Source organism: Pagrus major, chromosome 16 (genome assembly GCF_040436345.1).
Source record: "Pagrus major chromosome 16, Pma_NU_1.0".
Lineage (NCBI taxonomy): Eukaryota > Metazoa > Chordata > Actinopteri > Spariformes > Sparidae > Pagrus > Pagrus major.
This window is the reverse complement of record NC_133230.1, coordinates 21,044,215-21,552,379: the sequence shown is the minus strand read 5'-3', so window position 1 is coordinate 21,552,379 and position 508,165 is coordinate 21,044,215. Positions and strand designations below refer to the sequence as shown.

Below are 508,165 nucleotides of genomic sequence, written 5' to 3'. Positions count from 1 at the left end.
GTTTATATTTATAAAAACATAAAACTGATATTTTAAAAATTCTTTCTAGCTTCAAGATGATAAAATTAAGACATGTTCACTTTTAGAGGCACAACATGTGTGTGTAATGAATGTAAGTGTGTGCCAGACAAAAAGCATATGTCTTCCCAACATTTAAGAGTCCTATGTAGCCAAACTGTGAGGGTGAAAGTGGCATGCAGTAATCCAGCGAACCTGGTGCTGCTCTCTGCAAACCTGCAGTGATCGTTTGCACATGCCTGGCAACCTGGAGTTCATTAGCCCTCCTTTTCTCATCTCAGCCCCTGTAATTCAAATAAACAGCAATGAGATTTCCAGAGGTAAAGCTCCTTTTGGGTGGGGGGTCTGCAGCTCCCCACAGCTAAGTCCAATCCAACGGCCTTTTCCCCCTGAGCGAAGGCCGAGCAACCCCCTCCCAGTGTGCCCTTACTTCTTCAACATGTGGAAGAATGAATGTGAGGCGCTGTCACTCACAGACACTGAGAGCCTGAACTCCTCTCACGGCTTGAGGGGATTCTCCTCAAATTCATGAATTTCCACCCAAGACTTGTTCGCTCAGCGGGCACCCGACCAAACCAGCGAGGCAGAGATAAGATGGAGACAAAGTTTGACAAATGGACGAACAGCGGGGGATTTGATTTTATTCACAGCGTGTCTGTGGTGGATTATAGGAGTTGTCCTCTCAGCGGATCCTGGCTGGAGGAGTTATATATGATCTAACTGATGACCTAAATAAACAGAGGCTGTTTGTCTGTGCTCACTGTTGAGGCACCGAGAGAGAGAGGAGAAAAAAAATGGGAGAGACTATAGCGGGAAAGGGAGGGAGAGGCAGGCAACGGGATAAAGTTACCTGTGCACAGGTGACCTCGTCGCCATGGGCAGTGGATTAGCTGATTGTTAGGTATCAGGTAACTCCTCCTGTAATATTGAAGAGGGTGAAAACAGCTTTGTTGGAGCCCAGAACAATATCCCATTCGCGGCAGGAGCCCTTGGTCCGTGGGTCTCACGGGGAGGGGGCCAGAGAAAAACTCCAAATTCCACCTTTGTATTGTGCCTATAAATTAGACAGGAAAGGAGCACAATTGTCCCCTCACAGAAGACTCGTAGTACATTTCACATTGGGACTGGGTACAGTTTGCTGTTGAATTTTACCATCTTACTGCCTCCTTTTGGTGTGAAAATCAGGACATCCTTATATCTAAATAGTAGTGGATGATTTTGTCCACAATTTAAAACATGCAATGTAAAACTTGCAGTAATAAAACAAAAAGAGAAAGAAAGAAGAGGGAACTCCCCCAGAACTCTGGCCTTATTAAAAACACTGACCTCTGATCTTTCAGATGGTTTCAAAGCTGACATTTAATGCGGCGCAGCAGACTGCAAGCCATATGTAACATGACCTGGGGAGCACGGTACTCCACAGCTCCACGTCCCACTAATGAGAGGGCAGGGGTCAGCGGGTACCAGCCTGCTCGCACAGACCCACCACTACTGGCCAAGGCATGCTGGAGAGGAGCTCTCCCTCCTGGCAGAAACTAAATCCACTACTGGCTGCGTCCACGCTTGTGGAAAGTAGGGAGTGTTTATGAACTAAGAAAGGGGAAATAAATGTCCTCAACACTTGTAGACTCTTCTCTTACCTCCACTTAAAATAATTGAGTTGTTGCTTGGCAGAGTGGAAGGTATGTGTCCACTTCATCATCCAGTGTGGGAAAGCGAAGATGGCACGATTCACCGGTTTGTTCTGCAAGGATTGAAAATCATAAGGAGAGGTTTAAGAGTGTGTATGTGTGTGAGAGAGGGACACACACACACACACACACACAGAGAGAGAGAGAGAGAGAGAGAGAGAGAGAGAGAGAGAGAGAGAGAGAGAGAGAGGCAGCAGCTGGGAAGCAGCATCACCATCCACACCACAGTGGTCAAACGGTGTTTCCAAAAGAGAAAAGCAGCACTTTGTAACAGGAGCAGAGCAGATCATGGACACACACACACACACACACACACACACACACACACACACACACACACACACACACACACCTGCTGTTGCTCAAATGCTCTAAATCTGCATCATCTTCTCGGACACACACATCCTCTCAGTCACATTTATGATCGCATTGTCATGGCGCCCCCTCCCTGCCAGAAAGGCAGCAGAAACATCCATTTAAAAAATCCCTCCTTCTGTTTGTTTATGTGTTTGTCTGCCTGTCTGGTTTGTTTACTTAGTACTTAAAAAAAAGAAAAGATTTTCCCTAAACCAAAAAAACAACAAATGTCTTCATCTCTGTGCCCGGGGCGTGTTTACCGAGAAGAGGACTGTAAAAAAGCAGAGGGCCGTAATTGCATATTTGTGGAGGTGGTCCTCTGAGGAAATGCGTAATGATTTGATGGGGGGGCTATAACCCCGGTGCACTTGTACCAGGTCTAATTTTCCAACATGACAGGAAACTCTGTTAAGCTGATAATTGCGGCTCCAATTTCATTTAACTCACTCATGTCAACAGTTGTGTTTTGTTTTGAGAGAAGGAGCTGCACTTTTTTTCCCCCTCCCACCTCACCGAATAAACCGCTTTGACTCTTAATTAAAGGCACATTTAGGACATTTTTAATTAACCGGAAACTGTGAGCCGGTGACAAAACTATTGATTGGATGAATTGAATTGTGAATAAAAGCCAGAAATGAGTAGCTGTTTTTATATTAATGTGTTTGTAGTACGTTTATAAAATAACAAATACACTTCCACGAGTGTGTGAGATTGTTTACTTATAAATTAACACGATTCCTTTTTGTTTTTGTTTTTATTGATGTTTTGAATAAATTATTCTATTTATTTAATTATTTTTTTGAGTGGGTTCCACTGAATGTCACCAAAAAACGCAAAGATTTGGCACCAAATGTGACATTTTTCACTTAATTTAAACAGTATCGGCTTTGTTCCAGCCGATGCAGCTGAAATAGCACTTTGGATTTAAATGGGAGTGAAAACCATCTGTTCAGTGAGCCAGCGCTCGTTTCAGTTTTCCTCCACATTTTCTAAAAAATAAACCCTCCAATAGGAAACACGGGCTTTTTGATGATGACATTTTTATTAGGTGCTCTGAGTTGAGCCTCTTTCTCTCTCTCGTTGTCTCCCACAGGACTGGATCGCTGCACACGGTTATATTTCACGGTGTAACAAATTTCTCCAGGAGTTGGATCACGGCTGCTGCATCTATCACTAATTAATATGTCGTTTTCACCCCAAGAATCTCTGTGAGGAGGTCAAATATTTCAATAAACAAGCGCCCACACACACACACATTCCTCGCAGGCCCACTTCGCATTAATGAGAAATGGCAAAAAGTTTATTTTCTCGTGGTGAAAACATTCTGACTCATTTGACTTTTTCCGGAATGACTAAAACTTGGAACATCCATGATATTTAGCAGCCCGGAGCTTCCAGCGGGAGAGGCGAGGGCTGACTTTACTGCGGTTTTTGGAGGTAGAAAGGGGAGAGAAAAGCCTGTGGGATCCGTGTATAGGGCCCATTTTTGAAAGGAGTAACGAGTGATAGCCTACCTAAGTATTGCATTACTTGTGAGGAGCCCAGCACTGGCCGTGGTAGAGGTGGAGGCGGAGGGAGGGAGAGAGAGAGAGAGAGAGAGAGAGAGAGAGAGAGAGAGAGAGAGAGAGTCCACATCTTGAAATAATCTCGCCCCCCGGGCTGCTCGCTCGGGTTAAAGGAGGAGGCGGTGGCGCAATGTGGTAGAGATATTAGAGAAACCCGAGAGCCGCTCATCAGACAGCTCATTTACTGAAGCACTGAGGTTTTACACACAGAGTGCAGCTATAGACCCCGAGCTAAAGTGGCCTGAGAGCCCTGCGTGTCCACTAAAGACACGGCTCAACGTTTACATCAGGAGATGCGCTAATTGAATCATGTTTAAGGAATATGGCGTGGGTGTGTTTGTCGAGACAGGACAATTGAGCTGTTTTTCCAAACCAACTTTACATTTATAAAATAACGCATTGCTGCAGGAGTCTGTGGTGGCGTTTCTATTCGTTATTAAGTATAAAACATGTCTGCGTAATTTGTTCCTCTGCAGGATAAAAGGCATCAAAATCCAAATGTGGTGAGAAAGAGTTGAAATTAACTCTAAGAACTGGCAGGTAACTGTGACATCAGGTGTGTCTCAGCCAATAATCTGATACTTCCTGAAGCCAAACTTTAATTGCAGCACCGAGGGATACAAGCCGGCCATTCAGGAGGATATTAGCTGTTTGGGTCCAGACTAATATCCGATAAATGGGTAAAACAACATGTTTCAAGGCTGAAATAACCCCATGGCCTGATTAAACCTGATGATCCCTCAGTCATTCTGCCTGAATTTTATTTTATTCAGTAAAGAAATGCTCACATAACCTTATGTTAAAGGAAACTGTTCTTTTATTTTGAAAACCATCTCAAACGTATTAATCTTGCAGGTTAAATTACACATCATCCCGAGAACCTCTCACTACAGATCTGTTTTTACAGGTGTCCGTCGCCACAAAAACAAAAAACGTTCAGAGCTTTTTATCTTTATAGTTAAATCCTTTAGGTCATCTTCTCTCTTTAGTGTGAATTTGTTTAGGTTGAATATTATTTTCCGGAGGTCAAAATCTTTGTTCCTTAACATATTGAAAGGGAGTTTAGTTTCAGACTCTTGGTGCAGATAAAGAAATATGATCCAGCCTATATGGCTCTCAAACCAACAACTGCACCACCAAGAACCAGTGTCGCAGAGAACTCATTTACTAATGGATTGGTTTAGTGTTTCAGCCCACAGAAAACACTGGAGCCAGTGCGGTGCCCGTCTAATCCTTGAAATATACATGGAGGCTGCAGGGCCAGAAGGATCTCTTGAAAAACACGTGATGATGCAGCAAAAAAACCAAAAGCCCTGTTACATCTGTCCAGACGGTACTTGATATTAATTTTCAGTCTTCAATGTGAGGAAATCATCCGAACTTGACATCAAGCATACACACAAATAGGCCTAAAATCTGAAAACACTTTATTTTGCCAGTTTATACCCAGGCAGGGAAACTTGAATGCTGCTGGATTTGTTTGCGATCTGTTCCTTCCAATCCTGAAGATATTTGTCAAATTGTCTAGTAGCAGCTCAAAGACCATGTGGTATTTCATATCAGCCCCCCTCTCACTCTCTCTCTCTCTCTAACACACACATTTACACTCCTAAGTGGCTGATTTCCTACTGGTGGTGGCTATGTCCCATAACACGTTTGGCAGGTACTCCAGGTCTCTCATATAAAAGACGTGCGTAATGGCGCGCATGGACCCAACTATCATAGGAGCTTATTAAATTATATCACCTCATAAAATAAACACCTTCAGTAATTAATAGAGCAAGAAAGGTGCGGATACAACAAAATGTCCAATCTGTATGTAATTAAGGTGGTGGGCGTTAACCATGATCAGCTGTGATGGTAAATAAACCTGCAGTTGGTGAAAAAAGATGAAAATAAGCAAAAATCTATGAAGATTTGAAGTTTTATACAGTATCTTTTTATTAAAATCTTCAACAGTACTGGCTGTTTATAACGTGGCATTGTTTTAGGGTGTGTCAAAAAAGATGTTTCAGCCTTAAAAAGCAGATATGCTTTCCTCCACAAATAAAAAGCTGTGTTTTTGTGGCTTTACCCTCCACTGAGTGTGATTACAGATAACCTATATGGAGATGCAGCGTGCGGTTTGCCCCCACCACGTGGGAAAGCCTATAAGTCACCACCACTGCAGAAGATGTATATTCAGAACATGTTAATAAGGCTTTTTAAGAGGTCTGTAATAATTGATTAGTGTTTAGGTGCTGCTCTGCTCCCTCGGCCGCTGGAGCGGGAGAGAGGGACTGTGGGGGCGGGAGGTGGGAGCGCTCCTATTTCAGCCCCTGACGCACTGCCTCTGGGGAGGAAACGGAGCTGCAAACTCAGTCCTGCTCTGCTGTACACGGTGCAGGGCAGAGGGAGAGCCAATCACCGAAACGCACAGGCTCCCTTTAAGCCTGACATATCTCCAACAGGAACAAATTGTCCCAACAATCAACATCCCAATCTGCTGCGCGCATCAGGGGCTGGAGCGGAGTGGAGAGCCTGTAGGCCCGAGCTGCGCGGACGGATTGCACCGGATTGCATCGCGACAAGACACTGACATAATCACAGAATATCAACAACAGCTTTCGTTTTGGATACCGACGTTTTGGACGGAGGAGCGAGCACGGACATCATGTCTATATTGCCGTCCTTCGGGTTTACGCAGGAGCAAGTGGCGTGCGTTTGCGAGGTGTTGCAGCAGGGAGGAAACCTAGAGAGGCTCGGCCGCTTCCTGTGGTCTCTACCCGCTTGTGATCACCTCCACAAGAACGAAAGCGTCCTCAAAGCCAAGGCGGTGGTGGCCTTTCACCGGGGGAACTTCCGAGAGCTCTACAAGATCCTGGAAAGCCACCAGTTTTCTCCGCACAACCACCCGAAGTTGCAGCAGCTCTGGCTGAAGGCGCACTACGTGGAGGCGGAGAAGCTGCGCGGCCGGCCGCTCGGAGCCGTAGGGAAGTACCGGGTGCGGAGGAAATTCCCGCTGCCCCGCACGATATGGGACGGCGAGGAGACCAGCTACTGCTTTAAGGAGAAGTCCAGGGGCGTCCTGAGAGAGTGGTACACACACAACCCCTACCCGTCCCCGCGGGAAAAGAGAGAGCTGGCCGAGGCCACAGGACTGACCACCACGCAGGTCAGCAACTGGTTCAAAAACAGACGGCAGAGGGACAGAGCCGCAGAGGCGAAGGAGAGGTACGTCTCACCGACACAGCCTCGGTGCTGCTTGTCATTTATAAACAAATACATTTCTCTTTTTTATGCATGTTTCAAGAGCAGATTAAGGTTTGGATTTAGAAGAAATAACGCAAAATGTGGCTGCAAGCAACGAGAGTAAAAGAGAGTGAAGGAACAACAGGAGTTCTGAGGATACACTGCAAGAAAAGTAGAAAAATAAATAGTAGCGTGTTTCTTACCTGAGTCATTTTATTTCCAATAGAAGTTTGTTTTTAATTTCTTCATTTTGGTTATGTTTAGTCCTCCACATGAGTCATGACCTGATAGTAAACAGAAGCGTGTTGTTGACAAATGATGGACTCGTTCAACGTGTCTAACCTGAATAATAATCTAAACTACGTCAAACATCCGCTTCAGAAATGAGAACAACGTGATATTTAATAATGATGGAAAAAATACAGAGAGCGAAACGGTGCCAGTTTTGGAGAAGTTTCTCCTTTTTGAGACGCGTGTTAAAGGTTAAACTGGGTTACGTGGACTGGAGTGAGTCACACATCACATTGTTTAATGGGCTTATTAAGTTATCAAATATCATCTATCATAAAGAGAAATAAAACATTTTACACGCAAAAAAAATGTAGAGAAATAAAAAATAATTCGTTTTTCTTCGAGGCATTGGCTTGATATATTTTTGGTGCTACTGCATAAAATAATAATGGCTGCTCCAAAATGTCACACACACATTTGAAGCCATCTTCCAAAACTGTGCGTGTCTGCGCTCATTTTCCTCTTGTTGTCATTTCCAGAGAGAACAGCGAAAACAACAACGCAGGCGGCAACAAACAGAACCAGCTGTCCCCGCTGGACGGAGGAAAGTCTCTCATGTCCAGCTCGGAGGACGAGTTTTCTCCACCTCAGAGCCCCGACCAGAACTCAGCGCTTTTGCTTCAGGGCAACATGAGCCACCCGGGAGCCTCCGCGTACTCCATGTCCGGCCTGGGGGCCCCACAGCCGGTGCACAGCATGCACGGACACCCGCACCAACTGCAGGACTCCTTGTTGGGACCTCTAACCTCCAGTCTTGTGGATTTGGGCTCTTAAAAGAGGCTGCCAGATTTATTCTATTTTACAAAAAACAAAAGGCAGAAAAAAGAAGACTGATAAGTACATGTATGAAATAACACTATAGTAGCCTACCTTATAATATAGACTGACTTGTCTGTCGTTAAAATTGGTTAGAACAAAATTCCTTTATGCGCTTAACCTGTATATCCCCCCCACCGTGACGAGAGGTGTTTTCTTCACCTCCTGCACATGGAAACACACAAACAGGACGTGTCTGAAACTCTTAACTCAACGAAACACTTAACTGGACTGCCCATTTGCTTAATTTATGATATTTTGTTGAGATAAAAAGAATTATAGCAACCTCCTGCGATGGAAACTAAGAGGTAACGTTTTGATTAGAGCCATGGTAATTAGTTTCCAATAAAACAAAAGTAATACATTTGTCTCTGTGTTATTTGTGTATTTAGAGAGGGAAAAATAGAAATTAATGCGTGGATTCTGGCCCTGTGCAAACAAACCAATCGGGACTATAATTTACCATTAATTAATCTTGAGGGTTTTTTTTTCTGTTGACCTTTTTTAGTGGTGTTTTGCATGTCGCTTAGAATGGATTTATTCTCAAATACAGGCAGAAAACGCCAAGCAAGCAATTTAAATCTGCACTGGTGGGATATCAAAAATATTATGAGTCATTTTGTGGTAGAGATTAAAGCCTGCTCTACTGGTTCTTTGTGTTTTAAAAAAAAACAATAATCATGGTAATTCAAGACATAATTCAAACAGAGTCATGATGGCAAATTTAATCATACAAATGTGAGTCAACATCAGCAGCTGTCTGTCTGTCTGTCTGTCAGGAGGCTGTTGTGTACACACACGAAGCAGCTTTGGTCGTGTCTTTTCCATAATGCATGTTTGGCTGAAGGAGAAAGGAGGTTTTTTCTTTCCGTCATTTTTTTTTTTTTTTCCTTTTTCAGCCCGACTGCTGCGGATCATTGGCTTTTTGTTGCCGTGTTTTCTTTGCTCTCTCCGAGAGTTTGTTCTGTCGGTTCCGGGCCATGGGAAAGAGCCACCACTCAACCCTCAACCTTCACTAGCCCTGGTTATACTGACAAAAATATATATGGTAAACATCTCATATGAGAAAAAAACAAACAAGTTTAAAGTTCACTTCCTGATTAAATCAAAATAGATGCCCTTTAACAAAATGATATGTGCTTGGAGACATATAATTGCTGAAATACAATAAGACACTCCCACATTTATAGACGTCATCATACAATTCAATAATAAGCAAAGCTTTAATATAATAATAATAATAATAATAATAATAATAATAATAATAATAATAATAACAATAATAATAAACAGTAGATTTAAAATGGTGGTCTGAGTACTCTGGTGTGGACAGCTCTCTCCCTCGTCCCCCACCCCCTACCCTCTCTTTGGGCTCATGTCAGGGTAAATTGTTTTGAGCAGAGAGCACAGAGGATTTCCTGAGCATAATCTGAAACAGTCGCTGCTAGCGTTACTGCCTGATTGCGAAGATTGCAGGGGCTGCAGGGCTGCAGCGCCCGGCTTCAGTGGAGGGACCTTGAGGTATTCTGCATCCCAGAGGCCTCCCTGTCTCTCTCTCTCTCTCTCTCTCTGAGCCCCTCAGGTCTACTAAAAACACCAGGGCTGTGCTCCTCATCTATCACACACAGACCTCCATATGGCTGGTTTGAGTGATGTGTCTGTCTGGCTGTCCTCAGCAGACCTTCCATCAGTAGGGTTTGGTCAGGGTTTCTTTTTTAATTCGAAATCTAAAATGCAAGAGCCAGTGGTGGAAGAAGTATTCAGATCAGTTATTTAAGCAAAAGTAGCAATGTCACATTTTAAAATGTCCAATATTACGCAAAAGTCCTGCATCCAACATTCTAGTATTACCAGCAAAATGTACTTAAAGTATCAGGAGTAAAAATAGTCTATGCAGAAAAGCCCCCGTCAGTCTTTTATTATTATGTTATTGGATCATTACTAGATGCAGATGTGAAGTTTTATTTGAGCTTCTTTATGTACTGTTCTGTCATTTATTCTACAGTATAACAATGCATCATAATATATATCAAATTATGACATGTTGTATTTGTAAAAAAAAACAAACAAAACAAAAAATTAATAATCTACCAAGTGTCAGATAAATGTAGTGGAGTAAAATGTACTATCCCCCCCAAAAAATAGTAGAAGTGAAAGGAGTAGAAGTGTTAAGGGGCACAAAATACAACTACTGTACCTCAAAATTATACTTACAGCCCTTGAACACTTGGTTTAAAATCTTAATTATCTCTCCGTGACATTAAATATGTAAGACTAAATAAGCAAAAGTTAAAGGGGCACTATGCAGTTTTAGAGAAGGAATTCAATATCAGAAATGTAATATCTATAATATTAATGAGGTAATAATACAAATCAGAGATATTCATTTTTTCCATAACTGAATAAACAAGCTGTGCTCAGAGGAAAATAAGGTCCCCAGAACACTGTTTGAAGCTAGAAAGGTGGCAGGGTCCGCCAAATGTAAACAAAGTAAAACAGCATGAAATTGTGTTGTCCTTTAAGGTCAGTTTGTTTATTCAGTTTATTGAGTCATGAAAACAAAGAGAGTTTGTTTATTTAGTTTGCCTAGGCATTTAAAAAAAATCAGTCATTGAAGATCTTTCTCTTCTCATTAAAATTTCTTCTCCAAAACTACATAGCGCAGCTTTAAAGCGGGGGGAAAAAAACTGTTGGATATTATTATTATACTGTTTATCCCTCAAAAACTCAGATACTCTGCTTCATCAGGACTGATTGGGTGTGTTTTGATCAGTTGTGATTGGCAGTGGCCTGTAAAACCTGAGCAAACAACTGCACAACTTTCAATTCTAACTGTAATGTTGTTAAATCCCGACTGGTGCCAAGAAATATGTGACATCACCTCTTACTTGAGCCACTGCTAACCAGCAGGAAGAGCAGAGACAAAAATACTGAAATCGCTCTAACTTAAGCAGAAAATAGTGTGTTTATATATGACCTCATCACTCAATGAGAAGCTGGTGGAGAAAATGTGTATTTAGGACCTTTAAGTTTGGTACTTAAGTAAACATACTACTGAACATTACACCACTGGTGAGTAGAGCTGCAACAATTAGACAATTTAATGAAAATTAATTGCCAACTATTTCTATAAATATTAAATCGTTTTTCAAGCAAAATGTCAAACATTTGTTGGTTTGAGCTTCTTAAATGTAAGAGTTTGCTGCTTTTTTTGTCACTTATGACAGAACATGTGTAGTTTTGGGGTTTGTGGGCTGTTGGGAGGGACAAAAAAAGCAATTTGAAGACATCACTTTGGACAATTGTGATCAATTAATTGACATTTTACAGACTACATGATTATTTTAATTGAATATGAAAATAAGCCTCAGATTAATCAATAATGACATTAATACAGTAGCTATTTGCAGCCCTACTGGTGAATTTACATTCTGCAGTTTAACTTCAAGCAGAAAACATGAGTTTAACTTCAAAATGGCAACAAAAATGTCACGTGTTCATTAAAAAAGATTTCTGGGAAAAACAACAACAAAACACTGTAGACTGTATAAAGACTGAAATTTATTTTATACTAAGAAGACGGTCATTTCTAATAATGGAGCATTTTGTGTTGTAGCCCAAGACAATATCAATACAAAGGTTTAACTCGTATGTAGTAGTATTTTAATTTTAAATTGTTTATTCTAAAAGCCTACAGTTGAAAGTGTCCTGCCCAAATGTCACATTCAGCAGAGGTCAGCAGAGAGCAGAGGTCCTGCAGATCAGATATAATTCTGCCCACAGCACGTGTCCTTCACTCTTGGCACACAGTGTGGCTAAATATTCACAAATTAACAAACAGGTGATCACAAAGCCACCAAAGTGACTCCTCATACCTGTTAATCTAATGACAACATGTCCGGCAGGGTACAGACACAGCGAGGATTAAACAGGCTCTGTGCCACATGACAGAGGGAGGCTATCGGAGTCACCTTCAGGATGTGCAAGAGACTAAAATCAATCCAACACGGAAACTCTGACAGTGCTTTTAATCATGCCTCGAATCCTTCGCTTCCGAATCCGGAGGGACGAAAAGTCTGCAGCCATAAATCTATCTGCTTTATCAGCCATTGTGTCGTCCTCTCATCGGCCATGCAACAAGTGGCAGGCATGCTCCAGCCTATAGATGACAAAAGCTGGAGCTAACGTCAGCCTAAAGCACGCCGGTGCCAGTAACAACAGCTGCTGATGGCAAACAGAGGCCGAGTCATCAACAGGGCATTTCATTTGACATAGGCGTAAGTGGCAGTGGCTCTAAATCAACAGCAGGAAGGGCCCTGACGTGTGCAAATAAACATGGAGAGTAGCCTGCATGAGTCTGCGCCGTCTGGTTTGATGTTTTCTCTGGCATTAAGAGTCAGCGCGCACCGTTTATAAGGACAAAATCCAAAGCTGAGGAACTTTTGGTTCCACGGTCTGGTGCCTGCAGGTAGCTTTACCCCACATGGGAGACAGTCCCAGGTATCCATAACCACAGGCTGTATGAGGGGTGTGTGTGTCAGAGAGGGGGGAGGAAAGGGAGTGTGGGGGCAGGCGGGTGATGAGGGACAAAAGGATCTTTTCAGGTCTGCCTCAGAGGGGAGGGGGGGGGGGGGGGTAGAGAGATTTTCTTACCAATGATGCATGGATCTGACAATGTTCCTGCCTGGACGTACCCAGAGGCAGATGCAGGCTGTGTGTGCGTGCGTGTGTGTGTGTGTGTGAATGTGTGTGCATAGGCTTGGAGTGTGTATGTGTGTGTGTGTGAGGAAACACAACTGATTAAAGTAAACTCACAAAACATTTTCTACATGGAAGAAGCAGGCGTCTGCTATATAATTCTGACATAACTCTATAGAGATCAGAGGGATTATGCTGCTCTGTCTACAAAAATGTTAATTACACTGATTCAGCAGCTGCAAGGCCAAAGACAACCTACACTCACAAGCGTAGGAAGCCCCTCGTCCGACAGGAAGCTCCTATGTGACGGAGCTGAAAGAAATATTTATCTCTTTCTTCCAGTCGGGATGAGTGATGCATGACCCCGAGTTCAGACACGAGGAGGAGGAGACTCTGCCGATTAGGGTGTTAAATAGCATGTTGTGTGTCAAATGAGTGAAGGACTGCATCATATACATTACCTGATGAAGGGGGAGGGGGGGATTTCTAAAACAAGAGAAAAAGACAAAGGACAAGATAAGACGTGTGTGTGTATAACGTCTAGGAGAGAGGAGTTGTATAAAAGAAATGCAGCCAGGAGGCAGAGTCTCATATAACGGACTCTTCCAGAGACAAAACCCAGCTCTGGTTGCTGAGAATCAGATATGTATATTTTTGGAGCTTGGAGAGAAAGTTGATAGTGGCATTAGTCTCATATGTTTGATCAGGAAAGTGACTTCAGTCTGGGTTGTTTTTTTTGGAATACTTTTGTGAGGGGATTTTTTTTGTGGTTTCAACCTTTCAAATCCAAATTAAAACAAATCCACACACTAACCATCATCATCATATCATCAATCATATTTTTCGGTGTAATTTTTTTCTTCTAATGGGTGATGGTACAAATGAATGTCTCATGAGGGAGAGTCAAAGAAAAGACTGAAAAGAGAGGAAGACACCTTACAGGGGCAGGAACAACTGAAAACCATATGCTATAATGTCTTACATAATTAGTAGGATTATTATCATTCTACTATCATACGTATGTGAAATAAAAGTACAGGTGCAAATGTTCAATCCAGGAAAAATAAAAAGTGAGGCTTTCTTAAATTGTCCTCAATTGACAATGGGTAATTATCTCATTTTGTCAGCCATAAAGGTTACAATTGAAGTTAATCTGTATATTTCTAATCGTCAACAAATCCAATAAAAAGACCAAAAGCTCTCTTAATGTCTTTGACTTCCCTCTCAACCTTGGTTCCTATGAAGCTACAAAATGATTAAACGTGTCACATATATACAGTTTCATTTTTTAAAAGGCTATCTACTTTTCCCTAAACAGCTGGGCACTGTAGTTTTAAGCAAATGTCACTTCAACACGAGTAAATAGTGCTTTTGTTGGGGACTATTTTCAGCTGCGGAGTAATACATGTTTGGTGCTCTCATGAGTGTTTACAGCTGTACGAAGGTGCATCTGGAATTTACTCAAAATAAACTACAGTGCCAGTGTTCATGGTAGTGCAGGAGCATGTCACCAACAGTGTGCTCGACGATGTGTTTATACAGTATACATGTTTTTTAATCATGTCTTGATTGAACTCAATGAGTGACACAGTGGAGTAATATATATTGGCTGTAGCTAAGCAGGAAATACTTGTTAGTGGGATTAAGTCATTGTTGGTTTTATTGCAGATGTAAAGGAAGGAAAAAACAAACAAAATCACCAGATCAAAGATCTGAATTTTGAAAAGGAGGCCATTGTTTCAGCTAATCTCTGCTATCTGTAGAGGATGGATTTTACATGCAAAAACTGTGGGAATGAGATAATAAAAGGGCCCAAACAAAATAAAGCATGATTATTTTCTTTCCAGGAGTAACCCTTTACTGCAAATGTCTCATGCACATGAAGAGACGCTTATATTAAGTGTGTGGCGGTACATCATAAAAAATTTTTTAAAAACTTAAACGCACGGTATGTAATTTCTACAGCTAGGGGTCTCTCTATCAAAAAAAACAAGACTTAAGTAGCGGGGGATCATGGGAGTTGTTGTGTTAAGTGTTATACAACCACAATTGCTAATGAAAATCCATCCACGTGACACAGGCAGAAATGTTCCCAGACAAACTCATGTTTAAAGTTATATTCACATTATGTTTAGTCACATTTGTTGACTTCCTTCCTCCCTCTCTGGCTCTCCAGGAAGTTATAGCGATAGGCGACCAAATGAAACACACAGGTAAAATTACAGGTTTACAATTGCTGGAAACACTGGGATAACGTAAGTACACAACTCAACAAAATAAATAACAAATGCCTTGTCGTTTTTAGACATTTTTATGCAGAAACGTTACTTATTATATCTTTAAAGAAGAAGTCTGGTTATACTCTTATATCATTATACTTGTTTTAACAAATCCAGTGAAAATATTTAAACCAACAATGATCTGTGATTCCACTCACAAGTGACCTAATGTAGCTTTTCTCTTCATTGTTGTTGTACATGAATAACAATCTTACAGCCTTATAAGGTGATAGCACCGCCAGAATAGTCATTTTCCCTTATTAACGCTTAATAGATATGTTCTATTCTTATCTAACAAAGCACAAAAGTGACCAAATAACTTGTCTAACTCAGAATACATTCCCTATTCTAAAGTGAGGTTACCCTCCAAACTAATTCACTAGTAGTGGGTTAATAAGTGTCAAACTATCAGGGAAGAAAGGCGCCAAAGCATTGAGAGATGGACAGAAGACATGTTTGGTTTTGGTCTTTTCTTATTGTTGACAACAAGAAAAAAATATTGAAACAAATCAGCCCCAACTTATAATTTTACAGACTTTATTACATCCCCGTAAGACTTAAAAATATATAAATATATAAATATCAATAATAGTAACTCTTTCAGCCACGATATCTACTCTACTGTATCCGGAGATTAGTCTGCTTTCCTACAGTGAAGACATGAAGCAGCCTTGATGGCTTCTTTAAAGGAGCCAGACATAACTAAAGCCATAATGACTGAGATTAGTATCATATCATGGGCATTATTTCACAATAGAATGAATAATTGATAATTCTGAAGACTGTTACCAATATCCTGCTTGTTGTTCTGCTTCTATATGCAGCCAAGAAAAGATCCATGAGTCCAAACACAGACACATCACTGCTCCAGGCTCGAGGGGGTTTTGGGGAGTGGCAGGAGGTGGCAGACACAACAAGAGGAAGTGGTATGGGATATGGGATAATGAAATATACCTCACACTCCTGAGAGGCATCACCTCACCTATCCTGGGGCTCACAAATAGCTCAAGTAACTAACCCCCCTCCACTTCACACACTATGATCCACACTCCCGCTGTGCCTGCACCACACCACAGCTACCCTGCAGCTATGTGCAGTTTGTACTTTATTTGTTTGCCAAAGTTGGAGTGACAGCAGCCCGAATCTGAGCTGCCATCTTGCTCCCCCTCGCCCTTCATCTTCATGCTGCAGAGAGGGATAAAATACCCTTCTTGGTTCCATGCAGGAAAAAAAAGGGAGAAAAATATTCAGGAAATGAAAGTTGTAACACGATCCTCTGTGTGCCAAACGTCTCCCTGAGCAGGGACAAAAGGCCCAGAGAGAAGCTGCTGGGCCTATTTTACCCTGCATGGGATAGAGGAACAGGGAAGGCGTAAAAATTAAAATGTGTGAAGAATTAGGATGAAGTGAAATTATTTATTAAGACAGTGACAGAGGAGGAGGAGGAAGAGGTGAGGGTGCTGCAGTGATGAACTCCTCTGTGAAGAAAACTGGAGTCCCTCCGTGCACGGAGCCCCACATCCCACAGATATTCATGCACCAAGCAAAATAAACTTCCCATTCCGGCCCTGCAGTATGTTTTCCAGCGGGCCTCTCCTGAGAGAAAGCCTTCAGGACTCCTCATTCAGTGCTTACGGGCCAAGATAAGGGCAGGAAGACTTTTAGATTTGCAACAAAACATAGGGTGAATAGGGTGCTTCCCACTTGTTTTCCATGCTCTGATTCTTATCAATGATGCAGAAAGAGACAAGAAAGAGATTTGTTTGTCTTTCTGCAATTTGGTGAGAGGCACTTTCTTCCCTCTAACCACCCGTGCACCACGGCTGATCACCAGGGCATCCTGGCAGCAGGGAGGGAGGGCGAAATGCTCCGCTCGTCCTCTCAGTGCTGACTGGTGCATTTGCAGCATGGTGTCAGCGGCCGGTGGTAATTACCAGGCTCTCTCTGAGTTACCGCTACACCAATGTGCCACCGGCTCTGGTATGCCAGCTAAGCTCTGTTATTAGGCACAGAGCTGCCACTGGACAGAAGGCGCTAGTTCAGCAGACACACAGCCAGTCTATCTATCTATCTATCTATCTATCTATCTATGGAAGTACTGTTTTACTGCCTACAAAGTAAAGGCTGTAGAGGTAAATTAGTAGGATCTTTGTCATATGTAAACAACATGTTTATCACATGTGGCAGCTATAATTATCTACAGAAGAGCTGTCATCTCGCTCTACATCAAAATGACTGAAATGTCTTTATTAAAGCTGCATCTGGAACAGTTGGAAAAACATTTATGTGAATCTACTCACTCATCAAAGGAGAAGCAGAGAAGAGGAAGAAGCCTTCTCATCATCGTGCTGCCTTCATGTCTTCAAACAAACTGCTGCTGCTGCCTGCAGAGAAGTAGCAGAAGATTTAACGGTCACATTTAGAAACACTCACTAGCACTAGTGATTTGACTGGAATTCACTTCATATTAAGGATACAAAGAACAAAGTCTTTTTAAAGTGGTGCCCAAACAAAGAAGATTTCTAAACAATCATGCATAAATATTAGTTTAAAGACTGAAAAAATAGTTAAATAGTTAAGATTGAGATGAGACATTCATTTTCATTGGTAAGATAATGTGAATTAATTTAAATGTTTGCTTTTTTGCAGATGCAGATTTTTCACATATTCACCTAAAGAACACAACACACACAAAAACACACAGATTCAACCCAAAGTAAAACATGGACATGGAGACACATAAAATAAACCAAATTGTAAACTAGTGTGCATAAAACTGAAGCATGACACAGGGTGAAAATAAAAAAATATCTATATATATTTCAATACAGTCTGCTGTGCTGCTAATAGTAGTAGTAGTTGTGGTAGTACTCATTATTTGACAGTATTTAACTTACAACCTATAATCAGGATGCTAGCTTGATACAGTAACTTTCTATTGTGTTTATTATTAAAGATGAAATTTTTGCTACTTGTTATGAGAAAGTGTATAAAAAGCAGAATGTCATTATCACATGTGACTTACTGCTGTCTATGTCCATGCAGTCAGTATCTAAAAAGAAATGACTGCTTGTGGACAGCTTGAACTAAAACTGGAATATGTTATCACCATGATGGTGTTGGCTGGATCAGTATATTGTTCTACATGTCACAGACAGTTACAATAAATAACAAACAATTGAATGACTTTGAGAAATATGGAGACTGCTTGCAAATTCCTTTTCTACGATAATAATGATTTGATTGTACAATAATTGATTAAGGGGCAGGAGCAAACGTGAAACCAATGCAAAAACAAACCTCAAAAGGGGATGAACGAGGGAGACAGAGATCCCATAACGTTTTTAAACATAAAACAGTCCGTCAAGCAAGTAAGAAGAAGACGTGTAGTAGTACTGTTACATAGTTTGATGCATTAAAGTCGAGGATGAGCTGATAATTGGTCAGGTAACATTAGTTCAATGACATTGGGATAATTTAGACTTTCTGAAGCTGCAGGAGATCCGAGCTGAAGGGCAGGGCGAGGTTCTCTGCTTCACTCTCTCCGTCTCAGAGTTTGGCAGGTTTATAACTCTGACCCAAGAGCAGGGCTGAGAAAGGCTCAAGGTGCTGAACTTAAACTTGGCGACAGCTGCAGAAACTGGAGACCAGAGAGTTTAAATATAGACCCTTAAAATCCCAACTGGTGCCCTTGCCCTGCCTCAACACTTTCTTACACATGTACATTCACACCCTCCGCTCAGTAATGCTGTACGCTCATTTACACTCGGTTCCAAATTTACCTGCAGTTTGTTTGTATACATGAAATTATAAATAAAAAATGTATCTCAAGAGCTCTTTCTTTGTTCTTTGGTATTATTCTTAATGTGGGTAAACAGCTGCCATAATAAATGGAGCCTAACTGCAGGCCTGAGATAAGCCAAAATAAAAAAAGGGAAATAGGCTATTGTCTTCTGAGCAATATATTTTTAGATATATATATTTTAAATAAAAGCATTACATGAAGGTTTATTCATTAAATAAGGCGTTCCAGTGTACATGTTTTTTTACCTACTCATGCAGTGATGTCAAGTACAAACCTGCAGCTGCAGAGCTGCTGAGATGTTTCCTTTCTACTGTGGAGCTTGTGCACCATTTTGTGGCCAAAAGGCAGAACTACAAGTATGGACTACATACAAGTTGATGTGTAAGAAAATGTCTTTTTTTTCTTTAAATTAACTGAATAAATAAACTAATAATAGTCAGCGTGTCTTTTGATATTTATAAAGTTATGGTTTCTCTATAAAGCACACTATTTGTCACAGTGCTTATATGGATGAGTGAAAGATAAGCATTGAATTTAAATGTGTCAATATATTTTTCTTTTAACTAAATCTTTAATACATAAAAGCTTTTGAATGGCAATATAATAAATGAAAATAATAACAAATGTATCTTAAGGCAGTGTATCCAAAACTCATACTTGAATAAAAGTAGAGAAATTGTGCTAAAAATGAAAGTCACCCATATGAATAGTACTTGAGTAAAAGTCTAAAAGTATCTGATATTAAATGTACTCACAAGTACAGGTGAAAGTAGATTATGCATATATTAACATGTATGTATATACTGTATACTAGGTTGACCCATTATTATTTTGATTACCTTGCCGATAAATTAAATTGATTTTAAAATATGCTGCTTTGGCTATGACTGTATAATTTGCAAAGTTACTAATGACTAAAGAAATCAAATAAATGTCGTGGAGTAAAAGTACAATAATTGCCTCCAAAATGTAGTGGAGTGGAAGTATAAAGTAACAGAAAACAGAAATACTCAAGTAAGGTGTAGTTGTAGTTAAGTACAGCACTTGAGTAAATCTACTTCATTACATTCCATCATTGATTTCAGGTGCAAAGATTTTCAGAAAAAATAATGCACACAGTGGACCACAAGTGTATCCACATTTAAGAGAGAGAAAATAAAATACAAATGTAAGCCTCCACTTTAAGTTTGCTTCATAAAGCTGGTCTTTAGTTATCCCATGACTAATGTTTTTGTTTGTTTGTTTTTAATGAATGAGCCACATCAAAAAAGAAGACATTAGATCCCCACTGTCATATCTGGATAAAACATATTGAGGCTTCTCTGGGAAGTGTCTTTCTTTGGTCAATGTCTCCATCTAGAGGCAACATATGGTGCTACACCCACTGACCTGAGAGAAATTCACAGCAATAATTCCCTCTCTTGGCATTCATGTTATAACTTGCCCTAAATGTAAAATTGAATAGGAAACTATATATGTACTGGTATTAGACCTCACTAAACTTTATACCACCTGTGAATTGTGAAGTATTAAGTGGTATTTTTTGGCAGGGTAAGGTTATTTTAGTAAAGCATCTGTTTTACAGGGAGGAATATATTGCACTTGTGTTTTTACTCAATGCATTATTATTGAATTTAACTGATAATATAGTTATCGCAGTATCCAGTCAAGGCTTGATCGATAGTTGGGCAAAGTGGGATGCTGCTTCGGGGCCCCCAAGAAATAGTGGCACTTAGTTTGTGGACTATTTGCAAATGTGTTTGACAATATGCATCAGTAAGGCACAATATAAACTGACTTGTGAAAGGCCCTTAAGGTGTTATACTGTATTTTACAGGAGGTAAACTTGAGGCCATGTCTTGTAAAGGGCCCTTGTATTAAATCTAGTTATTACAGTCCTTTTCACAGCAGAGATTCTGACTTGAATAGACCAAGGCCAGTCCTAATGATCTTTTGCTTTTCTTGCTATGACAAGTGTCACAGTGATTCATTAATTTACCCATTACACCTGTTTGTGTGTGTGTGTGTGTGTGTGTGTGTGTGTGTGTGTGTGTGTGTGTGTGTGTGTGTGTGTTTTGTAAAATCACTTGTCTGAATGTCTCTCATGGACAAGAGCCTTTAATATTTCAAGTTTTGCACAATAACTTGGGGACAGGGAAGGAGGTGGTATGAGCCCCACAGGCCCATTTCCCTCTATGCCCCCCTAGTGGGTTAATCTGGCCCTGCAAACCACGGATATGTTCACATTTGTTCATCATATGTAGGCTACCATACGGATATTTCTACAATATATTTCTACAATGTGTGCCATGTCATTGTCACACTGAGAGGTGGAGGGGACGGTGGTGGAGTAACAGGCAAAAATGCCCCCAAGCCAGTTCAAAACTGCGTTTCAACATTTGTAAGAGTGAAACCGATGGATATTTTTACGATAATTTTCGGCATGATGTCATTGACGGAAAGTTGGGACATCTCCAGCCGAGTTCGTGGCAACCAAAGAGGTTTTAAAACCCAAAACATGATCCAGTTTTTGTGCCTGAACCGAACCAGAACACATCGTTGGCACAACAAAAATCGAAACTTACACAAAAGTTTCAACATATCTGTGGTTTGCAGAAACATAGGCTGCACTGCAAACAGTCTGGCATAGACCCATAATGCAACATTGAAAGAAGCTATCCCTTCACAGGCCTCAGGTTTTTTTTCTTCTAGTACTTTCTAATAGGAATCCTTGTTACATAGTAAGATTAAAAAAAACACAAATATATCAATAACAATGAAACAAATAACCAAAAATATGAGGATTAACGGGGCGCTATGTAACAATTGTAGCAATTTATATGTATTAATCACATATGTGAGCGGATGGTATGGTGACGAGAAAAATGAGACGTTCCCCGTCCTCTCTGCTGCCTAAACAAGCTGCTTGACCATGGATTTCTGTGTGAAGGACTCGGGTCAGATTTTCTGCAACAGTACAAAGGATGTGGCTTTATGCACACTCTCAAGTGCTTCATCTCAGTGTCTCACACTTTAAAATCCTCACACTGACGACCTTGGACAGCACGCAAAGACATTTTAATGCTCCCTGATAAATGATTCAGTCCTCTGCTACTTGAAATCTTTAGTAAACTTAGGAATTTACTTTTTCTCGCTCCTCCGTCTCTGTGAGATCGACTCAGTCTCTGACTCCGCTGCGGGCCCTCTGACCTCCATCCGTCAGCTTCATCCACGGCCTGCTCCGTCGATATCAGATTTCCCACAATGCACCGGGTGTGCACAGAGAGCATGTTTTCTGATCGCATTTTGCGCCTGTCAAAACAAAGGCCACTTACAGCTCTAATAGGAGGCGGAGGATGCTGGACGAGGTTGGTCCTCTTTGTGTGAGCAGGGCAGCCTGCTGACATGAACACTGGCTGACTCATAATAGCCTCACATTGTCTGCTTTGTGTCTGCTAACTAACAGACGACGGGACAAGGCTGGAGCGATGTATCGATCGATTGATTGATTGATCCGCCTGAGGAAACGCACGAAGCGCGACTCGGAACCTGAACTTGATCGAAAGCTCAGTTTTTCCTCGCAGGCTGCCGTAACTTCATGATGATGCTGCAGCCTCAGAGGAAAACTTCCAGACACTGTTCAAAGGCAACTTTGATTTATTATAAAATACATTTTTATTCACAGTGAAACGCATTATAATAACCACCATTAATAAATAGTTAATCTATAGTTAATTAAACTTTAATTAATAGTTATTTCACTGTTAACATACAATGAAATGCTTTATAGACATTTCATTAAGCACTTGTTTATTGTGCAATTATGGCTATTATATAGTTGCGATTGATGTTTATAAACCTTTAAAATTGACTTATAAATGGTTTATAAAGCATTTCATTATTTGTTAATAGTGGGATAACTATAACTCTACCATTTATCAAAAATGGGTATTATAAAGAGTTACCAGTTCTCCTACAAATACAACTTTATCAGAAAACACAGAAAATATACTCATTGTTTTGAGTGCTTTATTATTGATGGTTGATTATTTTCCAGTTGTAGCTCTTTTGCATGTTTTATTTTCGGTCATTCTTTCTTTTACTTTTCGTGAATGTTTTTATAGCTTCGTTCTCAGCTGTCTCACCCGTCTGTGTGTTTTTATGGATGCAGCATGGAGGAATCCAAATTCCCACAATTAAGTCATTTTATCATGATTTAGCATTTGCAGACTAGATTTATTTAAGTAACAGAAAGCACTGAAAGAGGAGGGAATCACTAACAACAAAAAGTAAATTAATGATATTAAAAGGGCTATTATATCACAGCCTATTAGTGCAGGTTCACAAGTTAAAAGGTGGTTTTGACAAGAAGCCTCACTGTCAGCTGAAAATGTTCAAAATGGCAAAAGTATGTGGACACACACTCCTCCTTTTGTTCTGCACGTGGAAGGGTTTCGGCTCATAGGTTGTTCCATTTAGTAGAAAATGTAAAGCTCACACTGATGCTTCAGAAGAGGGTGCGTTTCCAGTTTCGTGGCAACAATTTAAAGAAACTCCTTCCCTCATTTATCATGACTGGTTTCCTGAGTTTGGTGTGTGGTGTTTGACACTGTGGGTGTTCGGCTGTCCACATACTTTTGGCCACGTGGTGCACAATACTCTATGTTTTTGTCCTTTAAGAAGTGTTTTTGAGATGACTTTAAAAATTGTGAAAAAGGGTCGAAGAAAATTGTCAATCCGCAGAGAAACCAGTGTGAAAATAACCGAAGTCGTGGATCTCTCAGACGATACAACACACAGGGCTTAATTAATGCACCAACTAAAAGTCACATCACATTTAAGTTTTACCAAAAAATGTGGCATCCTGCTGATCTGACTGATGAAGAAGCAGATTATTGATGAGCGAGGTGAGTGTGTGCAGGTCGGTGTCTCTGTCCGTGGTGCTGAAAGTCTCCTGCAGAGTTTCAGTGATGAACCGGAGGATGAACAGACCCATTCACACGAATCGGCATTTATTGACCCTGAATTTACTGAGTCTAAATTTTATTTGAAGCGAGGGACACGAAAGATGTCAACCTCTTGATCCATCTCAGAAAGCCCGTATTGTTTCTGGGAATTTGGAGATTTCAAAGTCTTACACTCGCACACAAACTAAGCCTGTGTTGTTGTCCAGTCAGTATTTCAATGGTGGATATTTCAAAAGGTTTTCAAATGCAAGTCTGTTAAATTGAAGGGTTTTCGTATTCCTATTTCACTTCGGCTAGATAGCCTCGATAAATATTTACACAATGTGCAGTAAAACTTATTTTGGTGGCCTGGATTGTAATAGTATTTCTGAAATACAATTATTTATTTTGTCTTCTATTTAGAAAATCAGCTAAGTCCCAAAGCAGCGAGCTCCTGAGAAAATTGGGAAATGTTCAAACTAAAAATTAAAAAATCTGCATTATTTTCAATATGTCTTGTTTAGGTTTGATATACTCCAACAGGACAATAGACCCATAAACTGCCTGCATATTATCCTGCATCTTAATTTGAGTTTTGTTTGGATTAAAGCTGCTGGTTAGGAAAGCTGCAACAACTTCTAGGACCCCTCGTACAGAATAGTAGAGAAATCACACGACCACCAGGGGGCGTCACAGACATGTGGTGTCTATTTTTCAGTTCATCATGATGGCGATGCTGTGAAGCCCCTCAGAGGAAGAAGCAGCTACACACGATAAATGAGATTGTCTCTTATTCCTGGAAGAGAAAATCTCTCCGATGGCGAGTAAAAGGTCACAATAATATTTCACTAAACGCGCACACAGAAGCCTGTAAAGAAAAGGCTGCTGTATATTTGCAATGTTGGGGGAAAACACAGAGGGGATAAGGGCAGATTTGAAATGAATATTTTGTTATAAATTCATGGCCTTCGCACAATGAGCTGACAGACATGCGGCCCCTGATGATTCCTCTGGTGCTCGGAACAAACTATTTTGATTGCGAGCTTTTCCAAAAGATCACCCAGAGAGCTCTGGTTTAATCTTGTAAACAACAAACAATAGGGGGGCTTTAAAAAAAAATAAAAAGGAAAAAAAAGTTATTGGAGTGCGTGGAGGATGGAGAGTGCTTTGGTTGGAGAAAAAAAAACGCAGAGGGTGGAGAACAAAAGCCCTGCTGAAAAGGACAAGTTTCCCCTGCTGAGTGACCTCGACCACTTCAGGAAGCGTGGAGAGGGAAAATGTGACGGACAGTCTCAGAGTTAGCCCTCCTCTGTGGCACTTCTGTGGCCTTATGCAACTGTATTTATTTATTGGCTTCAAACAAACAAAGTAAATAAATAAATAAAGGCTTCGAAGCACAGACAGGGATATTTCTTCTGAATATTAAGGACACTGAGGGCTGATTTTAAAGACAACCAAAGCAATACCGGAGTGAAGAAATACTCATGCATTCAAAAAATGTAATCAGACTACAGAAGTAGCATCAAATAGTCAAAAGTAGAGTATATCAGAAAAATACAGTGTGTATTATGTCATCATCACTAACGCTGCATTGATATGATCTATTAATACATATTGATTCAGTAATTGATTTTGCACTCTGTGGCCAGTTTAATAGGAACACCGGTCCATTACAACAGCTCCGCCATCACGTCTGTAAATTCAATCATTTATTACTGAGGCCATAGTGGAAGGAGGCTGTAGTGGACTGCATTATATTGAGGTGTTTCTCATTTTTTTCTGAATATGAGACACCTCTGAATATAATGCAGTGTAGAACAGCAGCATCACTAACTAAAACATATTATTTCTTTTAAAAAACAGACTGTTACAGGCATCATAAAGTAAACTTTACAGCAGAGCAGGTGTATCAGAATACTGGTGAACCAAATAAAATAGTGTAACTTGTACACGTACATCAAAATTGCACTGAAGTACAGTGCTTGAGTACACGTACAGTTATATTAAACCCCTGGAACGATCTGCAGAGTGTCAGAGTATAAAAATAAACTCCCAGATTAATAAACACACATTTTACTGTGGACTGTTTGAACAATTCAACCCCGGATTACGTTCAATGACAACGTTTGTGGGCTGACACTGTCCCTCGATTTTGGATTTTGAACTGGTGTCTCGTGCAAACATCTGCATTTCCTCCTGAAAGTCAAACACTGAGCTACAAAAACGAGCATAAACAGACATGCACGCTTATTGTTATCATGGAGGATTTGAACGAGCAGTTTGATTCCGCTTTAATTCGTTGTTTAGCGTTTTTAAAACCAATTTTATAAGGATTGTTCTCCAGAAATTGTTTGAGGCGAACTTTGACTTTTGAATCTATGAGGCTGCTACACCATTGTAAAGTTTAGACGACCTGACAGGCAGAAATCAGGTTCAAGGCAGCAGTGTTGCAGGTAAAAGACCTGCTGCTGGAGATCATCTCGTCCTGGTTGCAAGTAATTAAATTCGCAATATATAGGCCTGGTAACAGTGGCAGGGAGGTAGTCGACATATAACTGGGGTGAAAAAGGTTTTCGAAGATCGAGAGGTGACACTTAAAGAGCGGATGCTTCAAAATAAAGTTGCTTGACTCCACCATCTCTCACATTTTAAAAGCTGGAAGAAAACCTCTTTTTTAAATAAAAAAAAGGAAGTTAAGGGTTCGTTGTCTGCACATGTTGAAGATGCAACTTTGACAGCTTCACCTTCACAAGTTTGTCACGGCCACTTAAGAGTAGAGGGGGGGGGAATTGGACAAGGCCGTTTCTGCAGCATCCCGTATATGTGACCTTCTCTCTGTTTTGCTGCACATTGAATAAAATAACAGGTTATTCCTTATGTTAGCTACGTCTCCCCTCTGCCCGGTAAACAACTCGCCTTAGAAATATTTTTTCTAGGACTGTTGGAAGAATGTAAACACTTCAGTTGTGAAGCAGCATTCATATCATATGTCATATGTAATTACTTGGTATGTTTAAATATAGTCTAATATTTGTTTTTAATTGTTGTTGTTTGTTGCGTAAAATAAAGTATTTAAACTGTTTGGGGCTTTAACAAAAAATATCAATCTCATCCAATCAGATGCAGGCATGCTCTGCAGACAGATACCCAGGCTGTCATGTCTGCCCAGACATTTATACTGACATACTTCAGCACAGTGGTGCACGCGGACAGATTCAAAGCTATAAAGACGTATAGCCAAGGCTGCAGCCTGCCCTTCAACACATATCACAACCAGAGCTGAAAGAGCCTCGGAGTTAATCGCACTTATCTGACAACCTTTAAATTGTCAAAAATACTCTGTGGCTGAAATACCTGGTGAAGTAAACTCAGTCCACCATAAAGTCAGACAAACAAAGATGAAATGGTTTTTTTTCTCGCTCTCTCTCCATACAGATCAGGTCAGAAAGGAGAAAAGATGTGGCCTGTTATTTCATTTAGCTCACCAACTGTATTTAATCATTTATGAAGTGACTATGAGTGGCCTACTACTAGTCAGAAAACAATCAAGTGGATTAAATCCTTTTAATAGGACGAGCCATGAGCGCGCGCACACACACACACGCTCAAACACACACACACACACACACACACACACACACACACACACACTGGAGAAGTTGTGATTTCCGTGCTCCAGACTACCCTCACAGGAGTCTTTTCTTTGGAGAGGGACCCGCGGTCGCTTCCCTTTACAAAACAGCGGCAAGGCCCCTTTTGTCCGAGCAGGGACCCCAGACCCATCATTAGCACTGATTACCGCTGACCAGTTTGACAACCTTATTGACTGCGAGAAAGACTTTTTCATCTAGTCCCCCCGGTCGTCCTTATTCTCAATAGAAACGGAAATATTCAGCCATTTTGTCCCCGTGGTTTTGAAAGAGGAGCAGCGAAAATAAAAAAAAAATAAAAAAAGGAATCACCCCTCCCCAACTCCATTTATTTCCCTTCACTTGTTTCCTCTCTCTGTCTCTCTCTAGCTTCTGTGTTGTTCAAGCTGAAAGGCTTTTGTCTGTTTCAGAAGTTACTGTAGCCTAATTAATCGCAAATTGGACGAAACCAGGTGTCTGTCCCATCAGTTGGAAAAGCTCGACTTTAACTTCTGCTTCAGTCTGCTTTGCTCTCTCACATGAGGACTTCACCGTGGGCTGTTTGTCCATTTATAATCCCGCAGAGATGTTTGGGGAAAATATATCTTTAAATGGATTTACAGATTTAAGCTTGGGAAGATGCTGCAGAATAAATAAAAACAAGAATAATATCAGCAAAAAAAGGAGAAAAATAAGAGTGGCTTTACAAAACGAAAGCACAATTATAGTTGGAATATTGTGCTGAAGTGTGAGCATTTAATTGTTGGATTTAAACAAGCCTGTAGTCCATCAGAAATCCATGAAACAAAACAAAATAAAACATGTACTCAGCTATAATTAATCTGTCACATGTAGTGTTGCAGCCCTCTTTATGGTAATGTAAGGCACACATTTACGCACGGCCTGTTTACTCAATTAATGCCTGTCAGTCTTGGGAAAATGGACACTTGCAAGATTGTTTCTTCCCCTGTCCGTCCTCCTCCACGAGCAGAATAAAGCCTATTTCCACAATCTGCTGTGTTTTGATCTCTATGATCTCTCTCGCAGATCATCCGGGTTAGTGAGCCGGCCTCTCTGTGACCTCTCGCTGTCACCCTGCATTACAGGACGCAAAGCATGTTAGCCAATTAGGCCTCGCTCGAAAAACGTGTCAGGGGAAAAGGCGTTATAATCACGAAAAGTTCTCTCCTCGTGAGGTAAAATCAAGATTTGATATCAGATTATTAATATTTTATAAACTGCATTCATCACAGCAATCCACCCAAAAATAAGACTAAACTTATACTCTCTTGATCAACAATTATTTTATTAAGTTATCTTTACTGGGTTTTTTTTTTTTTCTTTTACTGAAACACATTTTCACTAAAGCGCGCATGCTCAACAGGTTCACCTGTTTACAAGGTAAGTATTAAAAACACCAAGCAAATGAATATGAAATTCGAAGAGACAGAGCAGATCGTTTTTAAATAGGCAAATAAACATTATTTATAAAACTTTGAAAGTAAAGTAAAAATATCACAGTTCTTTTTTCAACATGAAATACCCACAGAGAACAGCAGGTTAGGCGCTCGGATGCCTTCATCGCCCCCCATTTTTTATTTTAATGTTTCTTCTTTTTTTTCCTTTTTTTTTTTTTTTACTTTTCATCTCGGGGGGCGTTGGTTTATTAGTCCGTCAAACATGTTTCGTCCATATTAAGTTCAGTTATCCACACGTGGGTAAAACGCAACAAAAAACAAACAAAAAAAATGTAGGCCTAAAAGGATAAGGACGGGCAGTCCGCCGCAGATCACAGATCCCCTCATGTTTGGCACCCGTCAGAGATCAGTTTGTGTGTGTGTTTTTTATAACTCAACGCAGGCACTATGACTTGTTTTATTAGATTGTCTTTCAGTCGGATCCCCCTTTTTAAAATTCGTCACCCTCGATCTGCCCGTCAGATGTCACATTCACTGTCGCTGGAGGTGATGGAGATGGCCGAGGCGGCTGCTTTGCTGGACAGACTGGCCTCCGGACTGGACGAGTTCCCCAGGCGGTCCACGGTGCCGTCCTCGTCCGCCAGGGAGCGAACCGAGCCGCCGGACAGGACCTGCTGCTGGAGCCTGGGCAGAAGACATGGGGAGACGGGGACAACATGGCATGAAAGACGGCTCCTGCGCAGGACGTTTATTATCCCCAATATAATCCTTTTTTATCATAAAAACAATTTGGAGAAATATTTACGAGGAAAATGATAATTTTTCCACCGATGTTCTTGAACTGAGGGTGATTTTATTTTTCATTTGTTTTTGTCGAAAGAAATCCCGAGTGAAACAAATGATATCCGAGTAGCTTGGTGCTTGTTTTTTGTTTTTTTTCCATATTCACTTTTATAAAACACAAAATATGAAATCAAATAACGCAAAAACTGCCATTTTTGCGGTTTTCATGCTTGAAAATATCCCTTATTGAACAAACAGCACTATAAAGGTGGATTTTATTGGATATTTACAATATAGCAATAAGATAATTTCAGGAGAGAGCTCACTAATTACTGTCTAGTTCATGCCACCCATTATTAATACCTATTGGAAAATTATGGGCTGTTTTATTTGTATTAAACATGACCAAAACAGCAGTGACCTCGACCCACACACTAATAATAGGCCTCTCAGATATAATTGGAAATTGCAGCATATTATCAACATTTAAAATAGTAGATTATTATCATTATAGGCGCAGTGGGGTGCACTAACAATCAAACAAGCATTAAATAAAATGTAAATGTGGTATACTCCTAATGTTAGCCTACATGTTGCCATTTCTCCAGAGCTTTGTTTTCACATTAATAAAAAATTACAGAGGAAATTATACGAAAGCCTTGTTATTTTTTCCTCCATTTTCTGCCTTCCACCCCTCTTAAAATATGACACAAAGACACCGGGAGCTGCATTTATTACAAAAGAAAAGATTTTAGGATTACAGTCTGATTCTGAATCTAATATCCAGAGAAATTATGTCAGAATTGAACCTCCACCCAGCCTGGGTTACGGCCTGTTTTGTTATTAAACGGAATGATTATTAGATAGCATCATGCAGGGAGTGTTTCCTCTTTACTATGAACAGTTAAAGTGTTTATATTGCCGCTATCATGACCAGAAACCATCCGAGAGAAGCATGTAGCTCACCTGTTCTTCGCAGCCGCTGCTCTGTCTCTTTGTCTGCGATTTTTGAACCAGTTTCCTACTTGTGTGGGTGTAAGTCCTGTAGCCTGTGCAAGCTCCCTCTTTTTACTGGGATTCGGGTAGGGATCCTGCAAATACCATTCTCGTAACAAGTGCCGGGTTCTCTCCTTGAAGCAGTGGGTTTTCTGCTCTCCATCCCAAATGGTTCTGGGTAGGGGGAACTTCTTCCGCACCCTGTATTTGTCCACCGGCCCCAGCGGGCGTCCCCGCAGCTTCTCAGCCTCCTGGTAGTGCGCTTCGAGCCACAGCGCCTGCAGCTTCGTGTGCGACTCTTTGGTGAACTTGTGGTTCTCCAGGATGTGGTAAAGTTCACGGAAATTGCCGGTGTGGAAGGCGACGACGGCCCGGGCCCTCAGCACCGACTCGTTCTTGTTGAGGACCTCGCAGGCCGCTGGCGCGACGGGCAGCGACCAGAGGAAGCGGCCGAGGCGCTCGACGTCCCCGCTCTCCTCCAGAGTCTCGCAGACCCCGGCGACCTGCTGGGGGCTGAAATTCAAGATGGGCAGCTGAAACATGGAGGCTTCTCCTGTGTTTCCCTCTCCCCCTCCTTTCTCCTCTCTCTCTCTCCTCCGCGTCGAATCCTCCGCGTCTTCTTTCCGCGCGCCAAGGCAGTCCGAGGCACCCAAAAAACGAGGCAATCCCAAAGTTACCGCACCAATCGTCTGACCAGCCGTGAAAAACGCAAACACCAAACGCCGCGGAGGAGGAACGATGCTGCGTGGGGGGCCGGCTACCGCATCCTCGGGCTTGGCAAACTTGGCAGGCAAAGGGCTGAAGGTGCAAGAAAATTAAAGCCGGAGCCACGATGTATTTTTCAAGGTAGGCTGCGATTGGAAGTACGAAAGAATTAAAGCCGGAGCCGAGATGTATTTTTTTTAAAGGGGGAGAAAAAGACAGTCAAGCCCCCTCCGATGATTTCCTATTGGACTTGGCAGATTGGCTGCCCGGTTGCCATGGATGCACGTCAATCACTGTCAAGATCGTCCAATCAGGCGGAAAGGAGAGCTCAGCACCTCCCTTTTCAAAAATAATATAAACATTTTGACCTTTTTGCTTCGCGTCTTCAAACGTTTCGCTGCCCCGCCGTGCTTTCCAAACACCCAGCGCCTTTGTGCGGCGCACGCTGCTAAAGAAAGACTCTTCAGTCTATATAGTGAAGTGCCAAAGCAGCCAAACACGCTCAGCTCAGTCTCCCTTTAGAGCTCTTGAAACGGGCTTTACACAGCAAAATGACACCCTACCCTGTCCCGCCCTGGGGGGGGAATCAGGAAATATTATAAGAACATTTAAACAACATTATATTGAGACTCATACTGTGTGAAGTATGGCTCAGTAATGGTGTTATTTTCCATAGTGACCTCACTTATGATAGGGATTTTAATCTATAGGCTTATCATCTTCCATAAACACACATGTCTCTATCAAATCTAATGTATTCCGTCATTTTATAAATACAATTAGAGCTCGTTATAAATCCACAAACATTATACGGTTAATAATATTCCAGTACTGAATTGTAGGAATCACTCAAAAAGGGTCAATGTGGCCTTTATTTCAACAGGGACTGTGAATTTGCAGCCAACTCAGTCTCGCAACCTTGAACAGAGTAACTCGAGGCTTCCCGCATTTTTCAACCTGACAAAAGTGATAATTTATTAAACATAATAAATTATATCAGAGCCTAAGTTATGACGATGCATGCTCTTTTTATGTGTGACACGAATAAATGCTCTTTTCGAAAACAAAGGCTAATTGATTGCTGTTATATTGGCAGTTGTGCAGACTGTGTGTGTGTGTGTGTGTGTGTGTGTGTGTGTGTGTGTGTGTGTGTGTGTGTGTGTGTGTGCAGGCTTGCAGCTCAGCACAGTAGCTTTATATATCTGCCTCTTTTTTTAATTTTATTTACAGTATGGTTGCATTAGTGCCGACAGCCTCAGCGCGGGGAGGCTGCCTCCAGACTGTGATGGCTGTAAAAATAGCAGGAGAGAAAACGTTAGGCTATATTTGTGTACATAGGATTATCATGGCCCTGCCAGGCTACTCGGCTTTAGTATCAGACACACTCCGTTTTGTGCACGGGCTGATTTAGTAAATAAGAGGGCGGATAGATAGCGCAGATGGTTTGAAGTGTCGGGTCAGATTATTTCATGGCTGGATACAGTAGTAAAGTTCATTCTGACGGAAAAGCCTGATATTATTTTCACAGATACCCCCCCACACACACACACACCCGCCACCCCTCCTCCCTCCCTCTCTCTCTCTCTCTCTCTCTCTCCCCCTGCTCTGTCTCTCTGTCTCTCTCTCTCCCCGTGCACGCGCACGCACGCACGCGCCACACACTCGAGCTGAATCCCCTTCGGGCTCTTTTTGCATGAATTACAGACTCTTGATGCGGGGTTATGAAATGCCTTCTGCACAGGAAGCTGCTCATTCTCTTGCTGGTTTACTGGAGAGCGCGTCATCTTTAAAGATTAACAAAGAAAAAAAAATCTTAATAATAAAGAATTTGCATGTGATGTCCTTTTTATGTCATGTTGTTTTGTTTGTCAGAAATAGGCCAGACAAATAACTTAGTGAAATTGCAAATTTACGCATTGAGCATATTCCGTCTATCGCCATCCATTCACCCATATTATTACACCAACCGGTAAATATTGGTAAATAAAAGATAAGACCTCCACCAGATGCAGCAGCGGAAGTAAACTGCGAGGGCGACTGACAAGGTGGTGCTCTGAAATATTTAGCCTCCTGTAAATATTTCATCCCTGCAGGCTGCTCGCCCCCAACCTAAATTTACAAGGACTGCAATGCTTTTTTCTAGGAGGCGCGCATCAATAAAATATAGTTGAGTTTTGGATCTCTTAAACGGAAGGCTGGAAATAACAATTGTAGACGATGCTTTGTAAGCAACACGTCTAGGTTATAGGCACTGCTAAAACATTCATAGGATGGGAAAAAAAGAAGGTCTGGAGACATTTTTTTTCCCCTCATAGTGAATTCGTGTTTTATTATCACTGCGCCAATAAAGCGGTGGATATCTTATTTTTGCAACTTGATATTTAAATTCCTTGCATGCCTGCTGCCTTCCACAAATGTCTTCTGTGTTTAATGTCTGTAACCTTCCATATGAAATGGTAAATATTATATGCCATCTTATATATAGGCATACTCTGAGTCAGCCGAAGTGGTATAAGCTCTACTGTATCCCACCGAGTCCAGGCCTATGTCACTGTGTCAGGAGATACTAGGCCTCCTGACACCAATATCTCCGCACATTCAGCACAGCAACACAGTGGATCTCATTCAAACACGTCTGTTTGTTTCTTCTTTTGTCTGTTTGTTTGTTTCATGGATCCCACAGCAGCCAGCTCCCCCCCTTTCAGACAAAACAGAATTTGACGCTGTTGAAGGTTTCTATATCAAACCTGTTGATTTTTTAAATGGCTGTTGTCTCGTTTTTTTTGTTGTTTTTTTTTTCATTTCAACAAAGATTCCCACAGTTATTTTGACAATAAGTTGAAAGCATGTTTCTAATAAAATAAAAAACCCAGAGGGCTGTGTCTGGAGATCAGGAGAGGAAGAGTCCAAAGCAAAGTAGTGAGGGTGGACAAAATAACAGGAACACCAGCCAACAAAATCAACCAAGCACTATATCTCTGATATAGTTTAACCAAAAATTGACCACAACAACCAGTATTTGTTGCAGGGTTATTGCACTAAATTGCATTTAAGTTTATATTAGAGCCCGACCGATGTATGGTTTGGTTAATATTATCGGCAGATATTGGCCTTCTCTTCAAAACGATTTATAATGAAGAAAAAGATGCTTGGGATCATTTATAATTATTCAATTCCCAGTAAGTTTATTGTTTCGGGGCCCTGGTGTCATTTTAGACAATAAAGATTATTGTTAAACTGTATAACATCCTACCTTGATATCATATCTTTGCAAAATGGCTGACATAGCGATAACGTAATTTTTTTACTCCCTGATATCGGCATCAGCCCCAAAATTCAAGTATCTGCCAGGCTCTAGTCTCTATTGCAGGCTTTTCTGTTATTTTGTGTTGATATGTCAGATTGGAGAATAATGGTTTTTTAAATTTAATAATTTAAAAGCATAATATTACCAAGTCTTTAAAGTGTTTAGAAAAGTGGATATTTTCAATGCCAAATATTATCGTGATATGACTGAAAGCAGCTCATAAAGGGACCTGTAGTAAGAGAGAATGTTTTGTGAGCTGCTGTTTCAATGATGAAGAATCAACTTTAAGCCTCAAAAATATCAATTAGATTTCAAATAAGGGTAAGATAGCGTTGCATTCCTTTTTATAAACCACACCTAGGTTATTTTACTGCAACCGTAATACTATGAGGAATATTGAACGCTCACTCATTTCATGGACACAACCTGCAGCTTATGAAGCTACAGCTACGCAGGTCCTTCACCGCATTGACCAGTTTGAGAAGATTATTGCCAAACGACGAGAAGCTTGATACCCATTCAGTGATCACAGGGACGACAAGGTGAAGAGGGGACCGATACAGCAAAGAGGTGTGGTGCACCCTGCTGCAACCCACTGCTCAGTTTCCTTCAAATTTACAATAAGAGAAGATTTACTTTGCGTCATCATTAGCATGCAGCTGGGTCGTAGCTTGCCCTGGGCAGAGGGAGGGAAGGAGTGGGGAATAGTTACATGTGAACAGGCTGGAAATGACCCAGATTCCCTGGGATCACTGGAGCAGACGAGACGCTACAAGAGCCTGTCACCAACAGCCATCCTGCCACTACCCCGTACAAACCCACAGCACCTTTCTCTCTCCATCTGCCCTCCTGCTCCTCCTTATAGCTACTCATCAGCCAACAGAGATGCAAACATGCATACAGGCACGCCTAGAGTGCTCACACCAAAACATCACTGGTAAATGTCAATCTGAATCTGAAACTATCAATATCCCCTCAACATGCTCAGTTGCTGCAAACATCCTCTGATCTGTCTGTGTAAACAACAACCTGTTTAAAGCACTTTAACAGCTCCCAGTGAATCCATGCAGTGATGTAAAGTGCCACACAATGCTAATGTATGCTGTTAGTTGCCTGGGGCAGGCAGGCAAAGCTGGAGGATGCAACTACAACTGTGTTTGTTCACAGGCTGCCTGCTTGACTTCTGTGTTTTTGTTGACTTCTCCCTGCATGACAGACTGTTTTAACTTAGAGTCAGCTGTCCCAGCAGCAGGATTAACTTTCCAATTAAGATATCATGTCAGCAACACTCCCCGTAACCCCTGGATTACCCGGATGTATTTAAAGGCCAAGCTCATGCAGTGGGACTTAAAGAGAAGTCACTTCGCTCATACGTTGCCTCATGGCCCCTCGGTGACAGGAGGGTTATGCCAAAGCTCTCTGAGAGTCGTGTTTTCAGACCCATTTGCCCTCGGGGCAGCACTAGCTCTCGACGCTGCGTTTAATCTGCGGATTTGTGGTAACAGAGAAGACTTCTTATCCACTGACCCATTGGCCCCCAGTGTACGTAATCCATTGCCGTTCAGTCACACAGCCCTGCTGACATGGATAGAGGCGAGCCAATACACTACAGTGTGGGGGGCGCACACACACACGTGCAGCCCTGCCCTGACACACATACTCCTCCCCCCAAGCTTTTGTTTCACACGGCATATACTACACCACTACTGTTATTATAACCGGTGTACGTGATATTTGACCTTATGTCCACTCAGCCAATTCACACTAGCAGGATAAAGAGAATATATAAGTCCACAATGCTCATCTCCAAACTGAGATTGACAGCAGCAATGAATATTTGTGTCCAGCAGGTCTGAATGCTGCTATGAAGAGAGTAATTTTATGAACTGGGCAGTGAATCATGTAGTGAGGCCATACACAAGCGGGATTGCCATTACATCTTGGTCAAAGAGATTTTCTGTTGTGCAAATCTCTGCAGTGATCATACATATTACGACAGGCTTTATCAGGCTGTGAATGCGATTTCAATGAATCTCGCTATTATCAGAGGCATAAAAGTGAAATCCTATATATAAGGTTTTGCAGAATCCACGTTTTGGTCTTCCATGCAGGTCGCAAATGAAACTGAGAAAACTACGCTCGGCTCTCGCAAAGACACACAATATAGCAAGAGTGAACCATGAATCCTTGGCAAAAAGCCATTAGGAATACCTTGAAACCTACCCTTTTTTTTTCTTCTTCTCCTTTTTGTAAACACATTTACGGAGCATGTTATAGAGTGCATGCAATTATTACATCTATTCCACTCTTGAATGCAGTCAATTTCAAGCTAGATAAAGGGCTAAATGAAACTAGAGAGAGTGCATGTTGCACACCGCTCCAGCTATATATTACCTGTGCTTATGAGTGTTTGTGTAAGAGGCAGAGTAAGAGCGATAAGAAATTGCAAATTAACAAATCCATGCATCACCTATAGCACTTGCACAACAAAGTGATTGTTTGTGCGAGGCAGCATTTCGCTGTTGGAGCTAAAATACCAACCTGGTAATTATGAACAGTAAATCCTCTATTGGATATTAAATCCACGGTCACGTAAAGCACGCTTGAGACTGAAATTGAACACAGCAGTAAGTGATTTTCCACGTACAAAACATACATGAAATTGGGATCCAGTGGTGTGCTTTTCTTTTCAGTCGCTGCATTGTTTTCAGTCACCTTGAACCATGGACCATGAATGGCTGTAAACTGTGCAAATCAGTGTATTTTAACGTCTGACACAATGGTCCAGTACAGTACTGTATGAGAAAATATTTTACAAATAATAATAGTAAAAAAAACCTTTTCACTGACAAACTGTCCAAACAGGTGGGTTGATTGAATGCTTGGTCTTGAGACCTTCCTCTGCAGTCACCCACACACTATCTCCATCTTCCTTTTTCTATTTTATTCACTAACAAACACACTTAACAATACATCAGGAGTGCAATAGAAAAGCATAAGCGCAGAGTGTCTCAAAGGTCCCAATCTTCAAGTCTTTTATGATACCAGCGCATTGAAAGTTGCGGACTGAGTTTGCAACACCATTATTGTGAACATAAAGAACAAGCCTCTATGAATAGTTTCCCAATTACTCTGCCTGGGTGTGACCACAGCAAAGCAGCTTTGTTTTTGTCTTCTGGTGTCTTGACTCTGTCTGAAAAGCCTCCTCAATGTCTCATCTCTTCATTGTTCCTCTCTGGTGGGGACAGTGGTCACCCGTAGAGCATTTCAGGCAGCAGTAAAGCACCTTCTCCGAAAAAATACAAAAAAAAATAATAAAAAGTCCTGTCCATGTCAGAGGATCTTGACGACACCCAAAGGTGACAGGAGTCAAAACTCATCACAGTCAGAAGGTCCTCTGGCGCCAGGAAGCTACATGATGCGTGAGCCAGGGCACAGGTCAGAACGCCGCAGCCATGCTGCCTGGGCCTCACCTCCACTTCACATTGTCTAAGAGCCTCCTCGCCTCCTAGTCACCACACACACACACACACACACACACACACACACACAGATGACTGTCAATAAATGTCTCTTCTAGCAACAGACTTTGCTCTTTTGTCTGCACTATCGCAGCTTTTTCAACAGTGACCTTTACACATAGTCTTTTTAGGATGTGTGATTTAATGTGTTGTATGTGAGTACAAAAGAAGCTTGTATGAAGAAAAAAACAGCTACACATACTTCTTTCTTCTACGTATATGGCACGCTCAATTAATTTCATGTATTTATTTTTATATGTATTCCCCTAATGGCTACCCATGCATGTTCAGGCAAATTGACAGAGATGAGAAAAAATAAAAAACAGAAGCCTGAACTGTGTCCATTAGCTTGCGGGGATGATTCATACCGAGCCCCTCATAGCGCAGTGACTTCACCCTGAGCTCAGAATTACTTTATAGTAAATGGTACACTCATCACTGCATTACACTCTCCTATACTGCAAGGATCAAAAAGACTCCTTTAAGTTCATTAGTTTCCATAAAACACAATTGTTTCCTCGACCAAGTGTTTTATTACTGCCAAATGCCAAGAGCAGCAATCTGTGTGCTACAGCGCGGCTCAGTGAGAAGAGCCTCCTCGTACAATGCAGCACAATTACATTCAGTGTCAAATGAAAATTGAGATGTTTTCGTTGGTTAAGGTGGTTGTTTTCTAATCGAGGAGCTTGAGCATTTTTATCCATTAATGCAGTTTAAAATAAAAAGATGCAATAATAATGAGCCTTATCTGCATCACGGTGAAAACTGCTTACAGATTTGACTGAAATTGCAGATCTGACATTAATTTCCATCTGATCAAAATTTTAATGTAATTATCTGCCTTCTAATTGCAATGGAGCACCAACTCAGACTCTGGGAGTTGTTTCCACAAATGGCGGGGATATCTTGGATTTACAGACTCAAAGTCTGTCAGCTGTGCTTTATTGATGGCTTATGTCAAATGCCATTCTGACAGAGCTCATTAGGATGAAGGGAGTCGTCTAGGTAGAGGCAGGAGAAGGCAGAGCTGGCGAGCTGCCTGATCACTGTGTGCACAAAGCTCACCACTGTACCTAGAGGGTGATGCCTCTGACAGGAGTTAGCTGACAGGGCTATCTGAGTGTGTGTGTGTGTGTGTGTGTGTGTGTGTGTGTGTGTGTGTGTGTGTGTGTGTGTGTGTGTGTGTGTGTGTGTGTGTGTGTGTGTGTGTGCACGTTCGCAATACACAGAGAGGGGTGAGGGAGGCTGATGGGAGCACAGGGAGAGAAAGTATATGTGTATGTGTCCATGTCATTGCTTGAGTTACCCGGTGTCACTGAGCAGGTCCCTGCTTGATGCCACGACTTCAAACACAACTGACAGGCTGAGAGTCATCTCGCTTTCGCCACTCACACATACTCAAATATTTATCCGTGCGCAGCCCTCTCAGTGTACTGTGTGGCATCAGCAGTCTTGTGCTACAAGGACAAGGCCCTGTGGAGACTTCAGAGACCTTGAGAAGATGAGTCAAATTTTTCCCTCACTGGTCGGTGCGCTTTTCTGTCGCACAATAAATGTAACAACCTATTTTAAAAAGGACACAAAAAGGACAGAAAGATTGGTATGTTTCCCATATAGGAAAAATACATTTTACACATCTTCATTCAGCGATTACTCTCTGATAGCCAGCAGCCAGGGTCTAATACCACACTAAACAGCTGAATCCATATCTGCTATGGCCAGCGGCACTGCTGATGAGCTCAGACTGTTATGTGACATCTTAATATACTGATTAAAAATGCATGTTTGGAGGGTAAGCAGAGGGGTGCTCTGGGTGCTCCTGCCAGGGAAGATTAAATCACTCTACTTAACAGACATGCTGGGGATTCAGGTCAATGTAAATGAGCAAGCTATAAGGAAATAAAGTCAGTAGTGGATTTTCTAAAGAGGCAAAAAATAATATCACAGGAAAGATGAGGATATGATCAATAAAAGTCCTGGCTGTGAGTGTGTAGAGGCCAGCTGTGGAGATGGTGATTTGGCAGTGATAATTCAGATGCTGAATCCAGGCAAAGCAGAGTTTTATGCAATTACCATTTCATTTTCAATCGTTCCAAGAAGACAGATCCATATTAAAATCAGCTATGAAAAGGTTGGATTGAGTAATTAAAGGTAGATAAAAGTATCAAAAAAACCAAACACACCTGCTGTGCAACTGTTAAAGAATGTGATACGAGTTTGTTTACGGTCTCATCAGCATTCAGTTACATTAAAGTCCTGCCAAATAGATTGGCACGCTGCAGCACATCAGCACTGACAGCAGCAGGATTGAAGCTGAGCCAGTAAAAACCTGAGACGGTGTTAATGGAAGTCGTATGGAGCCCAGCCAAGGAGATGTGGCTGATAATCCAATCGGCTAAAACACACACATCCATATAGGCTTTGAGCTGAGCTAATCAATTGCTGTTGCTCTTTCTTTGCCACACACACACACACACGTTCACACACAGGTGGACACACACAAACTGACAAAAATTGACAGTTAAGCGTTATCGACATTCATTTAATGCACACACACCTGTGCACGAATTTAAAATCTTTGCAAACAAACTTTAAGCTGCTGCTGTAACTGTCCAAGTTGAACGACACATGTACGTTCTTGTAAAATAAATGTAAATATATATATGTATATATATATATATATATATATATATATATATATATATATATATATATATATATATATATGTATATATATACACATAGAGATATATATAAAATCAAGAGAATAAACAATTATAATGTTTTATTTAGTTATCTAAAAACTGATATGCCCAGTGAGTATAATTGCGCAAGTCTCTTAATTTTTAAATATTTCACAAGTTAGTAGTAATGCTGACACATTTTATTGTTGTCTAATTTGTTCATAAATATCATGAACTAAATAAAACTGAATTTAGTAAATGGCTGTGACTGTCGTCCCTTAATGTTAAAATGGAACATGTCTAATAAACCTTTGATGTAATGAAACTGATCATCTCAATAAACTGATCTGAAAAAATAATATTATAATGACTGTACGGCCGTAAGTGTCTTCGTTACTCATATCAAAAACAACATATCTCATCTTCTCAGGAAAGCTCACGCTCTCTGCTTCTGTCTCTTATGGAAGCTATATCAAGGGGGGTTTTATACTATCAAATGTGAAGCCTATATCCTGTTCCAGACAATTTGTTGGCCTACAACATATAAAAGGAGCTATTGTATAGAGTATCTTCCTTCTTTTTGTATCTCAGTGGGTTCCTGACAGTTTTTAGCATCACCATTTACAATCTTCCAAATGCTTTTAGAAACACTGACTGTCATGGCCTTGTGCTGAATAATACAGCTTTAGAGAGAGCAGGGGAATTTTCCTCAGGGCACAGGTGTGCCCTGATAGTCTCATAAGCCTCCGGCAGCACAAAGAAAGAAAGATGCTTTCTTGGTGAAAAGGAATAGGGAAGCACGAGGTGGAGAAACAGATCAACAATGGCTTTTTCATTTGGGTGTATTTGGTTTTGACCTTCAGATGGAGCTTCAAATAAATGCGACACCGTGGGGGAAATCAAAAATCCCGATGGCCCTGAATCTCTACACCCTACGCTGGCATAGAATGAATATGTGATGTTCAGAGGTGAATAGGGGGGGGAAAAAGTCTATTTCTGAAAGTGCAATACATTTTCAGGCACACGGAGACACGAAGTGTGCGGGTAATGCCTCTCCACAATTGGCAGCACCAGCAGCCATAGTTGATGCTTTTTATTTTGAATACTCTCGACAACAGAAGTGCTGCACACATATATGAAAATCACAAATACATTATGCACTTGACTGTGACTACTGACAGCTTTGTCACCTAAACCTAATTGTAAACATACTTGGTTCAACCTTTTGGATTATGTATCTACTAGAAAAAATACCCCACCACTTTTAGACAGTTTATAGAAATATGGGCTGCAATTTACCATTATTTTCATTGTTTTTTTGTTTTTTTGATTAATTGGGTAGTTGTTTGGTCTATTAAATGTTAGAAAATGGTTAAAAATGTCGATCAATGACGTCCTCAAATATCTTTTTTCTTGTCCACAGTCCATAGATATTCTGTTTACTGTCAAAGAGGAGCAAAGAAAAACAGAAAACCTTCATATTTAAGAAGCTGGAATCAGAGATTTTTTACTTTTCTTTTTTATTTAAGTTACTCAAACCGATTAATCAATTATCAAAACAGTTTGTGATTAATTTATTAGTTGTTAACTGATCCATTAATCTTTGCAGCTCTAAGAGAAATGTGTATGGAAATTAGAGCCAAGAAACAAAACTTAAAGAAACTGTTTCCACCTTACTCTTTACTTCTGTCTGCAGATGGTCCCCTGAAAGCGGGAGGCTGAGATGCTTGACATGCAGTTACGGGGGTTGACAAGGTAAGTGGTCGGACTGCTAAGTCAGGCAGTCAGGAGATGGACAACACACTTATCGAATGAGGGGAGAGCCGATGGAAGTGTTTGCTCAGGGAAATTCAATGAGTCTGTCAGAAAAATCTAAATATCCCTCCTCATATACTGACTCTAATTATTGACTGAATCTTGATTGGGATGAAGAGGTGAGAATATCTCGGATTACACTTGAAAATATCAGTTTTTCAAACGGCAGATCTCCTGCACAGCAATGCCTGCAGGGAGGTAGGGCCTCAGAGAAATCCTGCCTGTCCTTGTGTGTCACTTAGCAGCCCTAGGAATAGGCTTTTTTTTTTTTTGCTGATAGCGCAAAATGTCTCCATGAGGCTAATGCTTTATGTCAGATTGTATACTAACTAACGCATTAGAAAGAGGGAATCCACCTTTACTTTCCCCATAAAAGCATTTTTCTTTTCCCACAACACTTAGCAGAAGTAAGGTTTTTAAGTATCGACGCAGTTGAAAAGCTGATGACTAGGTTCTTAGTAGGTGCTAGAGGTGTGCTGCAGAATCCACCATGATTCGCCCTGTTTTGTCTATTTTCTCTTCATTTTATTATCCACACTTCAGAAACGAGGAGAGCTAGACAAGTGAATTGATGGGAGGGTGGAGCAGGGAGGGGAAGGGAGGTGGAGGTGGAAGGAAAAAAACAAAATATAAAAAGGAAAACAGACAAGGAGTGCCAAGCTCTGAAAACTGGCATGCTGCAGTTGTATGTCAGTCACCTAGCAACAAGTCCTCCCCATCACTTACCCCCCGCTTCCCCGTCTCCCGCTGCGCTCTCTAATTCAACAAATCTGCTCAGAATGTATGGCTGCTCTTCTAACAAAACGCATTCTGCGCTGGGGGCTAAGGATGTGGGCCTCCGCTGAACACGCCACTCAGCTGCCCATTGACCACCGGGGCCTTTCTCTGCACACACTAAGGAGAGAGGGACAAAGACCCTGAAAGCAGGGGCAGCTCCACAGAGAAAACATTTGCTTGTAATTGTGTTTGACTGCATAATGAAAATGATGTTCTTTTTTAATTTGGGCTTGTTAAGGCCACACTATTTTCCTCTGGTCACCTGATTATTGTAAAGAAGCAACCCCTCACTTGCCCTATGGGGCACAGAGGGGGGAAATATTGAAAATGGTCCAAAGTGGACCTCCCCACTCTTTACTTTAACCCCTCTTGTGTTTCAAGTGTTCTCTGGCAAAAACATAAATATGTAGACCCTGTTCATTACAGGATGGGAGTGTATGCTAGAATGAGTTTTTCTTTTCCCCCCTCCGAGAAAGGATAATGACAGTGTGGTGCACACACACACGCACACGCACACACATACACAAATGGGAGTGCTGCCATGCTTGCCCCGAGTTGTGAAGCGCTGAGACGGTTAGCATTCCTGGTGCTACTTCAGTGAAACAGACCATTAGTGGGAGCATCGGGCTAGCACCCAAAAGAGTGCCTCAATGGACACATTCACATCCAGTGATTATTTGCACTTTTTAGCCCCCCAATTTCCTGTTTTATTAACGTGTGTTTTCCACATTCATCTGGCTCTCCCTTTTTTCTCCTCGCTGCTCTCCTGTGGCAAAGGTGAGGAACATTCAGGTGAACTTCGAAGCCGGGAAAAGAGATAATTTAAACAACTCCGAGCTGAAGTCCAATTGGTTTAATTGCTGTGTGAGAGGGTTGCACTATGCCAAACAGCCTACCAGTACCGTTCTTTGATACTTTTAATGTCATGTTACACATGATTTATGCCAGAAGCTGACGTGTCTTCGAATCCCTCTTGGTATCCTCTCACCCTCCCTATGGATGTCCATTCAGTGATTTAATTGGTTTAAGTCAGTCCCATTTTTCCAGGCGTCTCTTGGAGACCCCTTGATAAAGCGAGAGTCTGCTCAGTGGTCACAGGTGAGGAGAAACAGAGTTGACCTCTGCTCACTGATATACAAGTGTATTCTTTAGGTGTGTGTCTCGGAGGACTGGATGGAGGGTCGGCTCATGTCACCCTGACGGTGAACCGTGGCTTTCCCTACAAACAGCAACACCTTTATCTGCAGGTGCAATGGCATGAGTCATTTATGATCCTGACTCATGGTATTGCTCACAGGATTTATAGAATTATATGGGTTGTGGGGACGCCCGCCAGCATGAAGCATAAAATCTACTATCTGTGTATATTCAATTTTATATTGCAAGAGCATTCTAATACAACGCTCCTGCATTAAATCCTAACTTCATGCATGTTATTACTGTATGTGAACAGTTTTAGAGAGGTGTTGAATCAACTTATGGTTGATTTGGAGGTTGCAAATTTGCAATACAACCTCCAAAATGATCATAGAGTTGAATCATTTTTCTAAAAAAGTTTCAACATTATTTCCTTCATGTAGAACAGGATTTATTGCAGAGCTGTTATATGATAGTGCATACATTTTAGCTTGGACCTAATGGACATTTACAGATAAAATCAACAAATGGGAGTCTCTATTTTTAGCTACTCTCGTAAACTAAATACCTGACAACGAGCAGTCCTGCTCAAGGATTTACCACATTACCCCACACTGTTTTTTTTTCTTTTATCTACATGACATATTAAAACTCCCTTGACAGAAAAAGCAGCAGAATACTGATTGAAAAGTCAGAAGATCAGAATATGTTGTCATGTCACTATAAATGCGTATTGATTTGTCAACTGAGTGAAAATGTATCAGCAACGAGTTTAATTTTCACAATTTTGCAATTGAATAACTTTGGGTTTTGGACTGATGGTCGGACAAAACAAGCAATTTGAAGTAGTCACCTTGGGCTCCTGGTGATTAGAATGGTTTTTCACTATTGTATGACTTTTTCCACACTAAATAATTAATGTGTCGATAAAGGAAAATAATTGTGGATGAATCAACAATGAAAATAAATGGTGATTTGGACAAAGGGGGTTTCACACACCATGATGAGATAACGGTCTTCCTCTAAGTGTTAGAACTGTGAAATTAAATGCAAATCTTCTCTGCGTTATTGGGACTTAGCAGGTGTAGAGAGGAAGGGTTGGATAGTCTGAGGGGTCAGACGGGACTGACTTAAGTTGAAGGATCCTGTCAGACTGGAGTGGCTAGAGGGCCTGCAGTAACACCCCCACCTCCTCCTCTTCCTCCCACTATAGATTAACAAGTTTCAGCACCGCATTGACAAGACCTTGTTGCATTTGTGTGTTTTTTTTTAAGTGTCAACAAGTGAGCGTGTCTGTCTGTGTGGGTATTTTCAGGACTTTCATCATAAGGACCCCAACTTTGACACCAATTAAAGAGATTATGTCTTAAGATGAGAGGAAAACTATAGCCGTGCGTTACTGCGGTGATTGCTTTTGACAAGGTCACAGGGTACCGTGCAACAGTGCACGACCTCGGCAGGAAGCTGCTGATTTTACTGGGATGAAAGCAAACAGAAAGAAAATAATCACTTTACACTGACACCGAGACACATCACAAAAATATTTTCATATAAACTTTCAGTCCTGAGTCAGTCAATAAAAAGTGATTATTCAAAGTCAGCTATAATAAACTTTGTCATGCAGACATGCAGCTTACATTAAGTCAGCATCATGAGATGAAAACTGAAATATAATTTGCATGACACCTGTTATAATGGCAAGTACCTTTACAGCAGGTTGTTTTTGTATTTAATGATTTCCTCTTTAATGTATTGGAGTGAGGTTAATTAACAATTCTGAGTGATTTCAGTTGATTCAGAGTGATTAAATAAAAATTAAATGTGTTTTAATTGGATGACATCATTTACACAAAAAGCTTTATTGCAATCTTAAAATACAGCGCAGGAAGCCTAAAGGATATGAACAATTTAATATAACTGGAAAATGAGAATAATAAACTTGAACTAAATCTGGCTTATGCCATTAACAAGCCATGGTAAACCTTTTTATTATCCTTGCATCCTATTTATTGCCTATTAACACCTGGTAGATCAGGATGTTTGGATATGATGCAGAAACACACACCGGCGTGTCAGCACACGTTCAATTAAATCAAAATTAAATCCAACGAAATATAAAGAGAAGGTGAAGGATATTTTTTAAAAAGGCCTATTTGACAGTGAACAGTGAAGTGCGCACTCACGGCGACATTTTGTTGGCCTTTGTCGCTGCGTTGTTTTAAAAACGAGTGAATGAATTGGGCCAGCTGCTTTTCAACTGTCTCCTATTTTATTCTCGAGAAGTACCCATGTTAAAATGAGTTAATACGTCTTCAAAAAAAAAACAACAACAACAACATAACACTGACATGTCATTACAACACGATAACGCAATTTAAGACGCCTGTTTCATGCACTTTAAGCACTTTAAAACAGGCCTAGCAGGAGCTAAAGTCGTAGCATTCGCACGAAATTAGACGACAACGTCGAGAAGATAGCTGATGTGCTACGTGCTAACTGTACAGCCGGATCATTTTGGGCGCTGCTCTGTAAGTTTTTGAAAGTTGTTCTGGTGTCCTACCTTGATGTGGAGGGCAGGTTCATCCTGACTCAGTTTTGTGGAGGAAACTCTGCGGCCTCCTCCTCCTCCTCCTCCTCCTGCTCTCACTCCCCCTATTTCTCTGTATTTTCCTCCCTTTTTTGGCGTGTTTTCACGTTAATTGGCAGCAGTTGAACTGTGAGCCGTAAATCAAGAAGTGCGGAGTGTATTAATGAGTCGGACCACCCAGGAAAACTATTTTCTCTGCACTTTCTTAGCAGACAATGTGAGGATACTCGAGTCTGCCATGCTCTGAAAACCATGAATGAACATTCACAAGAGCAGTGCTCCCCTGCTGCCACATTTCCAGCAGGCTAAAGGCTGCTACAAGTACTGATTAAAGTATTTCATAAAAAAGGTGAAGTATTCTGGACAAAAACACACATCATTTTATTGGACGAAGTTAGAGTCCTTAGAGGAGGTTTATTTTGCTGAGTGCGGAGCGTGAAGTCAGGACAGATAAAGTTACAATTTGAGGTTTAGTTTATTGGCAGAAAATCGAAATAAGTGGCAACTTAAATGAACAAATAATTATTAATCAAAACTGGCCTTGGAATCCATAAAAGGCTCCATTTGTCTGTTAAAGCGCGGATGCTTTTTGACTAAATAACTTTCTCTGTTCTAATAACATTTTGCATTTTATTTGGCCAGTACAAACCTTTTTTTCCTATACAAATTTTGGTAAATAAAAAGGAAAATATAGCAGAAAAGTCACCTTACTGGCTATAGGTCAGGCTGATCAAAATGCTTCATGATAAACCCAGTAAAAAAAAAAAAGAAAGAAAGAAAAAAAGAAAAAAAGAAAGAAAGAAAGAAAGAAAGAAATTTCCCTCTGCAAGTCCTTTAAAAACCTGCAAAAAATTCTTGCTCTAAATATATGTTTTTTTTTCTCAAGAGCAGATCCTCAGCACTGAAAGTAGTGCTTAATTGTCTTCCATTATGAAACCCCACAAAGCTAGACCAATGGCTAGTAAAATACCAAGGTTAATCTTGATTAAATGTCTTTCCAGGGTACAAAAAGCATATTTTACATAAAACATCCTTCAAGGGGGATTGAAGCATGATGTTGGGAGGGAAGAAATATATAAAATATTGCTGATGGCAAGGCCAAGCATCCCAAATCTCAAATGAAAGGTATCAAAGAGATTAAAGAAAAACCATTACAAATCAGCATACCACTAATACAGATTCATCTGCCTTTCACATTATCTACCTCTCCAATTCAAGTCACACCGTGGCAAGCCAAAGCAGCAACTTTAATCTCTCCTCAAAGCACATTTAAGATTTCACATGAATGTTTTTCATGTTCAGTATATGCAGTACTTTTAACACTTTCTGCTTTCGTGGCCACCATGCATTGTAAAAGACAAGTTTTGTATCCCTTAAGAAGCAGCCTACAATGGGCTAAGTGCTGTTAAAAAAAAGAGTCAAACATTGTTCTGCATCTGTAGATTTCTTGCATGAAAACAAGCTGAGAAGGTGACTTGTACGAAGGTTAACTGAAACTGACTCTCATTCGTACGCTTTGCTGATTGTCAAATCTCAATATTTATTGAGGAGCAAACATGTGCATAATTCAGCTGTAGAAATGCTTCTGCACAGACAGCTGTATCAAGGCTTCCCTTTCTGCTTTCCTCTTGCTGAGCGACCAAATCCTAGTGCAGGCTGAATACCCCTTGCCAGCGACTTTTGTTCTCTCACACTTACCCCACACACTCCAAATGTAACATCCTTCTGCAGAGAGAGAAAAAAATATTTCCTCTCACACCTGTTGATGAATTGTGTTTGTGTATAAGGCTCAGACAGGGCAATAACACGTGTGTCTTTATACAAGTGAGGCATGGTCCCAAAATAGTCGTTTCCTCGCATGGATAGTGGTGAATGAGGAAAACCCTTTCAGCCAAGAAGCCTGTGGCCAAATTAGAGTGATAGTCATTGACAAACAGAAAATAATTCCCTGTTAAGTCAGAAGATGCCTCAATGACTACTACTGCTGCGGAGGGAGAAAGGGGCTGTTTGTGCTGGGTGGCGAGAGGCTGAATGGTGCCAAATTCTTGCCAACACAGGCCACCCCACATGAACCCATGGAGTTTTATCATACAGAGGACCAAAACAGGAAGTCATGCTTCCTTTAACAGGTTCAAAACCACATTCAAACCCTACATTTTATATTTATTTCCAGAGCCATTTGTTATAATTTATTGTAAATTCTGGCAGAATCTTGTGTCAAAATCACAATCAAAGTTTTGTGGTATTGCTCTTTGAAATTGAAAAGCACACTGAAATTTCGCAACTTTTCCTCAGCACTTTTTGTCTGATTTCTGTCCGTTAAATCGAGAAAACTGTATTCAATATGAAATTTATCAAATGCTGACAAATGAAACATTCTTTTTAAACTTTCACTGCCTTGGAGACCAGATTTCAAAACTGTAATAAAAATAATTCCCTGTTTGCAAAACAGCTCATCTGCCTGACATGTGTTGGATTCAGCTGTAAACAGGTAAAAAAACAAACAAAAAAAAACAGGTTTCTTCCTCTTATGTTCTGTTAGAGCTATTTGTCTGTTGTCTTTAATTATCGTTTTGCTAATAACAAGTGCTATTTTTTTTTTAAAATCCTAATGTTTATTTAGATTAGAGTTGGATAGTAATTTCTTTTGCCAGTTATTTGTTTGAATTAATTATTTCCTTGTTCAGCATATTTAGTTTTCTCTAGTTAGTATTTTGTTTTGTTTTTGTGTTTATATGGGAATTTGGGTAACACTGTGGGCACCTTGGGTTACATAGGTAGAAGGGCAGGTACGGGACCATGATGCACCTGGGCGGGCCTGTGGTGCTTTAACAGAGCAGGAGAGGCTTGCAGGATTCCTTTGTTCCATGAAAACCAAAGAAACTTCAAATGGACAATGAACTTGTTTTTTAACTTATATCTGCGTACATTACCAGCCGATGTTGCAGCAGTGGCCCATTGAGTTCAGATTTAAATTACTAATGAATTAGAGAATTTTGCAGTAGAATACATCCCAAAAATTGAAAAGATATAAAAAATATTTTCCCTCAACAGTGTGTTTAAATGTTAAATTGGATGAATGTCTTGTCCAACATGGGAGCTGTGCTCAAATAAGTCACATGTCACGGAAATCTAAGAAACCTAATTAATCTGATACATTGAGATTCTTATTGGCCTAGACCTCTCCAATGTCATGAGAGTATGACATGTAAGGACAAAAGTACATTGCATACTAAATGAAAATGACTTCTACAACCTTCCTTTCTTCATGATACTGCTGCCAATTCCATATAAGTTTTGTTACAAGGCTGAGAAAGTTCAGTGGCAACCACGCTCTGACCTTCACTTTCATATACATTCTATCCTCTGAGAACTAAATAGATGAAAATATATTAAACTTATAATGAGCTCAACAAATGAAGAGAACTTTTCATTTCCTTGTATAAAGGGATTGAATAAAGAAAAAGGCTGACCCTTTTTAAATTTTCATTATATGTTAAGAAAAATTGGGATATATGACACATGTGACTTGCAGTATCGCTATGAAAAACAAGAAAAGACAGAAAAAAGGTGTCCTTGTGTGATATATCTCAGCTGAGAGTATATATGTTGGTACAATGTGTAATGTTCTTGAATTAGAAACCAATTTATCTCACTGATATGCAGCATCATTTCTTTAAGGCTGACATTTTATGTCACCTTCACTTTGAATTGTACACAGTGAAAACATGCATGTAAATTAATTCAGAAAACTGCTGCTCAGTTCCTGACCTTTATTCACTCTTGCATCCTGCTTAATTTGGTGTATGCAACTGGAAGTGTGTTATAAGAGAATACGTGTATTTGTGTTAAGTAGGAAGAGATATATAGTGGTGGGTAATGACAGAGACAAGGACACTGAAGGCACTTAAAACTCTTAGATGATGAGAGGTCACCTCACCTGAATTCACTCTTGACCTAACACACACAGAGTTGTAAATGCTTTCACATGATACAACGTACAATAGAGTGACTGTGTTCAAGGTTTTATTGGTGAGCACACATTTCAGACAGAACAATGTTGGAGACGTTCCTACCAACCCCTCAGAGTGCAAACATGGCCTGGAAATATACAGTACAGTACAGTTTCAGTACAGTGTTGACTTTTGGACTCGTAAGTGCTGATCCACAGGCTGTGTTGGTTCAATATTCTGTGGTCGTTAAAATAAAAACACCTGGCACCTGTTAACCTGGGAGATTCAGCCTAAGAATCAGCAACTTAGCTCAGCACCATTGTTAATTTACCACAGACTATTTAGTGAAGAGTCGTGGGATGGACCGAGGAACCTAAAAAAGAAGAAAGGGTCATTACATCTCTCAAACACACAAATAACACACTAAAACCCAATGTATCTATGTCGTATGACTTCTGATGAAAGAATGCCTCCAGAAAATGAAAGAATACACGTCAGAGAGTAGGTTAACCACTGATTTTCTTTTTCAAATCATTGACAGGGCTGATAATATTGTGACCAAACAGGGCCGGTCTGACCAAATATCACTGATGAGACTGCAATTACACTGCGAACAGGGGCCTTGATGCCAAAATCGAGGCGTGAACAACATGCCTATAAAAATCAATGGTTAACCTACTCTCTGAAGTGTGTTCTTTAATTTTCTGGAGACATTTCTTAATCAGAAGTCACACGACATAGATATGTTGGGTTTTAGTGTGTTTCTCCATGCAGCTGGCACCAAGTAAGATTCAGTGACGTATTGAGCCTTCCTTCTTTTTTAGATTCCTTGGGATGGACCAGGAAAAACTGAGGAGCCGACCCACTTGGCTCCGCATACTGGCAGCGTAATGCCTGTTAACACATAACATGATTGCATAATGTTAAAATGGCCTCATCCTGACGTCAAAAATTCATACACACTGAGACCAAATACACTGTTAGAGAGGAAAGATGTTTTTTCTATGAAAAGTCACACCAAACTTGGTTCCTTTGAAGTAGAATGTACTGATTCTGGTGAAGGGATAGAAATTTACACAGACCAAAGTGACTAAATATTTGTCAGAGGAAGATCTGATCTGATCAGAAACAAAGACAACTTGTCATGAAGCGCAAAATAACAACAAAGCATTTAGCTAAAAACAGACGAGTCTTCTATTACGTAACTGCGAGTGGTGCCCGGCTGTTGAGACACCTTGAGAAAGTGAGGTTTTCTATTTGTACTGTACTTATTTGAGTATTTTAACCCTATTAAATCTTTTGTGGTTTATTTTAAGTTTGAACAATGATAAGAATTGTCACAGAAATGAGTTGCTAAAATTTTAAATGTTAAATAAGACAAGCCCATCAGAATATGGAATAAACCAGATGCAGTGTTCAGTCTTCTCATGTAGGGCAATCTTCCACGGCAGGTGTTGTCTCCCTAATTCTAGCAGCCCATTATAATAATGCTGTCTTCCAATATCCTTTTAGTTGCGTTTCACAGGTTTGTGTTGCTCAACTGCTTCATTCGAGCCGTAGGCCTCTGCACTGTCCTCTCAACTTTTTTTTTTACCCCATCTAATTTCACAATCTTTAACTTTTTAATTTCGCAGGAGACGTATGACAGCCAAAAATGACATCTTACCTAAACTCATCTTTAATGTATTCATCCAATCAGGCAGTAAGTTAATGCTGGAACCACAGAACTTGAAATAGAGACTGGAGCTGCAACGAGTAATTGATTAGGTGTCTAACTGAAAACTAATCAATTTAATTAAGTTTTAAGGAAAAAAGGTCAAAATTTCCACATGATTCCATCTTGCTAAATGTGAATATTTTCTGGTTTATTTACTCCTCTCTGACAGTAAACTGAATATCTTTGGGTTATGGACAAAACAAGACGCTCAAGGCTTTCGGAAACACTTTTATAACAGCCCAGTCTCCAGGATAAAATGATAGCAGTTGACGTTTCTGCAAACCAAATCAAATTTGTATGTTTGTGTAATAGGCTATGAACCAGACTGACATCTCTACAAAACGTGTCATATCACATTCACATTATATGTTTATTAACTGGCTTTCATCTCAGGGGGTGGAGGTGACGCTGGTGGAGTCCCAGACATCAAGGCTGCAAAACCAGTGACTGCAGTTGGAGTTTCGGGCCATCTGCATGGTTGTGGTGACAAAACTGGTTGTTTTGAAAGAGAACTAAGGACATCTCCAGCTGTGTTTGTGGCGACCAAAACACATATTTTAAGCCAAAACATGATGTTTTTCCTAACCCTAACCAAGTGGTTTTTGAGCCTGGACCTCACCAGACCATAAGCACAGCATTGTGACAAGAGAAAATGAAAACTGAACCGAACGAAGCAAAGCTGCAACATAAAGACACAGTTTTAACATATTTTTTGTTTTGTGTGTTCTGCCAACATTTACTTTGGCAGTTGGATTGTTTATAGACCAAACAACAAATCAATTAATTGAGAAATTGACAATTGTTACTTGCAGCCCATATGGAGACTGAAAACAAATGACTTAGAAAATGGTCTGAAGGAGCCTTTCTGATGTGTTGCTGTTCTATAAACATTTAAAGAACATTACACTGCTGTGATTGAATTGTCGGCTCTTCTCCAATCAATTTCCCCCTAAATAATAATTTAACATTTGCATGATGAAATCAAATTACCTCAGAGGGTAAATTCCCATCCCCACACAAGTATTTAAATTAGTATTCAAGCCACTGTTTGGACTGATGTTATGTAATGGCCCAGACAGATGTAAATAAGTTCTCAAAATGGGTAAAAAATATATGGAGAATGACTAGTTGGGGAGATCAGATGCGTAAGTGTATGATTCAATAAATGATGAAGACAGAGTAGATAATTATGGCAATGGACAAATATGAGGCAACAAATGCTTGCTTGACATCCTCTGATTAGTTCTTGTTTTAGCTGAAACCACGGAAGAAGAGGATGTCTGGGTCCTGGGGAGGAGAAGAGGAGGATGCATATGAAGTGAAGTTTACAGACACAGATGAAGTGAAGTGTCGGCATGCGCAGTGGAATGACTCAATCACCCACGGGCTGCATGCTACCAGATGTCAGAAAGCATGCAGAGCAGATTATAAAAGACGAATCAGTATATAAAAAAAGAAACAATAACACCTTGTGATGTTATCATTTTTCTAAAAGGGAAAAAAAAAAGCCATGAATGGTTGAGGGGCCCACTGACGACAGCATGAGGACATACACCTTGACAGTTGTGAACATTTCCATCTCACCACAGCCCAATGAGACACGAGAGAGCATGCTAGAGACGAGAAAAGCCTGCGCAGTTACAAAAGAAAAACTATTTGCTATCAGTCGCATCAATACATTTTCACAGTGAAAGACAATAGTTGGTCTTTGACAAACAGAGAAATGAAGAAAATTGCTGGTATGGATTGAAAGAAGACAGCGACAAAGGTACTGAACAAGTACTGTATGCCTTTAGAAATGCCTGGCCATAGAGGAGTAACACTCAAGAAAACCTTATCATTGACTGGGTATTCAACCAATGTCGCACAGACAATTCCATCTCGCTCCTGTGTCTACAGAGCAGCGGTGAACACTGCAGGGTTTTGTTCAGACATCAATTGTCATTTTCTGAGGCTGTATTTCGTGGTTCGGGTTGAATAAATACAACATTAACAGTCTTTCAGAAGCATCTACTTGTGACCACTGCTCCTCTTTGCTACTGCCGCTAAGCCATGAATTTTAGGACTTTGCCAAATTAAATCACTTTGCCGTGTTTGCAGTGATTCAGGTGTAAATCACAATGACATAGGGAGCTATGAACTAAATGTATTAAGATGAATATTAATTAACAAGATTTTGTCAAATTTAAAGGCCTACTCCTGTAATTTTTATATTGTACCTCCATAAAGCTGGGTTACTTGAGAGAGACTGATTAAAACTAGAATTACCACGTTTTACCGGTTGTATGCCTCCGTGCACCAGTCAAGTTGCTGTTCCTGAGCTGTGCCGGTGAATAATGGCCAAAACATTTTGTGCGGAACATTATGATGTCACACTGAAGTTGACCTTTGACCTTTTGATAAAATGTCGTATGTTTATACCAGGTCTGTACAGGGCCAGGCGTCAATTCCACTCTAGACACCTCCAAAGGTCCTGTGGTCAGGCCTTGACGGGCCAAAGCCAGAGCAACAGCATATATGTTTTGGTTGGTTGGCTGGTTTGTCAGATACATTTCCATGAAACTTGGATGGAGGATGGGTCTCAGCCCAGACTAGATCCAGGTTTGGTTTGGATCCAGATAAAGGACAGATCAAGGAATTTTTGGGGGCATTTTCAGGAATTTCTCAGGGAATAACGCATGAATCTTGATGAAAAAAAAATCAGGCATATTTAAGTGACTGGTATCTATGAGCAGTTATTGGTGGTTTATATTTGGGTTATCGAGTTTTATATCAGATTAGGCTGAACTGAAATTAAAGGGACTGTTGGTCCTTGGTGGATATATCAACATGAACCCCGGCCAAGTGGAGTTGATATAGAGTCAGAGGTACCTTTTTTTTTAGAGGAATGTTTTTTCTTCTTCCTTACTTTGGTTGCTTAGATCTCACTCTCTTTTTTTCAGTTTTTCATCGCTTAGCCTGTCATCCCTGGGAGCCCTGGAATTTGTAGCTTTCCCTGGGTTTACTGTAGACCTTCTTGTTGTATTGAACAGGGTTTCAGTTATACTGTCAATCCCCTGTAGCTGTGACACACAACTAGCCACTTGACAGACGAGTTATTCTAAGCGAGGGGCTATTTTTTCTCTCTTCCACACAATGAAATATGGATAAGAGTGGTGGAGATAGTGGGCAGCTGTCAACAAAGTCCACGGCTTCCCGCCACCACTGATCAATCAGTCGCATATCTCAACCACAACAGCACTGACCTGCTGGCTAGAGCTGACATAAATCCTAAACCTTCCAGTCAGGGCAGAGGAACGTCAGGACAGGACGTGGTGGCGGAAGCTAATGCTGATACAGGCTCTAACAAGGAAAGGTGCTGATGGTAATGAGTGTATCTGTGGCTCTCTAACAAGCCTGCATCGTTTGATGTCCTAATTTACAGTGAGCTGTGTCTCAGGGGTGCAGGATAATGAGCTGGCCCGGGATTCCCAGGGCAGCGGCTTGTGTAACCCACCTCATGCAGGGGACACTCGGTGTAAGTGAGAGACGGAAAGAGAGAGACTGTAGCAGAGAGAGAGAGCAGGAAGGACATATTCGATGTCTGTAGAGGAGGGCTTGAGGGTGTGAGGGGGGTGCATGTCATCCCTGCTTGATATGCTTGTTTGTACACACCAATCATTGAATCGCAGCAACCAAGTGAGAAAAGCTTGTGTTCTCTGTGACAAACTGACCTCGGGCAACGAGAACACTCACAGAAAGAGGAAATGGAGATGGAAAGCATGGCGGGTGGAGGAGGAAGAAGAAGCAGCAATAGAGGAGGGACAAAATTTTGTCGGATTTGATCCTAATTGAGCTATGTCTCGACCACGAGACACCTTTCAAAAAGACGTCCCCTTCCTTTGCTCTCCTGTGCTTAACTCAATCCACACAAAAAAAATTACCTCCTATTTACAGAGCAACCCTGAAAAAAAATCTGGCTCCAAGTGCACTCCAAAGCAAATTAGCAAATGTGGAGCTCAGTGACCTCAGTGCAGAGACCATCCACACAGTGTATGCGGTGTGCTCCACCACCCCCACCTCTTTACTGCTGCGTCTGCATGGCTGCATTAGTCAAGCTCAAATGGGTTTTTCCGCCACGAGAAGCAGAGCATGACATGCGCTAAACAATGGCAGGCAGATGACGAGCCAGCTCCATTTGATGATGGCCTCTGCCGACGTGGCCGCTTTTCTCTTCTTTTCTTCTTTTTTTTTTTTTGATGTGGTGGAATATAAGGCCAGTGTGATTCATTAGGGGTGCACAGGTGGCCCGAGATCTAATGAGTCACATTTTGTGCAGTTCCAACATGCAAATAGCTCAAAGGGGGCATGAACACGCTTACAAAACAAAGCTCGTTTGAAATGGGAGTTATGATTTTGCTCAACTGCCAGCTTTTGTTTTTTTTTAAATAAAAAAGGGGACATGTTTAACACAAAGAAGCTAAAAGCCACGACAGAGTGGAGATGACCATTAACAGCTTACATGTGGATGACAAATGTGCCACAATTTTCTGGATGACTTGACACCTTAAAAGTCAAAAGTGTTAAATGCTGTTATTTCATGCAACTAAAAGCTGTCATCAACATCTACTTAATAAAAATACACAATGACCATCAATTAACTTTCAGAGGACTATTTGAGTGTGAATGCTACAGCTGGTGTTTCTAATCTGTCTCAGCTATTAACACTGCCCCCCTCTGGCTAGCTGCCTGCCTGATTAGGATGCTGTTTTTGCATCGATCAGTTGAGTAAAAAGAAAAATTGTAGCATAGGAGACATTTTGTTCCATATCTAAAAAGAAAAAGCCACTCATTTAGATAAAGTTCATCATAAATTAGATGCAATTAAGCAATATTAACAGTTATTGCAGGAACAAAAACATCAAACTGCATGATAAATCTAACATCGAATAACACACAAAAACATCTCCAAAAAAAAAGAGCTTGTTTTAGCACACCAGTCAATTCATCACAGGAGCCACAACAATCCAAATTGTACCTGATCTATTAACTGCTCGCCACTGAGCACCGTTTGAACGTTTGACCTTCTAACACAGCTCATGACATTATGTTGACATTTAAAGTAATCCCTCCCACGGTTCTTAATCCCAGTGGCCGTGGTCTGCCCTGCCCCATCCTCTGAGCTCAAGCCCCTTACATGCACTCACCACACACTGACAGAAAAGGCAGGCAGACAAACATGACTCTGATACCCAGATAAGTCGACAGCACCTTGGTGCTTTAGCGAGCTCGTGGGGCTCCAACATGCAGCGCCAAAAGGGATTGTTGATTATCAAACACAAACTGAAGCATTGAGTCACACACACAGATTGAATGTGTAACATGAGGGTGGCCCCCTTGTTTGTGCCTCTCATCAGATTCTGAGTCACAGAGTTCAGTATTGATTTTACTAAAGATAATTACCAGGTGATGTTTGGAAAGCCCTGAAGCTTTTTTGAGAGCACTTGAAAAGAACACCCTGGATTAGAAAATACTCTGTCCACTGCACTGATCCACTGCATTTCCTGAACCTGAAGGCCAAAACGACATGTCTTAGTTTAAATATTTTGGCATTTTATCATCAGAAAATGTAGAATATTTGGAAAGAAACTGAGCAGACCGAGCAAGAACGTTCTGTATGTCATTTCTGGCTACCATTTTAGGATGCTTTAAATTTTAAGGCAAAACTTTGGCTTAAACAAAGTCAAATCTGTGAACACTGAGTTACATGTTATATAAAGCATACATATTTTACCTTTCAAACTTTCTCCTTATTTTCAGTCATTACTCTTAATTGTTGGACTTAGTCATTGTTACAATCACTGCCTACAGTGGCTACTTGTCTATGTCTATTTGAGAGTGTTGTATCATGTGTTTTATTCCTCAAAAGCCAAACCAGGGACTAGGACTGCAAATTAGCCACGGCTAGAAGACCTATATACATTGCATTTAATTAGTAACCATGCCTACATGTATTGTATCTAATAAACTGAAAGATAAATTAGGTAAAACAGGCACAACTAAATGTTAGATAAGTCTTAATAATCCTAGAGATGCCTTCAGAACAGCTGTGAGTGTTGTTAAATTAACTTGTATGTTGTTAAAGTTTTTAAAAACTGGACTCTCTGTGTCTCCAATGTAATCGCACATGAGCGGCACAAACTGGAGTTGACATGAGGACTTGCTGAAAGTCATTTAAAGTAGACTGCCTCCTACATTTTTTCAAGAAATTCAAGAAAAAAAACACAATACGCCAAACTACTCCATACAGTCACGGCCATTTGTTCAGGTTCTGTGTTGCAACTTCTTCATTGCCAGACAAGAAGATAAAAGGTATTATAAATAAGACCTGTGTGGCATTGTATGATGATTAAAATGCCTGTGCTACACGGCATACAGCGTAATTAGTTAGTGTCACCATGCAGTTGATCTACACACAACTTTACTCCATCTGTATGAGTCTGACACGTAGTGGTGCAGTGGTTCTCAAACTCCGGCATGACCCCCCACTCCATAACTTTTATCAATGATAGAAGTAGTAACTAATAAAAAAGGATCCGAGTTGAATTTTAGTGAAATAAAGATCAGCACAATGGAATGAATAAATGCTTGTTTGTTTTCTTCCCTATATAAATAATCTTCATTGAAGTTACTCCCCCATGACTGTTGAAAAGCAAGTTTAAGAAGCACAAGGTTCTTTCCCAAGTTATTGTTGCATTCTCTATAAAAACCGTCAAGTGTTTTTTCTTTACAATCGTAGAAAGTTTCACTTGTGCAACAGGCCCAAACAGATAAAAAAGTGATGAAATGAGAGGTACAAGATGACAACCCATTTATTTAGTAATACATTCTGCAAACTAGAAATTTTATTCAAACTTCAAAGGCTAAAAAATGAAAGAAAGGAGGGAAAGAAGGGGAGAAGATTTAAGGGGCAGGGAGAGAAATGCATCAATTCACAAGCAAGGAATGCAATTTGTTCAATCGACAACACAAATAGTACAATTTAGTTCAGGGAACAAAGCTTTTTTAAACATTTTCTTTTTTTTTTTTTCTGCCATTCCTTTGGAGCTAGAACATAATACAAAATATACAGTTATTGAACTTTGTAAAATCACTCACAGAGGCCTCTGAGAAGCATTTGAATCAACATTGACAATACTTATCTACAGCACTCTAAAGCTATTCTCGAATGTAACCATAAATATAGCAGACATGAATGTATGTATGCACATTTTGAATGCTTACGAGGTTACCATGTTAAAACACTTGCATTTGTTAAAAGTATGACATCATCTGCAGTGAAAAATTAAATAAGCTTTCAAGACCGAGATTCAATAAGGTAACATGGAAAAAAAATAGCATACAAACCAGCGATGGTTGAAAAGTTGTACCTTGTGAGAACCAGGACAAAGTCACTTTGTTGATAGCTTAAGTACCCTAACATGGGGACAGTTTTTAATCTGTGAGAGAGCAATGTCAGCAGCATCACTCCTCATAGTGTTTGTTGAACAAGTACTTTAGGGGGCAACATGAGATTGGGTAAGGCAAATCGGTGAGCTTATTTATGAGCTGAAAAAGGTCAGCAAAGTGAGGCTCAGGTCGCCCTGTGAGGGGACAAATAAACCACCACTGCTAAGGGTTACACAGTAAACGCCACAACTGAGGTACATCAATATGTACAAGAGGGCGCAAGCATTTAAAATCTCTTCAAACTTCTGCCAGGTAGTCCTCCGTACAAGAATATACAGGATGCATTCCAGGCAACCAAAGGTAACTCTGTAAATAGCTTTATAATCTTTTTTTTCTACAATAACAATTTTCTGAAAAGAAAAAAAGCTGATTAAACAGATGATCAGTGCATATGACTATTGTCATTTAGTCACACATCTCACATTTCTAAAACCCTGAACTCTCGATACAATTCTAGATTTGAGCTAAGTGAGCATCACACAAGTGGACAAGTTAAATTACACAGGTGAGCATTCGAGGGTGTTTTTTGGGGGGTGGTGGGTGGGGGACAGCTTATACAACATGGCTAATAGTGTTCCTAGTAACTCAAATAAGTTGTCATTTGCGGTAGCCACTTAAATCATTACTTTTTTTGTCCTAACATCAGCACAACTTGTTAAAATACTGTACATGAGCACAGGCGTATCCCATTCAAATAGATCAGTGTTAAAAATCATAAGTTCTGTGAGGGCGAGCCACAAGAAAACCGCTTTCATTTAAGTCTCCACACGTGAACTGCTTTCGGAACAGTTTGAATCTACATAACACAAGACAAAAACACTTCCTATAAATGTTATGAGGTATTTCAGTTCATGAAAAAGCAAAACAAGGGGAGCAGATGCTTGGGGTCTTTTTTTTTTTGTTCAGTTTTCATGACGGCTGGGGTAGCGACAAGGATGTGATGGAAATTGTAATGATTTTTTAAAAAAAACACCCAGATGTGATGAATCACAACCAAGCCACTGTTAATATCTGCTAACATTCCAGCTGCAGCAATTTTGAGTATTAAAAAGCTAGCTTCTCTATTTTTTATTCTGTGGAGCAAGTTGGTTATATAAACGGGTCATTAATCAGCGTAACTTAATCCTGAATTGTTAAATTTCAGGGGCAACACAGGACAGTCCAGGGCCGTGGGCCTATCGATGGCCTAGAGATGCAAAGAAATATTGTTTGTTCCTTATTAACCTTAAAGAAAAACTGCACAAAATGTTCCTTTTAGAGTCAGCACCTGAAAGGTTTGCAACAAGCGGCTGGGTGCTGATGAGAGACATTTAGTGCACTCAATGATTACAAGCAATGCAGCACAAAATAAAACAGCTTACAGATCAAATATAAACTGACTATCTAAAGAAAAAAAGGCATCTTCACACACACTAATACATTTTTATCCAACGCACTGAATAAATTGACTTGAAGGGTTTTCATTAGTAGGTATACAAGTATTGGTAAGTATTGAAATGCAATACTGACATTTAAACCAAAAAGATGTGAATGAAATGATTTCTCCACTTTTTATAGGAAGGAATATTCAGTAAAACCACATCATGCAAACAATTAAATTAATTCTCCTATTTGACATGTTTACAGTCTCGAGTCTTTTAACGTGTTGTTGTTAATGTTATTTCTGTGGTGACTGTTTAAAAGGTACCCAATGGAGTTTCCACTGTAAACAGTTAGGTTTACATTCAAACATTTCTTACCAAAATGCATTTTGTGCATCTTTAAGGCCTAACAAACATGTTCAATGCTTCTCCATACATCACATTAACCTACAATTTTTGCATGAGCTTGCAGTTTCATCATCTTTTATTGGTTCATTAACACTTTCATGCCACATTACCATGACACCAACTGTTGATATACACATTACTGCCCCCTGCAGTCAACAGAATTGTGTTCCAGGTCGTTCCCTGGTTTCGTCCTGCATGTTCATCCTCGTGCTCGTAGAGTGAGAACCCGCTCATCTCAACATTTCTCTACAGCACCACCAGTGGTCAAAAACTCCACTGAGTACCTTTAAAAGTTAACTGTTAATGAATCTCGAGATAAATCACTTTCTAATTGCTTAACATTTTAAACATCTTTTACAGGGTTGCTGCTAGGTTGTTCTCTGTATTGTTACTTCTTGTGATATAGTCTTTGCCATTATAAGAGCGGTCTTTGGCCTTTTCGCCGCTAAAGCACATTAGAAAGCAGCTAATTTAGGATTACAGTGTTTTTGTTAAAGATTTAATCATTTGCTACCTACCACTAACCTAAATGTGGTGAAATAGTTAGGATTGTCATTTTGATTAATGGATTATTACAAATGTAGTACTTTAATATTGTGTATCATTTAAATGAAAATGTTCAAACGTCCAATGTTAATCAGAGGGACAGCAAATTGATTACAGGGACACACACAAATTCAACTAACCATCCAGAGACAAACCAGAATCACATTTTGTCCATGGCAAAAAAACTAACTCAAGCAACTGATTTATTCCTTGAAAGTTTAAGTCAAAAATATATACATACATAATTTCAAACAATGCAATTTTAGACAAAAAAAAAAAAAAAATGGCAGAAAATAAATCTGAAATAAAACCATTTCTCTTCCAAGAAATATATCTACTGTGTGAGTTTAGTCTATTAATCTTTTCAGAGGGGGAAATTAACTGAAAAATTAAATTAAAAAGTAAATCAACCCAAAGATCATACACTATAGCAGCAAACTGTATTGTGCTCTGGCTTGTGGTGCCGTGGGGGAGAGTTTTTAGATGAGCAAATTCGATGGGAATAAAAAGTTACTATACAACCACGAGAACTCATTGTGGTTAGCGGATTTGTTCTTGGTGTCAATGTCCAAATAAAGATCACAAAAAATAGCCTTGTTTAGTTTTAGAGTCAACAGTTTCTCCTATCATGGGCGATTTTCTCTAAAATAGTCAGTGCTTAAACTGTTCACATCAGTCAAATTATCAGATATTTAAAAAGGTAGAAGCTAAAAATCTATCTGTACCACATACAAAAACTGAATCTCATGAAAACATAAAACTTGGCATAGGCTGTCATAAAGCTGAAACGAGTGATTATAAATCATATGGCACCCACAGTGGGCACTGGTAACAATGTATGTTTAGAAATTGATATCTAAATATGACACAACAGATGTGTAAACTAGTCGAGACGTGACTAGCTGCAAACCACTGCACACCTTGGGTAAATTGAACTACTTGTGTCATCTCAGGTTACAGTATAGTTCTGATATTTAGCTTGAAGTTGTTCAAACAGCGTAACAGCATGTAAACTCTGTTATCCAAAGCTTTTTGGAATAAGAAGTAGTGACAGCCTATGTTGGGTTGATATGGAACATTGGCTGAAAAAAGGGGCAAACAATGGGTTAAGCATTGGGAGAGCAATTCCCTTAAACTCCAGACTGGTCTGTTGTCTGAGCCACCTTAGCAAAATTTAAATTAGAGTTGCACATACAGATCTGCCTTTACACTGACACACGTGCGCACATACATACACACAAGCACCCACGCACGCTTGCAAGTATCTATTCGCACAGACAAACGTGTTAACAGGGGTCTTTTTTTCATTAGATGCCTTGAGGAAATGAAAACAAAATGTTTTTCACTTCACACTTCCAAAATGACTGAGAAACACCTTTGCCATTATTATTTGAGCATGTACAGAAAACCACTTACAAAAATAAAATACAATAAAAAAAGCACAGGGAAAAAATAATTAGGATTTAAATGGTTTGATATAGAGAGCTTACTGTGCTGTCAACTATACAATTTACCCGTTTCTTAAAGGAGAATAGACTAACTGAAAAAAACAAAAAAAAGAATAAAGAAAAGTAAAAGCGCAGAGACATTGTGCCTGGAGGACAAGCAGAAATATTCACTGAATAGACATTTGTTACAATTCCAGAAGAGCAGGAAAAGGCAGATAGTGCATAAAAGGTTCTCTTTTTCATTTCTTTCATTTTTTAACTTAAAATCAAGCTGCATTAAATACAGGCTGTTTGTACAGGACAATTGCACTTCACAAAAACAGAAATATACAAACACACACAAGGAAATGTGAATCAAATTAATTACAGCAAAAAATCTTACTACTTAAGCTGATTATTTAACAAAAAGAAAAAGACCTTGTGGACTTGTTATGGATTACTTTAGAGGAGAGTATTAAGGTGGGTGAACAAAAAAGGGGAGACAAGACGGTAGGGATCCTGAACTCCAGAGTGGACTGGTGCTGCACTATTCCAGGTCTGTGCATGCAACTCCTCTTCCTCTTCCTCTTCCTCTTCCTCCTTCTCCTCCTCCTCCTCCTCCTCCTCCTCCCATGAAATTCCCTTCTTAGAAACCAAAAGCTCAGAGTGACGGAGAGACAGACTGCTGAGCTGAGCTGCTGTGGGTCTTGAGAGGATGGTGGTTTGTAAACTCTATGCTGTGTTAGTGGTAGGAGGTTGTGTTACCACATATCGTCTGTGGACGCAGAGTCCTTGATAAGAGAGAAGAGGAAGGAGAAACCCTTCAGACTCTGGCTCTACATCCACCAGATCGTTATCAAAAGCTGGACAGGTTTAAGCATCATTGACACAAACTGACATAACAATATCATCCAGGAGTTGATAGAGATACGTGTCTATCAACACCATTTTTTCCCCAAAGTCTCTAATGTAACTGTAAATACTTTTACAGATGATAATTATTTTATCTAATGTATTCTTTGGAATGCTTCGTTAATTAACTTGACAAGCATACAAGTTAACCATATACCATTGCCACAGAAAACGCATCGTCTTTCAAGTGTAATTCTGTTTCATAAGACCACCTTGTCATGTATCATCATTTACTTAACTTAAGTTATTTATATATTGAAACTGCTATATGGCTAAAATGTAATATCCGTTTGTATGGAATGTATTTTTGTAATTTTTAAATTACAAGTTATTTGTAACTTATTAACTTGAAAAGCAAGTATTTGTAATTTGTAACAAGATAGATTTTTGATGGATCTGTCGCCATCTCTGATTGCCGGTTAATACATTCTTAACAGTGATTAATTTATAATGAATTAACATCCCTATACAGTAAAAATATTTTAAATAGTATATATTAATAATATTATCATTGCAAAAAATGTGTTTAAATCAGCTGGTATATCACTATCAACATTTTTTTTAATTTTTTTTATCTGTATCGGCCCCAAAATCGAAGCATCAGTCTGGCTCTATCATACTGTACATCAGTGTCCTTCAATCCTGGTCCTCTGGACCTGTTGCCCTGCACGTTTTAGAAGTTTCCCTACCCCAACCCACCTGATTCAAATGAATGGGTCATTATCAGACTTTAGCAGAGCTTGATGACGAGCTGATCATTTGAAACTGGTGTTTTGGTACCGGGAAACATCTAAAACCTTCAGGCCAGGATCACACAAACTAATCCATCTAACTAGAACTAGTCAACGCTTTCATAAGAGACGCTGATTGAATTTATTTACATTTACATATAATCTTTATCCATATGTGATTGATTTGGCTCTGGATATGACGTATTCAAAAAGCAGACCCCAAGACACATGCCAGCTGTATGTCCATACAGCTGTATTCACAACCAAACAGGGCAGATCAAAACAAAAATGTGCATATCATAGACCTGGACTTCGGCCGTAAAATACATGTAGGATGGGATATCAAAAAAATGATAAAGCAGACTACTTCATACAAATATGTTCCGATCTATTTAAAGCGTCCTCCCTCCCTTTCAGGGTTGTTCTAGGTTTGTAAGTAATGCATCAAATTGTTCAGACAGTTTGTTTAACACAGACCTTTTGAGTTTCCACTTTAAGTTTGGACACAACATTGGCATTGATTATCCTTTTGGTTGGAACGAGAGATGTAAAAAATAGATTAATTTATTTCTAGTTCAATAACTATATGCCAAGATCTAAAGCATATACTGACAATGGGGTAATTTCTTTTTAATATCGGCCACCGTTCTGTCTTTCTGCCCCACCTTGTTTACTGCAGCAGTGAAACACTCCCAAGCTGCATGTTTGGCTTTGTTTGTAAACTCACTATTTAGTCCAACGCATAATACATATAGCCTGGTTTAATCCCCTCGAACATTGCTGTGGTCCTGTCTTCCAGAAAGTTTGTTTTTCTCTTGTGCTCGATGGCTATTTCTGACTAAACAATAATTTGGGCAGGTATGTACAAGGGAAGTCACAAGGCAGGTGCCGTCAATTTAAGTCGATTTGAGATCTATAGATCACAGGTGTGTAAGTTGCAAATGGGATTCTTAGAAACCGCTTCAGTGGGTTTTTTTATGCTCGGTATCTTTTATGAATCGACCATATGCACATCCTCAGGAATGATCTTAACACTAAGTTCAAGTATAAATCTAAAATATTTTTTAATAAATGAGGCCCCTGGCATAAATTAATCGATTGTATCGGCTAAAATGAACCTCATCAAATGTCCATCCTTTCTTTACTGTGAAAATCTGCTCTCCTTTATGAAAAATGATTTGGGTGGTGCGTCTGATTCAGATGTCTGCAATGATGAACTTGCTCCACTGTAATGCCACTGTACAATCACTAGTGTTTTTCTAGTGGCAACATCAACACAGCGATAAGTCTATCTGGTCGTGTCCTGTCACTTTCAGGAGTTCTCTGACTTAAACTTTGATTAATATGTCATAATCTAAGCCTACCAAGGTAGAGTTTTGAACCAGTCTTTAGAGCAAGTAGCTCAAGAAACAATTAACTGTGCCAAATTCAGTAGGTGTACCTGATATTTGAATGTGTGTGCACTGGGCAGCTGTGATATACTGGCAAACGTAATCTTCAGATTAGCGTCAGTATTGGCAGACACACCCAATATTAAAGGTGGAAGTAAAAAAAAAAAAAAAAAACTTGATCGGGCCATCTGTAATGTTTACACATGCTGTTACATGGCTATAATGAGTGCACTGTCTGCAACCAGTTTGGCTGCTAGTAGACAAACCAGCTTCAGAGGCTTACTACTTCAGAATGCCACCACAGTTTAAGTTAAGGTCTACAAATAGAGCTGGTTTAAGATGTTTTATTGTGTACGTTTCAATTTTAAATTTATAATTATGTGAGTTTATAAAGTCGTTAAAAAGTGATTAAAATTTGTAGAAATAAGGTGTTAAAAAGGTTGACAAGAATTGTGTCTAAAAGGTACTTTCAATGTTTAGTTAAAAAATGCACGACGTTTTAAGTAAGGTTTTTATTTAATGCAAGATGTAACAGGACCACAGTTTAGTTGAGGGCAGTGTGACAAATGTTGTGACGCTAATGTGTAGATGTCATGGCTCCACTTAACGTTATTCTACACGTGGTCACATCACACAGGGTGATTGTCTTTTATTTGTTTTATATTTATGTATAATTTTGTTAATGTGCCCTTAGGGTATTTTATTTGTTTTCAGCGCATTTCTGTTGAGCCAACATGTTTCAGACTACTTATAAATGGATACTAGCTTGAGTGAGAGGTAGATGCATGTTTTCAAAAGCTTTACGTCTTTTATTTTGTTGTAGTTTCCACAGTGTCTGCTGGAGAAAGAGAGTTGTGTAAGAGCGATGATTTTTGTACGAGTCTATTGTTTGTTTTTTTTAAATAGTACCCTAAAAGATTTTATCTTATACCGCTGTGATTTTTTTATGGACAGAAATTATCATTAATATTAATAATGCCTTCTGACTGTATTTGGTGATGAAGTTGTTTCAAGAGTTTTGTTCAAAAGGAGAGTGATGCCTCAAAAGGTGACGTAAAGGGAGAAGAGGATATTTAAAATTTCAATATTGTGATTGCTGCTTTTAAGAAGAATTGCCCACGTGATCCAGTCGTGTCGTATAGTGGTAACCTATGTTTTGTTACTGACACTTGTGGACCACAAACTTTTCAAAAAAGCCCCCCTAATCTAAGGTATTCAAATTTGGGCAGGAAATTCAAGAAAATAATGGAAGTTGTTGTAAAGTGTGATTATTTCTGATGCAGGCAGAGCCATTACCGTCATAGTTTAAGTCAAATACCTACCACAGAGAGTCCAAGGTTACTCACAAACTACGCACAAGACAAGAGAAAATGTATTCAGCTCGGCTGATCTATTGCGACCTAGCACTGTATGCAGTCATTGTGTTCAGGACTACATCTGACATCCTTTCTTAGAGAGATTTTAGTTACATAATGTGCTTTGGAACATAAACCCTATAAACTTTGGTTACTAACTGGTATCTTTTTAACAAAACCACTCCAATTTTATTTAATAAGTTTTATATAGCCTTATTGACCCATTTACATGCCCCCTGACCTTTTCAGTTGTGGTGCTACAGCAGGAATTTATAATGGGCTTTGAAGAGATATTGTCACAGATCAAGAACTTTATATTCTACGGGTTAACATCTGACTGTGAATATATTTTATACTCAGTAAAACATTCTCTTTTGATGTGAAGGTCTTTTGTGGTGGATAGATTCCTTGATCAAAGGATATCAGACTGTTTCTAAGGTGTTAAAATGTTACAAAGCACAATGGGCTCCATTACTAAAAGGTTTGTAAAGACTGCAGATACTTTATAAAAGTGATTGTCTATCCAAACCGAGCAACCAGGCAAGGCGGACAGGTAGGGCCACTAGAACAACAAAGCGCTGCATGACAGAATAACTGAGGTTCAAAAAGAAAGCAAGTCAATACTGTAAGTCAAGGCAAAGAGAGTCACAAAAGAGCACAGAACTCCTCAGCCATAATGCTACGTGTTATAAAGCCTGGTCCTGACAGTGTCGCACCGAGTGGTTGTGTGTAGGATTTTTATGTTTTTCTCAAGGTGCTTTGCCCAGGGGCCACTTTTGCAAAATGACAGGAGGCCAGGAGCCAGTTAACAAACGAACAGTAATATTTATTAGATACGATGAATAAACATTAAAAGGCCTTTCTTCGAAATTCCTTATATTCAAATTAACCGACTTATCCACTGAAAATGAGAGCGGCAACTACATCTTATTTCTTAATGCTTTGGTTGCATTTGAAAGGGTTCATACAACATTAAGCATAGCTGGAACCTCTTCAATCATGCAATCACTCAAATATTCGAATGATCCATAAACATACATTTTAAACACACTGCTTCTACTAGGGGCAGAATTAATAGCGTATTTAAGCTCTTTTAGTGTAAAAGACATTCATGGGATCAGAATTATCCTCATTTATGTATAACTTTTGCTCCTCTTCTGCTAATAGTTGTCCTCCCCTGCATAGCTCACCATCTGATCCTACTGCACTGTGTGCATCCTGCAAAGATCAGCCTTCTTCTCTCTGTAAATAACTAGTCTACTTTATCCCAAAATATGACACTGGCATATCTACCAGCCAAGGGACATTACTGCACATTTACCAATTGGTATAAAAAACAAAAAAAATCCATTTATTTTCATTGCGACTTAGAAAATGGTTGGCCAAATGCAGTCTGTGGGCCGAAAGTTGAGTATCTCTGAGCAACAGGAATACTGACAATTAATGGGGCCAAATACAGACATATAGACCAAATACTAGGGGGATGTTTGTGCTGTAAAAATATAATCACAGCGCACTAGGGATGTTAAAGTACTGCTACTCGCAATTAGGTACAACGCACAACACTACAACAAAGAATGAATTAAAAACTAACTTCAGGCACAATTACTAAGTTGATATGTAGACTGTTAAAGGTCCTTGGGTGGTCGGGCGTCAGACGTCAGCTCTAATTTTAAAGTCATTAAGAATTATTGTACTTACTTCAATAAAACTATTCTCAGAATCTAACCTTCATGCTTCACCAAGCTGTCGCAAATCTGCAAACTACTGGACAATATCCCGATGTGCAAAGATGATTAAGATGTTACCTGGAGAGTGCAAATGCTGCCAAGGTGGTTAAAATGACTACTCATTGGAAATACAGAACCAAGTACTGTGTTAGATTTCTATGGTCACTTTGAGAAAACATTTGTAGACATTTGTAAGAACCTAATTTCACTTTCTCCATGAAGAGCTTTGTGTAGACTGGTGGTTAATTTAATATTCAGGCTGCACCATATAATAGGGAGGAAGTCAAGGGGTCCAACTGTTTCCTAATTTCTAGATTTATTCAACGTGTGACACTAATTTTAAAAAGTCCATCTCTGTACAAAGACGAAATACTGAAACAATGTACCAGTTTTGACTGTCAAGGACGAGATGACTTGTGCACAATTAAAATTTGGCCGACACTGCTAGCTTATCTGCTAAAAACGTAAAAGAATGATATCGGATTGAACAAGGGCAACAGCTTTGAGGTCTGTTTGTATGCAAAGGAATGATGAGCAATGTCTCTTTTAAACTAGTATGTCAGAGAATGTAGGTTTTTATTCCATGCACACAAATACCAGACAATTTCACTGATTAGCTCTTTCATCTTTGATTTATAGAGCACTAATTAGTGAAATCAGCTCATGTGGTACAAAACAGCCTTTTTGGCACAGGATCTGCAATGCAACTGTGGTCCTTTGTTATATTTTACGAAGTTATGTGTCTAATGTTTTACAAGGAATATTCAAGGGAAACAATCAGATAACTTCTACTTGTGTCAGCTATACTGAAAAATTGTATTATTACAATAAAAAATGTGCTTTTATCCCTAGTCTATATTTTCAGATGTACATAAACTGGACAGAAGGCAAATAGACACCCTGGACACGTCACTCGGTCATCACAGATTCAACCCGTACCTTTTTTTTCCCCCCCAACTCCATTTTAAATAAAATTCAGTTGAAAAGAATATTTCCTTGTTCCATCTTGTTAAAAATACTAATAACACAATGCATAACATTGGTTAAAATGTGCTGGTCACACATCAAAAAGCATGCGTACTCCAAGCCAAGCACACTTACAGAGAGATAAAGAAACAAGCTGGGATACTTACTGTGTCATCACTTCGGTAGGGGTTGAGTTTGTTGTACATCGCTTCAATAACAGTTCGTCTGAAGGGAAGTATAATAATGTTAGATGTTAGTTTTCAAAAGAGATTATTTATTTTTTTTACAAAAGATGCCAAGTGATTTAACTGACAATCACCGTCAGAAAGACAAACTTGTCATCAGATTGCCATTAATGCTAACCACAAAGCCCACTCACTTGCTTGCCAGCTCTCCTCCTGGTGGGAGGTTAGGGATGGCCTCAGATGCTAACGTCCGCATAACATGGACCAAATCTGGGACACCTTCATCCCCCTGCTTTTTGATGATCTCTGTTGGAAAACAAAATTAGATTCATTTGAATCGTTTCACATAAATGTGCAAGAGTTTTTTTTGTTTGTTTTTTTTGAAACATCTGATTGATATGTGAAATTGAAACGTATCACGAATGTTCAGTGGAGAAATACTGTGGTTGAAACTTCCTTACTTACAGATCAATAATATGTTAAGACTGAGGCGTAGAAGTTAAGCTTGGGTTTTAAGTGAATACCAATACTATTATTGATATTGACACACTCCTTGACTAACATCATTTGTTATTCAACCAGGAAAAAAGTCTCACTGAGACTGAAAATCTCTTTTTCCAAGAGAGTCGTGGCCAAGACAGGCTGCAGCACAGTTACACAGCTGCAGACACAGAACAAACATAACAATTCAAGCAAAGACAAATAACAAACTGCTGAGTCATAAAATATCAAAACAACATTCAAAAAAATCTACAGCCAGAAGTAATTTCTTCAAAATAGTTTAGAAACACTTTAAATGCATCCCGTAGCTACACTCAACACAACACTCAAGGCAAATTTGTAACTGATTCCAGGCAGAGGGAGCAACAAACTTCAACGTCCTTTTTCCATTTTCAGTACAGACTTTGGGGACAGTTAACAACGTAATGGAGAGAGGCAATTAGTTAGCAATCATTGTAAACAAATAAAAAATACTGCTACCTTTAATTTTAACTCATTTAATTTTATTTTTCTCTATACACAAAATATCTACAGACTTGGAAAGAAAGAGCAATCCCTCCTCTGTTCCTCCGAAGGCTTTTGTTCCCCTTTTTTCCTATTGAAAGGGGTTTTATTAGGAATGTTTTTGTCCATATGTGAATCGAAAGTTGGGATACACAGTCTCATGTACTGTATAGATTGTTAAGCCCTTTGAGGTGCATTTTCTATATGCGATTTTGGTCTATATACAGTATGGAAATAATTGACTTCCCTTGGCTTCTCCTCCTAACAGAAAGTATAAAGGTTTGCCGGTGTAACACTGAGAGGGAGTGATAATGATTTTTGAGACCTGTGACCAGCAACTGTACCTTCAGTAGGAAAATATTAACCACAAAAAGGTTCTGTAGACACACACTTTTTCCCGGTTCTCAAGTCAACATTGAGTAACATTTGTATAGTTTAATTCCAGGACAAAATGGTAACCTAAGTGAAGATATGTCTCTTTCTTTCAAAATCACAAAGACAGTAAATGTAATTGGTGGTCGTGGTTTTTTAAACCTTAGACTCTTCAGCTTACTTGATAAAAGTCTACTGATTGATACATCTAATTGAACAATGTGAGCAAGTGTATAAGTAAGTGTGGAGTAGTCCTGGCGTCTTTTCACTATCCCAAAAAATATAGTTTTTCTCCCCTACCTTCTACTCTTCCCTCCAGATATTTATCCAGCTCGGCCTCCCTTTTCACTGCTTCTGGAGATACCTTTGGGGCCCCAGGAAAGCAGATTAACACAACACTCATATTGTCCCGGCTTCCCTGAAAAATAAAGAACAAAAACAGAGGTTGTGAAAATCAACCAGGACACCAAAAACAGACTAGCATGCAACAAAATGTTAATGTCATTATTGTGGGCATGCCATACCTTATACAAGCAGGTGTCAACAATTTCATTGCTGACTCTTTCAAGATCATCCGTCACCTCTAGCCTTGACCTGACAAAGTCACACAGTTCCTCATTGGCCATGACATCCCATATGCCGTCACATGCTAATATAATGAACTCATCTTCCCCCTCTGATCTCTCTATTGCATAAACTTCAGGCTCAGGAGACACAAGCTGCTCTGTCGGGCCTTTTCCGTGCACACACTTGTAGTCGAAGTCTCCCAAAGCCCGAGACACAGCTAGGGACCCATTAACCCGCTGGATCATGACTGAACCACCCGCATTCTGGATCCTTTCCTTCTCAAGAGGGTTGCTGGGTTTGTGATCCTGTGTGAAGAAGTGCACAGCTCCGCCCCGGCTGAGGAGTCCACGTGAGTCGCCACAGTTGATAAAGTAGACTTGGCTCGGAGAAATCATCACCCCCACAGCAGTGGAACCACTGCGGTCCACACCGTGCTTCTTCTCGGAGATGGTTCGCATGTGTTCATCGATCTGCAAGAATCCTGTGCGGATCCCAGTCTTCACGCTGTCTACAGAGGGGTCGTCCTGCAGGGCACTCTGGAAGTCTGGGTTGCTGGTGATGTGTTCCAGCAGGTGCTCACAGCAGTACTTGGCCACCTGAGAGCCAGCATGCCCATCATAAACAGCAAAGAATGACCAGGGGTCGAGACCATGAGGCAGACCAATTACTGCTGTGTGTGCGTCTTCCATCTCTACTCGCCAACCCTGCATGCTACTCAGCCCATACCTTAGGTTGTTACCCTCACCATGGGAATTATATTTTTCCATCTTTGGTTTGTCCAGAAATGCACCCATTGTGTCCCTCTTAAGACCTGTAACACAAAATAAAAGAAACAAATCTATTTACATGATATGGCAGGAATGCAGGGTTTTAAAAATAATAACAATGATAATAAAAAGCCAATGATCTAATCAAGTTATTAATTAATCATACGTAGCAAAAAAAATTTAATAGTGTTCCCAAAAGATATACAAACTGTCTACCTAAACAGAACGACTTTCTATATTAATTTTGTTAAATCAGATAGCCAGTAATCCATCCATTTGAGGCAAAAGATTAGCATCTTGGATCAGAGTTCAGGCCCCCTGCTCTAATCTAAAAATAGTGGACCTGTGGACACATTTTGACTACATATTAGGAGCACTGCTGGTGTGGATCAGATTGAAACGCCCTTAAGCCACTGGCTGATCAAGTTTATGCTTCAATGTAATGATTAGAATTAAGTTATTTTGCCTTAATTGTATTATAAATACACCAATGGACAGCATCTCTCTGACCTTCGCAAAGCAGAACACTTAACCATACTAGCTAGTCGGGGTAAGAGTAGTTAAAGCTATCGTTACATGCCTGCAGAGCTAATGTTAGCTACCGACTTACCACTTACTCGATAACCACCACAGAACAATTTAAGGGGATCTGACAAATCAAACACTAATGCTAACATTAAGGTAAGCTAATGTACATCACGAACGTGCTAAGTAAGGATAGCTCTGGCGATTGGATTGACGACAAAAGTTAGGTCTGTAGCAAGTGCAAACCACAACCCAAATAAACAAACAGCCTTGCCTTGTTGCGGGCCTTGACCCTTGTCCCTCACTGCTAACTTTGACAGGCCTCCGTCTGCCATGGTTTGCTAACGTTATGCTGAAGCAAGGAGAGCCCTCGGCCTTGCTAAAGGTATTATCGCTAATGCTAACACTGCTAGGATAGCTAACAGCCCAACCTTCCTCAACACTTACTGGCTTCAGAGTTAACATTATAAGACTTACCAAATATCCAAAATACCGGTTGACAGCAACGAAAGCCGCGACAGTGAAAATGACTGGTCGCTGTTCACACCAGAGAGGTACACCGACGAAACTTGGGGGTTTGCAGCGGTTTAGCTAGGCTAGCTAGCCAGTTAGCTAGCAATGAGCAGTCGTCACTCAAGACTCAGTGCATATAAATTGTTTAGGTGCGGAGGTCCCTCTTTGCGTACGCCTGTGATGCATTACATCATCTCAGCTGGCGATCTAAAATATATTCTCACAGATTTTCTTGGGAATTTGTGGGCCGGAGCTTTGTGTGGCCAAGCCTGGGGGAAGCTGAAACGTCTGTCCCAGCCTCTCCACTGGACAGCTTGACAGCTTGCTAGCTAACGTTAGCTTCTGAGGAGCACAGAGCAAGCCCCCAGGAACAGCGCTGCGCTGTGAAGCGATTTTGGCGTTGTGGCTACACTGCGTCATTACAACTTCCGGGATCGTCACGTGACGCACACATGCCCCCAAAAGCATTTTATAAATATACAATAATTAGAAAAGGATAGAAAGGAGGGGAGGGATTCATTAATTAAATTAAAAAAAATGTACAGAACATCATCCTCTGAACATGATTGTTTAATGTTTTTGAACTGATTAAAGATAAGTCCACCCTGAGAGTTAAAAAATATTTGTCATGCAGCTCGAAGAATTGGATAATGCACTCAGGTGGACAAATACCTGCTCTGATGGTGTGACGGCAAACGTCTAGAAGTGTGAAATAAAGGATTTTCTGTATAAGGTGTTGATTGTGGCTCATTATGTTAAAGCCAGGGCCGAAGTGAAATGACTCAGGACAAGGGGTTGATTATAAAGGCCTATATGTAGGCCTAATTTGTTTGTTTGTTTGTTTACTCATTTATTTTTTATTGTTATTTTATTTTCTATGGCTTAATCTATTTTAATAAAGGCATTTTTATATGTAGGCTACCATATGATCCCAATTTTATAATTGTAATGACTGATTGCCTCGCAGTTTGTACATTTAATTGTCTACTATATAAAAAAAGGAAAAATGACGGTGACTTTTTCGGTGTATAGTCTAGACTCGGTGTGCAACTTTCACGGAAAATTGATGGGCCGCCATCTTTTAACGCACTATCCAGGTCTTGTTAACACGTCTATAGCACAAAGCCACAGAATCAAGACCCGGATGTTGCGGGTTGCGTACTCGAAAATATGACATCATCCCTGAAGAGTTGCGGCTGCCTCACAGAGGGCATGTGTACAAGTGCATAGGCTCCGAAATCTGAGATACAGCACATCATGTCAGACATGTGTCGGGATGTAATGTAGCCCTTGACGAAAACATGCATCTTGAGTACACTGTGTTCTTCTGTCATATGATTGCTGACAGTGATGGGGCAGCTTCTGCACAAGGATTGAAATGTACCTATCACATGCAAGTAATAGGCTGTGTGTAGTGTACTGCAATGAGGCTTTTAGTTTGTTCTAAAATAATAAAAATTATATATATATATATATATATATATATATATATATATATATATATATATATATATATATATATATATATATATATATATATTAGAATTTGAAATGAATTGCTTGTTGGACTTGATGTGGTCAAATATAAGTATATCAAATCTGAGTATACTGGAATCAGGCTGTAAATGAACCACCATGTGTGTGTTTTTTAAATTTCTATTAAACTCTTCTTAGTTGCTCAACCCGCAGATTCCCAGAAAATTAAATACAGAGCACAAGACTAAAGTGTCAAGTGTTTAAGTATTGTCATTGATAACCATATAATTGGTCTGTGGTGTTCAGAACCAGAAGAGGGTTCTTCAAGCCTATGTTGCATAAGGCAACTTTAAACCTGTAAATAGAAACACAGCTTTTTTAACAAAAAAATGCACTTACAGGAGTCTATGTCCTTGTTGCTACGAAACACTCTTGTCAACTTGTGATGAATATGAGTCAACCAGTACTTTACAGACTTAATGTTTTCTGTCCAAATATGCCTTAAAAGTAAAAAGTAATGTTCAGGATTCAGCTGTAGAGCGGTCTGTACCTGTCTTAATAGAGCCCACTGTCAAGGTCACCTTTAGCTTCTCCTGTTCATTCTCTGTTGACCTGTGCATTATTGCAAACATTAGAGGCCTTGGACAAAATATTCCATCCCTCTCTTGGCTATATGATGCTTTGTTGTGTTGCACTGCTGCACATTTTAACAATGTGAGAGGGAGCTTGGCTTGTTGTGGTTTTCCATCTGTGTTCTGAACGTGAATTTTGCTTTGAAACAACAACTAAAAACTGAACTAAAAGTGTATGTGTAACACTGTGCAACTGCTCTGGTGGGAGTATATTATTGCAAGAAGCTGACATCCACCACAGAGAAAAAAAAAAGACTTTTTTTTGCAAGCTCAAGAGGGAAGGAAGAAGACTATTGCTTATTATTATGCAATATTCCAGCAGAGGAAAACTTTTTCATTTCAAAGACTAAGATGACACAAATTAGACCACAGATCCAGGGTCCCCGATGTTATTATTATCATTATTATTATTATTATTATTATTATTATTATTATTATTATTATTATTATTATTTATCTATCTTGTCAACCGTTGAGCTTTAATTTTGAAAATATAAGAGCGGATGTGACGTCATACCTGCTAGCAGCAGGTATGTCGTGGCGGAAGCTTGTCGTAGTATTTACCTGCTCCAGTTGAGTGATAAGTCCATTTGTTCATTTACAACAAATGGACTGCTGTATTGTGTCCGCACTGTGGTGTTTGATACCACTTTATTGTCTTGTTCACTTCCTGTGTTTCATTTTCGCGGATGCGGACTTCACGCTGCTGTGGGGGAGTCTGTTAGGACACAAGCCAGGTGAGTGGACCCTGTCACGACTCATTCACAAACCAGGGCTTATATTCACTTGATGTCAAGATGTGGCTCGAGTCCCCCTGAACTGGAGGTAACGTTAAACCTTAACACAATCGTTAAACAATAACTAGTTTCACCTTTGACCCACTTCATGCTCCTCTGAGCTCCACAGTACATATGTGAGGAAAGCTTTCCCAAGTGCTTCAAGATTGTACTAAAGTGAATGTTGCTTCCCAATATTGTTAAAGACAGCACACAGGGTTGGTAAAAACAACAACAAACACTTATGCTGTGTCTAAGATGATTAACTCAATCTAATAGTACTGCATTGGTAGAAGTAGTGTGAAGACTGCAATAGGATGCTTTGTTAAATCTGTCAGTCCTCCTAACGCTAACTCTGTTTACTCTGGCCAGGGCGTTATTAAAGCAAAAATATATAATATAGTAGAGAATCATGGCTTCGTAATCCACATAAAGATACAGTAAGGCGTATAGTCCCAGCATATGACATGAATTGACAGTTGTGTCTTTTTGTCAATCAGAGAATAAGCTGAAGGGGCTGGTGGCTTGGGTCACTGGAGCCTCCAGCGGTATCGGAGAGGAGCTGGCCTGCCAGCTAGCCAAGTGTGGCTCCCGTCTCATCCTGTCTGCAAGACGTGAGGCTGAGCTGAAGAGGGTGAAACAGCGGTGTTTAGGTAAGAGAATTGTTTTATTATAATGTACTTAAAATTCACCAGTACTTAAATTTAAAGTCTTTAACTCTGCCAGTTCAGGTACGAGTATAACACAGTCACAACACTTTGCCGTAGAACCTTTTCTCTTATTTGCGGCCTTCTTTCTCGAACAAAGAGTACATTGCATAAGGGTGTCAGTGCTTGACCTAACTTTGTTTCATTGCCATTCAGTCTGAAGCTGATTTCTTTTCATCATGTATTCCTCAAGAGTGCTCTGACCTCCAGGATAAAGACATCCTTGTTCTTCCACTGGATTTGTTGGAGAGGACATCGCATGAGGAAAAAACTAAAGCTGTGATCCAATACTTTGGACGTGTAAGGCCACTGCGATTGTTCTTTTATAATACAGGGTTTCATCACTAGTGTCATTGCAGCATTACTATTCGTTCAACAACTCAATCGCAATACTTAATTCACTAGTTTTTCAGTTATATAGACATAGCCTTGGTGTTCTCTTCTCATCATAGTATGTACAGATGTGACAATGAATATGAAGCCAGAGTTTTCTCTCCATAGAAATTCTGTTTTCCTTTTCTCCGGTTTCATCCAATTTTCCATGCCTTGCCAGATTGATATCCTCATTAACAATGGTGGCCGAAGCCAGCGCTCTCTCTGCATGGAGACCAGTGTTGATGTGTATCAGGCCTTGATGGAGCTCAACTTCCTGGGTACGGTCTCCATCACCAAGCAGGTGCTGCCTCACATGACGCAGCAAGGCACTGGGAGCATTGTGACTGTCAGCAGTGTTGTCGGCCTTGCTGGGGCGCCCCTGGCAACAGGATACTCTGCCAGCAAACATGCTCTCCAGGTGAGGGGAATACAGACAGCAACTACACTAGTGTCATTACTTCATGTTTTTTATTTTAAATTTGTTTTCTCTCATTTAATTTTCCAGTAAGTTGTTGACAACATATTCTCTTTCTCTTTGTATACCCGGTTCTTGATTGTTATTGCATTGTCGACAGGGTTTCTTTAATTCCCTTCGGACTGAGCTGACTGACTTTCCAAACATACTCATCAGCACAGTGTGTCCAGGGCCTGTGCAGTCACAGATAGTCCAAAATGCCTTCACAGAGGAAGTGAACAAGGTAATTTATCAACAGAGCTGTTGATTGTGGACATAAAAATCCTGTATTTTACCTGTATTTGATGCATGTGGTATTAGTTTGTTTTCAGTAACCTGTTTCCTTTCCATTACCAAAGCCTGTGGCCAAAGCTGGTAACCAGGAATACAAGATGCCAACAAGTCGCTGCGTGCAGTTAATGCTGGTGGGAATTGCCAACGGCGTCAAGGAAATGTGGATCGCGCAGCAGCCCTTCCTCCTGTTTTACTACGTCTGGCAGTACGCTCCCACATTTGCCTGGTTCATCACAAACAAGTTGGGCAGAAAAAGGGTGCAGAATTTCAAAGCTGGTCTGGTAGGTATATAATCTCTGTACAGAGTTAATATGGTGCACATTCAACCTAAGCAGAGGCTAGATTTATCTTCAGGGAGGTCCAAAAATCACCACAATGTTTTTGGCCTAATACTATTCTATTAATAATTTGATATTTTGTGGATTAAAATAATTGCAGACAAGACAGTGTGCAAAGTTCAACCAGCCTTAGATAGAGTACATGATTAAAATCACACTAAACAGTGTACCCTTACTGGCTATCTGTGCTAGTTCCAATGTGATGCTGAAACTCTGCATTTGTTCATCTGATAGTCACCTACTTTCACCGTTTTGAGCTCTCACAGCGAAGAGCACTAGTCATTAAGTAGATCTGTGGGACAATGCAGATGCCAGGCAACCAGCACTCCAGGAAGTTACTGGTCCTGGTTCAGGACCAGTAACTAATAGCAATAACACAAAACTCTCCATAAAACAGCTTATTATCTTGTTTTACACTTAGGCTTTTGCTTGGATTAGATGTATTTTACCTTCAGACAGTCGACCTAACTTTTTCCCGTTTTCAGTCTTTGCTAAGTAACTGGCTGCTGGCTCCAGCTACATATTTATCAGTATAGACTATAGTATAGATGTGACAGTGCTGTCAATCTTCTCATCAAACAAGAAAGAGTATTTCTTAAAATGAAACGTGTTTGGATGTACCATGGGCGTATTAGACCTTTAACAAAACATTTCCTGTACTGATGCAAAATAATTTTCCATATTTAAAATGTATGCCCACCTGATGAAATTCAGATAAAACAGCTCACTTTACTCAGAAAGCACTCTCATGTGATGTGACAAAGTTGTTACTGTATGGTTGGGGCTTACTGCGTTAAACCTGAGACTGGGGGATTCTCAACATCTCTGCACCGAAAGTACTTAAAGCAGAATATTGCAGACACAATGCAGAGCTGTCTCTTGACAGCTGGGGGGGCCTTAGCTGTTATTGACCTTGCTTGAGTCTAATAAGAATAAGACGGTGGCCAGGGTATGACAGTGAGCTTGACTATTTCCCGGCGGTGCAGACTGACTGACTGACTGACCAGTGTGTCTGTTGGCCTCTGCTGGTCAGTGACAGCTCAGGGCCATGTAAAAAAGGTCATGTTCCAGTAGGCCAGACATTGAAGCGTCACATGCTACCGTCTCTTACGTATCCTTTGAAGATAAAAAAAAGCTGCCATCTTCAGCCTATACAACTTGAAAAAATTGACACAATGCTCCTAAACCATCAAGAAGAAAAAAAAAGCTCGCCAGGAAGCAATACATTTTCAACATCAGTGTTGACACCTAGCCTTTTCTTTTGCAGGATGCAGACTCGGCATACTTCACCAAGCCCAAGACCTCCTGAAAGTCACATCCTCGAGAGGAAACACATTTATTGCATTCCAAATAGAAAAGTGATTTCCCTGCCAAATTTTGGGGTCTTTGCCTTCATCTAGAGGGAAAACTTTAAGGACACTGCTGCTTCAACAGCTCAGAGCCGTCTGCCCAGGGCATGGCAGGGTCTGACAAAAATGGGTCATTTTAATTTTATTATGCTGTCATCTCAAATGTAAATTGTAACAAACATATCTAACATCATTATGTCAACTTAGCATGGATTCCATGTAGGAAGGCCTAATAAAATTTAGTTTAGATCAATTTTCTGTTTCTTTTTGTTTAGTGAAATACAACACCGCTTCTGCCAAGCTATTTTATTATAAGTATATACAGTTACACATATAAAAATCAACAATATGTACAAGAGACTATGGACAAAAATTCATTTAACTCTTCGTTCTAAATTGTAAACAAGTGAACTGTAAACAAAACAATAGCACTAAACACCTTACACATACAGCAAGACATACCCAAGGCACATCCTCGATATCTTAGCAAAACATTAAAGTTCTTGTCCCGTTTTTGTGGGCATGGAGGGGAATCACCTGAAAGTTGTGAAATCTAAAAAGTACAATAAAAAACAGAGGTATTCAGCTGTTGTCTTCTAGAGGGGAGGTGGGCAAATGTATTCACTTCTTTTTAAAGCACAAACAATCAACAAACCACAAAACGTATGTGCTTCGGTGGGAATCAATTAGGGAATCTTTGAAGATACAAATGTTCAAAGGGATTTTTTTCATCTCTAATGTGCTGTTCTAGGAGGTAGTCCACATTCTCAGTTGAAATCTGTTGACAAGATTTTGCAACCTGTACAAGCGTACAGTGGTGATGCCACTGCTTCTTCCTCTGTGGTGCACTAAAATGAAGCACCAAAACGGTCAAATCGATGTATAAAAAATAACAAAGGAGGTTCCCATACAGACATTATACCTCTGAACTCATATGAGTGAACAGTTTCAAAAGTAAAACTCCAAAGTTGTTTGAAGGTATCTGATGATTTTGCTATAGTTTCCACATGAATTTCCGAATAACCATAAACTTTGGAAATGGACATTTGCCTCTGGTAGTACCGACTGAAAAGCATCCTCTTCCCTCTCAACAGAAAGGGCAGAAGAAGCCACAGGTCAGAGGCAGGGGAAGTGAAGGGGGGCTGAGGAGTATATGGGGTATCCCAGAGGGGGATCGGCTGCCTGAACAGTTAGATTCCTCAGCATGAAGGGGTGAGCCTGGATGCTGTAACGCTCCTCGTCATCATTGGTGGCATACAGGAGCTCCCAGGAAAGGTTTGCCCACTGGCCTCGCACCCCCTCTCCATTCAGACGGCCCACGTGCACCAGTTGCTCCTGCAGGGACAGCACTCGCCCTGTGTAGGTACCCTGTTGACCATGCAAGCAAATCATACAAGTGTAAAACATTTCACTGAGATTTTCTCTAAGTTGCTACTGTAAATAACCTCAATTTTATTCAAATGACAGAAAAAAAATAAGCATAGGTAAGGTCTCAACAGATGTGCTTTTATATTTTGTATCTTAGACAGAATGAAAACAAGGACTTGTGGGTGTATTTACCATAGCGAGGTCATGTCCTAGAGAGAATAGGAAAGGTTTCTCCTGAAGCACACTGTCGTGCCAGCCTTTCTCTGTCACCAGGCCAATGTACCAGTCCCTTTCATATTCCTCCAAGGTGCTGAACAATTCCTCAGGGGACTCCATGGGCCCTAGACTTGCTTGATCAAACAGCAGCTTGAAACTGAACCTGAGGGCGAACAAAACCACAGAGGCAGAATTCAATGAAATAATGTCTTTTTTTCTGGCATAAATGAGCTTCATTGATCAGAATTAGCACATCCTAAAAAGTCTGCCAATTTTACCTGAAAGCACGAAGTGCGAGCTGGTAAAGTTCTTTACTTGAGGAGAGCCAGTCGAGTCCTTCTGTCCACAGTATATCTCCACAATAGAGTCTGTAGACGTAACTGGGACTGGTGAAGGCGGACTCAGCCCCTAGTGAGATGAGACATGAAAGTGCAACCTGTGTGTGCAACTCTTTCAAGGCTTCATCCTCCTTCAGGGCTTTGGTCATATCCTCTGAGGTCTCACCCTGCACAGTGGGCCCAAACCGCCCCAAGGTGAACCTGTACCAGTCCTCAGGAAACAAAGGCCTGAGCTGCAGCAAGCGGGAAGGTAACAAAGGTGCTGTCCTCCAGCCTGTCGGTAGGTTGAATACCTCTGACTGGGGGCAGCTGAAGTTCAGCTGAGGGAGAGAGCCGGGACTGTCTCTGAAGACCTCTGCGTTACGGCCTTTATCCACTGCTGGCATCCCGATGCCCAGACCCAGGGGCTGCAGTGGCTGCAGGGCAGAGAGAGCCATGTTTTCAAACAGACTGTCCATCTCCACAGAGCCAGGCAGAGAGGCCCCAATCTGCAGTGCTGCGTGTCCAGGCTGGACCTCTGCTGTCACTAATGCCACTGTCCGCCTGGCTGGTTGAGGTCCAAATAAGTCATCCTCATCTGACCAATCACCAAAGGAAGTCAAACTGGAGCTGTCCTGTCTGAACCTGAGAGAAGACACATTGGATTCCACCATGACAGCCTCAGATGGCTGGTTACAAGTGGTCTGGGCCAACTGGGAGGACTGGGACTTCCTGCCTCCTACTCCCGGCCCTTCTTCACTGCTCCACAGAAATCCTTTATGCTTCTGCACACAGTATCGGAGGAGCAACCAGACCAGTGCTTTCAGAAAGTCATCCTGAAGTTTCCTCAAGTTATCATGAGAGTCAATGATGCCAGAGAGAACGTTTCGGGCATCAGAGTAGACTCGCACCGCGAGGGCAGCACAAGGGGTGAGGGTGTTCCCCCAGTGCAGGTTAAAGCCTTGAGTGAAACCAAGCCGCTCAGGCCGCTCAAATGCAGCTTCAAACACCTCATCCACCCTCCGTGCCTCCACAGTGTGGCAAGATGTCTCCTGCAGCTCCAGGCCCTGTAACAAACAACACCGCACTGTCACCTTGTTGTAACAAAAACATACAGAAATATAAATAACAGAAATATACAGTACCTTAATGTTGACTGTACAGTAGCCATATCCTCTCTCCAGGATCATTATCCAAACCATACGGTCCTGGAAGCGGCCAAGAAAATGAGAGCCTGGGGCTAAAGAACCTACAGGAGGGGAGAGAAAGTCATCAACCATTCATGCATCTATCATGTAAAGAGACGTGAAGTGTAAATTGAGGGCAAGAGGAAAGGAAAACACACAACATACTGCATGTACATCATATAACACACATAACTAAGGGACTCTTGGTGCACATCCCTTTCATTTTGCATCAGCTGTGCGCCCCTCTCCTGACTATGTGGATAACATGGCTACTGGATGAGCTGCAGGGAGACGCGTACCATCACAGTAGTACAGGAAGGTCATGATACTGTTTTAACTGGCTGACTGCACAGAGATCTAAATATTGAATCTTTTTCTTGGCCTTAGCTTTCCATTAATCTCTAAAAACTAATTCCTTTTACACAATGTGGGCTTTTTATTTTGGGTGGCAGAAGACAGCGGGCAGACGTTCATTTCATGACAGATGAATAGCGATGGCAAGGTGATGGAGGCTTTTGTTTTAAGTCGACTAGTGCTTGCTTGGCTCAAAGAATAATGTCATGTCCCATAACGACATCTTAGAATAGTCCCTGCCGCTACCTCATGATGGGAAGTGACACGCTGGGCAGATTCCTTTCCTGCTCGCTGCTCCGCGGCCCCCAGTGTGAGCAGAGCAAAGGAACACTACAAACTGCCATCCTTAGACTGCGAGCATCAACCTAACAAGCGCTTATTCTGAATTATTCATCAACAGCTACATCACCCCAAAAAACAAAACAAGATAGAGTGATGCCATCACCTCAGTCTTGAATCATCGGACCATAAATAATGATTCTGTACTTGCACTGTTTTTTTTCTCTCTTGCCCCCCCCCCGATCGAGCCCAGAACAAAATCCTAGCAGCAGCAGCAGCAGCAGCAGCAGCTCCGTTTGGCCTAAGAGTATTACGCGGTTAATGGTGCGGAAACATTTGGATGTAATGAATACAGATCAGAGCTTTTTTTTTTTGGGTCACTTCACAGGAAGCTTAACTGGATCATGCAAGCTCACGTTACTGCCAGCAATTCCGAAGAGCTGCTCACAACAACATTCCCCTTACTATTAAACCATATGAGGTGACGGTTCAGTGCTCTTTGATCTGCATACCGTCCCTACTTGACCTACAGGAAAGTACGGTCACTGCAATTATTGTACAAGTCAAAACACATTGAAGTTAGAAAAAATAATCATTTTTGAATAATGTTGGAGCTCTGTAGAGTTGTGTGTACTGATGTAGGCTTTAAATGACACAATAATTAAGGAGAAACAGCGTATGTAACTGAAAGCATATTTCGTTTATAGATGTTATTCGGAAACTTTTGATTCATCCAACAGATGAGTTAATGAATGAGGAAAGGAAAATACATTCCAAATATTTAGATAATTAATAAATCATTTTACGATTTAGTGATGATATTTGCAAAGCTATTCATTAATAGTTGCCAATTTCTTCAATGATAAAAATGATTATTTGCAGCAGTATTTATCTGATTAACATATATAGAATATCCAGATAGTTAAGGAGATCTTGTAAATGCTAAAATTGTAATAACTGTTCACTTGAAACACTATAAAACGATTAAAAGTGGACAACTAACCCAGTGACCCTCTTGCAAAGGCCGTCCTGAGAGCAGAGGCCAGACTTCCGCTCATCTGCTGGTAGAAGATTGAGTCTGGGCAGGGACAGGCGGTACCTACGGGGCCTGGCCAACTGCGCTGAGGCCTGGGGAAACCCACCAGGAAGATCGGCAGTGTGAAGAGGGGCAACAGAGGGGCAGAGAGCAGGGCAGAGAGGGTCACCACCGCCAGCAGCAGGGGGCACAGAGAGGCGTTCAGAGCCAAGAGAGTTCCAGCCGACTGGCGGCGCTGCTTCTTCTCTGTCCAAGACGTCACCAGCACAGTCAGGGTAAACTTTAGCTTGGCAAAAAACTGGGTCAGTCTGTCAAAGATGAGGCCCACCTGGATCAGAAAGGCAAACAAGAAAAGCACTGAGCTGTTGAGCCACTACAGGTCTTATCAGCTCATGTCAGTATATTATGTGGTATGTTTAAGTGATTTCTGTGCTTCATTTACTTTTTAAAGTTTTACTTCATGTATGTTTTAGGGCTGCAACTAACAATAACGCGCATGCCAATTATTTTAATTATTAATCAGTTGGTTTATAAAATGGCAAAAAATTGAGAAAAATGGTCATCACAATTTCCGGAGCCCAAAGTGACATCATATTGCTTCTGTTGTCCAACCAACAGCCAAAAGAATACACCACCACTCACTACAATCTCAGTAAGAAACATAAAGCTGAATTAACACCTCTCTTAACACTTTAAATAAAAACTGAACAGATATGCTGTATTGAATTCCATTAAATTGCACAACAGTGGCCATGGAGTATATATTTAATATATTTTTTCAACCATTAATATGTTGCAAAATGTTGGGGGAAAAAAGGAAAAGATAAGTATCAGTAACCATGATGATTTTCCATATTTAAGTTTTGATAAGATGCCCCCATTATTGTATAAATGTTTCAGACAAACATCCCATGCTCTGTCAACAGATCACTGTGCTGTTCACAGCTGCAGTGTAAAAATGTAAGACATGTAGCTGCACTGTTCAAGTCACATTCAAGCCGAAACAGATATGACAGACAACACAGAAGGACCTAATGTGGAGTGGAAATGAATGTTGACCTCACCAGAAGAAGCTGAACTCCAGTCCCCAGGCTGTCCCATCCTGGCACCATGTTGTTTCCTGCTGCAATCCGCATCAAGACCACAACCACCATCTGCAGCAGGGCATCCTCTGAACTCTGCCACACCTACACAGCAACAAACACCAATCACTTTGGGCATGACAACCACAAAAACCAAGCAAAACACACTCTAGGGATAGGGCTGCAACTTACAATTATTTTAAAGTACTGTCATACTTTTCGGTTTTATTCTAAACAAGATCTATGAATTTTGCAAGTTACTTTAAGAATCTGCGTGAAGTTACTCTTCACTGTAATAATTATTTTCTCCATGTTATGTTCACATTGATATTCAGTCTGTGAATGCGTACATACCACTCTAAAGGCTCGTGTGAATCCCACACTGAGGGAAGCCCTGTGGAGCAGCTGCAGAGATTTGTCCATAGACAGGAAAGCAATCATTGCAAATGGAGACACTGTGAAATAAAACAGTAAATGTGGGTCAAAACAGATTCACACACAGAGAATTGTTGTTTTCACACCTCAGTGAGATGTTAAGATTGAAGAACATCAGATCATAACAAGCTCACCAAGATAAAGAAGGACTCTTCTGATTGCTGCGGCGATGTATAATCCTCTGTTCCTCTGCTTGAAAGTCTGCACACTGGACATGCCTTTAGGGTACAGGGGATTGAGGAACACTCCTCCAAATACATAGGCCCCCTGGATCTCTCTGAGAGCCCAGCAGAGGCAGAATAGTACGAGGAGGAGGTAGCTGACAGGAGCCTGAGGCCCAGTGACCAGGCTCTGAGACTGAGCTGAACCGAGGAAGTGATGCAACACCCCTGCCTCTGCCACTGCCACCAGTAGTACGCTCAAATATAGCAGCAGCTCCCTGCAGCCCAGACTCCAGCCAAAAGAACTGGGAGGAGGAGGTGGTGACCCCCCTCTGCGAAATCCACGGTCCCCAAAGGCTGCCCTGGGACCTCTGCAGAGTGTGCCAACCTGGCTGAGATCCAGGCTCAGCAGAAATCCCGTAGAGATGGAGAAGAGAACCACACCCAGGGTTGACGGGATGAAGTAATTACACACAGCCACGCCGGCAGATACAGCAAACATCAACAGCAGCCTGTGAGACAGAGTACACACAAAGAGTCAGACCTGATGATGATGATATACAGGCTACAGTCACACTTGTCACTCAAATGGGACTAAAAGCATGTGGTGAGGACTGATTTCTCACATAAAATGACCACAATATGAACTGCCAGAAAAAAATCATTTATCTACATCAGTGCAAAACTGCTGACGAAAGCTAAGGCACGTTCTTTCAATATGTACCTGAGGTTGCTGGACATGGGCGAGCCTCCTAAGCCAAACACAAGAGCCTGCTCCATGCCCCAGAGGAGCAGGGCATCCAGGGGAGGCAGTATACCGAGCGCCCACAGCAGAGGTAGGAAGAGGAACAGCACATGAAGAACCTGGCTGGCCAGTTGAAGCTCAGGGACTGGGCCTGCGAACCTAAATCAGAGCAGGAAATTGATATTTATTAAAGCAGGAAGCTTTGTGAAATACAGTAGCATAAAAGAGGCCTTCTCAACTGTCACTCACCTATCAGCCAAGTCCACAGCAATGAAAATAAAAATGTAGAGGGGCCGGGTGAGGGGGGTGATCTCATAAGTGTCCTGTGCCTGGAAAGTGGCCGTCTCTGTGGCCGTATTTACTATGAGGGAATACTCAGCTATACACAGTGTCACCCAACTCAGAACATAGACCACCAGGGATATGCCAATGCTGCCGTAGAGAGCAGTCAGTCTGCCAAGGAACACATACCATGTTCCAAAGCCACAGAGCACCCCGGCTAGGACTGTGTGCAGCACCACATTGAGCCCAAACCTCTTCCCAGGGGCAATAAATCGGACCGTCTCCGGGCTGACACAGTGGGTGAATTCCACTTCCTCTTCATCGACCAGTATGTTGGGCGCACCGAGTCTCTCCACTTCGCCACTCCTCCGAGCAGCGTACAATGCCAGGGCCTGGACACCCGCTGCACCCCCGAACATAAGCATACCAGAGAGCACTGTGGCGTGGAGCTCCTGAAGAAGCTGCAGCTGGCAGAGAAGAGTACCAATGCCCCCAAAAAGCCATGGTGTCAAGAACAAGATGGCCTGATTGACGTAAACATATGGTGGGGCACAGTAGCCCAACTTGAAGCGTGGACCCCCCAAAATGGTCTGGGGGAAGCGCTTCCAGAAGAACTCTTGCTTGTACTCATTAAGAAGGGGCACATCTGGCCCCATTCTGACCATTCCCGAAGGGGTGGCAGGTCATCTCCACACAGCTGAAGGAGGGTGCCCATTCATTGTCTCATACACAATGAAGCTACCTGCAATGGAGGAATTATTGTTATCAAGCAAACTAGAGATGCACCAATACCACATCATCATTGTCATACAACAGTAGCCCTAGACTGTGCCTCTTCTGAGTAACATTATACAAATTTGAGTTAAATCACAAATTATATTCTGCAAAATATTGTCAAATATTTGCTGCCTGTACATGGATTGCATTGGAATTAATGAGAACTTCTTCCAAATCAGGAAAATGTAATATAAATTCTGCAATCAACTGAATAAGCACTAATTGATAACATTTTATGTATAAACATATAGGATTTTAATGTTTATTTGATCCCTAAATAAAATAAATTGTATTTGCAAAAGCCATTTAACTGCACCAAGACAGGCATGTTTTTGAAGCCTTACTCCTATGGTACCTCCTAATCTCTCCATCAATCTGATGTCAGAGCATCCTTCAATATCAGGTGAGTTAGCTGTCTTGATATACGCTAATGAAATTGTCGTTAGCACATCATACAACAAGCCGACTTTTAAAAGGGGATGTTTTAATAACAAATAAACCACGAATATACGGTTTATAAGGTATGGCACAAAATGAGATACATGAGCAACAGCTGCTGAGATGCCATAAAAACATACCACAGAAGCAGTAGCTTGTGGATGCGCTAACATGAGCTAACCTGTCCAAGATAGTAACGGGACACATCGACTCACACCTTACGTGCCAAACCAGGTAATTGCCGAAAAGTAAACTGTTTTCTGAACCTCTCTGAGACTCTTTACCTTAGCTAGCTCTATTATTGTTAGCTAGCAGTCTTTTCAGCTTGACTATCCGTTAGCTTACTATTACTAGCAGGTAAATAACAGTAGGTTGGCAACCTGCGGTGTCACCTGTGTGAGACAAACTTACCTTTAACAGCAGAACAGCCAACCGCGGATAAGCTTTGTGTAATATTTGACGATACAGGCAGTATTAGGGGGAAAAAGGCGGAAATCGCCAGCGATAACATTAGCTGCGAGCTAACCGCTTGAAAGCCAAGCAACATCGGCATGATACACAGACAGATTGTAACCAATAGGAGTCGAGACAAGAAGAGAGCGAGTTTCCTGATAGGTTGAAGCGTATAAACCCCGCCCCTTACATCACACAAGCCCGCCCCTTCGACAACTACATACACACACATACAAACCTTATTACAAAACCATGTGTGTTGTGGCTTTTGGATAAAGACAAGAGGGCGAAATTTTGTCAGACTTTTAGGGAGGTAACTGGGTTCAGGGGAAGGTGGAACAGACACAAAAACATAAATAAAATAAATTATGAAAGCATTTATACACACACACACACACACACAAACACACACACAGGGATACAGATGCGTAGATATAGATACAGTATGGTTACATTGACAATGACACTTCCATATGTGTTCAACAGCAGCTGCCTGACACACATTGCTTTATGTGTGTATCAGTAATGCTGCAGTTTAAACAGACTGTGTTTTACCTGTGCAGTGAACCTGGGACAGATCAGCTGTGCATGGCGCGCAGAGGTGCACATCTGTTGTGTTTACTGTCACTGGTTGTATACCGACAGGAAGCAGGAGGAGTTTAGTGATCACATACTGTATTTTGGAGTTGGATAAACACTGAATATTTAGAAGAGAAAATTGTCTTTCTTTTAGCTTTTGGCCGCATTTGATTACTGGTCATTGCGAATATCTATTGAACACTAGTGGTCCAGAAATATGATGGTGGTCCTCATGAGGCTCCAAATTATTCACTACTTTAAAGAATTTCTGGTGTTCATAACAATAAAACACATTAAAAAGCCATTGCGTATTTATTTCAGGACACGTTAGACTGTGGTTGTCAGTTTTTCTGTATTGTTTCCACAGAACAATAAAAAGACCATCCCTTTTTGCAATTATAATTAAATCAAGTGACACATCCCAATGGGTTGTTTATCCTCCTGATCCTAAATAATATTTCAACCTCTTTCTTGCCCCTATCTTTAAATCCTGAATCTAATGCGCTTAGTTGACCCCAAAAATTGACACAGGATTAGAAATATTAATATTACATTTTAAATCCCTGTTAACGTGTTCTTCATGCGAAAAGAGCAAATCCTACAAGTATTTTATTATTTCAATATAATGAAAGTGATTGTGGTCAAGTGTCTGCCTCTCCAAAATGTTGATTTACTTAGAGGGGAGGAGGGCAAAAAGGAGGATCATGAAGTGATCAACTAAAAAGGCCACAATATCAACACAAAGAAAGATAATAATCCGGAGCCAAGGAGATTAAATTGTTGTTGTTATTCTTGAGGTTGAGGGGATAAGGGCAGACGGGAGGTTGTGTTTCCTTGTCATCTTGAAAAAGCAATTTGTGCGCTGTGTAGGACACAATAAACCATCACAACAGAAAAGCCCATCCATCGCCACAACATGTATTGCACCTTGTAATCCTCCCATGGCACCACTTATTTAAAATCATTGCTCCATTTTTGTTATAGTTGCCTGATGAAGAATATCAATTTGAATTAAGACTTAAGAGTTGTTAAAGGAGACAAACAAATGCAAATACCATGAAATGAAATGGCTGTTACCAAATTGGCTACAACATCAACAAAAGGCAGACCATCTGACGGCGCTCTGAAAATTGATTCCGGTTAAATTTACAAGAAAATTGGGTATTTGCGTATTGTTGGGTTATTGTTACCTTGTTTTTGCCATGTTAACCACACATCCTGCTTTGTGTGACTGAAATAATGTGACAAATCACACACAAATTCAATAATGTGATAAATCACACACAAGTCCAGAAATGAATAGCAGTTAAGATTTAATGCTACTGCGAGGCGTGCTCTCATCCAAAATGTTTACACAAAATAAAAGCATTTTTCGTTCTCCTCCTAATTGTCACTCTCACTACATTCTTTTATCTGTGTTTTCCCTCATTCACTTTCTCATTTCGTTCTTTATTCTAGGGAGCCTCACAGGAAACAAATTACAGGAAAATGACAAGCGACAACAATAACTCAATGACAGATTTCAATAGAGGCAATATGGTGAGATTGTTTTTGAAAAGAGATTGTATTGGTGGGGGATGAAAAATGAACACGGGACATAATATGCACCTTTTAAAAACAAAATAATTTATATTTTGATGATGACCTGCACTTGTTTGCTATCAGCTGCTGAATGTGGAGAGAACATTTCCACTTTTACAACAGCAATTCCAAGTCAAGTGGTGATGTTGGTGTAATTGTAACCTCTCCCGAAACACTTCTAAAGTTAATACAAGCTGGTAAGTGTGTAATGCATGTGGAGTTTAATGTGGTTTGACCATTACACATACTGCACGTAAAGCTTCGATGAGCATCGCACAAGATGCAGCGTTATCTTCGGCATCAAGCGTCAATCAGTGTTCTCATCCCTCTCACTTCACCCACAACATCAACTAACACTAGAACCAGAGTAGATAGCAGTAAAACCATGGTCCATTCAGCAATTATTCACAGAGTCTTGGACTAATGGTGCTCTGAATGCACAGACACAGCAAATGTAGGGAGTTAGTGGACCAGCAGTAATGGCCCCATACAGAGCATGTGTTTTTCTATGTGTGTGTGTGTGTTGGTGGGGATGGGGGAGAAAGCATCATCTATAACTGATTCACAACAAGCTCAAACATGTCTAATTATGAATCCAGACTACAACTGTGGAGACCAACTCGCTCACTTCACCCCTCTCCACCACCCTCTCCGTCTCTCTTCCACCCTCTCGTTCCCTCCCGCCCGAGCCGGGCTCCATATCAGGCAGATGAAAACATAACCTGTCACATTCCATCCCATTAAACCAGCTATGAACCATGTGGTCTACTCACATGGAGGAGCGAAGAGAGGCAGGGAAAGAGACGGTGAGAGCAGTGCATCTGGGTTCACTCAGAACTGATGAATTATTCACAGTCTTTATGGTAATGTCATTTTAATGTTAAAAATACTGACAGATATGCAAAAAAGAAACATACTGCATGAAGTGGCATGCTCAACATAAGCTAACACCACATACAGATATACAACTGCATTAAAAACATTTGCACATCTAACATATCCATACTGCACATACTGTACACAAATATAAAATGTGTAATTATCCTTTGCAATATCTAATGCATTAGAGAGCTCTCACTGAGCCCCCAAATCTGTGCATTAGAGGTTTTTTTTTTTTTAATGTGAGTCCATCAGATGCCATTTGATGTCAGGCAGAGAAAGGTAATGACAGTGCACTCACTTGCACAGTCATTAGCCCCGCTTAATGCTGGGAATTAACACAAATTAAGTGAAGTTAAGTACATGCATTAGAGGAGCTTGTTTGGGGAGAGCTTTTCACTTTTTCTGCCTAGGGCTGGCTGCTGCCTCGCATGTACGGCAAAGGCCACACAACACTGAATCATACAAACACATAGCCACATTCAGCTGATAAATTACTACTTACAGGGCAGGTGGTATATTCATTGAGGACTGATTAGCAGCAAGGGGGAGCTAATGGATCTCTAAGGACACCTAGTGGTCACATTAACATCACTGATTCAAATTGGTGGAAGAAAGAGTACGTATTAGGAAAAAGTCAGAAGCTCAAGTCAATATAAAACATTTAACTACATGAGAAGTTGCTGCAGAAAACAATTGAGTTCTTTCCCTGATTTATAACATTTATGCCAATGTTGACAGATGGGAATAAACATCCTATTTAATGGAGGCTTTCATCACAATTATCAGTTTAAAAGTCCCAGAATGAAAAGATTTTAGTCGCATATTATAGGCTGTATCCTCCACATTTAAGGCTCAGACTGGTGTTTTTGTTAATTACAGGACTACTAGATTACAACACTAAACTGACAGGAAGACCAGCAGGATTATGATCTCATGTTCAGCAGAACTAACATCATAAATATCCAGTTACAACACACACACGAGATTTGCCTATTAGCCGAAACTGCGGTGGGCTTTATCGAAAAGAGGCTAACATGATGAAAATGACAATCTCCGAAATCCATTTGGACCCTGTTCAAGATTACATCTTTATCTGAGCGACTGCAGATTATTGTCCACAGAGAGGTGTGCTAAAGCTGGATTATCCACTTGTTGGGGATGCGTTTGACCCAATGGATGCAGCGTGCCACCCTCACACGCCCTTACATCTGTGGGTGTTTTTTCACTTGTTTGGGGCCAAGGATGGGATAGCAGTAGCAATGACACCAAAACCTCTCATCCTCAGATTACCACAGTTAGTGATCCACATATGTGGGTGGAAAATAAGGTCACAGTCATTATACATGCATTTGAAAGGGATGCACTGCAATAAACCTTCAACTAGCCAAATTTTCTTTAACCCTGATCATGTTTTAGTTTAAGCTATTTTCAAAAACTGCAAAGGTGATTTTTGATGTTTGATATTTTATTTCTTTATTCATCACCATATAATAAAAGCAGAGGTACTTGAAGTGTCCTATGGTCTGACTTTTTCCTCATTGAATGTACAAATGTAGGCAATGCTCATATACATTAAGGCACACTTACACTTAGCGAGAACACCTTCATGAAATTATATCCTTAAACAATTTGATGTAAGACCAAACCACGGTCAAGGCTGTCCCATGTGTTCACCTCTGGATTGATCGCTGATTGACAAGTATCAGTGCATGCTTCACCTCTTCTGGCTGCTACATGGGCGGAGGTTTGCCACCATTTGGAAATCTGGAATATAACAAGGATAAAACAGTCAAAGAGTATTATCTTTTACTGTGGGAAAAATTGAAAAAGGAAACACATTTTAAACAATTTTATACATTTGAATAACATTGTCTCATTAAGCCAAAACATACAGTTTATAAACAGTATTTTAATGGTAATTTTTAACGTTTTAAATTATTTATTTTTTAGTGGAAATAATCACTTTTGAGAGGAGAGAACATGGTTTCGAGTGCAGTGTTTCATTTTGCCGGAGACTTTTGATAAAATGGTTACTTGAGCTTAAATGAGCTATAGTTTCAGGCAACGTGATTAAACAATTGTGGAAAAACAGTAAATAGATCTCTCACATTTTAGAGAAGCATAATTATTTATCTCTTGAATTCTATATTAACCAACCTGCTGTCTTGCTCCTGGATGGGATACGTGATGATGACTCTGTTCCCGTCTGGAAGAAGGCCTGTGGTTGTCGGGTTGTTTCCTGTCCTTCGAATGTGTCCAAAGGTGATACCAGTTTGGCCACTTCGAGCACCATTACTGTGCCTGTGCTTCTTGTCTGAATTGGTAATGAATACAAAGGTGTGGCTTAGATATACACACACACAGTTTTCTGATATATCATTATACTAAAACAGTGAATCCTTATTCCTGTATTAGAACTTGAACAACAGACTGTTTGAAATGATCTTCAAGATGAATCACTCACGCTTGTCAATGTAATGAGATTGGGCCTCGTCCACGTTACTTGGCAGGACATCGTGCCCATGCATTAAGTTCTGCAGTCCTGTACTTATTCCTCTTATTGGGGTGTGTCGGGGCATGAGGGGGAGCAATCCAGGTAGGTTTATTTCAGTGGCAGCAAGAGAGGCTCCAGGGCATTGGGAGCATGGCTTTAAGAGAAATATTAAATAGCGAGCATAAGGATGAAGATGTAATACTCCAGGACAGGAATACGTTACGAGCAGATATTCAGATAATGTGTAAAAATTATCTCCTCAGGGCCTCCAGAGCCAACTCAATGTCTTTGGCATCACTGTATGCATCCTGTTTCTTTTTTCTCCATCTTCCTATATTTACTGCAGTGTGTCTGTTCCACCTAAACGCTTGGCAGAGGATTGGTGATTAAATGGCTTGTTGTTCCACATATATGAGCATCCTATGTAGGGGAATAGTAATTACTACTCATCAATAATGTTCAAATTCAAACAGCAGTGGTCGCAGGCATAAACTGAGAGTGACAACTGAGATGGCAGTGATGAGAGTCAATAGGGGGAGGTGTGTTTGTGTTTTTAATGAGAAAACCCAGGATCCCTGCTCTGTCATTTCCACATCTACGAATAACAAGCAGAGGGGGTCGTGTTGACCTGGCTAATAGGGGGTAAATCCACTGGTGCATTATCGGCCGGGCACATTTCATCTAATCAGCAGGATGATGCCAGCAGGCTTAGGCTGCTTTTAATTCAGAGCTGCAAGAGAATTACTGCCCTGCTCTCTCATTACATGAACATAAAATCAGAAGGAGTTTGATCCCGGATTTTCTCTTTATGTTGGTGTAGTGTGGTTGTCATATTGTTTCTTCCAGTTGGACTACATCTTACACGATAGACCCATTAGAGCTTTTAACAAAAATAAGGTTTGAGTTCATTTTCAGTCAGTTTCAGGAAGTAGAGTAAGACAGTGTGATAATATAAGATTCCTTTCCTGCAAACTAACCTTATTCCTCATCCTACAAACTTGTTAAAGCATAAGTAAAATGTCATTATTTTTGATATGTAGCCAGGAGTTTAGAGAAACTGGGGTCAAAGTGTCCCCCAACACTCAAGCACAAATTTATGTTTCAACTTGATGGTTTAAATTGTGTTCCCCCTCCACACAGCAGGAAAATAAATTATTGAGGACAAATGCTTGAGCCTTAATCTTTATTTTTATTATTTGTTGTCCCTAAAGTAGTCAAATTTAAACACTATTGTGCCAAATATTAGAATCATCTTGTAAAATGCTGACCATATTTACGCTTTTTTTTTAATAAAATTTTCCCACCAAAGTTGGGAATAAATATATCATACCAGCCAAGATTAGGTTGTGAAAAAAGGCAGATTTGCTGTGGTATCTGCAAATGGCCCACCCTAAAAGTTCCCACGCCCGTATAACCCTACAACACAAATAAAGTAGAATAAATAAAAGGATATGAAAGTAAAATTCTAATCAGACTGAAATTGGCTCCTCGGCTGTTTGTTTTGTTTGCGTATTTAGCGTGTTTGGTAATATCGTTTTTCCCTTGTGCTTAATGGCGAAGTTGTCCTGACATAGCTTACAAACAGCATGGTGTTTGCTGAAGTGGCTAGCAGTTAGAAAGGGGAAGGTCTCGTACCAAGTGGAGTGAAATTTGCAGGCGTGTTTCCTCTCGGGACTTATTTCATTCATTTTCAGTGGCAAACCGAGCGTAGCAGATAACACATCAGGCAGAGTCTACCTCTGCCTCGGGATTGGGTTGCAACGACACATATTCCACACAAAAACTGAGAAACACCCATTCATTTTGTATCACTAAAAAACAGGAGATTAATAGGAGAAATGACTGGAGAAAGGATTAAAAATAAGGGGGGTGTTGGCAGGTATGAAAAGGTGGGACATGACCTCCATGTCCTCCTCAGTAATGGCTACGACCCTGTATATATATATGTGTGTGTGATGTGTGTGTCTGAGTATGCATGTTGTGTGCAGTTCTTACTGGTTGATCAGTACTATGGAGTTCAGCCCTGGTCCTTTCCTCCAGGGTAACCATCACTCCATCCAGCACCTGCAGCTGAGACAGACGGAGCACCACTGCTGGTCTGTAGAGAGAATTTTTGGCCACCTGAAAGAAAAAAAGCACCATAAAAAGCCCAGTAATAAATGCTTCAGTGAAGCCTGCCTTGCGACATCTGGGATAAATATGATGCTATGTGGGTCCCAATGTAGTTATCATGTTCCCAACAGCTAATCCAGTGACCTAGCTGACAGCAGCAGTTAGCCCAGCTGAGGGCATCCTCTGGCCCTACATATTCAGCCTGTCCAGTCAGAGAACTTGATGTTCCTATTCCTCTAGGACACTGCTGCTGTGATAAAGTTGCGCGGGCATGCCAATGTATGTCCAATGGAGTAGAGAAGCGAGACTTTGGCGAGGGAACATGGGTGAGGTAGCAATCTCATGCTGTCAACAGCAGGAGGTATTGTCTCTGGGGTGGCTGTTGGCCTCTACCCCCTGGCAGGATTAAACCCTCCGATGGGAAAAGAAGGGGGATGGGGTCAAGCAGTGTAGAGGCGACCACAGCTGAGCATGGCCCTGTGGACGACAAGGAGGCCCTGGGCTGCAAGCTCTGTTCAGGCCTGATCCATGAGCTCCAGATGGGTGATGTAACGGGGCCAATAGCGTCCTGCCATTTGGTCAACGGATTTGTCTCTGATGCCGGCCAGTTTGAGGCACAGCAGATGGCCCATCATGTAATCGCTTAATTTGGAACCATAGAGTTACACTGGGATAGTGATTCGGATTGTGCAAGTGAGAAATTGAGCCTGTGAGCATGCTTTTTGATCATTTGTTTGCGAGTGACAGAGTTCAAAGTGTCCAGTGACTGACGGCTAGTAGATTCAAATCAAAGCTCATAACAGCAAAACAAACCTGCATAATATTTGTCCCAGCTCCCATCACTTAAAAGTATTTAATGCACAAACACTTATAATACTCACAGGATTGCCAACGATGGAGAGCTCTGTCAGTGAAGGAAGGACTTCTAGTTTGTCAAGCTCTGTGATGTCCTACAAAAAGGCAAGAAAGAAATATTATCTTAAGTTCTTTTTCCTTCACTGACCCTTCATTTAACCTTTCTTTCCCTCTGGTTGAAGCCTGCTGTGGGTTGATAATGTAGACATATGCAACAGGGCTAAACTTTCATAATTTAGGTGTAGAGAGGATGGAAGCAGCTGATGAGAGAGATTACATGTGTGAGCTCTCATTAATCTCATGAGAGAGTTTGGGCACGCTACAGGGCGTGGGGGTGTTTTCTGTCATTCCCAGGTTTATGGCTGCACTTGGCTGTGATTCAAAGATGCCCCCACTGTGAGAACTGTTGCGCTAGGATGATTGCTGTATTTGGCGTCTTAATTGAATGCATGAAAACATTAAGGGAGTGAAGAGAGGCAGGAACTGGCAACAAAAGTGCAAATCACTCGCCCGGGGTGAGAAGGAGATGCAGATTGAGAAGCTGATTACACGTTGTCCTGATTGTTCACCTCTTTCTTCAAACACACGGCCGTGACCTTCAATCAAACTTGATTCTCCCTAATGCTACCCCTCACATGCCGCAGTGGGGTGGCAGTGACTCATGATTACTATACTTAATGTTTTACTTTGCAAGTGCAGGAAAAAGTAATATGGCTGCCCGCTGAATGAAATACATTCTTAAACATCTGACACATTCAGCATATAATCCAATCAGTGAAATAAAAAAAAACTGCACAAAAGCTGACTATGACCTTGGTGGTCACTTCAGGAAATTACTGTGGTGTGAGTCTTTTAGACAGTTTCATTAAAACATCCAGCTATGAGGAGGCTGCTGTTGCTGGAGAAGAATACCTGCAGCTTGTTCTTGCCAAGAAAGAGCTTGCGGAGCTCAGTCAAAGGATCTAGATGGTTGAGCTCCCTGATCCGGTTCTCTGCTAGGTGCAGTTCTAGCAGCAGGCTCTGGGCTATGAAAGAGTTATTGGCCAGAGCTTTGATCCGGTTCCTGTCTAACACAAGCTCTCTGAGCTTTTGAAGCCCCTCCAGTCCTTCCACCTGGCTGATCTCATTACCTAGGGAGAGAAGAGCTTATCAAAACAATAGAGAGATATCTGAAACAATAATGTAATATTTCTATAGATAAAATAACAGGGTGAATTGCACACCCTAAACAAAAAAAGGCAGTGTTTTAAGGCAATATAAACATTTGTGGGGAATTTTTTGTTTGCCCCTGGTGTAAAAAGCACTGAAATTAAAGAGACAGCTTTGAAAGGTTTCTAAGCAAAAAAGGAAGAAAGCACAAGTAAGGTTTGCTTTGTGGGCCAAATCACCCTGACAAAGCAAAGCTCAATCAAAAGCCATCAAAAGCTGTTGAAAAGAAAGTCAGTCGTTCTTTTCTCCCACCTGGCCTGAGGTCTATGGGAGACTTTGCTCTCAGTGCTTGCCTTTTCACAGGCTCTATACACTGCACTTTTACCAGGCTTTGTGATGGACGGGCGCTACGTCAAACCATACGTACCTTGAAGAAAGAGCGCTTTAAGATTGGTGAGCCTGCTGAGCTGCAGATTGGCCATATTGGAGATTCCATTGTGACTCAAATGCAGCACCTCCAGGCTGCCCATCAGTGGCTCCAGACTGCAAGTGGGCCCAGTTTCCCTTAAACAGACACAGAATGACAGTTTGCAACCTCTGTGGTTAAATGAACATCTCTTTCTCTATCTCCCGCTGCCTCATTTAACTGGCCCGACATTGCAGGTGCCAGGCAAACAAAAGCATGCCCGTCCATAAAAGGAAAATGTGGTTCGATGATCACTTGGTGATCCCATGATATACTGACAATGTAGAAACTTAAAATATATAAACCAAGATTTCAGTCTTCACTTTATCTTAGGGATAATATATGTAGAGAGAATGAATATTTACTCATTTTGAATTAAATAACATTATCTTCAAACTGTGTTTACATATGGATTTTATTAGGGTTAAATGGCGACGACTGTGACAAAAATGAATGATGTAACTGTCAAGAGACAGCTCATACATTGGCTGGTCAGTGCTGCCCCCTAATGGTTACCGTCTACACATTCAGGTTGTAAAGAAATATATGAATTACTGACATAAGAAGTTACCCTTTGCCTTTGGGTGGGCCCTGTTGGCCGTAACCACTGGATTGAACTTTGCTGTACAGTATCTGTTTGTTTGTCAGATGATTCTTCTGTCTGGGCAGGATGGACTCAATGTGGTTGTAGTTTAGACACAGAGCCTGTAAAAAAAAGAAGAAAAAAAAGAATTGGAAATAATTGATTTGTCCACAGTTCAGGTGCAGTTCAAGCCAGCGTGTTGATTTATGTGTGATTTGTACTTTGATCTTAGGCAGGTAGATGATGCCAGAGAAAGAGGTGAGGTTGTTGTGGTCTAAGTTGACACTAAGTAGGTTACAGAAAAGGTCTGCTGGACACAGATCAACCGTCCTGTCGAGACAAAAACACTTTTAATTAGCCTAATTTTTCAGCACAGTAAATCACTGTAATCATGGTCATTTTTGGACGTGTGTTGTTTTTATCTGTCTGCACAGCCAGGTTATTACCTAATGGAACAGGACTGCAGGGTGAGGCAGGTGATGTCTGTGTAGTTTGAGTGGCCCAGCTTCTCTGTTACCATGTCACTGGTTAGTCTTCCTCCATACATATCCTTTGCACTTTTAAACTCAGTTACCTCCTGGAGAAACAACAGAAAAGAGTTGGGACTGATCAGATCCAAAGTCAGTATCAGATGACTATACTGCGATTAATTCACTCATCGGATATCAGGCTGATCCATGTATAGATTCCATTTTATGAGGTTTTTATGACTTATAAATATGTAATTATATCTGCAACTAATGATTATTTTCATCATCTATTAATCTGTTGGTTATTTTCTTGGTTAATCGGTTAGTTTTTTGGTCTATAAAATGTACCAGCAGATACAGATAAAAGTAAACACAAAACAATGGATATAATTATCATGATTACAATATTTGAGCAGTTCGACTGGTTGCTGGTGTCCGTACATACCACTGCAATTCCATCCAGAGCTTTTAGAGAGGGAAGATGGAAAACAACATAAATCCGATAGTTTTCCAGTTTCTCCAATAAAGGATTCCCATAAAGGTCCAGAATGATGAGATTTGTCAATCCCTAACAAGAAGAAAGAGAATATGAGCTCAGACAACACAATCAACATAGTGGGAAATTCTTAAACCTAGTGTTATTTCCCTCCCACTTGCCTTCAGATAGTAGATGTCTTGTGACGTAGAAATTTGGTTGTTGCCGATGTAGAGCTCAAGGAGGGAGCGAACTCTGTGGATGCCATGCAGGGAACTGATACGGTTGTTCTCCACAGACAGGAAGGACAGGTTGGGCAGCTGATCTAGGACTGAAGCATCCAGACTGGACAGCTGATTGCCATCTACGCTCAGTTTATTTAGGCAGTGGAGTTTTGGCAGGCCTGAAGAAACAGAGCAGACAAGGCAACACAGACAGAAATAATGAAGGTTGTGATGGATCTTAATGCTTTAGTTTTCCAGCTTCATTGTAAAGTTGATGGTGTGACTGACCACCGAGTGTGCTGATGTTGTTGTTGTTGAGGGAAAGCTCCTCCAGCTTGGAGCAGCTGTCAAGACCCTCCACTTTAGAAATGTCATTATCATTAAAGGAGGCCCAACGCAGGTTGACCAGCTTATTCAGATTGATCAGTTTGGGAATCCTCTGGCTGTCCAGATTCAGGGTGGTGATCTGGTCAAAAGTTTCACAAAAGCATAAAAGGTTTTAAACATGTTTTACATTCTAAATTATAATTGCTGCAGCAGTTTTCCTAAACCTTGCTTACGCATTTTCAGAAATCATTCATTGCTCACCTTTGCAGTCCAGTCTATGTCCAGTTCTTGACTGAGGCCCCAGGATGCAGGACTGAGAAGACACAGGAGCTGGGCTGTTGACAGCTGGCTGAGACTGCGGGGACGCTCACTGTTGGTCCGTGAGTGAGCCAGAAGAGATGCCTGCGAGGAGAGTGTCAACAGGTCTGATTGAATTACAGAACATCCTGAAATATACAGGTAGATCCTTCAGGTGCGTCCTTCATTAGAGCATGTTCCTACTTATTTGTATGCAATAAATCAACTATCTGTATGTGTAAGACCTTAACCTGGTTAATTTTGCATCCAGCAGCCATCTGAACAGCCTCAGCAGCCTCCTCCTCTGCAACCATCTTATCGTCCAGGTGTGTGAGAGTAGTGAGATGGCCCAGTATGGTCATTCTGACTGCTTTGAGCTGAAAAATGAAAATGGCTTCACTCTATGCCTCATCAATGTGCTTTGCACAGCGTATTTTATTTGCTTTTATTGTTAGCATCACGTACCCTGTTCCAGGGGTTGTATCGGGTGTCAAGCTTCAGCAGAGCAGGTGTGTGTTTTCTCAGCACAGCGGTATCCTCTCTGGCCCTGGTCAACTTGTTCCAGCGCACGTCGAGCTGTTTGAGCTGTCCCAACGCCCTCAGCCCTTCCAGGGTCGCTATGTTGTTAAAGCTAGCATCCAAAAACTCAAGGTTGGGCTGCGATTCAAAAAATTCAGACCATAAATAGGATCTCTATTTTGCATGCTCAAATTGCATTCAATATTACAGAGGAAAGTTCCTCTTAAAATGCTGCTTTAGTATGACAAACTATTTAGTTTCAGCTCAATGAGGATATTTTCTGTTGTCACTTTTACCATGTGAGAAATGTCATCCAGGCGTGTGAAGTCATTGAAGCTGATGGTAAGATGCCGCAGAGCTGTGAGGCGGGAAATCTCCTTTATTTTGCTCAGACTGTTGCCATGAAGGTTCAACACCTGGACATTTAATATAATAAAGATAATTCATTGTGAGCAAATGAAATCAAGTGCAAATGAAGCAGACCATTGAGTACTTACAGTGATCTGACTGAGGACATTGGCTCTGGCCACATTAAGAAGAATTTTGTCATCCAAACTCAACAACGTGGGCTGTGGTTTCAGCACAGGTTCCATGTTGAGGGCTTCCTTGTCAAGGATAATATCGTTGGAAGAGATATCATGTCTGCCTGTGCTGTGGCCCAGCAATGCAGGTTGTTCTCCATCCTATAACAACACATCAAAAGGTTTAAGCGTGTGAATTGGCTCGGCACAAAATTATTGTCTTGTGGTAGAGGTGGCAGCGAGAGTGGAGACACAAAAATCAGAATGATGTTTTATCATCTGTGAGTCTTGGTTCAAACTCACGCTTCTGAGTTTTGATTGCGTCAGAGCTCAGCATGACAGAGGAATTGTTTTCACTACTGTGATTTGTGCTCAAATTACATCTTCAAGACACACCAATGGAAAATACAATTAAAAAAAACAGATAATTACCCCAGTGATATATTCAAAATATATGATGTACTCTGGCAGGACAAGCTCATGTTCGAACACAAACCACTGTCTTCGTCTGGGACCGCACTCAGGGCCAGTGTGTGTTTTGGAGAAGCGAGGTCTCTCTGAATGAAAAACACAGAAAGGCAATGACATTGACAAAACAATGACTAAAAAATATTTTTTTCATGTGTTGTGACATATTACATACCTTCACTCACTGCAGTTCTGTATTTGGTGTCCACATTGCGATACACAGAGTAGAATCTGGGATAGCTGCTCCTATCTACCAGATCTCCCTCTTGAATAGGCATGCTGTGGCCCACGAACACTTTGGAAACAATGAGCTGACCTACAGGGAAAAACCTTATGCTATTAAGAGGAAAAAAAACAGTGTTGACAGCTATCAGGACATAATACTATGAGCAAAACTAACTCACCATGCCTGAAGGGGATTGTATCTTCACTGTGCTCGGAATCATCTTGGCTGGCCTGGCGCAGTGCGTGTTCAATTCTGGGCTGTTCGGTCACACTAAGGCTATTAGATAAAAGTATAGCACCCTCTACTTCCAAGGCCTGGTTCAAAAGTCAACATAGTCGATGTCAGAATGTTTTGGATTTAATGTGAAAATAAGAAATGGCAGATTCTGTTCGGATGCATAGCACAAAACTAGGTCCACAGTGTTTGACACTAATAGAACTTTTCCTTCATTCTACTATTCTGTGAATTATTCTTAATAAACAAACATAATATTTAGACATTTTTGCAACTGCTGTTCAGTACGTATGTTAACAGGTATACAGTGATCTCCCTCTTAATGCTCAGTCGAATAAACTCCCAGTGATGTGCTTTCGTGTTGTCGGGTGGTGTAATTGTAAAACTAACAATTGTAGCAGTGTACACACCTTATATTGTTCTGCTGCTTTGAAGCCTTCCTCTACAATGCGCAAAATTTCCTCCTTCTCATTATTTTTCTCAGGGTCAGCTATGTAGAACAAGTACTCCAGCCAACGCCTGTAATTCCTGCTTGAAAGGTTTACATTAGATTCAGACTGACAAAGGATGGTCGTGTTACAGTTACAATGATGACAATAGTGATGCTGAACTCAAAGCGTGATTATAATAATTTTATCTAAATCTAGTTTAACTTACTGTGAAAAGGTAGCAGACTTTTCGCTGGTGAGAAGGGTGTGAAGTTTGTCCTCAAAGCGAAGTCTCAAAGCACTGTTGTGGATGCGGATGACTCGATTGATCTTAATCCCAGTGATATTGTGAACCTTAAAGTCTGACTGAGAGAAGCGGGACAGCAGGAGGTCGCAACAGGAAGTAAACCTGTTGGGTATGTAACATAAACTATGAGTTTTGTCCTCTGCAACTAAGAATTCCATGATGAATGTAACTGTGATTAAAATTACCAAGGGTCTGTCGGGCAGCCCTCTTCCAAACGAATATTTCCAACACTTTCTAGCTCCATCAGCAGAAACTGGACAGTATATTCCATCATGTTTGTGGCTTGCCCTGAATCCTGCTTATACCAGGCTTCAATCCTGAAAGTAGAAGAAAGAACATTATTTTTTCACACTGGGACTGTTTTGTTGATGTAGTAACATGTATGAAGCACTGTAAAATTCTCCCTGTAAATTATTAAAATATACAGACTCATCCAGCCTCCTCGTCCATAGCACCAGTCTCTCCTTCAGTGCTTCGATCTTGTTGAGGACTTTGTGCTCCAAGGCAGGGTCACGACCGTCAGTGGTTGGGTCACCTTCAACCAGGTGGGTCAATCCATCCTCTGACATGCAGGCAGACTTCTTACAACCAGCTGGCACCTTGGAGAGCTCACGTTCAAGCTAGGTGTGCATCCAAATGAAAACAGCTCACTTCACTTTGTACAATAACAGCAAACTGCAGGTGGAGATTGAGACGACAAAATAACTTGCTAAATAAATTTAAAAAATGTTTCAAGGGTTGTACATACATTCTTGATGGCTTGAGTGATTGTTCTTATGCATTCTTCGGGTAGCTGTAGCATAGTTTTCTTCCTCTCCGTCAGTCTGAGTCGGGCCTCTGCCAGGTTCCTCTGAGCAGTGCGTACTCGCATGTTGTAGTACATCATTTTCTTCATTACTGTGGACTAAAAGAGAAAAAGGCAAACAAAACACATGTATGCAAAATATAACAAAAGCATTAAAACCTACAGAATCTAATTTTATGCTACTTAAAAAGCTTTCCAAAGATGTTAAATGTGTCCAATTGAATTAAAGGGAAATGTGCATGTGATGCATAAGACATCATACATTTTTAATTAAGGAAAAGTATGAAGAAATTGTGTCTTGGATTTAAATATTTCACTCATTATTCATATGACTTGTAACATAACTGAAGCATTGAAACAATCAAATGTAGAAAAGATATGTGTGAAGTTGTGAGCCTCTATCTTCAAAGGAACTTTAAGGGAAACATGATAAAAAAAATACCCCAGACATGTTTTTAAGACATATATAAAACACTACATTGACAAATAATTTGTTTCTGATATAGTTTTCCACACACAAAAAAAGTTCAGTTCAAGCAAATCATTAGCGATCGACATAATAAAAAAAGTATCCTCTCAATAGTCAAACTCAGGTGAGCTCAATTATTGTAACGCAGGGGTCCTGCTCTTAGTACCTCAGCTGCTTCCTTGATTTGCTTGCTCGAGACGTCATAGGTGTCGAGTCGCTGCAGGCCCGGCACGTGATAAAGCACGTGTGTGGCATAGTTACACAGCAGACACACTGGGTTTGGGGTAGACGTGGGGTCCTTTAGTGCTAGTTCTCGCAGATGGGGTAAGCGGGCAAGCAGGGTCAGTTCCTGTTACAACAACAGAATAGTTCATTAATAGGGTTTCTCTTAATTCTAAGACTCAAGTTTTGCCATAAACACACATTTTTCTCAAGAATAGATTAAGCCCTTGCATATTTTTTTCAAAGAGATATCACTGTCAACATTTTTATTGCTCTGCCTAAATGATAGAACTGTCTGGGGTCTTTTTTATTCGTTAGGTTATTTTGGGCAAAACAGTTTTTAAATATGAAATGTCAAAATGACAAAGGAGGATTGCAGGAACATGATCTTGGGTGTTAATCCAATCAAATTTAGAGCCACAACACCTGTTTGTGTTGTCAGAATGACCTTGAACAAGACAATGACTCTGCATAAACACTCTGAATTGCATGTCAGCTGGAGTACATGTCTAAGATGTATTACTGACTAACGCAAGCTCACACATCAAACAACTCTTATATAGTCTTTTATTCTTCTTTTTTCACATAGATGCAATAAAAAATGTATATCATTGAAATTATGCTGCTCAATAACTCAATGAAGGTCTTGTGCTTTGTAGACTTGATTAAAAATCACAACTGGCTGAGACCCCGACATTTCACAAAAAATCGTACATGCCTTCTCTTCAGACCAAGGATTTCTAATAAGATTAGAAAATAAGTGGGAAAACTTTTTAAACAAGGGATTTGAAAAGCATATTTCTGTTTTTAATCTTACCTTAAAGGAACTTATCTTGTTCCCTGACAGATTAAGATTCTGAAGGCTGGCATTAGGATCAAGGCTATGTCCTTAAAAGAAGTAAAAAATTATTTTATTTTTTATTTTTTCAAACAGCTCACTGAATCTCAATGAAACTTGGCAGAGAAAATACAGACAATTCTAAAAACCCACCAATCTTTTCAATATTGTTGTCAGCAAGGTTTAGTTCTTTGAGATTTTGAAGCGTGTTCAAGCCCTTCAGAAACACACACACAAGCACGTTATGACACCTGAACATGCTACTTTGACAAAACATGAGCCAAATCAACAGTAATTCATAGATAGATAGATAGATAGATAGATAGATAGATAGATAGATAGATTCGCAAAAATGTATAGTCAAACCTGTATCTGAGTTATGCAGTTATTGTTGAGCCACAGGACTTCTAGGCTGATCTGCAATTCTAAATTATTTACTTCACAGATTTGATTATCATAGAGGAAGAGTTTCTCTAATTGCAGACAATTCTGTAGTCCAGATATTTCCTGCAAAATGAGAAGATGAGACTAATTATATGCATAAATATATGACATTTCACTCATACAGGATACTGTTTTGGTAAATCCATGTGATCCATGTATGGAAAATTTGTTGTGCAATCACTCACAATATAAACCACTGTACTGATTCGAGACAATATTAACAGTGCCAGTGTTGATTAAAAATCTCACCAGCATAACAGACTTACTGTCAGATGGCACTCAACTACCCAGAGCTCCTGAAGCAGAGGACAGCACTCAAGTGCTTCAATGTGTTTTATGTTCTGGCCCACGATGGTAAGCTGGCACAGCCTTGGGAAGAAGGAAAGCCCGACCATGCGAGGAAAACCAGAGAAGAACATCTCCAGGGAGGTGATGTTGCTTCCTTCTTGTGCAATTTTGTCATAGGACACTGCATTGGCCATGCACTGTTGAGAAAAGTATTCATGTGACAGAATAGCTTATATTTAAATAGGCCTAAGAAAAATAATAAAGCAGTGAAAACAATAAAGTTAATTAAAATGAAAAACATTTCACAGCTGATGAATTCAGCTGTTACTGGATACTAAGCTAAATACCATTCGTTATTAAAAGCAAATGAATGGGAATATTATACTCACTAGCTCTTTGACCACCTCCTCGTCCCCACGGTGCTTCTGTCTCTCACTCATAGTCTATTGGGACACTTAAGAACAAGTCGTGGCAGTTAGTATGGCAGACAGTTTAAAAGTATGGTAACTTAAAACTGAGGTTAGTGGGCAAACACGTTCACGTCGCCACGCATTCATGCTAACTTTGTTAGCTGTCTCCAAGCAGAAGCGTCTGGTTGTTAGGGAGCCGTGGTCATATGCTGAGCCACCACAAGAGGGCGCCACACTGCAAGATAATTTGTCACAAAACCATAAAATTGTTGCTTTATTTTTATTTTTACTGCCACGCTACTGTAAAACACTATAGCTGAAATCCTTGCTATTTTCAAACATCTTCAGTTTGCATCAATGACATGGCAGTTCCACTTTCTTTATTGTGCTCCTGCTCAGCCATGGGTCAAATTTCACTGACTTCTCTGTCTGTAGAGTCCCTGCAGCCTCTTTCACCTCACCGAGCATCGTTTTTGCTGTCATTCGCCCCGTCAATGTCACACACACGACTTCATTTGTGAACCGTAACACGCCTTTCACATTTGACTCTGCCCCAAATAAAGTGCCAACCCTGAGCCTCGCGGACACCATGACGTCACCGTTGGAGCACTAAACTAAAACAATCAACCTCGCTCCTCTCCTCTTGCTCCCCGACCGACCGACCGCACCGCCTCGTCTGTGGCGTCTACAAACCCCAGGCTCGAGTTGACAGACGCCAGCCAGAAGCTGCATTCTCCTGTTGTCTGTCTCCATCACCCGCTCTAGCGCAAAGAAGGGGTTGCAAACGCACATTTACAGTGCAGCCGGTAGAGAGGAAGAAGAAGAAGAAGAAGAAGAAGAAGAAGAAGAGGCGAGTCAGTAGCGAGTGTACATCTTGTGTCCGATAACAGGAAAAAGCATGTCTGCTCAGCCCGGTGAGGAGCTCGGCTCGGAAGGGAGGTGGTTTGGGGATGACTACGAGAGGAACGGCCTGTTTGGGAGCACACCGAGCCGCTTCGGCGAGTTACGTGAAGATTTGAAGCCGCGAGGCGGCGAGGTGTCGGGCGACCTGGATCAACAATTCCATCCTTTCCAGGACGACGGGATAAGGCCTCCCGTTGCTATGGAAACTGCATCCACAGGTAAAGCGGTCCATTATTGCCAAATACATCAAATCAAATCAGTTTTATTTATATAGGCCAAAATCACAATCACAATGCCTCAGCGGGCTTCAGAGGTCTGTACAGGGAACGACATCCTCTGTCCTTAGACCCTCGATGCGAGTGAGGAAAAACTTGCCATATTGAGAGAAAAACAACCCAAATAAGTCCCGATATTTAATAATTTATATTATTTCGGCCACGCTAGGGTGAACTTTGTCAGCTATTTACAAACACAGATCGGTGTTAAGGTGTAAATACAGTGCGAGAGATGCAGCCGAGTCCATTTGTGACAGATTTGGTGTTAGGACAGACGGGCCTGTCTGTCAGCTGAGTTAAAACTTCTGTGCTTGAAAACAAAAGAAAGATGCCAGCAAGTAACTTCCATTGGATGATAGTACATCAGCTGTCACAACAGCGGTGCTGAGGGGAGTAGGATCTGACGTCTTCGAAATTAAATTCATTCAGATTTAGTTATGAAACATCAAATATGACCCACTGTTCCACCCACCAGTTCTTTGGTTGATGAGATTTGAGGCTGTAGGGAGGATTCAGATGGGATGCAGCATGCTTTAACAAACAGCCTGTTGAACTTTGGGTGGCCTGTGAACGTTCATTGGCAAAAGTGCTATATCTAGAATAAAATAACTACATCTGGATCTGATGAGGTAGAGGGATCATAAATAGATCACAGGCTTAATCCCTATATAGCTCCCATAGCGAGTGACTGGTTAGAAAATAATGAAATCCTAGTATTTAAACTAGTCCTGCTTTCATAAGTGTCCTGCATGATGACAGGATTCCTACATTCCTGTTGTGGTATTGTTGATGATATATTATTGGATGCTGGAGGCAGTGTTTTTGTGGGAACATCATCAGACCTCAGTTCTAAGTCCGTCACTCTCCTCAGCACAGCTCGGCTCATGCAGCTATTTTTAATCCAGAAGGAACAGGGCTCACTATTCGCTTGGCGAGCAAAACTAGAACCCTGCACTTTCATTCACGGATTCACTGAAAAATTCATGAGATGATGTTTAAAAAAAAAAAAAAAAAAAGCCGCCTAGTTGCCTCCCTTCGCTGCTTGAGCCATCTCATTTCGGCTGCTCCTGTACAAGAAAAAGAGACCAAAAGCATTTGTCATTTTTGTATATCTGTTAACAGGAGCATTATTGATCACATAATTGGTCTCCTAATCCTTTGAGGCTAAGAATTTGGCACAAAAGCAGAACTTTAACCTAATATATAGAATCTAAAGATTATCATCTAGAAGCAGTCAGTCTAGTCAATGTTTGGCCACGCTCTCCACAAAAAAACAAACAAAGCACATGCTCTACTTTCATAATAGTGTGCCAGACAAGCTCCGGCTTGTGTAGGTGAGCGCACGCACACAAACACACACAGTTTTGATTCCCTAAAAGAGGAAAGAATAGCAGTCTCTCGCTGCTAAGACTCCAACTGAGCTGTGTCCATGCCAGTGAAGTAATCCACTGTGTCACTTATGTTCTTGGTGGGAACAGTGCAGATCTCATCACATCCAGATGGGCAGAGTGGACATTTTCCTCTTGACCAGACATGCTAGAGTCTGTTCTCATCTCTGTCAAAGACTTTCTCTCTTTAACACACTTCCCATCTCTTCTCAGCTGGTGGATCATCACAAAATAATATCACCAGCTCTAAAAACGTATAGATTTTTGTTTTACTGAGGCCAGAAAAGAAGTTTGGCCTTTGAAAAGTAGGAACCGTGAAATAGTATCTCTTCAAGATGTCTAGAATTGCCTCGCAAGGTAATCGATCCTTGCCTGTCCTAAATCTTGTTCACAACACTGATCTACCCACAGGACGCCGATAATGCTGATTTCAGCTGTATTAAATTACCACAGGACAGAACCTGAGCTTTGGATCACAGACAGAACAGTACAGTGCAGCTTCTTTGATCCTCAAAAGTTTCCTATCCTGTAAGGGTTTCAAGAGGCATGAGAGAGAAAGTTGTGGAATATAATGCTGCATCATGATGAGGTCTTCTGTGAAAATCTCACAGTTTGTTTTTAGCACATGGTGTGCCTCAGAGCTGCAACGATTAACAGATTAGTTGTCAACTATTAAATAAATCACCAACTATTTTGTTTTTCTTTTTTGGTTGCTTTATTCCTCAGCAAGACATTTTCTGACATTTTATAGACCAAATAACTGAGGAAAAAAAATGACAGACTAATCGGTAATGAAAATAATCATTAGTTGCTACTGTAAGAAACTAAGTGCATATTGTGCACAAACAGCAACACCTCCTTTTTCCAGCAAGCTCTTACAGTACAGTACAATGGTCACTCTATAATGTCCTGACATAGTGCATCAGTCATGAGAAACAATCCAGTCCCTGATAGGTGGATTAGACTCCACTCTTTCTCTGTTCCAGTATATCATCGGTGACAAGGATGAGACAGCATATGTCTGGCTGGGTCCTTTCCGTATCTTTCAGATAGAGAAAGCACTTAGTGGACTCGGCCGGACTGCATAAGCCAGCGCGGTGCATTTGTGCCTTTAGCTGGTGAGAGCTCTGCTGCTGTTCCCAGGGGGGCTGAGCAGTGCTAGGTCTTTTCAGACTGGATGATAAAGATGCAAGATAATACAGGGATAGAGGAGGAGGAGGAGGAGGAGGAGGAGGGGTTGGGCAGCTTAATGGCAAGAGAGGCGAGGCCTTGACAAGAAGGCCGATAGTTCATTGGCCAGACTGTCGGGGAAAAGCTGGAGATAGAAATAACTGTCTTTGACTTCACCTTTAATTCAGTGTCAGTGGTCAGCAGAGCAGCTCCCAGGTGTGAGCCAGTGTCTGCACGTACTTCCAATAGCTATTGTGGTTAAAAATGTGTTGTCTAAGCCTCTTACATAATTAAATAAAGCTTAAAGTGAGTATAATATAAGCATGTCTGCTCTCCAGAATGAGGTCCTCATCCTACGTATTACCTGCCAAGCCTCCAATCTGATTCATCGTCATCTGCGTCCAGGACCAATTAGCTAATGCTGAGGGATAAAAGGACAGATAAAAGCGTGACAGGCCGAGCCCAAAAAGCTCTCCTGCAGGGGACAATAACAAAGCTTTAGTGCTATCATCATATCTATAAATTATAATTTCTCATGTGCTTTGATCCCATGTGTAAACAATTAAAAGCCATCATGTGAAATCTGATGCCATGTTGACAATCTTACAGCCTCAGTCCATCTCTGTGGCCTGAGGGCATAGAGTAATCCCTGAGCAGAGTAATGCAAAACTGCTCATGGGATTAGAGCTACTTCTAGCAGAGACACTTAAAAACAGCGCAGTCCATCTAAATTTTTTGTGTAGGCTTTTGTAGCCCGCCTTCCTGCCTGCGTCTGTGCTCTTTAATGCCCAATTCTGTCTGTACAATAAAAGTGAAACGCCGATCCAAAGTCACACTAGATTGACAGCTTTGACCCAAAGCAGACAGCTTGCAGACACTCAGTCTGGATCCTCCCACATCCTCTCCATTCATCCATAAAGCTCTATCCAAGCAGGAAAAGTACGATCAATACGGTGGAAGGCAGGTACTGTACGCACCACAGCTTTAGAATCTGAATGGGGACAGATTAGCTTTTATTGAAACTCGCTCCTCATTGATTTATATTTGACAAAGGCTGCTGGAACAACAACATTGGCCCGTGTGTTCTTGAGTGATTTTTTTAAGAATGGTGGATGTACTGGCGTTTCTTACAGTCATTTTATGTCCTCATTCTCTTGGATCAATGCAGCTCGGAGCAATTGAGTCCCTCAGCACAGCTGTTCCCCAATCGACCTCTGCTAGTAGTTTTGTTGTACCTCATCTCTTAGTAAAGACTGTCTTTGTGCTCTCCTTTTTCTTCTTCTTTACTGACATTAAAGCAGGCGAGTTAGTGACTACTATTCATGTATTTGTTCACCCAAGGTCGTTGTAATCAATACATTATGAACATAAAAGTTCCAACCAGCGCCTTCAAAGCCAGAGACCATTCAGAGCTGGAGCGGTGCTTCAGTTAAACTGTGACAAATACTGTGAGTAAGGGACTTAATAAAGGAATCTAATATAATACCTCTCTTCCTTAGAATCACACCGTGACTGTGATTCAGCTCAGATTTATAATAAATGGCAAATGCTGAAATCCTTCATGTAATTTGTTTAATTGTTGGCCTCAATTTTAATTATGTAGAATATGATTTGAATAGATTAACATCTATCATTATGCACTGGGTAAAGAAAGACCACCGTCATTTTGTCCACCTGTAATTGTTAATGTTTACTGATTTATTTGTTTAGACTTCCATACCAAAAGGAGCTTTTATTTTGTTGTGATGTTACTTATGTTGAGGTATAAGGTAGCTGTAAATACAGCAAATCTCAACAATACAAAAGTACTACAACACCCGAGAGATTATATATAATCTTTATTTAACTAAGAAGTTGCATTGAGATTAAAATCTCTTTACAAGTCAGACCGAGCCAAGACAGGGTCAAAATAGCAGCATGGAGGACATGACAAGACAAAAACTACATCAAATCAAATCAAATCACAATAGCAGCAGGAAGTACAAAAGATACACTTCATCATACAGTGCGTAGACAAGGCATCACATGGGATAAAAAAGACACTGGTGTTCATCAAACATCAAAAAGCTATAACATAGATCTTCTGGTAACATATGTGCAAAAGAAAAAAGGAAAGAAACAACAATTACAAAATAAAAAGTACTTCTGTATACTCAAATCACATATTTATGTGAACATTATGCTAGTAAAGGTTGTTTTTTTCTCGTCCCCCAGGCTTTTTCCAAGTACAGTAAGTAATCTTAACTGGCCAAGCCAAGTCAGTCCTTGTGCTTCATCCACACGGAAAATCAATTTCTGTTTTTATCTTCTAAACAAAGAATTTCACAGTTCCCAGTAGAGCTGCAATGATTATTCAATTCGTTCTCAACTGTTAAATTAATCGCCAGTTATTTTGATAAACTAAACTGACTTCTATTAGGGTTTCAAGGATGAAAGTACCAGTACCGAAACAGACATCCATTCAGTGTGACAAATTAGAGGATACATGCCAAATTCAGTTCTTATTATATCTATATTATATCTTATATGCACGATCTGAATAGATAATATGAATATCTGTGGGTTGTGGACAAAACTAGACATTTGAGGATATCATCTTTGGCTAAAGGGAAACACTGATCGACATCTTTCACCATTTTCTGACATTTCATAGACCAAACAACTAATTGATTAATCAAGAAAATGATTTTTAGTTCATTGACAATGAAAATCGTCAATAGTTGTAGCCTCGTTCCCAGTAATCAGGATGATTTATACCAAAAAAAATTATAAAGCTACAGCATATTGTTTAGGATCAAAGCCACAGATGGCTTTGAAAGAAGAGCACTCAGTAAGTGTCTTGATGGATTGGTTTCCACAAGGTCATGGAGTGAAAGAGGACTCCGGAAAGGTAACACCACAGTCGAGCGGGTCATGGATGGGCTGATGGAATCATTAACAGTGCAGTAGATCAACGGATGTTTCAAAGTAGAGCTGAATCACTGCTGGTATTAAAGATGGTGTGAGCTTGGACAGCACCAAGTGACACAGATTGCTCCTTTGAATGTCAGTGCAGCTTGTTGGTGGCTTGTGGAAGCAGCAACATCTCCGTCTGCGTCTGTCTCTGCACTTCTGACTGCAATAATGCAGACAACATGAAGTTTAAGAGAAATTTCTATTTGCGTTTCTTTACTCAAATTTAAAATACCTTTTCTATTTTTCATATAAGTTTAATCATTTGATTCCTCATTGAATAATCACAGTGGATCAGTAAGTGTCTTCAAGCGAGTAAACCCTGCTGCGCTCCACATGCAGCTCAGTTAAACCTTAATTTCAAAGTGGTAATATATTCATTTTGCAACTCCGGCTCTTTTGATACTGTCTGTTCTCGCATGTTTTTGTCTGCAGCCTGATAATTAGGAGCCCATGCCTTGGCATAGCACAGATTGTCAGGCTGCATTAGTTTCGGAGCTGCACTGGCTGCACAGAGGACAACAAAAGGACTGCCCCTTCACAGCACATCCAGCAGGACTTATTTATTTAACTGCACCATCCTTTCAGTGGCACGATTATGTTGTGTGAGCTGAGAATTCCTCTGTTGTCACGTCCAATCCCATCTGAGCGCAGCAAAGCGTTTGCTTCGGCCTTGTGGGGGTTTTTCCCAGAGTCTGGGTGCTGCTACGCCATATCGGCAGATTCAAAAATGCCCTCGATCTCAACGCATAGACTTTGTCAAGAAGCTGCTCGGTTAAAGACGAGCATCTGGCCCCTTTTTTTCGCTGCAGATGCCTTATGCAACTGCTGGTGGTGAGTTTATCTGTTACGTAGAATGGGTTGATAGAGAGAAAGGTGGGGGGGTGAGGGTGTTTTGCCTACAGTCAACAGGATTACTGGCAGTTCACAGCACCACAGTTCACCTCTCTTCACAGTTTGTAGTGGCTCTGAGTGCTTCCCACATCTGCACAGTTGTACAGTGACTCAGTGAGTGTTAGGCTGTGATGTTGTTGCCAGGGTGATGGCTGATGGGACCTATACGATGGTAGTACACTAAGAGGATTATACGTTGGTTCGCTTTAGCAACACATCAAGGGCATTCATGTCACTAAACTGAACTCGGCTCAACAGCTGTGCCTGTTGATATTGCATGCTGCTCGGATCCATAGGCAGGTTACTCTACCAAATATTTGAGTCTACAAAATAAGCCTAAGAGGGCCGGCTTTGCTTTTCCTCCATGTCACGTCCCTCCCTCCTGCTGTGTCCCAGCATGGGTGTGTAGTGTTTCTGCCATTGTACTGCGGTATGATGTATTGTTAATGACTGAGGGAGCAGCAGTAGGAAGGACAGCAGAAGGGAAGGGTGGCGGGGCTTTTTAGAGGAAGCGAAGGGAGGGACGGGACGTCCTGACCTGTTGGGTCTTCTGTCAGTCAGTCTGCATCCTCCAGAGCTAACCCTAAGGCTGCTATTTTAAACCTTCCCCCCTCATCCAGCCCAGCAGCTGGACCCGGCCTATTTATAGCACCACCGCTGCCCTGGGAGATGCAGGGCTAGAGAGCGGGAGGAGGATCACAGTTTGTGGAAGTATAAACACTGACTTGTACACAGCTCAACAAAAATATTAGCATTAGGTTTGTGCTGGTGTACAGTGTGTGTCAGTACTCTGTTTATGCTTGTGTATTTGTGTATGAACAGTGTGGGGCAGTGTGTCTTTGTTGGCCGAGACTGGAAGTTGGACTGGAAGTCAACAGATCTGAATACTTGACCTTGACTTCTGACCTAATGATTTAAAATAACATCCCTATCAAGGGCGTCTCTTCCTGTTTCGCAAGTCATATGTAATATGAGCATCCTTCACATTTCCCTGCAGCGCTGTAACAAATTATTCAGTGAGATGCTGAGTGATATTTTATAGCCGAGCACACACAGCTAACACCGACACTGTCTGACGGTTTTGAGTTCATAAAAGTGGTTGAAGACACTGTTAAAGCTACAATTGTGTCACTGTGCCTAATATGATTTCAGTTTTGTGCATGTGTGTTGAATGCTAGGATGCAGGGAGCGTGCAGTGTTTGAAATATTTATTTATACATGTACCATTGAGCAATTTTGTCAACCTAGCCTCGACTAGCTTAAGCGATTTGGATTTCGGTTATGCTAGCTTGCACATACAGGTCATATTTTATGTGTTCGTTTTCATGACACTAATTTGCCAGGGGAGACAGAGGATTAGTGATTACAGAGCAGAGATGTGACTAGAGAAAGCCCTTTGCCTGCATGATTTAGAACAGACTCCGGTTGTGGCTCTGTGGTTTTTTGGGGTCGGAACAATCCCCCTTTGTCCCGCACCGGGTACAAGTACCCTCTGTTACTGCTGCCTCACTGATCTTCACAGCCGAGCACCCAGAGTCTCACAGTGCCACAGCCCCTCTCCCTGGCAGCAGTGCCAGCTGAAGCACGGCCTTGTTTGACTGGATGTTTTCATTAATCAGACAGCTCGTGATCGTGTGACACAGAGACTGCTGTCATTCTTCCTCATCAGTTTTTTTTGTGTGTGTAACATCACTGACTTTCACTTCTCTCTCTTCCTGACAGTCTCTGCAGATGACCCTATGTCTGGCCTCTTCAGGAAGCCTATGAGCGACGATGGTGATGTCTACACTTCCCTGCTGTCAAATCAGAACTTCACATCAGGTCGAGAGGCCTCCTACCTGTCGGACGACCTGAAACCTGCCAAGCCCTCCTCTGGCTCCTCTGCCCTGGACGACTTCTCCAGCGACGCCTACAGCTTCAGCTCCAACACCAAGATGACTTCCAACCTGTCTGATGACATGCCAAAGTCTCTGTTTGGCTCAGATAAGACAGAATCCTACAACTACATGGACATCAGCCACGGGGATGAGCGGCGTGACCAGCAACAGGGGGCTCTGCACAGCCTGGTGGACACAGGCTCAAGTGGTCGTGACTCATTGGGCAGCTACATGGATAAAAACCCTAAAAGAGATGACGATGAGGATGAGGAAGAGGAGGAGGAAAACCTAGGTCCAGCACTGGGCTCCCACTCTTTCCCCTACGTGGAGGAGCCATCTGATGAAGAGCTGTCAGACTACCGCTCCTACCGAAACCTGGGTGGCACCCCGCAGACGGCCAGCCCGGTGAAGATCACCTTGACTGAGTCCCAGCCTCCAGCCGCCAAGACTGAGCCGCAGAAACAACCTTCTCCAGTCAGTGTGTCCGAGCGTGAAAACGTCCTCAGTGTGGGCTTACAGGGGGTTCCCACTGTGACACTATCGGAGCCGGAGGATGACAGCCCTGCCTCCACTCCTAACGCTTCACCAACACGTAAGCACAGCACACAAACACACACAACTGGCACATAGTCAGATATAGGAGTGAGTGTTAAAATCTTCCAACATGGTATATGTGATTTCATGCATCAGTATACTGTAATATAGTGTTGTCAAAATATTGATTTTTCAACACATATATATTGATTCTGAATATTTTATATGATTTTAATACACATTTTCATCAGTATCAATACACCCGTACCAACTGGACTTTCTCGCTCTCTCTTCTCTCTGACAATGAGTTGACACACACACACACACACACACACACACACACACACACCACTGCAGTGCCCTCATAGCCCCGCTCCTCTCACTCACTCAAAGTCTTCTCGTCACTCGTTTCATTCGCTCCGTTTCGTTATGGTGTCTGAGCTCATTAAATATGACAAGTTCAGAGCCTCCCTGACTGGTTTTGGTTGACAGATGCTGTTGTGCTAAACACACAGTACATAAGCCTTGTTGCAGTTATCCTTTGATAAAAATCTCAAATTTGATATGTATCGAAAATGGTATTGAATGTCAATATTTTTTAAGGTATTGTCCTCGAGGTTGGAAATTCTCAATGATTCTCATCATAACAACACTACCATAATAAAGTACATTTTCTGGAAAAAGTACTTAAAAACTGTTAAAATAACCAGGTTGGAACGTTTGTTTTGTCTAGTTGTCTAGTTTTGCCTAGTTATAAAACAGTCTCTCACTTTAACACTGCTGCCTCTATATGACCTACATAAGCAGATGAGACCAACAGTGAGAAGACTGCCTGACTCTACATAGTTACTCTTAAGTCCTGAGTCCTGAGTCAGATTCCCTGCAAAACCATAACATTATCAGAGAATGTTGATAACCTTTCTCAACTAAACTACTTTTACCAAGCAACCGAACCTCTGAGCTGCAGGATTACATGTAGGCCAACCTAAGGTGCATGAACGTTAATAAAAACAAAGTTTACTTTGTTTCATCATCATCATATTACAGTTATTAACCTTACATAGCTACAGATAGATACATTACCTTACCGTTATGAATCCTACAAACAGCCTAGTTTAAAAGGAAAATGGTATTAAAAGAACGTTGCGTCTTTCTTTCACTCACATACAAAACAAATGTCAATAGCAGTAGCTAGATCAAGATCTTTATGACAGGTATGTGATCATATCACCTTTGTCCACAGGGACCGCCAGAATCAACAAAAAAATGACGTTCCTTGAAGCTGCTTAATATAAAAATACTACGTGTATCATTATATCAGCCCATATATTTCATAGAAATTATGTTGATGCCATAATGAATGACTTCAAAATCAGTGCATAACAGGGAGCAAAAGTTTAGAAAATTAAAAAAGTCAGCAAATTGCCTCAGTAATGGCAGTTATACAACAATAACTATCTGGAGTTTGTTTACATTAGCTAATATTTGCCACTCCTCACACCACACCAAATAAAGTTGTTACAGGGGAACCCATGAGTATATTAAATTGAAAGAGGATGTGCTTTATTTCTTATGAACTTTTCATTTCATAAGTGGAGGACTGTGTTATTGTATCTTCTTTCAAAAGATACAGTCTAGCTTTAAAGGGACACTTCTCCACAAAATTAAAATGACATATTTGTCCTTCTACCTGTAGTGCTATTTATCCACCTAGATTGTTTTGGTGGCGAACTGCTGAGTTTTGAAGATATGAGCACTCAGCTTGTGGTGTTCAAAGCGCCAAAAAATTAAATTTGAAAAACTCAACAGCATCGTCTCTTTCAAGAAGATGCACGCTTTCGTCTGCCATTTTCTATGGAAAGAAAATCGTTCTTACATTAAACTGCTGACAGCAAGATCTGAGGATAATCTTGAGTAACGAGGTCATGATTTCTGGAAAGCGACATTGCTGTTGAGTCTTTCAAATGTTTTTTTTGTTGGGCTTTGAACACCACGAGCAGAGTGCCATCTAGTTTCATTATATTTGAGAGAAGGCAGACATCTCCTCAGCCAGTAGCTCCAAAAGACGGCAACTCACACCAAAACAACCTAGATGGATAAAAAGCACAACAAGTAAGAGGGAAAATATGTAGTTTTGATTTTGGGGTAAATTGTCTTTTTAAGTGATAATGCTGTATGTTTGAATTTGGATCTCTAATACCCACTTTTCTCTGAATTTCTTTGCGAACAGAAAAAGAATTCCCTTCCCATGACATGTTCAAGGCTGACGCTGGGAAGCCTGCAGCTTCCAAAAGCACTCCGAGCACAAAGGCCAGCAGCAAGGAGCATGACGGCAGCAGCGCAGAGTCTGGAGACTCAGAGATCGAGCTGGTGTCTGAGGAGCCTCCAAAGGCCACTAGCAACCCATTTGCCCAGCCGCCTAAAAGCAAGGGCACTTTCAGCCAGCCTAACAACCCCTTTGACAATCCCCCTGTCGCCAAGGGTGGTTTTGGCCTGGCTGGCAACCACGCTCCACCCACAGCCTACAGCATTCTGAGGGAGGAGAGAGAGGCCGAGCTTGACAGCGATCTCTTCATCGAGTCTGCGTCTGAAGAGAGCCCAAAGAGAGAGCAGGGCTTCAGTGGCCCCAAACAGGGAGTCAGTCCTCCCTCTCCCCTGGTTCCCAGTGCTGTCACTCCCCGCAGCACGGCTGAGACGGTGCCAGCCGAGCCCCTGATCACAGAAAAGGTCAAGACTCCAGTGAAAACAGAGGAGGATCGCCCCAGCAAGCCCAAGCCCCCCACTGCTGCTGTGCCCCCAGAGGTGCGATCAGAGAAGCCCCAGCAGGACGACATGCACAAGCAGACCAATGAAGGCAAAGACCCAGGGAAACCTGCTGCCTCATTCCTCCCTGGCTTTAATAAACAAAAAGGTCAGTCGTCAAAATCTTGATTTTCTCTTTTTTCCCAGGATTCTGTGTTTTCTAGGCAACATGTGTCACAGCTGCACAAAACTGTAAAAACGTACATTGTTAATGCCTCTTTGTGGAAGTAATAGGATACCAAACAAAAAAATCAAACACAACAGATCTGTATTCTTGTTATTGTTACAGTGGTTTCACCTTGGCTTTTATAAGCTACTATCTTGAGCACTGGCTGTCTAGAAATAGTGCTGTCAGCTTGCAGAATACGTAGTGTTGTGTGTGCTGATGTGTCCTCGAGCCCGAATAAAAGAGCTATCATGTGCACATTGTACAACCTTCCCCATCAGACAGTATCTGGGGACAAAGACAGTTTGGAAATAACAGACAGAATATTTCTCATCATACCAGTAATGCAGCACTTGTGATTGTTTACTTCCTGGTTGTTACCTGCGTGGTGTGCTTTGGCATTGTTTTGTTGACAAGGCCGGGAAAGTAAACAGGGCTGCTGAGAGAAATGGGATGTTCCACTGCTGAGTGTGTGTGTGTGTGCCTTTGCAAGGGGGAGGGTGGGGAGTGCTTGTGTTGTACTTTCCTGAGGTCTGCTTCCACCTGGTGGTACAGTTATGAATGTGAAAGCAGAGTAAGGATGCGTTGGTTCAAATTTATGGCGATGCATGACGCCTGAAACTCAACGCAGTTTAACCTGTAAACATCAGTGAAAACAGTTCAGATAACGGAAATACAGATGTTGAGAAAAAAAGACCAATCTCTCTCTGCATCTTGACAACATCTGGCTCCCTACATCACTTTTTAACATCATGCAATTAGATAGGTCAGAAGTGGCAGTCGCTGTCAGCAGGAGTTAATGCTGTCTAAGCTGCATGTTTGCTGTTGGTATTTTGACTTCTATTTGCGTTTTTCTCTGTCCTTGTCAACAGTGTGTTTACATAATGCAATGATGTCAAAACTGGGGCACACTCCTACTGAGGCGCTTTGAAGGCTTCCTCTTGAAATTCATATCATTGCAGAGCAGAAAAATCACATTTTTATGAATGTGGTTTGGTTTTGGATCCTCCGTGGCTTCCAAAGACACAGCTGCATGCGGTTCCTGTAACTCACAGCTACTGATGCACCATGGTCCAACAGAATGTGATGATTGATTTAGATTTTTTTTAAAAATCACACATTTGAAATATACAACAATATGAACTGGTGTGAATCAATAACAAATAAAAGCGGCTCTCCCTGTTTTGTTTACTCAGACTGTGAGAAGGTTCTGGAAACGCCAAAAAGCAGGTCACATGTGTTTTTTTCTCCACCACTAGAGGACGCAGTGCACCTTCGTCATCGCAGACGCTGTTTTCATCTTTGGACTTCCACGCCAGTTGCCATAGCAACAGTGATGGGGGAGCATGTTCGGTCTGGTTCAGAGAGACCTGTTTTTTCCTCTCCCTCTTGGTCGGTGTTGGCACTGAGGCCTGTCGCGGCTGCAGTGAGCAGAAGGTGTGAGGTGTGGCAGTCTGCAGGAGGGGGGCGACTGAGGGGCTTTGATGGGAGAGAAAAATGATGCTGGAAATTGTTTTCTGCTCAGTGCTGACACCACAGTGACAGTGCGGTTTTCTCTTTTGCTTTTAAGCGTCCTACGTTGCTTTTTCAGTCAGCGGTGTCTTCTGGGTAGGAAATCTTTAAGCACAAACACTTCCTGAGGGCACTAAACAGGGAGCATTGTGCTGTAATGTTCAGTGTCTCTCTTGTTATGAATTATTAAAGTACAAGCACTTTGCCCCTTCAATTAACAGTGAGTCATAGTGGAAAAGGCTATTTGGATATCTGGATGCAACCTTAAATATTCTTCTGTTCAAATAATGAACAACGGACCTGGATGTTTGCCATATCTTTCCTTAAAGTGACTGCTGTTCTTGTAGGACTGCTATATTTGTTTCACCTATAAAAACGAACAAGCTACAAGAGAAGCCAGAGCAGCATGCTGGAAAGTCTGACAATGTTTTGGTGTCTCATCGAGGCCTATGTTGGATAATCCTCCCACTGCTTGTACCCCCACCATTACTGAGTGTTCTGTTAGGGCTTTTATTGTGAAAGCTAGCGTATCTACTCTTTCAATGTAAAAAGCTGAGCCTCCAATGATCACCACCCACCCTCTCACCCCTCGGGCTCTTAATCATTGCATGGATGGTTTGCTGCAGCAGCAAATGTGGTATGGTGTTTACAATTTAAACCCCCCTTCCTCACCCTCCCCCAGCACACACGCATACAGACACATACACATACACGCTCTCCCCGCTCCTCCTGTTCTAGCCAGCGCTGCTCCACAGCATCAGTCTGTGTGCTCCGCAAGCCGGCAGCACCTTGGAAACACTTTCCTCCCTCCCTCCCTACCTCCCTCTCTGTCATCTCCGCATCCTTTTTGACCATTCATGCCTTTCTGGGATGAGTGAGTGAGTCGGTGCGACCAAAGAGGGAGACAAAGAAGAAAACGGAGACCATAAAGAGAAAGAAAGAGAACAGGGACGTAACTGATCACCAGCATGCAGGCCACTGCAGACGTGACCAAGAAGGAGAGCTCCTGGAGCAGCTGGAAGGGCCAGGGTACTGATGTGTTTACTGTGGTTTGTCTGTGCTTTGTGGTTTGAGAGATGGACCGTTAGCTCTGCATGTAGGTTAAATATTCATGACACTACCGGCGTATATACTTGAGTGTGTGTGTGTGTTTTGCATGTACACATTTGTCGTCTAACTGTATTTTTGAAGTGTTGGGGAATCAAACACAATATATACCTGCGCCTCCTCTCACACGGACACGCCCTGATGACAGATCCTTTCTACTGCATGTGTGTGCGTCCGAAAAAAAAAGAAAAAAAACAAAAGAGAGGGAGGCAAGAAACGCTGGTTGGTGTTATGGAAAATCATTGTATACACACCAGCGTGCTGGGAGCCATCTGTTTTGGGTGCATGTTAATATGGATGCCAGTGTTGTGCTGTGGCACTAAGGCGTGTCATTGTTATCACACTCCCCATTTTGCAATCGTGCAGGGGAGCTGGTTTTATATGGCGTACGCTCTGTTTTTGTGTAGCGAGGCAGTCCGAGCATCCGGACGGCTCTGACAGACTGTCTCCATGGTAACCAGGGCACACCCATCCTGATTACATCAGCCCTATCTCCTCGGCTGCCATGGCACCTTGCAGAGACTGGGCCGGAGAAGAGCATCCTCCGTCTGTCTGTTTCCATAGCATGGAGGGCTCATAGACGGGGCCAGGAGAGAAAATGGCGCCCCTTCCTCCACACTGGTTATGATTTATTATCTGACTTTTTTTTTTTAGGATTGGCTCAGCAGTGAAAATGCAATAGAATAGTCTTCTTATTGTATCCCAACAGAGACAGTTGCAGCCCCTGATTGTGGATGTGCAGCTTTGTAAAAAATAACCTTGATGACAAACGCCCACATTTGTCATTATTCTACTGAGTCATCATTGATTTAATTTGGCCAAAAGGAATGTCTGAGTCTGTGTAACACAATAGACGATGCAATGGGATCGGTCCACAGCATTAGAAACGCATCAAATTAAGCTGAAAGAGGATGAAATTGAGCAGATTTACTTTCTGCAGTTGAATGTTTGCACATCACCTTGATGCTGTAGGCATTTTTATGTTTAGTCATTCTCATTGCATATGCACATTGCTGACCTGCTGCCACCAAACAATGATGCAGTCACATACAGAACTGAGTCATGTATGTGTGATTTATTCACATAAACACTAACAGGACTAGAGATGGCACACAACAGCCTATAGGATCAAAATTTACCACTACACTACTGTGTACACTTGGTTAGTGGCTCCTAATCACACAAGTAAATCACCACACAGACAACAAGATGAAGAACAGATTCTTCTAAATAAGTATGGCCGCTGCAGAGCCAGTGTTACGATACTTTGTTTGGTAGTTTCTCAAATACATTAACTTCAAAAACTAAGAAAATCTCTGCCGTTACATGTTGCACATTTAGTGGTGCTTATAACGATGTGATCAACTTTAATTTGCTGTTGTTTCAAATCATTATTTGCTTGTTATGTGGCAGAGGTTTGTCTTCTGGATAGTTCAGAAAGCGAGGGATAAGGGATAAGGGATAATTTTTTTCACATAACATGGCAAGATTTACTTACTGCTTTTGAAATTGATGCATGCATGAATCTAATAAAATAAATTTAGTGATATAAAGAGGTCTGAGAGGAGAATCAGCTTTAGAAATACACTGAACATGGTTGGATGGTTAACAGTTATTTGCTGCCATTCATTTCTGTTGCACAACCTGTCAGACTGATGACACATCTTTGTCCAAACTAGCTGTCTACCCACCAATATCAAGAGAAATCATACAATCTTATAGCAAAACATGTGAACAATCCCTCTGACACTAAATCCGATGTTCACAATCGTCATGTCACCCGAAAGTTCCAAGTTCCAGGACTCGAGTCCTGAATCTCGGCTGTGAGAGACTGTTGGCAGCAGAAGTCCCTTCGCATGTTTGCTCACTCTGGCTGATGGCTTGTTTGAGGCCACAAGGATGTCTTCAGTGATTTAATGAGGTCAGGCTAAACTAGTTTCACTACAGAAAAGGGGGAGGGGGTATCATATTATTGTCACTTGTGTTAATCATTTGCTCTGGTTTTCGCTTGTCGTATCAGAAGCAAGAGTCATATCAACAAACGGAGCTCGGCAGGATGCGTTTGTACTTCCTCTTTATTCTGATTTAACATCCTGTGTGTCTAACAGTGAACTTTCACCCATGCAGTTCAGCTTTTGCTACTGTTGGAAAAACTCACCTGCATGCTGTAATATGAATATCAGGTTAAGGTTTTGACAGAAAATGAGATGTTTTATTATTTTAATCAGTCAGAAGTCAGACTAAAATTTTGAAAAATCTCAGACACTATCATCACTATGCTAACACTCTTTCAGACTTTCAATTGTCTTGACACAGACTTGGCGACTAACTGGCCTTGTGTTAAACCTGCCATTGTCCTTTTGTGCTCCACAATAAAGGGAGCGGCTGTCTTCATATGTCGGGGTGTGGAAGAGCCACATAATGTGCTGCTGATCCCCCAGATTCAGAGCAAATCAATCTCTCTCTGTTCCCAAAGGAACGCTCTTTCCCCTCCCTCCCTCTTCTTCTTTCGGGCCCCTCCCTTTCTCCATCGCTCCATCTCTCAGTGAGTGGTGGGGAGAAAATGGAGCACGGTAACTATGGTAACTGCATCAGGCAGGTGCTCGGCAGTATCCTCGCCGCCGAAGCATTTTAATGGAGCGGTAGAACATGGCCGCAGTCTGTGTGCATTTTATTATCACGCAATGTCTCTACACATAAAAGCCTTTCCATTTTCATACACTGTCTTTAAATTGGTAGTCTTTGTCACGTGTCAGCGGGGCTGTGCTTAAAAGCCTGAGCATAAAAGAGCTCACAGAGAGAGACAGTGTTTGTATGTGTGTTGGTGTGTGTGTGTGTGTGTTGGATTGCAATGTGATTCTCTGGCAACCGCACCCCATAGACGCTCCCCCTCCCTCAGTCGCCCTGCGCAGGCGGATGCTGATTTGCTGGTGTGGCTGTGGCCCCTCCTCTCCTGTGCAAGGGGGGGGGACTCCCCCTTCAGTGCTCTCCTTTTGTCCGTGGATAAAGCAGCTGCCTCTTTCCCTGTTCAGCCATGGGAGCCGCAGGTCAGTACACGCTTCTCCTGCACTAGCTAAAGCTTTTCAGTCTGCCTGCAGTCTGTGCAGCACATCACAGGGCACAGATGCCGGTCAACACCTGTCTCGGGCAGAGCTGTCTGTTGATGTGTCTGTGTGTTGTTACAGCTGCTGTGTGTGCTACCTGTGCCTATCTGTGTGTGTGTGTGTGTGTGTGTGTGTGTGTGTGTGTGTGTGTGTGTGTGTGTGTGTGTGTGTGTGTGTGTGTGTGTGTGTGTGTGTGTGTGTGTGTGTGTGTGTGTGTGTGTGTGTGTGAGTGAGTGTGAGTGTGAGCATCTCCATTCAAACCAGAAGCCACATGGACAGTTTGTCCCTGGCAGCAGCAACAATGGCTTCTGTTGGGAGTGGTGCATGTACAGCAGCTAAGACACATGAATCCAATTTCCACTGTTTCTGAATGAGTAGTGTCTTTGATTTGATAGTGGGCGGGGGCCCTGATAGGTACTGTCAGTCACTGTTGGTTACTGATAAAGAAAGACAGATCATACATGTGATATTTTACATTTTAGGAACAATAAGTGTGTGTGTGAAGCAGAGATTCACTCAGTCACAATGACTGTTGCCACCCAGGTTCAGCCTGCCGTTCTGGCATCCACAGATGCCTTTCAGTGGAGAGTAAAGATGGCCGTCATCACTATGCTGCTCACAGCTCCACGGCTAAAATTAGAGCAGGCAGGCTGGCGGACAGCACAGAGAGGAAGAGTAAGACACCCAAGAGACCACAGCCGCAACTCTGTCTTTGTAACTTTACATTGCCGGTTCTGCCTCCTTCACCACGTGACATGATGGATTTTTGGTTGTCAGTACGGCAACCACTAGTAGTATTGTTGGACTTGCAGTGGTGGTGGTGGTGGTGGTAGCGGGGGGAGGCGGCAGGTTCAGAAGTGAAACAAGCAGCCGGCAGTTCTCATGGAAACGGGCCCATGTTTCCAGCCGACACAGACGACTGCCAGCAGAGGACCATGTCGGCCTCTGGAGCTGTAATGGTACACTGGGCTAATCCTCACTCCTCACTTGTCTCTCATCTTTGCGAGTGGCTTTAAATTACAGGCCCCACCATGCAAAGAAGCGAGGAAGTGTTGGAATAGAAGGAAAAATGGTGCAGCAAATGTACGAGTGCCTGCAGGCATATTGTATATTTCAACAGTTTGTCCCTGTAGGTGGAATCATGCTGTTTCACTGCACTAAGGAGACGCAGCAGTGAGGCGTCGTCATCCTTCCTCACTGACCACAGAACTGCTGGTCTGGCCAGGTCACATTGAACTGTCGTTATCTGTGAACTGCTGATAGTGCTTCTATTTCTGCTACTGCCTCCACCGAGCTATAGGTCAATCATTAATTCTGCTCCAAGAGCAGCCGGTGCAGGTGTAATATGTCTCCCTCTGCCTGTTTGTATGTATGTTTGTATACGTGTGAGATCAGACCAGGTGCCACTGACGAAAAGTACACGTCAGATGTAAATATTAAGACCCACAAGCCCGGAGTGCGGCGACACAGACGGAGGCACTTGCTCGACAAGTGAGAGTCAGCTATTATCATCTTCAAAGGTCGCTCTATAAATAGGAGTAAAGAACCTGAACTGAGGAATCGTCAGTCAGACACCTTCAGCTCACTCTAACCTAATGAAAAGCTAGGTTAGGAAGCTGGGTTAAAACAGGATCACGTGACAGCTGAAGCTCCCTGAGGACGTCCAGTTGTGAACAGCTTCCAGATATTTGACCCAAATGTGTGGTGTGTAGCGCGCAGCAGCGGCAACCTAATCCACTTTGAAAAGGATACGTCCACTGATGCCCAGGTGGGCCTACATGTTGCAGAGCAAGTGGTCAGGTCATCCTAACCCTGTTTGTCCTTCTTCTGTCCCCCTTCGACCCCACAGCGATTGACCTGCTCTACTGGAGGAATGTGAAGCAGTCGGGGGCCGTGTTCAGCAGCGTGCTTCTGCTCCTCTTCTCCCTGACCCAGTTCAGCGTGGTCAGTGTCGGAGCCTACTTAGCCCTGGCAGCCCTCTCTGCCACCATCAGCTTCAGGATCTACAAGTCTGTGCTGCAGGCTGTGCAGAAGACCGATGAGGGGCATCCTTTCAAGTGAGTAGACTGATGAATGAGATGGTTCATGGATTTCATTGAAAGGTCTGTGGCATTTGCTTACTGAAGGGTCTTGTCTGTGTTTCTGATCCTGTGTTTGTTGCCAGGTCCTACCTGGAGATGGAAATCGCTCTATCCCAGGACCAGATTAGCAAATATGCCGACAAAATCCTGCTGTACACCAACACCTGTATGAGGGAGCTCCGCCGGCTGTTCCTCGTACAAGATCTGGTCGATTCCTTGAAGGTTTGCTCGACTTACTTTAAACTCTTCCACCTTCATTCACCTACAGTTTTTCAGCTCTTCCTCTTGGGGCCACTAGAAGGGCTTTATGACTAACATGATGATATACAGTCAGAATTGCAGCCATAAAGATTCAAATGTCTTGTCTGTTTGTTTCAGTTTGCTGTGTTGATGTGGCTGCTGACCTATGTGGGCGCTCTCTTCAACGGCCTGACGCTGCTCATCCTAGGTGAGGTCATCCCAATTCTCGCTCAGCTCCATTTTAACTCCAACAAACTCCCAAACACTGCAGTTGACTCACTCACACTCAGGCATCTTATGCTTTTGTGCATCAGAAGCTCAATCATTTTCAGAGGATTTGATGAACAGAGCTGTACAACATTAATGAGCAGTACGGCACATTCTTATCATCAAATTCATTCATTGGACATGCTTATTTCAGTTGAACGTCAACAGTATCTGTTTACTTTTCCAGTGTACATTAGATAAGGGTTGGGAGCCCTGGAGTGCTCACACATTTGTGTTCCTGTTTGAGCATATTCCCGCTGCAGGTCAAAAATCCTTTAACATGAACCATTATTCTCTCCATGCCCCTACAGCCGTGGTCTCCATGTTCACCATGCCTGTGGTCTATGAGAAACATCAGGTAGGAATCTGAGCATCACAATAACTCAAGTCCAGCCTGGTTTAGGAAATGTTGTCCGACATTTACAATCTGACTTTCCTTCTGTTTTCAGGCACAGATTGATCAGTATGTGGGACTAATACGGACCCAGGTCAACTCGGTGGTGGGGAAGTGAGTGTTTGCCATTCATGTTCAAAGTTCACTTTAGATATATGAACAAATGCACCAAGTCTGAGCACAAGAGGACATCAAGCAGTGCACGCTGTTCTCAAAAACTTATTACATCATGATTGGACGCAGCATTTTTGTATCTAATTAATGTCTGATGCAAACTGATTGCATGCTTGATAGAGCCTCTGATGTGCCCTTCTGCAAGGCACTTCACTGTTATTCCTCCAGTGGAGCTGCTCAGCGACCTTTTTCATTTTCCAAAAATGGAAATGTCTGAAAAAACACATTAATATGAACCGAACATATTATTAGCAAAGATAAATTTGTGAAAAAAATATGATTTACACAACACTGACGATAGGCTGAACATGATTTCTTATGCAATCATGTGAGCAAGCTAACCTAATGTTATGCTAAATTGTTGTGCAGCACCTATCCATAGCAGCCAACTAGCACAATAACTCAGGCAGGTTCATTCCCAGGGCATCAAATATTCATGTTTTGTCATGTCCTGTAAGGCTTTCTGGCAGGAAGGCTGCGCCCATCACACAGACGATAAAGGGTAACTTGTGCGTCTGTATGACACGCCAAAGAGCATTACAAGGTGATGTTGGTATTTGATGACCTGGGATGAGAAGGTGTGGCTAATTACGTGTTATTGAAACATATTAGCCAGTTCACCACACATTGTAGGCCCAGTTTAATATGCAACATAATTTTATCGGGAGTCCATGCTCTTTATCTCTATCAGCCCTTAACCCAAAAAAATGTTAAAGAAACTTATAATCATTGTTTTTCTTACTGTAGAATGAGCCATTTATATTTAGAGGGAGCAGCCGGGTCTTCTTTCACAGAGTCTGCCATGTTGTTGTCTACTGTAGCCCAGAACAGATAAACCAAACACTGGCTCTAGAGAAGGGTGTTCATTCGGTTGCAATTTGTGACCACGCCACTAGTTCCCCCTAAATCCTACACACTGAACCTTTTAATTCATAAAAGTAATAAACCGTGTGGACAATCAAATCTGATTTGAAATACATTAAAATAAGGCTATAGATGCTAACATGTTGCACAAGGTGAGAGTGGATCAGCATTGTAGAAAAGTCATAACTTCAATGGGCTGAAACTGAGCAGTCTATTTTTATCAGCTCTGTGGTAAGCCAAGAAAACTCAGAGTGAAAATTGTAGGTGTCTAAAGGGCCAGCTGATGCAAAATGTCTGCCTGCAGTATATGGACAAACTGACAACCCTCCTTTTGCCAATTTTAGTAACACTTGACATGTTGGTCTATGGACTGCCATAAAAAGCAAAGAACTTAGAATGAGCACAACTTAATCTAGAACAAATATTTCTCTGGACATGTGGTATTAAAGCCTGTTTTCTTTGTCCAGGATCCAAGCGAAAATCCCCGGGGCCAAGAGGAAGGAGGAGTAGACCTGTCTGTCTCGCGGCAAAGCTGACAGTCCAGTCCAGCTCAGAGTCAGGCAGCTCACTCACTGTTGAAAAGCCTGGTCGTCATCTGTGGGGCGTAGTGCTATGTCATCTTGGTGTTCTCTAAAAGCATCCACTGGAGAAAGCCTTTCACCCTGTCCATAGCAGTCTTAACACTAACACACACCGTCACACGTACATAATCCTGTTTCTAGGTAGACAAGTACACAACTCAAAAAACAAAAGAAGAAACTGACTTTTTTGTGTTGCTTATTATAAAGTGCATGAAGTCGAGCCTTGGGTAAATAAATATTTGATATCTTTTGTGCAGTTTTTAAATCACGCTACGTTTTTGCTTTGCAGTGCTTACCACAAACTGTACGGTTTGGCACAAAAAAGCTAAATGCCCTCAGACGTGCTCTGCTGCCAATGTTAAATACTGCTTCATGTTTCTGAGTTAGCAGACGGGGCTTCTCTCAGTCTATGTCGATATATATAAATATCAAAAATGATTTCCTTTTGGTGTTTCCAAGCACAAAATAATTTAACAATATGCGTCTTAGATGTGGTAATTGTAGGGTTTTTGCTTTTGTATAACCATAAGGAACAATACACACGCTCATGTTTTAGGTACTGTTGTACAACTACTATGAAGACAAGGAGTATCTGGTGATATTTAGCTTGTTTGAATAACTGTCCAACTTTGTACTATGTTCAACTATACTCTGTAGTTCTTTAGACCCTGGACTCTAACTATTTGCACTTACACTATGTATTTAATTACAAGAATAAGAAAAATAAATGTACCTTGATGTATAACCTCTCCTCAGCCACTTTACTGATGACTTCACATTCATAAGACAGCTTCAAGTCACTGAAGATGTGTTTGTGTATGACACCACAGCTAAGTTTGAGGTGATAACACTTTGGATGGGAGACCTGGAATGAGGAGTTATAAATATAAGCCAATGAATTCTGGCACAGAAGCACCTCTCATCTCGTAGTAGGAGCTCTGTGTGTGTGTGTGTGTGCGCGCACTGTGGTGACAAATTTAACTTGACTCCAGGGTCACAATGAGACTATGTTTGAATGAAGACAGATTGACAAGCCTCATCTGTTGCAAACAACTATTTTTAATTGCTCACTGAACCCCTAACCCACTGAAAGCTACAGTACTGTTTTAACTTGTTTTAACTTAAAAGATATACTCTGAACATAAATACATTAAAACACAGTACAACATTAGAACCAGTGTCAACAAAAAGTGCTAAAAAAAAAATAAATAAAAAGGATGGCCAGTGGCTTTTTTTTTTAGCCGTTGAGGAGAGCAACAGGATGCAGCTGGAAAAGAACAACTCTGGTCTTCTTTGCTGCTGGGTCCACAATATCCATCTTCAGAGCAGGGTCCAGCTGCAGGTTCAATACACAACAACACTTTAATCTAAAATGTGTTCAGAGAACAGCATATGGCAGGGCAAAAATCAAATGAAAAGTACCAATTTACGCAGGTTCTCTATCATGTACCATACCTGGTTCCATTTCTCTGGGTTCTTGTAGTACATCGGCATTATAGCTTCCCTTGCTGGTGACCTTGTGAACAGTCTGCATTACATAACATAAACACAGCTCAATCAATGCATGCACACTGTTCGAACTTTAAAGCAACAACTTTTTACCTTAAAATAACAGCTTAAAAAAGTTCAAATTGCAGGTCATGTTGATGGTACAGTGTCTTGTTATATGGTGAATGGTGTCTCTGTCTCAGCCACTCCACCCCCCTATCACTTGTTTCTGCTCTATGTAACTTCAGTGAGAGGGTAGGATCACAACATTACATACATGTTTACTTCAATATACAAGTTTACAACACGTCATTGTTATGACGTAATAAGTTTTGTTCGGAGTTAGCACCTACATTACATCTGACAAATTGCCTGACTGACAGACCTGGGATTTGTATTTACAACAGTGGTGTTGCACTCAGGAACTGTGGGGGGCACCAAATCGCACATAATGCCAATTTCTACATAATGTTGCTTTAAGTGCATTAATGATATCTGTGGGTGTATAAGTGACCTTGTGAGGCGGGTCCCGGCAGTCCTCCTGCAGCTGGACTATCTCAGCAGGCTGCCGATGTAAAGTGCCACCGGCGCCCTCACACAAGAGACGATTCACAGCCACTCGCAAAGCATTTATCTGAAAAAAAAAACAAAACAAACAGAACTAATCAGTAATACACAAAAGAGAATACTATTATACTTATTATGCAATACTGGCATTCAACATGGCTCCCACAGATTTCCATTCCATTTTTTTTCCTGACCATATTTGACACATCAGCTTGCCCCAGTGCACACCCTGACCACCCGTTACATCAGACATGCAGTGATGGCTGAGCGAAAGAAGAGCACTGTTTAGAGCTATTTCATAGCGGAAATTGACAACCTTGTAAACTGTCATGTGTGTAGGAAAGCTGTTGTGCTGCTGTGGCAACACCACATACTTGTTTAAACACATAAAAAAAGCCAGACAACTTGGAGCTACAGCAGGGATGAAGGGAGGAGGAGGAGGGAAATGCCTTGGCACCCAGACCCCCAAAAAAGAGACAGTGTCTTTTCAGAGGGGCAGGGAATGTCAAGGTATATACAGGGAAATTAATATTTTAGTCAATCTGATTACCCCTCTATTCAGAGAACCAAATAATTTATTGAGCCTACTGAAACGTGTTAACTAAATGAATTATTTTCATGAAACTGAAAAAAAACAACAAAAAAAAACAACCTAAAACCTGAAATATGAAAATGACTGAATATAATAACCTAGGTTGCCTACCTTATCACCGCAGTTACAGCAAATCTGTCTCACCTCAGTGATGTCTTCAACGTCAAATTTCACATCGAAGGTGAGTTCGATGTCATGCTCAGGTAGGATGCCCTCCTGTTTTTGACTGTTCCAGCCCAAGCCACAGAGGGCACCGGTGTAGCAGGTCCTCTCTTCGTCAGTGCTACAAAAAAATGGGGAAAAAATATTAACATGGGTTTTTCATCTGCTGCCTTGAAAAGTGTCTGACTGACTCACCGTAACTCCATAATGGGAGTGAAGAGCATGGTGATAAGTGCAGGCAGTCCGGGGATGTCTGGCATGAGGGAGGTATCTCTCAGTAGAATCCGTGTCCCTGCAGCACAAACACACATTTAAAACTGCAATAACTGATTTTGACATTTAGAAGAACAAAATGAAACACTTGAAGCCCATAATGTATACAGTCATAGAAAGTTGTTGATCAACGATTGTATTACTTCAAACAACTCCTTTCAAATTATATAGCCATCTGATCCATTGTTAATACAAAATATTGATTACTGGAGCTTTAAGCTGTGAATGTATGCCCACGAGTTTGTATTTATGAGCTGTTGCATCTGGTACCTGTGGCGTTGACTGACACATTTCCAGCCACCAGCATCCTCTGATGTTTGTAGTGAGGGTTCTCATTGATGGCCAGGGAGCTGATGCTATTGCTGATACACACCGTCCTGCAGGAGGAGCACACACTCATAAAGAAATGAGGGGGGATGGGGTGCATTCGCAACCTTTATATCTAATTTGCTCTTGGCAAACATAATGCTTACTTGTAGAGGAAAGTGTGGCTCAAGCTGTGGAAGGTTGTCTGAAAAGGACTGTTTGGTCCACGCAGGCAAATCTGTGGTGTCAGAAGGAAGGCGGCTGTCAGACACATGACATGACGTAATCATGCATACATCGGTTATTGCTATTCAATGCTACAGTCAGCCTGATGTCATTGTTCTGCTTATCAGACAGAATGGGTGTGCCTCTGAGTGAACACATGAACCAAGCCACTGAAATGGCTCCACCTCCTGGACAAGGTGAGAGCAACAAAAAGCACAGAAGTGACGCCGTCATTATCTATTCCCAAAAATATCAGCTTCTCAGACACTCAGTCCAATTTTAATCCTCTCTCGAAACCTTATTCAATCTAAAGGCTTTCTTTTAATTGATTGCAATTATTCTACTGTTGTTAATCCTCGTTACTGTGTTTCTTTAGATTTGTATAGCACTTTATAACATTGTTTTTGCAAACTGCTGTGCGATCAAAAATGATCTGACTATTTAAGATTCCAGTATGATATAAAATGAACGTGTTCTGTAAGCTACAGTGTATCTTGCCTTTGTCTTGGCGTAGGACTGGCGGCTCTTGGAGAAGTGGCTGAGCAGGTGGTCAATGAGCTCCTTCTCCTCTTTCTTGCACTCTTTCCATCCGCTGCTGACAGTGTTGGGGACATACCTACCTGTTTCCAATTCCTTGAACAGTGACATCAGTTCCTCATGGTTTTGCTGAAAGACCACCCAAAAATAAAACATCTAGACTGAGAAGGGCACACAGCATTTGAACGAATCTGGGTTGGCATGGCTAAGATATTTTCAAGTTTTGTCTCAACACAAAAGGGTTTCTTGTGGTGTTTTAGAGACAGCTTGGGCCCGAAAACCCCAACCAACTTCACGATTAATCTTTTTATGAAGACCCGAGTAATGCTGCTAACAGCAGCCAACGACAACATCTGCTAGAAAAAAATCAGTTCTTCAAGTACAACAGGGAACACTTGGCAAATGAAGAATATATGTATGTTTATACAATATTTGCATTGCTCCACAATGATGCTTCCATATTCTGGGAAATCTATGGGTTGAACTAACAAAGCATTTAAATCGACAGTGATTAAGTGGAATATGCTGCAATTTCTATGGATGTTTTGATGTTTACCTGTTATGAAAACCTTGGAGTTCACTGTAACTGATATGCAAGTACTTTTCAAGGATTTTCCAGGCCAAATTTGCTCAAATTCAGGACCCAACACAACATAGTTTGAGACTCGGATCAAAATTAATTACTGTTACAACACTGAAAATGTTTATAATGAGAACTGGCAGGCTCTAAGGTTTGCTTAACATTAGCTTTTCTCCTTTGTTTGCCATAACCTGCATCATTAGACTTCAATCAGTTACGCAAGCACATGACAGTCACACTTTCTCAAGGCAGGTGGCACATGAAACAATAACAACTGCAGGTAAAGTAAAAATAATTTAATTACAAATTCTATTCTTGCATAATATATAATTAATCCAAACCCTTTTAAATGACCCATGTCTATACGTCTATTTTCAAAAACTTTCAAGGGTTTAATCCCCCCCCCCCAAAATTCATAAACTTTCATGGATTTCAAGGACCCTTGGGAACTTGCACATGAATTCAAGCTGACCACAGCCACTGCTTTCTCAGTAGAAGGGAATTATCACTGATGCAACTCTAAAGCCTGCGGGGGATATCCCAATGATACTAAAGGATATTTAGGGGATGTGTCTCTTTAAGAGGGAAAGGTTATGATTGATTGATTGATTTCACTTTTGCACACTGCCTAATAGATTTCATATGGGACACACTCCCAACTATCGTCTCACCTTGGAATCTAAGCTTTCTTCAGCCTTCACAGCATGTCCTTCTTGCACCAAGATGTCGACCACACTGGTGTTTTTTGTCTCTGTGTTGATGAGCACCTGCACACGCCTGATGCCATGCTGGATGGAGTACAGCGATACAAGAAGCGAGCAGTCCTTCACCAGTGTGATGAAACAGTTGCGGGCTTGGCTGCTCCACTGGTTCCCCAGGATGATGGACTGGGCTGAAGGGCGCATTCCAGCCACTTGGAACTCCTGGGCCTGAAACCACGAGCAGAGGTTTGTGAGTTACTAATTGTTAACCATGAAACAGACAAGTGTGCATTAATTCTCCAACAAATGGTGCCACTCATAGTATAGCTACCTGGAATGGGTGAGACAGGAAGTCAGAAGGGATCTCTCTGAGGCTGCTGCAGGCAACTACCTCTGTGTTGCCAAAGTCTAAGAAGAACACCTGCAGGAAAACAAATCATAAGCTCTGGTACATGAATTAACATCAGCAACGCTTATCACACTGGCTATGTTTACATGCACACAATATTCAAGGTTTTTTGCCCATATCCCAAAAAGGCAATATTTCTTCAAAGCTCTTTACATGGCAAATGGAAATATTTCAGTCAATATTCCCGTTTACATGCAGCCATGCGATTAATGAACAAAATTCTCCCGCCTTTATTTGTCCTACCACCTTTTTGATACTGTCTGCATCACAAAATTTTTGCATATCCAAAAACCTGTTGATATCCAAGTCTTTCATAATGTTTAAAAGCAGGTAGGTTTCTCCTTCTGACCAGATGGAGTCAAACTGGTAGTTTTGAGCCTGACAAAACTGTTGGCTAGGCAATGCTCAGAGCTGACTGAAACAGGCAAGAGGCTGTGCGTCATATTCTGAATGCACTGAATGCACTGTATATGTGTCCAAGTAACTACAACCTGAATAATATGCCACATGTCCTAATCAGAAAATGCTACATTCAGTACATGGACTAATTTAGAATATCCAAATGAAATATGGTGTTTACATGACCCTTATTTTGACATAATCGGAAAAATAGTGGAATATTAGCGTGCATGTAAACGCAGTCACTGTCAGAGTTTGACACTGAAGTCAGATTTCAAAGTTGGCATGTCAGTGTATGTTGATCAGTTCAATTTTTAGAGATTTTCTTTTTCAATTCAAAATGCTCACTTGTCTACATAAGTACAAAATACAGACACAGTGATACGTAAAAGGGGAAAAACATCGTTGTCTTAAGGCTACTACATGCTGACAGGACTGCTTCCATACATCTTGACATTGATTCTGCAAGTCTGCAGAACTCTACTGGAGGGTGAAGGATTTTGATGAGTGAGTGAGTGTCTCAGAAATTGGTCAAAAATCTACCAAAGGTGTTCAAATGGGTTGAGATTTGGTGACTTAAAAGGCCGTAGCATGGGATACACATCATTTTCTTACTCTATCCCTCTTATCTCTGTTTTTCTTTCAATAAATCATGGTTTGGCAGAGATTTCTTTTCCTTGCATCTGGCACTGGCATTAAGCCAAATATCTGCAGAACTTGCTGAGATCTGTTGTTGTTGCTCAATATGTAGTGCATTAATCAGCTGTACCACCATGTTAACATTCTGAATCTGAATACAGCACACCAACACATAATTTCACAAACAAATGAAGGAAAAACGAAAAAGGAAAATTTGGTTAAAATAAGTTTCAATTTCTTGATCAGCAACACTTTACAATCAATTTTAAAGAGTGTGAAAGCCATTCAGCATACCCTACTGTGCCATAATCATGTGAGGGATACTGGGAAAAGATATTAAAAATCAGATGCGAGAAATAAAGGAGATTTGACATTAGAAAATTGATAAAGTGCACATATTCACCTCCACTTTGTTGCCACGCATGTGTAGGATCTTTGCACGGTAGTACAAGCTCTGGTCATTGACCTCAGAGTATGGAGCCAGACACAGCAGGTTGGGATAGAGCATCACTGTCACAGGATGCAGTGTGTGTTTGTTTATCTCTGCTGTTAGATGGCGCTGCTTCTCTAAGCTTGCTTCATCTGCCTGGAAGCCCCAAAAATGACCCACGTCCAACACCTGCAGCAGAGATCAGAGTTAGGAGAGCATACAGCCATTAGAGATTCAGACATTTAGTCAAAAATAAGATTTACTCTTTTGAAATTCAGCTCTGTTAAACATAATAGACTGACCTCTGTGATGTTGACCACAAACAAGCGGCTGGGGGGGAGGTCATCTGGGTCCAAATCCCGGCTAAATGCTTCCAGTGGGTGGACAGACTGGCTCTGGAAGTCTACATTCACCCTACACAACAAAAAGCACACAAAGAACCAGACTTTAATGTTACATGCATGTTCACTTTCATTGCACACACACTTGACATGAGCGAGGTGAAAGACAGTATTTGTTACTGCTTTGATGTTACCTGTCAGAACATCATGATGTTTTAGTGAGTTAACAGAGCTGCTTCACAAGTATTCATAAGGTATTCTAAATCAAAAATGAACCTGCTAAAATTTAAGTTGTTTCAGTGTTTACTAATGATCACAGAACTTAATGCAATGATTTCCAAGCACCGAGTCTTGCTAACAGATCTGAGTACTTGGACAGGGTGCATGCTTCTGAATCCTGGGGCTTGAATGGTTTGGGTAGAGAATTAAGAAATTATGCAAATTACAAATCCCAATATAAAATCTATTTGAGGTTATCAAGACATGCCAACATTTTTTAATTCTTAGGCAGAAGTATCACTGTTAAAGTAAAAGTAATATGTGACAATATTTGGTGAGCTGTATCATTATTGGATAGCTAATAAAGTGCCCCAATAAATGTCACCCCGTCTCTCACGTCCCAGAGGGAGGACCATGCTGGTGCTGTCTCTGCCTAAAACCTCCCCTCCCTGAGTCCAAGTGAGAGCTGGAGGGAGTCATGCAGAGTGCGAGGATGTCAGATTACATTAAGGCTCAGTGGAGCTGCGCTGACCAGTGCAGCCTGTGGTGCAAGGGGTTCCACTTCCAAAAAGACATTCAATAAACAGCCCCCAAAAGACAGACACAACACAATTGTACCCGTAATTTTTAGTTCACTCAGCAAATCTAAGATATTTATTTAGTCAATGTATCTACTGAAAGAACTGCAGTTTTTTCCACCAAGTGTGAATAAGAGCCACACCGTGCGTGTTTCATGTGTGTTAAGCTTCTGTTCCCAGCTGTGTTTTCTATTTGTTCAGTGGGATAGACCGACAGCTCCATGGATCGACTCTGCTGTGCAAGGAGGAGGGCAAGAGACACCTCGGGCAGTACCCCCGACTCTTTGGATGTCCTGTAGAACTCCACATACGCTCTGAGCAAACACACAAACACAGTTAGGAGAACAGACATTTCTCCTTTGAAAACAGTTAAGAGTAGGTTAAAAATAAGTTTGCAACTATGGCCTTCAGTACCTTGAGCTGTCAAAGAAAATGGCTTTGACCTGTCCACACAGGCGGAACAGTGACTGCAGCTGCTTGTAATACAGGAAGCTGTATGGCGGTAGGTTCCTCACCTGATAATAACACATGCTCCAATGTTATGTTACAAAATCTTGACTTAGTTAATAAGTCTTGATGGTCATTACAAACAAAAACGGTGTTAACATTAAAAATGTTAGAGGAGTCAGACCATCACTGTTGTTCTTGGGTTATGGCCGCTCAACTCTCTGGTGGCCAGGTCTTCATCTATGTCCTGCTGGACGAAGTAGTTGGGGTAGTAGGCACCAGCAATGACCACCTAAGACAGAGAGGTAAACAAAACTGACATTTAGGTGTGTATATTCAGCAGATGATAAAGTGTACACTGTATAGCTTATTACAGTCAAATCAGACTATTTGCAGCCCTGACTCTAACCTGAAGAATGAACTTTTGCCAGTGTGTGTTGGTGTAATCCGAGGGTTGAGGGTTCTCTGGCACATGCATGTTGAAGCGGAGCACACGAGTCTTCAGTTCTTCATACAGCTCGGCAACCTGGACAGAGAGTTACTGCTCAGGAGGTCCGAGCCACAGTATTTTATAAACAGCACCATTTGATCTTGACATTTTGACAATAGGGCTGCTCAATAATGGCAAAAATCATAATCATGATTATTTTCAGTCGATGGTGATTGTGCACCAAAAGGCAACAGCTATCAACTTGTGTCATAAAGCTTAAAGACTAAGTTTGGTCAATAATATGTACTTCCTGACTTAACCCTCTAGGCGCCAAAGTCGCATTATTGCGACAGGCAACATTGCTCATTAAAACAGCCCATATCTTTAAATCTACTGCCTTGTGCTGTTACTGCTTGCTACCACTAGATAGCCAATAGATTCAGCTTCAATCCTGACGTCATTTGGGGGTGTGTTTCTATGCAAAATACCTGAGAAAAAAAAGTTTGAAACCCGACACCGGCTGTCGGAGCGGCAGCGGCTAAACGGGCAGAGTGGGAGAGGAGAGAGCCGCGGAGCGGTGGCGGAAGTGTGCTGGACAGATCGAGAGACAGATAGCGATTTTTGTAATAAAAAACAAAATGCCCACAAGTCTTTACAGTGTGGATGAGGTGCTTGCACAGATCTTTGCTGATCGCGATTCAGAAGGAGACGATTTGCCCTCTGATGACGATCGCTCGTCAGAGACGAGTGACTGACGATGCTGCAGCTGCGCACACTGTCACACAAGCAACACACGCTGATCACGGCGAGAGTTTTCTTTTCTTTTTACAAGCTAGATTAGGACATTTACTCCTATCAGATTCCTGTTCATTTACTCTGAGGATGAGAGGATGAAAAAAAAAAAAATCTACTGTGTAAATATGTTCAGAATTCCGTTTTACTGAATTTTACCTGGTGACATACACATTAGATTAGTAAATTTACTCCAATCAAACTCCTGTTCCTTTATTTTGAGGATGAGATGACAATATAAATATTTTTTTTCTGTGTAAATATGTTCAAAAATCAGTTTTACTGAAAGTTGCTTTCAGTCACCTGGTGACGTCACAATATGCAAATTAGATGATTAAATTTACTCCCATCACAAACTTTAGGTCATTATGAATATTTTTCTCATTTACACTATGAATTTATCTCTCACCACTTCCAAGCTACAGCCTTTTGAAATCTTAAAATCCAAACAGAATATTTTCCTAAATAAACTCTGGCGCCTAGAGGGTTAAGTTATTGTTTATAAACTACATTCTTGCCATTTAAAAATAACAGAACACTGAGGAAACATTTCAGGTGTGCTGAACAACTGCTACTGACTGCCAACATTTTACAGAGTACATATTTGCAGTTTGACTGAACCAACTTCAGTTAAAGCCTCTAGAAACTGTCGGGCGCTCAACAGAAGCTAGTTTCATTCTTAGTAACAGATGACAACAAACTGTAGGACTAATGTTGATGTTCTTGACTGCTAAACTACTGGATTGGTGATGGCAAAGCCATCCTGTCGTGTGGCTTGATGAACTCATTTGATCTAGCTCTCCATACCTCCCTGATCTTCTTGATCTGGATGAAGTTCTCTTTTCCCCAGTCCAACTCTTCCTAAGAGGGGAAAGCAGTAAAGACGGACAAACCTCACACTTTAAGAAAAAAAAACATGATAGAACAGAGTGCTACGCTGTTTCTTAATGCCCAACTGAACAGAACGTGAAGAAAACAACTGAAAAGTAGAGACAACATTCACTACATCTACTTCCCACTGGCAACTTTTAAGCTACAGTGATGTGCTAATTGCCGTTCACACATGTTACTTCATTTACAATACGATGAAGCAATTATTCATACTTTAATGTCAATCTTGGAAATAATGTACAATGAATAACCACAGATGGCTCTGTAAAACAATAGCAAAATATTTTGTATTTTGGACCTATAAAAAACAAAGACAGTATAGTTTTTATGTGCATGCGTTTCTATTCACCTTTGGGTGTCTCAGCTGTCCCTTCTTTTTGTACCATGCCTAACAGTGAGAGACAATGGGGAAGAGGGGATGGTTTTAAAAACAGCAGCCATCAGGCAAATATGCAGATAACACGAACCACAATTTGCTATGGACTTGGCACGTTACCTTGAAGGCATTGAGAAAAGCTACTGAATCACTTGGTGTGCCACAGGTGAAGGCTAACTTGCTCCTGGAAGAATAAGAAAATCCAAAGCATAACGAATAAACATACAATACATACAAATATCTGTTTCTGGCCTGCAAGTCGTCTGATTTGCAGCCTGGACCTTGAAGGCTGGCAGAAAAACTGTTTGTGATCTGATTAGTTAAAACACACACATATCTTATGGGGATAAGTGAATGGATAGCTGGACATGCTATCACTTTGAACAGAGATTTAATGACTACACACTTTCTATACAATTTTCTGGGAATTTCAGTGTTTTGTATATCCACAGAAAAGGCATCGTTTGGACTGTCTAATTAGCCACAAAATACTGTGATGGTAGTAAAGACATAAAAGTGAGTCAATGGTAGACTCGCAGATATCTTGTGCCACTTTAATGGGACACAAAAATAATCTACACTGACAGCCTGGCAGTCTGTGAATCAGTGCAGCTGCAGGATGTGACTCACCTGTGACCCGCAAGCTGCTGCATAGATGGTATGGCAAAGAAACTATTCAGAGACTGCGAGGCAGCTGATGATAAGAGAAGACAAAAACATAGATTAGAGACATTTCCAAAGAGTGAAGTCATGACAGATTTGTTGGCCAAGCTACGTCTCTGCAACTGTAAACAGATGCAAATGCCGTAATTGAGGTCCATTCTCACCTATGATGAGGCACTCCTCCAGGCAGCCAAAGGTGTGACCCAGGACAATCAACTTCCCCAGGTACAGGTCCACTGGCAAGTGGGCCAGAACTCGGCCCAGGAACGTTAGCTCCCCATCATTATTTTGATCCTTGCCATCACTTTTCGTAGAAAGCGCACCCATCTACAGAACAAAACACCCAGTTAGTGTCACGACAACAGGCTTTATTTACATCACCAATCAACTCTTAAACAAACTCAGAACAACACTTTGACTTTTACTATCTAATGACTTAAAAAATGGCTCAATATGTATTTTCTGAGCCAAAATTACATTTCTCAAATCAGAATTTATTTCTCTCTTGACTATTTTCCTGTTTGTTTAATTATTCATTAAATAAATATAAATAAATAAATACATAAATAAATAATATAAAAATCACACTTTATGGTTGCTGAATTGCTGTTTGCCTATGAGACAGACTACTCAGAAGTCTTCAGACATAGGTTTTTCAGCTGGGACTGGACTGGACTCTTGATTTATAGTTAAAAAGACATGACAGATACTCAGGTAGTTTGCCAAGAAGTGCTCTCTAAGAACAGAAAGACTGAAAGATGGTGTAAGATAAAAAGGATACATTTTGTCAATGATGGAAAGACACCAGAATTAACAAACTTGTTTCATTGTCTTTCCCCCACACAAACATATAATGATGCAGCACTGCCCTTCATTACCCTCACCTAGCAGGCTTGACGATGCTAACACTGGCTGACGTAAAGCTCCTGTCAGAGCACTCCTGGTCTAACACTCTGTGACAGAGCTGGGTGGTCAGCTGCCCGCCCAAATACATCATTACAGCCAAAAATTATATATACTCGACTAGACATTAATGGCTCTCTCAGACGAGAATCATCAATCTGCACTTATTTACCTCTTTGAGTTGGAGCACTGTTCTAACTATGTTACCAAGGTGGGGGGGTGACAGTGCTGTGGAGAGGACTGAGTAGGGATCTCCCATGTCCAGCAACTTCACCTTCAACACGATCTTGGCTAACGGGGCGAGCTACAAGGAAGACAAACAGTATAGCATAGATTGATTGTCAAATTAGGGTCAAAGCAGTGTTAAAAAAACAAGAAAGAGAAATCTCTGTTATCCTCTTACCTGCATCTCGGGGATCATGTAGTCTGGAATTTCATTTCCCCAAAACTCTTTGGTAACAAGACGGTAACAGTAGCCCTTAGACACTCGACCTGCCCTACCTGGCATGGAGAGGAAATAAGTGTAGAAGGACAGAAGAAAAGATACATAGATACTTCAGAGGACAAGTTCTGTGCTGCGAGTATTGTACCTCGACGTTGGTTGCAATTGGTTTTGGATGCCCAGGTGAGACGCAGAGACTGATAATTGGTGTCTTGGTCACAGACATTGTGACGGGCCAGGCAGAAGTCAATCACTGTGACAACAAAAAAGGCATTGATATCAGTTAAGATTTTTATAAAACTTGAATACAAAATACTCATTTAGCTAACAGATAAAACCAAGCTGACTAACCATATTTGACATCTGGAACAGTCAACGAACTCTCAGCGATGTTGGTGGAAAGGATGACCTGTTAAAATGAGCAGATTGTCAGCACAGCAGGTAGGAAGAACACATGGAAGGCACAAAATAAGATTAATGATTTTACCTTTCTGTATCCAGGGACAGGAAGCTGAAACACACCGTTCTGCTCCTCTAGAATCACAGTGGAGTGAAGAAGATAAATCTGCAATCTGAACAAAGGAAGCACATTCATCGTTATGTAAACGTTTATCAAAAGTACTAAAGGTTAACAAGCACTATGGATATCAAAGATATCCGGCGTTTCTGCCGGTTTCAACAAGTTCAATTTAAGACTTTTTAAGACTTTTATGAATGCAATTTAAGACCTATTTCATGTCCATCCTGGCAGAAAAAGGAGGCAGAAGGATAAGAACAAAACTTGGAGCACCTCTGTTTTTAATATCTACATAATGTTGGTGTCCAAGGGGTGTCCAGTGGAGGCTTACCGGAGTTGCATTAGTTAATGTTAATGTTGTTAGTCATTAGCAGACTGGGGCTGGACTTTTGTAATGCTCCCGATGTGAATACAAAACAATATTGGCTGAGGTGATGGCAGTTGTTTGCTGGTGACTTTTTACAGTGGTTTTAGGTTTTTCTGACATCACATGCTACTCTAATGCCTTTATACACAAACTTCCAAATCTAACAGTTTTCTCGCCAAGGTGCAGTGGGCTTCAAATTCATAATTTTCAGCAGGCTTCAACCAAGCACTAATTGTACGTAAATTACCCACATTAGATGAAAGTAACATTCACAGAAACAATCATTACTTCTCTCTTTTGTTGAGAGGAGTCACCACGTTAGACACACTAGCTTGGTGTGGTCTGATAAATTTAAACTGGACTGCGCAATTTGCATCAGTGGTTATACGTTCCATATTGGTTTTATTTTGTAGTTTTGTTACAATTTGTCAAATACAAATTCATCTCAGGAACACATTTAAAAGACTGAACTTAATGCGATTTTATAAAACTAATGTTAATTTTCATAATCCAATCCATTTTAGGAGATTTTAAGGCCTATAATTCAGATTAGTGGATTTTAGACTATTTAAGAACCTGTGTAAACCCTGTATTACTGTCACACAAATAGACTTGTCTTTAAAGAAAGCCAGGACAATAGATAAAGAAGATAAAAGGTACGACCTACAGCTAAATATTCAACAGAGAGATAAACTGGAAAGCTCACCTTCGGTGGACCAACTTGGACAAGGCCTCCTGCATGCATCTTATCTCGTGTATACCAGGAAGGAAAACCAGCACGCTGCCTCGCTCTGATGAAGTCATGCCACCTCCCATGTCTGCTTTGCTGCTCAAACACAAACACATATTATAATTAACTTTATGTATCCATGCTTAAGCTGTCAAGTTGGCCAAGATACTGAGGCCTCACCTGGAATCTTTGCCCTCCATTTCATCAAAGCTCTGGATGAGACTGACGGCAAGATTGTACATCTCATCTGGGATGTGAGGGTCATCTATATGAGGCAGCTCAAACTGACGAACACACACACACATACAAAATTCACACTTTTTCACTTCAATACAGATTAAGTGTAACATTTGCCATCTTCTTACCCTATATGGAAACAGTTGGTGGAGGTCATCCAGATAAAACTCCTTGATGGCATAGGGTGAACCCTCCACTTCAAACACATAGGCCGGGCTCATCTTGCCTCGAACTAGGCTGGCAAAGTACTGAGCAAACTGGCTGCAGTTAATGGTAGCTGACATGAGGATGATCTGAAAAAACAAAACAAAAAAAAACCCAAAAAACATGTGTCCTGTGATTGAGAGTTCAACTGATGTGAGGGGAGGACAGATGAGGAACCTTTATTTGATCTTGCAATTACCTTGACATACGGAGAGTTGGAATTGAGCAGGTGTCTCAAAACCAGCAGGAGCAAGTCCATTTCCTCAGTGCGCTCATGAACCTTGGGCAAAGGCAAAGTTTGTTAGATGGCTAAATATGGACCAAGTAGTTAAGAATCACTGATTAGACCATAGACCTTAATTAAACCTGAAACTGAACTGAAACTGCGCCCCTGCAGCAGCAGTAGCAGCAAAAATAATATAAATTCACACATAATACAACAAAATATCACACACTAAATAAAGTGTTTATCTGCCCAATTATGCACCTCATCTATGAAAATGTGGGTGTACTCTGTGAGGCACTTGTCTACAACCAGTTTTTGTAGCAGTAGTTCTGTAGTCACGTAGATGAGCCGGGTGTTCTCAGTAGCTATCTTCTCCATGCCAATCTGAAACACAAATATGCAAAGTTTTGTAAAAAAAACAACAAAAAACCTACTTTTATTCTGGCACCGAAAATGATTAATATGTCTTTATTGCACTCTTACTGTGGACTTAAGACTAATTGGTTAATTGCTGATTGTTTGTGACAGAGGACAGAACAGCTGAAGAATCTTTTGATATATATTTCCTAATGACAAATCCAGTTCCTGCCAACAAGGTTTTATTTTACTGCCTCAGAAAGGTGAACAATTTGCTTCCTCTACAGTAGCCTTAGGCCTCACTTTCCCCAGTATCTGAAAAAACGAATGTCTGCAATGCCAGCATGACTATTTCTGGTTGGTGTTGGAGAAAATACCAGTGACCTGTAATGAAATCCATTGATACCCTCTGTGCGACCTCAGGGAAATACTTTTTGGTTTGTACTGTGAGCACAAAAAAACCTTCCATTCTCTGACTGCACAGCTTTCACAAACCAATACAAAAAAAATCAAAAGGGAACAAGAAAAGAGCTTTCTTCTTACAGCAAATATAGATACTTCAAGTAGGCAAAAATTAACACAGGCACTAATACAGGACATAATGTTCACCTAGGTCTGCATAACTTGAGCATTATATCTCTTACTAACATTAACTGTTTATCATTTCCCTCAATGTCAATGACATCATCCTTAGCTCCAGAGGTCTGCACTGAGCGGAGGAGACAACAGTTATTATTAGAAGTGCTGTTTCAGAGTCCTGTACAGCACAGCGAAATATCCTGGCAACAACACACACAGAAGAGCTTCTTAACACATGCATAGAAACACTGTTTTTAAGTTACGCAAGAGATGTAATGATTGATTTTTTTGCATTCCTCAGCAAGGTGAATAACTACCAGTCAATCTTCAGTCAGTACAGTGTCACTGTTGTTATGTGACATTGGCACAAGTGTCAGTCTCTTCTCTTTTCTCATATTTTATTTAAAAATAAATAAATAGATAAAAGATTTGGTAGGATTGCACAGTTTAAGTAAAATAGATTCTGTCTAAGTGTTGCACTAACCTGATATCCCACCAGACTGCCCAGGGTACACTTCCGCTGTTTGGCTACATACTGGGCAATACTGGTGGCCCCAATTTTGCGTGGTTGGGTGACCACAATGTTACAGAAGTTATTTTTCTCATTGTAGTGGTCCAGAATGTACTGTGGCAGCTGGGTGGTCTTGCCACTGCCTGTGGCTCCTCGAACGATCACTACAGAGTTGTTCTCTATGAGAGAAATCAGCTGGAAGCAGCACACACACACACACACACACACACACACACACACACACACACACACACACACACACACGCATAAAACAAGAGCAGACACATGTGCACAGTTGAAACCCATTTGGCCATTTGTACCATATCACTAAAATAAAAAAGAAATCTAAAAATAAGTTGTGAAATTATAGAACAGATGGATGTGCTAAGCTGATTTGTAACCCCAAGTCCACACTTTATAATCTGCATTAAGAAAAAGCAGCTTAAAATGACAGCATGAGCTTCTAAAATGTCCACGCACTACTCTTTCTTATTCAACAGAAATTTTAGACCAGTGAATTTAAAAGTTGTCTCTTGTTCTGCAACATAAAATCAGAGTTCATCTTGAGCAAACAGTAAAAGCGTAAGTGCACCAGTGTCCCGAGGACATAGCGGTAATTTCAGTAAAACACGACCAAAAGAAAAGGTACTTTAGGAAAATGAAAGTGCACTTTCAGACCATCAGGCTGTGTGGTTGGGTGTATGTGGTGTATGGATGGTACATTTTACCTCCTGTCTGCTTTTGGCTATGGGCAAGCTGGGGTACTTGTAGCTGACGAGTGGAGGAGGAGCAGTACCTGAGGATACAGAATCAAAAGCACAAGAAGCACTGTTAAACTATAAGGGCAGAAGGCAGATAACTGTAGATCTAACTGAATATGATGTAGTATAAGAAAAAGCTGTGTGTGATACTCACTTCCTTCTTGTTTTTTGAAGCACCCTCCATCAGATTTCACATTTTGTAGGCTGACCTCAACAGGAGCCTCTGATGGGCTGAAACAAAATAAAAGCAATTTTAAGCAGTTTATAATTTTTTACTAACGAGCAAATCCAAGTGTGCCGTGGAATTTTGTTACAACCATAGATTATATTGCAATATACAACTACACACCAAACAGGCAATGCGATTTAATTTACTATATCAGTACTTTTACACATTAATTTCCTTATAAAGAGACATACCCTTTAATAACACGTTAGGATCATGTCGAGGATATGTTGCGCTGATAAAACTGAAATACAGGTGTGCCATGATATTTTGGCTTGCCCTTTGGTGTGCATTGGGCACAAAAAATGGTCTACAGTAACCAGTTATGGACAAAAAGCCCTTTAAGGCAAAATTGTGATTTGGGGCTAAGAGAATATGAAAAATAAAAAATAAACCACAGCGAATATTTAATTTGAAATTTAATTTCAGGACCATGCACAAATATATTTCCTTTGCTTTTTGTGATAGACATCATTTTGATAATTGTTCACAGCAATGAATAAGCAATTCATTCACTGTAACCATTGTTTAGCCTGCACCTGTTAGTTTCATCTCAGGAAGCAAAACTGCTTAAGTCCCAAAGCGCATAATTACTACTACTACTAATAATAAGTAAATAATAAATACTGTTGCATTTACTGGAAGGACAAGTTAAAGTTAAAGGCTGAGCTTAAAGTAGTTTTAATCAATAGCCCTTCAGATTCTGAAACAATATTACATCTGTGCAGCAACTGTGATGCTGCCTTTTATTTCTGAATGTAATACTGTGCAACATTGTTGATATGCTAGAATTTGTCAGCTGTCATCTCCTTAGCTACATCTGTTGAGACAAACACTGAGCAGTGCAGCATTTAATTGTATTCCACATACCAGACAGCTGAGGATATGTACATTTTCAGAAATTAAGGTGTTTTTATAATCACTTAAAAAAACTATTCTGAGTTCAGTAACACAGAGGTTTTCATTAAAGGTAAATGTCAGAATTAAGTTCACAGTGGCTGAACACACCAGCAGCTCTGCCCACATCATTACTTAACATTTGATACTTTGCTCGAGGTATATGCCTCCTCTTTCCCTCAGCTCCACCAGGCCCACAGCACTGTAGCCAGGAGAGCAGTCCCAGTTGTCTCTGCCTCTCGCTCTCCCTCTCCCTCTCTCAGGCACAAACCCTGACAGTACTAAGAGGAGCTCAAATGCAACACACCCACGGCTCGTGCACACACATGCACTCTCCTCCTTTCTCTCCATTGCACACGTTTCGTGCAAGCTACAAAGCAGCTGACCTTACAACAAAGCTGCACACTGCACAGAGGAGAGTGGGGTGAAGGGAGAGGAGAGGTGACAGCTCTTAGTCAGTTAGCAGTGTGTGACTAACTCTCCTGGAATAAGTCTGCATGACAGGAGCAGTAGGAGGGATGATAAGGACAAGACAATAACTACGACATACAAAGAGGAATAACGCTTCCAACAAATTCAACATCGGAGGATTGCTGCTGAGACAGTCCATGATGTGCTCCTTCGATGGCATTTGACACCAAGGGACATAGTTGACAGCAAATGAAGGAATGAAGTTTACATGGACTGACCCATGCAGAAAAGGAGCTGGAGGCTGGACTCTGTAAGCAGCTCATCTTTGCCCAATTTCTAACAATAACTCACAAAAGCATCAGCGGTGCAGTTTTCACCTGTAAGTACAGATCTTTCCTTTCAATTTTCAGCCAGATGTTAGTGTGATGATTCTTTCTTACTAATGCTATAAGACTGACTGTTATTAAAGTGCTGATTATTTTTGGAGCACTTGAGCAGGAATCTGATCAGATACCACTAAAACATGTACGATGTGTGAATCCACATATACAGTTTGTGTTCGATGAGGCTGACCTCTGACCCTGCAGGCTCTGTAATCCATCTAAATCCCAGGTGGAAGCTGTGTTGAATCCATCAGTCTGGGAAAAAAAGCCAAATACACACACCTGGGAAATTGTCCTTCACTGAGTTTGACTCGAACTGAAGGCAATCAGAGCACCCATCAGACAGGGACCAGAGGTCAGCTTGGTTATGAGGTGATCATCTTTCACTGTCAACCTTAAAATATTAATTACAGTTATGAATAAAAAAACAGAATGAACATTTCCATATTCAGAATTGAGGTTCCAACTTTGTCACATTTGTCATTGTGGTGACAAGTGTGACCCCATTTTCACAAAACTTGTCTGAAATAGGGATGATATGGTACATTTATTTCACCAGCAGGGACTTAGTGACTTAATTTTTCTTAATATTTGTTTGTGCTTTTTTGTTTTATGTTTTGCTTTCGCTGCTATTGCGCAGTTCTTCTCATGGTGTAATGTTGTCTTGTCAGCTGTCAGAGCAACTTGGAGAGACATTAACTCTTGGTTTGAAGCAACAGATATTCTAGCACATTCAAAAGTGTTAAAATGGTGCTGTGGGGAACCCATGGCTTCACGATCCAGCATAAAAAAATAAATCTTGTTTCTTCAGTTTTCCAGGGCTGTCTGCTGTGTCTGCCATGCCTCTGTTCAGCTGGATGAAATGGTCCCAGGACTCAGGAGTGCAGGCTCAGGATGAAGCGACACCTATGAAGACCTCTGGGGTCGTACCCAGTCGCATGTTAATCAGAGAGCTCCTGTGGCATGTAGAAGAGCGCGAGCGGCTGGCGAGGGAGCTGGAACGGGAGCACAGGCTGGCCCACAGCGCCCTGGGTCTCCACTGGTTCCAGAAGTACCCCAGGTTACGGACCCTTATCCCCACATCAGAGCTACACCAGCTGGAGTTCCTGTGTGCTCAGATCCCACCCATCCACGCAGCCACCATACTCTCCAGGTGTTTGGAAGCGGCCATGCCGTGCTCTGTCCTCACATTAGTAAGCTGTCAACAGTGGCTAGCTGCTACTGCATCAACACACGGCCTGACAGCAGGCAAAGCAGAGAAGACCCAAAGGGAATGGGAGGCAGCGAGGCTGCCACAAAAGCCATTATGTGTTACCATCATAGAGGCAGGCGATGTAGAGTGTAAACATGTGAAGGTGACGGATGCCCTGTAAGGCTGAATGAATCCAGCCTTACAGGGTTTCAACTCATCATCTCTATGCTAGCCATAACACTACAAAAAAAAAAAAGGCTGGAAAGTCGTTATATATGGTTGAACACTGTGACCTACTTACTTATTTCCCGTAAAACTAAGCACTGGGTCACTACTGTGTGTTTATATAACCACATTACCCATTATAACACATTTTTTACAAAATGTGTTATGTTTGTACCACTTCCAAAAATTCTCCCTTCTGTAGTCCCAGATATGTTGTTCTGGAAAATATGCAAGACTCAACAGCTGGAATACCAAACACATTTTACATTTTGTGAAGGTTAAATTATGCAATATCAGACTGAAAAAATGTTGCTGACACAGTGTTGATGCAAATTCTTGCTACTTGAACAGCTGTTTAATTAACTATACTGGTTGCATCCTTCTGCAGGTTTCGTGAGGTGCTTGCCACTAACAACATACGGCCCTGGGAGCTGGCGTCTGTCTTCAAGCAGGTTCTGAGAGACTTCCTGAGCCAAAAGGAATATGATGAAGAAGACGACCTTTCAGTGCAGCCAGCACAACTCCGACCGATGGAGGCTTGGACGAGCCGCTACAAAATGAAGCAGGGCTTTGTCACACCCACCGTCCCCAACTGTGGAGACCACCCAAGGGAGGAGATCCCAACAATCTCTGGATATGTGGACCGGGCCATGCGGTATTCAAGTTCGTTTGCAGGGTCCAACCGGGACTGGGACCTTCCATATTACTATCCAATTCCTGTCAGGCCCATTGAGGCGTACAGCACTACACTGTGAGAGGACAAACTGTTCAAACTGTCTGTGACCCTGTTTCACACCAGCTAAAAACAGCTCACATCCAGAGCATGAAGACAAGATGCAAAAACCTGATTATTTGTATTAGTTGTAGATATATCCTAGCTTGTGACTAAAAATGTGAAGACGATATTAGGCTAGGCGGACCATGTATGGAACCATTTCATTGAAAGAACTAGTTTCTCATCTGCTCTTGCTTCCTAATTCATAGACCGACTGTTTATCTTTAGTCCAGATAACAAATGTGTCTGTACAGTTTGGTATGCATTTCAAAGGTATGCTGTCAGTTAGTGAGAGTGATATCACAAGGGCACAGGACCTGGACCAATACGTCCCAGCCTTTGTGACTTTAGAGTTTTAAGTGGGGCAATGTCTACTTGCCACTGCTTTTTACACAGGATAAAAACGTTTAAGTTTTGAGCATTTTAACCAAAGAGTCATGTTCCCTTCTCAAATTGTTGCGTCTGAACAGTTTTTAGATTCCTAACGAAGGTAGAACTGTCAAGTATTTACCAATACAAAGAGCCTACAGAAGACTACAGAAAACACAAAAATAAACATCATTTGTGTCAAAGACTTTTTTTTGTCTCATCTACTGACTGGTTAATCACCCCCAGAGTGGTAAAGACTGACCTAGACCGTTTTGATTCAGCAGCCAACTGAGAAGAGACACAGCTAACTAACTTTGGCAAAAGGCAGAAGTTTAAATAAGATTTAGAAACACTGAGGTCATGTCCTCAGTAGGGCTGCACAATTAATGGGATATCAGTGTAATCAATAAAGCAGTGTGGCTTAATGCAATATCTAAATCACAAGAAGGTGACATTTTTTGATAAAAGGTCAAAAAAAGTGTGGCAAAGTAGCCCTATAAAGAGGTACTGTAGTGCTGCAGACGCCCTAGCCTAAAACATCTTGTTCTCCAGATGTCAGAAAGCATGCTTGTTGGTACAGACACCAAAAAAATGTGACATCATTAAGTTGTTTTAAGTAAAACTAAAAACTGTGATGCAAAAATAATCCTTCCCACTAATTTTGACTCATATGGAAATTACAATTTCTGTCAAAGAAACCCTAATTTGATTATATTTACCATACCGTGCTGCCCTAGTCTTAAGTCTTTTATTTCATGGAAGTAGGAACTACCTGGAAATTTTACAGTTACTAAGATAAAAAATGGATGGTGTTTAAACTGATTTGGGCATTTTTTGACCCAATATATTTAGCGTTAATCTGCGTACATCTTTTGTATTCCTTAACATTAAAACCTCCACAATGGTTTTAACTTTAATCTTATCTAATGTAGCTGGTGGTAGCCATATAAAATGCTGAGGTGTTAGCTTTAGCTTACATTGTGACAAATGACCCATCTTCTCTTTAAGGGATGCAGTTAATTGGACTTCACCAAGTGTTAGCTAAAACTCTGCACCCACACAGGCTGCCATCCTAAACCCTTTATGTACCTTTGTTTATTGTACGTTAACCAGAGAGGGTTTGTAGCTACAATATAGAAAGTGACATTGAGACGTTGTGCACCACGCGGGCCGCGGCCAGCTAGCTTAAACTCACCTCGTTTCTTTCGAGGGCGTTTCGTCAAATTGACTTTTCACCACCTCCTCGGTGATTTTAATGGAAGCAAAGGTCGCCCCCGAGGTGAACCAGTTCTTAATTTGTTCTGCAGTTGCCGTTTTCATCTTGCAGGTGTTCACATTAACTGCGTATTTTTCGTTTTTAATTCTGCGTCATCTCTCTCTTCATCCACACCGGACTAGCCAGATGAGTAGAAGATGGAAGCGCGTGAGGAAAAGTGACGAATAGGCTCTACATCGCCCCCAAGCGGCTGGACTATGAATCACAAGTACCAGTACAGTAACTTATATTTATTCTATGTATTGGTGGACTATTCAAATCATTTACTTAGAACAGTAGTGATATCACTCTATAAAAAAATACAAAGTCATACTTTAGTGTATAGTATAAGTAATAGCAACAAAGCAGAAAACTAGTCAAAACTAAATGAACTCATGCAAAATGGCCCTAATGTATGTTATATCACTGGGTTATTTATTCATATTGAAGTATTATGTACTGTAAGCAGTACTTTAATGTTGCATTTAATCTAGAACAATGCATTTTATGTTTAAAACGGATCACATTTGTATGTAAAATCTAGTACCATAAAATTGTATTTTAGTACAGTGCATGAGTACATGAGAATACTCTCCATCACTGATACGGTTTGCATGTAACAAAAAAAGAAAGGAAATGTGACATGTTTTGTCACACCTAGTATTGGAAAGTCAAAGGCTACTGTTCCTCAACTTTTGATTTACCACTTTTAGATATTTAAAAGATCAGGATCACATTCCTCAGGTTATTTTTTTTCCAGTTCCATTACTTTAACTGTTCAGGAAACAAATACCAGAAAACACAAAGTGAGACAGTAAAGCTTTGAGGTAAAAATACTTTTTAATTACAGTAAAAATGTTACCAATGTTTATTATGCTAGAAAAGACACTGGCTTTACACCTTGGTGTGAGGAGAAAAATACAATTCATATACCATGGATACAACTCAGGTGGTCAGTCAAACAATTACAGCACCTAAAAAAGTATGAACACAAAAATGTTCTCACATTAAGATGTTATTCAGCATTGTTGTAATTTCATTTCATTGTAGTCTGAGAACAATGTAACAAGGTGTGCTAATATACACCCAAGGAAACCCAACAAGAAAAAATGAAGCTGTATGTCACAGCCGGTCTGTCAACGCTGATGTAAAAGTACAGTACAAAATACTTGATAAGAGGTGTTATAACATGAGCATGTCTGAAGCAAAATTACTGCACATTCCCTGAATGAGAAAAGAACAACAGACATGAATCATAATGTCTTTGCACATGAAACCATTAAAAGAGCTGACCAAGTCAATAAAGTAAAACATTTTTTAAAAAAATTAAAAAAAACCTTTTCACTTGGGAAAGATGCAAGTTCACTTCCATTAAAACAATTAGAAATCAATGTTTATGTCATCTCCAGTGGCGGACATCCCCATGTGGTCTCTCACTAGGCTCATCTCTGTTCTGAGCTTTTCATTTTCCTTTGAACAAAAGAAATGCAAAGTTAATCGAAGTGATGTGGTAACAGTCAGGACCAGAGAGAAACATTCTTTGATCATAGCGGAAATTATAGTTACCTCTTGAAGTTTGGTGTTTTCCTTTTTCAGCTTCACCAGATATTCAATCCTCTGTTTGTGGTTCTTGTGCCCCACAAGTTTCCCATTCTCCTCTGACAGCTGAACATTCTGCTTACGGAGAACCTCGTTCTCCTGTAAAATAGACAATATATCAGTGTTACAGGCTCGAGTAATCAGCCAAGTGACAGAAGATTAAAAGGCAACAATTTTGATAATGGATTAAGTAATTTTTAAAGGAGTAAAAATACAAACATTTTCTATTTCCAGCTTCTTCAACATAAGGATTCACAGCTTCTCTGTTTATATCACCGTAAACTGAACAACAGTCCTTACTCACAGTAGATATTTTGACATGTTACAGAAGGAAACAGTAGGAGCCACGATAATAAATTAATGTCTGCTTCAGTTTCAGGGTCCTGGTATTGTGCATGCTTGGTTATTGTCACAGTTTTTTGAGATATTTAAATAAAATTGAGCCAATCGTTAATTTTATTAGTAACACCTGTGCTTTTCCTACCATAACAAGCTAAAATGTCTGACAAAAAGCTTAAATGCCAACTTGTATTTGAGGAAATTTTAACAGGCTTCTTTCACTAACTTTATAATATTTTATAGACTAAACATTTAATCAATACATTTAGAAATAGCCCTAATCAGAGCCATTATTATCAGTGCTATGTTTGCAAGTTATTTGCTCCTCAAGCCCTTGCCAACCATACATGCCTAAGTATAACTGTGTACAGTCAACCAACTTGGCCTGAAATGTCCTTAACAAACAGTTGTATGGTGAAATGCACAACTTTCAACATTGTCCACCCAGCAAATATGGCAGACAATCTAGCGTCATGCTTATTATATTGTGTCACCTTACTGTCATAATCAGGTTTTTTTCCAGAGTAAAACAGCATTGACCAACTCCAACCAGTAACTCATTAACAGATGGACTAGGGGCTATATACTTGAAAGCTACATCATTCCATAATGTTTTCTTTAGTGAAATATATATTCATCTAGTCGGGCTCTGACCTGAATAAGTTTCTCTTCATCTTGTATCCTGTGGTTCACCTCTCTCAACTCGAGACAGCGGTTTCTCAACTCAGTGGTCAGTTCCTGAACACAGGTTTGAGACTGGGCCAACATCGCCTCCTGCGCCTGCAGTCTGATCCACAGAGACAAAACAAAAATAATAAAGACAATTTGTCAGATGTCAAGCATTAACAAAGGATCAGAATAACTTATAGGTCCAGGAGCTTACCTTTTTTGAGTGTCGGACATCTTCTGCATTATTTTGCTCTGTTAATGTGAGGTAAAAATAATAAATTGTTTATTTAATAAAGAGGAAAAAAATACAACCAAAAAAGATAAACAAATACAAACCTTCTCTGCTCTCTCCTCCTGTAGCTCTTTATGTAAGGACTGCTTGATGGCGTCATTCAAATCCTCACTGAAAATGACAAGATAATATTATTAGTTTCACTTATGCCATCAATAATGGATGATCATATGTACGGTAGGGCAGTGGACTGCTGAATGCGTGGATCAATAAACTCAACCCATTTTTATTTCCATTCTGGTTCTGCTTGGTGTAAAACTGGTCAACCAAAGCCTGGATCTCCAGTCGGACCATCTCTTTCTCAGTCAGCTGCATCTGAGGACAGAGAAAAAACACCATAGTTAATTAAGACCTTAAACCTTTTTAAATTTAGTAGTCTAGAGCAGAAAAACAAGACACTAAACTAGTTGAGTCTCCTACAACCCTGCTGACTGAACATTTCAGCTGTAGATTAATTTAACTTTGGGACAAAATATACCTTAAGTCTTTGGATCTCTTCGTTCTTGGCAGCTCTCTCGGCGTTCAGCTCTGTTAAAAGAATCTCCATGGACATCATGGAGGAGCGGCGATTCTCCAGCTCCCTCTCCTGGCTCTCTAGCACTTGGGTCAGGCCCCTATTGAAGCTTCCTGGAGTGCAGGGTGTCTTGAGAAAAAGAGAAATTAAATATGAGTAAAAGAAAGGCCACACCTGCTTTTTCTGTGAATGCAGAAATAAAGAACAAATAGACAGACAAGGCATACCCGAGGTAATGATTTAGGTGTGACTGCCAGCTCAACAAGCGGTTTCAAACTTCCATTTCTGACAGTTCTTTCAACAGCTTCTTGCTGTTTTTGCACCTGGTACAAAAGGAGAGTCTTAATATTTAGTCATTTTAAATAGATATTGGTCTTTAAGTTTTTTTTTACCTTACTGATTATTTGTTGCTCTGTGTTGGGTTGATAAAAAAACAACTTCACCTTCTGCTGTAGATTCTGTATCATGATGTCCTTCTTTGCCACTTGCTCTTGAGATGATCGGAGGAGGATGTTCTGCTCATCTAAGACCTTAGTGAGTCTCTCAACCTCCTCAGTGGCATAAACAACCTCTTCCTGCAACACCTCGACCTGAGGACAGACAAACACATTATGTATATTATAGCTTTCGTCTAATTTCTTGTTGTCTACAAAACTGGTCAGAACATGAATTACTTCTACAAAAATCCACGTTTAATGTCAAACTTACCTCTATTTTGTTGGATGCTACACATCTGTCTAAAGTTTCTTTCAGGTCACAGATTTCTGTCTGCATCTTAGAGTTTTGCTCCCTGAAATCTTCCCTTTCAAGGCAGGCAGTATTGTACTTGGCCTGGAAGAGCAATGAGATACATACTATGACAAACAATGAAGCTATTTAGGACAAATACAGGGTGAAATAGGAGGAGTGAAGTACTGTGATGTCTTTGATGTCTTCCGACAGGTGGGTAATGGTCTCGTCCTTCTGGCTCTGCTCACAGCGGAGGACTCTGGTTTGATTCATCAGATCTAAGACAACATCCTGTAAAAAAAATACACAGGTGGGATTCAGGAGGGTAGCGGACACACTGAAATTAAATTTGAAGAAATACCAAATGGGAGAGAATTATTCACTCAAGCTTACCTTGTCCTGTTCAGTCTTCTGTTCCAAGCCTTTTATTGTTTCACTGGCCGATTTGAGATTTTGCTCAAGATCGACAATTTTTGATGCCTTCATAAAAACAAAAATAGACAATCAGGCTTATCGACTGAGCTGCAGTTTTCTGTTACGTCAAATATATCTAATTTTTAAACACGCATATTGTTCTTACAGGGAGTCCACAGGTACCACACACTCAAATGTAATGCTTTTTAAGACATTCAAGATAATTCTAAACCACACGCCAAGACTGATTTTGGAGAAATCGTGTTTTTCTTATTCAAGAACTGCAGTGATGTAGTATATATATGGTCCCATGCAGAGGTAGGATTTATGCAGGAATATGGTTATTACAGTGAGTTGTGTTAATTTACATTTTGCCACCAGGTAAGCGCAAGTATAAAATAAAAAGAGAAGAAAGAAAGAAAGAAAGAAGTGCAGTGGGAGGTTTAAAGATTTGTAACATCAGAAATGTGGAGTTCACACAGAAGGGTTTGACTCATTTTGACTAACTTTAAAGATGGATAAATTAAATTAGAAAATGTTTGTGGCGTTTAAGAATTTGCAAGAATATTCAATTACTTGTAAGTCATAATATTTATAAAATTAAACCTAAGACATTTAAGGAACTGCAGACACCCATCTTAAGACTGACCTGTTGTTGGTTGTGTCCTGTCAGGTCTGAGACTTGTTTCCTAAGCTGTGTATTCTGCTCCACAGTTTCAATAAGTTCTCTGAGGGCATACACCAAGGTCACTCAAATTAATACAAGAGTTATTTTAAAAGTTTAAAACTGGACACAGACTGGTAAAACTCACTTTGATGTACTTTCTTTGTTTTCTCTTAACTGGGAGATGAGGGTGTTTGTATGCTCTTTCTCAGACTGCAGAGAATTATTCAATTCCTATAACAGAAGCAAAAACATATAAGATTAGAAAATATAGACAGTTACAGCCTACAATTAATTGACTTGATGAGTTCACTAACCGTGAGCTGTGCTTTCAGTTCATCCATCTTCTGCTGCCCATCCTGCAGCTGCTGTCTTGCCTGATCAGCCTCAAACTTGGCCTCCGCTTGCAGCTGGTCAAATGAATCCTGCAGAGTCCGATGCTGCTCCAGAAGCTGCTCCCACTCCAGCCTGGGATGAAGACATGACGGTAGTTGTGGGCACATGAACACATCAGATCAAGAAGAGTCACAATTCAGAGGCGTTCGACTCATGCTTACTGGACTTTGTCAAGCTGGAGCTGTGTGCTGATCAGACTGTTGGAGAGCTGGCTCATCTCTCTCTGCTGTTCGCTATGGCCCTCACTCAGCTCATTCTTCACGGTGGCCAGCTCCTTATCGGATGACTGCAGCACCAGGCGGAGATCATGGATCTCACTTCTCAGCACTGAAGGGAGGGGAAAGAAAGAATTGAACGCGGCACTCTTGTCTCTACCTTCAGCTGACAGAAACTCCAAGATCAACAGAGGCAAAAATCCAGGCAGGTCGGTACAACACAAGAGAAAAATCAGAATATTACCTTCTGCAGCCTGCTGTTCAGACTGAAGGCTTTGTTGCAGCTCATTGACAGTTTCTTGCAGGTTGAGCTGATCCCTGTTCTTGTTAGCTCGCTCAGTACAGAGTAGCTGCATCAAGAATAATTAGGAAAACAGAAAAGTTCATATAGCTTTTTAAGTGTAAAATTAAAGCATATTTTAAGCACTTTCAAGGTACCAAAGCCTTTATTCTTACATCTAAATTGTTACTATACATGCAATTGCAAAAAATTAAGTTACAGAATTACCTCATCCTTGCGGTCAGACTCTTGTGACATCAAGGTAATCTGCTCCTCAAGTTTTGCAATCTGCTGCAAAAGCTTGCTGTTCTTTAGCTCCTCTTCGTTCAGCTGTGTCTGGACACGACTAGTTTGATCCTGATGAGAAATTAGAGAAAGTATGAGACAATGAGAGGACTTTGTGTCTTTCTTCTACACATATTGAAGGAATAATCCACGTTTCTGAACCTGAACTTGACGCAGTTCCTCAGTCAAGGCCATCTCGGTCATGTCTGAAGGAGGCTCCTCATCCCAAATGTCGTCTCCTTCACCGTCTGTCCCATTCAGGTGCTCAGGGCTTGAGAGAGGCACGAGACGGGTTCGCAGGTTGTATGCTTTGGTGGGCGTGGTGAGAATCTGGTAGAATAGATATTTGGAGGATACAAGACAATGATTTTTCACAATGCTTGTTAGAGTGAGATCTGCAGGACAACAAAAGTACACTGAATAAAGAGAGCTTATGGTTTGCCTCACAGTGATCTGAATACAAATTCAACATTTGCTCACCTTAATAGTTTCAACATGAATTCTGTTCAGCTCTGAGACTTCCTTGTTTTTGTAAGCGTTCGTGGCTTCCAAAATGTTTTCCAAATGCCTGTTGGACTTTTCAAGATATCTTTTCTCAGACTCCAGCTGAGACATCTGTTTCCTAGAACACAAATCACCATCCAAAAACAACATTAAGTTCTGCCAAACCTTCTTTATAAGCCTATAAAAGGCATTGCATGAAAAGATCACAAAACAAATCCACCCTTACAATGAAGATAAATATGTCTAAATTCTCTGATTCCAGCTTCTTAAATGTGAGTATTTGCTGGTTTTTCTAATTAATTTCCAACTGTATAAACTCCTACATCTATATGGCCTTATTGCACTGTACAGAAAGCAGTTACTGACAAAATATGTGTCTGTGAAAAGACCCTGTACACTGTGTGCTCACAAAGGTGTTCTAAAATTGACTGTTACTGGATTTCATGATGGGAAAAGGTCTTGGCATATATTTTTAGCTTTTGGACTGGCTTGTTGTTAAACATCTGCTAAGCTTTCCTGGATAATGCTCGTGTGAATCTGGTTTAAGAGTGGGTCCCTTTATTAAACACCCTCCTTACTTTGTGATTTCTTTGTACTCCTCAAAGGCCTGCAAGGCAGCTGTGAGGTCGGACTGTTTCTGAAGCAGCTGAGCCTTCAGCTTCTCAATTGTAGCCATCAAGACAGTATCTGCAGCCACAGAGGTTGAAGAGGTTCCTCGAGCTGTGGAGCAGCAAGAGTTTAATGATATGTACACAGGTACAGGATATAGTACATTTACTTGACCTTTCCTCTGATGAAGCCAATTATTATCCTACCCTCTGTAAGTCTTTCTGTCTCGACAGCCCTCTGGAAGGTCTCTTCTAGCTCAGCAGCAACTGTGGCTGCAGCCTCTTTAGCTTTCACTACTGATTCGAGGGAACGGAGCTGACGGTTCTCTTGTCTGAGGCCGAAGTTCTCTGCTGCATATCGAGTCATCTTTGGGTGATGTTCAACCTAAAAGGGTAGAAGTGTGCACAAGAAAAGCGGTGCTCAACAGATACAACATATAGGTTATTAGCTCAAGAAAAATGGCGTATACAGAGCATCTGATTTAACCATATTGGTCTTTTCATAAAGAAATTTTGAAGATATCTACCTTGGATTTTAACGGAAATAAAATTGGTCATTAGAATAGTCTGCAGCAAATTTAGATGGCATCAAAAGGATAACATCTAAACTTTCCATGTATCCACACATTATGCAGATACAGTCATCAACAAGTCATCAACAGAGGGTTAGGCAGTGATCAAAGTGTATTTTGTACCTGATCTCTCAAGATCTTTATCTCTTCTTTCAGCTGGTCAATCAGAGCCTGAGACTCCATGTCTGACAGAAAGCCTTGTCCGTCCTTTAGTTTTTTCTCCAGACGAGATATGTGGTCCTCTCGAAATCTGACAATCATTCGGCTGGAATGTATGAACTTGTCTTTCTGGTTCAAGGCCTCCTCAAGCAGAGCCAACTTCTCAAGTAACATCTGAGTGTGGTCAACATTACTGTAAGTTTACCTGAACAGACAGTGTAATTTCCAAAAATAAATGACAATGGTGTAAAAAAAAAAAAACAAACAACATTTCCCATACCCTCTTTTCCTCATCTCGCTTCCTCCACAGACGGACAGCAGACATAAACTTCCCTCTATATGAGACATTGTCTTGAATTTCAATGGATGGACCTGATGAGAAAAGCTGATTTATACTTGTGTAAAACAGAAAGCATTTGTTTAGAAACATGTAACATTACATGTTATATAGTAGTTTTATTTACTGTATTTAATACATCAGTCAATTCACTTTTGAAAGTGTGCAAATGATTTTTAAGAATGTTTTTTAAAAGGATGTGTTAAGATTAACATTTATTCTGTGTATCGTTACCCATGGGGAGTTCAGGTCCTCCTGGCGCTACATCTCTCCCATAGTCCACTGGCTGAGAACCCAGTGCCTGTGCAAGCTGCTCCTTCAGCTTCTTCACCTCAGCTTGTAACTGCCTTACATTTCCCTGTGTGTCTTCATTGATGATGGCCTGGCAAGAGAGAATAATTTCACAAGGATGAGATGACAAAGTGCTCTAACTTCAAAATCACTTGGTTAAGTCTGTTTTAACACAAAATAGAGCTGTGTTTGATACCTTGTTCTTGATCAGTTTGGCTCTCTGGGCAAAGTGCAAGGTAGACAGCGTCTCTCCGAAACACTTTGAACCAGGGTGCACATTGGCAATGATGTAAGTCTTTGCATTTCCTCCAAGAGAGTCCTAAAATGACAAACAACTATGAGTGACAATATCTATTCAAATTGAAAAAAAGGGCAAACACATCTTTGAATGTAGTATTAAAGACTTGAAGGTCAAGTACAAAAGATTGATACTTCCTATTTTTAATTTCAACCATCACCACCAGAACTTTTTCAGACTATAATTGGAATGGATATATATTTTACAATTTCTTTCCAAAACGAACATCAATTTTAGTAGACATAACAGCAACATGTAAACATATTTCAGGGAAGTTGACTCGACGCTGACACACAGCAAATTAACACATTCTCCACTGAAGCCACATCCTGCATTTGGAAACACTTACCCTGAGCAAGAAGGTGAGTTTAGAATCTCTGTAGCAGATGTGGCGGTTCTTCCCATTGGACACATCAACCAGTGCCATGATCACCTGACCAAGGCACATGAGGGAGCGATTGATACTGCTGGCCTCCTAAAATAGAAGCAATGCAGAAAACAGCTGTTGGCAACACCAAAATCACAAATGTAGCACCTCAGCAGGAAACTGAATTCATGGACGTAGCTTCACCTTGAGTCTTGAGCCTTCTGTGTGTGTGTCTTTCTGCCTCTCAGATCCTGCCAGATCTACCAGGTTCAACTGAGACATTCGGATGTTCACCACTTCATTGATGGACTCCTTGGACTCCAAAGTCATGGTGAACACTGCATGAGATCGAGAGGACTCACGATTCATGGAGGTGGAGGCCACTCGTCGATTACGCCAGCCCATAGACAGCACCTACGTGGTTTCAAACACAAATTATGTACACTCCAACAGCACATTTCTCAAGATGCCCCCTGCCCTGTATTCAATAAAGATACATTTAATGCAATCTAACAAGGCACAGCTCAACAGATAAACAATAAATAGCACACATTATATTGCACAAAATTATCTTTTTACTTTATGATGATCGACCTGGTTGCAAGCTATATTAGAATATCCCCATCCCCTCTACCTAGCTGGACATGAGGGTTACTATGCATTATAGTAGGTACAATTACCTTCTATGAGTGACAACAAGCAAGATGTTTATACCTGGTAGGCTTCAGCAGCCGAGTTGACAAACTTCTCCACAGCTCCCTCAACAAACACACCTTTCTTGATGTTCTCCCTGAGGAAAAGGCTGGCTGAGGCTGTGTCCAGGAGGTCATAAATTTGTTCATTGTATATCTCGATAAATGAACATTTGCAAAGAAAACTCTTGGACTGGCCAGACTTCAGGGGAAAAAAAACAAAGACAAGCACCAGATTCATTAGAAAACAAACAAAAAGTATTGGTTTAAAACCAAGATCCACATGGTGATGAAATGTTACAGCTTACCCTTTCCACTTCTCTGTTGATGAGGAAAAATATGTACTCAAAACTTCGTGGAATAACACCCCTTAGTTCATCTGTGAAGTTATCCAACTCAGACGGTCCTAAAGCAAGAGAGAGAAAAAAGTGTCACTACAATTAATACATTGCTGGATCTTAAAGAATTTGTAGCGATGTGGATAAAAGATTGTATTCTCACCAAGCATGGTGAATGTTTTCCCTGAGCCTGTTTGTCCACTGCAGAAGCAGAAGAGAAATCAAGTAATTGAATGGGTGATTGTGCCATAACATATTCCTAATATTATACCTTACATAAACAACAAAAAGACCACTTACTAGGCAAATATGGTACCATTATATCCATTCACGCAAGACTCAACAATATTCTTAGCCACACTGGAGAACACAGAGTCCTGTTGAAGAATGACAGATGAAGATCAGATTATTATTATTATTATTATACGTTCAAGCTAGTTTTACGCATGCCAGTTGTATGTTGATAATATACTGTGTCCTCCCACCTGAGATGTGTCCATGTCAGCAACATGATCATAGGTAAAGGTTCGCGGTTCTGGTTTTGAGAGCAGACGGATGGTGTTGGGTGAGGTGACGGTGAGACAGAGATTCTGATCTCCATCTGTGGTCAGCCCAGTACCCTGGGTCAGAGGTCGCACTCGCACAAAGACTTTGATAGAGTTGCTGTCACTGCTGTAGGAAATATAAATATAGATTAAAAATATAAGCGCTTGTAAACCATATAAATTGAGTTAATGATGTTGAGATAAATATGACCATAACATGTCAGCAAGTGTTTGTTAAAATAGCTGCCCATTTCGTTTGGAGGACATGGACATCTTTATACCTTGTAGCTTTTCTAATTGTCTATTCTCCTCAGTCAAAACAGTAAAAGCAAGTCTGAATCACAATTTACTGAGACAAGTGTCGACCGTACGTTAAGTACTATAGGCAAGCTTCAATTCATCAGTATACAATGTTCAGGTTAGCAACATAGTCCAACTTGTTGTTGCAAAGCCTCCTAAGGGTACATTACCTGGGAGCAAGTTGGGATGAATCTGCAGAGCCTGTAAATAAAACGACAACATTGTTATTGTTTGTTTACCTGATAGTGTTAGTTAAATAATGTTAGAAAGCTTAATCCGTCTAGGTAAGCTACCTAGCTTTGCGTGCTAAGGTTACATAGATACCTTCATGTTAAATTTTAGCGACAGCAACCATGTCTGTCTGTGGCATGTTGACAGCATACTACGCAAAGACTATACGAAACAAATATTAACCTGTGTTGATATGGGTTACGGTACCTTTTCCACTGGAATTCATTGTTGACAAGGAAATGTTCGACATTAAAAGGTAAAAATAACTTTCATCATAGCAAAGACAGACGACAGAGGACGCACTGTTTACATCCCTCAAAATTGGCGGGCAGAGAGCTGCCTCCACTTCTTCTTCGTCGTTTAATGTCGGCGTACAAACCAGCGTGAAAGGTGATTGTCGCCCCCTACTGTAGCGGAGTGTGCAGCATCATGGCTTTATGAGGGATTCTGAATAAGACGAGCTCATTCAAGTTCAACATTTTCTTTACAGTTAATAGCATCACTTATCAGCTTCTTTTTTGCACATAATATAAAGTGTCAGGTCTGTCCACCTCTACTTCTTTGTTTTTTTATGATCAAAGTTCACGTCCAGTGTAGCAGAGTGCAACATCATTGCTTTATTTAGGTGTTTATACTGAATTTATAGTGGTAGTCTGTGTCTTCTTGAAGATAACTAAATATTATCCATTTATACTTCCCTATTATCCCCAATTTTCCACTAATCCATGATAATTCACATCCTTTTAAAACTCTATGAGACTGCACATCAGAATTTACAGATATTGTAATGGACAGTGAAATTAAGTGTCACAGTGACGGAGCTTGAGCTAATATAGGAGCAATAATACATTTTACCAGCCTATTACTAATTTGTAACCCAAACAATGTCATATCTGTCTGACTACATACATACATACATACATACATGTGAGGACACAGGTGAGAAATCATTTGAGTTGAATGACAAAAATGACCAGAACTTGTAATATATCAGGTTACAACAACTATCATGACATACCATGATAGTGGCATCCAGCAGTATATCATAGTACTGCTGGATGACAAACCAATCTACAAAGACACAAAGTAATAAAGACATACACAAAAAGCACAATATGGTCAAAAGGAAAAAACTAATACCACCATGAGTATTACAAGCGAAAGATATAGGCTCAAATCAAATGCAATGTTAAATGCGAACTGAAGCTGTATTACACTTCCTGTTTTTGCTTTTTGATTTGATGATACCATTTTTTTTTTTTAATTGTTTTACTTTGTGAACAGGGACCCGTGACTTCTCCCTGGTGCTCAAAATAAAATAAGTAATGAGAGAACTCTCCTACCCTTACTTCCCACTTCGCTTTCAATGCCGCAAAGCAACCAGGCCTGTCTATGTATTCAACAGGATTATCATCGTCATTCTCTGTTACATATAGTGTTATTACCTTGTCCATGTGAGAACAAGTGAAAGTAGCTCATGTCCTGATGACAATTAAACGCTGTTGTTGTCTGCGGTGCGTGCGGCCACTGAAGCTGAGTTTGCTAGTCGTCGAACTAACTATCTTGCTATTTATAATATCTTTGAAGTTGGCTCCAGAGCGCAGTCGTCGATTGGATCATATCCGCTCTTGATTGCGATTGGCTGCTTAACCAGGAAGCGCGTTTCCTTTGAATGTTTCTGGCGATTCTATTGGTACGTTTCGAGACGTTTAAATTACAAACGGTTGTGTCCCCGGCGAGCCGTGGGGTAGCGCATCTTTACTTGTTGGTCACCCTGCAGCTGAATGCTTTCACGAAGGACGTTATAATTAAACCAAGTTCATCTGCTTTTTTGAGGTAGGTGGTGAATATAGAATGATAATATAGCAGCCTGTGCCTCCCAGTGTTGTCTGTTTATACCAAACACATCCATAGTTTTTGTTTTCCATTAGCTGTTAACATCTGCGTGGTCTAACGTTAGTTCTCAACTATGTTAGCTACAAGTTAGCTTAGCTAAAGTAGCCCCTTTTACTGTCAACCCTAGTTATGTCCGTGCTAGTCTAGTGTCAACATTTCTTGTGGCTTTTATGACAAAACGCCAAACTTAACTCGCTGACGTTCGTTAATTGGCATGTCAGAGAACGAAAAGCACAGGAATTACGTGATACATGAACAATGGCTGCATACAATTTGATTTAATTTGACCAGGGCTGACCAGGGTCTAAAGTGACTGGTAGATTTGCTTCACTCACCAGCCAGAAAGAACAATCTTAATCTATTGAGTGGCTGGTAAGATTTGAACATTCACTAGCCATTGGCCAGTTGACAAAAAGTTAATTTTTGAAACCTGGGGCTGACTCACCAGGCCCCCCCCCAAGTCTTTCATCTGTGTATTTTGTCTTCTATATTAATATATATCACTTTAACTTAAGCCAAAGTACACACCTATGGGCTCGATAGCCTGGTTTCTCTAGGCACTATTATCAGTTATATAGATAAATCAAATATATTATGATATTTTTTACTATTATGACAATGCTATTTTGGCTTGTAGTATCGTTTTAAACACTTTTTAGAATTATGAACATATGCACTTATAAACAAACTTGTTAGTGACATCTGGTGGACAAACAGTGGAATGGAGGCACTGTTCTTCATCAAATATGTTGGCATTCCTGTGCTGCAACTTTTTGTTACATATCAGTTTAAATATACACTAGTTTGAAACCAACATGTATCTGGAATAGGATAATATCAGCTGACAGATTGCCCTACGACACAGCATCATTGCCTGTGTAGCTTCAACACCGTTGTACTTTTTGTCAATGTAAACTGGATCATTGTTCAGTTTTTTAAGAAAAAAATCTTTACTTTGTAATCTGCAACACCTCCCTGTAAAGGAGTTTATTATACCAATCACATTTTTTAATTCACATTCAAACCAAGATTTAACTACATTAGTAAAGTGGCAAAGTCGCATATGTCTTGATTCCGCTGTTAACTCTGTGCAGTCCATTTTCACACCCATCAGTAAACCCCACGACCAAAAGTGTCTTATCAGCTCAGTGCAGCTTTGAGGATGACGCCTCCCTCAGCCCTGTAACTTACAGTTTGTCTCTTTGCGTTTTACAGGATGAGTTCTGTTGATGTGAATGATGAGAATCGTGGCGTCTGCCCTGGAGGAAAGCAGAACAGCTCAATCAACGACATTTTTGCCCTGGATCAACCAACCGGGAGGCCCTCCATCCTGCGTCAGACGGAGAACCTGCCCAGCAAGGCTGTGCCAAAGGGGACCAAGGTATGGAATCGGCTCACTTTTTTAAAAGATATTGTATCCCTGATATTCTTTCACACACTGTATCGACAGTGTCACCAGGCTAAACCCTTTTCTACAGCTATTAGCCTTGTTACCCTGAAGTGGTAGATGGGTAGATTGATTGTTTTGTTGCACCTGGACACCTTTTAAATATTTGATTATTTGCTTATATGAAGCGCTACACAATTTTTAACAGATCGTTATCAAACAGAAAAAAGCAGATAATCCTCATGTTGGTGGACAAAGCTGGAAATAAAGGATATTTTCATTCATCTTTCTAGCACATATTTGCAAAGTAGATGCACTTTTGTCAGATACAGATACGGTGAAAAGGCTGGATATTATTTTCATTACTTTCAGGTAATATTTACTCCTCTGATCAAATCTCTTGTGTGTAGGTCTGCTTTCAGACTCCGAGGAGAGACCCTCAAACTAAAAGAATTCTTTCACCCACCAAGTCTGTCAAGATGACAAGTGTGGATGAGTGTACAAAAGCAATGGATTCCTTATATTTGGATAAAACAAAGTAAGTAACATTTCTTATACTCTAAAATGCTTCAAATGAAATGACTGATCACTAACAAAACAAGTCTGTTTTGTTTTTACAGTACTTTGCCACTAGATGCTGCTGAGCAGCCTGGTGAGCCCAAACAAGGTAGTTTATCCAACTTTACAAACTTATTTCCCTCAAGTGTCTCTGAATGTTAAAAAATGTATGATAATCTTCTTGAATTTTCCACAGAAGTGTCCTCTTATCCTGATGATGACATGCCGATACAAAGCAAAGGAGGCTATCAATTGGATTTTGACAACCTTGACGCTATGGATCCATTTAGTAGCTCTAATAAGATGATGCTTTCTCCTGCGAGACCCGCAGTTGAAAACCCACATCCACCTCAAACTGATCCTCAACACACAGAACCAGAGAATATTTCTGAGGAACCAACCAAGATTGAATCAGCACTAGACGAGACGCTTCCATTCAACCAGTCCGTAGAAAACTCACTGGCTGACCTCTCCGCTGACATCAGCTCCACAGAGAGCAGCGTGGTCACAGTGGTGAAGGTACCAGCGGTCGAGGAATTGGATTCGTACACTGCCACACCTGATGAAAAACAACCTGCTAAAATGTCTCCAAATGTCGATGAAGACAAGGCGTCCGGCAGTTTTGTGGAAGATGCTCCACTGCCAGCGAAGGGCTCTTACAGCCTGGATTTTGACAACCTTGATGCAATCAATCCTTTCCAAACCGGTGGCTCTAAAATTCAGAATTCCCCTGTCCTTGGGAAAAAGATGCCAGACAATAACCCACCTGTTGAGGAGGTTCAGGAAAATAAGCCCACAACTGTTGTTAAAGTACCAGAGGTGGCTCAAGAGGTACCTCAAGAGGTGCCTGTTCAGCCTGAGGTGAAACCCATAGCCACAGTCGTCCCAATCTCGGCTAATGCTGCCAAACCTCCAGCTGCTGAAGCACAGCCATCTGTTGCCTCAATCAAGGAGGGACCGGTCAAACTTGAGTTCAATTTCGATGATGGCAGTGAGGTCAGAAAGAAACAACCACCCAAGAAATTTGGCAAAAGGCCCCCTGGTCTGAAATCGAAAGCAGAAAAGCCGTCATCTGATGTCAAACCACCACAAGAGAGTCAAGTGAAGCCTGAAGCCAGTGATGTTGCTGAAGTTCCGGCTCCTAAAGTAGCTTACTCATTTGACTTTGACAAGTTTGATGACCCAAACTTCAATCCCTTTGGTACAAAATCAAGCATGAACAACTCTCCAAAGATCAGCGAGAAATCCAGCCCGGTGCTCATGGAAGCTTCCAATCAAGAGAAGATGGACAAGCCTGTGGAGAAGGAAGATGTATCGCCAGCATGGTACGTTAACCTTTCTCTGAGTGTATCAAGCATTTATTTGCAGTAGGCACTGCCACAAACACCTGATTTCACTGCAAGTTTGTATGCTTTTTTTCCCCCTCAGTAGTGCTGGAGAGAGTGTCCCAGCTGCTGAAGCCAACCCTGGAGCGGTAAGAGAAGTAACGCAGTTTGATGCAATCATGTTTCTCTATTTAACTTGTGTTTTTCATCAAAATGTCTTTATTGTGGTTTGACAGGATGCTGAACACAAGGCTGCCTTTGATCAGGGATTTCAACTTGAAGCTGAAAAACCTGTGGAGAGTCTTCCTGAGCAGAAGTCACAGGCTGCTTTGTTAGAATTCAATGACGAGTTTGTTCCTGGAACTGTGTGTAAGTAAACGTTGGCTATAACTCTTATTTTGTCAAGTTGTTTTTAGAGTTTGTTGTGTGATTTCAGAGAAGTCAGAGTACTTCTTTACTGAAGAAATGCTTGATTCTGTACAGAAGGAATGTATTCTTTGTGAATCATCATTGAAGGCTCATTTTGATGTTAACCTGTGATCTTTGTTTCCAGTCATGGCCAATGACTTTGATGGACAAATCGACTACCTTGAACAGTTTGGGTCCAGCAATGTAAGTATTTTCTTCATATGTGTCAAAAAACTAAATTCTTTCATTGTTGATGCATGACCTAAACATTTTTAAAATGGTTACATGTTTGTTTGTTTTTTTGCAGTTCAAGGAGTCTGCATTAAGGAAACAATCCTTGTACCTTAAATTTGACCCCCTCCTGAGAGAGAGCCCAAAGAAGTCTGGCGGCCCGGCTGCTCAGATGTCCCACGTCCCTCGCCCCGCTGGCTTTATTTCACAGTATGACGTACTTCTGTTTTTACTTACTCTGATTGCTGCAGTCACTGCACATTAGAGCTGAATTTGTTCCGCTTTGGAAGTCGTGTACAACAAAATGAGATTTGTCTCAAATGTAACCACTTTGACCACTTCACAACTGACTTCTTTTCCTCCTCAATTCAGGCTTGCAGCCCCACAGATGGCAGCAAAAGAGACTGCAAATGGACCACAAAAGGACGATTTCAAGCTCTTCGATGATGCTATAGCGCCAGTAAGTCACTCTTGAACTTACTGCCATTTTGACTGTGCTTGTTAACTTAACACTTGACTATAAGTGGATGTGTGTGTCCGTTGTTTTGGAAACAACATTCAGCAAGTCCTTGCTGTGTCTCCTAACTTTATTTACATTGTTACTGTCATCTAGCCTCCTCCAATCCTTGAGAGCCTTGTCCCACAGTTCCGCCAGCCAGCAACCACGGAGGATTCAATTATTGAAGTGCTGAAATACAGTCAGAAGGACATGGATGCAGCCATCGCCAGGGTCCAGGCTGAAGTATGTCCTGCTCACTGACTTGTGTTTTTACAAATGGCAGCACCCGTTTCAAACTCTGAAGAGGTTTTCCCATTTTTCACATCACTTGGTTTAGGTGGATGTGAATAAAGCCATTTTTATACAGATCTTGTTGATGGCCTGGATTCTGTTCTGTTACGCTTGTACATATTCCTACGCACAAGCGTAAGACTGATAAAATTCTAGGTTTGAATTTCCACATAGTGCCCCTTTTAACAAAAATTGTCCTTTAATTTGAAAGAAGCGGTGTATAGGCCCTCACCATTAACTAATAACTTATTGTTGTTTTTTTTAATGACACTGATTAAACATAGTCTGTGTGCATTCTTTATAGGCAATGGTTAAAGAGGACCAGTGGAGTGCAAAGTACAAAAAGCTACTTGATGATGGTCAAGAAATGAGGTAAGCTGTGGTTTGTTTATTTTTTTTGTCATTCTAACTCAATGATATCAAAGATTTCAAGACGTTTGACACCTTCTTTCTTGCACACAGGAAAATAATTGCAGAATTTGAGCTCATGATCGCACAAATGATGTGTAAGTTAACAAATTATGCACATGTCACAGTTGTAAGTATTTTTGTTGAAGTGGTTTATTAAAAGAACTTTTAAACGTCTTTGTATTCATCAGCTGATCGAGAGAAGGAGAAGGAGGAGGCTCAGATGAAGCTCAACGAGGCTCTGCTGGAGAAGGAGCAGGTGTCCAGTGATCTGAACACCATGGAGAGATCCTTCGCCGACCTTTTCAAGAGACTGGAGAAGTACAAGGATGTTGTTCAGGGCTACAAAAAGGTCGGCAAACATGAACACTTGACATATTTTATGTTTTAGCAAAAGCTGTGGCAGTTTTGGTAAAGTTTTCTGTGCCTTTTCCCTAGAATGAAGAGACACTGAAAGCTTGTGCTCAGGACTATCTGGTGAGGATCAAAAAGGAGGAGCAGCGTTACCAGACCCTTAAAGCCCACGCTGAGGAGAAAATTGGCCGGTAAGAGACATGACTTTTACTGTGTTAATAGTCTTTATTGGAGGACATGCAGTGTCTGACTGACATTTATTCATCTTCAGAGCAAATGAAGAAATTGCTGAGGTGCGGTCAAAGAACAAATCTGAGGTATCTGCACTTCAAGCGCAGCTGCGACGGGAGCAGCTGAAGGTGCAGTCACTGGAGAAGAGCCTGGACCAAAAGGTGAGTTAAAATATATTAGATGGCGTGTATTGCCAAGATTTTTAAGATAAAGTGTGAATTATCATCTTCATATTTTTCTAATTTCCCTTTTTACAGGAGAAGGAGGCTGAAGAGCTCACCAAACTTTGTGATGAGCTTATCACCAAAGTCCAGAAGGGTTGAGCTCATTTGTAAATACTGTATATTTTCTAACTTTATTTCTGTTTTTCCTAATGGTTGTTGTCTGGATCATTTTCATGTGTAGTACATTGTTTGTCTTTGTTCATGTTCTTATACTACTGTAAAAAAGTTAATAAAGATGATTTACAAGTTCGAACACTTATTTTGCCATGTGCATGATTATAAACCACTAGGGGGCAGTGTTTGTCTTCATGTTTATTATTTCATCATCTGGGTTTTGAATTTAAAGCATTATTTATGGATATGGACATAACATGGCTGTTTGAAGCATTAAAAAAAAGTAGTTTTGTGTAGAATTTCTCCTTTTAAAACACACAAGCTGTTCAACGTACTCACCCCCCATCTGTCTGGAGCCAGAGCTCATCCCCATCCTGCAACGCTCACAACAAAACAAGAGCTCACCTGACACAATGCTCCCCTTCTTTCCTGAGCAATCACAGGGTCCTGTCACATCACTCCCAGAGCAGGACAATGCACTTCCTAAATGGTGAAAGGAAATCCTACCTAGATTGGAGTTGAATGAGGTGGTAGTGCGGGCTGAGGAGAGGGGGAGGCGATTCACTTTAAATGGGGGAAAGATGCTGGTCACTCGGTGTAGTCTTGCAGGGGCCATCACTCATCTAAAAAGGGACTGTGAGGCTGCTCTTGTGTCTGTATGGTATCTATTCAGTCATTCATTCCAGTAACTTGTGTCCCTCTGCTGGCTGCCCTCTGTGTCACCCTCAGCAGACACTTCAGCTCACTCAAAGGAAGAAAGCTGACCTGTCTGTAACCAGCCATTATGTTTTAGGAAAGGGAACTGTTATCTTGGAGGACAACAATTTTTACAAGGACTTTTACACCTTCGTTAGCAGCATTTGAAGAATATTCATTGGTTGAACAAATACTTAAATCTTCATGAATACTGAATTTGTTTAAGGTCATTTAATCAAACCACCAAACCATCACACTTTAGATGATTTAGTTTTTGAGCCTTGAACAGAGTACATCATACAAGATTGTCAAATATAACCAAATTACATACAGAAATACCTACATATTGGCATGAACTAAATGTGATTAAACTGGGTGACGAAGTACTGAAAATGTACTATACACGACAACAACAGTATACTTTAATAACATTACATAGATATGTAAAACGCCTTACTCTGAAAAATAAAACTTTTGATACATTTTTTAGCAAAATAAATTAAATATTCATGACTCAACTTGATTATAAAATGACTACAGCTTCATAAACTGCGGTTGGAGAAGGTTATCCTCTGCTGGTTTACCGAAAACATGCTACTGACTGGATGATTGGAACCTAAGTAAAAATATAACGGAGACCAATTCAGTTAACGTGGAAACACACTTCTGCCATCCCTTGCAGTCTTAGGCAAGGTTTGCATGCCATAACAAAGGCTTAAAAAACTTACCAGCCTACTCTATATCACTGATAACAGAGGACAAAAGTGAGGGATGGAGAAAGGTAACATAAAGGATAGTGGTCAGCATTTTAAACATTATGCATCTTTAACAACAAAAGGACTACCTGAGTAGGAGCGTAAAACCGGCCCCTTTGTAAATCTTGAGTACCATTTTTCATCTTCATTTCCAGGCAGAACACACGGAGCCTCTGCGCTCCAACAGCTGAATAAGTGAAAGGTAAAACCTAACCTCCATTTTCTGCTACACCTCAAGTAGGAAAATGCAAAATTCAGCTGCTGAGGAAGACCTTTCAGCTGCGTTTAAACTCACACGCTGCAAAAAACAAAAGTCCTTTTTTGTATTAAGTGCACAACAAGGATTCATGGATTTTTTAGTGGTGTGAGGATATGACAGGTAAAAAAAAAATAAGCACCAAATATGGAAGTTTGGATGTGTATCACTGGCCACTGTTTTTCCCACTCTTCCCAGTAATCTCCAGCTACGAGAAGAGTTTTTTTAATGCCAGGTGAATGTGGCTGTTCAGTCCACAGCTCATTGTCCCTCGGAGATACTGGAACAGTCAGTGGGGATATTTGGCACTGAGGCTAACACTGAAAATGAATGTGTTGATGCTGATGTACTTTTCCATCCACGTGGGAGTGAGTGTGCGTGTGAATGTCAGTGTAAATTTTCGGGTAGATTTTAGGGGGGATTGTTGGGCCTCCCTGGGCGAGGAGGAGCTGCTGCTGTGCCAGGTACTCCTCATAGTTCATGGAGCTCATGCAGTCTTTCTCCGGGCTGGAGGAGCTGGACGACGGAGCCGCGTAGCCCCTGTCCCGCTCTCGGTAGGGCAGCCGGTGGGAGCCCTGCAGTACCTGTGCGGCCGCAGCTGGAGCGCTGGGAGGGGGGCAGTGTTTTCTGCTCTGGCAGAACCACAGGAGCACGGTGCCAAAGATGAACACTATTCCAGCCGGGATCCCAATGATGACAGGCCAGGGGAGGGAGCTGGAGGCTGGTGAGAAAATGGGCGTGATGGGAGGCTTCGTGTCTGCAGAAAAAGAGGGCCAAAATAAAATCAAAACAAGGTTCCAACTCTTAAAACGCTGCCAAGAGTTTGTTTAAATACACAGGTGAAGTGCTTCAGGCCTGAAACAAGGGGTTATATTGACTATCAATTAGTCTGCTGTTTTTTGTGTGGATTGAGCGCTTAGTCAATAAAATGCCCAAAGATGCTTTATTCTTTGAGTCATCTCATATACGACCATCTGTCATCACACCATCACAAGTCTTAAATATATAAAGTGCCCAGAGGAAGACTGTGAGATGTAAGATGCTGACAGCTCTGCTTGAGCTATTAAGTAGACCGTGAGTTAATTTTTTGCCAAATCAAATATGTCTGATGTACAATGATATAAAAAAGAGAAAAATCCTCACATTTGTAAAGCAAAAACCAGCGAGTGTTTGGCACTTTTTTTCTTGAAAACTGACCTACATATTTCATATATAATCAAAACTGTTGATTATTTTCTGTCAATTATTTTCAAATTGGTTAATGGACCAATCATTTGAGCTAGGGCTGGGAGGTCTAAAGAGACTATATATCGTCTTAAATTTTGGCACAAGTGTTGTCTTTTCCCGATTTTTAAAGGCTGCGTCACATTTAAATTATGTAGTTTTCTGAACTTACCAGACTGTTCCACTTGTTCTCTTATACTTGCCTTTACCCAGTTAGCCATTATATCTACATTACTGGTGATTATTTATCAATAATCTCATTGAGGTAGTATTTTGTGAGAAGTCACCTCTGCAATATTGTTGCAATATTGCTATCAAGATATTTGGTAAAAAATAATCACGATATTCAGTCCTAGCGTTTATGCAGCTTGTTTGAGGATATTTAAAAAATATTGAGATATATGTTGTATATTGCAATATAGCCTAAAAATATCTGAATATCATTTTAAGGACAGCCCAGCCCTAATTTGAGCTCTTAAATGCCTACAGCTTCATACATTTGCTTCAGTTTGTTTACAGAAAAAAACTAAAATAAAACACTACAAATCAGCCCTAAATAACAAGATGATCGCTTCAATGCCTCCTGAATCTGACAGGCCTTTATATATTTGGTGGAGAATGAGTCCCAAACATATCAAAAACTGATATAAAACAGGTAACAACAAAACATTTATGCTCGTTAACCTTGCTTTGCTGTCATCTGTCATCATTACTTTTCCCTGACATGCATGTAGTCTCGCTTTCCTTTCAGTTAAACATTCCTGTGATGTTATTGTGTGATGTGCACTAATGCAGATCCCTAAAAATAAACAACCACATAAAATATACAAACTGATAGCACAGATCCTTGTCCAAGTGGGTGATTTGTTGCTCTGCAGTATGTTTGTAACACATCCGGCTGCTGTAGCAGCACTACACTGTAAACAGACAGACATTCCCCAGGCCTCACCTGGCAGCACAGTGAGGAAGGCGCTGCGGAAGCTGTAGCCCATGGTGTTGGCGCCTAAGCAGATGTACATGCCGGCGTCCTCCTCCTTGGCGCGGGTAATGAGCAGCTTGTTGAGGTAGGAGCCATCGGGTCGTGACCACACCTCCCCCGTGGGCAGCACCACGAAGCGGTGGTCTCCCACCTCGATGGTGGAGTTGTAGCGGCTCTCCTCGTTTGTCTCCACCCGTTTGAGCCACTGAATGACCGGCTTAACGTCGCTCCTCACTTTGCACTGGAACGACGTGGTGCCTCCATAGTCCACTGTTGTGTTGACCGGATGAGTGCCCGTCAAAATAGGCTTGCAGTTTGTCCTTTCTGTATAGAAACACAGAGAAACACTGTCAGGACTTCTTTTGACATGACAGCCCTTCTGCAGATAGAAGAGGTCTTAGTTGTCCATACCGTTATTAGCCTCGGGCTTAGAACTTATAATTGACAGAGAGGGAGGAATACCACATGTAACACTAGAAGTATGTGTGATTAGTTTCCTCTCTTTCTTTGCTCCTGGTTGTACAGCACACATTTCTCATGGGAGGGTGGGGGGGCTGGGGGTCTGGCAGACAGCTGGGCTTTAATCAGCTCCAGATTGGGTGGAGGGTCTCTGAGTTAAACAGCTTCTCTCCCTCTCTCTCTCTCTTTCTCTCTCCCCCTGTACAAACACCAGGGCACAAGCCCTCACTCTCAAGCCTGCTTCCTCAATATGCTTCTCATATACATGATTACACATGCACATTCATCCATGCAGCGAGGATATGAATAAGACCTGCTGATCATGATCAGACGTCAGGAGTAGGTAGATCAGAGAGAAGGTCTTTTGTAAAGGTTACAGTTATTCCTATGCTATTTCCCGAAGCAATGATCCACACAAACAGCAGTAATCATTTAAATTAATGCCTCATCTGTTAGCATTCGTATTTCCAGGTGAGTATGTTCGGTATGCATGCAGCTCAGCCTCTCTGTGGGATACTCACGTACGACCTCAACTTTATACGTCGCGTTGATTTCCCCCGCCCGATTGGAGACCCTGCAGGTGTATCTGCCGCTCTGCTCCGGCGTCAGGGTCCTCAGACTCAGAGTCCACTTCTTCTGACGGCCCTCGCCAACCTCCTGCTCCGTCAGCGGCCTGTCGTCCTTCAGCCACACGATGTCCGGTCGAGGATTTCCACTGGCCATGCACTTGAGCCGCAGTGAGCTGCCCTCGGGACGAGCTATCACCCTATTTCTCATCTTAGCAGGCTGAGTGAAGCGGGGACGCACTGTTGGGGAAACAAGAGGAAACATTCAGTAACTTAAGAGTGGATACATGATGTGAGCTGACAATTCAGCCTTATTTTAAAGGACCATACCAGCAGTTTTGCAAGTTTTGGCTCCTTAACTACAAATCATTTATATATAGTTCTTTCTCTCTATACATTTTTGCTGACTTTTTTTAAAGGCTTGCTGGGATGGTTTAGAGATTCCAGATATTGTTTTTTTTCTTTCTGTTCCAGACTCCCATTGATTTGTATTGAACTGAAACTTGTCAACAATCAACAATATGTCACTTTGAGAGAAATTAAAGGATAAATTCACCCATAAATGAAAATTCAGCCATTATCTACTAAACCCCATGCCAATAGAAAGACAGGTGAAGTGTAGTAGTCTACAAAACATTTCTGGAGCTTCGCAGCAAAACAGCATTGCAGAATTCTCCTAAACAATTGAAGTAGATGGCGAGTTGTTTTTAAAACGTAAAATATAAGTGAAAAGAAAACATAAAATGGTTCCATACAGCTCAAAAGCTCAAAGCATTGTCTGAAGTGGCTGCACAAGCTCGACCACATGTCGAGGGTGTAAATAATGTCTTTATCAAATCAATTAGCGACCTCAGGGCTTCCTGGGAATTACCCCAGACAAGCTGTATGGAGCCATTTTATGGTGTGTTTTTTTTTCTCGGTTCTTTTGCTTCAGATCTTTAGTAGAATGCTGCAACGCTGTTTTGCTCTAAAGCTCCAGAAATGTTTTGTAGACTACGAAACTTGCGACTGAGTTTTCATTTTTGGGTGAATTGTTCCTTTAAATGCAGACATGACATGACAGAGGAAGTTTTATGAGTCGACTAATAAGAGTTTTATATCATAAAGAGATAAAAGCCTGGAAAAAGAAATGCATCCAAAAATCTAAAAACAAAAGTACATGTGATTTGTAGAACATGCAGAACCTGTTATGGTCCTTTAATTTACAGCTGCATCATTGTTAGCATGCCAACAGAGCTCTTACCAAATTTTTCTGACAAGCCATCAGTGCCCAGGTCAGACTCTGCTCTATCAGCCGCCCCAGGTCCAGATTTATCAGAACCTGAGTCATCTGTTAACACAGCAACAACAACAGTTAATTAATCAGCAGCTGATGACCAAACAAAACAGCATTGTGTTGGTTCTTTTGAAGTGAAGATAAATACATCTTGCAGAACAGAATTCAAACTATGGGAAAAAAACAAAATAAAAATAAAAACAATAGCAGTGCAAGCTGTAAAAGAAGGTGATGACAGATTACATGAGGTGATTCAATTATAGTTTTACTTTTATAAAGATGTGAGGCCATTTGAGTTGATGATACCATTTTTTAAAATTAACTTTCCACAACTTAAAGACAAGATATGAAACTTTTTTAGCTTTTTCTGGCGCTTTGAGCTACATTACAAGCTCTAGAAAACGTTGCTTTATGGATCTTAAATTAAGATTAGTTGGTGAAACTGCTATTTCCAGGTTCAAGAATTAACTTGCTCAACATCGTTCCAGTTTATATAGAACATAAGCTAAAAATGTGTTTTTTACTGTGTATGGCAAAATAAAGAGCAGTATTCACTATAATATTACAGGTACACTGCATTTTTAAAGAATGTATTAACTGCCAGAGTCTCATTTTTAATTGTAGACTGTGTCGCCATCACCGCTTTTATGGCAGCGACCCAGCACCAAACAGACCCAGTAAAGTGTTCCTGGCTCTATCTGAGTAAATTTAGCATTTATAGATAGGCTCCTCTGAGCGGGGGTGCATGCTCAGGTCACACTCTGCAGCATTTGGAAGTAATATGATAAGTTTTCATAAGCCCAGTTCCAGGAGACAGCTGTGGAGTTTATGTCATTGGCTGACATCATGCAATGGAGCTAAGACAGGGCTTAGAGAGAATATAATGAGTGAAACCTAATCGACAGTTTGTGATGCGTATCGACTTTTCGAGTTAAGCAATGATGAATTAACAGAGCAGATCAGGTTCCTCGCCAGTATCTGCCACTCTGTGCAGGAGGAGATGATTATTGAAGAGCGCCTGCTGTTAAATGATTTTATATGATACTGCTGAGGTGTCACTTCGCATTAGACATGGTAAGTCATTCTCAGTATTTCTAACAAACTCACCAACAATATGTCAAGGGAGTGGACACAGTATCCCTATGTGGAGGCTAAGTTAACTTCGTGTTTTGATAACAATACAAAATGGAAACACTACCAGCCAGTTCTCTACCTTTCATACCTCTTTTTGATTTCGAGTTCAGTGCAGCCTCAAGTTGGATTTTTCTAGATGTAGTTTGGCAGACTTGATTCCCTCTCAAGGTTTGATTGGGTCAGGTAAAGAGTCCAGATGTGACTTCTAACCCCCTCGTTCTGCCTCCCTCCGAGTCCCCCCGAAACCCTCAAAGCTCTCCAGGGTTCTCTGGGTACAAACCCTCCTTTGTTTGTCCCCTGCAGCACCAAGCCCAGCCATGATGTCATGGCTATTTGAAGGGGTTTAACTGGCCAACTATAATAACCCATTCCTTTAAAAAACAGCCTCCACTGGAAGAAATATTTCTCTGTTGCTCACTTGGGCTCTCTGCATTCCTCCCGGTTCCTGAACCTCCCAATCCAAACAGAACATGGTCCCACACTGCCGGGGTTTTCTTTTTGACTCTTTTTTTTCCCTGAATCTATTTCCTCTCTACTTTTTGGCGATTCTAGGGAACAATGGCGCCCTTTATATGTCTGTCCTGTTAAAGCTATCCCTTGCCACTATTGTCTTTATACAATGTTGGCTCACTAAACTGCAGACAGGGGTGAGGTATGGCTGCCATATGATTGTTATTTCTTTGAGATTGAAAAATAAAAATAATCAAGGCCTCTAAATGCATGAGAGGCCTGTTCTTCTGCACTGGAATGTAAGTAAAGGCTGCAACTTATTATAGAATCAGTGATCAAACAAGAGTCCTTATACTTTACATACTCTAAAGTAAGAAATCAAAAGGTTTGTTATGCAAACGGAAATTCGATCACAAGAGTCATGATTCAAGTGCAAGTGAATGCTCCAAGAGAAAGTATAAAATTGTTTAAAATGCAATCAGCCTCCTTCCACACAACTTTAATCCATTCATGGTCTGCTACAGTGTTTAGGGTCTGACGCCATTACCCTCCCACTTCATTCACAAATCTAGCCACAGGAAACAGGTCACTACACACTCTCTCCCCTGGCCTCCTGTGCCAGCTGAATCACAGGAAAAGGGCCTGATAATTTCAGGTCACAACGAGCTCCAGATGTTGTTGGGGACACTGTAATGTCCAGGGAAAGTTATGCGCAGTGGCCTTGCATCACACTCTGGAAATCTCAAAACAGCTACCACATGTGATCAGCCACACACGGGGCAGTTTATCCAACAGTTGGCCTGACAACGTCTCCAGAGAGGAGCAAAATTGAAAAATGTGCAGCGAGAGCCAATTTCTCCATGTACACATAATGAGCGCTGCCAGCCCTGTATCAGCCCTGTAATATATTATCAGTGCAGACATAAACATTAAAATACAATCCTGTAAATGTTAATATGACAATCCCATGTTAATGCTGATATGAAGCCTGCTGTAGCCTGAGCAGCTGCGGACAGAGAGGGTTGCTTTATGCATCGGTCTATCCTGGTGGGGGTGCTGGGAGGTGATGGGGGCCAGTTGTCAAGAGACCACCCCAAACAGGGCCCAAACAGCCAGCTGGAGGGATTGAGGAGGCGCCATGTTGCACTGACTGACCAGATTCTTCAGATAGCTCAGGGGAGGACAGGCTGTCCGCTGGCAGATGGGAGGATCTCTACAGCCGCAGTGAAACCCCCACCTCCTCCTCCTCCTCCTTACATCACCCTGCAAAACCCCTCACTCTCTCACCTCCAATCTTACCCCACGTCTCTATGCTGTCTCTTCTTCTTACTGTCTGTCTTCTGCTTGGCTTCTCTGCTGGGTCCCAGGCGATGTTTAAAATGTTATACTCTCCACGCTGGGCCTTGAACTTGAACAGCTGCCAGGATTTCGTCGACCCTTCTCCCCTGACCGGCACTATAACTGACTGCAGTTGCTTCTCTTGCTTTTTCCCTCTGTGATCCAGTAAAAATAATAAACTGACATGATGGATACTGTATGTGCAGCTATGCTGGGAGCTACCCCTCATTTACAGCATCTCAAATAAATAATCTCCCCTCTGATCTTTTTGAGCAACATAATGGGCCTCCCTTCAGGTCACTACAGTTAACTGCACGCAACTAAATTAAAATGGGGAACAATTAGGCGATTCTATGTTAATGGAAAGTGTTGCTCATGATAATTGCAGACTATTTGGCTGAATTAAGCTGACTTCAATCCTGGACGTATTTTGACAATGAGGCCCCCTAATATTTGTGGCAATAAAGGCACCCAGAATGCAACGCAGCTCCGATGGAACAATTACTTATAAAAACAAACGCTGTGGTGATGGCCTGCCAGCGCCTAATGGGATGATGGACAAGAAAACAGAAAGAGGAGGGAAGGAAAGGGGGTTCTTGTGAAATGCAGATTTCAGTATCTCGAGTCGGTCTGTCACGCACTCACCACCAGAGGACAAGTAGGAAATGGAACAAAACAGATCAGGATTAAGAGTCAGGCCAGAAAGTCTCTAGGAAACTCCAAAAAGGGCAAAAACACGCATGATAAAAATCTCAGGGAAATATGCTTCCAAGAAGGACTTATGATTTAACTTCCAAAGGTATTTTTTCCTAACATAATCACCGAGTGGGAGTAGAGCAGCGTATGCAGTCAGGTTGAACTGATCTCCCTGCCGGCTCCATCACGGCAGTCTCAAACTGTTTTCGCTGAAGTCTTCATTCTCACTCTCTCGCACTGCAGCAGAAGCCAAAGCAGACAAATTATCTGTCACATGAAAACACCGCAGGGAAAAAGTTGTTATCTATCACTAAGATGAATTGGCTAATTGTGTGTGTCTCCTGTATGTGTGTGCGTGTGTGTGCGCGTGTGTGTGCGGCTTGGCTTTAGTTTATCAAAATCATCATATCTCCAAGCATTAAATCAATATCTAAAACCAGAAATAAATTCCACATGCATGTTAAGTATTTGGCTCTACTACAGAGATTTTATTTAAACAATAAGATGTAATATGTTTAAATAGCCAGGAGTCATGGAAGCATTTCAACTTTTTTCAGTGAACTGAAACTTCAACTTCTTTTAGCACCTCCACTTCAACTACAACTTCAGTTTCAGTTGTTTCAAATGTTTCATCGGTTAATTTTCACCAGCAGGCGCATGTAAATGTTCTTCTGAAAAGGTTGCTTTTTTAATTTTATTTATTTGTTTCCACATCATGTTTTGTAACAGCATTTAAAGATATGATGTGTAACATTTCTGCATTAAAATGTCTAAAATGTCTTGTTTATATATGTTGTTGAGTTTTGCATTTACATTATCCAAAATGTTTTGAACAATGTTCAATCCCAGAGAAATCAACATTTCACCCCTAGCAGCAGAAACTACATACTGTACATTCAATCTTGGAATACTATCCACATAGACTTTGAATAGGCTTAATCCATCACTTTTAAATACACCCGAGGATTGTCATGGTATCCAATCAACAGAGCTTTGAAACAAACAGAAAATGACACGGTGCTTGTTATTCATCACATGATTGATTCTGAATGTATTCCACAAAGAAGTGTTCAGTGTATGTATGTTGTTAAACTCAGATTGCCCTTTTAGTGCAATGCAGACACAGTCAACCACGTCTGACTTTGAAACTATATAACACAACTGTAGTATGAACCTTGACATTATAGCTGGCGCGCTGCCTCCATCTCCAACCTTTCATTTTAGCACAATCAGCAGACACCCTCTCTTTGAACTCACCGGCAACTTCACATTGAGGGGCACCCTAAAATAAACTTTGGTCCCGTCTATTCCCAACTCAAGAGATTGATTTACAACAAAAAGCAGCGTTTTCTGAAGCGCTCTGTGTTTTCCACATCTGCCTGATTATGGCTCTTCTTCTGAAGGCCGGCTCTCAGAAGACCAGGCTTCATCTGAGAGATGAAGCTGCAGCCTCTGGGCGACTCTGACTCTGGCCCTAATTAGGCATCTTAGAGTAATTAGACTAAACACAGCCTTCACGCTTCACTCCACTCATTCATCATGTCTGCTCTCGCGCAGAGAAAATGCACTGTATGCACACGCACAGAGTAACACACCCGGTCAGACGGTGCTAAATCCTCCAGGCTCCCATTCAAGAGCTGTGCGAGCGTCCGAAGACAAACCAGCACTATTACACTGAATGTGTTTCTTATTGCGGAGCTGCAGACCTCCTGCCTCCACAGAGTGTAGCCTAAGGAAAAGGAAGAGCTTGAGATCCAATTGAGTCACAGAGGATGAAGGGGTATGAAACAATATCCCACGCCGCTGTTGACTTTGGGCAGGGAGAGGTAGGGGCTGTAACACATACAATAGATGAGAGGATCAACCACTAAACCTCCACAAATCCACTTGTTTTAGACCTCGACCTCTGTGAGTGATGCTGTCTTTTAACATTTGAACTGCGGTGAGGTTGTTGACTACAGGAAAGTGTTACGAACATGGCTTTGAAACACCACAGAGGAAGCAGACGCACTCTGATCGTACAAATCAGGAGACTGACTCACTGCCACGGTCTCTGGTTTTAGTTAGCAGACAGGTGACTTCATGTTTTAAAGATGCTCAGTTGAGCTTTAACAAGAGTGACACATTTTACGGTCCTCCATGATCTAATCTCACGAACTGCAAAGCAACAGGTTATACAAACTATCTAATGTGACACAGACAAACTTCATCTCCACTCACCAATGACGATGAGGGTGTAGTTGATGTTAACGCTACCAAAGCCGTTGGTGGCTTTACAGATGTAGGTCCCTGTGTCGTCTGGCTCCACCTCCTTGATCTTCAGGCCCATGCGGAGGATTCGAAAACGGATCCAGCCGCTGTGGATGTTGCGCCCATCTTTGGTCCACATAATGAGGGGTGGAGGGTCTCCTTCTACTGGACACGGCAGCTTAATGGCACTCCCGAGCCGGACCGACTGTCTGTGAACAACCTTCTCAGACACCCGTGGAGGTCCTGAGGACACACAAACATAGTAAAGGAGAATTCTGTGAAACACATTTTTTAAAACGTTAAAAAAAAAAAAAAAAAAGGTTTTGCAAAAGAAAATACATTTCTTATATTGCATTCCTGCTCCAATTGTGACCAAACAAAACTCACAAGTAGAAGAAGAGCAAAGATTTGAACAAAGAAATATGTTTCTTCTTGTTGGCAAAACAGCAACAATAAACTCCATTCAGCAGCTTTTCTATGTCCTTAAGGCACTTATAAAAATAGAAATTCATCTGAGCATCTACTTAAATTTTTGAATTTTTTGAATGGACCTTATGGTGAGATAGCTTTGCCAACAGCTGTTTCCAAAGTCAAGAATGATTATTTTTCTCCTTTCCTCCCCTGTTAATCATACTGTCTGCTTTTTGAAGAGTCCTTATCCTGAGTTTGGGAACTGCTGATCTTGACCACAATACATTCAAGTCTCCAAAATTTGGAAATACGAAAACTGGTGGAAGCTCTCCTCACGTATTAAGACATTTTAAGTTTTTGTATTTAGATACACAAGGATATCTAACAAGTTCTTTCTTATTTTTTTAATGCGTTTACATTTTCAAATTAGGCTGCTTTGCTAAGTAAAGTGTACTGGAATCAGCAAATAAAATATCTGAATCCTGGTTTCCTTGACTAAAAGCAGCTCTAAAACCAGCTCGGATGTGGGCAGATGGAATGAGATAGAAGTAATTTGTCATCTTTTTGTCTGATTACCCAGAAACGTTGAAACCAGATTGTAATAATTGGACAAGTCCTGTCGTCCATGGCCTGCACAGAGAGGGTAAAGTGTTCTGGCTCTGGTTTTGCGTAGCGTGCAAGAGATCAAAGCGATGAGGGGGGCGGGCCGCAGCGAGACGGACAGCAGCCTGTTCTCCCCGCTCTTAATTGGCTCAGGTCTGCTCCCTCAGATCTGGTGAAGTGGAGCGGGCCGAAACACCCTGTGATGGTGTTAGGAGGCCTGCGCCGCTGCTTGCACAGCACCAGGCGTTCAACTAACCCCCTCCCCACCCAAAACTAAACAAAATCCCAAATTACTGCGCAGACTTGACACCAGAGAGAAACAGGACCGCAAGAGGGGGAGGAAATGCAACCAAAACCTATAGCTGCTGCAACAGCCCTCAAAAGTACACAGAGAACAGTCTGTGCCTCAGAACAAATGGCCAGTCTGGTAGCAGTAAAAACAATGGGGAGGGTAAGAACACATGGCCTCTCCCAAACACATACACACACGCTCAAGCACACACATAGTCACATTCCTTTGGTGCATTTCACACATATGGTAAACAAGAAGTTCATTATACTGATGGGGCTGCAGTGGGGGGAAGGTGACACAGGTAACACCATCTGGCTGATTTATCCATCATGTTGCAAACAGATGTATCTCAGCTGCAGGTACAACATCTGGACTGTTGGGCTGGTGACCTCGATGCTAAAAAAACAGGGCTTACTTAAAAGTTTATAAGTAACGCCACAAAACTCAGCGGAAAAAAACTTGTGAGTGTAAAACCAATGACTTCCTTTCTGTTTCCACGTCTTTTCTCCGCCATGCATGAACACACACACACACACACACACACACACACACACACACACACACACACACACTCACTCACTCACTCAGAGTTTTCCTTCCTCTCTGTGGATGGCCTTCCCTGGTCCACAGCATGCACAGGAAATTGGAAGTGTCATTGTTTATGTCTGTGGAGAAAACGCGACCGCAGTCTTTTTGGCTGTTGTCAGCTGGCCCACATATCTCACTCCTCTGCTACCAGGAAAGGCAGAACAGAGGCATTCACTGTTCAGTTTCTTACTCTGCGGACTCTGCTGTAGGACCACAAACAGGTCACAGCTTGGCTTGGTGCTGCAGGAGCTCACATGGACCGAGTTGATCCCAAAAGACTGAACTGCCCTGAAAAAACATAAACACATTTCTGCCAAATCTTGAACAAATACGCTTCAGTTATCTCTTCTGACTTATGGTCCTGCAAGCCACTCAACCATGTGTTCTTTCTGGATTAACGGAGGGGACTGACATACAAAAACAAGGCCTGATTCATGTCAAAGGTTCAGCTGAAGGAAAGTGTCAAAACACATTGACCCAGCACAGATATTCTGTCAAACAAAGATTTTCTGGAAGCTGGAAGGACATTTCTTGAGAGTTATATTCTTCACAAGGAAATAAAACAAGACAAGAATAAGTGAATGCTCTTTTCCATTCGTAAAAGTTTACAATGGTGTACTGCAAAAACTTAACCACTCAACCTAGGAATTTGGCTTTTAAAGCTTCTTACTACAAAAGTTTTCATTAGATTTAGGATTTATTTTTTTGTTTATATGATCAGATAACTCTATCCTGGTGGTGCAATGAATCTTTGGCTAGATTCCCTAAGTTTAGGAGACTGTCATGTCCTTAAAGAGGCTTTTTTCATCGTGCCATGTGACTGTTTATGTTCATGATTTAAATGAAAATAGGATTTGTCGCTTTCTTGCAGAGAGTTAGATGAGAAGATTGATACCACTTTTGTATGTGTATGCTAAACATAAGGCCACAGCCAGCAGCTGGCTAGCTTAGCTGAGCAAAAAGACTGGAAACTGGGAGAAACAGCTAGCTGGACAGCAACTTTGTCCAAAGGTAACAAAACCCAACCTCCAGCCCGAAAAAACCACAATGAAATATTTTAAAAATAATTTCTGAACAGATTAAAAAAGACAAGATACAATGTGTCAATTACTGAGCTTTGAAGGTAAAAATTGGCCTTTCTCCTAAAAGCATTCATAGTGTGGACAGAGTGGTGTATTAAGAATGAAAAAAGAGCTAGAGAAAAGAAGAAGCTATTTGACCAATCCAACAAGCACCGAACATATTGGCCCCTTTGGTGAGTAAGCTAAGTTAACCGACTGCTGACTGTAGCCTTATATATACCATATGAATATAAGGGTGGTATCTCATCATGCCAACTCTGCAAAAACAAACAAAAATCAAATAACCACATTTCCCAAACTACTACTTCAATGGTGATAAAGGTCTATGTGATCTTGAACCTTATTAAAGAAAACTCCAGCTCCTGAGCTTTTTGGCTTAATAAACTAAAAAGCTTTGGCTGTTGCTCCAAGTGTGAGGAATGTGCAACAAATGATTTCCTCCCTCCATCTCCGCTCTTAAAAAAACCCCTTTTGAAGTCCTTTTGAAAAATAAGGCATGAAGAAGTGTTGAAATCAAGGACATTGTCTGAATAACTTAAAATGTATCTGTGCTGTGTGCATGACCACCATCCTTTCTTCAATAGGGACTCTCCTCCTCCACCTCCTCCGCCTCCTCCCTCTCAAGGACAGGTTCTCTTAACCTTGGAGTTGAAAGCTTTGAAACTACCACACAGCAGCCCGCTGTTAAAAAAAAAGTCTAACACTGAGAAAAGGGAAATTATTTTCTTATCTGCTTGATTGTAAGATACATAGTTCATGATGACTGGAAGTAAAATGCACTATAGCTGCTCTTTTCTCTGCTGTCTGAGCTCCAGTCATCTGAGGCGCTCTCCGGGTTGCTGAACTAAGCATTATGGTCCTCTGCGGAGGCTGTGATGAATGGGAATCAGCCAGATTTATGTCAAACTCCTGAGTGTTTACTCAAATTGTTCGAATTGTTAGCTGCTCTCTAAATGGAAAATGATACACATGACCATATGGGCTTTCCCGTATTGCAGCGTTGGTACGGCGCTCCTTATTATAGCCGAGCCCCATGTGTGAATGGAATCTTTCATAGCACAGGAAGAGGAGGAGGAGGAGGCCTGGCGACTCTCAGAATTAGCTCTGTTTTTCTTTGCTCAATTTGGTGATGGATTATTTTAAGAGAAAGGGGCACATTCAATAAGGGGCATTCTTGTGATTCAGACTAAATATAGCCACTTTCACGAAACCTTGTGAGCGGGTTAATGACCTGTTGATCTGACATGCAGGCATCCACGGAGGAAGGTATGTTAGGAAAGAAGAACACAGAAAAAAAAAAACACAAACTCCAAAGGCTGCCAGATTTGAGCAATGTTCAGATGTGCTGGTACATCTCTCCTCGTTTATTTTCTCTTTTACAAAACACCTGTGGATTTGTAATGATGTATGCATGCATTTTTCCTCCCATACAAAGTGTTTTGGTCTTTCTATCCATTGCAAACACGTCAATAAAAGGTTGGCTTGGCTGCTGACAGCCGCTTCAATAGCGAACACCTGGAACTAAACCAACCGCAATGAGAACAACTCGATAATGCACGCAACACTGTCTGCCCAATAGAGGATATAGTTATTCAAACAACACTGTAAACATCTTCTTATAAAAAGGATTTAGTCCTTAATCTCCAGCCAACTGCAAGAATTTCTTGTGCATAGAAAGGCTTTTGCAGACTGCCAGACTGAAGTGACTCATTACTAAGATAAACACAGATCTGAGTGAATGTGTCTTCAATATGCAGTATTTATATAAGGATAAGAGACAGATAGAAGCAAGAGAATGCATCCTCCTACTCAGCAGCACTGTGTTAGCTCAGCAGACCGTACAACAGCAGACGAACCTCGAACATAAGAGAGGAAGTTTAATGGAGCCTGTGCTTCAGGGGAAATACTCTTATCATGCACCTCTTAAAACCTCAGCACTTGTATAATAAAAAAAACATAACAAAATGGAAGGGAAAAGTAAGTTGAGTTCAAGGGGGGATGAGAGGGTAGAAAGAAATGCACAAAAAAACATGAAAGCTAGAAACAAAATCCAGAGCCAGTGACTTTACTTGAGATCGAAGGGGCTGGGTGAAGGCGAAAGGTGAGGCAGACACCGCAGCTCGGGGAGTGTGTGAAAGGCCGGAGCTTCTGTGCAGAGCCTGCTGCTGCGCTCGGCTATACATTTCACAAGCGGAGATAAAAATCGGCATAAAACAGCGAGAAAGAGAAGGGGGAGAGCCACCTTGGCAATTCAAGAAAGGAGGTGAGGTGAGGGGAGGGAGGAGAGGTGAAAGGGGACTGGATATGTGGAGTGGCCGTAGAGGCTGTTCTGACAGCAGCGGGGCAGCGGAGGGTGAAGAATGCCGTCTTTTCTTACCCCTCCAGACGTCCTGCCCAGCAACTTCACCCAGTGTGGTAATCAATACCCGTTATTTTCTCCTCTCGGCTTTCCAATCAATAGATAAGAGTGCGGTAAGACCAGCCGGGACAATGGCTCTTTCTTCGGCACCATCTGATGTGGGCTGAATAGCAACTGCTTCTGTGGTGGGAATGGTACAGGAGGAGCTATTGGGTGACATGAGGGACTAGAGAAAAAAGCAGGAGGGGGTGGAATAAAGAGAAAGAGGTAAAGAGAATAAGATGCTCCAGTCGATCTATCTGATTAAAGCAGAATCACTGGAAGAACACAGCTAATGGCTCCAGAACAACGGGCTCCTGCCGACCCCCTCATCAAAAGAACAGGAAAGAAACAGAGAGAAATTACTCCAGCGTCATAAAGCTTCTGGAAACATCTCCATCACGCGGCCTACCCTTAACAGGCCCTACTGTGGAGCCTTTGAACTTTAAGCTGCTATATTTCATTAAACTTGACTGCCTTCTCCCCCAGCACCAGCTGCCTGTGTCGGAGAAAAGCAGCGTGTGTGTGTTTTTGTAGACTCCTTACAACTGTCATGTGTAGCTGCAGTGGCACAAAGATCCAGTTTGACATAAGCATTTGTTTGTTTGTCAATAAATCAGGCCGATGTTGTTGCATTTCTAAATAGAATAAAAACTAACCTTCAGGAAAAAGCAAATGCAATTTACTTAGTAAGTGTGGCTGTTGTTTAGGCTGTCAAACTAAATTGATCACAAGACAAGTTACATCAGGATCCCAGTGGCTTACTGCCTCAGCCGACAATTTCCTGGGAGAAATCCTGTTTTATAGTTGATTGATACTTTGATTATATAACAAGTCCCTTTTAATTCAGTCTAAGGATTATCCATAGGGCTCCATACTTTTCCATACTTCCACAAGCCAGGAAAGGTACGCAGTCCTTATGGAAAGTCCTGAACTTGAATTAATAGAGGCCTTTCATATAATGTTTTTGGAGTGGCCATGCTGTCTTATTACTGGAACAGTTTATAACCTGCTTTTCCGATGTCTGACCTGGTCTACCACTGTAAAGAGAGTTGGGTATATTCTGTTGAAAGTTGAAAGTCACTATTTTGGGTTATTAATATTAACTTTTAGGAGCATTCTTTTCTCTGCTGAAAGAAATCATTCTGGTACATGCCAGTACGTTATTGACATCTAGACTTGTCAAGACTTGGCTCATTCTTCTTCTCATTCAAGATTCATTTATTTGTCCCGAGGGAGATTTGTCTCTCATTTTATTTTGTTCATTTTACCAGCCGTGACAGCATCTGATGCTAATGCTTTCTCCTTGTGAGTCTGTGTGTGTGTCATCATGGCAAAATGTGGTCCTGGAGACACCTAATGTAGTGGGAACTAACGAAGAGGCAGTTTTGAGTAGTTCATATGTCTGTCTGAACATGAACTTGTTGACGGGTGTTGCGGCAGGTGTGATCCCCATCCTTTTTCTCTATCCTCTTGATAAAAATGCCATAAAAGAACTAAAATAACTAAAATCATAGAGAAAATGTTTTAATTTGGTATGCAACCGGTCAAATGTTATGAAGGCACTGATGACTGACTTTTCAATCATAAAATATCAGTTCAAGTTTCCAAAAACACATGAAAGTCCAACATGCAGTTATTCTATACTAATTCAGTAGCGTAACTTTTCATGCAGATGTGACTCAGTAATTCAGTGGTCCTAAAGAGCGCACAGTGAGTGGCACTCTAGTCGCTTTATCACACTCCATTAGGCTAAGGCCCGGTGCACACACAGGGGCTGAGTGTGTGCTTAGGGCCACTTATCAGGGGAGAGGCAACAGCAGGGAGGCTGGGAAGGGAGAGAAAGGCCAGAAAGAGTGACAGACAGAGACAGAGAAAGAGGGGTCAGAGGAGAGAAAAAAAAAACAAGCCAGGGAGAGAGAAGTAGGGTGAGTGTTAAAGAGAGGAGGGTTGATTTAGAGAGTGGCAGGGAGCAGAGGCTAAGATGGCAGTGAGGCCTCCTTTAACACACAGCTCATAAGGAGAGAAGGGCTGCATGGGGGAGTGAAGGGGGATTAGGTGGGCCCAGGCGGCAGTAACCAGGAATCCCAACAATCTCACACCCCACTCCCTGGCCCGGGCTCAGCCTCAGCCACATGACACACTCAAACAGACCGCTCTCTCTTTCTCCAATACAGAGCAGGGCACCAACAAGCACCTGTTTATTACTGTCTGTCTAATATGTTTGGAGATGGGCCGACCACTTGGCACGGAGAGGGACATTGTGTGAACGCTCACACATGTTTGGCTGCTGCGGACCGCCTGTGTATTGTCTCCTGTTGTCTCTGATAAACACACACAGATATGAAAGTTTAGAAGGAGTTAAAGATTAAATCCCTTACTTTAGACTTGTATTTAACCACATACTCTAACAGGGGGAACAAAAACGCACATTAAAAACTTTTTTATGACTTTTCTCAGATTTGTTACCTTTTTCTTGTAAAATACTGAATATACGTCTTCAGGCCTGTACAAATCCCCCAAATAATATGATTTGAGAGGGAAAATTCCCTCTTTGGTTGAATTGCACACAACTCATGTCCAAACTTAAACCATAAACTGTGATTAGAGGTCACAAGTAAGACATTGTAACCGGCCAAGACAGCGTGGCTGGTATTGTTTTCTCCTTGTGAGCCTGTGTGCGTGGTGTGATGACAAAATGTGGTCCTGGAGACACCGATTGTAGCAGGAAATACCAGAGAAGCAGTTTTGAGTACTATATGTTTGTCTGTCAGTCTATGGACAGATACTTGTCAGCACAATATTGTTTTTAGTTGGTACTAATAAAGTATAGGTCCTCTATCCATTAACTGTACATATGCAACAGATGACAACAGGACAACATCGTCTACACATAACAAAAACCCTGTTTATGTTGTTTCACGGCCTCCATCAGTCAACAGCGAGGTGCATCCTGCCACTCCCTGCATGCCTCCCCTTTCTACCTTCCTGCATTCCACAGTGGGAAACAAATAATCATCTGACCTGTGTTTGGCTCATTGTGTACAGTTAACACAGTCAGAGTCCAGTCTGGAGGTGCTGAATGAGATACAGATGTCTTATTAAGTCGAGCCACCATCACTCTGAGTTGGTCTGATGTTCAACTGACTGGCAGAGAAGCACAGAGGCTGTAAACAAGACCGTTTTGAGCCAGACATGCTGTCACTGGCAGACCAGTGTGTGTTGTGGTCACATCTGCGTGATGATGATGATGATGATGATGGCCAAGCCTGGCACTGAGTTCCCCTCATTTCTCCGTCTCCAGGAACCCTACACCGGCATACAGTCAGAGGATCAGCCAATCTCCATGACACTGGGAAGCGCTTTACACCAGCGCCTTTGTCAACAAGGTCTTTTCAGGAGAGGGCCAATGACAGACTGCGATGTAGCAGGAGTGTTTGGGCAGAATGGAGCGATTCAGATCAGGGCAGGAGGGAGGGAGAGGCTAGCAGAGGAGTGGGTGAGGGAAAGAGAACGGCGGGTGAGACAGAGACGAGACAGAGCGGGGAGAAGCAAGGCGAGACAGACGGAGGGGGTGGAGAAACTGGCAAAGCTCTCACTGACAGCAATGGGGCCTCTTGACAATCCAGGAATATTGTCTGAAATCAATCTGTCATCGTGGAGCTGTTGAGCCTGTCATTACGATGTGGTACTCGCCCTTTCACAGTGACAATTTGTTCAGTGCTTTCCCAGTTCACCTTACTCCTCGGCTGTAAAAAGGTCACTACCCTCTATCCATCTCTATCCGCCAGTCTGGCTGACTCTCTCTTTGTTCATCAACTGTCTGCACTGAGCTATACGGTCCTTTTATCAAGGTGACCTGCACAGGAACAGGCAGCTGATGACCAGAATAGACTGCCAACTATCCAGTAAATGTAATAATGCCTTAAAAAACAGTAAACGTGATTAAGAGTCTCAAGCCATGCTAGTGGCTCTTTGAGGCTATACTTTGGCACAGTGGTGCTTTCAGGTAAACGCTAACATCAAAATGCTAAAAATCTCACCAATTCATCTTCTTGGGACCTTGAATATCTGTACCAACTATCATGGCAACCCATCTATAGTACATTATCTATGTGGCATCACAGAAAAAGTCAGAGGATAACCAAATCCACAAGAAATCTTGAATGTCTGTACAAAACTTCCTGGAAATACATCTGATAGTTGTGGAGATATTTCAGTCTGGTGGACCGACTGATCAACAGACAAGCCTTACATTGCCATCCCTGGAGTAATAAGGCTGCTAGCATGGCTAAAATGGCTAAAAATATATAAAAAGACCAGTCACTTTAGCTAATATTCAATGTAGACACAGAATAACTATGACTGGTGCACTGCCGCCATCTGCCAAGCCTCTAACTCCAAGTACATCCAGGCTTGGGGGCTGATCCAAGGCCCAAACTCACATCCCAGTGCATGAGGAAATCAAATCAGTTTCACTGCATGGTGCAGTCTGGGATAGCAGTAGCCCTGCTATAAAATATGACAGATTATACTTTGCTCCTGAAATGATTTTTCCTCCCTTGTCCCGTTCCACTCTTCAAGTCAAAGCGGGGACATATTTTTCCATTCATTACAGAGGTCCCCGGAATGAAAAATCAGGGCCTCTTCGCCTCCTCACTTCATCCCCAGTGCTGAGAGAGACTGCTGCTGCTGCTGGAAATGGGTGCAAACAAATTCCATCATGACAGCCTATACCCTCGCAATGAAAACTCCTTTTTTGACGTACTGTGACAAGCAATCGCCCTGACCAGACTCTTTATAACCTCAATCAATGGGGACAATGCGCATAGAATTTCCGAGGTCGCTCAAAAGAATCGCTAATGAAAAACAAAGTGGAAGCAAAAAAGCCACAAAGCCATGTGGGGTCTCATTGAAGCTCATCGGAGGTGAACTGAAAGACAGGGGGGGTTGAGGAGGGGAGGATGGAAGAAACTGGAAGGAGGGTCCGGGGGTGTGTGTCGTAGGCAGCAGAGGCCTCATTCAGAGCTTGTTATCCCAGCTGTCCCCTGGCTCGGCTTTCTTCAGGCTCAGCCAGCCATCGCTGTTGCCACCACCATAACTTTCAATCAACCTTTTGACTGCAGGACGGCAGGGTTAGTGTGTGTGTGTGTGTTTGTGTCTCAGGACAGCAAGTGATTTTTAATGAAACCCTGAGAGGAGAAGGTGGAGCAACAACAAAGACAGCGAAATTTTTAAAGCAAGGCATCGATGTCTGATATGAGATTACAGAGCTGACTGGCACCAAATTGCTTCCCAAAATCATAAACAGAGGAAAACAATGAAAGACTTGATGGCACAGAGGAATAAAAAGAAAAAACAAGAGAGGACACTCGTTATCATGTTATATGCAACAGGTACCTCCTGGCAGCCTGATTCGGTTTTCTGATAAGTCAGGATGAGGCTACAAGAGCAAAGACTCAAGCAGGTTGTGGCAAGTACATACAGTAAGATGGGCCAGATAATGTTTCTGCAGACTAAATCAGCCTTTTATTCACTAACATCTCAGTGACAACCGTTGAACTTGTCCAAACCTGCTCAGAAAAATCCTGAAGGCCACCATCACATAAACACAGTACAGATGTTTTCTTGAGACAACAAAAGGCTGTCATGGCACAGATTTTGTAGGTTTCTTCACAAAGGTAGCTCAATACCGAGGAGAGGGATGCCACAAGGAGTCAATGCCAGAGGAAATGGAGATGAGCAGAGAGAAGTAAGAAAAATGGGAGAGACGTTTCGCAGGGACATACTGTATATCACTGATTTATATATGATTGAGGTATCTATTACTTTGAGTTACATATTCAGTGCAAAAGTTGCAAGCAAACTCCCGCACACTGTCAAATTTGATGTTTTGGTACAAGACCTTCATCAGGCAAATCATTTTTTTCAATTGAGAAGCCGTCTTAAATAGAGAGTGGCTGCAAGCCTGCAAACAATTACATTCCCAAGATTAATAACAAATACATATTCCCTATATGAAAGCGAACATCCCATATATAACATGGAGCAACAGGAGCAAAAATATTATACACTGTAACAAGCGTAAAAGGTACACCAAATAGTTCACATAAATAGGTAAATTCATATTAAGTGGACGCTGAAAGTCTGTGAGGCTAAACTGCGACAACAGACGAGAACAATGAAAAACAGCAACAACAGCAAAATATGAAACTTCCTAATCAAAACAAGGTCTCACAAAAACAAAAAAAGATGTTCAGCGCAACAATTATCTTGTTTATTATACAGTCAAAGATTAATTTCCGACAGTGTCAAATTTGTTTTCGTAGGGCGGAGGAGGATTATCAACCAATTATTCAGCTATCAGTTTTTAGCTCCAAACCAAAATGATTATATCACCCTTGAAAAATACACTTTTGGTCTTCTAATCTCTGCCCCTCCTGGCTGCAGCTGGATGCAGACTCACGGACCGACTCATAAATCTACAAGTTGAAATCTCAGGGAAACAAAACCGTCTTCTCCAGTTGAGAGGTGAAAGAGGAGAGCAATTGGAATGTCATCATTTCACTTCCTAAAGTGACTGAGTGAACATCTGTGGAGAACAAAACTAAGAGGAGGAGCATGATACAGGAGAAAATAGGAGGAGGAGGAGGAGGAGGAGGAGGAGGTGGGGGTGTCCCTCTCCACGACTTGGCTCCTCAAAAGAAAAAGAGAAAGCAGAGCGGGACTGGAGAACTGAAGGAGGCTGAGAAAGAGGGGTTGCGCAAGACAAACACTTCCCACTGTGGAGCTGAAATGTTATTGTAAGGTCACTTGTAAGGTCCCAGCGAGGTGGACCCTCACCCCCTCCTACAGGCTCGCTTCCAGTCCACTCTTTCTCTGGGCCAAGGGTGTAACACAGCAGCCTGAAGTGTGGAGTCTAAACAGTGTCCTGTGTCATCAGATGCTTATTTAACACCAAACAGCTGCCAATTAAATAAAAATCTGTTAAATCCCGCGAGTCAGACCAGGGAAGCGCATAAAGTTGATTATCATCTGAATGGTGACAGTCTGGCACCTCCGTGTGCACTTTGTGAGCAGCCACATGGGTTTTGTGAAGGTTAACGGGAGCAACAGGAATCCTATTTAACTGAACCCAAATTCATTCAGCCAGCAGGAAGAGTGTGTGTGGTCTGAAAACACTCCCGGAGCCAACTGCCCAAACAAAACTAATGAGCATTGTACACACGCAGAGACTTTGGTACGATTCAATAAGACTTTTTTTTTTAAATAAAACAAAAAGAAAGTCTCCTGCATTAGCATACAGCTGAAAGTGACAAATATTGAACGCAGACAATGCCTTGTTGAAATTCCACATGAATGCTAAATGAAGTGGCCATTAAAGTCAGTCAATGAGGTGAGTGTTGCTCACAGGGATTATATGACCCTGCTAAAGTAAACACCAACTGACCTCCATTATGACTACTTATCACAGCTACAGCCCTTCCCTTTCTTTCCCCTCACAGGGGTGAAGTCTGACACATTCCTCTCACCGAATGTTTCCTCCTGAGCTGACAGGGTCAGCACTGTGTGCTGATAGATGAGGAACACGGATTGCTATAGGGGTGCTAACATTATTTCCGTGATAGAAACAGAGGGATCATAGCAGCAGGAATATTATTTCCACCTGGTTTGGAAGGAAGGAGGCGGAGTGGGAATAGTTGTTGGTGTACCTCTGAGGTTTTCCAAATTGCTCTGTGCTTCTTGGATGTCTCATTATCATGACTTTTCTCAGGGTAATTTCAGCCTGCTTAATAAAACACATGCATATATTCAGACGCACGAAAGCAGCCTCTCTCGCTCTCGTAACTTCTTCTCACGCACCTCTAAACGGCAGCGCCTCAGTAAAAAGAGTCCCCCATCTACTGCGAGCTCTAATATATGGCAAATAAGTCCAGTCTACAGGGATGAGGAGTGTTTAAAATAAATCACTGCGGCTCTGTCCAACATGGGGGACCGCCACTCCAAATAATCCATCAATTGTTCTCCTAGACTCAGTAAATAGGGGCTACGGAGAGTTGAGAAAGGCTGGGTGGGAGTAAAGGTCAGCTCATGCCTTGTTTTAACGACAGCACATTAACTTAACTCACTTCCTTCAACTTTACACTGCTAATAAAGGGGAGGAAATGCACAGAGAAGCAGGGAAAAAAGAAGGGGGACATGTGTCAGAAGGGTGGCAGGCAGTGTTGGTGATGCACTGAATGGTCGGCCAGATTAGAGCTGTAGCAGAAGACTAGAAATGTTTCACTTCCCCTGAGTTCCACTGTTTGGTGTGGGCTGGAAAACAAAACGTAACATGAAGCTGATTTTATTTCAGGCACCTAAATGGAGCATTTAAGTGTGACTTGGGAAAAGCAGCACAGTCGAGCTTTTTCATCACAATTCTTTCTCCTTTTCTTCCCCCCCAAGTCTCACCAGCTTGGCCCACGGGCCAGAACACCACTGTTACACCTTCTTACTATTCAGGAGCTTTTTAAAAAATAAGAGGACTTTGGGGCATTTGGTTACTGAGAAACTAGCCTCATTACAGTTAAAGGAAATGGAAAACTGTCTGGGAGCCAAATAGCCTTGTGATTTTAAAAGCCCTTGGCATACAATTTATCTCATAGTACCTTCTTGTTATGAAACCATGATGTAACTCTGCTATAAAATGTATATTTTCCAACAGGGTTGCAGAGCAGTTTGCATGCTCTAAACTTCACCAGATGGTGAAGCAAACATGTGCAAAGTGGAGTCACATACATGCCCAAAAGGACAAAACTGTATCTGTAGCCTGTTTCTAATTAAAATGCATCCAAACAGTACAATTCAGCGTATGTGTGTTCATTGTTAGCTAGTCCTGGTGCATAGCGGAGACACCTGGTGCCTCGCTGTTTCTCCCAGGGTGCATTTCTGCAGATCCATATGTCCAGGCTGCTGCATTCCACAGTTAGTGGAGCCCAGTGGTCCCCGGGCCTGTCACCACATTAGAGGCTCTGCTGGGACACATCACTGAGCACCTCCTCCAGCTGCTGGGGGTGGCGGAGCACCAGGGGGGGGGGAGGAAAGAAGGCGCTGGGACGGAGGAAGTGAGGGGTTCCTAAGGGGGGGGGTCTTAAGAAATAATTCTTGCTTGGCCAGTCGCAAAGTCGTAGCAGTGGAAAGAGTGAGGGAGGGTCCATATGTGCCTGTGTGTGTGTGTGTTTGTGTGTGGCACAAGGGCAGGGGATCCAGGGTCAGATGTCCCCTGATGACTGACAGCAACAGGCTTGAAATCATTCACCCAAACTCACTGTCTTCTCAGGTGCATTGTTTGACATAACAGCAGTAAAGTAACACTTCCAGTGTGCTTTCTACTGTTTCACACATAAGTTAAAGGCTGCCTGTCCTTTATAATTTAATTTACATTTGTCAAAGATGTCATCATACATTGTTAAATTTTACAGGGACAGTTTTACAGCTTTTTCTGGCCTTGGCTTCACTATAAAAGCACACGCTTCGAGTCAAAACCTCCCAACTGTATTTCACAGGATGTCAAAGTCAAGCTGTTGCGTTTTTGGACCGTAACACAGAACTCACTGTATCGCTGCTTCTGCTGAGAGAACTGAGGGATATTTGCACTTCACACATTGTCAAGCATCATTCAAAATCATTTCATTCACGCCGCCTGCCAGCTACATATCTGCTGATTTGTCTATCTGCCTGTGCATCTGTTATCACTTTCAGAGAATATCTTTTTTTTTTTTCAAAAGCCTGTAAATTCTTCCTCTTGACATTAAATCATTTCAGACCCACTGGACCTCCACTCTCCACCATCCCATTCTCCTTCACTGACATCTGTTAATCTATAAACATACAAAATTGCCTGTCTAATCTTATTTAGCCTCAACGTCTTGTTTACTTTTGGTTTAGTCGTGCCGTGAAGGCACGGCTGCCACGCTGTGAATGAGGCATTGTCTGCAGACCCACAGATCTAATCTCCCCCTCTAAACTGCCGCCAGCCCCCTTCTACCTCGAGCCCTGATAGCCACATGCAGGTATTGTACCTATCAGACGCCTCTTTAATTCACTTCCACGCTGAGCTGGAGAATAAAGAGAGCGCTATGGAGCCTGCTTGTTTTGCCAGTGCAAGGTCTTCCGGGGAAATGTGTCTGGCTTTCAGATTTCTCTCATTAAATCCAGAGCATGGTTTCAAGTTTTGCCCCGGTGGGTCTTTGACTCACAGCACTGGATTGCATCAGACATGGTTCAGTAGTCAGTGATGGTGGATGAAATCATTGAAATTGCCTCGACAGTTTATTCATGACCTGTTGACAAGCTCACTGCAAGTTGTCTTTATAAAGCAAAGTATTGATACTGGCACAATAAATTCTTCAGTGAATTGTGGTCAGACTGAGGTCTCCCACTTTCTACTCACGCACGCGCACACACACACACTCAGGCTGATGTGAGACAGTCTCTTGGCCAGCCACAGGAGAGCTGGACTCTTACACTGACTTGTGTTCTTTCACCCTGGGAAGCTGATGGATGATGTTTGTTTGGTTTAGCTGCAGTGAATGTCCACACACACACACACACACACACATATTCACGGCCATGACTGAAACACACACAAACTGGGGGTAGGGGTTGGCTCTCCCTCTCTCACTCTGCCCCTGCCCCGTGTTGATTTTGGGCTCCGTTTAGAGATTTTTAACTTCTTAGTTTTCCGTCTCTTACTTCTCGGCGCGAAAGAAACGTTAGGAGCCAACCGAGACTTTCTTAATGCTCACAAGAAACCAGCCAGTCAGCTTGAGTTTAAATGATCTGGTGTCAGCGTCCGGGTTCAAAAACACAGTATTAGTTAGAAAGAAAGGTTTATGAAACGGCTCTGACCTCTTGCACAGTCAGTCAGTAAAACAGCCTCGAAGACGAGCAGCACAATCTTCAGGATGCCCATACTGTCCATCTTCATGTTCCTCTGAATCTGAAAGACACATGGTGACAGTTACACACAGTGTAGACACCAATCCATGGACAATAATAGAGCTATCACAGGATTTAGAAAAATACGTCTTTATGGTTCAATTTCACATGCTATTATTAAAAAAAACAACTTTCCTATATAAAATATAATATGTTATATGAGATATGTGATGCATAATGTTAATGGTTGTAATATTAATTTAAAATGAAGTTTTAAAGTCAGTTAAAGAGTTTTCCTAGTTGGACAAAGTATTTAGCTGCGATGACCTCAATGGTTATCAAACTAGACTCCTGGGACACTCTGGGAGGTCTTTGGGGTCTAAATGAACCCAAATTAAGTATGTTTAATGTCAGATTAAAATAAAATCTATATATAAATTCCATAGCAAGACATTAACAATAAATTTGTATCACATGACGAGAGAGAGTGATTTTTCAGAGTCAAAGTACAGTCAGACACTCAGGGTCGGGGTCTGCCTGGGGCTTTATGTTGGGGTCTTGTAGGGCTCTGTTAAAGTTTAAAAAGTGTAATAAGACATAATTAAGTACATATTCAGAAAGCTAAACGAGGTTTTGAACCGTAGACTTTGTCTGAAAACGTCTGTTGCACCTAATTTAACTCTGGTGCCTAACTGTTACAGTAAAATGTGACTGATGCGTTCACTTGCAGCTTGTGAAAGGATGCTTATAAACAGGGACGCTTAAAACAAAAAATGGAGGGAAATGCCAATATAAATGTGTCGATAACATACCTGGATGTTCAATGAATGAAGTCAACCTTATAGCAGCCTCTTGACAGAAGTGTTCTCAGCTAAAGTCCGTGTTGAGTCCATGAATCAAAAGTGTCAGTGGTCGACTTTTCACCGACCTCTAACGGACCAGCGCGCCCTCGTCTCTGAGATAAAATAACAGACTCGAGGCTGTAGTAATAAAACTGGACTCCTTCACGAATCAAAACGTCCCAGAAACTCATTTAGTAAAACTCCAGTCCGGTCTGTGTAGTCCGCTTCGTCCACAAAGTGACTTTTCCACAGTGCGCACGGAGCGGAGACTTGTTGTCCGTCCCCGGAGCTGCAGCTGCGGGCCAATCAGAGGCTGCAGAGGCCGGACACGTTTAACTCTTTATCCCACCCGCAGCAGCCTCTTCATCACAAAGCCTTCATCTCACCTCTGTAACAGCTGCGGAGCTGAAATCAAGACACCACACTAATATCGCTGCAAAGTTGAGTCCGTGTGGTTTTAGGGGTTTTATACAAGCCGCCTACTTTATATGAGATTAATAACTTTGAACAAACTTATTGATGGGCATCACAGACTAACATCCCCACATTATTATTATTAATATTAATATTAATATTAATAAAGAATTATCTGCAGAAGTTGCGACTGAAGCTTCCTCTTGAATACATTATTTTCTATATGTCAGGATAAATACATTTAAATACATATAGTTCAGACATGTATCTCCCGCTGCTGTGGCTGATAAATACTATTTTAATGCCACACCATGAACTAGTGCTGCCACCTAGCGGTCCCTATGTTGACCGGCTCAGTTACTATCACAATGCGGAGTTTACCTATTCACTCATAGCTGTCCAGCTGTGTCCCCCCTCTAATCCAGTACTGATAGCTGTAAGATAGCCATCAGGAATTTTTGGGATCTTTGAGGCAAAACGCTTTTCTGTCCTGCTCCAGTATTTTTCTCTGGCGGTTAAATCCTGTAATTTTGTAGTCACATTCCCATAAAGTTGACATATTTCTAAGAGAAGGACATTAGCAAGTTTAGATTTAAAGCAGAGATATCCTGACTTCTGGTATGGCTCAAGCTTCAGAATAGGTGGTACACCTATCGTACACTTCCCATCATGCTGGAATGTCCACATTGTTTCCCTTAGAAGGCCAAAGCTGAAGCTTGATGGTGGGTCATGGGCCAAAACAAAACACCTATTGTATTGGATTGTTTTCTTGAGATGCAAAATGGTTCAATCCCAGTTCTCTTCGAGGGTAACTCCACCAGTTTTACACATTAAATTGCATTTGCAGGTTTTGTGGAGTACTACTGCATATCAGTTACACTGACTCTAGTGATGTCGCTCAGTGGTGAAGTTGCAATGTGGGTAATGTAGGCGCCAGGTTTTGAAAAGAAGAATGTCTGGAATATTAAAGGTGATATCTCTGTTCTGCTGTATCGACTTTTGTTTTTAAACTGTCCATAATGAGTCCAACAGTGTTGTCCAGTGCTAGACCAGTTGACTGCATTTAAAAACCTGGTGGAACTGATGGAGTTATCTGTAATATAATTCATTCTTGGTGTCTTTGAGACAAAATGTTTTCTTGTGCTGGACCAGTATGTTGGGGGTACCCTTGTATTTTTCTTATACCCTGTGTACACATGTAGGATATTCCTAAAATGTTTAGGAATACTCCCTGCTTGGCCATGTTTTAATGGGTGCAGGGGTTCGATATTCAGGGGCAAACTGTTCCAACAATTTCTCTTCTCGAGAACATTTCAGGGAAATGCCTGTATAGCTGTAGTGTGAACAGAAGCAGCAACATTGCAGGGAAAAGCACCTCCTCCCGACCAAGTGTTTCCAGCATCTCAGGTACCATTATCACTTCCTCTACCCCTCCCGCTCCTCCTGGCTTGCCAGCCCCTGTTGCCCCATCTATTCCAGAATTACCATTGATGTGAACATGAACAAGTAGGAAATGTTCCTTAATGTAGCTTCATGTGTGGGTGCCTGTAAGGTTATCCCAGCGATTTACAGGGGACCCTCCCCATAAAGCTGAGACATTTCCAAGAGATGAATAAAAACAAAAATTCAGAGCAGAAATATCTTGGCTCTCTTCACAGGCTGGGGTTGTTAGTCATGACGTGTAAACTGATCTTTAAGTGTAAATCATCGTGGTGCCCGTTTTAACTGTGGAAAAATCTAAAGCTCTGAATGTGCGTCACTCCAACTCTCCACAAAACTCAGAGATTCAGCTAAGCATGGTGTTGCTCATCTGATGAGTAGGCCCACTCCTCCTACTCAAGTGGCAGGAAACACTGACAAATAGTAACTAAAATAGCCCCTGACTGTAAATGAGCATCGTTGGAGAATGTAGTTAGTCATTAATCAAATAAGAAAGATACTCAACTATTAGAATTATCATCGATCTCAGTGTTCATGTTCTTAAACTCACAGCCTGTAGAGCTGTACATCAGTATGACATTACAATTTAAAGGAGCAGGGCCAGGCATTTTCTGCTTATTTGCCTAAAAAGGAGAGTAAGTTGAGAAAAAGTCAATCCAGGGCAAAAACCTATTGGTACATTTCAAGGCAGAAATTCAATGGTACTTTGCATTTAAAGTAAACAGAAGAAATCATCAGTTGACATTTTTTAAACAGGAAAAAGTAATTTATTTCAATATACATCGCATTTAAAACTATATAACATTATTTGTTTGTCGAATATCTCACACAGCTCTTATCATGGAAATGTCCTGGAATTTTTACAAAATAAGACGAAGCTCTGAAACAATAATAGAATATCCCACCCTTTCATTACTGCATGATTCCATGTATTTTACATAAAAGTAATTATAGCTTCTTACATTTTTGTTCTTTATAAAAGAAAAAAACATACCTTTTCAAAGTGATTTTATATGTTCTTTGATGAAAATAGGATTGATCCAACAGTAGGTGAGTGATTTTGATTATGTAATGCCTGAGAAACTGCTTTACGTCAGAGCAGAATGAACATCGATGTCGTTCAAAGGTCCATTTATGTAGATCGGCAACTTCAAACCATTCAGATGTACAAACTGTAATACATGATGAGCATGGAAGATACTTTGTATGCTGTCATTTGCAATGGAAGCAGATTCAAGAGCAGAAAGGAAGTCAGTCTGGGAACAAAATATCTGTTCCTGTCCATGTACCGCCACAACCAAAGATGGAAATAATTTAGTGTAAACCCCAATATAACATCTCTCTTAAGAAATGGCATACAACTACAATCTAAATAGCAAAGGGTTGGTTCTAAAATGTGCAGGACCATTGCAGTTAGTAGTCCCAATATTGCACTATATCGAGTGTGAGGAAGAGAAATCAGTGGACAATAACTGGCCTGTAGTGTGTAGGCCAGCACCTGAGAAGGCCTCTGGTTCAGAACAAACTATTCACAATGTGGTGAAGAGAGCACTGAGTGAAGAGAGGTCAACTCTCCACTAGGGGGCCTTCAAAGACCTGACAGTGATGACTAAGGAATCCCTTTTATCCATCTCAGTGTGCAGCGGAGTCCCCAGAGAAAACTAAACATGCTGTGGTGCAACTGTAAAAGCAAGGGGCACAGCCCATTGCCATCGAGAGGTGATCTGTCAAACTTGTCCAAACCTTTCCCCTTTCACAAAGTGATACACAATTACACATTCATTGCCATTAAAAGCATAAAGGAATCTCAATATAAAAGCTGTTGTTTTCATTTTTGCTTTACTGGGACTGGTGGCCAGGTGGAGATAACCTTTCCAGTTCCCATATAAATAGCAACTGTTTAATGAAGACATTGTAGTGTAGCTATTACCAGAATTATCCTTATGTACATGGTTATCATGACTTACATTCTTTTGAGTAATCCGAGTCCCGTGGGAGCTCTGGCACAAATGTAGGAAGCTCGCTAAAGCATAAGAAAATATGTCACAAGTCCTTTCATTTACACCTAAAGCAACAAAACAAAGAAGGTGGCCTGTAATGAGTTTGTGCTGCAAACTGCTACAGAGGACTGTTGCACAATGCCAGTTCAAAATCTGTTATTGCCTGTTTATCCCCTCTCCCTTTTGCACCTCTTTAGTCAGACAGGCATTTGTGAATCATTTGTGTTGGCTGGGCACTGAAATCAAAGCTTTTGGTTCCCAGTGACGCACAAGTCTCTCTGAAGCAAACGAAACAGGTCATGTCATCACTCGTGGCTGCATGTCTCCTCTCTCTGCTCATGTCATCTCTAATGGCCTTACTCTGAGGCCTTGCTCAGCAGGTACAATGACAACCATTTAGTTTAACCACAGCAGTGTGACATTTGCTTTGTACACAGCCGTGAATCTGTCTGTTGCATATGCTCTTGCTGTGCTGTGCTGTGCTGTGCTATCAGTGATGATCTGGGGTCAGATGCCGGCCTTGTCGCTGTAGAACGGCGTGACATGAAACATGTAGCAGTGAGTGCAAACCCTGACGGGCTTCACCTGGCCGTATCGGGGCAAAGGAGCAGAATGGGAGGAGCAGCGAGAGCAGAAGATCTGAAATGACACAGTGATGTATTAGTTACTATCTAATTGATGACAGCACACAAAGTATGAGTCATCAGCTTGATCAAGTGCACATTAAACTGGGAATTCTGCCACCTGAATCAATCTTACCTTTCCACAGCTTCTACAGTGATGCTTCCTGCGGATGACAGTGAAGGGAGCCTTACAGGCAATGCAGGAATTACAGGCTTCATCGGGCACCCAGTCTGGAGGGTCTACACAGCAATTAGGGACAGTTAAAACAAAGCATGCCTGTCACCAGTCATCAGTATGTCTGCTGTAGAGAAAACAAGGAAAAGGCTGATATTTCAACTAAACTGTGTGGCTCTGTTTGTGGATTTACTGACCTTCAAACTGGCCCTCCCGGGCCTTGGCTGCCAATTCTGATGAGGAAATGGTCTCCTGACAGAGAGCACAGTCCTCCAGCACTGCACTACGCAGAACAGGACCTGCTGGACACCACAGAGGAAGAAAGTAAAACTGATGTAATGTACAAGTGATGTTTTTTTGGATAAATACAGGTGCACCGCCATAAATTAGAATATCGTGGAAAAGTTAATTTATTTCAGTAATTCAATTTAAAAAGGGAAACTCGTATATATATTGTGGATTAATAACACACAAAGTGAAATATGTCAAGCCTTTATTTGTTTTATGGCTTACAGCTCATGAAAACCCAAAAGTTTGCTGGCCAATCAAGCACAGTAATCCCATGGTCATTAAACCAGGTATTGGTACTTTTGGCAGTGTGGGCAGGTGCCAAGTCCTGCTGGAAAACGAAATCAGCATCTCCATAAAGCTTGTCAGCAGAAGGAAGCATTAAGTGCTCTAAAATTTCCTGGTAGACAGCTGCGTTGACTTTGGACTTGATAAAACACAGTGGACCAACAACCAGAAGATGACATGGCTCCCCAAATCATCACTGACTGTGGAAACTTCACACTGGACTTCAAGCAACGTGGATTCTGGACTTCAAGCAACGTGGACTCTTCCTCCAGACTCTGGGACCTTAATTTCCAAATGAAATGCAAAATTTACTTTCATCTGAAAAGAGGACTTTGGACCACTGAGTGACAGACCAGTTCTTTTTCTCCTTAGCCCAGGTAAGACGCTTCTGACATTGTCTCTGGTTCAGGAGTGGCTTGACACGAGGAATGCGACAGTTGTAGCCCATGTCCTGGATGTCTGTGCGTGGTGGCTCTTGATGCACTGACTCCTGCCTCAGCCCACTCCTTGTGAAGCTCCCCCCAAATTTTTGAATGGCCTTTGCTTGACAATCCTCTCAAGGCTGCGGTTATCCTTGTTGCTTGTGCACCTTTTCCTACCACACTTTTTCCTTCCACTCAACTTTCTATGAATATGCTTGGATACACCACTCTGTGGACAGCCAGCTTCTTTAGCTATGACCTTTTGAGGCTGTCAAGTCAAGTCAGCGGTCTTCCCCATGATTGTGAAGCCTACTGAACCAGACTGAGAGACCATTTAAAGGCTCAGGAAACCTTTGCAGGTGTTTTGAGTTAATTAGCTGATTAGAGTGTGACACCTTGAGTCTACAATATTAAACTAGACTAGCTACGGCAGATGAGGAAGCATTACAGTCCTCAAAATATGATATGATAAAAGTATGAATGACTTTTTCAAATAGGTTGAAGGAGGGGCCTTTGCAAAGCCTTTATTTAAAAAAAACAACAAAAAAAAACAAAGACAGGCCGGTCAGCAGAAACAACAGTGACACATCTCCTTTCAAGTTGAAATGGTGAACTTAATTAACAGTTGTTTATTTACACATCCAGCAGTTATGTAATATAAAGTGTTTCCAATATTCACACCCCCAACAGCTCTGTTTTTTACAATCTCCTGAGGGAAACACCTGGCTCTTTAGCTGCTAGATGCTTCACTACGTTAACCAGCTAGTGCCCAGCTGTAACTCTTGACTGTTTGCTGCTGAGCAGGTCGTGTACAGTGGATTTTAAGAGCTTTTCTTGCTGCTGCCTGCTGCAGCTGAAAATGACACCATAAAAAGTAATAAGAGTGAATCAAAACAGTAAAGTTAACAGACAGCTAAACAATGAACTGAAACTCATTACAAGATTTCATAAGGCCAAGGGGAGCTGCAGAGTCAGGTGATAAATCTTTAAGGGTCATCACTGGTTCACATTGTCAACTGATACATTGCTATGACAAAAGTATCCATTATAGCCGCTGTAACAACAACAATCATCATAAGTTTACAGACAAATATCAAATCTTTACAAGCACATTTAATATGTTGAGCAATAGGGCCAATGAAAACTTTTGTGATAGCCACTTTTTAGTCACAGAAGGACATTGGACTGAAACATATCGAGACTTGTATATCCAAGACTTGTTCTTTACCTTTCTTTTGCTTGTCGTTGTCATCCTGCTCACACTTGGTTGCCATGACTTCAAACAGAGTCTTGAGGATGCTGCGAAGGTCGCTGGCATAGTTGGTCTGCAGCTGATCAGCAACACCTGCATCATGCCAGAACACATAATGGATATCAGCGTGAGGGAAACAAAGAGATGGGGGAGGGCGACGAACAGAGTGAGAGCTTTTACCTGATATGCAAACAAAGAGGCGGTGGATGAGGTCGCTGCTGCTGTGGAAGCGCGATCGGATCTTGTTCCTGGCAGCCATCTTGGCATCTTGCAAGGCCAGCTGGATCTCCTGATGGTCCAGGTCTTCTGACGTCCCCGAGCTGGGGGTCAGACTGCTGACAGGGCTGGACAGGGCGATGAGAGACAAGACAAGATTATTTTTCTGAGCTTTTCAAATACAATTTCCATAGTTAATCAATACTTTATCAATTGTAGATATTGATCTTTAAATGAACGATGATGAATAATAAATGAAAAAAAACAAACACTTGCTACATGTTTCTTCACTATTTTTTCCGCACATTATAAATTGCCAGTTTTTTGCTGTCATCATTTGATACACTGGACATCTTCACTCCAACATCTGTCTAATTAAATCTACAGTTTGAACCAGGAGGCAAATTACTGCTGTCACTTGTAGGCCATACGGGAAGGAGTGACTGACACTTCAATCAGTTGTTGAATGTGAACAAAGGACGGCATAAAGACTACAAAGCAATCTGTTCATCTATAATGCATGGACTTTTTAGTTAGTATCAAAGCATGGCCAGGAAAAAACAATCCTAAAACATATTACAGTGACACATTCTTTCATGAGTGATTGGTTACCTGGGAGTGTATGCACTGCTTGATAGACTACATGTGGTGACCGACACACTCTCACAGTCACTACCTGACACAGAGCTGAGGGGGGAGTTCTGAAAACTAAAAACAACCAAATGAATAGTAAAAAAAAGGAGGAATAAATGAAGCACAAACACAACAGTAAAAGAAACACACAGCTAGAATTAAGGCAACATAAGGTCAAATGCAAACAATGGATGAAAGCAACAAAATAATTCAAAATATATGATGAAATATGGTGAAATAAAACAGACATTTATGAAAGACTGTGTCGAGGTCATAAGTCCTCCAGAGAAAAAAGATCACTGTAACATAAATCAATAAGCTTGTAAAATGACTCATAGAAGTGACAGCACACCTGGAGCTCCTCCTGCTGTCCTCTTTGGTGTCCCTCTTTGAGTCTTTAGTTCCTGGTTTATCCTTATCTGTCTCCTTGTCCCCCTGTTGGCATCCACTAGCCTGCTGCCTCTTTTCACTCCCCAGCAGAGTGGGTCCATCCTCTACGCTGGAGCCGCAGTCCTGAGCCTGATTTCCTGGTCCTGGAGCCACCACCAGGCACTTCTCACAGAGCTGGAAGTTTGAATCCTCCTCCAGTATCTCTGCAGAGCAGCGGGAAGACGGGGGAGTCAACTGGGCGAGCTCACCCTTACTGCAAGGCTCGTGACCTCGTGGTGGTAGCCGGCAAGCAGAAGACTGGATGACAGTGCTGGGGGCAGCAGTCTTACAGTGTTTGTCCAATCCCAGGGCAAGGCCTAACCCAAGTCCGGTGCTCTCTGTGGTTATGGCATCCTCGTGGCCATCCTCACAGCTCCCGCAGCAGACGCAGGAGTTAAGCAGGCAGTGAGTGGCCACCAGGGGGCCGCAGGGCTCAATCTCAGAGGGAGCGGGCCGCGGCAGCAACAGCTTATCCACGGCCAGCTCTGTCAAGCTTGGAGAGCGAGGGTTGAAGATGACCGTGGCAGACAGCTTCATCCCACCCATACGGTGGGCGATAACCTCAGCTGTTTCAGACGCTGTCCCCTCCAAGCCCATCTCCCACCCATTGGTGTAAGGCAGAGGTTCGGAGCCAGGAGCAGAAGTGCAAGGAGGACGTTTTGCATTCAGACAGTGTGTGTTCTGGCTGCGCGGCTGTGGGCATGGCTGCTCAGACTGGGCCCCAGAGTACCAGCCGTTCCTGGTAGAGTCGGGCCGCAGTCCCGGCTTACGCTGCATGGAATGGGGAGACTGTGATGCTTTGGAAGGAGAGGCGACACAACTACTGGCCTCTCTTGAGATGCTGGTGATGCTGTCTCCTGCTGCATCCAGGTCGTCCATGAGGAAGACCCTGTCCTCCTCCTCTACATAGATGCCTGTCCTTCCTCGGCCCACCAGGAGCCTACGGGGAGAGGTCTCAGTGCTTGAAGCCCCACTGGAGACTCCTGTCCCTCCTCTGTGGTGTGCCGGGGACTGACCCTGGCTGGGAGGCGACAGCAGGGTGGACATCTCGTCTCCCACGCGGTACACCATCATGTTGAGCTGCTCCAGTTCCTCCTCATCGTACTGCATCGAGCAAGCCAACTCGGCCTCCTCTGCCTCCTCACACAGCAGGCCCTGCTCCTGCTCCTGCTCCTCCTCCCCCCTCTCAGTTTCTACCTCCTCCCAGCCCTTTTCCACTTCCTCCTCCTGGCTGGGACGGACAAACAGAGCCAGATGCTCCTGCTCCCCCTCACTCTCTCCCTTGGAGGTGTCATTAGCAGGGCTGCAGGATGAGTTATTTTCTTGGACGGGAGCTGATGAGCAGTTTGTGGCCAGCTCTGTGGACAACTCCCCGTCCTGAGAGATACACAAGTTCCTCTCTAGTGTAATCAACTCTTCATCAGTCAGGGTCTGCAGCAGGTCTCTGCAAAAGCATTGTTGTAACATATTAATAAAGATAAAAACAAAGATCATTAAAAAAAATGTAATAATTATATGATATATTCATAGACTGTACCTGATTTTCTTTAATAAAGTGCGAAAAGGCCGGAAGAGCTCAGACATGTCCTCTGATTTTTGGTCGAGGTTGAGAGGTCCCTCTGAATACACAACCAGCCCACTAACAAAACATGTTTAAAATTCTGTAAGAGGACAGGAGGGACTAGACAACAATCAGGTGGGCGGAAAAACGGAGAGGACAGGCATCACTTACCACACAATGGCTAGTCTGGGAATTGTAAACATCAGCGCAGGTTCATAGTCATCAATCATATCTTGTGTGAGATAGCCCAGCTTCAGGGCCCTGAGACAAAAGCAGAGAGGAAACAACCAATTAACCTATTTACAGTATTTATATTCTGGTGAATTCCAGATGAAGGCAGAAGGCCGTGTGCATTTCTCCACAGATTGAGCATTTTGATTCTTTTACAGTATTAATATAGCAACTAGACCCGGTTTATTACCAAAAGAGACATGCTAATCTTACGATACAATATGGGACCTTTAAAATTTTTGTTCCTCTGTAAACCCACCTCTCGACAGTCTCACAGAAGAGCACAATCACCTCCTGCTGTACATAGTATTCTTTGGGAGACTTCACAGGCACCATGGCTGACACATAACTGGCAAAGAAAGAAAGAGAAAGTGGAACGTAATGACAATCACAGCCTTGTTGAAAGTTTTTGGCAACTAAATCCTTGAGAGGATGATAAATGTGGATTAATTGTGTTGCGACAATTGCCAAATGTCTGGTCCTTAATTTACCTGAGCTCAAACTCAGCAAAAAGGCCGTCGAAATGTCGCAATGCGTCCTTCATGCGGTCCGTGTACAAGTTGAGGTCTCTCAGGGCCTGGTCTCTGGTGATGTTGCGTACTTCCTCCAGGCTACGTGTAAGATCCTTAGCAAGGGGTCTCATTGCTATACTTTCTATCTCCCTGTTCATGATGATGGAGCCAGCAGCCAAACACTGCACAGAAACAAGTATGTCATAAATTATTTTGCCTTGTACAGAAGATTAAACTGAGAAAATTATGTTTACAATGGCACGCTTCAGCGATTATGAATCACCACAGTTGTAAAAGTGAAATACAGTATTTTTCTGCATTTGTGTGGGGCCTGTGCCAGGTTGTTTTCTTTCAGACTGACGCAGGAGGGAATACACTACCTCAGCCCCAAACCACAGCTGCCCGGCCAAGTTGTCATGACGAATCTCCTCTGGGAACTTGACAGAGAAGTCTCTGTTGGCCCGGTCGTTGGGGATACATTCATCCATGATCTGATTGATGATGTTCAACACATTGTCCTGCAGATGAATACAAGAGTGACAGGAAACAGAATTGAACAAACAAGTTAGAGGAACAAACACGAGTGAGTACAAATCTGTTCCTGAAAAGCAATTTTCTCAGTGTTTACTCTGATTACCTAATGTTGGTTAATAATCCAAGCTTCACCTCTTTCAAGAACGCCACTGTATCGCAGCACTTAAAAACCATTGATTAGGAAGTGAATGAAAACAATTTGACAAGCACACAGGACCATTAAGGCCCTCGCAGCTACATTCTCCCTCAATAAAAACACTAAACTAAAGCTCATAATTCCAGCAGTGAAAATGCAGTGTCACACTCAGCAAGAGCTAATCAAGAGCTTATGTGCCGCTGGCATGTACAACAGCCATAACAATGACTTACAATGAGCCTTTCACTCAACCACAGCTGCACAGTGCACTGTAATCTTGTCAGGCACAGCACTGCGTCTTTCTCTGCTCGCCCCGAGGAGAAAGATTAAAAAGCTTTGAGAAGGAGAGCTTAGCCACCGATTCCTTTATGGCTGTGTGTGTGTGTCTTGGCCCAGTCTGAGCACCACCCCAATGTCTGTGAGCGTCTCCCAGTGGGTGGCACCGGTTATAACCATCACTACTGATGGGTTTAAAGTGTGACACCTGACACAGACTGGCTTCTATCCTTTTTTTCAGCTTATCTTTCACTCTTTACACCGTCTATCTCTGACCCTTTCTTTTCCTTTGTCCCTTGTGTGCGCCATCTAACTCAATCTTTGTCCATCTCAAACACACACACATATACTCGCCTGCCTGTTCCAGCAGGCCACACCGTAAGAACAGCCGTGCCAACATAATATGAGCAGCATGCCAGCAACCCCCACAGAGGCCCATGAATAAGAGCCGATAGCTGCAGTGGCAGGTTCAAGTGCAAAATTTTGGCTTGAGAGCACTTGGAGAGCACTTCTATTCTTGGGGCTGTGGTGTATCATGCTGCTTAATTCATTCTCCAAAAACCTGTGAGGGGGCACACCACTGAAAAGACCCCTGTCTGAACATACAAGTGCTGAGATTTTGCTGCTAAACATTTTCACTGCAACTTGTAGGGCGAGAAAACCAGAGACTGATTTGAGGTATGGATGCATCCTAACATGAGCTAATCATTCACAACTACTAGAATGTCTCATCTTGATCAATTTCAGGTGATAACCAAATTAATTTAAAAAGACTCTAATATGAAAGAAGAAGAAGAGCATCAGAACAATGAAAAGAGAAAGAAACTGAGAAGAGATACCAAAGAAAAGAGGTGACAGACTGGCAGAGGGAAGGATGGAGCGTAGGAAGACAGAACAGTCGGGGATCAAGTGATGACCTTATTAAGGGGTTCTTCCCTGTGTGCCGTGGCGGTGAGGGGAGGCTAAGGCACAACGGGCCAGATGACGACCTCCCCTCCACCACCTCCAGCTCTCCCAGCATGATGCAGCATGGCAGTCATCACTCATGCACACAGCAACATCTTCTAAGCTCCTCTCAGCCCCGAACAATAACCTGCACCTACATTTATACCTTAAGATTCTCAGGTTGTCTTCCATCAGCACTTTTTGCATTGAGTAAAATAAATAAGACCAATTTCTGACCTATTTTTGTAACACAGTTACCTCAATCATATCTACAGTTATGAAGTGCCTCTTACCAAAGAAGCTGCTCTTGTTACCATTTGCTAACAACCCAAATGACACACAAAGTCTAAACAAAGTCTGCTTTTCTCATCTTATCAGCAAACCTGCTTGATATCAGAACTCGGTCAAGTAATGTTTGTAAGGCCAGGTCATATCACCACTCCTTAATTCAGAAAGGGATGATAAGGTTGTTGTCTATTTTTAGCTTCCAGGCCAAACCAAGGTCCAATTAGGTGATCATGTGTATGAAAAGAAGTTAGAGTAAACATGAAAATTTGTGGCTCGGAGACAAACACAAGCTAGAGTTTAAATTGAAACGATAATACATAATAGTTTCAGATAAAGTAAACAAATCAAGGACTGTGGATTTTGTCCGCCATCACTTCCATTGAAAGTGCATTAGGAAGGGATCTGTTGATGGCCAGTATGGATAGGAGGAGCTTTACTCCACTTAAAGGCCTATTTTCATATAACATCTATAATGAATGAATGAGATATCAACAGTAATTCAAATAGACGTAGATGATGACTTTGTGCGTATCGGATTCTCCTTCCTGACCTGACAAGATCGGAACTGGTTGACTAGCAGGGTACATCTCTGAGGGTCCTTCCTGCCGTCGAGGCCGTCCAGCTCGGTGGCCACCTGATTCAATTCTTCATCAGCGTAGTAGAACTGGGCCAAGAGCTGAGGGTCTGTCCTCTGCACAGAAACACAAAGAGACACAAGGAGGTCATTTTCAATACGTGCACAGCTGTTTATGAGAAGCAATACAGATGATGCAATGCACAGAAACAACACAAAAACATTATAAATTAAAATGACTGTGATGATTAATTACTTGACTTGTAAATAGTCTACCCCTTTCTCGATGCTTGGTGTGACCAAGTTTTGATTCATTGACTGTGTTTTTCTTAACAGCTTATTTCACAATGTAGGTTGTGCTGCAGCTAGCAGCTGTTAATCTTTTAATCCGTAGAATAATAGATAAGTCAATTTGTCTATAATATGTTATAAAAATGGCGAAAAATGCCCATCACAATTTTTACTAAAATCCAAGGTGACGTCAAATGTCTTGTTTTGTTAAAAACAGTCAAAAAACGAAATACATTCATTCTGGTATCATAGAAGGGCATTCACTCTCTTAAACTTGACTTATTTGTTATATTTCCTCATCCTACACCAAAAGCCCAGCCCCTCCTTAAGATTATATGTAGCCTCAGCCAGAATATATACGTATTTTCTCATTTTGGGTTTCTTTCATCAGTCTTTCTAAAAAGTTGCAACATGATATTGTGGTTTTCTCACCATAGAAAATTGAATATATATTACTATTTTGGTTATTAAAGATGAGCACCTCAATATTTTAGAACAGAAAAATTATTATTTTGTTAGCTTTTTACCATATTCTGAGAGTCTTAGTCACAGACACACAGTCAGCGCTTCAAGAAAGCTGTAGCTGGCCGACGATACATTCTGCCAATATATGATTGCCAAAAATCAAGCAAGCCATCAAATTAAATATATCTCAAAATATCTTTGATTCACTGAACTTTATTCTGATCACAGCTAGAGCTGCAATCTTGAAGCTTCTTAAAGGGAAGGATTTGATGCTTTTCTTCAGTCATTGAGTTTTGTACTGTTGGTTCGACAAAGGAAGCAATTTTAAGGGGCCACTTTGGACTTTGGATCAATCGATAATGAAAATAATCATTAGTTGCAACCCTAATTATAGTAAAGTACTGCATTACAAAAATGTGTGTCTTTTACCAAGTGGTTCTTAAGCTGTGGCCACAAATATCACAGAGTTAACAGCTGTGAAAGCGTGTGACACAACCTTATATCTCAAAACAACCCAATATTTACAGAGGAGATGACTGAATATCAAAGCAAACAAGACTTTTATTTGACTCTAAACAGAGTACAGGCCAGGTCAAGCCAGGACAACTGGCTATAGGTCCCTCTTATCAGTCTTATGCCTTATTAAAGAGAGAAAAATGTGAATAAACCCCCCCGTGTCCAACCTGCTTGTTGATCTTGTAAGGTGCATCAATTACTCATTTCAGCTGCAACATTTAGCAACTGAAGTCATGCATAGAGGAAATCAGGCAACAATACAGAGCGAGTGCAAAACAATACACTCTTGATCTGCTCTGTTTTAACCATTAGGTCAACTAGACCTGTGTTCATTCAGTATACTAGTTTCCATGTGTTGCGCTTAGGGAAATTAACATGTATACTATTTAGAGCTCTGCATGAATGAAATACAGCTGCAGTCTCCAGAAAACCAGCTCAATGCTTGTGGGCAAGTCAACACATGAATTTCATATTATGTTCAGCAAGTCTCCCGGTTACGACACTGCACGACTACAGCACGTTGGTGTTAACAGGTAGAGTATTTAGCAGAGTTTCACCCCCACTCCCAACAGTGAATCTAAGTCTTTTAGTCACCTTCTGCTTCGGGGATCTAAACCCTAATCACCTGCAAATAAACCAAGAAACTGAGAAAGAAAGAGAGCAGTCAAGTCGAGGCAATACAGCACAAACATGAATGCTGCATAGTACAGCAACATACTGCCAGTCTGTAGGGACAAAAATAAAATCAGGTAAGTAGGCCATTTCATAGGCCAGTTTTACAACAGATTGCTCTCCCATTTGCCAAGATGATTTATGAGCAAACACAAGGCATGTTTGTACAAATTCACACTCCTGTGTAAACAATTTTTCAACAAGTGTCGGAAAGTAAATGATAAAAAATGGCATTAATTCTGACAAGAGGAGTTAACAGAGGTTAATATAGTGTGAAAGCTCCCCAGAAGAGTAGGTGTAATTAGAGAGCCTGGCCCTGGTAGAGGATTTATGTCATTATCTCCCACCATGCTCCCCTCAGTGTGAGGGAGGGCGACAGCACAGCGTAGAAAATCATTCCACTGCTGTCTGAGCACACAAGGTAGGGATGAGACACTGAAGCACCAAATCACAATTCATTCTTCGCATCGCTTACCCAAAATGAAATAACTAATTTTACAGGACAATCAAGATATCAATTTTTCAAATCACACAAACACTGTATGCACTCTTACACATGCACATACACATCCTGGGGAGTGCTCACGTTGATCGAAAGGTTAATGGTTTCGAAAATGGCGACCACATGCCGACGTGCATCATCACAAACCGCATGGACCCGGTGATGGCACAGGAGCTTAAAACGGACAGCATGACTGCGCAGACTGGAAGAAGGGAGGCGGTGAACAGGCACGTTTGGCTGCCACGCGTCGACTTGCCTGAAAGTGTTTGTCGTGAAGTCAAACTGAATACTGGTATTTACCGAAACCTCTCACAGGACCTTTTCCCTTAAGTTTGCAGTGCTTCCTGTTGCGTGATGCTCCCCCCGTGGGCCCTCGCTTCTCTCTCTGAATATGATACATGGCGCTGTTCCCTCACTCTCTCTCATTAATAATGAAACAAACAGCGAGGAGAAGACACAGAGATATAACCTACAGCTGGGGTACTTGTCGCATTATTACTGTGAGGGTGAAAAACATATTTTGAATGGTTAAAGGTTATTTGGATGACTGAGATATGTCCTAATCAATATGGGGAAGACTGTATTTTGATGACCTTTTATAGTCAAAGTAAAGACGGTTGCAAGACGGATCATTTGTAATTTCCGAAAAACAACTAGTATTGTCTTTTCATGTGTGTAAGTTAGAGCTGCAGTCAGGTGAGTTACAGAAAAGCAGCTCTGGATTAGAGCAGATTGGTATTTGTTTTCTTGGCCAAGTACACTTCAGGGGAGCAGATACTTGCCAACATGTGTCCCACAGAGCAAAATCAACAATATTCCTGCATATTTTGCCCATGTTTGTGAATTTTGTCTCTGCCATGTCATGTTTACTGAATAAATTGGAAAAGCGATGCAGAAAAGGCATCTAATCCCAACTCAAACAGGCAACTGAGTCTGTGTTACAGCAGGCAAATATAGAAAGTGTTTCACACTCTTCTCAAGTGTTCTCTCTTAACAAGGTCATATACATGCTCTATATATAAATAATCTGCGAAGAATGGGAATACACAGCCATGGTACTATAGCGAAATAAAACATAAATCAGCAGAAAGGAGTGTAAATAGTGTTATTCATCATTGCATTGGCGTTACTATAATAGAAATAAATTTAAGTGGGTTTCTCTGAATGTGTAAGCTTAATCCTAATCATCATTAGACACAAGGAAGCACGAAAAAACCCACTGCTAAATTAGGTCTGAACAGTGAGAAAGGCAATGATATCACCAGTCAGGAGTCAGACTTGACTGAAATTTACTCAACTGCACAACAATGAGAGAGTCTATGATACAAAATGTCATGATGACCAAACAGGAAACAGGAGTGGGAGACAGTGAAAGACCTTTTTCTAGCGCAGGCACAACACGATCTCTGAAGCATATAGGCCAACGCTTGCTGACGGAGGAAGAAAAGAAGTATTTGAGACAGACACTGTCCTATAGCCTCCTCCTGCTGCAGCATTCCTCACACAAGAGGGAACATTCCTGCAGCATTGCATCATGGGGGAAAAGTCAAAGGCAGGCAATGTTTGAGAAATGCTGATTTACTTTTAGATAGGCAGCGATGCCTGAACTGCTTGGTCTATATGATCGGTGTACTGTAATCATCATTTTGCGAGAAGATTAAGTCAGAACTGACAAGCAAAAATTTCATGTAATGTAGATGTTTACCATTTATGACACTAGTATGATAACCAGGGCAGGTTGCACCCGGTTCAACATCAGCCACTCAACCACTATCTCTACAAATACATTTATGGATAAATCAAACACAGTCATACCTACATTTACAGAGAATTAGCAGAAAAGTTTATTATATTTTTCAGCCTCCAAAATCAGTTATATTTGAGAGTCATGTTATGGTAGTAATGCTACAGTGACTTCCAGTTTACACAGTTGATTGTTTTTGATTGGACAACACTCCAAATGTTTCCTGGCAACCGATCTACACATTACAAAAGTCTTTACAAGCTAATCTACCTTTTTAAAAGCTGGCGCAATAAAATCCTGTGTCACGTCATAAGTCAAATGCTATTTGAATCTAATGTAATTCAGCACAGTTAACAGCTGTGATTAACAGGGCCACCTGTCATTGAGAGATGAGGCCATGCAAGTCATGAAATACAGACTAATCCTTTGTTTGAAATTCAAATCTAAAGCCTTCAATGGTAACATTTACCTTGTTACATGGACTATGAGTCAGTCATGATGTTGGACTCTGAAACGTAAAATAAAATGGGCTGTCTTTAGAAACAAGTGCCTGTTTTCATCTGCTTACATAACATAGGCTGGCACAGAGTGAAGCAGTGGCCTTGACATTTACTTTACACACACCTAGTAAATGTAAAAGTAAGGTTTTTTTAAAAATGTGGTCTTCAAATAACTTGCAGTTATTAAAAGTAAAATCATTCCTACTTCATAAACCTCCAGACTGAAATATTATATAGACATAAAAAATGTTTTAAAAAGGAAAAGACAAAAGAAAAAACTATTGATCAAATTAAGAAACAAGGGTATGAAAGTGTGTGAACATCTGGCGATCTGACTCCGGAACTTGCAAGTTGTGTCATCATCATCAATGACAGCTCTACCTTGCGTAAGTGAGGATATGATTCAGCAGATCCAGCTCTTGCCCCCTGCGGCGTGCCACTCTCCTGTTATACTCCTGCTGTCAGTCGTCCTGGCTGCCCTTTCTTTGAGATGACTCAAAAACTCTATCCGTGGCGGTCACAAACCCATCATTTCAGACTATTAGGCTCCCACGACTTCATCCAGAGTGACAATTACTGTTAAACCCCCTCAATCACATCATTTCACGATGACTCAGTGAAATTTCTGTCCCTTTTGTTTAACATTAAATCAATAACAGGCGATGGCGGTGTGACTCTTATTGAAACGTGTTACCGAAAGTCGCCCGCTGTTGTACGATTAACATCTTCTCAGCCAGCTTTCTCCTTGAGATGCTGATTCCGGGCTCCATTTCTATTCAGACTGTGCAGATGATGGAAGCCGTCAGGCTAATGCTTCATGAACGTCTATAGCATCGGTGCGTGCACACTGAGCCCACTTAAGGGACTTATGAGAAACCTTGCCTCTGCCCTCCATACTCTATTCCAGGCTCAATTTGCTGCCTTCTGGCTGCCTTCCAACAATCAGAAGCAAATATTGTAAGGGGGGAAACCAGTTCACTCTGCTTCATCCAGTCAGCTGGCAGACTGGCAAAAAAGCAGCCGGATACAGTTCATCACCTTATTTATTATTCAGGACTCAGCATAAAAGCCCTGGCGAGAGTGAGCCAATCGTTTTGGTAACAAACAAGGAAACTTCCTCGGACATTATTTATATTAAGTTTGGCAGAATAAAAAAGGATTATCTCTCTAAGAATACAGCCTTATACTGGAGTTGTGTCGAGTCATTCCTTTCATGTTCAGCTTGCATCAGGAGTTTCTCCTCACTTCTGTTGTTTTCTGCAACTACCAAGTTATTGATGATGAGCTTTCAAGCATAACTGTTTTACAGTCATTATGGTCGCATTTTAAGACAGATTTCCTATTAAATAAAGACTGCTGAGGGGTATTTCTGCAGCAACCAGCTGAAAGTTGGATCCACAGCCGACTTAACTCTCTGGTCATTGACACAATATTCAGAGTGGTCTGCCCATCTGGACTGATGGTATAATCTGTGAGCTTGTCTCCTCTCTGAGGGCTGTCCTAATCTGGCATTTGGACTAAGCAATGACCTGTGCATGTGCCTGGCACATGTTAAGCATGGCAGGCTGAGGTGACACAGGGGGGCACAGAGGATTTAGGTGGCTGTAAAGCCTGTCCAGGATCCCACTGACGGTAGTGTTGTGCCACGTGGGGACACCCCTCTTCACAGCAACCGCAGGGAGGTTCTTACGCAAGAAATAATCTGGTTATACAATCCAGAACTGGCTGGTAAACTGTTTTAGATTTACAAAATTAACGACATGAACAATGTTTTTCATGGAGTCCTGACGAGATGAGAAGATTGCTGGAGATGCATGACCCCTGTCTTTATATAAAAAGGACCAACAACAGAAAAAGTGTCATCCCTGTCATTAAAGGTGCTATATGTAAGAATTTTAGTTGAAAACATTTCAAAATTAACTTAAATTATCAACCGAATGCGAAGAAATAGCTTCAAGCTCCCAGTCCGGACTGCTAACTGCACAGCTAACCGAGGTAATTAGCTAACAGCAGCTACAGTTAGCAGCAGGTAGCGTTTACTCTAGTGATATGCTGCCTCGTAGTTGTTTATGTATGAATTTGATAGGCAATTTTTACATACGTCACCTCTAAGAGTTTCACTAAAACAAATGGAATTCTAAACAAACCCACCTATGTACTGTCATGATTCCTGACCCACATCCCCTCTTCACTGTTGAGACTGTGCATGACTCACAACCAGGCTAATTCTGCCCATATGCCGTTCATTGTTACAAACACTGACTGAGAGCTGTCAATGCCTGGGCTGTCCCACTGACAGCCGTGGACAGCAACAGCTTGTGTGTGTATGCAAACACATATCTTTGATTGCTGTCTGTGGAGATGTAATGCAAGCAAGTCATTAACTTGTGCAACTGCACCTTAATTGAAGATGATGAAGAAGAGGATGAAAAGGACACAGACACAATTTAATGATCATCCATTGAACACATACTGTTTTCCTCTAAAAAGCAAGCCATACTATCAATCTCTATCAAAAATCTTGTTTCAATTTGTCCATTCTTCAAGATTTCTAATCATCCCAATCCAATGATCCAGAAAAAACACGAGACTGCTAAAGAGCGGCATCGTCTCATCTTATCTCCTGTCAACTGTAACCAAAGCCAAAATCTAATCCCAAAAATACTCTCCTCCTCTCCTCCTTTCCCTCCCATTCTCCCCTGCCGCTGAGACAGAGCCCAGAGCAGGAGGGGTGGCATATCATATTCTGGCTCTTTCTTGAATAGTCAGTCATAATATAGACAAAGGGCACCTTGAATGCATGCTTTATGTTTTTATCGGTGAATCTGAGAGAAATCTAAAATCAGAGAGGGTACGAATTATTGCCGATAAGAAACGAGTGATTCTCTGTGGAACCTTTAAATCTCACTCTTCTTCCACAGCTACTTTCCTTCAATCATCGCTTCCCCACACCTCGGACAGTGGGCCCCTGATTCCCCAATCCTGCAATGAATTTAAAAAGGCCTTCAATCGCCTGGCCTGTCTCGATCTGCACTAGGGTCAGCTCTCTAAATCCCGGCAGCTGACATCAAATCAATCACCCCATGGCTGGTGGGTAAGCAGAATGGGACATCCACAAAGAACTCCTGAAACGAGGCTAAATATGAAGCAGCACCGGCCGCTGCTCAGCAGTTTGCTGTTCCCTCTTCCATCAACTTTGTGCCAACTGTGCCGAAACAACTCTGCAAGGATCTTAATTGTGTGTCTGCCTGCTCTTGGCTCTTCTTCTTGCATCTTAGCAGTATTCACAAACAAACCAGGGTAGTGATGAATGACAAATGAAGGGCAAACAAGAGACAAGAGATACATCACATAAACAACAGCAGAACCTACTACAGCCAAGCCTGTCATACTCTGTAGAAGTGGAGCAATCATTACTGAGGAAACCAACCACCATGATTCACCCATTGCTAAGAGCTGTGACATAATATACCCAAAAACAACGCTCTATTGAAAATATACTGTACATGATACGCATTCATCTTTAATTTTAGATTTTTGTTTCATGTTAACATATTAACTCTGTAGAAGTAGCTAAATGTTGACAACAAATAATTTCTAATTCATTTTAAAACTATCAAGTATAAACTACTTCAATTCAAGGCCGTAGTGATGGCTGTTTCTAACTTCCATACAATAGTAGTATAAAAGTCGATTCCCTTTTGATACCACAGCCAAAAGAAAAAAAGTCCTAGGCATACAAAATTAGATTTTTTCTTCTTATAAATTAACCACCTGCACAGAGAAAAAGTCACTGAAGACATATTTGTGATAATATTAATATCTGTGCAGCCTGCTTGAAAATCTGATTGTAGAGTTGCTGAAATTTGTCTTTTAAAAAAACCATTAATACAAAACATAATGACCCTGCCACCACGTTCCAACAGCTTTTAGTGAGTTTGTAATAAAGACATATATAGCTATTACTGCTGTTTTAATCATGTGTCATCCCCACCTCTTCATAGCTGAACACTTCCTTTCAAAATCAAATTCAACTGATGCATTTTAGGGCCCACACAGCTGGCAGAAGAAGACAGAGGGAAAACTGGCTCCTGGGTGGACGATTAGTAAAAATGTGTTGCTTTGTCGGAACCATCATCTGTCAACATGTCGTGTTTCCTCTCTGACAGTGTAGACAAACATCTCCAAAGCATCTTTTATGGGGGCTTGACAATGATTTATGACCACAGTAAATACTTACATCCCTCTTTGTGTTTCATTAACATGTGTGCAAAGGATTTCACACCATTGTTTCTTTATATAAAACAGATGATTTTATGAAATTTGACCTTAAACCATTGAATCCAAATAGGTTAAACTTTTCTTTAGAGTTGAAATGATTAGCCCATTTCCTACAGTCCTAGCTAGGACTGGAAATATTGTCTTAATTTATCTAATTACAGTTTTGATTTGCTTTACATTGTAAAGGCTTTGTTACTGTGTCATTTACCAGAGTATATTTCAGGTTTTTAGATATTATATTTTTAATGTTACCTGCTGTTTGAAATTTTACAAGCTACAAGCCAATATTGGTCCTATATTTTACTGTATACTAAAGATAAAGCTGTACAACAAACAAGTCACAAACAAATTAATTGAAATCTAAGAGCATGTACTGCATGTGGAGGTAGGGTTAGGGTTAGGTAGGGGGCAGAAGACAAGCTATTGGGGCAACATATTTACACTACACTAAATGAATAAATAAAGTGCACGGTTATCATAAAATGACTTAAGAAATGAATGGAATTTGGGAGATAATTAAAAAGGTTAAATTAGGAGATTACACCGAGAAACTACTTATAAACTTACAACTATTTTGGTCGAGATTTCTCACCGTGAATTATACTTTTCTAAAATTAAGATGTATTTATTCCTAGTTCTGTCACATGTTGGGTGACCTTATCAAAGCAATCTGGGCATTTGCATTACGTATGTTCGTACACTTGCAAACAGACTACATTGTTACATATCTGTTTGACATTTCGATAAGGAGGAGAGCAGCTCCCATCGCACTAAACTGTCCGGTGGGGTGGGGGGTGGGGGGACAAATTAGTAGCATCCTGTAGATGGAGGTGAGGGCACCTGGGCCTGGTGCGAGATGTGAGCCGTCACACTGACAGATGAGGCGGTGTGGAGCTGAAGGTCAGCTCCTGAATGCCTGATGGAATAACAACCAAGAGAGGAACACAGGCTACAGAGGAAGTGCACAGGTTTAGCCTCCTGACATCTCTCTCTCTCTCTCGCCGTCAGTCACTCTGCAAGTTCGCCGCTGATGAACGTGGGGGTGAGCGAGGAGACAGTGGCCATTTTGGCTGCTTGGAAAACCTGAGCCAGGACTCATCTATGTTTGGGACTGCGGGGATGTGTGATAAAGCAGATTTTTATGAATACTTCTCCCCTGATTTCACCCTCTCCGAAGCCTCTTTGCCTATAAAGCCTTTTCCTGCAGATGTACAAAGTTCAACAAATGAGCGGTCAGATAAAAGAAAACAAACTACTAAGAACAAGGCTAACTATTCACATAAAAAACAGCTAAACCAGTTTAAGGGCAAAGAGGAAATGTGAAAAAATCTCCCTTTACACAGAGAAATCTTCATGACCTTAGGTGAGTTAATCGTTACAGCCTTACAGACAAACCAGGACAAGCCATTCTTGTTGGCACTTTGATGACAAGCAAAAATGACAGGTACATTATGTCCCGCACAGAGCTGCACATGACTCTCAGACACACTGGGAAGGGATTGTGTAGCAGGGGCAAAAGGAAAGTCCTCCTCAGTAGGACTTATCGGGGGAGCTAAAGAGCAGCTCTAGAAATATCAATAGCTCTGCTTCAGTCATGGGAACATGCTGATTCAACACTTTTCTCTCTCCAGGAGAATGTAGTTCAATAATAAACTGGCTTACTGTTGATGCAAAATGACAACGCTGTGCTGTTTTTTAACTATAAATGCCAGAATATGTGGGTTGGGCACAGATTTTAATTACCACAGAAATATTTTCTCTCAGTGCAAAAAAAGGGAAACAACTTGCAAGCTTTAGTCGCAGCAGCATAAAGTGATGTGCACCCTCCTTTCTAACTGTTGTCTTTTCATGCTGATCGGCATAATTACAGAGGCTTTTAGTAATTTTCTCTTCACTCCTTTGAGCCAGAAAAGTGGTCATTAAAAGCCCACAGACCTATGTGTAATTCTGCTAATTCCTACCATGGCTGTGATTTGGCAGAAGAGGCACTGATGTAATAGCTCAGCACTTCGGAGTCAGTGGTCATTCATGAATGTGACAATACTCCGGTGAACCTCAACACTTAGGCCTAACCCCAACAATGGACTACTGAAATGCTGTGACAGCAAACATGGTTAAACAGAGAAAAGAGGAGTGACGCAGGTGCGTGTATGTGGTAAAGAGCAGGTGGATGATGTATAATCACAGACATTTTATTTGATCCCTGTCTGACTTTACTGTTGCAAAACCTCTAATTACTGTATTATTATTGTTTGATATGGAGACTCAGTTGTCTTCTATTACCAGATACACTGCCAATTAGAAATACATGTTGACAAAACTCAGTAGAGCAAAAAATAAGACTTTGTCTGCCAATAGATACAACGCCGCACCAGAGTCACCGACTTGTATAAGAGGCTGTCTGCTGTATATTTTCCTCAGCTTCTATCAATTTAAAAATCTGCTTTTGAGACTCATGATCTCCAGCAGCGACGATGCAAGGTCAACCTTTTATGTGCAGCTATTATGCCAATATACTGAAAGGACACGATGCATTAAACATGCTAAAATGTTATTCAGGCCTGTCTGGAGTTAGCTGTGCAGACTAGCGAAGAAAACTTTTCATTTTCAGCCTCCAGCCTCCAGAAGTCAAGATTTTTACTTGAGAAATAACAGTTAAAGAAATTCAGGTTAATTCCATAATGTTTTTATATAAATCCTCTGCAGTTGATAATAATAACCTTTTTGTACCCATCATCCTCCAGAAGAGGCCAGATTTGAATACTGTGTAGTACAAGTGGTTTACATCATTTTGCAAAGTGCTTTTCAATGGAATAGTTGCTCAGTCTTACGTGTAAATAGCAAACTTTCCAGAAGAGCATGTGAGTAATTGGGACAAGTTTATGAGCACATTAAGGCTGTAAACCCACGTTAAGTATTACAACATCTCAAGCTCTGGATTCTCTGAAAGTAGATTATGTAGGAGTATCTCAACCTGAGCACATTATCTATGATGGTTTATTGTTCTAGTGATACTCTCAGCAAATTTTGCCTCTGATTTATGCAATTTTGTCTGCGTGGAAGTCATCGTTAAAGTGACAAGAATTCCCTCCCTGGAGAAATATTCATATTTACATGAGTAAAAACCTGAAAAGTGCTGTCGTTGGCATATATTAAACTGTTCATTTAACAGGGCGACCAAGCCTTCAATACTCTCTCTGCTGTGTCAGGCATGTTTCCACAGTCTGGGCTTGATTTAAAGAGTCACAGCACATCCATTACAAGCTCACCACAAAGGTGATGATTCTGTCCTGTGCCTGAGCAGCAGCTGATGTGATGCGTTTTGCTCTGAACAGAGTTTAGGGCGACTTCTACAAGTAGCAAATGAAACGCTACAGAGCTGAAACATTTAGTCATTTAATTACACAACTAAGGTAAATAATTAACTATACTGATAATAAATTAGTCATTTATAAGGTTGTGACAATACATTTTCAGGGCACGATAACCAATTTTAAAAAAATCTATATTTATTAGTTTCACAACATATCATGTCCTGTCCATGAAACTTGATATAAACTTATTTTTTCACTTACACTAACATAGTAGAATTCAATACAGTAGATAAGCAAATGTAAGCGGCATGATAATCGTCCATTTAAATACAACAATATACCGTGAAAACGGCATATACATGCAATTCTAGTCATTTTATAAAACATTTAGAGAAATTTAATGAACTATTCTGATGATCAATGAGTCAATTAGTTTGTCAGTGAGGTTTTGCTGCTTTTCTTTGTCTCATGTTAGTCAGACTGAGCAAAAACTACATTTCACATTGGGCTTCAGCAAATTATCAATTTTTAAAACAGTTTCTGCCATTTTATACACCAAAATTAATTAATTAAAAAGTATTTGAGAAAATAAACAGTAGATTAACTGATACTGAAAGGACCTAAAATGCCACAGAGCTTTTTGTTTATTTTTCTATCAAAATCTATTTCACTTCTATATATTTCTTATTTTGTAAAATGATTATGACGTCACAATTATATTATTATTATTATTACTACTACTATTAATAAATCATCTTTATTATTATTTAATCATCAGTGTTGCTTTGTTGTTATCAGTAATCATGCTGTTATCATTAAGGCTTTACAAATAATTTGTTTCTGCCTATAATAAAAATAAATCACTTCAACAATACCTGACATTAATGACACTGTCAGCTGAAGGCAGCCAGTAAAACTCAGTGTACATTTCAGGTTTCAACATTGAAGCCCTGACGACCGATGGAAAACAAAAGCATCAACAACAACAAAGGGAGAGGAGCTGCTGCTGCTGCTGCTGCTGCTGGATACACTGTAACATCAGGAGCTAGCAGTTAGCAGATGTGTTCCAGCCAGTGTATGAAGTGATCAGGCTAGCGAGCCTCACTGATCGGCTGTCCTGCTAGCTATCTCCACAGCTATGCATAAAAAATGACTGACTGCAGCGCTGACACAGCGTGTGAATCCATGATAACTTACCTTGGGCTTATACAGCCACTTTCGAAAGCGGTTCATCGTTACCTCGCCACCTTCCTTTGTCACCAAGCCCTCCTCTACTCTCCTGTACCTGTGTGTCTGACACTGTCAGCGGTGGGCTGCTACAGCTAGCTAGCGCTGGGTCCAAATCGGAAAATGTACAAAACACAGCGCAGGGTAAGTTGTCCTGAACGTTACAACGCGGCTCTGGAAGCGCACAGAGGAGATATCCGAAAGCAGCGACTTATTTCCATCTTCACTGAATCCCGAAGGTTGGCTGCCCGTCTCGTCTCCCCCGCCCGGCCACTTTCCAAGTCCCGACGATACAGACAAGCGGAGCACCGACGGCTCTGCTGTTCTCTGCCCCTCTAACGTTACTTGATGACAGTCACGTTGACAACATCCACCTCCCACTTTCCCAGGAAATGGTGCCTTCACGTGCTGCTCCCAAATACCGTGCTTTTGATGGGGAATGTGAACAAAGCAGTAAGTATCTCTTAGTTTTTTCAAAGATGCCCCTTCAGGAACGTTTATAGAGACTTAACTCCGATAATTTTTCCTAAAAATGTTGAATTATCCACTTCAAAATCCATATCCCTCATAGAAAAATCTACATTCTGTGAAAATACTAATATTATATATATATATATATATATATATATATATATATATATATATATATATATATATATATATATATATATATATATATATATACATATATATATACTATATATATGTGACTACTGGACAATATGTCATTTACTTGACAATTTTAGTTGCTAGTTACTTTGTAGATTTCATATTGCATCAGAACCAAGGTAATGCCTTTTAAAATTAATTTATTTTTATAACATATCACAGCCAATATTCGGTTGACCCACAGCATATGTTGTACATATTGTACTGCTGGAAAACATGTCCATCTACAGTATTTGTGCGCTGAAGGTTTCAAGTTCCCGCATCAATCTTGTATATTAAGTTGTATATTGGAGCATAATTGGTATCCCAAGCTAGTTGTAATGTCACAAAAACATTAAATCAGATTAAATCAAATCAATTTTATTTATATAGTCCAAAATCACAATCGCATTGCCTCAGTGGGCTTTACAATCTGTACAGCGAGTGACATCCTCTGTACTTAGACCCTCGATTCGAGTGTGGAAAAACTTGCCATATTGAAAAAAAACAACCTTTTTAAGAGGGGGAAAAAAGATGGAAGAAACCTTAGGAAGAGCCACAGAGGAGGGATCCCTCTCCCAGGACGGACAGACATGCACAGTTTACAAATTTCATTGATAGAACATAATATAAAATATATGTTAGGAGTACTTAAATTCAGAAGGTAAACACAAAGAAACTTTCTTCAGCACATCAGCAGTTGTCAAACTTTGCACATACATCCTCCAGCATAGTAAGAATCAGGAATTCAAGTAAAATAACAACAGTGTTTCAAAAGTACCTAAACATTTTACTTGAGTAAAAGATATTGTGTTTTGGTAAAATTTAAAGTCACCAATACACAAAGTACCAAGTCTTAAATGCAATATGAAATCTACAAAGTAACTTGTAACTAAAGTTGTCAAGTAAATGTAGTGGAATATGAAGTACAATATTTATTTATGATATAAAGTAGCAGAAAATGGGAATACTCAAGTCAAGTCCAAGTACCTCAAAACTCAGTTACATTCCATCATTGAGTAACAATAAACAAAAGTTTTGCTTGGATGGTCACTTAAATCCAAGTTAATTCTTGAGTAGGGACATTACCTTGAAAAACAATCTCAGATCGAAGTCCACTCGTTTTATTCTGGAGCTTTCAACCTTATCACACAGCCTTCATCAGCAGCACGTTGAGAGCTGAGTTTGCTCTGTTGTAATGACACTGTAGATGTTAAAATAAGACAGTCCATGTTGTCTTTAGACTTAGTTCATTCTTACAGCTCAATCTTTGATTGAAAATTAAATGTAAAGTCTTACCACTGTAATACTAAAACCTTTTAGCCTGATTTATACATATATATAAACTAACAACCCGACAACTTTGTTTACATGGCCACAAATATCTGCTTCTGTTAATGAGATTATGGCAAGGTTCAGATGATGCTTTGTGAGACTACTCTAAAACCCAAGTTTGCATGTGATTTGCTCAGTAATCAGCTTTTCCCCCACTAACTCCTCAAAACCCTGATGTGAAGTTAGTCACCTTTCCCTCTAACAGTTATTTATTACAATCACTCACAGGCCTGCTGCCTTAACCTGCATCGGATTATTGCCATGTAGGCTACATTCTTTCCTTGCTTTATTTATCAGGTTGAAATGCACATTGCAAAATTCCCAACTGCCCGTGAAGGCAGCGCACGTCTCGCACAGACGTCACGATATGCTACGTCATAATTATTGTTATGGCAGCCAACAAAGGATCAGGATGTCACACTGTTAATCTGCATCGGATGGATTAAAACCATGAATGTTTATAACATGCTGAACAAAACAGCACAACAATAAAGATTTATCTCATTAATGCAAATAAATGTTGATATTTTCTGGTTTTGTAAAGTGCTAACTCAGGTGTTTGAGCTGGGTTATGTGTCTGTTTACACTAGATGTCTGATTTATGAGAGGAAACAGAATAATCAATTTGAAATGCATTACTTTTAAGTCATTACTTTATTTGAATAATAAATATTTGAACAAACACATTATGCTGATGTAGAAGTTCCTCTTAATTTTATATGTAATCATTGAATAAAGACGTAAGGTTTATGCATAAGTCTGCAATAATTTAATCAGACTAACTTATTTAATTTCTACACATTGACTCAACATGATAGAAAAACTTTGCATTAAATGTGACCCTTTACATTGGTCTTGTGTGATAGAATTAGATGGGAAATTTACATGTAATTGAAATACTTAAAGTCACTATTTTTGGCATATTGTTTGAGTGTATGTCAGCTGTCTATGTACAACAACCACTTCTATTAAACTTGTTTTCATGCACTAATATAACAGACCATCTTTTGCCATCAATTTTCTGAAGATAACAGTAAAAGCAGAGATCGTACCTCACTCCTCTGCTGGTTCTTTTGTTTGATTTCCTCCATACTCTGCACCTCCTCCATGTCCTACGTGGAGCATCCATCACAGTCTAAACACAATATACCTACACCTTAATGACCTGTGTTGTCTATATTCTCTTTAATCTTTTGGCTGTTACACAAAACAATATATCTGTTGGCCGATTCAAATAAATGCCTTAAGACAGACCTTTTTGATGTATTTGGTATAGTCTGGAGTTCTGAGAAAAAGCAATATTAGGCTGTCTTGGATACACTGATGGGTGTCTATGGGATGAAATAACACAATCATAATCCCATAGTAACCCACAGTCTCAGACTTTGAGCCCTGAGCTGTATAAATAAAACTGACATGATTGACCAACTTTATGTTGAGGTTAAAGGTGAGTGCTAGTTATTTCAGTGGCGCAGTCTTCAGTGCGATAGTGACGAATATGAAGTCATATAGGTATGATATCCACTGGCATGTGTGTGTTTTTCTGATGCTGTTCGACTGACAGCTGGCCCATCAAGCTTACTGTAACAATGCAGCCATCCTGAGGCAGAGGGCGCTATGTGACCATTTGGAGAAGGTGGAGCTGAAAGGGTACAGAACAGCAGACTGTCCCCAGTGACTGATCTGACTTCTTCTTGTGAACAGTTTGTCATATGTAATCATCAGTATGGGAAATCAGCAGACAGATATAAGTTTAATATATAAAAATGTGGTTGGTCTAGTCCAAAAATGCAAACAGTGTTCTTTCCAGTCAGTCTCCCCCATTTCTTCTCAGGTCTCTCTTTCCAAGAAGATGTTCATCCCATCATATTTGTATTTACTGAATGGAGTGTCTGGTTGAGGGGGCTTGTCAGCCTTCGTCTTTTCTGGAGCGGCAGAAGGAGATGCTTGAGAAGGACCTTCAGGAGGAGCTGGCCAAGAGTGACTGCAGGCGTCAGGTGTGAGGAGGCGGCTATGGCCTGCAAAAAGAAGAGGTGGGTGAAGATCACTCCACAACTGAATAAAGGAGGCCTTTATAGAAGATTACACAGCACTTTTAAGGAGAAGGATAACTAGACAAAAGTGTGGCTGTTCTCTACAAACACCCTCACAATTATGCATGAAAAATGCGTTGCAGAGAAAAAGGTTGCAGGAGGAAAAAGAAATGAGAGACTTGGTGCAACAAGTGGCAGAAGGCCACAAGAACTCAAAGATGGTTAAAGAGAAGCTGCAGAAATCCAAGCAAGGTATGACAGTGTTTACATGTGCTCTAATATCCTGGTTACGATCAGGGTTTTGGAGTGTCCAAGTTATGTTTTGCACATGTAAAAGTCATATCCTGGTTTCGTGAAAGCTGGGCATGCTACTCAAAGTACTCTGATCAAAACTAAATATATTGTGGCATGTAATCGCTGTCTACTGGATTCTGAAGATACAGAATAGTGGTTGAGATGGTGAGAGATCAAGACACAAGAGAGCGCAGGCCCAGGCTGCTGCCATCAGGTCAGGGAAAATGTTTGTTAGCAGGAAAATGTGGGCCGAAGCAGGTATCACATAAAGACAATCATGATGGTCTTGGTTTGTTGCAGGAAATTGGAGAGGAAAGCAGGGTGGAGTTTTCAGTCGAAGGTGAATCTGAAAGAGGAACAACAAAAGCAAACTGAGAGCCAGAAGGCCAAAACAGGCTGTCAGAAACGCAGAGATACACAACAGAGTGAGTACGAAAGCTTTGTCTGTTTCTGTTAGGGTTGAGATTCTTCATGCTAGTAGCAGTAAATAATGTTTCTCACTTGTCTCTCTGTGCCAGAAGAAAAAAGGAGAAAAGCTGGGAGGAATTGGAGCTGAGCTTAAAGCGTTATATCCAGAGTAACACTCCTTATGTTGTTTCTCTGACACAAACACCCAACGGGCTCCACCAACATATAAATGTTTCATTTTAGATCAGAAGCATCATTAGTTATACTGTATTTGTGGCAAGAAAATTGTGGGAGGTTTAGCCTTACATCTTATAAAACTGTGATGAGCATTTTCCACATTTTCTGACAGTAAACTAAACAGTTAGTCATTTAATTGTGAAAATAATCATTAGTTGAAACCGCTGACCTATGACTTGAAGTCTACATGTAATAAAGTGTCAAGTGTTGCCCTGAGGTTTGTTTTGTACAGTAATCAGAAGTATATTCCACCCACCTGTGTCTATGTGGCAATAAAAGGGAAGTGGATCTTCAACTTGTGACTTGTGAAAAAAATTTCCCTTCCCCAAAACAATGTTGGTGTTATTTCTGTTGTTAGATGTTTTGGTAACTTTGGTAACTTACCGTACAAAAGGTTACTCATCATTATCAGAAGGTCATCTGTCAGAATGTACCTATTGCGAAACAGAACTACAGTAATGTGACAGCAAACCTGTAACATAAGTATTTTTAGAACACAATATAATTTCTATATAAGGTATAGTATTACATTATCTGTCAGAAGAAGTACATTATCAGTTTTCAAAGGCAATGACCCACCTGAAAAAAGTAATTAATTGTCTAAAAATGTCTAAAAATGTTATTACAACATCAGTCAGGACATTGTACTTCTGATACTTAAGTGGATTTATTGCTTAAAAAAACTACTTTTGATACTTAAATCCATTTTATATCAGATACTTAAAGACTTTTTTGAGTGACTTTTACTTACTTTGACTTTTAAAAAAAAATCTATCTATCTATCTATCTATCTATCTATCTATCTATCTATCTATCTATCTATCTATCTATCTATCTATCTATCTATCTATCTATCTATCTATCTATCTATCTATCTATCTATCTATCTATCTATCTATCTGTCCACTGTATCTATAATACACTGTGCAGTGGCGCCCCTGTCGGCTGTCCCCTGTAACAGCAGCAGCTGTGCCTGAATCCAGCCCATTCGACTCAGTTTTTCCCTCTAAAGCAAAATCACATGATGTGTATTTTGTCATATGATACTGATGAGAGGACTGATCCCACTGAGAGGAGAGCGAGCGTCTCTGACGTCCTCTGTGGAAAACAAAAGGCGACTCGTCCACTTGTCAGTGATGAGATGCTGTAGGCTGACATTGTTTGTTTGGTGGTAGGACTCGATAATATGTGGAGGATGGACCGCCGGGGAGCTGTGCCTGCGATATGCGCCGCATATTTCATAGGTAAGTTCACACTCTTCTAGCACTCACCAGAATGACTGCTGTAATGCTTTATAACGCTATGAAGGGCACAATACGTGTATCAAATAGTTGTAAATGAGATATAATAGATGTTGTAATGTTAATTCAGCACTTTAAATCATCAAGTTGTAAATCACAACAAGTTTTTGTAGAGTTTTGCTGTGGAAGTCTAAAAAAAACTGTATGCAATGTAATGGATATTCGAGCAGTGACAAAGGGGTACCTAAATATTGACATCTGTGTGACAAAATCCTTTAGTGGATGAGTTTCTTTTGTTGTTGTTGTTGTCAAGATGATCTCAGCAGGAGTTTCATGCCACCGAGGCCTTGTTAAAACAAGTTCCATCATTAAAATCTGTCTTGTCATTTCACCCAGACTTCACAGCAAACTTTCTGCACATGGAAAAATGACCATAAAATAAATGCACTGACTTTCTTTTGTAGTCGAACCAACACCGATCTTACTTTAAATGATGGTATCTTTGCTGTAATGGTGTCATTTTCTAGACATTTGAATCTATTCAGCTTTTTCTCTCTGGTGGTTCAACAGAGGTTTGTGTCTAAAAGTTTGAAAAGTAGAAATGTTGCCAACACAGAGGAGACTGAACCAGAAAAATCACATGACCCTCTTTCTGAATAATTGCATTTCATCAGGAGGATGGCTCCTAGTCAAGAAAGCACTTAAGCACATGGCTAATGTGATTACTACCACAATATGGGCTCTGTTTTTGCTGACATGCTCATACCTGTTGCCCCCACTTCTCCTCAGTGGTTGGAGAAATGTTGAATGGTGTTCTTGAGACTTTTTGGAGTGATTTTTGATATCAGGATAACATAGCTGAATAAAGTTCTCCTCTTCTTGATGAGGTAATACACAGGGCAAGTGTGACATAGCTTCTCATGACTCCCACCCACAGTAACACTTTTATATAGTTTCCTGAGGCTGGACTATTTACCACTAAGACCACTACTGTAAATGCCTGGAAATATAAATATGAATATCATTTTTTTTACAGAACACAAATGTCTCCAAGACTTTGGCACCACATAATGATTTGGCATCATGTATTTTGATGCATTTGTTGCCTTTTATGTGTGTAAAATATGAGCAAAAACAAGAGCCAGTGAAACTTGGGGGGCAGAAATGGGAAGGAAGAGTTAGTAGTTATTATTTATAATATGGTTTCTCAGGAGTATTTCTTTTTACAGCTTATGAAGGTATAAATACAGTATCGACAAGTAACAAATAACTCCATACTTCACACTTTCAAGAGAAACAAAACAGACAAAACAACAGATGAAAAAGACATTTTTAAGCCATACCTACTGGGAACCGCTAATGATAATGTGAACATGTGTTTTTCTTAGTAGGGGGTGAAAATTTTAAGGGGCACCCCTCGAACAAATAACTTTAGGCCCCAGAAAGGCTCAGACCAGACCTGTTAATCCTACCAAATATTTGGGTTTTTTCTTACTTCCATTGTTTGTTTAAACTTTAAGGATTAGACAACATACTCCAAAAACCTCAAGTCAGCTGCTACTTAAACCAATTCTGCTTCTTTTTATTAATTATAAAGCCTCAGTTTTTTTGAATATTTTAGGGCATTTAGGAGAGAGATGACAGAAAATGAAGAGAGAGAGAAGAGAGAGATTTAGAATAACATGTAACATACAATATGTCCTGGGACGGAGTCAAACCACGGACAATGCAGCTCATTGTCAGGCCCTTAAAGCTCAGAACTACTGTTTGCAGCCCGGTATCAGTCCACTAGCAGAAGTTAGATTTGAATGATCCACTGTGCTTCTCTTCCAGGCATGGTGCTGAGCCAGACCACACTTACTCCTGCTGTGATGAACACCACTTTCATCGAGAACGTGACCAGTCTGACTGTAACTCCTGTGATTCTCAGCAGCACAACCCCAGGCTGCTTCGCATTCAACACTTCGACTTGTGAGCCCTGTGCGCCAGGATCGCAGTACGACAACAGTGAGTCATTGACCGTGTAATCTGACATGAAGACACCATTTGAAAAACATTTGAATGTTTTACAATCTAAACTCATTCTTTTTGGATACTTGTCCTGTCTCTGCTTAGCAGCGATTGCAGTGATTAACACTACAAGAGTGGACAATAAAGTAGATTTAAGTTAATAAATGATTCTCTGTCCCTCCTCAGACACCCTGCTGTGTGCATGCTGTTCTGACCCCGGGCTGTGTCTATTCCCTGGAGCCTGCCTGCCGTGCACCACAGGTTTCTATCAGCCACTAGCTGGACAGCAGCAGTGTCTGCCCTGCGAACGCGGCTTCTACACCAAGTAAGGACACAAACACACAAACGTGGTATTATCTTCTCTACAGTCTACTTCACTGGTCAATCTCTTGTGTATTTTACATTGCTGTACAGTTTCACTGGAAGTCCACTATGTCACCCCTGCCCTGCTGGATCCTTCAACAATAACACCGGTGGAGACAGTTGCACAAGTTGTTCACCAGGTGTGTTTATTTAGCTGTAGGCTCGACTCAGAGTTCTGCTGTAAATCAGTGACTAGTGTTACAAAAACAGCAGTGTGCTTGTAGTCAGAAATTAGATATTGAAAATGTCTTGACAAGATCAATTATGATGGAATGTAAGCTTGCAAATTAATAGATTATCTAGCGACAAAGATGTGAGATTATTAATTTACATGCAATTATCTCAGTACAGTTTCATGTAATCTAAATCTTGAGATAAAATACAAATCACATGCGTTGAGTTATTTCTTGTCTGCTGCTTTCAGGTTTTTTTTCGTCGCACCAGAGCTCCACCTCATGTACACCATGTGCAGTAGGAAGTTTTTGCAAGTAAGTCGCACTTGAAGATCACTTTCTGTTTCTGTTGTTGCTTGTAACTAGGACTGGAAAATTAGTGTGGAAATTTGATATAACAACCAAAGCAAACATCACATGCTTCCATTCATCCCATGGTCCTGTTCACCAGCACAGATTCACCCCCACAAACAAGACTCAGACACAGTCGCTGCTTTGATTAATCAGACGGTATGAAAATGTAAGTGTCATGTATGATCATGTCCCAGCAGACATGAATGCTGCTTATAGAGCTGGACTTGGAAATACAAGATGGTGTGTAGATCAGCAGCCCTTGGTTATTTCTCACAGGCCAAAGGCTGCATAGTCTCCCTGAGGGATCTTGAGGATTCCCAGTCTAGACTGGATATGTAGTCTTTCCACAGTGTTTTCGGTCTGCTCTGGACTCTGGTCCTAGTTGACGTACCCAGTATTCCTCCACAGGGATACATCTCAGAGGCATCTTGAAGCAAATGAGAAGTGAAAGAGCAACAGTTCATCTGAGCTCTTTTGACATATCTGAGCCCACACAGATTTTGCCAACTAGTAACTGGAATTCAAAGCTCATAACCACAGTTGAGGTTAGGCTCAGCTTTCACCATGACAGTCCGGCAACCTCTTTGACACCAACCCAGAACTCTTCTCAACGGCCTCTCGAAACTCACATGACTGAGTTTTTGCTTTTGCCTCAATGAAAGTGACAGTCCTCATGGGGCCTCATTTCATTTCATTTTCGACAGTGTGCCTAAATTTGATTCATAAAAGATGCCAAAAAAAAAAAATTGCTTACAACAGCACAAATAAGGGGTGTAGTCAGATCACAGCGATGGTAAAACAGATTGAAGTCAGGCAACACATATTTGCTGGGCTGAACAGTGAGTTGGCAAGCAAAGCCAAACGTGCAACTTGTTAGTGTGTCACCACGGTGCGTTGTTAATAAAGTTCATGCAAAGTTCAACACAGCCTTGGGTGTATATGCCTCTTAAACTGCAACACTCCTACATAACCAGGAGGAAAATTACTTATGTCAAGTCTAGATAAGATCATTTCCAAGTAAGGTTTTATAAAACAATATTTATACGTGTTTTTCTGCTTAAGTCATATGAAAAGTCTAAACTGATTATACTGTAGGTCCATTTTATAAATGAGGCCCCTGAAAAGCCTCTTTCCTTTGATTCTCTCCTCAGCCAGTGGATTCTTAGGCTGCTACCTCAACAAGCAATAATGCCTGTCTGGCCAAAGCTCCACATCTAGTTTTCACTGACTAAAATGTATTGTGTTTGGATTGTGGATATCATATTCGATCATTAGTTTCATTAAGTGTCCAAACAACAATTGTAAACACTTCTGAAACTGTCTGTAACCATTATTTCCAATTCCTATTCCTAATATGGCAGTGAAATATTAACATTAATTTCACAAGATAACAAAAGTTGTTTTTTATTCTTCAAACCTTTGCTTAACCTTTGAAATGACAGACCTACACCAAACCGTTGCTCATATATCAGCACTGTGAAACCAAGCTGCAACAACAGCTTTAAACTAAATCAGCTTTGGCATGTGCCACAAACACCTCGTAGTTACTTGTGGCAGCCATGAAATTCAAAGTAGTTACAAGTCACATGTCTCAAGTGAGTGTTCTTTCTCTCTGACAGCTCCTCTGGTTGTTCCCAGTGCCCGATATGTCCCGGAGGAACAGAAGCTCTACAAACCGCTGCGAAAGACTGCACGCCATGTCGGCCAGGTAATTCACATCAAGTTTATGAGTACTGCAGCTCATAATATAAAAAAGGTATGCTTGAATATCCATCATATCTGGTTTTCCACAGGCATGCACAAGCCCCCCCATCAGACTATGTGTCAAATCTGCGGCAGTGGCCTTTATCAGATCCACTGGGGCCAGGAAAGCTGTGATGTTTGCCCAGAGAACCACTACTGTCCTGTGAGCACTGCGCCTAGCACATTGAGGCTGTGTGTGTGAGAAAGATTTGTGGGTGACAGAGTGTGTTGTTCCCTCAGAGTCCAGACGTGAACCCCATTCAGTGTCCCAACGATGCATTTTGCCCCGAGGGCAGCTTGGCTCCGAGCTACTGCATGGAGACTTTCTTCCGCAAAGCTGGAGAGACTTGTGAATTAGCTCCTGTCACTATTGCTCTTTTAGTTATTGGAGGAGGAGGTAAGTAAAAATGCTGGAAAACAAAATAATCCTTTATGATTTTAATGCAAGTGAACAAATATTACTCCTAGTTCCTGTATGTAGTATCCAGTATGTCTTGTCTATGGCTTCTTTTGTAACGCATCTTGTCTCAGCTGAACAGCATGTTAAAGGCATTGGACTTACAGTTCTGCTTTTCAAACTGATTGCTTTTAAAGTTTACAAGCTAAAGCTGATTTGATTACACACAAAACAGTCTCTCTAATGTATTCATAGCTGTCGTTTGATATAGTAATGGTGCATAGCTCCCTTTAGATAATATTAGACACGCGTGTGTTCTGTAGCTTAACAGATGTTTTTTTTTCCACTTGTAAGAGAAAATGAGCAAAGATGACGCAAACTAAATGTGCAGTGGAGCTTTATAAAATGCTGAGGTACTTTCCACTCTTGACCTAGCAGCTATATAGATGTAAATACAACTTGTAAATAAAAGAGGTCAACCTCTGCAGGTATAACTATATAAGTGTTTTGTTGTTGAAATGTATAGATGGTCTTTCATTGTAATTTGTTATTTGGTTTATAGTTTGTCTTTTATTATTACAGGTATTTAAATTGATAAGTTGAATTTCTTACTGGACAGTTGACATATAAACCATTATTGGAAATGTTAAAGTCAGTACACTCAGAAAGGCTGTTTATCCAATGATTCTTTTGGTCTTTTGGAGTCATGGAAACAGTGCCGCTTTTCTTTGTATACTGGAAACAAAGACCACATTATGTCCAGCCAAACAGACTGATGAAATAAATGATCACATATCAAGGCACTCTTTGTTTTTTTATAATATGTGTCTGTCTGTAGATCATTTCCTGTAACATCCTTTTTTTCCCCTCACTTTGTTCAGTGGCCCTACTCTTCATCATCTTAATGGTACTACGTCGACGAAGAGACACCGACGGCGAGCTAACTGTAGCCAGAGCTCCGTTGTTACGCAAAGAGCGACCTCAAGGCAGATACTATGGGATCCCCTGTGACGCAGAACCTGTATATGCTGGCTGGTGAAACAAAGGAAGTGCTTGGCAGGACAAAACCAATTGAAGTGTCCATATGTGTCCCAACTAAAGACAAAAAAACTGATAGAAGAAGACTGACGGTAAAATCCTGGACTGGTGACTTGAGAGTACTTTGACAATCCAACAGCTTTTTTAATGTGGTACATTTTAATATATTATTCTGGAGAAATGGAAGTTGACTCTTTTGTGAATTTTGTTGTTCCACTCAGAGATGAAAGTCTCCTTTTGTGAATTAGGTTAGTGAATTATAAGAGGTATGCTGGAACTGTGAAAACAGGACACATGCCTCGGCTGGGCGGGAACCTCTCTCTATCTTATGAAACGCACTTTTTTCTACAGAGGTAATTGATTTACTTTGCACTCGTGTGTTGGCAGACTTGTGGGTGCCTTCATTAACTCGTGTAGTTCCACAGTTGCAGAGAGGTGTAAACTGTGGTCAGTGCCTTGTGTTTTTTAATGCATTTGATTGTTGTCTGTAGTGCCGATAATAAATTTGCTTAATGTTTTTCTTGTGCTTTTTTTAAGGTAATATTTGTATGTTTTAAAGGAAAATGAATAAAAATTATTGAATTGAGCCTCATTTCTTACTCTTTTGTACTCATTTGAATTGTATTGTAAACTTTAGTTAAGTTCAAATAGCTTGAAAAGTTGATGATACAAAAATATTTGCTATTAATCTTTGAGTTTTTACTTCCCCCATTTTATCTTGGATGCCAAGTTTTAACTCTGCATGTCAAATTTGTTGACCAAACTCTTTAATGGAACAATAACCATGAGGTGACCATGAATAGTTTTTAATCTTTTTATTCTTTAAAGACAGTAAAAAGGTCAAGAGCCTCCCAAACACATGAAAATTGCAAAATGTTACATTGCCTTTCTAATTCTTACTTCTATGTTTTTTGGGAAATTTATGTTCTCATAAAGATCTAATTTTCCGATCATATTCATTTTGAATATCTTTCTGATAATAACTCCCTGTCTTTTTGAATGAACTGTGGTGTCTGATTGTTGTACTGTGATCAAAGTAAAGCTGCGGGATGCTAAAGCAGAGTTGAGAGGTTTACTGCACACTTTACATCAGACATTTTGACATGTCATTGCATTAAAAGCACTGGTGTAACTAACAACATTAACAACTGCATTCCATTTCCAGATCCAGGGCCACTGGACTGCACTCACAGGGAACACTGATTATGTTATAAGCTGCTCCTGCTATGACAAGAGAAAATGTCTGCCAGATTCAGTGGCTACTACAGTACAAGGTTTACCAGACTAAAGAAAAGAGAAAGGTCTCACTAACAAGACTGTGTTTAGGTTCCACAGCAGTGAACAGTTCTTTCAACATTATGTAAACAGCCAACTGGAGACTGTGACAAATGGCAGATCTTAGTATCAGATAAACAAGTTTACAGAGTGTGACAACCATGGAGCCGAAAGACAAATACAGCTTTACAGATACATACAAGACTCATAGAAGAATGATACTGGAATCCATAACACTTATCCTCAGTATAACTAAGTATTTCCAGCAAAAATCTTTAAGTATAAAAAGTAAAAGTACTACTTATTCAATACAGCCCCTTTCAGAATGTTATATATGGGCCTATGTTATTATTGATGTATTAACATGTAAAACATATTTTGATGTTGGTAGTCAGGGTGAAGCTAATTATATCTGCTTTATATCTTGTGAAATAATTTATTATAATCCTACAACAATCCATTATATAAAACTATAGTTATCTGATATTGCGTACAGAGATAAATGTCCAGTGATTGGTACTAGGTGGCAGTAATGCTCTGTGTTGTATTAACGCTCGATGAGAGAAAAATGAAATTTGTCCAAGCAGGACTCCGTACATGCGCACGCATTCAGAAGAAAACATGGCGGCCACCTTGGCAAGGAGGGTGTCCGGTATGTACATACAACTTGACATTCATATTTTCATTTCACTCTCCTCATTTTGTAAATGTTTAGTATTGTATCCATTGTAAACGTACTGAATTGATGTTGGAGCAATTGTGCGTCCGTGTAGTTTTTAACATTAATAGTACGTGACTTCGGTACATTAGCTAACTAGCATCACTGCATGGTTTTCTCCTCGATGTGACTCCTCTCATGTGTTTTCATGTTATTCTTCCGTCTGACAGGGCTGCTGAGGCCGCTGTCTGTCTCGCTGTGTGCCAGGACACCACAGCTTTGTCAGCTTTCCAGCCTCATCCAGCCTCCAGCTCTCTACAACTCCGCTGCAGCCGCTGTCCGAGCTCCTCTGCGGGCTGCAGTGTGTCAGGCACCCCGGTACAACATCCTACAACGGTAACAGACCAGAGAAAACCCTGTTGTTGATTTTCAGACGACTGTCAAGTGGACATTAAAAACATTTTTTTGTTCTTTTTTATACTCTACTATATACTTATATTTATAATTTATACTCTACTGTATACACGCAATACAAGGGACAAGGTTCATTTATCAAGCCACAACACGGTCTACAACGAAATGGTAGTTGTAGTTATGCTACCCAAAAACAAATGGTATATACACGAATGAATAAATGATAAATCATTAACTTGTGATAAACTATAAACATTTTTTTTTAAATTGTGGAGTGCAGGAGATGAATTGAGGGACAAACAGAGCAAACGTATGTTAGCTCCCCTGTCTGGAGCTGATTTTTATTGTTGTTTTTTTTCTATACAACATACTGCATATTTACAATACAAAGTACAAGTTTCATTTACCATTGTATAAGGAAAACACAGGGTTGTATAAGGAAATGACAGCTGTAGTCCCCTTATGCTACTCACAAAACTACATCAATGGATTAGGGGCTTAAAGGGCAAAGGTATGTTTTTATTCCTGTCGGGGCTGTTTTTATATGCTCAATATTACAACATATGAGAATATTTTATACTGTGTGCGCTTCCAATATTGTGCCTCCCCAACAATGCATGGGAGTCTGCTTCTTCAACATGACAATGCAGCCATGTGCATAGCAAAGTTGATAAAGTATGGATCTCATTGTTTGGCGTATAATAACTCAACTGGCCTGCCCAAGGCACTTACCTCATCCCCATCCAACACCTTTGGGATGGATGCTAAAGGTCTTGAGGCTGAAAAGAAGCAAAGCGCTGCAGCCATCTTTTTGAAAGTCTTCCCAGAAGAATGAAGACTATAACAGCAGCAGAATAATGCCCACAGTTTAGGGAATGAGATGACCAACAATAATATATGGCTGTAATGTACGGGTCCACATACATTTGACCATGTGAAGTAGATTAGCCTCAGAACTAATTTCAGTGTTCCCAATAAACACCATGAAACTTGCTCTTGCTCAAATAATTGTCTAAAGGTAAATAGGAGAGCAGCTTTGCCTCAGGAGAGAATGTTAGTACAGTTTAACTGTTTACTGCTACCGAATGTCCTATTTAATAACCAATACATTATCACAGTGGTCACATATAGCTCTCTCGAGTACTTCTTCCCTTTTGGTAATCAGGATTAGGTGTAGGGTTATGATTGTTGTAGCTAAAATCAGGGTTTGGATTACAGTTTGTAGAGGTGCAACAAGAAAATTATATTTTGTTCAGTCTACTTCTTGTCACTTGAAAACTAGTTTATTATGACAGTTGTAAGTAAATTAAATAAAATTCTGAGAAATTGCTGAGAAAGATATATTCAAACCTGACAAAATAAAACAAACTATCTGCCTAGCTACTGATACCTATTTGTGTTGGGTGATAATATGCTGTTTTGTAATCTGAGTGAATTGAATCTTCCTGTGCCCTTTCCCTTCTCTGCTTCTTTGTGTTGTTGCAGGGTGTCGCCACTTATTCCCAGTCTGACTCAGCAACCATGCCGAAGTCTAACATACTACAGTGTGAAGAAGGGCAAGAGGAAGTCTGTCAACTCTGTGAAAGACAGGTTCATGAGGCTGCATTGTGGCCTTTGGATCAGACGCAAGGTACAAGTCTTTTACTGTTTTACTGTCTTTTTATACCTTTTAAAAACACAGCGTTTCCAATCTGACTTCTCGTTATCAAACGTTCATTCTTATACAGGCTGGATACAAGAAAAAACTGTGGAAGAAGCTGCCTGCCAGACGAAAGCGCCTGAGGGAGCAGGTGTTCTGTAACAAAACACAGAGCAAGCTTTTGGATAAAATGACAACCTCTTTTTGGAAAAGGAGGAACTGGTATCTTAATGATCCATACCTGAAGTACCACGATCGGGTCAACCTCAAAGTGTAAATTGCTGATTCATGTAGTGACATACTTGTTTTCTGTTTGAATATAATGTAATAAAGTTATATATGTAAGGAAACCATATGTCTTTAATGATCCTTTTCTTTTAAATGCACCTTTAGGATAAGAAAACACACTGACACACAGTCAAAGTTTTGCTTCATATTTAATGGCTGTAAATTGATTTAAACAGAAATATTAAACATAGAAGAACGATGAAGTGATAGCCTTCAAACCATCATGTCATCACTTCAATGCTTTTTGTTTTTTAATTCACAATCAAGTTGAAATTGATTTGACATTCTGGCCTGCCAGAACAAAACTTTTTAGAACAACTCAGTAAAGTGGTGTGTCTTCATGAATTAAGTCAAAGTGGCAAATTGATCAGTAAATAATAAGACATGTTATTCATATCTGTATAGCCAACATGTATGTATAGTCATAACATTTTATGTTGTTACCACAAAGCAACCGAAAGTCATTTGTCGCCAGCAAGGCATCTGAAGAGGCCAACAGCTTCACACAAACTCATTTAAGTAATCCAATTTTCATACAAATTAATAACAAACATCATGCAATGATGAGTTCATCAGTCTACGCACAATTATACAAATCTGCTACTTAGCAACATGTTTTTTTCTCCGTTTTACTTTGCATGAATTATTTAATAGAAGGAAATCACCTCCAACACTAACACTGATACTACTAACGCTGAAACACATAATCTGAATTTTTTCACCATTTATCCATTAAAAGGACATTTCATGTGCATAACGAGTGTATCTACAACATCAGAGTGAATGACGTGTAAACAGAACAGTTGTACCTGAGAAGCTTTTGTTTCAAACTTCAGACCACCATGAATGATACAGATACACTAATGAAAATCATAAATCTGCTGCGTAAGTCCACCCGTCAATAACCACAGTGATACTTTGTGTGTAAAATGCTGCTAAGATTCAGGCTCAGTGAATAAAGTACAGGATGAAAACATACAGTGTATCACCACGCAGTATTAAGTTAAATGTAAGTTTGTAAACCTGCAAACCAATAAAGTCACTCTAATAAATTCCTAACAAATAGAAGAAGCAAGTAAAAGGTATGATCGTTGAGTTTAGTGTTGCTCAGTTAACAGCAGAGCATTACACAGTGATTTCAAACATGGAAAAAGAGCCATGTTCATTTACAGTAAATACTCATCCTATTCCTGCTACAGCTGAAAGTGACATGTTCCTAATTGGCTTTCAATTGTCAATTAAATGACAAAGAAATGTGCATAAAAAACTGAACAGTAGATTGTCAAAAACAGTCTGCTTCACTGAGAAAACCTGTTTTATGTGATGTGAATGCTTCTTGTCACACAAGTAATTATTTCTTCACCACAGAGGAAACAAGCAACAATAAAGTTATTTTGTGATAATATTCAGCTACTAATTTGTTGTGATTTCATGTCATTTTTTGGCCTTTTCAGAGTATTGAGAGCAGGGATTTTATATTCTAAGCATAGTGCAAAATGATTGCTTAACGAGAACGTAGTTGTGTTTAAAAACTTAAATCACACATGGAGACATTGTAGATTTTTACGTCTCTGTTATGTCTTTCTTTAAGGCTTTAATAAAGAGGTAAACTACAGAATATTGTCCTCCACTGCTGTCTGACTTTTTATTACCACAAAGTCAGGTTGTGTTATCTCTAGAATATGTTATATTTAGGATAATCAACGGATTTTACAACATGTTGATTTGATAATTAATCAGTGTAGAACTCCCACAGATGTTTCTCCACAACAGATTGAATCAGGGTAAAAACAGCCATGCCTTTTCTTTTGCTCCTCGGCTTTTAACACATTCTCTAACAGCAGCGACCATGTCACTCTCAATGCCAGCTGTAGTATTCAGTGACAGTACATTCTGTTTAACAAACAGCGGACTCATGACTGGGAAGACATGCATGCAATTGCCTACCCAAACCTGATATATAAAAACAATCAAATCAGAAAGATGAAGTACACACAAACTGTACATAAATACATATTCAATAACCCACAAACTCAAAATGTCAATATCAGCATGGAGCCCATTTGTTCTATCGCAATGTCACAAACCATTTTTTTTTTTATCATGAGCCACGAGCTATATACTTAATATAGAGGGGTCATCATAGGTCACTTTGGTAATACCTTATTCCAAAGCAAAGGCTGCTTCAGTCATGTAGATTTTGGCCATTCAGTATTTTCACTTCTTGCAGCAAAGGCAGCTGGAGGAGTCTTTAGGGCTAGTTTCACATGGCTTCATTGTTTGAAGAAAGAGCACTCCTGGATCTTGTGAGAGGCCTTAAGACTCTAAGAGGTGGCTGGAAGGCAAAAATGAGGACAGAAAACAAAGAGGGAGAGGGAGTTAGTCAGCTAATAACCACAATGTTTTACTCAGTATTTAAAGGACACCTCTGGCGTTAGTTTGTATTTTTTTTTATCAACAAATCCCAAGGTAAGACCCACAATGTGTAAGTTTATCTCTCAATTATAAAAAATGGTCTTATTTCAGCTTCTTAAATGTGAATGTTTTCTGGTTTCTTTCCTCCTCTATGACAGTAAGCTGAATATTTTTGGGTTGTGGTGAAAAAAGACATTTGAGGACCTGATCCTGGGCTTTGGGAAACAATCAACAATAATAAGACTTAATAGTTGCAGCCCTAAACAGTAGATGTCTATGGCACACAGGAAAAGGCTGAATCAGGCTTCAGCTACACAGACAGTACTTGTGCATAGGATCGATTCATTGTTCGTTTGTTTTTTTTTCAAGGGATTTGTTGACAATAAGAAAAATATTGAATATTGCCAGCATTATCCTTTAACCAGTGTCATGCCATATCATATTTCCCTAAACATTACATGAAAAATATTATTTTCAGGAGTGAAATACACTGGGAGGCAATCCACGTCACTCTGTCAGCCATGTTTGAAATGTTTCCATGCCACATTTCCAAACACGTGAGCAGCTGCAATCATACAAGAGCAAGATCACACATTCATTTGAACCAACAATAAATCCACTAAAGTTATTATGTGATTCAGCTTCGTCAGTGCAGAGATCCAATTATCTCCACAGTTGCAGAAGTGCTGAACCATGATGATTTGTTTAGCTACACAGCAGTAGAAATTAGTGAATGGGTGAGTAAATCACCGCTCTCAAGGGGCAGTTAGAATCAGGCAGCAGCTGTGCAGCCATGTTGGCGAGGCGGTATACCTCAGGAGCCTTCCTCTTAATCAGCCTGAGCTGTGGCGAGCTTGAAGTTGCTTGCACCTCTTTCCCTACCTCTTCAGGCTGCTCTGGAACTGGAGGAGTGGGAGGTGGAGAGGGTGTGGAGGGTGGGGAGGACTTGGGTGTCAGTGAGGGCGTAATGGGTGTGGACTCGGATTCAGAAGGTGAAATGGTCTGGGACTGCAGCCCCTTGGAGTTCCATTGGTCCAACACTTCATACTCAGTCATGTCAAAATCCTGTCCTGCACCGTGAAGAAAGGTCGGTGGAAGGGATGAACAACATGTACATCCTGTCTCTGGTCTATTGAATGGAAAGCCAAATACTCTCTGTGTAATTGCTGTAGAGCGGCATCTGATTTTTTCCAGTGGGGATTATGAAAGTTCATATAGTAATGCATTATCATTCTGCAGACCACAGAGCAGAGGCCAAACAGTAAGTTATGATAAGCAGGAACCAATTTGTTGCAGCACAAACAAGCCTAACAAGCCAGTTCTTATGAAGTCTCCTCTGTTCTTGCTTTGAGTATCTGCAGAATTGTGTCCAATTTTGATGCAATACAGAAATTTGTTGATAACATATTTTTCATATTGTCAGCAAATCCCTTGAAAAGACCAAAACCACAAATGAATTGATCTTGATAGGGTGTCCTTCATGCAATAGACCTCCATGATTGTTCAAAAAATCTAAAAAAAACATATAAGTGAGCCACATAGTTACAATGTTCCTTCATTACTATGAACACGCATGCTGAAGTTTATTTCGAGTCCTATACACCATCCTGCTGCCAAAAATACTCACTCGAGCAGGACAGGGATCAGCGCAGGGGTCTTATTCTGCCTGAGGATCCCTTAGTTGATAGACAGACGGAGCAGGGACTCCTTGGTACATATATTGTAATTCTGTTTTATATTAACTGGTCTGCCTATGGTGCCATGTATAAAGAAGTTGGCAGCAGTTGTAGCATGGGTAATGTTAGGCATGTTGGCCTCACCCTCTGCAACTGAATTCTACAGCTGAGAATAGTCCCTAACAAATGCACTGTTTACTCCTGTTTAAGCAATGTTTCCTCAAAACTACAGTGACCAGCTAGTTTAATAAATGACTGAGCATTCTTAAAAATAACGTATTTGTGACCTACTTTTAAGGATTTACATCTTCAGTAGAAACCAGTGTGGCCAGGGCTGAGGGCCACAGACAGGGTGTGTCAGGAAGTGTTTAGAGACGGACTAAAACCTGGTTAATGTTGGTCTGTAAATGGGATTTGTTGACAATAAGAAAAATATGGAAAAACACCAGACTTGACTTCCTGTAATAGAGTGTGGTCATAAAATGACAGCAGCTATTTTAGGAATATACTTCAATTCTTTGTTTGATATTAGTTGTGCCTACAGCTCCTGTACAGACATTTCACTTCAGTGTAAACACTTCTGTCTAAATGTTACATCTAAATTTATCTACAAAGGAATGATTATTAGCTGAAACGAGAAACATACACCCCACAAACAAACAACTGTTTGCACATGATGTTAAACTAGGGACAAATCCTCCCAGCTACATGTGAGTTTTATCACAGGATGGTTTAGCCTGGCAGCCCTGCGAGACCTGACCTGCTCCAAACAGGAAGGCAGGACTGAGGTTAGGGGGCCACTCAGGAAAACCGAGGCACGAAACAATATCAGTCAGCTTAAACAAGCTTGAACAGGAAGACAGAAATCTACATGATAATCTGTTTTACACAAACAAACCAGGCACTGTTATTGCATTATAATAGCACCATTAAAGCAAATGTTTTCTGTGAACGGGCCATATGTTTGTTACACATTCTTACCACCATGTTATATTAAAAACCTGATATATTCTCAACACTTTAACACATTTTAATATGCTTATATAACACTATTAGCTTGTTGGATTAAGTCAATATCTGTAGTGGGTTTTAACACACTGTGCTGACAACAGTAATGTCGACTCACCCTTGTTGTAGCTCTCGGACTTGCTGCGCATCATGGTTCTGGTCCGTTGCTGTGCTGGTGCAGGCTGCGTAGTGCCAGGGCCGGTGTTAACAGGGTCAGACTGATAAGAAGACAGATCCTGCATGCTGAAACTCCGCAGCCTGTCTGACAGGACGCCTTGGCTCTAGAAAGAGTAACACAGTCAGGATTAGGGTCAGCAACGTGTAATAGTAAGAGCATGGATCATCTTTAAGGGCATGAATAATTACAATAGGCTACTGGATCTTCTACTTTAAAAACAAACATCCAATGGTTCATTTAATAATCCTACCTAATTATGTGAATAGTAAACAACATAACAGGCTTGATACCCTATCCACAACGACCCTCCACTGTACCCCCTGGTCAATACAAAACAAACGAGTCTGCATTACCTTTGTTGCAGCCATGACTGCAGCGGTGGCTGCGACATTCAGCCCTTTTCTCCCAAAATGCACCAGTGTGTCATAGCTTTTGTCCTTCGCTTGGCCGATGTAGTCATCAATTTCCTGAAAGAAGTACAAATAAATAAATAAATAAACATATCCTGTCATCAATGTCAAACTCATCTTGGTGTTTCTTACATTTCTTGATTGCACTTTGATTTAATTCTGTCTGTCTCACTAATGTGTTTCCTGACTCAGACGTAGAGGAAAAAGGAAAGGAGAGATGGAGGAACATGATGACATTTCCTGTCTCCTGTCCCTGCAAACACTTTAACAGCTAAAGTGGAAAAGTGAATTGGCACAGAGGAACTTTTGTTCTCTAAAAAGCTGTGACGCCCAAATGATGTTAGTCACAAAATCACGCAGACTAACTTAGAGGCTAGAATGAATGTTTGCACCTAAGCTTTTCCTTGAACTACACTCGCAGACAAAAGGAAGACCCAAGAGCAAGGGAAGGGCATTTCACCTTTTCTTTTGAGGAAAGCGTGGGATGCACAAACTTCCTGTATAGCACACTGGAGCCTTTAGTGTAAGGGGACAGCAGCCACACCACAAAGGCTATCTTCAGTTCATAGTAGAAAGGAAGCCTGTAACAAAGGCGCAAAATGATGGAGCCACTGGCACAACAAAGTAAACACTAAATATTTCATGTGATATTAACACAATAAAAGTCAAGAGGTTAACTTTTTCCGTTAAAGAAGCTGAATAATCACAAAGGTCGCTCACCAACAAAGAAACATATCTGTGAATACTTCCACCGCCGTGAAGAGGGCGAATATTATCCAGTACATCATCCATTTTACCTAAGATGTAAGAGAACAGTAAAATATAGTTAGAGAAGCTACATGACAACTTAGAATCATATCAATAAGGACAACTAGGGCTGGGCAATTTACTATAATGCAGCCTTTAAAAGATATAACGTCTTATATCACGATAACAATATAGTAGATGTAATGATAATGATATAATATTGATATATTGCCCTGCCCTAAGGACGACACAGCCTGATATCACTTCATAACCAAAAATACAAATGATATACTCACGTATTCTTTCACATCTTTCGACTTCACAGCTTTATAAGATGAGTAAGCGGGATATAGTGTACCAAACACAAGTCTAGAAGACAGAAAACTCGACATTACACAGATGTGTAATGAATAATTTATCAAATCAATACATTTCAAATGCAACTAACAAATCATGATTATGGACAATATATTTTGGGTTAAGCAGAGATTCAAACAAATGTATTTGTCTGTCATCTTAAACACATTTAAGGTTACATTTACACAGGATAGTTTTGGCCATGTCTCTTCAGAGGTGCAGCCTACATAAGTAAATGGATAGACAGGTTGTAAGGTGAGCTCAAGGTAAAGCAGAATAGTTTGTTCCTTCCAGAAAGAAACCATTAAAACCACCCACTCCAGTTAGATGTCACCCTGGCTGATTTGACTAAACAAGCTGTCCAGGTGCCAAGCTTCCGGACATGAGGTAAAATTAGCTTCATGTTTTTTTTTCTTCCTTTTCCCAACATTTCTATTCGTGTGCAGACACCTGTGCTGCTGGGTGTCCTCACAGAGACAGGACGGTGTTCAAGTGCTACAGCCAGGCAACAGCTGTGAGTGCGACCTGATCAAATTACTGACCCACATCATGTTGCACCTCTCTGGCATGACGAGCTTGATGTGCTCCAACATGGTGTATAAACACAAGGACACTAAAAATAAATAGATCATCAGTGAGAGAGGCAGCTGAACCTTTCTGTTGGAGTTTGGACCCAAAATGAGCCACATAAACATGTTTTCTTAAACATCCAGGTCTGAAACTGTCCCATGTAGGCAACAAGATCTTGTAATCTAAATTTAATTGGCTCACTATTTTGAGGTTGGGCCTGCAGTTGGTTCACTGCACACGGTCTGGAATAGCGCTGATTCATACTTTGTGCAGGTAAAAATAGCCAACTTTCACTTAGAAATGTCCTATTGTTGAATCTCATTTAAATTCCTATCTATAAGGGAACACATGTCTTATTACATGAGTAAGTCTTGCGTTGTAACCTGAGCAGGCTGACCCATCCCTTTTGTTTTTTTTCCAATATGGGACATCAACAGAGAATATAGCTCCACTCAAAGACCGCTCCTGTTGTTCACTCACCTCGCCACTCTCTGACATTTAGCTTTGTGCCACTGAAAGACGCTTCTGATTTCTGCATCTGACTCATGTTATCATTTCATGCATGATAATAGATCAGTCAGAGCATCGCGTCACCTCTTTGTCTATAATAAAAAAAAAGCCATTTGATAAACACAAAGAGTCTCTGGCTACTGAGCGCTGCCAGCCTGCTCAGATGTACAGAAGGTCTGCACAGGCCTGGCTCAGCATGCCTGCTCAAATGGCAAAGTACGATCCGGAGACATTCCGACGGTTTTCCAGTCAAAGATTAATAGACCGACATCGGCTCTGCTGTTTCTGATTAAATATCAGACAATTTGCGGGGGCTTGTAAAGCGCGCAGCTCCTTGCACCCTCAATGAGACGCTCAAATACACGCAATAACCAGGAATCGCAAATTATTAATAGGCCCTATACTCCTCTGTGACACAGCATATTGCAAAGAAATAATAAAAAATGACTTACACCACAAGTCTAGAGATGATCCAGGAGACCATTGCGCTTGAAAGGCGACAGGACGCGCTGTCTGCGGGGAGGAGTTTCCTCCAGATGACAGGCGCGTCCAGGCGGCTTGCGTGTGGACGCACACAGGCAGCAACGTGATGCAGGAAAAACAGTGTGGCTATAACTTTTATCCATAGATGGCAGTGTTGCATTACACAGACACTACAGATACTCAGGATGATGGGTGGGTATTGAGTGTCCTTCCTGCTGTAAGTGGGTTTCAAAAACCTGACCCAGAATGTTCTGTCACAACTAAACACAACCTAATTCTAACCTATGTCTCATAGGTTAGTAAAATGACAGGAAATTATGGCATAATACAGCTCTGAAAACTTGATGTTGACTCTGGACCAAGCTAATAATGTAGTATCATGTTCGTAGATGAAGGTAATAAACTACAAGTTAAAGTGCTTTGGCAACACGTGTACAAATATCATAAAATTAGATATCAGTTACATTTAAAGTAACTTATTCTTTGAGTATTGGGAACACTGCAAACCAGATGATGTCTGCAAAATCAGGTTAAAAAATGTTTGAGAGATTTTCTCTGGGTGATCTCTTGATCTCTCACCAAACCTGAGAACACCTGCTCCAGTAGAGCCTAAGTACCTTCGTTTCGTCCAGCCTGTGGCCTACATACTGAAGCCAGAGAACAGAGACGAGGTTTTGTTACAGTACAGCAAAAGCTCAAGAGGGAGGGCTGTGGCTGGTTGAAATCCAATCCTTTTGTCCATTCTGAGGCCAAGGTTTGGCTTCAAACCAAAATGCACTGCCAACTTCTTCTACTTCTTTAAAAAGAAAAGACTCGTCCACATGATGTAAGTCTACACCTAACATATCACAGCTTTAAATATAAAAAGATTTCTGAATCATACCATCAGCACGATTGTTGGAACTGCAGATCGATGAGAAGCAGCACTCTCAGTCATTTAACTTATTACTGAGCAAGCTGTTTTATGTGTCACACGGGTGTTTGTGTCACCAGAACCAGATTCTCTCTGCAGTACAGTTTCTGACCGGCTGTCAGTGTTTTTGTAATGTAATACAGTATGTTCATGTGATCAGTGCTACGAGTAGAAAAAGGCGGAATAGATTCTTCTCATTGGCAACCGTTGTTCTTAAAAGTTTATTTTCTTATTTTTCCCCATCCACATAGAAAAATTATACACACAATACTTCCACAATACATACGTTCTGCACTAACTGACCTTTTCATTGCCTCCGCATCCTCCTGCTGAGAAGGAACTCAATCCTGATAGAGTCAAACACTTAACGTTGTGTTAATGTTAATGCAAATAATAGGTTAGGGTAGTATGCGTGCATTTTTTCCTCATGAGTGTACTTTACATGTATGACCACATATAGAACAGATACATGTTGACTGTACAGAAAAAACTATCAAAGGAGAAATCCACCCATCGTCTCTAGTGTTAGTTAGATAATGTGGGCTGGTTACCAGTAAACAGAACAGCTGTTGCTAACGAAATGCATCCTACAGATTAGAGCAACTGCTAAATAGTGATCTAGGATGTGATTTAAGTGCAGGGTGGCTTCCATCAACAGTTCCTTAATCACTTTTTTGGATCATTAATACCCAAGTACCTCCACCACCAGTCCATAACTTAGGACAGAAGAATATGATGAAGCACTGTAGGCACAGCAGGCTTTTCATACTTACATTATATACACTTTCTTAAACCTTCTGTTTGACTTTGGATAATAAAGACTTACCAAGGGTTACCCCCGATAATTAAAGACAAAAAGCGAGAAACACGTTTTCTTCTGGCTGAGTAGACCAAAAGTTCTATAAAAAAAACCTTTTTTAAAAGACATTAACTGCACAAAGTTAACCCTGAAATGATTATGTGAAATAATAGTTATAATATGAAGCAGAGAGGATGCTCAGTACTGTAAAATCCACACCAGAATTGTCCTTATTGGAGTGAGCAAGCTGACTTCGACAGAACAGTGGCAGTTCACCTTAGCTCCTCAGAGCTGCCAATCTTGACTGCATCTCTTCAATGTCCTCCTCTGACTCTTCGTCTGAAGCTGCAGCCGCTCCAGGGGGCTCCATTTCAGGCAGGGCATCTGTGACTTTGCTCGGTGCTTTGCCAAGTGCACCTAATGAAGCAGAGAGAACCAACCAAGCTTTCAGTATTGTTCATATAATTCAATATGTGGTGGTTCTAAATGCCTAAACTTTATAACAAAACAGGAATATAACAATAGCATATTGTGATGAGTATAGCTTAGTTTCTGCCAAAGTACTTTCTGTATAGTTCCCTTTGACCCGTACGTAACCCGTGGAAACTGTACCTAAACAGAGATCTGTTTTGCGTTTCCACCATGGACCGGCTTTGGAGGTAAACTCTTTCACTTTTCCAGTTGGGAGACAACCGGGGAGACTGGCTTTAACTTGTGGGAAAATGCTGCATTTATTAACTGACAAACTGTGACCTTCACTGTACATTACTGTCCGATGACAACATATACAAACTGAATACCTTTTTTCCTCTGCTCAACCACACATAGCACATTTTGTATACTTTCTTCTCAGTATGTGGTTGCTCATTACAACAGGGAAACAGGCTTTGCTTGAGAAAAGGCTGCAGACAGCAGGACAAGAGACTGATACATCAGAGCACAGACGACGAGATGACTCTGGTTGTTCTGAATGATTGGTCAGTGGTCTGCAGCGTCCACCTCATAGTATCGGATCATTTTGCTAGGTGCCTCAAATGGAGAGGTAAAGACAGTACAGGATGTCATGAAGTGATTCGTTTAGTACCATCCACAACATCTGATACTCGAAACGCAAAAATAGCCGCGTGTAACGAGGTGAATCGGACTGCTTGGTGGAAACAAGGCTTTAGTTGAACAAATCTTTCACCTGCTGTGATCTCAAAGAGGATCTTGTCAACCTCCTCCTCTGCTGCTTCCTCCATCTCTTCTCCATCTTCCATGCTCTCAAATGTGTCTTCCAGCATCTCCTCAATGATGCCAGCCTGAAAGATGAATACATGTACATGATGCCATTGTTTAGCAACATTTTCTTGTAAACAAATAATGTTAGATTGTGATTGGAGTCGTACTAACTTTCTTGTACTAACTTGGCTGTAAAGTAATTTCTATCTATTTATTTTGGACATTGCTGCTGACCTTCATCATCTCCTTTGATAGTTCCCTCATGTTGGCCTGGATCTCTGGGATTTTCACTAGGTTCTGCATGGCTTTCATCACCTCTGTGCTCTTCTGCAAGGCTCCAGCTACACGGACAACAGCTAGAAACGCAGAGCAGAACATTTAGTTTAATGGTTCAACTGATGACAATAAAGAATTTTAGATACATTTCCCCCTCGCTAATGAACCAGTTGCTGTACTCCCAAACTCACCAGCCTGATTCTTCATGCTGAGGAGGGCAGAGTTCATGTGAGCTTTGGAGGCGTAAAGTTTTGTCACAGCTCGTTTTGACTGAATCATCTCCTTTGCAAGAACAATACACACGTCCTTCTGGCCCTTTTTGGCAGCATCTTTAATGGATCTCTTAACTTTGTCTTCTTCCCTTTGAATATCTGAAACAAAACGGCATGTCTTTACATACAACACAAAACTACTATATAACTTAAATTATCAGATCATTGACTGTAGGGTGTAATAAAAAACATACAACAACAAATTATATATCTGAAACAAAAGGCCATATCATTGGATACAACACAAAACTCATATAACTTACCTAATCAGGTCATTGACTGTTGAGTGTAATAAAATTGTGCAACAAATTTTCCATCTTAATGAGTCACTGCCACTAGTGTAAAGTCATTTATAATTTCATGATGGAAATGTTTACTTTACATTTATCTGGCCAGTAAGCCCATTAGATTAATCAGTAGCTGTCAAGACTTTTTAAGCAATCAACATATTTCAATAGAAACAAATGTGACATTCTCTTCCATTTTCATACGGTCAGCTATTAAAGACTAATCATTAAACTATATGAGGGTTAGTGTATATGAACTGGCCTGACATTTACAATCATAAAATATTACACTTTTCTCTTAGAAAGTTCATCTGTTCAGTGATAGTGTCAGATGTTGTCTTTATCTTACCTCGAATTTGTCTGTCAATCACTCTCATTTCCCTCCTGATTTTTTTAGACCACTCAGAGATCTGAAATGATACATCATGTTATTACAACTGCATTGACATTATTACAGTTAAAATAACACTTACAATATTGCAATGCTCGTTTCAATAAAGCATTACGTGTAACACTAGACTACAGCAATGTGAAACTTTTGACAACTAAACCGTAAAAGACCCCGATGTTAGCTAAAGCGAACAAATCAGGGTTTGTTTACATTGAAGCGGCTGACATCAGACTAGTGTTAGCTTGTATGCTAACTAGCTAGCTCTCGCTACAGAAACCCAAATAAGATTAGTTAATGAGGCATATAAACAAACGAATTACAATAAATATGGCATACATAATACAAGATAACCCCGGATAATATTAAAGGGACTGTTGGTTCACTTTTAAATAGACTAAAGTCAGCTGTTCAATTAGCGAGAAGTAGCAACAGATTGGACGAACTAAGCTGAGTTGAACTGACAGCTATCGTTAGCAAGGTTAGCAAAATGTGCTGTCGTTTCTTTTCTTACAACGGACAAAACTCTCAAAGACAGTCCTTGTCTTCAGCTGTCAGTACTCACCAGCTCTTTGGGGTCTTTCTCCGGTGTTCTGCCAAACAGCCCCATTGTGTCTATTGAGTTAAATGGCAAGCTAACCTACCTGACTAAAACTAGCTTGCTAGCTCAGCCTGTTCAACTAGCACTTCCTGTTCTCGCTGAGGCCCGTCGGGCTGCGTTCGAACATGAGGAGACCTTCAGTCCATCTGGCCTTCATCAAGGAAACAAGGACAAGTGTTCAAGTGAAGGTGAAATCTAACCTAAGTAATTAAATGCTTTGATGATAAGCCATTTTTATATATTAAAGGATTTCACATTAAAGATATCCACGATCATATGTGACCAGTCAAAACTTTTATTCAAGCAATCCCTAAGTACATTTTGACTAATCAAATTCACATTCAGTTCAAATTTAAGATATATTTGGTTACATTCTGACTGGTAGGAATAAAATGTAAGATGTAAAGAAATCAGAAATATGAATTCCAGATATCTCCATTTAAATTATGACTTACACTTATGAATACACATTTAAGGATATTATAATTAGCTATTACCAGTCAAAACACAACTGATGATATCAGAAACTGGGGTTTTGACTAGTCATAACTAAAGTCAGCATATCTTGATTTTAGGGTGACTAGTGAAAGTCCTTTTTAAGAGATCTTGTGCATGGCTATTTATTCATAATCACAATAAAACTTCAAGGAACGCAGCCCCAAGAACATTTTTTCCCCTTGTGGTTTATTTAGACTTGGCAAGCAATATGACAAATAGACCATGGCTATTGCTTCCTCTTGGTCTGGTAAAAAGAAAACTAGATCTTACTGCTGCCTAGTGGTCCTATATTTACTTACATATATAAAATTGGAGGTGCCAAGTGCTGCCCAATTCTTAAAAAATAAAGTAAACAAACTACCAAACCGTAAAAGTTAAACCAATAAAGAAAAGAAAATATGAATTGAAAAAGAAAATATCTTATCAAATACTTAAACACATAATACAGACAACAGCAAACAAACAATTAATAGCTCCTAACATACAGAGCAACTCACGCTGTTTGTAGATTTCTTAAACTATCATTCTACTCAGACTGTAATTGCTGATATCTTGGATTATAATTCTGAGTGGTGACATTGTAATTCTGACCAGTCAAACTGCTAAATTTAAAGTGTGATCAGGTATTATTAATTGAAGCTTATTATACATCAAAGATACTTGGTATAGCCTTAATGAGGTCTAGACAAACTTTCTTCAGTTAAAAAAAACATAAAGTCCTTCAACATATTGTATTTTTTGTTTTAAACTATATTTCCTTTGCAGATGACAATTTTACAAATGACCAGCTCGATACAAATATGATGCCTTGATAAAGATTAGTATATAAAACGTAGTTGAAATGAACTTCCCACAGACCAATTGCAACATTGAAATGCTGTTTACATGTTAACACTGTACATTTTATTACAGTCACTTGTTATTATTGAGGTGTGTATTTGCTGTATGTCATTATAATCTGGGGAATTCTACTTGTAGTGGAGGTTTCTTGTAGTTTGGTATCGTTTACTTAGACCCTGTACACTCATTCAGGTGTTTTCTTTTAGTCTGTCTGATTAGACCTCTGCGTAGGTGGATATTAGGTGAAGCTATTCTTGGAGTTACTCTACATAAAGTCACCAAACGCCATGCTGCAGTTAGGACAGGCCCATTTCAAAGCAGACATTTTGAGGTATTAATAACAACATTAACAATGACTCCATTTGAGTTCCCTATTAAGCCGTGACAGTTTGACAGTGAGCCAACATGCAGAGTAACTGTGTGAAACAGCCAGCTAAGTGGAATGTAACATGTCAAGTGGTCCCGCCCTGACAAATGCCACAAAGAGAAGAGTCAAGATGTCAATCAAGCACAGTCTTTTCACACCCAAACAGAAGGCTGACACCTGTGTTGGTGGACAGTTACTGTGTAGGAGCTTCAAGCTGAGGATCGAAATTCTTCCTCCATCACTACTAAAACCTGTCTGCAGTGGAGCAGAGGTCCACAAGCAAACGTTTAATGCACCTGAAGACAGACAATCCTCCCCAAATTCTAAAACAACACCAATAACACACATATGACACATTAATGTTTAATTAATAATAATCAGAATAAAAGTAAATAAGTTAATATAAGTAATCTGACATTCCAAAGGGGAAAGTTTCGTATGTATTTCTTTTTATAGTTCAAGTATATTTTGGTGTCAATACCTCAGTGCCTTAATTGAAGTCCAGTTTTGAATGCAGGATTTTGACTTGTTACACTGTGGTGTTAGTTTTTTTACTTACACACTGCTAAAGGTACATTTATGAATGATTGATGTGAATAGCTCATATTAAAATAAATGAATGAATGAATGAATGAATGAATGAATAAATAAATAAAACAATAAATTCAATCTTCATGCAAATCTTAAAGCCATTTTTTTTCTTCATTTTTACTTTGTTATTACACATTAATGTATGGATGTACAGTTCATCGTATGGCCAGACCACACCTGTATCACTGCGCGACAGGTACTTTCATTCCCTCTCCAAAGCCTTTCAGGTAGCTCTTTCTTTCAAAATGTGTGCCACCTCTTGCAAGTTCCAGACATCATTTAGATTTCTGAAACGCAGACTTCAAAGATATTAAAGTGATGTGCACGCATCGATCCTGCAGCCCGCGAGACGTGGTCCGAGAAACTCTACCTGACAGGTTAAATTGAGGGCAAACATGTCCGCAGAGCCAGTGTCCCTACTGCGTGTGACGTATTCTACGGTCCCCTTTCCAGGGAGTTCTAGATGTTTCTGTTATTGATTGGTTACCGCACCAATCACGTCAGGACAATGGTAGTGACGCAGCCAATCAAGGGCGTGAGGGGGCGGGCATTAGAGCATCCGTCCGTCAGAGCCGCTGGGTGATGTTAGGGCCGCCTTGGAGTGGGAGAATCCGCTCTGGACACCATTGCCTTGGGATTACTCTGAATGAGTTTGCTATAAACAGCTCGACTTACATAACCGCTAGTAATACAGTGAGAGCACTATTCAGCGAGCTTCTCTTTTATTTTCCGAGCAGAGGACACGCTTAATTGCATTCCCATTTGGGCAGAGACCTCCAGTGTATGTGCATAGCCTATATATTTTTTTTTCTCATAGCTGTCAAGTGCGGTAGTTTGCGGAGGATAACTTAGAAGAGGTGAATCGCAGAGCGCTCATTATGTCAGTGGTAGGCATTGATGTGGGCTTCCAGAACTGTTACATCGCAGTGGCCAGGAGCGGCGGCATTGAAACCATCACCAATGACTATAGTGACAGATGCACACCGTAAGTATACATATTGACAGGCGTCACCATCTCCGTGAAATGTGCTGTGGCTGGGAGTTTGTTACGCAATGTTCGCGACTGGAGGCTGAGCGGCGACGGTATACATCCAGCAGGGATGGTGGTGGTGGTGGTGGCTGTAATGAGGCCTGCAACTTTTGGTTTATTCACCGTCACAGCAGGTGGACGTAGGTCACAATGTCGCATGTGTATGAAATGACCCTGTCTTCTCATAGACAGTTGACATGTCACCACCAGTGAGCTTCAAAGTTCATGTGATAAGCATCTTAAAGAAGACAGTATGTTATTGAGGTTGTATAGTATGTTAATATGTTAGTATACTGTGTCTTTAAAATAAAAATAAATAGGTTTTGACATGACATGGCGATGTTATGACAGGCCAACAAAGCGACATGCTTAACGTGTACAAGGACCAGCCCAGACATGACAGGGAATGTGTCAGTAAACGCGACATTGTATGGTAAAAGTGGATTTGTTTTATTTCATAGAGGATGTGATGAATTCATTAATCTTACAGTACAAGGAAATGTCCATGTGGGTTTCTGATACTGGAGTACATGTGCTGCAGCATCCTGCAAACAGGAATGTGCAGCAGGGAAGGAGAATGAGCATTGCACCTTTAAGTGATGGGGATATTTTTATGGCAAGGTGAAACCAGGGAGTGACTTGTCACATACAGCACAGCCAATGTGAGATGGATCCCTAGAGCTCATATGACTAGAAAGCACTCGTCTTCCTCTGTAAGCACAATGGTTTGTCTGCTAAAAGAAGAGTTAAATGGGAGGTGATGATTTTGAGCTCACTTCTGAAGGTGAACTGTTTCATTCTCTGTCTCACTGCCCTGGTTTGTAGCTCTTCCTCAGACTCCCTTGTGAAATTTCCCTTAATCCAAATCCACCTCTCTGCGCTGAACATTTGATTCTGTCTGCAACAGTCAGTCAATTACAGTTGTACCTCGTCTGCCACATCTGTTAACTGGATTATTTCTGTTGCCGTAGCCTTCCTAATTTGCTGATGTGTGTTTGTCTTCCATCAAGGGCTTGTGTGTCTTTGGCCTCCAAAAACCGCATCATTGGAAACGCAGCCAAAAGTCAAGTAAGATCAACCATGGCAGTTTGTCTACATTACTGCAATAAAAAGCAACATTACACACTGAAATGATGATGTTACAAAATAACAAAATGGCTACTACAATACACAGCTTAACAAAATACATCTTCTTATTTTAGGTCATAACAAACTTCAAGAACACAGTCCATGGCTTCAAAAAGTTCCACGGCAGAGCATTTGATGACCCATTTGTCCAAGCGGAAAAACCCAAACTGCCTTACAGTTTACATAAACTGGCCAATGGAAACGCTGGAATTAAGGTGAGGCACTGTACAAACCTCCAGCACGTTCTTCTTCACTGCTTTTTTGTTTTTTCCCTCCCTTTCTCTCTGACCCTGACCATTCTCTGCTGTCACTGCACACCTTTGTTCTTTTAATGTGACCACTACACTGACCCTTACAAGTGAATGGGATCCATCCATGTTTATTTTTCCCCCTGTAATTCACCCCCAAACCACACATCTATACGTGCTTTACTCTCATTAGCCTCACTGTATCATGTCTACAGGTGCGATATTTGGATGAGGACAAAGTGTTCACAGTGGAGCAGATCACAGGGATGCTGCTCAACAAGCTGAAAGAGACGTCAGAGAGCGCTCTGAAGAAGCCGGTGGTGGACTGTGTCATCTCCGTGAGTGATGAAGACATTACAGAGGGCCATCATCGTAATTCACCAAGTGGCTCAATGAAACATATTGATTTGTGCTCTCTTCTACAGGTCCCGAGTTTTTTCACAGATGCTGAAAGACGATCTGTGTTTGATGCGTCTCAGATCGCAGGGCTGAACTGTTTACGGCTAATTAATGATACGACTGCAGGTCAGTGTTCGCACAAATTTTCTGTGGTATCAACGAGGGCTGCCAGTATGGTAAAAAAAAAAGTCGTTTTGGGATTATTTTGACAGATTGGGTTACAATTCAGGATTAGCGGGAATGATCATTTATGATCAAAATTTTCATTATCACTGAAAAAAATTATGATGAGCTAACATTTGTTGGGGTCTGTACCAAACAGACATGTTTTCTTACATCTGGAGGACAAGACTTGTAGGCCAGGACATCTCTGCAGATCTCTGCATATTTTACCTATATCAAAGAATTACAGCTTCTGAGATATGGATATTGCACTGTGCCATGTTGCTATTTCGATAATATTTGCACCAGCCTTTGCTGAGGTCACATTATGGGAAAATATACAGGTGCATGGTTTAGAAGTACCCAAGCTCTTTTACATAGATTCAGTGACATTTTATCTATAAAGTTCAAGACATGAGTACTAATGAGGACTTTATAACTTAGACAATGTGAAAATAAATGTCTGTATTATAAACAGTGGCTTTGGCCTACGGGATCTACAAACAAGACCTTCCTACTCCAGAAGAGAGGCCCAGAAATGTGGTATTTGTGGACATGGGACATTCATCTTTCCAGGTCTCCATCACCGCCTTCAACAAAGGGAAACTCAAGGTTAGCCTCTTAACTTTTCTCCATCTTGACCTTCTCCTACACCCGTACCTTTAAACCTGAAGCTCATTATCATCTCTGCTCTGTCAGGTCCTCGCCACGGCGTTTGACACCTACCTTGGTGGGCGCAATTTTGACGAGGTGTTGGTAGATTACTTCTGCGAGGAGTTTAAGGGCAAGTACAAGCTCAATGTGAGGGACAACCCAAGGGCTCTGCTGCGGCTGCACCAGGAGTGCGAGAAGCTGAAGAAGCTGATGAGTGCCAATTCCTCCGATCTGCCTCTGAACATAGAGTGCTTCATGAACGACATCGATGTTACCAGCAGGATGAACAGGTACGAGTTTTACTCCTTAACCATGCATCTTCAAAGTGGAAATCTAGTATTATAGATGTTTTTTCTTCATTTGTAACCCACAGGGGCCATTTTGAAGAGATGAGTGCTCAATATCTGATGAGAGTGGAGATGCCACTGAAGACAGCCCTTGAACAATCAAGTATGTCCGTCAATTTTGGTTGAACTTATCAAGGTGTATTGTTTGAAAACTATGAAGGAAGAGTCCACTGAGTGCATTGTGTGTGTTCTGTGGCAGAGCTGAGCCGAGATGACATCTATGCAGTGGAGATAGTTGGAGGAGCCACGAGAAGCCCGGCCATCAAAGAGAGAATCGGCAAGTTCTTCGGCAAAGACATCAGCACCACGCTCAACGCAGACGAAGCTGTCGCTAGAGGCTGTGCACTTCAGGTGGGACTCTCCTCTTGACACTAACAGATAATGTTGTCTTGTTTTGAAGTACTGTACAAATATTCTGTGGTTCATGAAATGTAATGTAGTGATTTGTTTGTGTTTTTGGCTGTAGTGTGCGATTTTGTCACCAGCATTTAAAGTGCGCGAATTCTCCATCACTGACGTGGTTCCCTTTCCTATTACTCTTCGCTGGAAGTCACCAACAGATGATGGACTGGGGTAAGGAAATTTAAAATCTTAATGAGCCACATAAGACAGTAACACTACATAAAACAAGACTCTGTATTTCTCTGTAGTCATTTCTCTACTTGTTAAATCGAGCTAAGCCAGCTGGCTCGAACATACAGTATTTGCTGACTGTGTTTCACAACCTGACGCAGCCTTTTCTCTTACTGTTTTTTGTCACAGAGAGTGTGAGGTGTTCAGCAAGAATCACGCTGCTCCGTTTTCCAAAGTGATCACCTTTCACAAGAAGGAGCCCTTTGAACTTGAAGCCTTCTATAGCAGCCCCCAGGAGCTCCCCTACCCGGACCACAGGATAGGTAACTCTGCTTATTTTGCCCTTTGAATCCCCTGAGAGACTAATCCGGAGATTTTAAGATGTAACGGAGCAGGTATCTGGTCTACAGAAAGAGAGGTCATTGACGCATGTGCTGTAAGTAGTTTTTTGGGTGGCCCATTTGTGGCGAAGTCCCTATAGGGATCTACAGCCTGGATGGGAATTAGGAATAAGGCACAGTCTCCCACAGATGGGTCCTAATGAGTCAACCAAACACCATCATCGTCTGGCTGTGCATGTGTGTGTTTATGTGTATACTCTCAGGTGGGAGATTAGTTTGTAATTTCCACCCACCTGTCTGTTAAGGGAATATGTTAAGGGCCTGTAACGGAAGCGCTTTAACAAACCACTCGTTTTGTTTCCATCTGTCACCAGGATGTTTTTCTATCCAGAACGTGGTTCCCCAGCCAGATGGAGACAGCTCTAAAGTGAAGGTCAAAGTGCGAGTGAACGTCCACGGCATCTTCAGCGTGTCCAGCGCCTCTCTGATCGAGAAGCAGAAAGGCGAGGGAGAGGATATGCAAATTGATTCTGAGCCAATGGTGCAGAATGAGGGGAGGGCAGAGGACCAGGTAGGATGATTTATCCAACAACTATTGGATGGAGTTCCATGAAATGTGCTAAGCAGCTTAGCCTCTGACTTTTTTAAAGCCTGTTTCCTACTTATTCTTGGCCCTGAGGAAACCATATAAATATTAGAAGATAATTCCTTTACAGTTGTCTAATGTACAGTACCAGCTTATATTGCTTCTTCAATCATAACACAAATATGAAATATTTTGTTATTTAAATTTAATGTGGATTGCATAAAATAGCTGTGTGTGTGTTATGTCTCAGACCAAAATGCAGGTGGACCAGGATGGCCAGAGCCAGGGTGACCAGCAGAACGAAGACAACAGTTCCAGCAGTAAGGTCAGTTCAGCTGCTTGTATCAGACAGTCTTGATATGATACAGATACCAAGTAATCTGTTGATTGTTTTTTTTTGATGAATCGATTAGTAGTGTGATCTATAAATGTCAGTAAAGTCCAGGATGACGTCCTCAAGTGTCCTGTTTTGTTCAAAACCCAAAGATATTCATTTTACTTTCATGGAGGAGTAAAGAAACAGGAAGTTATGCACATTTAAGCAGTTGGAGTCAGAGAATTTGAATGTTTTCTCTTGAAAAATTACTCAAATCGATGATTGGATTAGTTGGAGATGAATTTAATAGTTGATAACTAATTGATTAATCTACTTCTAAGATACTGACTTGTTGTAAATAGTGCATATTGATGTATCCCTACAGGAATAACACAAGATTATATTAATTAGACTGAAAATATATTAGTTTAAGTTTGATAAAGCAATAAAATTACAAAAGAAGTTATATTAGGTCTACAGCCACTGAATTGTGTTTTCTGGTTTCTAAATCCAGGAGGGGGTGGCTGGGGAAAAGCAGGACCCAGCAGCAGGGGGAAGCAAGCCCAAAGTTAAGGTGAAGAGTATCGATCTGCCCATCATGGCCAACAACATTCGACAGCTCGACAGCGATGTCCTTAACGACTTTGTGGAGTATGAGGTGAGTGCTCCTGCTGGCCTTTCGAAGAGCTGAGTCATGGTCTGATTGAAATGCTGATTCCCTGAGGACTCACAGATGGAGGGGAGTTAAAACCTGATATGTGCTTGACATGTGCTTGACTTGTTTTTAGGTCTGTGATTGTTTACCATGGTGACTTACACTTATTATTGTCATTTGTTTGTTTAATGCTGAATAATTGGCCTAATCTGTGCCAGCACCACTGTAGGGGAGTGTCTGCATGCTGCCTCCTGTTTAAATCTCAGGAATAATGTTTCCCTGACTAAATGTCTTGATTTTATGTAAACGTGGCAGTTTATGTCCTTTAAACATATAGCTGAGAGCTTGAAATATGTTAAATGATGGCTACTAGATTTTAAAATTTTGAAATGTCTCACCGCTTGACATAAACAACATTATGAGTAACTGCATTCATAGTAACAAGGGTTGGGACAGATTACTTTGAAATGTAGTCAGCTACTGAATAAATAAAATAATTTTCTGTCATGAGTAACTCAATCAATTGTTGGATTACAAAAAAATGTAATCTAATCTGAATTATTATGAAAATAAGGCACCTTGAACTAAAAACTTTGTCCACAATCACTGATTTTTATCTTCTGTACTAAAAAGAGAAATATTTGAAAGATGTCAGAAAAAGTGGAATCAAGTAATCCTTGACAATGTAACTACAATCCAAATACACATTTGTTCAAATGTAATCCAGGCAGATTATAGTTACTTATTTTTTGTAGTATGATTATGTTATCCCAATTACATGAGATGTGTTACTAATCAACCCTGATTCAACACATTTCTTATTAAAAAATAAGACTAATATTATTTGTGTATAACATGTACCTTAACCAGTATCACGGTATAAACTACAGTGCAAGCTGCACTGGTCGCAGTCATCATAAGTATTTGATGTTTACGTTGTGAGCTAGATAACATTATATTGTAAAGTCTATTGCTGTTATTTTTTGGCTCCTCTGTGACATTTTTTGTGTGGTTTTTCCTCTCAGCGTCAGATGATTATCCAGGACAAACTGGTGAAAGAGCTGAATGACGCTAAAAATGCTGTTGAGGAGTATGTATACGATCTGCGGGACAAACTCTGTGGGATCTATGAAAAATATATCACTGAGGATGTGAGTGCTGCTTTCTTACATATCTTTTCTGACATTGTAAAAACAACTATAATTAAGAAGATGTACCCAGCAAATGTACCACTGCTGTACTTACTTAATAGCTATTTTATCTTTGGGCATTAATAACAGGACAGTAACCGGCTGACACTGATGCTGGAGGACACAGAGAACTGGCTGTATGAGGACGGAGAGGACCAACCCAAACAAGTCTATGAGGAGAAGCTCGGTGCACTCAAGGTTTGTTTTGATTTAGTCCAAAGAGCAGTAATATTTTCAATTTCAGATGGGATTTTACAAACAGCTAGAAAAGCTCTGAAGGTGTTTTAATGTGGGAACACTGTTATCCTCCAGAGGTTGGGTCAGCCCATTCAGGACCGGCACAGAGAGCATGAGGACAGGCCGAGGGCTTTTGATGAGCTGGGAAAGAAACTGCAACTCTACATGAAGTTTGTGGATTGCTTTAAACAGAAGGTAAATCCTTTTAATTGGGGGATGCAATGGCTTTAAGTACTCTTCAATAAAACATGTTTAAAAGGCAGATTTAAATACTGTAAGTGTCGCAATTTATGGGGTTTCTACAGTGCTAAACAAGTCTTGGTCACACCCACTGCAATTGTTTTAGATTTGCAGATGTAACTTTAGTAATTTTCTTGTGACAAACTGTTTCCGTAGGACGAGCGATACCTGCATTTGAGTGTTGAGGAAATGAGCACTGTGGAGAAGTGTGTGAGTGAAAGCATGGGCTGGATGAACAGCCAGATGAACGCACAGAGCAGACTCACCATTACTCAAGATCCCGTAGTTAAAGTAGCAGACATCATTGCCAAAATACAGGTATGTGCATGACCATTTAAGATTTAATCCTTCCATTAGATGAGACAAGATCTGCTGATTTTCATTTGCAAACATATTCTACACTTCTTACTCACCAGGAACTAGAGGATGTATGTAATCCAGTGATCAACAGGCCAAAGCCCACAGTGGAGGAGGCTGCTGAAGTCAATGACCAAAACAGCGGAGCTCATAATGGCCCGACAGCAAAGCAAGGAACAGAAGGGAAGGGAGAGGCGAAGGGAAGCCAGCAGACAAAGCCTGGCACAAAAGAGATGGAGGTGGACTGAGATCAGTGTCTGAGAAGCAAACTCTGCAACCATCACCGCGTTTAATACAACTGACCATTTAGACAGTAGAAACATCAATACCTGGGACCATTTCTCCATCGACACCAGCCACCTTTGTGGGTTTGTTTTTTTTGTGCCCCCCCCCCCTCCCATTCCCATCGGACTTTACCTTTTGAGGTTTTTGTTTTCACCCTTTGGTCCTTCTGTGTGACAATGATGTGCTTTACTCTCTCAAAGGTTTGACATACCTAATAAATGAAGGAATCATGCAATAGATTAAACTGACGTAAAACTGTTTCCTCTGTACCACCATACAGGAAGGTATCCTCTGTGTTTGCATTCCATGTGTCTCTTAAGTATCAGCAGTAAATCCTATCACTCATAAGAGAAATAGATAGTGCTATCCAAACAATTGCTAATGCGGAACTATTAGTTTGTATGCAATAATACAAATTATATATTTGTATTTCATGAATTTGAAATCATGTCCATGTCTAGAGACTGTAAATACTATTTTAGTAAATAAAAGCAGCCAACATATATATGTACATAAAGAACATATTCCCAGTACAATGGCAATGCTTGATACACCAAATCTCTTAGTAAGTGATTGGTTGCCTATTTCCTTTTTTTTTGTTTTCTTGCATTTTTCCATAATTAAGTCCTGGGATTTAAAGATGGCAAAAATAAATACATTTGTCTGTAAGACAAAATTTCTTAAGTCTGAAATTTATTTTTTGATTTTCTGCAGCTGAACCTGATAGAAATTGGCCAAAATCTATACCATAGTTGTGTCTGTGTGAAGTCCTGTGATGAGATTGGGACACTGTATTGGAAGGTTATATACTTTATACGTTTGATTCTCTTGCAAAAACTACTAAATGTGAGGGATCCTGTTTGCTGACAATACTATAATTGTGGATCAAAAATTACACTTTGAATTGAAGATTTGAATTGGAGATCTGTGATGTCATAAACACAGAGCTGCGTGGGATTTTTTGGTTAATCTGATAAATTAAGCCTTGAGGCAAAATGTGTATGGAGCCTGAATAATTCAAAATTAAATGAATAAATTAGACAGTAAGAAATAATAATCATGTGAATAATAACAGACAACATTTAATGCATCAAGGCAATTATGGAACAATCCAATAAATGTTTAAAACTCAGTTTATTATGACAAAATGTTGTTTCATCCTGCTTCATAAGCAGCACAAACCTTCAGATTTAAGGTTTATTGTTGTCATTTTTATTTAATTCCAGTAGTTTTAAGTTTTTTTTATTTAACAAAGCTTTTTTTTTCCACTGACTTATTTCATAATGCCACCCACTTTTCATGACCTAGTCTTTGTCCATCAAGAAGGTAGAGCTAATTACGTAATTTAGGAAATTTAGACATAAATATGAATTAATAAAAATCTATTATTTGGTAGTCATTAAGGTGATTTTTAAAGCAAGAAATGGAAAAACATTCTCTGGCTTCAGCTCCTCGAATGTTAGGATTTGCTGCTTTTTAATTTCATGTTATTATGAAGTGAGTGGGTTTTAGATTGTTGGACAAAACGAGCAATTAGAAGACATCACATTGGACTGTGGGAAATTGCGATGAGTACTTTGCATTATTTTTATACATTTTAATCAACCTAATTAACGTAATAATTAATCATCTACAAAAATAATTATGGCTGTGTAGCCCTATAGATGAAATAACATTCGGTTAGAATTAGCTGAGTTTTAGAAATGTAATGAATGATTTCACCATGTCATGGCTACATTAAATATTTTGTCTGTATGTATGCACTCTTTTTTATTTCATAATGCATTATTTACTTATCTAATTTCAAAAACTTTGGGTCTCCTTAGAATAAATGAACAACCTATGTTCATAATTAAAAACCTAAGCCATGACCACAGGCCTGAAAATTTATATGCATATACAGTAGGAAATGTTTTTTTTACATATACAACGTTGCAGAGATGACAAGTACAAAAATCTAGCTTTGAGCACTTTTATGTTATTATAGTTTTATGAGTCTACGAGGCCATTTCTTTATGGGACCCTTAAAGGGGGCGTGGCAAAGCGAGCTTGTTGACATGTGACGTTGCGTGTGACGTAGGCACGGGAGTAACGGGCGGATATTTTCAAAATGGAAGAAATGGCAAAGTTTTGGAGGGGAACACGAGAACAACATTTATCTGCCCTCTGAGGACTCCTGTAGCGACTGTCGCTACGCTCACACGATCGAGGAACATTATTTCAAACCTTCATGCATCTGCAAGGCGATTCCCAGACAGCACGATGAGTGTTTCGATCGGCGACAAAATCGAGGTGAGTGCTTTTGTTCGGCTAACGCCCACAAGCTAACTTCAAACCAACTCAGGCTGGGAGCGATAGATAAACACAAGGTTGGAGTTAACTTAGCCGTGAGTTGAACGGTGTTTATCGCTACATAATACTGTTGAAAGTGTTTATAAAGCATTCGGTTTCATATATTTAGTTGAAATGTATCCTACGTTTAACTATCCGCTAATGTGGTGCCAAGCTAACGCCATTTAATCAGCCAATAATATTAGCGTTGGCTCATTTTGGTTACGTTTCAACTGGTTTGCTGCTTCATATGTACTGACGGTTGGCTTTTTTGACTTAAACTTTCTTCTTCTTCTTTTTCTGCTTCTTCTGCTTCTTTTTCTGCTTCTTTTTCTGCTTCTTCTGCTTCTTTTTCTGCTTCTTTTTCTTCTGCTGCTGCTTCTTCTTCTTTTTCTTCTTCTGCTTCTTCTGCTTCTTTTTCTTCTTCTGCTGCTGCTTCCTTTTCTTCTTCTGCTTATTATTATATTTATTATTATTATTATTATATTTATTATTATTATTGTTGTTGTTGTCAGTGTTATCAGCATTAAGATGCAGCCTCGGTACCTGGGTGTGTCACCTTACCGACACTCTCCCGGGACAAACACTGTTGTTTCTCCTCCTCATCGCGTCTGTTTGGTGGCTCAACATGCTGCTTGGAAACGGCTACAAGTGGTCCTCGTTAGCGGGAAGAGAGCCGGGATAATTAAAGGTTTTGGTTGGCCATATGACAGTGTCAGGTGTTGGTGGCTTGTTTGACAGTTAACGTTTGTTGTGGGAGGGTTTCTCCCCTGTGTGAAGTCGTTAGATCCTGTGCTGTCTGTCTTACTGTACATCCAGCATGTCGCAGGCGAGAGGGACGATGTTTGATCGAGTTATTCACTATTTCTTCCAAAATCTCTCTGCTGACACCCAGTCAAGCAGAGACGAGGAGAATTGTTTGTCTTATGCTCAGGAGCTCAGGATCGAGGTATCATGCGTTTAAAGATCCTCTCTCTCATGGGATCAACATTTTAAAATCTGAAATCATATTTACATTTCTCTGCAAATACAATAATTGTTTGTAATACTCAATGTGTCTTTTTTCTTTTTTCTCATGTAGGATTTTAAGGTCCTCACCCTCCTGGGCAAAGGCTCCTTTGCATGTGTTTACCGGGCAAAATCAGTGAAGACTGGTCTGGAGGTTGCTATCAAAACGGTAAGAATCTGTCACCAACCGTTTATGTCTTATGATTATCGGTAATTATAGCACGCTTTACCTGTAATGTAGACACTTAACCAACACAAGCTGTTGTCAGCGACTGACGGTTGAAGTGCAAACTGGAACTGTTGGATTATTAGACCTTACTTGCCTCCCAGGGGCCTTTTGTGGTCCCTCGACTCCCCACAAATGAGGTCTGAATAGTTAGTTGTCTTTGTGGGTGACAGATTGACCATTATACACTAGACCTAACCACTGCGCAGTAGCACTGTACCACATTACATGTTGATGCTAAGAGTGGCAGCAGGTGTATAATTATCTCTGTTGTTCCCATCTGCAGATTGACAAAAAAGCGATGCAAAAAGCTGGCATGGTCCAGCGTGTGACGAATGAGGTGGAGATCCAATGTCGACTGAAACATCCTTCAATACTCGAGGTAAGTTTAGGTTGGACACAGCTCGTACTGTGGGTTGTTATTACACTCCATAAAGTCAGCTATGGCACTCATATTTGTTCTCCTTTTGATTTTCTGTGTCACATTAATGGGTATTTTTTTCCCTGGGTAAAATCTACTGTTCCCAGCTGCTCCCAAAAATCAGTTTTGGATGTGTTTGGGTCTGGGTATACCAGCGCTGTGTTATCGTTGTCATGGTTATGTAATCAATGTGGACAACTTGCCCCCACGGCCAGTAATTACTTTGCTCAGTGTTTTTGTCATTCTTCCACTATTGTCCGCTTCACTTCATTTTAGGGTTGGTCATCAGTATGCCTTTTGAAGATTAACCAAGAGAGCAGGCTCTCACTGATATACAGTTTCTTGACCAAGCAATATAATAAGTTAGACTCAAATCCACTCATGTGTTTTTTAGATTTCGTTGCTATCATACTGTTGTTTCTTCTCTTGGGCTGCAACGATTGATCGATTATTCGATTATTAGTAAACTAAATTTCTTTGGGTTGTAGACAAAACACAACATTTGGGATGTCAACTTGGGCTTTGGTATCGACATTTTACACCATTTTCTCACATGTTATAGACCAAACAACAAATTGATTAAACAAGAAAATAAACGATTTATTAATTGACAATAGAAATAATCTTAATTTGCATCCCTAGTCTTTTCACTTTGATGCGATAATGAATGCCATTATGTATCATGTCTTTATTTAAGCTGTACAACTACTTTGAGGACAGCAACTATGTGTACTTGGTGTTGGAGATGTGCCACAATGGAGAGATGAGTCGGTACCTTAAAGAGCGGAAGATGCCCTTCTCTGAGGATGAAGGTCAGACAGAACAATTTTATCTTAAAATATATATTATGTTGCAGTGAATGTTTTAATGAGGTTAAGTTTTGTGAGCTGCCTTTAAAAAAAATGTAAAAAATTGTTTTTGTTCTACAGCGAGACATTTCATGCACCAAATAGTGAAAGGAATGCTGTATTTACACACTCACGGCATCTTGCATCGAGATCTGACCTTGTCAAACCTTCTGCTGACCAGCAACATGAACATTAAGATAGCAGACTTTGGCCTGGCCACCCAGCTCAAACTCCCCAATGAAAAGCACTTCACCATGTGCGGGACACCCAACTACATCTCCCCTGAGGTGGCCACTCGCAGCGCTCATGGTCTTGAATCAGATGTCTGGTCGCTGGGTTGCATGTTCTATGCCTTCCTGATGGGCCGCCCTCCGTTTGACACAGACACAGTCAAGCACACCCTGTCTAAAGTGGTTCTCGGGGAATATGAGATGCCTGGTCATGTTTCTCTAGAAGCTCAGGACCTGATCCATCAGCTGCTGCAGAGGGACCCCAACCAGCGGCCCAGCCTCTCTGCCGTGCTGGACCACCCGTTCATGACCCAGAGCCTGCTGGTCAGGACCAAGGAGCTGGGGCTGGGGGATGAAGGGTCCATAGACAGTGGCATTGCCACCATCTCCACAGCTTGCACCTCGTCCACTTCAGCCAGCAGCAGCAACCGCCTCCAGAGGAGAACCAGGCACATGATTGGCTCCGCCCTGCCTAATCGCATGGCGCCCATTCCACACCAGCCAAGCAACGGCTGTTTTGAGGACGGAGACCAGTGGCGGCAGCATCCGGCGGACATATTTCACAGAGAGGGCAGGAACAGGGGGCTTCATGGTGGAGAGAACGGGATGCCTCATTCCCGCTACCTGAGGAGGGCTCACTCTTCGGATCGTTCAGGCTCCTCTTCATCAGGCCAGGCGTTGAGTCACGCTGAGCTGGGGAGATGCCACTCAGAGGAGTCTCTGACTGGGTTAGGAAGACCAGTCTTCCCCATGTCCTCCACTCAGCACCCATTTCCAGAGCGGGGAAGGCTCCCGTCTCCCCCTGTCAAACAGTCAGCAAAGTAAGAACTCTCTTTATTTATGATTTTCCGTTCATTTTAAAAAATTTAATAAGAACTAACAGATTCACTCTCTGTTTCAGTTCTGGGTATTCATTGTCCACACAGACGGCACATCCACCAAACTTGCAATTTCAAGACCTAGAAGGAGTTACTAATTGGCTCAATAATGATGGTAAAAATGTTGTTTTTTACTCTTTGATGATCTCTGCATATGTGATAGATTTCAGCACTTTTAAATCATTTTTTATCACTCAGCTAATGTTCTCATTCATGTCAAATTTTAGTTCAGTTAAATTATCCTTTGTCATTAGAGGATTTATCCTAGATATGTAGGCTAGTGTGGGCTCTAGCCACTCTTGTGTGACTGAATATAAATTAAGAAGTTTAAAATTTGATCTTTTAAACTCTCTAAACACAATTAAACCACCCTGCTTAAGCAAATCTTTATAAATATTTTCTTTTCTTCCTCAGCCTCTGGGCACAGGCCTGCAGACAGCAGCGCTCACAGCAGCAGCGGGAGCTTCCACAGCAGCAGAGGGCCTTTAGCTATTCACAATTCGTGGATGGACAAGCCAACGGGGCGAGGCGTGAACCAGCACCACAACCATCCCTCCAACTCTGACTCGTACAGGGAAAATATACCTGCCGCAGAGTTCCAACCTCCTCACAGCAGAGAGTTGATGCCCCCTGCAGCCAAACCCAGTGTGGATAAGGAGAAGAAAACGCTTAGAGACATCATCCCGCCGCTGTGCGCGTACAGACTGAAGCCTATTAGACAGAAGACCAAAAATGCAGTTGTAAGATATTGCTCATATTTTTTAAATATTTGTTGATTTTCACCATTTGTGTGTTGCTTAATTTATTTTTCTTGTTTTTCCTCCAGGTGAGCATCCTGGACACAGGTGAAGTGTGTATGGAGTTGTTAAAGTGTCAAAGCGGTCAAGAGAGGGTCAAAGAAGTCCTTCGGATTTCCTGCGACGGTTCAATGGTGAGCTCATTCTCAAGTGTCTCTCTTACTTCCACATGTGACCAATAGGGGGTAGCATAAATACATAATATGACACCAAGCTGCTGCCATAAAATTCTATAATTGTTGTTATTATCATTTGTTGTAGGTGACAATATACCAGCCTAATGGTGGAAAGGGATTTCCCGTCCTGGACTGTCCTCCTGCTCCTCCAGAAGATATTCTGATTTGTAGCTACGAGGATCTTCCAGGTATTCTAATGGATGCATCACACAAGTAAAATCAGCTTATAAAAGATGAGTAATTGGATGTTGACGTACTTATTTTTCATTACAGAAAAATACTGGAAGAAGTACCAATACGCCTCCAAGTTTGTGCAGCTCGTGAAATCCAAAACTCCTAAAGTGACCCTTTACACCAAATATGCAAAGGTGATGCTGATGGAGAACTCTCCCACTGCAGACCTGGAAGTTTGCTTTTATGATGGTGAGTTAAATGTGCATGTTGAAACATGTGATCCCACTGAGGGAGAAGAGTAAATATAATTTGCTTCATAAACATTCATGTTTTATAGGAGCAAAGACCCACAAGACGTCAGAGCTGGTGAGGGTGGTGGAGAAGAGTGGGAAGTCGTACACAGTGAAGGGAGAGGTGGGGCTGAGCGGCCTGAGCCCAGAGAGCCGGCAGTACGTGGAGCTTTCGGACGAGGGCCACAGCATGTGTCTGTCCCTGGAGGCAGCCATCACAGCAGAAGAGCAGCGCAGCACCAAGAACGTCCCTTTCTTCCCCATAACTATCGGCAGGTGAGTAGAAAGTGCTGGCATTCTTATATTATTGGTGTCATTGTTGTCCTTGCCTCATGCGGCTAATACTACTTTTATGTATGCCACCCATCCTAGGAGACCTGTCACCCCAGACTCCCTGGGCTCGTCGTCCCTGCCCTCCTGCCCGGCGCCTCCTGATACAGGATCACCTCCTCAACCCCCTCAAATCACTCCTTCAGTGAGTGTCTCACAGCCATACACTTCAAGATTTCATAAATGAATACATTCTCAGACCAGACTTTTGTAGTTTGGAAGATATTCCAAATAAGTATTTTGTATATTAATATTTGTAGATGTTGAGTGTAGAATCCATTAAAAGAGTGTGTCCCAATTAAGAATAATTTCAGGAATATACTCAAATATTTATTTATTTTTTCCAGATGATCTCCTATAACGGGTCAGATTTCACCACAGCCAGCCTGAATAAGAAAAGCTCCCCAGTGCGGCAGGATCTGGCACAAAGCACAGGAAAAGTGGTGAAGTCAATATTTGTGCCCAATGTTGGATGGGCATCCCAGGTAATTGATGAATAAATTCACCTAATATTCTACAATCCGAATCAAGAATTGTTTTTGTGATGAAAAGATTCAATCTGTTTATGTATTTATAGCTGACGAGTGGAGAGGTGTGGGTGCAGTTCAACGACGGGTCTCAGCTGGTGGTCCAGGCAGGAGTTTCCTGCATCACCTACACGTCTCCTGAGGGGAGGATCACCAGGTACGAAAAATGTTAAGAAATGTCATGTTATGCCCATTTGTGAAAAATCCTCATCACAATTTCCCAGAGCCCAAAGTGATGTTTTCAAAATGCTTCTTTTGTCCACCCAACATTGGAAAACCCAAAGATTCATCATTTACTATCATAAATAACAAAAAAAGTTCTTACATTCAAGAGGCTAAGAACAGTAGATGTGTGATATTTTTGCTTGAAAAACAACTTAAAAGATGAATAGATTATCAAAATCGTTGACAACTAGTTTTCTTTCGATCAGGTAACCGTTGCATCTCTTTTGTCTACTTCACAGGTATAAGGAGAACGAGAAGTTGCCAGAGCACGTCAAGGAGAAGCTGCACTGTCTCTCCACCATCCTGGGACTGTTGGCCAACCCGACGGCACATCACCTACAACCTCATTGACACTCTGTTTAACAAAACATCCCGGCAGCTCAGAGGGCCTGGCAGGGAACAAAAAGTAGCATTAGTAACTCTCATACCGTAGTTTGTCTAGTGTTCTTGTAAATATATCTGTGTCGTTTGTTTTTTTACATGTACAGAAGACTAAGATTATGAAAAGATATATTTTTATTTTATTAAGCGACCATTTTGTATAGAGTCTCAGTTGGCTTTTGGTGAAAATGTTTGTGTCATCATTTTTTACTGTGTCTCCAAGTCTATGAAATGTGCGATTCATAAATGCAATAAACATCTGGAGGCTGGGTGGAGAAATGCTGCACAGCTGTTCTGCAGTCTTCTCTTTGCACTTGATATATATTCATGAAGGAATTTTTGTAGAAAGAAATTAAAGTATTTGGAGCTATCACATGGTTTCAGTAATACAGAACTTATAAAAACATCAAAGAAGCTACACAGTCAGAATATCACTGAAAGTAAATGGATTGAGCAGAATTATGAGACATTTTGGCTTGTAGTCTAATAATTAGTGTGTGGGTGAGTGTAAAGGGAGATAATCTACATAAACACTGAGTGAGACAGCATTTACCTACAAATGATCAGAAAAGCTGAGTTAAACACAGCCAGAGAAGGTTTGACATGTTTATTTCACCCTGTTGTTTTGGCCATTTAATTAAAAAAAGGTCACAAAATTGTGGATTCCTCTCAATTACAGAACTGATACAAAACAACATACTGTACGGATGTAAGCCTAGGCATATATACATACACGTACTGTACAAGACACCCAAGACGTAAACATTCAGGTGGAAGAAGCTGGGAGCATGATGACGCTTGTCTGGGTTGCAGAAATGACCAAGGGTAGGATTAACCATTTATTTCCCATTTAGAAGCACAATAAGGAACACAACATAGGACACACAATATAGTTGTGTACAGATATCAGCCTGAACAGGGACACGCCCGATTTCTTAGATGAGGAATCAAAGGAGCTAAAAGGATGTTAAAGATTCCTCTGAACCTGCTGCAATACTTTTAGATTTTTAATTTATTGTTGGTTCACGACACTAGTTGTAGGAGATTAAAACAGGATAGCAACCATCTATGACACATATTCTTTTGACCCAGAGAGATGCTGGTGAGATGGCTGACACTATTATTTACGATCACAGGGCGAGCGAAGGGACAGTCCGTTCCCTCGGATACTGATGGAGGAAAACAGCTAGGAGGAGCCTCCCTGGGACAAGAGAAGAAGCAGCAGCAGGCTGAGAGGAATGCAATAATCTGTATGCACTGTGGGTTGGCACTCCTTCCCACTAGATGCTAGAGGGAGACAACAGCATCAACCACAAGCTCATTTTGTCCCCTTCAATGCCACCTGTACAACCAAGACCCAGCCTTTTTTTTTTTTTAACTACACCTTTAGTAAATATCCACTGTTTGTTCAAAAACATCCCATGCTCTCATTTCATTTATATAAAACATTTTTCCCCCATAAAATCTCAATAAAATAAAGTTGCTCTTAGTAGATATCAGGACAAAGGTATTAACAAAATTGGAGTAAAAAAATCTCACAGTGAACACTGGGAACAAGAGCTGGACCGTCTCTCCCACTTCTCCTCCAAATGATTCTTTTTAAACATGTGACACAAATACAGCAGCTGGAACAGAAGACAGGTCGGAGAATTTCAGCTTGAAGCGAATGAATGGACCGGACTGAAGGTTTATTTCACTGAATTTGGTTAAAAAAAAAGTGCTGTTACAGTAAAATTAAATCAAATGAGAGGTAATAAAGTTTCTTAATTAACTAGAACCATTGTCATTTAATGGTACCAAAATAATCAATACCAAATCGAAGGGTATTCAAACTCACAATTTATCCTCACTTTAGTTGAGTAACTGAATTTCATGAAAAGCTACACAGCGGCCCCGAGTCTGTTTGCTCACATTACAGATACAAGCACTGAAGACACATGGAGAGTGTGTTTAAGGAGATTGCAAGCTCATGAAGTGATGAGAGACAATCTCACACGATCCCACTGGAATTCTGGGGGGGAAAGAAAATCATGGAATTCTCTGGAAACATCCACAAACAAACAAAAAAAGAAGGAATGTGATCCTCGTCTTCCTGCGCTGGAGCGACTCAAACTGGGACTCAAGCGATGACGTTTGTTGAACACCTAACATCCGGCATCTGACATACAGTAAAACAAACACCTATAAACATTGGTGCAACAACAATCGTTTAAAAAAAAACTTGGTCTCATGTTCATGGAGATTTACTTTCTTCTTTTTAACCTTTAAAGATGTTTTTACTGCCGGCGTCCTTCCTACTCTTGATGTAAATTTGATGGCACTCGGAAAAGTAAACAGCTTACTTGCTTGTTCAAACTAAAACGGTCTTTGTCTTTGATGTTCACACTCATTATGTCCTCTGCCGTCGGTTGGCCACAGTCATATAGCAGCCCGGGATCTGCGGAGTAGTGTTCAAATGTCCAGCCACCTTTTCTCCCCCTCACTGTGTGCAAAGGAGTCAGTGGTAATGACCAGAATACAAACACACGTCACTGGCACAATATAAGCGTACCTGTGCGTGTTTATGTGTGTGTGTGTGAGAGAGATCGGATCATACATTGCACATCTAGTGGCACTTCTTTCTCCAGTCCTGATTCGGCCATTTCCCATTACACTTTCATTACAGAGAACTCACACAAGAGAGAAAAATAAAATCAGCTATTAGGCAAAAGTTCCCAAAAGTTCACATTACAGTACTGTTAAGTCTCATTAGACGAAACGAAAAATACAAAAAGGCAGAGAGAAAAAAGCTTACACCCAATCATCATCATTTTCAATAACTATATAGGAAAAGGTTTGTTTTTTGATTAGATATATTATCATCATTAACATCATAATTATTATGATTATTATTCATATTATTGTCACCATTGTCATCCGTTTTTTTTTGTTCAGGGATCAAACGGAGTGGGAGCAGGGGATCAGTCACTGAGAGGAAGCCTTGGTAGCTATTGTGGAGACACAGTGCTGCTGGAAGTTGGGGGACATGGCTGTGTTGCAGCCCAGTCTCTGACGCGGGCCCTTCAGCCCTCCGTCGCCCTCTACGATCCAGGGGCTGCCGCTGGCCTCTTTTCCCAGCATGCTGCAGCAGCCCGGGGCCGGCGGAGCGGCGTTAGGTACTGTGGTGCTCACTGGCAAACTTTTAGGCTGCTCGCTGGCAGGGGCGAAGTCTGGGTTGTGGCTCTGGAGCACGCTGGTGATGTGGTTCAGGAGGTCATTGAAAAACTCCGGGACACCCTCATAACCTGAGAACATGGGGACATTTAAGTCAGTTCAACTAATTCAGGTCTTGAACATATTCCAAATATTTATGAGGGTTACCTATAAACCTATTTAAATTATATTCCTGTTTACATGCTATGTAACCATCTTTTGTGTGTATTATATATGTATAGTAGAGTTTATTCACAAGCCTAATTATCTGACTGATCTCACATTTTATTTTGTTTGATTCAGAGATCTGGAACTATGCAATATATTCACAAAATCTTCATAACTCCTCCGTCTGTTAGAGCAGGATAAGCAGAGTACGCTTGTTGCAATCGTATTGCAAATATGGCAAGTTAGTCCTGTGGTTCCCAACCTGTGTTTGGGGCCATTTAAAGGGTCACAGGATAAATCTGAGGGGCCATGAGATGATTCATGGGAGACGAGCTCCACATTGGTATTAAGATAAGATAGAACTTATTTATCTTTCTGGAAATTGTTGTGCAGTACTTAGTATAATAAAAATATTTTTTTTATCTTCAGAGTTCAGTTCAGGTTAATACAGCGACTGAGGCCTGGTGCATGTTTTGCCCTCAGGATTACACAGGTGACGGGGGAAAAGCATTCACTTCAATAGAACTGGGTGAACAACAGAATGACATCACTGCATCTCTCACCTGAGACAAGTGAGAAAGAGTGACACCTGAGAACCAGGTCAGCACAGAAAGAGGCCCGTGAAGCTCATTATCTGCTGTAAAATAAACAACAAGACTGAATAAAACACATCCCACCCTTGTGGATGGGAGGCTGCACCTACCAGGGAATGCATTGATGTCAATGACGGCATGTTGGCCTGTTTGGTTGTTGATGATCACATCGATGCCAAACAGGGACACGCCGAGCGCCTGCCGCAGTGACCTGGACAACTCTCTGATGACATCATCACTGGGTGGCTGAGACACTCCTTCTACGTTCTCTCTCTGAGATTAACAGAAAATATTAAAGCACATCAGCGACAAAAACTTGTTAATGTCACAAGGGATGGCAGTCAGTGACAATTTGGACATACCGTAGTCAAGTCTGAGGATGACTCTGGTTTGGAAACGTTGTGGCTGTTGAAGAAAATTGCTTTCCTGTCTGAAAAGGAAACAGAAGAAAAAGGTTGGGTTGAATTTTAAAGAGCTAAAACAATACTTGACATGCTTTCCCAGTGTTGTCATCTGTATACATTTCTCTCCTTGGGCACTAGGTGGCAGCAAAGCTCAACTGGTTATGTCTTTGCTGCTGTAAAGCAACTGGAACTTAAAACTAAACCACCTTAGCATGAAATCTTTTAACATTAAACCCTCTGAGCCATAACCATGTAATGAGTGATGAGTGCAAAATAGTATGTAAGCCGTTTGCCTCTGGCAAGAGATTTTCTTTGAAGCTGTAATAAACTGGACAGGAAGAATTGCAAAATTTATTGTCCCTTTTGATTTGTTATCATTGAAGTGATTAACATTAGAGAGTGTTAGAAGGAAGGGAGAAGGTTGGGAGAGGAGGGAAAAACTAAATTCCATCACTGTCCAAATAAATATGCCCCTGGGCTTATAGAGGGTCGTGGTAGTAAAGTATTGCACAGATGAACTAGTGCACTCCCAGACTGGATGTAACACCAGTTAAACATGACAGAAGCATGAGAAGAAACAAGGAAGGCTGGATGGGACAGATATTTCTCACACCTTGCTCTTAGGGCCATGACAAAGAGGGAGATACAGCATTCAGAAGATTAAATCAAGGAATTTACATAACACAAGTGAGTGAAATGTAAGCACAACAAAAGATCACAAAGCATAGGATGTGAACATTGTGGAATGCATAAAATAGGCAAAGAAGAAACCAAGGAAAAACTAAAGGCTGCCTCATAACCAAAGAGGGTTCTTTAGGGAGAAAGAGAGAGGGAGCGGGAGAAACGGAGCCTACATTTTATAGGATGCAAACAGCGTAGCCAGATGTCATCAGATGTCACTGATGACCGACCTGTAAACAGCATGCAAGGTGAATAGAAGAGCACTGCTAAACAGCTTACAACACGGGTTCTTCCCGAACATTAACCTCTACCTCTCTTTATCTTCATATTTCACCCTTTCATTCATGAGGGGTGGATGTCATAAAAATCAATTGAATACTAAAAAGTGACTAATTAAATATATTTGCTTCTCAAAATAAAATATAGTATCATGGAAACTGTATACAATGTAACTTTTGATATAAAACTAGTAGATATATTTCAATCACAACCTTCGTGGACATTTCAAATGGGAAGAGCTTTAATTTTAGAATGTGATAAACGCTAATGACATCTGCATGAGCCCAGATCTCACTGATGGGCATGGTAAAGGTCACATTGCATTTAAAGCAACAAATGTGTAACATCCTGTAGAAAGATAGTTGATTGTTGAGTCTTATCCCCAGGTCATCAAATACTAATGCCTTGGGTTGGCGTCTGACCCGAGCTGCCAACCCAAAGCGTCAGTATTTGATGATCTTGGGATAAGACCATCTTTCTCCAGGAAGTTACAATTTGTTGCTTTAATTCCCATGGAGTTACATTTTATTTAAAAGTAAATATATGAAATTAATCACAATTAGTTTTAAATTATTTTCTTTTAACATCCACTCATCATACTTAACCAGCCTATTCCCTCTACTTCCTGGATATTTAAAACACAGTGTACAGCACAAGGCTGCACAGATGTAACACTGTGGTATGTTGCTTTTGTGTTTGACAGCGGCCGTGCTTTCCTGCTGCACCACTCAGCATTCCAGGCTGAAAGCAACTGTTCTGTCTGTTACACAAAGCAGACTAACAGTGCTGATGGTGAAGCCTGGTTTGCATGAGGGCCTCCACTGTATCGCATGCAAATACTGGTGTCACTTATGTCTGGGGACAACCCTGTATTCAAGGCTGCATTATGGGTAAGGCTTCTGACATGTTTATGGGGAAAAACACCGCTCCTCTTGTTTATTTTCAACAGCACAACCAACAGGGCAGGACTCAACTGCACCCTGCTGTATCTCTCGAAAGGGTGAAAAGGTCCAATTGCAGGGACTATAAAGCCATTTTATGAGGTCTTTTATTGGCTAATTTGGAGAAGCTGTGCAACTTGTACAGTCTGGCCAGTGTGGCTGTTAGTAGTACTTGGGCTTCCCCATCTCTCTCTCTCTCTCTCTCTCTCTCTCTCTCTCTCTCTCTCTGTCTGTCTGTCTGTCTGTCTGTCTGTCTGTCTGTCTGCCTGCCTGCCTGCCTGCCTGCCTGCCTGTCTGCCTGTCTGTCTGTCTGTCTCCTCACCTGCAGGTCCAGCAGGGAAGTTCTTCAGTGAAGGTCTCTCCACCACAGTGTAGGAATCACCCACCACAAACACCTTGTAGAGCACTGCATTGTGGTTGATGAAGCTCTGGATGACACAGGGAGGCTTCACGTCATTCAGGTCCTCTTCACTGAAGATAATGGCCATCTGATGACAGGAGAACACACAGTAAAATGACACACCTATGCTTAAAGTGGAAAATAATCACCAATCATCAGCCAAAGCCAATGTTAAAGTAACACAGTGAATGTGGTGGTATGAGGACTATTTGGTTAGCCTGACAGGAGTATTGATTTCAGCGCTTATCTGATTTCATTGTTTGGACTTAAAGGACAATCCTGTGACTGGACAAGTGTTAACATTTACACAAAGCAAACTGTGGAGGGTGTGATTGACCTCTGAGCCCTGTGACCTCTTACCTCGTGGGAGTTGGTTCCATGAGCCACCCGTGTTTTGCAAACTGAGGGAGTAACAGAGGGGAGGAAAAATAGAGACATTAGCAAGGTGAACTAACTTGGTACAAAACTGGAAAGCAGAAGTGACAATGTCAAATGCCTTTTCTTACACTTTAAGTCTACTACCTGTCTCACTGTTAGAGTACAATGAATGGTTAAAAGTACAATATGAGGTCTAAATAATGTATGTGGAGTATAGATTTAAATCCTCGATATAGAGAAGATGACTGTGGTAAAAAAATACTTACTGAAGGGGAATGTGAGTCCTTGCCTCTTGATCTGCTCCAGCACATCTGGGCTGCAATCTGTGTTAAGGACCATGAATGGAGGAGAGCAAATCCGCTCATCTAATGAAAAGAGAAGGAGAAGAAGATGGTGGGAATTGGTAGAGTTAAGATTTGGAGAGGAAATACTCTTAAAAGGTCATGAAAAGTTTAAGTTGAACAGAAAATAACGATGGAGAATAAATCTTAGATAGTTAGTTAATTATATTTGGGCTGCAACTAATCTGTTGATGATTTTTAATATTATTTGATTGACTGCTTGATTGTAAAATGTCCATGACCATTTACCAGAGACTAAGGTCACATCTTTAAATTGCTTATTGTCTAAAACCCCAAATATTATTTTCTAATGGTATAAGATATAGAAAATCATTAAATCAATCTATTTCCTTTCATTTGAGGGTGAGGGTAAGGGTCAGTTTTGAAACACATTTCCATCAGTTCACACACAGAAAAAGGCAAGGCCACAATCTGTACTATGACCCATGTACATAAGGTGGAATTTAAGTACAGTCATTACCGCTGGTTTTGTAATAAATTTTGTTTTGGTGTTTTTGTTTTACTTTCAGTATTTACTCCCTTTTTTAACAGCTTTACTTGACATTGATATATGTTGGAATAGCAGCAGTCCAAGCAATTCTTTGTCATCATCCACAGCCTAATTAATGAAGGGCAGCACATCTTTGTGTAGTCTGAGCATAAAATGCTCAAGACCTGTCGTGACAAGGGGAGCAGATGAGTCTGTCACATATGCAGCCACACCTTATTTAACTTAATTTGGTCATGTATTTATATATTTATATTTCATCCTTGTGATGGGTTTAGACAACAAACACAGCAGAGGCCATCTGAGGCCCAGGGGAACAAATGACTCCTGTCCAAATAAATAAAGCAGAGAGCTGCCAGGCCCTTCTGCTCCTCCCTAACAATACACACACACACGCACACACAGGAAAATTGTGAAATACAGGAAGACACAATCTCATGAGGAACTACAGACAAGTCAAACCAGCTGAGGACCTTACAGAGTCATCAGATACATCACCTGACTGACAGGCATGATAGATAGCTCATTTGTCAGCGGACAGCAAACAAAACACATGCAATTACACAATCTAAACTTGACCATACCTGACGGCAGGTCAAACATTAAGTCTGTGAAAAATGCTCATCACATATCCCATATCCCAAAGCCCAAAGTGACGTCTTAAAATAGCTTTTGTTGCCCAACAAACTCTCTCTGTCTATACAAGCCTGTGGATGATTTGTTGAAGTGGTTAAATGTGGATTTCTTTTTGAAGGACTTGGGTTGGATTTTCCGCTACAGTCCAAAGGATGTGACTTTATGCATGTTCTCAAGTGCCTCATCTCAGAGCCTCTCTCTGTTCAGCTAACAGAAAGCAACAGTAGCTAATGTTAGTTTAGAAATGAAGTCCGCTAACATAAACTAAGGACCGGCTTACAGCACAACACAGAAGTTCCACAGAACCCCTTTAATTAATAATCAAAACAGTCGGTTAATTTTCTTTCCATTAGCTAATCTATTTCTCACCCATACCCACCATGTTTTTACATCACATTGTGTTTGTTTACATCATATTTTTACATCACATCCTGTAGCAGTCAGTTCCGATAAGACTGAAAATAACAAACATCCTGCAGCTCTAACATACTTCACCATATCAGGGCTCAGGATGCCTCTATATTAATGTTCTGCCTTCAGTAATTTCCCCTCTACAGTAGGTACGTGGGGGTGATACGGCAGCTGGTTGGAGATATCACCACAGGAAATCAGTGAGGGGGCCAAACCAAGAGCTGGCAAATTGCTAATGACAAAAACACAATAGGAACACGCCGGTCTTTGTGTGCTTGCGGGCCTCAGCGGTGGCAGGGCTCTCTGCTCCCACTACTGCTGAGGTCAGGAGAATCTCATTTGCCTACATTTACTCCAGTGCTGAGTGTTGAACTATGAGTGTACAGTGGGCCCCACAGACATTTACAGCTCTCACAGCAGCCAGATAGGGCAGATATCCACCATAGGTTTTGGAAAACCCCTCAGTGAAAGCTGATGCACGAGGAAAAAAAGGCTTATAAAAGCCCAAAAGTTATCACTGAAACTTCTTAAGTGACATTAAGCTGCGGAACAGGTTCCAGGAAAATCAGCCACAGCTGCTGCTGTGGGAGGTGATAAAGCAGCAGTCTCCAGAGTTACTGTAATCGTGCTGCAAGATGGCGTATTGACTAGGGAGACATATCATTCCTATTGGTAAAAAAATATTGTAGTGGTGCTGAAGCATTTAGTTCACTGACTGACAGAAAATTAATTGGCAACTATTTTGATTCCATTTTTTAATGCTGGTTTTCTTTACTCTCTATGATACTACATTGATTATCTTTCTATTCTTTCTATTGTTTCACTATAACATACTGGAATATCTTTTCCTTACATTTTATTTAAAAAAAACAAATATGTTTGTTACATCACAGGACACACATCAACAAAATTTCTAGTGAAAAACTGTTTGACGACCAGATCTGGATTGTGGTAACAGAGATGGCAGTGCAAATTGGAGATGTTGGTCCGCATGACATGCACCTTCCTCTGGTAGGTTGTTTTATTTTGTTCCAAAGAGTTTAAGATAATCTGGCTCAACCGTCTGATCGTCTGACTTTGTTTCAACTTTGCTGACCACAGCTGTGGAAATAAGTCCTAAGACATACCAACCTGGACTAATCCTTCAAGTATCCGCCTTGTTTATGTGCCCTCAAGATAAGAAATTGCTCTGCTGTGGCTGAACATGTGCTTTGACCACTATGTACAAAACTAATTTCCTAATTGGAACACTTTTACTTAGAAAAGGAATACATCTGCATCTTAAAAGAAGGTGAAAAACGATCTAGTATGGTTAAAGTGATTCTATTTTCTGCTTCACATGACAGACAAACACAGAATACTCCTTTTCTTCCTCACAGGGAGATACTTGTTCTTGTTCTGTGCTCTGTAACCTTTCCCTGCACAGCTGGATTTATTCCAGTGTTGGCTCTGCATCCAGTCACTTTTGGGAGCGGGAAGCCTGGAGGGTTACCCATCAGTCATCTTTTCACTGGCTACAGCCAGGCTCGTCATACTGATGTTATTTTACCGGGACAGAAATAGCAACTTAATGTCCTTCAGAGAAAAAAAAGGCTGGTAGGGAAAATATCCCCATTACATCACTGTGTTCCCAAAGACCGATGGCGTTAAATTTTGTCAAACAAAACACCATCAAAAGACCTAAACCTTGTCAAATGGAAAACATTTCGAGCTCCAAGTTAAGGATTTATAATAAAGAGACCGGGGAACGGTGGATAAGAGAGTGTGGCCAAGTTTGCAATAGCGTGCATGCTTGGCTCTGGTTGACACTTTAGGGTTGAGAGGATGGAGGGGAGGGTGGGGAAGAGGATCAATCTGTGGCTCTGTCTAAACACTGCATGCTCGCAGCAGACCCAGTGGAGCCGAGGACGACGTTTACGGGACTCTGCGATGAGATGCTTTTTAAATGTCATTATCCAGTTACACTGCTTTTTTCTGTTTCTCTTCTTCTTTTATGTCATCTGGACTTCCACTGCATCTCCTCCTCTATCTGCTGTTATATCATATTCATGTGTGCAAATAAATAAACTTATAGGCAGTGACTCACGTGCATGAAGATGAACAGAGAAATTCCTCAACAGGCCTGTTCTAACACCTAAGATTCAGAGCACATCTCCCCTCTAGGTTGGGGCATTAACAGACAGCCACGTTACATTAAGCTTTATTAAGTGTGTTGCTGTTTAGGTGGAACTCTCTTGTTGCTATTTAGAGCTTGTTTCCTAGAAACCCTAGCATCCTCTCTCGCTGTTCTCTCAGCGTCGTCCCCTCCCTCGAGGCAAAGCAGCAGAATTTTCAATATTTTAAATTGAACTCCAAACATGGCTATGCCCGGAGAGAGTAATGCCATTCTCAATATCGCGCTCTAAGAGGCTTACGCTCCAATTAGAATTATGAGTCATTTATTTTGAAAAGAAAAATTAGATTGTTTTCCTCACAAAAGGTAAATCCTATACTCCTTTGATGAGATATTCATTTATTTAATGGTTGTGACAATGCCTCATTGTACCCGTCAGGCAGGAAATCCTACACTCAAGTTAGAGCAATCCTGTCTGCCCACTTGGCTCACTGGACTTGGACGAGCTTTTAAGTGTCTCAGTGTTTGTCTCTCATGCTGCAAATATGATAAAATATTGATCAGTTGCATAAACGAGACACTTGTACTGTTGGTCCTTGCAGAGGCGTGGATTAATGCTAGAGCACAGGGACCTCAAAACAGTCTGATTTATATGCAAATAAACCCAGGAAGGTTTCAGTTTGATCCCGAGGAATCCACTTCTATTCAGGAGAATTCCTTTATCTTGAGATGGAGAGGGGTAAGCTTTAAAACATTTAGAGAGGCTTTCGTTTTATAGAGGAGTTGACTTGACGACGGTTTCTGTCTACAAAAACAGTCCAAGATATCAAAAGTCCAGCATACATAGGAACCAGTGGATTCCACTAAGTAACATAAACAGTTACCTTGCTCACAAACCAAGACAGACAAAGTTCCAATATGAAGAGCTAAAAATCGGTGAGACTGATCCATTAGGGCTCGTGTGGCCCTTGCCTGGCTATTTTCTATCAAAGATAACATTAAGATGAGCTAATTCATACACTTAAGTATATATTAATGTAAACAATTTGGAGCAGAACGGATAAATTTACTGTGACTGGGGCCATTAAACATCAGGCGACCACTCAAGTGATAAAAAAAAGGTTTTCCAGAGAAAGCATAAGCGTTACCTCAAGTGCTTCCTCCTATTGAGAACTATTCTGAGTCATGCAGACTGTGAAGCAGCACAGCAGCCTCTCTATGGCCTTTTAGTACTGGGTTGCCTTGGCAGCTGCTCCAGGACTCCATGGTCTATGCTGATAAGGAGTAGGAAGTGGCCATGCCTAAGAAAGCAAGGTACACTTTCCACACTCTCACACCATCCTGTATTTTACACCAACCTTAACCCAGTTAATGTATCCACATGTTGTTTTCTCTACAATCACAGTGGTGTGGTGTGGGATTATAATGGCTTACACTTCATGCTTGTGTCTGACAACAGTTGTCAGGGAGGTTTGGTATGCAGGTCAAAGTGTGAGCAGAGAGCACCACTTGCATTAATTGAAGCAGAGTGGTGAAGATATAAATGCAGCCAGCAAGCCATCTTCCTCTTCAAACCGAATACACACAGTAAGTGAATGATGCAGCTTATACTCTTTGTTACGTAACAGCCATCATGTCTGTTTGTATAAAAAGACGTCTTCTCGCGGTTCTATTTTAAGAAGCTCCTGACACTGCCGCCGACATGCTGAAACGCCTCTGATCCTCTGCTCTGACACCACACTGCAGCCCCTCATGGAGTCATGGACTGTGGTGAAGTAATACTTAAAAGGTTTATGTCCCCTGCCATGTATGGGGGTAAAGGAAATGTGGATGAGTCACAGGTGTGTTTACAGTGCGCGTGGGTAGGGAATGTGCTCCTGTCGTCATCGCATTTCTCTGCCTCCAGTCAGAAGACATTGCCTGCTGCTGATTCGTTTATGGGCTCGGCGACAGAGGAAGGTGTTACTGCGACCGACTCAAAGGCAAACTCTGGTCTTTGATAGAGAAACACACAGAGCCAAGTTCACACTGGGTTCAGGCAGAAGGAAATGGAGAGGTGCTTTTGTCGCATGGAAGAGAGGAGAGGAATTATGATATCAGCATAGTGCTCTTCCGGCAAGAATTAAACATCTGCTCGGAAGCATCGCGTAACATAATTCAAGCGAGGGGCGACAGCGCTGTCATGTGTTATCTATGTGTCCCCTCTGGAAGTGAAGAGGAAAGACAGACAAGCTGCAGTTATCATAACTTTATCCTTTTAATAATATAACACACGCAATGTAAGCAGTGTCCATTGACTCAACAGTTCCTTTATTATTTTAGACAACTTCTGCTTTTTTAGACTATTGAGGAAACATTACAAAGACACTAATATGCTTGCTTTATTTGATCCCATGACACACGACTCTGTAATGACTCTATAGAGAGTAAAAGACTGGTCACACTGCAAAATGCATTCAGTTGACAGTTTATCAGGTGGACCTGGCTAAAACTAATGGAGTCTATTTTTGTTTTTTGTTGAAACTGTTCTACTGACTGATTCAGCTTCATTAACATTTTCAATTCTGCAGTTTGCAGTGCTGTTGAAATACCCGATGCAAATATGCTTGTTAATATAAATGGACGGGACAAAATATCAGAAACATTCTCAGTATTATGCACTATAATTCAAGAGCACTAGAACTGTAGCTGCCAAATTGGCCATAAAGTTGAATCAACACATCTATATAACAGTTTCAACAAAAACTAAACATTATAAACTTCATGACAGTAGGATTTATTGCAGGATTAATGTATTAGACTGCATTAGTTTTAGATTTGTGTACCTAATAAACTTACAACTGATTGTTAAATTTGCATATCTTCTGTAATAAGATGTACTGAAAGCTTGGTGACATAGTGAAGACATTAAAACTGTTATTTTCAATAGAATGCATTTGTAGCCACTGGATGTTGCGACACAGCTTCCTCCATTTGGACTTTGTTCCCTCAATAGTCATCACAGGTCACTGATCAACAGCTTGAAACTGTGGTTTGTATTGAAAGTACTGCAAGTTCTTCCCCTACACAATTTACTAATCGCAACTTAGCAATAAATGTAAAATCGAAACTTATCTCTTATACGACACAGATACTTTTTTGACGTAGCTCTAAGCCAGTCAGCGGGAAATTGCTGTGCTAGTGTAAGTCACATGAAACATCCTACCTTGCATACAGCTCTCTATCCTGTGGATGAGCTGGTAGGACTTGCAGCGGTCCAGCAGAGTCCGGATGGCTGGAAGGGGATCCAGGACGATGGTCTCAGGGTGGGCGTCAATGTAGTCCTGAAACACAGAGACACAAACATCAAAAAAACAAACAAACAATTAAAATCACTTCCTGTGTGAACATCTATTTATTATATGCATCGTTTATTGGGTTATGAACTAGTTAGTCAGATACACATAGAAACATGGAGCACTCTAGAAGGGCATTTTTCTGTACTTTTGAATAATTTAGATTACAATTAATCGATTGATCAGAAAAATAATTTACAGATTCATTAGTAATGGAAATAATGGGAAAATATGTGTGTTATTGGAGCATAAAAAGTGTGCAAAATGGGGTTGTATACTACATGCAACCATCTGCCGTTACACACACAAATACATCCATACAGATTAGAAATGTAAAACAAACATTGAAGTAGCTAAACTATGAATACAAACACTGAGTTGAAGGGTCAACATACCTCACACAGTATACGTGTGAGCTGGAGAGCATGAGATGCAAGTCAGCGGGGTCTATGTAGGTTACATCACTACATCTCTGCATGGCCGGCTGTTAGGTCAGCGTGAGGTTTTTGCTATTTTACATAACTGCACTCCCCTTCTCTCCTCTGCTCTTGTCGGCTCTCCTCTGCCTCTGTCCCCACACCACCTCCTCTACACTTTGCAGCTCTCTGTGCTCTCCACATTTCCATCTCTGCTCTGTGGATTTCTCTGCCAGCCCTTCCTTCCGAGCCATTTTTACTGACTCACAAACGCTGTCAGGTGGAGCTGGCTGGCCTGTACATTACACAAACAGCCTGTCTGCTCCTATCTCGGCCCTTTAAAAACACCACGGCTCCACTGTCATACACATTTGCATGAAATTAAACACACACAGCAATGCTGGACATCAAACGCACGCATACACGCATGCACGCACACATAAACAAATGCCTTTGCCTTGACATGGAGGACCCATCTGTAGGATTTGCCAGGATCTAACAGGCAATGGTGATCAAAGCCAGTTGAGCAGTTATGTAAGTCTAACATGCTGCTGCCAAAAAATAAATCCAATTTAATCTTCCAGGAGTTTAGAGGAATACTCGGCTGATAAGAACTGTCACTTGCTGATGTCTGTGTCTTAGAGGAAGAAATGTATTTAAACACAGACAAGAGAGGGAGATGAGAGGGAGATGAGCACTGGCCAGCAGGTGTTAAGAGAGGAAAAGAGCCAGACATATGTCAGTGTGGGTGTAAGAGTGTAGGTGTTAGGGCAGCCATTTTCTGCTTTTCTGGGCAGATCCGTTTCCATAGGGAAAAAAACTGTTCAAAGTCGCAGAAAATATGGTCAGCAGAGGATCTAATGATCTGTGATACCACAGGCATCCAACCCCGAAGAGGAAAATAATTTGCATCACTTACCAAATGGGTGTGATTTACTACATCAGCTTGAGTAACATAGGCTGTCGATCACAGAGCAAGCCTTCCAGACTAGAAACCTAATTTATGTTTTATAGTAAACAACACCTATATGGCAGCGACTAAAATTCTGTCATTATTAGCATATGGCACACCTGACAGTCCCATTGAATTCATTACAATTTTTAGGTAGCTGACAATGCTACCACGATGCTAATGGTAAAAAGGTCTGCAAACTAGTTAAGTTCCTTAAACTACATCCTCCTACACAGATTAGCACAGATGATTACCAGAGAAGCACTCAAAAAATTGCTGTGTGAATACTGGATATTGAAAAGCTGAGACTAAACTGCATTGCTGGCTTTCAAAGTTGAATTATACCAATAATGTGTGAAAGATGTGGAATACTAGATTTGAATATCAAAAAGTATGAAGGATTAGATAAAAGTTGAAAAAGTGTAGGAGGGAAGATGAATAGTTAGAAAAGTGGGAATGAGCTGAAGGATGCAAATAAAATAGTGCAAGCTAGGAGCTGAACTGCATTGCTGGCTCAGAAACGTGCCAACGCTTATATCTCAAAGAAAATGTAATCACAGATGATAGCTGTGTTAAGGGAAATATCTAGAACATAAAGGAGGTTCAGACGGGTCTGAGCAACAAAGCCGAACTGCTGATTTTCCAGCTAATGCTTGATCCAACGTTCATCTACATTCACAACCTTTGGTTGGTGAGTGACGGAATGACAGTGTTGAACTAAAACCTCTGTTCCTCTGCACTGAGAAAAAGGCTGCCCACGTTGTTTGGGTACTTGGTATAAATGCTTACAGGGTACCATCTTTTTGAAATGTAATGCACACAGCAGAGTGGGAGGAGACCTTTGGTTAGGATCAAGACACAGTGAGTGCATAAAGATCCCCTATAAAGAACTCAAAGGAGGTCTAATAGAGATGTAAAGGTCACCAAAGAGCTTATTTAATGGGCATGAACCGCAACGATTAGGGAAAGGGTCTTAATGACTGTTCTCCCACATCATAGTGCCTTTCCAATTGGGCTGCAATTAATGATCATCTTCAAATTAATGAATATTCAGATTATTTTTTTAATTAGTTGATTAAATTAATACATTTGAGTCATCAGCCAAGATGACTTCTCAAAATAGAGTGTTTAGACCAACAGATCAATGACATAAAACAGAGAAAAGCTGCAAAAGTTAGAAGGTGGAAACAGGAGACATTTGGAAATTTCACTTGATAAATGACTCATCGATGATAAAATTTTTTGATTAAATCCTCCTATCAGCGCTTCTTCATCTGGGTGTGCGCTTGTGTTAGGTGAGGCTCTAAGTGTAGGGGACAGAGTTCCCTTGTAATATGCCTGAAAAAACCAGGCTAGTGCTAGACATGTCCAGACCACTTTTTGGATACTGCACAGCATTTGATGCGAGTGCATTTGTTTAATGGCCTATCATAAAAGTGTGCAAATGTTAATATTAATAATTAATTTTAACCAGGTTCTGCTATTTAAATGATCCATACTAACATCCTGTTTGTCCTTTCTAAATGAGCAGTCGGGAGCATGTTGACAGAACTGCGTGATGTTGATCATGATTACAGCCACTCTGAATCATTCACAGACAGAGAGATAGATAGATATAGATATATATATATATATATATATATATATATATATATATATAGAGAGAGAGAGAGAGAGAGAGAGATGGTGGAAAATTAATTCATTTTCACACCATGCATAGCACTGCCAAATTAATGAATACACAGACACAGAGACGCACAGCAGCTTTCTGAAGTGTGTTCACAGTGCCACATTTGGAGCTGTGACCTGCTGTCCATGTGAGATTTCTCTTACTTCAGGAGGAACAAAAAAAACTCTTTAAGTACTTTGGGTGACAGTGTTCAGGTTTTATGAGTCATCACACACTCAAATATGGTTGCTAATGATCTGTATGCTTCTGGAGCTATGGTTATGGACCTTTCGTCCGTCTCTACAGGGTTTTTCACATTGCACTTAGCTCCGGGCTAAGAGAGCTTTCACACTGCCACAATCCAAAGTGGGCTAACCCTGACTTTAGCCTTGGGTTTACTGGCCCTGCTCCGGAGCAGGATTAGCCTCGAGTTCCAGGGTTTATCCCCAGAAAATTGACTAAACACAGGGCTAAAAGGTGCCAGTGTAAAAACAGGGCTAAAGTAAACAGGAGTACTCACACAACATTCTTGAATGCAAACATTATTTGTGCATTCCAACAGACATTTAACCCAGGGTTATTAGAAGTATAGTGTGAATAGTTTAGCCCTGGCTTGAGGATTAACCCTGTGTTCATAATTTGTGTGTGTAAAAGGGCTAAATTATGACAGGGTCAACTCTTAGCCTGGGGCTAACAATAGCCCATGTGATTCTTTGATGTGGGACATGTTAACATAAATTTATGTCATCCATAAATGTTTAGTGTCTGTAGCATTGCTGCTGTGCTACAGACAATATTATCGAGAGCTTTACAGTTAATTTCAAAAATGTATTTGAAGCAATGAGCCAGTATTCCATATCGTGCCTACTGAAGGCTGTGAGATGCAGTTAAAAGCTAATAAGTAAGTGGGCCCTTGAGTTGAGATTATTTTGTCACATATACTGGTGTACGGCCAAATTAAACAAAGTATGGACAAATTAAACAAAGTGATTACATGGTCATATCTGCATAGGAACTGAACAAATATACATTTCAGACATCTGTGTGTAACCAGTAAATGTTTGGGGGGTTGAGCACAACATTTTCTAATTATGTGTACGACTCTGGGCAATATGGCCTTAAAATAATATTACAATATTTTTTGGCTAGTATTAGAACAAATAGAACAGTTTGTTAAGTTCAGAAATTACATCACATTGACTTAAATGCAGCCTTTAAAGCCAGGAAAAGACAACACTTATGTCATATCACCACATAATGATATCCAAAATCTGTCACAACATAGTCTCATATCATGATAACAATTTAATAATGAAAAATTTCCCAGCCCCATGTACAATCCCCAATTTTTTCAAAAAGTCGAAATTATTCATTTAATTTGTCCCACTTTATTATCCTCTGTACTTATTCTTTATATCACATATTAGTCCTCAGGTGAAACAAGGAAAGGCATAGATGCATACCTGTACTCTTTGCACCAGTAGCACAGCCTGTGAATCATTCTGGTCGGCCTCTAAGATGAGATCAGTCAGTTTGTGGATGATGACATCCAGTGGACCCTGCTCCTCCAGAGGTTGGCTGAGGTCCAGCTAAGGAGAGAAGGACAACCATGGTCAAAGGGTAATTTGCAAAAAAGTCCACCCAACAGTCAGGTATTCATTTATTGCCTTAAGAAATGGTTTACTTCAGCAATATTCCATGGAAAGCTATGTTTCTTATTGAATTTCACAACAGGAAAGCTGCAAAACACTGCCTTTTATTTCTTACTTCATTTATAAAACTGCAGTGATACGTCACTGTGATAAAAAGGTGCAAATGTTTGATAATAATGATATGAAAAATTATGAAGTACTATTCTTCCGTAATGCTGCAGAGTACCAGAGTGGTACCTCCATTACAAGGGTTATAATATTTGTTTGATTAATTTAAAACTTTGACTGTTTGTGTTACAAAAAGATTACAGAAAAGATAACCCAACCGGTCGAGGCAGATGGCCGCCCACCATTGAGTCCGGTTCTGCTCCTGTTAAAAGGCAGTTTTTTCTCGCCACTGTTGCCAAATGTTGGGTGTCTGTAAATAATAAATCAAGGAGTATGGTCTAGACTTGCTCAATTTGGAAAGTGTCATGAGATGACTTTTGTTTTGAATTGGCACTACACAAATAAAGATTGATTGATGATTACAGTTAAGCCAACATGACACTACTAGTTTGTTCAAGCGTCAAGTCAGAACTTGCCAAACTTTCCCTACGGCCTCCTTGATTGCCCTCAAAGTACTGCTGCCTGCATTTGGTTAACAAAGTCAAATCATTTCCATTTTTTTCATAGGACCTTTAGGATAACTGTTTCCCTTTTACCTGCCGTTTAGTCACACAAAACTTGCATGCTAAAAAAACGCAAGGGAAGTTTATCATATGTATGAATTTGACATCGGGACATCAGAGCAAGGAGGATGTTGGTGCATGACATGATCCATAGGAGACAAAAATATGGTGAATATTATCGCCTAGGCCAGGAAAACAAAAAGAGCAAGAGTGACGTCACCAACGCCTTTCTTAAAAGTTGAGAGATTTTCAACCCGAAGCAATCGAATCAGACGCACACAAAAAAGCTGAGTGCTTGGACACTCACTCCTCATTGGGAAAAACTGGAGAAAAAAAACGCTAAGTAGACACAGGCCGTAAGGGAAATTTAGCAAATACATTACTCCAAGTTATTTTTCCTCTGTCATTGATTGTTTTTTGAACATGATGTAGTACTTTTAAGAAAGAGACCACTGATCTTGGGATATCACAAATCTGCCATTGCCGTACTCATTAATACCATCAATCTGTCGAAAGAAAAGATTAATCTGGTAATCCCATCTGATAGTTTTGCTCTAAGAAACAAATATTTTGTTTTCTGTTTTTTTTAGTTACAAAACAGGATAAGGGCTGATTCCAAATCATCTCTCTTATTTATTTATTTATTTATAGCTGTAATTAAATAAGGGTGCAGTCTATGTTGTATTTGTTTTGAATTACACCAACTAGATTTATTTCTGGCATCATGTATTTTACTATGGAGTTACAAACTCTCTCCCTCTGGCCAGACCTCTAGTCTCACTGAACATATTCGACAGCCTCTAAGGAAACACCGAATTAGCATTCGTTTGAAGTTTACCCCAGCCGAAAGACTGCCTGCACTGGCCAAGTAGTTCACAAGTAGTCAAAGCAGCTCTCCAAGTGTGATAAGACTTATGTGGGTCAGCGCTTGCACACAATTTTAGAAATGTAGCAACATTACAAGAGATTAAAGGAGAGATGCTCAGCTTTAGTAACGTTGAGTCCTTATGGATGAATATGCTGAGTGCAATTCAAAGGCCTCTATTCTGGCTGAGGTTGTCCAGTTTGTTGTGACACAGGAGGTCGATGTTTGTGTGAGAGAGACATTAGGAAACACAAGGGTGCAGTGCTGCTGTTGTGTAAGGCTGTCGTACACTAACTCATTAGCGAATCAGCAAATAGGGTTCAACTGATCATTACAGACAAAAGCCAATTCAGCAAACACCTGTGCAAATAAGCAAAAGCCGGGCAGGACCTCATTGTCCTTTGTGCTGTCCAGACAGTGAGCAAACCGAGAGTGAATACACCTTAGCCACACTGGTTTGAATCAATGCAAGAACTGTAAAACTGTCCAGAGTTTCAGTTGGATCAGGGTTGGCCACAGTCAAAGCCAACATTTCCTGGTTAATGATTGTGAGAGGTGTGATGGATAGATGACTAATTGGCGTACCCTTGGTCCTGCCCTGAAAAGTCAGTTGCACAGGGTGGTAAATCTGTTAAATATGAGATGATTTAGATACCATGTTCTTTACATTGGAGCCATCAGGAAGAACAAAATGTCCCTGTGTTGACAGAGCTGTGTTCTTTGTTCTCATCAGAGTCCTGCATGGAACATATGGACTTTTCCATGTTAGGCACAGGCATAAACTACACTACACATCATACAGTACGTGCACAGTGTGACAAAGAAAACGCAAAGAAATGCTAACACACCCTGCAGTGTTCAAGTCAAGCTGTGTTCTCTGAAGAGCTCATTATGCTACATCAACATGGCCATCTGAATGCTGTTGGATCTCATTCTCCTGCACGCTCCATTCCTCCAGCCTGTAGAAACATGCCCATCAGCTCAAAAGTAATATAACAACAAGAGCTACAAAAATGAACACAGGGCAATGAGGCTGAAAGCATCCAGCAACTTTGGTGGGTTTCTACTATATCTGTACTACTGTGGCGGTTCCACGTTATATTAGGGAACACATATTAACCATGAGCTAGTTTCTTATAAGCATGCATATTAGTAGCATATTGGCTGTTTTTAAGCCATTATAAATCACTTACTAATGCCTTATTCTGCATGATCATATTCTGCAACTACTAGGCCATTAACTACTGTGAGAGTTTTCCCTCAATAACTTCCTAATCACTGCTTATTGATAGTGAGTTAGGGAGTTGTTGTAAACCACTTAATAAGAATAAGCTAATAAGAAACTAGTTCATGGTTAATATGTGTTCCCTAATCTAAAGTGTTACCGATATTGATATCTATATCTCTTGGGACATAACACATTTTCTGGAATTGTTAATGCCCAAAAAATAACTACCGTCTGTTTTATGTTAATCCAACAATCTCAATGTATTTCACCACATTATTAGAGAAATAATATAAAATTCAATACTCCCATAAAACAGCCCTGGTCATTGACTTGTAATTTTTCTGAAAATGGCCTGATACAAAAGAGATATGTATGCAAAAGTATGCAAAAACCTCTAATTTATATCATCTGGTATACATCATCATATCACTCACACAAAACTATCTCCAACATCCAACAAGTACAAAACCTTTCTGCCAAAATGTTACTTAATTAGCAGCAGGCGCTACTGTAGAAGACTGTGGACTGATAAAGTATTTAAACACAATATTGTCCCCTCTGGGGATCAATAAAGGCTTATCTTATCTTTTGATTCACTGCTGTAATAAGACATTCAGCTACTCAACAACCAGTTTCTGGAGGTGTAATGTGACGCTTAAGTAAAACATTGACAATGATTCATCAGAATCACCTGTGTGACTACGTAAACTAGAAAGGTGAGCCCTCGGTTTAACAACAAACTGCAGTGGTTTTGGTGACTCATTGTCTCAGCAGTCCGGCTGGTTTATCAGAAAATGTGTGGTAGACATAGAGGTGTGACCTTTTGGCAGATGCATAAAATGCATAAACATGATGCCATTACCTTAATTTCACAGTGTTGGTAAGTCAACACTCATAACCTGTGTTGTCACCAATTTATAGGTCTATAACAGTAGCTGCTATGAGCAGCAGTGGTGACAGGACTCATTAGTGGCGTGAGGTACAGCGTGCCGGTAAAAACTGAAACCGTCGCTCTCCTTTTCTGTCTAGCTAGCAGAGTCGGTGTGGCAGGGCTGGGTGGAAGGGAATTTGTCTGTACTCCACTGAGGCATGGCTTATAATCTCTTGCTTACACAACACAGAGGGCCCATCCACAGCCTGGCCCCTCCACAAAAACAGGACTCTACATCGCGGGGGTCAACACCCACTGGCAAAGACACATCGCAGAGGATGAGGCTCTCCTCTCCCTGTGCGTAGACAGAATGACCCCGCTTTAGAGCTCATCCAAAAACCCAGCAGTACAGTCACTGATGTTGTGCTAAATGCTAAAAGCAGAAATGTCAGCTGACGTCTTTGCGAGTCCCTCTGGGACTGAGTGCTAGCAGTGGGCTATAGTGGTGATGGACAGCACAGAAAACAGGCTGGATCCAAGAGGGAGAGGGTGGGTCAGGGGCAATATATTTTCAGCTTTGATGTTGCTTCACATTGGGCCAAAGCTACACCCCAGGGAACTGCAAGAATGGTGATTTAAAGCGAATAGCAGGGACAGAGCTCATATGTTGGCCTCAGTTTTCAATTTAGTAGTGTGCAAGCATGGTGAACTGTAGTGTGCAAGCATGGTGAACTGTATGAACAATTTTTTGAGGCAGTTATTTGTCTACAAGCCCAGTGAGGTTCAGCTTCGGTGCTGCTTCATCCTTTAGATGACTCTTTCTAGTTGCTCTCAGCTGGATCTAATCTCACCTGGCTTTCGCTTTGTTGTGAGGCTAGCCCAGAGAGAGACTGCGTGCCGAGTGCAGACAGACGTGATGAATGATTTATTATGTATGCTGTGCATCAGTTGACACCCTAGTGTAAGAGAGACATATGGCTGTGGGCCACACCTCGCATGAAGTACAAGACTAAACATGAGACGGGATCAGCATGATGGTTCTGAATCTACAGTCAAAAACCATATGGAGGGTCAAACTGGGAGCTCATTAGCCTAATGGCTGTCTCCTCAGCATCCCTGGAGTCATCACTGCTGACTAGGTTGTGCAGTGGAAGCTTATGAGGAAAGTGCCTTTCAGCTTTTATAGACACATAATACATACTTTGTTGAGTATGATATTAGGTTAACCACTGCAAAATGTGTGTGACTAAAGTGAATCAGCAGGCAGCTTAGGAGCATTTTCTAAAGACATTTTTGGATATGCGGATAAATCATGAGGGATGGAAAGAACTACTTTAGAAGGAAAAAGACTGAGGATGGCTAATGAAATTTAGAGAGATAAAGAAGTGTGTGTGTGTGTGGTGTTCCTCTTGGTCAAACTGATGAATATCTCATTGATCATCATCACCCCCCTGATCTCAAGACTCCTAAAAAAACAACCCCTCTTCAAACATTGAGAATTGCATTGATCTTCCTGGAAAACTGTCTTATTAATACAAGGAAGTGAGAAAACAACTAAATGCACCTGTGTGGAAGCTTATTGCAGAGTCTTAATTTTTGGCTTCATCTTAGCCAACGTCACTATATTCTAATTGCAAAATAATAGCCAAATAATAATCAGCTTTCTTTGGATTGTAGTACGCTGGTCCATCAAGACGATCTTTTGTTTGTCATCTTCCACAAATTCAATATGTAGGTGAGACACAGTCGCATGCCGGAAATTAACTTAAATTCTAAGCACTTACCATATAATAAAAACAGTAACTCAATAACTTTCCCTGGACAGCCCACTCAAACGATGGCCATTTGCTGTGATTGGTTCTCTCTCTGAGAGCGAGTATTGGCTTCCTCAAGGCTGAGCCTGGTGAGTTAATCTCATCAGCTCTGTGATACAGACAGGCTAATGTACGGAGCACAGAGAGGATGGCTCATGAGCAAAGGGCTAAGGGGTCAGTATTGATGAGCTGGTGCTAGATCGCTTGGAGGAGGGAGAGGGAAGATGAAGGGGGGGAGAGTAGAGCTGAGGTGAGTGTGATGATGTGTTACTTTAAAGAAAAAAAAAAAAAAAAAAAGCTGTAGTGGAAAGATGCTAGAGGCTAAAGGAGCAGATAAAGGAACCGTATGTTCTTTTCCAGTTCTGTCGGTCCAGATGGGTATACATGTACATGATGGTTTTCCCACACTAGAAGTGGAAATATAAAATTAATTCCCATGGGCTGCCTGATTTAGCAAAGATCTGTTCACACAGGGCGACGTCATAACCACTGCTAACTCTCTGGAGGATCCAAACTCATGTGGCAAATACCATAAATTGCTGGGTGGCAGTGTGAAATCCATATGTCATTTAGACTAGTAGATTGTAAAGCTGCAACTGACAACTATTTTCATTATCGATTCATTTGCTGATTATTTTCTTGATCAACCAATTATTATTATTTGGTTTAAAAACTGCCAGAAAGAAATAAAAAATTCCAAACACAATATCCCGAAAAACTCAAGGAGACATTTTCAGACTGCTTTCACTTACAAACAAAAACCCACAGAAATTGAGTTTTGTATCAAATAAGAGAAAGAAAAGCATTTGGAAAGCTAAAAACAGTGAATGTTTTGCATTTTACTTTAAAAAAGGCTTGATTGACAATCAAAAGAGCTGCTGATTAATTTTTGGGAGATCAACTAATTGTTTCAGCTCTAGTACACTGCTATTCTTCCAGCAAATCTGTGTTTTCAACACATAACAAAAAACTGAACTAGCTTGTAATAACACTGTTAACATCATGAAGAGTGGTTTATTTTGCCAGACAAAGCCTAAGATTAATTTATCCTTGGATATCCAAGGTTCAGTTGTTATCATCAGGATCAGCTAGTCTGTCAGACTAAAGAGACAAGGTTAGGTGATTAGATTGGCTGCAATAGATAAATCTGCAGCTATGTTCTACTCGACCCTTCTAGAGAAGGTTAAATGGACTTGATTTCTACATAAACAGCCACACTCCCACAAACCCGTAAAGCTTAAAAAACCCAAATGAATAAATCATAAACAACACTCAAGCAGAACACTTCATCTGCAGAGAAGCGCCATTTTCATTTTGTGTTTTCTGTGTACTACCACTTCCTTCACCCTTTACTACCTATCACTCTTGATTTCTTGGTCTCTAACAAAACATTACTCGTCTTTGTTCAGATTCAGTCATTAATTAATTTAAGTTTTTGTCTCAATGTGGAAATTTGTCTAGGGCTTCAGTAAGATTGGCCTTAAAATAAGGTCCACTAATTACAGGACCTTAAGCACAAAACAACCAAGAAAAAATATATAGAATAACAAGGCTTCAAATATATGATCTGAAACTGTATTAGAAACTGTATCACTGCCTGCAAAATAGCCAAGCTAAAGTCTAAGGGTTGCTGTGCTCAGAATCCACCAGTGCAATAGAAGAAGACAGCTTTGTACACAGACTTGTATAACAAGGCCAGAGCATTACAATGGCTACCATTATCTTCACTTGTGATGCGACCACGACAGTACAGGCACTAACTGGCATTGGGTGCATCTCAGGCCGTCGAGTCACCGGTGTGAATTAAAAAAACAAACAAAAAAAAAAAACCCTCTGGCTGTCCAAGTAAACTCTTAGTTGGTAGTGACGGTGCAGCTAAAAATAAGACTTTATGCTGATTTGTAGCATGAAAAAAACTCAGTTGACAACAGGTAGTCCTGGAAAAAGAGAAATGGGGAAGGCCACAGGGGTGTTCACGTCCCTGGGTACTCCAAGCTGAGGGTCTGTGAGGATCTGTGGTCTCCCAGGAGGGCTGAATGCACAGTGGGAAACAAAGCCCCTGCTTACTTTGGGACTATTCCCAGGACAAGGCTCTTTCTGGGTGTTCTGATATCGTCAGCACAGCGAGAGGAAAAAAATAACCTCAAAGCGGAGGAGAAAAAAGAGAACCCCCCAAGAAGACAAGAGACAGCATAAAAAAAAAAAAAAAGAAAAGGCAGAAAAGGCAGGATGATTTCCTCATCAATCGCAGAAGCACTTTAACTGACAAGCAGTTTTGAGCACTGAGCTCCCAGGACTTAGTGACAATTGTTACTGTGCTGCTGAATGTGCTGCGTTTACTTACTCAAGGTAGTGTGCTGTGCAATATCCTTTAACGACAGCAGCATTTACTTCCCTGGGGCTTTCATTTAACTGAACATACAGTTACATTCTTTACTTAAGCTTAGTAATCGCTCAAAAAAGACCATGGTTTCTTTTGTCACATCCACCTTACATAGAATACCTTGAACTGACTGTAATTAGTGATCTTGAGTGAGTGAGCTGCTCACAAATACATAAATAGAAAATACTGTTCTTGCTGTAGGTGACTGATGTCAGATACTGACGACCTTTACAACTATCAAGCTTTTGATTCTTTTTTTTTTTTCAACCACTGCCCCAATTAGATTCCTCTGATGTACAACGGAGTTTACAGAGTTGAGGCCAGGTGTTGAAACATCGTGCCGGAATGAGTTACATCACAGCTCAACAATGAACACGGCCTGGTCTGGTGGACTGCAACTCAAAATGCTTACAGCATGAAAATAGCAAGAATGTGAAGCAACTACATCAGGTATGTAGGAGGAACAAATGTGTGACTCCTCGGTAAAACAATGAATGACAATGCTCAATTTTAAAACTTTAAAAAAAGATGTTGTCTGCTTACCTGAACAACTTCTATTCCTCTTTTCCTGAAAAAGAAAACAAAATTAAGAGTCATTAATTCTATCAAAAACAAACTGAAACAGGTCAGTTAAAGATATACTGCCATGTATCGAAAGTACCTATAAGCTATAAGATTTGAGATTTCATGTAAATATATGTCAGGTACCATAGGTGAGGATGTCTGCTTTCCTAGTGTTAAAAAATAAAAAGATTTGAATTAACCCACAGACTACAGAAGAGCACAAAGCTAAGAGATGCAACATCTATGTTTGACTTGCAAAGTGAAATTAACAAATAAACACACTACTATTTTTAATCTTTATCATGCAGGTGTGCCTTGGGCTGGTCACAATAAGGCCACTCTAAAATGTGCAATTTCATCTTGAAAAAAGACATTTATGAGGCACTGAACTATGGATTTCACATGACTAGGTCTGACCAGTGTCTGTTACTACCATTTGCCTCATGCAGTGCGACACTTCTCCTTTGCACAGGGTTGATCAGGTTGTTGATTGTGGTCTGTGGAATACTGGCTTACTGCGCTTCAACTGCTGTGCAAACTGACTGGATGTTAGCAGGAATTGGAACATGCAGTCGTAAACGCCCATCCAGAGCATCTCAAACATGGTTAAACTTGGTGGTTGTACTTGGCTGGTGAATATGCAGGGCAACATGCAAGAACTGGGAGGTTTTCAGCTTCTAGGAATTGTGTAAAGATTCTTGCAACATGTGCAACATCATGCTGCAACATGAAGTGATGGCGGTAGATGAATGCTATGACAATGGGCCACAGGATCTCTGCAAGGTTTGTCTGTGCATTCAAATTGCAATTAATAAAATGCATCCGTGCTCATTGTCCAGGGCTAATGCCTGCCCATGCTATAACTGCTTGCCCACGCAACACAATGCACTGCCCGGTACAGTGTAAATCCATATTAATCTCCAAAAAGAACACTTCCAGTGTGCCAGACACCATCGAAGGTGAGCATTTACCCACTCAAGACAGCTACGTCAACGAACTGCAGTCAGGTCAAGACTCTGGTGAGGACGACAGGCACGTTGATGAGCTCCCCTGAGACACTTTGGGACAGTTTCTATAGAAAAGTTTTAATTTTGCAAACCAGCTGTTGCATGAGCTGTCTGGGTGGCCAGTCTCAGACGATCTTGCAGGTGAAGAAGCCAGATGTGGAGGTCTTGTGCTGACGTGTTTACTCGTGGTCTGGGGTTGTAAGGCCAGTTGCATGTACTGCCTAATTCTCGGAAACGACATTTGAGATGGCCGATGGAAGTAAAATGAACATTCAATTCACAGGGAACATCCCTGGTGAACATTTGTGTGTCAGCATGACAATTGCACGCTCACTTAAAACTTGTAACATCTGTGGCACTGTGTTGTGTGATAAAACTGCACATTTTAAAGTGGCCTTTATCATCACCAGTCCAAAGCACACCTGTGCAGTAATAATGCTGTTTAATCAGCATGTTGATATGCCACACCTGTCAGATGGAGGGATTATCTTGGCAAAGAGAAGTGCTCTTGAACACGGATATAAATATGTGAAAAGAATCTGAGAGAAATAAGCCTTTTGTATACACAGAAAACGTCTTTTATTTCAATTCATGAATATTTTGTTCAGTGCAAGTTATGTAAAACATGTCTTCGCATCAGTTGCCCTCACTGGAGTTCTTGCCTTTAAAATGTGTAGGTCCCCATTACTCTCCATGTAAATGGACATAGAAACAGTTCTTCTCCATAAGAATTAAACAGAAACAGAAAGATGTCTTAAAAATTTTGGCTAAATGGAGAGTATCAGACATGAGCTACTGACACATGAGCCCATTTGTGCCTCGATGTCAAAAATAAATGAACAATGAACATGAATTATTGAGCAATTTTTTTGATAGGACAGCAAAGTGGGGCCATCGTGACCAAAAATACAAGAATCCCAGAACTGGAGAGTACTACTTTTCAGAAACGGCACAGAAATACTAGTCTTCAGATAAAAAAATGGTTGCTTGGCAACCAGCAGACCGCTACACGAGTGGAGCTGTTGTTAGAGGTGACGATCATAACATAGCACATCACTAAATCATACATATGAGGAACCTCAACAGATCTCTTCTCTTTATCTGTGACTGTACACACAGCAGTATTTCCGCCACAATCATGCATTATTTTGAATATGAGGTGACTGCTTCTCTTTTTTAAAACACAAGTTTTCTGGAAATCTGTAAAAGGTGTAGAGGATTTACCTCACATGTTTAAACCTGTTGGATTTATATCAGTCCAAACCCCACCAGTGGGAGTGAAACGAGAGCCCAGGCAAGAGTCGCATTTCTGGAAGACCTGGTTTGTCCAGTGTCCTGCCTCGCTCACTACCACAAATAAGCCAAAGAGATTCAGCAGAAAATTTTAAGCAAAACCTGACTGACCAAAACAACACATCTACTAGTTTTTAGTGAATTTACAATGGTGACAAAACCAGTTCAGCGCTACCACCAACTCAGCCTATCCCGCCCAGTTGTTTTTGAGGTTACAGCCCCATGGTAACAGCCATGCAGCCATTCACTGCTTCACAACAATGTGGATATTTAATACTGCAGCTGGCGTGTTTCATGTGGTGTGAATGGGGCCTTTAGTTACGTCCCATCTCAGATATGGAGATCGTCTGCTGCTCTCCTATATTGTTACACAGCCAGCAGAATGAATGAGATGGAGAAGACCCACCAGAGAAGCAGGCCAGGGTCAGAACTTTTTTGAAAAGGCTTGACACACAAGAACATGGAGGTGTAATGGAAAACAATACTTTTTATGACGCACAGTATCTTATATCTATAAACTCTAACCCTAAAGATTGGTATTTATGGGACACCATATGTGACTGCTGCACTGCATAACAGTATGTGATTATAAAGTTTACATGTGGGTGTATTTGAAATTGCGTTAACTTGTAGGTTGAGCAAAATGAAAGCAGGAGGGTGAACATTTGTTTTAGCAGTGGCTGAAGATCAACATGAAAAACTATGATTATTACCTTGAATTAAAACACACTCTTATGGATAACGCTGAGCAGAGACAGATGAAGTAGGCCAACAAGTGAATGGTTTTACTTGTTTGGGCGTAAAATCAACAATACCTTCTTTACATGTTAATAGATTTGAAAGGTATACTCGCCACAAGTTTGAAATAATCACTCTTCCTGTCACTGCAGAAAATTGTATCATCTGGGTGAAAGTCTACGTAGAGCCACACAGTGGGTGCAGCTCAATGTAATCTCATCAGATGTGTTGTCCTAGAGTGCAGCGGCCTTGTCTTGACAGGGCGAAGAGACAATATTTTCATATCAACCAATGACGCTCAGGCGGGCTGTTTTCAAGGGCATCGCATTTTTCTTAATCAGGCACATGCGAGTCAGAAAATTGCTGTGCAAGCTTATGGGACGCCAACATAAACCCGAGTGGCTCTGACCAGCTCTGACCAGCAGGAAACCCTTAAGTCCAGCTGCACAAGACAGGGCCGACTCCACACTGAGGCAGTCACAATGTCAGCTGCATGCCACATGATGAGTGGAGGAAAACCTGGTCAGTCACTGTTAGAGTAGGATTCTATTAAGCTGAATTCTCAGTTTGATTCACTTTGATAACACAGCCTGAAAAGTAGAAAAACTGCACATATCTATCTATACAGGTGCATTCAATGAAATTCAGCAGTCATTTTGCAAATATTTCGTTAGTAATTCTAAGTGCTGTATTGTAGGCAACTGGACTTGTTTCAGTTTCTTGAAGGCATTTCACTTCTCATCCAAGAGGCTTCTTCAGTTCTAACTACCTGGAGGGGAGTTGCAGGATTATAAACTCTGTCTGGGTGTGACCTTACAGAGTCGTTTCAGAGTCGTTAGGGCCACTTGTGGGTCATTGATTTAACCGGCCTTCATGTGTCCAGTTTCCTATGATACAGCAGTTAAAACTACCATGACCTGGATGACTGAGAACCTTCATCAACATTTCCTTAGTAAATAAAATTGTCTGCAGGTAAAGCAGTTCTGGTGACAGCATACAAATACCTGACACACCCTTGGAAAGTTGTGCCTTCTAGAAATCCAAAATGCCATTTTGTCACAGGTTATCTCAGTTCCATCTTTTCCTTCCTCTCTAAGATGACTCTTGCTTTCTAGCATGGCACATGATAAAAGGGAAATATGTCAGGAAAAGGAGAACCAGAAAAAGTTTCAATGACTGACTGGCGAAATGCAGATCATACACATAATACACCCACATTCAACTTTGTGGTAAAAATGTACTGGTCTTTGTTGTTGCATAAAGGCCAGCAATGTGATTTGATCTTCTTGGACTAGGGTTAGGGTTAGGGCTTCTATCAATAACCACCACTTCTTAATACTTCATATTAAACAGCCCTTAGTTCAGCTCTGAGGGGAGAAGGGGGTAGGCAGAATGCAGGGAGGGAGGGGTGGTTACTAGGAGGTTTATGAAGAGATTAAAAATGTTTTGTGGATTACAGTGGTAATCTGTGCTGGCTCAACCAGTTTGCTTTATGAGGCAACAACCCTCTTGAAAAAGGTGAAAATAGCTTCAAACCAAATGCCTGCACACTGACAACACATCTGCCCCTGTAGGTCATGTGTGTTGTCAGTGTGCATTAAAATATTTTCTCCATCCTCTCTTACTGTCGTGGTTTGTGTTTTCAGGATCACAGCAGCTCTTATACAGCAGAGGCAGCTAAGCAATGTTGCAACGAGACATGATAAGGCCATAACTTGGAGTTGCCCAATCCTGTTTACTATATAGAAGCTATTGTAAATCAGTGAGAGAGTTCACATGTCTGCTTGGAAAATCCATGCCCTACTTTATAACACTTTATATAACATTTCACTTGGCTGGAGATAGATTAGCCACAACAAGATAACATACATGCACATAGCTGCCCCTCTCAAGGCTGGAGAATCAGAACCAACTCTTGCCACAGTAGGAATACACCCTTGAACAAATTAATGTTATGACTATGCATTTGGACAGACATGTCAGAAATGCAACATCTCACAACTAGAGTCAACAAGCCAAGACTGGTCTATGTGATAACACACTGTTTAAATTCAATAGAAGATGCTGTAATGATCAGATGTTAAGTTTGTGTGTTAACAACAAAGCAGAGATGAATTATTTTCAATCTACACAAGCACGCCTTCATTCTTTTGAGTTAACCTGAATGAAACTTGAGTAATACGACAGCACCACTATTACCAGCGGTTTAGCTGCTTGTCCTGTCATACATGCACCCAATGCAAACAGCCCCGCCTGCACACATTACCTCCTCACAACTTGTCTCCACAAGCACAACTGGTTCAAGACATGTCAAACAAAACAACGCAATCCCTTTGCTAGTTAAACCTTCCTTTGGGGCATGCATGCATACAATTTCAAAAATAGTAGAGTAGCATTAATAGCAGATAGAAAAGCAGAGCAGCCACACGCCTATCAACTGTGCTTACAGTAAAACCTCAACCACTGACAGACATGAGCAGAGATCACCGATGCTGTGTCTAAGTATGAAAGAGAAAGTTCAAATCAAGTGTGCAAAGGGGGCATTCACTGTAAGAGGAGAAGAGATGTTAATCAGTCCTTTTCGTCAGAGTCATTAAGAGGCGATGCAGTGTCAGCACACCTCCTAATTCACTGCGACATAAACGTTTAATGATGTGAATGTACTGCGTATCAAACTGTTTCTGTTAGTTGCTCTAAAACAACCTGACACATACCTGCACAAATCAGCAAAGGCCTGAAAATTCAGCTTCTTCATCTTCTTCTCGCTGAGCCAGTAGCCGACTCTCCGGCCTTTCAGGAAGGTCTGCATCTCCACTGTGCTCCCGGTCCTTCTCTGGAGGCAAACGCTGTGACTGAAAGGCTCAACCTGGACCGGAGAAAACAGGAAACCACCGTATAGCATTAGTCACAACACAACAGCCGACAATGGAGAGGAATACTCAAGTTCACGACTCAGTTTGTGATAACCCAGCCAGGAGTCGCGCTTCCAACTAGTCTTCCTCGTTGAGCTGAACGTCCTCATGGTTCATATTAACTAGTTTCCAAACGTAATATTACAGTGAATGTGCTTCAGCATCAGCGAAACTCACACACTGACCCCCTTTAGCTAACCTCGACTGCTAACATTAGCTGGCTAGCTATGTAGTGACAACCTGCATAGCTAACCGATGGCATGCAATTAGGAGGCGTTAGCTAGCATGCTATCAGGGCTGACCTACGTTGAATGACTGAACAGATTCACAGAACTTACAAATACCAAATGGGTTGACTCAGGACAACCAGGTAGTTAGCTTAAAGATGAAGCAACTGACTTAAGTGCGCCAACGAGGGGAGGCTGTGGTGAGCTAGCATTAACTAACCTGGCAATTTTAGCACAGTTCCCTCCTGAATGTGTGTCCTCTTCCGAAACTAGCTCGGGTAGTTTCCCATTCTCTGTCCGTCCAGTGGAGAAGGAGAACAAGTTTTCAGACAAGGTGACAGGTGACAGGCACAGCTGGAGTCACGTTGAGATGTTCCTGGTATTTTCTCTCTCAGTCTCTGGGTTGAACTGACTGCACACACCCAGGATCCTGGAGACTGATGCTGCCTTCACGAGCCCCTCGGAAAATAGCGCTCCCGTTCCTCTTCGACTGTCGAATCACATTCACTCCTGATTTCACGTGCTGTTTGTGCTTTCATTATCGATTAACTTGCAGATTGTTTTGTCGAGTGCTTGATTAACTTGCAGATTGTTTTGTCGAGTGCTTGATTAAAGAGTTTGTCTAATGAATGTCACCGATGACCATTACGGCTTCCCAGATATCTTGGTGTTTGGTCAATGGTCCCAAACCCAAGTATATAACAATGATATATAACAATGATATAAACAAAAATGCAAAAATACTTACATTGGTGAGACTGGAGCGATCAAACATTAGCAAATTTTTGCTGAAAAATGGCTTAAACAATTAATCGTTTATCAAAATGTTTGGCAAGTTATATATTTTGTGTTAGTTTGTTGACTAATCGATTAATTGACTAATAGTTTCGGCTCTATATAGTAAATGAAACAAAACAATTCCATACAAAGCGACCTTGAAGAGTGGATCTGGCATGTTATTAATTTCTATATAAACCTATAAAAGGGGTGTTTTTTGGTCTGCGTTATTAATGAGTTGTTCACTGATAATCCTGATTTTAACACTGAAATGTGTTTTCACTATAAGGGCGAATGATACTGCTTATAAACGGTATAAACACAAAACAGGCTCATACGTAGGATGACTTTTACCCTTTTGTGACCTAGAATATTAAGCTTTGGGGCTGGTCATGATGCCTCGACAATATTTCCGACAGCCTCTGAAGGCAGCCGGGATGCGGTCAGAGAAGTTCACCCTGTGCACCGCCTCGCTGTCTGTCAACTCACACCTCATGCGAGAAGATTGAGGAAAGTTGGAGACAATACGTTGATCAGCGAACTGGTTTGTATACAAACCAACAGCAGATTGCATCATGAACCGATCATCTATTTATAGGCTCGTTGCAGCTTGCATAATGAGAGCACCCTCGTGCAGTCGTCTACTGTCTTCAGGGCAGCAACGAGCGCATATTTTCGGCGGGCGGAGCTAACAGAGAAACATGTCACAGTGGCGCCATCCATTGGAAAACCATCGCAATATACAGCCAGAAACATTAGGTTATCCAAGTAACCACATTAATACATACGTAATTATATTTTAATAATCTATACTATTGGATTGGTCCTGGTTTCATGACTGAGGGGAGCTGTCAAATAAATGGATGAATGAATAAATATATAAATAGCACACACAGAGCCTTCTCGAACAACTTTAATCGATTCTCTCTTATTGTTAATATTCCCTGTAATTCACCCACAAAAACAAATGCATGTGAGAAAATGCCACCTGTTAACTGCATACCACTATTAGAAAGACTGGCCACCATAGCCTGAGTCTGTTGACATGATTAACACACACAATAAATGTACTAATGCACTCTAAACCAGTTAAAACCCTTTATAATAACCTATCTCGGATGTTCAGGTTTTAAAAATCCCCTTTGACTGGTGTTCATCCTTTCTGTTTTCACGATAATGATTTTATAAATGTTGGTAATTCATTAATAAGCGCTTAATTAGTCGTTAGTTAATGAAGTGGTCATATGGTCACATCATTAACTGATTGATCAGACATTAGTAACAACTTGTAAACATTTGAACAAAGGTACATTATTTGATCGTGATACCCAAAAATACATAAACAAGTCATCAAAACTAATAAAATAAATAAAACAATTGAAAGTAATAATATTGTTAAAATAGGAGCGACGGTATCTTGCGTCACTTCCTCCACGTGGTTTGGGCCCAAACTCCCGCCCGGAACAGTCATTTGTCAACACTGTTGTCCTGCTGCTGCCCTCACCGGTGTGTGTCTGTGTCTTTGTGTCCTCCTTACTCTCTCTTATCAACCACAATGGCAGCAAATAAAGACACAGACATTGACGATATCAACGAAGAGGAGCTCGAGAAGGCTCTGTGTGTGCTGGCTGGAAGCGACCCAGAAAACTGCTCTTATTCCCGGGTAAGAAAAGCTTCCTGCACCGCAGCCCTGACTGCAGCATCCGCCTTCTATCCGCCTCATCTGAATACAAGTAGTGCAGTTTTACATGTAGTGTTGTGTGTCCATTGTGACTGTTTGTGTTGTGATTTCTTCCTAAGGGTTTGTTGTTCCTTTGGGCCACTCGAGACTGAAAATATATTGAAATCCTTTTGTTTGCAAGTCCTTTTGTTGATCAGACAAAAATAACTACTGTGGTTATTTATTACATCAAAGGACATTTCATTAATTATCTATTTTCTGCAGTGTATTTATACCTCCTGTGTTTATGGTTCCAGGGTTATGTGAAGAGACAGGCTGTGTTTGCCTGCAACACCTGCACTCCCAGTGCTGCAGAGCCTGCAGGGGTTTGTCTGGCCTGTGCCAATAAATGCCATGATGGACACGACATCTTTGAGCTGTACACCAAAAGGTAATCAGTTGTTTGTGTGTTGACAGAAAAGACAGTTTTCTTTATCATCTTCTCCTAACTTATCCCTCATCCTGTTTTAACGCTGCAGGAATTTTCGCTGTGATTGTGGAAATAGCAAGTTTGGGGAATTCAATTGCCAACTAGCTCCTGTGAGTCCTTTGGTTTTAATACTGTTTATATCCATACCAGCTTTTCTGCTATTTATGTTCTGACTGGTATCTCTTGTACTCACAGGCCAAAGATGAGCAAAACGCCAGAAATCATTACGACCACAACTTCAACGGGTGCTACTGCACGTGTGACCGACCGTATCCAGACACAGACGACCAGGTACTCCTTTTACCTCATCTCACATTATTCGAATGAAATCTGCTGTTTATGTTTGTCGACGGTTATTACACAAAACACCTTTTTTATGACCCGATAGACCAACGATGAGATGATCCAGTGTGTCGTCTGTGAGGATTGGTTCCATAACAGGGTAAGTTAAGTCATGTTATTGAAATGCAAGGATTTTCGAGCACTTATTTTGACTCTAGTTTACATTTTATGTCATTGTGTATTCATTTTGTTTGTCTTTGACAGCACCTGGGCTGCACTGTAGTGGATCCTGAGGAGCTGCAAGAGATGGTCTGTGAGGGCTGCATGAACAAGGCTCCTTTCTTGTGGACGTACGCTGCTCACTTTGCAGGTAGCTCATTTTACAAACAAACATGTCTAAGTTTGCCTACATTTAACAGTCAAATCCAGAGAATCACTTTCTTTTAATTTGATGTTGCCCTTTAGCACCACCTGTGATCAGTGTCAGTCATCCTGAGGAGGAAGATGTAGAAGTTGATGTGGAGGAAGGAGCAGAAGAGGAAAGAGACACTGAGCCCAGTCAGAGCAGGGAGGAGGAACCATCTACCAGTGCTGAGCACACAAAGCAGGAGGTAAGAAAGGGTTCTCATAAGACCGTCTGTTTGCTGTATCTAGAGTGAAAACGGATAGCAGGGTGTTAAAGTCAACACGAAAAACCTACTGAGACAAAATCTTAGTCTGTTTCCATGTCATATGGGATTTGTGGCTGGTAGAAATGGAAATGATTACTGTCCATTGACAATGTAATACAATATCCATAAAATTGGGCTCAATTACACTTGGCGATTGTTGTTTGCTGTCATGAGGCGTCCATGTTTGTTTTGCTTTCTGGAACTTGCACATTACGAAGCCTAATACATTGGAGCTTTCAGAAAAATCCAAGTTTCCCAGTTGCGGTTGCAACTTGAATGTGGACATGATGGTAATTTAGAAGTTGAAAGCCTGTAATTACAATAATTCCTGTATGATATGAAGCAGCGTCATCATACTCCACTAGCTCTGCACAAAAACATGTGTCAGAAATTAGGGGAAGCCAAGGACGTCACTGTTTTCCTGTACATGTTGTAGGCTGTTTCGTAGCCTTAGAATAGCCGACTGTACATATTAGGTCCTGGTTCAAATTTATGCATACTTCACACCAGAACCAACAGCAGCCAGTTTGAACTGCAGGTGCTGATGGAGAGCAAAGTATTAGCTCTCATTTGTAAGTCAGTATTTCTTGTTGCAAGCTCAAAAAGTGTCCCTAATGTAAATGAAACCTATGGAGGAAGAATAAATTTAGATCTCCTCTTATTACTTTTCAATTCATAGAATTAGTTGGGGCTGCACAGTATGATTAAAAAACCCAAACATATTGTTATTATTTTAACAGATAAACGATTGCGATATGATTAACAATTATTGGGAATGATCATTTTTGCATCACAGTTTTTATTTTCACTGAAAAACTGTTAAAATCATGATAATGTGACGTTTGTTGGGGTCTGTACCAACATGGTTTCTTACATCCGGAGATCAAGACTAATCATGCAGCACTAATTTTGGTTATATTTCAGTTGAACTGTGCTCATGGTTGGTTTAGGAGAGATATATATAAATGGTTGCAATTTTAGGAAACATAAAGTAAAGTGGTAAGTTAAGTACATATTCACTATTTTGGAGAAGTTGTGCATTTATTGTAAAAAGGCAGATAATGTAATATATCCTTTCTTTGTAACTCTGGCTCATTTATCAGGTTTTACATGTCTTTCTATTTGTTGGTCACTGGGTATTGTCCCTCTATACATAATATAAAGATTGAATTTCATCTGTATCCATGTTGACAGATGTTTTCTACTCATGGTGAGTGCTTCTGATAGTTTGCCTGTTTACCCTCCACACTCTGTAATAAAGGGATTTGAGAGGAATAGGCCCCTCATAGACAGTATTTGTCTTTACTGTGCAGTGTGCACATTTCCTTCATGGCAACTGGTGTTACTTGTTGCCACAAGATGGGGCTGGAGGGTAAAGAGCAGATTATAGAGCAGGCTCCAGCTCCTGTTAACGTGCTTTCCCCTCCTCTGGGTAATTAGGGGAGAAATGACCCATGAGGCTCTGCTTCTCCTGCTCTGTAGACGGCTTTGGCCAGGCTTCACAGGACAGCTTACTGTAAACTGGTGATTTTCATCGCCCAATCATCTCATCGTGTCAGTCGCCCCGAGACTTCCCCGGATGAGTCTGCAGTGCTGAGATGTTTTACAGAAGCCCATTTGTTATCACCTGCTCTTCTTGCCAGTTGGACAGTATAACTCACCCATCATGTGTTGTTATTTGTGTCTTAGGAAGCGGAAAACAGGAGTCCCCCTTGCAAACGGACCCATGATGAGATGACAGGCATCACCGCAAAGGCCACGACCAAAACTGTGACATGCAGGCTAAAGGAGCTGCAGGTCCAGGGGCCGGAGAGGCTGAGACAGGGAGCCGTGTTCTGGCCTTACAGCTGGCGCTCCGAGCTCTGCACCTGCACAAGCTGCAAGGTAGTCCACAAACACTATCTCTCAGATGATAATGAAGGCCCCAGACAGCTTCTTTGCAGGTGTTGGCTTTACATGTGATCCTGGTGCATGTAACCGTGTAATGAGGACTTCTTCTTCTAATGAACGTGTGTCACAGAAAGCCTATGTGGCTGCAGAGGTGCAGTTTCTCATGGATCAGTCTGACACTGTCCTGGCCTACGAGAACAAAGGCATGGAGGAGCCGTTTGGGCAGCACCCGCTGATGGCACTGACGAACTCGATGGACCGCGTACGGCAGTTGGAGGTCATTTACGGTGAGCACGGGGGAGGGCGGAAGAAGATGATGTGGGGTCAGTTTTCCTCCAGGCATGTAATCACGTAGAGTGAGATTTATGGGAGAGGCGATTGATTGAGACTAATTAATCATGTCTTCTTTCCCTCAGGTTTCAACGAGCTGACAACTTCGATCAGTGCATTTCTAGAGCAGTGTGCTGCTGAAGGAAAGGTGAGAAATGGAGTGAAAATACAGTCTTGATGGGTAGAATTAAACATAACAAGACATATGAGGGTAAATACTTATTAATCAAATACCATTAGTGCTTACTTATCTACCCAAGGGCACTGTTGGTTTGATTTTAGCTGACAAATGTGAAGTATTGCAGTCAAGAATCCTCATATTTGGTCGAAAATCTCAAACCTGAACCATTCTTTCCCTGTCTCTACCAGACAGTCACAGTCGAAGCCGTACACAAGTTCTTTGAGGAGCTGCGGGCCAAAAAAAGACGCCGAACCAGTGCAGGATACCAGTAACAAGGAGGCCAAGCTGCTATCGTATGGTGCTTTGAATGTATGTGGAACTTAGGGATGACCCCTTTTTCTTTGTTGAATAAAAGGGCTTCTCGCTGCAACCAATGTGATCCTAAAGCTTGAATAATTAGTGCAAAGAGTACTGACTTGGGGGTTATTGTTGTAACGGGTTACTTCTGTGGGTTTCGGGTTTACCGTTTCATTCATATTGAATTATAATGATGCCTTAACTTTGAAGCTCCTAATTAAAGTTTACTTGAGACATTAATGAACAAAAGAAATTTTGTTTCAGCACTGTATTGCTTTAAAAAGATTAAACTGTCTTGATATGTCGTAACAGTACTTCACATGACCATGATGCTGCCATGTGTATACATGTGAACATGTTTAGTACGCCACTGTGTTTAAATTCTTCTTGTTTGTAAAAGTGATGTGAAGAAATATTACTAATTTCTGTGAATTCATGTTCCAAATAAAGTTCTCACATGTTTCTCGTGCACAGAAGAACCCCACTGAGATCAGATGAATTCCATAATATCAAACCAGTTTATTTTGAGGATGCCCAAGTTGACCACTGTTATGCACCTTTTGAGGTGACAGTAGAAAAATAGATTCAGTGAAACTAAATGCAACTTAATATCAATCTACAAACATGTTTTCTATGATACCATACAAGTACAATGTACCTGTTAGAATTCAACACAAGCAATCACACATTTCAGATGGTTCAATTAAAAAAAAAAAAGGTGCTAAATAACACTGTACACAAAACGAGCTACATGAGATTTCAGAGAGAACTATTTGATGCAGGCTGGTAAGCTGGTAGAAAAGAGCTTGCATAGACATCAAAGTCACTTCTCCAATAAAAGCCCAGCCGCAGGCGGGGGAAGGCACTGACTTCTCTACAGCAAAGAGCAAAACAAGGGCTTTTATTCAATGGAACATTGTCCTGGAAAATAAAACAACTACCCGACATGAACATGGGGAGGAATCTGGAGTTTTGCATTTTTTCCCCATGAAGCAACCTCGATGGAAAAATGATTTTTCTGCTTGGCAACTTCATCACTGCTAAGCTGAGAGCTGATGTCTTCAGATGCTCTACATATTCCTGTTACTTTCAAAGTAAAAGGAAAACAGGGAAAAAAAACAAAACATCTCTACAAACATGGCAATCCACATCACCTACAACATTGAACGAACTGCCCTAATGCATAACATTTAAGAACAAAATAGATTCTCAGACACAATCTTTATGTTTTATACCACACATTCTTAGTGAGAGTTCATGACAAAGACAAGTACACAGTGTTGTCCACTACAGTAAAAACACAAACCTTCAACAACCACTAAAATGTGATAGAAACCATTAAAAATTCATCAGAACATGTGGAACTCAATTCATTATATACAATTTCCATTGGAAAGTATGAGCCAGCAATCGGCAACTTCTCTTCAATACAAGATTCCTTTTTGTTCGAAATTCATCTGCTCCTTTTCCCCTTCAGCTAACATACAGGTGGCTCCTACAGTGCAATGATACTCAAATGTGAGGTTGTATTCCAGCTGTTGGCTGTGACAGGCTTTTGTGTGTACTTGCACGGTTCTGGAGCTGCAGCGGCTCTTTAACAGTATGTTTAACAGTATCAACACTGGCTACGCAGGTCCACAATTTCCCATGAGGTGACAAAATGGAGGCCTGATGTATATGCATGGTTTTAGCATTCGGCTTAAAGTGAACCTCACCTCTACCAGCCAGAAAGACTGCTGAAAGTGTGTCCATACTGAACAGAACAGTCAAATAAGCATCTAACGGGTTGGGATGTGACATCATACTTAATTGAAGGTAGCTAAAACTGAATATTCCAAGCACTGATTAAGGCTTAAGATTTGATTACTTGATGCTATACGATTAAACAGAACAAGAGGGAGCTCTTGAATGCAGCCACTCTCAGACTCTCTGATATGTACAAACAGACCTGACTATAGATGGGAGTGTACAGTACTGAGATTGTCTAAACACCTGTGTGTATCAAAGATATCCTTGCACACAAACCACGCGCACACACACCTGTTCCAGCTGCAAGAAACCCTACAACCCTCTCTGAAAACACCAGGCGTCTGCATCTAAGCTAGACACTCAGAGGTCATGAGAGTTAAAGCCTGACACAATTATCAGACTGGGTTACAGGAGAGTGACAAGCTCTGATGACCTACTTCCTGTCAGATCCAGTTCCTGCTTTGTGTGACCAAGCCTTGGTCCATTTACTCATCAGCACTGCAGAACCAGGAGAGGAAAACTAGTCAGGTGGATTGCTATAGGCATGCTACAGGAAGAAAGGAAATACAAGTCATGGGAGGAAAACAATACAGCCAGACGAATTTACATACGATTTTATCACAATACTCTGTCTGGGACTGGCTGCCATTGTTCGCTTGTGTAAATTGAGATTCATATCCTGCCGTCTCCCCATTCTATGCTGAAAATAATAGAGAGACAACAGAACCTGTGAATGTAGTCTTTGTAAGACCATCAGTTCATAACTGAGCTACATCTAGTGTTGTGACCTCGTCATGCAGGATTCACACAGCGTAGAGCTAACCTCTTTCTTTACAATCAAACTCAAGACCAATCCATCCCAGTTGAGCCTGAGTCATCCTCTAAACCAGCAGGACTGGGCAGGCTTGCAGAGATCAAATACAGGCATCAACAATTAACCTACAGCTCTTACTCTTTCCATACTCTGACTGTGTGATGGATAGCACAGTGTGATAGAGGTAGGACAAAAGGACAGATCCTATAAATAGCAACCATCGACCACCCTTTTCCCCTGCTCCTCTCAAACACACACACATATACGCAGGCACACATTTAGTGCTTTGACGTCCACTGTGATGGACAGCCACTCGTCATGCTTTCCCTTTTCTTAACTCAACCCCTGGTCCTCAACTGGGGTTAAAGTGCAGATTTCTTATAAGGGTAGTCAGGCTTGCTGGGTGACCTGCGGTCTCTGGCGATCTCCTCGCTGACACTGTTCCTGTGAGACTGCTGGAGAGGCCCCAGGCCTGGTGGTTCTCCAGCTAGAACCATCTCCTCTGGGGCATCTCTAGGTCCTGTGTGCCTTTCCTCATAGCTGTCCATATTCCCACTGGGCGACCGTAAATGGCCTAAGCCATGAGTCAGGTCTGTCTCATTCGATCGCCCCCTTGAGTTGTGTCCCATCCGAGGCTGGGCCCCAGAGGGGCTGGCAAGGACTCCATCATGCCTCTGAGAGGTCATACTAAGGACATCCAGGCGTAGGGGGTCTGGGGCAGTCCGTCCCTGCGGGTGGCCCTGGGACTGAGAGTCAGAAATGTAGGGGGGTGGATAAGAGCTGGAGGGGGTGCAGCTGTGGCTGTAGAGGTCTGGTCCAGCAAACGAGGGCAGAGGGTGAGAGGAGGTTGGGGTTGCAGGTCGGCAGGAGAAGTCATATAGGTCGGGGAACTCTGCTTGAGCCTCCAGCTTGGGCTCAGGAGCGTGTCTCTTGCAAGAGTGGCCATGTCCAGGACCATGGCCGTGGCTGAGGCGGACAGAAGGGCAGGGCCCATGGGGCAGATGGTGGCCTGAGGGGCCCATTGGGCTGTGAGGGCCTTCTCTGTCCATCTCTGCCATGTGCTGCTCCCTAAGGGACATGACCGAGACTCCCAGTGCAATGTCAGGCATGAACTCCCTCATAACAGGCTCCATGCTCATCTGCACCAGAAAACAGATAAAAATATTTGTGGTTACCAGGCAATTGAGCTATTCATGATCCCAGGCACAAACCGTGATACCCACATTTGAATAAACAAAAAAACTTGAGGAAGTAATACAAACTCACCACTTGCCGCTCTGAAAGCAAAGCTCTGCCCATAGCCTGTGGGTTGGTGCAGTCTGGGGGCTGCGGCCTGGGCACAGAGGAGTAGTCTGAGCTGCCATGCTTGCTGGCTGCATGGCGCTGGATCAGGGTGCGGTTGCAGGGGTAGGAGAAGGAGCGGGTGGGGGTCGGCATGGGCACACGGGGTCGCCAGGCACCCTTGAGCTGAGCATGACTGGGTGTGGCAGGGGGGTGGTATGGGGGAGGAGGGGGAGGTAGGGGAGGGTGGAAGCCCGCTACCCCTTCCAGCTCTGTGAACATGCTATCCATGGCTGGGCTGCTGTTTACTCGGCACCGACCCACCTGGCGCAGAGCCAGAATTGGACTCTCATCTCCAAACCGTTCATCAGGGAAGAACTTGTAGGGGTTCTGAAAAAACAAAAACAGGAGTGCAATAATCCATATTTATTCTGGTGTTGACAAAGCACACCCTATGTTTTTTTTAAAAGATTTATCCCTCTGGGTTTGTTTCAGAACTGCTGCATTACTGAGGTCTGTGTGTGCTACCACCCCTGCTAGTATCGCAGCCTTAGCCATCTTATGCCCCTATAACCCTCGGGAACAAACTCTGCTTTCTGCTAACCTGGAGCAGCTCAGTGGCTCCGTCCGCCAGGCCAAACTCCCTCAGGACCCGCAGCTGCAGCTCATAGCTGACGGTGGCTCCTTCACCACAGTTGAGGGCGTAAGCTCTCTGGACCTGCTCTGTGTGTCTCAGTTCCTGCAGCCTCCGAATCATCTCCTTCACAACCGACAGCTGAGGCACTGAAAGATGCACACAAAACCCACACGGACATCGATGGATTTTTCAGTCTTTCACTTAATAACAGTCACTTTTTTATCAATTTAGAAAATTGTTTTGGAACACCTGGGGAGCCCAGAAACAGCCACAGAACAGCATAACATTTAAGTGTCCTTGATCATTTTGGATATTTGCTGATATGAGCGCCAGTTTTCTGTGACCATTCCTCAACGACAAATTTTCTTACCTGGAATCTCATTTGCCACAACCGATGGAGCTGAGGAGGAGTTGCTTGCCATTTGCTGGTGGCTGATCATATGACAGCACTGAGGCACAGCGTTGTTGACCATGTAGAGCGTGTCTGGGACGTTGGACATGCGCACTAATCGCAAACGCACCAGGTCTGTCTGCTCCACCATCATTTCATCGAAGACAGACTGAGGACAGGTAGACAAGAGAGGGTAAGTTAGACCCCAACTTCTAAAAAATAAAAGTCCTGGGTGCAACTCAAGGACACTAACAGGGTCTGCAAATTAGTTCCACTTGATTGACACTTCATCTAATAATGACTCTCTCTGGTCTAGGGATATGTTCATAAATATTCATGGCCCTGGGAAGGCCTGTAAGTTATTAGGGAAAAGTGTGCAAATGGACATAAATTGAATTTCAGTCAAGATGATGGAAGCAACTATTAAAAATGGTGAGTATGCATAGCAACAACTGGGCATGGATTATTTTAGCACGTCTGAGCTATGAACAGGTCCACAAATTTCCTGCAGGCTTTTAATGGTTCGCCTGTCCTCTTCACAGAACCTCTACTCTCTTTGATGATAGCTATATGGGACACAAATAATCCACTGCTTCCTGCATTATCTGGAAGCTCCATTAATCAGAAGTGAATGAGCCATACCTTTGCTTCTTCCACATAAGGAGAGAAGAGGCGGGGGCGCACATAGATGCCAGCGTTCTTCTGCCTTAGCCAGGCATTGGCTTTTCCCCCCTCAGCTGTGGGCAGCATGTCTGAAGGAGGGGTGCTTATCAAACCCCTTTTCAGCTGTGAACAGGGAGAAGATTGTGAATCACTGCTCAGTTTATGAAGGTCACAATGACTCAGGTGCACACTCGTACGCACACAGCAGCTGAGAAAAGGCAGACAAGGAGTACTGACCGCGTCAGCCAGGACGTCACTGTTGGGAGGTAAGATGTGCTCAGTTCGGATGAAGGGCAGGAGGGGAGACAGGATCTCCTTCAGCTCCTCCACATCCAGGTCCCTCCGTTTCACTCCCCTCTTGTTTACGCTGTGGGCTGTGCCGCTCAACAAGTTGGGCTCTGGGTAAATGAGGACAAGAATAGCCATTAGCAGCTTTTTAATATAATGCATATAACCGTGACTGTTTTTATCTATGATTATGCTTTTAATAATTTTAAAGCTGCTGGCTATTTTCACATCATTCAGTCAATTCAATTAAACAAATTATGTACAAATACTGCATTTCCTGCAGGTTTTTAGCATACAATATGATGGCTAATAACCTTGACTATAAACCGTACATTAGACAAATGCTTACTAGGTCAGAGCACACATGACCAAGGCCACTTCCTGCTGACTTGGGTAAAGTTTGGCTCCTTTTTGAAATGCTTTTAAGTGTATTTTGGAGGCTCTGGTAAGTGGGTAATTTCCTCAGAGCCATTAGGGGGGCTGCTTAGAGGGTAATTATAGACTGTATTATCTTACCCCTGTCTGCCATCCTCTTAATAAGCTGCTGCTCGCCCCACTTAACAACATACTTGAGAATGTCCTGTTCACTCGCCTGTGAATGAGACCAAGATACAGAGAAAGAGAGACACAGAGAGAGATATAGGACAGGGAGAAAAACGACACAAAAGTATTATTAGGACAAGGTTAGATATTGTCGAGAGCAAAACTGGGAAGCTGTAAAATGAGGTTAAGGTGAAAATGCAATATGTTCAGTAGATGTCCCGGCAAGTATCAGGCCTGGTTCGTGTGTTTGTGTGGTTCGCTTACAACACTTCACCTCAACCATCTGGTCTGACGCCAGCATAGCTTGGCAGTGCGGATGACAGCTCAGCTTTGATTAGGTTCTGGGTTTGAAGGCATTTCCCTTCAGGGAATGTTGTGTCTCAACTCTGGAGACCCCCAATGTTGCCAGTGTGTGCATGTGCATGTTTATAGTGCGTGATTGTGTTTGTGTGTATGCCATGACTGTATTTTTACCACACTAACATTGTGAACGAATCAGGCACACAGTAAACATTACAACTACAGCAGAAAAATACATCTTCCATGCTGTGAGATGTCATAGAATGACAACAGATTGATGGGTGATCCTCTGTTTCCTTACCTGTAGGTAGTCAGACTGAATCGCACTGAGAAGGTGCTCCTTGCTAAGCTCGTAGAGAACATCTGAGGTGACAACCTGACTGAACTCCTCGCAGAGGAAGTGCATGGCCTGCCTATGGACCCATTTGGAGCCGTACGGCTGGGAGCTCCACTTCAGGATGGGTACGAGTGAGTCTAGAGACAGGCTCTCCACAACAATGTCCTCACAGCCTGGGAAAAACAAAGAGAAGGACAAGCAATTCACAACTTGATATTCAATCAAGTTTATGAGCACAAATGTATCATGTACATATATTTTAGTCAGAAATCTAATATTTAATATAAGCTTAAAAAAAGAGAGAAAGAAATACAATGTGATTTAAGTGAATGATTATTAGAATACAAGCAGTAATTCTGCAGCCACCGCCAGACCTTCAGTAGTTTTGACTCATATTCACTGACCCAGGGAGTCTCCCCCTAGTAGCCCCCACATCCTCCTTGCTGCGTTTCCTAAATCAGAGCACATACCAGAACAGCAGGCAGTGGTTTAACTCTGTAACACACCAACCCACAGAAATGCCTTTGATACCTTGATGTGTTTCAGTCTCAAGCTGCCTCCTCTTAACCGTGATGAGTAAACACAGCAGCCTGAGGAAATGTGCTGCCGGTGCACAAACACACACACTTCCCAAATGTGAACACACTTGTGTGCCTAATTCAAAAATGCATTAAAAATCCACAGAAGTTCTTAGGGAATTATGTACCTGCTGCTCTCACCATTTAAAATAAAAGTTTTGAAAATTCAGCCAACACTAGCACTCATACTCACACTTATTTCAAGAGGGATCCATTTAGGCAGAATTAGACTCCCTAACATCCACACGGATTAGCATATGTTTGGCTAGGGCAAGCTATCTATGCCAAACCCCAACACGCCAGAGCATCAGCAGGCTCTTATTCTCAGCCTTTCTCTGATCAATAATGTTTAATACAAAACGGACATCTATGGAGATAAAGCCAGACTGACTGACGTCCAGTTAGAGCTGCTCTGAGCTGAAACACAAGCTTGCCAACTTCCTCATTCCAGGCCATCCTGTCCATCAGCTCATGTTTGGGCCAGTAGCGACGCTCCTCTGGGAAACTCTTATCTTAAACTAGAAAGATCTGAGCTGCCTCTCCGCCCCCAAACCACCACTTTGAAATATCCACTCTGGGAAACTGGACACCAGACATGAGAGTGATGGCTCCAGTCTTGCTTTTGCTTTTGAAGCTGGGGCTTCATATCCGTCCAAGCACAGCTCACACATTTTTAAGATGAACATACACACCCATATAAGCAATAATAAACACACACATACATGCATTGACGCGCACACTTGTGAGGCACTTCCCCTTTCAGGCGCCTTTAGTTATAATAGCAAGTGAGAGAAATGCAAAGCAGACACCCGCAGTGTTTTAAACGAAGGGTGGAAATCCTGCGTCGTTAAGAAGACAGATGAAGTTGAAATGTGGACCCAGGCACTTTGCCTTTTTTTATCTGCTATAAACAGACTGAAAGAGGGAATGGATTCCCAGCATCTGTGCCTCCCGTCTCCAACCACTTGTCCCTGCGCTGTCTGTCTTCTTAGAAAGTGCTTTTGCTCCCGTCAGTCTTTCACCTTTGCATCTTTGCCCTCTCCTGAAAGCAGACAGAGGCACATTTGCACAAAGGCAGACAATTCCCCACTCGGGACCGGTGGCACAGGAAAGCAAACAGCTCTGCTCTGTGTTAGCCCATTAGAATTCACAGCGACAGCCAGTCTTTTAAAACGCAGCACTTTTATTATGAGCTGGAGATTAGAATCAGCATTATATCTAATACTAACCCGCCTCCCCTTCTCTCCACGGGTGGTTCACCACATTCACTGGAGCTTAGCCGACTGACAAGAATATCAACACGACAGCAGGGACAGCAACAGCCAGCTCTACACTACTCCAACTTTGGGGAGGGGGGCGCATGCATTTTGTCTTTTTGTTATTATTTGGAGCTCTGTGTTTATGGAGCACATAGTCTCCAAAGCCACTTAAAACATCAACTGCACTCCAAGGCCTGTAAACAATCCTGCAGATGTAAATCATGCCTGATGATGATCACTCAAGGACTGGGACTTTGTCGACACACTCCAAATGCAGGATAGGGCAGTGAACGCACTGGTCAGTCACTGAGCATGGAGGTTGAGGAGGTACTACAGTGCTTGCTGAAACCACACCAACTGGCTATCATCCCGGCGGTGCACTTGAAAAATTAATAAGGCTTTTAATATTGGTTGCTATTTGAGTGAGATGGAGTCATAAAGGGATACACATCTTGAGAATTAATAAGGGGAGCTCAACCACTCCACAAAAACCTCCACGGGAAAGAAACTTCACACAGCCGGAGGGTAGCAGTCGAGGAGCACACAAGGGGGAAGACACAGTGTGACAGATGAGAGGCCTGTCTCCATATGAAACCCCTGACTTAAGCCTCTCTGCTGCCTCCCAAAGAGACGTGGCAGCTACTAAAGTCTCCAGCGGTGGGATGGACTCATTTCATAATCAATTCACAAACGCCAGGATGACTTGACTCTTCGGAGTTTGGAAGATTTTTTTAATCAAATGTGAAAAAGGAGCATAAAGGAGAGATCTCCAAAGGGGTAATAACAGGAAGTTGCTAAATAGACAAATAAAGGGAATTTGGGATGAAATGACACCGGGTCAACCTCAACCATCTCACCACATTCCACAATGAGGTTTCATGGGAACTGATTAGAGTGGTGCAGCACAGTGGGAGAGGGAGGAAAGGGGATATAAATACCCTCGAGTAAGGGCTTGTTGGGTGGGGGGATGGGAAGGAAGATGAGGTGATGGTGTGTGGGGATGACACTATTTGCCTGCTTGTCGGCTTAAGCTGTTAGAGTGACCCTGAGAGCGACACTAGAGCTTGAGGGCGGGAGGTGGTGTCTGACCAGCTGTGTGTATGGGGTTAGTGTCCGGTTATTACATACAGCTATACAGATCACTGCACAGGTCTTAACAAAAAGTGATTGATTCTTGGCCCTTCAGTCAAGACAGTCAATTCAGATACTGCCTACAACTAATCCTGTGCTTTTGACATATATTATGCAAGCATGTTTATATTGTAGAGTGTACTGTGTCCAAGAAATGTCTTGCAATTCTTTGTGTATCTTCTCCTTTGGACAGGATGCTTTGTCATTTTCGATCTTAAATAGCCAAACATCCATACCCACTGAGATAGCATGATGTACTAAATTTCTATCAATAATGGAGTGTTAATTTGCACAGAAAATATTTGTAAAACGCTGCAATAATTTATAGATGAATCTAGGACTGCAACTGTCGCTTATTTTCATTGTCGAGTTAGATCTAGCTGTTCGGTCTGTAAAATGTCAGAAAATTGTGAAAAATGTCAAATAGTTTTTTCCCAAAGCCAAAGATGACGTCCTCAAATGTCTTGTTTTGTCCACAACCCAAAGATATTCAGTATACTGTCAGAGGAGTTAAAAAAACGGACTTATAAATGACTTAAAACCATCAATTATCAAAAAAGTTGTCAATTAATATAATAGTCGACAATTCATAACACGTTTTATAAGTCTGTGTGTTAGCATAGCGCACACAGAGGCTAAAATGCCCCTGAGTTTGTTATGTGTTTGCAGCTGCTTCACAGTAAAAGCCTTTCAGCCACAGGGAATCTGATAAAAGCAAGGCACAAAGAAAGAGGGCGTCACTAGAGGGATTTTACTGTAAAACAGCTTCACTGAAGTGTTTTGAGTCACAACAAACTATATTGTGTTCATTTTAAATATGCTGAAAATTAGTGTACCTCGTGTCGTGTTAATAAAACTGAAGTAATGCTGTTTTGATGTCATTACACTGCCTGAGGCAGTGGAAATTGTACGCTTTAAACATTTAAGGCAGCTCATATAACCTTTTCAATATTTGACAAACTAATTCTATCATCGTGGCTCTGTGAAAGATAAGATGGTTATAGGATATGATAAAAGTGTTGAGTCATACAGCCGCTTTGGATTCACACAGTCATGACAGGCCAAATGCAGTACTTTTTCAAGTATTGCATATCACAAAGGATATTCATGTATTTTGGCATTTCAGGATTATTTGGATAATGACAGCTGGAGAAGGACCGGAAAGCCACAGGACAGAGAGAGGCAATGACATGAGACACTCGGGTAAGGACTCAGTCTTGATCTACCAGGTGAGCCTATTATCCTGATCGAAAAGGAGCTTTTTTTTTTAGGTGTGTTTGAAACTGGGCAGTGCTCAGACGTGCCACTCTGAAGGAGGTGAGAGTGACAAAGTGATTGGCTCATGTCAAGCCAGGGCTGTAACCTTTGACATGTTACTGAGGTCATTCTGAGACAGTGGCACGAGTCAGACAGTGTCATCTGAGTAAAGATAGACCAGTAATGAAGTAGACAACCAGTGACGTGTTGCTGACAGAAGCTCAGATGCGCTGCATGTATCAGACAGTAAGCTGTCTGCCCCTGGAGACACAGACCAGCCTATATCAATCTGTTACTGGCAGCCGCAGCTCTAACACCCATCGCAGTCAGCCAAGCTGTTTAACACTTGCCTCTGACTGCACGGCCATATTGCACATATGCCAACATATGCACAATGAGGTTTTACGGAAGGGGTGGAATATTAAAGGCAGTAAGTGTGAGACACATTATATGGGTGCATGAAGGGAGAGATTAAAGTAAGCGTGATTCTGGAGAGGCATTCATTCACCAAAAATCTACCCAACTCATTATTGAATCCACAGAAACCAAAACTGACTGACAAATTCATTTGGAAAATTCATGGTGAACTACATTAACAAAGGTGGTACTGACTGTTTAAAACAATTTGTCCAGGCTGATTGGATAATCAGTGGACACATTATTAAGGAATGAAACTACTTAATCAGGCAGACTATGCTCAAAAGCAGAACTGGACAGTTTAACAAATCCATCGCATTTATTGAAACATCATGAATCTCCTATTGGCTCATATCAAAAATGTATATAAATGTCTATACAATCAATACAAATATTTTAACAGGGATTGAGACAAAAGTCCAGTATCTTTATTTTTTACTGTATTGTAACAGGACAATCAGATAATATTTCTTTATATAGATTTAAGGTCATATTGCCCAACCATACTCACAAGCACCACTAAGCATGGATAACATGGCTGTAGTCAAAAGAGGTCTACAGAGAACATCTCTCTTTCTATCATGTCACCTACTATTGATTTGTGAGTATGTGCATTGTAAAAATGTGTGATTATGACTTACCTTGAGCCAGCATACTGAACTCCAAGAACAGAGCGATGTGGTACAACTCCATGGCCTCCTCTGTGCGTGTGCTGGCTCCACGGCCCCCAGACACCAGGGCTTGAACCTCACCGAGGCTGCCTGCTGAGGGGCTGCCCCGCAGCACCAGCCCGAGCTCCACCGCATCTGTGTACATGCAGTGGAGAATAACCTGCACGTATTTCCGTGGGATGATGGACTCATCCAGAACTATGCGGGTCGGTGTCTGCAATGTGCGCTCTGTCATTTCTTCTCCTGTGCGAATGCGCCTCTGTAAAAGGTTCCTAAAGAAAGGAGAACGTGCGGAGAGAATAGCTTTATGAGCCCGAAGGTCCTCATCTGGGGTGCCGGGGCACCCGTTGCCTCCGGAGCCCCCCGTTGGTGCTGCAGCCACAGCTCCTCGCTCATTACAGCTCTCTATCATCTCAGAGTCTGAGGAGAAGCTGAGCAGAGCGTCGTAGTAACACATGTAGTCAAACAAGCCCTTCATATCAGCCTCCAGGGAGTTGGGTGTACCAAACTCCTCACTAAGTTGCACTAGCACATCAACGTTCTGCAGTCGGCTGTCCTCCGCTCCGCCCACCCCAAACTCCCCAGTGTACAAGTAGTGAAGTAGGGCAGAGAACATGGGCACATCGATGCCTGCCGTCTCAATGTCCATGAGGACCTCTGCTCCATAGCCAGGGGACGAGGACAGCAGAGTCTTGAAAAAGGGGCAGCGGGCAGCCAGGATGGCCCGGTGAGCTGGGAAGCAAGTACCTTGGAAGATGAGGTCCACATCAGTGCAGTACTTGTGCTGGTAAAGGGCAGCCAGATCCCTCTGCAAATTTGGTGCCTCAGCACGTGCCAGGCTGGCCTGGAAGCTCAGCTCCTTGAGGGCTGCTGTACCCTCATATTCCTCCACCAAGGCGTTCGTGTCACGGACGTCCCACCCTGACAAAAGCTCCCGCATCTGCCGCGCATGATCTGCTGAGCGGCTCGACTTCCTCCTTTTGATGAACCTCCGTTTGAGGGTCGCCAGGCCAAGGCTCTTCTTCTTCCTGTCTGTGGGCCTCTCATGACCGTGCTCCAGGCTGTATAGCTTAGACTCCCAGCCATATCCCTGCTGAGAGTAGGATGATGTCCCTGGAAAGAACACACAATGCATATTAGCTTCATAAGATGAAGTCTGCGTTTAAACATACCAAAATCTATCTGCTGTATGTAAAGTAAGAAACCTCTCAATATTATGATATTTTTTTCTAGATATTTCCTGAAAAATATAGTTCTGGTGAGACATTCATTTCCTAACCCTAACACCAGTTCACTCTTGAGGCCAGACTGCTAGAAACACAATCTGCCTTTAGCACCCCTGTGGTGTGGCCAGTGCCGTCAGGCCAAGCACACACTACCCTGACCCAGCTACCAAAGCATTTGGATGTAGTTCAACAGTGGAAAAAAACAACACAGAATCCCTTTATTTGTTTCGTTTTTGACCAAACTACAGTTCATCACAGACTAAGGACCAATTAGCTCCCAGAAAACTTTGTCCTGCTTTGTTCTTCTCAATGAACTTCAGTCCATTCGAATCAATTACGCTAAATAGCAGTTGTCTTTGGCTTGAAAGACGGGACTTGTACGTCAGATCGAGCACTGCCAAGGAGATCCTCTCTGCCCGCCCCTCTCTCAGCATCCATCAGTGTGACCCAAATAGTAATCATTCTAACACTGTGAATCATCTGTGGCACAGGCCAGCTCGAACCGAGCAGCTATAGAGCTCAGAGTAAACCTCAGACGTCTCAGGGGCCACAGAGATAATTTGGTTCCTTTAACAATACTTTCACTTGCAAAAAGGAGCCTACAGAGACCTCAGAGGGAAAATCGTTTTGAAAGTAGGGCTGAACAATTAATCGAAATAATATTGAAATCGCTCCAACCTGGACGCTGCAATTATTTTTTTTTATAAAGGCAAAATGTGTGACAAAACAGCATTTTAATGAGGTACTGTGGTGCTGCAGAGATGTCCTGGCCAACAAATCCTGTTCTCCAGATGTCAGAAAACATGTCACATCATCATCATGAATTAGATGGCTTATTCAGTGAAAATGAAAACTGTGAGGCAAACATTGTCATTCTGACTAATCACGAAACGTATTGTAGCTTTAATACCTGACAAACCATTTTTAACCATCCCTATTTGAAAGTGAGATAAAATCAGATTATCGACAGACCGAATCACAATGTTTGTTTCTTCCGGGTAGAAAACCCCACATAACACATTAGCTTGAAATTGTCTTTTTTAAAAGATGTTATTTCAAAGTACATACATCTAATTAATCTAAAATGCAGGCCATTACCTGTTAGGCCACACATGGACATGTTGCAGCCAGTGTGTGTGATAAAGAGACACCAAGCTGAGACTCTTTTCACTTTTTTATACATCGTTTCATCTCAGTTCATGTCAAATTCTGTAAAACTGACACCATTTAGATGTCGTGATGTATTGTTTTATTATTGTCTCTCAATGTATTGTCTTGTTATTATCGTGGAATCGCTATATCATGACTGTCATTATCGTGGGCATATATATATATACACACATAAACAAACTAATAAAACCTATATCTCAGACTTGTTATACAGAAATATTCTAGCTGTAATACAGTCATGTTCTCTCGACAATAACATCTGCTGAAATTGGACTGTAGCTGTCATGGCATTCTGCAGAAAATGTGACAGTTAAACAAGCAGCTTATAGCTGGTCACAGGGACCATCATGACACCAGATTAGCTCCCTCCTGACTGGTAGCCAGCAGCCTTATCATGATCACGTCACACCACCAGCACAGATCAAATGCTTCATGTGATTTTGGTTAACCACCCACGTAGGACACATGTTTCTCTGCCCTTCATAATAGTTCATGACATCCACATGGTGGAGAATAGTAGATGCATTGCAGATTGCTTTTTAATGCCTCTCTGTCCATTGTATGAGTCAATAGTCCAGTTCAAGAGCTCTCATGCACAAAAATATTCACCTCTTGCACGATTAGTTGCCATGGAAGCAGGTTAAGCTCATCTAAAGTGTTAGTTTGGTGATGCGAGACCCCCATTGTGTTTGTAGCAGGGAAGCATGGTGCCAAATTAGGCTCAGGAATACAGTTTTAACACGTTACTTCAGCTCAGAAGAGAGTGGGAAACTCGGTAATTTGGTCACCTAACAGAGATCTTTTATCATTTGCTAACTGGAAATACAAAATCATCCAACGGAGCTGACTTTTTGCTAACTGTGCAACCTATCACGACGCTTGTAATTACACCACCGATAAAATAAAATACGTACCTATAAAAGTCTGCTGTGCCTGTGCATTTCCCCCTATGCGTGGGGAGCATGAGTGTGGATAGCTGGATCCATTGGCACCCATCCTCACTTCTCTTCACTTGCTATCCGGGGGTCCCCCCTCTTGCTGAGTCATTCTGCTCAGACAACGTTATTCCTCTCAATCTTCAGTCGTGGGTCAGGCGCGGATCCTCTGAAGTGTCCTCAGAGCCCCGGGCCCAGCCTGCCATGCCTGGAGGGGGGAAGATGAAAGAGGACAGAAAGAACAGTAAGAGAGATGTTTAAGTCAAACAGTGAATGATTTTTTTTTAAAAAGCTGCTGACTAACATCTCACAGGGATTACAACATGATGAGTTTGAACTGTTTGTCAAAGATAATGAATGGCCAGGGGCGTCAATGTTAAGGAAGCTGAACAGAGGGGCCTCTATTACGATCTATCACACTATTTCAGGCACATTGATTCCAGTGCAATCATGAATCATTGCTGCCTTGGCAATCTTACAGACCTGGAATTTGTGCTAAAATTGAATGCTGAGGGTTTTTTGAGTCTTCATCTGAAGACTTTGTGTTGGGGCTTCTATCTATAATCTTCTTCGGTGACTTAGGTTAACAGACACTTCCTCTGCTCAGCCCTCAGGAAACACCAACTGGCAGTCAACAACAAATCTAATGCAGATGTACACGATGTTCAGAGGAAGGTAAAACACACTGCCTTTGCCCATCTTGTCCATTTTAATAGTGTAAACATTTGAAGTCTGACAAATAATTTGGACGTTTTTCCAGTTCAGTGTGTTCATATCTATGCAGTGTATAATTATATTGCGATTTTAATGAAAAATTCATTGACCAAGGTCATTTCAATTAGAGCCAAGCAGCTTAGTATGACATTTTCATTTAATTCCTATTAAAGAATCACCAAGCTAGTTTTCAAAAGTTGGATTTCTACAATTCATGTCTGTACAATCAGACAAAGCACTGCATCATAGCTGTGATGACTTGTAGTTTTTCAGTGAAACTCTTCTGAGTGCTTAACAGCAGTGTGGATGGGAGATGTCATGTGGGAATGCAACCTTAGTGTCTTACATGTCATAGGGGAGGGTGATATGACAATATAGATGATGCAAATGTGTCTAGCGTCAGACATTTTGTCATGTATTTAGACAGCGGTTGCTTAATGTGTTGTTGCATTGACAGGGTTTATTGCAATACTGGACTTTTAATATGATTTTTGCAGCAATGTGATGAAATACTGTCATGGGGTTGAATGATATGTAAAATAAAACAAATAATATTGCGATTACTTTGACAGATATTGTGACTGCAATATGATTCATGCTCGTATCAGGAGTAGTCATTTTTAAATGCCACACCAAAAATAAAAATGGTACTTTTACATAAATACATGGTGATTTTTGCTGGGGTCTTTACATATTAGCATGTTCCATTATATCCTGAGAATATGATTTGTAGGCTGGGGCATCTCTGTAGCACCACGCTGTATCTGATATCGCCATGCTGGTGATGTTCCAAGAACATCATAATTAATGTAGCTCCAGGAACATGATTTCACCTTACAAAAGAGCAACGACAACCGCATCAGAAGCGAGCCATCATGGCTGAGTGGGTTAACAATGGGACGTCACTAAGGAGCCCAGCATTCGTATCTCTTTGGAACTTACTGTTATATACGGTTTGGGTTTAAATAAACCCTTTCACAACATTAAAACACATGGTTGAAAGGATAACTTCCCTAATGTGATTATTTTTCTGGTCTTTTTCCGCTGAGTCACTAAACAATGACTTCACAAAAAAATGATTGGTCACTGTCAATGATTGTCCTGGGGCAACGTTCATTACGATGTTCCAGAAACAAATTCCACGTGGCGATATCAGATTGTGCATAGCACCGTGTGTCACTTTATGCTCCATTTATAATGGTAGATTGTGACACTTTTACCTTTATCAAAAAAATTCTTCCTGCGATTTAGATATTGCACTTTACCATAATGCAATTTCGATAATATTTCGATCAGTTGTTCAGCCCTAATTGATCATGTACTTAATAACTGGATAAGCCATAAACATACATTCCCATTTTAACAGTTAACAGAGGGAAAAGCACAGGTAAATAAGATGAATGATGGCTGGATTCCATTTAGCTGCTTCAGTGTCAGGTTCCTGGTATTGTACATGTACACTGCAATGCTTACTGGGACACTTTACAACAAGAGCCATAATGTTATTAGCACACCTGCACTTACTGTCTTTTGTGAAAGACATATAAAATTATATTTACCTTGATGATTGCTGATTCTACTGGACAAGACATTAGATTTTAAGGTGGTCGTTAATCTATATGCTTCAAAATAAGACATCGCTGTGTGACTGAGGTGAGCAACTGCAAATAGCTCCATACAGCCATTTTTCCCCTTAGCCTGTTCTTGCCAGCCATGGCACCAGTCAAGGTGCCCTTAGTAACTTTTCTGCTCTCTCCTTTGTACTGTCACTGGCTACCATCTAACAGAAAACAGGGCACCTCATTAATTAAGCATACTTTCCATCCATCAGGCTATTAATTACAAACTGAGTATATCTGGCTTTAGCAAGCAGATTATTTTGATTATTTTCCCAAGAACTTTGCAATTTTCCATGGAACCGACATCTTGGGTAACTTTGGATAAATATGCCCTTTTATAAACATTATAAAGAGCTGTGGAAATTTAATTTTCATTGCTATGCACCTTTTAATAACTCTAGATAAAAAAAACATACGTATATATACATACATTCGGTCTCTCTTCTATGTGAGACCAGACGGAGAACTGGAGTGTGATGGGAGATCCGTTTTATCTCGGCCTGCTAGTTTTTCCTGCCTACCATACTAATAAATCATTGTGTCTGCCCCTGTAGAGCAGCACTTCACAGCCTCCCATGGGTTCAATGGAAAACCACAGCCTCTTACTCTACACAAGCAGTCACACTGGAGCACTCCAATAAAAATGTTGGTTGATCTTTATTTCATTAGACTGCTTTAAATAAGCCCCATCTTCATAGGGAATTCATTTGGACAAAATTAGAAATTGAATTTGAATATGTAGGAGAGGAGGAAGCCCCTGAGATATATACTGTCTTGTTTACAAAAGAAGGTGTGGGTGGGGGAGGAGAGCAAGGGGCGGGTTGGGGGTCCTCAAAGGAGCACAGCACAGGCAGAATAAAACAAAGCGAGCAACACATCAATTGAACAATCCTCTGACTCTACGCACTCGGCACACTCGCAGCTTTAACTTGTTCAAATGAGCAAACCAAATTTAACTTCAGCTGCAGTGCAGAATTCTAAAAGCATAATTTAGGACAGCTATTTCCTTGAGACCTGACTCACACCATTCAGTAAGCAGCATCTCTGTCATGATCTCTCTGATGTTGAACATTGAGACACTTTTCTGCAGTTTAGACTGTCTGCTGCTCTGTTGTGCTCTGGCTGGGAGCAGAGGAGGGCAGTGCCACAGACAGGAAGGGGGGAGGCAGACGCCGGCCGAGCTGGACTATACGTCCCTAATGAGAGGTGACAGGAGACACTCCCTGCCCCCACCTATCTCTCTCTCTTTCACTACGCACATACACAAACATATGCAACCTTTCAAACTGCTCACCTTGCCTTAGTTGACAATTTTATTTTATCTAAATCAGTCACTTGTGAAGGTTTAAAAGACAGTATCCCAGCCTCCCACAGAACATTATCATACAAAAATGCTTGGCACAAGAACAGGACCGATGTATTATTCAAATGACAGTCAAAGCACTTTATCAATCATTTATGTGGATTTCCTCAATGTGGCTGGAAAAAAGGGAAGCTGTAGGTAGGTAACTGGATTTTCTTCAATTTCAGCAGCACGTTATTATAATTTGAATGCAGGTTTTTAGGGGGCATCCCCTTTAACCAAAGCTCTGCTAATGAAACACACACAGCCAACACTTTAAATCAAAGTGACAGCAGTAACGAAGCCGCTTTGACATGACAAGACTTCAACAATCAAAAATGATGAGAAGAATTACTTGGGCAGTGTAGCAGATGATTGAGAAATTCATATTTCTGGCACAAAGAAACCCAAGTGCTGTTCTCTGTTGGTCCCACTGTGAATGTGAAGAATGAAATGATGAAATGATGAAATCACCACCTTCTGATAAGTAATCTTTGTTGTTAGGCTCAATGATGCAGACCCTAATCTTCAGAAGAGCAATCACTGTGCCAGTATCACAGGCAGACCTGATTGAAAGGGCAGCAACTCTAGAAACAGCTTAACATATCCCCCAAATGCATCTCTGTCTAAAATTACACAGTAGCTGCAAAGTGCTCTATGTCAAAGCTCTCAAATGCGCAGCTGCTCTTCAATATAATGTCTTCAACAGGGATTATTTATTAGTCCATTGCTGGCATGCTGTTATCTCTTGAAGTGCCGCCACTCTTATCCCAGAAGAGACGTTGATAAATGACTTTTTGACTACCAGACAAAGAAAAAAAAGATGCAGGCCTTGTCCAATTAAAATAAAAAGTACAATCAAATTATGTCAACTCATCCCTTGTTATAATTGCAGTTTATAATATGCTTCTGGAGAATATAACAAAATAAAGTTTTGCTCTGACAAAAGCTGTGGGGGAGAGTTGGCTATTATGTGCTTTGCTAACCAAGCTGGACAAAAATACTGCTTCAAACAGTAATTATAGACTGTTTGACTCTTTGGATATTTGATACAATCAGAGGCGCTCTAAAAAAGGGTCATAATAAGCAACGCAGCAGTGAGCAGAAACCAGAACTTTCTGACAGAGTGACCTCCACGGTATCGATGTGTCTGCACACATCCCGCAGCAAGATGTGCGAGCGGAATATGGGCCGCAGGTGGAGAGAAAACAGAAAAAAATAATAATGATGTCATATTTTGCCCAGAAATTATAGCTGGAGAGACATGGTTTCATTGGCCAAGCGGACTGCTTACCTCTGCAGCGTTTTTGCCAATCAGGTCAATCAGTGTAACAGTTAATCAGGCCATTCGACTGATTACAGTGTGTGCCAGGAGAGCTACAGGAAACTACAGGAATCAGAACGGGCTAGAAACAGCAACACACTGAAATGACAGAGACGGATGGAGGGAACAAAAGTCCCTACAATGATGACTCATGGTGGGCAGCCTCTGGATTAGCCTGTGTCAACCAACAATATGAAGCATAGTGCTGCATATTTGACATTTCACAGACTACATTGTTGGCCTGTTGTCAGCTGGTTATAATTTTGTACTCAGGAAGCCACTATCCACAAACAAAAAGGTGAATATCACACATGATTGTCAACATCAACATCTTTTTTTTGTTTATTTTTGGAGCTTTCGGAGAAAACATGATGATACCAAATGTGACAAAGACGGTTCACTGAACAGAGCCATCTTATCAAATGTTAAGTGTGCACACACTAACAACTATGCAAACACAGCCTGTCAGCCAATGTCCAGAGAATGAATGGCAGCCCAGGAAACAATAAGTGCTTATTTTAAGTGAGCTGTCAATGCTCCTTGTTGAGTTCTCCATCCAACTGGCCAGAGTAAACAGCATTCAGGCCAAAGTCCAGCTCATTCAGCTACTCTGTGGCAAGTACTTGCAAGCTCACGGCCTTTCATGCCAGTCATGGACTTCTGAGCATGTACATCCAATAATTACATATCATTACAGGACCCTGGAGCACTGACACAAATACTTAACCTGGTCAAATGACAAACCTTAATGCAGAAGAGTGCAGTGAACGCACCTTTTCCAAAGGAAAAAACAGAAAGACACGCTTTCAGGGGAAGGCAGACTGTGCAGAAAGCTGAGTCCAAGCAGAATTTTAGTGAGATTATCACAGGATTATCACAGTGTGCATATGGCTCCTCGCCACTTAAAGAAAAGGTGAAACCAACAAATATCATAAACATTGTTAGAGAAACCTTTCGAGATAACAATGCAAACATGTTTCTTTTGGGTGGGTGAAGCAAAAATAATGTAGACAGTGACAAGACAGAATATCTGCACATTTCAAAAGGAAACCTGCAAATCTGAGCAATCACTGACCTCTGAATGTAAACTGGATGTTATCTTATTATAGGAAATTAGAATTTGGATACAATTAAACCCTTATGCACAAGAAAGCCACAGACTGCGTGTGACAGGCCACATTGTTGCCATAGCACAACCCATCAACAACTATCTGACACAGAGGCAATAAACAGCAACATGTAGGTGTATCTGCAAAGTGAAAATGCACCTTCATGCCGAACTTTTCTCTCGATCTGGCCTCACACAAACAAAAGAAGTGTGTATATGTGCAGCCCGTGCACACAGAAATCCATGATTTGCGATGGCTTTGTTAGCCTTACGTTAACGCGGAGCTATTGTTGCTCTTTGGGCTGCTGCTGCTGCTGCTGCTGCTGCTGGGCTATCGCTGCTCAGCGGAAGCCTCGGTTAAAAAAAGTGCCTGTAAGAGGAAAAACCAAGTAGGTTGTTTGTCTCAGCTGATAAAAATGGGAAGTAGCGTCCAAATATTTCCCGACAGCCCAGCAAGAGGAGTCATATTCACCACAGCCCTGTAATTAGTAGCATATCCTCAGAGGCTAGGGTAAGCTATCTCTGCTGTGTCGCTTTGACTTTACCCCCTCGGAAACAGCAATTTTACTTCGAGCAGGATGCGATGCAACTGTTGAAAAGCGAGCGGTCAGAAAATATTTACCAGAAAGTGGAGGGCTCCGTGGGCAGTATTTTTCTTCGTATCGCCTCGTAGTTTAAGCAGCACTCCGACCCAAGTTGTCCCTGGCAGAGGGAGAAAAAATGCAGCTCAACACCTTCTTTTTCCAACTCTGCTCATTACGCACGGCTCGACGTCAGCGTCCACATTTGATCCCTAATGTGCGATAATTCCCACTTGCGTCGACTTTCCGGCCATTTTCCAGCATTTACCTCGACTAAAAACTAAACCCAGACCGTTTTTATTCGCGGTTCGGTTCGGTATTTCCCCATAGTAGCACAACGCCTTGTTGGGTGGCTGTTATGGCCTATCCCAATGCAAACCGTACCAAGCCAGCTGGAATAAGAAACGGCGCTTCCGGCCATGCGTTTCAAAATAATACATCGGTGCGTTACAATGTGGCATTGAACAATAAGATACACGTCCGATAAAAGACGTTTCAGTCACATGCTCAGTATTCGGATTTGGCTCATTTCGACAAAGATCTCTTTGAAAATCATGGAAATGTCCGTCATTTGATAAGGTAAGCTTGCCCTGCGCCTCTGTGGCGCCTTTAGTTTGGAGGCATAATAACCTTGTTTCCTGTACTTGCTCTGCACGGCAGCTTGACGCCGCCTGGTCCAAAGGCGCATCAGTACTTGGCCAAAAACGCATTTGCGCGCGTCCTCTAGCGGTGTGTTTATGGCAGTGGGGATTAAGTGGGCTTCATGCATGTCAAAATATTTTATGAGCCTTCCTTTACGTTTTCATTTCGATAAAAATGGCATCAACCGTGCAGAAGACTAAGTATACTTTCTAATTATACATGCAATACGTAGTTTAATTAAAAATACGCACAGTTCCCTAATGAAGCACCATATTTCTTATTATTCATTAACTTGTATCGCTTTCATAAAGGGCAGTCTATGTTAAAATACTGTAATGTGGAATATAACAAGAATTTAGGCCATGACCTTTTATATTAACATTTAAAACCACTTATTCTACAGACCCCATGCAGCTAGAGCGACACCACTACACTGTTTTAATCGGTAGACTACTTCTGTAATGTAATACATGATGTGAGAGTTTCTCAATGAAGTCATTTAATAAAATGTTACAGAGGCTATTATGTTAAAAGTTTTATTATTAAAGGCTTTAGGGCTGAAAGTTTGGTTGCTCCTCATCTGAGTGAAGTTCTTTTGGCCTCCTGTTGAGGGCGACATAATACATCTAATGTAGGCCAAAATACTACTAAGCTTCTTTTAAACAGTCATCCTTGGACTCCAAGGTCGTCCTTGCAGCTTTGCTAGAAAAAGAATCCTGAAATTTTATACATTTCATAATCCCTCGAGACTTGTCACAATAACATTCAGTATAAGTAGGATGACAGTGCATAAATAACCAGGAAAAAACTACTGAATGTGACTCTTACAAGACCAAACTCAAGCCTTGAATGTTGCTGACCAGTAGACTCTTACACCAAAAATGAAGTACATTAAGCATTTCATTTTAGGTTTATTTCAGCAGCCTGTCCCCTAATCTGCCAAAGTAAGGGAATATGAGTCACCGATTCAGAAAATTGGGTGACCCTGTTTTTAGTAAGTGTTATTTTATATAATAAGATGATAAAACCCAAAGTTTTTCTCTGGATGAATTTCTGCTAGTGTTTGGATTTGGTGCTAACTATCTTTTAAAAAAATATTTCCATCTTTAATGCATGGCATCATTTTTCCCAGAACAATTCAGCTGTTATATACTATTCAAATCTTGTACTTTTGCTGTATTTATTTGCAAAAATAAATGGAATATACACATTTTGCGAGATATTTGCACAATCTTTCAAATATGAAATTATAATAAGCATATTGAAAATGATAATGTCGAAGGACAGATTTTACCCACTTGTTTTTCCTAATATGAGTAATGAGTCACTTATACAGTTATTGCCATATGAATGCTGTTTCCTTATTGTAAATATATTTGCATTAGGCAGCACAAGTACTTGGTCCACATTAATTGTAGATTTAAAACAAAGTAAGTTTTAAGTTTTGCTTGATTTAATTTAAGTGCAGCAACTCTCATAGTGTGAAATCACTATTTTGTGAGTTTTTTCTATTAAGTTCATTTTAACTTGGTGTCTCACACAGGAGGCCAGACTTCTTATCCTGATGAGAACTGGGACATTTTGTTTACATGAGTGTCTTTGGCCCGTGGAAGTAATTCCTCCCACTAACAGTAATGGGAATAAGATGAAAGTAGAGACTATCTGTTAGTATCTCACAGGATATGGGGAGATATACCCACGGAAACTTTTCCGTACAGTAGCAAAGAGACACTGTGTGAGCATAAAGATGTTCTCCGTTCTTAGGAGACACACACTGAGCCGGTTGATGAAAGCCATTCAGCAAACTCACAGGTCAACCATCTGCAGCAAGCCACCAAAGGAGAGAATCGGGCCAGTGGTAGGACTTAATATCTTTGTTAATAGTTGTGTAATAGAAGTTGTATGGACAGGCATTCTTAGTTGTTTGACTGTCTCAACAGCAGGGACTCTAGGAATTTTTTTTTTTTTTTACATGTGTTACATGGGCGCTGAACCACAATTTATCCAATTACAAATAAAATGTTGGCAAACAAATAGTACAAACATGACAAAGTTTGTCTTTGGAAGTCAGCATCTACAGTACTTCACTGTATTGCCTCTAATGTGAGGAACTCAAGCGAACTGTGCTCCCCAGCCTGCAGAGTGGGAGAAATGTTTTATTCATTTCTTATCCATAAGTCAGTGTGAAGCTCTGGCCTCTGTAAAGGGATCCCATGATGGAACTGCAATATAGCGGCCAGTGTTTATGCCACAATAAATCTGTTGATCTGTCCTCTGGGACAGGCACAGGGGCTTTTGCAAAAGGCTGGCTCAAGTTAGGAATAAGAAAGTGCAGAGGGACACAGGGAATATCATGGAAGATTGATATAAATGGTGGCTGTTGTTATAGCACTGGATGAGTTACTGATATCGGGACCCCTCTGTTGTTAGATCCTTTCCATACAACCTCGTAGCTGATGACAGGAGAGGTTTGATAGTTATAATAAGATGTGCATAAAATATCATATTTCATGCTGTTGTTTAATTCTACTCTAAAGAACTAAAAGTCTATTAATTTCTGGACTTTCTTACAGCAATCTTTCTTTGCCGTGTGTGTGTTTGCTGTGACTCTCTTGGGTCCTGCTGGATGGATCATGCATCACATCCCAGAGTACCGGCAGAGATCACCTCCCCAACAATGACTTCTGCATTCAGGAAGACACCCATGCACTGTGATTGTGTGTAGATCTTTCAAATGTGTAATGAAGGGATGTACAACTTGACAATGTATGTTTTTCCCTGCATAAAGACTTTAATATGATAAATAATGATTTTTTTTTTTAAATCATCAGAAGCATTGTTTTTTAAAAAAAAATCTGATTACTGATAAGGTTAATTAATTGTTTCAAATGTTTCACTTTTGCTCTAATTCAGCATGTAATCTTGAAAGCAACTAGTGACTAAAGTTAGTGCAAAGGAGAATATTTGTCTCTTAAATGTAGTGGAGTAGAAGTATAATGTAGCAGAAAATGGAAATACTCTCTGATTTTTAAGGCAATTTTAAAAACATGGGCTGATTTGAGCTAATTACTGTAACGTTTGGAAAACACTTAAAGATCCCCTCCACACATACAAATTCTATCAAATCCCTAAAATGGCAACTATTATTATATATATTAAAGAAAACTCTAGGATATGTGAATATGCAAATATTTTTCATATCACTAGTTTAACTGTGGACACAAGTGGAGGCTTCAATTTTCCACATCACACTTGTTTATACTGAATATTCGACTTTCACTGAGAGCAGAGAAAATAATGAATGTGAAAACAGCCTTCTAGAGTCAAACTCCTGCACATACATCATTCTACGCATTGAAGCTCAAACATTCAACTGTATAGGCACAAGAAGAAAAACACATTTTTGCCTGGAGGGGGACTTTAATATTTGCCACAACACAAACCGTAGGAACAGGCACGAGGGTCATTCGGGGTGCTGACTGCAGTGACAGGATGTTGCTCCCAATCAGCTGGAGATGAGATGGAAAAACTCCAACAGCTCTTGGCACAGACTATACTGGGAAGGGTCTGTCTATGCTTGAGACACTGAAGTCTGTTTATATATACTGCATTTCAATTGCATTTTGCTCCAAGAAAAGGGTGCAGGACTTCATTTACAGAAGGCTGCATCTATCAGCTTAAAGCTGCTCTATAGTTCTGAAAAATATTTTAATATTTACAATATTAATGAGGTAACAATACAAGTACAGTACAGTTTTTTTAATCATACATGAATAAACAAGCTGTTCTCAGAGGAAAATAAGGTCCCCAGAACACAGAAACTAGAAAGGTGGCAGGGTCCGCCAAATATAAACAAAGCAAAACAGTATGAGATCAGTTTGTTTATTCAGCCGAGATCTTTCTCTGCTGATCTAAATCTCTTCCCGAAAACTACATAGTGCACCTTTAAAGAATGCTATACAAGTACATTCATAGATTAAAAAGGTGGCTTCACTGTGATGTGCAAATGGGGATCAATATTATCTAACTGCTTGTGACCAAAATTAGGAAATATTGCCAGTTACAAACAAAGAAAATAAAATCTAGATTTCCTAAAATATGAAAACAAAAAATATGTTGAGATATAGTTTTTCTCCAGGACACGTCATGATTATGATCATAACAATGTGCCAACCATCTGTTGCATGTTTAGCCTTTTACATGCAGCACAGATACACAAATGCTCAGGAATATCTGAGTAAATACACTAAGATCTTTGGTAGGCTATGTCCCTCTCATAAACACCTCAAGTTGGGGACTGATGGGGGGTTGTTGGATTTCTTGAATGACAATTTGTCAAAGCCGGATCAGTCCATTTGGAAAGGTATGCCGTGGCAGCTGTATATCAACATTCACCTCCTTGCTTGGAGAGAATCACATCCTTAGAATTAAAAAAAAAAAAAAAACTGAAAAAAAAAGACAAAGGCACGACTCATAAAATGGGGTTTCGTTTTCAATTCCGCTAAAAGCTCGCGAAAACGACGCCGAAAAAGCCACAGCGCATAAATCCATCGCGCAGAGTGGTACAATCAAGCCGAGCCTGAGCTGCGAGGGGGGGTATGTTCACTTTTTTTTTTCCACGACTGAGGGAAACACAACGCCGGGGAGGAAAAAACAGAAACACACTAAAACAATTGACAGTCTGGGTTTTATGTTCCACCAAGTGTCTGCGAGATGTCTACGAAGGCAGAGCAGTGTAAGTACGGCTGTGTTTTGTGTGCCTGTGTAGTGCGTTTTTTTCTGCTGTCTTGTCATGGGGGGCTGAGGGAGGGAGGGAGGGGGGGTTTGCAAACTGGAAATGTGATTTTTTTTTGTTTTTTTTGTTTGAACCAAGAAAAAGCGTATGAGGGGAGCTGTCCTTGGTGATGAAACCGCGGTATCCGTGGCAGGTTGCAACACGTCCTCCTCACTGCAGAGGATGGCTGGAGGGCTCAGAGCACACGGGGAGCCTCTGTCCACACGTTTTTACATGTACATCTGTGTGTTTCTCGGCATGTTGAGGGGAGATCATTTCATTCCGTCGTCACGTTATTTATTTATTTATTTATTTATTTATTCCCTCTGATTGACGTGGTTGCGTGAGGTGCGTGCGGAAAAAGCTGCTGGATTCAAGGTCGACCTGGGTGGGAGATTCTTTACTGGAAAATATGGTGGCATTAGATTGATCATGATGAGGGATTGATCACACCGTGCTCCCCCCTTTTCCTCTGGTTGCCCTTTAAAAACAGGTGGAAACAGCCTCTGCGTGCTCAGATTCTCTCCCCTGCACAGTTTTAATCACATATTGCTCGATCTGAGTATATATAGACATAAAATATGGGGTCAGACTTTGTGTTTGGGGGCTTCCATCTCCATTGGCTGAAAGTTGTGTGTTGCTGATGTTGTTGAGAGGAAGAATTCATCAGAAAAACTGTTATCAGCTCTTTTGAAGGCATCAAAAATGTTTAAAATGTATCATGATTTGTCCCTCAAGATGTTTCAGTTCAAGAAGAGAGAAGCGTGTGTGTGCTACTGTATGCTAATGAAGCACAGGCTTTGACCACACATAGCCCCGCAGCTGTTATTTTTATTTTAGGGTTTGTCATTTACAGGTCAGAGAGGAAGCTAAACACCACTGCCCAAAGTCATAGAAAATGGGTCAGCGATCACCCACTCCAACTTCTTTCACTCAACCAGGCAAAAAATGACCCCCAGTGACCTCAGGGAGTGGTTAGTAGCTGCTGAAATGTTCCTCAGTATCAGCTGTGCAGGGGATGAGTCAAGCCCGCTCTCGTTTTCACCCCATGACTACATTTTCCCAGCTTGTCTTGGGACTTGAACTGGCAACCTTTTGTACACTAGCTTGTTTCTGTAAGCAGTAGTTCACCGCCTCCTCCAGGGCTCCCTGTGACCCCGCTGCTATACCGAAAAAGGTCACCTGGTGAAGGCCAGAGAGCCATGGGAACGCAGACTCTTTGTTTGACTTGATAATTGGAGAGTCAGTGTAACACACTGCCCGTTGTCTCACATTCATTTTAGCCAGGAAACAACAGCTTCATGCATGTCTTTGTGCTCAGAATATGACTATTTGGTCTCACTAGTGTTGATTTTGCTTGTTACTCTGCTCTTTTATTTTGTCTAGTTGCCTCTAAGATACGATACTTGCAAGAGTATCACAACCGTGTGCAACACAATATTTACCCTGTGCCCTCCGGAACAGACATTGCAAACACACTGAAATACTTTTCCCAAACCCTGCTCAGGTAAGTACCCTGCTCTGGAGCCAACAGGTGAAGTAACAGACTGTAGAATGTTTGATATTTAGCTTCCTTCATGACCAGATAACTTAGAGTTTAGGTTGTAGGTTGTTCAGACACACTTTCTGAAAGGGACGACAGTGACACCATCAAGAAGATTAGGGAAGGGCCTCGCCTGCCCCGCTTCGAAAGATACAAGGAAGAGACTGTAGCACATTTCCTATGGAGGTGATAGACGGCTCAGTGGCGTTTATTGATTCAGTGGCCGGCTGCTAGATGAACGCTTCCTTGTGGCGGCCTGTTGTGTCCTTCCCAGAGGGACCCCGGCAGAGAGGGCAGGTCCTCTGGCTCAGCAGTCGCAGGGTCAGCCTGCTCCTCTGGGTGCTGAGAAAGCCAGAGGAAAGAACAGCATGTTATTTCCTCCTCCGACAGAGGTCAAGTAGGCGGCCATTTTGGACACATCTTATTTCACGATGTGCCCCCGTCCCTTCCTTCTCTTTCTATTTCACAGTGATAGGATATTTCTGCATGTCATAAGGTTTGGTTTAGTCTCTCTGTCCGCTGGCTTTACAGAAAATAGTAGTGCTGTCCCGACTTATTAGCTAATTTACAAAAAGGGTGGGATTACTGGAGGCAGAACTTGTGTGCCCCACTTTTATCATTATTATCAGCTTAGGGTGCAATCTATTTGAGATTGGCAGCCGGCCTCAATTCTACACTTTATGCCTCAGCCCCATAAGGATTATTCCTCTGCTGAGTGATCCTGGATACTTTGTGCTTTGCTGAAGGGCTGTCCAGCACCAGCAATGTTTTTATACGTGGCCTCTCATATGTTTGTAGCACAGATGGAGCATGACAGGGGCTGCAACTGTGGGAATCTGTGTAAACACAAGTGGCGATTTTGTCTCTGAGGGCCAGTGTGAAAAGGAAACACTTGCTGTGATGCCACTTTTAACAGTTGCTTGACATTTTCCCTGAAGCGGAGCCTCGTGTTAGTGTTAGATATGCAGAGGAAGTAATTCCCCCCACCATTATTAGAGGGGTCTGGTTTCTCCTCGGTGGGGACTCCAGGATTATCCATACACCTGTGCCTTCTGGAAGAAAAAATGAGGAGGAATGAAAGAGAGAGAGAAAGTGGGAGTAGTGAGGCTTGGAAAGTGAAGCAGGCATGTGTCATGTTCCTGGAAAGAAACACTGAAATGGCCAAAGGAGGTGGTTGCTGACTCACACACCGATTTTAGGTTCCAGCACAGGTCAGATGCGGAACAGAAAATAAAGAAGGGTTAAATTTGTTGCTGTTCACTGACAATTATTCATGCCTCCGTAAATATGAGGCATAGATTTGTCATATTTCTCCAAGTCAAACTGCAGCTCTCTGCATCAGTGAGCCACGCTGACTTCATGCCAAACTGTATCACGCACAAGAATGACTGCAGGGAGAAGAAATCATATGTAGGATTGTTTTATGTTAGATGTGGTTCAGTTTTGTTTCCTGAACATCTGCTAATTTTAGAAATTGTGCTATGAATTACTTTCACTTTGTACTGACAGTGCAGTCTAAATTGACCAATGACAGTCAATGTATGTCATGTGTCTGTACCAGTGCATTTCTACATGTGTTTTATGTGTCGTACATGTTTGTAGTTTTTCTTGTCGTCTGTACGTATGTATGTGTGCACATATGTGTGCGTCTTTGCGTGCGTATATGTTCAATGTATGCGTGTGAGCGTGTCTGTTTATGTCTCTGTTCATTGTTCAAACTAATGATGTTTTCTATATGAGGAATGGGCAGTGAAAAAGTCATACTCTGAGATACAGTCTGTTGTTGTTGTGAGTTAGTTCTGTTTGAGGCTAAGCTGTATCATAATGCAGCTTTTATGAGTGAATGTACACTGGCTAAAATCTTACAGAGTATAACTTTGAGGGGATAAGTCAGAAAATGTTACATTCTGCTGTTTTTAAGCTATAGGCTCAATTATGCATCAAATGTCATGTTAAAAAAATCGCAATGAAATCCCCTTTCTCACTCGCCGAGAATGCTGTAACTCTACTTTTTGAGTGACCTTTCAAAATAAAATAAAACATCTATAATCTGGGCATGATAAATCCGAATCATTTGCCTGATAGAACAGCTTAGCTCTTTGATAATGTGCAGTAAAAAAGAGCAATGCTCTCTGGCCCCCCCTCTCCCCCCTTCCTCCACCATAGACGCTCCACACTCAACCCCAACTAGTTTTTTCCTTTTGTTTTTCCTCTCTTAAAATTGAATATATGTCCACCACCTTCCCCAGGGGACAGCAAACACAATTGTCCATCCTGCATTAGCTCACAAACATAATGCTACCAGTCATCTCTCCCCCCCCCCCCCCGATACAACCTATTCCTTTGTCATTATAGTTTCTCCTCTACCGTAGATTAGTTGTTACATTTATTTTAGAAACCTGAATCCATATGCCTGTTGGATCTCATTATTTCTCCTGATGATACTGATACAGTATCATAACGTATGCATACGGACATTATTTCTCTGGTGCAATAAACATGTGCTGTGACCTAGGAGCACTTGATCTAACCTCACACACATGTTTATTACTGGCTGAAGCATGTTTCAAAAGTGTCACCTCTGTATTTTCCTGAACCAATTTGGTGTCACTCCCATCCTTGACAGCCCCACCAAAGACAAGGAAATTTCTTTTTTCTTTTTTAAATTCCACGGCTCATTGGCCTTTTTCCGCATGGTAGCCTCTTGACCTTGCTGATTGGAAGACGGCAGCCATCGAGGGACAGTCGTTTGCACTGTGCCTTTTTGGAGAAGTATGGGGTTGCCACTGAAAACATGCCATTTTTTATATTTTTGCTCCTTGTCACCAGATACGCATGAGATGCAGTGATCATTGCAGTTTGTGCTCATGTTTCTTTTTTGTTTTCCAAGTGCAAAGACAGACAAACAAAAAAATGAGACGAATTGAATTCGAGTCACTCTGGACAGACAAAGCAGGGAAAAATTGCCCGTGCCTTCAGTGATACAGTCAAATAGTGAGACACTGCATCCTATGTGGGGTTTATCTGGGTTTGTTTTTTTCTATTTACGCTGTCTCTGTAGTGCCATTTCAATGTAATGTGCTGTTTTTTTGTGTCTTTGTTGTCTCTTTTTTTCCCTTGTTCCCTTCCCCTACCCTCCCTCCCCCTCCCCTCCCGCCCCGGAGCAGCATTCTGTCCCGCACAGGCAGGAAGGAGAACCAGGAAGCTTCCAATTTGGCCGTGCCCATGACCATGTGTCTTTTTCCTGTGCCATTCCCACTCACCCCATCTCTAAGACCACAAGTCAGTTCCATCAACCCTACAGTTACTCGCTCCCTCCTTTACAGCGTTCTGCGCGATGCCCCGTCAGACCGCGGGGGGCAGGGGCAGCAGAGTCGGGACGCTCAGCTCTCAGAGTACCCCTCTCTGGACTATCAGGGCCTCTATGTGACCCTCGTGACCCTGCTTGACCTGGTGCCCCTGCTGCAGCACGGTCAGCATGGTGAGTCAAGGCCCAGTGCACCACTGTTTGTCATCATCATCCCCGAGCCGTCTGGCCTCTGCATGAAGCCACTGCTGCTTTTTTGGGCTCTTTTGTAACTGGAGGAGAGAAGTCCTGCTGAGGATCTTGAGGGATGCATGGGGGTGATTGGGAGCACGCTGGATCCTGTCAACTTAATCGTTCATAAGCCATTGGATACACCAGACATAGGCCTTCTCTTCTGTGTATCATACTTGACTGCATGTTTGTTATGTAAAGTGGGAGAAATGTTTTACTTATGTTGTCATGTGCAAATAAGTTAAATGGAGAAACACTCATAGGCAAATGTACTGTTTTATATTTTCTTGATACGTATGAGAATGACCACACTGTTTCATGGGCTCAAGGCTGCATCACAGTCAGTGCTCTTGTTTTTCATGAATATTTTACCACTGTTAAAAAAAGCTCAAAAGCATGAAAACCCATCTCCTTGACTAGAATGCTCTACTTTTTCCTGAGGGCAAACTTTACCTCAGTGGCTTTTAAAAGAAAGCTCACCGCCCTCAGCTGAACCTCATTTTCCGAATGTTCTCCTTTTCCCCACTGTTATAATGCTAAATCACTGAAGTTTTATGCAACTTTGATGTCTGTGGCTGCATACAGTATGTGAATACTGTATGCACTGTTAATTGAATGAGTGTCTGTGTATCTCTCTTTGTCTTTTTTTTTTCTTTTTTTTTCCATTTTCTCTTTCTCATCAGATCTGGGACAGTCCATATTTTACACAACAACTTGCCTCCTGCCCTTTCTCAGTGATGATATTCTCAGCACTTTGCCCTATACTATGATCTCCACTTTAGCCACATTCCCACCTTTCCTCCACAAAGACATCATTGAGTACCTGAGCACCTCTTTCCTTCCCATGGCTATATGTGAGTATGACCTGTCATAAGATAAGATAATTGGTGATTTATGAAATTAACAATTACATATTACATCAATCAATCATACGATCTATACTACTATCATAAACAGCGTGTGAAAATGATCTTTTTAGTAGTTACTATTCCCTCCGTTTCTCTTCTTTACTTGTCTGTAGTGGGCTCCACTCGGAGGGAGGGTGGAGTCCCGGCCTACGTCAATCTGTCTGCCTCCTCTATGCTCATGATTGCGATGCAGTACACCTCAAATCCAGGTAAACCATCATTTCGGTCGTATTCGAAGCATGCATCCAACTTTAAACCCACCCAGTAATGTTGTGTAGTAAAAGACTTCTCTCTCTGCTTCTTTCTAGTATATCACTGTCAATTGTTGGAGTGTCTAATGAAGCACAAACAGGAAGTGTGGAAGGTACTTGCCCTCTAAACACATAACACAGACATGAGGTCATTTATGTAAAGCACAATGGAAGCGTTTCATCTAAATAGAGAGCTGAAGTCATGATGTCACGTTCAGGGTAGCCTCTGCTCTACTAGCTTCTTTAGCTCAGTGCAATCGCTCACTCAGGCTTTCTTTTATTGGTCTTTCTGAAAAGAAATGACGGGTTCAAATGAAATGTAAACAAAGATTTTGTAGTGAGCACAAAAAAAAACAAAACAAAAAAACACAGGCCCAATGAAGCAACTACAAGTGCAGGGACTAAGGCTATGTCCAAAACTTTGTGTGTATTTTTTTTCAAACTTTCAGATTTAGATTAGATTAGATTCAACTTCATTGTCATTGTGCACAGTACAAGTACAGAGACAACGAAATGCAGTCAAGCTGTCAAGCTGTCCAAAAAGATCTATGGCATTCAGTCACTGCTGTCCTGCTGTTCTACAGACATCTCTGAACTAGCTGCAACCCCTCGCCTCTAATGAACCCACCTCTTTTGTTTAGTCAGGATGTTTAAGGCATCTAGGGTTCAGTTTAGGGTCTAAGTTATGTTTGAAAAATATTGAACAATGAACATCAGGCAACATTTGGTCTTTACAAAATGTAAATAAAGCATTTTGGAGTAAAAAAACGTCAACTAGTTTCCTTCCATTCATTGGTATGCATGTATTTTCAGTATCATTGCCCTTTTCTAATTCCTGTTCGTGTTTATACTGTGTGCAGGACCTTCTTTATGTCATATCCTATGGCCCGTCCCAAGTAAAGCCTCCAGCTGTGCAGATGCTGTTTCATTACTGGCCCAACCTGAAGCCACCAGGAGCCATCAGTGAATACAGGGGGCTGCAGTACACAGGTCAGGTTCTCTTAATGTCACATCTGCTGCTTGATCTGTCCTTGAACTGGTCTAACCTATTCCCTATTTTTCTCCTTTTCTCCTCCCTCGCTGCCAATCTTCTGTCTCTTTTAAATTTCCTGGATCAGCTTGGAACCCCATTCACTGTCAACATATCGAGTGCCACAATGCCATCAATAAACCTGCTGTCAAGGTGACTTCAGTCTTAAGAAATACACTAAACAAGCCTTGGACATTAACTCTTACATCCCTGGTATATTTATGGTTGTTGGATGCAGAAAAAAGATCCCACATCCCGCCTACAATGCCTTGTTACTGTAAGAGGATAGATTAGCAGTGCTGTCTGTATTCAAGAGCTGCTTCCCTTGAGAACTTCATCGAGGATGCATGGGGCATGTGCCAGATTGCCTTACCGAGTTCAACCGAGCATATCGGCGTGTTTGCTTTTGTGAACCCCTTGGTAAATAAATCAGTGCATGTCTGGGCAGCTGTGGGAATGGGGTAATGATATCAGCTTCTATGCTACTTTACACCAGTCTCTGCTCCTGCTGCTGCTGCTCTGCTTTATCAGCTCTGCCTGCTTTTACTCAACTGTGCTCAAAACTGACAAATAGAGTAGGAACAGGGGCACGGACAGGAGCTGGATTTCAATTACCAGCAGCAGGGAGGGGGGTGTGGGAGGAGGGGGGCTTAATTGGAAGCGGTGACCCCACTCAGCCCTTGAGGGTAGGGTGGCATCAAGTGAGCACAGTAAATTACAGTGCACCATCTGAACATTGAGGCCATGAGCATTGAGGTTTAGCGCAGGGCCAGGCACAGGTTGCAAGAGAAGAGAGCGCAGCATATGTGCGCAGTCATCCACACAGGGGCGTGGGGAGACAGGTATAGGTGTCACATGATTTCTTGGGCAAGAGTGTGACATATTACCCTTAGAGAGGGGTATGTGAGAGGGACGAATGGAAAATGTTAACTGCAATAAATGTAGTGTCTGACTTTTTTTTCTAAGGGACTGTAAGAAAGTAATAAGGGAGGGAAAGAAGGTTCAGAGTGGACGAACGTCTATAGTGGTTAAACTTTATATCTTATATTCGATAGCAAATCCCACCTTGACTTTACTCTGCACCTTAAAGAAAACAGAACTAAAGTAAAGTTAAATGTGTCAAAAAAAATGAAAATGATTTCTATAAAGTGACAGTGACAGGTCTTTGTTCAGAATTAAAGAATGGCTGGAGTATTTGCTAAACACGATGCATAATTTTGGTATATTTGTCATCGTTTGGCAATCTTTAATTCCACTTCAATTTGTGGTGACACTGAAAAAACCAACTGTATAAAAAGTTTTGTCAATAAGTATTTTTTAAATTGGTCAAACAATTGTCTTTTTTCAGTGTATGTGAAAACGATTATTCCTTTAATGAGGTTAAAATTAAAGTCTTCACCATCTTAAACTATTTGTGCACTAATGGTTATGTTAATTATTTTTTGTACATTCTCTAGGAGAGCAGAAATGGTTTCTTTCCCTCTTGTTTGCATGAAAATAAAACCTCACAAGTGTCATTGTATTCACCTTTTAACCACCACATCAATATTCTAACACCACCTGTCTTTCTTTGCAGATGTGTATAGATCCCACTCTTTCCGTTGCCCTGGGAGATAAGCCCCCTCCTCTTTATATATGCGAGGAGTGCAGCCAGAGGATAGCAGGGTATGCATCTGTTTCACCTCTTTCCTCCATCCCCCGGATCCTTCCCCTTCTTTAATAAGTTGCCATTCCAAACATGCATCACCTCCTGCCTGCCTCATTATTCCTCACTTTAACCCAGGGGAAATACATCGCCATGGTTACGTAATTCCCTCGCGCTGATAATAAGATCATCATCACAGAACGACGCAGCCACTTGTTTCTCATTTCTCCAGCGTGTAGCATGTTATAATCCCATTGCTCTGCAGTTTTGTATTTTCTTCGGTAATGAGGGGAGATGATTTTGTGTTCCTGCTCTGTCAGGATGTTTAGACTGATGTGTATGCGCTAGGTGGAATTATATACATGCTCTCAGGAGCAGTTTGCCAATAAATCAAACGTTGTTTATGCATTTCTTTGACCTTTTCAGAGACCACGCTGAATGGCTTGTTGATGTACTGCTGCCCCAAGGTGAGAGTTCACAAACAAAAAGGTGTTTGAGAGACATGTGTACAGTAAATGAGATATGCAATTATCTTTTTAGCCCTATTCAATCAGGTAGGTAGTCAAAGTTCAGTCATCTAAGGATTTACTTTAAAAAAAATAAAATATTGATAACTAAATAAATATGATTAAAAGAGCTGCTTTCCCCCATATGTGATTAATATGTGGTAAGCACAATATATCTGGTCTTCAATAGAAAAAGATACATTTTAGGCAGTGAGTTGTTGCATTATAAAATAATATTACTTTATCATTGCCTGAGTAGTTTTTCATTTATAAAACCTGCTATAAAATGTATATAAAGTTTTTTGGAAAAGGGATATTTTTCGAGGGAGCATATGACTCATTTTAAAAAGCGTCTCCTGTTGTCTACGAATTGAACATTTCCATTAACTTGTCTTTGCAGCAGAGATATCTGCCATTTGTCAAAAGAAGGTAAGATATTTCTCCTGCAACATGAATGTTGATGTCATTGTTAACTCTTGTATTTGCTCATATTCACTGTGATCTCTTCCATTACAGCATGATGTCACATTGAACATTATCCAGTGTTGCTCCATATTTAGGCCAAATAAAACTTTGCATTCATTTTTTGTTATTACTGATTGACCTCATGGCATCATCAGATTAAAGATGTCCTGCCTTAAACTGCACACGCAAAACACGAATCAAGCAATACACGTGCTTCAAACAGAACAGAAACAAATTGAGGCCAATATTTCATGTCATCCATTTTTACCTGTGATCCATAGCAAGGTCATTTATTTATGAACCTTTCCCTCATTCACTGGGGCGGCTCAGTAAAGGCCAAATCATTTCGAATGAAGCTGCTGGGGCGTGATGTTTGTTCGCTGTTGTTGAACGTGCTGCCGAAGGGCAAGTGCTCCCTGCTGGTTTCCAGGGAGACACTGGGAAAACAGAGTGTGAGATGATCTCAGGTATTCTGAGCAGCCGCCCATTATTGTCATGGGAAACAGCTGGCCTCCATCCTGGGTTGCCCGGCAGTTTATAATCCACATCCTCCCCTTCCGATCAGGCTTTGTCACACTCATTTCCGAAAGCCCTTTTAAACTCCCACCTGGATTTACACCAGCTCTGTCATCATTAACCGAAACATTACTCTTCATCTGAGAATAGCTACTTATAAATACACCCTGATACCCAAGATAGAACATACTGTACACGACAACAACATCAGTAACATCAGGGAGGCACTTTTTGTCGTTGAAAGCCGGATGGGTGAATGAGAGAACTCACCATCAGAGGACAGATATGTTAATTTGATAGGGAGCACTGCATCCCTCTAATGGCACAAGATTAGAGCCTGATCAGATTAGGATGGCTCTCTCGTGCCATGCTTTTTATTTTTAGAAACCTGAGACACCGTGAGGACACATAAAGACTTTTCTATCACTGCAGATGTAGACAGATCAACATCTCTGAGCGAATGCATATTAGAGAGGGTGAGATTTGTTGTCAGAGTAGTGCCTTTAAAGCCTGGAAATAGGTTTACTTTTAGAGTCTTTGAAAAATGGAAACCACACCCGTATTTATACATGATGCACAAGAATAGGCTGACAGGCTCTCTGATGGCAGGTGTAACCATCCAAACCGCCAAGCGATAATTAAAAAAGTACATAACGTGCATAGAATAATATACAAAGAGGAAAAACAGCAATGAAAAATCCATACTAGCATATATTTTATATGTAGTTGGATCTAAACGTTGTCATCATTAAACTTTTGTGATGTGGAGAAAGTGTGCAAGTCATTCTGTTTGGTGATAGCCTTCAACCTACGTGATGTGTGTTTAATAATTGCTCCCCTTCAACTATTTTTAGAGGCTTGTCACAAGGCATTATTGGCTGATTTGCTGTGATGGTGGCATGTTTTTGTTTTGTTGCCTACTGCCCAGAATAAAAATAAACTCATCTCTCCTCCTCTTCCTCCTCCTCCTTCCCACGCTTCTTGGCTTTGCAGAACTGTAGCTCTCATGTTAGGAGGGCTGTGGTCACCTGCTTCTCGGCTGGCTGCTGTGGGCGCCATGGCAACCGGCCTGTCCGCTACTGCAAGCGTTGCCATGTCAACCACCACAGCAGCGAGGTGGGGGCTGCGGCAGAGACCCATCTGTACCAGACCTCGCCCCCTCCCATCAACACCAGGGAGTGCGGAGCGGAGGAGCTGGTGTGCACCGTGGAAGCTGTTATAAGGTGCTTTCACAGTGTTTACACTGGCATATCACACACACAGTTGCAGGCCATATGGCTCTAATGCTGTGAAACATGTTTTAACATGGTTATATAGACAACAATACTGCACGAAATTAGATTATTAATGTATATGCTTATTTCCCTCCTGCTCTTTCTCCGCTAATATGTCTCCCTTATGTCTTCTCTTCCCCTGTTATCTCTCTCGTCCTCTCCATATCCATCCAGCCTTCTCAAAGAGGCAGAAATACATGCAGAACAGCGTGAGTTTGAGATGAACAGACGTCGTCAGATGGGCCTGTCCGCCTCTCACCACTCTCTGGACAACATCGAGTTCGATAACAAAGAGGACGACCAGCACGACCAGCGGCTCCTCAGTCAGTTTGGCATCTGGTTCCTGGTGTGTAATCAACGGCTTTTTCTGTGTCTGTCAATAACAAGGAGTCATGAGATAAGGATGTGTACAGTACATGGTGTCTTATCACCACCCTGCTGAATTCAGGGTTCCCCAGACTGATTAGATTACTTCTCTGACCCTCGCTTACGTCTGCAGGTGAGCCTGTGCACGCCCAATGAAAACACTCCCACAGAGAGTCTGGCCCGGCTGGTCAGCATGGTCTTCCAGTGGTTTCACTCCACCGCCTACATGATGGACGATGAGGTTGGGAGTCTGGTGGAGAAGCTAAAGCCTCAGTTTGTCACCAAGTGGCTAAAGACAGTGTGTGAAGTGCGATTTGACGTCATGGTCATGTGTCTGCTGCCCAAGCCTGTCGAGTTTGCAAGGGTAAGGCCAAGACCCAGGTCCACTAAACATACAGTATATGATAAAAGAGTTAAAGAGGACATGCAGAATGAGAGTGGTGGTAGTATTATCAGCACAACAAAACCAACACAACCAACATGAACATTATGACTCCAAATATCTCAGCTGTAGCTCTTGTCAGCATGTCACTGAGGGCTGAGGTTTATTAAAATTATGGAGGGCAGGTCACCATCTGAACTCTCTCGGCTGTGTTTAATCTAAGCCTGACCGTGCACACTTTTCCCCAGGTGGGAGGATACTGGGACAAGTCATGTAGCACAGTGACCCAGCTGAAGGAGGGCCTGAACCGGATCCTGTGTCTGATACCTTACAATGTCATCAGCCAACCGCTGTGGGAGTGCTTCATGCCTGAGTGGTTGGAGGCCATCCGCACCGAGGTACCCGACAACCAGCTGAAAGAGTTCCGGGAAGTGCTCAGGTACATCCACCACCTCAAAGAATAAAGACATCTTTTATTGCATATAAGCAGGGGTTATGTGTAGCTCATATAACTTATATACACTACTGATGTTAACACTTTATTTGAAGGGGTGTTCATAAGTCTGACTTAACATTAATTAATCTTAATGAATGTTCTTGACGGTTTAACCCATTAAAAATAATATAATTGATTGGACAACACTTAATGACGCTTAATAACAACAGTCCTAAACATTCATAAAGACTCTTTCATGTTCATGACAGGAGGTATGTCAGTCTTACGCACACCCCTTCAAGTAAAGTGGAACTGAATTAATAGACAAATCTGTCCCTTTGATTTCTGACATATTTCCACTGCAGCTTTAATACAACCTGATAGCCGATGTGTATTTTTAGTGGTCGAAACACTGAAGATAAATGACAAGTCTGGTGTGAAAAGAGTCAGGAAAAGAAGGCTTTCCAAAAATACTATCAGCTGAGATTCATCAGCCAAAAAGGGAATAGTTTTACTTCGAACATTTCAGCCTCGATTGTCTATAATGCATGAAGCTAGCTTTTACAGCTGTGAAAATCCTCAGACTAGAGAGGAGGATGCTGTCTGGACTAAGGGCCTTGTTACTCAGAATGTGAATTACCAGTGAGAAGCTAAGCAAATGTAATAGTTGGACATTTTGAGAAATAGCTTGCTTTCTGGAGCCACCAGGAAACTACTGCACTAAGAAATTGTTATGTGCTTTAAATGGACTGCGTTTATATTGTCCTTTTCTAGTCTACTGACCACTGAAAGCAAGGGCTAAACATCTCTGATTGTGTAACAGCACCTGAGGAACGTAATATTCTGTTGTGCCCTCTGCTTGCAGTAAAATGTTTGATATCGAGCTGTGCCCCCTGCCCTTCTCCATGGAAGAAATGTTTGGCTTCATCAGCTGCAGATTCTCTGGCTATCCAGCGTCAGTGCAAGAGCAGGCTCTGCTGTGGCTGCATGTAAGCACATACACACACACACAAACACACAGACGCTGCCCTGTGTCCAGTTCACATCCTGCGGTTCTGTCCACAGTGCGTGTGAATTGAACAGGTTGTCAGAGAGTGTGAGAGTCTGGGCAGGGGCCCTGCTGAATATGGATCTGGGTCACAGGATGAGACTGAGAGGGATAGGAGGGGTTTTGCCTTTCATCCCATATGCACTCACAGCTTGCTGCCCTGTATACATGGATCAATTTCAAGTTTTCTGTCCCAACTATGATCAAGAGATTGCATTAATTTACCCTCATTAAATAGGTCACATTCAAATGAGACAGAGAAGTGGTGCCCAGTTTAGACATTCCTCTGGGGTATGTTCATGCTGGGTGGTTGTACAGCTATAACTGTCAGTTCACCCGCATTTTCTCACTTACCTCACTGACATTAAGATATGTGTGTAGTGCTCATGTTATGGCACAGAACAATACTTAAAAAACAGCAGTTTTCATTACTTATTCCTCAGAAGACAGGGGTTCCTGATGAAAACATATTGTGGTCTGTGCATTACTTTGAGTAATTTGTCTCTGTAAGGTTACATCAAATGTTTTAGTGCTCTGAGCAGTATGAAGAAAATGAAATGAATCTCCATTGTATTTTGAACGTGGCAGACATTCTACTATGTAAAATGAAACCAAAACCATCTGCATGGTAGGTAGAAAAAGGCTTTTTTTTTTTACTTTGAGTGTCTCGTTGGATCCTAGGTGCTGTCAGAACTGGACATTGTGGTGCCTCTTCAGCTGCTGATTGGGATGTTCTCTGATGGAGTGAACTCTCTGAAGGAGCTAGCCAATCAGAGGAAGGCGCGCGCGTCAGATCTGTCTGGCAACACTGGAGCTCGCAGGGTGAGGGTCCCAGGATGCCAACATAACACACAAAGAAATTAATTTATTTTCATTTGAGTCTTCAAATCAGTAATAAACCAGGGGTTACAGTATATTACACAGAACCTACTTGACTCCAACTGACTAGATGTTGTTACACCTTTGGGAGCTTTTTTTTGTCGTTGATATTTTGCAGTCTGTCAGATGCCTGTTTGGGATTAGGGTGTGCACATATCTCCTCTTCTTTGCTTCTCTTTTCTACCTTTCATTGGGATGTACCATATGTTGCCATGGCAACTGACAATGTCTAAATATAGCTCCCTTAAAGGGCTTAATTGAACTTGACTGTGATGTCGATTTATCATTGAAATTCATAGCCGAGCAGCTCTTCACTCAGGGAGGCACTGGAGATTAAAAGACTGTCAGAGGCATAAATATTTTGAGTTTGAAGTGAAACACATACATATTACTTTATATGTTGTGCACTTTGCTTGTAGGTGAGTGTGGTGTCAGATCCGGGACGCCGTGGGCAGCACAACACCCTCAGTCCATTCCCCAGCCCCTTCAGGAGCCCGTTCCGCAGCCCCCTGCGGTGCAGCCCCTTTAAAAACCTGGGTCACGCCACCGGCCACTGCGCTCTGGATCTGGACTGCGACGATGATGACATGAACCTCGGCTGCTTCATCCTCATGTTTGATCTCATCTTAAAGCAGGTGATCACACCTACAATATCCTTACAGGGACTTAGTTGTGTCTCTGTATTTGTTGGGAATAATAAAAAGCCTTAATGCAAACCCTGTCATATTGTATCACTATACCAAGGATGTACACTGGAGCATATTTTAGTCCGTTTTAAGACAATTATTCTTCTTGCTTATTCATAAAGATAAGAACAACTCACAATCCAGTGGCAACAATGCACACAGGTGGGATCTTGAGATTTGTGCATCATGCTCCACTTTTTGTTCCCCTGTTTTTATTGTCGTCTCCGCTGCTGTCCCAGATGGAGCTTCAGGACGACGGTGTGATGCTAGGTCTTGACAGCAGCCTGGGGAAAGATATCGTGGGCATCATCAATAACGTCTTCCAGGCCCCGTGGGGGGGCTCACACACCTGCCAGAAGGATGAGAAGGCCCTGGAGTGCAGCCTGTGTCAATCCAGCATCCTGTGCTACCAGCTGGGCTGTGAGCTCCTGGAGAGGCTGACCCCCCGGGAAGAGATTCGCCTTGTGGTGAGACACGCAGCGTGAATGTTTACGCACCAAATATGAGTGAGGCCTGTGCATTAGGCAGGTAAGGCATCGGAACTGATGCCATGCAGGTGCCATGTTCCAAACCATGATGTCCAAAATACTACTGTGTGCCTGGCTGAGGTACAGTTGCTAAATCATGTTAAGAAATTGTTTTTTGTCATCGTACAAATATGAGTTCTAAAATTACTTGTGAATGACACCAATGAAAATCATGCTCATCTTAATTCCAGACAAAAATATAAATAAATATATAAATTAGATGTTTTGACGGTTTGGTTTCCTCTGTAGGAACCTACGGATAGCTTGGAGGAAATGTTGCTCTTATCGCAGCCGGATTTCTCCCTCGGGACGGAGAATGGAAGTGAGGAAGGAGACAACCCAAGTGGGACGAACACTGAAAACCCCATCAACCATTCTCCTGATAACGCACGTGTGTATCAGTTCTCTACACAATGTTGTTCAAATTACAATTGTACATAAATGTGTCAGCCAAAAAAAGATATTTGCTTTAGCTAAGCTATAAGCTAAACTCACTGATTTCTGGTTGTAGCTTCATATTTAAAGGAATAGTTGAACTTTTTAAGAATTATGATATTTGGTTTCTTGCCGAGAGTAAGATGAGAAGCTTGGTCCAGCTACTGTACAGATGTGGGAGTGGTATCAATTTATGTCTCATGTTAAATATCAATCAATATAATATTATCAGTAATATCAATATGTTTCAGTTGTTTCTAACACTACACTCTTCTTCTTTCCAGCCATGAAGAATAACTCTGACTCAAAATTCTCCTACCAGCAGCTCCCTGTGTCTTTGAAGCTCATATACACCATCCTGCAGGTACTGGTTCTGAATAACTGAATATTAAAGCTGAGGCACAAACAGACCGGAGGCATTTACAGAGGTTTTTCTGTGATTTATTTGAGTGTACATGTGGAACACTCTGAGTCACACATCTTGTTTGTATTCAGGAAATGTCCAAGTTTGAGGAGCCTGACATCTTGTTCAACATGCTGAACTGTCTGAAGATCCTGTGTCTCCATGGAGAATGTTTGTACCTCGCCCGCAAGGATCACCCCCAGTTTCTGGCTTACATCCAGGAAAAGATGCTCATCCCGTGGTGTGTGCAGCGTGATTGTTTTAATAGAGATTGTTGCATTTAACCAACTCTTTGACAACAATGTGTGTGTGTGTGTCTAATTTGGTGTTTGTGTTTCAGCCTGTGGTCCATGATGAAATCAGAGTTTTGCCAGCTGGCCTCCCTGGCTGTTCCTCAGCTTCTCCACGCCCTCTCCCTGTCAAATGGGGCGGACATCTTCTGGAACCTCATCAACACAAACTTCAACAGCAAAGACTGGAAGATACGATTTGAAGCAGGTGAGATATAGACTCATGGTGTAAAATACATTTTTTAAAATTTGCTTCTAAAATGACATATGTTTACAACCTCATTATGCAGGCAATACAACCTCACTACACTGCCCTCAATTCTTATTTTTAGTCTTAATGACATGTTTTACAAGTGAATTGGATGTGGTTTTAAATGAATGAATCATTAGTGGAAGACCCCCAGTCTGCTTATATAATACACTACCTAAACCACTGCCTGCCCACAGCTCCCACTCCTGTTGTCATGGCAACTGTGTGGCTCAAACAGGCGGCAAAGAGGAATTGTGGGATTAATAAGGTTTTTCTCGTCTTGTGATTGGCAGACAGGAGAGCTGTATGACCTTGAGACAGAGGCAGAGGACAGGTCCTCGGACTGGATGTATGAATGTACATTTAAATTGACAGTAGCCGCAAATATGCAGTTAATGATCCTCAAAAGGTGTAAAAATATTAGCCTATTGTGTGTATAAATACCTGGAAAAAATGGTGAAATAAATTTGGTCATTCAGTCCCTACACCTTGTAAAAAATTATGCATCACAGTGACAGGCTGAAATGCTGAGTGTCTATTTATATATATATATATATATAATAGACCATAAGCTCTATTAATATTAATAGTAATATTATTAGTAATTAATACAAAAATACTTAGAAATATATGATTTTGAAACCTTAAAATCACAGGCAATGTGGTGGTGCTCTGAAATATCTCTTACCTCCCACACTGACACCTAGTGGTCAACACTGGTTGCTATGAGCTATGAGCTATGAGTTTATGAATTTCAGAATAAAGCGTCTATTTTTAGATTTTAATCTGAGTCACGATAAATAAAGCCAAAAATTACCATGAGGATTTTCTTTTTTTAGATGACTGAATGCATTTCATTCCACTCACAAGGGGACGTTATGTGGATGCTGTCACACACTTAAAGCATTTGTGTATTATGTCTGTGTTGGTGATGGTGTTTCCCTTTCACTCTGTGTTCTCATGAAAACTCAAGTCGAGAAGGTAGCGGTGCTGTGTCGGTTCCTGGACATCGGTGCGGTGACTAAAAACCACTTGCTGAAGTATGCCCTGGCTCATGCTTTCTGCTGCCTCCTGGCCTCTGTGGAGGATGTCAACCCGGCTGTGGCCACCCGGGCCAGACTGCTGCTGGACACCATCAAGAGGCCGGCCCTGCAGGTGACCTGCGATCATTTGTTTGGCCCATATTAGAAGTTTGCTCATCGCTGGAGTTAATTGAGGCCAACTAATTCTTATGTGACATATTTATGTCTTTTTGCACCAAATTTTGTATTTAGACATTTTCATCATCCCCTCTACATTTACAGCCTTTTTCTGGGTGTTTTTTTTGCATAATGGCACTTAAATATACATGCATCTCTTGATAACAGATAAGTGCATATACATATTAGGGGTAGGGCAATTGTCAGGCCCAATATTCAGCATTTTTACAATTATCGGTGTGTTCATGTGCCTACATATATTCATGCCCTGCTGTGTATTCATATGTGTGTTGTTTGTTATCCAGGGGTTATGCCTGTGCCTGGATTTCCAGTTCGACACTGTTGTGAGGGATCGGCCCATCATCCTCAGCAAGCTCCTGCTGCTTCACTTCCTGAAGAAAGACATTCCTGCTCTTAGCTGGGAGTTCTTTGTCAACCGCTTTGAAACGCTCTCTCTGGAGGCTCAGTTACACCTGGACTGCAACAAGGAGTTCCCTTTCCCTACTAGTGCGTAGCTGCTGTGTCCCCATTCAGAGTTTTACACCTGCTCCACCTACTCGACATAATATTTACAGAAACATTGCGGCCTGATGGTGCTCCTAATTAAGTTGTCTTTCTTTTGGCAGCCATCACAGCCGTACGCACCAACGTAGCCAACCTGAGCGATGCAGCAATGTGGAAGATTCGACGGGCTCGTTTTGCCAGGAATCGGCAGAAGAGTGTGCGTTCCCTCCGTGACAGCGTGAAGGGAAGCCAATCAGAGTCTAAACGGGCATTTTCACTCCCCGAGTCACTGAGCAACCGGCTTCGTGAGTAGCGTTGATCAGCCAGTTTAGATCTGAACCTCTGTCACTTTCACTCAGTCTGTGGTCTAATAGTGTTTGCAAATACCTTCTGAGTCTTTAAGTGCCTCATAGGTGCTTTGTCCAACGTGGCATTACAGAGACATTCCACTGCTGTATTTTTAAGCTGACTTATTATCCACCTGACATCCAAATGTGGTGATCATGGCTCGTTTTCCGCTTTTTTATTTGCAAGTACTATTTGACCAAAGTCTGGTCCCTTTTTCCTAATGTTTCTCTCCTCGCTCGTTTGTTCCCAATGTTCCTTTCACTTGAATGTCTTGACACATAGTTTAATAAAGGATGTCTTTCATTTTGTCGTTGGCTCTGCACAGAAACACAGAGTTTGTGTCGGCTTCAAACATGATGTGGTTATTTGATTGTTTTTGATAAGTCAGAATGCTGGATTTTATACGTTTTTGAAGCCATATATTGTGTTTTTTTTATGTGTGTATGTTTGTGTGTGTTCCCGTGTTGGACTGCAGTGAAGCTCAGACATGTGTCCTGCACTACCTCCCCACTACATTCTCCTAAATTGTGTTCTTCATATGTGGTTTTTAGCTCTAAGGCTTACGAGGCAAGAGCACTCTGCCCCGACACTGGGAGATATGATAGAGAAAGTCCTGCCAGGTAAATAACAACCTAAATCTGAAACATGCAGTATTATTCATCATAATCACATCATACTGGAGGGAAAAGTACAGTATGATTATTTTAATATTATCTATTATGTGAGATTATGACAGAGGACATGAAAAAGCAATGCTTGCTCTGTGGTGACAGTCATCGTTTTTTCATCAGACTGAGAAGCAACTGTCTTACTAACAGCTAGATGGTCATTTTTCTGTCTTATTTCTGTGTATCCCGTTTACATATTCCACGATCACGTTGCTCTGATGTATATGTATTGCATGATGATGTCTCCACCTGTCTGAGTTGACTCCCCCCACTTCTGTGTTGTTACCCCCATCCCTGCTCCTGCACCCCTCCCTCTCCCCATCTTCTCCCCTGTCTGCAGCACGTTTCCTCCCGCACTTTAACCCTGACGCTTCAGCCCCTCTTGCAGGCCAGACCCCATCTCCAGAGGATGACGGCATCATCAGAGACCTGCTTCCTGAGGACGCCGGCATAGATCACCAAACGGTTCATCAGCTGATCATGGTGCTCATGAAATTTATGGCCAAAGACCAGAGCAGCGCCGAGGCCGACATTGGCAGTGCCAAGGCTTTCAACACAGTGAAGCGTCACCTGTACGTGCTGCTGGGCTACGACCAGCAGGAGGGCTGCTTCATGATTGCACCTCAGAAGATGCGCACCTCTACCTGCTTCAACGCCTTCATCGCTGGCATTGCACAAGTGACTGACATACAATATATTCTCATCTCTTTGTCATTCTGTGCCTGATTAACTGGCATGCATATGAGCATGTTGTAATGATTATAGCAGTATAACACCAATGTTAATGGATTTAACTGTTGTTTCTTTCAGGTGATGGACTACAATATTGGTTTGGGGAAGCAGCTGCTCCCCCTGGTGGTCCAGGTGTTGAAGTACTGCACGTGTCCCCAGCTGAGACATTACTTCCAACAGCCGCCTCGATGCTCTCTGTGGGCCCTGAAGCCACACATCAGACAGATGTGGCTCAAAGCCCTGCTAGTTATCCTCTATAAGGTACTCTTTGTATTAATATGTGTCAATGGGATATCATTGCTTAGATCCTCATTCATTTACTCTCATAGATCAGTGATTCCCAATGAAAGGCACTCGTACCCCAGGGGGTACTTCTGCTGTTGGCAGGTTATTTTTAAGGGGAAAACTAGTTAGCAAGTGAGCATAGGGCAACAAGACATATTATAAAAAATATGTTATATTATATTTATCAAAAAATCATGTTGCAATTATTTTAACAGATATTATATAGAAAAAAATATAGAAAAAAAATTTGATGAAGATTTGACATTTGTTGGGATCTTTTCTAGCATTTGGAGAACAAGATTTGTAAGCCAGGGCATCTCTGTAGCATTACAGTACTATAAGTATATCAAGTCTGATATTGCAGTTTTAATATTTTGATTATGCTGCAGTCCTAGCTAAAAGTAATTGTTAAATAATTGAAATAAAGAGCAAAAAAGCAATTAGGATAAACTGTTGAAACGATCAATTAAAGTAATGGATATATGGTTGGAACTTCCAACTCTGGCCAATCCATGTGGTAGTACTTGACCAAAATTAACTCAGCAGTTCAAATGAATGAAAATATTGTAACATACACTATTATATCCACTTTTATATATATTTTAATAGTTGAATAAGTATTTATTCAACTATTTGACTGCTACTGAATCTTGCTGTTACACATTTTCTTTACATCTTACGATATCTAGCATGAATCACAAAGAGAATAAATGTTATGCAACATAAGCTCATTATGTTTTTCGATGCACCACAGTACCCGTACAGAGACATGGACGGCAGTAAAGTGGTCCTCCATCTGATCCACATCACCATCAACACACTGAACGCTCAGTATCACAGCTGTCGTCCCCACGCTACAGCTGGACCGCTCTACAGCGACAACTCCAACATGAGCCGCTACAGCGAGAAAGAAAAAGGTGAAGCAAAATCAATAAGTTGTTTATGTCAACGTCAGAAAACACCCATTGCGCTGCACAAGTCACGGTATGTTAAAATACATACATACGATGATTGATTGCGTTCGCTGGAACTTGGCAGCTGCCTTCTTGCGAGGGTGGTCTGAAAAACTTTGAGTGATTGAATATTAAGGGAATATTTTTCTAGAGGGAAATCTGTTTTAATGGGCACCATTCATGACTTCATATTAGGAATTCAATTTGAAGAAAAACCTTTCCTATACCATGTAGATTATAATGATAGGATGTGATGAAAATGACACTCTTCCCAGTGAATGAATCCGTCTGCCTCGTCAATGCACTGCTGATGTTAATTTTTCTCCATCTTAGAAGAGGACAGTGTTTTCGATGAGTCAGACGTCCATGACACGCCGACTGGTGCTGCTAACAAGGAGTCACAGACCTTCTTTGCCCGCCTGAAGAGGATTGGTGGCAGCAAGTCTGTGAAGTACCAGCCGGTTGAGCTGAATGCCAAGAAAAGTAAGAAGCAGAGGCTTTCAGAGTAAAGTGTAGTATAACAGCACATCGATTGAATCGTTTTCAGTAGAACATATTTTGAAGATTGCGGGAGGGTTTCACTGGCATAAAGTCTAATTTTTCCTCTGTGTATCAGGTGAAATTGAGCTGTCAGAGTACCGTGAAGCCAGCGCCCTTCAGGACAGCATTCTGCACTGTGTGAGGGAGGAGAGCACCAGGAAGAAGCGGCTCCAGGCCATGCACAAGCAGAAGTCTCTGGACATTTCCAACACCGACTCCATCCTCTTCAATCTGGACGAACATCGACGTAAATCCTGCATTGATCGCTGTGACATGCAGGCGCCCCCTGTGGTCCTGCCCCCGTCCTCATCCACGTCCCACAGCAGGCATCACGGCAAAGGATCATCAGATGACTCTTCGGTTCGGGTGGAGGGCAGCGATGCCGTGGACCGGCGAGGCTCTCGAGGCGGTCACTCCGACATCTCAAAGCCTGTCATCCCAGAGGTTCGGCTCAGCTGCATGGAGACCTTTGAGGATAAGTTTGACCAAGGCTCACAAGGAGGATCGGCTCAGGGGAAGGAGGACCAAGACCTCATCGACCTCTCCTCTGACTGCACCTCCATTCCAGAAAAACACTCACTGCTCTCCATGTCCGACAGCGACTCCTTGGTGTTTGAACCATTGCCTCCTCTGAGGATTGTCGAGAGCGACGAAGAGTTTGACCTTAATACCCTCATTGCCTCCAAGTTCAACGAGAGTCCGAAGGTCTCGGCTTCGTCTGCCAGCAGCAACACTTTGCGACTGTCTCCTGTGGTTCAGGTGAGTGTGGAGGACTGTTCTAGTGACAAAAAGACCTCAGACCTTCTGGTGGAGAAGGGAAAATCAGAGGAACTGTTTCAGGAAAAGAGGCCACACCGTGTGACTCCCAGCACCTCTCTAGAACTTCCAGACCGACCAGAAAATGTCTGCCATGAAAGCCCCATGACCTTGAAGCAGAAGAGAGACCTGCTGAGGAAGACCCCACATGTCCCTTACACGTCTCTAGACGACATACCTGTAACCTCAGATGCCGGGACAGGACTAGGGACAAGCCCCTCAGGTAGGACCATCTTTTTGGACATCCCAGAAGATGGAGCAGAGCCTCTTTCCTCACCAGAAATAAGCAAGAATAGCAACAGCAATGATGAAGAAGAGTATGGCGATGATGAAGAGGACGACGACATGGGCGATGAAGGGGACAGCGACCCCAAACCTGACAACGGGGACGATGAGGCAGAATTTAAAATCCAGATTGTGCCCAGACAACGGAAGCAGAGGAAGATAGCTGTGAGTGCCATCCAGAGGGAGTACCTGGACATCACGTTCAATATGTTTGACAAGCTGGGCGGTGAGCAGGCCGCAGACACCGGTAAGAAGGAAGGCTGGATGAGGATAATTCCCACTTTACCACTGTCTTTCAAAAAGGTCCCAGATGTCTAAGATATGAGGAGGGTTATCAAACGCCTTTAAAAAACACAACAATCACTTTTTGTGCCAATGTGGTCAAAGTTGTGTCTAGTTAACCAGTTAAACTACAAACAAATTCTATACTTTCGGTCAAACTTAAGCATTTTTCAAGCCACGCAAATGTGTTTTCCCATGGTTCAAGGCTTCCAGTGGTTTCTATTTATATACAATATGAAAATCGATTAGCTTACTCTGAAAACTTCAAATTCACAGATTCAGTTCTGCAGACTTGTTCACAATAGCTGTTCCTTGATCCAGGACTAAAGCCTACAGTGATGCTGCATTAAGTTCACAAGTAATTGATACGTTAAGTCTTTAAAACTCTCGCTAACAGAGAGCAACAGTAGCTAACGTTAGTTTAGAAATGGAGTCCGCTAACACAAACTAACAACCGGCTTCCAGCACAACACAGAAGTTCCACAGAGCCCTTTTAACTACATTACGCCATAATGACGATGCAGCATTTACAGAAAATGAAAACAGGCTTAATGATCATTGTGATGGATCGCACAACTCAAGCAGAGTCTACGGAGAGATTTTCCCACTGAAATAGAACCCAGTGGCAGCCTGGCACGTGGGAAACAATGCACCTAAAAATCTAAAAGTGATAGTATGCGTGTTGTTGGACAGCATAAAGGTAAAGGATACATGATTTGTAGTAAAATGTTGCAGACACATGTGTGCTCCTTTAATATTGTACAACAGAAATGTACTCTACATGTGCAAATCTTTATTTAACCAACCACTCCAGCTGTGTGGCGTCCTGTGATGTGTTTCTATGTATGTGTTCACTCTTCCTTTCCTTCCATAGTAAAACTTTAAAGGGTTTTTCAGCACACATCAGAGGCTGTGAACCTATATAATTTGACTTAATATAAAAGAAGCATGAGAGGTGGTGAAACAAAACACTAAACTTCACATAAGAAACAAATGAGCAGTAAAAAAATTTACACAATCTCCTCTAAAGTAGTGTGTAGCGCTACTGAATGTTTTTTTTATCATATGCAGTTTTAATTTTTTGGCATTTAACGGCACAATTCTGATGCCAATGCCCGATGCCCATATTGCCTTGCAGATCACAAAGTTCTCTCTACATTGGAAAAGCCACGAGAGTCGGCCTCAGCCCCAACGCTTGAAGCTGCTATGCCTGAAACAAGCCACCGCTCTTCAGTGTCAAGTAGGATCCAAATCTTGAAAAAAAAATTTGACTGTTGTGGTATTCATTATGAGGGCCTTAATTTACCACTTTAACCTGTACAGACATACAAAAGCGTGTGCTGTGCTTCTTTTTTTTGCAAATGATCTTTTGTAAACCTCACATTGAGGTAGAAATCTGCATTAAAATCACATAATATTATTTGATATTTTATCATAAAACCATTAATATCCCTGAGAGAATGAGAAAAATATAATGTTTTAAATTTCTCTCTAAAGTATTCTTGGAAAGTAGTTTCTCAAAAGTACTGAGCTAAATACTTAATTTTAATAAAATTACATTGATCATCTCTTTTCATGTGTGTCTTACCTATATCCATGTAACCACACACACACACACACACACACACACATACACACTTGGTGGTATCGTTGAATTGGTCCGAGCTGGTGCTTTAACTGGGATGTTGTTTTCTGTGTCTGACCTTTAGCTCAGTACCGTCAGGTGAAGCGAGGCTCTCTGGGCGCTCTGACCATGAGCCAGCTAATGAAGAGACAGCTGGAGCATCAGTCGAGTGCGCCGCACAACATCAGCACCTGGGAGACAGGTCAGTCACTTCTAGATTTTCTTTCCTGAGGACATATGTGGACATATTGTGGTAACACATTTAAGAAAACAAAAGAACAAAAGTAAACACTGACTTATCCAATTGTATCTACATATCTATAGTACTGTATGTACAAGCTCCATAAACTGTAGCATCGGTACGCAGTCAAGTAGCCTCAATATCTCTTTTGAGATTGTCAGATTAGTGCACATAAAGGGACAGTTCACCCCAAAATCAGAAATACATATTTTTCCTCTTACCTGAGGTGCTATTTATCCATCTAGATTGTTTTGGTGTCGGTTGCCTAGTTTTAGAGATTTCAGCAACTCACACCAAAACAATCAAGATGGATAAATAGCACTACAGGCACTCCCTGTAAATGTTGACAGATTTAGACGGACCAACATGTTATTCCTCATTGACCTCATTCAGCATCCACTATCTGACTCTTACCAAAAGCCAACTGTTCTTTCAGGTCCTACAAAGACCAGTCTACTCTCTGCACCGAGCACAGTCAGCATGTTTGTCCCTGCGCCGGAGGAGTTCATCGATGAGCAGCCAACCACAATGTCTGACAGGTGGATGAATCAATCAACAGCTATTACCTGTCTTTAAACAAGTCATCTTAATGCTCAAACCAACCTTGTTAATATCTATGTGATGTCCCAGGTGTCGGGACTGTGCAGCCGTGCTGGAGGAATACGACGAGGAGACTCTCAGCCTCGCAGTGGTCGTCCTCTCCATGTTCATCCACCTCAGCCCTGATTTGGCTGCTCCGATGCTTCTCGACATCATGCAGTCTGTGGGCAGGTACGGCCGCTCCGGCAATCTACATCCACACAGCACTTAAATGAAGTTTCATAACTCACCCTTAGTGCTCATGCATAATTCATCCCCCGAGTCCTAATCCACTGCTTTAACTTCTTTACAGGTTGGCATCCAGTGCCAATTTTTCTGGACAGGCTGAGAGGTACGAGACATTAAAGCCGTCACGCTGGAGTGCTCAGATATTCAGTGTGCTTATAGATGAGTTTAATAATAGATGTGAAGTGTGACCGCCTGTCCAACACAGCCATTCTCCCTCTGATGTTTTGCAGTATGTTGATCCCAGGGAATGTAGCAGGTGTAGCCAAGCAGTTCCTCCGCTGTATGTTTCACCAGCTGGCCCCTAATGGCATCCTGCCCCAACTCTTCCAGAGTAACATCAAAGGTCCACTCATACTACTGATAACTAAACTCAAAAATCCTTAATATGTGCCTGCACTATTTCTGTAGAGACTTACAGCATGTCTTAGATGCTCATTTTTGTGTGTTTTGACCTTGTTGCACTAAGTTTTTCACTTTGTCTTTTGATTTTAGGGTCACAATTCAATTCAATTACTGATTTAAACCTTTTTTCTCCGCACTAACGGCTCTACCATTGATGGAATATTAAGTCCTGACTTGTAAAGATTAATAAGACAGCTTTAAAAAATATAGGCTACATGATGTCAAGTGTATGAAAGGCCTAAGGAGCAAGTGAAGATTTTTTTTTTCTTATTGAAACCTACAGAAGATGCATATATGACAGCTTTTCCTTACATATTCATTTTAAAGTATCCCACTGGACATATTGTCACCGTCATTCTTTTAACTTTCTTTTGCAGATGGAAGTTTCCTGCGAACACTTGCGTCTTCCCTGATCGATTTTAATGAATTGAGCTCTGTTGCTGCCCTCAACATGCTGCTCGAGGTGGGATTTCTTCTTTCATCTAATTGTGTTGAGTCATTTAACCAGCAGGAGGAGCTCTTGTCAAAGCAAAAGCTTTTGTGTCTCCAGCTAACATCCACAGCATAAGCCCATCTAAAATAACAAATCATCGGGGGCATCCGAGAAAACCTGCCTTACTCTGCACCACTGTACCAGTTTATTGTTGCTGTTGAGCTAAATAATTGACACAGATAACGACCCGTTGGTGCATGAGCTCATCTAAGCAATCATCTGTGCTTCGGTGTCCTAAATCCCCCCGCACTCCTCATGAGCATTGTGATTGATCAGGACTGAATGATCAGTTAAATGGAAATATCTTCGCTTATAGAATGTCATTATATAACGCTTGTATGGTTTTATGCCTCTGTGCCCTCTAGGGCCTGAACAACAAGAAGAGTCTGCCAGCAGGGGGCACAATGCTGCACTGCCTGGAAAACATTGCTACCTTCATGGAGGCTCTCCCAATGGACTCTCCTAGCAACCTGTGGACCACCATCTGCAACCAGTTCCAGACCTTCCTCACAAAACTGCCCTCCGTGCTTCCTCTCAAGGTAGATATCGACTCTTCCGTTCACTTAGTCATGGTCTGATATGGTTTAATGTGATTATGGCTCGAGGAAAAAGCATCTAGCGGTGCCCTTGTCGGGTTCAATTCGACAGTCTTAAAATTGTAATTGATTTGACTCTGATGCTTTTGACCTTGGAGGTCAGATTAGTGTGCAAAATTGTATCACTGCAGACAAATTTAAAACACCAGAGTCCAGGAATATGACTATGCACCATGCATTCATTTGCTGCACTTTAAAACCTGCTGACATTTCGGATTGTTCAATTTGTTTATTTGCAATTTTTCTGCCTCATTAGTGCCCCATGGATTCCAGCTTGAGGATTATCATTTGTCTGTTGAAAATCCCAACTACAAATGCAACGCGGGTAAGCCCAGAGCAGAATTTTACACACTGATATGCCTAAATTCTGGCCTTAAATATCAAACACTTTCTTCTCGTCTTCCGTCCTACAGAGCCTCCTGGAGCCTTTCTCCAAGCTGCTGAGCTTTGTCATCCAGTATGGCATGTTCAGCCTCTCCTACCTTGTAGAACTGTGTGGACTGTGCTACAAAGCCTTCAACAAGGTACTCATGAGTGTGTTTACATGACATCTTTAGAGTAGAGTTTGAATAAAACATGTGCTGATGGCCTTGAAAGAGTTAAATCTTTTAAACTAATCTGCAGTGTTAAAAAGCTCCTGTTCGCAGGCCTCTCGCTCATCACTCTTTTGGTGCTACACCTACTTCCCCGACTCTCCAGTCAGCCAGAAATGTGGCCGTGTGTCACAGATGATTAAGTAGGCAATCAGCCAGTATTGATTAACATGATTAGTTGGTGTGCTAGGGCCGAGGATGTATGGTGTGTTTCTGAGTGGCTGCCTCAGACAGAGATGGAGCCAGGCCTGTCTGCACTGTTGGGCCAGATGGATCCTCAGTCCTCCACCACTGTCAACACGGCATGCTTTATGTCTCCTGCAGTATTGATTTTCCTCACCCGCTTTAATTCCTCGCCATATAATATCCGCTTTTCAAAAGCTGGAGTCACTGTGAGCAATTGCTTTTGGAACCTGTCCTGTGCAGCTGTTTTATGGAGAGGTGAGGTTTCTGGGAAGCGCAGGGAGGATTTTTTTTTTTAGTTATCTCTGGAGGACACAAAGTCAGGTTTTCCAGAGCTACTAAAGTTTGCCACACCACGCACCATTTATCACAGATGCACAGCACTACATGCCAAATGCCACTGGGCCCCATAGCTTAAGAAGAGCCCATGATTTGCTATTTACCAAACGGCCATGCTCCATCAACTTTTAATTATGAGAGTGCCGCGGACAGGTATGCACATTAACAAGCCACACGGTGAGAAATGTTGGAGGCAGCTCTGCGTTCTGTAAGAGCGGAGGTGCGTGTGCCTGCGCCTAACATAAGCAAACATGACTGCATAGAGAAAAGAGAGAGGCAAAGTGGAAGCCAGAAGATGACAGTGTGGTTTGTAAACAGGCAGCTGGGCTTTGTGTGGAAGGGATGAACAAAGAGAGCAGCCTGTCCTCAGGGAGGGAGAAGGCAGCCTGACAGCCTCATCTGAGCTGCCTGGGACTCTGGGAGGAGAGATCTGGACTGGCCTAAATCTACTCCTCAGCTTCACTATTCTCTGTCTATTCTCTGTCTCCCTGCCTCCCCTCCCTCCCATCTTGCTGCCTGTCCTTCCCCCTCTATTCAGACTACAGAGTTTATGCTCTCCTCGCAGCATGAGTAAGGGAGAGTGATAATAGAAAAAGGCAGTCTTGCTGCATCAGTACATTTACTCCACTCTCTATCTCCTCACATCCAGGAGCGAGATAAGTTCTACATGTCCCGCATTGTGGTGTTAGAGCTTCTGCAGGCTCTCAAGTTCAAGTCCCCTCTGCCTGACACAAACTTGTTACTGCTGGTCCAGGTAAAATTACTATCTTCTACGCACTTCACTTTACAAGAAAATCACAGTGTTTCATCCTGAGAACAATTCTAAAAATTCTGTTGAATTTCCCAGTTTGTTTGTGCAGATATCGGTACACGGCTAGCAGAATCCACCATCATCCAAAAGCACATGATCGCAACACTGCCAGGGGTAAGACTTTAGTTGATGTGTGTTTGGATCTTATTACAATCAGCCTCATAAAACAGCAGGAAATGAAGATAGTCCCCACTGTGATTCCTCCTAAAGGATAAACTGGTTTGTGTTCCCGACAGTGCACAACAGCAGCTATGGAATGCATGAGACAATATATAAGTGAACTCCTGGACTTCATTGCAGATATGCACACGCTAACCAAACTTAAAGTAAGTCTTCATTCGAGCGCCACAACTTGCTAAGTATCTTATCATATACAGAGTTTTGTCTTTCCATATTTTGCCTTTTGTTCAGCCTTATCTTTTCCTCATTCCAAATCTGTGATCCAGAGCCATATGAAGGCTTGCTGTCAACCGCTGCATGAGGACACTTTCGGGGGGAACCTGAAAGTGGGCTTGGCACAAGTCGCCGCCATGGAGATCAGCAAAGGCAATCATCGTGATAACAAAGCTGTTGTCCGTTATCTTCCCTGGCTTTATCATCCGCCATCCACCATGCAACAGGGGTAGGAATAGATAATGACTGAATTTTCTTTTGGGTGAAATTTCACTTTTCAAATTTAAAAAAAAACCAAACTAACTGTTAGTGAAACTGATCAATTATTTTTCTTTGCAGGCCAAAAGAGTTCATCGAGTGTGTGTCCCACATTCGTCAGCTGTCCTGGCTACTTCTGGGCTCCCTCACACACTGTGCCCTGCACCAGGGCTCCACCTCCTGCATGCCCATCCCTCTCGATGCTGGCTCCCACATCGCAGACCACCTTATAGTCATCCTCATTGGTTTCCCGGAACAGTCGAAGGTCTGGCAGAAATCCCTTTAAATTCCCTTCCCCCGGGTCTTGTTAGTCTGATCTATAACCACCTCACCGGCCTTTTCTGTTTTGGTCTTGATCTCTGTCCCCAGACGTCGGTGCTGCACATGTGCTCTCTGTTCCACGCCTTCATGTTCGCCCAGCTGTGGACCATCTACTGCGAGCAGGCGGCCGCTGCTCCGTCCCTGGTGAACCAGAACCAGACAGAGTTTTCCTCCAGCGCCATCCTCACCGGCCTGGAGTTCTGGAGTCGGGTTACACCTAGCATCCTGCAGCTCATGGCCCACAATAAAGTGGTGAGTGCTCTGCCTTATACTTTTTCACTGGGGAGCAATTGAATCTAGCTAAGGTGGGGATAAAGGCTTGGAAATGTGTTGTGCTTGTTCATATGAGAAATCTGAGGAGAGGAGTTTAGTTTCAATATTTTCAATGAGGAAACTGTGACTCTGTTCCAGAAAATCACATTAATGATTGATATGTTTTCCTCAGATGGTAGAGATGGTGTGTCTTCATGTCATTAGCTTGATGGAAGCCCTGCAGGAGTGCAACTCGACCATTTTTGTCAAGGTTTGCTGTAACTCTGTTCTACATGGTTATATAGAGTATGATCACCTTAACATGTAGTCAAATACTTAACCGTCTTCATTCTTTCCTATAGCTTATTCCAATGTGGCTACCCATGATTCAGTCAAACCTCAAAGTAAGGCTTTTGAAATAAACTTTGTGCCATTATTGAAACAGATTGATAACATAATGCAGTAGCTATCGACACAAACTAAAACATTTTCATCTTCCCTTCCTTCCCTCATCAGCATCTCTCTGCGGGGCTGCAGTTGCGTCTCCAGGCCATCCAGAACCGGGTGAACCATCAGTGTCTGCAGGGCCAGACATCCGGAGCTCCTCCATTCGCTCTGCGCAAATGGCTGCAGTGCACCCAGTTCAAGATGGCTCAGGTGGAGATCCAGTCGTCTGAGGCTGCCTCACAGTTCTACCCCATGTGACCTGCTCTGCGGTCACCTCTGGTCCAGTCTGGGTCCTAAGACCTGCATGCATCCTCTCCGACCAAAAAAAGGACTCATGTAAAATGATGCTGTGTGGGACTAAATAATTTTCAGCACCTTTAGTATAATACCTGTATATGTACAGTAAATCTATGCTATTTTAAGGTTCTAGCACTGGAGCTGATAATTAAAGGTTTGGCTGGATGTGTGGGATAATTGTATCCGGTGCCTAACTGTTGTATTCAACAGATTTGAAGAGTCAGTAGATGACTAAGACGGTTTCTATAGACCCGTGTTAGTAATAGTGAGGGTCTGAAAGCAAACGCTTGTTGAATCTTAGACATGCTCACTCTGTGACATTCATATTCTAACACTTTTTAAGTTGCTTGGTTGCAAGCTGGATAATAAAGTGCGAGTTTTTCTAAACCTTGAGACACTTTGTCATTTCACATGAATTGCCAATTGCAACGCCTCCGAAATTCAAATGTGACATTTACTGCCCTTTGATGTCCTGACTGATGTGGAAAATGTCCAGTTTACCATAATGCAGATGGCAGGCGATAAGAATCAGCTCTGTTGTTTACTCCTCCGGACGAGAAACTGAACCTCAGGTGTCTCCGGGAATAATGGCATGACATGCATTACTCAGCTCCCATCTGAGATCCTTGTCAGACTGTCAGTCATGCTGCCTCTCGCCATCAGAGCTCCGATCGATCAGAGGGCCAATCTGAGTTGCAGCAGCGGCTTTGTAACTCGATAAGGTGGAGCCAGACACTGGAGGTAAACAAGACTATATCGGCTGTGCCCCCCTCCTCGCCCCAAAGTGGAAAGCCCCCACCTTCTTACTTCTCCATCCCCCTTTTCATTGGCAGCAGCGAAACAGATTGGACCACCCATATACCAAGCAAACACAATTACCTTTGGCCTAATGTGGTTTGTTGTGATTAAGCATTGTTGTGAGGTCTAACCGCATTACCACGAAGCTCTTGTCTGAGAATAACAGATGACATGACAGCAGGGCTAGAAAGCCGAACAGCACATTAATCTTTGTTTTGATCTTCGCTGCTGCAAGGGTTTCATTATCAAGCTTTAGGATGAATTAGATCTGATGATATAAATGTATTCAGCAAGAAGAAATTAAGTTATTGGACAAAAACAAGCCCAATTCTATTTTAATATGTTTCTTTAAAAAATTTGCTTTTCAGTCACTGCATGTATAAGAGCACCCATGTTGAGAGGTGTGTGCCAAATGACTCAGTAGTATAATGATATCACACAATGTGACTAATGAACACACACACTGAGACACAGACAAACACAGACACACACACACACACACACACACACACACACACACACACACACACACACACACACACACACACACACACACACACACACACACACACACTCCCCGGTGACCCCAAGCTAGCTGAATCAGGCTGCAGTGCCCCTTCTCATCAACCTCTAGTCTTGGCTCATCAAAGAGCGCCTCTCCTGCTGTGTGCCTCTGTGTGTGTGAGTGTGTATTAAAGTGATGACGGATGCAGGTGTTTATGTGCATGTGTCCCAGCATGTGCATAGGTGTGTGTGTGTGTTTAATCAAGTCCCCCTTGCTCTGGGGTTGCATCTGTCAGCCACTGCCACCGTTGTGATCGTTTGAACTCACAGCCCTTTTCCGAAAGAACCTCTCTCATTAGCAGCAGCTTATGTAATCAGTGTCCCACAGGTATCCAGCACTTTCCCCGCCCCTGCCTGCCCGCCTGCTGCCTCCTGGAGGACCATATGGGAGCGCTGACCTGATGAGCAGGCAGCTGGAGGTACTGAGGGTAATTAACGCTGACCAAAGGCCTCTCAGGCGGAGAGGGTGTGAGTGGGTCCTCAAAGATTGTGAAGGTCAGCTTTGAAAGGACTGTGCGAGCACTCATACACACACACATTGTACTCATTCACCAGGTGTGTGCATTGGTGACATTTCTTGATTAAAGAGCAGGTTGAGCGGGGCTGCAGCAGATCAAAATATCCAGTAGTTTTTGTGCAGAAACAATTTCAAGAGCCCCAAATTTCTGTGAATCTGTGTCCCAGCATCCATTTGCTCTATGGAAATACCTTCTGAGAGCCTCCTAAAGCTTGTTGAGACAGTGACAATCCCTGGTCCCCCTGCCTAGTGCTGTCACTTTGCTTTTATTACAATGAAATCCACAGCGCCCTGGCTGGACAATGCATGAATGTTTAAATTGCTCAGAGTGTCCATTGGCATTACCATCAAGTGGCACATCTAAAGCAGGGAAGGCAAAGTGCTCTATGGTCCCTCATTCACATTGTAATTCATTGACATTCCTCTTCAGTGCACCTCTGCATCAGCCTGTGTAGTACAGGTTTGCTCGCCTTGTTTGTTTCACATCATTAACTACAGTTAATGTGCAAAATAAAATAGAAACGACTGATTTAATGTAAGAACTAAGCCTCTGTACCTTCTTATAGCTCCCTTTAAAATTTGGTTACAGCAACTTTTTGCTTTAGCTGCACACACTTCCATGATTTTCTGTTGTCACATTATTATGGATTGAGCCCACAGCTAGCACAATATGCAACCTATAAGTTTTAACGCTTGCGTCATTAAGCCCCATGGAGTGGAATACGCCTGATGATCGCAGTTCATTAAAGATGCACTGTGTGAGACAGACTGAGAACATGTCCTCCACTGCGGGGGGCCCAGGAGACACAGCCAGCACAGCTCTGCCCAAGACAACACAGCACAGTGCAGACAGGACAGGGATGGGCACAGGCTAAATATAACAGTCTCACTTTTATCACCTTGGCCACATATGAGCCGGTTCATCTGCCTTAGCACAACAACAGATCCCTGCACATCTTTAAACACAATAGACTGTCGCTCTGTTGTTATGTACAGTTTTATTTACAACTGAAAAACTCAGCAATGAAATCAACTTATGCACATCTTTCTATCTGTTTGGTATAATGCATAAATTGTGTATGTACTATTGATTGCCATATATACATTAATGGCTTGCTCCATCAACATGACAACATTGACATTATTCTAAATGGTAGCACATTGTTTAAGTTTTACTATGTATAAACATATGTTCTGTTACACTGTACATTAATTAACAGTCCAGAAGGCAGATATTTAAATATCAATATTTACATTCATGCATCCATCATTTCTCTCATATAGGTACATGGTGGGGTATACTGTTAGCTAATAACCTGTGTGCATGTTTAGATGCAAGCATGTGTTTTTCCAAATTTCCACAGTTTTGTAGCCAATATCTATACTTTACTGACAGCCACAGAGTACAGCCCACTCTCACTGAGTACACTCATCAGCATGCACACTCACAGACAGACACGCACACACACACACATACACTCACACACGCACGCACGCACACGCACGCATACACACAGACACACGCAGATTTAATTTAAAAACAAAGCAAAAAAAAAAGAAAAGAAGCAGAGCAGAGTTGAGTGATGCTCCAGTTCAGCTCAGTTGTGTTTTTCCAGCGGGGATGTGGAGGATGCCTGTGACAGCACTGAGTCACACACATCCCTGCTGAGGCCATCCTGTGCAACCTGATCTCTGGCTATTGGCTAAGTCTCCTGTCTCTCACCAGTCGCAAGGTCAGCCCTGGGCTCATGTCCCCTGTTTCTATAGCGATGGGCTAAGCCCTTCTTGACAGATAGAAAAATGAAGATTGTCACACCCAAACAAAACACAACTGAAGGCATCTAACTGACCCAGAGACAGCAAGATTTAACCAAATGACTCGAGATAGCAGGTCAAACTTTTGAGGGGGGTTGACAAATCTCAAATGGGGGCTGGCAAATGATGCAGCACAGAACTAATGTTTGGAAAACACACATTCACGTAGCACATCATAGAGACCCCTGACTCTTCATCTGAGGTCTCAGGGAAACAGAGAAAAGCAGATCAAACTCCCAGAGACAAAGCAACTGATACCAAAAAACTCTTTGCAGAGCAAGCGTGTTTTCTGCATCAGTGTCTCAACAAACTGACAGCAGGCTTAAAGCATCGGAGCATCACAAATGAATTATATGGTTTATAAATTATTCACTTAAAAAAACAGAGCTATCAAGAAGTAAGATGAATTCATCAAGATGTTCAGGATTTGTAAAGATGTGAGTAACTTACAAGACAGTTTTTTTTTCTCTTCTGAGTAGAAAAATAAATTCAAAGGTAGATAAATAAATAAATAAATAGAGCAAATAAATCGATGAATGACTGAAGTATATTACATTGAACTCCTCGGTGGCATTTTTGGCATGGTACAACAACCAGAACGTCCCATGTTGATGTCGCTGCTCCTCTTTTTTTTTTTCCTATGGATTTCTTTAAATTGCATAGTCAGATGAATCCACATGTCAGAGCCAGGACCGACAGTAACATCATGCCTCTCACAGAGCATCTGTCTCAAAAAAATGGAGAACAAAAGATGGACAGTGTGTGGATTTGGAATATAAAAAACGTTGCATTCTCTGTAAAAACTGCATGCACTTTATTTATTGTGTGTGATGGGGCTGTCCTGTCCGGCCGCCCGTGGGACTGCAGGGCTGCTGTATTGTCTGTTGTTCCATTGCAGATGTCAACAGTGTGTGAGGTCTGGATCTGCGGCAGACTGGCAGACAGTCCCTCTCCAGCCAGCAGCCAACCAGCCTGTCAGCAACACTTGCTGTTACTAAGAGCATAATGTTCAGCCTGCTGTGCCACTTTCAACACCATAGGGGGTTTGTGGATTTTTCTCTCTGTCCTTTCTGCCTTGATTTTTTTTCCTTCCATCTTTTACAGCTCCTCGTGAGCTGAATGGTGTCTTCAGTCCGGGCAACATGCCAAGCAAAGAGGGAAGGTTTACCTATTTGAAAACCTCGGGTAAAACCCAGTTGCATTCTGGGTGAGAAAGGGATTGTGGTATTCGAGGAGGGGAAAGGTGAGAGACGGTAATTGCGATGTCACTTCCTGCGTCTACCAGGAGACAGTCTATACCACAGTGTTGTTCGTACCCATGGCCTTCTTGTTACGGATGCTCATGGCATACTCCCCACGACTCGTCCCGTTCTCTTCCTTCCGTAGTGGTTTCCTGCGAATAAACATTTTGATAAAGTGAGAACAAATTCCTTGACAAAAGAGATGTGACGTTAGCTACAGGCCATGTCATTAAACAGAGTTTCTAGACTGTTAACCTTTAGGCTGATTTGATTTCTTGGCCTGCTCCGGGTGGATATGCTGGTCTCAGCGATCCTTCCTAATAAGCTCAATGTTCAAAGGTCACGTTTGCAAGGAGACAGGAGGCATAGAGACATTGCAACACAGGGGATGAGGCAATTACCTGCTCTGACTGGTAGATGCAATCTTCCCTCTAAGTAATGAGTATGTATGTGGCTGTCAAAACAACTTGGGAATAACATCGATACATAACCTCCTGTGAAATTCCCCGTCAACACTGGTTGCGCTGTAATACTCATTTCTATGGTGCAAAATAAAGCTGCAACACATGATCCCGGTGCTGCTGCTGGCCTGTGAAGAGCTGTATCATTCAATACAGCCCTTTTCATGCACTCCTCAGTGCCTTTGTGGTTATTATATTTGTCCAGTGTACTGTGGCTTCTGCACCGACCCCCTCAGCTGCTCTCCCCTGCTCAGGCTTATGTAACTCAGAGACAGATCTGAATACAGTTAGTACAGTCATTGTCCCACTCAACACTGTACACTGCCTTCATTGCCACAGAGGACCCTTGAGCGACATCTTAGCTCAGTGTCTCCTCTCCTCTGAAAGCCCTGGCTGGCCAGTCCAACTTTGACGAACAGTCATTCCCAGTCCAGTCCAGCACAAGTCTTTTTCCCTTCTCGCGTGTCATACGGAGAGGGAATCCTTACAGGGTGAAATGAGCTCACACATGATATAATGCAGTCCAATGCAACAGCCCTGCGAGAAGAGCTACGTTTGCCAAGTTTATTTGAGTGTATGTTTTTGTCGAGACTGAGTCAGAGAGGGGAGGACATACATTTTAATGACTTTATAACTTTTGAGTAAAGAAATAACTCAATCTTCCTTTTTAAAGATGGAAAATGTTGCTCAGTATGATACACTCCAGGGTTTTGCTGCGACAACATTTTCTGGTCTTGTATGACCAGGAGCTAAAGATGAAGGAAGCTAATATTAGCTAACTTGATGTTACTGTGTAACTGAAATTATTGAGTTAAACATTTTAAAATTCCTTTGAAAACACAGTTAAAGGACAATCAAGTCCGTAGTTATTGAGCTAGAAGACAGTGTTAAGTCTTTGGCTGGTAATTTCGGGAACACTAGGTGGTATTGACCAAGCAACATATTTGAAATTTCTTTGAAATTAACCACAATGTCCCACAAAATTTTTTGGCCTTATTACCCATTAACTAACGCCTATTACAAGGACCTTAACATAAAGCGTTACCTCTATTTTTTTTTAAATGATGTTGGGATTGCTTATGGTGTGTGTTCTTGTGGAGGATTTTATATTCTATATTTTAGTTGTTTCTTTTAGGGTGGTTGTTTTGTTTTATAGTTTTTCACATGTGGTTTCTTTTGTTTACAAAGCTTTTAGCGATCCATGTTTCTTAGTTACTAATGACTGTTTGCTCTTATATTTTAGCATGTGCCATCCTATCAGTGGCCACAGTTCAAAGTTCAGCAGAAAGTACATGAAGTAGCTTTAAGAGAACATTGGTGCTGTCGTTTTCGGTATTGCATTATATACTTTCTGATATGGTTGATGGTGTTTCTGTTATTATGTCCATGGACTCGAAGCCTTATCATTAGGGCGAATCAACACCTTTAACATGATCTTAGTAAAAAAAAAAAAAAAACATCATGCATGCATACACTGTGAGCTTGAAAATTGTAGCATTTATTATATGGCTAACACACTGAATTATAATTCATAGCCCCATGTCTATTTCCACAGACATTTTCTAAATCATAATCAATCTGAGACTGTAAAATAACAACATTGGACATTTCTCTAGAAATTGCACGATTGATTGATTGAAATATTTCTTGCTGTTCAATTAGTATGCGCACTTTTCTTGCACATGCTCATTTTCCCTTCACTGTCACCTCAATTGGTCAGCTGTCATTTTTGTTGCTCCCATGCACTGAAGCCAATCTAATTTCACCACACCTGTTAAACAACCATCTTGTTTGCTGTCGGGTTATAAAACCGTTCCTGTCTCTGGCTGTTTTTCAGCTGTCATTTCAGCGCTGTTTACCACCTCCGCCCCTCCACCTCCTGTGCTCATCAGAGCTCCTCAGGAACCCTGCTGAGCGCAACTCCATCCAGGTTTTCATTTGAAGTCACTCCAGGAAAACTTTCATCTGTCACTAAAGTCACGCTCGGGATCTTTAACAGTCTTTAAAGGGCTTCGACTCAACCAAAAAAAACCTCAATGGGGTCTAAATGGTAAACACTCACAGTGTGGCTCCTCTGTCGCATTACTCTACAGATAGCAATTTCAGTCTGTCTGTCCGCCCACACACGGACTGCCATGAACTTATTTGCAATAACTTTGGTGAGACCATAAACATTTCAATTTGTCCAAATACCTGCAGACAGAATGACATTCCCATCAACCTTGCAAATGCAAAATGGTAGCATCCTAACACGCTAAATTGAGATTGTTATCATGGTTAACATTACACCTGCTTAGCATCAGAGTTAACATTGTCACTGTGAGTAGCTATGTTAGCATGTTGACGTGATCTCAAAGCACCGCTGTGTACAGCCTCACCACTATAAGCTAACTCTTGTTGTAATATTGTCTATAAGAATAACATCACTTTGACCTCTGAGGAGCATCGCCAAAATTAGAACATTTTTAACTCCGAATGATGCTGAAATGCTGATACGTGCTTTTATTACAAGCCACTTAGTTTATTGCAACTCTCTTTTCACTGGTCTCCCTGTATAGCCTTTTAGAAAATTACAGGTAATTCAGAATGCGCTGCAGCCAGGATTTTGACCAGTACCAAAACAGACATCACATTACCTCTCTGCCTGCTGGCATCACTGCACTGCCAACTAAAACTTACTTAGACTAAACGACTCGTCTAAGAAAACACTCATCTTTGACGCACCAGCTAATCCGCATTGTTAACCTTTGTGATGAAAGCTTATTCTTCTATTTTACTATCTCCTTATATCCATACTTCTGTAAAATTCGTTGTCTCTTCATTCTGATATTTTTGTTTTTATTGCCTGCCCTCTTCCAGGTCACCATGGTGGAGTGGAGGTCATGTGACTCGGGCACCGCTTGGCGATGCCTCGGCCTGCCCAGACGTCCTCCTGGATCCACACACTTCACATATATTGTATAATTACTTGTGTCAGAAATTCTGTCAATGCAAATTTTTAACTGTGATTTTGTTATTCTGTTCTCTACATGCGACATCTATTGCATGTCTGTCTGTCCTGGGAGAGGGATCCCTCCTCTGTTGCTCTTCCTGAGGTTTTTTCCATCTTTATTTCCCCCTGTTAAAAATACTTCTTTCTCAATATGGCAAGTTTTTCCTCACTCAAATTGAGCGTCTAGGGACAGAGCATGTCGTTCACTGTACAGATTGTAAAGCCCACTGAGGCAATGTGATTGTGATTTTGGGCTATATAAATAAAATTGATGTGATTTGATGGTTTATTTATTGTCAAGTAAGATTTGACAAGGAAGATGACATTTCACAACAAAGTATGTCATCGTGTGATTCAAATAAAACAATTGAATAAAATAATAATTATCCTACTAGTATTTTTGGTGCCACCTAGCGAGGGTAGAAACGTTAAATCGACTACTCGACTAATCACAAATCCCCTCTGGCTACCTGTATCTTTTACCGCACAATTAGTTTTTAAAGTCGTTTTACTTCTCTGCAAAGCCTTACATAATCTAGCACCTTCATACATCAACAACTGCCTCTCATTTTCTGTCCCAATAAGAACTCTCAGATCTTCTGCTGCTTTTTTTTCTCGAAGTTCCAAAAGTGTCCCAAAAGACATCTCATAAGGCTGCAGTCTGTTTTTATGGCCCTAAACTGTGGAACACCCTCCCCTTGATATTAGATCAGCAAACTCTCTCAAAGTTTTTAAAAAAATAAAGAAGAACTTTCTTTACCAGGCGCGGTGGAACGGCGGCTTGTAATGTTTTCAGACTGTGACTCTGTATGTGTGTGTGTGTGTGTGTGTGTGTGTGCATGTTTGTTTGTGTGTGTCATTTGCAAAATGTCTTCCTGGTTACACCTATTGTAGTTGGAACTAACACGGACGTGATTCTGACTATCTTGCCAGGTGTTTATATGTCTGTCTGTGGACAGATTTTGTAATCACCATAGTGCCTGAACCTCGCAAGACGCAATCGTGGAACTTTACAGGTGTGTAGTTGAGATCAAAATGAAGGCTGAGTTGAACGATGGGTGTGGCCTGGCCCTGGAGAACTGAGTACTCAAGTAATAATGTAGTCATGTACTAGATAGATAGTAGTAGTATCAGTACTCATGATAGTAGTCATGGGTCGGAACGTGAAATTGTTGACGGGTGTCGTGGCTGGTTTGAGTTACAGGAGCAATATGTAGGAGTTGGGCACTTGTTAAATTGATATTGAAAACAAATAGGGGGAAGCATATCCTCAGAATAACTGCTAACAGCTGCTAACAGTAGCTGCCCTTAGCTAGTTAGCTCAGTTAGCCGTGCAGCTAGCGGTTCGGACTGGGAGTTTGGGGACGAGGGGAGTGTTATATTTACACAGCTTTAGACTATTACAGGCCAGGGCTAGCTGGTTAGCATGCTCACTTCAGTAGATATCTCTGTAATACAATACCGTACATATTAACATCAAAACTGTTATTTCTTCACTTTCTGTTGATACTTTTAGTAATTTTTAACAATGTTTTCAACTAAAATATCTACATATTGCTCCTGTAACTTTGCTGGTATGATTGTTAATGTGTTATTGTATTGTGATTGAACTTTGGTTTTTTATTATTGCTATTACTATTATTGCAACCTTTTCTTAAAGTAATTTCTTATTTTCATCTGATCTTGTCTGGTTAAGCATTTTGGGCTGGGTGCGATACAAATTGTTATTATTCTCCTTACTTTTGACTGAAGTTTAACACTGACCACTGAGCTTTCTTTGTCATTTAATAGTCTCAGATTGATATTTGTGTTAATATTTTGGAGCATTATGTATGAGCTAGATGATTGTGAATAACTGCATCAGGGTTGTTGATGTGAGTCAATGGCTCTCGAGGAAAGTTGTAAACAGAATGTGAGACAGTGACTAAGACTTCCTGTGGGACTCTGTCAGCTGGGAGGGGTCGTATGGCTGAGGACACCAGGGATACATGCTGGCTATGTAGGACAGATGCTGCTTGCTGTGTCCCTGTGGTACCTGGGGAAAGCCTCAAAAAGGAAACTGTCCAGCCTCGGGGTGGAAACACATTCTGCTGCGGGGGAGATGATTGGCCGATTGGCTGCAGCTAGGGGAGCTGGGATATACCAAAGTTTTCTCTAAGGGACAGATGGCATTGTTTACAGCCAGTCTGGGAATTCTTCGACTTAGAATAGAACGTCAGTAGGGTCGATATTCGTTTAACGTTATGCAACGTCCTTGCTGCTCACTAATGATTTTCATTTTGGATATTTTTTGGCAGGTCAGTATTTCATCTGTCATGCTGTAAAATGTTGTTCCACACTGGTGATCTATGGCCTGCTGGAAGGTGCTTGGACCCGGTTTATTTCTCCCAGGATGTAATCTCTGCTCAGACTGACCATGTCGCTCTGGGCCACCACACAGGGCAGAGCATTGGGGCCTCAAACCGACCTCTACCCAGGCCTTCAATAATAGATGCCATGCTGTTGACACATGGCAGGTGGCAACACAACACTTCACAGGTTAGATGAATATTTCATATCAAAGCTGTGCAATCACAGCACACTTTCCTGTTTGAAGTTTGGGGAATGGATCATGGCGAAAATTGGGACATGTGTTGAGCTGTTTACAATTACTCCAGCCATCTGGAAATTAGAGTAACATGCTATGGTTCAAAGAAAAAGCATTAAAAAACAGACTGTAAAAATCTGTCACCAGTTTTGACATAGCTGGTATTGTCATTTTGAAAATAAAACATGAGATTAATAATGTATTAGTTAATATTAGATTTCAAACCATTTTGCCTGACAAGTATTCTCCTCTTAATGTAGTATTTTGGATATACTGTGTTGCCCTTGGACAGGACCAGCTGTGATGTATTATCTGTCTTTGGACAAGCCTCCCCAAGCGGTAAGTGATTGGGAAAAGCGTCTAGCTTCATTAGTCACTTGGTTTGAGTTTTGTTTGTTTTGGCTTCTTGGATGGCTGACAGCCTGGACTGCAGCATCATGTCTTTTGCCTCAAATGGCACAGCAACACTGAAACGCAGCATGTGTCTGAATCCTCTTCTCTATGCTTGCATACACCAGCCTCCCTGGTGTTGTGGACGCTGAATAGAATTGTATGGAAGTGCTTTTTTCCTCTCCAGCCCCTTTGCTTCTGACAGATGACTGGCAGACAAAGATTATAAAAAATAACAAAAGGCCAGGAGGGCTGGGACCTGCAGAGCTAGCTCCTCTGCTGTCTGTGGTGCTCAGGCCTTGGCCCTTGGCCAGCTGATTTTCATTGGGAAAGCCCGGAGCACGGAGGGGCTGGAAGGGCTATATATAACTGGCTGTGTTTCTCTCACTGACAAACCCTCTCTCACATTGTTATTGACTAAGACGCTCAATTACTGCCTTTGCTTGCTTTGGTAGACAACATCTTTTCTGTCCTTTTTCCGCTGTGTTGTGTCCTCTCCCTTCCTCTCAGGAACGATGGATGATTAGAGCATCCGTGACAAATGTTAAAGGAATCACATTTTTCCCTGGACCGCTCTCCTATTGGACGGTGACTAATGAATGTCTAATGAAGCCAGTCTGGCTGGACCTGAGTATTTTTCCCTTCTCATTCAGAGTGGAGGGCAGCTTGGCCATGGCACAAAGTCTGCAGTCTAGAGCCCACAGAGCTTCAGGACACGACCCGCTTGCATGTATAAAAGATGTGGCCTGCGACTGAATGACTGCGCAAATTAATTCATAAATAATGACTTGGGTTTGGGGCTAGAGCCCGTATTGCAACAACACTTTCCTACCACTGCTGCATTAAAAAAGGTGCCCCTTGGCTACACAGGGGGCTGGAGAATTGCCATAATGAATTCCTGAGCCAACCACCCATTACTTCCGCTGCCTGACTTTGCCTATTTGTTGTTTAAAGAAAGGAGAAATAGAGTTCTGCTGAGGAAAGCCATATCTGGCGTGCAGGCTTAATACAGCTCCGTAAAAATCATAAAGGTATCATACTAAATCAAGTTAAATACACATAAATAAAACACAGAAGTGGCTGCCTAATTTAGCACACACATCTGTGGCCGTTCTCAGGGAGTCACTGTTTACGCCACATTTTATGGAGTGTGTAAATATGCCAACATGATGTATCTATGTATGTAAAGATGTTGTGCGTGTTTATGGATGGGTGCACATAAGCATCCCCTGCATGCCTCTCTTGCTTTTGCACGATGCGGACGTGTGTGCGAGTGTTTGTTAAATGTCTGCGAACATTAACGTGGATGTCAGAGTGCATGTGTGACACCAAGCTGCCTGAATGTCACACAGAGAATTGGGTCTGGGTTGTGCTGCGGGCTAAAACCTCACGCAGCCTCTTCTCTAATAAGCCAAATGGGAGAAAACAGTTCCCGCTGCAACAGTGGGCGTCTTGGGATTCCTCCGCTCGCCTCTTGCTTCCACTTTCATGAACCCAGCTGCCATTCGAGGAAGCTTAAGACACTTATGCAAATGAAAATCAGCACAGTCTCATAAAGTCACGTAGCTCAATTAATTAATTTAGGACATAGGATGTTTCTGGGTGAGTCAGTGTAGTGGATCTTCCTGGCTGACATTTACAGCCAATTCCATTATCTAACCTCTGACCTCAGTGCGACCCGGCAGGGTGATGACAGGGTCACCGCAGCCTCCTTAGTCATTCCCACTTGAAGGCAGCAAAGATAATTCAGCCTCCCGTGGGTCAAATTACACATGATATGCAGAGTATTCCAGCTGTGACAGTTCCTATTTCAATTTGTCATTACTTTGAGAAATTTAACTGAAAGTAAGAACAGGGCAGAAAAAGTGACATCCAACCTCTTGATGGCCTTGTAGCAGATGATGATGGCTGAGAGGAGGAAGACGACTGAGGCACAGCCCACCGTTCCAAGCACTATTATGTCCATCTCCATCCACCAGGGCGTCAACAAGGGCACCATGGGCTCTGCCACTTAGAGAGAAAAAAGAAGAAGCAGGGGCAGGAGGAGATTTGGATGCAGAAGAAGAGAATGAATATAATGCATCTGAGAAAATAAAAACATTCACTATGCTGATCGCTGTTATTAGATCATTGGTGATTGCATTATACAATACAACAACAGAGCGGCATGGAGGTGATCCTGCTCTCTGAGATGGGAAGTCGCTGTGTCCTCGCCTGTTCTGTAGGTCTTAGGTTCAACGTTCAAAGATATCCAAGCCGACACCATGAATCATTTAAGGTCCCGTCAGCCTTCCTTACACCAGCACTCTTGTCCACACCAATTACTGTTGCAGGAACCTCCTGCTCTTTCCACATTAGATCCGTGGAGTAAGACCACTCACCAGGAATGTTGAATAACATTATGTGCATCAGCAACTTCGTGTCTGTAATGCAGAACTTTCCCTCCTCTCTTTCTGCAGCATTTGATGCTCTCCCACCATCTATAAATCAGTTTAGTCATGTGCATATCTATCTATACGAACGCTGGTTTGTTCCAGTTTCATGCTCCTGCAGTGGATACACAATAACAAACTCGTAGCTCCTGCGCTTACAGTTAGTTTGTTGTGAATGAGAGGAAGGGTTTACACCATAGCAACAAATACTCCTTAGTAATGCTGTGGACTATTTTTCCAGCACAGCACATTTCTACGGAGTGAATAAAAAAGGCACGGCTCTCCCCGGTCCAGCACACCACGTCATAAGTCACTATGAATTTAAAAGCTCCTCTCAGCCAAACTTCCATTTTAATCCTGCGTTTTGTCAACGGCTGTGGGATTTAATTCAGTCAGTGGTAAGGATCTACTTCATTGTGATAAAGCACACTCCTTTGAAGGACTTCGGAAACCATTTTTAGCACACGCAGACTTACTTAACTGCCAATTTTTCCACATTTTTTTTTTTTGGAGACTTTCAGAAGATAGATATGGTCTCAGTCATTGTCCCAGTTTTGCACGTTAGCTATGCATATTCATTGCATTTTTAAAGACTTCAGTTTAAAGCAAAATTTCAGCTCTAACCGTTCTGCAAATTGGGCTACTGGAGGGATATCAAGATAATTATGCGCCTGTATAGATTAAATTGAGAACTGAAGAATTATTCATGGCGTCTCCACCCTCTGCAAACATTTCTGTGTAATGCTGAAACGGAATAAAAATTGGCCTGCTTATCATATTTATCGTGACATACTGCTGTGTACGGAGGCATCAAACACTGGAGATGCAGCGTTCCACTCATGCGTTGGCCGCAATTGGGCATTCAACCCCCCCACTTTCACAGTCAGATGGTCCTGACAGCATTTAAGCAGTGACCAACATTCACAGAAGGGTCTATAACTCTCGATTCATAGGTGGCTCACATGGCGAGTCACTGGGGGGAAAATAAAGGTCCATTTAAATTGACCAGACAGAGAAAAATCACTGGAACTGATTGATTAAAACCTTTACACTGCTGTCTGTTGAGACTTTAATGATTAAGTGCTCCTCCCTACTCATAATATTAAAGGCTCAGGGTGAGTGATGCTAAAGAGTCGCAGTAATAGCTCAGAATGGCTGCATCATCAGCAACGCCTGTCCCATATTTCAGTGCACTGTTCATTAAGGTGCTTGAGACTACATACAAATCATATCAAGTTTCAGCGAGCAGGCGGGTGAAATATGCTCGCCTATCTGTCAGTGGATTTATCTCGAAGAGGGAAAAGTGCCTCAACAGGCAACAGCTTCACACAGGTACATGTCCTTGTTGTATACAAGCTCTAAACACGAACCACACACATACACACACCCTTATAGCCGCCAGCTCAACTTCAAATGAAGCTGGAACTACTGGGCTGGTTCATTAGCCCCTTATCTCTATCAAATTAAAGCTAATTTAATTAACTCATCTGTGTTTTAATCAGGGGTCCTCCGGGGGAAACCCTACCACTGAACCACTGAGCTTGGCAGCCCAGCAGGCATGGATTTCACAGGCAGCTGGGTACTCCCCAAGGTCAGACCCGGCATAAATTAGTCTTGTGTTCAGCTGTCAACATCCTGCTGGCTCTATCACACGCACACAGGCGCACGTGCAAAAAACTGCGCCCATGCACGGGCACTCACACAGCAATCTCGGGAGGGGAGCTGATGGTACATTTTTCTTTCGAATATAAAAGGAAACACTTCATGTCAAAACAGTTTCTTCAGACTAGCCAGTCGCTTGACACCTGCATCTGGCTAGGAATGAGATCCAACTGTGGGGCGAGAGCAGACTGAGAGTGAGACAGGCAGACTTGGGAGGGAGACAGGTGTGAAACCTGGGAGACTGTGATGGGAGTCTTTACCTGTGGTGCCCAGTAGCCGTGGGGGCGGCGGTGGAGGCGGTGGAGGAGGAAGGGGAGGGTATCTTCGACAGTGGCATGCCAGCTGGCACTCTTCACTAACTTTCTCCGCCACAGTCCGTGAGCATGACCTCTGGAGTTCTCCCTTATGGTGAGGGAGAGAGAAAGAGAGAGAGAGAGAGGCATTGAAATGACTGAGGCATCCGTCCTTCAGTGCATTACTCAGAAGTACCATCAGCACAACACTGTGCGGCACAAATGGAGATGCTTGAACACTCAGCAGCCTCTCAGTTAGCAGCACTGTGGATATCCTCTCAGCATTCTTTTCATATCACGGCTCCAGCTTTGTTGTCACTGCTGGGGCTGCTGTGTATGTAGTACATGCAGAATAGTATCACGTCTATGGCTGCAGCCCGCTCCCTGTAAGAAACCACCCACCAACAGAGTGGGCAGCAGGCTGCCCCGAGGAGTGTGCGTGGGTGGACTTGGAAACTCAAGCAGATCACATTACACATGAACCCTGGCAACACTGTGTGCGTGTGAACAACAGCTCACCACTATCTGTAGGCAGCAGCACGGGGCAGAGGTTAGAATACTCATCACTAACATATGCCTGCTGCAGGGATCCTGGTGGGATAACTGAATATTGTTATCATAAAAACACAGTGGGCTACTCCATGTTCCCACTACAAGAGAGCTGAGTGTCTGTGCGTGTACGTGCGTGCGTGCATGTGTGTGTGTGCATAGCTATTTTTCTCATGCCTTTTATAGTGGAAACTCTACACATGCATGCTAAACACAGGTGTTGCCCTGGACTGGTGACCCCAGCATCCTGTGGAAACACACATGCAATATTGATTACAGCATAATGCACAAGTTGCATGAAAAAAAATAAACACAATCAGTTCCACAGAGTCCATCGGAAGATAAAACTCCAGCTACATTAGTGCAACCTCTTCTCATGCGTAAATTGACAAGTGGCGCGCCTGATCATGCTGCTTACCTGGCATGAGAGTAAAAACAGTGAGAGAAGGCAGTGACCGAAGAAAAAAGGCCAACAACTTAAAGTAAATGGCATTAGATCTTGGACCAGCATTCCTCTTGCGCTGTTCTCGAAGACACTAGGCAGCGTTTCCAACAAATGAATGCAGTATACATAGGCTTGAACAGTTTGGGAAATAACCATCCACCCTGTCCAGTTCAGCGGCGATATCTGTGACAAGCGTCTCCAGAAATAGTTTATGCCACAATCATTTTCCTCTTGAAATCCCGTTGTCGAGAGCATAGGACAGGCGAGCCGGCGGGAATGAGTAGCAAATCTCGATAATTCACATCTCGAAAGTAGTTTTTTGTCTTATTGGCACTCAGATAGCGACCTGAATCACGCCGCTACTCCGCGCAATGTGAGGGCGGTAGATGGCCCGTACCTTACATCCCTCCTCGGCTGCAAGCATGAGTGCAAATGGGCCACTCAAGCCATCGAAGTTGAAGAAAAAAAAAAAAAAAGAAAAAAAAAATACACACACACACACACACGCACGCACACACACACACGCACAGACGAGCAGAGAGAGAGATCCTCAGGAATATCGTGCGGCAGGATTCCTCGCAACGGGCTCACACATCCCCTCAACTTATCTAGGCTGAATACTGTATGGGCGAGTCCGGAGGGCAGAGCCGAGGGTTAAACTGATGCATCCCCCTCTGTGCCAAAATACAGCGGGCTGTTTTATACGGGAGCATCACCGCCGCGCACTTGATGCGGCGCTCACATCAGCTCAGTCCTGACAGTGTGTGCTCAAACAAATTCGCCCTCCGCTTCTCAAAAAGTCCCCCCCCCCACACCCCACACACACACACACACCTCCTCCTCCACCACCACCACCTCCTCCACCACCTCCTTTAAAAACACACACACACCGTGGAGAAGGGATGTGCTTATAAAGGCGTCGGGTAATGTCAGCTGGGATTTGTTTGTTTTGTTTATGTTTGATTTCTTTATTTGTATTTTTTTATTTATTTTAAATTTAATATATATATGTAGTGATCCAGGCAGAAAGTATAAGCCCACAATGCGTGGAGGCGAGTCCGTAAGGATGACGCGTACTAGACCGAATTAAAGTCAAGTGGAGGGGGAGAGAGAAAGTGCAAGACGCCTACCGACTGAACACATTGCCGTACCCATGTTTGATGTGCCTGCAAGAACACTCCGTGGTCCAGTGTCCCAAAGTAGGCTGAGATAAACAACACTGATGTAACCTGGCACTTTACTGCTAATGCTCGACAACAAAAGGCATTTATAAGATATTTATTAGGCGTTTATTTTTACACCTCATGGTGTGTCCTGACACTGTCACCTCTGACACCACACTGGTGATAAGAGGTGATGCTGGAAAAAAAAAAATCAGACTGCAATTGGGAGGTTTTTTTTTTTTTTGTAAAGTGCAGAGTTGCATAATGTTGTTGGTGGTCTCCACTAGGCACAGTTATGAAATTACCCCACAGCCCACAGCCATGAACGTGGTGCTTGAAAGCCAACGTGACATTCACAGTTTATTGGAATTTAGTCAAATAGTTCACAGACAGTGGGAGGAACAAAACCTTTAACAGCAGAGTCACGTTTGGATCTGTGTACTGAGATCATTCTTTGGCACCACCACGTTGTTTTACATCAGCACATTTAGAAAAGTACCTGTATTACCTATGTTTGAGTTACTTTACATAATTCTCTATATAAATCCTGCAAGCTGTACTTGTAACAGTGGCAGACACAGGTTGTTTGAGGGCCAAGGGCGAAAAAATAAAAAGGGCACCACATGTCTGGGGGGGCAGAAACTCGTGATATACTTATAGTGAAGAGAGGGCACTTCACCACAGGGCACTTTATTGTGTTTTATCTACCACAGGGGCATCAAAGAGGGCACTTTTGCATCGTTTTTTCAAATATAGGAGTGATCACCCCCACCGGGCCCCCCCCTGAGTCCGCCAGTGGTGCATAATGTATGCATATTTATCCAATAACTTTTCTTTATTTCATAGTTTGCACTACGTCTATTGCTTCTACAGAACAGTTGCCTTGTATACAGACTCTACGGTTCACGATTTTTATGATGTTGGCTATTCGTGATTTCAACACACACCCACACCTACTCTCTATGCATATATGTTCTGTTAAACCTTGGGTATGGTTGCTTTTCTTCAAGAAAAGGAAAGAAAAAAGATACATTTTGTGGGGTTTCTCGCTTGAAATCTGGTCTTGGCATCCTTCATATGTTATGTCTCTATGTAGAGCCTTTGTTGTGTAGAAAAGCCGTAACAGCTGAACAGTACTCTCCTGTATCATTTACCGTTCTTTTCTAACATTTTACAGCTATTCATCAATCATAAAAATAAATAAATTTGCAGCCCTACACAATTTAAATACACTCCACTTCTGCACCCACTACAGAGAGCTTTGTTAGCACCATCCTTTACACTGTTAAAGATCCATCATCCTGCTTAAAGGCACTTCAACAAGGGATCGGAGGTGCTTTACAGGGCCATGTCTCTTTCCCAGCCTGTATGTAAATGACATTGCTTATTCATGTTTCATAAATCCACAATCATATCTGCCATACCCAAATGACTTCTGTTCCTCTCAAAGCATCGCTTGTGGTTTAAATAACTGAAGTGACAGCCAATCGTGTCACAGGCTGCTCATTCCAAATAACACAAACAGCATCAAAGCCAACTATTCAAGCAACTTTGGATTAAGATCAATGGATTCAGCATCTACAGCCTTTTGTTGCAGGCTGAGCGTTTATCACGTCTCTTGCCTATCAAAAAGCTCTTCACACACAGTAATGGGGTGAGCTCATGCACAAGAGCCGTGGATGACTTTTAGAGTGGAAAATCCACAGCTGCTGTTAAACTGCATCTGCGCGCACAATGCAGAGATTTTTCAGAGTTTTCTGAAGTGCACAACAAGCCTGGGTTTGGCATATAGTGTGCCCAGCAGCTCAGCTCATCCATCCTCTCCTACAGTCTGTCCCACTATCGATTATCTGACAAGAGAAAAGCACTACATCCTCCTGGTTCCTTCCTGCTGCCTCAATCTGCCACAAACATACATCACATCCCTTTTAAAGTCAGATAAGGAAACCTCTTAATAAGATTACTGTGGTCTTTCACTGTTATTATTCTTGCCAAGATACTTAATCAGCACCCCTGCAAACAAACAGAGCCCAAATACATTACATCAGACAACGAGAGGTTTTAAAACCCGCTGTCATTCAAAGAAAATTAATGTTCTGAGAAAATGAACTCAACTGCATCTACCTTTAGTATCTGTGTATTTCTCCTGTATTGTAACAGTCCAGCTTGGCTGTATGGTAGTGGAGGTAGATTGCCATCTAGTGGGAAGGTCCGGCAACACATGACATTAAGGTGCTCCATATAAATATATTAACAAATCAAGTGCGAATGGATAAATTAAGCATTTTTGTCTGTATAACAAAACAGAAAAGGAATATGAGTGAAGTGCAGTATCGTGTAGAGTTGCATTTATTGCATTTATTGTACTTATATTAGAGTTCTTAACTTATAGCCTTACCTATAAATTATTGCTCATGTTATATAAGTATTAGGCCTACTTAACCATGATTGTCCATAAATGAATGCTCCTTGTGGCTCTTACTATGGAGCTGAAAACATCCATTCCTCATTTGTTTTTAATGAGAGTGTGTTGGATAACGAGAGGTGCACACATGCAGCAGTTACTTGTATGTTGGTATGTCTGTCTGTGTTCCATGGATTGATGTTGTGTGCAGGCTGGTACCATGACCCTCTAAAACTGCTTAGGTATATATAGAATAACCCTCCAAATATCTGAAATGATCAACACACATCCCGTCCACCTGTCTTGGCACAAGGACAGCGACACATTGGATTGGATTTATGGATGCCACTATGCTTCCGCAGTCTCTTTCTCATTCTCCCTCACTTCAAAAGCACAGGAGTGGGGTGACAGGCCAGGGGAGGGGAGCCCCATTGTTAATTGGCCTTTTCAGCAGAACAGAGAGGTGAAGGGAAGAAGAAGAGAGGAGGACAATAGGGTCCCATTGCCTCTTCAGAACAAGAGGGATGCACCGCCTAAAAAGATAGACCAGCCCGAGCACATATAGACCTGCAGGGCTCTCCTCAGACAACCCCAAACTGAGTGAATGAGGCAATCAATCATCTAGCCTGCTGCAGCTCCCTCTGAACAAATGGCCTGTAGCCTCTGCAGATTTTTTCCTTTCCTTTTTCTTTTCTTTTCTTTTTTATAAGATTCCCTGTCCTGATGCTAGATTGGTTCGGGATGCTTTAAGGGCAGTGCAGTTCACAGGCATGAGGTGTTACTTACCAGGCAAACAGTTTCCTCACATCTCACTCCACTGCTGCTGCGGCTCAATGGAACGATAGGTACTCTTTTTCCACTTCAATAAGGGGATGAAGCTCAATTAGCATTTCACAAGTCCCCTTTTCCTCCTCCATTGCAACCTTCCCCGCGGAGCCCATGCTTTCTCTGGGGATTGTCCTGTTTTGGGCCCTTGTTGCCGTTGGCAGGGTGACAGTATTCGAGTGTGCAAACTTGTGCTATTGTCCATGGGCCAGAGGGAGCCATGGAGACCCCATAATATGACACAGGAAAATGTTTGCTGATGGCAATTCTATGGGCTTTGTCCGACTCTTTCTCCTTCATGACGACTCGATTTAAGTCTCTAAATGTTTGACTACAAATGCAGGAGTGCTATCCAGCTCCTTTCCCTTTGTCCCGCGAGGTTTGAATGAGTAATTCAGCCTTTGTGTCGCTCGATTGAGGGGGCAAACAGAAAGACAAGATTCTTGAGCGTTCAAGCCCCTTTCCATGGTTATGCACTCTTTAGATCCCCCCCACCCTCCTCCCCAAATCCTACAGCTGACATCACTCTTGGGGAGGGTATGAGGGGTATCTGTGTTACAAACTCAACATTAGCAGCAGAATAAAAGTTAGAATAGAAATTCCACTCGTGTTGCTTCACGCGCACTCATGATTTTGGGAGATGTTTGGCGCAGAAATCACCGTGTAGGAAAAATATCGCATCCCCTCAGCGGCTTTTTCCAGATCTCCATGACTACAATTTGCAATGGTGAAGAATCCGATACCAGGGCGCTTGGAGGCTGATTGGGGTGCATTGTGAGGGGCCTGGGGTCGCTGATTGGTTCAAGGAAAGCACCATAACTACAAGGAGTTTATATTCATTCAGCTTGTTGAAGTGCTCCCTACTGCAGCCTGGAGAGAAGTGTCTGTGCTCGGTGTTTCAGAGAGACTCTGGACTCATCCAGCAGTGGTGAGTAAAGGGTTATTGCACATTATCACATTCAAGTTAGGCTTGCTTGCGAAGTTCGTAAAACAGGGAGAAATGCGTAATTACGCAGCGCTTGAATTTGTTTTTCTGGTTCCCTCTCAGGACTTGGTGGTGGACTACAAGTTCTAACATGGACTGATTTGTTCAAAAGCATTGCAACAAAATGGCAAACGCAGACAGTGAGGTCAAGACGTTGCTGAATTTTGTGAATTTGGCATCCAGCGACATCAAGGCGGCCTTGGACAAGTCAGCTCCGTGCAGACGCTCCGTGGATCACAGGAAATATCTGCAGAAACAACTCAAGCGTTTCTCTCAGAAATACTCCCGAGTCCCAAGGTGCCACACGCACAGGTCTGCAGAGCACGGGTGCGCCAAACCGGCGGGGACTGTTCACCAGAGTGCGAAGGTCGCAGAGAAGGCCAGCTCGGATGCTCAAGGTGTGGAGAATGTGGGCAGCGCTGTGGAGCAGGTGCCTATGAGGAAACGCCAACTACCAGCCTCCTTTTGGGAGGAACCCAAGCTGACCCAAACTAAGAGGGAGCGCCCACATTTAGGACTGAGGAAGAACCCTGCAGGCGCATCTGAGGGCAGCGAAAACGAGAAGAGGAAAAGGAGTTATGATGATGACGCAAAGGCGACACTGTCTGCGTCCAGTCGACGCAGCTCTGCGGAGAAAGACACTCTGAAACTGGACCTGACCTCTCACCACTGTGTGAGTGTGTGCGGCTGCTGCCCCTTCCAGTACCACGGACACCAAGTCCTCCACAGTCACATTGTTGTCCCCCATCCGCCCTTGGGACTGTGGAGTAAAACAGCAGGGGCTGAGATGGAGAGACCTGAGCATCCTTATGGACAGAAAATTCACACGCACGTTGTGGTCAAACCCATACCGACCAAACCCACCGTCCAGTCCCCCATCTTCAGTGTGTTTGGATTCATTTAATTACTCTACTAATGGACCCATCACACACAGAATGTGTAAATAGGACTAGCCTAATTATTCTTCTCTTTGAACTCTTTCAACATTTGTACATGAGACACTTCCTCGAGCACTTATTGGAATGCTTCATCTATTTTTATTGTTTAAATCTAAAGGACTAAGTTGCACTTGCAGAATAGCTTCCTCTTGTTCACTTTCATGGCAGTCTGGTGCCTCTGAGTATCTGAAAACTGACAGTAAGTTAAAAGGTTTCTACTTTTAGGTTTCTACAGATGGTGATGTTTCTTTTTCAAGTACCAAAAGTCATGCAAATGAATGAAAGCATCCTGTTTTAGTTTCCTCTTTCAACTATGAGAATAGAATGTGGGACATAGATTGCTTTTTCTTTGTCAGAGTAATGTTTGATAGGCACATTTGAAACAATGCCTTTTATTTTCAAATAAAAGATTCAAATTCCCTTGAGAACTCCTTTGGGCACTAGATCTTTTCTTTTTCCTTATCACTTTCTATAAAACTAAAAAACAATCTGACAGACAGATTAAAGAAACTTATAGTCACATTACTCATGTTATAAATAGATGTTTTATACATAGAGAACTGCATTTACAGATTCAACTAAAAAAAGAAACACAGAATGATAAATTTAGTCACATCTCTGATGCCTATATTGCTTGACGTTCATCTTAAAGTCAGTCAGCCAGGCTCAGGTATCTGATCAGTCTGTCTGGCAGAGGTAGGCACGTGAGAGATTTCAGTCTGTCTCCCCCCATTTGGGTCCGAATCCGTAATCTGCAAAGGTGCAGCAGTGGACGAGGTGACACTGGGGACAAAAGAGAAAAGACACTTTTGTGTAATATGTTTGAGGAAGTGAAAGTGACATGTTTGCATGTTAGGATGCTAGTGACTGATAAGATTTTGTCTGATGCTTACGTGACTTCCTCTTAACGGTGAGCCATTCGTCCTGGCTGTCCAGCAGTTCAGTGAGCTTGCTGCACAACTGAACATTAGCAACATGCTCCAGCAGCAGGTCTATGATCGGTCCGGCCCATTGACGCATAACTGAAGTTGAGATCCACTCACAGAACTGAAGAAGAAAATAGGAGAAAAAAAAGCTCACAAAAAATATACAAATCTCAGTTGCTGTGAAATCTGGCACTGTTTTTGCTTATTTTTCACACCTGTGTTGCTCCTTCTGGTGGCTCACTGCAGGTTAAATGAAGCATATTTTCATTCTGCAGAACATATCCATTGCTGCCACCTCTTATATGGGACCCAGCTGCTGTTGGATGAGGGGCACTGCCGTGTGTACATGTAAAACAAGACAGGGCATCGCAACCATTGTCCAAAAGGCACTTGAGTAGAGGCAGATTATTCATGCAAAGTGCAACAACAGCGGGGAATGTTGTAGCATGAGATGGGATTGTGGCATTGGCATCGGCCCCTCTCTCCAAAAGTAAGGACACAGTGCTGACACAGCCTTGCCGTACCGCCATCAGGAGAGGACTGACTGGGTCCAGGCTTAGACTAGCGCCTGCGTTTAGTAACACCTCTGCTGTCTCGGTGCTGCCGTTGGCGATGGCAAAGTAGAGGGCTGTTGCGCGTCGATCAGCATACTGGACTGAGTGACTGTGGGCCAGTGTGGCGTTTACATCTGCACCTGTCTTCAGTAGCACAGCTGCCACAGTGTGTCTGTTGTGCTCTGCTGCCAGGTGGAGGGGGCTGATGCAACTGTTGCGGAGCCTGGCTCGACTTGTCACTGGGACGAGCAGGGACACAAGCCTGAACACAGAGTGAGAATGTCAACAACACAAAATACATAAAGGTAACAAATACAAGTATATTTACTCAAGTACTGTACTTAACTCAGAGGTACTTGTACTTTACTTGAGTGTTTTAATTTTCTGCTACTTTATATTTCCACTCCACTACATTTGGAGGCAAATGTACTTAATTCACTACATTTATTTGATAACTTTAGTTACTAGTTACTTTGCAGATTGCATGCTGCATCAGAGCCAAAGTAGTGCATCTTCATTAGATGTATTTTATCTGCAATCAGATAAAAAAAAACTGATCCTGATAATCAGAAAAATGCTGAATATCAGATCTAATAATTGGCAAGGACGATAACGTCAACGCCAGGTATACAGTTTATACATACATGTAAATATATGTTTAATGTACTTTTACGTGTACTTTTGATACTTAAGTACATTTCATACCAGATACTCTATGACTTCTACTCAAGTACTACTTGTATGGGTGACTTTCAATTTTACCAAAGTAAAAATTTTAATGAGATATCTTTACTTTTACCCAAGTATGACTTTTGAGTACCTCATACAACACTGCTCAATTTGCAGCAACCACTCTTTTGCACATTACAACCACATATTTGGCATCTGAATACTCTCTATTTTGAAAATACTTATAAGTAATAGTATCCCCACTTACTCATGGTGTCCATATTGGGCTGCTACATGAAGCGGCAGCAGTCCTGAGTTTGTGGGTTTGTTTGCATCAGCGTTTTTGGTCAACAGCACCGCTACTACTTCCTTGTGGCCATTTTTACTCGCCTCGTGCAGCGCTGTGACACCATCACACGTCTGCATGTTCACATCTGCACCTGCAGAAAAGCATTAGTCCTTCATAACCTTTAAATGGGGATCAGAAATATGAAAAGAAGTGTTTGGTGCAGAAAAGTACCTTTTCCAATAAGGTAACACAGTGCCCTCATCTGTCCTTGCTGAGCTGCTACAATGAGTGGTGTGATGCTGTAGGTATTGGGTGGATTAATTGAGGCCCCAGCTCTTATTAGCATCTCACAGATGTCTGTGTTGTTCCTGGATACAGCCTCATGGAGGGCCGTCCAACCCTGACCACACCGCTGGTTCACAGTGGCACCATAGGACAGAATCAGGCTCACCATGTCCACGCTCTCCAACTCACAGGCTACAGAAACAGATACAACACAGAGTAAATTCTGGGAAACACCTGGCTGATACACAATACAATTTGTCTAAATAGCTCTGTTGTATACAACTGATTTCACAGCTGCACCTTTGTATAAAGGGGTCTCTTTGTTCTTGCTGCTGATGTCGGGATCCGCGCCTGCCTCCAGAAGGCATCGCACACATGACGAGTGTTCACAAGAGACAGCAAGCAGCAGGGCCGTCTGCTCCTGCAAGGTACGTTTGTCTACTGAACCTGGATGGGCTGGAGCAGAAAATAAACATATCACACAAACCAGCTCATTTTGAAAACACTGCTCTGAACAGATCTACGTTCTCCTTTCCCTATTAACACTGTCTGGAAACCTAAACGATGCTTTCAATGTCATACCCCTCAGAAGGGTCCTCAAGCACTCCGTCTGTCCACAGAAGGCAGCATCGTGCAGAGGTATCCACCCATCTTTGTTCTCCTTCAGCAGGCGGTGAGCAGCGGATGATGCCACATCATTAACAGCCTTCACGTCCCCTCTCCTGATGGCGAAGACCACCGGGTCAACATCCCTTTTAAAGGAGAAAAAAACCCCATTTGTATTGATTTACACTTAAATGTGATGTGTGTTATTGTAGACAGACACAAGCACTGTTTAAGGGATAGTGTTAATCCAAACAAGGACCTTAAATCTTTATATTTAGGTACATTTATTTAATCTAAATATGCAATTACAGCTAAGATGATGTGTTATTGAGATTAAACGTGTATTATTCATCCTATTCTAAAGCGACACAGAGGATCTCAGTTGCGCACAAGGACACACACACACACACACACACACACACACACACACACACACACACACACACACACGCAGCCTCTGTGTCAAACAGCCCATAACAAAAGACTCACTCCGGCTCTGGCGTTACGTCGCTCCCACCGTCTCCTCTCCTCCCGTCTCCTCGCCGTCGCGACACAACATTATTACATTTACCTCCAGCATTACGGAACTGAGATAAGTATTCAGAATAGCTGAATTTGGTCATCACTGATCGCTGGTGAGAGATTTGACGGCGTTGTTTCCTCTCAGCGCGCAGCAGCGGCGGAGCAGCGAGCAGCGCCGAGCGGGGCTCAGCTGTGCGCTCTCAGATTATTTTGGGACTGTATTGTCAGGCCGCAGGGTGACGGGTTTATCCATATATGTCAAGAGACTCGGACATCCACAGATAAGGGGAACGGCGCTGGAGATAATGCAGTCTACACCGAGATGTCGTTCATTGCATGAGGTCTTTACTTCATTGGCTGGTTTCTACATTTAGCCACCAGATAATAACAAGCACTAATCTTAAAGGGGAACTTCAGAATGAAAAAAACACAAAACAAGGAACAATGACCACTACAGAAGATAAATTATAAACTAGTTGAGTCATTCTTTAACCTTAAATCAAATGGACTGTACAGTAAGCAGGGCTGTAGCCAAGATTTTAGTGATACTGGGGCCATGAGTCCAACACAAACAGCCCCACAACCCCCTGGAAATATTTGACTGACCAAAAAAGTTTGCAGAACTTTTTAGATTTGATTTTTTTGTTTTGGCATTTTAAACGTAATTCATTTTGTGCATTTGCAGAATGTAAACAACTTCTCAATACCCCCAAATTCCCAGAAACAACACCGATGACATGACCTTTGTATCCTCAGTGTAAGCTACAGGTATGACAATAACCTGTGGTTTGTGTTCACACCATATTCCTCTCTAAGAACATTTGTTTCCCCATATAACTCCTATAACAGTTCAAAACTAAGTAATACTGAGGGTTATTGTGATTTGGCAGCATAGTTTATCTGGCAAAACAACAAATCCTGTAAAAAAAAAGATTCCTTCCCCTTTAAGACAAACTAAGTGATATTGCTAGTGCCTGCAGAGTCACATGGGCACAGTGACATAATTATTCATTTTCATGACCTCTGGGAAGAGCTCATGAGCTTCAAGTGTCTAACATTTATTTAAATATAAAGCAGCTCATCCTGTCTTGTGACTTACACGCTAATTCAAGTTTAACAGGCTGCAGTTTCTCCACAAGAGAGAAGGACTTTGCAATTAACAAACCACATGCAAATCTGTGGCATCTGCAGGAAATTAAACTCATCGCCGCAGCAGATAGTCATATCACTGTCGCCTCTGACTGGTGTAGAAAATAATAACTGCTGCACAATAACAGACAGGCCACCTGCAGGCAATAAGTGTTAGAGCAGTGGTGTTTTCATTCATTCAATCATTTTGTCACATTTCACCTTCAGTGTATATTAACTACTCGAATACAGCAGAACAATAATTCAGCTTGTTGCTGTAAGATTATAATGATTTTTGAAGTGATTTTATAATTTATTCAATGTTATTTATAGTATATTTATTATTTTCAGGTACACGCCCACCATAAGGGTTTGTGTTTGTCAGGAGAAATACTCACTGGTACTCAGCTAAGCTTCACATTTTTAACATTCAGAACAATCAAAACTTAGACAGCCTACATTTTTGACAAGTGCCTTAGTAGCATCACTTTCCTCACCTGAGAAAGTTTACTGTTGAGTTGGCTGATGTGTGGAGACTCAGGGAGTAGACAGCCAACCTGTCTTTGATATCATTGTTCAGCCTCTGGTAAAGAGACCTGGATCTGCTGACTGCGATCATCACAGGAGGAGATGTGTTGTCAAGCCTGAAGAGCTCCAACAGCGTGCTGCCGTCTTCTTCATTTACCAGTGATGGAGCTGATGATCCAGACCAGAAGATTAGAAAAGTCAGAACAATAATAGCAGTGATTTTAAAAGTCCCTTAAACAAAGGATAACACATACTCAGTATAATAGTATAAAGACATACTGTATGAATTAAAGACGAGTCTCATTTGACTGAGCTGCAATCTCTACTGGCAGACATAAGAGAGCAACAGCTCAGGCCAGGAGGATAGATGCCTTTTAAGGGCATGTTAGACTGTGTTTGAGTCCACTTGATCCTGCTGCTCGCTGATGTGAGGTCGTGTGTTGCTGCTAGAGTGAGTTATGCAGCAGAAAGATGCCATAAAAAAAACACATTCAGCTGGAGTTACAGTTTTATTTGTTTAACTGTAACTATGATTAATGGACTGTTTTTTTTCTCCTACACTTTTAAACAAACATGTAATACACACATGTACGAAAAGAGACAAACAGGTATTTAAATGAACAAATGTATATAACTGTATAAAACTTTTTAAAGCTTGAACCATAAATCAAAGACCTCAACTCACCACTCGAAGATGTTGGTGATTCCTCATCTACAGACGCTGCTATTACATTACATGTGCTGATCCACCTTAACAACACTGTCTAATGTGCCTCTGTTGCATCAGCGCTCGCACAATGTGAAGTGTGAAAACGTACTTGAAACGCACACAACCGTGAAAGCTGATTTGTTTCGCAATCACTTCTTCGGAAGCGTTTGTGAAAAATGCTTCCTGCATCTAAACTGGAAGTGGCCTTTTTGTTTGACACAAACAAGTCCTTCAGCATATCTATTTACAGCTTGAGGAACTAGACTCGACGTGCTCTGAGGAGGCTGCAAAATGTCTTTTTGGCTGACAGACAAACTAGGTTATTTAATGGCACTGTGAAAGTTTCTTTCATTTTTGATTCCAGGTAATGCAACAAAAAACGGATGCCAGCACTGTCAATTCATTTGTTGTGTTTGGAATTACTTTTAAGTTGAAATGTGACAGGAAATGTAGACACACTGTTATGTTACATCCATAAAAATAAACCCAGGTTACATTCATGGCAGTTACATATAGCTCTAACATTATAACAATCATGAAGGTAGGATTTAGAGCATTAAAGAAGACAGCAGCCATACTGAGAAGTGGTATTTCAATGCAACACGAGACATTTTCATAATAACTCGAGTGGAACAACATGGAATTTTTCCTCTGAACATCACCAGCACGTTTGTTGCCTGTTTCATACGACATTACAGACCTTTTTCACAAACCGGTCCGAACAGGAAACGCTTAGGTGAAGCTAAAACCATTAGCAATGGCTCTGTTCCATTTGTCATAGCAGGGAAAGCGCAGGTGTAATTAATATCATTGACCATGGCTCAGTCACAAATAAGTGCATCTGAAAGCCTCATCAGTGAGCCAGGATACACAGTGACAAGCCATGAAATGTGTGAAGCTTAAAGAAATTCAGCAATTATTCATATTATTAATTACACCTGTGGTTTTCCTGCCATCTCATGTCAAAATGTCTGCTGGGAAAAAAATGGCCAAGCTAATTTGGATGCAACCTTTATTAATGTTACAAAGTTAACCTGCGCTTTTTCTGTCATGAAATGTCGTTTCAGTGTCTGCCATGCAAAGATGTGTATTTCATTTAATATTTTTAAAGTCCCCCTTCACTCAAAAATGTGTTTTTTATTATTATTCCTTCACTCGTTTGACCTTCGCTGTGCAGAATGACGTATGTGCAGAGTGTGACAATAACGAGCCGTTTTCACACACATCTCAGAAGGAAAGGAAGTTCCTTCCTTCTGTAAGATGCCTACGCATGAGAATGATTTTATGACATCACAACTAGTTTGGAAACCCCTCATGGTTCAATAAGCAACTTACACAAGTGTGATGTGGTAACGTGAAACTTCCAGTGCACAAACACAGAAGGGATGTTTCATTGATGTAGGAGGCATCTTTTCATTACATATCAATATTGAGTTAACTGTGGGGTGTATCCAGGGGCAGTATTTTTCCTCAAGCACTGTACTTAAGCGCAAACTCGAAGTACGTGTGCTTTACTTGAGTATTTCCACTGTATGCAACTTTATATTTCTACTCCACTACATCTCCAAGGCAAATATTGCGCTTGCTTCTTCAGATACTTGGTTCTTACAGGAAGAATAATAATCTTTATTTATAACATACAATGTACAATGTAATGAAACTGGTTCTCTGCATTTAACCCATCCCAGCAGTGGGGAAGCAGATGTACTGGGGCCCTGACCAGAGAACTGACCTAATCTACAGTACATGTTTTGATGGTGGGGGAGACTAGAGCACCCAGAATAAAAACCCACGCTACAATGGGGGGAACATGCAGGCTCCAAACAGAAAAGGCCCTGCCCCAGCCAGCTGAATCCAGGACCTTCTTACTGTGAGGCAACGCTGCTAACCACTGTGCCACCATGGAAGCCACAAACATATGATCTAGATTAAACCACTCAACAGCATACGAAGTACTTAGACTTATAACTTTACCATAAACATCTACACCAGAAAAATGAATACACATGAATGCAGCAGTAATATTAGCCCACAAACATCACATATTATAGTAAAACCCTGACAGGGACCATTTTACTGCATGCTGATTACTTCTACTTTTAATACTTTAAGTAGCCTAAGTTTTGTTGATAAGGCTCATGTAGTAAGTTGGTTTTGATATGCAGGACTTTTACTTGAGTGTGGTATTGCTACATTAGGGATATACCAATACTTCTTCCACCACTGGACACACTGGTAAAGTCAGCAGAGAAACATAATTTATCATGTAAGCTCTTAACTAACTCTAAAGAGTTATTTGAATTTTGTATTTTTTATAGTTTTTACTTTTATTTTTTTACTTTTGTTTTTCTTTTCGGTTACAATTCAGTGTGGGTTACTATGTTCTTGTTTAAGATTGTTTAGTTTTAGTTAAGATATGGTAAGTTTCAGTATAAGCTTTACTTTTTAAAACATATAATATGGGGGTATTTCTCAGGGACAAGATTTAAGACGTTCAAAATACACACTTTGTGAAGGCAATCACAGTCATGTGGACATCTCAGTCTCAATAAACATAATGCATCAATGCAATTGACTTATTCGACTTAAACCAAACACATTTTCTGTATGTTTTTCATTTTATTTTAGTGAGTTTTGTAGTTTCAGTTAGTATTCTTTTTTCTAAAGTCTAGTTTTAATTTTTATTTCAGTCAACTAAAATGGTCTTTCACAAATAGTTTTAGTTTTCAGTTAAGTTATAGTTAACTGTAACCTTAATAGTTGATCCTAAACCCGTCCTAGACCTCAGACTCTTACTTTTTTGGTTCACGTGAATCAGAACAGAGCGAGCGCTCTTAATGTTCTCCTCGTCTCGGACCTCTAACGATCTCATTTCAATGCCTCTCATTCAGTCGATGATAAAACAGACCCGCCATGACAACAGAGAAACGATCCCGGCACATTGCCTGTTGTCTCGCCTCCGTGTCCCGGGCAACAGCTACACAAATCCAGGAAAACATCCGGAAGAGACCCTCGGTCGTCCTTCCGATCGTCCGAACACTGCAGGACTTGTGCATTTCTCAGGATTCCTGGACGATATAGACCTATTTATAGAAACATATATATATATATATATGTATATAAAACATGACGACTTCTTCCCTTCCTTTCTTAGACAGCAGCGATCCTCGTCTAAAACTGACGGTGCAAACCAGAATAAGAAATGTGTTTGTGACACAGTCGGAGGACACCAGGTAGGCCTGTGCTTTTGGGCAGCATGTTAACTTCCTTTCTCTATAAAACGCCATTTATACATGTCTCCATTTTCTCCTCAGACACAAAAAAGAAGAAAATGTCAAGCATATACCTGTTGTAACAGAGGTAAGACACAATCAGTAGGCTTGCGATATAAAAAGTGACTTGCTGTCAAACTCTGCATTTAGGAAATATTACAATAATAAAATAATAATGCAGAAATTTGTATTCAGTTGCCAGTAGGACTTTTTAAGAGCTTCAGTGTTTATGCAGCTAATAGAATTTCTACATATTCAGACTTCTAGCAGAGTCCTTGAGACCGGAGTGAATACTTTGCAGAAGACCCTGGTCCTGAAGAAACAGGCTGAGTTGGAGGAGGTGGACAAGCAGCTGGCTCTCAAACGGCAAGAGTTTAAGAGCCGTGTTGAGGCTCTGGCTCAGAGAAGATCTGAACTGGAAGTCAAACAGCAGCAGGTGAATTGAAACCTCCCTTAAAGGATAAGTTCACCCAAAAATGAAAATTCTGCCTACTCTACTACTACTATCTACTCACCCCTGTGAGGATGGACAGTCGGGTGAAGATAAGTAGTCCACAAAACATATCTAACTACTTCAGTTATTCAGGAGAATGCTGCAATGCTGTTTTCCTGTCAAGCTCTAGAAATGTTTTGTGGACTACAAAACTTCACCCAACTCTCCATCTGCAAGGGGTGAGCAGACAATGACTGCATTTTCATTTTTGGGTGACCTTAACCTTTAACTACTTGAATGCAAGAATGGTTAAGGAGCAGATATCTGTCACTATCCTGATACAGTTTCCCTTGGGGTATATTTACCCAGACTAAAGAGAGGGCGATGAAATTTGAGAAGTTTGTGGCTGAAAATGAAGAGAAACGACGCCGGGCGCTGAAGAAGTATGAGGCCACACGGGAGCAGAACATGTCGAAGCAGAGAGAGATAGAAGGTCTGACAGGACAGCTGAAACAACTTCAAGCCAGGTGAGAACTTTAAACCAAAGCCTCCATATGAGGATATATCACAAGTCACCTTTTACTTCAGTTTTACCATATTTCATTTCACAGGCAGCAAGTTTTAAAGGAAAGAATGGCAAAATACAAAATCTATGAGGACTACTTGATGAAAACACTCGAGTATCTCCCCAGCAGTGAGTTCAAAACTGACTTTTGCATGGAACTGTTCTGTGGATCCTAATCCTAATGACCAAAGTGCACCATCCTTTTCAGCTTACCATGATAACGGCTCTGACTCTTTGGTTATGCCTATCATCCGGCGCCATGAGGCCCTGTCCATCACCCACCAGGAGCTGCTGCAGCGTTTGGGGCGTCTGGAGGAGGAGGTGGAGCAGGGCCAGCGACAGCTGCATACCATGAAGCAGGAGCACCGCTTTAAGAAATTGGTCAGATATGCACAGTAATTATGTGGATGTATGATTGGGCTTGGGTGAACAACCTATAAGAGTGTTTATGTGTGTTGCAGATGGCCATTAAGGAGCTGTCTGAACTCCAGAGTGAGTTAGAAACTCTGAAAGAGAAGAACAAGCAGGCGGAGGTCAACCTGCTGACGGAGCAAGGCCTGACCAGAGAGATGGTTAAACAAGTGGGAATCTTGCATATGGCCATCAACAACCTCGCAGAGCAGTGTTATCTACCAACATATGGACCTCTGGAGAACATGAACACACTGACAATGATGGACATGGTGAAGGTAATACATTAAGAAAATAGTTGAATATTAGTATTCATGCTTTATAATTTATGTTCCTTTAAAAGTAACCAATGGTTTGATTTCAGGAGTACATCCTGGACAAGGCCGACACAGAGAAGAGAGCGAGGAGACTGATGGAGGCGAGGTCTGCACTGACAAGTAGAACGGCTCTGACAGACAGAAGACAGAGGGCGTCCATGAAAAGCATCGGCAGCAAAACACAAATCAAAAGTTCAAGTAAAGTCAGTAAAAAGAGCGAGACGACAAGTTGACTTTTACAACTTATTATGGTGTTTGTTAAGTGTTAACTTCATTTTGGACCTTTGAAACAGTAGTTTGACTCTGGAAAAGCCAGTAAATGAACTTTGTGTTATGATATTTTTGTCAGCATTTAATAGGGGTCTGACTCTTACAACTTTTTGAGTCTGATGGAAAATGATATGCACCAACTTTTGCACTACAATTCATAGCCTGTAGATTTTGTAAATAAGGTAACCAAGTGTATTTGAGCTTTAAGAACTTGTATCTCTGAAATATATTGTATTTTAAAATAAAATGAACACAGTCAAATGACGCCGTCATCAAAAAGGCATGTGCAATGGTATGTTTACAATTTTCTCAGACTTAGATGATACAAACAGTAATGACAACAGATTTTCCATTCACAAAGAAGTATTTTAAATGATGTAGAGTGAGGACTGTGTGATATTCTGCATTGTATCCATGAAATACAGTCATGTTGCAGAGAGAATCTGACTCTCCTGTTGTAAATCCTTCACATTGTACAGGGCGAAATGTTTAATCCATTATCGTTTTCTGCACAGCAAATTCTTGGTTCTGGCCCGCCTGGTGTTGTCATACAGGTTTTCTTACAGCTTGCAAGATCAGACAATTATCACCAATTATGCTACAATGCTGCTCATCTGGGCAATGCAGTTAAAGCTGTGAAACATGTTAAGCCCTACCTTTGACACTGATTTGCATAAGTAATAGTTTGAGTTGTCAGACTGTGAGACAACAACTCAGCGTATACTAAGTATCCTCTGCCATACAGAAGTTTTAGTCATTTATTCATTACTGAGGAGGGACCCCTCCCATGGACTGTCTGACCACCCCTATACATTCAGGGCTTCAGACCACCAGACACCCACATATTAATGACCAGTTATAGAAAGTAACTAAATACATTTGCTCAAGCATTGTACCTGGTGCCTTCATTTCCCACAATGCAATTTAGTCACTGAGTGACATCAGTGGAGGTAATTTATCAGATTACATGGAGATTACGCCTCTGTAGCCACAAAAGGCTTTATACTACTTTTTTCATGTATTGCAGTTGTACTCCCCAAGACCTGAAAACACACTTCAGTGTGTGAAAGAGTATACTCTTAAAGGATGATTATGAAATACTTGTACTTACAATTTCTGGTACTATAGAAACACAGACAGAGACAGAAGAGAAGCTAACCAATAACAGGCTAATTGTAGGTTGTCATGTCTGGTTAGACTGCTATGGAGTGTTTGTATCTTTGTATTATTTTTATTGTTTCTACTGCTTTTTTACTTGTACTTTCTATATTTTTTTAAAACTTATTTATTACCACTGTTTTAATTGATGCCCTCTATTTCCGCTATCCCCTTTGCTGCTGTAATAATGCTTATTTCTTATGTTATTTTAAGGCTCTTTGTCAGCCTTCATCTGCCAAGGTAGGTTACTGTCCCTTTAACACGAACACGTGGTACCTGCAAACATCCGGTTCTCACAGAATGCAACTACAATTGCAACAATGTCTTGACACGTTTGTGACGCACTGACTATTTTTTCGCCACACTGTACCTGTAATTATGTTTTCTTACATTGTGTCCATGTTGCTGTAAAGACGGAGGAATGTCCCTCGAAGCTGCCGTTTGGTCCCGCGGACAGTAACGCGGTTTGTTCCTCGACAGATGGAGGCTGGCTGCCTTGTCTCAGGCTCAGAGGACATTTCTTCGCTGTTCCCTGAGCAAACGCCGGGTGCCAAATATAAAGTAGGCTTTTCAGTCAGGATGGGGAGGCATACTAAAGGTGTTCATATGCTTCCCTGTTATATTATTTACACATGTTGTCCTTTATTAGGATCTAAGCAGCCAGTTTTCCTCCGTGAGACAAGTGCGCGGAGATGGGAACTGCTTCTACAGAGCCCTCTGCTTCGCACACTTGGAGTCGATCCTGCATAATGCCAGGGCTTTGCAGAGGTCAGTCATCATCACTGATACCGTTCGTCCAAAATGAAGTCGACTCTGATTAAAGTGTGGCCTTGTCTTACTGGTTCTACTTTCAGGTTTAAGGAGAAAATAACTCAGACCTGCGAAGACTTTTCTTCTGCGGGATTCGATGAGAGTTCCTTCAAGCACCACCTCAATACAGTAAATAAAGCATTTCCTTTCCTTTAACAGTCACATCATTTATAATACTGAACAGGTAACATTAATTCAGTAAAGCAAGGATTCAAGATAAGTCTGTAAAATAGCATTTTATCTTCATTAATACAAATGAAAACTCAGATATTGGGGGTATTTTTTGTTGGGAACTTATCATTAACACAGAAATTACTGTATGCCAAGCAATAAAACACAATAACACGCAGACAAGCCAATTACAGACACGTGATGGAGGCAAAAACAGACAACTCTGAAGAAGATGCCTTCAAAATTCCATTTTTGGCTCCTGGGTAGACTATATTTTTGGTTCACAAACTATCTTCTGGATGGAGAAGTCACTTTTCCAATATTCTGTAACATCCTTGAAGCTACCATTTCATAGGATTGTCCTCATTTTTGAGGGAAGCTAAATGAAATAGGGAGATCCCACTGATTTGGCACCACATCACCTTTGAAATCATTCTTTCTACTACTATTTTTTTGTTATGGGGGATTAATCTGCTACTTGATGCTTATTATACAGCTGCAGGAAAAATGCCTAATAGTTACTGTTCTTTTGAAGGTGGTATATGTTGTAGAGCAGTGTCAGGCTGGTGAGCAGGAGGACGCGCTGCTCCGGGTCTTCAATGAGCACCTGACCTCTGACAGTGTAGTGCAGTATCTCAGGCTGCTCACTTCAGCACACCTTCAAAACCACGCCGACTTCTTCTGCAACTTCGTGGAGGCACCCAATCTGCAAGTCTACTGTCATCAAGTTAGTGACAAAGTGTTACTGCCATCTAGTGAACAAATAGTAGAGCATCTTTAACTGTCCAAGTAAAAAATGAAGAGTCAAGCAAATATAAATGCCTCGTTACGTCTTTGTTCTTTTCATTCAGGAAGTGGAGGCCATGGCCATGGAGTGTGATCATGTGGACATTTTAGCTCTGTCACAGGCCCTGGACATTTGCATTCACATCGTCTCCATGGAGGGCGATGAACAACAGCTGGCTCACCACATCATTCCAGAGGGTGCTGAACCCTCCCTGCACCTCCTCTACAAAACGTCACACTATAACATTCTCTACCCCCGACCTCAACACTGACCAGAGATCGAGTAGGACTCCACTCAGGAATATTGACTGGATGAATAGATTCCCTGCTGGGCTTTAAGACACTTATGAAAACAGATTTTTATAAAATCTTGCAGTGTACAGCCATTCAATAACATCTGGAAATACAATTTTTGCACACTGTGCAAGAAGTATTTAAGTGAATTGCAAAGAATGTATGTAAAAAAATACATAAATCCTTTTTAAACACATACATTTCCATTAACATGTCACTGCTGCTGTCCTTTCTTCTGCTTCTTCTTTTTCTGCTGTGGTGGAACACCTTTCTTTAACTTCTGTTTCTTCTCTATTGTAACCGTAGTGAGGGCACTTTCCATCCCTGCCCGAGGCATGTGTGGCAGGGAGAGCTTTCCCATTTGAGTGGGGTACTTGGTCTTTATCACATTCTTGAATACAGGCTGGGAGATCAAATGCTTCAAATGCTTTTTCATCCCCTTCACCATATTCTGCTGTTCTCTTTCATCGTCTTCATCCTTTGATCTGCCTGTGGACATAGGTGATGCATTCAGCTGTCTGTATTTGAACATTTTTAAATAAACTGAACATGTAACGAAAGATTTTCTTACCAAGTAAAAGCTCGTCATCCAGGTCAACCTCCAGGGCCTCTGCTGCTTGTCTGAACCAGGAGTTGTGGTGCTTCTCTCTGCTGTTGTGGAACTCGATCTTCTCAATCTGTCTGGCCAAGTTTACCCGCTCCTGTGGAGGAAAAAGGTCAATAAACTATCTAATAGAAGATCTTTGAATGTATCATTAAGGCACAATGTAATCCTGGATCTCACCTTGATTGCCTCCATGCATTTGGTCTCTATGGGGAACATGGGAAGCTCCTCGTCCTTCCCAAGAGTCTTGTAAATCTTTTTGAAGTTCATCATGTCGTCCGGGCCTATTAGCAGCAAACTGAGACCCTCTTTGGTGGCTCTCGCTGTTCTGCCACTCCGATGGACGTACGTCTCAGATGTCCTGGGAACCTAGTTAGTGTTTGCGTTAGTTAGGATCCTTGTTTATACTAGACAGTTGTCGTTGGAATCCAGGTAACTGGCAGCCAGAATAATACATTGTATAGACAACAGCTTACCTGGTAGTGAATAACATGCTGAACATTGGGGATATCCAGTCCTCTTGCTGCCACATCAGTAGTTAGCAGAACACAACTGTGAATTAAATTTTGACAGAATTATTAAAAGGGGCACTATATAGTTGGAAAAGAAATTCAAACTCAGAATTTTAATATTTACTATATTAATGAGGTAATAATACAAACATGGAAATATTTTTTTCTATAACTGATTAAACAAAGTGTTCTCAGTGCAAAAAAAGGTCCTCAGATGACAGCGAGCACAGAGCTACTGCTTATTTCAAGAACAGGAGACAAAAAACTTTGACTCAAAGTTACCAAATTAATATTCTGATCTTAAATTAAGTACATCTTAATGTGTTAAATGATTATAATTCTGTATTTCCTTGCCAAGATGGCAGCAATACAAGCTCATGTACAGACAATTCAAGGTGCACTCGAGTTGCTACCACACCCTCCACTTTGAGGAGTGATATCTGAAAAAAACTGCACTACTGGGAGGACTTACTTCCATTTGCAAAAGTACAGAACATATTCTGTACATTTGCAGTTAACGATGGAATTATTCATTGGAAACACACTCCAGGCCTTTTTCGGTCATACAAGGTAAACTTGTTTTTTTAAAGCCCTCAACTGCAGTCAGTAGATTTTTACATAATTACAAAATTAAGTCCCAGCCTAAGACAAATACCTTCAGGCTCCTGCTGTAAGTGCGTGCAAAACTCACCTCTCCCTCTCAGCAAACCGTTCCAGGTTTTTAAGGCGTTGTTTCTGGTGCATGTTGGCATGAAGCGGCAGTGGAGTGCGGTCCAAGATAACCAGCAGGGAGTTCAGTCTCTTGATACAGTCTATACTGTTGGCAAAGACCATGGTGCGACCAGGATACTGGAGCAAGAAGTAATAAAGGTAGAAGTCCTTCTCCTCCTTCTGACAGTGGATTTGTGTCTCTGTCAGGGTCTCCACAGTCGCCTCCTTCCTAGTGAGGTCAACGATTTTGGGTTTGGACCTGATCCCCACTTTCTCCATGAGAATTTCCAGCTTGCTCCTCTGGTCCAGATTCTTCTTCTTCTTCTGCAGGAGGCGGGTGGGCAGGCTGCGAGCCATGGTCAGTGTGGCTGAGAACACAAACGTTTGCCTCGTGGGGTTGAAGTGCACCGTGTTAAGCATCTCCAGCAGACTCTCCAGCTCTGCAAAGTGGCCTCTCTCTACCATGCGATCTGCTTCGTCAATGACCAGGCACCTGTAGAATAACACGAACAAGAGTAGTTCATAACAAACAAGCCTCTGAATGATCCGTCTCACTTCTGATATCCCTGTTTCCATCTGTTGTTAAGAGGTCAGAATAAAACATACATTGTGCAGGGTTTTTAACAAGAGGAAAATAGGCTTTGCAGCATTCAGGTGTTTTAGAGGTAATTGCACAATTGCATTCAGAGCTGTCGGCATACTACTGAAGATACAAGCCCCTGCTCAGACTCTGCTAAAGTACCCACCTCTAGTATTGTTTTTAGCTTCCAACAAATTGCTGCTGCAGTCTGGCTTTTTGTTTGAATGTGATTGCACAGAGACCCCTCCTCCAAATAACAATAACATGCCTGCAGTCGTGCTAGTTTCATTTGCTTTATTGAGGCTTTCACTGCTGATATTGTACTTGAGGCCCCGACAGGACATGGATGTTAGTAAGTCAATGCCATGGATACCTTGGATTATTTCATCTTAAACCTATTCATGCACCAGTAATTACATTTACTTAAAGTATAAACATTTTATTAAGTTTGTTTATTTAGGTTTGTGTAGGCATAAAAAAAACTGTTCCTGACACTTCTGGCACATGCAGAGGATGGCTCATTACCTCAACTCCTTTTTTTGGGGCTTTTGTTGATATTTTGTTTCCAAAAGGTTAAAAGAAATATAAAAATAATTAAATGAAAAAAAAGTTATATTACATTACATACATACATAGATTACCTTTGCCTGATGTACTGCAGTACAGTGGGATGTTGTTTACTGTACTCAATTTGATCATTTATCTGTGATGCTACATGTACATCCATAAAGCAATACTGATTTTTACAATAACACCCAATTATAGTCGACAAAAGTGCGCATTGTGACTTACTTAAGCTGTCTCAAGTTCAGCAGATGTGGATGCTTCTCCTGGATCAAGTCCCACAGACGTCCTGGAGTGGCAATAATGATCTCTGGTCTTCGCTTCAGCATCCGTCTTTGTTTCTGTTGAGCCATTCCACCCACCACGATCGCCGTTTTGATGTCTGCACAGCAGTAACAACTTGAGCATCTTGATATTCATATTTCTGTTTAACTACTTAGATCATAAATCTTTAATGATGTACCTGTGAATTTTGCGACAGCATCGATATGGTGTTTGACCTGCACAGCCAGCTCTCTGGTGGGAGTGAGCACCAGCCCAAGCAGAGGTTGACCACGACTACCAGCAGGTTGTTCTTCTCCTTCAGTGGCCTGATCAAAGTCAAACTCTGCGTTCTCGATTACTTGAACACATCCGAGCTTCTCATCGTCATCTTCACCGTCATGTTCGTCTGTGTCAGACTGATCCTGCTCTGTGATGCTATCACCGCCTTCATCATCAGCTTTCATGTCTTCCTCATCATCCTCTTCTACTGTGGATTCAGCTGCCTCTCCTGTCTTTGTGGACTCCTCCACAGCAGGTAAATACAAACTCTCCACCTGTGTGGCTGCTTCTGTGTTGTCATCCACAGGCTCTTCTGAACTGTTCCTCCACTCCATGATTGTGTGGATTATGGGAATGCCAAAAGCCAATGTCTTCCCGCTTCCTGTAATGAAAGTGCTCACGTCAGCTTCACTTTAGGAAATATGAAGAGGACAGATTGTTACAAGATAAAAAAACAAAAGGTGCTTTATCTTACCCGTCTCAGCTGCCCCCAGGATGTCCATACGATCCCGGATAGCTGAAGGCAAAGTCAGGGCTTGAATAGGTGTCGGTGTAGCAAATCCAAGACTGCTCAGTGCCTTTAGCACAGGGGAGGGAACAAACAGGTCCTTCCATGCACTCACGTCAGCATTTTTGTCAACAGAGCCAAGTGCTGCATTTGTCCAGTTCTTTTGCTGCTTTTTGGCGGGCTTCGTCACTTTATCTTGGGTGGGTTTCTCTTCTTCCAGAGCCTGAGGTTCTGACGGAGACTCCAGGTTTGTTTTGTCTTCTTCCAGAGCCTGAAGCTCTGATGGAGACCCCTGGTTTGGCTCTTGCTCTGGGACTGTATCCTCTTTTATCTGCTGCTTCCCTTTCTTTTTCTTCTTTTTGTTGCTCTTCTTTGCAGGTTTTGATTGAGCATCAGGGTCTTGGCTAATGGCTGTATCTTTTAAAGTGTCTTCTTTAGCCGTCTCATCTTCCCCTCCCTCCTTTTCTGCAGCTACATCCTCCTGTGTAATTTCTGCAGAAATGTCATCTGGTTGGGCTGATTCCTTTGCATTTGGTTTCTTGTTTTTCTTCTTCTTCTTGGCTTTTTTCTTGGGTGGTTCAGCTGTTGTCTCTCCATCTTTGCTCTCCACATTCACCTTTTCTCCAGCCTCCTGCCCTGCCTCGCTGGCTTTCCTTTTCTTTGCCTGCTTCTTCTCCTTCTGCTTCTCCTTCTTCTTCGCCTTCTTCATCAGTTCCCTTTCCGCTTTAGCTGCAGCCTTCTCGGAGTCTACCAGGCGGTAGTTTGTCAGCTCTTCAAAGCACACCAGACCCTCCATGCCCTCCTCGGAGAAGATACTGGGATCAAGCTCTACAGCTTCCCATTTGCCTTTCATATGGATGCTCCGTTTGGCTCGTTTTAGAAGCCCGGAGGACAGACTCTTGTTTTTTGGCTTCATCTTCTTCGTCTTCATTTTCCTACAAATACATCAATTAAAAGAGTTATGCCAATGTGGTAATTCGTCTCTTTAAAAGTAAGTTGTTAAAGCGTATGTCTGAAGTTAGCAGCTAGCAGCTACAGTACCGAGGGACTCCAGCTAGCTAACTTGTGTATAAACTGCTTTTAAAAGTATAAAACACAATCAATATATGAATGCATTAACAACTGCGTAATGCCTATTAGTAAAAACTATCTAAAAAACATTACCTTTACCCACTGTGGTTTTCGGAAATGTCAAAATACAGCTACAAACGATGACAGCTACGCATGACACGAGGGCGCCGCCATGACAGTGGTGATCACGTGGTTTGAAAAACTTTATTAGTCCCAAAAGCAGGAACAGTGTTTTCTGTCCTGCAGGAACTCATGTTTATTTGCTCTTCGGTGAGAGTAGCAAGCTGTTCCTGCTGCTGTTTGTTTTAGTCAAATCCTGTTTTATCAGCAAAATAACTACAGTATCTAGAAATCATGAATGTCTGTTGATCATTTTGTAAAACAATTCAGAAAAAGTCATATTTTCACACATTCCTGATCTGACTAAGCCAGTTTTAGAAGTGGGAGCAGTCTCATTAAGAGTAGATTTACTGGAACAACCCTTAATAAAAGCTTTATAGATCGTAATGGCTTTAGTAATTATTTTAAAAATGTTGCCAGGTTGGGAAAAAATGTCTTTGCTGGAACAAATGCTTCTAAGTTTCTGCAGATATAAACGTTAGCAAGTTAATATTAAAAAAAAAAAAAAGCCAAAAACAAACGTGTGCAAGTTGTCTACATACGTCACTGGTTAATGGTTTTGAGAATAATCTGTCAAGTCTGCAGTTTTTAATGTTTATTTAAAAAAAATAATAAAAATAAGTCAATTGGAAGAGAATATAACCAGCCAGAGATTTTTCACAATCCTGCTGTGTTAAAGTTATTATTTGTGGTTTTTCTATAAAGCATCAGTAGATATTTATCTTATTTTAAGTCCCGCCTTAAAAAGTGACTTATTTGAAAGTGGTACTCTTGCATTTGACTGACAACTGCAATTTAGGTCATTTGTTGGTTTACTTATTACATGGAAAGTGGTTCAATTACTGTAATGCTCACATGCATATACCCAACAATGATCTCATTTGGTATCCACACATTATTATTTAAGAAATGATGAAATTATTTAATTAAATTCAAATGAAAGGCACACTGACATCATTTATTTTTTAATAGGTAGCACATACTGTATAGGTAGGCTTTCAGAAAAGACCAGCACAAGCATTTCAAGATAGATTTAAGTTTTCAAAAAAATGCATGGAAATAGCCCTCCAAAAAGCCTGAATAAACACAATCTCATGTGTAAGCACAGTACAGTCATGACTGCTAGTTTTTGGTGGGGTCAATCACCCTGCCCATGAACAGCATGCAGTTTGTGTCTTCATGGTAAATGAAGAAGAAGAACGGTCTGTCGACAGTGAAGGTCCTGGGTAAGGAATATGGAGTAATGCCAATTGTTGTGGCTGCTGCTGCAGTCGTCCCGCTCTCATCCACCTCGATCACAGCCTTGTGCAGCACCTGTGATTTTACAGACAAGATATAAAGTTCATCATCTGTGAAGTTAGAACATACAAGTATGTTTTTCCAACATGGTGAAATAAAAAAAAAAAACTAACCTCTGACACTTTGAGGCCGCCATTCTTACTCAGCTTTGTCAAATTGGCTGAATTACTGAAGACGCTGGCCATGCCCATGTCTGGTAGAAGGTTGTGGAGGGAGTAAGACTGCTCCATCTTGAATTTGGGTATGTTGACTTCCAGTTTGCTGTAAACAAGACATGTCGAGAACACTCACTTGTTGATATTTTGTATTTGGACTTTGAAGCAGATGTTACAGAGTGCAGCACACAGAAATAACAACAGAATACAGAAGAATTAATAGTAGAAAAGCTAAAGACAAGTTTTAGCACTTACGTTTTTCGCAGCTTTTTGATCCAGCTGAGGAACTTCGCAGCTGTGATCTCCTCATCTATTACAGTGTAGTCCGTGCCTTTGTTGGGGAGCAGGATAAGCATGGAAACGCCTTCCTCGTATGGTAGCTTCAGCCCTTTGGCACCAATTAGAAAGTCTTCCATCATGTAGAACTTATCCTCCATAAACATCATCGGTACTTGCACAACACTGTAGCTGTTGATGTAGAAGGGCGAGCTTGTAGTGAAATTGGGATTGAAAGGCAACTGCCAGGCTCCTGCAGAGAAAACATTACCATTTAATTTTTTACAGTTTGACTGTGTACACAGGAGGTCAAAGGTCAAAATGCAAATGGAGTTCAGTGTGATTCAACTTACCCTGGAAGAAAATGGTGTTGACTAACATGAGTTTGGTCACTGGATCCAGGGTGGAAATCATCTCTGTCACTTTGTCACGAGTCCTGAGCTTAACATACTCATTGATGAAGTTGATACTCCCTTTTGTGTCGCCAAAGTCTACACTTTTGATGTCAGCGTTGAAAAACTCCTTGATCTGGTCCTCAAACACCTTCTCCACCTCAAACTGTGGGGTCATAAAGAGGGCCATGCCTTGGTCCAGTGTCAGCGATCCATTCTGTGTGATGTTCTCATTGAGGAGCTGAAAGAGTTTTGGGATAAGTTCTGGCTGGTCAGCTTGCGCCAGTCGCTCCAGGTTGAGTCCCCTGAGCATTTCTTCGTGTGTGTCACCGTCAGAAGCCAATAAGAGAGCGGCAAAGCTGGTAGAGATGCTCAGGGGTGAGAAAAAGATGTTCTTGTCATGGAAGCTGGATATTTTTTTGTAAAGGTCAATGGCAAAACCCATATTTTTGAAGGAAAGATCTGCAATGGTGGTGCTCGGAGGGTGTGCTTGTTGGATGGGAGCGAGGAAGCACATGCAGGTTATAATGGAAATAAATCCCATCTTCATTTTGTGTACCACCATGTTTGGAGTCTGAGAAGGTATGGGTGCTCAAACTGAAACACGCAAGCAGATAGATGGCAATAGATTATTTAAAAAAGCACAATAAAACAGTAACGTAATGACGCATCTACCAAAAAGGAGATCTCATTAACAACTTATAGCTTGAATAAGTTTCAAAATGCAATTCATATCTGTGATCAAGAAACATTTTTTCCAAGATAAAAGAGCTGTCATACGTACCATTCAGCTTGGCCAAGATTATGTCTGGAAGCTCCATCTACTATTTGGGGAAACAAAGTGCAAGTGTGCTCTGGGCGTTAAATATTAACCGTGATGTTGTGCTGCTCCAAATGGCGTCAGAGCTTTTTTTCAGACACTCAGGGCCTCTTCTCCAGAGGTTATGGATCATGTCCAAACTATTCCATTAAGGCCTGTGTGGCAGCAGGCTTTTGTTCCGACCAATCAAGAGCACACCTGATTCGACCAATCAGCTTATTGAAGACTCCAATCAGCTGATGAAATGAGTCAAGCCTGGTGTGCTCCTGAGGGTTATTTCTATGGTCCCCAGTTTTACATATGTCTGCCTTCTCTCCAATATAATGGAACTTGACGGCACTCGGCTTGTGGTGCTCAAAGCGGCAAAAACAAATCATTTGAAAATGTCAACAGCAATGTCTCTTTCCAGAAATCATTACCTGGTTACTCAAGATAATCCACAGACCTTTTGTGAGCCGTTTCATGTTGGAAGTATTTTCTTTCTACCAGACTAGATTGTATCACCACTCAGGAGGAGGTGTTTATCTACTCATGGATGAGCGACTTTTGCTTTAGACAGGGTAGAATGAAAACATTAATGGCATCCTCCTTGGATGAGCTGTAATGTTAGCTAACCTCTAGTCCATGAGTAGATACGCGCTTCCTTCCGCGAAGTGATACAGTCTGTGGTTGTGGTTTGGTAGAAAGAAAATAGTTCCGACATCAAACTGCTCCCGACAAGGTCTGCGGATTCACTTGAGACATTGCTGTTAGTTTTTCAAATGTATGTTTTTGGCACTTTGGGCACCACAAGCTGATCTAGTTCCATTTTTATTTAAGAGAAGGCAGACATCTCTACGGCCGATACCTCCAAAACTCTGCAACTCACACCAAAACAATCAGCCAAGAAGAAGAATGTCTTTTTGATTTTGAGGTGAACTGTCCCTTTAATGTAAAATATCAAAAAATGACACAGGAGAAACTTCAGGAGGAGTGAATGTCACTTTAATCCTGGAACAAGAACTAATACATTAAATGAAATAATGTGCTCTGGTAATGTGAAATATAACAAAAATGATGAGTACTTATACTGTAAGAATGTAGTGAGTGAAAACAATGTAATGATAAAAATCCAGCTACCAACACTTTATACTCTTTCACAAGTGCATTTTAAATAGAAAAAAACAAGCCCAACAAAGGATTCAAAGGAAACAAACACGGTAATGAAATCATGGAATCTTCTTGGAGGTCATCCAGCACTAGAAGTCAAAGTTTTCATGACAGCCAATACTTTAGTGGAAGCATCAAGATATATCCATGTGGTCACCCAGAACAAACAACCATAAACAAATGTCACTGTTTTAATGCTGTAATGTGGTCTATACATCGACATTGTGTGTTGTAACCAGACTTTGGTTTTGAGGTCTGAACAGAAGCTTGTAGAGGGATATAAGAGGGATTTTAACCAAGCTGTGGTCAGAATCAAATGAAAAAAATAAAATAAAATGCACACTTCAAAGTTTATACATAGTGACATGTTTTTGATGTTTTGTTTTTCTCTTTGGATTTTAGATTATGTTAAGTATGAGGTTAAATAACAGTCATCCTTCATTCACACTATTTTACTGTTAGGTCATCAATCCACCAATGGCTTCCGTAGCTTTAAAGGGTAATTGCGGTATTTTTAAACCTCAGCCCTATTTTCTTTTGGTATTTTGACACGTTAGTTGGCAATTCTGAACTAACGTGTTGAAGTAACACTGAAGTCACAGAATAACACAAACAAAACAACCAATCGAGGCCACAGCAGACCAGCAACTCCTGTGTTCTGCGAAGTAAAATTATTGCTTTTGTGGTGCTTTAGAACAGAGCGATATAATGGCTGTTTATGCTTAATCAAATATGATCTTACTCCTAAATATAAAGGTCTGTCTCTGTAGGGATCCTTTCTACAATGTTGTCAGGCGCTTTGAATAATAATCTAATCCTGTTGGTGACAAAAACAGGCACTTTTGATGACTTACTTTTACCCTTAAGGATTAGGTGGCAGCCATTACGGGATGTTTTGCGGCTGCCAACTGAGGTAATTAACTGGACCAGTTCCAAAACTTTTTGTACGTATTAGTCATTTAGACCCCAAAATATGTAAAAAATAGCGCCCAGGTTTATATACTGGAATTGCCCTTTAATCCATGACAACCTCAGTGCAGATGAATATACTTTTGTACAACTACAACGTGTGTACAACGTTGATCTAAGTATGATTGGAATACAGAACAGAAAAGTCAAATCAGTGCAATCAAACAATTATTTCATGGGCTGTAACATACAAGAGTAAAATCATCAGCTGTTTGTTTTCTTTATAATAAATTTCTTTTCCGATTCATGACAAATACTGATGAGGAAAAACAACAGATGCAGTCATATACAAGGTAGGCTTGTTGGACACGTCAGACTTAATTTGGTTTGAAGTGATCACACTGTGCTGGAAACATCAACAATGTATTTATGTTTCAGTTGCAGTTCCCTGGTGTTTACAGATTTCTTCTTTGTTCCCCATTACATGTCAACTTATCTTGGACAAGATATGAAAAATATGCATCACGCAAAAGTATCTGAGATTCGGGAAATAGCTCTATCGAATTATTATAGTTGCTCGCTCAATCCAGAATGGACAGAACATCCTTAAATTAAGTGTTTGTGAGCTTTGTAATCTCACTTTTTTTTTTTTTATTATGCCTACTTATACACTTAAAAGGTAAAAACAAAGCCACAACATCAAAATATGTTGTTGTCTAAATACCTTAAGAGTTCACTCTTTCACTCATAGGTAAAATAATTGATGAAGTCAGGAATAAATGACCCACACGTGTTAGTGCTGCTGGCTAAAAGATATTTCGGTATGTTGCAACAAGAAATGATTTCAAAACTACAATGGTGTTCTGGTGGGGCAGGCGCTGGAATTGCATCTTAACGCAAGTCCAATATAAAGGAAGGAGGCTCAGTCATTATCTATCGAACTTTTATCTGTGGTCTCAGCATTGGTCTCCTGTGGCTTTCACACAACACTCATAACCCACTCCAGTAAACACACCCTTCATATGCTGAAGATTCCTTTCCATCTCTTCCAGAGGAAAAACGAGAATAAAAAAAACAGTACACAATAGAAATAGAAGGCGCCATGGTAAAAAGGCAATTGCAAACTTGGATTAAACTGCATCATGAGTTCTGTGGTCACCCTTTTCCCAGCCTCAGTGCCTCAGTGAGTTAGATTAGACTAACTGCTGCCTTTTCTTTGTCGTTGTTCTCTTCTCTATAGCCTGTCAGCGAACTAACCAGGGGGAAACGTGTCAGCCTTTCCTGACTTTCCTTTTGTTCGCATGTGCAAAAGGTTAGAGGAAGGAGCAAAGCTACCCCTGTATGGGGTTGCCAATCCAGGCAGCTGGTAAACAACATAGGAAAACCTTCCACACCTTCTTCACTGGCTGGGCTTTTGTTGTTGGTCCTCCTCTCCAGTGTTTACTGATCCTAGAAGAGTGAAAAGGGCTTCAATGTTTCTTGTCTTCCTCTGGCCTTTTAATAAAATTCATTAAATAATCTGCTCCATAATTACATATTCAAAATCAGATCTACTTACCTGAGCCACCTGTCGATTTTGTGTCTGATTGTTGAGGAATGTTCGGCTGAGCTTGTTGCTGCTGCCTAAGAAGTCAACAGAGAATTTGTATCAATATCAATTCATTTTCTGTTCATTCAAAGGAGGTGGACGCTGCTGGTGGAATACTTCAATCAGGAGCACAAATTGTGGCCTCAAAAAAATACCATCACAATAATGTTTCAATGTAATGTGAAACACAGTTACACCATAAAATTGATCATCATAAATCACAAAACAGTGTTCATCGCAGTATCCACCCCATCAACAGTAGTTATCAGGCATGCAGTTAAACCCACCGATCGAAATAGGCTTGTCTTCTCTTCCGCAGTTCCTCAGCTGTGAGCGTCTCACTCTGGCCTCCTTTTTGTCCTCCTGCAGCACTCCCTGATTTCACGTTTCCCATTTCAGATTCCGAGGACTTGTTGCTCATCACTGCTCCTATAATATTATAGCCATGGACACAATTTTCAGTATTGACATTTGTAAAACAAAAAAATAGCAAAATTATGATAAACATATGCTTAAAACTATGATATTAATTAGAACTTGGAATACAACTCAAAATGAAAATAAGACTGAAAATGATCTGACGCATTGATATGATGCATGGGTAAAGGCTAATTCATAGAAAGAGAAAAACAATATACTATTTTTAAAAACTCTGGATGGCTCATCCTTTACCTTGCATACTGAGCTGTATGGCCCTGCGAAGATCAGCTTCTTCATCTTCCACATCTATGTCCTGTCTGCTGAGTGCCAGAGCTCTTTTAAGCTCGTCATCTTCATCCACGACCTCATCCTCCACACCAAAGCCCATCTCCGTCTGGGCCAGAGCTGCTGACCTGCTGCTCACAGTAAAACGCTTAATCAGTTATTTTTTGTCAACTTCAACCATAAATATAAAATAAGATACATATTTCTAAGTAATTTCTGGGTCCTCCACTTTGTGGTGTCATATATAGTACCTACCCTGCACTCGTCTGGGCCTCCTCCTCTCCAATCAGCCTTGGCCGCTGCTGCTGCTGCACTCTCATGATCCCAAGGATCTGCTCTGCTTCACACTCAGGGAGGTTTCCTCTGATCACAAATATGGAATAACCTGCACAAAGACAACTTATATAAACTTTTCTCTATTGCAATATTCAATCATACCATAAATAAAAGTCAATTTTACAATACCTTCTTGTTGTAACTGTGCAAGGAAAAGTGCTAGATAGGTGTCAGATATCAACTCTGGTCCAGTCAACAGTGAGTTCAGATTAAACCACTGCATTAAAAACAAATCAGAGTCATCAGTTAAAGTACAACTGAATTACAATTGTTTATGATGTTGATAAGTGCCTCATACCTGTTGTCCAAGTTTGCGTATAGTAAACCAGTGCTCCTTGTAGTTGCAAATAAAGGCTTTCTCATTTCTGAAACATTAAAGCAGGAATAACTGTCACCATCAACTTAAATCTGTCAAGTAGTTCTGTGAATACAGATAAAGAGATCACAAATTAAAGTCTTGACGAAGAAACTTTACATTGGATTGATCATCAGGCTCTGGTACTCCCGGCTGTTGAAAAGGATTAGCTCTAAGCCCCACACTCTCAGAGCATTGCTAATTACCTAAAGGAATTAGATGACAGAAAAGAAACATGATATCACCAACCTTTTGTGGTTGTGGATCTGTTATTAAGTAACAATAAAAAGTGAATCTGAAACTCACTTGTATTGAGAAAAACCCGCTGTCGTCCATGTTCCCAGATGGTTGCTAGAAACACAGTTACAGATCATAAAGTTAGTATTTGGTAATAGAGTGTAATAAACATGCTGCTGCACTGACAATCACCTTCCATGTGTCCTCACCTGTAAAAAGGTCCTATACTCCTCGCTGGCCATCCCTCCCTCTGCCATCCTCATTCTCTCCTCTTCATCCAGCTGATGAGCAATGGAGGAAAGATCCACAGGAGTGAAATATTCACCCTGCAGGAGGTTGTTGAGACAGTGTTGGGCGCAAAGAGAGCCCTCTTGCTACAAAATAAAGATTTAGTTACCGTTAAGACACACGATCAAATAGTTTCATTAAAAACTTTTGTTAGCTTTATGAACATAGAATAAGCCAATACTACACTTTTATGGATCTTTCCCCACGGTAGCATTCATACACTAGTAGAGCTACATACAGCTAACTCACGTACAGCTACTCTTAATGTAATAAGTCCAGATAGCTATGTTAAGCCAGTTTGTTTACTAACATGATAAAAAATAACGAGCTTGCGGTTGTTGCAAAGCTTTCGGTTTTGAAACTGCAAGCTGTAAAGAAACTTTTCATAATCTCTGACTAGCAGGTTCAGTTAGCATTGTAGCTGTCTGGACAACAATACTGCCAAACACCACCACAAATCTCCCAACACCGTCCAGGTAGCGCCGGTAAACAAATCGCCGCCAGAAGGTTCAAGGCTTTCAAAATGAACACGACGAATTTTCTGTAGCTAAACGCTTCAAATGAAAGGTTTTAACTTACTTTCTCATGAAATATGGAATCCATATTCAGCTTTCTGTCAAACATTCAACTCTGACCTCTAGCCCCGCTGCTTTCATCACCGTGAACAGGAGGTACAATCTCGACCAGCGCCCCCTAGTGGCTGGGGGTTCCTGCACTCGCATCAGCTACATTCAAAACTCCACTGGCGAATTTAGACATTTAAACCTGCGACATCATTGAAATCTGTGGCTGTGTGGGACGCATAGAGCAATGTAACTACTCCACCTAAAGACACCAATCCTCAAAGGACTATTTTTATTATATCCTGATAGCGTCGCAAAAGCTTTCCCGTTGCAAGTGGAACAGTCTCCTACCGACGCTTCCTCCTTTACGGCAAATGGAATATGGCGGAGGGTGATCAATCTGTAGACGGACTGGAGCTCAGCAAGGTACGATTTTCAAATAACAAATATCGCTGACAGTGGTCACCGAGACTCAGGGACTAAACACTGAAGTATAACGTGTTAATTAATTTGTACAGTATAGTGTGACTGCGCAGTTAAACGGTGTCTGCCCACCAGGCTATCATTCGTAGTTAGCTCATGTGCTAGCTACCTAACTGGTTAAAATGCCTCTGCAGAGGATACTGCATTTATTGCTCACCTACAGTGAGTGTATTGTTTGTTTTGGACTCGGGGCTTGTTAGAGTCGATAACACAGTCGACAAATATGGCAGTGGTCTCTGTGGTGTGTTATTCTCCATCCTTTGGTATTTTGGTGGTCGCTTTTGTACAAAGCGCCTGAACATGAGTTGGCATGAGGCTATGCATTAAAAACATGCTGTAAATTAAACACATTAGAAAACCTACAGTAAGTATTACTGCCAGCATAGGACCAAAAGAAATAAAAGCATACAAAAGGGGTAGAAAATCAGCCATAAAACAATCACATATTTGATGGAGTCAGCCCAAGTGTCATTCACACTTATTACTTTAGTACTGAGTATAATAAAGTATCAAAGTTTAGCTTCAAGTTACTCATAAGATTTTTTTGTACAATGGAAACCAAAGCAACACTCCTTTTGACTTGTGCTCTGACATATATTGTGAAATAAATTGTATAGATGGTACTAATACTAGTCATTCTTGTGTCATAGATTCTTGCTTCACCAGTAAAAAAAACCCCGTGAACATGGTGGTTTTTCATTCCTCTGCCAGCCAGCACAGGCAGTGTGAAAGTGAAACAGCCGTGTTTTTTGTTCCCCCAATTCTGATTTCAAAAGAAAAACAATGTGAAAAGGCAGCTGGTTGCATCAGCAGTCAATGCAAAAATGATATTTAAAAATACTTGTTCTGCTCTCAACCAAAAAGTTTATGTCTTCATAATTTATTTATTTTTTTAATCAAAAACAAGATTTCGAAGGTTAAATTGATTGATTGATCTGTACCACGACGCAGTGCGAAAAGGCAAATATTTATCTGGGCATCACTATGAGAAGAGTATCCTACCATGTGCTGTTAAGTGTCACTAGGTGGAGACGGATGTGAGTCATTACTAAACAAGTCTTGACCTTGTTCTCTTTCGTCCCGCAGGAATGGCTGGAGGCTGCAGACAGCAGGGCGGAGCTGCTCCGCTACCTGAAGGAGCAGGTGCCTCAGATCTTCTGCCTGAAGACAGAGCACAGCCCCCAGGAGGAGGAGGAGCTCATGCAGAGTCGACTCTTCCATCCTCTGGAGTGTTTCCTGTTTGGAGAGGATCCTGAGGAGGGTCTGGAGAAGCTCAAGCAGGCCTGCACCTCCTCCCAGCTCTGTGGACGTGTCTTCAAAGAGGGAGAGACTGTCTACTCCTGCAGGTCTGAATAGACCCTCTGATCTCCTGCAATAAATTAGTTATAACAGCAGTAATAATATTAGATATGATAAAGGACTGGATCTTTATTTGCTGTTATCAGTGACTAATATTTGCGCTGATTTAACTACTAGTAGTAGATATCAAAAAATAACAGCCCAGCTGGAACCTGGGGTTACTGGATGAGACATAAAGCCAGAGACAAGAATATTCTGATAGTACATAATGAATAATCATTAAGTTCTTTTGGCAGAAATAGTTTGGCCTCAATAGGTTTTAATTCTGTAGCGATCTAATTACACAACAACCCCACATAATTTAGGCTAAGTGTTAAAAATGAATAGTTAATGAGTAGACCCTCTCAGGTTTCAGTGTAGGGCAGTGTTTGAGTGGACCTGAGTGACGTGAAGCCACTCACATAGATATGTGGAGCTGTTCTTTCATCAGTTTTTGCACTAGTTTTTCTCAATTTCCTTCTCAAAGCTGTCATTTACATTCTAGGTCAGCATGAGTTGTATTTAAGATATCACTGGTACATTTTTACATAATTAGAAATAATACAGGTCAGTGGTGTGTTAGGTATTTACTATGAACAGGCATCAGGCACAGACGGACAGTTTGTTTTTGGCTCCAGCTCATCATCTAGCGATAACTAACGTTGCATTTATTACAATGCGTCACCCAAGGAAGAGCCACTCGATTCGCCTAATCAATACAGTCATCTTGTTGCCTACATTGCTCGATTTAGTTTGTTCAAGTATCTATGTGACTGTCCCAAAAAGTGTATTGTGGGTGCCTGTAAGATTGGTTACAATCTCACATTGTCAGATTGCCCACCCCTACCTGGCACTGTGGATATTCACATTGAAGTAAATACATTTGTTTGATGCTGGAGAGATTTATACAGCAACTTGAGTGGCATGTCCTTAGCCTCAGAGGATACGCCTTTGTTGACATTTGCTCCATCAAGTAACAAATCCTCTTCAACCTTTCTGCAGGGATTGTGCAATCGATCCTACATGTATCATGTGCATGGACTGCTTCCAGGATAGCGTGCACAAAAGCCATCGTTACAAGGTTGGTTTCAATATAAAAGTTCAAATTTTTTTAATGAATTTCACATGTTTTATTTGAGTATATTAATCGGTCACAGTCAGATTGTTACCCTTGTATAAATGGGAAAGTCACTCAAAAAGGGGTTTCTGTTCTGATTTGACATCTCTGTACTGGGCCACTCATACTAAAGCACTAAACCTTGCTTTTGTCAATCACTAGTCTGTAATTCACTCCCGACAGCTTTATTACCCTCCTCTTCACCTCTTAATCTTCGAGAAAAAACACAGCACATTTCTCAATACACTTAGAGCTATGCTTGATTCATTCATTGTCAGACTTGTATTTGGCCTTTCTTGTTGGAACGCCAGTGTTGTATAATAACATATTCCCACAGTTAAAGAACAGTTGTATAACTTAACTGCTGCTCTGTGTATCCATGCCCTCAGTGACATATAGTATGTGCACTTTTTTCCCAGATGCACGCGTCATCAGGCGGGGGCTTCTGTGATTGTGGGGATGAAGAAGCCTGGAAGATCGGCCCCTGTTGCTCCAAACACGACCCAGGGGCAGCCACTGCCATGGTAACGGTGAGTTACATAATAGAGCGGAAAAGAGGGATGTGGGAGGGGCGTACTTGTCCCTTTCTGTGTCAGTGAACCCCAGAATGCTTATTTTCCCATCTAAGTCCTGGATGCTGGTCTCTTGGCTTTAGCTTTGGTTCCGGAAACGAGAAAGAAAAGCACTGTGTTGACCTGCACCAACTTAGGAAATTTATGACAAGGTTAAAAGATTGGGATGGTGATTGAATGCGTACACTGGTGGAAAACTGTGCAGGGATGTATCCAGTTTACACCTTCTCCTACCATACTGCTTTTGATGATTGGTTGTTACTGTTCAGCAGTTGTTTGCCAGGCCTTTCTTTGCCGATCAGGTTTTCCTCTGATAAGATCATGCTGGGCTTTGAACAGATGTACAGTGTGACAGCTCTGTGCTTGTTTCCGTAAACAGCAGGTGCTTCTATTAACAGAGGCATCACTGAGAGGCTGCTTTGTGTTTTCTACACCAGATCTGAACCTGTGCTTAACAGGCAGTGACACATGAAAGCATCCCCACACTAAACATGCTGTTTCAGATCCCTTGTTGTTTAGATCGTGGTGGATTCCAGTGCTTGTTCTCAGACAGTAGTGTGACGTAGAGACTGGTGTAAATACACAGACTCGCTGTACGATTTGTTTGGTTTGTGTGTCAAATGTCGGACATTTGTATGAAATACTTGGCTGCAATGTGAAATGTTTGCTCTCAGGGAATTTGATATTGACTTTACTAGGCCAGCAGCTTCTGAAGCTCTTATTAAGCCAAATATTTGGACCACTTCCTTGTCATGTTGGAGAGTCACTGCTGGCAACACAGGAAATAGGGAATTAATAAAGTTTATCATAACAAACTTTGTCAGAGTCAGACTAGCTTCAGTTCCTGCAAAGTTTAACATTTTTATTGAAGGCAGATTTTTTTCTTAATGTCTTAATCTTGGAAAGTTACAATATTAGAAAAAAACAAGCAATCATAGCCACGCATTTATTAAATCACTCCAGGTTAAATATTAATGTCACTAAAAGTAGGTTTTTTGTACAAAAAGTGTGATAAATGTCTCTAATTCATTGGAGACCAAGTTTTAAGTATGCTACTTTTTGTACAAGAGACCTGCTCAATAAATTAAGCCTGGTGTGATTCTCTCATTTTGTGCAGGATGAGTGTTTGTTGGAGCCTGAGATATACCAGCGTGCTGGGAAGCTGTTCCGGGGGCTGCTGCACTACGTCACGGATTTGTTGGTGTGGGAGGAGAACTCGGAGCTGTCAGCTGAACTCCAGCCTCGGTACAGCCTGTCTGACCACATGCAAATACATAATTTCATATGCAAAGCACTCAACTTAACTTTCATCATGTCTTCATCCATGCAGGACAAAAGACAATGCATACTACTGTGTACTGTACAACGATGAGCACCACTCGTACGACCATGTGATCTACACCCTGCAGCGCTCCGTTAACTGTAATGAGGCTGAAGCACAGACACACACAGCACTTATTGATAAGGAGGTATTTTTGGTTTTATTTGCTTTTGACTTTCCTTTTAACAATTCTATGAAGTCCTGTTTCAATGATTTTATTCATGATATCCATTGCAGATTATACCATTATGTTATATTTGTTAATTGTTGTTGTTAATTGTTGCACAGGGCCGGCGGGCAGTAAAGAGAGGAACTCTTCGTTCCTGCCAGCAAGCGAAGGATCTCATCAGGGTAAACACCAGCCACTGACCCTAAAAACCATAGAGATATGATTCATGATTTATAAATTGAGAAAGATTATTGTCCAGTTTTTTGTATCTGTAAATGAGCTCTAACTCTTTCACTGCTGTGTTGCAGTCCAACTCCGAGCACATTTCCCTGCAGCCACTACGTGTGGAGATCCTTCATGCAGCAGTGATGGCTCATCAGACTTTTGCACTGCGCCTCGGCTCCTGGTTCCAGAAGATCATCAGTTACTCAGGTGCTGCCGTCATTGCCATCACACAAATTTCACAGATTTATTTATTGATTGTGCACCCTTGACTTATACCTTTTTTAGAAAACGTGTCTACACCTAAATGCTCAGTTGTCCATGCACAGTTGCATGACCCTATATGTGTGTCTTGCACAGTGGGCTTCAGGCAGGCCTTCTGTCAGGTGGCACTGGAGACAGATCCAGACAGCGACCAGCCTTGCCTCATCAGCAGACTCATGCTGCACGATGCCCGGATGTTCAAAGGCAAGTAGCTTGATTTTTATTCAGAGTACAAGCTCAGTCCTAACTTGATTCCACATGACACTAACGAGAAGATTTTTTCTGATTTTCTCAAGGTGCTCGCAAGATAGTACATGAACTGATTTTCTCTAGCATGCTAATGGAGACAGAGTTCAAGAGGCTCTTCGCAATTGAGTTCACAAAGGTAAAAAAGGGGATTTTCAAAAACAGTTTTTGCCTTTCATTTGCTATCTATCTAACTATCTTTTTTCTTTTTCAGCACTTTAAGCAGCTGCAAAAGGACTTCATAAATGATGATCATGAGAGGAGTATATCCATCACTGCTCTGTCTGTTCAGATATTTACGGTACCCACATTGGTAAGTGTGTTTTGTTACCGCATCAATTATATCTTAGTGAGGTTAATATGATTTTTAATGTTTGTGCTTCTTTTTTCTCACATTCCTGTTCCACCTACAGGCAAGACAGCTGATCAAAGAGGCCAATGTCATTAAAGTGATAGTTGATACAGTCATGGAATTGCTGCATGAACATCTGGATGTCAACAATCGCTTCTTCTTCCTCGGCTACAACTCAGACAAGTTCTCGCGCATCCAGGTCATCTTCCACGACCTCAGGTTAGTAAACAGGAAGCAATTTAACCAAGTCTTTGTTTCTTACTTATTTTGGTCTTTATCTAAGATGTAACTTGTTTCTCTCTCAGGTATATTCTCATCAGTAAACCCTCAATATGGACTGACGAGCTGCGGACACAGTTCATAGAGGGACTCAAAGTCTTTCTTGGGCTTCTCAAATGCATGCAGGTAAAACTTCACTCTACTCTACCCTGATTTAATCTTTGATGGCGACAAACCAGATATTTATGAACCCTGGCACTCTTTCACTTTCGTTTATCAGGGTATGGAGGAGGTGAAGCGCCAGTTTGGTCAACACATTGCAGTGGAGCCAGAATGGGAAGCTGGCTTTTCTCTTCAGATCCAGCTGCGCCACATTCTTGCTATGTTTCAGGACTGGTGTTCCTCTGATGTGAGTTCAGTTTGTCCATCAAACAATAGAATTATCCCAAAAAATAGCGGTAGCATACAGTACAGTATTTCCTCAAATAGTGACCAGGACCTTTTATTTACCTCAACTGTAGAGGGTCATGACACTGCCATCTTGTGGCACAAAAAACACAGTTTGGCTGATAAACACCTGAAATTGGACAATATCTATTTAGATAATTAATCCAGAACAACAAAGGGATGAAAATAGCACAATTATACTGTTGAAGTATTTAAATTAAAGCAATAGAAATGTTTATTATGCTTAGGCGTTGTTTTTATTTTTGTTGACCGGGATTCGAAACTCTGCCATTGGTTGACTCCTGGTTTTTATTTGAGGAAATAATGTCCCTATAAAACCTGCTCACTTACCCTTCACTTTTCCTGTGGTTAAATATTGCTTGTTTCCCCACCAGGATGAGCTCTTGCTCCTTGCTTTTAAAGAGTGCCACAAAGTCCTGATGGAGTGCAATAACCAGCCCTTCCACAGGGAAGCCACTGACTACTATATGTGCAAGCACATCCTCCATGTTCGCCCGTACAAAGTGTCTCAGCAGCCTGTCAGCATACATCTACCCATCTCCAGGCTACTGGCTGGTAGGAGGACTATATATAATATCTGAGACTCTCTTTGAGTTATTGGTGTATTTTCCTGTCAACTGTGAACTTACCTCTCTGTACACTGTCATCCTCAGGCCTGTATGTACTTCTGTGCAGAGGAGGGGCGATTGAACGTCTGGATGATCCTGTAAGTGAAAAATCAAACAAACAAACACTGATTTAAATGTGTAGGGAGCAGCTGGTGCCAGTGAGTCAGCAAGCAGATATTCAGTGTTTGCTGTGTTGTTGTGTTTATGGAATGAAGTTTGTCTTGATTTTTCTGGTGGTGTGTTGCAGGAGAGCTTTGACTACACCCAGCTGGCAGAGCATCCTCTGCGCTGTGTGGTGCTGGCTGCACAGGTGTCAGCTGAAATGTGGAGGAGAAACGGGCTGTCATTGGTCAGCCAGGTATACTCATACTACTTTTTTCTATGGAAGTTCAGGGCATTGTTTTCATTCTGTATGCTCGCTGTTATTATTTGCTTATCAATTAATGCATGTTGTTGTTTCACCTCATCAGGTCTACTACTATCAGGACGTAAAATGCAGGGACGAGATGTACGATAAGGACATTCTCATGCTTCAGGTCGGTGGCAGTCAGACGTCGGATTTCTCTCATGCTCTTAACTTTGACCTAATATATATATATATACAATTTTCTGATATATGACCCTCTCCAAAAATTGTTTACAGATAGCTGCTTCCAAAATGGATGCCAACCACTTCCTCATGCTGATCTTGTTGAGATTTGAGCTCTTTGATTATTTTAATGGGAGTTGTTCAAGCAAAGACCAGGTAAGCAATACTCTAATAATTACTTAGGAAAAAAATATTTGGTGCCACCAAACACTGATGAAAATAAACTCAACTTGCAGGATGAATTGATTCAGTGGAATCGACTGACAGAAGAGATGCTCTACCTCCTCATCGTCATCATTGGTACGGTCCACTAATCAAACTTGAGGTGTTAGTTGGTAGAGTTTTGAATCATGCAACAGTGTCTGACCAGTGTTGTGTTTCCAGGTGAGCGCTATGCCCCAGGTGTCAGTCAGGTGACCAAAGAGGATGTGACAATGAGGGAGGTTATCCACCTGCTGTGCATTGAGCCCATGGCTCATAGTAGTCTGGTCAAAGGTCTACCGGAGAATGTAAACTACATATTATCTCTAATTTAAAAAGTTAATTCTTAGTTGTTATGAGAGAATTATTGTTTCTAAATGAGTTCAAAACATTTTCTTTGCAGGAGAGCCATGAAACAGGCCTGGAGGCTGTAATTACCAAAGTTGCTACCTTCAAGTATGTAAAGACTGTGACACAGCTTACTGTATGAGTTCTATTATAACAGTCATTTCTCAGTGGATTTAATCTGTCTCTTCTGTTTTTAGAAAACCAGGGGTTTCAGGACATGGATTGTATGAAGTTAAAAAAGAACGTCTGGTAGAATTCAACCCCTTTTTCTACCATTATTCAAGATCACAGCACAGCAAGGTAAAGCAGCGTCTCACCATTTTTACATTAAATGTACACAATTTCTTTTGAATAGTCCTGATTTCATTCTTATCTTTCACTTGTTGTAGGCAGAAGAGTCTCAGAAAAAGAGGAGGACTCAGGAGAGCAATGATAAAGGTGAACGACATCTTGGCTCTGCACAGGCCCCCGTACAACTTGAAGATATGATGATCTTCAGCTCTACTAATGCGCTTTCTTTTTGTTTTCAGCTCTGCGTCCTCCGGTACCCCCGGCCTTCTGCCCAGCTTTTTCCAGCATAGTGCGTCTTCTCTGCTGTGACATTATCATCCACGTCCTGAGACGCGTCCTGCAGAGAGCTGCAGAGGACCGAGCCACTCATTGGACAGAAGCCATGATCCAGAGGGTACATGTTACATCCTTCAGAGTCGACCTTGATCAACCTTTGATACTTATTACTGAAACCACTTGCAATAATGAAATGCATGCATTTACCACACAGGCCCTGCACTTGATAGGTCAGGCATTGCTTGAAGAGAAAACCCAGCTTGAGGATAGCACTGTGGAGGAAGTGACCTTTGATTTCAGTCTCAAGGCCCGCAGTGAGTGAAAACTAATTGTTTTGTTGTTTAGTTCATATTCATAAAGCTATAAACTGGTTTGGTTGTGTGGATTTTGTGACATTAATATCTCTTCTGTTGTTCCAGAAATCGGTTCAGAACACGGCAAGTCAGTGTTCCTCTTGTTGTCCAAGATTAAGGCTGTACCTTCCCTCGAAGCTCAGAAAGACATGGTCAAATGGGTTCTACAGGTAGGCTGTTCTGCATTTTCATCATTTGCATCATATAACAGTTTTTATCGTTTTTGTAGAGCGATGAATTTGTTTTGAAATTACCTTTACCTTTTTATATGAATGTCTTTTCTGCTAGATGTTTGAAATTATCAAGTGCCTTAGAGAGAAGTCCAGTCCAACAGCTTCCATGAGCGTAGAAGCAACCAAGCCCGAAGAGGTAAGAGAACAATGGCCGATGAATTTAAACATGTTTGAAACTGATTTGACTTCACTCTTGCTTGCATGAATGCTGTACTGATAGGTTCAGTTCTTTAATTAAGCGCCTTTTACAAAGAGAGCACTGGGCTCTGTTAACTATAACATTTTCAAGAGAGCTTCATTGTCTCCAACATAAAATTTGTCAAGTTTTGGGAATGGAGTGGTCAGGAAATGTAAAAATAAGATTATAAAAGTACCTAAATACCAAATGAGTAATTATACAAAATAAAAGGCACCTTGTTGAAGAGCTCAGAGCTGTTCTGTCTTGACACAACCTTCCTGTTACAACATCCCACTGACTCACCATCATTCATTTGGTTTTATAAGAGGAGTTCTAGATGCCAAACACAATCCAGCGATTAGTCATGCCCTCCTCTGAAACTATAAGAAATCGAGTTGAATTAACAGAAACATGTTGCTGTCTGAATTGTTATTATTCCAGAGTGCTCAGGACAAAGAGAAAGCTGAGCGCAAAAGGAAGGCAGAGGCAGCCAAACTCCACCGGCAGAAGATTATGGCCCAGATGTCAGAGATGCAGAAGAACTTCATTGAGTCAAACAAGATGCTGTATGACAACATGCCAGAGAGCGGGACACAAGGAGAGCCTGTTTCAGCTACTGAGAGGTGAGGAGGATCATTTAAAAAATCACGTTTGTGATTGTGTCTAGCTGGCATGAGATCCAAACCAATAATTTGACTAATTCTTTGGGTTATGCTAATTCGTCTAGCTGTGCAATGGAGCACATGGAGCTGTGTGTAGCCGTCGGGCCCCACCGAGGGTCCACTCCAGCCGACAGGGAGGTGCTCACCTGCATTCTTTGCCAGGAAGAACAGGAAGTGGCAGCCCAGGCTCAAGCCATGGTACTGACTGCGTGTGTCCAGAGGTCCACGGTGCTGACACAGTGCAGAGGAAAGATACCGACCAGCAAAGAAGATGGTCAGTCTCCAGTTACTATAATGTCATTTAATTTTTAACAGCTGCAGTTTCATCGGGAAGATGTAGGCACATGTTCATTATATTTATTCCTTAAAGGGACAGGGACCTCATATCCGCTCTTCATGCCCCCTGAACTGGCAGTTGGGACCCACACTGGCAGCTGCGGACACGTCATGCATGCCACATGTTGGCAGAAGTGAGTTATTACGTTTGATAATTAGTTTTATTTCAGTGCTCCTCTTGTCTGTATGTGTGTCTGGTGTGTGTGTGTGTGAAGGCACAATCAACAGTTGTTATTTTCTGTAATTTTCAGATATTTTGAGGCTGTTCAGAACACAACCAGGAACCGGCTCCATGCTGAGCTGATCATCGACCTGGAGAATGGGGAGTACTTGTGTCCCCTGTGCAAGTCTCTGTGCAACACTGTTGTACCTCTTATACCGTTGGAACCACTAATGTTTAACTAGTAAGTTAGTAAAACCCAATTCGGCTCAATTTACAATTGACATAATATATAGAAGTAATGTGAATATTTGTTTTAATGTTTGTAGTGAAAATGCGGAGATAATTGGACAGCATTTGACCCTGCCTCGCTGGATCCAGATCCTCTCTGCCAGGGTTAAAGGACTCAAGTCAGTCACTCAGGACAATGGTAAGAAGACAACAATGCAATGTCACAGGAAAAGGCATTTCTCTATGCGGCACCGCTTATGCGTGTGTTGGAGGTTTTGGGTTGAGCCACTGCAGCTCTTTGTCATACAGTGTCACCTGTGTAAAACTGATCCACAAATGGAAAAAATGCACAAAATGTCGTAAATGTAGAGAATCATCTGACCTCGGATCATCTGCAGAAAATGTTTCAATTTGCATCTTCTGATTCATCAGTTTTTTCTGAGATGAGATAATTGATGCTTTTGTATCTCTGGTGCAGATTGCAACACAGAAGGAAGTAGTGTTGATGCGGACACGGGGTTGTGTGGAGAGAGCCAGCCAGACTTTAGATCCATACTGAGCTATGGAGTACAAGAACCGTAAGTGAAACTGTCACCTTCTTCATTACTTTTTATCCTATAGTGCAGCAATCTGAATTCTCTGCTGTTTTTTGGGGTTTTTTTGTCATAGGAGAAAGTTCTCGGACAGCATAGTGGAGATGCTGGTTGTGTGCGCCACCACAGTCCACAGAGTGGGACTGCAGACAGCACCCAATGAGCTGTGCCCACGTGTGCCCCTAATGGCTTGGAACACGTGTGCCTTCACTATTCAGGCCATAGGTACAGTAAGTCTTGGCTTATTGTGTCTCGCTGTCTGGATTAATTTATTTGCTATTCTCAAAATATCTTTGCATGTCTTCACAGAAAACATATTGCAGGCAGAGGACAAGCCGCTGTTTGGGTCCTTGCAAAACAGACAGGTTGGATGCCATATATTGATGTGTGAAAACCTGTCATATAATGCATGTAATGAATAATGGTTTGGGTTTAGCTTTGTCGTCAGTATTGTGAGATGTTTCTCTATTTTAGCTCGCAGGTCTGAAGGCAATCGTTCAGTTTTCGGCAACTCAGAGACTTAAGAGCTCCCAGACTGTCATTCAAAGGCACTTCACCGACATGTTGGGTGGTATGTGCTCATCTAAGAATACATCATATTTATCTATTAGATGTAGTTGTACAGCTTTTCTTTTCATATAACACATTGGGTTTTCCACCAACACCTATGACATGTGCTTTTTTACTGTAAATAAAGGCCTTCATGTCCATTAGCCTGGTGGTCATATGTGCGACCTCTTTCCCCAGTTTTGCTTCCGGTCTTGAGCAGAAAGAACACCCCTTCTCTTCTGGAGGTCGACTTCTTCCATCTCTTGGTAGGTTTCCCCTAAAATATATCATTCTTGTTTAAGTTTCTTACAACTTCAAACTTTTACTTAATGTGCTAGACTTTGTTAATGTGCTCTTGTGTGTTTTGTAAGGTGGGGTTAGTGCTGTCTATACCCTCACTGTACCAGGAGGAGGCTGTAGACCTACAGCCGTCCGCTGTCAGCTCTGCCTACAACCACCTGCACATCCTGCATCTGGTCACCATGGCTCACATGCTGCAGATCCTCCTGTCTTCTACAGGTACAAACAGCAAATGTCTCAAACCATACATTCTGGTCTGACAGTACTTCTTGTATCTATCTAAGAATGCTGCTCAATAACAATGATTATGATGATTAAATAATGGTGCCACTTCTGCCTAGATTTCCCTGCAGTAGCGGGTGGAGAAGAGACAGAGGAGGCGAGAGCAGCAGCAGAGCTGCTCACTACAGTGTCACAACACACTGGAAGGTACAAATGCTTCTTGTCCCCATTTCTAAGGGCTGTCCTTCCATAAACTGCATCTAGACTTTTACCTACAAAAAAATTTTCACTGAGCCTTTTTTTTTTTTAGCCTGCTTCATAAGCAAACCTGATAGGAATCGACCTTGCCTGTTTGTAATGGAAACAAATGCCCTCTCAGTTGAAGCAAACATTGTCCCTTCACATGCTGCATGCCCAGAGGTGTTTATGATTGTGTAGCCTGCCTTCAGCTTGTTTGACAGGTTGTTCTGTGGTTTGCTCGCCAGGCTAATTCCAGATGTGTCTTGCAGCTCTGTGGCAGAAAGAGTGAAGAGAGGAATAGAACCTTTTCTGCGCTGTGCTGCTCTCTTTTTCAATTGCCTTACAGGAGTCCATCCACCAGAGGAGCTCTTTAGTGCTGCTGGTAGGTCAAACTGAAGTATTTAATCCTTATAACAGACTGCACATGATGATTAATGAACTGAAGCTGACATTTTTGGTCTTTGCAGTTACCCCTCAAGGACAGATGGAGGCACTGTGCAAATACTTGGCATTACCCTCTGATCTGTTCCAGCTCTTCCAGGAGCACAGAGACCCTGTTACTCCATTGCTGCAGAGGTTGGTGATAAACATATGAGCAATGTTAGTGTGATCAGTGATCGTTTAGTATTCACTGGAGAGGTTAGCAGTTTCAAAATTTCTTTTGTCTTTATTAGGTGGTGTGGTAGCCCAGCTGTAACCAAAGCCCTGAACGGCAAAATGCAGACTGTCAGGTAAACTTTAGACTTCGTATTCCTTCAGCCCTACTTTTATTTTGTAATAAAACATCTCCCAATAATTGATTAATAAACTTTCTCCAGATACCCCAGGAGAAGGAATCGTTTGATTGATCTTCCAGAGGATTACAGTGCTCTCCTCAATCAAGCCTGCCATTTTCAGTACGTGGCCACTTGAAGTCTTTTCTCAATCACAGCTTTTCAGTGGAACTCAGCTTGAGATGTCCAACCTGCTCCTTTCCTCTGTTATCCGCAGGTGTCCCAAGTCCACAGACGATGAAAGGAAGCATCCGACCCTGTGCCTGTTTTGTGGGGCCATGCTGTGCTCTCAGAGCTCCTGCTGTCTAAGCCAGCTGGATGGGGAAGATGTGGGAGCTTGCACCGCCCATGCCGCTACCTGTGGTGCTGGAGTGGGGATGTTCCTCAGGTGTGTAAATTCTGGGAGGGATCAAGAGAATGATTTTCCAGCCCTAAAACTGCATTATTTGACTCAATCGTATTCTTTCTTGCATGAAATGTGCTGTATAAATAAAGTTTAATTTCATGATTACAGGATAAGAGAGTGTGAAATCGTATTGATGGCCAGTAAGACTCGAGGAAGCACATACCCTGCTCCTTACCTGGATGACTATGGGGAGACAGATCCTCATCTTGTGTAAGAGATGTAGCTTCTTTGTTACGTACTGAATAAGTATTACTTCTGCTTACAATTGTAGATGCAGACATGGTGACATTGCCTCCTACAGGCAACAAAGGAATTGTTTGTTTTCTTGGTTAAACCCTTGAATAAATGACACCTTCTGTCTCTAAATTTCCAGAAGGGGCAATCCGTTGCACCTTTGCCCAGAGCGCTACAGGAAGCTGAACCAGCTGTGGCAGCAGCACTGCATCCTGGAAGAAATTGCCCGCAGCCTCGAGGTGGTTAACGTTATGTTTGCCTTTGAGTGGCAGATGTTGTGATGATTGCTCCAGCTGTGGTGGGCCAAAAAGTAAAGAGCACAGTCATAGAGCACAATGTGCTCCAGTGCTCCTGCGGCGCACACACACACACACACACACACACACACACACACACACACACACACACACACACACACACACACACACACACAAACAACCCTCCTACAATCAAAGAAGGCCTGAGCAGCCAATCCCTCCCTGATGAAATCCCTGCTGGAGTCTAGAGAAGTGGGACAGTCAAAAGAGGAAGAGGAGGAAGATGAAGAATAGTAAACCCAAGTCGCCTTGTTTTAATTTGATTGTCTGCTGTGAGAATGAGTTTCTCCGAGAAAAATGTAATTTGCAAAGAGGCTCATTCCAATAAAGACAAACATCAGATACACACTGACATGTTTCCGTTATCAGTTCATGTATTTGATTTCTCTCCTCAGTAATGCTGTGAATTTTCTGCATTCTCTTTTTGTGTTAGACATTCAGATTTGTCCTAAGTTATAATTGCTGATTTATGCTGTTTTGGAAGGTACATTCATTTGGAAATGTTCATGCATGGGTCAGAGATTTTACACATTTTTGTGTAAAAAAAAAAAAAAGGCCACATCTTACCGTAACCTTTACTCGCATATATAGGCACGTATGTAATGGATGAAACATTTCTGGAATATACGTTATTTTCAAAGTTGTTTTAAAACAGATTTAGTAATCAAAGAGAAGTCCACAGTAATCTGCTTCCATAATTGATATAGAGACATTTCATGTAATTTCATTTCATGACACCAGATTAAAGTTTTATGAATAATTCAGCCTCTTTTTTTTTTTTTTTACGGTAACAAATCCTCACTGCTCTTGAGAGTCCGTTAGTGAATTATATGAACACATATATATGTAGAAAAAATCCTGTTTGGCCTAATTGATTATCAGATATCCGCTGTATGATTGTAATGATTAAAACCTATTAAAGGGGCCATTGCTACAGATTATAGTCACATTTACCATATGGTGCTGAGTCACTTGATACAAATTGAATTTAAGAAAAAGTAATTCAGTATTCTATTTAAGAAAGAAATGTACTTTTTATTGAAAGCAATCTATATGATATCTTTTCAGTTATTCTGTTCATTGTTGCTCAGCCTTTTCAGGAAAAGTGTGAATATAAAATGTCCTCCTTTTTGTGTTGTTTGACAGTACTACATGACTTCCAAGCTGTGGAAATAAAGACACTAGCCTCTATACAGATGAACTGTTCCTGTGCCCTGAATAAATCTGAGTACTATAGTGTCACAATTTCTAAAATCTACCATGTTTTGAAACAAAATCTGTTATATTGCTCACCCATAGAATAAATTGTTTTATCCATCAAGTCAGCCCAAGGCAGAAATAGAAAACATTCTCTTATTACAAATGTCTCATAGCAAGAACAGTACTTTATTAACCTTCATGCTTTAATTTAACAACCTGCAAGTTTCTTTGTTGTTGTTCCCCCCCAGTGCTTAAACTGTAATTTGGCTTCTCAGCTGTGCTCTATAATTTCTGAACAGAAAGGCAAAGAAAGCAGAGTTCCTTTGACCACCAGCCAATATGTTGAAGGCTTTATAATTAAAACAAAGTAAGACATGGTAGCCTAGTTTGCACTGTACTTGTTTGGAGCCCTTATGAAACAATCAAACAATAATACCCGACCATCACCAGCTCAGAAGTTTTATTGTCAAGCTTGTAGTGGCTCATCCCAGCGACAATGACTGAGGTGTTCTGGTAAGACCATGGCGGCTTTGCTGAGGCACAAGAGATCCATGTTTGTGACAGCTCAAACGCTCTAGGAAATGTCTTGTACTGTGTTACAATCAGATTTCTGTCTAGTTATGTGCTTTTAACTAATGTGTAAGCAAGAAAACCCTGTTCATCCCATTCACTACCCTTAGTCTGTTTGCTAAAGTTGGGTAAAAATGCACAGAAGGGATCCAGAAATGTTATTTACACACCCAGAACTTATCTAAAATTCATCATCATGCTCTTCCATTATTTGTACCGCAATATCAGCCTGTTTTCAATGCAAGAACATTCCCCAGGGACAAGGAACCTTTGAGGAACTCAGTGCTTTTCCACTACAGGGAACGGCCTAAATTACGTTCCCAGGACCTTATCCCCAAAAGTCCCTGCTCTGTGGGTTTTAAAAGTATTATTAAAAATCTGCAGCTGCAAACCAGTTTTTTTGTTCATTGTGCTCTGACGCATCAACTTAGACTTACAGAAGAAAGCAAATGACTGGTGATGGTGTTTGTTGTATAGTCGCGCACAAAAATGACAGACAAGAACAGCTGATGCTTTTTCGTACATGAGATGCTAATTTGCCTAATCTTCACAGGTCTCTAGACAAGTGGCTTTTAGTTCCTTGAAAACTATTTCCTGGGACTAACAGTTCTGGGTGGAAACGCAGCTCTATTTAACCTGAGGCCAAATCACTACTGGCAGCATGTGATTTATGTTCTAACCTCTTTTGACTGCTTTTTATTATCATACTTTAGGCAAAATCAGGCAAAACGTGGCCTTCAACTTCTGATCACTATCCCTAATTTCTCTTCATCAAAGAAATACGAATCTCAAGTTCATTGTGGCTCCAGTATTGCAAGCAGACAGGTGTAAGAAACTGTAAGACCACCTGTTGTAAAACCACACCAAACACAGGCAACAAGATATCATTTGTAAACATATCACAGTACAGATGTGTACAGATGTACAGAAAAATATGTACAATTGTGGTGATTTATGATTTACATTATGTTGTTTGAAAAAAGAACATGTATCGAGAGATTTGGATTCATAGGGATTCAAAGCAATAAATGTAGCGTCTAGATGGAGGCCCTTTAGAGATGCTGTTCACTGAGGCCTGAGAGAGGTCAACTGTCTTCAGGTGTTTCCTTCGGGGGCACGTTGTCCGGCCCGTAGTTTGCTTTAGAGGTGCAGGGAACATTAATGTTTGGGTCTCCATTGTTGGTTGTGTCTATCTGGTTGCACTTGCCGAGGCTCTTGATGATGTTCAGGTTCATGCGGGCCGTTTCCATGAAGCTGTTTTCCAGCAGCCAGCCCTCAGACTCAGAGTTGGGGTCACCTTGTCTCAGCACATTTTCCAGGGAGGTCTGGAGGAAACGAACCCCTGTCAACACTGACAGCTAAAACAAGACACAAGTAAGCATATTAGTGAACACATGACACATAATGTGAGCGCAACTCATGATACAAGAGGTCACACGAGTAGAGTTTTGTTTGTTTCGTCCATATGGTCTGCTGTCATTTTGTAACTAATAAGTATCTGCGGCTCTAACTGACATGCAACTGAGTAGCGGACAATAAGAGAGTCCACTTCATGTCCTGCAGGTAGGACACAGAGATAATACGACAGTAGAGATTTACTCAAGGATTAGTACTGTAACGGTGTGAAGTGAATGTGCCATAACGGAGTTCATGCAAAGGCTGAGATGACACCAATCATGTCCTTCATTAGTGTCCATAAAACTTTTGGTAATGGAAAGGAAAAATGCTAGTCAATGTTACTGCTGAAGCGATTTAACTTATCAGACAAGACAATGTCTCATATTTCAAACAGTTTTAACAAAGATTCTGGAGTAGTAAAGTAGAAACAGCTACTGCAGCAGCGCTCTCTCTATCTCAGGTCCAGTATGCAAGATTTTGGAGGATCAATTTGCAGAAATGTAATTTAATAATCATAATTATGTTTTCATTTGTGTATAATCACCGTTTTTGGATACTCGACTGCCAAAAGTTCAGTTGTATTTTGAGGTGCGTTATGCTAGTAGGAGCTTGGTGTAGCCTTGGGCCGCTAGCCTCAAACACAACACAAACAAGCCGCAGTGGTCTGGTACACTCACTTATTCAATATCCCACATTACTTGTTACATTGCCTCAAGTTACATCACTTGAGACAATTTCTTACACCTATGGGGAAATTTGTTTCCCAAGGGTGGTGAAGTCATGGCCTGCCCTACTCTGCCTCTGACTGGCTAGTACTCGTTGACTTCGTTGGCTGGGTTCCTTGAGTAGAGAGAGTCACGTCATCTCCATTTGCTCCAGTGGACCGTTTTTTCACAGCAGTGGCAGCAGTTTCAGTATGAGTGCATTTATTGTTTGTTATGTTACACTCTTATGTTTTGTCTATTAGCGTAATCAAATTGCCCGCAAAAAACTTCAGGGAACTATCTGAGGTCTACGTGACTCACTTGACGATCAGCATTTTGAATGTCTGTTGTTGTGACTCTCTCTACTCATGTAGACTGGTTAGGTTTAGGCATAAAGAATATGATTGGTTAGGGTTAGGGTAAGAATATCCCTTTAACTTGTGTCCTCTCACCTCAAACAGCCAGGTGATGAGGACTGTGAGGCCAATGGACTGCATGATGTGGGTGTAGTACTCCAGCAGCGCCTGGCGGCAGCCTTTCATCCACAGGTTCAGCTCCTCTGTCTGGTGCTCGTAGTTGAAGTGAGCGGAGTTGTTGGTGAGCTGCTGCTGGATGCAGGGCCGGGGGGAGAAGGTGTTGCAGCAGCTGAAGGGGACTCCGTCCATCAGGTACTTCCCCTCCACGTTACTTCTCAATCGGCTAGAAAGCAGGAGGAAGAGGGGAAAGCTCAGGGTTTTATGACAGGTGTTATGTGTGAAAGATTTGAACTTAGTGTGTCATTGTTTGGGACTGTGTAAAAATGATTATAGAGGAGGGGGTATGAAGTTTTTAATTTAGCTCCATTAGATATAAGTTGCACCAACATGTTTGAGATATTAGGGGAGGGTGTTGAATCTTTTCCTATGTCAATATTTTTTATACAATCCCTTTTTATGCCATCTTAAATGTGAATATACCCTCTTATTAAATCAGTGTCCTCAGTCTGTAGTGTGCACTTACTCCACCACCTCTCTTTCGGACATATCCAGGTAACGGCTGCTGATCCACTGGATTTGAAACCAGTCTTTATATCCATTGTTTCCACAGCACTGGAACTCTATCTGCAGCACGTCCACAGTGCGCTTCAGGAAGCATCGTCCCGGCGTGTCCGTGTCCTTATAGAACCTCATGGCCTCTGTCAGCCCCAGGTTCAGAGACTCATCCAGCTCCCCGCGCATGCTGTAACACATCAGAGCCCCCACCAGCACGCAGAAGGTGAAGAAGAAGGTGCATATGATGTAGGGCAGCATGATGAGCTTCCAGCGCAAGAACTTGGTGCTGTCCACGCAGTCGTAGCAGATCTTCCCACCCAGGAAGTTTATGGCACAGGCGATGAGGCCCACAGCGATCAGCATGTTGGGAACATACTGGATGTCCCTCTCAGCCATCAGCTCCTCCCGCTTGTTGAGTTCCACCTTGAGGAAGAGGCCCAGGCTGAAGAGGATGGCCCCTGTCACTACTGAGATCCAGTTCAGGATCCACAGCACCTGGGCCAGCTTGTCCCTCTTGGTCTTGGTGAACTTCAGTCTCAAAACTGCCATTGTATATATCTCCTCTTGTTCTTTAAAGTCCAGGGGGGGATTAAGGGTGGGACGCAGGTGAAGCAGGGGAGAGGAACAGGTTATCCTGTAGGGGGTGTGGGGGACCAAGGGGAGGGGGACTGGTTGTAGAGTTCTCTGAAGGTCCTCTCATAAGCAGCTTAGCCTGGTAGTCATGATCGATATATTGTGGACGCTGCATTTTGGTTATACTGTAGATGCAGGCAGGCCTATGAGTATGAAAAGTATATAAGATCACATGACAGCAAAATTTGTCTGAATGTCAAACACGGCTAAGACAAAATACAGTGACATGTGAACAGATGCGCAACCGCTTGAAGCAATCTTCATGTGAATCAGACTGAAAAAAGATCAGCAAGATGTACTGTGGTTTAAAAAACGTAATTCCAGGGATCTTGGCATTTCAAGTTCCCAAAAATAAAATGTAAGAAGTAACTGACACAGAAAGTCCGCTGTCCCTACCTTATCCTGGTCAGCATTCACCTTGAACATCTGCCATCCCTCTCCTCTCGTTTTCACTTTGTTTTCCCGCTGGCGTCCTCAGATTTAGTCCTGAGAGAGGCGAGTGGTCGTAGTGACACAGATAGTATGAAGGCAGCCACGGCAGCATCAGAGTGAGACTAGTAGCCGAGCCCTGACCCATCTCCTAATCCCCTTTAATCATTAATCATCCCTGGGCCCCACCAGGGGATTTGGACCTACCTTCTGTCACCTACGCAAATCTGTAGACTGTCCCAGCACTGTGAAAGTAATGGATGATGGCCACTGTGTGTGTGTGTGTGTGTGCGTGTGTCTGTGTGTGCGTGTGTGTCAAACGTAAAAGTAGGCTACTACAAAAGCCTAGACATCCATTCAGAAAAATGTTTTTTTTCTCTACAGTTTTGCGTTTTAATTAGGCCAGCTTGTAATTACAAAAATGAGTGTATGTAAACAGAAATAATTAAAAATTAATTGTTTTTCACTTAACAATACCTCCACATGTTCTGCCCTCTCGTGCTTTTTATGAGGGCCACACACACATGGTCTAGAAAAAGTAAATAGGTCATTAAGGGGTAAACTAAGGGTAAATACACACTGACACAATTATAGAAGGAAAAAACGCTGCTGCACAGCTGTTTACTGCTGGAAACATTCCAGTAGGGTTACAACTGTTTTCTTTACTGGTAAATACACCAATAATCATCTCCCTGCCACCTTTCTAGCTCCAGACAGTGTTCTGGGGACCTCATTTTCCCCTATTATCCTCTTATTTTCCTTTATTCAATTATGGAAATAAGACTTATTTCTGAGTTTGTATTATTACTTTATCAATATTACAAATATTACCTGTCTGAGTTTCTGAAGTTCTTTTTCAAAACTAAATAGTGCAGCTTTAAATATTTTTGTCTATAAAATGTGAGAAAAAAAGTGAAAAATGACTTTACTATTTTGATAACTTATTAATCAGTTTGAATAATTTTTTAAGAAAAAAAAAACAGAAAAATGTTCTGGTTTCAGCTTCTTAAATGTGAATATTTTCCTGTTTCTTTACTCCTTTATGAGAGTAGACTTAATATCTTTAGGTTGTGGACAAAACGGAGTTTTCGGAAACACTGATCGACATTTTTCATCATTTATAAACCAAACAACAAATCAATTAATCAAGAAAATAGTTGTCAAATTACTCAACAATGAAGATAATCATTAAATGCAGCCCTAGTGATGTAAATAAAGATACACACGCATGCACTCACAGCCATGCTGCAACTCAGCCAATGAAATGTTAACTGAGAGTGAGATTAGTGGATTAACATGTACCAAAGTAGCTTGTGTAAGAAGAGAGTGTTACTGTAGCCACCGGTCCAGTCAGCAAATCCCCGGGGCAGACAGAGCACACAGCACTCATCGCTGCGCACACGGACAGTTAACCGGAGCTACTGGACAACTAAACCACGTCTCCAAGTAAGTATTCAAAAAATCTTTACAGTTTTCTCTATGGAGGCTTGTAAAATAATGACAGATACCACATTCATGCCTTAATTTGTACTTAACACACGTGTGTTTATGGTTATATCACCTGTAGTAATAACCATTTGTTTCTTCTGCTGTAATGAATAGGTATCACTTTTTTGATCCCATCATGTGAACTCCCTTGTCTCTGTGTGGACCCTGGGGTCAGAGGGCAGTCATGATGGATACACAGCACCAGTGGTCCGAGGCGTTGGCCAGCAACAACATAAGAGCCATCATCCGCTGGCTACGGAAGCTTACAGCTGAAGGTACATGACAGAAGTATTTGACATACATAAAGGTAGTAGTAGAAGTAGTTCTGTTCTGTTTGATTCATTAACTTTCACCTCTGCTGCAGGTGAAGTAGATGTGGAGGAAATCCCGCTGACTTTCAGCTGCTGGGTCCAGAGGACATCAGAGTTTGCTAAAAAGGAGTTATTAACATTATGTGAGTAAGAACATGTTCCTTCATCAATCACGTTTAAATGTTTGGATTTCAAAGCACACCCTCAGGATCTCTGTATGTCTTCCCACAGGTTTCAGCCGCTGCCAGGGCCTGTGGATGTTTCTGGACCGGAGCTCTTTCACCAGAGTGCACATGCTGCTCCAGAGACTGAGGAACCTGCTCACCCTGGCCCAGTGGGCAAGAAGGCAGCTCAGCTCAGCCCACCTCTGGCACGGTACAACACATTCAGCATACAGCATGGCTGATGATTATGACCGCTTATGAGTAATTAACCTTCTGATGTGAATTTACTAGAATCAAAATGTTTCTATTCAGGCATGGGGGTGCCATGTGTGGTGTGCAAGGATACATTCGGCTCCTCAGACGTCAGACGTGGATGCTGGAACCGAGAACAAAGGGCTCTGAAGCAACATATCTGGCTGGGACGGCTTGTTCAGTGGTGGGGCATCATGGGGCTTCTGCCCAAGCACCCTGGTACAGATTTGATCACACAAATCACATTATATTGACGTGATGACCTGTTATGACATCTCTAAAAGTCTTCCTGTTCTCTGCTGGTGCTGTCAGAGGCTCACGAGGTGAAGCGTATCTCCCAGATGTGGAAAGAAATGGCTCACAGCCATGGCAAGGCTTCTCTCGAGACACCCGGGTAACTCGGATGGTTTGACTCTATGAAGAAATTCTGAGCCATTGTTTACTAATTTTCCTCCCGTTTCAGATTATCACCTCTGATTTTCTACTTTCTTACATTTGACTAGATGGGAGGAGGGAGTCAAGGGAAGATTCAGCTCTTTGATACAGGGGATGGTGACTCACCTGGACAGACAACATGGGTGCTTTTCGACTTCTGAAGACTGCACAGATCAGTGCTATCCTCCTCCTAACCTGCAGTCCCTGCTGAAGCTCGTGCTGGTGCCTCATATAGACAACATGTCAGTCCAAGCGCTTGTATCTTTCCAAAAACATCAACTAAGTCTTCTGTGGAGCATACTGTACAGCCCCCTTTCTTCTGTTGTGCTCTATGATTCATTGTTATGTAGTCCTTAACCTTTATGTATCACAGCTTATGTACTTTGTTCTGGACATGGCGAACTTCCTGCAGTGCAAAGACGACCTCCTTCAATCTTTCTGCCATGCCTTCACTATTCCTTCTAGCTTTTCCCAACAAATCAGGGCCTTCTGGATGCTCGATCACGGACACATCAAGGTATATAACCAAGAGGCAAAATTGATTTCATGCATCAGTGAGTGATTCTGAAGTCATTTAAATGAGCATAGGCAAGCTGACTGTGATCGAGAGTGCGAATCAGAGGCCAGTTAACCATCCTGTTGATTACATTAGTGTCCTCGTTTCAGCAGCCATAACAGTCTGCAGGTGACACTAATGGGCCACTTGAGTAGCGCATATGATTAATGTAATAACACTCCACTGTGCCACTCATTAGTGATGAAATTACAGTATGCCTCTCATTTGGCAGAGGAGATGCTTTCATTGATGACAAGAAAGTTGCCTGTTTATTTCTCCATAACAACAAGTAGCAGAGATGTTACTGATTCAGTTTCATAAAGAAAAAACTCATCATGCTGCTTTATCATAGATTGATTATGAGACAACAGGCTCCTCGGCACAGACATGTGGCACACCCAGAAGAAAGTAGACACAGAGTCTCTTTGTAGTCGTTTTGTGTTTCTTTGTGGTAGTTGTGTGTCTCTCTGTAGTCATTTTGTGTCTTTTTGTAGTTGTTTTATGACATTGTTGGACTTTTCTGTCTATTTGTGATAGTTGTGTGAACCTTTGTAGTCGTCTCTTGTGTGGTGGTTGTATTTCTCTTCGAAGTTGTTTTGTGTCTTTTTGTTTATGTCACCGTTGTAATTTTGTGTCTCTTTGTGCTAGTTGTGTGTCCCTTTATGGTCTTTTGTGTCACTTTGTGGTAGTTGTTTGTCCCTTTGTAGTTTTTTTGTCTCTTTTAGTCTTTTGTGTCTTTGTGGTAGTTGTGTGCATCTTTGTAGTTATTTTATGTCTATTTGTAGTAGTTGCATGTCCTTTTGTTTTTTGTTTTGTATCTCTTTGTGGTAGTTGTGTGTCCCTCTGTAGTTATTTGTGTCTCTTTGTAGTTGTTTTATGTTACTGTTGTAATTGTGTATCTCTTTGTGGTAGTTTTGTGTCCCTTTGTGGTTGTTTTGTGTTTTCCTGCAGTTGTTTTTCTAAAACCTGATGGGAAATTCTCATATAAACTATTGTTATGTAGAGAGTCATATAGAAAGGTTAGTTATGGGTCTATAGTTGGCTAAAACTATAGGATGTTTAATTCCAGCTACTTTAAAGGACTGTGGTACACATGCTCTTAATAGGGACGGATTCATCATGTTAATCAATGATTGTATGATTGACAGTCACTTGAAAATCGATGCTGTGACCGAAGGGCCCCTGACACCTTGTCATTCATGTGCTTAATGTCATGTTACATGTTATACAGGCTTCCATGGAGCTGTTACTGAGCCCCAGGGCTGCTGTTCCCTGGCTCTCCTGGCAGCACGGCTGCATCATCCAATGTCTGCTAATGAGGAAGCAGCCTCAGCTGGCGTTGAGGTACCTCCACTGGACCAGGCCTGCAATAGAAAGTGCTGAGGATGCTAAGCTCTTTGCAGATGTTCTACTTCAAAACAGGTACATTGTGGCAAACTAATGGCTGACTGATTATATTTTTGATCATCTCAGACAGGGGTTCTCAAAGTTTTTATGACTGAGTGCCAATCTAGCCAGCATATGATTAGGTCTCATAATAGATTCTTTGAGCACATAATTTGCCCTTTTGCAAATAAGGCAGATCCCTTTATCAGTCTCAGAGGTCCAACAAAGTTATTATACTGCCAATTTGTCAACTGAAATCGCTAACCTGAGCTAATAGTACTAGCACACATTGGTCAAATCATTCCCACGACAGTCATGAGATGCTACTACTTGCCATGCAACCAGTAACTTTATAAGTTGTCACTCCTCACCTGTGAAATACTTGTTAGGAGGGCACAGTTTGATGCAGTAGCCAAATAGTGTATTAAATGTAGGCTTTTGAAAATTAAGGTATTGAAACAGACCATGGGATATTAAAATGTACTTAAATATATATTAAAATGTCACTTACGGAGGCTGCACAAAATGTTTGCTGGATACACTTTGAGAACTCCTAAGCTAAGATTATCAAAACATTATCAAAAAAATTCAGTCACATTTGAGTTATTGTCATATTGTGTGTTATTGACAATGTCTATCAGTTGTGTCTCTGAAGCCTGGACTCTGTTGAAGAGAGGCCACACAGAAAGTAGCGACACGGCCATGTACTTCCTCAAGGCTTGTGATGGAGTTGGTCTGTGTGCCGAGGCTTTAAAGTACATCCCTGCAGGATACCATGTGGGTGAATGTCTTGTAATAAGGCAAATAAGTGTATGTACCAAAGAGATTCAGCCTTGAAATGATGTTTTTTTACCCTAAAAATCTCTATCAGGGTGAAGGAGATAATGTAAATGGTATTGGGACTACAGGATCACTGTTGGAAAAAGGTAAGGCTGATTATAAATGGGATATTAAATGGTATCAGGGCAGAATAAAGTGCAGTATGTTTAACCATGAAATTTCCTTTTATAAGACAAGTCAGCAGGAAGGCCACCCTGCCCGCTGTCTGCTGACCTGTATCAGGCTCAGAAAGTGAACACAGTGTCCCGAGAGGAACTGGTCCAACTAGTCAGAAATGCTGTGATGGAAGTGAGAAAGCCACATCCCAAAATGAGGTACTGAAGTTGGATTATACTGAAATGTATGTAGTGACCCAGAGATCTCAGCTCATCATTTCTCCATGCTCTTCCTTCCAGTGAGGTGGTATGGCCAGAGCACACAGAGAGAAAATCAGACAGCAGAGAGATGTTTCTGTCAACCCAGGCTCTGCGTCATCTCACGCCAAGCCCCTCACCAATGGACATGATAGAGGAAACAGAGCCAACAGCACATACAGATGAACCACAAGAGGAACAGCCTCTTCAAAATGTATACATTTTTAATGTGCCTGCTAAAAGACTATTGTTTTTTTAGAACATGTGACTGTGAAATAATGCCCTTTGTTTGTGTCCCAGCAGCAACCCGAGTCACCAGAGCACATCTCTTCTTCTGCGGATCTGAACTCTGAGTCTGTCTCCTCCTTCACCTCAGCCTCCTCCCTGCCTCTGTTGAGACGGCAACGCTGTCATATTTATGAGAGTACCTTGACTCTGCAGAGAATCTCCTCTCTGCTCAATGATGAAGAAAATCAAAGCAGGGAAGAGGAGGAAGAAGACAGCAGAACCCCTTCACCCTTCAACGCCTTGCCAGATTGCCCTGAGCTGATGTTGACACTAGATGGCACCACAGACCCCATTTTCTTCAGCAACTTGGACAAAGATGCTTTGGTTGAGCTGGTGCTTTCTGCAGAGGGTAAGCTTTGTGCTGGATTTTATTCGCACATCATTCACATTAAGATGCAGTCGAAAGGTTAAGAGAAACTTCAACTGATTTCTAGATGGAGAAGATGTTGAGACAGATGTTTTCACAAGCAAGGACTTCCTCAGTGTTGCTGCAGTTTCAGGACCTTCCATGGATGAAACCCTTTCTTTTAAAAAGGGGTCAGAGGTCATTTTATCTCACTCACTTCATACTGCCGAGTAAATTGAAAGTGATATTTGCTTCCTATGGTTCAGTTTCTAAATGAGTCTTCCCCATTTACTCTGCAGCACTGACAGCCAGTCAGTACCTAATCTCTTTGAGCCCGAGTTTGACAGTCACAGCTTCTTCTCACCTGATGATGGTGTGTTGCCACAAAATTATCCATCTGAATTGTGCTTCACTCTCAATGTTCACATCACTTCACGTACTTTTCTCAGAGAAACTGGCCTGGTGTAAAGAAGTGTCAGAGGAAACCAAGGAAACCAAGGAAACCAACCAAGAGGACCAATCAGATCGCATCCCGTATGAGATTTTCGATGTTGGTGAGGCTGCCACATTTGACTGTCTCCTGCAGGAAGAGCTTCTTCAGGTATGCAGTATCTTTATCTAACTAAGAAGTGCATAATGTAGGTTGACTTTCACCTATGTATTAAAAATGGGGTTCTTCGTGTGCTTTTTATGTGCCAAGAAAACATATGAGAATCACCAGCAGGAGAACCCACTGGGATGTTTCGGTCAAGGCTTCTCCTGCACCACGTCTGAAACCACTCAGGACCCTCAGCAGAACCTTTTTCCATCAGAGGATCCTATAGCCCGCAGCTCAAGGTCATCAGCAGGGACAAGTCAGTTGGACATCTCCCTCTTCCCCCCAATGTGCAGCTCTGTTTGCCCCACCCAGTTTCAGCAGATTTCTGGTAGCTTTCTGACCTCCAGCACAACCTACAACATCAAAACCACCTCTGCTCCCTCGGACACCACCAATGAGACGGATGATCCCTGTTTCCAGGGAACCTCAGCTGGCTGGCTCGATCATTGCAAAACAGGCAGCTGGTGGAAACAGGACCTAGAAACCTGTGGAGCTTCCAGTGACCTTCTGTGTGCTACAGATGCAGGAACAGCAAATATATCAGGTGAATAATTTTCTGATCTTTCGTTGTCTTGGCAAATTAATTATTCTCTCTTTATGAAATCACATACAAACACATGCAACCATATGCTGTACAGTGGTCAGTGGGGATAATCAAATACGTGTGACATTTAGTGCTCCCAAAACATTTCAAATGGTCATTAGCACTTGCTAATTGAAAAACCTGATTTATGTCATTGCCAGCAATAGCTGAATAATTTGTGTGTGTGTGTGTGTGTTTGGCCAAACGTAATTGTTTGTCAGAGGTGCTGCTGTCCACCACAGGGAGCAGGAAACAGGTAAATGCACCAAAGGCAGGGGGTCTTTACTGCAGGGAGAGGAAGTGAAGTGTCAGAGATTGGTTCCCTTAACCTTGCTGCAGCAGTCAGTCATCCATAAAACAACCCCCTCCCTCCCCCACGCTTTCAATGGGGGGTATACTGTCTACCACTGCAAGCATACCTCTCTCCATCTGCTGGGCTGTGCTGATCACAGCTGGGCCTCAGGGATCTACGGCCTATTGCCCCATGCTGATGCCCCAACCTTGTCACTGGGACAAGGGTTAAAGACATGACAATGGAGCAATGTTGCATACGATCAAAAGAATAGTGTTAGATTTGCCCAGCAAAGGGATCATTAAAACTCACGAAAAGGCAGTTTTGATAATGTTTTGGTTCTGTTTGTGTTCATTCACAGATAATAAGAAGTCTTCACTCGTAATGAGCCAACCGCCCTCCTACAGTCTGGTCAACTTTATGGATTTCACTGCAAAGCAAAAAGGAGACAACAGAGATGGCAAACAGGTACACTGAAGCTTTGTGTATTAATTTTAAGGAGTCTGATCAGTAGGGGTCACTATTGTTCCAGTTAAGAAGCATGACATGTCTCTGTTTTGGATGATCTCATCTCTGGTCCCAAAGGGTTTTGCTTCATCAGAACCCAGCAGGTGCCCTCTTCACTACCCTTCATCCCCCTCTCTCTCCTGTCCTCCAGCATAAACACTGTTGCTTCTGAGATCTCCGCCTACAATGATGTCATTTTAGAAATATGAAGGCAGTGTTTCAGGGGATTTTGTATCCTGATGCACAGAATGTAGCTGTGATTTATTTGTCAAAAATCCACTCCTAACTCTGATGTAGTCACGTTTTTACATTACATAATCTTACTGCTTTCTTGTTCATTGACCTGAATGTTAATACTGCTTAGCACTGTAAAATGGTTTCACGGATATGACCACGTAATTGTTTTACTGAGGTTTCATTGGATAATTGTTTAATTGGGATGCGGTCAGCTAATTATTTTGTTCAGAACTGGGGACCATATGGAGCTTGGCAGGTGAAACATAATTAGGCCATGTTAAATCATGATGATTATACTTTGGGCCTGAGCAGCCTATACTGTACAAACAGTGTGTGTCTATCAAGGCCAATCTATTTTGGTTGTACAGTGCATGCTTGTAGCCAGTGCATCACATTCATTAACTTGCAGTCTCAGTGTGAGTGCGTGCTTCCAGGGGGTTGTTTGGAAAGAAATGCTGTTAGTGTTATCTAATTGTTCATCAGGCCAGAAATTATGCTGCATGGGATTTGCTTAATAGAGAAATATTAATGACTAACTTAATAACAAACGCTTAATGGCTGATCAATCTATTTAATGCCAGAGTGGCTAACGATAAGAAAATCAGGATATTAAGCACAGTTATTAGTGCAAACTATAAATTTTGATCTCGTCCCATATGACCTCATGCATGACTGTTTATGATGATTACTGTGGCACAGTTATAAATGAGGTGCTGAAAACAAAGTCATTGATCAAATCATCGAAGCTCACAAAGAGATCATGCCCGCTTAAAAAGATATCGCAAAATGAAATGTTATCGACTTTGCTGTCTTTATGAAAATGCCAATATTTGCAGAGAGAGAGGCGGTGAGTCGCAGTGATGTCGCATGTTGAAACATCTAAGATTCAAGGGGAGACAAACGGCCTCTATTAGGGGCATTTAATCAGTGCTCCCAGTCTCCTGCGCCCCCCTGGGGAAAGATTAATGGGTACAGGATATTTCATCAGGCCCTCCACATCACTGCCCAGGATATGAGGCTGTAATTGTGTCTGTTTTTGCTGTTGGTTTGTGTTACAGGCAGACAAAGAGGAGCCCGCAGGTTGGAGTAGTTTGGGGAGGGGTTCGCAAGGTGCCATAAGAAGTGGGAGGACACGATCAAGGAGAGGAAAAAGAGTGAAGAAAGCCTGAGGATTCAGTACATCTAGGACTGAGCTGAATCTGAAACATGATGCATCTGTCTTATGATTCAGAAACACATTTTGAATCCAAATCCTAAAGCAATACTGTCAGGATTCATTTACAACCGATCATCCCACAGGTTTGATCATCACCACGTAGACTTTTCACCTTGACGCGATCCGTCTCCCCTTCCTCATCAATCACCTGGTCAGATTGTTCTGACAGCTGCCGCCTCGACCAGCAGCCTTTCCCACCCAGTGCTATTGTCCTGCCACGCCCTATTTCTTCCACTGTACCACCACATGTCAGAAACACTCAGTCAGTAATGAATTTCTCAGGAATTATTGATAGACATAAATTATTGAATATTTTTCTAATTAAATCTCCAATAAAAATGGCTTCTGTCGTCATGTGCTTTTATTATCTGGTCAACATCACAAGGATGCACGCTGGTCCACTTGAGGCTTAAATGAGCTCCATTTGAAATGCAGTGATGATGTCCTTGAAAATGATTCTGCACTTTAGATTCTTCACTGGGTTTTTTTTCCTCTTGAAAAAAAGGGTGTTTGCTTTGCTGCCATTGCATCTCATGAAAAATGGATGACCTCCCAATGCTTTCTGCTGCCCATCGCTCCCTATATTTGCACAGAGCCCAGGGACTGTATTTGGGTTAGCATCTTCCTCCCTGCCTCCGTCCCTCCCTCCCTCCGAGGCTTGTTCAGGGGGTGAATAACTTAACACATATTTCAGCTTGACACACTTCTGCTCGGGGTCTCCCCTGGGTGCCCAGTTCACGAGCCCACACATGCTGTATTATTTAAAAGTGGGGTTTGGAGTTCTCTGCGTGTAATCTCCTGTATGTGTAAGGGGGGATGTCTTATAGAGTCGTTGCGACCTTGCAGGTGTGGCAGCACCTCTGAGGTCTTTTTGCTGTTCTGGGCTTTGATTTTTCTATTAGAAAAATGGAGAAAATGCTGTTACGCAAGCAGTAGAATAATGTATCACAACAGAAAGAATGATCTGTTATAGGAAATAGTACTCTGGACTATTCATCACACACGCTCGAGAATAAAGATCTGCCAGAGCCAGAAAAGCCCAAGAAGCATGAAACATATGTAACAATATCTAATGATGCTAAAAAGCAAAACGCTGGAATGAAATCCACTCTCAGGCCAAGACCACACACGCACTTCAGCACACATACAATAACTCAAGCTAATCTGAGAGATGATAACGTCATGGAAATAAGAGCGCTGTGCTGCAGCAAAATGACACATAAATCATGTGCAAGGGAGAGGGTGCAAAACGCTGCAGTTTGTATGATGGATACAAATAGCGTCTGATGTCTGGAAAACTCTCGTATAAATACTTGTCTTTGTGTTGCATGGAATATTTTCCTGGAAACTGCAGCAGGATTCCTATGTTCTGACACAAAATGCCTCCATGCCCGTCTCTAAAGAAGCTGCTCCCTTTGCTGTTTCACTTTTGCCACCTAAAAGTGAAGCTTCTTTACATCTTGATGTATCAGAAGCAAAACCTTTCTAAGACAATTCACCAAATGTCTTTTCATCCAAACACTTTGCATCATCCTACATCTGTAGGGTGTACATCAAGGCAAGGGGGGTCTGACTGTGCAGCTTTGTTGCCCACTGGAGGGCACTGTGAGCGGCACTGAGGCTGTGTGGCTGAGGGAGGTTGAAAGACACCTTGGCCAGCTCACCAGATGGGCTCAGTGAAGCATGTCAGATGGCTGTGACAGCTACCTGCCCTTCCTTAAGGACTGTCACCATGTATAAACAAACCATTACTCTAATTTGTGAGTGCACTGCCTTATGTGTGTGTACCAAATGTGTGTGTACAAGGGCATGATTGCATTGAGTCCACTGAATGAACATGCTATAATAGGAGAGTTGCACCCTATCATAAGTAAACATTCTTCTCCTTTCGGATGTTTATAAGGTATTTACATGAATCGCTGTGCAGCCTGAATTTGTTCAAATCAGCAGATGCTTATTTGAGATTTTAGAGGAGATAATAATGTTTCCAAAAATAGCAAATATATCAGACTGAATTCTGGGTAAATGGATAAAATGATGCACAAACTGTCTAGAATATTTACGTTTGATGGAATAGTTCGGAGGCCCTGCGGGGCAAGAGAGAAAGTTTTTTTTCTGGCTATCCATTTTCCCAGTGTGATCTAAATTATTTTTTCTCCTGTGTTTATGACTTGACACCTGGCAAAAAAAAAATATAGTGCCAGGATAATCCTTCTAAGTTCTGTAAGTTTTTTATTCATGAAAACGAAAAATAAATAAATAAATAAATAATTTCCCCATGACTGAAGCCAAGTGACCTTTTGGTGACCTTTTGGAGAACATGTGTCATGTGTGATGTGTAAAACCAAGTTGTTGTTGTTTTTTCCCCCTGAAAATGTTTTTTCCCTCCTAAATCTTTTTACAGCCTGGGAAAAAACAAATCATGCATGGAATTTTTTTTATTTTCCTCTATTTACCTCCTTTTTTCTCACATTTTTTCATAGATAAAAAAAAGAAGAAAGAAAAATATTAGAAAGATTATCCCAACAAACCCCTTTTCACCAGGTCTCAAGTCATAAACACAGGAGAGAAAATAACTTAGATCAGACTTTGAAAATGGATCACCAGAACAAAAGAAATTCACACTTGACCCTCAGGGCTTCCATAGAACCATAAAACATTAAGACATCGCAAAGCTTCAATGAAGAGCTTGAACCAGCTGAAACAGAACATATACACCATTCTGTCAGACAGTCAGAATGATAGGATGAACTATATCTGAGGGGAAAATTGCATCTTAAGAGGTTAAATGTCATAGTTAACTGCTGAATACTTCAACTGTTGCAAATGGGAACACCATTGAAGAGGAACATCTCCACAGCCTGGATGTAGATAAGATGGAGAGCCCTGAAGGCCTCAGCCTGCTCATTAATTTGCAGCAGAGCGCGTCGTCGGATGCTGCGCCCCCGCTCATCGCTGCCTCCACTGCGCAGCCGCAGTCTCTCCAGGACGCAGAGAGCAGAAGAGTGAGACAGGGATAAAAAAAAAAGAAAAAAAGATGGCCCTCGATAATTTAATTTTCGCCCAGTGCATCCTTTATTTTTTAGCCTTCGTGTTCGGATTCATCGCCGTGGTGCCTCTGTCCGAGAACACGGAGGATTTCGGGGGGAAATGCCTGCTCTTTACGCGGGGTATGTGGCAGAATGAGAACATCACTGTGTCGAAGCAGCGCTACATCGTGGAGGAGTGGGGACCCGAGTCCTCCTGCAGCTTCATCACTTTTGTCGGGATAGCGTCCCTCATCCTGTCCGCAGTGCAGGCATGGAGGCTGCTGTTCTTTCTGTGCAAAGGACACGACGAGTGAGTGACATTCCTCTTGTGCTCCATCAACACAATTCAATACCGGCACCAGAGAAACGCTCAGTAGGACAGGCTCAGGTTTAACGTCTCTGTATATGTGTTTCTCACACGCCCTTATACTGTATATACGTTATTCTGGCTGAATCATATGGAGTGCATGTGATGTAAGATGTGATATAATGTTAAAAGCCTGTGAATGAGCCCTAAAAACGATTAGTCACTGTCGTCCTCCATCATAAAGATGGAGGGAATAGCCTTTGAAAGATCAGAATCATACTGTGGCTCACACATTCAGCATCTCCATCACAGCAAACTAAATCATGCTGTATGAGAAAAAACTGACTGGCTTTTATTTTTATAGGCCTACATGTTCCAGAAGAAAATGATTGACACTTTTTTTTTTTGTTAACCTCTTCCGTTCCTGTTCTACCTGCCCGCAGCTCCATCTTCAACGCCTTCCTCAACCTGCTCATCAGCTCCCTGGTGGTGTTCACAGTCTTCCTGTCCAGCACCATCGTCAGCGTGGGTTTCAACATGTGGTGCGACTCCATCACAGAGGGTGGGACCATGCCCAGCAGGTAAGAGAAAGAGCAACTTTTCAGACTGTGATCATGACCATACAGTCCAGTGGTCCTCTTGAATACCAGCTTATGTTTGTCATGTTTTAGCTGCGAGGACCTGCAGGACACTGATCTAGAACTTGGCCTGGACAACTCTGCTTTCTACGACCAGTTTGCTATAGCTCAGGTGAGACTGTTTCATTGTTACCTGAAGCTCAGTCGTGTTACGACAGAGGATAGGGCAACTGTAAATAAAATTCGAGTTGTGACTAATCCTCTTTCGTAACGTCCCTTCCTTCAGTTCGGCCTGTGGGCTGCCTGGCTCACCTGGCTCGGCATCGCAGTCATGGCCTTCCTGAAGGTTTACCACAACTACAGACAAGAGGACCTGCTGGACAGTCTGATCCACGAGAAGGACCTGCTGCTTGGCCGCTCCTCGCGCCGCGGCTCTGACTACAAGACCGGCCTGATCTAGAAGCACAAACACTCACTCACACTCAACCGTACAGTCCTCTCGCCTGCCATGAGAAACACCAATGTTTGCCTCTGTAGACAATCAACTTGAATTGGCTTCCATTGATCAAAACGGAAGGTTTTAGCTTTTGTTCTCCAAAGATAATTGATTTCCCCTCAAAAAACTATCCCTCTTTATTGAGTTATCATCTATTGTGTGCATTCCTCTTCAACACATACAATCATACTTTAGCTGTGATGCTATTAAAACAATTTAATGGAGATATACACCCAGTTTTTCTAAACTCAACACAGTATTAATAACTAGGACAGATTGGCCGATAGATCATGTTGTCTTTGTGAAACTTCTGCATGGACCTAATGCATGACAAATTAATAGGGTGGTGGTTTTTAGATGTGAAGGGATGTTCTTTTGTTTTATACACCAATAATTGTGTTCCTAAAGTAGGCTTCTTTCTGGTAGGGTGCACACTACTTGAAGAATTTGTTTGCATGCTGCAGCAGAGCAAGACGATGTGTGCTTTTGCAGTGTATTCACACGTTTATCAACAGTTACAAAAGGTGTTTTATATATAAAAGTGACAAATTGTAGTTCAGAACATTCATGGATCAGGCAGCCAATCCAGAAAAATGCTTTTAGCGACCTGTGTGAGATAAAAACAAATCCTATTTTGTGCCATATACAGTAGTAACTCAGGCTTCTCCTTCACTTTATAGGCTACAAACCAATATACTGTGTTACTGTGAATAGACGCACACATGTACCCTGCATGCATCTCTCTCCCCGTTACATACACATCACACACTCGCCTGCTGTAAGAGATTAGAGGAAGAAAAAGCAAAATCACCTGCTCGACTTTGATAGGCAATGACAGTTTTATTCCAAACAAATCATAAAACGGTTAGGAACTAAGAAAACCCTCCATAAAGGCACTTCTTTCAAAGTGACCGTTAATGTTTGGACAGCCGTGAAATGCAGCTTCGAAGCTAAATGTGCATATACAGGACATGAGTTCACTGGGTATTGTTTTATTGCTGATGACAATTTAGTTTGGACAGTACAGAGCGGATCTTTCCTCCATCCAGGCGTTATCAGCCTTATATTGCTTTGACATTCAAATGTGAAATACTTTTGCTTTTTGAGTTCCCTGAAACCTGTTATATAAAGAGCAATGTTTTACTGGAAACTATGTGATGTGTGTTATTGCTCACAATGAGAGGTCTGTGGGGTGTGCATCACTGTGCCCTTTGATATCCTATAATCCATATGTGTGGTGGTTTGGCTGTTTGAATTATATTTGCTTCATCTGATAAAGGGACTCATACAATAATGTACAGTATCTGATTCTATTGTATTTCTGTGTTTGGCCTCATATATTCGTAGTAATGATGTAGTGATGTGAGGGGTTCATCATCCATGCATGTGTCCAAAGCTTGATGAGCATTTGACATCATGGTTAAAACCTGAATATTATTGTTTTTTAAATAGAAATGTAACAAAAAGTTTAAAAAATTTAAAAGAACCGAATTGGATATTTGATGCAGATATACAGTATAGAAGAATAAATAACATTTAGGATAAGGGGATATTTCTGTGGGATTCAAGCGGTTATAAAGAGGAACACCGTCAAAAGCATTAGCATTCGTTCAGCTTGAGTATATTCTCTTCGACGATAGATAAGGAGAGAGAATTCATAACATTGTGCTGCAGGAATCAGCTGAAGATAGTCGGTAAGGAAAGAGGTGTTTTTCATCTGTTAGTCATTCAACCTGGTCCTGTGAAGTGATGCAGCCCTGTTGTTTTCTTTCTCGTTATCCAACACATTTGTGCTTCCGCCCTCCTCCTCCTCTCGAATCCGTTTCCAAACATCTCTACATTCATATATGTGCAAGGCTGAATATTGTGATAGTCCTTATATATTGAGCCATATATACACATTCAGTTCTGTGTAATATCTGATATACACAAAAAATCAGGTAACAAAATAAATATGTGCATTCCATGGAAACATTCACTCGCATACGATAGACTGTGACATGAAAAAAAAATCAGATGTTTGTGGTGATTAAGTGAGCGTTATATATGAGCTTAAACATTGCACATGTGCAAAATCATTTCAACTTAAATAGGAGTGGCATGCCCACCTCCTTAGTACATATATACATACAGAAATGGAAGCTACATATTTCTGGGATTACACGTTTCCCTTTCACTGTGAGAGTGCTTCACAGAGCCTTGCCAAATGGCTGAGGTGTTTGTCGGCCTGGGCTCCTTCCAAGTTAAGAAAAAAGAGGGGTCTGATAAAAAAACAAAAACAAAAAAAGACATAAAGGAGGCTCCATTTCTCCCCCTGTGGTCGGTTTGAGTCACTGCATGGTCAGCCATATCCAGCAGCCCCACAGAAGCTGTTTCATGTGCAGCAGGTAGACAGCCAGAGCGGCCTCCAGCTCCTCGCACACTCGCTGCGGGCGCCGGCGGTCCGTGCAGTACATGGCCACGCCCAGGAATGACATCAGCAGGAAGAGGCAAGTGAAGAGGGCGAGGTGGGGGCGGGACTGTGTCGTCTCATAGGCTGCAAACAGAAAACCAGAGAGCAGTTTTTCACCATTTTTGGTTTGTAAACAAGCATTTGAATTAATCATTCTCTTTACTTTACTAAAAGAGTGCAAGAGGCAAGCTCTGTGGTGGTGGAGGACGTGATGTGATAACATACAGTTTATACAGTGCAGTGTGACGCAAACTGTGCTTTCAAACTGTGTTGTGAACATCATTAAAAAAGGGGCGTGAGTGAAAAGCTTCAATCTATTTTACACGGCAGGCAACAAAGTTAATCAAGTGTTTAACCTGAAAATGAACTGAAAAACAGACACATATTTACACCCAGTGGACTTTTTTTTGGATCAGAAAAGCTTGTGTTGTGTCGCCCTCATGCACATTAACACGGTGATTCTCTCAGACGGACTTACCACCTAAACAGTCACTGTAAGGAATGTCTGTGAAGCCGACAGAGAAGAGGCCAGTCAGTCTGTGATGTGCTTTGCCCTCGTAGACTCTCACACTATCTCTCTGGAGCAGACTCCATGGTGCCTCATTTGCATGCATAATGAATTACCAAAGAGTAAATCACTTGCTCCTGTTTGGGAGTCTCTCGGCATTATTTTTAAATAGTACTGAATCCCTCAAGGCCAGTAGTTCACGATGCAATCACAGGATGTTTTTAATGCATTTTGTTCTTTCTCTTTACTGCTAAGTGTAAACTTGTGTTACAGACTGTGCGTGTTAAGGGCCCTCTTGTTCTCATGTTGTGCAAACACATCGAGGCGTCTCTGACTGAGCAGTTTGTTAACTGTTTTCTCACCATGTACTGTGGTCTCTGGCTCCCTGAATCGAACCCTCCGTTCGCCTTTCCGTCTGTGGTTTGGTTCTGTCTCTGACCCGTAGATGTGATTCGGCCTCTTTAGAATGGAGGTGGGTACTTTGACGTTGGTAACCTGCGTTAGATACACCTCAGGATAAGTTCCAAAACGTGACAGCAGTTGGAAGGCACAGATCTTTTGCAAACAAACTGCTCGTATACAGAGTAACACTGCAGAAGACGCCTGCAGGTGTTCGTCAAAGCTACCTTAGGTTTCGGCGTGTCCTCCTGTTGGTGGTGGGTGTCCTTTCTGTGGCGGACCTCTGAGTGTTTCTCCCGGTGGGAATGAGGAAGACAGTTGACAGTCGAGTCCCTGATGGACTCTGCAGCAGCGAAGCGCTTGGACAGCACAGACACACACTGACCCAGGGAGTCTAGAAAGAGAACCATGACCATACATGAATATAGACCTGAAGAGTCTGCAGTCTGAAGACAGGCACTGAGGTGAAGTCAAACATACAAAGTTAAACATGCAAATGTGCCCCGGGAGAAGACAGCAGTGTTAACTCTGTCAGCTCCAGGTAGAGTACAGCTTAGCAGGTTCATGTTACAACTCATTTGTTTTTTCCCCAATGTGTTTGAGCTAAAAAGCTTTGATATTCCTACTCACCAAATTTAATTTGACTTGATCTCATCTTTAAAAAGAAGTGCCACTGCCCAAAGAGGTAAAAAGTGAGCCTCAGTCTGACTGCTCCTTCATTTATATTGTCTGAAAGTTTCCTGTATCTCTACTAAATACAGTATATGTACAACACTGGCTGATGAATTAGTCACTTGGCTGACTGATCAGTGATTTAATCAATTGATAAGTCAATCTATTACTGTTCTGGGCCATTTACAACTAGAACCGCTTCTATGGAGAATGATCGCTTGAATGAGAGAGACAGACAGGCAGGCAGGCAGGCAGACATTTGGATGTTAATGAACATCGTTTTTAATCTTTTACACAATTCCAAATGACTTCTTGTACCTAGATAAACATGTTCCTGAAAAACAAAACCCAAAAAACAATAACTCTTGAATCATTTTCTATCCTAGTTCTCACTTTTAGGCTGCACCAGCTAAAAACAAAGCAGGCCCACCCACAGAAATGACTGGGCCCCTGTAAAGGTTCTCTTACATAAATACATGCAGAATGTCTTGGCTGTTATTGATATCATCCTCTTTCTCACAGGTGGTGAAGGCTCCCTCAGTGACACTAGCTACCTCTTGGCTAGTTATTGTTCATATCGTTCAAGTTTGTCATTACATTATTCTCCCTCCTTTTCTTCTCCTTCTTTTCCGGCATCCTGATTTGTATGCAGGTCTTGGCATAGCACAACATTAGCTAGTAGTAAGTTTAGATGAGTGAATTTCTCAGATCACGGTGCACTTTCAATGTTTCGATGTTGTGTCATTAAGAAATGGGCTAAATTTTACTAAAGCAACAACAAATAAAATGTACATTTTTGCTGTAATTTGGTGCACAAATGCAGGACAAAATGCAGCTGCGTTGGAGGGAAGACAAGAGTATTTTTCAAAATAAAATCTGGTTATCATTACTTATATTTAGGATGAACATTATTAATGCTGGCCTCCATGGGGCCCGCTAGTGGCTGGGCCCCAGAAATCTTTCCTGTTTTTCCCCTCTTTTGGGCGGTCCTGGGCCAAGAAAAGAACTCATCCTTACTACATAGATGATTATTATTATTTATTATTCTTTTTTTAATTGCACAACCGTAAGATGAGATAAAATCAGAGGATTAACAAAAATAACAGATGTGTCAGGAGAAGTCAAGACGCCATCAGACTTATACTAAGGACCCAACCCAACCCAAGCTGATCAGCTGAGGGAGGGTGACTGGCCTAGTTTACAGTGAAGAGTATCTAGAGGACAGGAGCTGTAAACGTGACTCTGTTGAAGCGTCTCACTGTGGGTCAAAGAGGATTTCTCTGTGTACAATACAAATAAAAGGTCACAAAAAGTGCACAGTTCTGATCTGCAATAACAACTACAACCACTCTCTGACCCTTCACTCTTTTATCATTTCACCAAACACGTGTCAGACCCCGGAGGTCTGAGAACAGGGAGTGTTGTAAATCTTTGTCTTTATTTGCTGCACACTCCTGTCTTTATGTAGCTGGCCCTGTTCAGCACCGCTGCCTTTGGAAGCTGACTCAACAACAAGCAGGTTTCTACGTATTGCTTTTAACACCACAGCACTCTTCACTAAAATGCAGAGTTCCCTCTTAATGCAAGCCAAGCATACATCCTGTACAACAAACTGTGCCCTCAAACTGTCACAAGGCAACTGTTCCTCTATGCTCTGCATAAAAGCACTTCTGTGTCCAACATGAATGCGAGTGTTTATTAATTTAACATCTGACATGGCTTAAAGGCTAACTGAATTACATGAAAAACATCCTCCGCGTGCTCTGTGCTCTCTAAAGCAGAGAGGAGATAACTTGTTCTTGAGATTAACATCACTGTTCTGGCAGTGTCATGCCTCCCGAGACAGTAAGGGCTCCACCCTCATACTTCAGACTGCATGTTAACACTGTTAAATTATATACTGCAGAGAAAAGTGTCCTACCCTGTTATTTCACAGATTCATACAACTATGTTTTTTTTTTCACTGCCTATTCATCTACATACTGTACACTGAGGTTCTTTTCTCATGACAACAGTGTTTACTGTGTCAGTTATCCCAGCTGATCGTTTACCTGAATATTCAGTCTTGCCAATCTCAGCGTAGACGGTGGCCATAAGCTCCAGGCTTCTGGCTGTAATAGGGTGGTCATTACCAAAGGCCCTCTGGTGGATCTTTGTAGCCTGAAAGATGAATGAGCAGACAGACAGGATGTGAACTGGTGGAGGAAGTACTGAGATATTTTACTGAAGTAAAAGTAGCAATACCACAGTGCAGAAATACTCTATTACAAATAAAAGTCCTGCACTCGAAATCTTTCGAGTGACAGCATCAAAATAAACTTAAAGACAACATCCGCGTTTAAATTTGGTTCTCTATTAACTTTGCTTTCACTATCTGTCATTGCACAGCCAGAACAGGAAAAGGCCCTGTTTTCACCGGTCGCTATCCCCAGGTAACAGTGGAACAACTGGAATAACTGTGGAAACTCTACACTGCAAAAGAAAAATAACTCCACTGATGAAGGAGGCAAATGTGGTGAGAACGGAGGGTTAAACCTGCCCACTTACTGATACAAAAGAGTGTTTTACTATGCTTTTTCATAGCACTGAGATCAAGGTCAGGGTTGCTTTTTGCTATGGACAGTAGCCAGGCTGGTAGCTGGTATCTAATAGGCTATGTACTGCTTTTAATAACAGATCATAATTTATTTGTTGATTTATATGTTTGTATTGTATTGTAACTAGTAACTAATGTTGTCAAATAAATGAAGCAGTGTGAAAAGTACAACACTGGCCTCCAAAATGAACTGTAGTAGAAGTATAAAGTAGTGAAAAATGAAAATACACAAGTACAAGTACCTCAAGAATGCACTTAAGTAAATGTAGTTAGTGCTATAAAATGTTCTGTCTGAAAAGAGGATGATGAAACTGACATACCTTACCGCTGTATTCTAGAGCAAGATGAGGTCTGCAAGGAAAAGGAAAAGAAAATGAAACATTAAACTGAAGTTAAATATTTTGTATTTGCTGAAAACAAAAGCAGTCTCACAGAGTTATCAGATGAAATCTATCTCCGCACATTCTTCTTCCGTGTAAATGTTTTCAAAGACAACAACAACCTGACCTTAATCAAATCTACTGGCTCATGCATTGTCAGGTGAGCGGATCTGTTTCAGTGAAGTGAGCAGCAGAGAAATCTAAACATGCGTGTGCTGTGCTTTGATTAGACACGGAGAGCAGGGCTGCAGGTGCTCAGGCGCCTCACGGAGGAAGTGGAAACCTTCTATTTCTGCCAGCGCTGACTACCCCTTTCTATTGGCCAGGGTAAATTACAGAAGGCATGGCGCGCACAGGTTAGTTTACTGACTTGTGCCCTTCCTCCACTCCTCTGCTTAGCAGTAAGCTAGGTGAACGTGATGTGGTGAGGCTCTGGCAGCTGTTTCTGCTCATATCTGACCTGGAAAGTCAGCCAAGGACATTCATCACCCTCACACCCTCACGTGTGCCTATAGATGTAGAGCAAGCTCTGTTTAGTGTGACACATGTCAGCTTTGCTGTTCAAAACCCACGCTTCCCTTCAATTAGTAATGGCCAGGTGTCAGTTTGCGCTGCTTTAGAAGGTCCTTTTCAGGGGACATCCGATAGGCAAAGACAGAAAAGCCCTTCAGCGTCCCAAAGGACTTCCTGCGACACCGCTGAAAGATTCAGGAAGTATTATAACTTCCTGTCCAAGAGCAAAAACCTGGGGCTTAAGGTGGAGGTATGCAAGGAAAGATTAAAGAGCAGAAATTCCTGCTTAGCCAGAAACCCAAGCCTCTGGGTATAGTCATGCACAGTCACTACCATCTCATCTAAGTTTAACCACTCTATGGTCCTTGCATTAATGAAGCAGCGTGACCAGCGCTCGGTCGAGCATACCTTCCACCCCGTCACCCTCTCTGGCAATCAGGTTAAATGGCCTGATCCAAACAATGACAACAGAGGCACAGAAAATGGGTGCATGCTGTGGCCTAACATAGTACCCCTGCAACAGGAGCCACCAGATCCAGTTAAGGTGTTCCTCCTGTGACACTCACGTAGAGCGCGGTGTCTCTTTTCTGCACATCTACAGGGAAATTCAACGCGGGCTAAGGAAGGCTCGGAGCTAGAGTTAAAATAGCTTGAAAAATTTCCATTCCAGAAAGGACGAATGTGTGGACGTGGAGGTTTTTTTTTGTTCGCCATGAGGGAAACGGTAAGAGCATCAACGGCTGACTTGACCTTCTATATGTGACACATAACTATGAAACTAAAGTGTACTTCATAAAGGCAAGTTTTTTAGACTGTCACACAAATTTACTCTTGCAAGCCAAATATTCATTAAAATATTTATCTCAGGATTATTTCAGTCTGATCTCATAAGCTTTATCAACAAATGAGCTTTTTATAGCTCCAAGCTGCTGCTTATGTAATAAAACTTGATAAGAGTAACATTGCAGTCGTTTCAACAATGTAGTGTTTGCTTTGTTACGACTGAGTCAGGACTGTTTTCACTTCAGCTTTGTTAAGTAATGAAACCTCAAATACAAGGGAAACACACACACACACACACACACACACACACACACACACACACACACACACACACACACACACACACACACATACATATACATCTAACTTTTACAAAACTGGTGATATGATCATATCAATGGTCCTAAAAGTGACTTTATTTAACAATACATTCACTCATAATGAGCCTACTGGGGCCCCTAAACTCACAGAACATGTAATGCCCCATTAATTACTTTACAACAGAAGCTACAGCAGGACACAGTTTTACCTACTGTTTGCTCATGATGCACAGCTGGGCCAGCCGTTCGAGGTGCTGTGCCTGGGAGGCCTGCTCCGAAAGCTCCTCTGGGGTCGTCCATCCCGCGGAGCCCAAAGTAGCCTCCTCCTGAGGCCCTGTTACACAAACACAGGGCATGGAGTCACAGTCAGCGCAGCCTTTCCCTCTGGTTGTCTATTTATCCCTCTTTCCTCACTGTCCTTTGCACTCTTTCCCTCTCTACCACTGCACAGAGCTTGAAAAAGAAAGCTCAAGTGTCTGGCACCGCTGTGGACTTTAAGCCTGAACAGCAGAGTGGAGCCAACTGAGGACTGGAGACACAAGAGCAGAGATAAGAGCAGGACAGAGGGAGTCAAACAACACACTCACCACGCCCACTGGAACACACGCATGCACAGAGTGAGAGTGACGAACACAAACATACAGCGTGTACTGTACACAGCACACACGTACGACAGTGGGGCTGGAAATGACTCTGGCTTTTAAACCATATGCCATGAGCAAATGCAAATAAATCATTGCAGCAGGTGTTTGCATTACAAAAAAAGCGCAAAATGTCATTTATGTCAGCTGTCAGTGGGGAAATAGCGAGAGGGGCTCATTTGAAAAAGCCTCTGAGGGAGAAAGAAAGCTTGTGAGCTGCAGCTACAGTGCCAGCTCTGCCCCTGGAGGAGTGCAGCATTCAATCCAACTGAGTGCTGAATCAGGGGCTTCAGTATTGTACAGCGACACAGAGCTCCTAATGAGCAAAGCGTGGCCATTTGTCTTCTACTACGTCTGTCCCCGCTCTCCTTCGCTGTGCCCAGCACGCTACACTGCGCTGCTGCCTCAGCAGCAGACAGAGAGGAAGAGGCAGACGTCTGGAGCAGCAGCAGGTGATGAATGAGCAGCCTCGCTGTGAATCTGCTCGCTTAGTCCTCCAGCAGGTACATTGTAAACAAAGATGGAGGTGGATAAAATTCATACTGGCTGAATGGTTTCGCAGAATAAAGTAAAATACAATTATGAGGTACATGAGCTTTACTTACTCTACTTACTTACTGAGTATTTCTATTTTTATTTTATTTTATACTTTGTCTCCACTACATTTTGGAGCCAAATATTGTACTTGTTACTCACTACATTTATTTGATAACTTTAGTGACTAGTTTCTATTTCTATATTATATGCTGCATCTGAGCCAAAGCGCAGAATTAATTAAAACAATGTTGACAGGCTGTCAGCCACTGACTGTTTACAGCCTAAAATTAAATGAAAAACAACAACAACACAATTTTCTTATGATTTCCTAATAATTTCTTGACACTTTTCACTGAAAGAAACATACAAATTGATACTTATTATAGGGAAATAGAGACAAGGTTTTGAGACTGGCAATCCTTACTTTGGCTGTTTTCATCTCAAACAGTTCATCCAATTATATCCAATATATTTTAAAGACTTCTTCAAATATGCTGAATTATTTACTTGCCTGTTGACAAATTTCACATAATTCACAAGTTACAACCTGACCTGAGCATGGACTTCTTTGGAATCAAATAAGTGTACAGAATGATAAAGTCTCTATATTTTACATAAAATGAGTATCAAATGACACAAGGAAATTATAAGTAAAATAAAGCGTTACCATAAACCATTAAAGTCAAAGTCTGAGTCTAATCCTAGGCTGCATTATATACACGCAATACCAAAAATGCATTCACAGTATATACCAAGAAGTATTGATCGATAGCTTAATGTCAAAAGTACTTGCCTGTGCTCCCCTGAAGAGCAGTGAGCTCGATCAATGCCACCTCATAGAACATTTTCTCAGCCTGAATGAACTGCAGAGCCTTCCCATCTGTTTATATAGGTGAAGGATCGGTCTCGCATGTCACTGGGATTAGTCAGTCAGTTGTTGAAGTTAAAAACAGCATCATGCCCACTGTTTTTTTTTTTTTTGTTCCGTCCCTTTACAGAGTGACACCTCCAGGCAGACAGAATGTGTGTACTCCAAATCAGATTGTTGTTCTTGAGGTTCTGGATCTGTGTCTATGTCATTGTTTTGTGGTTTTGTATTGGATTTCTATGATCTGTTTAAATTGCTGACTCACACTGTAGATGTATCTGATTACACGTCACCGTATCATCTCATATTATATTCCGATTTTAAAGTCTGGTTTCATCTTCTTCTTTTTTGTGTGTTTTGATTCCTCTGAATGGCACTTTTGTTTCCTTGAAAAGGCCGTCTATAAAAAGCATCCTAAAAATAGAGCCCTTTGTCTCAAGCGTTCTGCGTACTGAGAGTCCGTCCCGCTGTAAAATGACACCACTGATGCTTGTCAGGTGAATTTAAAGACCAATGGGACGAAGAATGCTTAAAATAAACACAGCCTCGCCTGTCTAAATGTCCTACTTAACACCAGATCTCTCATGTGTAAAACGCTATAAATTCCATTCTGGGTATTTCACTTTTCATCACTGTGCTGACACGACTTGCCAATTTTACTTTAATACATCTGACATAAAATGAAATACTTGCTGCTTTTATATTGAGGCTGGAAAGATGGACAATTGGTTTCCACTTTTACAGAACAGTTAAGCTTGGAGCTGAGAACCACAACAGCTGGTTTCCTTCACTTTGTCACAAGGAGATTTAATGAAAACCATGACACAGTGCTGTTAAAAAGAGACAGACAGATTAAAAATTAAAATTTTTCCTTTTGATGAGTTCTTCAAGATAGCGGAGAAGATGATGGATGGTGAAGGCTGGATGTTGGAAAGCTATTAGTGCATGTACATCTGAATAATTCAATGTACAGTACAGTAAGAGATGACACAGCAACCTGTCATGTAAAGCCAGCATTCTTATATTATTATTGTACACAATACTACAAAATTTACTACAAAGTGCTCTGAAGATGTCCTCCTATATCACAGCATGCAGTATACCTGTGAGTCACCTGGGAAGGAGGCGAGTATGAGGTAGGCCATCTGGGAGGGAGGATTATCAGAACAGCCATAATCAAAGGTCAGAGCACTACTTCTGTCTGCTATTTTTAGCCTGGCTGGACCACAACAACGCCACAACAGGAACCTCACACAATCCGATCCAAGGCACGTGTGCTCTACTTTACTCCTATATATATATACACACAGAGAACAACCTCCCATGAACTGGCAGTTTGACTGCAATCCAAAACTCGACAGGAATTTACATTAACGCTTGTAGCTTCAAAGGCACATCTGATCACACATGCCACACTGGAATATACTCACGAACACTCCCTCTGCCTATCTGTTACTACTCTTTCTGTACTGTACTGTACTGATATTCCCCTTTATTTGAGATTAAAGTCAAATCACCCAGGTCAGCATACTTAAAAGAATAATAAGAAGCATGTATCAGTAAACACTCAGCAGCCAAAAGAGCTTTTGGCTTCGGAGAAAGGTCACTTGTGGATAACTGCCAGCTCTGATAACAAATGCATCAAGCCATAAGCAGGCGAGGCACTGCCACTACCACTATCAGCTGCACCTAATACAGTATTTGTTTGGAATAAAGCCAGCGCTCCAGCATTAGAAATCAAGATACTTTGAATATGTAAAGTTAGCTTTGTTTCTCTACTTGTGGATTTGGTTCAGGCAGCATGAGAAGAGATTCTGTTTGTGTGAAACTCCAATGTTCCCACATCCTCTCCCAGTTCGAGCACACTGACCCTTCACCTGCTTCCCTAGAGGACTGCACTGCAAAGACCACAACATCAGTGTCAAAGCTCCTTTTGATGCTCATGAGAACTCCCGCGGAAAACAAATGGGACCAGTTCTTGGAAATGTTTTCTGGAAACTGACCGCATACTTAACTTGCATAATCATGGTATTCAGTCACAGAATAGGTTCTTGCTTGTTCTAGGGAAAGAATCATTCTATTACAGCACACCTTATACATGGGATGATCTGCAAAAGGCCTTAAACCTGGACTCTCACCACCACTGCTGCTGTTCAAAGCCCTAATTTCAGATTTCATTTTAAAGGTCCAGTTCGTAAAATAGTTGATTGTCGAATCTCAATCCCAATTCATCAAACACTGATGCTTTGGGTTGGTGGCCGGCCAGACCTACCAACCCAAAGTGTCAATGGACCGGGACCTTTAAAGGGTACCCTGAAAACATTTACAATTGCTTAAAGGGTCATTTCACCAATTTTACACATTAAAGTGTGTTTACAGGTCTTGGGGAGTACTACTGCATATATGAAAAAAAAATAGTATAAAGCCTTTTGTAGCTCCAGAGGAAGCTGCATGTAATCTGATTATTTGCCTCCAGTGATGTCACTCAGTGGCTACATTGCATTGTGGGTAATGTAGGCCCCAGGTTTTAGAAAGGTCCACTGGTCAAGCACTGCAGTTGTTTAAAAACAAATGATCAAAATACAACATTTTTCTTCCTTTCAAAGTCTGTCGCTTACATTACCCACAATGCAACTCGGCCATTGAGTGACATCACTGGAGGTCATTTATCAGATCGAATCCAGCTTTCTCTGGAGCCACAAAAGGCTTTATACCAAATTTTCGCATATGCAGCAGTATGCCCCAAGGCCTGTAAACACACAGTAATTTGTAAAATTGGTGGTGTTACCCTTTAATGTTTTTTTCTACTATACTTTAATCTGTTTATCACAATCCCTTTATATTTTATACTTTATTCTATTTATTTCATCTATTTTATTATTTACTCTACAGCATGCTTATTATCCTATTTTTGAACTTTTAAATCTTGTACTATGTTTTTGTTGTTAACTATTTTTTGTTTGCAAGCATTGGTCTACATTATTCTGTCCTTTGAGGCAAGATAATAAAGGTTGATATTATTGAATTGCTCCTCTCTGCCCTACTAAACAATGTATGATATGTTTACATTTTCATGGCCTTACACTAAGAGTTAAACAATGTAACATGGTAACTCTACCATACATACAAGGCCACAGCATTACTATTGATGATGTGATGTAATAATGTTCTGTATGTCAAAAGATTTAACCCTGTCACAGTAGATGACCCTCTTTAGCAGATACCTTTTCATGCAGAGAAGTGGCCCACCACCGGCTATTGATGAAGTGAAGCTCAGCAAATCGACCTATTTTGGAAAACGCGGACAGAGAATGCTAGAGCCTTGCTGAGGTAGATAACCTGAGCTGGCAAGTTAAGTGTTGGAGTGTCTCAGTAACGGGGAGAAGAGCCATGGAGGTAATATATCCTGAAACATAACACCTCTCTATTATCTCTATGTCCTATACTGCTATAGTTTATAGAAGCGGCGAAGTGGGGATGCGCAGACTCGTCAGTGCAGATACAGGTTAATTAGTGCTCTCCCACTCTGTTGTGCAGAGATAAGAGCCTACAAATCCTCTTATGAGACAGACACACAGCCTGAGCTACACACAATACGTGTGGCATTCTGGGACAAATGTGTTATTATGAAGTCGCCAAAGACATCCACTCATCCCCCCTCCGTTTACACCGCTTTCTATAAAGGGTCTGCATCCTCCATTGTGCTGGAATTTGCCATGCCTTCCACCACTAACAATCCTTTACATGTTCACAGAGGGAATGCTAGTTTATAGTTAGCCTGCTTGCTAACAGTCGTAAAGGAATGGTGAAAGTAAAAGTGTCAAATGGGGAGTGAGATTTTGCCCTGAGTTAGTAAAGGATACAATTCTTTTCAGTGATGAAGAGTTCTGCAATCTGTAAAGCACAAAAAAACAACCAGGGGAACAAAGTTAAGTATTAAATAATTCATTTCCAACAGTATTCCTGGGTTGTGTGCGTGCATGATGTCATGGGCTGTCAAAACAAGTAACTCTGCTCTCCTCGCAGCACCATCGGCCTGGTCAACATCGTTCCAGACGTTCCAAAGTTCTGGAGTAAAGGCTTTGTTTGGACATGCCTTCAGCCACTACTAAACAAAATTAAAATTGTAGCCTTGCCTTTGTAGGAGGGTCTTGAAAGGCACCCCAGTTTGCAATCTGCTAAGACTCTGGCCTGGCTACACAGTGCCAGAACATAGCCGACACACAATGGGACAGAAATAAACTGGATATTAAAACATTTTGACAATGTGAGCCGTCTAATAACACTGTTACTGTGAATTAGAGCTGCATCTGTTATCTCATTCAGCAGCGTGCACACTATCAGTCCTACTGAGACTGAAATGATCTCACAGTGTCAACACAGGAACACATGATGGACTGTTAGATTTGACATTGGTGTCATTGATATCAAGGTTGAATGTGTCCTGTGTGATAATGAATGATGCTCTACAGGAGAACTGATGCAAATGTGTCTAGACAGCTGTGCAAATACATGATACAGCAGATTTTGTGGGTGCATGTACTGAATATGCACATGCATGTTAGTATGTGTGTGTAAGTGAAAGAAAGACAGCATGTGTGTGTGTCACCTGGTGGAGGCAGTTGGGCAGAGAGGTGAAACTCTGCACATGGGTCAGTCCCAACAGGCAGCTGAGGAAGCAGTGGAGGGCGGCCTGATACTCCCCCTGCTGCTGGAGCTGCTGTCCCAGCTCAAACAGGCCCTCCCTCCCCCCGTTCAGCATCCCCAGTCCCAGCCAGAGCCAGCACTGCCTCCCATCAGAGCTCCGCCGGCCGAGGACGAATGTTCCCCTCCTCGCCACTCCACTGAAGCACCACAGGTAGAAAGAAACAGCCCCACAGTGAGAGATTGAAAAGAATACAAAAAATGGCAGCTGCTCACATAAACACAGACAGAGAGGTGCCAGAGGAGAGGAGGGAGCAAGCACAGCTTCCACTCAGTCTCGTACGAGCTCAGTAAGTCAAGGACAGGTGGTAAGGAGCAGGCTGAGGGAGCTCCGGCGAGTCACACAGAAAAGATCCATTCCCCTCCCCTCCTCAGGCTGCACCAGGAAAGGAGGACAGAGGAAGTGGGAGAGTATTTGCTGTTTGAGTGGCAGAGCTGTGGACCAATCCCTGCTCTGCTCATGTAGAGTAGCTCCGCCAGCGTGTGTTCAGCACATAGGGTTTCTCTCCAATCCTTGAACAGGGAGATTGCAATGCTGTAGGTGCTGAAGATGGAAACCAAATATGGTGTGCATATGCTCTATGATGTATATCTACAATAAGACTTAAATTTTGACCTAATTTACTGTGTGTTGTGCATCCACAAAGCAGTGCATTATGTATTGCAACAGTGTGCGAGTCTTACTGCCCCAGTTATGATTTATAAATGAGGATGCATTAGGATTATGCATCAACAAGAAAACTCGGAGAAATGCTGTGTGAGCAAGTTTCACCACAGAGAAAGCAAGCTTTTGTAGATTCTGTAAAACAGACGGCTGATGTAAACACCAGGTCATTAAGTAATGCAAGAGAGAGAGAGAGAGAGAGCACTCCTCACTATTCAAACAAGGACAACAAATATTTATTCATAAGGAGCGCCTCCTCTGGATGTTTGCTCACTTCCCTTCACACTCTGCTAATCAACATTAATGTGAGGCCAATCTAAGCCTGAGGAGAGAGAGATAGACAGAGAGAGAGAGAGAGAGAGAGAGAGAGAGAGAGAGAGAGAGGGAGGGAGGAGAGAAGAAGAGAACACAGCACTTGATCCGTGGATGATCCAGAGGATCATGAATGGATCTTGACTCTGAGAGCAGCACTCCTGCCCACCCGCACTCCATTTAAACACAGGCGTGGTGGCTGGAGGAAATGAATGGGGTAACACAAAGCAAACGGCCAGAGTCAGTCTCCATTAGTGTCTGATGCACCTAGCTAAGCAGGATGGGGGTTTAATAGTTGTGGATGTCCATGGATGGAGGATGAGAGAGCATTAAACTTGCACTGGCAGGTCAGACTCAGGGAACTGTGAACAGTGCTCTTTTTGGAATAGAGCAGCCATGGGACTTGATTATGCTGATGCAGGGCCGCTTTATCCCCTCCAAACGGTGAGCCGGGGAGTGCAGACAGGTGATTCAGCTCACTTTACTGCGGTGTCAATACAGTTGAGTTAGAATGCAGCGAGAAAGTAAGCAAAGCTCCTGACGTGATTGAGCTGGAGGGCCTCTGGCTGACTCTCAGTGTTCAGTCCTAATTGAAAAAGAGTGGGCTCTGTCTCCTCATTACGGGCCAGTCAAGCTGAACAGACACACATCAGCTGTGAGGAGGCGGCACTGGATGTTCTCGTCTTCATGTTAACAACATCTGACAACAACCATGCAACGGGAAACCCACCCAAGCAGGACTGTAACGTTTTCTAGCTGAAAAGTGTTTGCCATATAATGAGGCTTGGTATGGTTTATGATGTGATGACAATATAGCGATATAATTGTGCTGGTTATGTTGGGGAGTCAGTGACATGAAAAGGAGGCTTGCTTGCTGTTGTGCTACTTGAAGATTAGGTAAAAACATACCAATTTATTCTGTTTTGTATATGTAGCATCAGAAACACAAAACACAATTGGAACAAAAAAACAAATTTAGAAGAAAGCAGGAGGAAAGCAGAAAAATGTCACAAAAGGTAAAGAAAAGTACTTTATATTTTAATGCAGATACTGTTTTTATGTCAGGGAATCCACCACTATTTTATATACACCTGTGAATGAACCACACATCTTATAAATGTACTATCAGGAGTTTTTAACTGGTTATGAAACAGTCCCAGTTTAATACTGATGCCTCTATATGACCTACATGAGCAAACGAGACCATCAGCGAGCAGACTGGCTATTTCTACAGAATGACCTCTGCCAAGAAGGTTATGCTTTCACCTGTTTCACCCGTTTTTTTTTTGTTGGCTGGTTTTTCAGCAGGATTACTCCGAAACTACTGAACAGATTTCCATGAAACTTAGATGGAGGATGGGTCAACCCAGAGTTATTCTGCCTGTCATCAGGGCGGATTCAGACTTCGGATAATTGGATAATTCATAAATTAAAACTATTCTTTAAGGCTGAAGATAAATTTATGGGTCTCACAGCCTGGAGAAAGAAGCTACTCTGCAGTCTGGTTGTACAGTACTAACACAAATGTTACTTTATTTCATCATTGTCATATTACAATAATTAGTCTTACATAGCCACAAATAGATAAAGCTGTTTTAAAAAAAGAAAATAGCAATAAAAATGAGTTGTCTTTCACTCACTTCCAAAACAAACGCACACGCTAATATTCTATATAATAAATATTCTACAACTATGCATATTTTACATTTTATTATATAATTGTGGCTGAGAGGATTGACTATTTGAGTTATCAGCACCACAAAGCTGCGGGTGATTTGCAAATATCCTGCTCCGAGCACCTTTTTGTACATACGATTTTGACAACAGTATTGACTGATGTTCACCATTCTACAGTGCAAGAATGGGAATCTACCTGTAATTGGAATATTGATTGTCTGTCTTACGGCGTTGGTGGACAAATACATCAGTATGATCAGTAAACACTCTCCACAGCAGATGTTCCCTGGGAAGCCAATACACCAGGCTAATGTAAATGAATGGTGAGTCCTGCACACTAGAATCAAACAGTGACTTATCCACAGATATAAATCTAACATCAGCATGTTATTGCAGTCCAGTAAACCTCAATATATTCAATTAGTGCTAATGCTTTGTGTAATCTATATTTACACTGTTCTACCAGGAGTACATCTCTAGCTGGTGTAAATATCACAGTTTACCCTCAGTAACTACAAAACTTTATCAGTGGGTTAAAATCAAATGTGGCCTCCACAGCCTCACTTTTGCAGAGTCTGACTATGTGGATATTTACCATAGGGTGATAAATCATAGACGATTTTATAACACCATTTGTTAGAATAATGCATTCTGCATTGTCCAGCAGGTTTGCAGAAGAACATCGCTTCTCTTGTGTCCTCGTGTCATTTTACGACTCTGCGCATGGCCCTACATCAGCATATACTATTTATATTTCCTGCATTGTGCACATACAGCCACTCTATGCAATTTTGCAGTAGCCCGGAGGCCTGTGGTATGGAATATTTTACTCTGTGTGAGTGACAGCAGCTACGTCCCTCGCTTCAGGATGCCAACTTCAATGATGTGGGAAGAAGATCAACTGCTCTTTTTTGAAATAATGCACTGTTGAGTTGCACAAAACACCATATGCAGCGTTGCAGATATGAAACCTTGCGCACAATATACAGTAAATATTGTGTACTTGTACTCTCCATGATGGAGTCTATAGTTTTGGCTCACTGTTTAAACCCCTCCACTCTCCTGCCGGTGCAGCTGCATCCCTCTAAGATTCAGGCTCTGGCAGTTTAATAGCCTTGGACCTGACATCCCCAGCTACTGAAAAGCAGTTTATGACCTCCATGTAATCAGCAGTAAATGCTGCCACCATCTGTCTCTTTTTACTCAATTATCTGACCCAGTGACTTTTACTGACAAACACTGTCCAGGTAAACACAGAAACGCAAATCCCCCAGCTAAGATTATGACACATCTATACATCATCCCACACTCTTTATGGTTTCTTCCTGGTCGGTTCTTATTCCTCCGAGGCTTTGAGCGTGACTGCTGTCAGTTATGAGCAGAACATTCTGTTATGAATCAGCACAGATCCTGTATAGTTACAGACATGGGGGTGTAATTATCGAAATCCTCATTAACGTTTCATTGTCAAAGGGTCACATACAGTATACACTTCACACTCAAGAGCTTTATTTAAAAGTCCTTAATGAAAACAGCCACTTAACTGACTTTATAACGATTCATCACAGTATGCTAAAATCAATTCATTAAGGACTGTTGATTAAAGGGAATGCCTCATGCAGCACCTCTGCTGGGATCATTATCTTTTGTGCCACTCTTGCACCCCCTAGTGGATGATTCATGGATTGTAAACAGTCTGAGATACTGTGGACAAAGCTTTGCAACACAGGGTGAAGCCATGCCATCTCTGTAGTGTCATCTACATACATTTCTAATGTCAGTAATCATTATATATAATATTTTTTTGTGAGTGTAAAAAAGACTCTCTATGTTACAGAAATTATAATATTCAGAAATGAATATTGCAGTATTTATACCATATTGATTAATGCTGATCACAAAAGGCTTTTTATTACTTTTTCCACATACGCAGTAGTATTTCCCGAGACCTGTGAACACTTCAATGTGTAAAATTGGTGGCGTTAGCCTTTAATGTGAGGGAAACAGGTGATCAGTTTTAAGGAGTGACCTCATCTTTACAGGCCCACATGTCTCATAGCCCTCCTCGCTCTTTCTCTGTGTGGGAGGTTAACTGAGAGACAAAAGTGAGTGTCAGAAAACAGAATTTACTTCTCACTGTAAATGGAAATGTCAACGACGATTACATACCTTTAAGTCACTTGTGACAGCCACTCAGATCTGACTGCTGACTGTTTGATATTGTCACCTACTCCCACTCGTCCTCTGATGCTCCCCGATCTGTCACAGTTATTAACATGCTTCTCCTCAGAGCTCTCTTTCTATTCTGTCCTCTTCTATTCCTGCTTTTTGTCTTGGGACATGATGTCAGTGTGTAAGATATGAACAGTGACACTCACAGCTGCTTACTCACTCATATCACAGTCATATCATGATGCTCAGAGTCACAGGATCTCTGCCAGACCTCACAGACATATTTCACACCGCTTTGCACTGCATGGTCATACTGCACACAGTCATTACAAGCAGCATCTGGCTCATTTGTTTGCTATTTCTCCACAAGGAGGGAGATGATAAGAAAACAAAGGGGAAACAATCATATTATCAGTCTAGTGAAGGGTCACTTGTGGAATAGGTTACTGGGTTAATGTCTGCGATGAATTCAACACAGACCACATGCCACCTGCCAATCAGGCTCAAGTGTTAACAAGAGACCTGCAGGCTCACTGGCCTTGTTGCTGCTCTTCATTTCATCATTTTCATTCTCCCATGTCCCCCCTCTTCCTGTGTAATCATGCAGGTGTGGGCCACTCCATCAAAGCAGTCGGCTGCTTTCTCCCCTTCAGGGTGTCTGAGTGGAACAATAATGATGAGATCCGGAAGGCTTTCATGACAACAACAAAGCCCAGTGATTTTTTTCCCCTTCAATTTAAACCAAAGACAAACAGGAGGCCTCAGTCAGCATAGCACTCCGGGACAGACAACTGACTGTCTGTTTCTGAGGTGAGAGGAACAAAAAACCATTCAGACTGTTGCCACGTAAACTGTTTTCACTTTCCTCCACTAGGAGTCTAAATTGAGCCACAAAAGCACACATTACCAGTCACAACAGAGCTTCTGTGTCATTATTGAAAAGCTGCTCATGTTTATAACATCACACTTAAGCTGTTTTCCAAAATCCTTCCAAATAGTAACAGTACTGTATGGCAATTGCGAAATCATAAGAAAAGCTTATAAAATGGATTCAGTTGCAATGGCTGCAAACAAACCACCAGGAATGTTTCTAGTGTAAATCCCTGCACGTCTTCAACAACAGTGTGATTAAAAGTGTCTGACAGTGTAGTCCTTGCTTTGTGTGCAGCACAGACAGCATTAAAAGTGGATGGAGATCCCAGTTCTGAAAAGTAAAGTGGAAGTGTCTTAAACCTGCATTCTTTTGAATGGCCTAGTAGAAGTTGGGATTGTTTGTAAGTTTATGAGAAAATCCCCCTAATTCTCACTTGATTTATTACCGCAGTAAACATTTTTCTAGCGAGTTAATAGCCTCAGTCGCTAGTTTAAGTCTTCTTTGTTCATTTTGTAAATTATGGTCCAATTTAGAGTAAAATAGATGATAAAGCAGGGTATGTTTTAGGGTGTGGCTAAAACAGAGTGTCCTCAGGTTTTCAGACAGATTCAATCAGGATTTCCTCCCCAGCTCCACCCTGTCATCCAAATATGGTCACATCTGGCTCCATAAGTCAAGATGGCAATGATGTGTTGAACTTGAAGTTCTCAAACCAATGGGTGACATCTCAGTGGCTCCATCCACTATTATGTAGCACAAGCACAATACCTTCAAAAGACATGTATTAGCTTACAAAAATAATTTCTTTTTGTTTCAATAGCTATTTGATGGACAGCCAAGAAATGTACTCACATTCATGTTCACCTAAGAATAATCTGTGGTGACTTTTGTGATTCCCAGACTTTTCATTTACCACCATCACCGTAACATGCGAAACTGAGGTTCAAAGTTGTACGCTGAGGGTTAAAGGTTAATCTATTTGTCATTTTACAGCACAGGGTTGTGCAACAAAAAGCAAGTTGTGTCCCTTTATGTTACACAAGAAAAACAATTTATCTGCTGCTCTGTAGTTTATTGTTACGGTTCCACAATACTTCTGTATTGCTTGCCAGACGCGCAAGGCAACAGACTGTTGCTGGGGTGGGATTCGTCTTTTAGTGTCCTTTGTGCTCTGGCAGACACCTAACCTAGCAGATATCGCTGATTCTCGGTAGATGGTACCAATTTGTTCTGGGCAGTTTTAATCAACCACTGCAGAGCTGTCCTATCCTGGGCCATGCTCAAACCATGTCAATTTGTAATATTTCCATGCAACTAACATGGAGAACATGGTAAATACTACACCTGCTAACATCAGCATGTTAGGATTATCATTGTGCGCATGCCTATGTCAGCATTTAGCTCAAAATAGCTCTGTGCCTTTTGTCATGATGTGTATTTGCATTTGCAACCTCTTTTGTCTTTGTTGCAAGAGCTCTCCTGAGATAACTCGGGGACTACTGTGTCTCCCTAATCTGATAAACTGAAGCGTTTTGCAGAACCCATTTCACCCTCACTTTCATTACATGCTGGTAAAATGGTAATTTGTTGGATATTACTGTCGATCAGAGCAGCAGAGTCTAGTCGACCGAAGCTATCAGGGAAAACAGCACTCTGATAACAACTCCTGCTTTTTAATGTAACGCTGAGAAAACCTGAGTTTGATCTGTTCCTCCTGCATGACTTCATATCATCAGAAACATCTCACAGGTTGAAAGGAATGCCGATGCTAGAATTAAAGGTTAAGCGTCGTCTCTTTCCGTGTTCAGTGACCCACAGTCATGACCGTGACTGTGTGATGCTGCTGCCTCAGGAGGAGCTGCGGTCAGTGTCACGGTCAATCAACCGCTGATACAGACTTCAGAGACACACACCTCACTTTATGATAACTCAATAGGCAGGAGGCAGGGTGGTTATTATGGAAGGGCAGAGAGGCCAGTGAGTAGCAGGGCCCGGCCACACACAGTAAATGTTTATGTGTCATTATTCATCCTCCAAGAGAAGCTCTCCATTTCTACTCTCAACTTCCTTTTTATTACAGTCCATTCAAAAGCGGGATAAGAGGCTTTTAAATTTAATTGGTTGGAAAATCTGGTCGTTTTGTTTTTGGTGGCGAACTGGCGCTACTGTACATACTTAATCCTGCGAATTTCCAGCCATTTTACATGTGAGTGGTTTAGAGAGAGTCAGGGAAATTGGCTCATCGCTCAATAGAGCTGCGAGACTTCTGCTGATGACATTTCCATTAACAACAGGACATAATATGTTTATGGATCCCTGTTTGCTTGGCCCTTTAATTTCTCCCTCTGCAACACAGTTTCTAACAGCTGCGTGGGCGCTAGGAGGGAGGGCTTTATAGATTGTCCATACAGCAGATCTATAGGCAGTAAATTGTGCTGACAAAGCATGGTAAGGTGGCTTGGGTAGAAAAACTAGTAAAATCTCATGGCGACTTATAGAACAGAGCAGAGCAGAGCTCAATTAATAGATTGGTATAAAGTAAGATACTGGTCATTGTACAAAATGTACACCCCAGGAAGTAGATGATTTAACACAGTACTATTGTACTCTTGAACCCTACTATTGGCGTACTAATGAAGACATTTGCAGATAATGATAATGGAGTGATGAGGTCAATTGATTTTCTAAATCTATGGAGGAAAAAGAAGAAAATCACTAATGAAAGCTACTGCAGCAGTTGCCAGACTTCCTGTTTCTGAGTTGTAGCCCAGGTTTCAGCTGCTCTGGTGTTAACAGACAGCCGCATGACGTCCATTAATTGTCAGTAAATTAGATTAAATCCTGTATGACCAGGTCTGCTTAATGGGTGTTATTGGGTTTGTGAGGCCCCAGTAATGTGTTTCTTTTCATGGTGACGAGATTGTTGGATGTTTGAGCGAGAGAAGTTCTTCCTCTCTCTCTCTTGCGCTCCTGGCTGTCGGTGCCTCATGCAGATGTTGGATCTGGGTCGTCGCCCCAGTGTCTGTATTTGTGTCAAGAACAGTTGCACACATTCTGATTATTTTTGTTATTTTTTTCTTTGTGTGGCCTTCCTTCTTCCAGGTCACCATGGTGGAGAGGAGGTCATCCTCAAGTTGCTAAGTTGTCATCCTGGATCCACATTACTTACATATATTTATAATCAACATATATCAGAAATTTTGTCACTGGAATCTGCATATTCTGTGATTTAGTGTGTCTGTTCTTTTAACAAGGTTTCCTTTACTTCCCCCTTCTAAAATTGCTTCTGTGGGAAACCTTTCCTCTCTTGAATTGAGGGTCTCAGGAAGGACTGTGTCACTGTGCCTATGCTAAGGCCCAATGAAGCTGTGTGATTTGTGATTTTGGGCTATATAGATAAAACTGACACGCTTGTCTGTCTTATGAGACTGCCAAGTTGTGTGCAGAACCAAAAGAAGCAAAAGCAACAGGACATTTTTTTATACAGTAGAGCAGGAATAAGAGCATAAGTTTGATTTTGGAAGTGGATGACATACACCGAAGTCTGAGGTTCTTTGACAAACTATTTAAGTATTTCAACGGTGAAAATAACACATTTTAATGAGGTTTATTTTTGTGTCTTACATTAGCCAGCTACAACAGAGCACTTTAATTGTCGTAAATACAGTGAAAAAAAATGAAAAAAAGTAAATATCCGATTATGAATGACACGAATCCAAAAGGTAGCTAGTTTCACTGATAGAAAACTGAGACTGAAATGAGGCTGTAATGACCTCTGTTATCAAAAACCACAAAAGCAAAGTGAAATAAGGCAAAATAAATAAAACACTCAATGATATTATGACTGAAATAAACTTTTTGTTGTCTTCATCATCATCATCTTGCTACAGGAACATTGTACTTTGCTGCATGGGTTCCGCCCAATTGTAGAATCTTCATTTAGAAGGACCCAATCGAGGTCAGGTGCAGAGGATTTCATTTCATTCAGGAAAGTCATTACGATGTCTGTGGATCATGCGGGGCGATCTGTGGACCACACAAGCTACCAAGACACTGATGAGCAAGGTTGCTTGGGCGAGGATGTGTGATGTTGAAAAACCTGAAACACATCTGTCCTGTGATGATTACACAATAATAATTACATTGGTCACCGGAAGCCAAGAGCTACTGCTCCACGAACTGTTTATTTACGGAGTCATCAACCTCTGGACAATTTCATCATGGGAAATAAACAACCAGGGTCACGTCCTTCACTAGTGAAATATGTCAACTCGTCTGTGAGGCACCGCGTTAATAAAACATTCTGGCACAGAGACATAAAACTCAAATATTAGGTGCACACTCACACACACTCACACAAGGCTTAGACTAGATTTAGCCCCAGTAAAACCATCTCGAAAGAGTGTAAAAACATCAAATGAGAAGCTTCTGCTGACATTTTAGTGCATCTAATTAACAGAGTCCATCTGGGGTGACAAAATTTGGATTTTCATTTAAGTCAGAAAGAGCTGAAACTCTCAGAGTATGCATAGACTATATAATGAGCTTGAGTTTGACAACAAAGAAGCTGTTCTATTTAATCAAAACTTAAGGTTGATCCTAAAGAAAGGAAAAGCAGACAATTAATAGTCACACATAACATGCAGTAGTGTTATTAAATAAGCACAATGTTTGAAGGCATATAGTGTACATGTCGTATCAGCATTGTGATACTTTTCTCCCCACACTACAGTAGCTCCCGCTCCTTCTCCACAGGCCCTGGTGTTGTAGGTGTTGATGCATGAATCAGGAGATGGATTAAAATAAAATTCGAGCATAATTGCTTGTCTGCGAAATGAATCAGGGCGTTTATTCAAAGGAACGACAGGCATGATCGGCATGCCGATTTATCGCACACCCTCTCGTTTTGTGCTAATAATTGAGCTGAATCCAAGCCTCGCTCACCCCTCCGCACAAACACACCTTTTTAAAAAAATGGTGTTTTAACTGTTTTCATCTGGCAGTGACGCCCGTAAAGCATGTCCACTGAGGACGCTGTGTGGGGGCCGGGACGCTCTCATGGGAAATCTAGTAGTTTGTTTGGCGGGAAACAGGAGGCGTAAACAAATGGAAGGCGGTGGATAATTTACAGCTTCCTGATGCATACATCTCCGTGGTGGGACAATCCCACCTGCTCAGCCATGGCTCATTCTGACAGGCTGCAAAGAGGCAGTCAGAGTGACTAACCTGCTGCTCCTGTGAGTGTAAGGATGTACTGCTGCTTTTCTGTTATACAATACTGAGGTAAAACGTACTAAAACCGCAGAATTACCTTCCATGCAGTAAATTAAACTGAGGCAAAACACATGGCTGGCTGGGAACAGCTGGTAGTGGATTTGTGTCTGCTATAAAGGTTAGAATAATGGCCACAACTGCCCTGTAGTTGGTTTAACGTGTATTTTTAGGGACATTCTTCATGATAAAAGGTAAGCAATTCCCTTAGTTCAGCTGGTTAAGATGCATAGCAGTGATTTGGTTTGAATGCAGCTCACCTTGACATGTCGATCCATTCGTCACTCACACTCTCTAGACACATGACAGGAAAACAAACATGCCAATGTCTTCAAGAATGAGAGTTATATATATTTTATACGGTTGTGATGGCAGTCGAAAGTCGCTATACCTGAATAGTTTGAAGATGAAACTTTGAAGAACCTCTTTGTGTGCAGAAATTCAGGAACAACAATACACTGTTGGAAGATTTCTGTGCCATATGTTATAGTAGGCTCACTTGTTCACAAGGAGAATCTTCAGTTGTAAGGGGGACTGTTTATACTAAGATTTTTTTTTTTATTAGATCCAAAATTGTATTTAATATGCAGGGGTGGGTAGTAACGCATACAAGTAATGCACATGAGTTATAGAAGCAATCGGTGGGCTTTAGGAGGCAGTTTACATAACCAATAGCCAATTTCAACTTTTAATTGAGTCATTTTTTATGGGAGTAATTGAATTTTTATTTGAGTATAGCTTTAGATTTAGTTATAGTGTTGACACACTGATTTCACTATTTATTCGTAGCAATTTTCTGCAGTTGTTTTGGGAATAACAAGTATGTCTTTTACATAGAAATCTGGCAACAACAGAATACAGATTGGCTTATCTTTAAATGTTGTTGCCTTTGGCCAATGAGCATCTACACCTCTGGACATTTATATCTCACAAAATATGTAACATCAAACAAGGTGACTACATACTGTATAATATGCATTATGTTGCACATTACATTAGTATGCAACCACTGATGCATTTATTTTTTATTGCAGCTTCCCTCGACTATAAAGCCAGGCTATTGTATTACATCTAAGATACTGAGGCAGTGTTTTACTATGAGCTAATAAAAAGCAAAATTCATCTGCAAATGCCTGACAGTTTTCCCCTCCAGGAGAAATGCAGTGGGCATATTGTAAAATCCATGATAATTATCTTACAATATTGGTTTTATTACTGGAGGACGTATCCCAACCACATGCTGCTTTCTGGTATCATTTCAATGCTTCACTGCCATATCAGGAGGGGAGGATTATACCGATGAGGAAAATAGACAAAACCAACAAAAGACCAGTCCAGACTCACTCACTATGGTGTTATTCAGTACAGTACGGAGAGGCACATACATAATATAAACATTAACTTCAGTGTCTTTGTGATTGGAGATGATGTATTATGATTCTAACAATGTACGACATTCTTTTCCTTCCTGCTACTTCCCAATTATTGTGTTACTGTAAATATGGCATAGTATGGAAGCAAAAGATTCATTGTTGTATTGTTGTAGTCACTATTGTAGGTTAATCTTGTATTTTCAGTCAGGAAAATCTCTTGGTCTGAATCAGGTGTACACCTGTACTCTTTTCTAGATTACATAAATACAAAGTTGCTAACAGACACGGATTTGATGTGAATGTGAATGATGAAGTCATGCAAAATTCACCTTTGTATTCAACTGCAGTGAAAATTTTACAGGTTTTGTGGGGTTTTGCCAAGTGTTTTGATGGGAGGGCTGGGTGGAGAGGAGGCCAAGAGCCACAGCTCAGCTGCTCAGAGCCAGCCAGCTTTGGAGGAGACAGTCAGGTGCAGAGCCAGGCCCTCTGGAGGAATAAACACCTGAAGTCACAGCTGATTCTGCTGTGATTGGAAGCAATTTACCGTTTCAGCGTAACATTACAGAGAGGATAGAAGAAAAACAAGAACTGGAGTCTCTGGTGAGTGCTGACTTTAGTTAGAGGCTTATCGGAATTCAGACGCACAGATACACACCCTTGGTGCATGTCATTGCTCACTAGCTAATGTCTTTGAGCTAAATGGCAATGTCAGCATGCTAACATGCTCCCAATGACAATGCTAACAGGCCAATGCTTAGCAGGTATAATGTTTACCAAGTGTATTAGCATACTAATGTTTACTAATTAGCCCTAAATACAAAATACAGATGAAGCTGATGGGAATATCATTAGAATATCATTAGTTCTGAAAGTTGTGAAACCAACTTGTTCAATTTGAACCTGATGAAAAGTCAGCAGACCACCACAGCTACTGAAATTACCTCTTAGGGGGACATGAATGTTTGTACGAAGCATAATGGCAATCCTTCCAAAAACTGTATTGGGATCAAACTTTACATCAGAATGTGGATGCAGTCTTTAGTGAAAAATCCCTTTCAAAAGCTGCTAAAAGCCATTATCACAGTGATTCAACAAAGCTATACTCTACCTTTTCACACAAAATTTGTTGGCATGGAAACACCTTGGGCTCACTTTTCAGTGTCGTTCCCTTCATTTATTCTTGGGGTCATGCTGTGTGTCACTTCCTGCTCACTTGCCAATACATGTGGCTTTAGCATACCTCTTGCCTGATTCGTTTCTTGTCAGAGGAGAATGAGCCCAACAGGAGGGAAACCTCAGCATGACCTGCATCTTGTGCAGCCCTGTAAGACTCCTGATCCCCGGCCTCCATCCTTCTGACACCATCCAACTATAATGAACGTTAAGATACATGTACAGAATCACACAGCTTACTTTACCCTGGTCTAAAGATTGAGGGTTTGTGTATAATCCTGAATGATTGCTCCTCCAAATCTGTGTGGAGGCCTGTCAACGAGAGACAATTTCATTTTTGTTCTGCTTATAAGAAATCGTGTACTGCACGACTTCTTTGAGTGAAGCTTTCTGATTTGGCAGCCATTAAGTTTTTTTTGCCTTTTGGCTCTGTTTGGCTAAAAGCAGTCTGGCAGTGCAGTTCAGTAGGGCATCAGGCCTGTCATAATTGCATCCGCCGTCTGAGGTTGCAGAAGGCCAGTGAGTATCGGGCTGAATGTGTGCCACTGATGGAAGCTTGTGGAGTGAGAGGAGCCCATTACTGCAAGTCCCAGACAAGAGTGAAAAATGAAATGGCTTTTCAAAAACTGGGCTACTGTAACATTTTGGTGCAATATAGTGGTAGAGTAACTGTGTCAGTTGCAGCGGGGGGAGGAGGTGAGGAAGTGGGCAGCTCAACAGACTCAGGGAAGATGGAATGATATGAGAGCAAGGTGTAATTTCCTGGAAGTCCCCCAGAGAATCCTGGCCTCTGGATGGGAATTGTCACAAATTGTGGATGCACTGCCACACACACACACACATCACACACACACACACGCACACACACACACACACACACACACACACACACACACACACACACACACACACACACACACACACACACACATGCAGACTCACACACATACACACACACACACACAGAGAACCAGATCTCTGTTTTGCACTTCTTCTTTTTTACTGAGGGAGTAATTGGTTCCAGCAGAAGCTACAGATGCTGTTGGGGAGAAATGGGGCAAATAAAACAAATCTAATTGCAAATAAGTTACCTGGCGAGTTCAGTTAGATATTCTCCTCCGGGGCCTTTGAGGAAGGGAAAAATAAGACAAGGAAAAAAAAAGCACACCTGCTGAGATACACCCAGTGCTGCATCTACCACACCTGTTGGGTTAATTGGATTTTCTGACATTGAGAATCTGATCATCTGCTGTGATCCAAATTATTTTCCAGGCCTGAAGAGGGCAGACACGTCTTCTTTTAAACATTCACGGCGGCCGTCTTTATCACATCCACAGTGTGTTTTCCCTAAATGCAACCACAGGCATTTGTTAATTTGCACAATATTCATACAACAGTAATACAATATTCTAATGTCAAACAAGGTTATTATGAAGAGCTAATTTGATTTTTTCATTACAACAGCTAAAGAATTTTTCATAAATAATGTAAAAATGAGCAACTGCAACTCCACAACCACATAAAGCCACACTGTACACAACAGACTTGTATTTAAATGTATGGGGCTGGGTTAACACACTCCTATCAGATCCATTAGTTCCACCAATGAAACAGTGACAATAGCATGATAACTGCCCAGCAGACAACAGCAATCAGGGGAAATAGAAGTGTATTTCTCTGTGACGTGTGCCATAAAAGGCATCCATCCAAAGAAGTGTGCGTGTGTTCAGACAAAAGCCAACACAGTGGCACATAGCTGGAGAGCATAGAAAACACCTGTCCTCTTATCTTTATGATGCTGCGGCTGTGGTGCTTCCTGTGGCTCAGGCTTTTTATACAGCGGGAGTTCCCCTCATTCACATCCTTTTGTTTTCTGTCCAGGAGAATTACAGTCAGCTACTGTATAGTTAGCATTTATGGACACATCAATATGGGGATGTGAGGGTTCAAATCCTCTTCATATAATCATCTTAATAGATTGTCTGAAATAATAAAATCTGATCTACAGTTGATCCATCATCAACCACATCTGAGGTTTATGGTCCTTTACTTTGAAACAAGCATAAAACAAGCGTGACTAGTTTGCTGATGTCTCAGTAGCCAAATAGCTAGCTAGCTAACATTACATTGACACTTCCACATTTTGATGTTTTTCAATGTTTTTGATGGTGAATGACACCTGAATATTTAACTTAAATCCAGCAGTGAAGTTGCTGCATATGGTCCCGCTCCTCAAATATCAGTGCAGACTGGCAGGGGAGGAGCACAGCCTATAAAGCACTGCTAGTGGCCAGGTTATGAAGCAGTGTTCTTTTTTTATTTTATTTAATGACTTGATTGATAGAGTGAAGTTGTAGCAGATTGCGATAGTCCATGCTTTTGTCTCCATCAGATAAATGGCAAATGGCATTGTGGAAATGCCACAGTTATGCAGGAGAAATCACCGCAGCTGAAGACAACATATTGGAAATGTCTGATCGTGCCTTTTTACATAACCCCCTTACTCACCTGTAACCTTCAAGGGCAAAGAGACAGTCAAAAATGAGTGGTATAGGGCAATTATTGGAAATGGGATAGAATGACGTATCCAGAAATCACACTGGTTCTTTTATTATGAACATGCAGGAAACAGCAAAAAAACAGAAAATAACCACCAGAGACTGACTCTCCTTTCAACTGAAGGAGACAAGCTACTTAACTTACAGAATGGTCCGTTTATAGGAGATGAAATTATTCTGGAAAACAACATGGTGTAATTTCTGGTGCGGTAATAAGAGAGAAATAAACAGTTTTTCCTCTGTAATCACATTTATGCGTTGTTAAACCCAGTGGTGTGGAGTAGATGGATGCCATTACTTTGCGGTCACCAGATCCGTCGCTCTCACTGTAATAGTCCATAAAATTCCCCTGCAATCATCTCTCTTAGTACAGTAATGTTGCACTGTCTTTGAGAAACAATGGCATGACTCACACGAGATGATATGTCTTTGGATTCTGCAGCGAGATCGGCTTGTCTAAGACGAAATAATGGTGCCGGATGCCGCTCGGCCCTCCCCTTCGTGGAGGAAATGAAAATGAATCAGGGCAAAAGATAAAAGCTTGACAAGCACCACAGTCAATCCTTCAGTTTAACAGCCAGAGAATTCACTACTGAACAAATGAAAGTGGGCTGCTGGGAAGAGGGGAATGGCATTATTGTGAAAGAGGATGGCACTGCGAGAGCTGAGCAGTTTAATGTGTGTGTGCCTTTGTTGCCACTCTGCACTTTCTCGCTTACAGAGAGCTGAAGAGAAAGGAGGCGTGCGTGTGTTTAGAGGATAGGGGCTTTGAACACGGAGGAGATGTCAGCATCAGACCTTCCTCCGAGAGGGCAGATTTGACTGAATAAACCGCCCTGAGTCTATGAAGTCTGTTGCCCTTCTCTCCGAGGGGGATCGCAGTGTTATTCACCGCAGCTCTGTGAGTGTGGCAGTGATGCAGTGACTTATAATCGGTAAGTAAGTCTAGCATCAGCATTTCGCAGAAGACGTGTTGCTGTCTCCTGGGCCGCTGACCTAATCGCTGCAGCTAGCAATGAGCAGACTAATCCATCAATGTGACACCACCAATCCCCCAATTGCCCACCACACACCTCTATGTGCACACCTTGCCTCGCTTAGTAGGTGTGGACACAGAGGATGAAGAGGATGGGAAATCTCTTGTAAACTGAGGGTCAAAATGGAGCAAAGATTTCTGCTTGGGTTGTGTTTTGTTTCTTCAGTGTGACGGACTTGGGAGTTTTCAGTCACAGACCTCTAAAAGTTACAGTGTCCTTTGCCCCTAATCAGATCACCACATCTCCTGTGTGAGGTCCTGCAGGCGCCACTAATCTCATTACAACCCCCCAATGTGGAGGAGCTGCAGAGGAGCCCCTCGGACGCCATACCTGCTCACATGACCGTGCGCTGATCTAATAAGGTGATATGCCCGTCATTGATTTCCAGCTGTAACATTTTGAATAGGATTGAAGTGGATTCAGGCGTAGAGACAGACAGAGGAAATGACAAGAAAAAATAAAGAAATGGGATGAAGAGAGCGTGCGAGGAAGTGAGGATAATGCGTGTGACGATGCAAGATCCACGACTCATGATGTCTGCTGTCATCTGCATATCCCTGGGGCTCAGACAGCAGCAGAGGGTGTTGAAAAGTGGCGTAAAGATATGGAAAATCCTAAAATTATTTATCTTGACTAATCCTTTAATTTAATGCTAAGTCTAGAAATCGTTTTTTTCTTAAAACCAATGACAAAATCTGCATGACGGATTGTGATAATTCCATTATATTCCATTCTTGTGTCATATATTCCTGACAAGTGGAGTGAAAGTCTTTTTACAGTTTTAATTTTTCAGTTTAAATTCAGTACCACTGTACGTCTTCTGTGAGTGTCATGATGTCACACAGAGGAATGATAAGCATTACATTGGTTCTTATATCTCTTCAGCTCCACCTCATTAATGCCCTCTCCCTGTCGCTGCTCTTGTGTTGTTGATTGGAGGGGAAGACACATCGCAGGTCTGTGGGACAAAAGGAGGATTAATGGGGAGACTGATATGAGGTCCAAACAGACAAGAGGACTGGATCCCTCCCCCTAAGGGACAATTTAATGAAAAACATTAAAAATAATTAGGAAAGACAAAACAGTCCTGCTTGAAATGAAGCCTCCTTAAATCCAGGACATGACCCTCTGTGGGCAGCGCCCGGGCTGTTCAATTATGATTATAATGATTGGAACAGATACCTCAGACAACATTCAAAATGTATCTGTTTTCATGCTGTGGTCAGTTAAAGGTCATATTGATAACTTTTTTATGTAGACAAATCATTTATTTAAAAAAAAATACATACATCTACAGAGCTTGTAGAATATAAAGTATCTCTTTTCCTTAAACACATTATAATGATATAGAATAATGCATTTGCAATCACGTGGTATCTGGTAGGGAGGAGGTGGAATAAAACATTTAGTGGCTGAATGTTGAATCAATCACACCTTTAAAATACAGGATTTTATTACGGATGAGGTTCCATATTATATTCAGAAATTAGACCCTACATCAGGTTAGTATGCTCTTTGCACATTAGTTTCATGATTTCTTTGCCTTTTAGCCACGATGCCACGAATGAGTAGGGATTTGGGGCCATAGTGAAAACTATGACAGGAGCTTAAATTGGTTTAAAGAAGAAGTTAGCAGCTTAACCATGCCGTTAGCCATCTTAACCTGAGATATATACTGCGTTAATTATTCTGAGATAATGAGGCTTTAGTTCGCTCGAGGGTCTCACTACAACAAGAGGGAAGTACAACAGTATTTTGCATACTTATTATTTTCCATGTGGATTTAATCCGGAGGGTATTTTTTAAAAAAGAGAGTACATATCTATAGATTTTCTCATTCTAATTTCATAATGCACATCTCGTTACCAAAGATTTAATGACCCTAGTGACTTCTCACTGCAATAAACAAAATGCGTTGAAATTACATTAAGCAATGAATCATGGGAACGATGTTTGAAACGACTTACCTGCCACTTGTTGAGTTTTTATCCAATTAACTTTCAGAATTAAGAGCAGAGTAAGAGCACTAATAGATTTTCAATCTTATGCACCAAGTATGAAAACTGAATACTGAATGAGTTCAGCAGCTTGTTGCTGAAATGAGACCTGCCCGTTGTAATTTCACAGTAGAGGACTCCTTAAAAAAGAAAAAGTAGAGAGTAACTAGAGAAGATGGGCTTAGGGAAGTGATTTGTGTGGCTCTCACGACCATATAATTTATAGGCCGTTGGGGAGTGTTAGTTAGAGTTACATGTCCAGTGGACGGCAGCTTCATATTTCCATAAAGCCTCCTTTCAGATCCCACACTGGGTATGAATGTCAGAGACATCCGTCTGCGTTGCTCTGGGGAGGACTGGGACGCTGCCAGAGGCGCAGTGGATCCTTCCTCAAGTCCAGTAGCAAAGACAGAGAGAGAGTGGGTGAGGTGGAAACCAGAGAGGGCTCCTTTTCCCCCTTCCTGGTCCCAAAAGAAGGGATGTATTGGCATCAGCAAGCTGCAGACCCCCTCAGATAATTAAAAGTAAGGTATAAATCAGTGTGTAAGCAGTAATCACACAAGCTCCTGCCAACTCCCCACAACGATCATAAATCTGGAGGAAAACAAAGCTTCAGCACTAACAAAGGCTCTGCGATCCCCACTGATCTGAGGTTAGATATGCATTTCATAGGAACCACATTGTCCTTCTATTGTGAATATAATACATCTGTGATGCAGAAGACATGGTTTTATGTTCGAATTGATTTAAGTGGATCAAAGGCTCTGCGAGGGATGACTTCATGCATAAGGTTTTTTCATTAAACAAATGCTCTTGTACAAGACAATAGATGAAGAGAAGAAGAGTATTTTCATTTTTAATGTTCCTTACGCAATCTAAATCTCTTTGGCCTGTGTTTAATGCTAGTATAGAAGAAAACCTTTACAAGAGCCATGAAAAAGAGCAGATGTGTCTGACATTTTGACAGGAACAAGTAAAGCTGAATGAAGCCGGTGTTAGCCTCGCACTGGTGTGAGGATGGGGAGGTGGGTGCAGAACAACACATCACGCATCGTATTGATTTGTGAAAAAAAAAAAAAAAAATGTGAAAAGTGCGAAACATGAAAAGAAGTTATTGATCCTTACTGAAATCATGCTGATTAAAGTCTGGGCAAAGAGGGAGGTCAATAATGGTTCACCAATGAATGACTCCTGATAAGGTCAGGCTGAGGTACGACAAAAAAAAGAGAGAAAGAAAGAAAGAAAAATAACTGATTTCATCTAATTTGCTTGTGTACCAGTTAGTGAAACGTTTCCTTTCACATGCACAAAAACAGAATCTCTTCAGAGATTCAGCCCTGAAGACATGATTTCAAAAAATGACAGATGATATCAAGATCATGTAAAATGAGCCTACCATTTCTTTGTTCTTTAATTTTACCTTGTTGCTGAAAGAGAGTCGGGGACAAAGACCTCCAGGGTCAGGATCAAAGCTAGTCTTGTGCGCTGAGCAGTCAACTGTAAAATACTACGCCTGAGGACTTATCCAGGCTCATAGTGAAGAAATGACTCCCTCTTCCCTCTGTCGTGCAATGAAATCAAGATGAAAAGCTCAACACCTCAAAATCTTATAAAATGACATCAGGAGTTACAGGCAGTACTGGAAAACAACAGCCATTAATAAGCAAGCGTCTAACAAACACTAGAGTAAATTCCTCCAAAAGCCTGTTTTAACAAGCAGCATGTTTTGGTTTCAGGATATAACACCTAATCAGATCCATTACTTTATAAACCAGACAGCCTGACCTCGAGCATTAAGAAAAGCTGGCTTTTATTACACTAAATAGAGAAAAATACACGGAAAACTTCACATGTAAGACCACTGGGCAATGGAGCAAAGACGGATTATAGCACGTCTGAGCTATCAGAACAAACATGTTGTGTACTTATCCTTCTGCTAATCTGCAGGGATCAAAGCTTGTTACCGAGATTACCTGCTAATCAGCACAAAAAGCACAAGTGGATCCAATGGGCGATGATATTACTCTGTGGAGTGTGTGTTCAAGCCCCCATGTGATCAATAAGGTTGTAAGCGTGCATTTAAATCACGCTGCCCTCTGTTCTTGGGTAAACATCCGTGTGAATGGCAAAGACAGCTATAGTATAGTCAGTGTTTTTTCTCAGTCAGGCCCCCGATTTTAAACAATAATGACTTTTTAATGTGGAACTGTGATTACATTGTCATGGTGAAATATGGCTCTTCTTGACCGCATTGGAAATGAGGGCCTAAACGTGAATTACTACGGCAGCATAGATTACAGCAGTGCGCCAGGTGAGGCAATCTTCATAAATTCAAATCTAATCTTAACAGAGCCGGCAGTGACTTAACGGAGGGGAGGCAGGGCCAGAGGAGACAATGCCCAGAACTCAGGCTACTTAAGGGAGCACTAAAGTCAAAAGAAAGGACCACACAGCCAAACCACCAACGGTATTGTTTGACATCTTGGGTAATATGCTTAATCAATTTCTCGCCCAGACTTAGGCGAGAGGAAAGATATCTCATGTCTGTAAGATAAATTTGAAGTTAACGTTGTTTGTTAGCTTAGCGTGGCACTAAAACTAGGAATCAGGAGTTAACAGCCAGCCGTGCTCTTTTCAAAGTAATAAAATCCCCCAACCAGCACCTCTATAGCTCGCCAACACACACAGGCGAATCAACTTTGGAGGGCGCGTCATTAATTTTTCCCAAGAGTAATTCCTGAGAATGACAGCAAAAGTAGTGCAGTAACTTTACTAGCGTCAGCCTGCGAGCTAAGGAAAACTACATTGCTACATTTGCTCCTGAAAACACTGGATACTGTCACTGTGGCTCGCTAGCAAATGTAAAATAACCACGAGCCAACATAAAGACTGACAGTGCAGAGAAAATAAAGACTGGTGACCATTATAAATGTGTTTTATAGTATTCAGGGGGAAGAAAACACTTTAAATGTCTCACATATCCTTTGTTTACTGGAGGCCACACAACAGATTCCCACACACATACTGTAGACCTGCCTGCATCATGTGCCACTGCTGAGGACTAGGGGGGCACAATTGGTTTTATTGAATGCTATTGCTATTATTGAAAAAAGTACATAGATGTGTTAACAATGATTAATTGGGGGTACAAATCGTATTTTCCCCAGGATGTGGGGTTGTGTCCACCCTGCACCGTGCAAGAAAAGAAGGAAATACTCATCAGACATCTAACCATCATGTTGATTCTTATGTAATGGTGGTGAAAGAAAGAACAAAGAAATAATAAGCAGTGGGATGAAGCCATAGACTCTGTAACTGAGGTCATTACAGACAGCTCAATATGAACTGAATGAAGCCCTGCTGTAGCTATCCATTGTTAGAATATAATGTAATTGTCTAGTTTTTATTATTAGTTGTTTTCCTGTCCAGGACATGTGCCAATCATATTTTATTTCCCCATGAAGTGGTGACACAATGGTGTCAGTGAGGTGACAAATCACAGGAATGTGGTGCGGAGTAGCAGGGTATCTGTCAGCACCCTGTCAGGGGCTGCAGCCCTGGTTTATCTATCCTCTGCCTGCGACTACAAGTGATCACAGTTTGATGGCTCAAGCCACGCTCCTCACAGGGACACTTCTTATTCAAGTCACAATGCTGTCATTGACATTTTAGAGCCTGTGGGGCGCTTCGGTGACGATAGCACACTTCCTATTAGCAGCAAGCATTCTGACATGCTGACAGAATTCTTATCATTCTGTCGACAGCATCAATAGCTCACACCTCCACGTACAAATCATACGTAAGGAACCTCCTACATCGCAGTGGAAATGCAGAATGCTTTCCTGCTCTCAGCTCCACAGCTTTTATTCACAATACCCTCTTCACATTTGGCACTGTGAGGAAAGATACAGAGGCCATGTTCTCTGTATTTGGGAACTGAAATATAGTTAACATTAACATTAAATAAGTTGCACTGTGTGTTTATAAAAGCTAATATTTTAAAGGAATAGTTTGACATTTTTGGAAAGAATGGTTATTTGCTTTTTTGCCAATAGATAAGAAGAATGATACCACTCGTATATGTGTCCATTAAAGATACAATATGTAACATTTCCATATTGAAATGTCTGAAAACAACTAAACCTGTGTTATATATTTTGTTGCGTACTTCCAACAATGGTCAAACCCAGCGAAAACTGTGACAAAACAGTGGTTTTATTTGGTCACCTGTTGCCATAACTTCTTGAAGAGAGTCAAAGTAAGGTGAAGACGGAAGAAAAATAAATTAAACTTGACGAAACTACCTCATCCATGAACATTTCCGCCTGAGCCACGTTAGATAATTATCATTTGTTTAATTTGTGCATCAAATGTGTAAAAAAAGACTGCTGATAGGCACATTTTGTTTTGCAAAACATTATGTAGAAATTGCCATTTTGTGCAATTTGGCGCCACCCACAGTTTCTGAGTGCAACACGACTGTCAAAAATACAAATCCCAGGTCTGTAACGACTTGTCAGACGTAACGTAGGTGCTGACTACAAACAAAACACCTTACGTCATAACAATGTTATGTGTTGAAGACTTGTATCTTGATGTAAACATTGAAGTTACTTCAGTTACATAGGGCAGAAACAAGGGATAGAAGGCAGAGTGGCTGAGACAATGACACCATTTAAGTGTATACCCCAAAATGTTGAATTATTCCTTTAATAGTGAATGCATGCAAACTGCACAAGCACAATGAGAGTGAAGTGGATGTATAAATAATTGTTTATGACTGCATCATTTGACAATTCTCCATCACAGTACTGTTTGAATGAGGGTGTGTTTTTTGCTTCTTGGCTCACTCACTCGTATGCAATGCCACTTAAACAATTACATTCATTGTTTGACTGTATTACTGTTTTAAAAAAAAAGTAATAATCCAGGAAACTTTTTCCAGATGAGCTGGAAGGAAAGCAACGATGCATGCAGCTGTTGCCACGGATAATGTTTTTGGATGGAGAACGAGGTTGAGAGAGATGACAGGAAAGATGAGTGAAAGTGGAGTAAACTTTTAATTGTTACAAGATCTGTCACAGTGAATCGTGTGTGCAGAACATCTCAAGATGTTCTGCACACACGATCCTCAGTATTTATAAAATTCGGGCAACATCTTTAAAAATATAAGCTCTTGGCGTAGTTTTCACTTGGCCAGTGCTGCTAATAGAATATGCAATCTAACCGTGCAGGCCTTTCCCCTAAGAGGTATATCTATTATAAATTACCTTTTGCTCCACTGATACATCATACATTAACCTTTGCCTGCTGACAAGTCATTAACTGGCCTTTTTTAACTGAGAT

At 41.5% G+C, this 508,165-nt stretch overlaps 36 protein-coding genes across 50 annotated transcripts; 17 read left to right on the top strand and 19 right to left on the bottom strand.

Moving 5' to 3' along the window:
- Positions 1–6,213: 6,213 nt before the first annotated feature.
- six1a (SIX homeobox 1a) lies at positions 6,214–8,329 on the top strand. Its single transcript, XM_073484006.1, has 2 exons — positions 6,214–6,844; positions 7,633–8,329. The coding sequence occupies exons 1-2, from the start codon at positions 6,285–6,287 to the stop codon at positions 7,925–7,927; spliced, it is 855 nt and encodes a 284-aa protein (XP_073340107.1). The 5' UTR covers positions 6,214–6,284; the 3' UTR covers positions 7,928–8,329.
- Positions 8,330–29,088: 20,759 nt separating this feature from the next.
- On the bottom strand, positions 29,089–47,069 carry LOC141010897 (homeobox protein SIX6). Of its 2 annotated transcripts, none has more exons than XM_073484051.1 (2): positions 30,494–31,065; positions 29,089–29,428 (listed from the first exon to the last, which is right to left on the bottom strand). In XM_073484051.1, exons 1-2 carry the CDS (start codon positions 31,063–31,065, stop codon positions 29,263–29,265), a joined length of 738 nt encoding a protein of 245 aa, XP_073340152.1. In that variant the 3' UTR covers positions 29,089–29,262. The 2 variants fall into 2 exon arrangements, 1 of the variants encoding a protein (XP_073340152.1); XR_012180207.1 differs by lacking the exon at positions 30,494–31,065 and adding an exon at positions 47,030–47,069 and having other exon boundaries at positions 29,341–29,428.
- A 12,490-nt stretch (positions 47,070–59,559) lies between these two features.
- ppm1aa (protein phosphatase, Mg2+/Mn2+ dependent, 1Aa) lies at positions 59,560–75,379 on the bottom strand. The gene is made up of 6 exons (XM_073483725.1): positions 74,940–75,379; positions 73,128–73,981; positions 72,904–73,021; positions 71,421–71,532; positions 71,209–71,266; positions 59,560–64,747 (listed from the first exon to the last, which is right to left on the bottom strand). The coding sequence occupies exons 2-6, from the start codon at positions 73,962–73,964 to the stop codon at positions 64,718–64,720; spliced, it is 1,155 nt and encodes a 384-aa protein (XP_073339826.1). The 5' UTR covers positions 73,965–73,981; positions 74,940–75,379; the 3' UTR covers positions 59,560–64,717.
- Positions 75,380–77,625: 2,246 nt separating this feature from the next.
- Positions 77,626–81,629, top strand: dhrs7 (dehydrogenase/reductase (SDR family) member 7). Its single transcript, XM_073483726.1, has 7 exons — positions 77,626–77,820; positions 78,360–78,512; positions 78,760–78,866; positions 79,120–79,359; positions 79,517–79,639; positions 79,755–79,970; positions 81,295–81,629. Exons 1-7 carry the CDS (start codon positions 77,691–77,693, stop codon positions 81,334–81,336), a joined length of 1,011 nt encoding a protein of 336 aa, XP_073339827.1. The 5' UTR covers positions 77,626–77,690; the 3' UTR covers positions 81,337–81,629.
- A 38-nt stretch (positions 81,630–81,667) lies between these two features.
- On the bottom strand, positions 81,668–90,603 carry pcnx4 (pecanex 4). Its single transcript, XM_073483724.1, has 11 exons — positions 90,465–90,603; positions 88,806–89,580; positions 88,536–88,715; positions 87,785–88,323; positions 87,570–87,670; positions 87,198–87,320; positions 86,101–86,461; positions 84,423–84,526; positions 83,239–84,344; positions 82,937–83,123; positions 81,668–82,744 (listed from the first exon to the last, which is right to left on the bottom strand). The coding sequence occupies exons 2-11, from the start codon at positions 89,501–89,503 to the stop codon at positions 82,493–82,495; spliced, it is 3,651 nt and encodes a 1,216-aa protein (XP_073339825.1). The 5' UTR covers positions 89,504–89,580; positions 90,465–90,603; the 3' UTR covers positions 81,668–82,492.
- Positions 90,604–95,156: 4,553 nt separating this feature from the next.
- lrrc9 (leucine rich repeat containing 9) lies at positions 95,157–108,922 on the bottom strand. The gene is made up of 31 exons (XM_073483260.1): positions 108,748–108,922; positions 108,404–108,544; positions 108,191–108,254; positions 108,017–108,087; positions 107,144–107,326; positions 106,452–106,607; positions 106,133–106,323; positions 105,889–106,020; positions 105,626–105,805; positions 105,379–105,496; positions 104,913–105,048; positions 104,684–104,824; positions 104,473–104,597; positions 104,017–104,202; positions 103,816–103,935; positions 103,466–103,657; positions 103,252–103,377; positions 102,965–103,105; positions 102,665–102,842; positions 102,335–102,555; positions 102,123–102,245; positions 101,654–101,784; positions 101,429–101,537; positions 101,196–101,329; positions 100,586–100,722; positions 99,922–100,139; positions 99,036–99,104; positions 98,038–98,163; positions 96,013–96,196; positions 95,706–95,862; positions 95,157–95,312 (listed from the first exon to the last, which is right to left on the bottom strand). The coding sequence occupies exons 1-31, from the start codon at positions 108,898–108,900 to the stop codon at positions 95,279–95,281; spliced, it is 4,377 nt and encodes a 1,458-aa protein (XP_073339361.1). The 5' UTR covers positions 108,901–108,922; the 3' UTR covers positions 95,157–95,278.
- Positions 108,923–109,822: 900 nt separating this feature from the next.
- On the top strand, positions 109,823–133,209 carry rtn1a (reticulon 1a). 3 transcript variants are annotated; one of them, XM_073483261.1, is made up of 9 exons: positions 109,823–110,300; positions 118,484–119,230; positions 121,403–122,083; positions 129,713–129,920; positions 130,028–130,166; positions 130,323–130,392; positions 130,763–130,809; positions 130,901–130,959; positions 132,351–133,209. In XM_073483261.1, exons 1-9 carry the CDS (start codon positions 110,078–110,080, stop codon positions 132,391–132,393), a joined length of 2,217 nt encoding a protein of 738 aa, XP_073339362.1. In that variant the 5' UTR covers positions 109,823–110,077; the 3' UTR covers positions 132,394–133,209. The 3 variants fall into 3 exon arrangements, with proteins under 3 accessions (XP_073339362.1, XP_073339363.1, XP_073339365.1); XM_073483262.1 differs by lacking the exons at positions 109,823–110,300; positions 118,484–119,230; positions 121,403–122,083 and adding an exon at positions 127,731–127,806; XM_073483264.1 differs by lacking the exons at positions 109,823–110,300; positions 118,484–119,230; positions 121,403–122,083 and adding an exon at positions 129,422–129,567.
- Positions 133,210–133,701: 492 nt separating this feature from the next.
- On the bottom strand, positions 133,702–156,249 carry tdrd9 (tudor domain containing 9). The gene is made up of 35 exons (XM_073483187.1): positions 156,017–156,249; positions 150,498–150,574; positions 150,311–150,378; positions 149,556–149,777; positions 148,397–148,519; positions 148,109–148,189; positions 147,834–147,998; positions 147,649–147,752; positions 147,445–147,564; positions 146,342–146,426; positions 146,206–146,263; positions 146,003–146,107; positions 145,816–145,913; positions 145,585–145,716; positions 144,674–144,836; positions 144,477–144,540; positions 143,967–144,030; positions 143,820–143,858; positions 143,387–143,440; positions 141,767–141,883; positions 141,542–141,649; positions 141,325–141,425; positions 141,054–141,224; positions 140,075–140,186; positions 139,746–139,961; positions 138,227–138,316; positions 137,866–138,123; positions 136,576–136,743; positions 136,020–136,090; positions 135,817–135,923; positions 135,469–135,565; positions 135,256–135,394; positions 134,467–134,586; positions 133,915–133,992; positions 133,702–133,800 (listed from the first exon to the last, which is right to left on the bottom strand). The coding sequence occupies exons 1-35, from the start codon at positions 156,139–156,141 to the stop codon at positions 133,702–133,704; spliced, it is 3,999 nt and encodes a 1,332-aa protein (XP_073339288.1). The 5' UTR covers positions 156,142–156,249.
- rd3l (RD3 like) lies at positions 153,100–154,432 on the top strand. Its single transcript, XM_073483840.1, has 2 exons — positions 153,100–153,413; positions 154,066–154,432. The coding sequence occupies exons 1-2, from the start codon at positions 153,100–153,102 to the stop codon at positions 154,430–154,432; spliced, it is 681 nt and encodes a 226-aa protein (XP_073339941.1).
- A 648-nt stretch (positions 156,250–156,897) lies between the features above and the next one.
- kif15 (kinesin family member 15) lies at positions 156,898–168,035 on the bottom strand. Its single transcript, XM_073482717.1, is given in 36 exon segments — positions 156,898–157,491; positions 157,493–157,546; positions 157,643–157,774; positions 158,669–158,801; positions 158,898–158,935; positions 159,020–159,086; positions 159,196–159,290; positions 159,454–159,618; positions 159,717–159,812; positions 159,933–160,079; positions 160,198–160,320; positions 160,405–160,509; positions 160,612–160,698; positions 161,282–161,360; positions 161,445–161,530; positions 161,614–161,764; positions 161,854–162,019; positions 162,152–162,257; positions 162,416–162,544; positions 162,635–162,802; positions 162,953–163,094; positions 163,555–163,696; positions 163,792–163,969; positions 164,280–164,489; positions 164,596–164,687; positions 164,887–165,034; positions 165,140–165,262; positions 165,591–165,716; positions 165,813–166,022; positions 166,323–166,502; positions 166,609–166,706; positions 166,802–166,839; positions 166,939–167,015; positions 167,124–167,310; positions 167,654–167,684; positions 167,922–168,035. Coding segments are annotated over 36 exon segments (4,173 nt in total). The 5' UTR covers positions 167,965–168,035; the 3' UTR covers positions 156,898–157,470.
- A 1,434-nt stretch (positions 168,036–169,469) lies between these two features.
- On the top strand, positions 169,470–175,779 carry tacc3 (transforming, acidic coiled-coil containing protein 3). Of its 2 annotated transcripts, none has more exons than XM_073483636.1 (17): positions 169,470–169,550; positions 170,826–170,991; positions 171,408–171,535; positions 171,618–171,664; positions 171,752–172,880; positions 172,987–173,029; positions 173,117–173,249; positions 173,434–173,492; positions 173,596–173,729; positions 173,892–173,979; positions 174,133–174,261; positions 174,614–174,681; positions 174,772–174,815; positions 174,909–175,069; positions 175,156–175,262; positions 175,343–175,463; positions 175,560–175,779. In XM_073483636.1, exons 2-17 carry the CDS (start codon positions 170,827–170,829, stop codon positions 175,623–175,625), a joined length of 2,622 nt encoding a protein of 873 aa, XP_073339737.1. In that variant the 5' UTR covers positions 169,470–169,550; position 170,826; the 3' UTR covers positions 175,626–175,779. The 2 variants fall into 2 exon arrangements, with proteins under 2 accessions (XP_073339737.1, XP_073339736.1); XM_073483635.1 differs by having other exon boundaries at positions 172,984–173,029.
- A 773-nt stretch (positions 175,780–176,552) lies between these two features.
- On the bottom strand, positions 176,553–205,031 carry LOC141010733 (fibroblast growth factor receptor-like 1). The gene is made up of 7 exons (XM_073483818.1): positions 204,829–205,031; positions 203,987–204,077; positions 187,690–187,962; positions 181,819–181,905; positions 180,531–180,815; positions 179,521–179,874; positions 176,553–178,104 (listed from the first exon to the last, which is right to left on the bottom strand). Exons 2-7 carry the CDS (start codon positions 204,063–204,065, stop codon positions 177,662–177,664), a joined length of 1,521 nt encoding a protein of 506 aa, XP_073339919.1. The 5' UTR covers positions 204,066–204,077; positions 204,829–205,031; the 3' UTR covers positions 176,553–177,661.
- Positions 205,032–207,456: 2,425 nt separating this feature from the next.
- On the bottom strand, positions 207,457–231,907 carry zfyve28 (zinc finger, FYVE domain containing 28). Of its 2 annotated transcripts, none has more exons than XM_073484161.1 (14): positions 231,578–231,907; positions 218,072–218,212; positions 215,723–215,860; positions 215,322–215,524; positions 215,090–215,179; positions 214,771–214,860; positions 214,576–214,677; positions 212,962–214,482; positions 212,589–212,684; positions 211,941–212,104; positions 211,737–211,853; positions 209,708–209,812; positions 209,472–209,575; positions 207,457–209,351 (listed from the first exon to the last, which is right to left on the bottom strand). In XM_073484161.1, exons 1-14 carry the CDS (start codon positions 231,611–231,613, stop codon positions 209,220–209,222), a joined length of 3,039 nt encoding a protein of 1,012 aa, XP_073340262.1. In that variant the 5' UTR covers positions 231,614–231,907; the 3' UTR covers positions 207,457–209,219. The 2 variants fall into 2 exon arrangements, with proteins under 2 accessions (XP_073340262.1, XP_073340263.1); XM_073484162.1 differs by having other exon boundaries at positions 209,708–209,809.
- Positions 231,908–237,649: 5,742 nt separating this feature from the next.
- On the top strand, positions 237,650–244,067 carry LOC141010980 (uncharacterized). Its single transcript, XM_073484160.1, has 9 exons — positions 237,650–237,806; positions 239,637–239,810; positions 240,000–240,138; positions 240,228–240,316; positions 240,601–240,664; positions 242,323–242,411; positions 242,497–242,609; positions 242,687–242,843; positions 243,725–244,067. The coding sequence occupies exons 1-9, from the start codon at positions 237,749–237,751 to the stop codon at positions 243,880–243,882; spliced, it is 1,041 nt and encodes a 346-aa protein (XP_073340261.1). The 5' UTR covers positions 237,650–237,748; the 3' UTR covers positions 243,883–244,067.
- Positions 244,068–245,766: 1,699 nt separating this feature from the next.
- mrpl35 (mitochondrial ribosomal protein L35) lies at positions 245,767–248,217 on the top strand. 2 transcript variants are annotated; one of them, XM_073483878.1, is made up of 4 exons: positions 245,767–245,808; positions 246,045–246,210; positions 247,714–247,858; positions 247,956–248,217. In XM_073483878.1, the coding sequence occupies exons 1-4, from the start codon at positions 245,778–245,780 to the stop codon at positions 248,142–248,144; spliced, it is 531 nt and encodes a 176-aa protein (XP_073339979.1). In that variant the 5' UTR covers positions 245,767–245,777; the 3' UTR covers positions 248,145–248,217. The 2 variants fall into 2 exon arrangements, with proteins under 2 accessions (XP_073339979.1, XP_073339978.1); XM_073483877.1 differs by lacking the exon at positions 245,767–245,808 and adding an exon at positions 245,868–245,944.
- A 68-nt stretch (positions 248,218–248,285) lies between these two features.
- reep1 (receptor accessory protein 1) lies at positions 248,286–256,553 on the bottom strand. Of its 2 annotated transcripts, none has more exons than XM_073483411.1 (8): positions 256,479–256,553; positions 254,886–254,958; positions 254,563–254,639; positions 254,303–254,423; positions 253,786–253,899; positions 253,373–253,535; positions 251,453–251,640; positions 248,286–250,490 (listed from the first exon to the last, which is right to left on the bottom strand). In XM_073483411.1, exons 1-8 carry the CDS (start codon positions 256,508–256,510, stop codon positions 250,419–250,421), a joined length of 840 nt encoding a protein of 279 aa, XP_073339512.1. In that variant the 5' UTR covers positions 256,511–256,553; the 3' UTR covers positions 248,286–250,418. The 2 variants fall into 2 exon arrangements, with proteins under 2 accessions (XP_073339512.1, XP_073339513.1); XM_073483412.1 differs by lacking the exon at positions 256,479–256,553 and adding an exon at positions 255,997–256,192.
- A 1,076-nt stretch (positions 256,554–257,629) lies between these two features.
- On the bottom strand, positions 257,630–261,357 carry chmp3 (charged multivesicular body protein 3). Its single transcript, XM_073484354.1, has 6 exons — positions 261,231–261,357; positions 260,627–260,687; positions 259,910–260,089; positions 259,677–259,798; positions 259,408–259,522; positions 257,630–258,638 (listed from the first exon to the last, which is right to left on the bottom strand). The coding sequence occupies exons 1-6, from the start codon at positions 261,273–261,275 to the stop codon at positions 258,499–258,501; spliced, it is 663 nt and encodes a 220-aa protein (XP_073340455.1). The 5' UTR covers positions 261,276–261,357; the 3' UTR covers positions 257,630–258,498.
- Positions 261,358–264,440: 3,083 nt separating this feature from the next.
- On the top strand, positions 264,441–272,386 carry hspa4l (heat shock protein 4 like). Of its 5 annotated transcripts, none has more exons than XM_073483651.1 (19): positions 264,441–264,547; positions 265,603–265,660; positions 265,795–265,935; positions 266,184–266,306; positions 266,394–266,493; positions 267,008–267,141; positions 267,229–267,473; positions 267,557–267,633; positions 267,730–267,881; positions 267,997–268,103; positions 268,293–268,426; positions 268,819–269,003; positions 269,281–269,355; positions 269,861–270,004; positions 271,027–271,152; positions 271,282–271,389; positions 271,504–271,623; positions 271,825–271,986; positions 272,085–272,386. In XM_073483651.1, the coding sequence occupies exons 1-19, from the start codon at positions 264,441–264,443 to the stop codon at positions 272,271–272,273; spliced, it is 2,487 nt and encodes an 828-aa protein (XP_073339752.1). In that variant the 3' UTR covers positions 272,274–272,386. The 5 variants fall into 5 exon arrangements, with proteins under 5 accessions (XP_073339752.1, XP_073339751.1, XP_073339750.1 ...); XM_073483650.1 differs by having other exon boundaries at positions 268,819–269,015; positions 269,864–270,004; XM_073483649.1 differs by having other exon boundaries at positions 268,819–269,015.
- A 2,024-nt stretch (positions 272,387–274,410) lies between these two features.
- On the top strand, positions 274,411–281,466 carry plk4 (polo-like kinase 4 (Drosophila)). The gene is made up of 15 exons (XM_073483865.1): positions 274,411–274,602; positions 275,723–275,818; positions 276,162–276,257; positions 276,994–277,108; positions 277,226–278,195; positions 278,276–278,367; positions 278,667–278,992; positions 279,079–279,183; positions 279,311–279,413; positions 279,499–279,648; positions 279,737–279,965; positions 280,062–280,164; positions 280,367–280,504; positions 280,597–280,703; positions 281,011–281,466. The coding sequence occupies exons 1-15, from the start codon at positions 274,573–274,575 to the stop codon at positions 281,120–281,122; spliced, it is 2,772 nt and encodes a 923-aa protein (XP_073339966.1). The 5' UTR covers positions 274,411–274,572; the 3' UTR covers positions 281,123–281,466.
- Positions 281,467–281,744: 278 nt separating this feature from the next.
- Positions 281,745–315,197, bottom strand: itpk1b (inositol-tetrakisphosphate 1-kinase b). The gene is made up of 11 exons (XM_073483437.1): positions 315,015–315,197; positions 314,370–314,521; positions 308,597–308,621; positions 300,033–300,158; positions 295,403–295,520; positions 288,455–288,553; positions 288,171–288,211; positions 287,733–287,898; positions 285,468–285,535; positions 285,216–285,378; positions 281,745–284,436 (listed from the first exon to the last, which is right to left on the bottom strand). Exons 2-11 carry the CDS (start codon positions 314,462–314,464, stop codon positions 284,117–284,119), a joined length of 1,221 nt encoding a protein of 406 aa, XP_073339538.1. The 5' UTR covers positions 314,465–314,521; positions 315,015–315,197; the 3' UTR covers positions 281,745–284,116.
- A 1,837-nt stretch (positions 315,198–317,034) lies between these two features.
- On the top strand, positions 317,035–321,794 carry LOC141010460 (putative E3 ubiquitin-protein ligase UBR7). The gene is made up of 11 exons (XM_073483438.1): positions 317,035–317,234; positions 317,549–317,682; positions 317,771–317,831; positions 317,917–318,012; positions 318,110–318,163; positions 318,268–318,373; positions 318,469–318,614; positions 320,364–320,558; positions 320,695–320,851; positions 320,981–321,042; positions 321,264–321,794. Exons 1-11 carry the CDS (start codon positions 317,127–317,129, stop codon positions 321,345–321,347), a joined length of 1,203 nt encoding a protein of 400 aa, XP_073339539.1. The 5' UTR covers positions 317,035–317,126; the 3' UTR covers positions 321,348–321,794.
- A 77-nt stretch (positions 321,795–321,871) lies between these two features.
- Positions 321,872–344,057, bottom strand: btbd7 (BTB (POZ) domain containing 7). Its single transcript, XM_073483480.1, has 11 exons — positions 343,749–344,057; positions 336,999–337,227; positions 333,659–334,801; positions 328,340–328,548; positions 327,712–327,787; positions 327,145–327,305; positions 326,887–327,030; positions 326,224–326,413; positions 325,821–325,999; positions 325,202–325,606; positions 321,872–325,074 (listed from the first exon to the last, which is right to left on the bottom strand). The coding sequence occupies exons 2-11, from the start codon at positions 337,078–337,080 to the stop codon at positions 324,298–324,300; spliced, it is 3,366 nt and encodes a 1,121-aa protein (XP_073339581.1). The 5' UTR covers positions 337,081–337,227; positions 343,749–344,057; the 3' UTR covers positions 321,872–324,297.
- A 2,050-nt stretch (positions 344,058–346,107) lies between these two features.
- On the top strand, positions 346,108–347,090 carry LOC141010497 (cytochrome c oxidase subunit 8A, mitochondrial). Its single transcript, XM_073483479.1, has 2 exons — positions 346,108–346,207; positions 346,923–347,090. The coding sequence occupies exons 1-2, from the start codon at positions 346,136–346,138 to the stop codon at positions 347,028–347,030; spliced, it is 180 nt and encodes a 59-aa protein (XP_073339580.1). The 5' UTR covers positions 346,108–346,135; the 3' UTR covers positions 347,031–347,090.
- Positions 347,091–349,062: 1,972 nt separating this feature from the next.
- On the top strand, positions 349,063–381,152 carry LOC141010970 (protein unc-79 homolog). 3 transcript variants are annotated; one of them, XM_073484148.1, is made up of 51 exons: positions 349,063–349,084; positions 350,510–350,630; positions 353,834–354,147; positions 354,888–355,058; positions 355,226–355,321; positions 355,421–355,476; positions 356,224–356,353; positions 356,482–356,546; positions 357,970–358,058; positions 358,465–358,505; positions 358,945–358,973; positions 360,519–360,748; positions 360,974–361,145; positions 361,299–361,529; positions 361,796–361,986; positions 362,849–362,972; positions 363,713–363,853; positions 364,330–364,545; positions 364,836–365,063; positions 365,373–365,514; positions 365,843–365,922; positions 366,054–366,202; positions 366,302–366,459; positions 367,475–367,656; positions 368,006–368,207; positions 368,327–368,509; positions 369,104–369,162; positions 369,614–369,898; positions 370,031–370,213; positions 370,992–371,154; positions 371,524–371,673; positions 371,807–373,078; positions 374,252–374,353; positions 374,823–374,943; positions 375,329–375,517; positions 375,609–375,749; positions 375,871–375,909; positions 376,037–376,149; positions 376,586–376,671; positions 377,067–377,240; positions 377,554–377,622; positions 377,711–377,821; positions 379,062–379,166; positions 379,260–379,337; positions 379,460–379,549; positions 379,670–379,845; positions 379,956–380,139; positions 380,244–380,447; positions 380,641–380,718; positions 380,810–380,851; positions 380,964–381,152. In XM_073484148.1, the coding sequence occupies exons 1-51, from the start codon at positions 349,063–349,065 to the stop codon at positions 381,150–381,152; spliced, it is 8,166 nt and encodes a 2,721-aa protein (XP_073340249.1). The 3 variants fall into 3 exon arrangements, with proteins under 3 accessions (XP_073340249.1, XP_073340250.1, XP_073340251.1); XM_073484149.1 differs by lacking the exon at positions 369,104–369,162 and having other exon boundaries at positions 369,609–369,898; XM_073484150.1 differs by lacking the exons at positions 349,063–349,084; positions 350,510–350,630; positions 353,834–354,147; positions 369,104–369,162; positions 371,524–371,673 and having other exon boundaries at positions 354,971–355,058; positions 369,609–369,898.
- Positions 381,153–386,178: 5,026 nt separating this feature from the next.
- Positions 386,179–398,192, bottom strand: prima1 (proline rich membrane anchor 1). Its single transcript, XM_073482855.1, has 4 exons — positions 397,911–398,192; positions 396,911–397,052; positions 394,434–394,566; positions 386,179–386,278 (listed from the first exon to the last, which is right to left on the bottom strand). The coding sequence occupies exons 1-4, from the start codon at positions 398,190–398,192 to the stop codon at positions 386,179–386,181; spliced, it is 657 nt and encodes a 218-aa protein (XP_073338956.1).
- Positions 398,193–403,438: 5,246 nt separating this feature from the next.
- Positions 403,439–404,218, top strand: LOC141010073 (protein FAM181A-like). Its single transcript, XM_073482872.1, has one exon. It carries the CDS (start codon positions 403,439–403,441, stop codon positions 404,216–404,218), a length of 780 nt encoding a protein of 259 aa, XP_073338973.1.
- A 560-nt stretch (positions 404,219–404,778) lies between these two features.
- On the bottom strand, positions 404,779–410,533 carry LOC141010853 (ankyrin repeat and SOCS box protein 2-like). The gene is made up of 9 exons (XM_073483977.1): positions 410,445–410,533; positions 409,729–409,927; positions 407,558–407,727; positions 407,276–407,431; positions 406,922–407,167; positions 406,670–406,841; positions 405,394–405,994; positions 405,146–405,299; positions 404,779–405,035 (listed from the first exon to the last, which is right to left on the bottom strand). Exons 2-9 carry the CDS (start codon positions 409,848–409,850, stop codon positions 404,905–404,907), a joined length of 1,752 nt encoding a protein of 583 aa, XP_073340078.1. The 5' UTR covers positions 409,851–409,927; positions 410,445–410,533; the 3' UTR covers positions 404,779–404,904.
- Positions 410,534–413,594: 3,061 nt separating this feature from the next.
- Positions 413,595–415,931, top strand: ccdc197 (coiled-coil domain containing 197). The gene is made up of 8 exons (XM_073484340.1): positions 413,595–413,701; positions 413,783–413,828; positions 414,000–414,176; positions 414,543–414,700; positions 414,785–414,867; positions 414,947–415,119; positions 415,200–415,427; positions 415,514–415,931. The coding sequence occupies exons 1-8, from the start codon at positions 413,595–413,597 to the stop codon at positions 415,697–415,699; spliced, it is 1,158 nt and encodes a 385-aa protein (XP_073340441.1). The 3' UTR covers positions 415,700–415,931.
- A 1,349-nt stretch (positions 415,932–417,280) lies between these two features.
- On the top strand, positions 417,281–419,515 carry LOC141010530 (ubiquitin thioesterase OTUB2-like). The gene is made up of 5 exons (XM_073483524.1): positions 417,281–417,455; positions 417,544–417,662; positions 417,749–417,833; positions 418,411–418,602; positions 418,727–419,515. Exons 1-5 carry the CDS (start codon positions 417,375–417,377, stop codon positions 418,931–418,933), a joined length of 684 nt encoding a protein of 227 aa, XP_073339625.1. The 5' UTR covers positions 417,281–417,374; the 3' UTR covers positions 418,934–419,515.
- ddx24 (DEAD (Asp-Glu-Ala-Asp) box helicase 24) lies at positions 417,922–424,239 on the bottom strand. The gene is made up of 9 exons (XM_073483523.1): positions 424,142–424,239; positions 422,945–423,912; positions 422,390–422,851; positions 422,155–422,308; positions 420,763–421,275; positions 420,036–420,111; positions 419,740–419,928; positions 419,527–419,656; positions 417,922–419,444 (listed from the first exon to the last, which is right to left on the bottom strand). Exons 2-9 carry the CDS (start codon positions 423,906–423,908, stop codon positions 419,170–419,172), a joined length of 2,763 nt encoding a protein of 920 aa, XP_073339624.1. The 5' UTR covers positions 423,909–423,912; positions 424,142–424,239; the 3' UTR covers positions 417,922–419,169.
- Positions 424,240–425,117: 878 nt separating this feature from the next.
- On the bottom strand, positions 425,118–427,202 carry serpina10b (serpin peptidase inhibitor, clade A (alpha-1 antiproteinase, antitrypsin), member 10b). The gene is made up of 5 exons (XM_073483461.1): positions 427,075–427,202; positions 426,252–426,887; positions 425,878–426,151; positions 425,581–425,728; positions 425,118–425,482 (listed from the first exon to the last, which is right to left on the bottom strand). Exons 2-5 carry the CDS (start codon positions 426,853–426,855, stop codon positions 425,291–425,293), a joined length of 1,218 nt encoding a protein of 405 aa, XP_073339562.1. The 5' UTR covers positions 426,856–426,887; positions 427,075–427,202; the 3' UTR covers positions 425,118–425,290.
- Positions 427,203–428,077: 875 nt separating this feature from the next.
- Positions 428,078–433,452, bottom strand: atxn3 (ataxin 3). Its single transcript, XM_073483462.1, has 11 exons — positions 433,257–433,452; positions 432,599–432,763; positions 432,459–432,503; positions 432,273–432,358; positions 432,096–432,162; positions 431,927–432,014; positions 431,717–431,846; positions 431,429–431,592; positions 431,044–431,185; positions 430,727–430,791; positions 428,078–430,617 (listed from the first exon to the last, which is right to left on the bottom strand). Exons 1-11 carry the CDS (start codon positions 433,299–433,301, stop codon positions 430,568–430,570), a joined length of 1,047 nt encoding a protein of 348 aa, XP_073339563.1. The 5' UTR covers positions 433,302–433,452; the 3' UTR covers positions 428,078–430,567.
- Positions 433,453–433,537: 85 nt separating this feature from the next.
- ubr1 (ubiquitin protein ligase E3 component n-recognin 1) lies at positions 433,538–449,302 on the top strand. Of its 2 annotated transcripts, none has more exons than XM_073483460.1 (47): positions 433,538–433,666; positions 434,810–435,069; positions 436,064–436,142; positions 436,598–436,708; positions 437,868–437,995; positions 438,081–438,219; positions 438,360–438,422; positions 438,549–438,672; positions 438,823–438,930; positions 439,023–439,111; positions 439,187–439,285; positions 439,386–439,543; positions 439,630–439,729; positions 439,824–439,952; positions 440,386–440,566; positions 440,665–440,717; positions 440,867–440,977; positions 441,090–441,155; positions 441,263–441,364; positions 441,445–441,508; positions 441,593–441,717; positions 441,813–441,865; positions 441,955–442,057; positions 442,147–442,195; positions 442,288–442,442; positions 442,539–442,638; positions 442,744–442,847; positions 442,966–443,046; positions 443,530–443,711; positions 443,816–444,024; positions 444,121–444,220; positions 444,338–444,490; positions 444,576–444,676; positions 444,956–445,055; positions 445,147–445,295; positions 445,380–445,435; positions 445,545–445,641; positions 445,818–445,885; positions 445,991–446,138; positions 446,261–446,348; positions 446,651–446,763; positions 446,849–446,957; positions 447,056–447,112; positions 447,200–447,277; positions 447,372–447,542; positions 447,669–447,770; positions 447,934–449,302. In XM_073483460.1, exons 1-47 carry the CDS (start codon positions 433,622–433,624, stop codon positions 448,073–448,075), a joined length of 5,202 nt encoding a protein of 1,733 aa, XP_073339561.1. In that variant the 5' UTR covers positions 433,538–433,621; the 3' UTR covers positions 448,076–449,302. The 2 variants fall into 2 exon arrangements, with proteins under 2 accessions (XP_073339561.1, XP_073339559.1); XM_073483458.1 differs by having other exon boundaries at positions 446,627–446,763.
- Positions 449,303–450,966: 1,664 nt separating this feature from the next.
- On the bottom strand, positions 450,967–453,563 carry LOC141011033 (photoreceptor outer segment membrane glycoprotein 2-like). Its single transcript, XM_073484233.1, has 3 exons — positions 452,983–453,563; positions 452,436–452,682; positions 450,967–451,239 (listed from the first exon to the last, which is right to left on the bottom strand). Exons 1-3 carry the CDS (start codon positions 453,561–453,563, stop codon positions 450,967–450,969), a joined length of 1,101 nt encoding a protein of 366 aa, XP_073340334.1.
- A 13,299-nt stretch (positions 453,564–466,862) lies between these two features.
- On the top strand, positions 466,863–468,302 carry LOC141009963 (transmembrane protein 179-like). The gene is made up of 4 exons (XM_073482702.1): positions 466,863–467,267; positions 467,708–467,845; positions 467,936–468,014; positions 468,129–468,302. The coding sequence occupies exons 1-4, from the start codon at positions 466,966–466,968 to the stop codon at positions 468,300–468,302; spliced, it is 693 nt and encodes a 230-aa protein (XP_073338803.1). The 5' UTR covers positions 466,863–466,965.
- Positions 468,303–469,153: 851 nt separating this feature from the next.
- On the bottom strand, positions 469,154–477,433 carry c16h14orf180 (chromosome 16 C14orf180 homolog). The gene is made up of 6 exons (XM_073483961.1): positions 477,175–477,433; positions 475,286–475,316; positions 474,421–474,529; positions 471,925–472,091; positions 471,661–471,793; positions 469,154–470,874 (listed from the first exon to the last, which is right to left on the bottom strand). The coding sequence occupies exons 1-6, from the start codon at positions 477,315–477,317 to the stop codon at positions 470,669–470,671; spliced, it is 789 nt and encodes a 262-aa protein (XP_073340062.1). The 5' UTR covers positions 477,318–477,433; the 3' UTR covers positions 469,154–470,668.
- Between the last annotated feature and the right edge of the window lie 30,732 nt (positions 477,434–508,165).

Coding starts and splice junctions, on each gene's coding strand:
- LOC141010853 (XM_073483977.1), bottom strand. CDS start 409,850: ATGATCGCAGTCAGCAGATCCAGGTCTCTTTACCAGAGGCTGAACAAT. Junction 405,995..406,669: donor GCCCAATATGGACACCATGA/GTAAGTGGGGAT, acceptor CTCTGTGTTCAG/GCTTGTGTCCCTGCTCGTCC. Junction 405,300..405,393: donor CACCAGAAGGAGCAACACAG/GTGTGAAAAATA, acceptor TTTCTTCTTCAG/TTCTGTGAGTGGATCTCAAC.
- btbd7 (XM_073483480.1), bottom strand. CDS start 337,080: ATGGGTGCCAATGGATCCAGCTATCCACACTCATGCTCCCCACGCATA. Junction 327,031..327,144: donor GTGACGTCCTGGCTGACGCG/GTCAGTACTCCT, acceptor CCCTGTTCACAG/CTGAAAAGGGGTTTGATAAG. Junction 325,607..325,820: donor GAGCCACTGAGCTGCTCCAG/GTTAGCAGAAAG, acceptor TTGTTTTTTCAG/AACCCCTACAAGTTCTTCCC.
- c16h14orf180 (XM_073483961.1), bottom strand. CDS start 477,317: ATGCCCTGTGTTTGTGTAACAGGGCCTCAGGAGGAGGCTACTTTGGGC. Junction 474,530..475,285: donor CTCTAGAATACAGCGGTAAG/GTATGTCAGTTT, acceptor TTCATCTTTCAG/GCTACAAAGATCCACCAGAG. Junction 471,794..471,924: donor AGGACACGCCGAAACCTAAG/GTAGCTTTGACG, acceptor TATCTAACGCAG/GTTACCAACGTCAAAGTACC.
- ccdc197 (XM_073484340.1), top strand. CDS start 413,595: ATGACGACTTCTTCCCTTCCTTTCTTAGACAGCAGCGATCCTCGTCTA. Junction 414,701..414,784: donor CTGAAACAACTTCAAGCCAG/GTGAGAACTTTA, acceptor TTCATTTCACAG/GCAGCAAGTTTTAAAGGAAA. Junction 415,120..415,199: donor AGCACCGCTTTAAGAAATTG/GTCAGATATGCA, acceptor TGTGTGTTGCAG/ATGGCCATTAAGGAGCTGTC.
- ppm1aa (XM_073483725.1), bottom strand. CDS start 73,964: ATGGGTGCATTTCTGGACAAACCAAAGATGGAAAAATATAATTCCCAT. Junction 71,533..72,903: donor TCTGGAGGGAAGAGTAGAAG/GTAGGGGAGAAA, acceptor GTTTTCCAACAG/AGATCATCAAAAAGCAGGGG. Junction 64,748..71,208: donor CCTACCGAAGTGATGACACA/GTAAGTATCCCA, acceptor TCTCTTATCAAG/GACTCTGCGTCCACAGACGA.
- LOC141010530 (XM_073483524.1), top strand. CDS start 417,375: ATGGAGGCTGGCTGCCTTGTCTCAGGCTCAGAGGACATTTCTTCGCTG. Junction 417,834..418,410: donor TCAAGCACCACCTCAATACA/GTAAATAAAGCA, acceptor GTTCTTTTGAAG/GTGGTATATGTTGTAGAGCA. Junction 418,603..418,726: donor TGCAAGTCTACTGTCATCAA/GTTAGTGACAAA, acceptor CTTTTCATTCAG/GAAGTGGAGGCCATGGCCAT.
- rtn1a (XM_073483261.1), top strand. CDS start 110,078: ATGTCTGCTCAGCCCGGTGAGGAGCTCGGCTCGGAAGGGAGGTGGTTT. Junction 122,084..129,712: donor TGGCTTTAATAAACAAAAAG/GTCAGTCGTCAA, acceptor TCGACCCCACAG/CGATTGACCTGCTCTACTGG. Junction 130,960..132,350: donor GTCAACTCGGTGGTGGGGAA/GTGAGTGTTTGC, acceptor TTCTTTGTCCAG/GATCCAAGCGAAAATCCCCG.
- prima1 (XM_073482855.1), bottom strand. CDS start 398,192: ATGCTCTCGACAACGGGATTTCAAGAGGAAAATGATTGTGGCATAAAC. Junction 397,053..397,910: donor TGTTTTTACTCTCATGCCAG/GTAAGCAGCATG, acceptor CCTCACCATAAG/GGAGAACTCCAGAGGTCATG. Junction 394,567..396,910: donor ACGGCTACTGGGCACCACAG/GTAAAGACTCCC, acceptor TTTCTCTCTAAG/TGGCAGAGCCCATGGTGCCC.
- LOC141009963 (XM_073482702.1), top strand. CDS start 466,966: ATGGCCCTCGATAATTTAATTTTCGCCCAGTGCATCCTTTATTTTTTA. Junction 467,268..467,707: donor CTGTGCAAAGGACACGACGA/GTGAGTGACATT, acceptor ACCTGCCCGCAG/CTCCATCTTCAACGCCTTCC. Junction 468,015..468,128: donor ACCAGTTTGCTATAGCTCAG/GTGAGACTGTTT, acceptor CCCTTCCTTCAG/TTCGGCCTGTGGGCTGCCTG.
- tacc3 (XM_073483635.1), top strand. CDS start 170,827: ATGAGTTCTGTTGATGTGAATGATGAGAATCGTGGCGTCTGCCCTGGA. Junction 173,493..173,595: donor AACAGTTTGGGTCCAGCAAT/GTAAGTATTTTC, acceptor GTTTTTTTGCAG/TTCAAGGAGTCTGCATTAAG. Junction 174,816..174,908: donor CATGATCGCACAAATGATGT/GTAAGTTAACAA, acceptor TGTATTCATCAG/CTGATCGAGAGAAGGAGAAG.
- rd3l (XM_073483840.1), top strand. CDS start 153,100: ATGCCTCTGTTCAGCTGGATGAAATGGTCCCAGGACTCAGGAGTGCAG. Junction 153,414..154,065: donor GCAGCCACCATACTCTCCAG/GTGTTTGGAAGC, acceptor ATCCTTCTGCAG/GTTTCGTGAGGTGCTTGCCA.
- LOC141010073 (XM_073482872.1), top strand. CDS start 403,439: ATGGCAAACGCAGACAGTGAGGTCAAGACGTTGCTGAATTTTGTGAAT.
- dhrs7 (XM_073483726.1), top strand. CDS start 77,691: ATGGACTGCTGTATTGTGTCCGCACTGTGGTGTTTGATACCACTTTAT. Junction 77,821..78,359: donor TCTGTTAGGACACAAGCCAG/GTGAGTGGACCC, acceptor TTTGTCAATCAG/AGAATAAGCTGAAGGGGCTG. Junction 78,513..78,759: donor GGTGAAACAGCGGTGTTTAG/GTAAGAGAATTG, acceptor GTATTCCTCAAG/AGTGCTCTGACCTCCAGGAT.
- chmp3 (XM_073484354.1), bottom strand. CDS start 261,275: ATGGGGCTGTTTGGCAGAACACCGGAGAAAGACCCCAAAGAGCTG. Junction 260,688..261,230: donor AGAAAGACCCCAAAGAGCTG/GTGAGTACTGAC, acceptor GTATCATTTCAG/ATCTCTGAGTGGTCTAAAAA. Junction 258,639..259,407: donor CCTCTTTGAGATCACAGCAG/GTGAAAGATTTG, acceptor CTGCTTCATTAG/GTGCACTTGGCAAAGCACCG.
- LOC141010497 (XM_073483479.1), top strand. CDS start 346,136: ATGAAAGCCATTCAGCAAACTCACAGGTCAACCATCTGCAGCAAGCCA. Junction 346,208..346,922: donor AGGAGAGAATCGGGCCAGTG/GTAGGACTTAAT, acceptor ACTTTCTTACAG/CAATCTTTCTTTGCCGTGTG.
- serpina10b (XM_073483461.1), bottom strand. CDS start 426,855: ATGGTGGTACACAAAATGAAGATGGGATTTATTTCCATTATAACCTGC. Junction 426,152..426,251: donor CAACACCATTTTCTTCCAGG/GTAAGTTGAATC, acceptor TTTTCTCTGCAG/GAGCCTGGCAGTTGCCTTTC. Junction 425,483..425,580: donor GCGGCCTCAAAGTGTCAGAG/GTTAGTTTTTTT, acceptor GTAAAATCACAG/GTGCTGCACAAGGCTGTGAT.
- zfyve28 (XM_073484161.1), bottom strand. CDS start 231,613: ATGAACCGCTTTCGAAAGTGGCTGTATAAGCCCAAG. Junction 218,213..231,577: donor AGTGGCTGTATAAGCCCAAG/GTAAGTTATCAT, acceptor GTTTCTGTGCAG/AGGACAGACCCTCAGCTCTT. Junction 214,861..215,089: donor TTCTGTGAGACTGTCGAGAG/GTGGGTTTACAG, acceptor CTTTTGTCTCAG/GGCCCTGAAGCTGGGCTATC.
- reep1 (XM_073483411.1), bottom strand. CDS start 256,510: ATGGTCTCCTGGATCATCTCTAGACTTGTGGT. Junction 254,640..254,885: donor CGAAAGATGTGAAAGAATAC/GTGAGTATATCA, acceptor CTTACATCTTAG/GTAAAATGGATGATGTACTG. Junction 251,641..253,372: donor GTCCGAGAGCTACAACAAGG/GTGAGTCGACAT, acceptor TTCACGGTGCAG/GACAGGATTTTGACATGACT.
- atxn3 (XM_073483462.1), bottom strand. CDS start 433,301: ATGTTTGACAGAAAGCTGAATATGGATTCCATATTTCATGAGAAA. Junction 432,359..432,458: donor GCGGGTTTTTCTCAATACAA/GTGAGTTTCAGA, acceptor TAATTCCTTTAG/GTAATTAGCAATGCTCTGAG. Junction 430,618..430,726: donor AAAATCGACAGGTGGCTCAG/GTAAGTAGATCT, acceptor TCACTCTTCTAG/GATCAGTAAACACTGGAGAG.
- LOC141010897 (XM_073484051.1), bottom strand. CDS start 31,065: ATGTTTCAGCTGCCCATCTTGAATTTCAGCCCCCAGCAGGTCGCCGGG. Junction 29,429..30,493: donor GCAGCGGCTGCGAAGAACAG/GTGAGCTACATG, acceptor TCTTCTGCCCAG/GCTCCAGCAGCAGGTCCTGT.
- lrrc9 (XM_073483260.1), bottom strand. CDS start 108,900: ATGTTCTTCTCTGGTTTTCCTCGCATGGTCGGGCTTTCCTTCTTCCCA. Junction 105,049..105,378: donor AAGCAGCAGAACAATATAAG/GTGTGTACACTG, acceptor CTTTTGAACCAG/GCCTTGGAAGTAGAGGGTGC. Junction 95,313..95,705: donor ATCCAGGAGCAAGACAGCAG/GTTGGTTAATAT, acceptor GTTATATTCCAG/ATTTCCAAATGGTGGCAAAC.
- LOC141010980 (XM_073484160.1), top strand. CDS start 237,749: ATGTGGAGGATGGACCGCCGGGGAGCTGTGCCTGCGATATGCGCCGCA. Junction 240,317..240,600: donor TTGCACAAGTTGTTCACCAG/GTGTGTTTATTT, acceptor TGCTGCTTTCAG/GTTTTTTTTCGTCGCACCAG. Junction 242,412..242,496: donor CTGCACGCCATGTCGGCCAG/GTAATTCACATC, acceptor GGTTTTCCACAG/GCATGCACAAGCCCCCCCAT.
- LOC141011033 (XM_073484233.1), bottom strand. CDS start 453,563: ATGGCAGTTTTGAGACTGAAGTTCACCAAGACCAAGAGGGACAAGCTG. Junction 452,683..452,982: donor TCCGAAAGAGAGGTGGTGGA/GTAAGTGCACAC, acceptor CCTGCTTTCTAG/CCGATTGAGAAGTAACGTGG. Junction 451,240..452,435: donor TCATCACCTGGCTGTTTGAG/GTGAGAGGACAC, acceptor GTCTTGTTTTAG/CTGTCAGTGTTGACAGGGGT.
- ddx24 (XM_073483523.1), bottom strand. CDS start 423,908: ATGAAGACGAAGAAGATGAAGCCAAAAAACAAGAGTCTGTCCTCCGGG. Junction 422,852..422,944: donor CCTGGGGGCAGCTGAGACGG/GTAAGATAAAGC, acceptor CTTTCATTACAG/GAAGCGGGAAGACATTGGCT. Junction 419,445..419,526: donor GGATGACGAGCTTTTACTTG/GTAAGAAAATCT, acceptor CTATGTCCACAG/GCAGATCAAAGGATGAAGAC.
- LOC141010733 (XM_073483818.1), bottom strand. CDS start 204,065: ATGAAGATGGACAGTATGGGCATCCTGAAGATTGTGCTGCTCGTCTTC. Junction 181,906..187,689: donor CTACACCCTCATCGTCATTG/GTGAGTGGAGAT, acceptor CTGTGTTAACAG/ATGACTCAGGTTCTGATAAA. Junction 179,875..180,530: donor GTATAAAGTTGAGGTCGTAC/GTGAGTATCCCA, acceptor GTTTCTATACAG/AAAGGACAAACTGCAAGCCT.
- tdrd9 (XM_073483187.1), bottom strand. CDS start 156,141: ATGAAAACGGCAACTGCAGAACAAATTAAGAACTGGTTCACCTCGGGG. Junction 143,859..143,966: donor CTTTTCTCAATGCCTTCAAG/GTAACGTGCCAA, acceptor TCTCACTGTTAG/GCATGGTACAAAAAGAAGGG. Junction 143,441..143,819: donor GACAGCTGAGACACCCAAAG/GTGAATAGAAAC, acceptor TTCCCCTCTTAG/GAAGAGTTGGACTGGGGAAA.
- LOC141010970 (XM_073484148.1), top strand. CDS start 349,063: ATGTCTACGAAGGCAGAGCAGT. Junction 358,059..358,464: donor TGCAGCCAGAGGATAGCAGG/GTATGCATCTGT, acceptor TGACCTTTTCAG/AGACCACGCTGAATGGCTTG. Junction 361,987..362,848: donor GAGTTCCGGGAAGTGCTCAG/GTACATCCACCA, acceptor CTCTGCTTGCAG/TAAAATGTTTGATATCGAGC.
- six1a (XM_073484006.1), top strand. CDS start 6,285: ATGTCTATATTGCCGTCCTTCGGGTTTACGCAGGAGCAAGTGGCGTGC. Junction 6,845..7,632: donor GCCGCAGAGGCGAAGGAGAG/GTACGTCTCACC, acceptor TGTCATTTCCAG/AGAGAACAGCGAAAACAACA.
- itpk1b (XM_073483437.1), bottom strand. CDS start 314,464: ATGCAGACCTTCCTGAAAGGCCGGAGAGTCGGCTACTGGCTCAGCGAG. Junction 288,554..295,402: donor GATAGAGAGCTGTATGCAAG/GTAGGATGTTTC, acceptor TCTTTTCATTAG/ATGAGCGGATTTGCTCTCCT. Junction 288,212..288,454: donor AGGACTCACATTCCCCTTCA/GTAAGTATTTTT, acceptor TTACTCCCTCAG/TTTGCAAAACACGGGTGGCT.
- mrpl35 (XM_073483877.1), top strand. CDS start 245,902: ATGTTGGAGCAATTGTGCGTCCGTGTAGTTTTTAACATTAATA. Junction 246,211..247,713: donor CGGTACAACATCCTACAACG/GTAACAGACCAG, acceptor GTGTTGTTGCAG/GGTGTCGCCACTTATTCCCA. Junction 247,859..247,955: donor GCCTTTGGATCAGACGCAAG/GTACAAGTCTTT, acceptor ATTCTTATACAG/GCTGGATACAAGAAAAAACT.
- plk4 (XM_073483865.1), top strand. CDS start 274,573: ATGAGTGTTTCGATCGGCGACAAAATCGAG. Junction 279,184..279,310: donor TTTCCTGCGACGGTTCAATG/GTGAGCTCATTC, acceptor CATTTGTTGTAG/GTGACAATATACCAGCCTAA. Junction 280,165..280,366: donor CCCCTCAAATCACTCCTTCA/GTGAGTGTCTCA, acceptor TATTTTTTCCAG/ATGATCTCCTATAACGGGTC.
- hspa4l (XM_073483648.1), top strand. CDS start 264,441: ATGTCAGTGGTAGGCATTGATGTGGGCTTCCAGAACTGTTACATCGCA. Junction 268,104..268,292: donor CCAACAGATGATGGACTGGG/GTAAGGAAATTT, acceptor TTTTTGTCACAG/AGAGTGTGAGGTGTTCAGCA. Junction 271,390..271,503: donor AGAAGCTCGGTGCACTCAAG/GTTTGTTTTGAT, acceptor GTTATCCTCCAG/AGGTTGGGTCAGCCCATTCA.
- LOC141010460 (XM_073483438.1), top strand. CDS start 317,127: ATGGCAGCAAATAAAGACACAGACATTGACGATATCAACGAAGAGGAG. Junction 317,832..317,916: donor TCAATTGCCAACTAGCTCCT/GTGAGTCCTTTG, acceptor TTGTACTCACAG/GCCAAAGATGAGCAAAACGC. Junction 320,559..320,694: donor GCACCTGCACAAGCTGCAAG/GTAGTCCACAAA, acceptor CGTGTGTCACAG/AAAGCCTATGTGGCTGCAGA.
- pcnx4 (XM_073483724.1), bottom strand. CDS start 89,503: ATGGTCAGAATGGGGCCAGATGTGCCCCTTCTTAATGAGTACAAGCAA. Junction 87,671..87,784: donor AAGAGTCCTTCTTTATCTTG/GTGAGCTTGTTA, acceptor TTTATTTCACAG/TGTCTCCATTTGCAATGATT. Junction 82,745..82,936: donor TAGGACATGACCTCGCTATG/GTAAATACACCC, acceptor CATGGTCAACAG/GGTACCTACACAGGGCGAGT.
- ubr1 (XM_073483458.1), top strand. CDS start 433,622: ATGGCGGAGGGTGATCAATCTGTAGACGGACTGGAGCTCAGCAAG. Junction 436,143..436,597: donor ACAAAAGCCATCGTTACAAG/GTTGGTTTCAAT, acceptor CTTTTTTCCCAG/ATGCACGCGTCATCAGGCGG. Junction 445,886..445,990: donor TCGACTTCTTCCATCTCTTG/GTAGGTTTCCCC, acceptor GTGTTTTGTAAG/GTGGGGTTAGTGCTGTCTAT.